Here is a 576,716-nt window from a genome sequence, read left to right as displayed (position 1 = left end):
ATGCGCTCCACTCATTCGGTAAGTGGCAATGGAATCTGTTGATAATGATTCCGACTGCTGATCTCGCTTTCCTTTTCTTTCACCGTTTTCACAAGCGCTTAATATGTTTTCTCGCTTTCAAATTCTCAAAAAAATTTAAAAAGATGCGCGTGCTGAGTTCGCAAAGTTATGCTGACGAGGACTCAACTGAACATGCGCATGGGCGTAACACTATAACACTATAACACGCATGGGCGTCTCTAACACTATAAGACAGTGTTAGAGACGCGCTCGAGGCTTAACAAAAGGTACTCACTGGCCTCCACGTAGATGACGTTTCAGGAGTGTTAGTTCTCCATGCAACTCACCGCTGTGTCGCAGAAGCTTTGGTGCTCTGCTGTGGACGAGACGTCGCGAGATGGATTCCTGAAGCCACGGCGTCCGCATTTCTAAGGCGGCAGTGTAAGAAAAACGCTCATGTTGCGAGTTTTTTGGTGCCCTTTAAAAAATATTTTGCAGTAGAACAAACAGAACTGGGTTGGCCGAGATGTGTTCTTCCACGATCTCTTCTCAGCAACGTATCTATAACCGATGATCCGAATAGAACAGAATATTACCTCTGGTGTTCGAAGTGAATCTGGAAGTCTCCTATGTACGCGCGTCACACATATCCCACCTGCGGCAAGCTATTCTTTCATGCACTTTAATTTCCATTAATTTATCGTTTCTTTATTTCATTTATTAAGCACAAGTAATTTCCCCTATGTTGTCCTTCGTGTCAATGTTTATTGGCTTCTTATGATATGACTAATAAAAATCGGGCTCCTCGGTTAACCCCCTTTCTTCTCGTTTATTACATATCCACAAAGTTGCTTGTGGGCGTTACAAAGAATGTGAACGGCAGTACTGAGTGAACCGACGCTCTCTTCTGGACCTTGGTCTGTCAGCGGCAAATGAGAGGAGCCGATGGGAGCAGCGGAAGTTTTGTTCGTGGAAACGCTGCCTCACCAACCAAGTGACACCGAGTTATGGGACCTGAGCACTACGTGAAAAGGGACGCCTTTGACAGGCAGGTCCCGCCTTGAAGTAGGACCTAGCTAGTGGCTCGGGCGCTCCTACCCCGAGGGCCTAGCAGCGTGTGCTTCCAGTTGTGTTGCGACTGTTCCGGTCGTCTGCAGGAGCCACCTTTTGCCAGGCGAATCTAATCGCCGTGCAGTACTGACGCCACGAGTGTTGTTTTGCCACCCCAAGTACGACTGCGGCTACACTTATTGTTGCCGCGCACGAGTGTTTTTTCTCCGGCGCGGATGTAATCGTCACAGCGAGGCTCCCTCCGGAATTGTTTGGCCGTGCGGATGTTATGGCCACCGCGGACCGTTCGCTCCGCGAGCCTTACCGCGCTGTGTCGCTGAGGAGGACGCCCGCGTCAATGCGGTCAATTGCCAACGAGTTCCAGCACTGCGGCTCGTCCTTTGCTGACCTCTGTTTCTAAGAGAATAAATGTGTTTCATATGCGGGGTGTTCTTCGTTGGGTGTGTCTTGACTCACCAGCCTAGACAACTGGATGAGGTGCGGTCTCTGGAAAACAAATTCCGGAGCTGGCGAGAGTCCTTCTGTCTATACGTGAAGGGCACGCAGATGAAATATAAGAAGCATACATACCACACCTTAATAAATAAATAAATAAATAAATAAATAAATAAATAAATAAATAAATAAATAAATAAATAAATAATAGTTTCTGAAGCCAAGCTTCACAAAACTTACATGCACAGTCGATCAATATTTTGAAGCATGCTCGTTGAGATGGATGGTTTCCCTCCTACCATAAAATGGGGCATGCATCGAGTATTTGCCAATCTCTCGCACGCTCTAGCAGGGTCTATCCGTCTTTTCAAGTCCCACAAAGCGCTCTTGGTCTTGGCGGGCCTCGTAACAGTAAAAATGAAAGATAATCGATTAATTTGTGCGCTACCTGTCGGCAATGAAAGTGAACCGGTGACTTCTCGCTCCGAGTGGCGTAGTACTGAATAAGTTATAAGCTGATTAACCCTTGCATGTGTTTAGGTTAGTGAGCACCGCTTGTAAAAGGCGCGGCCCCGTTCTGAGAAGGAATCTCTGAGGATGTCATTGAAGTCTGCGCATACAGTTAAGTAATTAACGAACGTAGACACAGAACAAGAGGTACACATAGGATGAAGTCGATGAACAAGTTTGGAAGGAATCTCCACGCCACGCATTAAAGAAGGAGCTTATGACGGTGGGTGAATAAACCATTCGGTGAGGTTATGGGATGCTAACATTACCATGGTACGTGAAGAATGCTCATAACAGAAGCCACACACCCTCTTTCAAGGAAAACATATAGAATTCGTTCTCCTACCGTCAGTATTTTTATTGCATATTTACTTGTTGCTTTGCGGAATGCGTCGAAGGAATGGACGCTCGTCGGTGCTGTTTCCGACAGGCCGAAACGTTGTGCCCGTCCATAAGACGTAGGATAGGTCCTTACAGGTAAGTCGAGATCCAAGTGGAATTTTTCCGAAGCCAAGGACACGAGCTTTTTCCTATTGTTAGCATGGGAATATGCTTTCGCCTATCTCTATGCCAGTAGCGATTCTTCCATCTCGGAAGTAAGCCGGCCTCTGCTCAACCACGATAACAACGGCTGCAGTTCCGGCTCCTTCGACGCGGTTGTTCCAGATAGGTGCACTGTACGAAATGCGGCGTCAGCTCCGGAAATAAACATGCGCTTCCACACTCACTCTCTCTTACACACGCACATACACGCGCGCAAAAGTGCGCTTGCAAACACCGGCACAAACACGCCTATAAATACGCGAGCACACGCAATAAAGTCTACACCTCACAACATGTACACGGAAATAGCGCGTACCGACATTAGAGGCGTAGCAACATCGTTTGCCGGCGTAGTCCATTTTTCTTGCGGTATTTCCTACGCAGAGACGGACCGTACAAACTGACGTGGGAGGATAGCAGACAAGAATGTACCACAAATTGCCTCATCGGCTTTTGGAAGAGGTCTCTGCCTATTCGTTGCAATCACCTTTGATGCTTCATGAATGGTCTCGTGTAACACGGACATGAACCTTACAGCACAGAAATTACACTTCTGTTACCTAGGACCTCCTTTACTCTTTACGAAATGCAAAACAACACACACACGCACACACGCACGCACACGTACACGCACACAAAGAACATCAAAGATATCATTTTGCTGTCTATCAGTCAGTACGGAGAAAAATGTCGGTAAATAAATATAAAACAAGTTTATCGTTGTTTCTAATCCCTTGGCCTAATCTGTAATTGTTTTTATCTTTGGCCTAATCTGTGAATAAGTAATCACCTTGAAGTAATCCTCCGGCTCTTTCGATGTATACGTTGGTTACACTTAGCTGCACTTACGTATCTGTACACAAGCACAATAAAATATGGGCAGGCAAATTGCAGTCCTGCCACATTCTGCTGTAGAGCCGCATGTAAACAGCGCTTAATGTTTGAGCTTGTCTTGTCTTTTAAGCGAGACACTCAACCCCCTCAGAGAAAGCCAATATTGAGGCAGGAAGGTACAGGTCACTTTAGCCTTTACTTAAATGGATGCGCAAGTGAATTTGGTATTTCCTACATAAACGCTCGACGGCCTTTATTTATATATATAGCTGGCGAAAACAAAGCAAAGCTTCAGGCGAGACACAAACAACGCAAGGCGCTGCTTTTTTGTGCAGGCTTCATTAGCTATACGATATACATATCGGAAGTGTTGCCATAATTTTCTGAAGCGTGTCGCAAGAGCGGGACCGAAAAAGTATCGAAATTGCCTCTAAAATTTGTTGCAACGTCGCTAAAATTGTCGCTAAAACTTTAAAGCACATTTTAGGTATCGTAGGCGGTTTGGAACAATATAGCATGCGCTAGCATGGCGAAAATCACGTATGTCTATAGAGTCCATGTGAATGAGAAATAAACAGTGAATTGTACAGCAGTCTGTAGTGGGCTTTTGCTTTAATACTATGTACTTCGCAACGAACTGGCGCTCTTTGGCCATCCCTGGCCCTTAATTGCGCCAGTAAAGCTCATATATGTTCAGCAACGGACGATGACAGCTGCAATTAGCCTGAGATTGGGAGGATCTAAATGCAGCACGATAAAAAAGAAAAGAAATAAAACAGAAGCAAACAAGCCATACGATGCATTGTCCCTGAAATTTTTCTAGGCCTCGGTGGTTCTGAAAGGGCAGCGAAATTCTGCAAGACGCAGAAAGTCGCATGTTAACACTGCTATGACAATTACGTGACGTCTTTGCAGGCGGAGCACAACACTTCTGCCCTTTGCTATGCTTAAGGGATATTAGCACTACTGACTTCTCCAAAAGCAATGCAATAGCGCAGTAGTTTGTTCAGACTTGCGTGAACTAGGCCAGCGGCTCCTATGCATAGCCTTTGTACATTTACTTGCTGTCTTCTAGATCTCGTAGTAAAATCTTCAAACGTCCCCGAATAGGACGCATTTATTGAAAGTGCAGAAAGCAGAGAGATAAGACCCATTCAAATCGGTTTCATAAAGAAAAAGAAAGAACATGAATATTGTGGACAAACTCTGAATCCTGTGAAGGCAACCATTGCTTCATCATGGTCATAGAGCCTATACGCTTAATACACCTAATTTCGCTCGCTTCACAGGCAGGATTTTATAATAAAGTGCGCTCTAGAAGGATGTTTTGGAAGTAACGTTCCTAAGTTTGAAGTGGCTACAATTTTGCCAATAGTTCTATCACACCGCTGAAAAATCACCGGTCGCTAAATTAGAAAATTTGTCGCTAAACAGACAAGACAGTCACTGAATCTAGGGAAAAAAATCGCTATAATCGCAACACTGCATATCGGGAATGCAGTTGGAATGGGAGCTTGACGTACATGTAATCTTGCATTACTCTCTTTACTTAATTACATATAATCTGAAGTACTAGTTCTGTTGTACTTCAGCGTACTGGAAGGTTTAGTAATCAGGAAACGCTTAGCCGTCATGCAATAAACATCAGATCCTTGCGTCGCAACCGACATAATTGATGGGCAATACAAAATTAAATGTGAAAAAAAAAACTAACCCTGCAGACTGAACCGAGCGATGGAAGTATTACGAGCTTCAGTGCTTCCAAGCATTGATTTCAATTTGGCTAGCAGCGTCTCTAATCATAAGGAAGACAAGAGGAAGTCATAAAACTCATATTTCTGCATGTACTTCATTTGAAGATCACAACTTCTTGAATAATACTGTAGTTGTGTTCAGTGCAGCGAACAGCTCGGGATCAGAGTCGCATGAAAAAAAAGAAAGAATGAGAACACACAAAAAAAGAAATACAAAAAGGAAAAGGTACGTACACGCTAACGCACACACTTGAAAGAAGCCTGAGAAAAACCTATGCACACACGTATAGACAGTTATCAAGCTTCTTCAGCTTCTTTCTACCCTCTTTGCGCTTCTTATCTCGCGCTTCTTTCAAGTTTGCGTCTGTTTATGTGTTTGTACTCGCGTGTATGTATGTATGTATGTATGTATGTATGTATGTATGTATGTATGTATGTATGTATGTATGTATGTATGTATGTATGTATGTATGTATGTATCTATGTATCTTTGTATGTATGTGTGTGTGTGTGTGAGCATGTATTCATATGTGCATGCGTATTCGTGTGTGTGCGTACATGTACGTGTTTGTGTGTTTGTGTGTTGCCGATACCGGAGCCCATGGCCATTGCAGCGGCGAAGAAACAATCCATCATGTTGTCTGCCAGTGTCCTCAGTACAGTGTGCAGAGATAATCGCTTTCTGTCGTGCTCATCCAGTTGGACAACTGGCTATGCTAGACGAAAGAACTCTACAACGTCGATGGAACTTCACATTCTATCAGAAGAACGTGCATGCAATACTGCACTTCTTGAGATCCACCGGCCTACGCAAGCGCTTCTAATTGGAGCCCTTGTATTATTTTTAGAGCGCAGCTCTTTGGCGTCCGTTCCTGGGTTTCGCGTCATCGTCGTCGTCGTCGTCGGCGTCGTCGTCGGCCTCGTAACCAGCTCCGCCCCCCTTTCATCCCCCCAGCGCTAGCAGCGACCGACTGATACCGCTGGATGCCGCTGACGCCGCTAGAGAGTCAAGATAACGTGACTGCATAGAACACCGTCGCCGCCATGCAGAAAGAGGAGGAAAGGGTCCCCCCCCCCCTGTTCTTGTGTGGCGGATAGCTGGGGTTGACTCACTATCGCCGTCAGCGGCATCAGTCAGTCGCTGCTATCTCTTCCCTCCTCCCTTTATCGTGTTGTCCGCTTGCTGCGCGCGCTTCTGCCCCCATCGTTTGCCGCTGGGTGTACACGCCGCCCCCCTCCGCTTCCGCTTACTGCTGGTTGCTCTCGACGGCGGCGATGAGCCTCCGCTTCGGCGGCGCGAACTGCAGGGTCTTCTCGGCGGCGGCGATGAGCTTCTGCTTCAGCCTCGCTTACTGCTGGTTGCTCTCGACGGCGGCGATGAGCCTCCGCTTCGGCGGCGCGAACGGCAGGGTCTTCTCGGCGGCGGCGCTTAGCCTCTGCTTCCCCCACGGCTGTGGCAACCTCGCGAGGCACTTGTATAGATCTCGTCTTTGAGAATCAAGCATTGGTGTACCAAGTCGAACATATATCAGTCTATTTCTCCGACCACAAAGCTTCCTTCATGACTGTCAAGAACTGTTAGTGGAGTCTTTGTTAAAGGAATACGTGTGAAAAATAAAAAAAAATTATGTGATAGCGCATACATGTGTTGCTCGATTTCTTTGCCTCAATCTATCCAAAAGGTGAAACAGCTTATTTGCTGCGCTCAAATTTCGCATTAGGAAGTAACGTCATCGTCGGTAATTTTTTTTCTTCTTTTCTTCTAACCACTGTTTCCGACACCAGGGCAGGGTATGAAGTCGGAAAATCGTATCTGGTTAACCTCCCTGCCTTTCCACTCTATCTCTCTTCGCGCAGTCTTTTTATGCACTGTTCCAGAAATATCCTCTTATAGCTGTTCTTTTCGAGACTATACATTCTGTACGTGCGCTATCCTTAGCTGCCCATAGCTATACAGTCAGGAGACCAATAAAAACAGATATCGTTTGCTTGGTGTGCACTGGGAAATCAGACCCTCGGTACAAAAACCTTCTGTCCCTTCGAGCTTTTACTTCAGCTGCTCCTCGCACGCGTTTCAATTTTTTTTTTGATTCCTCGAAAGAACCAAGGTCTGCGCCATAAGCTGCTTTAGGAGCACCTTTTCTTCTATCCTCCATTGTATGAAAAGTTCTGTCTCAGTGTTCTTGGTTTGCTCAGAACATCGGGCCATTCACGACGCTAACAAGCTTTTCGTAAAACTGCCACAGCTCTGCCATTTAAACCTTGAAACCGAAGTGCCCTCAAGGTCGTGACAGTTATGCTCTAGGTCCCGCCTAATGACGCCATCTTCATGGAATGTTTCGGCGCCATATGGCACGTGCGTTGGCTGGCGAACCGAGCGCCCTGTGTGTCATCTGGCTGCAGAAAATCGTTGTATTCGCTCTACGGTGCATTGTTGGTGGAAGTCAAGGGAGTCTAAGGGGATTGTGTGCTGGGAGAGATGTCTGTTCTCGAGCCGTAGTCAGAGTTTGGTTGAAAACACAGTTTTTTTATGTATACCGTTCTCTAGGCGGAAACAAGAGGAGTTTGCCAGCTGAACGGAAGATGAAAACAGAAGCACTGACGCTACAATTTTCGCTAGAATTCACTTCGGTAACTGGGACTAAGGACGGCTTTGTCGTTCGGGCTACATGAATGGCCGTGTTGAGTGTGCCAGACGCAAATTCAAGCGACACATGAACGTGACAAAAGAAAAATTGCGGCTCTTGCATACTCACAGCGGTGCGCAAAACCGCAGTGAAATGCAGCGATGTATAATAAATATTTTTCAGGAGAAATAATCTGCAGGAAAGATAGAATGTGGAGGTTAATAAAGGAGCTTACATCTTATCATGTAATTTAGGAAGAAGCACTGTCAATCCTTGCCTTGCAGTTGACTTGATTTCAGTGAGAGATTTCGCTGGGCGGTCGTTGCTGTGTACTTAGAAAAATTTGCAGTCCCTAAAGTATCCTTACGTGATTTGAGTACGAAAGCATTACGAGTTCCATATTTGACTGGTTACGTCCATGATACGTGACGTCTTACATTGTCACGTGTCCTTCAAAACTCTACCTTAATCCGCCTTACTCTGATTGGCACCAACCTTAATTTACCTTTCTCTCATTTTTAAGAACCTCGATCCCGGTTAATCAACTTTAATACACCTTAATCCACTTTGCTCTTAACTGCACCAACCTTACTCTACCTTAACCCATTTTAATATACCTTTATCTGCCTTGCTCTCATTTGTACCAGCCTTAGTCCGCCTTTTTCCACCTTAATACATTTCAATCCACTTTAAGAATAGAATAGAATAGAATAGCTTTATTTCCATCTACTTGATGGAGGAGGCTGCAAGTAAAAGCTGCTACAGTAAGCAGCTTGACGAGGCCCGCAGCCCCCTCTACAGAATATTCGGCAACAGCATACATGCAAGCACATATGCATCATACATACATATATACACATACACATATACATATGTATACATACATATATATACACATACTCATATATACTCTCATGAACCCACGTACTCGCATTTACACATGCACACCCATATCCATACAGAGCCACTGGTGACAAAACCAAAAATACTTAGGGTAGCTTGTGTGGTTCTCGTGGTGAATACAAATGAGACAAGAATACGCCGCTGAACATTATATACACACATATATATACACATACACATGCATTCATATACCCGTATATGCATACACACTCGTATGCACACCTACACACACACACATATACAGAAGCATATATACACACTTTATATACATACTAGCCGAGAGGATGTACACTCAACCAGTAATTTAAAAATCATGCATATACAAGTCTCTCAGTTGTTGGGCCGTTATTTGGGTGATATCAACGCCTAGATTATTATATTTATTTAGAAGCTTTGGCATTCTGTGTGACAGCTTTTCCCTTAAGTAATTTGTTCTGGGTGTGACCACCCGCCATATCTCTTTATGACGGGTAACATAAAATTTGTCATTAAGTTCAAGGTTAGAAAGTTCTCGTAGAAAGGAGCAGTTTAGTTTTGCTTCCCGCCTAAATGCAGTTGTTAACTTGTACTGGTATAACCTTAACACAGAAATTATGTTGGCTTCCTGAAATAAGTTTATAGTATGCGAGTTGTAGGGGACATTGAAGAGTAGCCGAACAAACTTCTTTTGCAAGACAATCCACCTTTATTCACTTTATTTCCCCCTAATTCATTTCACTCTACTTTAACTCACCTTATTACAACTTTTTATAGCTCTGGACCTCAATAACATTGTTTACTACTACTCCTTCTACTACTCCTTCTACTACTACTACTACTACTACTACTACTACTACTACTACTACTACTACTACTACTACTACTACTACTACTACTACTACTACTGACATTATGCAAGACGCTGATGGCCTCCCTGAGGACGATGATTTTTTGTGCCACTGGTTGCGTACAACGCCGGCTTTCTGCCTCATGGAACATATAATGCTTTCGCATTAAAAATCTTATCCTGCCCAAAGTGCATACAGTATCTCTTCGTAGTAACGGCGAGCATCTCTGAAGGGCGCACTGCGTTGTCAGTGCGTCTCTGATGAACCAGGTGTCAAATGAACCAGAGGCGTGAAATGCTTTGGATTTACTAATGGCCCATCTATTTCGATAATCTATGCAGAAGACAATAAATGTAGCTACGTTTGACTGTTAATAATGCGGTAGTGCTGCTGTGCGATTGACAACTGGCCTTTAGAGCGCAGCTCTTAGGCGCCCGTTACTGCGGCGAGCGTCGGCGACGGCGTCGGCGTAACCGAGCGAAGGAGCACAGCGAAGGATGAAAATGAGAACGCAGCGGGGGATGAAGGAAGCGAGGAGGCCAGCGGAGGAGGAGGGTGCAGTGAAACCACGAGGAAGAAAGCGGAGGAGGAGGGTATTGAGAAAGGGTGAAAAGAAAAGCGTAGTGCGGTGACGAGGGCTACGAGGTGGCGCCGAAGGAGCGCGCGTCGTCTTGGGGGTCTGTCTGCGGCGGCTGCTGTGAATCGCGTCCACGCGTCACCCACGTAATGCCTTTTGAGATCTCCAGAGTAGCGAGGCAGTCGGGCCCCGAATCGCTTTGTTTGCAACTTGCCGCGCGAGACAGATTGTACGCGACAGCCAATATATTGCGAAATGAAATCTCACATAGAGCTGCGCTCAAATTTTGGATTACGGAGTGTCGTAGTCGTCGATGATGCTTTTTTAGGGACAGCTACATAGGCGTACCTACCTGGGTGTGTGGCCAGGGGGCACTTGTTCCCTCCACACATTAAAATATGGGTGGTAAAGTACGTCATTCGCCCTCCACTTTTGAAAGCGGGCACTTTCGGCTGCACGTTGTAAAGTCGAAACAAAAATACAGCTGAAGCAAAATTTTTTTTCTTTATAGAGTGACCACATAAGTAATGCTTTTCTTTACTGCGCATCCCCTGCTTGGACAGCAAGGATTGTCTACTGTACCTTCTCGGGACGCCCTATATAGCTGACCATGCTCCATACACACTCGTGGTGCGGAGAACGCCTGCCGTAGGGCAGTTACCGCCCTAACAAATGTCAGCATGCGCAACTTGCATCATGCCCAGGATTTTGGGACCGCCATTTACATATTTGAAAACACAATCGCTCGGTACATTTAACCTGCGGGCGAGGGGGAGGTGCGGACAAAGCATTACAATCAGCCGCGCCCAACGACTGGCGTGCCTTACGGCAAGAAATCGTTGGTTCATCAAATGCTGTAACTGTTTGATCTCTATCCAGAGATAGCCTACGTAGCGTTGCAGTCTCAGTATATTAACAACTGTTAAGGTGTTTATTTGATCGGTCTAGGAGCAGCGCAGAGGTGACAGTCTATAGGCAGAGCAGGGACTCCGAGTGCGAGCGGCATTCACGACAAAAAGCGCTCAAGAGGACGACTGACTAGAAAGAGTTGAAGAGGACGACCCACTATATCATTCTCAATCCTTCTCTGCAATTACCCCCGGGAACGAAAAGGGAGCCACCCGGCGACCAAACAACTTGTCACTATGAGTGGGTCATAGTATGTCTTGAGGCGGTCGACGTTGAAAATGTCTCGTCCACCACGGCGTTTAGAACAACCGACATGACAACACGAGCGATGCACGCCACTGTGGCTTGAATACGCTGCACGCTGGCTTTACATCGACAATCTAATAAACCTCTTACAGGTATAACTGTCTAATGTCATCGTGTAATCACAACTTATTGTATATATGCTAGTGAAAATGACCGTGTTAGAACATGCAGAGCAATTTCAATACCAATAGAACACTGAATTGAAAATTTTCTAAAGGAATGTGTCGCCTCTGACTGTGACGATTTCATTTTCGCGCTGTTTTTAAATAAGAGCTACACAATTACTTGTTTCCCGGCAGAAGAAAAAAGAACAGTGGATATTCCGTATTTTGAAAAACGAGGGCCACATTTCTGTGACGTGTACCGAGAATTCGCATTGTCTAGGTTGCTTGTGTGCGCTGAAAACAGTTACTGATAGTCGCTTTCTGCCAATTCCTATACGTTATACACGTCATTTAATTATTTTCCCCTGGTATCCTCGGTAAAATATGTGGGGCACGGGATTTATATTTAATCGAAGTACGAAGCAATGTTCTGAGTGACAAGCGATATATGTTTATTTTGTGTAGGTTCATTACACCCTTTTTAGAAAGATTCTCATTGAAGCGTTCTAGTGTGTCATACTGCCGCTAACCTAAATGTATCCCAGACTCCTAAAGCAGCAGCACGAGATAAAGACGTGAAATTTATTGAAAATGGGAAAATGTATAAGCGCAATGCGTTGCGAAACTTTCACTTTCCTACTTTAAGTACAAGTGTTGCAGATAATTACTATATACCCCGTCTTTACGTGTGTTTTCTTGCATCATACTAGATTCGCTGTGTGTTTCTCAGGCGTCCGCGGTGAGCTAAACAAGGCACCTTGTTTACATCGGGGGGAAATTATGGGCATGGTATGGTCAATGTGTAGGCAATGTTCCAAGTGGGTGGGTTAAATGCGCATTTTCCAGTATAATACATATACAAGTGCTCCATAGCGTTATCAGTCTGTTTTACTCGCGGTGTAAAACTTAGACGGCGGCGCTGACATAATTACAACTAACACTGAGGTCAAATATTGCGAGCAGAAGGAGAGCAATCCGTCAAGTTCATGTGCGATTGTAAATGCGTGTTGATGACACACAGCTTTAAAAAAAATTGTAAGCAAGCGTTCGAATGTATCACGATGCTGCTATTTGCTAGGTTTCCCTATGTCCCAAGAGAACTCTGCGTTTCAAATATGTTATACTTAAAGGAATAGGCAGGATTTCAAGTGTTAATGTTTCTGGCTTATTTAGAAGCGTTAAGAATAATTATTGAACCCTCATCTTTGTTTTGTTTTTTTACTTTCTCATCTGCGATATAATAGTTTCGCCTGGTACTCTCACTGAAATAAAAGAGACAGATTCGTTTTGTTTGGTGACTGCAAGGACGAGTTGATAGGTACAGTTAATGTATACAGGTTAACAGATGGGTTTTGGCAATAAATTACGTATGCAAGCATTCTAGAGTGTTATGAGCGTGCCTCACGTGCTGGAGAGAATTGAGCCCACTGCCACGGGTGAACTATAAAAGCCGCCAAGACGAAATTTAGCGAAAAATGGTGGTGCGCTATGGTGCTCTCTGTGCAAAGTATGCCTGGATTAAACACAGCCTTTGTAAATAAAAATTATTATTCAAGTGTTAGAGTGTGTGACATGGCTGCTATCCACTATCCTTCCCAGTGTCCCTACATAGCTATACTTTACAAGAGGTTTATATCTTGTGGAAAGCGGATGGGGACCATGGTAACTGCAATGTGTGACAAAATTTTTACGTTCGTGCTCCAGTAAGAAGCATTGCGAATAATTACTGATAGGAAACTACTGATAGGAAAAAATAGAAAATTACTTTCCCTATTTCCAGGCGTCATAACATGTTCCAACTGGGTTTCAGCGATGTCCTCAGTGAACTGAAAATGACATTTTGTTTATAATTGGCGAAAATCAAGGGCACCATTATAGGCAATATGTATATAAACTTCAAAGACAGTGGACTAATTACGGCATTTGCAGTAAATTACGCATGCAAGCGATCCTGAGTTTTATGAATGTGATTTGCGAACAGAGAATTTATCCCGCTGCCCTGGGTGAACTGTCAACTCAACAGATATCATATCTAGCGTAAATTGACATGGGGGGGGGGGAGAAGGGGACAAGGAGGAAGGTAGGACACCATGGTGAATGTTATAGCGAGGTAACAGGTGTGCTGATGAATTACTGGCTTTTTAAAAAGTCCCTGCAAGAAGGGCTCCAAAGCATTACTTGTCGGCAAGGTTTCAAACGGAACAGTCATATATATATATATATATATATATATATATATATATATATATATATATATATATATATATATATATATACAGGCAACCTTTCAAAGTATGCGATATAGCCAAAAGAAACTTGAACTGTTATTGCAACTGTTCGAAAGAAACAGCTTCGCTGGAAATCTGGTTGCAATTCCCCCAAGGTCGCACGCATCTGCTGCCTTTTTTTCTTGTGAATATTGCAAGTAATTTATGTTGATTGTATTTCGTTGCCTATAACCTCGACAATGCTATTAGGTGAACTAGCGATACATTTATGCTGTAGGCTTGAACACCAAGTACAATTCTTTGTTTATTCATTAAAATTGTAGTAAATGCGCAATATTTATGTGCGCCGTACTGCTGCTACTGAGCGGGATCCGGGACCCCTGTGACGTGCTTTCTTATTGCCTTTCGTCCATGTATCATCTTGAGATTTTACATAGCTGCAAGAAATAAATGCAAATTCAAATAATTTTTCGAGCCCCCATGGTTCACCAAGTGCGACTGATAAATAGGTCTATGTCTGATAAAGATGAGTATAACTGGCAGACGCATTTTCAGGTTCTTTCACATATTGTAAGAGTAATTGTAATATATATATATATATATATATATATATATATATATATATATATATATATATATATATATATATATAGAGAGAGAGAGAGAGAGAGAGAGAGAGAGAGATAGTTTGCGGTTTGCCCCTCCCCCCAATTGGAGGAATAGTTGGTAGGCCACTGAACAGCTATTTAATCAGAAATTGGTGAGCAGATTCAGGCACGTGTTGAGTGGGTGCGCTAAGTGCGTCAACGTAAATGTCATTAGGTTCAGCAAAGAGAGAATGGTTCCTGTATAGCAGCCCAAGTGAAGGCTGTCCAACTTTAAATCATTCATTCTTTAGCTTGGATTCAAGGGACATAATAGTCGTTCGGACTGAAGCTAGGACTTTTCTAACGCGTTCACCGTTGGATTTTGCAGTGCAAGCAGCAGCAGGTTCAGCGGCGGGAATGTGACGTCATCCCTTGGTGACGTAAGTTTTTTTCTCCATCGTATGTTAACGCCGGACACTCGCCGGATATTGCGCTTCATGAAGACTTCATGAAGACTTTCGCCTGAAAAAATCACGCGTGAGATTTCTAATTATGGCTCATGGACAGTGTTTGTATATCTGTGGGCGTGCACCTAATGTTTGGTTTTGCTCAAATTTATTTGAATGCAGCCCAAGAAGTGAGTGCCAGTCGCATCTGACGAAATAATACCTACTTTGCGATAATAGCATCGGAAGGCTATTATCGTTGGTCGTCTACATGAATGAGCTCGAGTTAGAGGGGCCACACGCTCTAGAGACAGTTTCACTCTTTGGCGGTGTATATTTGCCGCACAACAATAATCTTCGTCTGTCTTGCTTGCATTTCCTTCCTCGAAAACGCTGCTCTTGCTACTTTCCTGTCGATAATGCTCCGTCGTGCTGATAACGCGCATGCCGTCCGTGAAGTGGAAGTACCGGGCTTGCAGCGTTAAAGAAAGGTAATGCAGGCAAGACAGACGACGATTATTGTTGTGTGGCAAGTAGACACCCCAAAGGGTGCAACTGTTTTTAGAGGACAGGCTTAACTTCACCTGTTTATACCATACGCGCTCACAACGTACACTTGCACCTGCGCAACGAGGTTCGTGCACGGGTCCTGCGCAACGCATTTCAGTGTGAGAAGGAGCTGCGCCCTAATGGTTACATAAGACGCACGGGGCGTCCCACATACGGAGCTCGCAATGTGCGCGCCTTTCCCCAGTCCGCGCAGCGGCAACGAATTCAACACGTTGATCTGCTTAGTTGCCTTGAGCTTCGTATATACTTACGACCGTGCTCAAGATGAGCTCAAGATGGCGTGTTCCTAACAGCGATTAGTTAGTTCTCGAAACATCGTCTTGAATAAGATATGTCGCTACGGGGACAAAAACGAAGCGAATAATCTCCTGGAACCAACTGAGCCCGAGCTTACTTCTTTCAGCAGGAGGTTAGGAAGTGGCCCAGAACCGCTAAAGTAGGAAAAATTAAAAGGGAATGAAGGAAAGAAGGTAAGAAAGAACAAGAAAGTTGAAAAAAGAATATGTCAAGAATGAAGATTATATTTATATAGAAGAAGGAACTACGTAGTAAGAAGGAAATAAAGCTGCAGAAAGACTTGGCCTAAGTCTCATATATAAGCAGACGTAGAGTAAGCACGTGTGCAGGCACACAATGTGAAGCTTGGATTAATGGTAAGCTGCCAGATGGGTTCATGAGGCTCACTGCGTCTCTGTTAGCGCTTCATAAGACTTACTCCAAGAGTAAGTGTTATCACTTTGCCAGTACAGTACAAAGGCAAAGATTTTCATTCTTCCAAATGAACACTGAAACGAGATAACAAAACCACTTTTTAAAAAAGCAGCGCTATGCATTGCAGCACAAACACAGGCATTAGAAAAGCAAATAACAGGTTATGGGGAAATGAAAAAGACGGTATAGCTTTAAACTGAGTGCAGTATCACACGTAATTTTTCTTAGGGAAAAATCACTGAATAACATCATTTGAATGCTCAAAAGGGTCAAACATTTCTTGTTGTATAGTTTATTTAATAATAGTGGAAGAGTAAAAGAAAGAGACTGCTCGGTATCAATATTCCCTAGGTGCCCTAGCTCGTGCCCGGTGCTTGGCGACGACTTCGGGTTCTGTGAAATCGCGCTCGGCCTGCCGCCGCTTGCATCGTCGCTGCTCATTTTTTTTTTTCGCTTGGCGCGCGTCCTCTTGATCCCGAGACGAACCCGCTACGTCTATAGCACACAAAAACCCGTAACGACTGACAGAGGAGATCAACTCAGTGTGCCTCCGCCTACCCTCCTCCTCCTCCTCTGCGACACTTCGCCTCCTTTCTCCTTCCCCGCTTCGCTCAACGCCCTAGGTGGCGTTGCTTTGCCCCGCGCTCAATGTTTTTACTCAGTGTATTGAAATATCCAGACAAGAAAGGAGACCGGTATATGTGAGTTTGAACGTATTACAACGTAAACCGAAACATGGTGTGGGATATTCTGGAAGGGGAAGGCATGGGCAACGATTGTATACAGCTTTTGAGAGAGCTTTACCGAGAAAACACAGTTTGCGTGGAATAGGAAAAGATGAGGCGCGAGGAGCAAGTTGATATCAACAAGAAACTGAGACACGGGTGCCCTATATCCCTGCTGCTGTTTGTGGAGTACATGGTAAGGATGGAAAGGGAGCTAGAGGGAAGCAAAATATCGGGTAAAGTCTCTCATACAAACCGCCGGAAACAATAGTAGAGCAGCAGTTTCCAGGATTATTTTATGCGGACGACATTGTGTTGCTAGCTGACATGCAAAGTTATATGTAACGTCTGGCTAATATCTGTGGACAGGAAGGCGAGAATATAGGCCTGAAATTTAGCGTTAAAAATCAGGTGTTATGGTATTCACTGAAAACAGTGAACAAACAGTGTCAATACAGGGCCAGGAAAAACCTCGGGTAAAAGAACATAAATACCTTGGTATATAGATAAAAGAATGCAATGAATATATGGAAAGAAAGGAAAAAAACAATAACTGCAAGAGGGAAGAGAAATGCGGTCATAACAAAACACAGAGTGCTACGAGGATACGAAAGGTACGAGGTGCTCCAGTGTATGTGGAAAGGTGTGTTGGTTCCAGGACCTGCATTTGAATTTGTAAATGTGGCTGTTTGCTTGAAGTCAGGAGTGCAATCAGCACTCGATGGCAACCAACGGTCAGTGGGAGGCCTCGCATTGGGCGCTCACGGGAAGACTACAATTGAAGCTGTGCAGGGTGATATGGCTGGACAAGGCTTGGAGAGAGGGAAGCTCACAGAAACATTGATTATGAAGAGTGACTGAGGAATATGGAAGAAAGTAAATGGGTTGGGACAGTGTTCAGATATTTGTACAGGAAGAATATTGATTCACAGTGAATGAAAACAACTAAGAATCTTACCAGCAATAATGCAGCTGGTATGGTAAACAACATGGTAACAAAGAGCGTCAAGTGGAAAGTCGGAGAGGCTGAGGCAATCCCATGGGTGGCGACAATGGAAAATAAACCTGCTGTGAGTAACTAATTAACAGTAAAAAAAACGAGGAAAAAAACAATTTATGATAACTCAAAGGGAAGCTCTTTACTTTCCGAAGCGAGATTAGGATGCCTTATAACATAAACTTAAAACGTTAGATACAACAAGGACGAAGAAACATGTGCTTGCTGCGGTATTGCTAGGGAAACAATGGCGCATGTTTTATTAGAAAGTGAAGATATCTGCCCAGCGGTCGATTTAGGCGCCACTGGCCTCCTTCAAGCCCTTGGGTTCAGCGAGAGCAGGGGAAAAGTAAACATGACCGCAATAGAGATTAGTAAGAGCCGATTGTAAAATTGGTGGAAGAAAAGTAGGCGAAAGACAAACAATGGAGGCGTACAATGTAGGCGTCAACAGCTAACACAAATGCTGGAATGAAAATAACATATATGGATCCAAAATGAAACATACAATTGGTGGGGCAGTATGGGGCTCGAGAACATACCATGGATCCATGTTCTGGAATCTCCCCGCGACGTAGAAGTCGAGATCATGGGATAGCGGCTACGAAAAGTTCGACCTATTCAACGGTTCATCCAAGGTCAATTGCGAGTGTTTGCGTGTTTTAAATGGTATACGCGTGGCGTCTTCGCTGCAATACAACATGGCGCGTGCATACAAGTCTGGTGTGTAGGGCAGGGAAGGTTTTTTAGGTAGAGAGCAACCTAATCCTTGCATCCTGATAATTGAGTTCGAGACCAATGCGGCCACAAAATGATGAACTAGCAGAAACAATGAAAAGGGTTCTTTCCTCTTCAGCAACAAACGGGAAAGTGTGTGATCGCATGACGAAAAAACGCGCGACCTGAACGAGATTGAAGCGCACCGTTTCGCAGCTGCTGTAGCCAAGCCACTCACTTTAACTAATGCCAAAATTTCGAATTGTCGCTAGACTCAACGATAATTGCGTATGCTTTTCGAATACATCTCTTTTTATTCCTTTAGAGTTACGGTGTTAAGGGCTGTTGTCACCTCCGATTCGTCATAAGTGCCAGACACTTTCACAGCATGGAAGACACGATGAACCAAGCCGCCTTGATTGCTTAGTGGCTTCAGCGTTGCGCTGCTGAGCGGAGACCTCCCCTATGGCGTACTGTGGCGTCCTCCACTGCGGAGCGGAATCCTCCACAATTTGGAGTCCCCCACTATGGCGTGCCTCATTATCGAGTCGTGCTTTTGGGTGGCAAGACCTCAGAGTTATTATTTCTTTAATTAGACAGGAGAGTGAAATACACAGCAAATACATGCTGTGGTTACCACACGGCGAGCAGCCGTTTTACAGAACAAGCCGTTGTACACCGGCGTCGGCAGCCGCAAGCGGCAAGCGAGATATATTTAGCCACATCCACCGATCGCTGGGAATGCGTCGCTGCGCATCAAGCAGAAAAGCTACGGCCTTGCGCAGTGAAGCAGACAAGGTCCGACTCTCTTGCTGCTCCCGTGGCGCGCGATCATTCTCTACACAAATGCCGCCCGCCTCGAAGAACGCCTCGCGTTGAAAGCAGTTCCTTCGTCGCAAATCCTTCTCGCATTTGTTTAGCCGAGTGAGATTTTGCGCGTGCGACAACGCGGAAAGTGAGATTTTCGAGCTCCAGAGCAAAGGGCATCGCGTTCTGTCACGCTAAAGCTGCATTATCATCGGATGGCTGTGAAGTGTGTGTATTCCAGAATTCTCGAAGGTACTCTTTTTTAAAAGCGAAGCTTTTCTTTGCGAACATCACTGGTCTTCGTGACCATGCCGGAGGCCTGGCTGTTCCCTTGGCGAAGAGGCCAAACAATCACAGCGGAAAACATCACAGGGCGCGTGCCACTGGCTTCCCTGCAGCATCACTAGATGGCGCTTGCCTAGATATCGCCTCCGCGCATCCGCGCGGAGGCGAGCGTATTCGCTATTATACTGCCTAATGTCCTACCTAGGTTAAAACATGCTCCATCGTTTCCCTAGCTTTACCGCAGGGAACCAATGGAGCATGTTTTATTAGAATGTAAAGACATCTGCGCAGTGGTCGATTTAGGCACCACTGGCCTCCTTGAAGCCCTTGGGTTCAGCGAGAGGAGTGAAAAAGTAAACATGTCCGCAATAGAGATTAGTAAAAGGCGATTGGAAGATTGCTGGAAGAAAAGTAGGGAAATGACTGAAAATGGAGACGTACAAAAGCAAAGTTCGCAATAGGTGGTCAGAAAATTTGGTTGTGAGAGTTCATACTGCTTTTTTCTTTATTTCTTTTTAACCTAGATAGGTAGGACATTAGACAGTATAATAGCCGGAGTTTGGTGGCGCTACCCACCGCCCCGTTCCAAAGGGGACGCTCGTAACATCCATCCATCCATCCATCCATCCATCCATCCATCCATCCATCCATCCATCCATCCATCCATCCATCCATCCATCCATCCATCCGTGGCTCGACGCTAATGCGGAAGTGAATGTTTATTGCGAATAGAATGAATTCGAACTGCGATACGTACGTATGCACATGTTGCCTCTGAAACCACAATGCGTTGGATTCGAATACGGCCGCTAGCAGCTATAGCGTTTGGTATTCAAAGGAGTACATACAGCTTACAGCAGCATCGTTCGGTTTGCCGACACGCGCGTAGTTGCACATCAGTTTGAGGTGCGAGGCTATTTTTCTTTTTCTGTTGCATAATACCAGAATTTCTGTCAATGTATTCAGAAAATTTGGTGAACGCGATTCCGACTGCAGTGCTGTACGCCATTTTTATTGTCAACGTTTATGTTATTGACATGCGCTTCTTGCGCATGTACCTTGCACATTAATCTTATTTTGAATGCTTTTGAAGGAATTCAAACTGACTTGGCGATGCTTTAGGAATGCGATTTAAAGTAGCGGTTGTAACGTCGAGAAGTGGCTCTCGACGACGCTAATATGTATTTCAAGGTGGATTTCGTCACACCGCATACGTCTTTGCTATAATAGGTTATAAGTCAACGCAACTATACTTCACTGCAGCCATTGCACAGCCATAGTGAGGGCTTTATTCTCTCTATAATACATTATTTAGGCAACACTTTCTGTGAGTAACGTAAGACTAACTAAGTCGCTTTTTCAGGACTTCAGAATTGTCTCGGAGTGCAGGCACGCATTTACTGCATTGCGAAAAATGTTCACAAGCATTTATTTCTGTTTCTTTCTTACAACGCAGTAAGCGGCACGTGTTCAGGGCACAAAAAGGCCAGATTATGCAATTTGCCTTGCAACACGAGTACAGAGATGTAAGAGTGGGCGCTGCCTTAAGACAAAAGTTATGACTTTAGTAAAGTCCATCAAATTGTGCCACTGCCAAGAGCTTATGTAAAGAATATGCAGTGCGACCTAGTATACTTCAGCGTATTTACTCAAAAGGTAAAAACTAAAGAGGCCCATTGTAATAGACGCAGATACTTTCCTCGTCACTTACCAACCTGCATTGCCGTAATTTCTTAGAAGATATCGTTTGCTTTTTAATCCCAACTTGTCATTCTCTAGTTAATAGACGTTTCATTGGAAGCATGCTGTTTTTTAGAGATGATTTCGGCACCAAAAATGCATCGCGCTACTCTGATATATGGGCAAAATCCATTCGTTCAGCTTTTTTCATGCTGAATTTTTGAGAACGTGTTGTTTTCTTTCTTTTCCCTTTTTTATCCTTCTCAATGCGAGCTCATTTTTCGCAAAGCATTTCTCTTAAAAAGCATGGCTATACGAAAATCGCAGCACGTTACAGTAGGGCGAGGCTGCTACAACGTTTTTCTTAGTACTGTGCCACTCTTGCGAATGTCACCCTGGTTAATATGATGCATTTGAGAGTGCGCTGTGAACAGACCATGCTGTACCGTCTGTGGCTAGGCGTTGCCTTTACGAACTCATATGCTTTCCTTATTGGAATGGCCTACAGCCCCACGTGCGACACGTGCTACAGCGAAGAAACGCTCGCACACATTACCTGTGTCTGCCCGTGATATAGTGCCTAGAGACAAGTGACGTGCAGAGTACTGGACCAGTTGGACAATCGTCCACTATCAGAACTGAAAGCTTGAGGTTAGCGCTCTGAAAGAACATTTCGTTGCAGGCCCTCGCTTTATTAAGGCTCCTGTGGTCTACGGGGCTTAATGATATACTTTAAGAACGCCGCCCCCTACCGCTCTATAGTGTACGCGCTTTGTTCGTGCTCGTCTCGCTTTCTCTCTATCTCCCCCTTCCACTCTCTTTCTCTTTTTATCCCCCTTAACCCGCTACCCCATGCAGGGTAGCCAACCGGAACTACCTCTGGTTAACCTCCCTGCATTTCTCTGTATTCTCTCTCTCTCTCCCTTGAGAGTGCGCTGGAAACTGACTGAGCGGACGGCGCTTTGACGTGGAGCCGCACTCATGGCGCAAGGAAACTATGACATGTCGCATTGTAATGGCTTCCACTGCAATAGCACGCAGAATAGCATGCAAATACCATGCAAACTCTGGCCTCATCATACGTGATATCCGGTATTTAAGCTCGACCTTCACGTAGTCTTTTATCCCTGTACCGTGGCAACCACGCGAGTAGTATTTTCGACATATTTATTTTCAGAGCGCAGCTCTTAATCCTGTTTCACATGATGCAATTTTCGCCGAACCGGAAGTGCGAAAATCGCAGTAACAGTGCGGATATTTTAAGTATAAACAGTTCTTACTTGGCAGAGCCAGCAACTTGGACGAACCAATTATGCCATGCCTGGACACGAATTGTACACCCGCCGAAAAGAATAATCTCAAAATCATGGGGGGTGGACGAGCGGATACTATGGAAAATCGAAGATGCTGTACTTGTGTCCAAGGTATCGTATTGTTTGAATTACCAGCAGCGCACAAAAAAGACAACTCAACGAATACAGGTGTCGGGTACTGGCTGGTATTTCTAGCTTTACCGTGCTTGAAGAACACTATGAGAAAGAGCAAACGAACAAGCACCTAGTCAGAGTAAAGTTGAACCCTGCGGCACAAATTCTTTGCCTCAAGAGCACGGAAGCTGGTCGCAAGATACTATGCCAGCTAGCATGTGAGATGCAAAGACGACTACCACTCTCTTCAGAAACGCAACCCCAGGAGCACCTGAACTTGAAACATAACCGGCCCATACCGTGAAGTATAGGGGTAGACACTTAGGCCAGGAGGCTATATGCAGTTGCCAAACACACAGAACAGGTTGCTAATCATGAAGACACAAACAAACATCAGGCACACACAGTACACTGATCTGACAATAACAGTGTAACATTAGTATGACACTACATAAAATAAATGCCATGTGTGTGTGTGTGCCTGCACACACACACACACACACACACACACACACACACACACACACACACACACACACACACACACACACACACATACAGGCATGCAGGATGTTGTAGTCTGCAAATTCGGGTTGTATGGCATTTATTTTATCTAGTGTCATAATACAGGTGTCGGGTGCACACAGGTGCAGGTGCAGGTACACAGGTGCAGGCACACACACACACACGCACACACGCACGCACACACACACACACACACACACACACACACGCACACACACACACACACACACACACACACACACACACACACACACACACACACACACACACACACACACACACACACACGCACACACACGCGCGCACACACGCGCGCGCACACACACACACACACACTACGCACACGCGTGCGTGTGCGTGTGCAGTTGCCTGGCGTGCAGTTGCCAGTTGTATATTGCCAAGATTGTAAGTGCACGCCAGAGTTAGATGAATGCGCGATATTGTACAGACATAAGAATGAAGATGCACGTCTTATGGTAGAGGCATGGCATATCTATAATGGTGGAAGTGCATGCGTGAGTCAGCCTTCGATTACGTTACGTAAGGAAGAGATTAAGTGCCTTAACAGTTATCTCTCACGTAGACCGGCACATGTACCCCAGTGACACGTGGTGATACCATTCCTGAGCTTGCGCAGATGAGTTTTGTGTCTTCTTTCTTTTTTCGCCTCAGTGCTCCCTTCAGTTGATAGTTGGCGTTCGTGTTGTCCACTTCTCTACTCTTATGTCCTGTCTTCACGCCTCACCTCTTTTTTTGCAATATGGTGAGAATATTTATATGGACTTGTGGGTAGGTCATATTGTATGTTGTTGCAGCGTAGACAGAACGACACGGACATAGAAGGCACACGAGGCAACACACAGTGCCGAACAACCAGCTGCGAACAGGTGCTGTTTACGTGCGCCACGTCACATCGAACTGAACTTCAGCAACCACCGTTGCGCACTCCAAAACAAATGTGAACTTTAAAGCGTTCTTAAACTACAAACAACACCTATTCTTTGCTCGTAATAAAGACAGATGAATAATATTATAATGCACATGTTTTCTTCGTTATATTAAAATCATTATGCGGCTTGGGCGACAAAACCTGGCAGCAAGCAACTCCGGGCGTCGCACCAGTCGCATTGTGGAAATCGCAATCATGTCAAATAGGCCCTCTAAAAATCGCATCACGACTCGTGCGACTGCACCGATTTTCGTCGTTACAGTCGCGGCATGTGAAAGAGACTTTAGTCACTCGTTCCTGCGGCGAGCGTCGGCGTTTTTCCCTCGTAACCAAGCAAACGAGCACAGCGAAAGATGAACGCGAACGCGGAGCACAGCGGGAGATGACATGAGAGAGCGCGAAGAGAAAAGGGGAAGAGGAGAGTATGGCAAAATGGTGAGCAGGAAAGCAGAGAGACCCGCGGGACTACGAAATGGCGCCATAGCATTTGTAATCTGATTGTACGCGCAACGCGACTTGTGCAGTACTTTCTGGAAGCCACGCGGGCACCAGCGATTGCACTGCAACCTTGCACCAGTCATGTATAAAAGCCGACGTGCTTGACCGGCAGATCAGATTTTCGACGATCGCCGACTCTGTCCGCCGCTCTCATGGCGCTTGAATGTTACTTGTTTTGCAACGCTTCGCTAGCGCCGTTTGCAACGTGCCGCACAAGACAGATTGTTCGCGCCAGCCAATATATCACGAAATGAAAACACCAATAGAGCTGCGCTCAAGTTTCGCCTTAGGGAGTGTCGTAATCGTCGGAATGTTTTCGCCGTGGTGTCTGACACCCGAGCAACGGCAAGTCTATCTGACGTCGTCATTGTGACATAAATGGGTAGTACGTATACCATCTGCATTGCTTCTTAGCTGCGTATGCAAATTCGTTATCGTCAGCCTATATATATCCACTGCAGAACGAAGGCATCTCCCAACGATTAACGACTGCCCCATTACTCCTATTATTCCTGCCTTGGTCGAATTACCCGATTACTGCTGCATGGTCGGCTGCAAAACTGGCCAGGTGTAGCAGCCATCAGTGTTAAAGAAGAAAGGCAGTTTAGATGAACACAAACGAAATGGTGGATATGAAGACAAAAAGCTTTCGAAATTATGAGGCGAGAGTTCTCTAGTGACAAACGGGTCATGTCGCCCAGCCCAGCATTATTGCTTCGGATGAAATGAATTTTCGGTTGCCGTTTCAGTCGACAAGGTGAAAAATCACGATCGAGAGAAATCTTATTGAAAATGTCGCTGCTTCTCTTGCGTCACGTCTCCGCTTGCAGCAGGGTAAAGAGTAGCGAGGCACAAGGACCCCTTGGAAACAGTTATAGGACCAAGTAAATTAATGGAGAGGCTGGCGGGCGCGTTATTTCCGAACGAAACTTGTACGTATTATATAGAACGCAGGCTTTCTTTCCATTGCTGGCTGGTGGCTCTGACTACAGGGCAACATGAAAGGCACAAGCGAATCGGGAAAAGTAAAGGCAAACGCCGTCCATGTCCACTATATTAGAAGTCGCAGTTTCACTTGAAAGGCGAAGCATCGATTGCAACAGCAAATTATTAAACAGATATAAGAAGTAAAGATAATAGATGTATCAGCCGTATTCACTTACGAACTAAATTAACAAGCATGGTGTCACGCGCGCACAGGCAAACATATCTACACATCTTACCCGATTGTCGCGGACACTCGCTGTCAAAATGCTGGCGTGAGTAAGAGCGGGATCAGCAGCGAGCACATTGACCTCCGTGCTGCCTGTATATATATATATATATATATATATATATATATATATAGCCGTCGCCGGAGTAGATGATCGCTGCCATGGCGGCCGCATTTGGATGTGGGTGCAATGCAACAACGCTTGTGGTACCGTGCATTAGGTCTACGTAAAGTACCCAAGGGGGTCAAAATAATTTCGGAGGGCTTCACATGGCGTGTCCCAAAGTCACATCATGGTTTTGGCACGTAAAACCCGACAAAATTTTGGCCATTTATAACGTGTACTATATCCAAAACCACTGGGCTGAGAGTAGGTTTCTGAAATGATGATAATTGTTTCTGAATTTGAAAACGTATATGTGACATACCACTAGCTGCGCAAACTAGCAATACGAAGCGCTCTGTGCGTGAACACTCGGGAGATTGCACATTGAAGAGAAAAATACATAGGGCGATTTTTGTTTCGGTAACAAAAAATAGTTGTTTGTAAATGTGTAATTAGCGCCACGCGTTTCGAAGAAAACGATCTACTGATTTTAATGCCAAAATAAGGCTGATATCGTGCTAACACGCTGACATCAGCATTATCCTGAACTGCACCTTCACTGCATCCAAGTCTGAACTGCAGCGAAAACATAGTGTGAAGGAAAGATGGCGGCGTAAATATGTTTACTTATTGCTTTGTTGATGTGGTTATTTCGTAAGCCATTTATCTGAACTACTGCTGTGGAAGGCATATTTCTCTGCTCTCAATATCTAAAATGCTTTTCATCGTAAACTTATGCGCACCGAGTGAATAAGACACGCGCGGGTAGTTGATAGGTCCGATAAGTTTTGCTGTTGTGTTTTATTGCATGTGTATGGTTAACATGGTAATTCACTGAAGTTTTTGAATCCGGGGTGCGCCGGTGAGGCTTGATCCTTCAAGCAGAATTCGTCATTTTCTCATTTTAGGACTGTGTTCTGCGGTGTACCATTAGTACCCTAGGTAGAACCACGAATCCCCTCTCCGAGAGGCGAGATCGAAATCAAGTAATGGTCCTTGGCAGCTTTGACACTGGAATCGTATGAACCGAAGAGATATTGTGAGCTAAGAACAAGCAAGGGCTTTGTGTTCTATTTATTATGGTGGTAGATTGGACCAGCGGGTATAGTTCATTCTCATAGCAGAAAGATGTGCTACCAATACTTCAAGCGCGAAAGTGTGTGTGTGTGTGTGTGTGTGTACCTGTTACGTCTCCATTTTTGGCGACGCTTAGTAGTTAATCTAACGTAACGTATATGCTCCAGCGAGCTAAGGCCGTCTCTTGCAGTACCAGGCACACAAAACGTAATCAATCACCGTTGCTCGAAACGGGTTGTTGACACGTCATCCTGAGAGCGATAAAAACAATTGGACCTTTTTGTTTTTTACCAGCAGTGCTTTTGGGGGAGCACGCATCTGAAAAACAAGCAAAAAAAAGAAAAATGAAAAGGCGGTTTTGGGAAACCAGGTTACATCTGGTTTGCTACCCTACACTGTGGATGGGGCAAGAGAGGAAAAAGGAAGGAAAGGAGAAAATTAAGAGATTACACTCGATCTTCACGTACTCGTAACAGCGTTCACCGCGCATTCAAAGGCAGTCGCATCTAATTGAGCTTAAATTCTTCAAAGTGGAAGTGCAGTGAACGGGCGGAAGATATCGGGAGCGAAATCAAAATAGAGAAAGGCAATAACGTACATTGGTATAAGTGAAAATGCAATTTTATACGTTATATTCTCTATAGTTCCTAAATTTGGTATTCGCTACGTTTAGTGCAACATCTCGTTCGGAGGGGACGGACAGTATTTTCTCGGGAGGCGACGTTACCATGATCGATTCCAAAATTGACCTCCGAATTTACCCTTGTGCGCACCTATTTGGTAAACCTGACCATGGTGCTTTCACATCACACTGCCGAATCACGGGAGCATGTTCTCTTTCTTCTGGTGCGACCCTGCAAGTGAAAATGTTTCGAAGAGGGTAAAACACGACAAGCAGGTGCAACACGTCCTTGCGGGTGGAGTGCTTCCTAAAGACTTATCTCATAACCACTTACAGGCAAGTATTCAAGTATTCTTGCGGCTGTAGTTTACAGCGCAGCGAGAAATTGATATTTGCTTTTTTTTTTTGCCTATCACATGTTAAGAAAATCGAAGGCGCGCTTGTGGCGTTTGCCGAAACCAAATGAAAAAGATAAGCATGAAGTTACCGCTTCGAGAATCCCTTCGCTGTTCTATATTTTGTTGTAGCGCAAGCTGAACAAGGTCAACAGACAGGCATATCTGACACACAGAGCGCTGTGTGTGTCAGATGTGCCTTTCTGTTATCCTTGTTCAGCTTGCGCTACAACAAAATAAGATATGCCATACCAACAAGCCCCTATAGCTATCCTCTTCGCTGTTCCCTTCGCTGAATTCTCTTCGCTGTTCAGAAAAATACAAGTGGTGTTGTCATGTTCGCTGTTTATGGCCAGACGACGTTTTTGAGACAATAATTTGAGTAGCTAGACAAAGCGCTCAGTAGATGTCAAAGTGATGAGGGCACGTATAGGATTAAGGCTTGTGTATATATAGCGAACAAACTTCAAAACAGGTCTTGCAGGACGTGTGTCGTATGGCTAACTGTCACTTTAGTTCCCCCACGGTAAGTAGAAAAAAATGGCCTTTAAGCATTTCCAGAGCATAAACAGCGTACTTGCAGCAGTAGCGAGCCGCGTACGCTTTCATCTTCGGATTTTCGTAGAAGTTAGGTTTGGGGCCGCGTCTTGGAAGTACTGGCAAAAAGGTTAGCACTATAAATCTAGACTTGTCATCCGTGATCAAGATTTATCTCCCCTGATAGAAAAAATATATTTTAGATTTCAATACGCACTTGTCGTTTCTCCTTTCTTTCCTGTTTTGTTGGCGCCACAAAAATGATTTAGATGTGAGGGTATTTCTGTTTGATTTGTTCACCTGTGGAAAATATCAGCCACAATGTTTACGGAAAAAATCACGTTATTCTCCGAAAAACCAATCCACTGCAGCCTAAAGCAACACCGCTCTGCTTTTTATTTCGTTTCTTGGATTGTTGTAACATCAAACGCTGCTAACAATAGCGAATTAGAAAATCGATGAAATCGCTGCCGATGACCCGACAGGAACTTTGTCCGTGACACCTTCTTAATAACACTTTTGGCTTGATTACATGTTCCTTCGCTTTAGTGGTGAATAAAAATTATACAACAGCTGGAATGTGGTGTCAAAGCACGTGTACACGTCATTTACGTGCACGATAAAAAATTACGGAGACACACTAAGAAACATTACGTTTTGCAAAAAATGAAATTCACCATAATGGAAATGCGGGACGTGTGCTATATAGGCGGCAGTGACTCCAATAATGCCTAAACAAATCTGTGTAAATCGCCAAGTTATTTCGCACTTTTCATACCTTACAAAAGATGGTTAACTGGAAAGCGGCGCTTAATTAATTTTATTGCCACCACAGACATATTTGCGCTATAACTGCGAAATGCGCAGGTAGATCGCTGTTGGTAGTCTAGACGTCGCTCCAGCGCACTCTTGCTTCCTCCTCTGCCACTGTACCCGCTTTGATGTCGAACGTCAGCCTCTTCGGAGCGCGCTCAGCCAACGGGATGGTCGGACCTTCACAGAGGCAAGCATCCTGGCTGCTTGACGTCAACAATAATCAACCTAGAAAGCTAAACATGTCATAATAACGTATCTAAAACTAACAGCCCTGAAAATTCCCTTATAGACATCCTGCATCTACTATACAGTGAGAGGCAACTACCTCTTTTCTTTCACGTTCTTATTTTTTTCTTTCAATCCCTCATTCCCTCTTCCCCCTGTCCGCTAGCCAATTTGTCACCCATCTGCTTCGCCTCCCTGCACTTCCTGGTTTCTCCCCCTCTTGCTTCACTTTAGCGGCGTAGCCAGAGGGTGGCACACCGGGAACGTTCCCAGTGTGCCACCGATTTGAGGATCAGAGGGTGTAATATTGCGGTCCAGCGGATACCTTCCTATGTTAGTATCACTGCATGGGAATGAAAGAGCGGACACTATCGCAAAGGAAGCCCTCTCAGTGCCACCAATCAGCCCGAGCACCAATCAGCCATCAGTCCTCAAAAGACTTAAGCCGCAGCCAGTTTTCACTTTGGACCTCGCCACTTGAGCCACGTGTAGTGAAGGGGCTTGACCGATGGGAATCCATTCTAGTCTATGAAAAAAAAAAGAAAAGTACCGGTTGAGACTTTAGCGTGAGGGTTCAAAGCTGGGCGAGGTTCCTCTCCGTTGTGCAGAGGATGTCAAGAGATTCGAGTTGGGAACACCTCATTTTGGTCCTGCTGGCGCTTCACTGTCGAAAGGAATGCTCTATACTTAACGAGCTGCTAACGGGAGCGCTTCCGGGTGCGTGTGTGCAACAGATAATGTTCTTCGATGCGTTGAGGACAGTTCGTAAGGAGCTCTCACGCCTCATACCCGCATATCTGCGCGGCACTGAACTCATATACGAGGGGTATGGAATGGAAAAACTTTATTGCTCTATATCTCAGAGAGATTGGCGGTGGACCGGTGTGTTCATGTCTTGAGACCTGGTCGATTCACAAGGTAGGCGCCCCTATTCCAGGGCACCGCTAAGTCTTGCTGCCTCGCAGGTGCGCTGCACAATTGCCCGTTAGACTGCGAACTCGCTGCTGGTGAGCAGACCCTCCCATTGTTCCGCACGTGGGTTATTTACTTTGTGGAATGCGAAATTACGCTTGCATTCCCACTTGATGTGGTATAACGTGGGGTTGCCCCGCACCACGGACATGTATCCCTGTACGATGTAGGGAACATTTTGTGTAGTGTGTGCAGGTTGAAAAACGTACCTGCTTGCAGTCTTCGCCAGCTGACTGCCTCATGTTGTGTGAGCGATGTGTGGGGTGGGGGGTATTTAAGTCTCCTTCCTCTTTAGTGGTTAAGTATTTCTGCATACGTCAGCTCCACCGTTAAGGGGGCATCTAGGATTTCCGACTGCCCTGCTCGGTGCGTGAGTTCGCGAACTAGGCTGTCCACCCTTGAGTAGCAGATTCCTTCACAGTGAAAGAGACGATCTGGTGGAGCGATTGCAGGCTGTTACGTTTCACCTACGACGCGCGGTTTAGCCGGCGCGACTGCAACAAAGCGGCAGACATTTTGGCCCGTTCGGCGTCGCCGCTACGCCTCCCCGCCAAGCGCGTCCAGGCATGTTCCGATGCCACGTGTCTTCATGTGCGTGTGTGAGTGTATGTGCATATGGTGCCCGACCGGCGGCGATACGACAGTAGGGGTCACCTTCTCCTCCCCATTGTGCCCGACCGGCGGCGATACGACAGTAGGAGTCACCTTCTCCTCCCCATTGTGCCCGACCGGCGGCGATACGACAGTAGGAGTCACCTTCTCCTCCCCCTTTGTGCCCGACCGGCGGCGATACGACAGTGTGAGTCACCTTCTCCTCCCCATTGTGCCCGACCGGAGGCGACACGACAGTGTGAGCCACCTGCTCCTCCCCATTGTGCCCGACCGGCGGCGACACGACAGTATGCGTCACCTTATCCCATTGTACAGTCACGTGCTCGTCTATAGAGGGGTTCCTTCTTGCCCTCAACTGCGAGAGTATTAAAACCGCTGCCCCCGGACGCCAAAGGGAGGGCTCCGATTTCTTCTGTTGAGTAAAGTGCACTCCCGTCTCTCTACTTCGGTCAACCTGACCGCCAACTCTTTGCGATGTTAGAATAAACAAGTTGTTTTGTTGTTACCAGTCGACTCATGCTTTGCCGGGACCTTCGGATGCTTCCAGTTGTACCCCAGGCCGCCAGGCCAACGCTACCCTTGGGGCTTGCGACCCAGGTGCAACAACGGGCGTCAGCGCCGAGTTCCCAACGACTCGCGCCAGCGGTGCGACCACAACAACTGTCTGCCAGCGGTGAGATCGCGACAACGGAGGCCAGCAGCGAAGAGATGCAGTTGACTGTATGCTGAGCAGCTCAACGACGATCCGGGAGCAGTGCAACGAGCCCTGTGTGATGACTGGTTGCCTGCAGCGGAACGACTGCGCTGAACTCTTGGCTGCGAGGTTTGGTGAGTGCGGGACTTTCTTCTTCTGAGCATTGCCAGGCTTTTGTTAGTGTCAGAAACAGAGCTGGTAGTTGTGGTTGTCGTTGCTGCCGGGTTAGTTTGCGGCAAGACAATAGTAAGCAGTAGAGAAAGCAGCATTCAGAGCAGCCATGGATTTGAAGTCGTTGCGCAAACCGAAATTGCTGGAGCTTGCAAGAGAGTTGGGTCTGGATGTCTCAGACAAACTCAGAAAACCTGAACTGCTAAAGGCTATTCTTGAGTTAGAAGCTGAGGATGACGAGCTGTCGGAATGCCTTGAGACCATTGAGGATAGGGAGACTGCAAAAAGACAGGAGAGCGAACTTAAAGAACAAAAAGAGCGAGAGCAACAAGAGAAAAAAGAAGAGCGCGACCGTCAACACGCGTTGGAAATGAAGCGTCTCGAGATTGAGATGGAACGCGCTCGTAATGGAAGTCAGGCACACGGTGCAGGAGAACGAGTATTGTTCAAAATGACTGACCTGATGCGGCCGTTTAAGCTTGGAGAGGACATTGGTTTGTTCCTGGTTAACTTTGAGCGAACGTGCGAGAAGCAGGGGTTCTCTCGGGAAACGTGGCCACAGCGCTTGCTCACTTTGTTACCCGGCGAGGCGGCCGACGTAGTCGCTCGCTTGGATAGAGAGGAGGCAGAGGATTTCGACAAAGTGAAATCGAGTCTGCTAAAAAAGTACAGGCTGTCAGCGGAGGCGTTCCGTCGGAAGTTTCGGGAAAATGAGAAAGGCAAAAGTGAGTCATATACAGAGTTTGCGTACAGGCTTATGTCAAACATGCAGGAGTGGCTCAAAGAAGAGAAAGCGTTTGGTGACCACGATAAAGTTCTGCAGTGTTTCGGGCTAGAACAGTTTTATAGTCGGTTACCTGAGAACGTGCGGTACTGGGTCTTGGATAGGCCAGACGTTTGTACGGTGGCTAAAGCCGCTGAGCTAGCCGAGGAGTTTGTGACGCGTCGGGCTCGCGGAGCTAAGGACGGTCAAAAGGGTGAATTTGGCTCGAAGTTTGAGAGGCCGAAGTTCACACCCATGAGAGCAAAGGGGAACACACGTAGTGCGGATGCGAGTGAAAGCAGTGCGACCGAACCTAAGGAGACGGCGGCAGCCGAAGCCGAACGCAGAAAGCGGTTCGAGATGAGGCAAGCGCGCGTGTGTTATACGTGCCAGAAGCCGGGTCACTTTTCGGCGCAGTGTCCGGAAACAACACCAAAAGTTGTGTTTTTTTCATTATGCAGCACTGACGAGAACATGAAGCTTCTCGAGCCTTACATGCGAGACCTCCTCGTGAACGGGAAAGAGTGCCGTGTGCTTCGCGATTCCGCAGCTACAATGGATGTAGTTCACCCGTCTTACGTAGAACCCCATATGTTCACGGGCGAGTGCGCATGGATCAAGCAAGCCGTGGAAGCTCATAGCGTGTGTCTGCCGGTAGCAAAAGTGCTTATTGAAGGATCTTTCGGAGCACTTGAAACGGAGGCGGCAGTGTCATCTATGCTGCCCCCCCAGTACCCGTACCTATTTTCGAACAGGTCCGATCACCTCCTGCGCGAGAAGGGGCTTTTGTTTGGTGAGGCTAGCGTTCAGGCCTTAACCAGGTCGAAGGTTCGGGAGCTCGCTGCAAAGGCGGTAGTTGCGGGGCCGACGTTATCAAACAATGAGAAAGGGTCAGAGGCGCAGCAAGCCGATATTCAGAGCACGCCCGAACTGAATAAACTTGAGTCTGTAACGTTAAAGGCACCAGATACCGGAAAGGAAAATCCCGATGCGGGAAAGTTAGAAAAGCTATCTGCAGATTTGCTCATCGCGCCTACGTCAGACGGACTTGATAGGTTGCTAAAAGTCAGCCGGTCGGCTTTGATAGCCGAGCAAAAGAAGGATGGTAGCCTAGAAAACATACGCTGCAATGTCAAGGAAGGTATCGCCAGGAAAAATGCGCGTTTTGTGGAAAGAGGTGGAGTCCTGTACCGGAAGTATCTAGACCGCAGGGGAGTGGAGTTCGATCAGCTGATCGTTCCTCAATGCTATCGTCAGGATCTGTTGCGCTTGTCGCACGGGGGTTCGTGGTCCGGACACCTAGGAGTTAAGAAAACTAAGGACCGTCTCTTGCAAGAGTACTATTGGCCAGGGTGTTTTCGGGACGCAGACCACTTCGTGAGGTCATGTGACACCTGTCAGCGGGTGGGCAAACCAGGGGACAAATCGAGGGTGCCGTTGAGATTGGTACCTATCATTACGGAGCCTTTTAGACGGCTCGTTATTGATACAGTGGGACCTCTGCCGGTAACAGCCACGGGGTACAGACACATTTTGACTGTGATCTGCCCAGCGACAAAGTTCCCTGAAGCAGTGCCGCTTAAAGAACTCAGCTCAGTTGAGATAGTCAATGCACTACTGTCCATATTTGCGCGAGTTGGTTTTCCTGCGGAAATCCAATCAGATCAGGGCACAGTGTTTACTAGCGATTTGACGACAACTTTTCTCGAAAGGTGTGGGGTAAAGCTGCTACACAGCTCAGTGTACCACCCACAGTCGAATTCCGTTGAGAAGCTCCACTGCGTCATGAAGCGCGTGTTGAGAGCATTGTGTTTTGAACATCGAACTGACTGGGAGCTGTGTCTGCCTGGGGTGATGTTTGCATTAAGGACCGCGCCGCATGCAGCTACGGGGTTTTCGCCAGCTGAGCTGGTGTACGGTCGCTCGCTTCGGTCTCCGCTTCGCATGCTTCGAGAATCGTGGGAAGGCAGGGGCGACGACCCAGTCGTGGTGGAGTACGTGCTTAAGCTCCTCGAACGCTTAAGAAGGGCACAGGAGTTGTCAGGTGAAGCAATGGCAAAGGCCCAGCAGAGGGCCAAGGTTTATTATGATCGGACAGCCAGGGCCCGTCGTTTTGAGGTGGGCGATGAGGTCATGATATTGCGCACATCGCTAAACAACAAACTAGACGTGCAGTGGGAGGGCCCAGCACGAATTGTTCAGAAACTGTCGGACGTTAACTACGTGGTGAGTCTGCCAGGAAAGCGGAAAACACAGCAAGTTTACCACTGTAATCTGCTCAAACCTTATAGACAAAGGGAAGCAGTGGTGTGCATGATGGTAAACGTTCCTGAAGAGCTTCCGGTCGAGCTTCCGGGACTAGGCTCAGTGACGAACAGGGAAGACACCGGTCAAGTCATTAGTGACTTAGTCAGTGGAGCATCGCTGTCGCGTGAGCAGAAAACCGAACTACACCAGCTCTTACAAGAGTTTCAAGGTCTGTTCTCTGAGAGGCCTGGTAGGACTTCTGTACTTACTCATGATATAGAACTTACCTCCCCAGAGCCAGTACGATCCAAGGCGTATCGGGTGTCACCCCGCCAGAGCGATATTATGGAGGCTGAGGTAAAGAAAATGCTACAGCTCGATGTTATTGAGGCAGGTGAGAGTGATTATACCTCCCCTTTGATTTTAGTTGAGGTACCGGGCAAGGAACCTCGTCCTTGCGTCGACTACCGCAGGCTTAATTCCATCACTAAGGATCAAATTTATCCGATCCCTAACATCGAGGAGCGCCTTGAGAAAGTTAGTAGCGCTCAGTTTATTTCCACCCTAGATCTTGTCAGGGGTTATTGGCAGGTTCCACTTACAGAAGAGGCTAGTAGGTATGCGGCGTTCATTTCACCAATGGGAACATTCCGTCCTAAAGTGTTGAGTTTTGGTTTGAAGAACGCGCCATACTGTTTTTCAAGCCTCATGGATAAAGTGTTGCGGGGACAGCAAGAATTCGCTTTACCGTATCTAGACGACGTAGCGATATTCTCCGCATCCTGGTCTGAGCATATGGCACACTTGCGGGCAGTGCTAACCCGCCTGCGCGAAGCGGGCTTGACAGTCAAAGCTCCTAAGTGCCAGTTAGCACAGGCCGAGGTTGTCTACCTCGGTCACGTGATTGGTCAGGGTCGTCGCCGCCCCTCTGAAATAAAGGTGGCCGCTGTGCGAGACTTCCCGCAACCGCGCACGAAGACCGATATTCGGTCGTTCTTAGGTGTCGCCGGCTACTATCAGAGGTACATCCGCAGGTACTCTGATATCGCGGCTCCCCTGACGGATGCTCTAAGAAAAACAGAGCCCCAAACAGTCGTCTGGGACGAGACAAAGGAAAGAGCTTTTAGCGCCCTAAAGAGTGCCCTAACAAGCCAGCCTGTGCTACGATCGCCAGACTATACAAAAGGGTTCGTTGTTCAGTGCGATGCTAGTGAGCGAGGCATGGGCGTTGTACTGTGCCAACGGGAAAATGGAGAAGTAGAACACCCCGTCCTGTATGCTAGTCGTAAGCTGACCAGTCGTGAGCAGGCGTATAGCGCCACCGAGAAAGAGTGTGCATGTCTCGTGTGGGCCGTTCAGAAATTGTCATGCTATCTAGCCGGCTCGAGGTTTATCATTGAGACGGATCACTGCCCTCTCCAATGGCTGCAGACCATCTCTCCCAAAAATGGCCGCCTCCTGCGCTGGAGCCTCGCTTTGCAACAATATTCCTTTGAGGTGCGTTACAAAAAGGGGAGTCCCAACGGTAACGCCGATGGCTTAAGTCGAAGCCCCTAACGTAGGAATCAGCCTCAAAATTGTTTGTTACTGATGTTTTTCTTCCTGGGGCAGGATTTTTAACATATTGTTTTTGTTTAGTGTTTCAAAGTGATGACATGCTATCTAGTGCAATTTTCCAATTTGTGGACGCGTTCTGAGTGCTGCTAGACTACTGTAAGGAACTAGGCAGTGGTATAAAAGGGGAAAGAGCCTGGCAGGGCTTAGTGAGGGTTGTGCCGTGCTTGCTGACTGAGCAGTTGAGTTTCAGCGTAGTTCAAACGCTTGCCGGGAACGAGAACAAAAATGTGAACTCTCCCGAAGTCACTTTGCAGTGTCCTGTGTGAACCTGAACGAGAAAACGAGGCCTTCTCTGTGCGCTGCGCTCCAGAAACGTCGAGGGACGCCCGACTTCGGTTATGAGCATCATCGAGCGACATCCCTCCGGACAGCGGATGCAGTCCCCTGTCCATCGGGATCTCCTTCCCCCGGCGGGGCGGTCTGTTACGTTTCGCCTACGAAGCGCGGTTTAGCCGGCGCGACTGCAACAAAGCGGCAGACATTTTGGCCCGTTCGGCGTCGCCGCTACGCCTCCCCGCCAAGCGCGTCCAGGCATGTTCCGATGCCACGTGTCTTCATGTGCGTGTGTGAGTGTATGTGCATATGGTGCCCGACCGGCGGCGATACGACAGTAGGGGTCACCTTCTCCTCCCCATTGTGCCCGACCGGCGGCGATACGACAGTAGGAGTCACCTTCTCCTCCCCATTGTGCCCGACCGGCGGCGATACGACAGTAGGAGTCACCTTCTCCTCCCCCTTTGTGCCCGACCGGCGGCGATACGACAGTGTGAGTCACCTTCTCCTCCCCATTGTGCCCGACCGGAGGCGACACGACAGTGTGAGCCACCTGCTCCTCCCCATTGTGCCCGACCGGCGGCGACACGACAGTATGCGTCACCTTATCCCATCGTACAGTCACGTGCTCGTCTATAGAGGGGTTCCTTCTTGCCCTCAACTGCGAGAGTATAAGAACAGCTGCCCCCGGACGCCAAAGGGAGGGCTCCGATTTCTTCTGTTGAGTAAAGTGCACTCCCGTCTCTCTACTTCGGTCAACCTGACCGCCAACTCTTTGCGATGTTAGAATAAACAAGTTGTTTTGTTGTTACCAGTCGACTCATGCTTTGCCGGGACCTTCGGATGCTTCCAGTTGTACCCCAGGCCGCCAGGCCAACGCTACCCTTGGGGCTTGCGACCCAGGTGCAACAACGGGCGTCAGCGCCGAGTTCCCAACGACTCGTGCCAGCGGCGCGATTACAACAAGGCCCACTCTGCAAGGCTAACACCGCATGAAGTAAGTACTTCAACTAACCATGCAAGCTGACCATTCAACCGACATGTGAAAAAGAAGACTGGCTGTTTCTTTATTGCAATTTGGGGTTCAGCCACATTGCGCGTTATAGTCGCAGAACATTTGCTTAGGGTAGTGATGTGCTTTACGTTGACAACTATACTTTACTACGTAATGTAATCGTGACTGCACCATTAACTTATTATGTTTTAACACTTCTGATCATGCGTCCTGCTAGATCTGGACTCCTTTTAGGCAGTGATACTCAGCATGGGTAACTGTATGTGTTAGGTGTAATAAAGTATTAATTGAATTATTATGAAAATGATGCATGATAGCACAAATTAGAGGATATATTATAGGCAAATTGTAGCCACGCTGCAAGTATTTGCTGATGATGTTAGCTTGAAATAAGTAGTCCAACGATTGTTCGAAGCCATAGGGGTCAAACGTAGACGAATCTATGTACTACGCATCATTCCCATGCCCATGGAAACGCAGTGCGCGTAGCCACTAGCGCCGGATTACCCACTGCTATGTGAATGCGATTGGCATTCACTGGGAACTTTACACACTTTTCGGCAGGTCCATCCGCATCTAACCTCTCTCACGCCAAACGTGAACCACTGGGTACGAGTGAGTGAGTGAGTGAGTGAGAGAAGTAACTTTATTTCGGTCCAGAGAAGACGCAGGGGGGACTCCGCGCCACCCGGATATTCCCACGTAGGGACCGCCAAGCTGAGCTTGACGGCCCGATCGCGGGCACTCTGGACGGCCAGGGTTTGGTATGTGCCCGAATTTACAACTTGGGGGACAAATTGGGCCATTGAATATATATGCGCAACTGGACATGTGACACTAGGTTTGTGAGCGCTCTTTGCCACTTCTCTAGATTGGGTATGTGCCACACGGCAGGAGCCCCAAAAAGATGCAGAACAAGCGGCGAAATGTGTAGATTTCAGCAACAACAAAAATTCAAGGCAGCAAAAGAGAAGCGGGAGAGTCGGCATCAAAAGCAGCCGAGTGTGGATGAAGAAACGAAATGAGCAGAATGCGACCCGAGCGTATAAGCGAGGAAGCCGTTAAGCTACACAAACGGGGAAGAAGCTGTCGGGGACGGAAAATCGAATTCGGCTTACCGCAGAAGTGGAAGAATTTGGCAATACGGTGTGTCGCTATATTGCTTCAATGGTTATCGCATTAGCGTCGACATTCATCGTAAAAAAAATGTATAAAAAAGGTATTTCCGTCTTCTAGAGCGTTTCTGTTCTTTCTTTTTTTTTTGTTCTCTGAGCCACGTGCACCCCTTGGCCATTCGTTGGGCGCGAGATGCGTTTGCGGGAAGTGAGGAGACTAACATCGACCGCCGGACGCGAGCTGAAGAGAAGCGAGGGGGGGGGGGGGGGGTGCTTTCGCACGTGGCAAACGAAGAGGAAGGCAAAGAACTCGTGCTGCACACTGGTTTAAAGGCTTACGGCTCTTCGCATTCGTCCGATTGCCATTTTCGGAGGATGCGTGCGGCATCGGTGAAAAGTGGTGCTGCACTCGGTGGCTTCAAACAAGTGGCGAGTGTTTTAGCGCAAGCACCACAACTACACAATAATAAATAGTTATAAAACGAATATTGTCACTTCAAGGATGCTCCAGTGGCATTCCTCGTTTTACTGTACCTATGCATCCCTTCAAGCCTCCTTCTTCCTAAGAACTTGCCTCTTGCGAGGACACAAGGGGGACGTTATTAGTCTAATCCGCTTATTGGAGCGGAAATTAGTAGACTAGATGAATAGTTTCCATTTATGGATTGCTGCTGGCTTATCGCGGATTACGATGACTGTCGGAATATGATAAGAAATTCACATTTAAGCTCCACCTAATTTATTTGTTGTTCATAAAGCACGCACCTTTCCAGTCGGTTACACAAGGTATCTGCTCTACAAGTATCCACAGCTCTTTTACCAAGTTACGAAACGGTAACTGGACTCTCTACCTCTTTCAGGTGAGCACGTTTGGGATCAAAAGCAAGCGAAGCACCGTCTGTTACTACGGTGTTATTATCAGCGACGAAATATTTTTAGCTTAGTCTGGCGAGACTACAGAACCTTGAATAGGAATTTGGCATGGCGAGAAGTTCCAGACACACTATATAAGCAGGGCCACTTTGATCTACACGCATCTATAACGTTAACAGTATCTTATTTTCACATAATACGGGCAACTTAGCTGCCGTCTTTAGAGTAAATAATTTTAACGTCCACCTGGGCTAGGATTCGCCAAATAACTTTCGTCAGACCTAAAGTTTACACAAGTCGGAATAAAATTTACAGAAATGAACGCTATTTAAGTGCGGCACAAGGTGCCACTATAATAGGTGCAACCCGATGCATTGAAACTGCAGTTAAGTGTTCGCAGCCCGCATAAATATTAATCACTTTTAATCGGCCAAAAGAACCAAAGACCTACACCAAAGCCCGTGCCCGTTTTACCACTGTATAAAATTAACACAATCTTCACCTTTAAAAGATTTTCGAAGATATGGGTGAACATAGTCTCTAGCCACCACGATGTGAAAATGGATGCATTTGTTAGAGAAAAAGTGTGCCTTTTTTATGTAAATACGGTAAGTGACTGCGATAAAACAACAAACAGATGAAAAACAGTGTGTTGTCCCTTCAGGAAACAAATGAGGTGCGAGTTTGCGCCAGCACTATTTCTCAGTTTTGCATTGTCTAGACAATAGGTGTCTACTTGCTTTTGCGAATATTAACTACTTAGGTCAGAAGCACATTATATTTTACTCTCTCATTAATACACTTCCTTATTTTTAATCTTCTTTTACAGCGAAGCTGTATTTCACTAGACGATTTGCCCGTCTGTCCGTCCGTCTGTCGGTCGCTTGTACGCCGAGAACTTCTCCGGTGCAACTCCACGCGCATGCGCGAAAGAGAGAGAGAGAGAGAGGCGCGCGATTATCCAGTGCCACCTAGATAGCACGATGCCTGTTTACTCCGATCCATGACGTCATAGAACCTGGCCCGAAATTTCCATCGAAAAGGCTGGCGTGCTGAAAGCGGTGACGTCAAAATCATCGTTCAAAATCAAAATCACTCGGGAGCAATCTCATTAGATTTTACGGCAGTGGGGCCAGGTAACATGACGTCATGGATCAGAGTGAAAATGCCGTGGGCTATCTAGGTGGCATTGGATTAGCTACGCCAGTAGTGACGTCGTTGCTCTCCATCACAGCCAAGCGCGCGCGGAACAGTTTCTTTCCGGCTCCGAAATGGGTAGGCCCCGAGTCATACGCATTCCTTAGGAGTAGGCAGCTTTTTATCAGCAACGCTGCAAGCAGAACCGGGAACGAGCTCGTCTACGCAGTGCCGATGCTGCAGCCTGGGCAGCCGAGCGCAAGCAGCAACTGCATACCGAGGATCCGTTAGCCTACCAAGCCGTCCTTTAACGAACCATGGGGATTAACCCAGTGATAAAAACCGGCCCCACGCGTTTCAGGTTCGCTGGTTAAGGATCTGTACGAAGTGCTTGGGCGGTGATTTTTTTATTTGTTATGAGCGTTTCAAATGATGACGAACATCCGTTGCAAATGCAGCAGTGGCACGCCTGGGTCTATGGGTGTCGCAGCTCCAACTAATGTGCTAGAATGCGCAGTGGTAGCCCAAACAGTGTCTCGAGAAACTTCGGTCATTCGCGATAGGTCATGGGAGGCAAACAATACACTGGGGTGTTATGATTGGATGGCTGCGTCGTTGACGAGACGACGCGAAGAGCATTCTACTGAGTTGCGTGAGTACTCAGAAGCTGACAACTACCACATTTCGGCCGTGCGGCACGACAGCAGTGCAAAGCAGTGAGGAACGTCTTCGCCTGCGACTCACACACAAACTCATCAGCACAGCGACCCTCGGGGCGACAGAGCCGCGGACGACTGCGTGGAGCCCCTTGTCAAGTTAGCGCGACGCCCCGGTAGCGCCGGCCGTCTACCGCTTCTGAAGCCTTCCGACGGCGTAAGCAAGCGACCCTCTGTCTGATGCCAGACTCCTAACCAAGAACCAAGAACTAGAGTCCTAGCAAGGGTGATTATATATGCCGTGCTCTGTGGCATTAAAAAATTTCTAACGAATAGCTACTTTGTGTTCGTGACACGGTGCTCACGCTGTGCGTGCGTGTGTAGCCAAAATCACCACATTCGGTGTCGACCTGACTTGATGCGTGTTGGAGCCATTTTATGGGCCGGTATTACCGAGGAGAAAGAAAAAAAAATTATCTATGCACTCCGTGCATAAAATATTTTAGCCTGACTAACGGAAAGAGGGAGAGAAACGAAAAGGGTAAGGTAGGGAGGTTAATCAAGAACATGCCCGGTTATCTACCCTACACTTGGGGAAGGGGAAAGGGAAGAACAGTTAAGCAGAGAAAAGAAAAATAATAGACAGTAATTCACAGTCAGTCGCAGAGGAATCTCTGCTGTCACAAGCATTCATACAATCCAGTGTCCTTCAAGAAACGCAGAAGGGCTTTTGTGACCTTTTGCATGCAAAAACACATAGGCCCTGTTCCAAGAATCTTCTCTTCTGGGCGTGCTCTATTGTCTAGAAGGTTGAGTTTCGCTTGTTGTATTGTCTAGCACGTTGAGTGTCAAAGGATGGGCAATGACACAGAACGTGCTATAGAGTCTCATCACACCCGCACAAATTTCACGCCGCACTGTTGGCTATTCCTATCAGGAATGAATAGGAATTTGTAAATGTGACGCCCAACCATATGCGACACAGTGAAGTTGTTTCGCGATGGGAGAGTCCATGTGGCAGACGAAGTCGCAAGTTGGGGTCGAGAGAGTGCAAGCGTGAGTTGGTGAAACCCGGTGAATTCCATTGGAGAAGTGTGATGTGGCGAGCGAGTGATTCAAGTTGTCGGCAATTTCAGTTGTCGTGCAGCATCAGTTCTTGAAACTGGTATAGGAACCCACTAATGTGTTTGGTGAGCCGAACGCGCAGCTTCATCTGCGCTGTCGTTGCCAACAATTCCGCAATGGCTTGCCAACCATTGAGGTACAATGTCGTTGCCTTTCTCGAGCGCGCGATTATGAGCGTTTCTTATTTCGTACACTAGCTGCTCATGTAACCCATGAGGTAGGGCAAACTGCAGAGCTTTTAGGGCTGCTCTGGAATCGCATAAAATAGCACAATGATTTGTTCGCTGCTGGAGCACGTACTTGAGTGCACCTTGAAGAGCCGCAAGTTCTGCTGCTGTCGATGTTGTATTGTGCGAATATTCACACTGCAAAGAGATGGCGTCTGATGGAACAACTACTGCTCCGGTAGAGCTGTTTGAATTGGTGGACCCTGCCGTGTAAGTGTGTATGCGGTCAGAATAAGACTCGTCGAGCAGCAGCAGAGGCAACTGCTTCAATGCTAGCGTTGACAAGTCTGCCTACTTAGCAATTCCAGGAATTGAGTAGCACACGTGAATTTGTTGGAGACACCCCAATGCCGATATTGGGCGTTTCGCAGACTTGAAGCCAGATGGTATCGAGTCATGGTGTCTCCTCACAATACCACAGAATGTAGCTTGTGCTCTTAGCACTGGAAAATCGGCTAAATGTTGGGATGGTAGCCGAGAAAGGTGTCGAATGTTCGCTCTTAGCGTCTCACCGACGATATGAGTGGGGATCGGGTGCTCTTGTGCAATAACAATCGTTGCAGCTGTCCACCATCTCGGAAGGCCAAGACATGTCCGAAGTGCTTGGGCTTTTACCCTCTGTAGTGCAAGGAAATTAGTCTTGCTTGTGTTGGACAAAACAGGAAGACTGCATCGCAAAAATCTGGCAAAAAGTGATGTGTATAGCTGCAACATGGAGCACACGGACTCTCCCCAGTATTTTGCAGCTACGAAATTGAACATACTCGCAATACAAATAAACTTCTTTTTCATGTATGAGATATACGGACTCCAAGTGAAGTCATGATCCAAAATATCGCCTAAGAATCTGAGAGCTTTCTTGCACGCGATGGACTGGTCCTCGGTACACATCGGGTAGGAAGACACCGTTTTTCCTATAAAGGCCACAAGTGCACATTTTTCTCTAGAAATCGTCGGACTTTGTCGGCGCAAGTATTGCTGCAGTGGTTGTGGATGGAAGCGATCTTGTTATTGTACACCCGCAAGTACTGATTCAAGGGAATCCAGGACTTGCAATGCGCATTTAGCGGATGACGCTTGCATACCAGCGAGCTCAGCATAGCAACGACCTCGACATTTTGCGCAGGTTGATCATCTGTTGTCGAAGTAGCACTTGGCACTAGTCGATTCTGTCGTTCGGCGGAGAAGTGTGTCTGTGGTAGTTAAGGCGAAGCAGCACCAGATTGCTTTTTCTGGGCCTCGGTATTCTTCTGACCATGAAGCTGTAGGTGGTTGGCTGTAGTGGTGGTGGCGGTAGTTGCGGCGGCGTAAAGGAACGCTCTGGAGGCAAAACAACACTTCTTTCTTTTTCGTTCCCGTCGACGGGAACGGCGTCTTTTAACAGTTGTTATCGCTTCCTTCCGTGACGGGCCGTTTTTCCTCCTTTGTCTCAAGATTCTTCTCTCCTTGATTAGTGGACTGTTATTTGATGAGGCATCACGATTTCCATTGCGGCTTCAGCATTGCAGAGTAGTCGCCTTGCAAGACTCTGTTGTGGGGGGTTCAGTGCAGCGCGTGCAAGCTGGCTAGTTGTTCCACACGCCCCTCACGTGGCCCATTCTCATACACTTGAGGCATTAAAGGCGCCTCTGAATATGGGTTTGAACGACATGACGAAAAATGGCAACCTTAACATGTGAAGGAAGAGAGTCGCCCTTGAAGATCCCCTTGACACATCTGGAGTTGTTTATTCGGAAAACTCGAAATATGCCCGTAACGTCAGTTGCTAGTTTGACTAGGACAGGAAGGTGAGCATTCGGTATAGACACGTCGACATCATATATGACGCTTGTTGTCGTGCCTGTGTCCGGCGGGATGTAAGCACGGACTTTGGGCGCTATAACGTAAAGCTATTCCAAACTTTTCTATATCACCCGCCGTGGTTGCTCAGTGGCTATGGTGTTGGGCTGCTGAGCACGAGGTCGCGGGATCGAATCCCGGCCACGGCGGCCGCATTTCGATGGGGGCGAAATGCGAAAACACCCGTGTGCTTAGATTTAGGAGCACGTTAAAGAACCCCAGGTGGTCAAAATTTCCGGAGTCCTCCACTACGGCGTGCCTCATAATCAGAAAGTGGTTTTGGCACGTAAAACCCCAAATATTATTATTAACTTTTCTATTCCAATTCTGCAAGCAGCCTTCTGCAATTCGTCAAAACATCTTTTGAACCACCCCCACTTCACCTGTCTGTCATGCAACGTCACGAAAATCACAATAGCTCCCCATCTGATATGACACGTACACACTGATTATGCCTCATTGGACCGAATAAGAAATAGTTGTTTCCGATTCGATGCCTTTTAGCCCGTGGGCACCCACTTCACCTGCCTGGCACGCGACGTCACAAGACCGCAAAAACTCACCTCGTCAAAGTGACGTATATTTGTTAAAGATGCATTAATATGCCGAACTAAACTGAATTTTTTTCCCAATAGCCGGAGGCTGCCCCGTTCCGAAAGGAATAAAAGATGGCTGCCGCTGACCGCTTAGGCACTGGCTACTCGTGCCTGCCGGAGAGCACGGGTTTATTTTGGTACAATAAACCTTTTTGCGTGGCCGTGTGACATTTTCAAGCCCTTTCGTCACGTTTACGACTTCGCTCTGCCAACTCTTCTTTGCTGAAGATCAGTTTTAGCGCGATTATTAACCTTCCGTTGCATGCCGACGCGATTTTCGACCAGCCAACTCAGACAAAGTAAGGAAAAGCGGACCAACCGCAGACGCCGGCACCACCCTCTTCATCCGGTGATCGATATTCAGTGCACTAGCTTAGCCCCATCGAATCCCTCTCCGCTTGAGCGTGCTCCTCGCCTCTTGTCAGCCAATTAGATCAGACAAGCCGCTCAGTGTAGGCAATGTTATTCGTTTTTAAAGCAAGCAAAAGTGACCTCCTATAAACGAGGAGAGCGTTTGATTGGTCTGTTTAGACAACCCTGCGGGTCTTCGCCCGAGGCTTGAGTCGGCGGTTAGGCAAATTTGACGTCAAGGGAGAAAGAGACAGAAGGGGAAAGGCAGGGAGGTTAACCAGATGGGAAGATCTGGTTTGCTACCCTACGTTGGGAGAGAGGGGGAAATAGAGTGATAGCAAAGTAGAGATAAAGAAAGAAAGGGGCATAGATATACAATCACAGTCGGTCACTGTCACCGCATACCGTCACCGCACGGCACTGTAGCACTTGCAGCACTATAAACATCTGTTCAGGCTGCAGCCGCTTGTCCAATTATGTTGCCCTTAAAAACTGCAGCAGTACCCTCGTCGCCCTCCGCGGTGATGGCTTGTGATGTCGGCACTCTAAGTTTCTCTGTTAGAGGCGTTTGGTCAAAGCGCACTATAGCGATTGCGAGCGATCGTCTCTGTAAATTGTAGCAAGGACACTCACACAGAAGGTGTTGAAAAGTCTCCTCGCTACCACGGTCATCACACGAGGCGTCGTCGGCACATCCGATTCGGAATGTAAAAGACTTAGTGAAGGCCACCCCTAGCCATATTCCACAAAGCAGGGTAGCTTCGCGACGGCAGAGTCCAGTTGGCATGGAAAGGCGTAAAGAGGAGTCTAGGTTGTGCAGCCGGTTGTTTTGAAAGCTTCCTGCACTCAACAAGGAGAACGTGATATCACGGGTGAGCATTCGAAGTTTTCTAGCGGCATCTGTCCTTGATAACGGTATCGGTTCCTTTTCGTCGCCTTGAAGAGGCGACCCAGCAGCGCTATCGGCATGTTCGTTCCCTATGACGCCGCAGTGACTTGGAAGCCACCGAAATGTCATGTGGCCTTTCTCCGTCAAGGTATATATTAGTTCTCTAGTCTCGAATACCAGATGTTCGTATGCTCCACGCCACAGGACTGATCGCAAAGACTGCAGTTCTGCCTTCGAGTCACTGAATATTGACCATCTTCGACGTTGTTCTTGGCTGACGAGACGAAGTGCAGTGCGAAGAGCTGCAAGTTCGGCAGCAGTCGGTGTCGTTGGGTGACACGTATTGAAACTGGTGGTAGTGGCTTTCGCTGGGAAAACCACGGCTCCAGAGGGACACTGGAGAGTTGCCGATCCATCAGTATAAATGTGTACGTGGTCGACGTGTCTCTCGTGCAAAAGGAGCAGGGCTAGTTGTTTAAGAGCAGGTGATTACAGCTCAGATTTTTTTTTTCATTCCTGGTATGGTGAGGTTTACTGCAGGTCGAGCCAAACGCCATGAAGGAATCGATGACTTAGTTGCAGGGGTGAAGCCTGATGGAAGGCGGGTATAAAAATCCGAAGTCCTAGTACAAAATGATGCCTGTGGCCTTTCTGACGGTAGTGTAGCCAAATGATGAGAACGGGCACGGGAAAAGTGCCTGATGTGCACTCTCAACACTTCCACAACAATGTGTGTTTGTATGGGTTGGTCCCGGGCGATTGCAATAGTCACCACTGTAGATGTGCATTTTGGCAAAGGAAGACAAACCCTGAGAACCCAAGCTTGAATAGCCTGTAGAGCACGAAGATTTGTCTGGTAAGTGTTGGTCAGTACGGGCTAACTGTATCTCATGAAGCCCGGGAAAAGGGTCCTGTACAATTCCATCATTGCATGCACTGACATTCCCCAAGTCTTTCCGGCCAGAAACTTGAAAAGCTGGGAGATTGCTGTCAGACGCTGTTTCAAGTAGATCACGTGTGGATTCCATGAGAGAATTCTATCAATGATTATGCCAAGAAATCGGTGAGTCTTGAATAAAAACATATTGGAATAGTTTTACGTTATAGGGCTCCTGATGTCGCCAAGCTCCGTAACAGTTCGTAATGTACGTAAAGTGGCCGGATGCTCGACGTTTATGTCCACGGCGTTCTTACGTCTGTTAAATCGAATGTATTTTATCTCATTCGGCACGGTAGCTTCAAATCGTGCGGAAATGACTTGCCGATTCATGCTTCTCAGGTTATCCGAAGAATCAGCAGGAACAAATAGTATAGTGTGGCTCGGCGGACACAGGAAGCCATCACTGTTGACGTACTTGCTGATGAAGACTCGCCGAGGACCCTCCTCTTCGCCTTGCGCTTCGCCACAGGGACGAAGTCGTCGTCGCTGTGTACTCGCCGTGTACAGTTAGGTGCTGTCACTGGCGGTGTCACCATATAGGCTGTTCCGCTTCCTTGAGACCGACGTTGAAGGCAGTGCCATGTATGTGCTACGTACAACGGGGTCAGGATCCATCGCCACCCGCAGTACAGCGATGATCCCCGAAATGCACAAAAATCCCCAAAACTCAGGAGACAGGAGGAGCAGCGTTCCACAGGAGAAACACTTCGTCAGACTAATGGAAAATATAAGCAGTTGCTTTCAAGGTAATCGCACGGATATTGAAAACATTTTGCGTTACTGTCAACGATCAGGATCCGACAGCATCAGGCGACGTGCACGCTCGTTGTTTTCATGTGTCTGGAACGTTTGTCCAGGTACTTCGCCGTTAACCGTTCTGCTCCCTTGTTTAAAGTTTTCTTGAAAACATTAAAACACATTCCTTATTTATTTATGACTTTGAAATGACCCGTTAAGTGTACTAAGTATTCAGTTGCAATTTAAAAAGAAACAACAACAGCGAAAAGATGCTCCTTGTGAATTGACGTCACTGCGCCGAAGACTTTCCCTTAAGAATAACCTGCACTTATATAACCGCATTCACTGTTCTATAGACATTTACGACCACTACTACACCCTGGAAGAAAAAAGAAAAAGAAGAGGTTATCTCGGTGGTCATTCCCGTGGACATCACCAGTAGCTTACAGCTGCTCGATATGTTCATATCTTAATTAGGCCTAGCAATACTTACGGATTAAAAGTCACAATGTCATCATTCGCTGCATGGTATTGACATCTCGTTTGGAAAAGTGACTGTTTCTTTTTTCTAGTAATAATGAGAATCGCTATAACAGGTCGCGTCGCAGAAAATAAGGGTAATATGCACACTATTTCCCGGCGCACAGCAAATATGCATTTTACGAAACATGTTATATATGGCTTTTTTTCCGCCCATGTTCTAAAGTTTTTCTTGTACATAAAGGTAGAAGTCTTAACGGCAAATGAGAACGCCACTAGACCAAAAGGCTTTGCATAAACACGCCAAAAATAGACACATACGACTGACCAAGGTCAAAACAGTAAAATCTTTACGGTCAAAATTGCACAACCGTGGGCATTCATTTTATCAGCGTACTTTCTATATGCTACAGGCTACAATCCTGCTTTTCAGTACTCATTTATAGGCTTCGCCTTGAGTCAAATATGCAATTAGTGTGGACTTAACTACTGGGGCCTCTGTTATGTTCTGACGGTAGCAACGCCTGCTAGGCTTATCAGCTTCTGCATCACTTTGCATGGCCGCACTTAATTCTCGCGCATTTAATGAGAGCGCTTGGATCAAACGTCTATTCATTTGGCAAAGGGCAAAACATTTATCCTGACAATTCATTCACTGAATAAATGTTCCTAGCCTTTGGCCATTCATGCCCCTTTGATAAATTGCGTGTCATATGAGAAAAGTTCTCTCTTGTAATCAATTGCTTGTCTATTCATATTCCTTCTTATGCAAGTGAAGGAAAGTTATTACGCTTAAATTAGGGCAGCACAACAGGCAACGCGTTCATCGTGACCAATGGCCCCGTCATCATTACTTTGATAAAACATGAACTATGGCCTCGAGTGTCGAAAGGCAAGAAAACACCGTGCGGAAAGTTTCCCGAAAGAGCAGGAGCAAGCGTCTTAACAAAAGAGGCGCCAACTTCAATGGGATGAAAAAAGAGCCGCGAACTGCCATCACAAGACTACTCTAATTTATTGCCAGAGCTGCGCTGTCTAAGCGCTGCTTGAGCTGAGGTGTGCGCAAGGAGCATCCAATTAAAGAAAAACACAGTAAGGCGCTGATGGCGTACGAAGTGAGATCCGTGAGCCTGCGGTAATTGGGTCAGCAGAAACGCAGCGCGATTCTTGCACTGTTTTCAAGCTTTGTTTACGGGGAGGGGGAACGGTATGGTTCGTGGGTGTTTCGTCAGCTGGAAACGTGCAGGTTGCCTTCCTTTTTCCTTTCTACTACGTTAGTTGAGGCCCAATGTGGTGCATGCTCGCCAGATTGCAAGGCCGGCGGAGGTTTTCCCCCCACACACGCATAAAGAACGCGCATTCCCACTAACGCAGCTGTTTTTGAGATTACTATTCAATAGACGCTAATTTTCGTAGCGCAGGCTTTAAGTATCTCCGTGTCGCGTACATAAAAAAAATTTGTGCGAATTAAAAAAAAGGAGATTAATGGGAAAGAATGTTTACCCCACAAAGACCAAGCACCATTTAACATCAAGAGAGAGAGAGAGAGTGAACTTTAATGAGAATCGGCAGTTTAGACACCTGCGCCTAGGCCTACCGCGATGGGACGTCGAGGTCTTGCCTCTTCGCCACTTCGTAGGCCTGCTGGGTAGCGTACAATGGGACGTCGAGAGAGGAGCTGCGCAGGGCGGCGTGCCATCTCGACGAGAGGGTCACGGGATTAGGGTCTGGGTAGTGATGTTTGCACTACCATAGAATATTGGAGAGTGTTGCTGATTGAGTTTTGCAGATCTTGCACGTGTGGCTTGGGTAGATGTCGGGGTATATTATGTGATAGCGTGTGAGGGAGGGGTACGCATTGGTCTGTAACAGGCGAAGGGTGGTTGCCTGTGCTCTGTTTAACTTGCGGTGAGGGGTGGGAAAGGTTCTTCTTTTGAGGTAAAATGACTTCCCAAGGTCGTTGTGTCTTGTAAGGCGGTCGCGTCCTGCCGGTGCACCTGCACCGTCCGTCTCCGGCACGGTTGACTAGTACTTGTGTGTAACCTCGTTGAGGTTATTGAGATGCGGGTGGACATCACCGGTGTATGTTGGGGTCCAGATGAGGATGATGCGATTTTCAGACGAATGCGGGGCTTGCTGTAAGATACGGAGTGATTGTTGAGAAATACGACCCTTGATGTAGTTGTTGATTACGGTGTGAGAATCGCTTAGTATGGTGTGACACGCTGGGTCAAGAGTGGCCAGGGCGATGGCCACTTCCTAGGCCGTCTCGGCATTTAGGGTAACGATGCTGGCACCATGTCGGAGCAAGCCGCCTCATGTGGTAACCGCGGCAAAGCGACGTCCATGTTGGTATTCAGCTCCGTCGACGAAAGTGACGCCTGGGGTGTTGGCATAAGCGTCGATGAGGGAGGTAGCTCGTGCCTTCCTGCGTTCTTTGTTGTGGTCTGGGTGCATGTTTTGGGGAATAGGGTCGGCGGGTATTCATTGCTGAATGTCGCGTGGTATTGGGTGTTTGTCTCCATGCTGGTGGTGGTAGGTGATATCAAGCTTGGTTAGAATGCTACAGCCCATTTCCGTGAGGGTAAGACGCTCCAGTTGGGATCAACGTTGCGCTTCGGTTAATTCGTCTAGCGTGTTGTGGATACCTAATTGTAGTAGAAGTTCCGTGCTGGTGTGGTTGGGTAGTCCTAAGGCCTGCTTATAGGCTCCTCTGACGATGATGTCCAGTTTAGTCTGTTCAGCTTTGTACCAGTTGAGAAAGGGCGCAACTTAAGTAATGTGACAGATGATAAAAGATTTGACAAGGCGGATGAGGCTTTCTTCCTTCATACCCCCTCGTCGGTTGATCACTCGTTTCAGTAGTCTGGATGTATTAGCGGTCTGTCGAAGGATCTTGGAAATAGCCGTAGAGTTGGCTCCATTGGCTTTTATGGTCATACAAAGAACGCGGAAAACTTAAAATAATTCGGCCACCTTCATTTGTGGCAACAGAAAGTATAGCCAATCAGTTCTACGGGAGTACGCAAGGGGGAGGAAAGTTCCCGACTGGAGCACGGTGCTACAAAGGAAATCCCATATGGTTTTCTTAGAAAAATGACAAAAAAAGACTGAAAAACAAACTGCGGAGTTAAACAAAAATAGCAGATTGCAGATAGCAGAACTAGCAGATAGCAGACTGCAGAATGAGGGTGACTGAATTGACAAGTCGAGGCAATAGAGCACTGAATATGGGAAATCAGTTTTCCAGTATTTCGTAAGGAGGAGGAATGTTCAGGAAAGAATACCTCGAATATCGAATACCTTGTCGGGGCTGCAAGTTACACAAAGATTGGTAGGCCAGTTCGCGTTGGGAGCCTACAGTAAAACCATAAATGAGACGAGGCAAGGTGACATGGGTTGGGATTCTTTCGAAGTCAGAGAAGCGCACAGCGAAATTAGTTTTGTATAATGACTCAGGAAGAGGGATCAAAATACATGGCCGCCTAAAGGGCACAAGTATCTGTACATGGAAAACGGGGAAGCAGAAAGGAGGGAGAGGTCAAGAAAGTTGGCAACCAAGTGCAGGGTAGTTGAAAGTGTAAATAGACAACCAGGAGTGATAAAAAGGAAAGTCGCACAAACAGAGACAGGAAATTTTATGCAAAGAATGAAAATAACAACGACCATGGAGATTTACAAGAATGGGAAGAAAGAAATCAGAAGAGAGTATCTCTACGACAACACAAAGGACAGTGCCTCGCTATTTGAGGGTCGAGCTGGTTGCCTAAGGACAAAAACATAACACAGCAAATAGTCGCAACAAGATGAGGCATGTATGTGTATGCTGCAGCAAATATCCTAAGACAACTTAGCACATCCTAATGAAATGCGAAGGAATTCACGCCAATGAGACCCGATTTGACGTAAAGCTTAGAAGCGATTGGATTTAAAGTCGGCGGAAGCAGAAGTCGTTTAGAGTATTGGTGAAAAAACAACAACAACAGGGAAGACATTTATATGATCGGGTCTGTTACATGCATAGGCAGCGGTACAAGGTAGATAGAGAAGTTTTGAGGAAGAATTAAGCAGAACGTATTCCCAAGGCGGCGCAAGTAATTTTCAAGGGGGATAGTATACCATCCCACGTTAAAGTCGGACATTTCCGACATCCGGATCGACCATTCAGCCTGAAAGCGCTTCAATGCCATCGGTGTTTCAGGCTAGGAGACGTCAAGGGCGTGTGTCCCAACTCGCTACTGCGTCGCCGTTGCGCTGAACCTCATACAGAAGAGACCTGCTGTGCTATGATTCTAAAATGTGCCAACTGTAACAGTCCTCACGCGGCCTCGTAGAAAGACTGTACCCGCATCAAGAAGGAGCGCGCGGTTCTCAAGCAAATGGCCAGAGACTATTCGGCCCACAGGGAGGCAGCCGAAGTAGACCGGTGTCGGCGTCGACGTCGGCACCATCGTACGTCTTCAAAGAAGGCGCATGCGCGAAGGGATAGTACCCACTCCACTGCGGCACCAATTAGTCGCGCCGCTAAAGCGCCCACCACTTCCACGAAGGAAACGGATAAGACTTTCTTTAGAGGAATCGCCTACGCTGCAGAGCCACTCCCTTGCTAAGGAACCTCAGGGGGTCGCGGCCTCACCGAAGCCTTCTCCGGCCATGGATGATTTACCTAAAACAGATCGTCAAGTCATCTCGGTGCTACGTTCCCTCATGGAAGCCATCCGAGTGATTTTAGTGGACATGGGGACAACGTCTCCTCTAAGCGCCCTTAAAGTGCTGGACGCCTTAAGCCCAGTGCTTGGATCCCTCAGCTAGAAAGATGGCTACCCACGCCCCATCCTTCCGAAAAGAAGTCAACGCAGCGTCCGTCATCCAATCGAACGCCAGAGGGCTAAACTCACGTCTTTCAGATTTTCTTCAGTTTGTGTACACTAATGTGTTTCCACTCATCGTCATTTGTGAGGCCAACTTGTCGAAACCAATCAGACTGTCAGTGTACAAAGTTATGATGTCTCTAACAAATGGTGCATGCAGCAAAATCATCGTCTTTGTTCATCGTGAACTTACCTATGTTTTGCAACCAATTGCGCCCCACGACGACAATCAATATATATGCATCACAGTTAAAAAGAACAAACTCTTGTTTACTCTCATAGGCCGGTATATATCGTCTACAAGCAATATTGATATTAAAAGATTAGCGGATACCTTGAGTGTTTGTCCCGCCCCATGAGTCATCATAGGATATTTCAATGCACACCATCCAGCATGGGGATGTACAAGGACAAATGCAAGAGGACGAAGATTAGCAAGCATGGCCTACAACTATGGCCTCACTATCCTGAACGATGGTAGCCCCACCTTTCTTCAAGGCGTGACACACAGCAGCTGCCTCGACCTTGCTTTCGTCTCCAATTCTCTCGTCAGATGTGTGAATTGGTTTTCAGATATTGAAACACATGGGAGTGATCACATTCCCACCTATCTGAACATCAAAGGCTTGTCGCCTAGATCTGGCCCATGGAATACCATTCGGACGATTCAATGGGCCAACTTCAAATCTGAGATGGAAGATGCCTGCCGCGAGGGCCTACCCTCTAGGTTAGAGCAAACAATTAAAAATACGATGCAAAACGCTACTCGCATGATGACGATATCTACCACGCGAAACTAATTCGACATGGAATTAGAGCGAGTTCGAGCACTTCGTCGCCGGTCGGAACGTCGGTATCGGCGTACAAAATCAATCCGTGACCTTAGGGCAGCCAGGAGGATGCAAAAGAAGATTCAGCGTCGTATGGATAGATTAGCGTCGGAACGTTGGACAACGTTTTGCCAGACACTAGACACCCGCAAGCCACTGTATCACAGTTGGAAAACTCTGAAGGTCTGCGTTGCCTTCCGGAACAGCGTTTTCCATTCAAGGCGCTCGCGCTTTTCCAAGGGCGGCAAGACATGTCACAGAAGACTTTTGTGCGCAGATCTCAGACCAAGTGACTCGTCCAGATCTTCCAGCCCGAGGTGACGTCATCCATTCCCGTGATTGCCGCATGGACCTTCCTTTTACAATGGAGCTCGAGGCGGCACTAGCTCTCTGCAGGCGCTCTTCATCTCCGGGTCCAGGTGGTATATCATACCGACTCTTGTGCTATCTCGGAGATTCCGCACGGAGAGAATTGTTGAGTCCTTACAACTCCTCACGGCAGGAGGGAAATGTTCCTGACGAATGGAAAGTAAGCCACCTGGTGCCACTCTTGAAGCAGGGCAAATCGCCACTAGAGTTACTTCGAAAATGGTCGCCGATGACGTTTTCCTCTGAATATGAATGGGACGTCGACAGAGCGTTCAAGGCAAAGGTTCAATTGTAACTCTTACCACCCAATAGCGCTGACCAGCTGCGTAAGAAAGATAATGAAACGGATGATCCTTGGCCGCCTGGACTGGTACCTTGAACACTACAAGATTTATCTTAATTCCATGGCTGGTTTCCGACGTGACCGATCTTCCATCGACAATGTAGTTTATCTCGTTTCATATGTCCAGCACGAAAGGTCGCGTAAACGTTTATCTGCAGTTTATTTTTAGATGTGACAGGCGCATACGATAACGTATTACATGAGGCCATTATCTACGCTCTTGCGACGGTTGGCCTAGGTGGTGGAGTCTTTTTCTGAATTGCAAGTTACCTATCTGCAAGATCATCCATTGGTCTAACTGACGATGGCCCAATTACGGGACGCTATACCAGCAGGGGCGTTCCTCAAGGCGGTGCTCTCAGCTCGACGCTATTCAACCTCGCTCTTGCTGGATTTGTTGAATACTTGCCAATTACCATCAAGATTTCGATATACGCAGACGACAGCTCTGTCTGGAATTCGGCAGTTACACGTCCTCAGATACGTGCACGGCTTCAAAGAGCGGCAACTTTGACAGCGAGCTACTTGTGTAAACCAGTTCTCAGCATATCGCCAGAAAAATGCGCCTTAGTGACATTTACTCGCAAACCAATGACGCTTTATGTCATCTCAATCAATGGACGGACCATTTCCTATGTTCGAACTCACAGATTTCTTGGCGTAATTATTGACCGAGATCTCTGCTGGAGCCCGCACGTGGCCTACATGAAAAGGCGCCTGACAGCAACTTCCCAGTTGTTTGAATACTTGACAGAATAGATGTGGGGGATGTCAGTAGACGCAATGCTGAAGCTCTACAGAGCTCTCTCTCTCGTTGTTTTTAAATATATAGTCGACCTGTACTGAACAACACCTTCAAGACAAATATTCGTGTTCTGCAGGCAGCACAAGCTCAAGCATTCAGAGTTTGCCTTGGTTTGTCCAGATGCACGTCTACAGAGGCAACCATTGCGATTACTCAGGACCATCCAATGCAAACTCACATTACGGTGGAAGCCCTGAGAACGCACGTCAGACATTTTGCACGTGCCTCCTATCACCACCTTGCAACACTAGCTTCAGACAGGCACCAAGCTTCATTCTCTAAAACTATCGTCAAGTACAACGACAAACTTCCCTCGGGCTTCAACACTGCATCTAAACCAATACCCCTCTGGTGTCTTATCAGTCCCACAGTACACCTGAGTGTACCAGGAATCGGGAAAAAGTCTGAGCTGTCATCACCTGTGTTGAAATACCTGTCTCTGCTTCTTGTACACGAGAGGTGTGCGGACAGTGTACATATGTATACTGATGGTTCCGCAAACATCCAATGCTCGTCCGGTGCTGCGGTTGTCCCAACAAGAGCTATTACCCTCATCTTTAGGACTGACCACCCAACGACATCGACGTCTGTGGAACTAGCTGCTCTTCACGCTGCACTTTGTTTCGTCAATCGGGAACCCCCTCGACTCAGCTCTGCGTTGCGGGCCATCAGCTCTGCGTTGCGGGCCATGCGAACAGCTCGTATTCGATACTACATGGCTACTCCATACATCACATGAGAAAGGACACCACGTGACGTTTCAGAGGCTGCCAAGTTACTGCGGCGTCATAGGAAACGAAGACGCCGATAATGCCGCTCGGGCAGCTCTTGAAGACACACAGGAACAGGCCATACCACTTTCACGGTCCCCCGCAGCCAGCAGACTTCGAGTACTTGCACGGGAGGTCGCGCTCTCTCTATGGTGCACACCAAGCAGCCAGACCAACCGGAGCAATCGTCAGTACCGCCTGCCCTCCTTGATGCATCTCTGTATGCCAAATGGACTCCGCCGAAGAGAGGCAATTCTGCTTTTACGCTTATGGCCAGGGGTGGCATTCACGAAATATTACTCATTTCGCAGTGGAATGGCCGCCAACGCTCAATGTCGCCTACAGAAGACATCGATGCTGACGACGACGAAGGGACTACTTCGGTTTTTGAAAGAGATGGGCTTGGACAAGCGACTGTGACAATGGTTTCACGTACTACGCAAGAGTGACGGACTGTAACTGACGATGCGTGTGCTGTGCTATATGCTCTCCCTCTCTCTCCTCCCCATCTTTCATCCCCCCCCATCCCGCTTTTATGTGTAGGGTAGCGAACCGGTTGAGCTAAACTGGTTAACCTCCCTGCCTTTCCTTCTCCACTTTTTCCTTCCTTCCTTCTTTTGAGGAAGAAAAAAAAGATTAGGGAAATGTATACAAAAATTCTAGAATGAAAAGCATGTATAGCATCTCTGATTAACTCAAGCAGGCTAGGTGGCTCTTTGTCACTGCCCTGTTTCAAATGTGATTTCATGATGATGATGATAATAATAATAATAATAATAATAATAATAATAATAATAATAATAATAATAATAATAATAATAATAATAATAATAATAATAATAATAATAATAATAATAATAATAATAATCAGGCGAACTGTCACCCATCCGGTAGTAGCAAGAAGCTACAAAGGAAACCGACACGATTTTCTGAGAAAGAAAACGTTGCAGTTGAAAAGAAATTCCTCGTGGTTTAGGATTCAAACTCGTGACCAACGCCTTACCGGCGTTGGTAACGCGCTACTGTCCTTTGGTGATGTTTTCTTTTTCTTTCTTCCTGTTTATTTTTTGCGTCCATGTTTAATTTTGCTTCCTTGACCCCTTAGAACGCAATTTCTCGCTTTAGGCTTGCCCAGCTAATCAACTCAATCTAAACTCGAATAGTCAGCTGACGCGAGATTCACGTCCGCGAGCTTACAAGCCGTTCATCAACACATCGCTCTGCATGGCTCTCTACACATTGAAGCATAGAAGTGTGATTTTCTTCCGTTCGACTGCCCACCCTCTCGACAGTAAAACAGGGGCTATATGAGGCGCCTGCGGCCAGTACGCCTGCTCCCTTCCTGTGGTCTGCGGGCCTACTAGAGTGATGCGTGCCACTTAGCGCTTTTGTGCGCTGGTCTACGTACCTCCGCCGGCCCATCTCGTCCCCTTTCCCTCTATTCAACTTTTTATCCATCTCCCACTCAAGGAAAACAACGTGGACATGTTCTGAATATGACCCGTGTCTTTCTCTCTATCTCGCAGAATTGGCGCGGAATAGGCTTTACACTCTAAGAAGAATTCCGGGGAAAACGGGAGTAACTGGGCAGTTCGTCCTAAAAAGGGCGCTTTCGTCCCTCAAGGGAGTAACTGCATGGATGTGCGTGTCGTGTGCAAATTTTGGAGAGTAAGTGTTTAGTCCCTGGTCAGAAAGAGAGCAACGGGAGGACGAACGGCAACAGTTACTCCCCATGCGCTCCGCTGTTTTCGTCCATGTCGTGGAGTGATGCGGCAAAAACTGTATTGCCTATAAATCGTGAATAGTTCGAAGTTAGTGCGCTGTCTATTGAACTACATGCAAAGCAGCACTTTGCCTCTTCGTGAGAAAATTGCGTGAAATTTAAAGTTGGAATGTGAAGAGCCATGCCCTTCGTGGGCACACCATAAGTGAGCGATACACATTAAACGCGCAAGTCATTGATAGACTGCCAGATTGTGCTGGTCGATAGTACCTAAGTTCATTCCGTTCCAAGGAGATTACGAACTTAACTGAAGTGGTGTGTAGCTCAAACGGGACACACTAAGCGACAGAGCAATTGTCCGTCTCTGTCGTCTTAGGTGCCCCGTTTGAGCTCGCATATACACGTTTACATCGCGTAGTACCTAAGTTTAAAGCACCCTAAGAATAATCGGGCAGATTTCTTTTCGCACTCGAAAGTTTCACTTATATAGAAGCCTAAAACGGGGCCTCCTAAAAAGCGGTAGCTAGGCTGTGGACGACAGCTACGAAAGCTATACGACTGCTGCGGCAGCACTACGACGGCTATAAGGATGACGACTGGTGACTGCTGGGAAAGGAACAAACCAACAAAGAAAGGATGAAACCTTAGACGTATGCCGCGAAAGGTGGACAAAATTTAGCAGTTGTGAAATTAACGGCGAAAGATGTGAGTGCAGTTAGACACAGCGATTACACTTGCAGCGCTAAAAGCAGAGAGTGGTTGCGCGATGAACTGTGTCATGTCAAAGTGAATGAGTTCTGTGTTTAACATCGTGTTAATTGCACAGTGGGTGTTATGAGGTGCGCCGTGTAGGGAACGGCTGCAGATTAATTTTGACCACCCGCGATTCCTCATGGTGCACCTACATTTGAGCACACCTGATTGTTCTCGCATTTCGCTCCCGCTGAAGTGCTGTGACTGCCCAGGCCGGAAATCGAACCCTGGATCCCGTGCTCAGCAGCAGAGCCCCATATACCATGCGGCAAGTATGTTTCATGTTCCCGTGTGTGCGAAGCTTAGGCAGAATAATGGCGTCACCACTCGAGAGGGCATTCGACCATTTTATTCTTCGTCTAGCATGCAACGCCGCGATATTGGACATAACTTCTGGACGGCATACCAGTTTGATGTGCGTCGTGTTATTTCTTGGTTGTCTGCCGCCAAGTAGACTGATTCCATCAGTTTTTTTCGCGTTCCTCTCAGAAACGGCGAATACCACCGCCGCGCTATGGAACTGAGCTCTATCGATATTAAATCTCCGAGAGTTTCAGCGGGCACTTCGCGCCCCTCTTCAGCATGCAAGACATGCGCTCCAGACTTGCCGTCTCCTGCTTTCGCGACTCGTTTTCACACCAGAGCTTCGCGCTAGGCAAGACGACGGCGGCAAGGCACAAGCGCGGCCACACTGCTGCGGCAGTCTTTAATCTGCTAAGAGCGCTGTGGCTGCGCACTTTAGCCTCGCTTATTATTATTATTTGTTTAGTCGAACACGGCGGAGATGGGTGATGCGTGAGCAGCATCAGCGCGTAGCATTTAACGTGGACGTCACGTGCCGCATTCCGAGTTGCCCAGAATCTTCCCTCTGTGTGCGCTCCTCAATGAGAAATGAGACAGCAAGGAAACGTTTTTCACGCTTTGTCTAACGTCGTTATGTAGGCTCTTTTTTTTGCTCTTTCGTGCGCCTGTTAATTCACTAGAAAGCGATATATATATATATATATATATATATATATATATATATATATATATATATATATATATATATATATATATATATATATATATATATATATATATAACGAAGGCAGGGATGTTAACCAGTCAAGAGTCCGGTTGGCTACCCTAAAATGGGTGAAGGAAGAAAGGGAGCAGAGAGAAGGGAGAGAGAGAGGGGTATAGAGAGGTGCACGGGCAGCACTAGAGTCAAAGCCGCTCATAGAAGCCAGGCATTCTCAGAAAGCACAAAAGTGCCTTCACTGCCTTCTGAGCCGCTGATCGGTGGGGATGGTGGTCTAGTACGGTCTGTTCACTCAGAGGACGACCACGTAGTTTCCTGAATGTGTCGGACATAAATTGTCTTTGTGCTTCAAACTGAGGACAGTGGCACAATAAATGGTCAATGTTCTACTCGCATCTGCAAACATCACATGCAGGACTGTCAGCAAATGCAATTAGTGCTGAATAAGCTTTAGTGAAGGCCACTTCCAGCCACAACCGACACAGAAGAGACGCTTCGCCTCGGTGCAATCCGGCCGGAGGTCTCAGTTGCAGCGAAGGATTTGCAGTCTGGTGCACATTGTATTCCAAAAAAGTTATTAAGATTGAATCACTCACTCCCGCCCATTCCAGATAATCGTGGTATTGCGAATGTTATTAGCTGATTTATAAAACGAAGGGTTTTGTCAATTGGGCTCCACGACTGCATAAACCGGTGTCCTCACCAAATTTCGTATTATGTATATTTGTGCATTTCATATATTTTATTTGGCAGCGCTAACGAAGAGTCCATGTAGACGCATGGTTTAGTTTTGACGCTTTCTGTGGTCATTGCGTGAGGTGAGTATTTCCGTGCACATTGAGAACAAAAGCAAGGCGACGACGAGAGTATAGTAGTGACAACGATGGCACGAGCGACTGATTTATTGTACTCCCACGAAGAAAAGTTGTAACTTCTTCCGTTACGACATGGGCAATATTGCACAGCGTGAGCGTTTACCGCTGGCTGCAACGAGGAAAGAACTGCATTACATAGGCCAATCCAGGGGATAGTGAAGTGTAAGACAGAGTCTCAAAGCGCTTGGCGCTACGCCGAAATAACGGGAGAATCTGGCACTCTCGCATTTATAAGCAACTGGTTGCTGTGCGATTTGCCGCACGCGAAAGACAGCGCGGTACGTCTGTAGCTGAATGGTAAATAGTGCGTGTGCATGTGCACTCTCACTCGTACTACACGGCGTGACGTGTACGTGCCAGCGATGGCAAAGAGCAGGTTGCCATTGTTGCTAGATGAACATGCGTGCAATTATGGCCTAACGGTTGTATTACAGAATATACCTGCGATTAAGTGTTTGCCTTTTTCTTTCTAGATTTAAGTGCGATGAAGAGAGAGAGAGAAACGACGAGGAACAGGTAGGCAGGTTAACCAAGGACGTTCCCGGTTAACTATCCAACACTTGGGGTGGCGAAAGGGGCAGAATAGATAAGAAGGAAAGATTAAAAGAAAGCAGTGCAACAAAGAGGCAATCATTCTGAACACACTCTCCATGAAATGTTCTCTAGCTGTCACAAGCTTTCGACCAGACCAGTCACCCTCAAGAAACGCAATAGAGCTTGTTGTGGCGTTGTGCACGAAACAATGCCCGGGCCGTGGTCTCATGGTGCCAGGATCTCTTCCTTCGAGAGCAGTCTAATATCCAATAGGCCGAGTCTAGCTTGTAAAGCACATCATTGAGCGTCGAAGAATGGGCAGTCGCACAGAAGCTTCTCTATTATCTCGTCGCCGCCGCCCAAATTGGACGCCGCACTGCTGGCCATTCCAACCAGGACTGAATAGGTGTTCGTAAATGCGACGCCCAGCCACATGCGACACAATAAGGTTCGCCGTCTCTTCAAAGGGGCTGTTTGGTTCATCTTCAGAATAAAAACAGGAACAGCGCAACACAGGACGAGCCAGTAAAGAGCACAGGACAGCGCTCTGTCCTGTGCTCTTTACTCGCTCGTCCTGCGTTGCGCTGTTCCTGTTTTTATTCCGAATAAGGTTGTTTCGCGACGGGGGAGTCCGGATGGCAGGCGAAATACCAAGTTAGGGTCAAGAGAATACGCGCGTGAGTTGGTGCGATGAAGGCTGTTGATTTGCATGAAGTAAATTTTCTTTGCATGTACTCCTCGTTATTCCAGGAACTGGTTATGGCCATCTGGTGCTCACAATATTATAAACATATCCTGTAAATACGCCATTTTTCTCATTGCAGTAAATACCATGAAAAAAAAAATAAACACATCGTGGCCTAATCGTTAGAGCCCTTGACTATCACCACCGATATCACCACCGTACGAAATCACCACCGTACATTTCAAATTTTATTTCTTTAATTGAAGAGGCTCGATACAGTGCGTCAGAGGAAATTACCGTCCGCCTCCTTCAAATGCCTCGGATGAGTCAAGTAATGTTTGGCAGTCGTATTACAAGCAGCTGTCATTGCCTAAACAACGTGGCACCTTGGGCAAGTATGACAGCGCTGAGGATATCGAGGTGCATGTGTACGGAGAATCGAGAATGGTGCTTCCGCGCGATTTCTATGTCAGCGTACTTGGTCTCGTCAGTGCCATATTTCTTTTAAGGCACCTTAAGCGACGAAAAAGTATTTCATTTACGATATTTCTACGTAAGAGTGACGAAGCTGTTTGCGCTGGCAGGCTTATCAGTATGCGACTCTAAGGCACGGGCATTTCTGCAGCTTGATTTGTTCAGATTTGTGGGAGACAAGTAGAGACGAGTGAGGCGAGTGGTTCAGGTAAAACTAGCCCGGATGTGCGTAACATTGAGCTGAAGCTTGATAAGCTTTCCAGTTGCGGGCGTTAGTAAGCAGAGAGAAATACCGGAAGTTGAAATTCTCCAACGTGTCAGCTAAGTCGGCCAATTTCGTCTCATTTTTAACTCTTGTAAAAGTTATCGGCAAGCATCCGCGACTATGTATCAATTACCGGCGTTTAAATTATATAAAAGTACGTCAGCCCTATCCACTAGTTGATATTCATATTGACTAATTGGACATCCAAGGCTGCGTGTATTTCGACTTTGCACCTCGCCTGCCAATACTGGCAAGCTTCCTAACTCAGCACACGAATTGCTACGCTGCTTTCCTCTCACGCATAAGTACATTTCACCCAGGCATAACTTTTGGGCTTCAAATTCCCCCGTATTGCCATTGTGTGCGATTGACCGAGTTCTCCGCGAACTGTAATATATCGTATACATTTACTGCCATACTTAGACGATATAATATTTTCAGCATCGTGGGAGGATCATGTTGATTCATTTAGAATAATTCTAGGGAGACGACACAGCTCTCACTGTCAGAGATGAAAAAGGTTTTTTGTTGCACAAAATGCACGACGGTGGCACCGACCATCGGAGCTCAAGGTAGCAGCCAAGGCGGATACCGCCATGTCGTTAGAAAACGGCAACTGAGGATATCTTTGGTTTGGCAGGTTATTACCAACTTTGTACACTATAAAGTGTTTACACCATTAATGGAGTTTTCTTGTCTCAAAGGTAACACCTTTACTGTTAGGGCGTTACAAAAAAATTATAGAGGCCGACAATAGAGCTCTAACTAGACGTGGGATGACAAAAGACGTAGGTGAAAGCTATGTAATCATTCCGACAGCCTTGAGCCCACAGAAGCGTCCGATAAGAGAATTTCACAGGGATATATATATATGAAACTCTCTCTTTCGTGTTTCTCCAGGGCTTGCACTTAAGAGAAGCCCGATGTTCCATGTTCTACTGCTGCGAAGTCTGGCGATTGAAGTGGCCTGCGAGTGGTGTCTACCGCATTTGATGTGATTTGGTGCCGGCCACCCTTTTCAAGTTGGTCATTCCAGATATCAATACCGGAGCTCCACTGCTGCAGCGAGAATGACCACTACCGGCAATTATGGTCATTCTCGCTCTTGAAAAACGGCTCAAACAGTGCATCGCGTCCAACAGGTAGAGCCGAACAGCTTGACTTCCGCATGCTCTGGCTGGCGGTGGGGATGCTGCTGTGACCGTAGAGGTCCGTCTCTGGTTCTGGCCGACCACTTCCTCCGGAGAGAATTATGGCTCCCCACTCCGTTCACCGAGGCACCGCCCGGAGTCCTTCTTGGCTTCGAATCAAGGAAGTCGCGTTACGAGAGCAACCAAGGTAACGGACGGCAATGCAGCCTATTGTTCTCGGCACTAGGGTCAGCGCCCTCTCCCCTCCTGCCCCCCCCCCCCCCCGATCAGGGGTATGGCGGCTTAATTTATCGGGGCTGCTTCTCGCTGCCACGACAACCGTTGGTATACGCTACAAGCTTTACCTTCCCTGGGCGGGCCGGACTTTTAGCGACAAATATTGGGCTGAAATGAACGAAGAATGTCGTTCAGTTCCCTGTCATGGATCCAGACTGCATGTTTTTTACTACCTTATGAAAAAAAAAAATTCGTTGGCGAGTACAGGTGCAAGGGCGATATATGTGCGTCACCGAAGGCAAAATGACTAAAGTGTAATTACGGCTGCACCATTTTTCTTTTTTTGCGTTAGCCCTCCTACTTTTGTAGCCATGTAAGCATTAACATGCATAAACGTTCTTTGATTTGACGTGGCTTCCGTTTTTGCGTCGGCAAGCATTACGTTGGAGACAGAATCACAACAAACGTTTCTTCAGAATGCAAAGAGGCTGCAATAGAAGATTGAGCCCTGCTACGTATGCCATCTCGTACGTTACTCCCAGGGCAGAGTGGAGATGCCACGCTTAGTTTTGTGCAAGTATGTTGTGTTGCTAACGTTCGGACGAATCCGGTAAAAATATCCCGATGAAGAAAACAGATAATGAAGCAGATAAAGCATAGGATAAAACACCGCGCGCGTAGTATAGAACATGTGTTTCTGGAACCCACCTGTGGCAAATTGTATTTTCTTCCATTTTTGTTACCTTTTCAATAATCATTTCTAAATTTCAGTATGCGTAACAGTAGATTACCTCCATGCTTTGTCTTGGTTTATTGTCTGTTCTTTTTTTCATGTGGTTGTAACGAACAAAAAATTGAATCTCTCAGATGCCCTTATTTTTTCCGCACGGTCCAAAGATCTACGTATATGTTCACGCCTGTCAAGGCTGCACGACGTGCTGAAATCGCACATTGGGTTGTAACTGCGAAATGTTCCCTACGGTTTCCCTCGGTAGGTGCAGACAGCACCCTGTGAGCACCACACAAAAGAAGACAGAAGAGCTGACCCGTCATGCAATACATAAAGAAATTTAACACGAGCTGATCTGAAGAGTTGCCGTGTGTGGAATCAGTAGCGCAGTCAGCGCTCATTGTTTAGCAGCTCAGCCTGCTGCACCATAGAGAAAGTTCAGTCACTGCGAAGCTACGCTGGGCAGTACTGCATGCCACAGGTCTCAGTGTGCAAGGAGTGTGTGTCGTTGACAAGCTGGCAATTTGCATGAGGTCGCCTAAACTATAAAAGGGCAGCACGTGAGCCTGTGGAAACGAGCCAGACGCCGGCTGGCTGTTTTAAGCTGAAGTTAAAAGCTTAACGCAGTGCTGCCAGCTCCGTGGCACGGCTAGAGCTCATATGACTGTAGCAGTGCCCTTATGCTGAACCAACCGATTAACAGGTGAAAGAGGTGCTACAGAGCCGTCGGTGTGGATGTGGAGTCGCCGGCGTTAACGTATATATATATATATATATATATATATATATATATATATATATATATATATGCATATGCTTGCAAGCTCATAACTGCTTTATTAATGCAAAGCTTTTGTGCCTTCTTTTCCGGGGTTTGATGCGGCTGCTGTGTCAGCTTTTTGCTGAATGACACGAGTCCATCCTGGAGATAATGCAACAGTAAACTGGGTTGATTTTGTAAATGGCTTGATGAAAAGTTCACCAATACCTGAGACAGGGTAACCCACGGTCCCACGGATGACGTGGTTCGCATAGTGGGTGCCTCGGAGAGAGTTCCCGCGTCTTGCTGATTGGCCGGGCAAGCACATAACTTCTGTGCTGCAAAGCGCGGTGCGGAAGACGAGCAGTTTTATGGTATTTATTTACCGTTTCAGAAAAGCTTAGCTTCATATAGATTCCAAATGTGCGTTGGATCTCCATATTTCTTGTATCCTTCCCCACACATTCATTAAGCGTGTCCTGCGGACGACGGTAATGAACTTTATTACTCCTTTGGTTGTCAATAGGGTTCGCTAAGCAGAGACAGATAGCAAAGAGAGGAAAGGCAGGGAGGTCAAGCAGACGAGCGTCCGGTTTGCTACTCTACACTGGGGGTAACGGAAAGGGGTAACAGAAAGAGGAAAGCCGGATAGAGGAAACACTGTGTGTTCACGCAGCAAAGCGCCTTGAAATCAGTCAAGTCCAATCAAGTGCCCCGCCGATACGTCAGGCTGCCGTCATTTTCAGTCTGAAGGTAATCTTGGTGCTTGCCCATAGCTGGTGATGCACGGTGAAGTCACCTGTGAACGCCAAGGAGCCACTGATCGTCAGCAGTACGTTGCAGTACGTGACAGTATATCGTTAAAGTGAAACCCAGCCTTTTTGACTACAGTGCGAATAGAACGCTGCGGGTGATCCTTGATGCCTACTCAAGGCTTCCAAGTACTGAATTGAGAGTTGCATTGCACTTCGCGCTGAAGAAGTGTGCAGGTTATTCAAAAGTATTCGAAAAGTATTCATCAGGGACTGGAGCATCATAACCACTTGCCAGTCTTCTACGGGCACTTTGTCAGGAACGCGCGCTGTGCACTCTACAGCGGTGCGCAGCTGTATCACTTGACGTGGCTCCGGCTCCGGCTGTGGCATCGGCTGCGGCACCGGCTGCGGCACCGGCTGCGGCACCGGCTGCGGCTTCCGCTATGGCTTTGGCTTTGGCTGTGGCTTTGGCTGTGACTTTAGTAGCGCGGACCAAGTTGTATTGGTCTCCGCCATGACCTTCTCATATTTAGATTCGATTCCGCTAGGCTTAGGGGGCAAAGGAGGATGAGGCGTACTCTTCACAGAGGCATCTTTGAGAGGCATTCTTCACAGAGGCGTTCTTTGAAGTCCGATGGCGCCGGGAGCGTCGATTTCTAACAGCCGCAACAGATTGCCGACGGGACGAGCGGTCTCTCGCCATCTGCTTCGAGATCGCTTCTTCCTTCTTCATTTTGGCGCAGTCCTTCGAGGAAGCATCAGGGAACTCAAGGCAATTGGTGCATTTGCGAACCATGGCTGCACAAACGTCTGCAGCATGGGTCTCGCTGCAGCATGAGCACACTCTCGTGTTCTCGTACACGGCGCTCGGGTGTCTCCCAGCCTCATACAATTACCGCATTGAAATGGGCCTCGGATAAATGGTTGAACAGGGTGCCTAAAGTGGCCCACCTTGACGTGCGAAGAGAGAGCCTATTTTGGTAGAAGGCTAGCTCTCACATTTTGTACGTATCTTCAGAATGCGTACAGTTTGCGTATTCAATAATATATTGTTAGATGAAACTTGCTGAGTACAAGCCCTCATTCAGCCAGCATGTATAGTTATCGTGTATAATTATTTTCACAGAGCGGGATGTTCCGAGGCGATACAAGCAGAACTGACAAACAAAACAAGCTGCCATATTCACAGCAGTGACTTTGACTTTACGAGTGCGACGTGGAAATTGGCGTCATGGGTGTCACATTCACGCTTTTTCTCCTAGATTGGCACGTTGCTGCTTATCGCCATTATCTCAAGTGGTGATATTTGACTTTGCCGTTATCACTGCTACTGCTATTTTTCAAATTATTGAGTCACCCGCCGTGGTTGCTCAGTAGCTATGGTGTTAAGCTGCTGAGCACGAGCTCGCGGGATCGAATCCCGGCCACGGCGGCCGCATTTTGATGGGGGCGAAATGCGAAAACACCCGTGTACTTAGATTTAGGTGCACGTTAAAGAACCCCAGGTGGTTGAAATTTTCGGAGTCCTCCACTACGGCGTGCCTAATAATCAGAAAGTGGTTTTGGCACGCAAAACCCCATAAATAAATAAATTAATTAGATTGTTGCGTCAACATGAGAATTCAAGCCGTGTGTATGGGCGGAGACAGTTTCTCTTGTTGCGCTTTGCAATTTAGGGTTTACTCGCATTACGTATGTGTAAAAGATATCACATTAAACCTGAGGCCGCGAAAGGAACAATTTAAGCAGTTGTTCAGGGCGATAAGCCTGCCCTGTAAGCACGCTACGTATCACAGAATTACTATCGTCATGGAAAGAAACTACAGTAATTATGGGCTTTGTACTGCTACTCCAAGAAAAACAATTAATGTATACATATAAGTAAGTGTCATGAAAAAAAAGACCTACATAACTCAAATCACTTACAATTTCTTTTAAAGTGACCCGTGATCACATTTGGTTGCATGAACGTATGCGCTGCCCGCATTGAATGCTTCTGTTCACCATGCCATCGAAAGCTTTTGCAATGACAGAAGCACCCTTTCCAGAATCTCCGCTTTCTATGAAAGGCTAGAAGACTTCGTTTAGAAGTTAGCACTTGTGTGTACGCCATCTAGACATCGACAGCTAGCTACGTTTATAGTTGCGGCAACAGTCGATACACAATCGAAGCCTTAAATGTCTTTGTTCTAAATCTCGCTATCATCGTGGTTCTCGCCCAAATATTTTCAACATCACCCTTGCTCTTCGCTGACTGATTTCGGGCGGGTGGATACGGTGTCGCCAGGCCAGATGGCATATCTGACCTGGTGGTCTTTGCAAAGGAACTGCAACGTGATGTTTTTCGTAACCATAGCGTACATGAAGGAAGCACGCTATGTAGCATTCGGGAGGCTCGATACGCCTGATTAGGCACGATTCGTTCCAGAGACACCATATTACTCGAATAACTCCTTCTCACGCAGTAGTATTTGCTTCTTTTCTCACCGACCTATTTACATCCCCTTTGAATCCAAGGAAAAAAAGAAGGTTCGACGAGTACATTATCTTCTGCAGCCGGCTCCCTGAAATATGCGCTTATCAAAGCCGCGTTTTGGCAACGTTATACCCGTCGAAGACAGCCGTTTTGCTTTTTCTGCTTCCATACAAACTCGATGGAAGCGCGCCGTCGGATCAGATAAACTAGGTCATCGCTCCGCTAGACTCGCAAATCGCATGAGGCGCTCGGCTTGCTGACAAAGACACGTGCACGCCGACGTGCGCGCTCGTGCAGAGCTGTACAATGGGGACGCAGATTTGGAAGTTACGAGCCGAGCGCCACCTGAATGCCAAGTTGAAACTAAGCGCGGTAGTAAGGTATTGGATGATGCGTCCGGGCCTGCGGGCATGCCTCGTTTTCATCTCGACAGCCCGCATGCATGATTCAGCTAGTGCACTCTGTTACGTCCTTCAGGAAAAGAAAACACACGCTTCTTTTTCCCTCAAGGGATTCCTTTTCTGGGACAAGAATCTGCGTTGCCCCCCCTCCTCGACCCCCCCCCCCCACCACCTACACACAAAGTTATGCTTATTCTTTCGTTGATTCGTGCATCGCACAGAAGCGAATTAATGCCGGCTGCGTATTCTGGAATGCTATAACGCCACGATGAGAGCCAACCATGCCATGTTTTAGCGCGCTGTCCTCTCTATAGGAGTTAGTCTTAGATTTTGCACACGCTATGTAAGCGCAAGGCAGAAATTAATATTGTTATGTCTTGATGGAGTTTGCGAGTTGTCGTTTACAAATTTTCCGAATAAAGAATTTCTGTTCAAAGCTTTCACACCCCATTAGGAGTCACGTTTACGTGAAATAGAATAAAATGTATAGGGGGGGGGGGAGCTGAAAGAAGCCCTCGAATAGACCTGAAATCGCCGCGCTCGAGGTACTTTGCGAATATATGCAGGCTGCTTTCATTCTCGGAAAAACACTTTTATGTAGCACGTACTGAGCAACAGAAAGCTATAACGGGAGTTTTCCGTGTTGCCCTGCAATTTTCTCACTGACACTTTTAATCTAATCCTAACATTTAAGATGTTGATCAATTAATTAGGACTAATTATGTAATTGAAATGAAAAAAAAATAATCTGAGTATCTTCTAGTAACGACAAATAACATTGCCTTGGTTCTGTCGAGCTACGTGGCATTTGCATATCTTTAACTTTTGGCTAAAGCTGCGTGGGACACCCTGTGTACCCGCTGTAAAAGGAAAACGTCACAGTTTCGCACGAAAGCGAAGCATCGATGGGGATAGCAAATTAGTAGACAGTTATACGAAGTAATGATAGTAATTTTATCGGCCCCATAAATTTGTAAACATTCGCTTACTAACTAAACCAACAAGCATGGTGCCACGCGCGCAAGAGCAAACATGAACACATCTCCCTCGATGACCGCAGAAACTCGCTGACAAAATGTTAGAGTGAAGAAGCGCGGCCGCCGCAGCGAGCGAATTGGCCTTCGGGCTGCCTCTCGCTTCAACGCAGACTAAACGGCAAGAACACAGCGCATACGAAGCTATCAGCCCTCGCTGCACCTAAATTATCACTCCGCCGCGGAACGCTTGAGACAGGGCCTGCGCAGCCGAACCATACGCAGCAGTCGCTGGAGTAGAACGCCCCCCTCCCTCCCCTCCCCCCGGAGCCTTGCGCGCGACGCAAGACGGCGCGCTTCCTCCCCGCTTTCTTCACTTGTGCACGCGAGATTGAACTGCCATCGTCAGCCCACCCTCGCACGCTTTTTCTCTTGCGACAATGTTATCGCGCTTTTATTTTATACGGAATGTCACGGCGACGGCGACGGCAGAAATGCGCTTCGAGTGTCCATATAATTGCTACCGCAATAAAGCGATTCTACAAAGACATGGTTGATCTGACCTTACTAACGCATTGTATATGGGTGTACCAAGTAAAGATGTTTGCATCGAGTTAAAAAAGAATGTTTCTTTTATCCAACGCCGCACCCTTTTTATTACAACTGCACTCAGGTACACTGCCTGTCAAGACATGGATGCAGGAAAAGGGGCTGTATGTACCTTGGGAAAAGCATTGAGCCGGAGGCCATTGAACACGTCTTCCTAGATTTCAGGCAGGGCGAGTTGTTTGGGCCGTATTACAGAGAACAATTAAATGTTACTTTTCGCTGGATGCATATGGCATAAGGCTTATTGCAGTACTTTGCGACCATTTGCTGTTGTCTTGCTCATTGCTCCTTATAGCGTTTAAGAGAAGCATTTGGCAGTGTTTAATGCAGATGTTGACCGTAGAATAATTCGTCTGTATTTCTGAGAACTTATCGCAAGATTTCTTAAAATATATAGACATCAAAAGCCTGTACCAGAATGGCTCGACCAATTGGAGCCACCTAAATGCTTAAAAGAACTTCATGACTTCTGAATCGGCCAATGATTGTCTGGCAGGCTTAAGTATCCATTAATATTGTAAATATGACTGTTTTTGGTTCGAAATCAGGTAATGCAGAAATGAAGAAAGTGATCTTGGCCTAATGGTTAAAACATTGGACTGCTGTGTTCGAAGGCAGAGGTTCGATTCCATTGTCGGCCATTCAGTTATTTGTCGTCGTGCGGCTTACGAATTCGGTGCGGCTAGGCCAATCACGCGCAGCGCAACCGAACGCGCGCTTCGAGCAATGATTCCTGACCGCACCCTACAAGTCCAAAGCGTGGCATGACCGGATATTCCTGCCTACTTACTGCAAATTGCTTTGAACGTTGGAACGAAGCATTTGCATGAAAGAAAAAGCAGCAGCAAAGCACGCCTGAAGCTTTGTGCGAAATCTGGGGCGCGATCGGAGATCCTTGTTCGATACGTGTTATGTTCGGTTGCTGCAACGTCACAAAGTGGCAGTATGCAAAATTTCTGAGAACGGGGCGGAAAGAGCAGCCCATCGGCGAGCGGTGAGCTCCCAGGAAGTTTACTTCCCTCGTTTGTCGTCTGCTTGCAGACAGTATTCTACAAAACGGAATGTTTCTCGTCTTCCAATGAATGAAATCTATATCTAAATTTTCTCTTCACGAGCTTAAACACGTTTTCAAATAGTAGTAAGTGTGACTACCACAATTCATAGCTATTAGCTTCTGTGCGTCGTCCCTAGGTGGTGTCGCGCACAGCGAGAACAAAGAAGGAAAAAAGAAACGACAGGAGCAGTGGCGCACTTTTCAAGAGGCAGCAACAACATTCCAGTAGCTCGCTGGCACCGATGATGAGGCCGACTTCGCCGCACAACCAACGCACTATTTGTGTCGAGAAACGAAAGCGACACCGGAATTCGCTTTCTGCCGTTTCTTCAAACGCGGTTCGCAATGCCACCCGCTCTCCTTCCTCCTCGAGCAACGCCAGCACAAACACCGAAGTTCCCAATGCAAGCGCCATTTTTCTCGAATTAAACTATGGAGTGGATCCGAACGTGCTAATCAACTGCAGAAGCCACCGTTTGGATCCAATCCAATCCACCAGACGCGCCATGCGAAGCCGGTCTCGTAACGAGCGTTGATCGCTCCAAACTTCCCAACTACCGCCGGGTTCGGCGCCTAGCAGACGAAATGCTCGGTAGGAGGATGATTGATAGGAGCATGTCGGCATTTTGACGTCACCAAAAACGCGCCCTCGCCCCACGGTTGGCGACGTCGGCGTGGAGTAGGCCAATCGCGCGCGCCGGTAACCGAACGAACGCGCCGGTGACCGAACGAACGCGCCGAACAACCATCTCCGATCGCAGCCCTGAAGTGCCACATCCTCGCGTACGGTTACGATCTTTAGATCTACAACGAAACGCAGCAGAATATTTGCTTATCAGAGCGACATTCGACGTAGGGGGCTCGAGATATTACTCGTCATCGCTAATAACAGTCGTTTCCGGCATTATTGGGCAGCAGTGCGAGCACATCCAGATACAACAGAGATGGATAAACGTGGCACTTCAGCATTCTACTTTTTTTCTGCATATTTGCGTACTTGTAATATTTGCGCGCAGAATATTCACGGGCTTGAAAAAAGAAAGAAAGAATCAACGCTCTCGCATTCCGCTTGCATATGCACCTGCTCGAGCCAGCAATGCCAACGCGACCCAACCGGATTTCTAGCCCGTTTCGTCTGGCCAATCTGGTGGGCTGAGAAAGCAAGTTTGATCACGTTCCGATGACGGTGCAGGTCTGCAATTTTATCGCAGCGGAACAAATAATGAAGCAATATGAAAACACCTTAACAGGCTCAGGCTGTGCTCCCCGTGGTGTCCATGGTTTATTTTGATACTGCCAGCAAGCAAGTTCTTCCGAGAAAACTCCGACTTCCGGACAACAGAATAAAATAAAAGAACGTAGGCGTGCCTAATGTAAAAATTTATTTCGCTTGATTATATTCCTTTTTTGTGATTCATCGTTCACAGCGCTGATAACAACAGCGCTGACGCAGTGCCGCTCTGACCACTGGCCGAGCAGGAAAATGAGTGTAATTAGAATATGATCGTTACATTAACTCAGCCCAAAACACCGAAATCAATTATCGGTATCGGTTTAAACAGTGAAAGCTTTAGCGGCACGGGAATTGCTTTGTTTCACTCACTAGGAAGAGTAAATGAAACTAATCTGGAATTTATTCGGGGAATAATTAGAAATATTATACCTAATGGACATAAGATAATGTTCATTATTGTAGTTTGCAATTTTTTTGCCCCTAATGTTCTGCCAGTTTTCTGTCTTTCACAGGTCTTACATGTAGTGCTAAATAATGGCTTCATATATAGAGAGACAGCAAGTGATAATTATGCTTGCTTTTTTTTCAAGAATGGCCGAATAAACCTACCGCGTGACGAGATGGTGAGCTCCACCAATGATTCCAAGTATTATTGCTGACATCGAGTTGATGCTACTGGCAAAATTCGTTATAGCTGTACGCGTTCAATTTAATAGATTACTTTCAAATTAAATAGTGACCGCAAAATTATAATAAACGGAACCATGTACTTTGAAGTTACAATAACGAAATCACTATGATACATGACTGCTCAAAAAGAAATGTTTGCTAATTGCAATGACACACCGCAGCGCCCACCACATATTTAAAGAAACACGGATACGTAAGCGTTAACGTTTATACTTAACTGCAATAAATGTTGCTAAGGCAAAGAAGCAGGTACAAGTTTACTATGCAACGGCATACCTATTTCTACTTAGTTTTCGGCACGGCAATTCGACGAACATTTTACCGAGTTGCACAGTTGCAGGCTATGTTGAACGATAAGTTGCTGTGACACTTTAAGCAAAAAGCATATATATCGCACTATACGGGGTGTTCTAGCTAACTTTAGTACCCCGGCCACTGCAGCCACATTTCGATGGGGGCGAAATGCGAAAATAACCGCGCACTTAGGTTTAGGTGCACGTTAAAGAACCTCAGGTGGTCGAAATTCCCATAGTCCTCCCCTACGGTGTGCCTCATAATCACAAAGTGGTTTCGGCACGTAAAACCCCATAATTTAATTTTTTAAACTTTAGTCAAGCTGTTCATGGCAAACGAAAGGAAGAAAAATAAGAGGTTAAGAATACGCAATGCAAGATAATATCTTAAGACTTACGGTATATCCGGTCGTCAGACCTCTGGAAAGCGAACAGCGTAGGTTTTACAATTGTATCTTGCACCATTTTTTAAAAATAACTTTGTTAGTTCGACAGCGTTCGGCACACTGTACACTATACAAAAGCTCACATCATAATTAAAACTGACTACATAATCTTCACATAATTTCTTAGTGCAAATGAAACCAAAATTGTTCCAGTAGGTGTATTCTGACGCAAGATAACTCTTGTTCTAGGGAAATCATATGCATCGAATTTATTTATTTCAGTAATTTTTTCAGAATATACAGGAACCTTTGCGCTTGTCCGTCGGGAACCGCTTACGGTTCACCCATGATAGAATGCCTAAGCGCGACTGAACGAGGACGTACAAAGAAACAGATACACAAAGGGCGGCACTGTCTCTGTCTGTCTGTTGCTTTCCACGTCTTCATTCAGCCGCGCTTACACATTTATGTCATGGATTCACACCAACTAGAAAGCCAACGAGTTTTTACGGTTCACAAGCGAATGAGTCCGGCTCGCGAAAACCCGTCCAATTTTCGCTGTTCAAGTGTGAGGGCGCGCCACTATATAGTCACTGTTGTACCAAAACAGCGACTTCGGCTGTATACCGTAGCAGAGGGATCGAAGATGTTGCTGTAGCAGTAAAACAGAAAGATTGCGCAGATTCGAAGCACATGTTCATGTCGATGTTGATGAAGCTCTTTTGAAACGTTTGGTAAGTTTGTTCGTATATTAAGTTTATAGGTGCATAGTGACTGCCTTACACTCGTGGTACCGTTCTCGGTTTCATGGAACCCATATCGTATACAGTGCGCAACTGGAAGCAGGGATATTTCTTGAGATAACGCTCGAGTCTTCTAATCTGTAATTTCTTTTGTTCTAAATGATGGGTGTAACGGTAAGAGATAAGAAGACAGCGGATTGGGTGAGGGAACAAACGCGAGTTTTTGACATCTTAGTTAAAATCAGGAAAAAGAAATGAGCATGGGCCGGGGTAATGAAGAGGGAGGATAACCGATGGTCAATAAGGGTTACGGACTGGATTCCAAGAGACGGGAAGCGTAGCAGCAGGGGGCGCCAGAAAGTTAGGTGGGCGGATGAGATTAAGAAGTTTGCAGGGACACATGGGCAGAATTAGCACGTGACCGCGGTAGTTAAAGAAGTATGGGAGAGGCCTTTTCACTGCAGTGGGCGTAGACAGGCTGATGATGATGATGGTGACGATGACGACGACGACATGTGCCGTAAATCAGTCTGTACCTGAAGTATATAGCATGCCAGGCAAGCAGCCAGGCTATCATCTTCGGTACATCATTAAAGCTAGAAAGTATATATATATATATATATATATATATATATATATATATATATATATATATATATATATATATATATATATATATATATATATATATGTTGTTCTGTGGGGCTTGCAGTGGAATGGGGCATGAAAAGTAATGTAACGACTAAAGGTTTTCATGCATGAGGTTTGCTTAGTGCGGCGCGCAATGCATAATAATCCCCAGTTGGGAAATCTCAGGGCAAGATTTATGGATGCTTTGCGAGGCCACCTACTTGTTACCTTCGCTTTTTTCGCAGCGAACATATGTTACAGTCCACGAGATACCCGCATTAGAGGTCACTGTAAATGGATTGCGGCTTCAGTCTTCGCGGTAAATGCGAGTGCGTATGGTCATATGTGGGGCAAGCATGCACGTACGCGTGAGCCCGCGCGTGTGTGCACTGATCAAACGACGAGAAGATGCAGGAGCGCCAACCTTGTACACGTCATTTCGTGCAATGTAGGCGATAGGGCCTAAATCCATTGTGGCCGTTGGAGAGTGGCAGTGCATATTTGCTTTCTTCTTCTAGAAATCGCCTAGAAATTCAGTGAGACTCCAATGTATAGTCGCCGCATACTTTTGGCGAGCCCGCACCATGAACAAAGGGTGCGGGTACGTGCCGGATTGCCAGTATTATAGATGGCAAAAAAGAAATGTCAGTGTTCTGGCAGAAGCACAATTGTTGCAAGTTCGTAGTGGCCTCGTTTTCACAGTTGGAATAAAGGATCTGTGTACGTATGAAACGGCGTACCGTGGTCCGGAGGACGCCCACAAGGAACCAGTTAGGGTGCCTGAATTCCAGTTCACTGCGTGCGCCTCCTGGCGACATCTTGCAGCCGTTATCGAGGCGGCGCCGCATTACTGCAGTGGGAAATAAAAATAACTTCACGCGAGAGACCGAACCTTCATGTGCTGTTATAATGTGTTTCCGTGTAAAGCGCTTTTCTCGGTCCACACTGCGGCATTGTTTCACTCCTGCAGAACCAACACAGATATTTCCAGACACGTTTATATTGCAACATGGCGCTCAAGTGCAGGTGGTCTACAATGCAGTGCTAAACAGGGTTCAATGCCGGGTGGCAAAGGAAATTATGGAGAAAAGCAGGAATGTTGGCCAGCGTAAAACTAGATTGGCTACCCTGTACTGCGGTAAGGAGATGAAACGAAAGAAAGGGAATAACTAACATTGACGTAAGGTGACACGAACGAAAATAAAACAAAGGCAAGACAAAAAATATCTTCACATTAGTACAGATCTTAAATATGGAGCCTTTGGCAGGATCCAGAATCCTTGTTTTGTTAGGGATAAAAAGCTAATCCATGAACAAAAATGTTGAGCATTGACGGCTTCTGATGTATGCAATGCTTCTTGTTAAGTCTGGCACATTTCTCGTTAAGTGCTAGTTAGCACTTCTAGCCTGCCGTCCCAGTTTTTCGCAGTTGCACAGAAAATATTTCGCCTCCATTTTGACCTTCTGTACGAAAACGAACGGTGGTACCTGCTACGGCGTTAACGACGGAATATCTGATGCCGGTCGGCAAGAAGTGAAAAGACGACGTGGCAGTACCCGCTCATATAAATTGTCTATTAGTCGCTGTTGCTAATCATGCTATATCGTTCCTCACCGTGCATGAAATAAGCTCCAGCATTTCGTTATATTAGTTTTTACGTATTTGCTGGCCTGCTGCTCAGTCAGGCCCAGCAGTAAGTTCTGCTGGCCGATACTGCGAAATGGCGATGGGTTTTTGGTGCGATAGAGGGTTGTTGAGCATAATGTCCTGCAACACGGAAACTGCAGTGTCCGCGATGAATTTGTTAAGGTCCAGACACGATAGCTTCTTAAATATTTTTTTATTTGGTGCAGCAGAATACTGTGGTTCACTAAAAGAATTCAAGAGTGTTAGCGGAATGGTAGAATCGTATGAAAGCGTCGGGCGTAATACAATTTTTCGGGTACCTCAGGAGCTGTGGGAGATCCATGAGGTTTTTATATTTCTTTTCAATATCAATGGTTTGCATAGAAGACTAAGATACGGTGTTCCGACTTCAACCCAAATCTTGATTTGCTTGCACGTCACCAACGCAGGTACATTCGCTATGGTATGACTGAACCAGTACTCCCTTACGTTGTGCCTTGAGCAAGTTAGCCTACTGGGCTGGCATACCTCGGGCACGCACGCACGCACGCACGCACGCGCACACACACACACACACGCACATGCACACGCACACACACACGCACACACGCACGCGCACGCACACACACGCACGCACGCACGCACGCACGCACGCACACACACACACACACACACACACGCGCACGCACGCACGCACGCGCACACGCACACACGCACGCACGCGCACACGCACACGCGTGCACACACACACACGCACGCGCACACGCACCCACGCGCACACGCACACACACACACGCACGCACGCACGCACGCACACACGCACGCGCACACACACACACGCACGCACATGCACACGCACACACACACGCACACACGCACGCGCACGCACACACACGCACGCACGCACGCACGCACGCACACACACACACACACACACGCGCGCACGCACGCACGCACGCGCACACGCACACCCGCACACACACACGCACGCACGCGCACACGCACACAAGCACATGCACGCACACACACGCACGCACACGCACGCACGCACACACGCACGCACACACACACACGCACACGCGCGCACACACACACACAGACACAGAGAGAGAGAGAGGCGAGCTGAATGCTGAATATCAGATATAGCGACGCTCTACTTGAAAGCCTGAGATTTCGGATGTATATAGGGCCAGTGATGCGGCATACTTTCAAGCACAAATATATTTGCTCTTCGTAATTCTTTCTCAATTGATCAGAGCGTGTTCGCTTTGAAGAACGGGCTTTTTGGAATGTAATCTTTTTGTTTACATTGTTCGCACGTGCGCACGTCAACTGATAGTGTCAGCAGTAAATATGCGCTCACTGCGCGTCCTAACGAAACTTTTAGTGTTGTAGCTCCACTTGAATGCAGTTTCGATTTTCAGAGAAGTCGTTCTGCATTTGTTTGCTCAATGCCGATTTCCAGTCGCATATAGCCCTCACTTCCGCGAAAAATGTAGGAAGAAAGTCATTAATGCAGAAACCATGCGAACGTTGCTACGGATTCAAACAATCCTATTTACGTTGCAGTGCTGAGCAGAAGTAGCAAATTTGCGTAGGGAAGCGGCAACGTGATCGAGATTTTGGGCCGGCGATTTGATTAGCATAAAGATAGTCTCTTCTTATCGGAAGCGTGCCGCCGAAAACGGGACAAGGAGAGGTTTGCAACGGTATTAACGCTGCGGTTCGTAGACAAACGGCGCCTCATATCTACTGCCACAAGTAACACGGCAAAGAACTACGAGAACACTTCTGAAACATTTTAAAAGTAATCCCTGTATATTGCTCTGCAATTTGGATCCCTGTTTCTGTGGTAATGCTGCAATCAGATAACACCTAAATAAGTATCGTATATATGAAAGCCCGACATTGACATACTAAAGCTTTAGCTGCGCGCCAGGGCGCCATGCGCTTCGTAAACAATGGGCTCCGACATATTTGATCGAAGCATCCTATAAACAAGATTTTGGAGAGTTGTTGCCCGAGCAAATTTGTTGAAGAACTCATTAATCGTTTAGTATAGGTGAGAAGCCTTTCAAAACACCCAGAGTCATCCGAACAGGGCAGGGTGTCCACACAGAACACGGGGCGTCAACCAAGTGCGCAGATAAGCATCAATGTGAGAATATTAAGTAAATAATTCATTTATTGACATTGTTAATGTCTGCCTCAGAAGGTGTCTTAAATTCGAAGGCATCACGTTCTGTGACTCCGATGTTTTTACTCAAATTTGGACATTTAACGAGAACATGATATACATTTTCTTTGGCGGTCTCTTGTGAAGTTGGACGAAAAGGAAACACACGCTGCATTTTAAGGATTTTCTAACCTTTTGAAAAAGCCCAGGTTTGTCGAATGAGAAAGGAACCCTAAAGAAAACAACGGTTATCCCCTTTTTCGCTATACGAACCAGCCATTCTATACGTATACCGTTCACTGAAAATGGCCAGCACTAAATATATTGTAGTATTCTGCCTCATATTCGTTTGTTTCTGCCGGCCTATTTCTGATACGTATTATATGGCTTAGAAGTAGTAGTTTACACGAACCGGTGGCCCCGGCCGAGGTGAATTCTGCTGCCGTGCACGTGATCGCGCTTTTGATTCCCTGCCATTGCAGCTGCATTTAAATGGGAGGGAGATGCGAAAAAAGAAAAAACCATGGGTGTACATAAATTTAGGTGCATGTTAAAGAGCCTTAGCTGGTAAAAATTAATCGGGAGTCACCCACTGCGGCGGGCCAGATAATTAGATCGTGGTTTTGTTACGCAAAAGTAGATAATTTTATTAATTTAGCGCACGATGGTCAACCTCTTACTCGTTTAAATATAATGAAAAAAAAAACAGTCGCAGGCAGCTTCTTTCGCTAATGCGGCTGAGATTAAGGCGTTATTAAGCCTTTGAGGGAAGTTAGAATTGAAGTGCAATTCAAACAATTTTCGTTTAGAGCAAACAACGGAGCTTCATAGTAATATGACCAGAAAGAAACATCACGGTATTGCACTCGTGCAGCTCGAGTTTTCGCGGTTAAGCTTGAACAGTTTTGTCTAAGCTTCTTCATTCTGGCTTCAAACCGCCTTGCTGCGGCCTTTTACATCATCCTTCTCGTAACTAATTTGTCATCAAAACATTTATTCTGTGGCCCCTATTAGTATTATTTAGCTTCTAATTTCACTACTCAGCTGCTTTCAGAACGTTATAGAGGAAATGCTAAAATGTGACGAATAATATACTAATAGTAAGCGCTGTTGTCCAAAACTGAGCGAAATTCCCGAATGTTCGCACATTAAAGTGCGCAATTTCTTCATCAGCCACAATTTACGTCTTAAATTGAATTCGCCATGAACACAAAACATTTCTATATCCCATAAGAACGTTACGACACGAGTAGTGCGCACAATTTTGAAAACAATAGTAATGTTACTTTTTATATTTTCTTTGCCAAGTAGTAGAAATATTAAGGGTGTGTGCATAGTAATTTTGAAAGTCAAGTCAAATGCCGTTCAAATCGTGACGACACGGAATTCAATACGAATCGAATGACTTTTTAATTAGTTAATTTGGACTAACAAGACAACTTCTTTTAACATAGTGCTCGACGTTCGCAAAATATTACTTGAAACAATCCTAAATGCCAACCAACAACAAAATATGAGAACTCTACGCACTGCTTTAAGTTCATAGAGAGCGGGGACTATAGCAATCAAGCTGCGATTTTGTCAGCATATCTTAAATAAAAGTGAAGCATTGAAGTTAAACCAAATTAAATAATGCCAGCGTCACGAGCGAAGCGAGAAACCGCCGAGTACCACCGAGATCATGGTCGACAGAACGCTCCGCGATAGAATTCGATACATATACTGAGCGTCTAACCTCATGACGTGATATTAGTGGCACATGGACAGTGGTGCAACACGGACATTAAAGGAACGCCAGCAAAAATAAACAAGTTGAGCGCTACTAGCAAGTCTTCCTTCTACTTTACCAGGAAAGTCATTCGTAGCGCTAGAAGATACTTGAAAGCCACAGTGAGAACGCGCAAAAAGCAAAACACAAGGGTCGACGTCGCCTTGGAGTTCCCGCACAAGTGTGCCGTGGCATCACGGATTTTGACGACGTCTTCTGACGCAAGCGACACTCACGCCTTCTTCCATATTGATGGCTAAAGCTCCATTTCTTTATGTCTCACGTGACCCTAAACCTTCTTTCTGTCTCTCTCCTTTCTTGGGGGCACGGGAAACTTCCCGACCGATTTCTGCACGCTTTGCCTTTCCCGGGAATCGTTACTGGCTGTCTCTTGGTGCACCGCAGGCAGCATGCATGTGACGTGAAAGTGCCATGCGTGTGCCGTGACCTTGCTCGCAGCCAGAGTGTCTCCTGTGAGAGGACCGAGAGGGCCTTTGTATAAATTTGCAGCGGTTTCCGCAGTGTACGTTGGTGCAATATTTTGCGGTCGTTTACTAAAACGGGTCGTGTATCTACAAATTTAGGGGCTCGTTAAAGAACCACAAGTTATAAGCCATGGTGCAGTTTCGGGCCACTGGCATGGCAGTGTGAGGACAGGTTGAGTACGAGAATAGCAAGAGACGAACTGGTAAAAAAAAAAGAAAACATTAGGTTTACTGTGCCATTTTTCAGTAAAACAATTTTGACGTAAACCCAAATTTTCGTTAGGAATTCAATTCACGATGCTCAGTATTTATCCGGGAAAAACAGCATCGTCAGTACCGACTATTTTCCCCAGTACCTGCGCACTTGATAACGCCTGCCTATTCCGTATTTGAAGTCGACTTTGTTAAGGATTCTTGTTTGTATATTGTGTTCCCGTTGTTTACGTGTTACCTGGCAGCTACAGTGCAAATTTTCGCGCAGTCACTTCTATAAATAGCGTACAGGGATTGCCCTTAAGCTACTCAAAGTAAATAGCTCATTGCCCGCTCCACGCAGAGAATCGATAAACACCTCAAGCGAAAGTGCATGGAAGTCTCGTTCCCCTTATCGCGATTGTTTTGATAGTGCTTGCACAACAGGCACCGTTTGTCGTTTGCGAGAACGCAGAGACTGATGTTGCAATTAGAACATTTATGCGCAATCAAAGCATTAACTTTCACGTTCTGCCTAGTTTTGCGCACAGTGAAGAACTTTTGGCTCAGGGCGTATTACGCTAAGCCTTTCACTGCAAAATCCGGTCGCGAACATTACTTTCAGCTTATCGGCCACCGTAGCCACTTTATTTTCTCTCGCGCCATGCGAACTTTGGCACGAGAATAACTAGAAGCACCTGTTCATATCGAATTGCCCCACACCTTCGGATACCCGAAGGGCAGAGTCATCCGTAAGCTACTGCGCTGACCTCTGCCTTTCACTGAAGCAGCACTAGAACGCCTTCATTGTCGCGCGAAGGACAAATTTTTGCGCTTATGTATACTGCGTAATAAAGTTTGTGCGTTTAATGCTAAAGCTTCAGGCAAAAAAAAAATACTTTGGCAGACAGGTTAACCGGAGCTGTCTCGAGCACGATTCCGAAGCCTTAGGCAACGTTCCTGACGATATCGATGCAACGCAATAATCTTTCAAGGTTGATTTTCTAAAAAAAGCAGGTTGATTTTACAAAAAAAAAAAACTGATAGACTTATGTTACCTTGCAAATTATTTTGTGCGATCTTTTTTCTTGTCTTTTCTGTAGCGACGTCGTTACACAATAGGAACTGAGGAAGCCTGTAGCTGACTAGGACAAAGAAGTCAGAGTCTCTTGAGCTCAGATCGATATTTAAAAGCTCCCTTTAAAGGCAGACAAGGTAGTTTCCGACGTAGAAGATGTGATACCGCAAGCGAAGACTCACGAGGCAGCCATTACTGGTCTTGTTGAAATAAAACAAGCGAAACTATTCAAAGAATAAGGCGAAACGAGAAGGCGAAGAGCTTGTAGCCGCATAACAAGGTTCATCGTTAGGTGGATCTCACGTTTCACAGGCTGCGCCCAAAGAAAAAGAACAGTCAGTGTGAACAGCTTTTCGTAATAAACGGCTTAGAAAAGAGCGAAGCGGATTAAAATTCGTGGAAGTGACAAACCGAAAATGGGGTAAAGCACCATCACCCTATGGACGTCCTACTTTTACGCGGCTCATGTCGCAAAGTGTTATCGTTCACAGTGACGGTGCTAAGCTTCGCTTTAAGAGACGTTCACTTCCAGTATCTACAGCGCTGCAACACGGGCGCCATTACCGGGACCAGGCTGCATAAGAAGTTAAGCCTGTGCCGGGATAGGCAGACTGGTTACAGTTGAAGTTTTGAGAAAAAAACTGACGTATTTTGAAGAAAAGAGCGCTACAAAGACACGGACCAAAAGAAGAACATGTACGACAGACAGGCGCTAACTTCCAACTAAATGTATCTACTCCAACTAAATATATGTATTTCCGTATCTTCTGCGCAGAGATGTAACTTTAAGAAGATGTCGTACGCTGCTTTGCTTTGTGTGTTTGCTGAAAGTAGTGTTCCAAATTTATTTTTCGCCTAAACGAGTTGAGCACTAGCAGAACTTTGTTGCTGGGCGAGTCGGTGCTTCGGTGTCGTAGGTGAACGACCACGAATATACCCGCAGACGCACAGAGAAGAAAGAGTAAAACTGAAATATATTTTGTGATAAGTGAAATTTTGAAAAGGAGCCGTGCAGGTATGCGTGTCGTACAGGTGAAAGGACCTAGCATACACTGCAAGTGGTAGCTAACGTTCTTTCCCATGTGCCTACCGCAAAACAAAAGAGGGGCGTGCTTATTTATTTGCTCAGAGAAATTCATTTCGTGTCAACAGTTCTTGTTTTCTTGCATGTGCGTGTGTGCCTGCGTGTATGTTTGTGTACGCGCTAGTCCTATTGAATTGCGTATCACTAATGGCAAAATATAATTTGACAGTAAGAAAGTATCATTTCGCCGCTGTCCTAACTGTGACGCGGCTTGCTCGCACGGCACCCTATGCGAGCGTCTGACGTGACTCGTCCGTATCGAATAACAGCGTTAGGCTGTTCGGCAGTGATGCACAAGATTTTCTTTGAGAGAAAGTCATATTTACGAAGCTACAAGACGCAGTTTTATACAGAAGAGGCCAAGAGAAACGCGTGCTAGATAGTATAGTTACATGCATGAACTGTGGAGAAATCAACTGGAAGAGGATGCGTCTGTCGCTTCAAGACGCAACGTGTTTCCAACTTTAGAACATGAAGAAAGCACAGGTTCCAACAAGCATAATTTTAGTTCATACCTTTTGTGATACGTCTGTGTTATGCTCGACCACATCGCGTATTAGCAACGCGTTAGCTTACGCGTTAGCGCAGTAGGAGGACAAAGTAAATCTCCTTGCTCGAGCATGTATAGCAGGTAGCAGCAGTGTTCGATGCTAGGAACTTCACCGTTACTTGAATTCTTGGCTGACTTGTTTCCGTGGCAAGTCATTTTTGAATGTCGAGGCAGCTGCGCATCCCTTGCGACGGCTCAGTTTAAACGTTTGTCTTGCGGCCACATGGAGCAAACGGTCAAGAAATTACATTTACTTTTGTTAGGGCGTCCTGCTAATGCCAATAGGGGTTGGTGCAGGATAGGCACACACACTAAGCGTCCTGCCGATGTGATACGGCCAGCTTTTGACCAAGAATTAAATGTAGAGAACATAACTATGCATTGCTAGTTCGCTAAAATAGCATAAACAACGGTAACGTTACTCTTCGAAATTCAAGTCTGGGGGCAACGATACCGATAGCTGGTACAGTAAACAATCAGCTATATGTGTGCAGTAGATGTCAATGGCATAGGCAGGACAAATTAAGTGCATTTATTTCAACGTTTACGTGGATGTCATTAGTGCAACAAACTCGTCGTAGTTAATTTGGCCGTCTCCATCCGTGTCAGCTTCCCGTATCATTGCGTCGACTTCTTCGTTCGTCAATTTCTCGCCCAATGTTGTCATGACGTGGCGCAACTCGGCTGCGGTGATGAAGCCGTTCCCGTCTCTGTCAAAGACCTGCGCAGGAAATCAAGAAAAAAGTTCACCATTTTATAGCAGCTTTGTGATAACCGTGTCAAATGAAAGAGCCCCCACCCTAGGTGATAAAATTACTATACAAAGCATTTTCTTTGTATAAAGTTCGGTGAAGTCTACACAGTTCAGTTTAACGTTGATATTGAGCTGAGGCTGGTCACGCTCTTGTGAAAATGAGCCAGATCTTAATGTAACCGTAACAGGCACTGAAGCTGCAGGAAAGGACTCATGCTAGAAGAACAGAAGTCTAGGTGGCAGTGTTTAGAGGTTTGAGACTAATTTCTCGCTCACGCCATGCAAATGCTGCAGAGCATGCTTGCCCATCTTCGCTCTCATATCTGACAAATGCTCTTATCCACGTGTTCTGTGCAGAGACAGAGAGAGAGACGTACATCCTTTATTGTATGTATGGGGTTTTGTGTAAGTACGTTTAACATGTTTTACTCGTCGTACTTCGTTCATGCTAGAGTGACGCATGAAATGACTCATTTACACAACCCAACATACACAGGCTCACATAGTGGCAGCTAACTGGAACATCTGGCAGAAGCGGTTGCCTCGAAGGCAGAGGAAAAAGGCAGCTGCAGAGCGTGAAGAGCCGCTATAGGGCACCTGATGTAGCTCAAGGAAGCTACTCTGGAGTGCTCCTAAAGCGTGCACTTGGTTTACCGATTACTTTTACAAGGTAAAAGTTTAACTCATGTTGAATTTGATTGCATCCGAATCACAGCCGTAGGGCATGACCTTGTGGCGCTTTAGATGAGTTGTCATTTTTTAGCTTGCGATAAAGTCGGAAATTTCAACAGAGGGCGCTACGGCTAGAGCATAATCTCTGCATTTATTTCCAAGTGGTTGACGTTTGCTTTAAAGGCTGCAACCGTGACATGAATGTGCCACAGCAGATTCTTAGCGTTTGGATTCTGGTCGTGGCGATAATAATATCAGACCGCAACAGCGTAGGTTCTTCAACAACACGCACATGACTCCTTGATGCATATTCCGCCGATTGGCCGAGTGGTTGCAGTCTCTTACGCCCCTATAAAATAGAATTCAATTTATGTCCAGCTTAAAACGTAGTTACGGCTCAGTTATGTCTTCTCCAAGTTTGATGGGGCTGCAGCACGTCTGGTATGCCTTACGGGCATAACATTGGAGGACGAGTGTCATTATGCTTCTCTTTCGAGGATGGCCTATTATAGATATCGCCGATCGATTGCTTCAAGCGAACGCAGGGGTGAAGGGTGAATTCAGGCTTGAGCGCGAATTGGGGAAAGTGAAAGTTGAAGCGCGCTCACCTTGAACGCCTCGCGGATCTCTTCTTCCGTGTCCGCTGCGCGCGCCTTCTTGGTCATCATGGCGAGAAACTCGGGAAACTCCACGGTGCCGTTGCCGTCAGTGTCCACCTCGGCGACCATGTCTTTGAGCTCAGCCTCGGTAGGGTTCTGGCCAAGCGCGCGCATCATAGTGCCCAGCTCCTTTGTGCTGATCGCGCCGTTGCCATCCTTGTCGAACAGGGCAAACGCCTCGCGAAGCTCCGCGATCATGTCGTCGGGCAGCTGCGACACGGCAGCGTCAATCGCCGCTCGACCACCGCCACCACCGCCACCACCACTCGGTGCGGTGTCCTTTCTGATGCCCTTGGGCAGACCTTTGCTGCTGCCGCTGCCACTGGCACCGCTGGTACTCGGGCCGCCGGCATTCGGTTTAAGTGCACTGCTCCCTGGAGCTTTCGGCGGCGGCGGCGCCGTTGAAGAAGTGGTGGTGGTCGGTTTTTGGCCTCCTCTAGGGGGCGAGTGTGATGACGAGGATCGCTTCATGGCCACCGCTGACGTCCCGCCCCCGCCGCCGCGACCGTTGCCCCAGCTGGTGCAGTTGTCCAAGCTGTTGATAGTACGGAATGATGATTATGGTCTTCGATGCTGGCATGCACCCACTATGCGGATGATAGGTCACGAATCGGGCACAATTCATAACAACAACTCTCATGACGGGCACGTACAGAAATGTAAATTATTTTGATCATTTAAGGTAAGAAGTTCAAAAGTTAGCGCAGCCTAATATAGACTAGATTATAAGTCGGCCCAGTAGATAGGTGGACTTCCGGCCTTGACTTGGCCTGACGACGACTCCCTCAAGAACGCTGCATAAGACGAGGAGTGTTTCTGGTTGGTTTTCTTTCGGCGAAAAATTTCGACCTGTATTCTAGTTTATACAGTATAAAACGTGAAAGCATTCTCTGCAGTCGAGAACCGGTGTCATGGTTGAAGTTAATGCGCAACACAAGGGAGAATAGTTTTCTTCTACGAAGTTTAACACACGTTTCTCGATTAATGCAGCTATTGGGTTATCCTAGCTGCGTCTGTCAAGTTGCCCTTCACTCATGAATGAATGGTAGGGACACCATCGCTTCAAATACGGCTCCCTCAGAACGACGGTACTAATCTCGCCATGCTTTCCTGTACTACAGAGGCCGGAAGCAACATCATGACTACCCTGTTTTGAACACCTACTCATCAGCTAGCCCAAATCTGCTTTCAGGGGAGATATTAGTTGTTTTACAGCGAAGCTGTTTATGCGTCGCCTGTGCCGTCGTTGTCGGACTTCGCTAAAGGTATCATCATCAGCAATGGCTCCAAGGTTGTCGTCTTATTCCACAGCTGGCTCGTTGGCACCCCTCGGCGCAACCGCGCGAACGCGATCTTGCCACTGCTCCCGCGTTCGTCGTCGTCGTCTTCTTTCACAGCAAGGGGGGAGGGGAGGTATTCTGCAAGAGTCCACCTAGTGGACTGTCCATGTCGCCCGCTACTGATTAGCAGGGGCCGCTCGTCTCCTCCTCTCTCGTACAGCTGCATCCAATCAGGAGTGACCGAAATGGACAGTCCACTAGGTGGACTCTTACGGAATACCCATCAGGCTCCGTTGCCGCTCGTGATTCCAGCGTAGAATTTCACTTCTCTTCTGTTGTCGTAATGGCGAGACCGCGTTTACGTTGGTATGATCCATTGCTTAAGAGGTATGAGCCATTCATTGTCTTACGTGACGGGCGGATTTAATTTTGAAGCAATTTTGAAGAATCGCAAGCGGCATTGCCGGGCGGATGAGGCTAACCACGCCACCGAGCAAACTCGAGACGTCGAACACAAGCGACGACGGTGGACTGCGGGCATACCGTCGCTGACGCCATTCTCTCCGTCGCAGTGATGGGCCTTGCGCCCAATATACGGAGCTTTGGATTAGTGGGTTCATACATTCCATCCCAGCTACAACTATGGGAAGATCACGAGTACGTAGTGCGCACTCCTGAGGAAGAAGCTGCCTACCGCGAGCGTCAGCGAGCGTTGGCTCGCCGACGGGCTCGTTGTCGTAGGGCCGACCTCGAGCTGCGCGCAATTACCACTCAGACGGCCATAGAAGAGACAACACAAGACCAAGCAAATACAACATTACCTACAAAATGAATAAGAAAACAATCAGACGGGTTTTATTGCACGCCAGACCTTGCTCTCCCTATGGCGCGCAAAAAAGGGGCGGAGCAACTGCAAAACACAGGCAGAAACATCCCGCACAAAAAGAAAAAAACACACCGGGAGAATTGCAAAAAAGAAAAACATTCTTAAAGCATGCTCACCCCTCAAAGTACGCAGAAGCGAAAATGAGGGGAAAGAATGGTGAAACAAAAGATTTCCAATATAGACTGCCTGCGAAGTTTGAATTGCATGGTGTAACACTCTGTGTAACTAACACAGCTTAGGTGTGCGACCATCTTCATGGACTGAAAGATGCGGTGATGTGTTTTTTTTCTTATTGAGGAGCAGGAGAGCGTCTCGTGCAGCTCGATATCATCGTGCTTTTGATTATAAAGCTTCAAATGAGCGACTTCGATATTGGTGATATTGGCTGGGATTCTTTCATCATCATCATCATCATCAGCCTGGTTACGCCCACTGCAGGGCAAAGGCCTCTCCCATACTTCTCCAACAACCCCGGTCATTAGGTAATAGGATTCTTTCCTATTATGTGGCAAATGGCGAAACTTCGTTGCTTCTTCCGTCTAGAGCGCCCCGACATACCCTTGCCTGACTTCCTCCTCCCCCTCGTGAGCGATAACGACCGGTTCTCGGAGAGAGGATGTCCCGATTGGGAGCGTCTGCGCCCGAAGAAGGTTTCAGAAGGACAAAAGCAGGAGGGCGACCGGAGCGGGAGAAGCTGTAATCGGTGTCGTGCAAGACTGCCACGACCGAGACCAACGAATAACGCCAGACCTCGGAGGTCGACGCACTAAGCAATGGTGAATACCCCCTCTTCTTGCGAGCCTGCCTCCTGCGTGATTGTCAAGCGTCGCGGAAGCTGAGAAGACTCGATAAAGCGTTTTTGGTATGTTTTATTATCACCGCGTGTGATGTCGCGTTCGCGCTTGCGCGCCGTTGTGACTCCGAGGCCGGTAGCACAAGAGGTGCATGTGTTCGCTGGGAAGCTAGACCGTGCCCCTTGCACCTTATTCGGAGCTATAGAGCGGGCAGGCCCCGTCTACAGTATACAGTCGACACTGCGTTTCCCGAGAAACATAAAACCTCGAATATTTAGAAAAGGGTTGGCCATAATTTCTCACTGAATGGCACGAAAGGCACATCCACTGGCGATCCGATGTCACAGACGACAACTGACCCGACCACAGTGGCGACATCAATGACGATCAGGGTGGTCAAGGTGATCACGATGAAGACTCGAAAGCTGCGGACCCTCTGTTGTGGAGTGACAATAAATGTGGCATATCGGGACGCATAAATTTGAATAAAACTTGCAATGCTTTCGAAGACGAAAAATAATAAGAACAATTGATTCATGTGGGAGTAATTGGACTGCCATGAGTGCAGGAGTGAGAAGGGAAATAAAGCAACTAACCATATGCACCCAACAGAACAGGTCAGCTGTCACGCTTAATCTCTTTCGCTGCATTGGTGGTTTACGACTGCCTTGGACACTTCGGGGTGGGGTGGCCAAGTGTGAAGGTGGCACCGCCGGCGACATGCTGCACTTGGTGCGAACATTTGCAATAAATAAATAAATTAACAAATAAATAAATGCACTTTATTTTAGAAGGCGATGCGAGGGCATTCGAGTCGCCACATGAAGAGCGATGGTTTCAAGGCATGGAGAGAAAGCTAATATAATCGGTGTCTAGACAAGCGAAGGCGCTCTTATATGCTTGGAAAACAAGCATATTGAATACTAAAGAAGCGAAACTAATGATGTCTAAACAGTAGATATTTCCTGTGTGAAATAATTAGGCGCCGAAATAAGTTGAAATAGAGAAATGGGAACAAAAACGAAATACAATGCAGCCATCTGTTTCCCACTGAAACATTAAATGTAGCGGAACACCCTTATGGTTAAGAGAGAGCTAAGAGATATAGTGACAGTACACCAATTACTTTGTCTAAACTTAAATACACTCAACATTGACTGTAATATTATCTCATGGATTGAAAACTTTTTATCCAATAGAGCACAATTTGTCTCAACTAACAATTTTGGCTCTTCGCTTTGTCCTGTCAGTTCCGAGGTGCCGCAAGGTTCTGTTCTGTTCTCGGACCCTTGTTTTTCTCATTTATATTAATGATTTGCCTAACTGTGTAGCGTACTGCATAAGGTTATTTGCAGATGATTGTGTCATTTACAGAATAATATTATCAAATTCCGACACTATAAAACTGCAATCTGATCCAGACAAGGTAACTAACTGGTGCGACACTTGGAAAATGCGACTTAACAGCCAAAAGTGCAAACTAATGAGCATTTCTCGCAATACTGCATCGTCTAAACTATCCAGCTATCACTTGATGAACTCTGTACTCGAAGAATTCACTTCCTATAATTACTTAGGCATCCACATAACATCTAATTTTTCCTGGCAAGCACACATAAACCACACCGCTAGCAATGCTAAACGCAGGCTTGGTTACCTCCATCGCAATTTCTCTATGGCACCTGCTAACTTAAAGCTACTTCTGTACAAAACACTAATATGTCCCAAGCTATGAATATGCCTCTTCTGTATGAGACCCTGGCTTAGATTACTTAACAAATTCAATAGAATCTATACAAAATCGTAGCGCATGTTTCATTCTTACTAACTATTCTCGGACATCAAGCGTAACATCTATGAAGGCTACTTTAAACCTCTTTCTCTTCTCATCCCGTAGGAAGTTAGCACGCTTATCACTGCTGCACAAAATTTATTACTACAATCCGGAATTAAAAAGCGAACTTTTGTCCGAACCTGTATACGTATCATCTCGTTGTGACCATCACCATAAATTGAGCGTTCCACACTGTCGCACGAACCTATTTTTTTATTCATTTACTCCTAAACTACCAATGAACGGAATCATCTGCCGGCCTTAATTGTTAACACAACGGATACTTCTGTTTTTAGAACTACTATAGAAGAATACTTCTGTTAATCGCCACTTTCTATTTTTTATATTATACCCTGTTATCTGCGCATGCTCTGTATTTCGTTCCACTCCCTTCTGTAAAGCCTTCGGTACTTGAAAGTACAATAAATAAAAAATAATAAATAAATGCTATATTTGTGACACTTAAGTCTACTTAATGCTGAAAACGCAAGGCTTCCATTAGTCTTTCTTTTTTCATTCGTTTTTGTTTTGCTGGATAACAGTGAGGACAATAATACAAGTTGAGGACGTATAGTACCTGCGCCGTGAAACTTAACAAAGTTGTATACGTAATTGAATAGTTATTTGGGAGGCAAAATATATATTGGCTACGGTGTTTAACACCTGCGGCCGTATAACGTAAAACTATTCCAATATGTTTTTATTCCAATCTCCTGACGTCAAGTTTGCGTAACCGCCGACGCAAACATCGGGCGGTCACCCGCAGGGTTGTCTGAACAAGCCAATCAAATGCTCTCCTCATTCATAGGAGGTCACTTTTGTTTGCTTGAAAAACGAATAACATTGCTTGCACTGAGTGGCTTGTCGTATCTAATTGGCTCACAAGAGGCGAGGAGTGCTCAAGTGGAGAGGGATTCGATGGGGTCGAGCCACTGCACTGAATATCGATAACCGGATGAAGAGGGTGGTGCCGGCGTCTGCGATTGGTCCGCTTTCTCTTACTTAGCTTGCGGTGGCTCGTCGACAATCGCGGTGGCATGCAACGGAAGCTTAAGAATGACGCTAAAACGGATCCTCAGCAAAGAAGAGTTGGCAGAAGGAGGTGCTAAACATGCCGAAAGTTCTCGAAAACGTTACACGGCCACGCAAAGAGTTTAATTACACGGAAATAAACCCATGCTCTCCGACAGCGGCGAGTAGCCAGTGCCGGAGCGATTGGCGGCAGCCATCTTTTATTCCTTTCGGAACGGGGCAGCCTGCGGCTATTCAGAAGAGAATTCACTTTTATTCGGCATATTAATGCATTTTTGACGCGGTAAGTTTTTGCGGTTTTGTGACGTGGCGTGACCGCAGGTGAAATGGGCGCAGCCCGAAAACTTTTGACCAATAGCCTAGGGCTAATGGCAAAAAGGCGTCGAATAAGAAATAACTATTTTTCATTGCTCGGTCAAATTATGCATAATCAGTGTGTACACGTCATATCAGATGGGGAGCTATCGCGGTTTTCGAGACGTCGCGTGACAGACAGGTGAAGTGGAGGTGGTCCAAAAAAGTTTTTGACCAATCGCGGTGGTCTGATTGCAGAATTGGAATAGTTTTACGTTATAGCGCCCCTGAGTTGAGCATCTGGATGTTGAATATGGATTTAACAAACAAAAGCGAGGAGCTGTATCGCTTTCCCGCGCGAGTACGAGCTCGCTTCGCAGGCGCCTCCTGTCGGTCAGCCCTGTGAGCTCGAAAAAAGTCTACCGAGCATAGCATCGTCGACGAAGTGGTGGGAAATCGTCTGGCAAATCTATGCAACTGTGCCCACACGAGTGCCCGCTGAAGCACTCCCAAATTACCTTATTAAGCTAGAAAGCGAACGAAAGCTGGCTTCTACGAACATCACATCTGCTTTTGGAAAGCCCAACAACAAAATTGTAAGAATTTATGTGGAGTTTATGGCAGACGTCCAAAACGGGAAAGTGGGAGGCTATTATTCGGAACTTAACATTCGATATACTGTTACGTTCGACCGGCGTGGGCTGGCGATCTTCGGGGAAGCGACCGTCTGAAAGGCGCCGGCATGTCTGCGGCGCCGACTCGCTGTGAAAACAAGAATGCGCCGAGTCAACGGGCCATTGACTCCACCATGTCTGCTGCGACACTTATGAACACTGTGTCTTCCCTAGATCCCTAGGTGATGGAAAACAGCCGTTCGACCAAACGGAGCGTCCAAAGTCATCGTAGCCGACCCGCCTTTGAGGGGGAGGTTTTAAGCACTCACTTCCGCAAAGGTTGCACTGACCACCCCAAGGTGAGAGGGTTCTCGCAAACACGGTGCTGCCCCGAGCAAGCGCCTCTTTATCCCAGAGTCGACTCCGCAGACAGCCCCCGCCGCATCTGTCCATTGACTGACGACTTCTAAGCAGCGTGAGACGGCGCACCGCAGGACATCTTCCCGGAACTCCCCTGCTCCAAACAGACCGTGACGGTGTCGGCATACGCACTAACAATACTTGCTCCGCCGACCGCGTCCAGACATCTCGGCGCCATTGCGTTGGGGACGCGGCGCATTTTGGTCCTTACAAAGCGAGTCGTCGCAGCAGACATGGTGGCGCCAACGGCCTGTTCACTCGGCGCATTGTTGTTTTCACAGCGAGTCGGCGCCGCAGACATGCCGGCGCCTTTCCGACGGTCGCTTCCGCGAAGATCGCCAGCCCCTGCCGGTTGAACGTAACAATACACACTACCTTTCGAGTCCCAACCAGCACTTGATTCCGGCGTGCAGTTTAGGTTTTACCTTGGGTGAGTAAATATTTACCCTCTTATTTATCATCGCATAAAAAGGAAAAATATATATAAAAGCTCTTGAAAGCTAAACTTAGTATAGCCTTCAACAGTGGCTCCACGCAAGTTTGATGCTACGAATGATGCGCGTTTGGTGACCCGGACAGGGCCGCGTTAATTGAAGGAAGATTGCCTGATGTTTATCGAAAATCGGTGGATGCAATTAGTCTAGGTGTTGGCAGAACGTTACATTTAGCTTGTGTTCACGAGGCTGATCGTTTCTTTGTCAGCTGTGTAGATGATAAGCGCAGTGTGCCCACCACGACCTATAGCGCGGACGCTCTTCTGCAACGCAGCGCCACGCCACTAAAGAAAGATGGGAAGAATGTTTTTGCCGTTTTTTACCTAGGTGACTGTAGAAATCCCCTCATGGTAATACTAAAGAACCACAATTATAGTTTCACGCATCGACAGTAACTGCACATTATTGAGTATTCACTGTGTATCCACGACCTCCTCAACTGAGGAATACGTTATATTGCATTTCACATGTTCCGGCAAACAGGTCTTCTCATTCATTTACTGTTATGGTTTTCACACTAGTTTAGCAATTTATTTTACTTATTTGAACATACTATCAGCCCTTTACAGGGCCAAGTTAGGAATGAGTACAATAACGTATTACATGCTATACAACAATAAACACTAAACAAACAGCAGTGGATATGATCAGGTATACACAAACAATATTAAGAACAATTCATCACATTTACTGCATCAACTTGTGGCACTTATAGCACAGCACTATAATGTAACAAAAACTGAAATCACGCGCCACTAAGAAGAGTATTGAGGATAGTGGGCCCGAAACTGCTCGCAGTCTGTCGCGCTTACCACTCTCTCCGGCAGTTTATTCCATTCTCTCGCAGTTTGCAAAAAGAAAGAATATTTAAAACAATCCATAGAAAATCTACCCTATTTCACGTACTTTGAATGTTTATTCCTTACTACCCGCGGCGTTGTATCGGTTATGTAGCGTTCCTTGTTTACCAGCGCCATGTGATTCACAATGCTGTAAAAAAGGCTCAGCCTTTTCTGTTTCCTTCGCGTTTTAAGTAAAGGAAGGTTTGCCTTTTCATAAAGCACTGACACGGAGTCTTGCCTTCGATATTTGGAAAAAATGAAGCGCAAGGTACGCTGTTGCACACCTTGTAATTTTAGTGCGTTCTTTTGGTCGTATGGATCCCAGACTTCACACGCATATTCCATTATAGGACGAACTAGCATTTTGTATACGATAAGTTTGGATTCTGCGGGTGCTTGTTTGAAACTCCGTCGAACAAATCCTTATCGTTGATTTGCCTTGCCTACTATATTGTCAATGTGCGTCGTCCAGCTCATATTTGCAGCCAACGTTACGCCCAAGTACTTGTATTCGGTCAACCCATTTAGTTGGGTACCCGATAGGGAGTACTTGAACTGTAAAGGGGCTTGTTTGTGTGATATTGTCATGCATACAGTTCTTTCCAAGTTCAGTGACATTTGCCACTTCCTACACCGTTGATATATTTGATCTAAGTAAGAATTTAGTTTAAGTTGGTCAGCAGTGGAGCTTACTTCAGTGAAAATAACGCAATCATCTGCAAATAATTTGGCTTGAATTGGTGGGTCTGTTATCAGGTCATTCATATATATTAGGAAGAACAGGGATCCCAGCACAGAGCCCTGCGGCACTCCGGAGAGAACCTCACATATTGTAGACTGGCTTTCTTTAACACTAACGAACTGTCGCCGATTTGTTAGAAAAGCTTCGATCCATTGGACAACTTTGCAGTTACCTAACACGACTCTTAAATTCAATAATAGTTTCGTGTGACTAACAGTATCGAATGCCTTCTTAAAATCTAGATAAATTATATCTACTTGACCTCTTCGATCTAGCACTTCACAGATGAAATGCGCTGTTTCCACAAGCTGTGTCACTGTCGAGAGGCCGCTACGAAAACCATGCTGAGACTCAATGAGGAAATTTTTGTTTGTCAAAAATTCTCTGATGTGTTTGGAGACAACGTGTTCAAGAACTTTGGATGGTGTTGACGTTTGTGCAATAAACCTGTAGTTGGAAACTCATTTAAGATCTCCGCCTTTTCCTATTGGGATTATATTAATTTCCAATCGTCAGGTAGAGCCCCCGACGACAGTGATTTCTGAAAGATAAATAAGAGGTATTTGGCCATCCACTCTGCGTACCTCATTAAAAATGCGTTAGGAATTTGATCAGGTACGGACGATTTACATTTCTTTAGATTGAGCAATAGTTGAAATATACCTCGCTCAGAAAGCTAGAGCTCGCCTAGAGGAAGGAAGCAACGAGAAACGCAAAAGTCGTCTACTTCGCCATTGTCTTTAGTAAAGACACTTGAGTAGAAACTGTTAAGCCCATCTGAAATATGCTCTTCATTAGTAATAAAGCCTTGAGTCGTACTCAACTCAGAGATTGCCTTTTTATCTTTTGAAAAGTGCCTCCAGAACTTCTGGGGTGAGTCTTTAAGGAACTTTGGCATTGTAACACTAAAATACTTCTGTTTGGACTCTCTTATTTTATCCTTCAACTCTTTTTTGAGCGTAATAATATGTTCTAACAGATCTAAATCACGCACACGTTTGTACCTTGTGTTGGATCGTTGTATCGTCCTTTTCAAATGGATAATTTAGCGTGATATCCAGGGGTTAAGCAGACGTTTCTTTTTTACCCCCAAGGGCACAAACTGGGTTATGCATTTGTGTACAAGGGCTTTAAACATTAGCCAAACATTGTTTATATCCATATTTTGTTGAAGGGAAAGCTCCTTAAACCGTTCAAAAGGAATGTCCAATTCGTCAAGTATAACCATATCAGCGGCCATATTGTAGTTCCTGTAAGTCGAAACACGTCTGGATACATTTCCATTTTGCTGCAACGTCAGTGTTAAGCCAACAATGGAATGATCAGAAATTCCAGGAAAAATCTCAACATTGTGTGGCGGAAGGAACTAGTTTTCAATCAGAAATATAAAGTCAAGGACAGACTTGCTGGCTTGCTGGAGACGAGTGTATTCATTGACAACTTGGTGAAGACTGTGCGAAAAACACATTTTAACTAGTGCGGCTGGCAGACTCGCATTCTTTATTTCCCGGCAACGCGCTGTCCCACAATACTCCAGGAACATTAAGATCACCTGCTACAATAACGTTATTGTGTTGCACACGAAGGAAATGCATGAAATCATTCAGTCTCTCCATAGCTGCTGCGCTTGTCCCAGGTGGGCGATACACTGCACCGATAACAACATCGTTTACCCCCCCCCCCCCCGTCAAAAAAAAAATTACACCACGCTGTTTATATATCTAAAGGATACTCAAATACTGTATAACGTAGTCTCCTATCAATAAAAATCGCCACACCCTCACCTCGGCTGCTACGGTCGTTCCTTATGACTTTGTACCCCAGCGGACAAATTTCGTGATCATAAACTTCGGAGTAGAGCCTTGTTTCCGTTACTATCACTACATCAGGCTCGTGCTTGGTCAAAACATACTCCAGTTCAATGCTTTTGTTTAAAAGGCTACGGGCATTAATATTGAGCAAAGTGAAGCCTGCGTGTCTGGTGACGTCAGTCAGATATTAACGCACTAGTTCCAGCTGCGTTCTGGTCTGTCTTTTGCTGACACATTACATAACATTGCTTCTTCGTGTCATTCCAGGCGTAAGTGATCTTCAGTGAATCTTCATCTTGTCGTAAACCGGAATAACTTTGTGCCCGCTCTTCCTATCCCTCAAATCACTGTTCCAAAGGTTCCTTCGCTTCTGTCTAAGATCCTTTGAGTTCATTAGTAAAAATACCTGTCCCTTTAAGTTTCCGAGCACTCCGAAGTACAGCCTGCCTTTCATCAAAATTAGTAAAGCGCAGGAATATTGGCCTAGTTTTGCCTGAAGAATACTTTCCAATTCTGTGCAGGCGTTCTACACTCGTAACAGAAACATTGAGCTTCTCTAGAAAAGCTTTGCCAACTACTTCACCTTTCAATTTTTCTGATGTTTCATTTTCTATCTCTGAGAGTCCCATTACGGTGAGGTTGTTGCTTCGACTGCGGTTTTCGAGAACTTCAAGTTTTTCTGCATGCCATCCAAGCACGTACGTAAGTTAGAAATTTCTGTTTCTGGTTGTTATATTTTCTTAGCTGAGGAATACTAGACAAAACAGTCTCAACCTTAGCAACTGTTGCCTTTAGGTCGGTCACATCAGTCTTCAACCGTTTAATTTCAGCCAGAATTTGTTCTAGTAACTCTCGCTCAGTATCCGGGCTCGTTTCAACGTCACCACAACATAACAATTGCATCATATCATCCAAACATTCACTGGAAATCGCACAGAGGGCTTGTGGGCTCGGGAGCACTAGCAAACCAGGACAGTCGTCGTTGAAACAAGCGTAAGAGCATTTGTCACAAACCTGTGTGAAGAACAAAAGTGAGTTTGTAGGTCCTTTCATCGCGGTGTTGCCAAGCCCACTGTCGCCGCAGCGATAGTCCATCGTCGAAGAAACCGCCCCATTTGGTGATACCTATGATCTCGCTGCTTCCCAATGCAACAACACTCGCGTACCGTGCGTTGGGTTCACTTCAACGAAGCACAGGGGGTCGAAATCTGTCTGGAGCCCTCCTCCTCCCCATTTAGGCACGCCTCTTCCATAGCCAAGCCGTCGTTTTGGCACGTAACACTGCAGAATGTAGTTACTGAACTTTAATATTTTGGCCCTGCAGTAGCTGATGACCAAGACAACAAAAGAAAAAGGACACTACAGAGCAGCGGCATGTTCGCCAGGGCCTTGGGAAGGTAGCGCTATAACGAACACTCTCTGAGTTGAGCTTCCGTACTCAGGCGCCGACAAACTGTTCTCGGGTAAAGGATTGCGTCACATTGTTCCTCGCACGTTCAACTGCGCGCTCGTCCTTAATAGGCTGTAAATCTGGTCATCAAGGGAGTCCAAGCCCGTACGTGTGGACAGTTGTAATTCTAGCTGAGGGCCATTTTATCTGACGCGCACCAACAAGTTGTGCGTCAGAGCATTGGATGGTTTCGACACACGTACGCATTCGACACACGTACGTACGTGGCTGCTCCGACCACCCATTCAGGGACGGCGCGGTACAATAATTGATGTCGCTTCGTTCAGCAAGTTGGCAGTGCCCACCATACGCGCAAGCACTGCTTAATGCTCTCTAGTGAAGCGTAGAGACATAGAGCGCAGCAGGCCACGGAGCAGGTCACGCACGTCCCCGACATATTGCGATAAGTTGCCACCAACCACTTTATTCTGCAATACCTATAGCATTTACGCAATTCCTGCGAATGTAATGGCCTGTAGACAGAAGTTTCTATGTAGGGACTTGTTCGCCTTCTCTCCAATTAAGGAAACTTTTCATCGCTTACTAGGCTGTCCCAGTTCGGTCAGATCACGATGAGCGAGTTTTCTGTAGGACCGGCGTGTAAGTGTTGCTCCCAAAATAGCGCTTAGTGGTGCAGACTTAGGTATGAGTTCATTAATTGTAACCCTTAGAAGGTCAGCTTAGTTGTGGAGAGAGCCGACTGAAAGAATAAAGACATACTTCAGTGACAAATAATTCAATGGGCCAATTATTCTGCTTGGTGCTAAAATATTGGCGTGCCTTATACTTTTCTATGTTATTGCAACACTGTTGTAGCTAGAATACATTGGTGTTGGTTTGAGCGGATTCTCATTTACAGCTCCTTTCGTCTTGGAACTATTTAATCCGTGTTAAGTTATATTCGTCTCACACTTCTTATTGGAATATTAAACAAAATTATTTAACGGTCACTAGGGATCACATCCTCATGATATAGCACATCACAGCAGCAGTAGCAACACAAGCGCTTTCGTGTTGATGGAAGTCAAGCTCACTGATATTCAGTCCGTGATTCAATCCCAAACATTATCTCCAGCACGCCTGACCTCTGTACTGTCTGCTCCTCTTTATCACGTCACCCTGTTTCCCTATCCTATGTGTACGGTAGGCAACTGTAAAAACAGTGCTAGTTAATATACCTGCCAGCCTTTTGCGACCACGTATGTGCCACTGAGTGTGTGCGCTGGGTATGTGTACTCGTTAAGTGAACATTAAGTGAAGGTTTTATGCGCCCCTGGGACCGCTGGCTATGTGTTATTGGGTTTGGGCCTGCTTTAAATCTCATATCTCGCCATTAAGAACATTCTGACTTACTTATTATAAATACAATCACTACACCCAATAACCTATACGTGACTCTTCGTTACACAACAGGCGCATTATTCATGGAACCGTTTTCTTCAAATCACGAATGCTTCGCATACGTAGACGTCAACTACAGTTGAGTCTGCAACATTTTTTATGTTGAGAACGTCTATTATACGCCCGCGTTCACGGATAATAGAGCTGCCCATTCCGTTATCCACACAAGACGTTGCTGAGCTCATTCTACCTCAAAGAAAAAATGGACTCTATTGCATCATGTATAGCTTCAGGTTTCTGTACATCTCCAGAAAGTGCTCGGCGAAAGTGAGACGCAAGCGGCCGCTGGTCGAATTGAGCGAAGGAGATTGGAGAAGGTCTAGCGAGAAATCGAATGTTTGGGTAAGCTAAGTCAGTTAAACTAACTGCTGAAAAAGAAAGAACAATGCGGAAAGAAACACACACACACGCAAAAAACGCACAAGGCATATACGAAAAAAAAACGAGAAAAATTACAGAATAACGCATGGACAACTGACCTACACTTATTTTTGTTCTTGATCAGCTTAGGCGACAAAGCAAAGCCCTCTCGTTCGCATCCAATGCCAGGGTTAACGGAACCACACATTTTATCCTGTCCTTTCTCGTGTTTTAGTTTAGCCTTCTGTGAATTATTCACAGAAGGCTAAAAGGGCTTTGGAAACTCAGAAAAGGAAGCCCGCTCCCACCGAGGCGTCAAATCAATTTTCCTTGACGACGACATCGCACAGAAAAGAGGGTCGGAAAGAAACAAACCCACATAAAACAGAGCTAGCAGTCACAAAAAGGAACGACAAGAATTGCATGGAACTCAAATAGACAAGAAGGACGAGAAACGCCCAATGATTTGCAGGAGCTATTTTCGGTTGTGGGCGCCTTTCTAGTTTCGTATTTCGTCGTGCGCTGCCCCGTGTCGCCTCTCTGCTCAACCGTATATTTCGTGTCTTCCTTTCCTCTGCGGGCAAATCACGCTGGTGGTCTGAGACCACCGTTTCGACACTTGAGCACCGCCTTTAGTGAAGCTGAGATAGGGTCGCCCTGGGGCTCTTGATCCCTCCACGGTCCAACCCCCGCCCCCTTCCCTTTCCGGCACGGAACGAGTCTCTCTTCTTTCGGAAGGTATAGCGCTGGCACGATGGCCCACACGACGCCTCGCCATGAAATTGCGTGTAAGGGTCGGGGTGGCGTCGGGCGGGCGTGCAGGCAGGCGTGATCCCTAGCGATAACAAGAAGGAACGCCAGGCAGATTTTGATGACCAAAGACGGTGACTTGTGCCGAGGCGTTCAACAGGAGAATGGGAGCCTGCCGCAGCACGGACGATTTCTCTTGGTGCTTTTAAGCTAAGATGTATTGAGGAGTAGCCCCTATCTTCTCTTTTGGAGAGTGCACTGCGCCCAAGCTCTCTATCTGTGTGTCTCCCTCGTTCAGTCGTTGCGGCCACCCCGTTTGCGCTAGCTCGAGGCATCCGCCGTTTTGTTGAAGGCAGGTGGAAAAAGTTCCGGACGAATGGTGGCGGGGTAATTTTATGCTGTTCACATTTCATTTGCTCCGCAAACTTCGCAATGACTGGTTCTAGTGATTTGGACTTTCTAAAGGTCGGATACGTGAACAGGACTTTGTGCGGTAACGAGCAGGTGGTGGCTTCTGTTCGCGTAATTATTGAAATACGCTTATTAAAAGAGAGAAACCGAATCAGGGGCTCAGAACCTGGATGCGTTTGCGGACATGGGATGTTACAAGGAATACTTCGGCAATAAATGTTGTATTATACATTCAGCAATACAAAGCAATACATCCTCTATTATACAAATATATATATATATATGTATATATATTTAACGAACCGCAGGTAGTCGAAATTCGTCAGGAGTCAACCACTATGGTGTGCACAATAATTATACTGTTGTTTTCGAACGTAAAGCCCCAGAATTCATTAATTCACAATTATATATTTATACATTTGAACCTTGACCTTCGCCTGTAGTATCATCTCAACCTCAAGAGGTCGCGACCTACTCTTGCTTACCACTTCAGTGCGCGAAGTTCTCTGCGGAACAGGGTCCTGCTATTTTTTTTTTAAATGTGTTGGTCACAGGGCAGACTGCAACCAGTGATAAATGCTCGATGGGCATTTAAATTAATACGACATGAAATATTTCATAATAGAGACACTGCACAAGGCGCTCACCAATAGTGGGTGAAACAGGATCGGACGGAATTGTGGCACACGGGAAATAGTGCACGCAGTTTAATTAAGCCAACTTTTCCTGTAGCAGCTGAGGTCTGTTTTGCAGGCTTACACACATTTATGTTTCACAAGCATCCCCCCCCCCCCAAAAAAAAAAAGAAACGCTTTGGGGGTAGGGGGAGAGAGGAGGGGAAGCTTTGCTCTCCCATCCGCGAGCCAGCATCGTTCGCAAGTCGCGGCGCTGAGGAGCCATCTGTCGCACGAAGTTGGAAATTCCCCAGCTAGAGTGAAGCGCGCGCGCACACCGAGTCACTACCTGCCGCGATTTCCCTTTGCGGCTTCTGGGACAGCGAGGAGTTCGCTTGAGCAATGGCTTCTTTCGCGGTCTCAACAGAACTCCCTTAACTGAAATAAACTCTTTGTAGAGAAGCAAACATCATAGAGAAACAAAGCATAAAGGAAAGCCAATGCAAACACTGGCAGCAGTATTTGTTAGGACGAGACATTGTGACTCGGAGAATTGAAGAATTACAGCGGGACTCGAGAGGTAATATACCGCTCGGAAACCATTACCGGTGTTTCGTTAGAGTAGCAAAATGGTCGCAGAGGGAAATTAAAACAAGTGGAGGGCGTTTGATGATTGCACTGAGCGTTTTACAAAAACTACGGCTGTGTCGGCAACGCATGGAAATACCTGTGCACATAACAGTCAATGTCAGTGTCACCAGCTTCAGTATCAAAAGCGTACATGAAATTACCTGATGTTCCGCCACACGCTCGTAAAAAAAAAAAAGAAGAAAGGCGCAGGCGTAGTCACGGGAGTGTTTGCGGAAACCACAACGCGTGTTGCCCGTTTATCATCGGCGTGTCAACAAAGTACGTCCGAAGCTCTCCATGGTAATGAACGCGCTAATGTGGTAGCCCGAGAGCTCGCTAACCGGGCACCATTGGAAGAGCTGTCCAACCCAGACGACGCACCGACAGAACCACTGAACTGCACTGAAACTCTACACTATTACAGAGATAGCAGGAGGCACTTCCCTCCACCACATAATTCCCTTAATCGAGAAGATGCCGTCGCGTGGCGACAGCTTCAAACTAATTCATTTCCCTGCCTCTTTTATCTTCACCTCTTCTACCCCACACAATATCCCTCATACTGTCCCTACTATGGAGCAAAGCCCACAGTATATCATTGCACCCGGGAGTGCCCACAGCCTCCATGCTACACCCCTATTCCTTCACCTTCCTTCTGTGAGACTGCGCTGACCAGCTTAGACCCGCAAGACCAGCGACGGCTGATCCGGCGGGCACGCGGAGTGGCGCGAGCCAATGCGGCCTTGAAAGAGGAAGTCAACCCATCTCATTACAAATAAATGTTTACTCTCTCTCTCTCTCTCTCTCTCTCTCTCTCAGAAGCTAACAGCAGTGTTTGCAATGACACTCTTGAGACCATAGCCGCCTGTCCAAGAGATAGGTTGTGTGAAAAAGTAAAATTCGCAGTACCGCCGGAAAGGCGAAGCACCAATTGCAATAGCAAATTAGCAGACATCTTTACGAAGTAAGGATAGGAATTTTAACGGTCCTTTAAACTTGTAAACATTATCTTACTAAATACATTAACAAGTGTGATGTCACACGCGCACGAGCAAACATGTGCACATCTCCCTCGGTGACCACGGGAACTCGCCGCCAAGACGCTGGAGTGAGGAAGCGCGGCAGCAGGAGCGAGCGAATTTACCTTCGTGCTGGCTCTCGCTTCAGCGTGAACCAAGCGACAAGCACAGAGAGCACACGACGCTATTAGCTCTCGGTGCACGTAGACTCTGTACTCTTTGCGGACCGCTTTCACGATAGGGTCCAGGCGGTCGCTCGGGCGCGCCATACGCAGTCGCCGCCGGTGTAAAACCGCCCCCCCCCCCTCCCCCGATGCCTTGCGCGTGATGCAAGACGGCGCGTTTCTTGCCCGTTTCACTCCTTTGCGCGCGCGAGATAGAGCCGCCATCGTCGGCTCAACTTCGCACGCTGTCACTCGCAAATACAGCATACGGAGCGCGGAGACGATGTTATCACCCTTGGACTTTATACGTGACATCACGGCGGTGACGACGACGGCAGAAATTCGCTTGGAGTGTTCATATAACTGTTATCTCAATAAAGAGTAGTCACTCATTTCAGCAATGCAAGCATTAGGGAAGTTAATTAGCGACAGTACTCCACACACTTGCTAATTAATTATTTAGACTAAACGAAACGCTTTTATCGTGTCAATTAACTCCCATGAACGATTTACGGCGGTATTGTGACACGAATATTCTACCACAGCTGCGATAATGACTTTAGACAGAAAGTTTTTCTTGCGCGGTCTCCAAGCAGATACCACGTCGTTCTGATTGGTATGTGTTTTGTTCATTTTTATTTTGAGAGCTTGCGCTAAATATATTCCAACATCGCACGGGTGCCTAAATTATTTCAGATCTCCTTTCACAAGGCTTTCTTTCGGAATGAGCGAGAACAAAGTTGTGAATGTCTGGTGTTCTCCCACAGCCCGTGTGGTAATAAAGCATGGGCCATTAACAACGAAATGGCCGTGCTAAAGGGCTCCACTGTTACTATGTATTTGTTTCGACAATTCTGTAACGGACGAACGTTGCCTTGCGCAGCCAACGTATAGTACGTTCTGCTCATTTCTATTGCAACGACACAGTTGCATCTGGGGCATCCGGGCATACGCGTTGTTCTAAATGCCACTCTGCACGCGTGTATGCCGTGCTCGGGTTTTATAGCCCGTGCGGAAACTGTGATACACGCATGGCGGAATGGCTAAGTACGGACCGAGTCGTCGTATCCGCGCATTGGAATTTTACCATGTGTTACTAGTTTCCCTCGTTTGCAGAGGAAGCAAGCAGATAAGACTTCGAGAAGACGACGTGAGGAAGTGGCACGGATGAGAAAATGTAGAGCCATAAACGCCAACGGAGGCGGATACTGGAGGGCAGTGATTTCCCTGCAGGGCAATTTTCGAAGCGCGGTCACGTAACATTTTTTCTCCGTGGCCCAGTGAATGTATTCTTGCTGGCAGTTTGTGCTGGCAGCTTGCAGCTATTGGCCAACTACTTTAGGACTCACCGTGCACACCCGAGCAACATGTTGCGTAGCGAAAAAAGATAAATAAATCCAGAGAAGGCTCAGTTTTTCAGACCTTTGTTAACTACTGAAGCTGAAGCTCAGTTCAGTTCAGTTCAGTTTCATTACCTTAAAGGACCGTTTCAGGGCGGCATTACCGCGGTTCTTAGCGTCGCAAGGTAACGCTGATGAATTTTGAGCAACATATTCAAAATTATACCTTCGTGTTGCTGCTGTACATCGTTTTGCTTGGCTATGTTCACACCTTCGTCAGAAAATTGCGACCGTGCGAAATATGTTCTGGTGGCAAATTGTTAATGTAGAGCTCTGGGCTCATTGAATTAGCTAACACAGCTTGAAGAGCTTAGGCGAATGAAAAGGTGCGTCGTCGACAGTTAGTTTTCCTACGTTTGTTACTATTGTGGCTGTGGGAGGCTAGGATGTAGGTCGGAGATATTACCAATATGATGAATTCAAAACTATCGAGGGTCAACAACTGAGCATTATTGAACTCGATAGCAAGGCGAACACTCACTAACCAGTTCTATGAAAGGGCTCCACTCTTTCTTTGTTGTGCGAAGCGTTGAACATGATAGCAAGGTTCAGCGTCGCGCCGAATCTCCCCAAACTGCTTTCTATAGAATACGCCTGGGGGACATGCTGGCGGCAACACAGCTCGCGAAGCATTTTTTTTGTACTGCTGCGCAGCAGGAAACAAGGCCCTGGCAGCATTTACGCACCTCACAACACTGGCATGAGGAGAAGCGCCGCCATTGACGATGCACGCGTCGCACGATGGCACTGTCCGTTAGCTATATAGGACCACCGAATGCACCGTGGTTTGTGGTAAGCACACTGCTGCTAATTAGTGTGTGTGCGTGTGAGTGTGTGTGTGTGTGTGTGTGTGCGCGTGCGTGCGTGCGTGTGTGTGCGTGCGTGCGCGTACGTGTGCGTGTGTGTGTGTGGGTGCGTGCGTGCGTGCGTGTGTGTGTGTGTGTGCGTGCGTGTGTGTGTGTGTGTGCGCGTGTGTGTGTGTGTGCGCGCGTGTGTGTGCGCGCGTGTGTGTGCGTGTGTGTGTGCGTGCGTGCGTGTGTGTGTGTGTGTGTGTGTGTGTGTGTGTATGTGCGTGCGCGCGTGCGTGCGTGCGTGCGTGCTTTCCTCTGCCAACGCGCCTCGAGCGCCCGTATTGTTGCTATCACACTAAACTTAAAATGAGCACATACGGAGCAAAGGAAATATTAGTGCAGTAACCACCGAAAATCACCCTTCAGATAAGCAAATATAGCCCCATGTGTGTAGCACAGAAAGAGAATTGACAATATAGGAAGAATTTCGAGGTATACTGCTGACGTTGATAACGGTGTCTGAACAAGCATGGCCAAGACGGCATGGCAACAACGGAATCATGACAGCGGGACGACGGTTGACGATGGCGGGGGCGTCGGAATGACGAGAGCGTGGCACCGATTGCTTGACATGGCTGCTTACCTAGGGGAAGGGGTTATTTAGTAAGCGTCCACCTAGTGGGCATGTCCATTGTGGACACTGGTTGGACACTAACACCATGATATCAGTACGTATACCCAAAGGCAACGCTTTTGGCAAGAACGTCGAGCTCTTACTTTAAGATTAATCTAGCACTTCCAGTAAGTGACCAAAAGGACATGATATGTGAACACATTTCTCCTATCACGGCCCTTTCTCAGAGTAGAAGTATAGGCAAATTCTGGCGTCACCTCTCCTGGTAAGAAACTGCGGGGGCTACCACTCCAGTACTTTTTAAGGCGAATGCCGTAAGTGGCTCATATACCCCAGATTATCTTGAAGAAAAAAGAAAACGCCTTGTCCGGTTCGATAGTACAAAAACTTTAATCATCAGCAATGGCTCATACCCCCCTAAACAAGCAAAAAAATGCAATGACACCTCCAGCTCGTAACGCAGAGGCTAGAAGCACTCAGCTAAGGAAAGCTTACAGCGCATAGATTCTTTGAAATCACGCGTAGAGTTTACAGAAACGCGGTGTCTCGCGGAGTTGTACAAACAAAACCTTGTGGCTTTCTCAATGGCTCATACACCCTTAAGCAAGCACAAAAATGCAATGGCTCGTACCCCCGCAAGGCTGAGGCAACAAACACTTAGCAAAGTGAAGCTGAGCGTTTGTTGCTGCTTGCGTTTGCTCTTCTTCTCAGTTGTTGCTTGTAGTGCGACGCTCTTCGTGTCGCTTCTACTCCAGAATTACGTGGCAGTTTTGGTCGTGTTAGATGCCGTGCGGGCCACGACGCTCGTGCTGTCGTGCTTTACCGTCGAACGTGGCCGATGCAAGGGCCTTGAGGTTCGTCCCCGCTGTCGGCGGCCGCAATATCCGAGTCGCTGCTTTCTAGTGGGTCGAATAGAATGCGATTGGCCACGTCTAATACGGCGGTGGCACCCGCCTCCAGGAAATAGTCGCCGCTGTAGACCAAAAACCAGCACGCCGACGAAAACGACGACGGCGATGGTGGCGAGGACATCGCGAAGCACGTGCAGGCCTAGCTAACAGCCCAAGTCCATCGTCTCTCGCTAACTCCGGCTGGCCGCACAGGCCCCCAGAAGCACAAAAAATCACAGAGTACGTGACGATTCTGCGAAAGGTCAGGGGGCATATTTATGCGCCGCCTCTACGCGCAACATGGACCCCGAGTTCCGTCAGTGCCACAGGTAGGTTCGTAGCGAAGCCATTTGGCGACGCTATGGCTCGCAAGCTGGAGTATTTTACACGGACGCGGTGAGACACCCTCGCGGTGAGCTCATGACCGCGGTGGTAGCGGATCACAACGGACGATTAATAGAAGACGTAACAATCACGGCTTTCCGAGTAGTGAAAGCGGAGGGAACCACGACTGCCATGGCCATGCATGCGGAAGCGACTACCATCATCAGCTATCGCAAGCAGACCATCGGCAATTTCGTCCGCGGTAGAATTTCCCGAAAGGTGTACGGTGTCCTGACGCGGCGCCCTCTAAGCGGCTGGAAAACCCTCGTGTGGACCCCTGCTCACGCGGCTGCGCCCGGCAACGCGCCGGCTCACAGTTTGGCTCGAGATTTCGCGCCTCGTCCGCGAATGCGGAGGGCGTGAACGGGGAGGAGAGACACGAAGAACTCTGCGAGACGTATCACGGAATAGCCCATAGGCATCGCTTGAGGCGTCGCTCGCTCCCACCACCGGTCAAGCAGCTCGATAAAACGCAAGCGGTCGTGTTTAGGCGACTCCAAACAAATACATATCCCCACCCAAAGTACATTAACAAAATCACAGGGGGCAAGAAAGGCGGCCTATGTAGGCTCTGCTCACAAACAGGGACACTCACACACATAATGAGGGAATGCACCTCGCTCCCGTTTTCTCATCCTCCGGTCGGCAGCGAGACTAACTGGACCACCTGGCTCAGGGCCGGGGACGTCGACCGACTGCTTGTACTGGCGGACCGGGCGCAGAAGGCCAAGCAGGCCCAAAGCCTTACTTGAGCCCGATCCTTCAGCCCCCTCCCCCCTTCGCCCTCCCTTTTTCAATAAAGTTTATCACCACCAACAGACGATCGAAGTAGCCACACGAAGCTCGCGCACCAGCGTGCGCGTCAGAGCATATGTCAGAGATATTTGCGATCACGTAGCCAGCTGTTTTGCATTCCTTCTCTGGCCCATCTCGCTGCTCTCTGAAATTGAAACTTGGACTGGTCGCTACAAACAAGGCTCCAAATCACTTCCTGTTGCGCTCTGAAGCAAACGAGGTTTCGTGCCGTGACTATACTGAGTCATTAACTACTTATTAAAGGAGAAAAAACCAGATTGAAATTTTTTGTCATTACTGCTTTAGCGTGAGTCTACTGCATTTAATTTTCTCTTTTCCTTTCGTACCATCCATTGCTTCAGGCCGTCGATTTCCGCAATAAATGCGGCACGGGGACGCCGCAGTGAAAAACGAAGTGAAGAAAGAAATTAAAACAAAATGGATCGTCGCAGAATTAGCCACTGGAGTGCCTGAACGTGGCCAAATCGCACGAAAGTGCGATGGCTGTCTGATGTGCTTCTCTCTTCATTAGTTCGCGACCCTTGAGGGATATGAAGATGCTGTGATATTTGAGATTACAATATTATTCTGTGTCCTGCGCAAACAAACTTGAAACTTCTGCATGATGAATTAGCGCCTAAAGCCTTATAGTTCTGTGGTTGTTTATTTCTAGTAGATAGGGCCCGCAGACTTAGGTAAAAAGCGATTAAACAGGCCGAAGTCTAGGAGGCTCCGAGCACTGAAGTTCGTGAGTGTCCGGCAAGCCTCTAAGTCAGCTGCCTGTGTCCCACCCTGGGAAAGACAGCATTCGCTGTCCGCTCGCTACTCAAGACAGGTCCTGGTGAGGGGACGGACATCCACCTAGTGCGCCTGGCCCGAGCACTGTGCGCATGCTCGAAAGTTCCGGTTGTACGTGGTCCCCACTCCAGGTGGCGAGTACCGCGGGAGTAACAGCGCAGCCAGTCAATGTCTCTTAGAGAACACATGGGTGGTGCCCTTCGATCCATGACATCATGCAACCTTGCCCGATTGCCAGAGGATGCAATGAGGATGCTTCCGAGTGCGCCGCGCGGATTTCGAGGTCGCCGCTGCCGTCACGTCGGGCTTGGTAATGAAAATTACGGTCCAAAGAGCATGACGACATAAAAGCAGAGTGCACAGGCCTGCTATCTACGAGGCGTTGACCCAGTCCGAATGCGCGGGGAAGAATCCGGACGGCTCACGGGGGAATCAGGGCTCACTTGCTTGCCCGGATTCTAGTCTTCGCAACCAAGAGTGCTTGTTAGGGGGTCCGCAGGGAAAGACTCGCTCTGCAAGTTAGCACACTGGGCTGCCCAGTTAGCCACCTCGTAGGCAGCTGTGTTGCCGCGTGCAGAGCCACGATCCTGAATCAAGTGGGTTGTGAGTGTGACAATTAAATGGTTTCGCGAGGCGTAATATGCTGAATGATGTCGGTGATGTGTTCTGTCTGTTAAAGTTGCCCGATGGCCTGGGTCAAATCAGTGCAGATGTAAACGTGAGATAAGGTTGCACGTTTGAACGCTGCTAAGAGGGCTTCATAATAGGCTTGCAGATTTGACAGCGTGGTGTTATTAAGAACCATGTAAAGTGAGAACAGGAGATGTGTCCAACACGTTTTCATATTTTTTTTTTCCTGTTCAGTCCTCTCTCTTTCCCGTGTTCTCTTTGCCTTTTTCCAGGTGAACCGAAATAAGCAAGTACGATTCCGGCACCGCTCTTCCCTAAGGAAGAAGTTGTCGAAGTTAATAAAATACAGAAGAATGCTCAAAACATTCCCTCAATAGATTCATTGCTATATAGAATGCACTTCAGAAGAAAAACAAACATGTACTGCTGAATGGAATAATTTTGCAAGAGGAAGGCTTACCAGAAAAAAAACTGGAACAATACCTCGTTGTTTATTGCACAAGCCTTCGCTTTTTACATTGACGGTCGAGTTTAAGAAAAAAATTCAAATTGTCTGAACTCGCGCACAAGGATTCTCATTCCTCGAACTTTCAAAGATTCCCCTTCGCTTGTGGTCTTTCGGAGGACTTATTTTTTGCATGTCCTTGTTTCAGTAACGAACAAACGCATTAGCACTCTGTGACCCAGTTTCCAAAAAGCAGTTATCTTTTTTTTTCGTGCGATGAGCCTTGAAACTATCAAAATCTCTCATATTTTTGTGTTCATTCGACATTTGTTGGAACGTTTTATGTGCTCTAGCGTTTTTCTAGCCTTTCATGCTGATCATAAGAAATAAGCGGCGGTCTAGTTTTCTGCACATTGTGGGACAAACGAGGGTGGGTCACGGGCAATTAATTGCTCGGGCAGCGCGTCTGTAGTTTAGTAGCTGCATCGCTGACCAAATGCAGTTTGAGGTAAAGAATGTGCGATTAGGTGCGTTAAGCCTGCTCCTTGTTTGTTCGAAATTTCTGCATGCCTCATTGACAATAAGAAGTCAGTTTTCTCTGTATTCGATTCAACAGAACATAGCTAGAATCCTCTGCAGCGAAGATGGATCACAGTTGCCAGAGAGTGCCTGCGGGTTTCAGTGAAAGTTTTATTTCTTGCTTTAAATCTTGTTATAAGAATGCTGCTTGGAGAGGATCGCGGTAACAGTGGCAAAGAATGCCGCAAGATGAAAAGAGAAAAAAAACGAGAAAGAAAATATGGCAGAACACACTTTTTTCCCCTTTCATTGGGTGATGCTTAGTCGATGACACAGTATGCATGTACAAGAAGGACCCTGTCACATTCGTCTGTATTTCAGTAAAGAGAAGTCATGCTGAGAGTGTAAATAATGGTTTTGCATATTGGATATTACGGCAACAAAGGTACCTTTCTACATCTTTTTTTATTAGCTCCGAAATATGCAAACTCTGGGCCACAGAAAGGACCGGGTATACCGCAATATCTTAGCTAAAAAAGCAAGAACAAATTGAGGCATTGAGGTTATAGAATGCTGTAAAAACATTTCTATAAGAACATATACAGCAAGTCTCTTTCTTGTAAACAATATAACACGTAGAGAAAATAAAAATGCACATAAACGACTCTTCACAGAGAATTGGTCAAATCACGAGCCTGCGAGAAAATCCAGTGGAGACTCGAGAGCCAAGACGTGATTCCTGGGGCCACGACCAGAGTACATCTTGCACAAAAAATTGACGCCTATTTACGGCACTAAAGTTACTTCCAAGAATCTCTCCCTGGTTGTATAAGGTATAGAAAACTTATGGTGTACCAAAAATCGCCGCTTATTTCGAATTTCCCTCAACTTCGGAATATCGATCTATGCACTTTCCTAAATAAAGCGAACATAATTTTCCCCACTACGGAAACAAAGAACTACCTAACTGAGCTACCTAACTTGAACCAAGAATTTAAAAATGAAAGGCGCATCGGAAGCGAATTGAACCAAACGCATGCTATCCGTACTGTAACTCAGACAATTTCTTGTTTTCCCCTTAACTGACTAATTAATTAAGTTTAGTTAGCCAACTTTTTATTTATTGATTGAGGACCCCAAGTATGATACGCAGATTTGTAGAGCACCTTCAAAAACCACCGATAGAGTTGTTTCCTTTACGATACGTCTCACGTGGTCCTTTTTCTTGGTTGAAAAAAAAAAGCCCGCGAAATATGAAAAAGAAAAACCGCATGACGGAGTGCTGGCGCAGTGGTATTGTGCTGCTCTCAAGCGTGCGTTTGGTGAACGAGGTCGGCTCCCGTCGAATGACGGCGAAAATGCATGCTGCTGACCGAGCGCTGCCGATGAGATAAAGAACGCTCTGCCGATTCCTCGTGACCAGTTACGATGCAGACGACCTTGTTCACCGAACGCAAGCTTGAGAGCGGCACAATTCCACTGCACCAACGGTCCGTCACGCGGCTTTTTTCATATTTCGCGGGCCTTGTTTGCAACCCGGAAAAAAGGACTACGTAAGACGATCGTACAGGAAACAACTCGATCGCTGGTTTCTGAAGGTGCTATACAAATATGCGTATCATACTTGGAGTTCTCAGCCAATAATTAAATAGTTGGGTAATTACACCTAATGGATTAGTGAATTATGGGGAAAATTTGGCAGTGGCTTAGCTCGGCTATGCCAGGATATGCGTAGCGAAAGCAAATGCGTAGCATGGGTAGCCTTTGTTAATCTTGATTGCAAGTCCAGGTTAGTCTGGTTGTCTAGATATGTTGCGGTGTTTAGCCAGTCGTTCGGCGCGCTGTTCGTCTGTTTCCTGGGCGATTTGGTTCCTCTTGATCTCGTTTCGATGTCGATTCCAGGCGTCCTCCTGCTTATCAGAATTGTCGCCGTCCATACTGCCTCCTCAACTGTGCTTGCGGCGCACGCGAGCTTTCTTTTTCAATCCTCCGACATGTTATCAGGCATGCGACACAGCTGGCGAAGCGAGGGAAGGCGAGCGCAACGACGAGGAACGCAGTGTGACGTCATACCAAATGGCGGCAGTGGATAGGCGCGGCGCTGCGCAGCGGCGGAACATCTGTGGCTCGGTGCTCCTAGTGGCTCATGCGCAGTAGTGACTAGAGAGCGAGAGAGAGAGAAATATCCGCGACGAGGCGCGCGTTGTGACGTCATGTGCCTCGTCGAAGCACCGCAATGGCGAAATTGCAAGTTCGTGGCCAGTAAAGCTTTCACTTTAATATCCGCGGCGAAGCACGTGCTGCGACGTCATGTGCCTCGTCGGATCACCGCCACGGCGAAATCGCAAGTTCGCGGCCATTAAAGCGTTCGCTTTAATATCCGCGGCGAGGCACGTGTTGTGACGTCATGTGCCTCGTCGGAGCACCGCCACGGCGAAATCGCAAGTTCGTGGCCAGTAAAGCTTTCACTTTATTATCCGCAACGAGGCGCGCGTTGTCACGTCATGGGCCTCGTCGGAGCACCGCCGCGGCAAAATCGCAAGTGCGCGGCCAGTAAAGGTTTCGCTTTATTATCCGCGGCGAGGGACGTTTTGTGACGTCATGTGCCTCCTCGGAGCACCACCACGGCGAAATCGCAAGTTCGTGGCCAGTAAAGCTTTCACTTTAATATCCGCGGCGAGGCACGTGTTGTGACGTCATGTGCCTCGTCGGAGCACCGCCATGGCGAAATCGCAAGTTCGCGGCCAGTAAAGCTTTCGCTTTAATATCCGCGGCGAGGCGCGCGTTGTGACGTCATGTGCCTCCTCGGAGCACAGCCACGGCGAAATCGCAAGTTCGTGGCCAGTAAAGCTTTCACTTTAAAAAAAAATATCTGTGTTACTATAGGCCAGTGCGAATAGTATGCGTTCGGTTCAATTCGCTTCCGACACGCCTTTCATTAGCGCAAATATGACGTAACAGCAGCACTCCGCTTTATGCAGGCAGCAAGACACCACTGGACGTCTTAAATATGGAACGAACGATCCATAACGAACCTGAAAATCGAACGTGTAAAAATACTTTAAAACATGCCCATACCATTTGAACACGCGCGTTTGATCTGAAGCTACGGCAGGTATGCGGCTACAAAAAAAAAAAAAAAGAAAAAATGAGAGGCCTGAAACAGTCGACGTACCTAAAAACACCTTAGTCGCTAGATTTCAATTTAGCGCTTTGCATAGATGAGCGGGAAAAAAATTGATCATGTTCATTCTGTCCTTTTCCCAAGTTTTCTTGTAAGAAATGGGTTTGAGGAGACAAGTGGACACAAAGAGAGAGAGAAAGCGGAAGTCCACTGAACAAAATGTCGTCATTGCGTGCCGTTGAGCCAGAAAAGACTGAAAGTTGTGGATGTAGCAAGAATTCGGGATCGTGTATGAAAAGCCACGGAGAATACTGCGCGCCACGCAGAAAGGGCAGCGTGCCGAGGTTTCGAAGCGCTCGAGAGGACAAGTTCTTAAAATTCTTGAACTGAATGCTCCTTGCTAACTCTGCGATCTACATTCCGGCTCGCTTACTTCAGCAGCCCAGAAAGCGCACTTGACGTAGGCGCGGCAGACGCTTGCCATTGAAAGCCCATTCTTCTCAAGTGTAGTCATCTTCGGTTTTCTTTTAGCTTTTTTTTCCCCTTATCCTAATATTCGTAATGTTCCTATACTCGCAAAAACAAACTAATGGTAGCGGGATTAAAGCTTGCGCCTTTGTTATTGGTGGTTCAAGTCTTTCAAAGGCACCGTGAGGGAGTTGGGTGCCTGGCTCGAATGATAATAATGAATTTATTCCCCGCCCCTTTCCCTTATTAAAAAGAAGTAACCGTAAAATCCAGCGGAAGAAAAGTCATTAGATACACAGATAACCTCAATACACGCCGCCTGATAAAGTAAAAAAGAAGGACACTGCGTATTACTCGTCACGCTTCCCGTATCTAAAGAATTTTTGTTATAACACGATTAGGTGCGCGCCCAGTACGGCGAGAACATAAGTGTGTGGTGCTTAATTTGAAAGATGCGAACACCGAGCGCCGCGGCGCTTTTGTGCGAACGTCGGCATCGCTTTGAACTTTGAGTAGAGCACGCCGAGGCAACTGCTCAATCAACATGTTGAAACACATTTTTTTCTTTTTTCGCGGACTATTCTTTCCTCGCTTGTGGCAGTCTACATGTGCTGTTCTTGTATTTTGTAAAACTGCGCAAGTGAAGGTTTGGCCGGGCACAATGCATCAATCTTGTCTCTACAAAAGAAAAAAGGAAACAAAGCAAGATAGAGTGGCTATATATTTCCTTTAACCCAAGTGCAGCAGGCGAAGCGCAATTATGAGCCTCTCGCTGCTCACTGAGTTCACGGATTCCCGCACGATTTCAAAATTAGGCCCTCCTGTATTCCTAACAAAACTTTGAGGTAGCTTTAGCGGCGACATGATTTACTTACGCTAAACCTAAAGAGTAGCTTGAAATCAAATCAAAAAAATGTTCCCCCTATTTACAAAAAGAATTACAAGATGCCGAGCAAAAATGCGCAATGAACGCCTTGAGGAATTCTCAACCTACTTGCGACAGCTTTGACGACGTCACAGAGCAAGAGAACATGAGCAGCATGAAGAATAACAAAAAGCAACAGGTGTGAAAAATACAGAGAAATGCCTTAATAAAAATGACACAGAAATTCTGAGAATTGTCTACTAATGAATAAGCATTCCTTGGCTCAGCTGTTACTTCGCTTTTGCTTGCTTGCTTGTCCTAGCATATGCAAGTCTACCCATCAACTTATTTGGGCCAAAGAAATGAATTCCGTGTATCGAATGGTGTGGATATGAATTGCCAGGAAGCTGCATGGCCCCTTGAAAGCGATCGTATCAACTGAGCATAATTGCAGTCCCAACCGGTTTCACCACAGCTGATTAATCCCTTTTCTTATTTCATTTTCTCTTTCTTGTTTTTGTGTTATGATCTTGACGTGGTGAACACCATGTCACCGATCTTTTTTTAACGCCACCAATCACTGATTATTACTAGTATAATATAATCACATGTGCCAGTCGGTTATTCCGATTTTTATACTCAACAGTCCTACAGCAGGCTTCTTTGCACAAACTTCCGTGATGCGGGAAAGTAAGCTTTCAAAGTGGCCTGGCGAGAACGGTTGTCTCACTGATCATTCTTTTCGAAATTGTTCCTTATCGCTGATAAAGCTACCAATGATCTACATTTACACTTCTATAAGGATTGAATGTCTTCACAAATTACGCATTCTTGTGCAGCTACGAGGTATTGCAGGTTTCGCGGGACAGACACATTTTGCTGGGGTACTGGCCAAAGAATGCTTACGCGTTAGTAAATACTTGAGCAGCCCAGAAAGCGAAAGATAAAGCAGCCCAGAAAGATATGGGAGCTAAATCCGACATCCCTAGCCGAGATGTAGTGACGCCTATGGTAGACCTTACGTGTCACATTCATTAACCAAAGAAGGTCGGTTGTTTTTGAAGGATTCCAGGCCTTCGACTAGCTCCACTAGCGCTCTCACCCAATGTTATGCACGCTGAATCGCGTCCGTCAACAGCAAATACCGTGTCCGTGTGCAAGCGTCTTGTAGATAAACTCGCGCACAACTTTCAGTGTTACTTCGCCTAGTGCAGCATACCTTGAAGGCGCATTCGGAGCTCTTGGTCTCTAGAACCAGATACTGAATCAGCGTAGCTTCCTAGTACGATGATTTCGCATTTGCCCAAAGGCGCGAGAGAAAAAAAAATGCAGAAAAATAAGTCGAGTTTAACAATCAATTGTGTATTTCGTCTTATTTTGCTGTTATAAATAACATTTCTACCTTTTCTCTTTCCCACATTAAACTGACGCGAATGAGGACGAGGGGGCTTTGTTCAGAAGCGCACTCACTTGCGTGTGCTTTGTGTGCTTAACTGTTACTTTAAAGGCGCACAAGGTTGTCCGCGAGTACAGCATGCACAAGACGTGCAGTGTCCGCAGCGTCAGTCGATCATTCGCAAAGAAAAAGCGCAGGCAATTAATTAAGCTACGCTCGATTGCGAACACCATTAGAGGTGGCTCGAATATATGCTTCATGTAGTGTATCACTTGAACTGTCATTAAATTCCAGACTCGAATAACTCGCAATGAATTCGAGCCTCTGTTAACTAGTAATAAATTTCAGACTCATTTCATGGTAGTTATAAGTTTTCTAATTCTTTATATATATGTTTTTTTTATGTGGTAGGTTAATTTTACAAGTATTACCTATCCGCCTATGCAAAGTGCATGTGGCGCTGTGGTCATTACTGTCTGCATGAAATCGGTAACCATTTGTTACATCCCAAGTATACCTTTTCCGATGTCTTTCTTATGTAGATTCGTACCGTGTCTGAGCAAAAACTAGGCTAGCTATAACCAGCGCGATTGGCCATTTCCGAGCTCATAACATCAGTTTTGGAGTAAAATTAAGGATATCGATGTGGAAACAAGCGACCGCTTTCAGCATTGTCTCCCCTTTGAGTTTCTATGGCGTTTCTATACAAAGTGAAAAATTATTCGAGGATATTGTCGCGCAGAAAGCTACATAAGTCTTTTTTGTAGCTTCAGGTATTTTAGTTGCTCGCTTCCAGCGAGGTTATACCTCCTTGCTCGCTTTTAACGAGCTTGGTTGGAAACTTAGTGCTGCTGGGACAAAGTGTTAGAACGAAAATTTCGGCATATCTTTGTAATAGGCGATTTTTGCGTGTGGGTCTAAATGGATGTCGTCTTTTTCGCGCTCGTTACATAGATATGGGAGAGAGCGTTCACGCTGAGTATTGCGCACATTATATTAAGATAATAAAAATGGAACTACGCAGGAGAGAAATATTTCTGAAACACTAAGCAGCAAAAGGCAACTCTTGTCCATTATGCGTCTGTGTTCCCGTGCAACATATCACCGGGAAATAAAATTGCGCATAGGCCACCGGAGGACCGATATAAGTTCAAACGACACCTTCCCGTTAGCTCTGCTAAAATTTGCTGCTGGGGTCAGTTATCCGCTTGCTCTGTTGGTTTAGCTGGGAGGTGTTTAGTCGCTGGGACGGTGCAATGTCTCTGGGACCGGCCCGCTTGAGTGCGCATATCTTTCACCTTCATAAGAATCGGGACACCCTGCCATGACGTTTGATTACGCGCTCTCGAGAATCCTACGAGATTACAACAATTATCTGCACAAAGCGCGTGGAAGGGCCAAAAAAAACTTCTCTTTAGCAGCAGGGAGGAAGACATTTTAATAACGAGAAAGGAGGACAGGGGGTCGGCCTGGACAGCGTGTGTTTATCCTGCTACTTTTTACCAGAGCAGGTAAGGGTAAATGAGAGGTAGAAGCGAAGGGACAAGTAGACGGCAGGTTGATATGATATTGTACAATGAGCTAATACATACACGGTGTCCAAAACGTGGATATGCACTTTAGACGTCCTACAAGCAGGAGTAATCGAGTCCACACAAATCGTTCTCGTGCAGGCACACTTCGCACAGTCTTCATGTCAACATTCACTAGAGACGTGCGTCTAAGCCAGTCTCCCATTGAATGTTTAGAACTCATTATCCGTTTAACAGTAACTGTAATCACTATAATGGCTCCTACAGACGTACGCTTCCCATGGCGGCGCTGTTGTTGCGACTTAGTTCAGCAGAGAACGTCGGCCTTAAGCGTCGAAAATTACCGGGAGCTAGCCTAATGGAAATTTAAGCAGGCGTCGAATGTGAAGGTTGATAAATTGACATTCAATATGTCAAAGAGTGGGGGGGGGGGGTAAATACATGAGTTGAGGACAATTACTGAATTTCTGTTAATTGCGTCGTGGAGCTATGTGGGGGCCTACACCGCGTCGTTTCAGAACTGTCGAGCTAATCGAGACAAAACAAAGGCTACAAAAGTGTGCTTTAAGAGGAACACGATGTAGAAATTTGTAGGCATTTGGTGGTGCTGGTAGGAAATAGTCAAGTTTGTGCAAATTCTGATCGTGATCTATCCTTTGTCGTGGTGAAAAAATACCATTATTTGCTCAAATAGTAGATGTCGAAGAGGTTTTCGTTGTGAAAAACAAACTGATACCGATGGAAGAACTTCAGTGTTGTAGGTAAGTTTAGAGTGTATTATATATATATATATATATATACATATATATATATATATATATATATATATATATATATATATATATATATATATATATATATATATATATATATGTATTGAGCGTTGTTCTTTCACAAGGTTTTATTGCTCTGTAAATAGTTCAAACAAAAATATTTCTTCAGTTACTGAAAAGATATGTAAATGGTGAGACTAGAAATGAAATCGACTTCATACTCTGCGCGAACCCTGGCATCATACAAGATGTAGACGTACTCGGCAAGGTACGCTGCAGTGACCATAGGATGGTAAGAACTCGAATTAGCCTAGACTTGAGGAGGGAACGGAAGAAACTGGTACACAAGAAGCCAACCAATGAGTTAGCGGTAAGAGGGAAACTAGAGGAATTCCGGATCAAGCTACAGAACAGGTATTCGGCTTTAACTCAGGAAGAGGACCTTAGTGTTGAAGCAATGAACGACTATCTCATGGGAACCATTAAGGAGTGCGCAATAGAAGTCGGTGGTAACTCCGTTAGACAGGAAACCAGTAAGCTATCGCAGGAGACGAAAGATCTGATCAAGAAACGCCAATGTATGAAAGCCTCTAACCCTACAGCTAGAATAGAACTGGCAGAACTTTCTAAGTTAATCAACAAGCGTAAGACAGCGGACATCAGGAACTATAATATGGATAGAATTGAACAGGCTCTCAGGAACGGAGGAAGCCTAAAAACAGTGAAGAAGAAACTAGGAATAGGCAAGAATCAGATGTGTGCGTTAAGAGACAAAGCCGGCAATATCGTTACTAATATGGATGAGATAGTTCAAGTGGCTGAGGAGTTCTATAGAGATTTATATAGTACCAGTGGCACCCACGACGATAGTGGAAGAGAGAATAGCCTAGAGGAATTCGAAATCCCACAGGTAACGCCAGAAGAAGTAAAGAAAGCCTTAGGAGCTATGCAAAGGGGGAAGGCAGCTGGGGAGGATCAGGTAACAGCAGATTTGTTGAAGGATGGTGGTCAGATTGTTCTAGAGAAACTGGCCACCCTGTATACGCAATGCCTCATAACCTCGAGCGTACCGGAATCTTGGAAGAACGCTAACATAATCCTAATCCATAAGAAAGGGGACGCCAAAGACTTGAAAAATTATAGACCGATCAGCTTACTGTCCGTTGCCTACAAAGTATTTACTAAGGTAATCGCAAATAGAATCAGGAACACCTTAGACTTCTGTCAACCAAAGGACCAGGCAGGATTCCGTAAAGGCTACTCAACAATAGACCATATTCACACTATCAATCAAGTGATAGAGAAATGTGCAGAATATAACCAACCGTTATATATAGCTTTCATTGATTACGAGAAAGCGTTTGATTCAGTCGAAACCTCAGCAGTCATGGAGGCATTACGGAATCAGGGTGTAGATGAGCCATATGTAAAGATACTGGAAGATATCTATAGCGGCTCCACAGCCACCGTAGTCCTCCACAAAGAAAGCAACAAAATCCCTATAAAGAAAGGCGTCAGACAGGGAGATACGATATCTCCAATGCTATTCACAGCATGTTTACAGGAGGTATTCAGAGGCCTGGAGTGGGAAGAATTGGGGATAAAAGTTGATGGAGAATACCTTAGCAACTTGCGATTCGCTGATGATATTGCCTTGCTTAGTAACTCAGGAGACCAATTACAATGCATGCTCACTGACCTGGAGAGGCAAAGCAGAAGGGTGGGTCTGAAAATTAATCTGCAGAAAACTAAAGTAATGTTTAACAGGCTCGGAAGAGAACAGCAGTTTACGATAGGTAGCGAAGCACTGGAAGGGGTAAGGGACTACATCTACTTAGGGCAGGTAGTGACCACGGATCCGGATCATGAGACTGAAATAACCAGAAGAATAAGAATGGGCTGGGGTGCGTTTGGCAGGCATTCTCAAATCATGAACAGCAGGATGCCACTATCCCTCAAAAGGAAAGTGTATAACAGCTGTGTGTTACCAGTACTCACATATGGGGTAGAAACCTGGAGACTTACGAAAAGGGTTCTGCTGAAATTGAGGACGACGCAACGAGCTATGGAAAGAAGAATGATGGGTGTGACATTAAGGGATAAGAAAAGAGCAGATTGGGTGAGGCAACAAACGCGGGTAAACGACATCTTAGTTGAAATCAAGAAAAAGAAATGGGCATGGGCCGGACATGTAATGAGGAGGGAAGATAACCGATGGTCACTAAGGGTTACGGACTGGATTCCAAGGGAAGGGATGCGTAGCAGGGGGCGGCAGAAAGTTAGGTGGGCGGATGACATTAAGACGTTTGCAGGGACAACATGGCCACAATTAGTACATGACCGGGGTAGTTGGAGAAGTATGGGAGAGGCCTTTGCCCTGCAGTGGGCGTAACTAGGCTGATGATGATGATGATGATGATGATGATGTAAATTAGGAGCTTATCTGTACGCTTTGGGGCGCTCGTGATTTTCTTAACTATAGTAGCACTAACTAGAATATAATACTGGCTGAGTTTACCTGCCAGTTAAAAATAGACGCACGCATATCGCGGGCCGACTGTCATCTTCCTTTACAGGTGAGCGGCGAAAGTGTCCCAGTCATACAACATTCCGTTTGGCTTCTCGTGGGCACAAGGAAAGCGCTCTGGGAGGCACGAGGTCGCACCATTCCGTACGCGCCGCAGCTCCCCAATGCCACGTAACCGTTTCTCACAACAGCAGGAATAGCGAAAACTGAATAAATGATAAGGACCACTGTTGGTGGTTGCATTTCTTCATTCCTAGCGCAAGAACCCAGTGCCTTCTATCGAGCCAGCGAACCGCGGTTAATAAATGTTGAATCAGCCAGGGTACATACTATGAATCCCACAGCGGGCGGCCCCGAGTTCACGCTCTGATTCAATCAGTTCCGGCGCTTTGTCGGGGGCGGGAACGGTACCCATGATACTTTTGAACTCTGTTTCGTTTGCTTGTTTCTTCTTCATGTGCGTTGGGAACTGAACGTTGAAACTTCCTTCTAGCAGCTAGCGGCCAATAACTAAAGAAAAAAAAAATAAATACTTGAACTTGGAGTGTGCTTTTCCGGCTAGCCAGTCTTTCGAGTGCATGCGGCCATACGGAAGACGTTGAATAAACAATTGGTATCGAGCAATCGTATCTGCTAGCCGAGACGATGTTACTAAGCAGGATATAATGCGCTCTCAAGCTAAATAAGGCCCATAAAGGCAGCAACCCTTCTCCAAACCCTCCATTTACCAAATTGGTTTGGTCGGCGAGCTTAGATTATGTATTTGATGTTTTCCTTTGGCGTTCAAGATGAGAGCCTGGGTGGTGATGCAACCTCCTGTTTTAGTAAAAAGATGAAGTAGCCCAAATCAAGGAAGTCCCACTCAAGCGAACTATCAAATTTGCGAAGAATAGTATCACGTCGGTCTTTTTAAGCGCTATGTGTAAAGGGGGGTGGATCAGTGCTTGCTTTTCTTTGCAACAATATGCTGAACACATGCTTAAAGTCATGTGTTCATAGTGGTTTTCACGATGTTTGTAGCCATGTTACGATGCGCGGCGCATTATATCACTGCTGTTTAGCAGAAGCAACCTGTGCGAAAACGCTTTGTTGTGCGAGAGTTTTGTGAATTGAATGTCTGAACTGCTTCTTTGTTTCTTTTTTTTTACCTTCTGTGTTACACTGGAGGTTACCAAAAAATTCAGACAGGACCACCACGTCGGAATCTATTTTAGGACGTTTTGTGAGCGTTTGTCAATCGTTCGCACTCAATACTCCTCAGCTTTTTATTCTTTGTCAATCAGGCTGAATGTTTAGTTTGTAGTTGTGGAGGCGCCACCACAATGATGGAGCAGGCGCAGCAGCAGCTGGCGCCTTTGACAAGTGCCAACATCTTTGTGAAAACATCAAACAATGTGCATGTTCAGAGGATCAAGAAATGGTACTGTCACTTGCGGCATTGAGCGTGAGATGCTCGTTTAACCTTCTTACTTCAAGACTTCATGTGGGCTGGCCGGAACGACATTGTAATGCGGGCGCGTAGGTACGACATCTTGGCATACCAGTGTAGCGCATTTGTAATGTAGATACTACATAAACTGTGTAGTGTAGGCACACAAACACACACACGTGCACGCGCACGGGCACACACACTAACATGTATATCGGCTTGCCTCCTCGTTAATTCAGATTGTAGACTAAACCAATCAAGACAGGCTTTTGTCGAAAGTCCAACCCCAGAACAGCGACGAACTTTTCTAAACTGCGAAGTTTACTTGTTTGGTTTGCTATGTTCAAAGGCGATTTGCCCGTAAACGATCGATACGGAATTCAACTGACGCTGAATCCCGATGGCATTGCAGATCATTGGTGTCGCGCAACCAGAATATACGCAACATTGCGCAACCAGAATATCTATTGGAAGAACCAAATGCCGTCTGCATCTACCTGACGAAAGGGCTTTGCGGTTATGGGCTGTAGGTTAAGAACTCTCCGGTTTTCTCCCCTTTTCTACGCCAGTCATCTCAACCGTTTGTTGCGCGACTCACCAGCGTTCGGGACTTCGAGTGGATGGCTGCTCGAGTGCAAATGGCGAGCCGTTTCTGGCGAGTATCCTTTGCCTCGTGTACATGTCTCGTGTATTCTACCCCGTCTACGCTACATCGTCTCTTCACCGCTGAAAAAAAAGTGATCAACTGAAATAAAGGACGTACATACCATGCTTTCGTTCATCATTTATATTTGGTATCATACGGCTGGTTAGACAGGCCCTCGTAACGAGGTTCATCAAGCCGATAGTGATGATGCTCTCGAGGGGAGATTACGTGCACCACTTGCGCTGTTACGCTGCATCATTGAATAGAGGAACACGAGATGTTTTACCTACACGTTTCTTATCTTTGAGCTTGTGCTGCACAGTAAGCGTATTTTCTCCGCGCACCAGATGTTTGAACGAAAACACGCTGAAGCGATCTTCTGCCATTAATGTTTTTCTTGCCGCGCCTCGACGTACAATATAGTGGCGCGGGAGTAGCACAGACCAACCTTCATACTACCCGTGACGCCAAGCTAACAGTTGCGGTAACACTTATTAAATGTTGGCCCATAGGTACGCAATATAAAATATAAAGGGCAAATGAAAACCTATGCTTTTAACCAAAGATGTTCATATCTGGCTGTGACTATAGAGGTGTACGAAAACCACATAACCTGTATAATATCACAAAGATAGAAAATGTGCTCAGTCAACTAAACAATTGAAACAAAATAAAGTGGACGAGAGTGTCGGCGAGATAAGGCGAACCGTAGTCATCATATGATTGGTGAAAACCACTTGACTACTCCTATACAACCCGCGAGTGAGAGAATGACTAAACAAGTTTGTATTCGAGGGCAACATCTATTGGCGCTCTGCCCCTGCGGTGTTTTTGATCTTACGCATAGATCCACGTACTCACTCATGAGACCACTGACTGATACTCGCTCTACACTGATTTCACAGACGGTCACTCTTAAAAAAGTTTGCACCCTTTATGTCGTGTCTTTCGCGAAGTGTCATGAATTGCAAGGGGAACCGCCTGCAAGTGTTCTTTTCAGCAAAAACACACAAGGTGGGTTGCCCTCTGAGAGCCATCATCACGGAGACAGGTTCATGGCAGAAGTTAGTGAGTCAGTTTCTTCAGCGACAGTTGACGGCCCTCCCAGTGCAGGATCCATTCAGCGTGGCTAGCTTGGCAGCGTTGGTAGAGGTCCTTAATAGTGGTATCCCTGGTGCCAACATGGCCTTTTCAGTTGACATTGAACACCTCTTCTACAGCATTCCCCACGATGAACTCTTTGTAGCTGCGCGTGAACTTATTGCTCACTGCAGTGCTGTAAACTTTCAGAATACATGTGGTATGTCGGTGGATGCCTTTCTAGAGCTCTTATCTTTTTATCTGTCATCCACTGTTGTTGAATTCAAAGGCTCCTTGTTCCTTCAGAAAAAAAGGAATATGTAGTGGCTCTAGTGTTGCCCCAGTGCTTTCCCAGATATTTTTAGCAATATTTGACAGGAAACTTCAAGGCTTCATTCTAAACAAGCGTGTATGCAAAGTTTTTAGGTATGTGGACGATTTTTTTAGTACTTTTAGGGCTTTTACCAAATGACACTCTGCCCGCAGCAGTAGACGATGTATTGACTGCTTTTAAAGCTTCTTCACGCACTCTTAATTTCACTCATGAACTTCCTAGCAATCATTTCATCAGGTTCCTAGAACTGCAACTAACATTCTTTGATGACGGGCAATTGTGCTGGATGTGCTCACCTAGGGGCAAGAAAGCTCCTTTACCATTTGGATCTTCACATTCAAAGGTTGTAGAAAGAGGGATTGCAATGAATTGTTTCCGCAATGCGCTCGAAAGAAGCTGTCACCATGCTATTAAAAGTAGCTTTGACGCACAATTCCAACGTTTAGAAGCCGCAGGGTTCCCTCCGCCTCTATTGAAAGCGGTGGCTGAATCGCTGCTTCAGAGGCTAAAGAAGGAACGTACGAAGCTGGTAGATGGTGGGGCAACTGAACGTAGGAAACTTGAAGTTATGTCGTATGTGCATAAAGTGAGCCACAACATCAAGAAGGTTGCCGCGAAGCAGGGAGTAAGTGTTGTGTTTTCTGCCCCTTGTAAGCTTTCGGGTCTGTGCTCGCGCATTTATCGAGGCAGGGCAAGGAACCACGTTTTCACAACGCAGCATGAAAACCGTTTTACGGCATGTGCTGCAGGGGTTGTCTATAAGTTCCCTCTCACGTGCGAAAGATTTTACATAGGCGAAACCGGTCGATGTATTAATGAACGCCTGCGTGAGCCCCACTCCTCCTTGGGGTCAGATAACGGTGCAAACTTGCCTCGCCATTGCAATGAATGTGGCTGTTACCCTTTTTTCAGCAATGTGACGATTCTTGGTAGGGGCAAAGGCAAAGAAGAGCGATAAATCCTGGAAGCGTACTACATCAGTTTATTAGGTGACGACTGTGTTAGTACAACCTCGGTGCGCTTACTTGAAAAAGAATTTGCATTTCTAGGTCGGTCACGATAGAAGCGATTCTTGTCTTTTCATGCTCTGTGATCAGCGTTTATGCAGTTGCGCATGCTCTGCTGGCCTTGCTGGGACTACACCGATTCTAATAAAGCTCAGTCCAGTCCAGTCGTTGTGGTGTGAACCTCTCCTCTTGTCCTTTGTGTTTTTGACTGTTTCTTTCCTTCAAGAAATTCTCTTGTCGGATATTTCTGTGCGCCCAAGGCTGTCAGAATGATTACATAGTTTTCAACTACGTCTTTTGTCATCGCACGTCTAGTTAGAGTTCCGTTGTCGGCTTCTATAGATTTTTGTAAAGCCTTAACGGTAAAGGTGCTACCAGTGCGACAAGAAAACATCCTTAAGGGTGTAAGCACTTTCACAGTGTAAGAAAATGGAAGTGCAGATGGCTGCGCAAGAAGTGTCTTGCTGAACGCTGAGTAAGTCGTGCTAGAGGAGAACTTGAGAAAGAAAAAAAAATGGCGCCAGAAAAGTTCTCGCTAACAAGAAAACAATGTTTTAGAGGCTTCTAACAATAAGCTTTATATGAAAGTTTTAGAATGACGAAGTATTTACGTCTACAGCAACTTCCACATACGCTTAAGAGACTTACATTTTATAGAAATCTGATACAGTGCTTGAAATAAAGTAAGGAAGCTTTCTATAGAGGAGAAACAATTAACAAAGCTTACAACATCCTCAGTGATACCGTCCTTTTAGGCCTATTCTACGAACTCCCCCAAGATATTGAAACCGAAGCCAACATCAGCTGTATTCTCGCGGGCAGTTTGTCGACTGGTGATGCAAAACATTTTCTGCTCATTTTCTTCGATGAATTCAATTATAGAGCCGCGCTGCCAAGTTGCGTCTTCACAGGCTTGTCTCGCCTGAGACGGCTTCAGCAAAGCGATTGGCAGCTCTGGGGTTGAAGGGCCTGTTGCACTATCCCGACCGTTTTCATCTGCCTCGAATTGATATCGATCGTATATTTATTCCCTCCCATATAGAAGCACCTCCTGGCAAACGTACAATGAGAAGCATTTTTCAACATCAGTGGAAGACAAGATTGAGTGGACGTTTTCTCGCAGTTCACATTTTCTGCATAACTTTGAAGCTAACATAAAACATACACTAGCGCCAAACCGCGCCTGGCCAAGGCTGCCCACCCTTGCTTCGTTCTCCCTTGAATCCTTTGAAACAACTCTATCGTTCTAATATTATTTCATTCACTCTACTTTTTTGTCGCAGTCTTTCCATTTTTTTTGTCACAAACGGCAAGTGGTGTGTTCGTCATGAGTAATTGCTGCGGATTTTTGCTGCTGTTGTTACTGTTGTTGTTGTTGTCTTGCTTTCTTGCGCAATAGCGCGTACAGCTCAGCAGTAAATTGTATGGCAGGTAAGGAAGAACAAATTATTTCGGTGGCATGGTCACGCTGCTTGGAATTGCGAGGTTCAGTGCGGAGGCCATGCTCGCGCATGCATGCACGCATACGCCCCAAGGCACCCGTCGCGGAAGCGAGAAAATTCAGCGCTTTCCGAGCTTCGGTGTTTCAAGTATTATACTGTCAGCATTTACGCTAAGACTGCTAAGTGTTTGGGAGCTTTATTTATTTACCGGCTTGTCTAAAAGAATAACAATACATTCACATTTGCTGAATGAGCAAGCGATTTCTGCAGCTTGCTAATTTTATTTCCTCAAGGCAGGAAGTGAAGGTCGAATACAGCTGAATCGTCAATATAGGCAATGTAAAATTAACTGTTGATGAGACTTGGAGTGGATATTTATGTATTTCTTAACGAAGAACAAGAGTTGTTGACCGATATTCTACCTCACTGTCTTGTCGTGAATCAGAATACTTTTCTTTTTGATCAATCTTGGCCGACAGCACTGCAGGCTGAAGTACTAGGCTTTGGAAGACTGCATCTCCAGGATTTTCACTAAAAATTATTCTGAAGTACTCGAATGAAGTTCTACAATTACGTATGAAATAAGCACGTCTTTTGTTCAACGTAAATGAACACACTCTCCATATGCATAAAAGCGAAAGACACCGACATGAGAGGTTGAAATGGCGAAGCACGGCAGGTCCTTACTTAAAGTGATCGTGTAGTTTACGGCAATAGGCCTATCACTTCCTATAGTAGGCCACTACGTTCAGCGCCAAGTAACTTATACAAAAGTGACGCTTTCCATACGCTGTGCGGTGCATAAAAAAATAGGCCTTGGTGGCGTGCAAGCACTTATTGAAATGTAATGAATGACCGGTGCCACTGCGTCGAAGAGGTTTCGCGTCACTAACACAAGCTTTGGAGCATAATTATATGGACCATTCTCGACAAATGGATTTTCGGTATTAATTTATGGGCTGGACCCAGACGTTCCGCGACAATAATCCAAAAAGTAAAAACGCTACCTTGGGAAATACCCCAGACATGACTGCTTCGTTACGACCCCTAATGCGTGGTCGTAACCAGGATCATGGTAACCATGTTCATCTCGGTTGCTGCCCAAGTACCTTGATATGACCACGTATAAAAGGCTATCCGGAGATGACCATGGCGAGTAACTGAAATGGCATGCGAAACGTTCGGCATGTAAACATGAAATGTCGGATTCCGCGCACACATAGGAGTCGGTTATAAGTGTAGCTTTCTTTGCTATTTACTGAAATTTCTTTGCTTCATTTTGCCTGCACTTTTCTGTACCTCAACTCTCCTCGCCCAATACACCCTGTGTTTTCATTTTGTTCCCTTTAGTTCTTTCGCCACTCTAGGTTGGTGTTGATGCTGAATTCCGCGCTTTTATGTAGCTCACTCCTTCAATTTTCTGTTCTGCGAGCTTGTCTGATTTCCTACTTATATGCTTGTCTACTCGGGCACCTACTCAATGGAACGCAAACTGGACGTTAATATGTGGTTAGCCTCCCTGTCTTTCCTCTTCATCTCTCTCTACTCAATGGCACATTCCCAATTCTGCAAGATTGGCCAAGAATGTTGATGTATTCAGTGCCACGTGCTCAGATGCGCATACGCAGTGAACCAAGTTGACTATTCAGGTCCGCGGATAGTGAAATATACTCAGTGGGCCAAGTCGTGTAATTGGAAAGACGAGAGCAGCCAGCAGCGAGATCCTGCGAAGTGCGTGGAAGAGGCAAAGTAAGCTTAGCTTTAATATTTTGCAGATCTGGCACCATGTGGTAATCGATGTTATGAAAAGTATTGTCTAATGAAGACACGACGCGTTGTTTCCTTTGTCAACAGCCGACGACACCGAATTTCACGTTTCTGTCCCAGCTGTGTCTCGCACTGTTCGTATAACCGTTGAGGCCGAACCTCAAAGCTTAGTCATATTGTGCGGCTTTGGCACGTCTGTACCTCACAATCCAGCGAAGGCACGACAGCAAGACGCATGGCTGCACATGAACAAACGTGGGTTATGCTTTTTGTCGTGAATAACGGTGTTACACAACTCGAAACGGCCGGGCGGCTTGTCCTTTGCTGCCGACCCTGACAGATCTGGAAGGCGGTACAATGTCACGTAGCGTCTCAATGTGGTATGGAATGGAGGGATGCAAATTGGAAGGATGCAGGAAACTGGCGCGCTGTCACTGTTTATAATGAGCAGTTGCTATGCGACGCGATGCACGTGCCAAGCGTCTCGATGCAGTAGCTTCGACGATGAGAGGACTTGTAGGGGTCTTTTCTGTCGTTACGCGTATGCGCATTTGCCCTTTGGTATAGAGCTACTGCGCTGGGGCACCCCGGTGCAAGTCTTATCATCGGACGCGCAATATGTTTTCATTACGGTAAAAATTATAGGGACATTCTAGGCGCATTTCCGCCGTCGCCGCGAGGTTCCGTTTAGAGTGATAGCATCGCGGCCGCATGCCGCATACTGCGGGCAGTACCCCGGAAGGCGAGTGCGAGTTTCGGTTTCAAGGAACGTGCGCGCTCCTAGCGGTTGCCGGGCATCCAGATATCTGGCGGAATGAAGTAGATGTTGATGTTCGCATTTCATGTCATTCCCAAGTTTTCTTTTTTTAGAAATAACGAAATCTGAGTGAAGGACACTCAGATTCTGGTTACTTGTCCTGGTATTTCTCTTTTTCTGAATTTTAAATAGAGCGGGAAGTGGCTAACTTCGTGCGTCCGTCAAGCTTGCCCACCCTTGCCACTCGCTCAGCGATATAACAAGTCTGATCGCGCTCAGTCATCGGCTTCGGTTGTCGTGCCAAGTGCGAAGATGGGAAAGATAATACAGAAGAGCTTGATCAGGCGTGCAAGGAACGGAATGCGCAGGAACAACCAAGCACTTGTCGAAGATGGATAAAGTGGGGCATCACGTCTTGTGCGGCTCTGTGGCGTTCTAACGACGGAATTTCCCGTTCCGCAGAGTCTTTTAGGTTTCCTATGGGGAACCAGCGCTTGCCAGGAGGCGCTACGACAGTTACAGCATAGTTTCAGTGTGCAACTAAAATATGCGACACCATCCGGTAGGGAGGCTACGAAGATTGCACAGCATATTTAGCGATAACATACGCGCGCCTACATGGACGTTTGCTTGGCCTGACGCGGCCAACGTAGTTCTGTCCATGGGCATGCGCGTTGCGTTGAGCGCATGCGCTGCTACGTCCTAGCATGTAGGTTCCCTGTCACGTGAGGAGCTGCGAAAAGTGCGGCTCGCGACGTTCGGTAAATTTGCTGGCACGAAATTACGTTATGTGCTACTGAAAACTGTCCACCGCTCGCTAGGCTGTATGTTACGGCGCTGCTTTTGGCATGCCAAGCTTCAGCGCTGGTTGCCCATAAAGACAAAAGGTAGGTGCAAGTATTTCGCTCTATTTTCTGAGCAGGATTCATTTTGCATGACTAAACCAGTTCTGTGCAAGCCTGGGTGGACTGACAGCCCACTGCTGCCGGTAATATACTTGTACCGCAGGGCTTGTGTGCGCGTTGGTTGGGCTATACATTTTGTTCACTCTTTGTCGGCATGTGCCGCCAAGAGAGAGAGAGAGAGACAAAAGGGGAGGAAGGACAGGTAGGCTAGCCAGTGTAAGTACCGGATGGCTACCCTGTGCTGGGGAAAGGGGTAAAATGAATAAAATGGGAAAGAAGAGAGAAGTATTTTGAGAAAGATTCAAACAATAACGCGATGCTACGCGCTACGACTTTCAAAGACGGTCGCACAATTCACAAGCCCTTAAAAACTTGAGCAGAGCCCTTAAGGCCTTGAGTGCCGAAACCCGTCTGGGCCAGTGTCCTAAATCATTTTTCTTCGGTGAAGGGGCGATTGTCCACTCTTTCGAGCGTGGTCGCGAGCCCTTTTCTTGACACATTGTAACGGGGACATTCACAGAGGAAGTGTTCGATCGTCTCCTCGCAGCAGTTGTGTCGCAAGTAGGGCTGTCGACCATTCCAATTCGGAATGAATAGGCGTTCGTGAATGTCACGCCGAGCCACAGGTGGCACAGAAGTGTTCCTTCCGCTCGTGGTATTCATGGTGGAAGACGAAGTTGCAGACGTGGATCCAATCTGTGGACACGTGCGTTCGTCAGTTCACTGGCGTGGAACACCGTCAAGGCATGTAGTTCAAATGATGTGAGCAATTATAAGTTACTTCCTGTTCATGCAGATGCATGTAGCCAGCTCAAAATTCTGTGAGTCTCTAATTCTAATACTGTCAGTGAAATACATATATTGTACTCGACCTTCTATAAGACACAAAATATGTGCATCGTCATAGCAGACGTGATAGAGAGAAGTTCGGTGTGACCAGTTCCTGATGGTTAATAATTTTCGCATTGGTTTGAATCTTCTGGCATCTATGCTCGCTTAATATATACAAATTAAGTTATGAATGAAAGTTGCTTCTGCAGATTGGCACTCTCGCACAGCGCCAGTCCTTTTTCAGTATGAAATGTGTGAATACAAACAAAAACGTTCAACTTGTGCAGTTTTGGCTGACTGAAAAATCGGCCAGCTTTAGTTGTTCTACTTCACAACACACAAACAAGATTAACGAATGATGGTGTCAGTCACACAGTCAGTGAAAAACTTTATTGAGGTCCTGAGGAGTTTTAAGCCGTTGGAGATCCCACGCGGAGAGCTTCTCGGGCCCAAACCGTAGGCGACGCCCAAGTCGGGACGGGAACGTGGTGACGCTCCGCCAGTTGTTGGGCCCTCTGGCGGCCTTGAGTTCCGGGCTTTTGACGGCTTCTTCCCATTCGGGCTTACTGGAGAGAGGGCTCTTTGGTAACGCGGTATATTACCATAGCATGTGCGAGAGAGACCAATAAAGTTCTGGGCAGTCTGGGCAATTTGCCGCGATGTCTGAGCTTTAGTGACTTAGTAGGCCTCGTGACGGGTACGAGTCCGTTTGTAGCATTCGAAACGCAGCCGCTTGCGCGCGTTCGAGTTTGGCGTGCGGGAGCGGGTATTTGGTTGCCTTTTCGATAGTGTGAGGCGATTTCTTGGTAAGTGAGTAGCGGGTCATTAAACTGAATGTCCAGCCTCTCAGAGGCCGTGGGACCGTCGCGGCGGGCAAGTTCTCGCACACGGTCATGGGCCGTTTCACTGAGGTGAAAGTTTTTTTTATTATTATTTATGATAGCCCCCACTTCATCTGGGGAGTATTTGAACTGTATCTCTAAGCTTAACCACAACTTAGAAATTTCAAAGCGACTGCTTTCACGAAAAGATGAAATGTAACATTTTGACAGCTAATATTAGTAGATAACGACGATTTAGTATATAAATATTTCTCTTTATAATTGCTTGGCGCTGGTATGTACGAGACATGTCCCAGTGCTTCAGGAGGAAGGAGGAAATAGAAAAGTAGAAGGCAGGGAGGTTAACCAGAATAACGTCCGGTTGGCTACCCTACACCGGGGGAATGGGAAAGGGGAAAACAAAGATCACAGGGAGAGAAGGAAAGAAGGAAATTGCAGTGAGTTCGCTGAAACGTGTGGTCTTACAGAAATTACATTAATAGTCACAGATGGTCGCCCAAGCCCGTCGTCCTTAAGAAGCACAAAAGCGCCTTCACCGCTTTATGGGCCGACGGGCGATGGGGGCGGTGTTCCAGCAGCACCTGCACAGAAAGCGGCCGATTGTCAAGTTTTTAGAAAGCTTTGGCAAGTTTTTGTCTCTCTGGGGCATATCGTGGACAGAGGGACAGCAGGTGGTCGATGTTTTCTTCGGTGCCACAGACCTCGCATGCTGCACTGTCAGTCACTCCAATTATTGTGGAGTATGCCTTTGTGAAGGCAACTCCTAACCAAAGGAGACAGAGAAGCGTAGTTTCACGTCGATGAAGTCGGAGTGGAGGTCGGAGTTGCAGGGAGGGGTTCAGTCGATGCAGTCGTGTAAGTCGTAAGTTTGGCGAGTTCCACTTGGTCAGTGTGAGACTGCGTGCCAGGTGTCGAAGCTGCCTTGCGGCGTCCGTCCTCGAAAGCGGAATTGGGACGCTGTGCTCTTCTTGATGTGCTGTGCGAGCAGCGTTATCGGTGGTTCAAAAATGAATAACAGCTTGCAAGGTAAACGCGAAAGAAAAAAACGTGTTTCGTAAACACGGAACGCATCAACGAGTTATGCTTCACGAGTAGGCCTATGTCGCTGCGCGGCCAGCGGACCTACAAGAGAGCGCCAACATATCCCGCTTGCATGCGAAGTGGGAAAGGAGGGCTTCAGCCGCAACCCTCCTCCTTTCAGCTGCGCGCCCTCTCCCTCTTCAAATTTGACCTCATCATTGAAGTCATGAAGGCGTCGTCTTGTTCGTGAATTATTTCCAGTTGGATACCCTGCAGCCGCCAGTGGTGGGAGCGGCGCTGCCGCCGCGTATTGGCATGTGGAAAGCTTGCCACTGTGAGCAGAGAAGGAATGCGGCTCGCTTTTGCACGCTTGAAGCATGAACGGAGGAAAAGTGGCGGATGAAAAGCGGAAGAGTTATACTATACTTTCTTCTCGTTATTAATTCAAAAGTAGATCACCTTCATGAAAACGACCGTTAGTAAAGACATACTGCGACAGTCGCCAGCCTGAGACTGTAATGCAATTTGAGGATTGGCTGCTGCCCACGGACACCTATGAACACCATACTCTTAATGAATGTTCGTGTGCGAAGCTTCATACGAGATCAATGCTTGGCCTCATTTTTTTATGGCTTCCATGAATAGGCTTCAAGCGACATTTTTCAAAGCACGTTATTATGACCCACTCTGCAGGTTTAATTAATCGTGATGTAATTTGTAGGTTCGTAAATAGCTTGTTTCTTTTAATTGTTGGAGGCATGCGTTTGGTTGTACTTTCGAGACATATAGAACAGCACAGCGATATAAGATATTCGATTGAAGAAGAAAGGAGAAAATGAGGGCGCCCCAACAAAACAGAAAACCAAGTTGGCTACCCTATATTAGTCGATGGGGAAGCGTGTGGAAGTGACGTATGAAAGAAAAACAGACCCCAGGCTCTCGCACACGAATGTAGCCGTCGCCTGCAAGGTAACGCCAGTTAACACTACGGTCATTTGTTTGCTTGGTTTTGGTCATCAATTAAGCATAACTTTATGCTGCCTGCTCTCAGACGCGAGTAACCAAGCCAGAGAGCCAGTAGTGGATGGCCAAGAGTAAGCAGGTTGTCTTAATTTATTGTGCAATGCCTTGGAGACCATGAAGTTGCAACGAACTTCAAGGAAAGCGCGTCAGAATGACGTTTTTCTTTTACTTATCCTGTGATTTGACACATTAATGACCGATTCACTCTGCTCCATAGCTTCAGTTCCCGTCGTTCTTTATTTACTCGTTGTCAGGGAATGTGTACTGAAGAGGTGTCTACCAAATCACAGTGTTGGAAACAACAAAGCATGTGTCGGATGAAGATTTCATACGCTTCTTGAGATTGAATATTCAGCTATACTTCAAGGCTTCCTGTTCGATGAGACCGGGACGTGTGTTGTTCAATTCGAGAAAACGGTAACTGCACTCATATTTAATTAATTTTTCGCCTGCTTCACGCCACTTCATCACCGCCTTCGAAACCTGCCTGCTCTTGCGCCGTCTATCACAACTTATTTTGGTCTCCAATAACAAAAGAAAAAGAAATAGCAGATTTCCAAGACACCTTCCGCTCTGAACTGACTTACTGCGACATCAAAATTTTCTTGCCGTGGAGGTCACCATCTTCTTTGTTTGCTTGCTTGTACCTTAAATAATTCCCAGTTTCGAGCCCTTAACTATTGTCGCAGTAAAATGGTAGGTTATTATTATATCAGACCATCCTATCAGTGTCACAGTTGGATTATTACGTGACTGATGTGTTCGCACGGGTGGCCAAGTTAGTATTGTTCCTGCTATCTTTCTGGCCTACTTTAATGCTGAAAGTGTTTATTGGAAATTAATGGGTGCGCCTTTATATGAAATCGAAGTGACAAGTAAATTACTGATCATCTGCTTCCATCTCATGCACCTGTTTTCTTGCTTAAGCTGTTCCTGAAAGGTCAACTTCTGAAATGACCATTCTTCTATGATAACCTTAGCCCTAAAAATACTGCGCGCGGTTAAAGTGCATTCAGTGACTTTACACCGGTAAAACGGACCGACACTAATACTTACGCAAGTTTCATGCTAAACAGTACTTTGGTCACTGCTCATTATTCTTACGAACTTCTGAAAGAGCAGTGGTGTATAAGAAAGGCCCTAATCTAACGTGTGAAACAGAGGTCTGGTTTTGAGCCGTTGGCATTGAGATGCTCGTTGGCACAATGTTTCCCCGCATGGATTCGGGGAAGGCAAGCGGGGTTTCGTTAAGCTTATCGTTTTGGCGCACACACCACCGAAGTTCTCGGTTTCTCCCCTGAATAATTACCGGCAACGGTGGGGCACAATTCTTCCTGATCGTCTCCTGAAATGCAAGGCTTGTTATCTCGGCGCTGCAACGTGCAGTGTCGGCATAATATCGTACACGGGGCGGTGAAGCATGACGTAATGTGGTCCTGCAGTGTCGCAATATATAACGCGAATTCGCCATGGCCTTGATTGGCTAAGTTGTCCTCGTGGGCCACCTTCTTAAAATAAACTTATTGAATACGGCATTGTTCTTCGTTAGGAAATGATTCCTTTGGTGAAGCCTAGCCTTTATACGTGTACTTTTTATGTATGATTAAGGACCTTAAAGTGCGTTTTCTTAATTAGTCATACGTAATCTGTTCTTCGAGTCCATGGAAATTTTTAATAACCGAGACACAGAGGTACTTGGACGTACAACTGTTGACTTCTAAAGTATTTAAGCAAAACAACCAAGATGACAACAACACGCTGCATATGAAGGTAAGATGTGAAATTCTATGGTGGACGCGCACAGATCAGGGTGCTGTGCATGGAGGCCCGAATTTGGCAGAATTCGGCATCCTAGAGAGCTCTGGTGATTGAATGAATCGTTTTAAGAGGTAAAATTCAACACCCGACACATCTACAGTTTCATTGGCTTATCTAGATTCACTCTTGAGTTATTATCAGTTGAACGTCAGTTCATGAGCGACCGAAAGAAAAAGGAGTCACGTGGTGAAAACATTGGTGCCTTCTTTCATTTGTTTATAGTTACACCCCTTGCATTACCTGTGCAAGTAAGTTCCATAAATAATTTAGCTTTTAACTTATCCGAAACAAAGGAAAGGGTTGGTGTGAGAATGCGCTACGTCTGCACTGCTCGCATTGGACGGTAGATAGATAATGTCAGGAAGAGGAGACACGCCAGTGAGGCGCCCCAGAAACACGTGGCAAGCGGCTTGAACCGAGTGCGTAGATAGATAGCGTGACAGCCACGGTAATATCTCGTTGAGTCTTTCAAATACTTAGCAAAACTCTAACCGTCGCTTGTGCAGACTGGATCTATCATTACGGTTGCAGTTAGCACCAAATCTTGCGCAGCTAGACGCAAAACTGGTTTGTCGGAGGTGAGTCGGAGTCGCGTCCACTGAATCGTACGGCTATAGCATCGGAATGGGTGACTTACGCATGCACGTTAGGGACAGATATGAGGAGGCTATCAATCCTTTCCTCTGTCACTGTTCTATTCTATTTTCCAGTGTGCCTTGAGGGGACTAGATATAATAATAATATTTGGGGTTTTACGTGCCAAAACCACTTTGTGATTATGAGGCACGCCGTAGTGGAGGACTCCGGAAATTTTGACCACCTGGGGTTTTTTAACGTGCACCTAAATCTAAGCACACGGGTGTTTTCGCATTTCGCCCCCATCGAAATGCGGCCGCCGTGGCCGGGATTCGATCCCGCGACCTCGTGCTCAGCAGCCCAACACCATAGCCACTGAGCAACCACGGCGGGTAGGGGACTAGACGATCGGCCTTTTACCGAAACAAAGGTCCTGGGAGCCTAGCCTTACTGTTTATGAGCCCAGAAAGCCGCACGAGCTGTTCTACAGTACATGAAGGCGGCAGACTTGAGTGCCCGACTGCAGGTATGTTGCACGTCGTAGAGCGCACGTGATTTATCTAGTCCCATGTTTTTCTGTCGCTTTCACTCTCCCATCTCTTCCTCCCGTGTAGGGTAGCAAAATGAACAAAGTCTGATTAACCTATCTTGTCTCTCTCTCTTTCTCTCTCTAAATCTGTTTTTGTCACTTTTCATGTCGACGCAGTGCCTTCGTTGCAGAAAGTCCTGTCTTTCAACTGTCTGTTACTTCGTCTTTATTATATCGGTTTTCGCCCCAAAAGGGCGTCACCAGCTCGTATCCCATAAACCTACAGCCCAACGCGCGTCCTCCTGATGCAGCAGCGTACGCAGCGGTCGCCTGCTAGAAGTGAAACGACGATTTACCCGCCGTGGTTGCTCAGTGGCCTGAGCACGAGGTCGCGGGATCGAATCCCGGCCACGGCGGCCGCATTTCGATGGGGGCGAAATGCGAAAACACCCGTGTGCTTAGATTTAGGTGCACGTTAAAGAACCCCAGGTGGTCAAAATTTACGGAGTCCTCCACTACGGCGTGCCTCATAATCAGAAAGTGGTTTTGGCACGTAAAACCCCAAATATTATTATGAAACGACGACGCAAGCAGCACTAACACCAAGGACACCATCATACATGCTCGGTTCGCATTGATGGATCTTCTGACGGCAGCTTCGAAGTCGGGCACAGCCACAGGGCTCAGCATGCCATCCAGTTTGAGCACGTTCACTGTAAGGGCTACCCTGAGCCCTGAGCCCCTGAACCCCTGAGCCATACTTCACCATTTTTGTGCGTGTACTCGCCACTAGCGACATGAGCCTCCTCAACAAGCAAAATGTACTTGAAACTCGTGGCCCTGTTGGAAAATGAGGTAAATAATGTCAGAATTAACACCCGTAAGAATATCTTGGTTATAAATGTCGAACATTGCGGCCGCGTTGGAGAACTCGCACCATGTTACTGACTGCGATGGTATACAAGTCCGCTCTCAAATTAATCCCGGCAAGGAGGTCACTATCGGTATTTTCTATGACATTGACAAGAAAATTTCCAACACAGATTAACTGATACTTACTAGGCCCTCTGCAAACGGAGCTGTTATCACACACGTTTATCGCATCGGCAAGTCACGTTGTGTGGAGGGTATACATTCAACGGTGAATCGCTTTCGTCAGAAGTCAACGGAAGTAATTTTTGGCGTATAGTTCGTCCCTTCATAGCTGCAGAAAATGAATGAAGCTTTTAACAGTTGTGCAGTGTGTGCACAAACGCGATGGCATGCTGTCGTTTCTCCGGACCTCACGCCTTTGACAGCTGCAAAGCCACCACTCTGAAGTGCCGTAATTGTCTAGAATCCTATCATTCCTCTTTAAGGAATGTACCCTCATTCAGAAAGAAGTGAGCATATTGAAAAACATGGTAAAGGACGAGTGGCCTCATTGAGGAGATGCCGGACAATTGTTAGAAAACGACGCCGATGATGTTCCCATCTCCGACGTTCATCAATGACCTCAACATCTTCTATCAAGCACATGTCACGTCCGTCATCGCGACATCCTTTACCACCCAGACAAAGTAGACTTGGCACCAAGGACAAGAAGGTTGAGGACAAAGAAGCTTCGGATAGCGAAGCTGCTGTTTGTTGGCCTTAACTCCTAGGGCACGATCCATCCTAGGCCTAACAAGGCACGGTTACAGCATGTAACTACCCATCAGCTGCTGAGCAATTGCCAGAGCAAGACCGTCAAGCAGTCGCCAAGCTATATTAACTGGTTGACGTTCTTCTCAAGTTTTTTTCTTAGCTGCACATGCCATCAGCTCGAAGCACCTTACAAGCACTGGACGCGTTGCCCCCAGTGCTTTCGTGCCTTGAGTGGGCATCATGGCTTTTACGAAATGAAGGCCTTTGCAGAATGGCAGTACACGTCACTGGCGCGGAAAGCAACAAAAACATTCCTTCAGAATGTCAAATCGACGGGTCTCTGCGACCATTCATAACTTCGAAACTTGTTTAGCCCACGAAAGACAGTACAAGAAGGAGCAACATGACAAGGCGTTTTCTCACAGCTAAAAGATTTATACGAAGTGAGCACAAATATGTAGGCACGAAAAAAAGAAGGGAGGCATGTCGCATGCGCAGCAAAACAGGGTTGACAAAAGCCAATGATGAATCTCGAAAAAAAGAGGATACTGTAAATACCTGCAACCTAACTGACAGCCGGGCTAGTTGGTCTTGATTCATCTTACAATTGACCTGTCCAGCGCAAGAAACAACGCGGACGGCAGAGAACCGCGCACGGACAGCGCTTACTCTTGAATGAATATTTATTGAACACGACGTAAACGCGAACGTGAATACGGATCAGGAACAGAAACTGGGACAACACAAAAAGTGAAAACACGGAAGGCGACGCAATCTGTTATCTGCTCGTGCCTGTTCTTGAAGATTTCGATCTCCTTATCGCTTAAAGAGAAAGACGGCTGGCTGATGCCCTTCGTACTGTTTTTGGTAAGGTGATAAGTCTCTAGGTTTATTCTTTTGTTCATGTCGCTGTGTCTAAGATCGCCGTGTTATTAAACAATGGCTCGCACTGGCCAGATTCCGAGATCAGAAAAGGCCGCGTATCCAAACTACATTGCAACTAGGTCCCGTGAGAAGGGGGCACGGTGGACGAAGGCATCTGTCAGGCACGAAGACGAAGCAAAAGATATGTAAAATCAGCTCACCCCATATGTTCACAAGCTTGCGCAAAGCTTAAAGAATGTCGCATCACAATATTCTGCGAACGTTGTTTTCGCAGCTCCCAATAAGCTGAGAAGCTTTTGCGCACGTGTGAAGCACGGGTAGAAGGCGAACCTAAAAAGAAAATAAGTGTGCCGTCATACACAGAAGTCCGTTGATTCTGTGTGGCAAAATAGAATCTACCAGAGCCCTCTGTCCTACTGCAATATCTATATTGAATAGACTGGAAGGTGCGCCAACGTCAGATTATGAGAGTACTCCAGAAAATTCAAAAATAATGGCCCATTTTCAAACCTAGTAGGCACACTGCACGAAACCTCAGTTCGAGCCACTGTTTAATAATGCGGCGATCTTAAACAGACACAGCGACACGAACAAACTACTAATCCTAGAGACTTATCACATTAACGCAAACTGTACGAAGGGCATCAGCCAGCCGTTTATATTCATAAGCGATAAAGAGATCGAATTCTTCAAGCACATGCAGAAGTGGTATCGCGTTGCCTTTCACGTTTTCTCGTTTTATGTTGTCTAGAATTCTGTCGTGCACGCGTATTAACGTTGACGTTTTCGTCGACGTCAATGAATATCCATCTTATAGCACTGTCTGTGTGTGCATCTGTGTTGTCTGTGTTGTTTCTTGCACTGGACAAGTCAATTCAACGAAGAAAATACAAGTTGGCTAACTATCAAGAAAGGCGAATTCTTTATCGCGGAGCATGACAGTCCGCAGTTTGCTTACCTTGTATCATTGGACAAGTGAGACAAATTTCTGGCTGTTCTATGATTGGCGTTTCATACCAACCACATCATCGAACACTGCCGTCGCACGAAATATGTTGCGGAACTCTCCTTCAGAGCTTCGCTCTACCGCCGCCGCGGTGGAATACTGGGCTCGCGCTTCAGCGATGCCATGCACATACAAAGCTAAATAAGGGGGGAGGGGGGTGGCAAACATTCCCGGACTTTGCAGTGAACGACTTCATATACATCCCCACTACCATCGGGATGTGAAGCACTCAACTAGATGCCTACGTATTAACATTGCACAAATGTAATTAGTCCACTCTACCTTAAAGGTGAGTTGCCGACGGTCCGCGTCATGGCTAAATGTGTTTAGCTAGCACGCGTCGCATTCGATCAGTCGTGGTGGCGTTTGTAATACTTCGCTTGGCACGCAATCGCGCATGTTCGCTCGATGGAAGGGTCACATTTCGACAGCTTGGTAAAATGAAATGCATTTTCTGCATCTCTCTGTGTGTTTGTTGCGACCCAATAGAACACAGTCTGCCGCAGTTTCGCTAACTGATCTGCAAGCTCTTCTTTCATGAACAAAGAAACTGCCTTTACACTTTGTTCACGTAGTCCGGACAAATTATTGTTTGGACTAGCTAGCTAGCTCTGAATCGGCGCTAACATTTTGGTCTAACTCAGAAATGGCGATGCCGCAACTTGCATACTTAAACTTACGGTACATCTCCATACTGGCACACAGTTTACGAAAACTTACACTCCACGCTCTACGAATGGCCGATATTTTGGTGTGCGCTGTCAGGAAGCTGAGCTGAGAGATTCAACCACCTGCCCTGTGACTGTCCTCAGTTTGAAGTGCAGAGACAACTGCTTTCATACGCAATTTCACAACTGGAAGACTGGCTCTGCCCTGCAAACCAGATTATATAGCGCAGAATTCGCTGTGCATGGATGCACATGACAGAGAAAGCGTTATTGCGTTTTTTTTCTTTTTCAGCGCAGAAACCCGATGCTCTATTCATCTGGCCCCAGCCGCAAAATCAATGGGCCTGCCTAATTTGCGATTGAATGAGCATATTTTGCGGTGCGCGCGTGTGTTCGGCAAACTTTATTTCCTTGTAATAGTTTTTCGTGTTTGGAGCAATAAACTTGATCCTGAAACAAAATGAAAGCGAGGCAAACACAAACGTACAAGCGCAGAAGGCCTCCTCTTGCCTTCTGTCCATCCCTGTTTCTTTTTTTTTTGTAGTAAACGCTGAAAAGGATGTGCAAACACGGTCAATACTGCACTTTTGCAAAACTTGTTATCCTTTTTGCTCGTATCGCTTCCTCTGTGTAGGGCAGTCAGCCGCATTATTTTCCGAATAACCTCTGTATCTTTCTCTCATCCTATTCTCTTGTCTATCTTGAAGTTTGAAGAGCTTTATTCTATTTCTCTGAAGACAAATTCAGATAAATTATTAGACGCACGAATAGAAACTTTTTTGTCTCGTCTAATCAATTAGACAAGAATTGCGTGAGGTGCGTGAACACTGTTGCTAACATTATTTTAACCGACTAAGGGAACGTAATGACATTCTTATTTCTGCATTCCGGCAAAGTTTCATCAAAGGTACAGACCGATTCCGGAGGTAATTAGAAAAATAATGAGGCTAAGAAAAAAAACGAGTGCCAGGCACTGCCACAAAGGCGACGTAGGCGCATTTCATAACTGCGTTTGGAGCGCAAATCTGTTCTTTCGACGGTAAATTGCTTCGACCTTCTCCGGCATCTTTCGGAAATCAAAGGAGGCGTATTATTGACAACTTGAATGTCGTTGAATAAGCTGGAGATATTCGGCAAGGTGCGCTAACTCACTCAATGAAGTCTAGATCAAAAGGCCATGTGTTGTAAAGAGAGTGGTTGCTCCCATAGCCACACTGAGCTCGCTCCGTGGCAGCGAAAATGCGCCACTCGGTGCACAGCAGTGTCGAAATTGAGAAACCTACTTTCATTGGTACCATACTGATAAGCGAATTAGCCTACCATTTGTAGGCCTACTGGTGCCATAAGACTAACAAAATAAAAAAAATGAACAAATGCATGTACATTAGAAAGCCATACTGCTGAGTAGGTATGAAAGAAATTAATTGCCTCAACGAATAAGACCCTCAGGAAGCGGCGGATGAAAGTGGCTGCCGAAAAGACCACGTTTACCGTGAAGGCCCGATTAAGATCTATGTAAGTGCATGTCACTAGGCGCTCCTTCTTTGATATTAATGGAACATTGAGTTATTACTTTTTAGAGTTGTCATTACCTTTGGGAATAAGATTTGAAATTGCTGAAAGGAGTAGCACGACCACTGGTGTTCGTTGAGAAGTACAATTTAAAGGCTGTGCGAAGGAATGAAAATGTAAACTCTGAGGGCATAACATGTCAAAAGAACGGTCGAAATACTGCTCATAGCTGTCGAATATTGTCCCACGTGCACTCGGCGAGATTAACTCAGCAAAAGCTGAACTATCCGAGCATTTAGTCCGTAATGAGTGCTTTTCCAATGAATACTTTTTCTTTATTCTTTTTTTTTGTTTTCGCACATGAAGTTCAAATTAATTATGCAGGGAAAGGCAGCCCCAACATGGGCACGACTTCGAGGAGAAACGCCGAATCACGAACTTGTCACGCCTACGAAAAGCAACGTACGTCAATGCGCGCAGTTCTTTTCTCTTGTGTGGCCACACAGAATCGGCCCACCTACGAGTCATGTGTACTCCGCCTACAGTCGCCTCATTTGCTGTTGGATTTAGACGAAATAATTATCTAAGCGGATACATTCAGTGCGGAGGTTTAACGGCATTGAGAAATACAGTCGAGTTGGTGCAGGACAACGAGAAGGATGAGAGAGAAGAAACATAGGGAAGTCGACCAGACGCGCGCCCGATGTGCTAACCTACACAGGAGAAAAGGGATTAAGGGAGCAAAAGATAGGAAAGGAGACAGACTTCAATCGCAGAGTGCAAACGCATGGACCTGACCTTCATCCAACAATCGGACACTGACACCGGTCTCTTTCATGAACAGTACTAAGGTCCGTGCTGCCTTGTAAGTCTGAGGCAAGTGCCATCATCATCAAAGCACCTTTGTCTCTGAAAATGATTTGTAATCTAGCTGGTTTATTAGAGTCCGAAATCGTCGCGTTCGAAGTATATAACGAAAAGAAAAACATATCTTGAGTAAGCGACTCGGTAGTCGAGAGCCTCGCTGCTTCGTCGATAGAAGCTACTAGGGCGCTACTGAGCAGTACCACGCAAGGTCCTTTTCTTTAAATGCTGCACCATATTGCCTGCGTTGATACGGAATATTTAAATTGCTTTAGACTTTATTTAGCAGAGGCTCGTGCCCCATCCTTGGATTGAAATACTCAATACTCTTTAATACCGTTCGACTTGAAATTTTATTTATAATTTCCAAGAGCGGAACTCCCGAAGTTTTCTCGAAGACAACGATGCGGATTTGTTTTTGAAGCAGCTACCTCTAGCAGATATCGTTTAAGGATACCGTTGAAACATAGAGAGTGAGATAAACTGGATGGGAGAGGCAGGGATGTTAACAGGATGAGATTCTGGTTTGCTACCCTGCACCAGGTAAAGTTAAGGCAAAATGGAAGACGGAGAGAACACGTTACTGTTAGTGGGAATAGCATTTTTGACACAATTAGGCATCTTTTATTTCCGGCAATCTAGTTATCCACGTATCTCAGACTAAATAAGGGCCTATCACGAAGGTAACGTAGTATAACGATATCGTTTTTTCGCGTGGGCATGTGCTATTCTTAAGTGAACAACTCTGACGCCAACTTGGGTATGTGCCACTCGGTATGTGCCCCTTCGGGCACTGGACATGTGTCATTGAGTATGTGCTATTGCGCGGTTATGTATGTATGTTCGGTGTCTAACCGTTTTCCCGCCAAGCTGGGTCACAGTGTAGTCCATGGTCAAGTGGTTAGATCATCAACATGGCACGAAACCAACCGTTGGACCAACAGCCCTCAGTTACTGAGTATGTGGAAATATGTACGTAGGATATGTGCCGCTCTTCGACGAACTTCTTTCCCGCCGACATGGGTCACTGTAGATGCGTGACAGGGTACGTACCGCACTTCAATGAAACGTAGAGATGCCGACTTGAGGCACTGGGTAAGTGCCAATCTCTCTGTGCTGGTCTGCAATTAACGTCTTTGGGTGTGTTCCAATTCTGGCCAGCATTGGAGGCAGTCTAGGTAGGCAGCTAAGGAAACACCTGAAAAAGCTTCCAGGCCATGTATTGGAACGCGCTTTTAGCCATCTGGAAGACGCACGAAAGACGCTTTTGCGACGTGACGCCACCTCGCGGCGACAAAGAAAAGTTGAGAATAACACACATAATTTCTGGATTTTAAGTATTTGCGCGTGCAAACCTACGAAAAACACGATGTAGCTTACATTAAGGGTGTAGAATGGCATGTCTACGTTTTCTTGTGCGCAGACAACCTTCTTGTGGACTTTCCAAGTGTCCTGCTCATCCGTCATCTTGTTTGGACAGGAAAGTAGTCTGCAACGTTTTTGACTTCGATGCTTTCTTCACGAAGCTGTCTACTTGGAAGTCTTCGTGAAAATTGGAACGAGACCTAAGATCACTGCTGTCCACTTAGCCATCTACTTAGCCGTGTACGGTGACTTCCGGAACTCAGCCTTTGATGCCAACTTCCGGTTTTTTTTTTGCCATAATCGTGTGCCCCGCTACAATGAAAAAAATATCCTTTAAGATTATCCGATGCTGCGTGGAAACGAACCCAGGTCATACTGGTTTCTTATTGACAGCCGCGCGAAGCTTTAGCAGGCTGCGGCACAAGTACATTGGGTATCTGCCCAAAGGCATTCATTTTCAAATAATGTCTTTGAGGCCTACGCTTTAGGGAGCTGTGCCATGAATGGAAAGGGTATGTGCCCCCCTTCAATGAACCTCTCGCCAACTTGAGCCACTCAGTGTGTGCCACTGCGTTCAGGGCAAGCGAGGGAGAGAGAGAGAGACAACTTCATGTAGTCGCCTGCAGAACGACACCATGAGTAAATGGCGCCGTGACGTGGGCCCTGACGTCTTCTCAGCGGGTGGTTTCTACTCAACTCCAGCGCGTGTTAATCCCGCGGTCGGTCGCCCTGAGGGGCAACGTTCCGTCGGTTTCGCTCAACCTTTGTCTTTCAAGAGCCGCCGAGACCTGCTGGACGGCCCAGGTTTGACTTTCGTAGTCGTAGCATTCCGCCGCAGCCGCGAGTCGCGGCGGAATCGTTGTACTTGTCGAAGCCTCATTGGGGAACTTGGTGCAATCCCATAGGATGTGCGTCAGGGTGGCCCTCTCCCGCTGGCACACGCGGCACACATCACTCACATATAATTTAGGGTATAGATGAGTCATTAACACTGGGGTGGGTAAAGAACCAGTTTGCAATTGTCTGAACAGCACCGCCTCCGCTCGGCTCAGCCCCGGGTGCGGGGGTGGGAAAGTCCTTCGAGCCAGGCGGTGGAACTGTGTAAGTTCGTTGAACTTCGTCATGCGGTCCTTGGCACTACACCACGTTGGATGGTCGGTTGCAGCGGCGCGGTTGGTTAGCGCTCGCGCCACTGCGTGTGCCGTCTCGTTGTGGTTATCGTGCTTCTCGGACGCATCGTTGCCCGCGTGCGCCGGGAACCACTTGATTCTAACATACCGATTCTGTCGTTGCAGGTCAGCCGAGCACAGAACGCGCACAGCCTCATCACACACCTTGCCCTTTGCATAATTCCGCACTGCACTTCGCGAATCGCACAACACCGTCTGGCACCCAGGGTCGGCAATGGCCAGGGCAATGGCCACCTCCTCCGCCTGACACGCCTCGCGGACCCGTAAGCAAGGGAAGAATTCTCAGCGTTCGCGTGCAGCGGCGCTCCACGCTTCACATCTTGGAGGCCACACAAGGACTTCTCGGCAAGACCACCAGGTGGCCGAAGTTCACATCGCTGAAATACGCGCGGGGATCTACATCTGGAATAAGCATAATCATCGCTATGTGACAAGAAAAGAACAGAAATGATCGTAGAAGCTAGTGCACATGGATAAATAACTTGGAATTAGAAGACAGGACAGCATATACCGTAAGACAGGAAAGCGGATTTCACTTCGAACATGAAAGTAACTTCCAAGTAGTACTACAGCCGCGTGCACAAGCAGTGTTTCACTTTTCAAACTTTTCTATTTTGCGCTTAGTCAAAACTGCATCTTCTCGCGCATGTGCACGCGTTGCACACACCCCTGCGGTGTCGAGGTGACTATACAACATCTACTATGCTACTGCCCATCTTTTGAAAATGCCAATTTTAGTACATGACGTGGGCAGCTGTTTCATGACATACATGACATGGATGTAAAGACATTCCTGTCATGACCTACCTTTCTTGTTCTTCATACAATCTTGTCACACTATGCCAATTTTGGTACCTACCAAGTTAATGAAACTACTATGAGAGAACCAAGATGTAGGCGGCTGTTTCATAATCTCAATGACACACATGTCATGAGATTCATGTCATGACGAATTATTTATGTTCTTCATACAGTCATGTCATACTATGCCAGCTTCGGTGCATATCAAGTCAACGAAACTACAAGGAGAGCACAAAGACGTAGGCGGATAGATAGATGCTGTCAAAGTGGCAAATTTTCGCCAAGAAATGCTTCGAATTTAATACCTCGCTTCATACCACGATCCTATCGAGTATGCAAATGATTAGGCGCATGCGCGAATACTAAATTCGGCAGCCACAGAAAATAGGACGTCGTTCGTGCTTTGGGGCCGTTGCGGAACCTAATTTTTGCCACGCTCTAATAATCTGGCGTGAGTTGCACAAAAATCGTCGTACGTCGTGTGCGCTTCGTGCACATTTTTTGTCGCAGCAAATTCTCGATATCTCCAGAGACGCATTCGTTTCACGTTTCAGAAGGAGTCCCACTCCTAACCACACGCGTGCGTCTGGCGTAAGCTGTTGTCGTTTATTAATTGTGGTGATAAATTCGCTCTGCAACATAAAAAGTAACCCCTCTCAGGAAGCAAATTTCCCTGCGGGCAGAAATCCAATATTTATTGGCTCCGTGACCACCGCTTCGATCACGTTTGTGGCCTGGCGTCGCTGAATTTCGTCGTTTTCCGGCATGCTGTCGATAGAGCGGCACCTTGCAGGGTGTTGTAGCAGCAGTCATGAGAAGCGCTGTGATTTATACCGTCACATTAGTTACCTTTGTGCTACTTTATCGCACTTATTAAAGGGGCCCTGCAACACTTTTTCGGCATAGTAAATACACAAAACGAGATACGAGACTCTGTAGAGGCGCTTACACCGGGATGAATGTGTAGCCAAGGCATCGCGCCCTACACCAATCAGCCGCGCTTCCCCTCGCCGCAGTATAGGTCGCTCAAGTTACGTATGGGATGTGCAAATGTTGCGCACCGCCTTCAACGACAAGGACGTGGTCCGAGCCCTTCGTGCCTCGCTTGTTGCCTCGCTTGAGTTCTTGTTAGAATGCCCAATTTTCCGCAGTGATCGCTGTATGCTGCGAAGCAAGTTTCAACAACTTTACCTTTCACGAACTGCACTTATTATATATTGTTTCCGAACAGCTGTGATTCAACTCGGTATGAGGCTCATAAAGCTCTACTGGAATTTGTTTTCATCCACGGGAATAAACTCTTGCATTTGACGCTGGTATTTTAGGCGTGACTGCGTGATGTGTTCTTTATTCCTCTCTCTCTCTTTTTTTCTTCCTATATTGTCTTATTCTATTTCCCTTTCTTTCTCTCCTCTGCGGGAGAGGAAGAAGAAGAAGAAACGAGAGCGTGCGTCAATATCTGCTTCTCCTGCTTCTCTACATGACTAAGGTCGAGAACTTGCTTCAATCTTGAAGACGTTGGCACCAATCGACGGCTAAAGTTGCAAGGATTCCGCCGATATCAAGTTTTCAACGGTGGGTGGACATTTTCCCAATCGCTCGAGGACTTTTCTGCTTAGCGCGGTTCCGCACGCTCAAGCCACGATGTCTACGGCTATGCTAATCACCGTTGAGTGTGAGGATATCTCTCCCGACGAAGTCAATGAAAGCGCTGGGTGGACCACGGCATTACACAAGTGAAAACCCATCATCCAGGACCCGCTCGGGCAGAACGGCCGAGTCACAGACATGCGACGTGGCGGGAATAAAAGCCAGGCTACGGCGAGTGTCAAGACACGGCTAACAACTGCTTCGAGATTGCCTCGCCTACCGAAAGAGCATGTTCGAATCATAATCCGTCCCCGTGGAGGACTGGACATCAAGAAGATGGGCCACTTCAGAGTTGCCCAAGCCCTCACTACCGCTGCTAGACTTACGGAGGCGGATAAGACGGAGGATATTATATGTCCGAACATGGTGCAAATCATATTGGTGACAAGCTCAACATCAAAACGCAACGCCATGGCCTACGCCCATGTGAAAGCTATACTTATTGGACAAGCAAGCTACGAAGTTAGTGCATATATCGCAGCCCCCGAAAACTCATGCAAGGGAGTTATTCGTGACGTTGATCCCACCATCGATTGAGAGGAGCTCAAACGCTTCATCATTCAACCCAAGAATCTAAGCGCCCTCGAGGTGAGACGAATCAAGAGCACAAGCACGGTATTCATCCTGTTTGATGGACTCAAAGTCCCGGATTACGTAAAAAGCGGTCCCAGCTTGGTCAAATGCTCATTCTATAGCAGACAAACTGACGTTTGCTATGCATGTGGAAGGCTTGGCCATAGAGCTGGCGTTTGCCCAGCCCCTGAAAATGCCATCTGCCGCGGCTGTGGTGCGAGCAACCCGGACGATAAGCACGAATGTACACCGAAGTGCACCCTCTGCGGAGGCCCTCATCCCACGGCTGACAGAACCTGCAAGCAAAGGTTCCAAATTCTGTTTGTAGTTAGACAACGGAGAAGAGAACGACGCAACCGCGACCAATCCAAACAACCAACTGGGTCACCAACCCCTCTCAAGCCGGCCCACAGCAGCTCGCACAGATCCAGGAGCCGATCCCGAGACCCCGGCGGCGAGGATAGCGGCTACCAAGACCGTGCCCCTTCTAGGGGTCGCTCGACGGAACGCTCGTCTTCCAGGGGCCGCAAGGCTCCCGGGACCCGCTCCCACTCCAGAGGCCACTGTCGTTCCAGGGGGCCTGCAGTTCACATCCAGGAGCCTGCTCATCGTGGTACCACATGGGCTGACCGGTTCAAGGAATCACCGAAAAAGGTAACGGGGGGTCAATCGCCAGAGCACTACAGGATTGCACAATTGGAAAGAGAGAACGCTTCGTTAAAATACGCAATGGAGCAGCTCACAGCAGAACTTGCAGAACCAAAAAAAAAACCAGCAAGCGAGAGACAGTTCAACCCAGTCAGGCCCCTGCAGTAGAAACGTCTACGGAGATCCCCGTAGCGGAACGGACTGCCAGTGGTCTAACCAAAAAAAGGGCGCTGGCAGTTCATGCCTCAGACAAGAGCGCCAGTGTTCGAAAATTGCAAAAAATACGATAGATAAAATTGATGAATCCCTCGAAAAAGTTCAAATTGTAATTGACAAACTTGCGGAGGCGGTCAGAGCGCTAGGAATCAGATGCGATAATCTGGAACGCCATCACATCACAGGGTAATTAATATCTGGCAGTGGAACTGTAGGGGATACCGTCGCAAAAGGAATGTCCTCTAACAGTTCATTCGGACCCACCCGGAAAAGCCCCATGTAATTCTATTACAAGAAACGCTCACGGATACGGTCACTCTACCAGGCTATAAATCGCATATCCAATATGCTGATGGGAAGAGGGGCATCAGCACATTAGTCACCAGCAAATGTGCGTTCATAGCGTTCATAGCCCACGATCTGAATCTTGAATCCAATAAGGTTGAACACTCGCTTGTTGAAATCATCCACAGTGGACCATTCAAGACAAGTATATTTATACTTAACATATACAGTACACCCAAAGACTTACACCCCGACCAGGATCGGCAACTCCTGCTCTAGGGATACCACACCCGATCTTTTTTTTCATACGGCATGTGGAATCGACATCATGGTCCAACCTCCAAGTGGACCTTGGCAGTGATCACAACATCCTGGCCACCTCCGTCAACGTGAGAAGCGGGGGCCTCAAAGAGTTCACTATTACAGATTGGGATTACTTTCGCAAGATTCGGGAAGAGCGAGCACAAACACATGAGTCAGCACTTAGCCTGGAGCAGTGGGCTGAACAGTTAAAGGAGGATATCAGCGCGGCGACAAAGAAAATCCAGACTGAACTGGAGGTGGACAGGATGGATAGCCGCCTCGCTCACCCTCTAGAAGCTAAAACGTCACTGTTGGAACGATGGAAAGGGCAGAAACTCAACCGAAGGCTCCGAAAAAAGATCGTGGAGCTCAACAAAACTATAGAAGATCACTGCCAAACCTTGAGCAGACAACCGTGGGATGAGGTCTGCAATTCCGTGGATGGCCAGATGAGAGTTTGAGCTAAATGGAACCTACTCAAGCATCTGCTCGATGATACCAATACCAAGGTAAACCAAAGACAAGTGATAGCGAAGGTTCTACACCAGGCACCGCAATCAGAGACATTGCAGACCGTACTCGACAGACTCGCTCGCAAGTATCTGCCACTGTGCAACTCGAGTGACGAAGACTATCCCCCCTTCAAAGGCTCATCTTGCCCCGAGCTAGACAGCCCCTTCAATGCATGCGAAGGGAAGCTCTCCAGAATCTAAATGGCAGGTCTGCCCCTGGTCCTGATGGCATCCCCAACCGCGCGCTCAGAAACCTGGACGACTGCATTATAGAATGGTTGACAGAGGAGATTAATGGAATATGGGAACGAGGCGTTGTCCCGGGGTCCTGGAAAATGGCCTCGGTCATCCTCATTCCAAAGCCTGGAAGGCCCCCGAGTCTCTCAAACCTCAGACCCATTTCCCTCACCTCCTGCGTGGGGAAAGTAGCGGAACATGTCATACACAATCGAATTTCTAAGCACATCGAGAAACAAGGATTGTTTCCGTACAACATGATCGGCTTTCGTCCGGCCCTGTCAACGCAAGGCGTGATGAAACCCATCAAATGTCAAATCATTGACAACACCACAAGAGAATGTAAGAGGCATCCTAGGCTTATACCTGGAGAAAGCCTTTGACAATGTATCCCATGCTCACATTCTGAACTCAATCTCAGAGCTGAATTTGGGAGACGCCTTCCACAGATACATAAGCTCGTTCCTACGGGATCGCAAGGCCACGCTCAAAATCGGTGATCTCAAGTCCGACAATTTCAATTTGGGCCCCAGAGGCACGCCACAAGGAGCGGTAGTCTCACCACTGCTTTTTAACATCGCCATGAAGAAATTATCGCAAAGGCTCTCCAACATAAAAGAGATCAATCATACGCTCTACGCTGATGACATCACAATGTGGTGCACTGGAGGAAGCGAATGAGCTGTTGAATTAGGCTTACAGGAGGCTGTAGATCAAACAGAGATGTACCTGGAAAATACGGGGCTTAGATGCTCCCCGAGCAAGTCTGAGCTCCTCCTCTACAGGCCAGTCAGGAGAGGTCCCAAACCTAGAGGCTGAAAACCGTTGTCTGAAATAAACATCAAACTCCACACTAAAAGCGGCTGTACAATCCCTAGAGTAGACACCATTCCGGTCCTTGGCATGTTCAACGAATCCAATGGCAGTAACAATACGACGCTCAACAAGCTCACAGCCAAGACTGAGAACATGATGAGACTCATCAAATATCAAATAAGCGTGGAGGCTTAAAGGAAGACAACCTCCTCAGGTTGTTCCACGCCTTCCTCATGAGTCATATATTTTATGTGGCAGCCATGCACAACGGGTATAACTCCGAGAAGAAACGATTAAACATCCTCATCAGAAAAAGTATAAAAAAAGTACTAGGCATTCCGTTACGGGCGAGCACGGACCTCCTTATGCAACTAGGAGTGCACAACACATTGGACGAGATAATCGAGGCCCAGGAGTCAGCCCAACTGGCCCGTCTATCCTGTACCCCGTCTGGAAAGAAGACCCTGGCAGTTCTTGGGATCAACCCTATCCTCATGGAAGAGCGGAAATATGAAATTTCAGCAAATCAAAGGAACAACATACGAGTTGCACCATTTCCCCGTAATGTTAATCCTCAACACAACGTAGGCAGTGCAGGGCAAGAGCCCTCGCCCTCCTCAAGCGTACCAAGGACGATCCCTAGTCGGCATGTTTTGTCGACGCAGCCCAATATGGACAGTCGTCTAACTTCGCCATTGCCCTTGTTGATCACAATGGACAGATAGTGCATGCGGCTTCCCTGAAGTTCACAACACCAACCAGAGCGGAGCAGGTCGCAGTTGCTATAGCACTCCTAGACAACAGCAGATCACAAATCTTCACTGATTCGAGATCGGCGGTCAGGGCTTTCGCTTAAGGATCCGCCGCTGAGGAGGCTCACAAGGTTCTCAAGAACAAGATAATATCTCCGCACACCATCACGTGGTTTCAGGCTCACCTCGACCCCCAGCTTGACTCGTTTCCCAATCTCAATGACATCGCCCACTCCCAAGCGCGCGCACTAACCCACCGCGCGGGAGCAGGATCGAGCTCAGACTCCGGGGTTCTCGAATTTCGGGATACTCTCACTACTTTCAGCGAAATTACTACGCACTATCACCTGGTCAGGAGGACTTATCCTCCCCCTCACAACAAACTGGCTAGACCTCTGGCGTCCACTTTACGCATGCTTCAGACGAGGTGCTATCCAAACCTGGCCCTTTTCCACACGATCACTCCAGAGGCTTTCAGCTCTACTTGCCCCGACTGTGGGGCTGTTAGCAATCTCGCACACATGCTCTGGCGATGCCCCTCGTTACAGGGACCCAATCGCATCACAGAACAAGAATGGAGCTCTGCCATCCGGAGCTCAGAATATGCACGTCAAACTTGGGCTGTCCAGAGAGCCCACGATGCGGCGGTTAGGCTCGGCCTACCAGTCCCCACGTGGGAGCGGCCCGTAGCTCTTCCCTAGGGCAAAGCTTCTCAGGATCTTGTAATTAAAGTTTTTTGTCTTTGTCATTAAAGGTCTGTCTGTCTGTCTGTCTGTCTGTCTGTCTGTCTGTCTGTCTGTCTGTCTGTCTGTCTGTCTGTCTGTCCGTCCGTCCGTCCGTCCTCTGCGAGCGGGTTGCCACTGTGTACCTTTTCGGAGACAACTGCTGGATCCCTCTTTGTTTTTTATTTTTGTTTTGCGAGGTTTGTATGTATTTTTACCTAATGATTCAAGATGGCACGCAGCGAATTAGAAGATCAATGAAAGCGCCTGAAATAGTACTCCTCTCAACGAAACCGATTTTGCTTGCGTATTCATTCTTGTACACCATATTAAATAACCATGAAACGCAATCTGCCGATACCTGTGATTTCGCTATAAATATTTTACAAATCCTTCACATATTTCTAAAGCAGTCAAACAATGACGACTCATTTCGACAGTGGCGTATGCTTATTAATGTATTGTGTGTTATAATAGGGCGCACAGTTAAAAAGACAAGAGACGGTAGTAACATATATCTGCAGAATGTATTACCTGCGTCTTGAGCTCGGTCGCTGATGTCCAAAATTGGCAGTGCCGCCAGGAGAGCGAAGCATTGACAGGCAAATCTATCGGCTGGGTGTAATTTCATATTGCGCGTATGAAGCAAAGTGTGGTTTTGTACACCTTGAAGGGCATCCTCCGACACTACGAGATACCAGCGCATCCTGTAGTACGAATAAGGGGAAATGCGAGATCGCTTCTTGCACGGAGAGTGCTTTTCAGAAATCAAACGATTGTATGCCATACACGGATGGAGTATTTTTTACAGATTAAGCTACCGCGCTTTCAAAAAGAAAATTATACCGTATCTACTCGGAAATAGTTTAAACATGAATATAGATCGACATTAAATTATCCGAGAAATAAAACAAAATATAATTTGTTCATAGGTCGACCAATATCTTCTTAGAAAAAAAATAACTTTGAAAATAATAGATTTATATTTGTCGTAAGTGCGGTTACTAATCCTGGCTAGTCAATTCCACAAGCTGCATCCTAGTGTGAACTGTAGGGGAAGTCATCCTCATCGGATGCTTTGCATGCGTTCTCGAGATGACAAACGACATCAGTGCGTTCGAGTGCGTTGGATATCCAACATTTCTTAAAACCAGTTTGGATAATCTCAAGACTGGTTTTACAGCAGACATGGCGGAGGAACTCCGTTAGCTCGGTACATTTACTCGCTTTACTCACGAATATAGGTCAACATTCCTTGGTTACGGATATAGGTTCATAGTTCACTGTAGGTAAAATTTAGAAAATATGGGAAAGGTCGACCTATACTCAGATAGACCTATATTCGAATAAATACGGTAGCTCCGATACGAGTGCGATATGAAAAGCTGCGAGTGTGATTGTGATCTCCTTTCGTACATTTTTTGGGTCGCCACACTGTTTGGCTCCTAACGAAGATTTCCTGCACGATAATGCGCATTTTATTTATAACAGGAGGTTTTTTTATTGATATGATATGAGGAGATGTTGGCGCACAATTTAAGGCGCTGGCTACTCATTATCTCTTGAATGGTTCTATCATACAGCATATAGGGTTCAAGATTACATACCAAATAATCCTTTCACACAAGCACCAGGATTTGTCACGCAACGTTTTCACAGGAAGACTATGATGTCAGAAACACATGCTACATACAATATACAAGGTAAATGTCTCCACAGTTATGTAGATAAAAGCCTCAAAGATACAAACGATACTTTCGCCTAATAACACAGTGTCTATTCTGCGGGGGGTACATACATCGTGTAAATGCATTATCACATATAGTCACAACAGTACAGTCAACATAACATAATTCCCAAAGACTCGCATATATACAGCGACATTGAAATGAAGGGAACAATAAAAGCGTTAATAACGTCCAACAATGCCGCTGTCTTCAAGAAAAGACTTTAGTGCTTTAAAAGCGCTCTTCTACAAGGACGTTGTTGTTGGCCAGTTAGCGCTCGTAAGTACGCGTAATCCCAATGGCTCGCGCACGCAGTCAGATGACAAACCGAAAACATCTTCCCATGTAAACACATTATACTATGTTATTGCGAGTATAGCGATTAAAAGGTAATGGTTTCCCTGCATATCTCGTTCGGAGCAAGCAAAACACAACGAAACGTTCTTACCCGACTGCCAGTTTCGTGGAAGGACTAAATACAAAGTACCTTGGCCGGAAAGTTCAGTTACTTCTACCTCTTTTGTATCCGAATGGGTAACTCGGTGACCGATAAACTGACATAAAAATAGCGTAGCTAAGCGGACAGAACTTCGTGTATATTTAACTGTAACTCTTGCTACTGCTTTTCGATATCCGGAGCTAATCAGTCTCATTAACGTTCTGAAGAACCTACGCTTGCGAGAGGTGCTAAGAACAACGGATACTTCCTCAATGACGCTTAAAAGAACGTTATCGACATATTGTTGGCACGCAACGACGGTCACAACTGATTACATGCTGTTGAGGCGCTAAGGCGGCCGTTACGTCAAAATAGAGCAAAAACAAGTCTATGCGCAACCGGTTTAATCCTTTCATCGGAAGCCCCACACGCGCCGACTTCAGGCTGAAATAACACCGTGTGCAAATTGTCACAAGCACCAACGTTCCGTTAGCGCTTAAGGTTAAAAGCATCGAATCACTGACAAAAATATTTCCCTCGGAGAGCGAGAACAGCGCTTTTCTGCGCTTACTGAGTTCGTCCTTCGCTATTGGGAAGGGGAAGCCAGAAGGCACACGATGGCGGCGTGCCCAAGTGTTCATAGATGGCAGCGCTCATGGTGACATGTCGCGAAGCACCACGCAAGCAACTCCTCCTGGGCAGAAGGAACAGCGGCCTATAGCAGGCACCCGGCGTCTGGCAATGCTATATCCTTACGAACGAGAGCCGCCAGTGATGTTGCAAGCGTCGCACGCCGACGCTGAACGAGATGAGACGAAACCTTATTGGCTGAGCCGCCGGGAAACCGTCGGCATTAGTATGCGCCCACTGAAATATTGGATCGGTAACGTGCACTGGCGCCGGTGCCGCTGAAATGACAGCACTTTGAGATTGTGAGCTTGTGAGCCCTGACAATGTTTTTAAACGTCTAATTATTTAAGGTTGAAAGGAATACGCTGGGAATGAAATGTTTTGTGATTGATATTGACGCGCTGCGATCACCAACATTCTGTTGAATAAATCAGGGAAGATACTATGAGCTGGTCCGGGCAACTTTGGTATTTGAATATTAAAGCATTTATCTAGCATACCGAAATATCCGTTCGGACCGCCACACAAGAGGCGACAGCGACGACCGGCTGAAGTATCCACTTAAATGCTTTCGCAAGAAGTGCGGCAGGGCCCTTTAAGCTGTCTATTACGAATTTGTCGATTTATAGCGGGGGTTTGCACATTAAATTTACTCGTCTCAGGATATTAGGGATATTCGTAAAATCTTGACGCACGTGACGGCAAAGACAGAGAGGAACTGGATGTTATACCTAGTGGTGGTGGTGGTGCTGATTGCTGCCTCTTAATAAAAGCAGTGCTGACGGTAGCGGTAGACTTACCGCGTTTGGAAGCACGCAGGAGAACGATTTATTTCTTCGGTCACTAGTGACATTTCTGTGCAGACCCGAAACCTCTTCTGTTCCAGACGACACTGACATGGGATACTCTGCATTGCCTGAAGCATTACATATTTTTAAAATATTGAAGACAAAAGCTTTTTTCCTGTTATGAACAACTGCGATATCTATTGACATGACACAAGAGAGAGAACGTGTAAGTTGTTTATTTTAAATTAAGAAAGCCTTTTTCACATGAAGCAAACAATATGATTGAAAAAGCTATCGTATACCACCTGCTATCGTCTGCCCCACATCAGCCCGTCGTTTATACATGAACTGAGTAGCAGTGTTACTCGCGCTACTGTACACTGTGATGCCAGCACCACTTACGTTTTCGGCGTCATGTGACCTGCCGCTTAGAGAATGGTAACTTCTGTTAGCCTCCAGTTGCGCTTAACAAAATTCATTAAACTTACATTGGGTGATGACCTAAACCAAGCGCTAAAGGAACCTACACGAAAATCGAGCACCTGTAATCAGAGCGCATACTGTATTCCTGGGTGGCTTCAGCTATCCCAGATTATACGGCGCGTTACTGTTGTTGACATAACTTTTGCTAATCTAACAGCAAAAGCTATTTGCGATTTGAAGCGAACCAAATTACGCTGCGATGAAGGCTGCACTAGATATATGAGGAGTTGACTGGTGGAAAGAAAAATAGAATAAGGAGAAAAACATTGAAGGAGTCGCTTAATTGGTCTGGAGGTTCACATCAACCCTTAAGTTGCTCACTAACGTCAGTCGGCTTAAGGAACTGCAGCTGTGCAACTGTTACGAGTACAATGATTGTGACAAGTACAAACGCGCCAAATGTGAACCCTCATGTAGCTGGTGGAATGAACGCTATAATGACACCTAAATAATACAACAAACAGCCTCAAACACTTGATGTTACGCCTCACGAAGAGTTTATTTATCTGTTCCCTTTTCATTACTTTTCACCCTCCCCTCAATAAACATTATGTTAAATTTTTTCCTGCGTACAAAACATGTCGTAGCAACATGCTGTGGTCTTTTCTGCCTTGTTTATAATCCCCTTATCCATTACCCCGTTGTATATTAATGAACGGTACATTTTTCTGGTTAACATTCCGGCCTTCTCTCTTTATTTCTAATGCGTCAGCATTCTTAGTGCACTTCACCTACATTTCCATGTTTAGCCTTCTATGTATGTCTGTATCTAAACGCTTTGCCATCTACATGAGTAATTTTATTGGCATGTGTTTACAAAGCGTGTCATTAACAAATTCAGGGATGCTGAAGAAGAGAAAGAAAAAAGAAATGACTGGCCATCCCGACCCTGCGAAAGTGCATGGCCAGTGCAACGGTTATAAAACCACTCAAATGCCGTCGATGGGGATATGAGATGATTTATTGTTCGGCATAGTCTTAGCACGACACCGTTGTTGAGCATTACGATTTTGCACTCTTCGACGCTCATAGTATCCACGCTGCTCTTCGGGAGTGTTTGCGTGGTCTACCCATAGCGGTCTTGCAATGAACTGAATGAGTTGCTAGGCAGGTCTCCCTTCTATATACAAAGTTTGGTGACGTCATTCCCTGATTCGTAGGCAGCTGTTGCCCATTTCCCACCGGTGTAGCTTATGCAATCGTCACCTTTACCGGGAAACACACGCGTGGAGAAGGAACGTGCCTCGCCTTGTTCACAGGCGCCTTATCATCCATCATTCGGTTTTGACGCTTGTTTTATGCTTTTCTTTTGAAATGAATACTGAGCTGTGTATCGTATGCCTGATTCTGAAGTAAATATGCCCTTTCCGGTTGAATTTTTTTGTTGGCGGACACGAAAAATCCAGACCAACTAGAGGCTAACAGCTTCGCTGTAATGTAGAAGCCATCTCACGATGGACTCTCGACGGTATTGTGTTTAGCATTGGTCCACAGTAGCACGGTGCACTACCTATTCGACCGCTCACTACCAAGTGAACCAGGTAGGCGGGAAAACAGTCAGATACAAACATACATGCACATATAGCTAGCCCCCCGGAAGGCACGGGAAATACCCTAAGAATGCTCACACATCATTACGTCACTGCCACGCGTGGACATCGGTTTGACGCCAACTTGGGTCGCTGGGTATGTGCCACTAGGCATGAGCCGCTCTTCAACGTGCCTTGTCTTGTCTTGTCTTGTATCCTCAGCAGTGGCGTGTACCCCGCTATGGGGGATTGGCCAAGAAGCAGGCGATTTTCCGTATGGTTAGAAGTAGAGAGAAACTAGATTTGTATAGTGGAGCGTGGGGCGACAGAACTGTAATTTAGAAGTGTAATAAAAATATTGTTAAGAATTTTGATAAAATAAGTTAACATAAAGAAATGAAATAATAGAAATGAAGGATAATTTTAGAAATTCAGCAAAGTACTCTTTCTGTCTCTCTAATAAAATTGTAAACTGCCAGAAAAGCATCCCTGTGGCTGGATCCCCGTGAAGTCGCCCCAAAAGAAACAATGCTTGGCGAGGTTAGCGATAGGCCAAGTTTGGTAAACGAGTATTCTAATATTTTTCTTTGTCTTAGAAAGCGGCGGCACGAGAGAAAGTAATGTTCGGTAGTTTCAGGTGCACTGCAAAAAGAACATAGAAGGGACATTCCGAGACCAGATCTGTGTAAGTAAAAATTTAGAGGAGGCATACGACATCGCAATTCTGTAAGAGAAACTTCCAATTGCCTTGAAGGACGCCAATTACTATTCCATTGGAAGCCAAGATGGTGGAAATCAGAAAACCGTGTTAGCATGGATATTGCAGAGTTATGAGAGATAGTGAAATTTCTCTACCTAGCCGCGGTGACATAAGCTGATGTCGGCAAAACAAATATGATAGGGCCGTTCAGGGTTGCTCGTGCGAGTGAATCAGCCATTTCATTCAAGTGCAACCCATGATGTCTCGGTACCCAAAGCAAACTTTCTCTTCGTAAGTACGGAGGTACCATCGAACGAAATGTTCTTTGAATTGCTGAATTTAAAGATGCAGTTAGCGCTGTGCATACAGATAGCGAGTCGTTCACATGCCTGCTTGACGCCAGCTTGAGTAACTGGGTATGTGCGACTGCGTATGTGGCGCTCTTCAGTGTCAAAGGAAATCCTTTTGAAAATTGCTCCTGCGCTCGGTGCAATCGAAGCAACGCCACGCGCGCAGCGAGTGGCGTGGCATGTGCGAAAAATGAGCCCGGTTGCATACACGTTTCAGCGTTCGCAGACAGTATGGTGTGTCGCTGCATTGCATTAGTGCTAATCGCATTAATGTCAACATTGATCGTGAGATCGCTTCTGCTGGTATTTTTTCTTTGGGGGGGGGGGGGGGTCTCATCTCTATACACCATTGAGGTGGGACACCTCGAACGGCTAGCCGCCGCGTTCCTCATACCGACACCGTTGTGAGACGCTTAACAGCTATCAGGGCGCCGTTGCCGTACCATGTTGCCTCGTGAGCTGTGTCCCGCCAATGTGTCACCTCCCGCAATTCTTAGAGTACTGTCTGAGGAGCTTAAGCGCAACGCTAAATCTTGCGGTCGTTTTCAATGTCTAGCCCTTAGGGTGAAATTGTCCTATTGTATATCAGCGACGCTCGAAATCGCGGAAGGTCACCTGTCGAAAAGCATCCCGGGCATCGGTCGCTAGTGTTTGCAGTTAAAGGATACGATAGCGTACGCGGCTCGCAAGAAATTGGGTCGCGTTGTGCAACCCAAAGTTGTCATGAGACAATGAGTGCCTGAAAATTGTGTGCACTATCGGCGACAAAAATTTATGAGGCGTTGGTTACACGAGAAAAGTCAGTTCATTCTCTATTCGGGCACTTCGCCTGTAATTGTGTAACTGAAGTAATGCGTTCATTGTGCTTCGCTTACCCGATATACAAGTGTGGATTTCAGGATGTATGTGCGGCCTTTAGAGGCATACAGTTTAGTACGAAAGGTTTGTTACCGTTTTTACGAAGAGTTTCATGAATTTGGCCTCTGAGCCGGAGTACACCAAACGTTACCAAATAAAGAGGATGAGGAGGATCGCGTCGCTGCATTAGATTGCTGCCACTTTGTTTGCCATTCCTGAAACATTTGTCTTAAAGTGGGTCTATAGCACCATCTACATGCGCGGTTCCACACTGCGTTAGCAGTGTGGAACCGCCATGTCAGCTGTACCACAGTCTACAAGACGAAACAAATGCAACTTGAAAGCAGTGTTTCTCGATTCGTTTGCCTCTGCCGCTACCGGAAGCTTGCATTAGCGCTGCAGTCATCACACGTGCTCCTCCAGTGCAGCTCGTTCCATCGCCGGTAGTCATTAGCCTTCTGTAAACGTCGCTCTCGTCTTGTGCGCTTGGCTTCCCAGTCCGCATCACTTTGATCTCGGGTCGACGCCGCTCTGCGTGCTGCAGGCAGACGTTCAGGCCGTCGGCCATCCGCTTCTGTTTCACTTTTTGCCTTGGTCGTCGCCACTGTTGCTTTCATCTCCGAAGGAAGCGGCACACTCTCGTTATCAGAGTCAGGTTCGCTAAGAACCGAACGGCAATATTCAGCAGCGCAAGGTCGCCTTAGCATGGTATTTTGGCGCACGATTCGAGGAAAAGATTTTATTTTTAAATTAACATAAGCTTTCGTTCTGCCTTGTCAGCTCATGATGATGACCATGGTGCTACGTGAACGCCAGAATCACTAGCACAGTTGATTTGGCTTCAACTCACTGTACTCCATCACACCAACTTCGTGCAGGGAAGTTAAGGCCAGAGCTCCTATCAGACAATAAGGAAAGAGAGCCGCCTGCGCGTACTGAGAAGGTTTAAAGAAATTATAAGGTTTTAAGTGCCATAACCACTTTCTGATTATGAAGCATGCTGTAGTGGAGGACTGCGGAAATTTCGACCAACTGGGGTTCTTTAATGTGCAACTGAGAAGGGTGGCAGACTCGCTCATTGTGCGCTTCCGACCCTTCCGTAAAGCTTCCTTTCCGTCGCCGTCGCTCGCGGGGCGATTGCAGGCTCTTCCTCTTGTTCTCTTTATCGCGCAGAAACCACTTCTTTCATCGGTATTCGAATTCACGGCAAAAATCGGCCTCATCGAATTGAGCTGACTGGACCTCAGCAGCCTTGTCACTGTACAAAAAAATCGTTTCGTTCATTCATTCAGTCATTCATTCTGGTTGACTCATGTGACCCGTAGCTTTCACTGCAATGCCCGGCATTCCAGTCACTATTGTTGTGACAGAGCAGCATGCACGATGATACGCCATTGGATGATGTGGCATTGATATAATGTAATTAAATGAAATATCGCAACCCGCCGTGGCTTTGGCTTTGCACTGCTGAGCCCGAGGTGGCGGGTTCGAACCCAGCTGCAGTGAGCGCCGCATTTCGTTGTTGGCGAAGTGCAATAATGCTGGAGCGCGTATTTAGATTTACGTGCCCGGTAAAAATATCAATGTGCTCAAAATTTTTCCGCAGTCCCCTGCTACACGCGTGCGTAATAATCATACCATGGTCTTTCTCATTTTTCTCTTTTCATTGTAAAACCTTATAATGTAATAAAATGCCGAAGAGAAAAATGTCTGAAGCGACCCAGTGAACTAGACGCCAATCTCAATCCTAAGGTTGCGTTTTCTATGCTAGAGGAATGAAATAATCGCTGTATGATTTCCAGTTTTATCCATTTGCTTATTCTCCTCCGAAATTTTATTCAATTTGTAGCTTTTTGATTCATGAGAAGTTTTGTGCAAAAGCACAATATTAAGATCCCTTGAGATCTCCTATGCATTAGTCGTGCATACATGCACCTCGCCTTGTTACCATAGCGAGAACATTTACAAAGGCGCATTAGCAGCAGCAGAAAGATATGGAACCGTTGACTGGTAATGTACGCTCCCTATCAAGGTCAGAAAGCTTGTCGGCTGTGACAGCAATCTGTAGAAACAGTAAAAAAACAATAATTTACCATCAAAGTAAAAGAACACCAATAAATCATGAAGGCGCATAGTTATACCCAAATGCTGGCCTTGGCGAGCACATATATTTTTGTTGTTCGCCCCGCTGTTTGCTCCACTTGCACTTATATCTAGATTTCTGCCCTGCGTTCGAGTTTTGCTTTGGACAATTTGTCTTTGGAAACTACTGTCAGACGATGTCGCTTTTGCTATGTCATGATCAAAGAAATCAATTGCGCTCATGTCACAGCGACGACACGGCAAGCAGCCATAGCACAATATCACAGCGGGCACATAAGCTTTATTTCTAGCTTGATATTACGTAAGGGTGCCACAAGAGATGAAATGGACGATGTCACGCATAGCGTGGGACGTGTGTTGACAGCAGAAGATCGCAGCATCCAGCTTTGACGTTCCTTTTGACATAGCGACAGTCAGTCCTACACCCGTGTTACCCCCAACATAACAAAGTATGAGTTGACAAGTTTTGATCTACTGCATGCTCCGCCAACTCTCACACGAATGTTTTTTTTTTTCAGTATTAACAGGACATGTGTCCTCGCCTTGCAATGAAGCTCAATATACTGCTTCGTACGAGCGTTATTTTTTAACTTTCTCGTCTCACTGCCAGAAGACCTACTACGCGCCTCTTTCTGTCAGACGATACTGCTCTATCGTGTGTACCTTCCATCAGATTACAACGCTGCAGTGAAAGCTATCTTTCCCCCTTGGTACTTGGTTCAACATGAAGTTCGACTGACATTACCAAGAATTCAAACTAAGGCGCAAGTCTCATCACCAGCTCTCAAGCAACTTTCGCTGCTTTTGCTGTACGAGAAATACGATGATATCTATCTGTACACGGATGGTAAACCGCCGTGGTGGTTGTGCAGGATCATTGATTTTTCCTCTGGAAGTCACCGCCTTAGAGTTCTAGACATCCGATCAGACTACATCGACAGCCGCGGAGCTTGCTGGTCGTCGTTGTGCATTTCATATAATTCGAGATGAACCGCCCGAAAAATGGAGCAATTTCAGTGACTCCAAGGCAGCTCTACATTGCTTGCTTCTCGCCTTATGCCGTGGACCCTACGAAGATTTAGTGCCAGAAATCTGAGAGCTCCTTCATCGCCTCGTCGAGCAATGACACGAAGTCACATTTCCTTGGTTTCCTAGCCACTGTGGCGTAATGGGCAACGAACATCTCGATGGAGCTGCTCGAACTGCTGATGAAGACTGCGTGCAGGGACCAGTCCTGTTGTCCGGAACAGATGCAGCAGTGTCACGGCTTGTCACCCGTTTGCCATCGGTGTGAAGTCGTCGACGGGGTATACAAGCCGGTTGGTCGTTCCCTACTCAAGCGAACACAGCGAAGGAGTCAGAGTCTGGAGGTAGAGAGAAAAAAAATATTTATAGACTGACAAAGACACACAATTTAAACGAAACACAAAAAACACAAGAACACGAATACTTAATCATATGCGCTTAATCTAGATCAATGATGAAGAAAAAAGGAATACAACGAATAGTTAACAGTGAATATAGAAATTAACACTACACAAAACACGCTCAACAGTGGTGAACTAAACAGAGTTCAAGAGAAAACAAATGATGACATACGCATGGCCGGACAGCTGCGGCAAGTCCATAAAGCGTGGAGTCGACATCATAGATTTCCCGAAGAACGCTGGCAAGCCGATCTCGTTGCGGTGGATCCGATTGTTGACTGGGTTTCCCTGGTGTGTAGGTCTGACGTCTTCCCTCGAGCAGGTTGAGCTAACTTGAGGGGAACTACCGTGAGCTCCGTTGCAGACATTTGTTTGTCGTCTCTTACGTCAACAAGTAACTCGCAGTTCAGACGCGGCTAGGTGGCCCAGGCGATACTTGAGGGCACTAGCTCCTTGACGCTTCTCAGCAGATTGTAGCCTCAGCTTCTAGACTGCTTAGATCGGTCTAAAACCTGCGCTTAAATAACTTATTTCATTAGTTCCCTGTGTTGGGGAACGGCACATATTGGTGACCATCCAATCAAGTTCACCCAGTTGTGTCCCGGCTCCTCCCAAGGTCTAGGCCGCGCCCCTTTTTATTAGGGGCGAGGGAACGGGTGATTTCCCCCTGTTGGTAGAGGTCGCGCACTTGTATTGGGCCACACACGCACACCCTTGAGTCCATGGCGGGCCTCCATTGTTCGTTCATAAACACAGGAAAAACGACGGCAGCTGGCCACACGGCGCTGTCGGCACACATACACTATCAGCAATTCGTGGACACAGGATTGCACAGAGGCACCACAATGCTTCTCAATGCACGCGCGGGGCAGAGAATACACAGGGATTCCTACTAAAAACCGTCGGGGCGTCACACTCGCGCCAACAACAAAAAATAATCTCTAAACCTGCTTTCGGCTTCTTTCGGCCGCTTGCCCGAGTGGCCGGCAATAACCGTTTAGCTTGTCGGTTCCTATTCCTACGCCTTTTCGCGCCCATTGATCGGTCCTTTTCCATCCCGTTTCTCTCTCTCTCTCTCTCTCCCTACATATATATATATATATATATATATGTGTGTGTGTGTGTGTTTGTGTGTGTGTGTGTGTGTGTGTGCCAGCATAAATTGATGGGATGCGGTGCATTTTACCCCACGCAGGTAGTATTATATTGATTGCAAGGACAGCACTGGCAACCTTTCTAGCTTATGCTAGGTTAGGATAGGCAGATGCACTGTCATATCGCACATGGTTTCACAATATATATTCCTACAGTCCTTGACCTGAATACCGATGTCTCAACGCTTTCGCGCAAGTTGTTCTCGAAGCAACACGGCAAGGCTGTTGGTTAGCTGAGCTCGAGAGTTCAACGGGAATTCTACAATACAACAGTACTTTTACAGACTCCACGCCGTGGTTGATTGGGAAGCATCTAGGACTAAGGCCGATACTACCCCCATTTGTACAAGTAAATCAGGTCATCGCGCTCCTATATTTATGTTGTTATTATTATGCTTGCAGACGTAGAAACAGATATAACAATGAAGAAACACCAGGGGCGCGATTGGGGATCTTTGTTCGAAACAGGTTCTGCTCAGTTGCTGCAACGTCACAAAGTGGGCAGTGGGCAAAATTTGAGAGAATGGGAGAGAGAGAGCAGCCAGTTGGAAAGCGGCTAACTCCCCGGAAGTATACGGGTCTCATTTGTCGAATGCTTGCAGACAGTATACTACAAAACAAAATGTTTCTCGCCTTCCACTGAATAAAATATTTATATGAAAAATCCAGGGAAAACACTGGTAAGGCGGGAGATGGAAATTCAAAATGATGGGCGAAACGCCTTGAAGAAGACAAGTTCACTTGTCGAAACGTTGGCTCCTGCTGTCACCTTGTTCTCGTTTTGCTCATCGTCTTATATGAAAAATGTAATTTTTCTTCTCAAGCTTAAACATCTTCTGAAATAGCAATGCCTATGACTACGTGGTCGCTAGGTGGTGTCGCCCACGCAAAAAAGAAAGAAAAAGAAAGGAAACGATGGGAATAGTGGCGCAATTTTCAAGAGGCAACAGCATTCCATTGGCTGTCTGGTATCCGATGATGGGGTTGAGTTCGCCACGAAACCAACGCGCAGTTCATTTCTAGAAGCGAAAGGGACACCGGAAGTCACTTTCTTCCATCTCTTCAACCGCATTTCGCGCCTCCAAACGCTCTGCATCGTCTTCGAGCAGCGCCAACGCAACCACTGAAGCTCTCATTGCAAGCGCCATTTTCTCGAATTAGACTATAGATTGGACCCGAACTTGCCGTTCCGTAGCCGCAGCCGCCATTTGAATCCAGTCCAGTCCACCAGACGTGCCATGCGAAGCAGGTCTCGTAACGAGCGCATGATGGCTCACCCCTCGTGGCATTCTGCTCCTAGCAGACGACGTGCTCGGTTTCAAAATGATTGACAGGAGCGTGTCGTTATTTTCACATCACCAAAAACGCGGCCACGCCCCGCGGCTGAGGATGTCAGCACGGCCTAGTCCAATCGCGCGCGGCGTAACCGAACGCGCGCTCCGAACAACGATCTCTGATTGTACCCGAGGCTTGCGATTCCCTCTGCAAGTCACAGTCCATGTTTTGTGTTCATGACAAAGGGGATAGAAACATATAAAGGGATTGATTGGTTACCATACACGAGGTAAAGGGGACGAGATATTAGAAAGGGAGTTCGAGGAAGAGAAAGTTCCCTGAACACATAGGCGCAGGAAAAAAAACTTCATCTCGGGAAAACTGCTGTCACACACCCGTCAATCTTCAAAACAAAATAGCGCCTTCAAAACTTTCTGTGCCGATAAACAACGTGGTTTGTGCTGCGCATTTTTTTTTCAGTGTACAAAGACCAGCCGTTTCATTGTGCCAAAATAAGTTCACGCATAAAGAAAAGTTTGTTGGGAATGGAAACGTTTTCTGCGAAAGGACATGACTACCCAGACCTTCTTGCCACTGCGCATTGGTACCAGTGTTGTTGATCAGCGTGGTAGTATTCTGCGGACAAAATGAAGATCCAGTAGTGACAACACTGTACGCGCACATATGTATGCGCCGCGAAGGGTCAGGGGCGAACGTGGATTGTTGCACATGTAATTTAAAGGAGACATCGATTATACTAGGAGAACGCCAGCAAACTTTGAAGTAGAAAAAATCGAGAACCAGACATAGACAAAGCGGCAGGAAGTAGGCTAGACTAAGTACTGAACTTCATTCATTTAAACGACGTCCGCCAAGTCCACACTCAACATGCTCAAGGCACAACATCGACGTTGTTTTCATGAATGAAATTCAGTTGTTAGTCCAGCCACCTTCCCGTCGCTTTGTCTATTTCTGCGTCTCGATTTCTTATACTTTCAAGTTTGCTGGCATTCTCCTAGTATAACCATGTACCAACGAGCCCAACAATTAAGCCACTTTCAGGAGACATCGATTAGTTTCAAAGCCAGTTATTCAACGTAGTGTGAATTAAAAGTGTGTCACACGGGCAATTTGTAAGCTTTGACTGTTGCACTGTGTGAACCAATGCCGCCAGATCACCATCGGCATGCATCCGCGCCATAGAGAGGCCCACAGCATTTACGGTTTTTCTTTTCGTGTGCATACCTGAACGTTGAAGCGTCCAATATGAATGAATGACCAGCGTCCTCCATTCGTACGTGCTTTCTATTGCTCTTGAAGTCAGAAAAAAATGATCAATCGTGTGCCAGAATGCAAAGACAGTGCGACATTGCAAATGTTTACACGACCAACGTCGAGGTTTTCCAGTGAGGAAAATCCTCGAATGCTGTGCATTTAGCTTTCAGTCGTAATGACGCATTCGCTGCGGCCTTGAGTCTTTCAGGAAAAACGTCTACATGGCGACTTTGGCCGCGCATCTTTAATTGTTGAAGATTGGCTGAAAGAAAAACAAAAGATTTAACCGCTTGTGGGCAAGCAAGGCTACTCTTGTTAGACGACGCATGTAGGCAAGAAAATTCACGGTCCTTAGAGACACGGCGTTTGGTATCACTGCATTGCTTATGGTTTCCTCGTGAATATTTTGATTAAATTTTCAAATCATTAGGATGGTGCGCGAGCTTTACTCTAGGCGCAATTGCATATCGATAGCACGCCGCAGTCATAACTATATGGCTTGTTTATTCGCATGCCGGCCCCCATTTTCCCTGCCGCATATATTTTATATTGCTGACGCTTCGTGCTTATGTACATTAGTGGATAGCTGGATCAAATGTACACAAATTGAAATAACGTGTGAGCAAAGTAGGCGCATAAAGCATTTATACAAATTCTGTAGTCAAGTTTTTGCGTATCGACTTAGAGAAACGTAGATGCTTTGCGAGGTCTTATCAGCAAAGATATTTCTTTACTCAAATTTTATCGTTGTTGACAAAAAAAAAAGGGAGCCTGGTCATTTGGCTTCTGTGGGAAGCGCATTAGTGCGCCCTTGAGGATTCACCGTACGTGTAAAATTAAACAAGGATTACAAAACACGGCTACAGCGTTCATCGGGGTGAAGAACGTATGCACGGCTTTATGTGTGAATCCGCAGATATATAGGTTGGTGGATGTCTTGGACTCTAGGACAAATTCATAGAACTTATCCCAGTGTTGGCCTACCGGTCGGTGCATCTGTTCCAGCGGCAGAGCCAATTGAACAGGTGGGGCCGATTACTCATTGCTGAATGATTCTGACTGATGCTCGCTGAGTGAATAAACTGATTGTAATTCTGATTACGACTACATAGTGATGGGGAGACTTCCGTGGTCCTCTGGAGTAGACGCCTCCGGACCTCATTAAATTGATGAGGTCCGGAACATTGAAGACAGAGTACGGTAAAATAAAAAAAAAGAGCGCATTACATGCGACAAGTACCCGTCATCGAAGGCCAGTACAAAGCCGCCGGGTGAATAAAAGGCACACAACTGTATGACGGCAAAGGGCAATAAGTGCTTCTTTAGGTCCTTTTGTCCGTATTGTGCTTCTGGATGAGTGCTTTAAATTTTGTAAGCCACTCGTACAGGATAATGTTCAAAAACCTTCAAGCCTCCCAGAACTGTGCGCATTTATTTATTACAGCGAATCTGTTTACCTCTAGCCCCCGTAGGCATCCCCCTCATGTGTTCCCAGAGGGCACAAGCTGGGCGGCTTGCGTCCGTGTCGTGGACAAGAATGCGCGCGCAGCCGACCATTTGGGGGAGAGAGGGAAAGTGTCCGGTGACGGCACCTGCGCACGTGTTCTGTGCTTCTGTGGTTATAACGTCACGCATGTTGGAGGTGCCTTTGCTGCTAGAATTGAGACGGGTAGAGGAGAAGGTAAAGAGTGTGGCGATAGCGCTGTAGCAATGGAGACGGGTAGGAGGAGAGGGGGAAAGAGTGTGGCGATGGCACCCTGTGCACGTGTTCTTCGCTTCTGTGGTTATAACGTCACGCGTGTCGGAGGTACCTTTGCTGCTAGAATTGAGACGGGTAGAGGAGAAGGTAAAGAGTGTGGCGATAGCGCTGTAGCAATGGAGACGGGTAGGAGGAGAGGGGGAAAGAGTGTGGCGATGGCACCCTGTGCACGTGTTCTTCGCTTCTGTGGTTATAACGTCACGCGTGTCGGAGGTACCTTTGCTGCTAGAATTGAGACGGGTAGAGGAGAAGGTAAAGAGTGTGGCGATAGCGCTGTAGCAATGGAGACGGGTAGGAGGAGAGGGGGAAAGAGTGTGGCGATGGCACCCTGTGCACGTGTTCTTCGCTTCTGTGGTTATAACGTCACGCGTGTCGGAGGTACCTTTGCTGCTAGAATTGAGACGGGTAGAGGAGAAGGTAAAGAGTGTGGCGATAGCGCTGTAGCAATGGAGACGGGTAGGAGGAGAGGGGGAAAGAGTGTGGCGATGGCACCCTGTGCACGTGTTCTTCGCTTCTGTGGTTATAACGTCACGCGTGTCGGAGGTACCTTTGCTGCTAGAATTGAGACGGGTAGAGGAGAAGGTAAAGAGTGTGGCGATAGCGCTGTAGCAATGGAGACGGGTAGGAGGAGAGGGGGAAAGAGTGTGGCGATGGCACCCTGTGCACGTGTTCTTCGCTTCTGTGGTTATAACGTCACGCGTGTCGGAGGTACCTTTCCTGCTAGAATTGAGACGGGTAGAGGAGAAGGTAAAGAGTGTCGCGATAGCGCTGTAGCAATGGAGACGGGTAGGAGGAGAGGGGGAAAGAGTGTGGCGATGGCACCCTGTGCACGTGTTCTTCGCTTCTGTGGTTATAACGTCACGCGTGTCGGAGGTACCTTTGCTGCTAGAATTGAGACGGGTAGAGGAGAAGGTAAAGAGTGTGGCGATAGCGCTGTAGCAATGGAGACGGGTAGGAGGAGAGGGGGAAAGAGTGTGGCGATGGCACCCTGTGCACGTGTTCTTCGCTTCTGTGGTTATAACGTCACGCGTGTCGGAGGTACCTTTGCTGCTAGAATTGAGACGGGTAGAGGAGAAGGTAAAGAGTGTGGCGATAGCGCTGTAGCAATGGAGACGGGTAGGAGGAGAGGGGGAAAGAGTGTGGCGATGGCACCCTGTGCACGTGTTCTTCGCTTCTGTGGTTATAACGTCACGCGTGTCGGAGGTACCTTTGCTGCTAGAATTGAGACGGGTAGAGGAGAAGGTAAAGAGTGTGGCGATAGCGCTGTAGCAATGGAGACGGGTAGGAGGAGAGGGGGAAAGAGTGTGGCGATGGCACCCTGTGCACGTGTTCTTCGCTTCTGTGGTTATAACGTCACGCGTGTCGGAGGTACCTTTGCTGCTAGAATTGAGACGGGTAGAGGAGAAGGTAAAGAGTGTGGCGATAGCGCTGTAGCAATGGAGACGGGTAGGAGGAGAGGGGGAAAGAGTGTGGCGATGGCACCCTGTGCACGTGTTCTTCGCTTCTGTGGTTATAACGTCACGCGTGTCGGAGGTACCTTTGCTGCTAGAATTGAGACGGGTAGAGGAGAAGGTAAAGAGTGTGGCGATAGCGCTGTAGCAATGGAGACGGGTAGGAGGAGAGGGGGAAAGAGTGTGGCGATGGCACCCTGTGCACATGTTCTTCGCTTCTGTGGTTATAACGTCACGCGTGTCGGAGGTACCTTTGCTGCTAGAATTGAGACGGGTAGAGGAGAAGGTAAAGAGTGTGGCGATAGCGCTGTAGCAATGGAGACGGGTAGGAGGAGAGGGGGAAAGAGTGTGGCGATGGCACCCTGTGCACGTGTTCTTCGCTTCTGTGGTTATAACGTCACGCGTGTCGGAGGTACCTTTTCTGCTAGAATTGAGACGGGTAGAGGAGAAGGTAAAGAGTGTGGCGATAGCGCTGTAGCAATGGAGACGGGTAGGAGGAGAGGGGGAAAGAGTGTGGCGATGGCACCCTGTGCACGTGTTCTTCGCTTCTGTGGTTATAACGTCACGCGTGTCGGAGGTACCCTTGCTGCTAGAATTGAGACGGGTAGAGGAGAAGGTAAAGAGTGTGGCGATAGCGCTGTAGCAATGGAGACGGGTAGGAGGAGAGGGGGAAAGAGTGTGGCGATGGCACCCTGTGCACGTGTTCTTCGCTTCTGTGGTTATAACGTCACGCGTGTCGGAGGTACCTTTCCTGCTAGAATTGAGACGGGTAGAGGAGAAGGTAAAGAGTGTCGCGATAGCGCTGTAGCAATGGAGACGGGTAGGAGGAGAGGGGGAAAGAGTGTGGCGATGGCACCCTGTGCACGTGTTCTTCGCTTCTGTGGTTATAACGTCACGCGTGTCGGAGGTACCTTTGCTGCTAGAATTGAGACGGGTAGAGGAGAAGGTAAAGAGTGTGGCGATAGCGCTGTAGAAATGGAGACGGGTAGGAGGAGAGGGGGAAAGAGAGTGGCGATGGCACCTGTGCACGTGTTCTGCGCTTCTGTGGTTACAACGTCACGCGTGTCGGAGGTGCCTTTGCTGCAAGAATGGAGACAGGTAGAGGGGGGGGGGGGAGGAGGAAAGAGAAAGGAAGAAGGCAGGGAGGTTAACCAGAATAACGTCCGGTTGGCTACCCTACACCGGGGGAATGGGAAAGGGGAAAGCAAAGATCACAGGGAGAGAGAGGAGGGAAGGAAAGAATGAAATTGTGGCAAGTTCGCTGACGCGTGCGGTTTTACAGAAATTGCCGTAATAGTCACAGGTGGTCGCACAAACCCGTCGTCCTTAAGAAACACAAAAGAGCCTTCACCGCTTTATGGGCCGACGGGCGATGGGGGCGGTGTTCCAGCAGCACCTGCACAGAAAGCGGCCGATTGTCCAGTTTTTGGAAAGCTTTGGCAAGTTCTTGTCGCTCTAGGGCATATCTTGGACAGTGGCACAGCAGGTGGTCGATGTTTTCTTCGGTGCCACAGACCTCGCATGCTGCACTGTCAGTCACCCCAATTAATGTAGAGTATGCCTTTGTGAAGGCCACTCCTAACCAAAGGCGACAGAGAAGCGTAGCTTCACGTCGATGAAGTCGGAGTGGAGGTCGGAGTTGCAGGGAGGGGTTTAGTCGATGTAGTCGTGTAAGTCGTAAGTATTGCGAGTTCCACTCGGTCACTGTGAGGCTACGTGCCAGGTGTCGAAGCTGCCTTGCAGCGTCAGTCCTCGAAAGCGGAATCGGAATGCTGTGCTCTTCTTGATGAGCTGTGCGAGCAGCGTTATCGGCGGACTCATTGCCACTGATTCCACAGTGGCCAGGTACCCACTGAAAAACGACTTCGTGGCCTTTTTGTTGGACATCGTGGTGAAGTTTCACGACTTCGTATGTCAATTGGTCATGGCATCCGTGTCGGAGAACTGGCTGCGTGCACTGTAATGCCGGTTTTGAATCACAGAACACAGCCCATTTTCTGGGTCTTTCCGAATCAATGAATTCCAGTGCTCGACGCAGGGCCGTTAGTTCTGCCGCCGTTGAGGTCGTGACATGCGATGTCCTGAACCGCAGTGTCATTCCTCGCGTTGGTATAACCACGGCACCAGAAGAACTGCACGACGTAGTCGATCCGTCGGTATAGATGTGCACGTGGTTGCTGTACTTTTCATGCAGAAGAAGTAAGCTCAGCTGTTTTAGAGCAGGGGCCGGTAGACCTGTCTTCTTCTGTAGTCCTGGAATCGTTATCTCAACTTGTGGACGGCTCAAACACCACGGAGGAAACGCTGGCTTGGCCGCAGGTGCGTACCCTGAGGTAAACGACGCACGATGTGCACTGACAATACCGCTAAATGTCGAGCAGGGCCTTGCAGCAGTGAGGCTCGCCAAGTGGTGGGAAGGGGTCCTAGCATAATGCCTGAGATGCATACGCATTGTCTCAACGGCAATGTGCGTCGTGATCGGGTAATCCTGCGCTAGGGCAATGGTTTCAGCCGTTGATGCACTGCGTGGTAAGCCAAGACATATCTTAAGGGTTTGGGCTTGAATACTCTGAATCGTACGCAGGTTAGTCTTGCAGGTGTTGGATATTGCAGGCAGGCTGTATCGCAGGAATCCAATGAACAACGCCATGTACAACTGTAACATAGCGTGTATAGATGCTCCCCATGGAACCTGAACAGGTGACAGATAGCAGTCAGCCGCTTTTTCACGTAATTGACGTGCGGAGTCCAAGACAGGTCTCTGTCAATTACGACTCCCAAGAACCTGTGGCTTCTGCTGTATGGTATAAGTTGTCCGTTAATAGATACGCCGTAACCAGACATTGGCTTCCTCGTGAATGCCACCATTGCGCACTTTCCGCATGAAATTCCAAGTCCTTGTTGACGAAGGTAGCAATATGTCATTGTGGCTGCCTTCTGAAGCCGAGCACGAAGCTGAAGTCGTGTCACACCTGATGCCCAAATGCAGATATCGTCCGCATAGATGGAAAGTCGTACGGTGCTTGGCAGGTTGTAAACTAATCCACTGAGGGTGAGATTGAAAAGAGTCGGGCTAAGCACTCCTCCTTGAGGGACTCCTCGGCTACCGTAATGCTCAGACGTCGGGCCATTTTCTGTGTGCATGTAGAATGGTCTCCTCTGTAAGTAGTTGCACACCCACATATACACCTTACCACCAAGTCCGACGGCTTCTAACGTGCTAAGGATGGCTTCATGGGTGACATTATCATAAGCTCCTTTAACGTCTAGAAACAGAGCAGCAGATAGTCGCTTACAGGCCTTTTGGTGTTGCACAAATGTTATCAAGTCAACAACGCTGTCTGTTGACGAACGGCCCCGTCTGAATCCGGCCATAGCTTGTGGATAGATTTCATAGTATTCTATGTACCATTCCAGACGTGTTAAAACCATTCTTTCCATTGTTTTTCCGACACAGCTGGCAAGTGCGATCGGACGGTATGAGGAAATGTCCAAAGGCGACTTGCCAGCTTTGAGAAGTGGAATGAGGCGAGTTGACTTCCACTCTTGCGGAACCGTACCCGTCTGCCAGGAGTCGTTGTATAGGAGCAAGAGTGCTTTCCGAGCTTGGTCTCCTAGGTTACACAGGGCACGGTATGTAATGCCGTCAGGTCCTGGCGCTGAAGAACGCCTGCACAAAGCCAGCGCAGCTTCCAGTTCTTCCATAGAAAAAGGGCATTCCATGCGGGGATCGCGTGAGAACAGTGGGTCGTCGAGCGTTCCCGTACCCGTTCCATCGGAATTTGCCTCGCCAGCAATCTTTCTGCAGAAAGATTCAGCGACGTCAATATCTCTACATTGTAGATAAAGTGCCAAAGATTTAAACGGGTGGCGCTGACCAGAGGTTGTGCGAAGGCCACGAACAGTCCTCCATATAAGCGACAAAGGTTTTCGCGGATCCAGGGACTCGCAAAAGGATGCCCATTGTCGCGAAGCCAGCTTGTTCATGTGACGCTGTATTTTCTTTTGTGTTCGTCTAGCCAATCTCAAATCATGATTTGACTTCGTGCGTCTATATCTTCGCTCCGCACGACGGCGAATGGCGCGAAGTTTTGCTAGTTCAATGTCGAAATGGGTGCGGGAAGAACTCCTCGAAAGCAGATGCGTGGTTGTTTGTATGGCATCTTTTATCGCGCCCTGTAGGTTATAAGAGGTGCCGTCACGACAACAGTCTTCCATTATTATTTTGTATTTAGGCCAATCGGTGCACTGGACGGTTCTGGAAGACTTGGAACTAGTCAAACCTTCGATCTGCAAATAGGTTGGGATGTGGTCGCTACCCCGTGTTTCTAAATCGGAAAACCAGTGCACTCTTCTCGAAAGCGACCGTGACACGAAGGTTAGGTCCAAGCAGCTGTTATACGCTGATCCACGCAGATAAGTGGGGCTACCGTCATTTGACAAGCAAAATTCCCGTTCAGAAGCAAAGGACACCAACGTTCTGCCTCTAGAGTTAACTTTGGAGCTTCCCCATAGGTAATGGTGGGCGTTAAAGTCACCAGTGAGCACCCACGGCTCTGGAGTCGATGTCAAAATTCCCCGTAGGCGCTCACAATCTAGACGGCTTGCTGGAGATATATAGGCTCCAAGAATTGTAAACGTGAGCTTTTTCTTCTTCACTGTTAAGCAAACGTATTGATTTGCTTCGTCAGGAGGCACTGGGTGATGTACATAAGTCAAGTCACGGCGTATAAACACAACAACCTTGCTGCACTCTCCGTAGGTAGAGGACATAAAGCACTCATACCCGGACAGTCTGATGGGAGCTGACAGGTTGGGCTCGCAAATCACGATAATGGGGAACTGGTGCGTAAAGACAAACTGTCTAAAGTCGGACATGCATGACTTAAGCCCTCTGGCGTTCCACTGCAAGACAGATGCATGCTTGACCTCCTCTTGAAACGACGGCATCTCTCGTACCATGGTTTTACCCTAGAGCCGCAAGCACCGGACTCAAGGTGTCCAGCACCTGCAGTGCGCTCTGTGCCGACGGAGTTTTCATGCTGCTCAGTAGAATGCGCATGGCGTCCATAAGTGACTTCAGCATCACTATGACTTGGCGATCCTCAGTCGTCGTCCCATCCGCGGTTCGTGAGGACATTGTGGGCGGCGCACTTTGGTGTGACTCCGAGGCAGGTTGTGCTCTTGGAAATGTAGGCCACTCTTCAGGAGGTGAGCGTGTTGCCGCAGTCTTCGTTTTCGCAGTATCTGTTTTTGTGGAAGTCGGCGTTGATACGGCAGCCGCTTTGCCGGAAGATGGCGTATATCTTTCAGTAGACGTAACTCTTCGTGCTGCTCTTCGGGGCCGATGTCGTCGTCGCCTGAGAGTAGCGGCAGCCTCTTTGTGTGTTGAATGGTCCCGTACCATACGTTTGAGTACTGCTCGCTCGTTCCTCACCCGCGGGCAATCATTCGATGAGGCCTCATGAGTACCATGGCAATTAGGGCACTTTAACACAGTTGCGCGGCAGGCATCTGCTGAATGGGATTCGGCACACCGTGGGCACACAAGGTTATTCCTACAGACACCTTTTACGTGTCCCATCTTGCAGCATTTGTAGCACTGCAGGGGCTTTGGTATGTATGGGCGGACTGGATGGCGGACGTGGCCAACTTTGACATGTGAGGGAAGGCTGTCTCCATCAAACCACAGCTTCAGGCAACGGGTGTTGCCAAGTCTTGTGATGTGCGTGATAAGAGTGCCTTCTGTAGTTGGCTTTATTAATATTGTCACAGACAAAGCCAGAAAAGACTTCGGTCGACGCTAGAGATCTTTTATATCTATCGCTGTCCTGGCACCTTCGTCGTTCTCTTCTTCTCGGAGCCACCCAACATGCCTAGCATGTGGCACCGACTTGCACCGAGTGGCTGTCAGCTGTGTCGAGGTCGTGGCATTACCCCCCTCCCTAGAAGCATCGTCTCGATGCGGAACATTGACGCACTGGAGATAGCGACGGTGATACGGTTAAGATAGACGTAGATGGTGAGAGAGGAGCGGAGCTTTGCGTTCAGCGGGAGTGGTATAACTTCAATCTAGAGACGTGAACGACATCGGACAGGCCTGGGCGTCGGGGACGGCGAGTGGTGCCTTCTCCTTCAGGAATCACTTCGTATGTGACGTCGCCGAGTCGTTGAACGATCCTATAAGGTCCAAAGTAGCGGCGCAAAAGTTTCTCCGACCGACCACGCTGGCGGATCGGTGTCCACACCCATACTTTGTCACCGGGTTGATAAGTGACGTCGCGGTGACGAAGATTGTACCGGTTGGCGTCGTTGTGTTGTTGGTGGCGGATACGCATTCGTGCGAGCTGGCGTGCCTCTTCGGCACATCGAGCGAATTCCGCAGCATCAGTGGCAACATTAGAACAGTAGGTGGGTAGAAGCATTGCGTCCAACGTTGTAACAGCTTCCCGGCCGTGTACTAAGCGAAAAGGGGTGAAGCCGGTAGTTTCTTGAACGGCAGTATTATATGCAAACGTAACGTATGGGAGAACGTCGTCCCAGTTTTTGTGGTCGACGTCAACATACATGGAAATCATATCAGCGATCGTTTTGTTTAGCCTTTCTGTGAGCCCATTCGTCTGGGGATGGTAAGCAGTGGCTTTGCGGTGAACTGTACCACTGAGAAGCATGATATCTTCTGTGAGCTGCGCTGTAAATGCTGTGCCCCGGTCGGTTATAACCACTGTTGGAGCACCGTGGCGGAGTACGATACCATGTACAAAGAAGGTAGCAATATCATTAGCAGTGCCTCGTGGGAGTGCTCGGGTTTCAATGTAACGTGTAAGGTAGTCTGTGGCAACAGCAATCCAACGGTTACCAGCCTTCGACGTGGGGAATGGCCCAAGCAAATCTATGCCAACCTGCTGAAAAGGGATCCGCGGAGGATCCACGGGATGGAGAAGGCCAGCCGGACGCGCGGGTGGTGTCTTGCGTCTCTGGCAGTCGCGGCATGTCCTCACGTATTGCTTTACGTCACGGCGAAGGTTAGGCCAGAAGTACTTTTGGCGTATGCGTGAAAACGTCCGTGCGAATCCCAAGTGGCCCGAAGATGGCTCGTCGTGAGTGGCCCGCAGGATATCGTCACGCAGTGAAGACGGCACTACAAGAAGGCAGGCGGTTGCAGTCGAGTGAAAACCCAGTTTGCAGAGAACGCCATCTCGGAGAAAAAACGAGGATAATTTGCGGATGAACATACGAGGCGGCTCTGGTAGACGGTTCTCAAGGTAGTCGATGAGAGGCCGGAGTTCTGAATCATCGCGCTGTTGCTTGCTGATGTCTGATACTGTGATAATGGACAGAAATGCGTCCTCTTCATCAAAGTCGTATGGCGACGGTTGAAGTGGAGCACGTGACAGGCAGTCGGCGTCGGTGTGTTTACGCCCGGACTTGAACGCTATCGTCATATCGTATTCTTGCAAGCGAAGACTCCAGCGTGCAAGACGGCCAGATGGATCCTTGAGATTGGCGAGCCAGCACAATGAATGGTGATCTGTCACAACTCGAAATGATCGGCCGTACAAATATGGTCGGAACTTAGCAATTGCCCACACAACGGCCAAGCATTCCTTCTCCGTAGTGGAATAGTTCCTTTCAGCTGGAGACAAAGTGCGGCTTGCGTACGCAATGACGCGCTCGGCTCCATCTTGCCACTGTACGAGGACGGCACCAAGGCCAACGTTGCTGGCATCCGTGTGCAACTCGGTGTCACTGTCTTCGTCAAAGTGTCCTAGAACAGGAGGTGTGTGCAGACGTTTCTGGAGTTCACAGAAGGCCTCTTGTTGGTCCTGCTCCCAGACAAACGGAACATTATCCTTAGTCAACCGTTGCAACGGTTCGGCTATTCGTGAAAAGTTGGCCACGAAGCGTCGATAATATGCGCAAAGCCCTAGAAAACGGCGGAGTTCGTGTTTGTTCGAAGGTGTTGGAAACGAAGCAACAGCAATGGTTTTGTCGGGATCTGGTCGAATGCCCTCGTAGCTGACGACATGGCCTAAAAATTTGAGTTCGTCATACCCGAAATGGCATTTTTCAGGCTTTAAAGACAGGCCAGCAATACGAATTGCGTCTAGAACTGCGTGTAAGCGCTGGAGGTGCTGCTCAAAAGTTTCTGAAAAGACAACGATATCATCTAAATAGACAAGGCATGACTGCCACTTGAGACCTGATAGAACCGTGTCCATCATGCGCTGAAAAGTAGCAGGCGCAGAGCACAATCCGAAAGGAAGGACCTTGAATTCGTAAAGTCCGTCAGGCGTAATAAATGCGGTTTTCTCACGGTCACGCTCATCAACCTCTATTTGCCAGTAGCCGCTGCGAAGGTCCATCGATGAGAAGTATCGAGCATTTCGAAGGCGGTCCAAAGAGTCGTCGATGCGGGGAAGGGGATAAACGTCCTTCTTCGTAACGTTGTTAAGCTTGCGATAGTCAACGCAAAAACGCAGTGTGCCGTCTTTCTTTTTCACCAGAACCACAGGTGACGCCCATGGACTGGTGGAGGGCTGTATGATATCGTCGGTAAGCATTTGTTGGACTTGATTTCGGATGGCGTCTTGCTCTTTACGAGAAACACGGTAAGCACGTTGGCGCACGGGTCTTTCATTGGGATTTGTAATAATTCTGTGTTTCGCAATAGGCGTTTGGTTGACCTTCGATGTTGAAGCGAAACAGTCCGCAAAAGACTGTAAAAGGCTTCGAATGCTAGCCTGTTGTTGACCCGATAATTTAGAATTCACATCAATATTGCTGTTGGCTGGTACGTCACAGTTAGAATCTCCATCAGTTTGCCCTACTGTTAAACAAGCGGGAAAATCACTGACTGGCTCCAAATAGGCGATGGCAGTTCGTGGGGCGAAGTGCTGGTATTCACGACTGAAATTGGTCACTAAAATCTGAGCAGTCCGTGACGACAGCTGCAAGATGCCGCGGGCTACGCAAACTTGTCGAGCCAACAAGACTGACAGATTGCCTTCAGCGATTCCGAGATGGGGAGGATCATCGTCTGTTTCTACGGTGATCAACGCAGTACTCCGAGGTGGTAAAGTAGCACAGTCACCCGAAACGCGTAACACCGTGGACTGTGGGTGGTAGTCGTCCGAAATAGTTGCGTGTTCGCTGGAAAATGTGACAAGCAACTCGCGAAGGTTTATGATTGCGCCGTACTCCCGAAGAAAGTCCATGCCGAGTATGACCTGCCTAGAGCACTCTTCCAGTATAATAAATGAACCGACAAATGTGACCTCACGAATTTGTACCCTCGCAGTGCATTTGCCGATCGGCGTGAGGACATGACCGCCGGCTGTACGGAGCTTAGGTCCTGGCCACGGTGTCGTCACCTTGCGAAGTGCCGTAACCAGTTGTCCGCTCATAACAGAATAATCGGCGCCAGTATCGACAAGAGCGGTTACCGGGTGGTTATCGACAGAAACGAGTATGTCGGCTGAAACAGGCTCACGGTTTTCGAAGGAAGGTGTCGAAGGTACGCAGTCGTCGTTGTCTTCGTCGTTATCGTCGTCGTCGGGGTGTCGCAGCGGAGGATCTTTCGAAGTGCGTTGGACAGCGGCCCCACCTCCGGAGGTCGCTGTTCTCAGTTTCCCCGACTTGGGCTCGTGGGCCGGTTGCCCACGGAAGCGGAGAACGTAGTGTAGCGGCTAGGTGACGCCGATCGTCGAGGAGGTGGTGATCGTGACTGGCGCCTCTGCGGAGACGGAGATCGGGTCGTTGGCAGGGACTGTTCAACCGGTGGGAACTGCGCGTACGGCGACGAAGGTTGACTGGCCAGATATTGCTGGATTTCTCTCGGACGCTCTCCCTCACGTGGGCGACGAGCGCCGGGGTGATAGCCCTGGAGTCCAATTCTTCGGTAGTAGCAGGCACGGTACAAGTGGCCCGCTTCGCCACAGTGGAAGCAGAGTGGCTGATAGTCAGGTGTGCGCCACACGTCTGACTTTCGCGTATTGATTCGGGGGCTCGTGGACCCGTACATATTTGTACGTGAACCTTGGCCCTGGAAGTGGCACAGCGGTTCTTCAGAAGAAGGCGGGTTACGGTGGTTCCCGGGTTGCGCAGGTAGCCTCACTGCTTGCGCATAAGTCAGTACGGGGGCGGCTTCAGGTCTGGTTTGCACGAATGGCTGTGCTGCCTGGCGAACTTCTTCGCGGACGATATCTGTGAGGGATGTTACGGTCGGTTGAAATCGCACTCCCTGTAGCCGGTCGAGCTCCTCACGCACGACACTACGCACAAGCTCTCGAAGCGCATCGGTGTCATAGGGTAACGAGAGAGAAGATGCTGATCCCAGGTTGATTTGGCGATCGTAGACCGAGGAGCGTTGTTGAAGGGCTCGCTCCATTGTTGTCGCCTCACTGACGAACTCAGCTACTGTAGCTGGAGGCCTTCGCATCAGTCCAGCAAACAGCTGTTCTTTTACCGCACGCATCAGTAGGCGTACTTTCTTCGCTTCTGTCATGCCAGGGTCAGCACGCTTGAAAAGCCGCGACATGTCTTCTACGAACATGGCTACGCTTTCGTTCGGCCTTTGAACCCTATTCTGAAGGGCTTGCTCTGCTCGCTCTTTTCTTGCGGGGCTGCTGTACGTATCGCGTATCTGCCGTTGAAATTCTTGCCAGGTGGTGATGGATGGCTCGTGGTTAGCGAACCATGTTCGGGCAGAGTCCTCTAGGGCGAAGTACACGTTCCTTAACTTTTTCTGCTCGTCCCAATAATTGACGTCAGCCACACGATCGAAGTCGTCGAGCCAGTCTTCCACGTCCTCAAAAGGCTCACCATGGAACGGCCGCGGCCAGCGTGGGGTGTGGAGAACCAGCGACGCAGGAGGCTGTCCCGTACCGTACGTCTCCTGTGTCTGGCTTGCGGTTGTGGTGGACATCCTCGGCAGATCTTGCAGGCCGTATTCCGGAGGCAGTCTTTGAAGCCGTCGGCTTTTGCGTAGGTTGTCCGCTCCCTGTTCCTGGGGGTCAGAGTACATAGACGCGTACCCCGCACTTCCACCAGTTTGTCACAGACAAAGCCACAAAAGACTTCGGTCGACGCTAGAGATCTTTTATATCTATCGCTGTCCTGGCACCTTCGTCGTTCTCTTCTTCTCGGAGCCACCCAACATGCCTAGCATGTGGCACCGACTTGCACCGAGTGGCTGTCAGCTGTGTCGAGGTCGTGGCAATATTGGTAAGTCGTCGGTTGGTATAGAAATATCAACATCATAAATGACGCCGATAGTCCCATTGCAGCCAGTAGGTATCATGGATCGCACCTGTACTTTGTCGATCTCCGTTACGTGCCGCAGGTTTTGCAGTGCACTACGGTGTAGAACATCTACTGCAAGGACATTCTTCCGTGCGTTTATTCTCACGTCCTTTATCTCATTTGGCGCGACTCCCTCAAGAAACGCAGAAAGGACTTGCCTGTTTAGGAGTCGCAGATTTGACACTGGGTCCACAGGCATGAAGAGCATAGTGTGCGGCCAGCGCTGAGATGTTGTCTTCACGGTAGAGACACTTGGCGACGATGACCTCCGCAGTAGTCTTCTTTTTGTGGTTCGGCTCATGACACGCGTGAAACCGTCGTCCGACGAGTCGACGCTGTCCGAGTACAACTCGGTTGCCTCGCTGTCCGTGTCACTTGACGCATTTCCGCGTTTCCTGGACGCGACCGCACGTGATGGTTTGGCTCCAGGAAGGTCTTCGAGGGCTTCTTCGTCCATAGCCACAACACGGGAGCGGCAGCTCCCAGATTTTGGAAATAAACAAAGCGAGACAAAGGTAAAGCGTATGGCGATAGCTCTGTAGCTATAGAGACGGGTATGGGGACAAGGGGAAAGAGTGTGGCGATGGCACCTGTGCACGTGGCCTGCGCTTCTGTTGTTATGAAGTCACGTGCGTCGGAGGTGCCGGAGCGGCTGCAGAAGCGGTTGCAGCAGATGCGTGGGAGGCGTGGTGACCGCGGCGGTGCTTGTGTCGGCGTAGTGTGGTGCCGTATGAAACAAAAATGTATCATTTCATAATATGTGCAGTCCACGTATGCAGCCTAAACAGTTTCACTGGTAATCAATCACCATATGAATGTTGTGGCCCCACGAATTTTTTTATGCTGTCTTCAGCTCGATATACGCTGTGGGCAAAACGTACGAGCAAAGAGCATCCCTAATTTTATACGGAGTTCACAACGGTTTGCCTGATTACAATAAATCTACTCTCTTGTTTTTCGAGAACTGAGATGTTGTGCCTGCTTCTGGATTATGCGCAATTAAGAACTGTAGCCCCAGTTAGTTTTGCAACTTAATTAGAAAAACTAATCGTGATTAGTTATTCATTCTAGACAGATGTTCGCAGGGACATGCGGGCTTGAAGGGATCCACAGCAGTCCTCGTCATGGCCATGACGAACACGAGTCCTTTTGTAGAAACGCTGCCTCCTGACAAAGGCATCTTTATCGACTGTTGTTGATGAGTCATGCTTTTCATTTCTTGCCACTAGTAGCTCGATCGAATGAACCCCAATTCTATGTTTTCCGCAGTTCGAAAGCTGTGAACACATAGCAATTGTCATAATTTCGAAGGGAAAATGGTTCTTGATTCCATGCGGTTACAGTTGTCTTTGATTTGCTGTTTTTCTCTTGCTTAAAGGCCTCGCACCGAAGAAGCGTAGTTTACATTCGAATTTAGCTTACTTGACGTATAAGTTAACAAGCAACGAAGCATTTTACACCTGTCTTAAGTGATAGATGCCAGTGTGCGATAGACGTTGATATATCTTACTAGCGCTTTAATATATGTGCCGTGGTGCAGAGCATATGGCGTTTCTCTGATAGCCACGAGGCCACACATTGAATTCCCGCCTGCGCTGTGATATTGCTGCAAGAATAACTGAAGTGCATTCAACATAAATTGTCCTGTTCCTAAAGAAAATAAACATTTGCCTAGAAATCTATGTCGGGCTGTCGAAATCACCCGAGACTGAACCGACGAAGCAGAACGTGGTACAAAGCTAAATCCAACATTCATAGAAACACACCGAAGCTTGCGAATATGGGCAGCAACTGCAGCAGGTGAGCGTAGCCACGCTATACTCTTCACGTATGCCTCTATCAACATCGTGCGCTAACATTTATTTCTTATTTTAATGCGCTAAATGGCACTCTCATGTTTTAACCCAGACTAGCGTTTTTAGAGCTGCGTGAGACATATCCGTTTATACGCAAATACAATGTTATTGATTCGAATCCTGCTTCCCTTTTCCTAGTCGAGCAAGCAGGGTATGACAATTGCTGCGTTCCTTCATTTATGGAATTGTTGCACCAAGAAAGACTGCCCTATGCTTATTTTTCTAAAACGTCTTCCTTATTCTCAATACTTTGTGGCACTCCATTCTCTACAACAAAGGATCTATGGCATACATAGCCCGATCCTCGCTTTCCTGGCTCTCTGTAGCTGCAATATTTATCTGAACCCAATTACAAGCTCAGCTGAAAGGCACTCAGGTACTTCGTCCCCCCCCAAAAAAAAAAGAAAGAGAGAGAGAGAGAGAGAGAGGAGTCGCTTCAATCTTATTACGTGTGCGGTTCAAAAATACCTTTAAGCGTGCTGTTGACGCCTAATATCGTGCTACAACTTCACAAAGTCGTTCCGCCTCTGGCTCACGTAAATATTGACTTGCTCCTGAGGCTTTGTAAAAGAGATAAACAAGCGCTTTTTTTTCAACTCGTACACTCACGAGCATATAAGTTCTCAACAACGTAATCAGTGCTGTTTGAAAACATTCTCATGTATTGGCTATATACTATTTACCGCCAAAATAAGCACGTGTACACGTGCTCGTAGTTGGGAACCGCAGAAATAAACCCAGAAAAGCAGAAAAAAACATGCCATCCGCGCACCTCCAGCCATCCAGCTCTAAGGGCGGCACCAAAGCGAAATGACATCCTCCGAGCAGTACAAGGCTAAGTTTCCATCAGTAATGACTACTTCTCGGCGAACAAAGCAGGAACCGCCAGTGCGATTCCCGGCGTGCCGTCGTGACCAGGCGCAAAGGTCACGAACAAGTGCGTTGTGCACTCCTCTTTGCAATGGCCGGCTTATAGGGCGGTGGTTGAGATTGTACCATTTCACGACGGCACTCTCGTTTCCTTTCTAACAACGGCGCGCACAAACAAAGTGCTTCTAACAATTCGAATGAGGCTGAAAATCGCTGGAATCGTATTTCGCAGCCTTCAAGTGTCGGACGCCTCTCGTGGGTTACTAATCCTTGCTTCAAAGACAATAAGTGCAATAAATGTCGATCATGCGGAAATGGCATGAAGGAGAGAGAGAAAAAAGACAGTTTCTTGAATTCTGACGAAACAATTGTGCTTTTTGTTAATGCTGAAAAACTGTCGGCGTCATCATTGACACATTAGAAGAGCACAATATACAGCGTTCATTCCAATCCACAGGCAACCCTCCTTTCTACGCAGCGAGACCAAGCTCGAGTGCTTGGAAAAAATAAAAATTTCGAGAACCGCTCGAAGGAAAGATTTAGATGTCACACAACATAGCAACTGATGGTTTCGAGACGATACATATGATTAGGAAATAAAAGATAACGACGCCGCCACATTGCGATCAGCCTTTGCAGAAGAAAATAGCATCTTACTGCACATGCCTTCCAAAACATTATATGACACGCTCCATTGCACGGACAATCACCGCAGTAGTTCAGTTGGTCGAGCTGCTCAAGCGGATTGCATAGAATGCATACGTTAAGCTACCACCAGCGGGGAAAGTTACCTTGACTGCCACTTTCGCTTCCTTTAAGTTTGTTACACATGCTGCTGCGCAACAGTCCTTGCTGAGCACGACTTCAACGGTTCGATTCGCGGCCTCAGCTGTCGCATTCCGTTGGACGCGGAATGCAGAAGCACTCGTGTGCATGTTAAAACCGATTGATGGGGGTCAAATTTCTTATGGAGCCTATAAAGGCGATGTCATGTTATAAGTCGTCCGGTTCTTTGGGGCGTTGAATCCCAAAAATTAAGAAAAAAGACACAGACTCGGCAGGCCCAAATCAATGACTGTGATAAGCACCTCCACTGCAATGTATTCCTTCATACGACCTATCATAAGAAGCCAACAAATGCTCACACCAAGTACAACATAGGGGAAATTACTAGTTCATACGACCTAGTAACTCCCAGTCATACCCCCCAACTCAACAAATATTCAAATAGAAAATGCCCAAGTTCGGTTTTCATTTGAAGACCGCTGTGCACTGCGGCTTGATTACCGGGGACATGTATTACTTTGTAGTTCTCCCTTCCGTCAGATGCATGAATCAGGAACAACTCTTCTAAAGGTGAGCACTTCAACAACAGGAAATGCCGGAGGGATTGCGACAGCCGGTGTGTTTTATGCAGAGACTTCGACGTGGACGGACGCATACGGTGGGTGTAGGCTTCACGCACGCTGAACATTGGTGGTGAGTGTCGAGGCCATCAATTCCCAGGTAGAGCGATAACCTACTGGGTTAAGGGTGACGGCTGTGGACAAGGTAACATAGCTGCCTATCGGCAGGCAGGCAAGCGCAAGAACTTGCAAAGCCATGCTCTTCCCGATGAATCCCCTATAAGCACACACGGCCGTGAAGACTAGGATTCGGACAAGAACCCGAGCCCTGATTCCACCGTGCACTGACCAGGTTCTCTCTAGTTTAGGCCGGCTTCTAGTAGTCCTCCTATGGTGCATCTGGACTGGGTACTCTGTAACTCCGGCGCGTCTCGCAACCTGGGAGGCCACAACCGAAGCACTCGAGCATGCATGCCCACATTGCTTAGTTTCGGTGGTCCACGTGGATGTCCGCCACCTAATCTGAACATTTCCGGGAATGCAGTCATACCGATAACGCTGTCTTTCACAAACGGGGTTACGCGCAGCTGTCGTATGGTCGCACCTAGTGCTGCAAACCGGATAAGGAAGAAGAAGTGGTTTAATGATTGGAAAATGTAGAGAGGTCGTCCGGGAAATGGAGCATCTGGCCTGCTACTCTACGTAATGGAAGGGGAAGAGGGGAAGAAAATGGGTCACAATGGGGGATGATAATGGGAGGAACGAGGTGAAGGACACATTGCATAAAAATATTCCCTCGATTTGCATGATATCTTTGCAAGATGCGGTTGTTCCGTTTGTCAATACGGTTTTAATGCTAAGTTTCTTTTGCCCATTTTTGGCGTGTGCCGGTGGCCTGTCTTGCAGGACCCCCTGGAACACTTAAGGGACGCTAGGTTAGGGTGGATATAGAGGTAAAGCATATAAGGTGTGTGTGTGTTATTTAGGGGTAAAATAAAAATTGCTAAGCTCTTAGTTCCAGCCTTTTTACAGATGTTATATAAAACAAAATGTTTCCCCGCTTCCCTGGATGAAAAAAAAGTAAGAAATTTCATATTTAGAGCTAATGGGGGCAATTCTAGGTGTGACATGTACAAAAAGTTTCGTGTGTGATAATGGCTGTAAGTTTATTAATTTGTTCATATATAAACGAATCAATCAGTTTCAATCATTTGTTTTTAGGGGGGCTAGAAATAACAGTTAATTTGGAAGACAGAAAGGGTGACCATGTCATAAACATCTGGCACGAATTAGTCCTGTTACGCTGCAGGCAGTTTCTTCATTTGTCTTTCGCGCGTTTGCTGGCATGTCGTAGTTTGCTATGGATAGTCTCTTGTACAGAGTAGGGCAGCCTCTACACTACGACACTGCGACTTTGTTACCACGCGCCTTTCGTTTAGCGTGTGATTGTCTTATCTCAGATCCAGTAAGCTATAGAGAGATGGTCCTTGTCCACGGTACACTGCATTGCTGCAATATATGAAGCGGATAGACGATGACTCTTAGCAACTCAATTTTCTCGTTTTTCTCCTTGTGTGATGTGCGCACTGAAATTCAATAGTCCACTTGTCCTCTTCTCTTCCTTTCATGCGGCGGTTATATGGGCGTTCGTCACATTCCAATATCGTAAGGACTGGATGGCTACACAACACCAATGCAATTTAACGTCACCGGAGATGAAGCGGCGGCCGTCAGAAGAAGTTCGGAAATTGTAGCTGAAGTCAAATGTATTCCTTGCGCACGTTTTAAATAGAGCCACAAGAGGCAGACGGGTCAAATATCAGGCTACATTCGAAGTTCAGGAGAAGGCACCTGCTAAGCTATATGGAATACAATGAAGCAAGGTTAAAGGAGCAAACATAATAGAGGAGTAAACAGATTTCTGTCATGCATAAAAGTAATATAGTCCGTTGGAAAAACTGTAGTCTTGCACGCTTCTCGCATTATGTTTTCCCTTTTCTGACGCTGGTGAAATCGCTAGGTCTCGCTCTTTTGTATTCTTGGTTTATCACAGACGTAGTTTCTTCTCATGTAACTCACATCTGCCAAATAGAATTAAAAAGGCAATTTCTATATGTGACTGAGTGCACTTTGTTACAACATATATCAAAGACGCGTCTGCATCTGGGGTACTTCTTTCAGCGTTAGAAAAATTTTTAGGTGCAGTTCAATCTTTGCGAGCTCACTTTTGCAATAGGCATTGCCCTGGCTATGTTCTACACTCACCTCCTCAGTTCGCTTTCCTTCGTGAAAGCAAGTTTACATATCAACTTGCACACTTTATTGATCATGGATTTTTTTACATGCGTGGCTTCAGCGAGGTTCCTGAGTCAATCGCGACTATGCTTCCAGATGGTGACGTTGCTTCGGCACATTAAGCCCAACCTATCATTTAACCAATGGGGATATCATGGAGTACTTTTCACGAGAGGGAGACAGAGAATAGGAAGGCAGGTATGTTAACCAGTCAAGAGTCCGGCTGGCTGCGCTAGACTGGAGGAAGGGAGAGGGGAATAGAAAGAACGGAAAGAGAAAGAGAGAGAAGGGGTAGAGAGACGTGCATGGACAGCAAGCACTACATAGTCAAGTGCGCTCGTACAGGCCAGACGTTTTCAGAAAGCACAAAAGTGCCTCCACGGCCTTCTCAGCAGATGATCGAGGGAGATGGTGCTCTAGTATAGTCATTTCACTCAGAAGACGTTTATGTACTTTACTGATTTCGTTGGGCATAGATAGTATTTGGGCTTCAAGTTAAGGATAACGGCTCAATAGATGGTCAATGTTGTCCTCGCAGCCGCAGACATCCCATACAGGACTGTCAGCCGTTTCATTTGGTGCTGAATAAGCTTTGAAAAACTACTTAGCCTCGAGTGCTGACGCAATTTGGAATTAAATACATCAGAAAAAAAAATAGTGCAGGTGGTTGCTAATCACTGGCCAGCAGTCCATTAGGGCTATATATCGGTTGATCTGAGGGCCCATATGGATGAAAAAGAAAAGGATAAAATGAACGGTGTGACATTTATTTTCCTCACAAGTGGCTCGGTGTTACAGTTTATAAAGCATGATTGTTGTGCATAATGGTCATGCGCTTACTTTGTTGCACATAACATAGATTGAAGCTTAGATAGTTTTAGCTTCGCGCGCTTTGCGTGATACGTGGTAATTTAACGCGATTAATGATATGTTAGGTCCTCCGTGCATGTGCCTCCTCTCCACGAAACCGCGTAGGACATGCACAGAAGTCAACCTTTTAGCGTACTCCCATGGCGTACTGTGCTAGAGTGTAGGATCAGATCAATGATGCGGTGTAGAATTGGGCTTTTAGAACGTTCCGCGTCGCCCAAACAGCGCGAACGCTAACGCTCTAGTGTTAACTGGTAGGTCGCAATCAATATTTTCAGACTCGGTGCCGTCCATCTAGGCCTAGCAGCGTCAAAACAAACTGCTGATAACAATAATAGCGGTAACACATACCTAATACTTTGTCTTCTGCTAGAGATAAGATTGATGAATGACTGACTTTACGGTTTATTTGTTGCATTCACAAGTAGTGAGGCGAAATTTGGATCGAATTGGGTGGTACGTCCTGGTCTGGCCGCTGCCATGTAGGTATACGTAATCTCGGCATAACCTGCCTTGTAGTCAGCGGTATAAAACGCACATGCTCAGTGGGCGCAACGTGTCCCTTATCAAGAAACCATATCACGTATAATCGAAAGCTAAATACCTCTAATATTGTTCATGCAACCCGCCGTGGTTGCTCAGTGGCTATGGCGTTGGGCTGCTAAGGAAGAGGTTGCGGGATCGAATCCTGGCCACAGCGGCCGCATTTCGATGGTGGCGAAATGCGATAACACCAGTGTACTCAGATTTGGGCGGACATTAAAGAACCCAGATGGTCCAAATTTGCGGAGTCCCCCACCAAGGCGTGCCTCATAATCAGAATATGGTTTTGCACGTAAAACCGCATATATATATATATATAGTTTTCATGCATCACATTGCTGTTTCTACGCTGCTGGCCTTTAAATGTCGGGGATGTTGGTGTGTTAAAATCGACAAAAAGTTTGTGCTAGTGTAGGCGTTTATACTGTACGCCTTTATTTCTGAAATGTAGCTTGAAAAAAAGAGGTGAACGCACGTCTTCAGTGAGACACGTATAGAGACATTGCTTAGACAAATCTTCCAGAATTATGAGTTGCGCAAAATGATATCACTTGACGCAGTCATACGTGCTTGCAATGTGCGTGTAAAAGCGGAGATGCCGGACTACACCTTCAAAAGGGGACTAATTTAGCATCGACTCCCTAAAATTCCACGAAAGCAGGGCACTAAATGTAAGGTTGTTCAGTAAAACTTGGAATTTATATTCTGTCAAGGTGACGATAAAACCAAATCGATGTTCTCTCTTTCTGAGCACATATAAATAATTTTCTGTGTCGTTCTTTTATTTAAGCCTTCGTGGCCTATCGTCTCAGTGATTATTTCCTATTTACTTCGCTTCTTCGTATCCTTAATTATATTTCCATTCCTTTCTTTCTAAAAAGTGAGTAAGCGTTGCGCCTTTTTTGGTGGCAAGTGCTAGCCTGCTCCCTCCCTATTTACCTCTTTCTCCATTGCATATGTGTGTTTTCATATCGAATAATAATCATGCAGAGTCTAAAGTTAACTGTTACTCCCCAGTTGTCAACGTATCCCGTTACCACACATCGCACAGTACAATGAGATTGGTTCGTGACTGATAAAGGCTTGTCGCTGCATGTTATGCTGTGGGAAGTAGGTTTGTCAAAATATTAGCGGAAAGGCTGCCGTCGGCGTTAGCGGCCGAGAAAATATTCACGAACCACGCAGGCCCTCCGCATGGCGCATAAGCGTTATAGAACTAATTGAATTTCTCAAAGTAAGATGCGTCAGATATTTCGTAAAGTACTACTTACACACAACCTACAGACATGATATCGTCGGATTGCAATTTGAATATCGGAGAAAACATGATTCTGCTACGCGGAAACTCAAACACAAACCCCTTTTCCAGCTGCCGCTTGAGGTCTGACGCGGTAGGAGCGGCGCGGCCCGCTCGGTTTCTTGCAGCAACACACACCGACAAAAAAAAAAAGAAAGAAGAAAGAAAAACCATGCAGCTCGCTTTCATGCATTGCGGCAGTGTTTGTAGGAAAACATTACGGTTACCTAAGCTGTAGTTTCCACGAAGCGTGAGAAGCAGTCACAGTTCTTTGACGGCTCTCGCGTTCCGCTCTTAAAGGCGAAGCTTAAGCGTCCTCTCAAATTTTTAGCAAGCTTTTTAAAAATTGAAACATTTATTCGAAGATATCTGAATAACCAGCTCGAATTGTGTTTCGTCAAAAAAGAAATGATAGACACTTTAATTCTTCGCTCAAATACCTTGCGTAACTGTAACGATTCATTCACCACGACATCCCTTCGTTTACCAAATCGGCTAAATGAGATGGAACCAGTTTATTTGCCAGTGTATTCCAGTTTCTGCCTTGCTTTTTTTGTCTTCATCATGTCTTGTTTTTTGTCTTAAAATGGTGCCTATGAAAAGAAAGGTTGATACTGACATTACTGCAAAGCAGGAGATGTTCGCTTCGCCGAAGGCTCGGCAAGTTACTCCAGCTGGTGGGTGCTTAGAAAGATGTGCTCAGGGTAGGCAAATAGCTCACTGCTGATATTGATTCTAGATCAATGGCCCACCGCTTTCATAAATAGCCACGAATGCTTGTAGATGTGCTGCCTGTCAATAAATTGCGCATGTAGACATATGTGGCGCAAGCCGCATTTTCTTAAATGGTAGCTGCAGCGGCTAATATTCCGTCTGCCTTGGCCACTCGTGCAATTTTAAAGCATGCGTGGGAAAACCATAGGATGTTGCAAAGCGAAGTTCTCTTTTGTTACCCGTAAAGCAGCCTAATGCATCGACATTGTATAAACGCGAAAAGTACATGTGATAACGATTTTAACAGTAGTCCTTGCAACTTGCGAAACATTTCCATCAGTTGCTTCGCAATCTGAAAGAAGGATTACAGCTGTGGACGTATCGAACTACCAGGCCCGCACTCATTCCTGCGCAGTTTGGGCTCTTCGCGCGAAAAGAATGGTTCCTATGCGGACGTCTTCTTCGCATTTCCAGCACCTGGTTCAGTCCGCGTGCTTTTGATGGCATCGCCATCGACTCTGCCTGGACTAACATTGCTTTTTAGTTTCAATACGCATTTCAGCTTGTCGGTGCTTTAGAACTGTTGGCACAATAGATGTGCTGTGTCGGAGTTGTCGACTTCGAATTGCTTAATAAACAGTAAGAAGAAGATGCGTATTGGAAAAAAAAAATCTCTCTATAATGCAACCCGAAGACTACCTTGTGCGTATCTAAGGCGCCATCGATCCTGGAGCTTCGGTAATCACGAACGCTCCACAGCCCACCATCGACGCGTGAATTTCATATTCGTGACGAGAGTGATCGAAGTGGCGACTACTGTTGGTGCTTTTCTTGAAGATGCAAGCCAGGTGACACAGCGACTTGCGCCGACTGTGTATACTTGATTCCATATATTCTACGGATGTGCCATTCGGTTTAGAGGCTTGAATGAGGCCGAGCTTCCTTTTTTTTTTTTGCCTTTCGGGTAGGTAGCTGGGTCGATTTTCAGCCTTTGCCTATTCTCCTGTGTACTGAACATATATAGGTGTTCGGCCCTTTTTGGTGTGCTAAAGAAATCTGTCATCACGGGAGCTATTCGATAATCCGCGCCGTTATTCTTTTTTCGCAGGCACTTATACGGTATGGTCTTATAGCGAGCGATCCGTATCTCATCTCCCAGACATAAACTCTTCAGTGGCTTCCCTGAGCGTACGTCAGCATAACACACCACACTAGAATGTTTTCAAAGTGATTCACTGCGAGATAATATTGCTTCTACATGCATAAATTTATCATTAACAGTAGTTCAGAGAAATGTCGATGTGAAGTTTATTTATGTTTCATAATTACCATACCTTTTGCTTTATTTTTCTTGGCGAGTTTCCACTTTCATCGCATATTCTCGTGTTCCGTTTTTATAAGACATACCCTCAGAGTGACCTAACAAGCCGGCCGAGGTACACCTGCAGATACCTGGTACTACTATGTAGACACCCTACGCACTTCACTTCACACAAGAGAACCTCGACATAATGATCCATGCGCTCAAAATGATCTCGACTCCAGAAGAATGTCGCACAAGAACTATTTCAGTGCAAGATAAGTCTTAGCCCCTCCTTATTAGAGCAAAAACACTTGACATATATGCTGAGAGTAAACACTCTTCGCGGATAACCTCTACGCGCCCACTTGAGTAAATTGAAGATAGCGAAGCCGGTCAATGCATTCCCAGCTATGTAGAACTATCATGAGAGTCCCTGTATACGAACGAATACACTTGTAACTGCAACGAGCAGTCCAACCGTACAATGTTTGTTGTTCACTGGCGTCAATACGGCGCAATTATTTCTTGGATTCTGTGCCGGTTGCTGGTGCTGCTTCTAGAGCAAGCAATTCCTTTGGGTCTTTGCCCAAGCTATCTGAGATGCTATAGTGCGGAGGCTAATTAACGCTCAGCCGGGTCCAGTGGTCATGTGATGGCGCAAAAGAAAACAATTTACTTCAAGCTAGCGCCTTGGCGCTGATATTGGTTTGCCAGATGTCGCAGAAAGGTCATCTAGGAATGAGACTCACTGCTCTAGTTCACCTTTAAGCAATCTACTGGAACAGAAGAAAAATGAGAATGCTGTTCAACCATGAGAAGCTTCTGAACTTTTGTGGGTTATTGGTGTCTCCACAAAAAATAAAAAAAACTTGACTTGCTCTGATGAAATCGGAGATCTACTTGAAGGAGCGATTCCTTTCGTCCCATAAAACATGCTTCGTTGCAATGTTCCCGGTGGTTATCAGCACGACGTTTGTATGTATTTTCATCTAGAAAAAGCGACATACTATTTGTGTATACTTTCGTGCATTCTTTGTCTTTGGCTAACCAGCACTCTTTGTCATTGAGATACTCGCCCTCAGCAAGAACGCCATCCCCTGTGTGGTGCTTGAAAAAGCCTCCTGTGTAGATTGCTGTTCCAGGAATACTGAAGAAAGCTAGCCTGACCACCGCGGCTCTCAAGCAGATCACATTGAAACTTTTGCATTGTTCACACGCTAACCGAATCCATGTTTACACGGATGGTTCCGTCTCGGAAAATTCTACGGGCGCCGTTGTTCTACCGTCTCAATCGGTCGTCATCAAGTTTAAGACGTCACACGTAATAGCATATACAGGTTCCGAACTGGCCGCTCTTGGCGCTGCTGCCGAATACATTGAAAAAGAACCGGCTAGTAAATGGGCAATATTTTGTGATTCGAAACCAGCCCCCCAAACTTGCGAGGTATACGAAGCATTACGAACGAATTACGAACAGCTGTTGTCCAAAATGAACGAAATTTCTCATTGCGCTTCTGAACGAGGACATGATTTAATGTTTCAGTGGCTGCCGGAACATTGTGGCATTGTTGGTAATCACCTCGCCGATGACGCTGCCCGACGTACCCAGTCTGGAACACCGACACTCCTTATACCTTCATAGTAGACGCTGCAAGAGAGCTTCGTAGTCTTTCCCGTACCATCACGATCAGTTACTTGCATACAACACAGAACTCTAACTGTCGTTTATACAGCCTAGACCAATCACTGAAACTTAAATTACCAGCAAACCTTCCACGACGTGACTCCACACTGCTGTGTCGGCTGTGGGTACGAGTAGCATTCACTAACTCTACAGCTATCGTAATAGAATGGCGGACTCACCGATGTGCGCTAAGTGCAAGTGTGAAGAGACCATCAGTCATCTTCTGTGCCACTGTTCTCGCTTTGATAGCCAACATCACCTTGCAAAATGTTTTATAGAAAGTCTATAGACAGTCTATAGACATTTCTGTAGACTAGTCTATAGACAGTCTATAGACTTATGACCATACAATTTTTATAGACTAATCTATAAAAATTCTGAGTCTATATACTGTCTCTAGACTGTCTATGGAATAATGAAAATTCATGTTTGTAGACAATTGCCTGCAGAATGTCTATCGACAAGGGTATAGGCTTATATTTCTACATTTGCAGACTGAAGTCTATAGAATTTCTATAGACTATCTATAGACCAGTCTATGAACAGTCTATAGACTTATGGTCATACACTTTTTATAGACTAGTCTATAAAAAGTCAGAGTCTATAGACTGTCTATAGAGTGTCTATAGATAAATGAAAATTCACGTTTGTAGACAAATGGCCGCAGAATGTTTATAGACAAAAGTGTATAGGGTTATACAGTTCTATATTTGTAGAGTGAAGTAAATAGCATGTCTATAGACAAAGTTCTATAGTCTATCTATAGACATTTGTCTATGGACATTTTATAGACTTCAGTCTACAAAAGTATAACTATACATACAGTTCTACTTTTGCAGTGTATAAAATATTTATAGACAAATGTCTATAGATAGTCTATAGACATTTGTCTACAGACATTCCATAGGCTTCAGTCTACAAAATAGAACTATATACAGTTCTGCTTTTGTAGACTGAAGTCTACAAAATGTCTATAAGCAAATGTCAATAAACTACCTATAGACATTTGTCTGTAGACATTCTATAGACCAGTCTACAAAAACAGAACTATATATTCCTATACACTTTTTCCATGACATTCTGCAGACATCTGTCAACAAACAAGAATTTTCATTAATCTAGAGACAGTCCATAGACACAGAGATTTTATAGGCAAGTCTACAAAGAGTGTATAAGGCCATAGCTATCTGCCATCTACAAGTTAGTTTACATTTTTGTTTACATGTGGTGCAAAAATTTTTAAATGTATTTATGCATGTACACCTGTTGCTTTTCATCTGCACTTATGCATTAACGTTAGTAGATTAATAATACTCCTGAACCAGCTGTACTCTCATATATGTTGCATAAACAGACAGAATTGAAGTGCTGAATCATGCAGTGCAAAAAAGAAAACAAATGCACCGGCAATGAATTAACTGTTTTATTGTACGATATAATAGATACATGTCTAGATACATATAAAATACATGTCTTATGCTATTATGGAAAGATACTAAATATTTACACTACTTCCCCTTGGCAAGCATGGTCGCCAGGCTGGCTATGACCTTTGCGTCATTAGACCCAAACGTAATGCAGGTGTATGCTGCAAATAAGTAGATGAAGCAATATGAGGCAAAATATCAAGTGTGTATTCTTTGTATGTTCATTAATCAGCTTAATATATTTGCTGAAACCATCTAAGTCAATACTTAATGCAGTTTAGCGATGACTAATGGTTGCTTGTCAATACAAATCAGTACCATTATACAATGTTTTATTTTATGGTATGGTGAACAATTAAACAGTCACAACTTCTGCTCGTGCCAGCAACACTATGTTCCCTTTTATGACAAGTTCATATATGATGCATTAATGTACTTATCCCAAATTATGTCTATATTTATTGCTGAAACGTTACCCAGTTTGACTGTCTGTAGCACATTTGTTTGGCTGGTAGTTAAATATGCCCTTGCAGAGGCATATGCTCAAAAGACGTGACTGCAGTACTCACATTATCATGCCAAAGATTAAAATTTATTTTGATTATTACACATATAAATGTCTTCCTCATACTCTTAAATGAATGGGTCATTGGCCATAACTTCAATAGAAGGCAGATGAAATGATTGTATTGATATGGTCACTTAGTTTCTTACAGGTAATGAGGCCTCTTGTGCATGCTAACAGGTTTCCAAGTTAGGTATACAACATGAGCACCCGAAATACCACACGAGCACTTTCTGTCATGGCACGACAGATATGCACCTCCTAGGAAAGAAAACTGAAACTATAGTTCGAATGAATGCTATCACAGTAAATTATTTAAGGTGATCTCAAAGATGAAACATTTTTCTATAATTTCGAGGTTCAGGACCTTTAGTTAACGCAAAAAAAAAAACAAATTGATCAAGAAATGTCATGTCAGTATGCTTGACTTTCATTTTTTTTTCAATAAACGGGACCAACTTTCCTCAACCTTTTATGAGGTGAAACGTTTTAAAAATATATTGAACAGAGATATTCTTTGGAAACTTTGTATGACATATAGCAAGACAGCATACCTATGTGGTCATCTTAAATTTCCCCGATCTTTTTCCAAGCCTTCCCTGGCTGTTCTTATGAAAATTTTCTGACAATCTATTACATCCGCATCTTAAGGGCAACAAAAATATTCTGGTTTAATGCTTGCCAAGTACTGCCAGTTCATAATATTTAGATAAAACGAATATCACGTCTGTCACTTGACATGCAATATTAGATTGAACTGAATTGAATCCCTTGTTTAATAAAGCTGGCAAGGGCTTGGTCAAGCTCGTAATTGATGGCCACACGAGTACAGTACGGAAGACAAGTACACAGAGTCACACACGTAAAGTAAATGCAACAATGTGAGGAAAACTTTTCAATGATATATTTTTACGGTTCAATAGTTGTTTTCTATATAATTTGCTCTCATCAAATATTCCTCTAGTTAACCTTGTTTACCTTTGACTAAAGACTCCATGGTAATGTCAATCAGTATCATTATGATGTTTCGTTATGTTACAGTATGATTAGCAGTTAGACAACCGTAATTGTTGCCGTTGCCAGCAACGGTACGTTTCGTTTCAAGACAGGTTCATGTGACACACACCCTGCTTATAATAATAAAAGAAATGCGAGAATCTCAAACGATTCCTATTATAATAATTGCTGAAACAAACATAGCCGGCTGAACTGTGAACATTTTTCAGGTGTTAATGCAATATGCCCGTGCCCAACGAACATGCTCAGCATAGTGACTGCAGTTTTGAACAATCACGTTAAGAATTGCAATTTATTTCCGCTTAGAATAGTTTGCAATATCTCTTTTCTCATACTTCGAGATGAATAAATTTGCCACACTTTCAGTAGAATGCACATGAACGGGGGCGTATTGATAAGGTTACTTATCAACTAAAACATGTTAAGATCGCTTAGGTGTGTTGATAAGGCTAGAACAAGTGTAATGTGGGATGTGCGACAACAGGGAAACATTTGTGGGCCTCAGCAATATTTATATGTGTTCAGCAAAATCAAACATTCGTTTGCGGAAGTCGCGTTTTATGAATGACGCTTTTATTAAAAGAAATATCTTGAAGATTTGAAAGAAAGGCGTAAAACCAGTTTCGGCATTGCTGAAAACGCAGAAAGCTTGAATAATTACGCATCAAGAAGTAAGCCGTGATTGGCAGGTAATACGCACTAGGCAAAGTAATTTCATTGGTTTAAATCCGCGAAAGAAAGGCCATGTGAAGTTGTCCTTTTTCATGCTTAGTACTCTAACATGCATATCTGCCTGCAAATAATTTTTGTACTATACAACATGTGTTCAGAGCATCAACAGGCTTCTGTGACCCCCCGAAATGGGACACGCTCATGAGCTGCTGCAACAGTATACATGTCTGGTTCCTTTGGAATAATGACAACTTAGGCAGGCGACTTGTCAGGCAGACAATGCAGAAAGGCTTGCGTGGGTAAATAGCTTATTTGAGTTCGAAAATTAAAATCAGATGGCAGAAGCATTGTACTTTCATTTGAATTTCTGTTATAAACAGCAGGCGAAGTTTGAAAGTGAGATCGTTAGAGATCGGCAAGCATTGAATCATGTTTGTGAAGGAAATAAAAAGAAAAGAGCAATAGAAGGTGGTTTCGCAATTACCGGTCAGATAATACTGAATTTTATATGCTACTATATGATTTGTAGACTAGGTTTATAGCTAGGTGAAATAAGGCTCTAAGGCAAGGTACACAGTTGCACGCAATACTGGTTTCGAAAGCCACGATATCAAGAAAAGAATAATTTCTGACGACATGCACAAGGTAGTGCAACATTCGGGAAGGAGGCAATCTGCAAGCCGCTGAAAGTAGCAAGAATCAGCAAAAAACACTGACCTTATAAGCCTGCATTTCCCTCCTCTGTCAAATTCCTATCATCGGTGGACAGTTCCATGCACCCAAAACAACGACTATACTTTCTCAGCTGAATAAACAAGCACGCGCTGTGCAACCACATGAGTGTCGTAAGCAATGCAAAGCCTACTAGTCCTGAGAAACGCGGTGTTGTGCACATGGCTGCCTTCTCTTACGAGCGTTTAGGCACAGTGCTCTGCATTGGTGTTGCTCCGGATACGGGAATACAGTTGTGTGTACCTGTCGCCAAGTTGTAAAATATACACTGGACACTCATTAAGTTAGGCACTCGCTGTTTCGGGACAATCTGATTTAGTGATAGCGAGGATATAAGAAATTCATAAGTGCCACACGCTCTCCATTCACGAGTTAACGGAGAGCACATTGTCCTACGCAGACAGACGTGCATGTGTGAGAGGTGGTGTCTGAAACTGTGGAGCAGACCTTTGTCCATGAACACACATGTTCATTCATCGTGCCGCATTGTCAGTGATACGTCGATGTCAGACAATGGGAACCGGTTGAAACGCTTTATGTATGGCATCGTTGCTTTATAACAACTGCTTTGTGCAGGCGCATTATTCGCTAGTCTCTGACAATTCACGCTGGCGTGGAAAGAAGAAATGAAGCAGAACGCGAAAACGTTCAGGTAGAACCCACCCCAGCCGCTATCACTTCGTGAGACTGGGGGTTTCAAGCTACATAGTTTATGTAGGGGCTTCATTGTGAGTGGCGCCTTATTGTCCTCAGCATAGGCTATTCCGGTCCTCAGGCTTCTAATTCCGTGCCCTCTTTTATCGCTTTCAGTGGACTAGATCAAACAAATAAAGTTCGGTTCGCAAGGGCTTAGTTAGCCATAACACCTCATGCGACGTGAGCAACTCCCTCTGTGAACATCGATCTATCTATCGATCGATCGATCGATCAATCAATCAATCAATCAATCAATCAATCAATCAATCAATCAATCAATCAATCAATCAATCAATCAATCAGTGGGTCGCTCAGTCGGTTGGTCGGTCGGTTAATTGGTCCTTTACTCGGTCGGTCGCTTCTTCCGCCCGTCCATCGGTCATTCAGTCAGTAAAAATAGGAGTTTAATATCGCTATTTCACAATTTGCGGGGCTTCTCTGTTTTCCTGGGTTAGGTTAGACTAGCTTACTGGACAATGGTGGAACTGCGGCAACAAATACTAGCGTTTTTTTTTTTTTTTACAGCGAAAAGGCGCTATTACTACACACAGCGCCGTCCCCCTTCTTTGTACAGACCACCTCCGATTCAAAAATTATCCTTGCCACCTGCGCTCCCTCTCGCCATACAGCGTTGTACAAAAATTGCCGCAGGCAACTCTGGGATTGTTCAGCTACCCTGGGGAATGATACATTATTCACGGATTTGTCTAATCATCGTGGTGTGGTTTGACTCAGGCGTTCTTGTGGCCTTTTAGCTGTCGGAATTTTGAATATATCGCACTTTTAAGCACATGAAGGCGAGAAGTTTCTTCAGAACCTGTATAATAATCGCATCACCGCGCGATGTTGCATTTGTAATGCAATACATCGATGAAAATTACCAATAGGCAAAGTCCCAAGGCCGTTTGATGCCATATAGAAGCGACTTAGTCAAATCTACATGATATGCACTATTTGCCTGCTGTCTGAACCGCCACACTTGCAGCTACGCACTACCACCTGAGTTCCATTTATTAATTCAAGTAGTAACTTAGCACGATAAAAACCACAGAGACAAGAAAAGGTAGACAAAGCCGAGAGGGGAAGGGGAACAATTATCATCTTTGCCAATGCCTCCGCCCTGTTGTCAGATTAATCACCGCACGCAACAGCCGCGTCACATCAGGGAGGAGCTTCGCGCCGATCCTCACTGTCTTGCATGCGTAATCATGCGAACGACAATTAAAATTTGGAGTCGGATATCTTGGAGCCCAGACACGCTAGAAGAATTCTTCCAACTGGTGCTGTGTAGAAACGCGTCTGCCTCTAACTGTTGAATACAAACTTACCCACACTTACTGCAGTCAACAAGAAGTTAATTATTCAAATTCGGTTAATTGGAAGGAAGGAAGGAAAAAGTGGAGAAGGAAAAGCAGGGAGGTTAACTAGTTTAGCTTAACCGGTTTGCTACCCTACACATGGGAGCGGGATGGGGGGATGAAAGATCGGAAAAGGAGAGAGAGAGAGCACATAGCACAGCACACACATCGTCCATTAGAGTTCATCACGCTTGCGTGGTACGTGATATCACTGTCACAGCCACTTGTCCAATCCCGTCTCTCTCAAAAACCGAAGTTGTCCCTTCGTCGCTGCTTACAGCAATAATTATCATCTTTGTATACCCCTGGCCACGTAACTTATTTACGCAGGTGGTGTTCCCGCGCCTTCCAGTGCCTCATTTAAAGAAAACCATAAAGCTTAATTTTGAACACCCGGTATATTGAAATTTGCGAATGGTAGCCAGGGAGTTTGCAACACATATACACTTGGAGCGAATACTAAGGACGACACACGGTTTCATGATATGCGCAGTCAGGTACAATGCACTGTTGTATGACTACACCGTAAGAAAACGGCATTTTATGCATTGAAGCTCAATGGGGACAATGGGGACTCAACCGGGACACCCATGTATTTGGTCACCAACTTCGCGAATTAATATGTCGAAGCTAGTACTGTCCTGAAAATTCGTTTTATAAGTAAAAACGCCGTGCAAACTCACCGGCTACGATTCGTAAATGGCAATATGTAACATATAATAATTAGCTGAAAGCTCAGTATTGTTTCTGTTTGTTAAGCAGTCGAATATGGATTTGCGAGCAGATTTTCCATATAAGTAATGACACCTGTTTCCCTTTCAGTTTCAGTTTCAGCTTATTTCTTTAATAACTGGATATGCATGCCTACATAAGTTTAGAGAAGGAGGTCCCAGAGCATGTGGCTGAAAGGGGACCTCCTGTTGAGAAAGTGGTCCCCCTGTTTGAGAAATTAAGCTCAAGGATTAGAAATGTTTTATCTGCCACAGGTGATTTCCGGAAAATGGTTATTTTCCTTGCAGAAACACATGCATCACCTTCAGTCAAGAATTACGATCGGTTGCCGAAAGATGTGCGAAATTCACACAATTTTATGCTAAGGTGCTGGAGACTGCGTAGAAAGCAAGTCAAGGTGGGATCAGAATGACTCGGCATTTCATAGAGACCCATCATAATTACTTAGTTCTTAAACATCCATTTATTGTATAGTTAGTAACGCTACGTTTCTTCATTAAAGATATTAAGTCAGCCGCTCGAATCACTAGCACAGAATAACTATTGCGTGCAAACATAACAGCAAAGGAAGAAAAACATCTTTAGCAATCACTACTGAAACGCCTCACTTCAAGCGTCCCGTCAAGCACGGTAGTGCCTTCACCAAAGCGGTCATCTGAAGCTATTTATTTATTTATTTATTTATTTATTTAAAATACTTTCAGGGCCCAAAGGCACTACAGAAAGGAGTGGGGAAGAAAATTAGCCCCGAGAACGAACTACAGGGGCGCTGCGGGCGCCGCTCGCGTGAGGTCAGGGCACGGACTCGCGCCTGTCGTCTGCTACAGTTCGGGCGTTGTCCGGGCGCTTTCTGCGGTGTTTTCGTTTGTTCGCCCTCGTTCTCTCTGCTTGTATACGTATGGCGGTAATCTCAAACACATTTTTACGACGTCTTCAGTCACGAAAATTGATTCAAAGAGCAGATTTCTTAGACGACAATGCGCTCTCAAAAGCAACGCTGCAGTGCCAGCCGAAGGAGCGCAGACCAGACCATTGCGGGTTTTTCATGCGCGGATCGACAATTACAAATACATAGCATATAATAATACAGTTATGGTACCATACCTGCCGCGGTGCAACAGGTACGTCACAAATGCTGGCTATATATGACCTCTACAACAGTTACCTTGATTTTAATCCGCTAAAACATGTTTGCTCATGACGAGTGGTTCGTGGTATAATATCGAATTTTTGCATTTCTTCAAGGAAGCGCTCGGCAGTAATACGAGGACTTAACACTGCAGTTTAGATTCTACAAGCACCACTTCCTTCTTTAACTGCTTCTCAAAATTAGGCGGTTCTTCGCGTGTTTTTTTTTTTTAAGTGGCGATAATCTGAAGTAAAGCTAATGAAGGCTCATAGCTATTTGCAGAATACGAAAAGGAATGTAGCAATATATATTCCCTTTCCCGTGCTACACGTTCAACTCACTTGAGAAATTTACTGGTGCTTGTTGCTCGAGGAATATACATGACGAATCTGTTTGGCGAACTGACACAGGCTGCTCCGCCCAAATTTTTTTAGTAAAATATGCCTTTTGGACCGTATGGCTGTAGCCGAAAAGAAGTCTAAGTATCAATCATTAGTAGTATGGGACAATGTGAAGATATCGTAATTCCCCGGTGGAGGGTAAAAAAAACAAGTGATATATGTAAGGCTTGTGGTGTATTCTTTATGAAGGCTTGCTAGGTTCTCTTTTATGTACTGATGAAGCGAATAGTTCTCCGTTTGTATAAATAAACAACGCTGCATCGAGGCATGGTGAGACAGAAAAAGCTTGAATTTTCCTTTTCTAGGCAATCTATACTTTAGGCATTCCAATTGGTGCTGTAAAAAATGCTGCCATGGTTTCAATTCGAAGCTTTAGTGATCTTATGGGTTTCGCATGCAATGCGTGCCTCGCCATACTGACAGTTGGTTGCTACCGTTGCGTGAGGGGTGTGTCATATATTGTCGATAAAGGCTACTAAGGGCCACCATGAAACATTTCATCGCTTACAGTTGATTGGCTCTCGATCTTAACCGCGAAACTTTTCTCTCAGGTGATTGCTGCTATGGTATTTGTGAATCAACTACGTAAATACGCTACATGACGCGCCGTCGTGTTAGCAGGCATGAGTAATTCGTTTTTTGGAGGCCTGCTCCAGAGAGGTTAAACTAACAGCAAACTTTTTCATAAGAAATGCGCGCCTCTCTCTTTTTTACGCATTAATAAAAGGCCATATTTCACTACAACAACTCACCAGAGTTATAAGAATCATGATGATAGTTTCGCTGGGCAGTGACTTTCTAACACGGTTAACATGTTGACGCCAATTACTAAGATTTTTCTTCCATGTAAAATACAATGTCTCTCATCGCTAAATATTAAGGGAGTGTTAAGTGTTTAGCGAAGCATCATACACAACTTCGCGGGTTGAATTTGCAGAGATTCTTTTTACGCAAAATTTATGGACAGACACGGCGCATATATGCATTGTAAAACAAGTAGACCCCTTCAACACTACATAGCTTGCGATATCCAAGCCGCAAATTTTCTCGACTCAACCGCTTTTGAAGAAGAAACCGTAGTTCAGGCATGGCAGCAGAAGGAAGCCGACATACCCTTCAACAAGTACGGCTCCAGCCACCCATACCCCAAGCACACGCAGGGAACGAGCGCGCGCGGCAGCAGAGCGAGCCGCAGCGAGCGGCGTCCTGGCCATGACGTCACTCGCGAGAGGGCCCCACTCCTAATTCTCGCCGCTAATACACTTCACTCGGAAGTAAAATGGGTGTCCTTTAGGAGAACAAAATGTTCAATTTACTCAAAGCTTAATGTTCGTTGTCTATTCCTCGCAACCACTGCACAGTAATAGCAAAAATAAGTCGCGCCAACTAACGTGTACGCAGTGCCTGAAGGGGGCATGGCACTTGTCTCTTTGATATACGGCTTCAAGAATAGGACATGTAGCTGTTGTAATAATAAGTCGCACCGACGCATAACAGAGACGGCCGATTATTCAACGTTGTCCTTTTCTCTGCCTCTATATAAAAAACTATGGGAGGTGACCCTAAACTTTCATTTAGGCGTATCTTAGTGGAACTCGCACCTCGGCGTTGGCGTTCTTTAGTTTAACTTAGGCGAACGCAAGGCACGAACCGAACTCGGAGGCAACTGTTACCTATTAATTAGCCAGTTAAATAGCATGCCACCTTTTTATGTGTGAGATCATTAGTGACGTCATTACTTCCACTTCCTACTTGTGGGTTTCCAGGAATTTTGCCAAAGTCGTGCTTACGTGGAAGGTCTCCAAAGCCTGCGATTCTGTGCTTTGGTGTGCAGTAATCAGCGAGTTCTAATTGATTTTAATTATTCCAAAGACATCGGTAACCCCACTTGTTACTCAACTTATGCTCTGATATCTTATCTATAATGAAAACCATGAATTTCGTACTGTACTACTTTCCTTCTATTTTTTCTGATTTGTTTCGAATCTCGTCCCCGGTAGTCTCAGTGACTTCTAATTGTAATTATTCTAGACACTTCAGTAACTGAACTTGTTACTAAACTTATGCTCTGCTATGATACCTATTATGAAACTCATGAATATTGTACCTTAATATTGTTTTCTATTTTTTTCTAATAGATAACCGGTGGGCCATTATGGTTACAGAATGGGTGGCAAGAGAAGGGAAGCGCAGTCGAGGACGGCAGAAGACTAGGGCAGGGGGATGAAATTAGGAAATTCCCAGGCGCTGATTGGAATCCGTTGGCGCAGGACAGGGTTAATTGGAGATCGCAGGGAGAGGCCTTCGTACTTCAGTGGACATAAAATAGACTGCTGCTGCTAATGATGATGATGAATTTCATACCCGGCTGTCTAAGTGATTTCTAATTAATTGTAGTTATTCCAGACACTTCACTAACTCAACTTGTAGGTAAACGTATGCTCTGATATATCTTTAATGTAACCCATAAGTATTGTACTGCACTAATCTGTTCTATTTTTTTCTGATTTATTTTGAATATTCTCCCTCATCGTCTAAAGAGGGCAACCGGAAGCGCTGCGCAAGAAACAGGAGTGTCACTCGATGCTTGTGCCACTAAAGAAAGAAAAAGTAGCAGCCTTTCCTCATCGACGGCCTACGCTTGTGTTTGCGCGGCTTTTCTCCGATTTGAAGTATTTTTCTTTCTTTTTTTCTTTCTTTCTTTCTTTCTTCCTTTCTTTCTTTCTTTCTTTCTTTCTTTCTTTCTTTCTTTCTTTCTCTTATTTGAAGTATTTACGTTTGACGAATGCACAGCTCACCGAATGGCGCCTAAGGGATCGAGAGCACAACACACTGCCCTGTCTCTACCGAAACCGCGTCATGGCTCCGAGTTTCCTTTGTCCATTCTTGATTCCAGTTCGGCAAATATAATGGCGGACCACTCACACTGCGCTGCGTTCTATTGGGTGAATGCCAGCAGCGCGCTTCGGTTAAGGCGCAATTATTCGCGCCTCCTGTACAGATGCGCCTTACCCACGGGTGACAACAGATTCTACAGCATGTGAGGAGTTGTCGAGATAGCCTGCTCTTCTGTTCTGAACAGCCCGCCATGGTACAAAGGTAATTTTGAGCTCCACTGGTCCGAATACGAATTGGTCTTGCGTCTAAACATGGCCCGTGGGCTATGGAAGATACCGCAGTGAGGTCGGCCGCCTTTATAGTAGGCTTCTCGATTAATTTCAGCTGCCAGCTGGCATTCAGAAGTCGCCGGAATTTCTCAGCACAAGACAATGAGAGGACGCGGGGCATTTCTCGTTTGAACTTCGCCAGAAATGACCCAGCCTTGAACCGAAGTTCAATGACCTCACGCTGCCGTTCGCAGCCTCGGCCTGGTGTCGTGGCAAAATTGAGTCTCCTTTTATTATATGGTACTTAGGAGAGCTTGTCGCTTTAATTGGCGCCGGCTACTCTTCTTCCCGTAGAAATTAAAAATAATTACCTTGGACGCATTAAAACTAAATGTTAACCTAATGGTGCAAAATAATTAACTTAGACGCTTTGAAAGTAAATGTTAACTCCAAATCATAAAAACACAAAGTCCAGTCACATAAGTACTCTAATGTCACACTAAAACTCAAAAGTCAACTCAAATCCACAGCAACACAATGTTCAGTCACATAGGTGCACTAAAGTAAACATAAAGCCCGGCCACATAACTACCCTAAAATGAGGGCACATAAGAAAGCACGGATTAGATTCAAATGAAGGTACATTAATCCAGGCATTGCATTGGCGGAACTCGGGTTAAAAAATACCATAGAATGAGCTTATCACATTTAATCACTCTACTCAATAGTTTCCGAAAAAAATTTCTCGCTTCTAGAAATCTTTGAACTGTCAGTAACGCTAGTGTTTGTAATGAGTATGTTGGTTATGGACCTAAGATCTTCCTGAGGCTGAAGGGCCTGCGGTCTAGTGCCATTAAATCACGTGCTAGGCTTTGCCTGTCTGTGTCGTGTCGCGGACATTCGACACAAGTGCATTCCGGACTACCACCTCTTGAAATCTTATGCAGAAAGTGTTTTGTGTAAGCGGCACCAAGCCACAGACGGTGAATGAGCGTTTCAAAGGCTCTAGTTTTATCTAATGTGGACGAGATCTTAAATTGAAGCGATGGGTCAATGTGAAATAAACGTGACGATTTCGAGTTCTGATCAAACCATGTCGCATTGCAGCCACTGGCTGAGATCTCTCTTAGTATTTGATGCTATTCGCTTTGCGTCGAGGGTTACCATGTGTGGCGTTATTTACAGGGGTGTAACGGCGGTGTGTCGGTAGCGCGCGAATGTATCTCTTTCAGTATCTCGTAAACAAACGCCACATTTTGCGAATTTGCTGATGTCACCTTGAAGTGGAGAAGGAGCTGCCTGCGAGTCACAGAGGAGGACCCATTCTTCCTCTTTTTGCTTTGAAATTATGTGTCATAACAAAGACAATCTTGCAAAAAGTTCTGCTGTTGTTGATGTTGTCGTGTGAGATAGCTTAAACGTCTGTATATGGTTGCATTCTGAAATGACAAAGGTAGCTGTAGAAAAATTTGTTCGGCAAGAACAATCCATAAACGCTTGCATGTACACAAAGTATCGAAAGCATATCCGGTATAGTGCTAGTTGTCCTGCTGCTATAGCATAAAAATATCTCGTTTGCGAATGACTCCTTCAACCGAAAATTCGATTTTTGGAGAGACGAGTCGCCATGGAGGGTAGGAGAGCTCTGAGAACTAAAATTCGTGATGTGGTAGTAGATTTGTGTGCACCTGAATCACCGTATTGATGTTCGGCCTGTCTCTCTCAATAAGTGCAATTGCTAGTGGGTGCCTTTTCTGCTGCACTGAAATGCGAAAGTAGTGTCGACACGTTTCAACCGCCCTCATAACAGGAAATGGGGGATTACGTGCCTCTGCAATTACTAAGGAGCTTGAGTTTGCGCGAGGAATGCCTGAGCATACTCCTAGTCTCCAAGCTATTAATCGTTGAAGACTCTCCTCAGATGAATGGGAGATTCCGTGCCGAGCAGGTGAAGAACATGGTGTTTTGTTTTATAAGTGCATTATGTACTTTAGTAGGAATGAAACCGAACCTCCCCATGTCGTGCATGCTACGCGGTGAAGAACTTTTTTTTATTGAGTTTGTTTGTTCTGCGAAGGCTTTAATATGAGAATTCCAAGAAAGTTATCTGTCTAGCATAACCCCCAGAAATGTGTATAGTTTCACTATGTCTAAAGGTTGTCCCTAAAGGCACAGCTGAAAATCCTTCAGATATTCTCTGGTGAAAGGCAGCACAGCCGTCTTACTGTAAGATAGTTTCATTCCTCTTTCGTTTAAGAATTTGTCTACAGTGTTTAGGCCTTTCTGTAACGTTGATTGAACAAGGCTGGTACTCGGACCAAAGGTCCAAATACAAACATCATCCGCATATATAGACGAGTGTACTGCAAGTGGAAATCTCAGTGGTAAATCCGCCGTCAGACAATTAAAGAGGACCGTATTTAATGCACTGCCTTGTGGGTCTTCTTGAATAAGATTAGGAGAGGAGCTTTTCCCTCCCCTTGTTTGAATAAATATTTATCTACCATTCAAGAAGTAGGATATACACCGTAGCGCCCTTCCAGAGGCTCCAAGTTCTAGCAGGCCACACAATATATGAGCATGATGTAATCTTCTCGCACCGTAATGTCTTGTAATCCTTTCTATCTGGCTTAATACTTTGGTGTAATGGTTCTATGAGTGTTCTTTTGTCCTGTCACTCCTTGAAAAAAGAAATAAACCTGAAAAAAACCATGTGACACAGAGAGAGAGAAACGAAGCGAGAAAGGTAGGGTGGTTAACCAAGGACGTGCCCGGTTGGCTACGCTGTGCTTCGGAAGAGGGAAAAGAGAACAATTCATAAGAAGGAAAGAGAAGAAAATCATAGAGAATCATTCAGCCGCAGAGAAACGTCCGCTGTCACAAGCGTTCTTACGACCCAATAGCATTCGAAAATGGCAGAACGGTCTTTGTGGCCTTTGAATCCATAGGCCATGATCTCAGATCTTTCTGTCTGAGATGGCTCTATTATCTAACAGGCTGAGTTTATCTTGTAAAGTACGTCGTTGAGTGCCAAAGGATGGGCCATGACCCAGAAGGTGCTCTAGAGTCTCATTGCACTAGCACTAACTAAACGTGAAGAAAGACGAAGAAAGCGATGGTGTTCCGGTTTTCAGGGAATTTCTTTGGTATTCGCCTTTTGGATTATTCATGCAAAAGTACCAAAAGGCGACGAAAAGACAGACACACACATAAACACACACAAAAAAAACAAGAACTTCTTAATATGATCACAGGTACACTACAGAAATGCATTCGGTGAACACTTTAGTTCATGAGAACTGATACGACCTCATTGCCACCGTTCACTTAAAGAATGGTATTCTCTTCAGTTCACAATAAATAGATGTTTTCCTCGGATTTGTTTTCTAGTACGTGAGCCGCTTTTGTTAGTGCGGTTGCCTTCTGTACTCGAATGTCTTTTATACTCGTTTTTCTGCAGTCATGGTTGCAGTATAACAAACAGCTATTTCGAATAATCTCACCGGTATTTTCTCTATTTGTCACTACATTCTGCGAATATCGGTGTTTTGCTCGACACTTCTGCTAAGTATGTGAAATACTATACTTAGGAAAGAAACTGTTTATCCACATGAGTTCTGAATATCGTAATCGTCAGTGACCAGTGGTCCTTTCGAAATTAACGGCGTAGAAACGAGAGATGCTTGTGTCATTGCTAATAGAGAAACTGCGATCTTTGTAAGGATATAAAGGACACCTTATTACTCTTAGCTTTTGAACTGTGGCCGGCTGTGGCGTGATTTCTATCGCAAATTTAGAGATGAAGCCTATGGGAGGTCACAAAAATAAAAGAAAGAACTGCCGCGCTACAAAATAGACAGAACGGTAGCCGCATTACCCTATGTGACGTACTAAATACTGTTGTTAATCTGCGATGACCTCATTTTCGCGACTTATGTGTGTGGTTTAGTTTTGTGCAGAGTCACTTATGGCACTCAGCTCGTCGGTACACTTATGCTTCGATTTGAAGTCTCCGGCGCTGCAGTTACTGCCACTCTTCTCAACAAGTGCACGCATATATATATATATATATATATATATATTGTCGAAACGCAAACATTTATTTCGCCGTCACGGCCGGGGTCCGGCCTGTTGTGCTCCACAAATACGGACAAAATATAGGGGGCCCTCACATGTGTTTCATCATCATCATCATCATCAGCCTAGTTAGGCCCACTGCAGGGCAAAGGCCTCTCCCATACTTCTCCAACTACCCCGGTCATGTACTAATTGTGGCCATGTTGTCCCTGCAAACATCTTAATTTCATCCGCCCACCTAACTTTCTGCCGCCCCCTGCTACGCTTCCCTTCCCTTGGAATCCAGTCCGTAACCCTTAATGACCATCGGTTATCTTCCCTCCTCATTACATGTCCTGCCCATGCCCATTTCTTTTTCTTGATTTCAACTAAGATGTCGTTTACCCGCGTTTGTTGCCTCACCCAATCTGCTCTTTTCTTATCCCTTAACGTTACACCCATCATTCTTCTTTCCATAGCTCGTTGCGTCGTCCTCAATTTCAGCAGAACCCTTTTCGTAAGCCTCCAGGTTTCTGCCCCATATGTGAGTACTGGTAACACACAGCTGTTATACACTTTCCTTTTGAGGGATAGTGGCAACCTGCTGTTCATGATTTGAGAATGCCTGCCAAACGCAACCCAGCCCATTCTTATTCTTCTGGTTATTTCAGTCTCATGATCCGGATCCGTGGTCACTACCTGCCCTAAGTAGATGTATTCCCTTACCACTTCCAGTGCTTCGCTACCTATCGTAAACTGCTGTTCTCGTCCGAGACTGTTAAACAATACTTTAGTTTTCTGCAAATTAATTTTCAGACCCACCCTTCTGCTTTGCCTCTCCAGGTCAGTGAGCATGCATTGCAATTGGTCTCCTGAGTTACTAAGCAAGGCAATATCATCAGCGAATCGCAAGTTGCTAAGGTATTCTCCATCAACTTTTATCCCCAATTCTTCCCACACCAGGCCTCTGAATACCTCCTGTAAACATGCTGTGGATAGCATTGGAGATATCGTATCTCCCTGTCTGACGCCTTTCTTTATAGGGATTTTGTTACTTTCTTTGTGGAGGACTACGGTGGTTGTGGAGCCGCTATAGATATCTTCCAGTATGTTTACATATGGCTCATCTACACCCTGATTCCGTAATGCCTCCATGACTGCTGAGGTTTCGACTGAATCGAACGCTTTCTCGTAATCAATGAAAGCTATATATAAGGGTTGGTTATATTCTGCACATTTCTCTATCACTTGATTGACAGTGTGAATATGGTCTATTGTTGAGTAGCCTTTACGGAATCCTGCCTGGTCCTTTGGTTGACAGAAGTCTAAGGTGTTCCTGATTCTATTTGCGATTACCTTAGTAAATACCTTGTAGGCAACGGACAGTAAGCTGATCGGTCTATAATTTTTCAAGTCTTTGGCGTCCCCTTCCTTATGGATTAGGATTATGTTAGCGTTCTTCCAAGATTCCGGTACGCTCGAGGTTATGAGGCATTGCGTATACAGGGTGGCCAGTTTCTCTAGAACAATCTGACCACCATCCTTCAACAAATCTGCTGTTACCTGATCCTCCCCAGCCGCCTTCCCCCTTTGCATAGCTCCTAAGGCTTTCTTTACTTCGTCTGGCGTTACCTGTGGGATTTCGAATTCCTCTAGGCTATTCTCTCTTCCACTATCGTCGTGGGTACCACTGGTACTGTATAAATCTCTATAGAACTCCTCAGCCACTTGAACTATCTCATCCACATTGGTAACGATATTGCCGGCTTTGTCTCTTAACGCACACGCCTGATTCTTGCCTATTCCTAGTTTCTTCTTCACTGTTTTTAGGCTTCCTCCGTTCCTGAGAGCCTGTTCAATTCTATCCATATTATAGTTTCTGATGTCCGCTGTCTTACGCTTGTTGATTAACTTAGAAAGTTCTGCCAGTTCTATTCTAGCTGTAGGGTTAGAGGCTTTCATACATTGGCGTTTCTTGATCAGATCTTTCGTCTCCGGCGATAGCTTACTGGTTTCCTGTATAACGGCGTTACCACCGACTTCTATTGCGCACTCCTTAATGATGCCCATGAGATTGTCGTGCATTGCTGCAACACTAAGGTCCTCTTACTGAGTTAAAGCCGAGTACCTGTTCTGTAGCTTGATCCGGAATTCCTCTAGTTTCCCTCTTACCGCTAACTCATTGATTGGCTTCTTGTGTACCAGTTTCTTCCGTTCCCTCCTCAAGTCTAGGCTAATTCGAGTTCTTACCATTCTATGGTCACTGCAGCGTACCTTGCCGAGCACGTCTACATCTTGTATGATGCCAGGGTTCGCGCAGAGTATGAAGTCGATTTCATTTCTAGTCTCACCATTCGGGCTCCTCCACGTCCACTTTCGGCTAACCCGCTTGCGGAAAAAGGTGTTCATTATCCGCATATTATTCTGTTCTGCAAACTCTACTAACAATTCTCCTCTGCTATTCCTAGAGCCTATGCCATATTCCCCCACTGACTTGTCTCCAGCCTGCTTCTTGCCTACCCTGGCATTGAAGTCGCCCATCAGTATAGTGTATTTCATATGCCATATGTGTTTATCCACTTACAAATCATGATATTTCAGAAATTATATATCAAGCTCAACATTTCTGCCTAAGGTGCTTGCATGCATGACAGATCAGCAGCATACATGTCAAACGTGGTAAATAGCAGGAAAATGCACCACGGGAGCGTCGTGACAATAAGAAATTCATGACTGAAAGGTAACAAAGCGAAAAAGGCCGAACAAGAAATAAAACAATAAACAGAACTAAACACAGGTTTAACAAGACATGCGGCAACAGTGGTTCGTGAATACACTTATCCTAGTGTAAATAAACTATAACGAAACATTTAAGCAGCAAGGAAATCGTCTGCAGCGAAGCCTGCGTATGTGTGTCGGGTACGGGAACAGCTATATTCTGGCAATATGCCATTAAAAAATGCAATAAAAAGAAATAAAGTGAAAACGACCATTGGCTCTACGAAATGAAAAACGTGAATTTTCTATTGCTCTGACATTAATACTAAACTGCCCCGCTTTTTGTTTATCCCTGAACCTGCTGCACGAAATTTATGCATCAGACAACATACGCGGACCTCATTTTCGTTATGTGATGTTGTAATCAGTTTCGAGTTTTGGGGCAGTTAGTTTGTCAAAACAGTGGATCGAGATGGTGACATGTTTAGGTAGAGGGACATCAGGAAATTTTTCGGTTGGTTATCATCAAGCCGCCTCTAGAAGATTCCATCAGTGTATTGCTTCTTATCCGCATTGGCATAGTCAGTCATGTTCCTTATTACTATCACCCCACCTTTATCGGCGGGCTTTATGACAATACCTGGGTTATTGTGCAATAATTCTTTAAACACTGCTTTTTTGTTCAAAGATGGGCCGGTTTTGTTTGAATGACATTTACATACATGTTAAGAAGCAACAAAGACACTAGAGTCGGCATAGAGAAAATTCTACTTACTTGACGGTGGATAGGGAACACCCTAATGTTTTTCCTATCCGCAATAAATGCCTTGCGTGGTGGCGCTGCCTAACACTCCCAGGTTTAGTTCTATAGTAGATAAATATAAATAGAAAGATGAGCAGAACCCTGACTGACATGCGTGCAACGTACCCAGCAACGCAACAGCGCATAATGCCAGAAGTTCTTGTCGCAGTATGCAGGCCCATTCATCGTTCTCGACCATTTAAGTGAACTCACTGACGTAGTAGCTCACCTCCTGTCCAATGGTCGGCAATCCAGCAAAACTCAGGAGACTCACGTTGCTCCCCTCCAACTGTTTTGCCCTTTCAATCAATCCCGACTCGCCCAATGGCTTCGCCTGCTACCGGGTAAATGTAACGGACATCCACTAAGTGGATTGAGGAAGAAGAGCAGGAGAAGGAGCGCTGGCTGCCGGACTGTGTGATAACACCATTGTATATATATCTATATATACATATATATAATCATAGCATAAGAAACCACCAAACAAACAAAGGCGCCAAGGGCAACACAGGGGGAATTACTTGTACTTACTAACTGAATTAAAGAAATGATAAGTTATTGGAAATATGAGTGGATGGAAAGACTTGCCGCGGGTGGGGAACTATCCCACGTCTTCGCAATACGCGTGCGATGCTCTACCAATTGAGTTACCGTGGCGCCGTTCTCCCATCCACTCTTAAGGTATTTATGTGTTACTACTAGAACTAACCCTAGGAATGGTATACATACATACATACATACATACATACATACATACATACATACATACATACATACATACATACATACATACATACATACATACATACATACATACATACATACATACATACATACATACATACATAAATACAAACACATGTATGTATATATATATAGTCATATCATGAGAAGCCAACCAACACTGACACCAAGGACAACGGGGAAATTATTTGTGCTTAATAAATGTAATGAAGAAACAATAAATTAATGGAAATTAAAGTGGATGAAAAAACAACTTGCCGCAGGTGGGAACCGAACCCAGGAAATGTTTCAACGGAAAAACCGAGGAATTGTGGGTTCGGTTCCCACCTGCGGCAAGTAGCTTTTTCATCCTCTTTAATTTTCATTAATATATCGTTTCTTCATTACATTTATTAAGCACAAGTAATTTCCCCTATGTTGTCCTAGGTGTCAGTGTTGGTTGGCTTCTCATGATATGACTAATAATAATCGGGCCCCTCGGTTAACCCCCTTTCTTGTCGTTTGTATATATATATATATATATATATATATATATATATATATATATATATATATATATATATATATATACTAGCGTGGGTGTGTGCAGGAAAGAGACGACCAAATTTTGTACGTGAGACGCGTTTACTCAACGTTAAACACATTAGTGGGTTCTTGCCGGCACCAGGATGGAAACTCGGCAACAGCCGAATGCGACCTGGATCCTCTTCCGCTATGCAACTGCTGCGGTGTGGGCCAGTCAAGCTGCACATGGCAATTTGACTGGATCTATGAATTACACCTATATCTCCGGCTTTAACTGCTAATGCTACTCTGAAGAAGCGCCGCTTGCGCTTGGTATTCTTTTCACTTCCTAATCTCTGCCGACGTTGCATATGTTAGACATTGCATATGTGACAGGCTATACGCAGGCCTGCCATATTCAGTACGGAACACAACGCAAGAGAACACGCCGGGTCCTACTTTGAACACGACACAATTGCGTAATTTCTGTCGAACGTTCTTCCCCAGAACGAATACAGCAGTAACTTACCTTCGCTTTCTACCTGCTGTCTCGGCTACTAATATTCCGCATGTTTTGATCCATGTGTATAAAACTGCGAAGAAATATACTTTTTATATTATTGTAATTTTTTACGCTACAGGCTTGGAATTCACATCAATGTTTCGCACTGTGTCTGCGTCTCGGTTTACGAATACAGCTGAGAAATGAATCTACAGCAAATTTTACAGCGACACGAAAATAAGAAATACGTTTTTGATCCGCGTTTTGCTTCCTACGCAGACTGATGCCGCAGCTTATGGATTCAGTTGGTGGAGCCGAGGTTGTGTCGAAATGTACAGGGTATTCCATCTAACTTTACCTAGAGTTTAAATAGCATGCGAATGCCACGTAGCTAGACAGAACCAAGGTAACGTTGTTGGCCGTCGCTTGGTGATACTGAAATTATCTTGCCATTCCGCCTAACGAGATAATTAGTCTTGCTTAATTTATTAATTACTTAATTATCCAGATACTCAAATTAGTTTACCATTTCGCCTGATTTGGTAATTATCATTAATTAATTAACCAATTCTTTTTTATTCGGATATTATAATTAGACGAAAAGTGTCAGTGAGAAAATTGTAAAGCAACATGAAAAACTCCCGATACAGCTTTCGGTTGCTCAATACGTGTTACATAAATGTGTTTTTCCGAGCCTGAAAGAAGCCCGCGAATACACGCAGTGTTTCGAGCGGTCAGTCGCACGGCAATTTCGCGTGCATTCGCGGGCTGTTTTCACGCTCGAATAAACACTTTTATGTAGCACATATTGAGCAACATAAAGATGTATCGGGAGTTTTTCATGTTGCTCTACAATTTTCTCACTGACACTTTTCATGTAATTATAGTATCTGATAAATCAATTGATTAATTAAGACATAATCTAAATCGGCGAATAAAAAAAAAAGAATAATTTGAGTATATCCAAGCGACGACGAACATCATTACCTTGGTTCGATCCAGCTACGTGGCATTCGCATGTATTTTAACTCTGGATAAACTTAGCTGGCACACCCTGTAGAATTGTTACACTGCATCACTGCGAAGCGGGACCAAGGAGTTACACTTTAGCGTATGTGACCGCTGCGACAACTGCGATTGCGTAATGTTTTTCGCAAGCCCGTATTATTAGGGTTCTTGAACCCCTAATTCCTCCCGGTCCAAGTCCCAAGGTGTAGGGGAGGGATGCGCCAGTCCCAAGACGGTGGCCCACAAAGGCAACACGATTACAAATGACTCCAGGAATAGCGCTCGAAAGCACGAGCAGAGCCGACTGCATTGTTGCGCACGTCGCATTAGCCTCACTCAGTCTCCTATGCTCCCAGCACTCAACGTGGAAAGGCAGCGTGGAGGCACATTCTTGTGGCCGCGTTCTCTGATTACTCCGGCCATCAGAGCTTCTTCATTCTTCATTTCTTTGTGCACGTGGGGAACTTTCACCGCCCGCAATCCCTGGTATCGTGAATGAAGGAGACAGTGAAAGAATGTGATAGAGTTAGGCAGGAATCGCAACGAGTTCTAGAAGGCCAAGTTACCGGCTTTGCTAAGTCATTCGTCATTCGTGCGAGTTAAGTGACTCGCACAACTGATTGCTTCGTGTCCTTTCGATGGCTTGTTGTTTGGAAAGTCGCATAAAGTTGACAGATGTGCTTCCCATAATTGTACATGTTTATTTTTGCATTTCAATCGTAGTAGTTTTGCTCCCTGTACCGCTCAATTCGTCGCTATCAGTGTAGTGTCGCTGAAATCCGACGTATGGTATTTTCATTTCAATAGTTGTAATGTCAGCTTCTGTTGGCTTCCAGAAGTCAGCTTTTTGTTAGTATTTCACTGTTTACAATGGCTTTCTCGCCTTGCCCATTCCGTTTTTTACTAATATGTATTATTAACATTATTAATACTTTTATTTTCGTTTCAGTGAAACTGCTAGGACGATTTTAACGTCATATGTTGGTCTTCCCGTTATCATGGGGGGAACTAGATCATTCATGACGTTTGTGTTTCGAATATGCGAGGGTGCGTGAAGGGAGGAGGAGGGACATGCTATAGGCGTAACGTGCAAACAAAGGATTAACTGCGTCGGTGAATTAGTGGCTTAATCAAAATGGCTAAACTCTCGTTCTCGGCTTGTTTACGAACATTACATGAAACGCTTATAAAATTTCCCCACTGCCCTAGATAAACCAAAGTTGACAGTAATTTTACATTTGAAAATATTGCAGTCCATATTATAGGTCTCGTGTGCCGAAGGTTTGAATTGTGAATGTTAAATACGTGTTTTGAAAATTACAACTGAAGAATGATTGCTGATTACTAGATTTCTCTATATTTTCGCTTTTTATTTCTCGCTGTCTCTTCAATAACAATGCAATGCACATTGTCCATATTTGGTTGAAATATAAAGCATTTCGTGCTGATGCAAGATCAAAGTGTAAATTACATTGTTTATTTACACCTCTTCTAGAGAATTGTACGGGTGTTTTGAGCATTAGAAGCTTGCTTTATATTAAGTATGTTTCTATATAAACTACGCAGGAAGCTTCTCCAATGTGCTGAAAGAAATCAACCTGCTACAATCTTGGCATTTGGAGGAAGGACGATACATAAGCGTTACGCTAGCAATACTTTAGGTGTGGCAGTTAATTACGGGCTGCGAAAATAAAAAAAATCTTAAACATGAGTCGAAAATGCCGTTATCCGCAGTAATTTTCAATGTCCATAAAAATTTACGTGACACCAAGTTGACCTTCAGTGAAAGGGGAGGGCGTATTAAAGGAGAAGGGTGAGGAGAAACAACCGTTCCTCGCCTAATTATGAGCGTCGGAAATATTTTACCGCACACTCTCCTTCTCGCTACTTTCACCAGTAATACAAGCTACGTAGTAAGTTTGTCTGGAGTGCTTATAGACTTAAGCGTGGCACCTTGTTTATATTTCTTTGAAATAGGGGGTGAATTTTCAGGGATGGTTAGGCCAAGTTCCAAGGTTTTGGGTCACTGAGGGTCCTTGTAGCAAATTATGGGTGTAAATTCTCGAGAGCATTATCATGAATGGCGTAGAACTGAGCTAGCTGTACTGAAAAATCTACAGCAATCATTAGGATAAGGTTTGTTCAACATAAAAGCAAGCAATATGGCTGATTCGTATGCGCAGGCAAATGCGCATGAACGAAGCATTGTGTTTGCTAAATATTCCTGAAACAGGTGTTAGAAAATATGAAATGCTGGCAACGTTTCAAATGAGTGATCGAACGGAGGACTAATATGCGATCAAAGCTTTAACGTGTGCGGTTTAGTTATAACCAACTAAATTGTTTAATGCAGCCGCTTCAATGAAACAGCTTTGCTGCAATTGAGAAGTGATTGGGTATGTTCGCAAAAGCCTGCTGTTTTTCTTCTGTGTTTTTTTTTTGCGTGACACATGAGCAACGTCTCTGTGTCACGAGTCGCATAAGAGTATCTGCTCTGCGAATCCCCCCAGCGCCTGACGAGCAGGAAAGGCACCAAAATGGGAAAGAACTTGGCAACAATGCACATAGTCGGCTACTGCACAATGGCCACAAGCAATGGCCTACTTATCAGCTGAGACCCGTTCGTTCAGCCCAGCTCATTTTTTTTTCGTTTTCGTGCTCATAAAAAAGCGCGTGCGAATAGATGACTCAGAACAACCAGAGGAAAGTTAAGGCAATTTCCACCTCATGGTACGCTTTGTATACAGGAAGCTAGTCGGAGCCAATGATAGTTTTGCCGAGGACAATCCAGTGCTTGAAAGAAAGAAAAAGTCTGTCCGAGCTAAAACTAAGCTAAGTTTTGCAGCAGAACTGCAAAGCATCGAAAACTACACTCTTGCGCGGTACTCTTTAAAACATCCCCTCGATTAGTTTTCTCACATCGCTCTGCTGGGCTGAAAGAAGCATCTGAGGACAAGCTAATTAGATATTTCTTTCGTGAAAACTGTTTTAGCGATGGCTGGCCGCCGTCGCTAAAATAATATGACCACTATCAGGAGTGGCTGAAATTTTTTCTTGCGAACGAATCTAGCGTAAGGGATTTTTATGAATACGAGCCTTGTTTTCCTTCTCTTCGAATTTGTTCCCCATTTTGTGTTGTCAGTTTACTTTCTCATCCAATTGATGCATAGAGTTGTCGTTGCACTCCATAGCGGCTCGCGATGCATTTCTCTCTTCAAACAGGACAGATACTCATAGGGGGAATCATACTTAGAGTGATCAACAGTGATTCAATTAGGCTAATGTCATAGCCAAAGGCAACGGCTCCAGCCCGACACATCCCTTGTTCGGCAGCTTTTGATCGTTTCTCCCTTTAGTCGTGCTTCACCGGTGACCTCATTAGGCATCAGCACACTGAGAGCGCTTAGGACCACGATTATTGCGTGTCCACTACGACAAGTTAAGGCTGCATCTTAATCACCATCGCACTCCTCCATGCGAAGTAGGGTGGTGTTAAGAAATTTTTGGAGGTTTAATAAACGGAAAGCCTTAAGCGCGAACGAGAACGGCCGTAGCTGGACTCATAACTACGCCAATGGCAAAACCAATTACGACAGCGATAACAACCATCACTGGAACGGTAGTGATGACGACGAGAAGACAACTATGGCGCAACATTTATGCGAGCACGATGGTGGACACTTCCCTTACTGGGCATAAGATCCTGGGCCGTTGTAATCTAAGTGTTTATTTCGCTCGATTCTATTCTTTGCTTATAATCCATGGTTCATGGCCAGTTAATCACGGTGGTATTCACGGCGGAGCGCAGCGCAGATTAGAAAACACGACACTGTCATGATACTGTCCAGAAAACATGATACTCTCATGATATAATATGACGATTCTATTTCAATGTAATCCACTTCGCGCTTCTTCAGCTTTCCAAGCGGCGCTCCACGCACGTTATGAGATGAGAAAGAATTGTAATCGAGCGAAAGGAATCATTCCATTTCAGAAACTCTGATAATCAAGGCGTTGATACCAGAAACAGACGTAGCACAATATTGAGAGAAAAAACTCTGAAAGCTACAGTGGCATATACTCCGTCGTCGAGGTCTTTCGTTGCCCCCGGACAGACGAGGCACAACAAGTTAGGAACCTGGTGCGCCTTCACCACAGCTTCCAATCGACTCTATTTGAGAGTGGGAGAGAGAGAGAGAGAGAAAGCAAGGATAGGAAAGGCAGGGAGGTCAACAAGAAGAGCATCGGGTTTGCTACCCTACACTGGGGGTGAGGGAAAGGGGGATAGAAAGAGGAAATAAGGGAGAGTAAGCGAGTGAATATAGCGAATAGTATTGGCCTCGTGTGAGCAGTTAAACACATCGTGACGGCGCGCAGCTGCGAAGTGAACGGATTATATAAGAACAACGTACGTAGTCTCACACAAAGAAACAAAAAGACACGGTGAATACTAAACGCTTTCTAAAGCTGAAAGCATTAATTAAATAAGCCTCATAAAACCACTCATTTTTGACAGAAAAGCAGTGCAAACGCAAACCCTGCTACTTAGCACACGCTAACTCTTCTTTAAAGTAAAACAAGATCCGCACCTATTTTAGAAACGTATCAGAATCCATGAAGCTGGTAGTTATAACTAGGCGCTCATTGTCACCTGCGTGTATGCATCGGGCAGACATCCTCCTTTCATCTTTCTTCAATTATTTTTTATTTCCTTTCCTGCACGACTGCTGATCGTAAACCTGAATCATGTTCGTAAAATTCTCGCTTTTCTTTCCTTTTTTACACATTCTTTTATATTCTGCACGTAACGAAAGCAGAACACGCGAATTATTTCGGCAAAGTGTTCCGTGTGAACAGCCAAGTCATCGCTCCAGCTTGACGGAGGGGCATAATGATGTTGATGAAGAAAGAAAAATAAGTTTCCTCTGTTACTAAGGGCATGTTTGCAGAAACTCCGCTACCGATAGACTGCGGTTGTTACCGCTTGACCTGTCCTTTTGTCGTAGACGCCATTGTCGGCCTAGGGCGATATGAGTGAGTTTTCATTCTCATTCGTGGTTTTACTTATTCACACTGGTTTCAATAGATAGGCTAGCGTTAGTCACTTCTCGGGTACAGGGCACGTGCAAAAATGAAGCAGGTGTCCTTCGTGGTAAACTGCGAAGGATGGCCTCCAGGCTAGCGATCCAGGCCCGCTGTTGTGGGCTCGCTTGTAGATGTGGAAACCAAAACGCGCCAGCAGCTGTAGGAGATGCTTGGTCTGCGTACTGCAGAACCTTTTTTTTTCGACTCCTCTTTATTTAACCACTTTATTTTACCAAAAGCAAGGAAGAGTTTACGGTCACGTATCGATATCGAAGGCCGCCAATTGATATGTGTCATCCTGTACACATATTTGGTCGTAAGCAAAGAACTTGCTAACTTTTCTGTCTTCTGTTTTTATTGCGTTGAAGACTTGCCTTGGTGGCCTAATGTTTGGTGTTTAAATGTGTGCTATCTGTTGTCGTGTGCCCTGCATGTGTGTGTATATATATATATATATATATATATATATATATATATATATATATATATATATATATATATATATATATATATATATATCTTGCTATATACTTGGTAGAGCATCGCACGCGAAATGTGAAGGTTGCGGGGTCGGTTCCCACCTGCGGCAAGTTGTTTTTTCATCCACTTTAATTTCCATTAATTTATCGTTTCGTTATTTCATTTATTAATTAAGCGCAAGTAATTTCCCCTATGTTGTCCTTGGTGTCAGTGTTTGTTGGCTGCTTATGATATGACTAATAAAAATCGGGCCCCTCGGTTAACCCAACTTCTCGTTTATATATATATATATATATATATATATATATATATATATATATATATATATATATATATATATATATATATATAAACCTTCGGGACTTCCGAATGTGTACTTATACCCATCTTGTATTTGATTTTGTCAAAAATGAATACTGATTGTCACATATATATATATATATATATATATATATATATATATATATAAACTAGAAGAAAGGGGGTTAACCGAGGGGCCCGATTTTTATTATTTTTTTTATTAGTCATATCATCAGAAGCCAACAAACACTGACACCAAGGAAAGCATAGGGGAAATTATTTGTGCTTAATAAATGGAATGAAGAAACTATACATTAATGGAAATTAAAGTGGATGAAAAAACAACTTGCCGGTTCCCCACAACCTTCGCATATATATATATATATATATATATATATATATATATATATATATATATATATATATATATATATATATATATATATATATATATATGTGTGTGTGTGTGTGTGTGTGTGTGTGTGGGTGTGTGTGTGTGTGTGTATATATAGTCTCCAGCTACAAGTTGGCTCTGCTACATCGGCACGACTATATATATTGCAGCAGGAGACGGCAGTGTTCAGCTTACAAGCCGGGACATGTCCACACTAAGTGGTAGGCATCTGCTTCCGTCTCTTGCAGGGGACAGTGCGAACACGCTGCACCCAATGGAAAATGGAAAGTGGGGCCAGTTTCCTGTAGAGATAATAGCCAGTGTAGGAGACACCCAACCTTGCAGCCTCGTAAGTACAGCTTCCCTAGTAAGATTGCGGGGAGGGAGCCGACATACGACGAGATAAAACCCTGTGTGCTCTGACGTAGGGAATCTTCACTGGCGCGAAGTGGAGGTGAGGTGGGAGGGGGAAGACTTACGAAATGGCTAATTAGAGCCCAAACTACTAGGACAAAAGCAAAGGCCCGAGAAGAGATAAGACACAACGCTATGACAAGACAGAGTCTCTATGTCGTGCTCTTGCGTTTGTCCAAGTAGTTCGCACACTAATTTGCCATGCTTCCATACCAACTCGCCCATTTTTTCGTTCCCGATCGATTAAAAAAAATATTCGGATTAGGAGAATCGTGTGCCTGATGGTCAGCAGGATTGTTGCAATGGTTCGCAGGATAATCTTGAGTTCAGCGTACTTTGACGAAGGTAGCGGTATTGCGATTCACAGTGTATATTGCCTTGTGAACCTGACGTTTTTGAACGACAGCTAAGAAACCAGTGAATATATTGAAGTGTCTAAGTGTACGCAGCTTTCAGGTAGCATATTGCACAGCGTCATGGATGGCTTGAAGTTACATTAGCGGAGCGCTGGGTTTCGTAGATATGTAACGTTGGTGACCGCTGAAAATGTCATGTGGATGGCCAAGAAATGTTTTCCTCTCCACTTCACAGCATCTGTATTGATGTGGCAGATATTAGCACATTCTGCGTTGGAAAGCCTAAGCTGATAATTAGCGGGGACATCGTAAGTAATACCGCACAGTATAACTCAATATGAACTAGAGTATAGATTCACTGACTACTGGGAGGAATACCACTGAAATTGACAGAGATGCGCGGCGAACGACATTTCAAATGTTTGGGGAACTGTTGAGAACTAAGTACATTACAAAACATTCAGGAAAGTTCTGCTCAGCTTTCAGAAGGTACACATTAAAGACAAAAAGCAGCAGCCAGCAGTTTATCTTATGTCGCGTCGTTGCTATTTTACAACGTTCGGTTGCATCTTCTTTTTCTTCTCTCTCTCTTTTCAACCCTATATCGCCTTCCCCAAATGGAGCATAGAAAACTGGGCATGCGTCTGGTTAACCTGCCTACCTATCGCTCTTCTATTTCTCTCTCTCTCACTCTACCTCTCTCTCGGTTGCGTCATGGTCCACTACGGTGACCGGCGAGCGTCTTACTGCGAAAATATGTGTCCTTTAAGCAAACAAGGGGTGCACATCGCGAAATGAGGATACAGTGCCCCTTTTCTTCACTCTTTCTATCGCCACATTGACGACATGAGTTATTTTCATGCCGTGCGGCACCGACCAAGATGTGCGCTCCGTGGTTTAAGCTTTCTAAGAAAATAAGTAAACCAGTCCAAGGCCGTCCGTGAGCTATTGCTGCTTTAAGCGCTCTTAGTTTGTGCCCGTTGTCGTAGTTAAATCGACTACAACGCGAATTTCGAGAAGGTAATGTCCGTGATTAAATAGCTGTTGCGCTGAGGTGTTTCTTCGAACGTTTATAACTTAGCTCAACTATAACAAAAATGCCCTGTTGTGCACGTGGCAGTATATATATATATATATGTATATATATATATATATATATATATATATATATATATATATATATATATATATATATATATATATATATATATATATATATATATATATATATATATATTTAGAGAGAGAGAGAGAGAGAGAAGAAAGGGGGTTAACAGAGGGTCCCGAGTTTTATTAGTCATATCATAAGAAGCCAACAAACACTCACACCAAGGACAACATAGGGGAAATTACTTGTACTTACTAAATGAAATAAAGAAACGATAAATTAATGGAAATTAGAGTGGATGAAAAAACAGCTTGCCGCAGGTGGCAACCGAACCCACAACCTTCGCATTTCGCGTGCGATGCTCTACCAATTGAGCTACCGCGGCGCCGTTTTCCCATCCGCTTTCTTCGGTATTTATGACACTCCCAGGGTTCTACTAGGACACCTAAATACCCAAGAAAGTGGATGGGAAAACGGCGCCGCGGTAGCTCAATTGGTAGAGCATCGCACGAGAAATGCGAAGGTTGTGGGTTCGGTTCCCACCTGCGGCAAGTTGTTTCTTCAGCCACTTTAATTTCCAGTAATTTATCGTTTCTTTATTTCATTTATTAATTACAAGTAATTTCCCCTATGCTGTCCTTGGTGTCAGTGTTTGTTGGCTTCTTATGATATGACTCTCTCTCTCTCTCTCTCTCTCTCTCTCTCTCTCTCTCTCTCTCTCTCTCTCTCTCTCTCTCTCTATATATATATATATATATATATATATATATATATATATATATATATATATATATCATTTCGCACCATCATGATGACGTGAACATTATCGTTTCTTGTAGCGCACCGCATTTGGCTGCAAGTGAAGTGGTGCACGATATCAGCTGCGACACAGGTGCCTGTGGTCGAAAGAGCTCCAACACTGCACAGGGGCTCTGACATATGAAGAATTCGTTTATTAAATGCTATCAATTGCAATAGCGTTTATATAGTATTCCATTATTTTGTATGACTGCGCTGCCGTGTAGTCTTGGAGCCCTTTTAACCACGGGCGTAGGTGATGCATCTCATATTGATGGCCACTGTACATCTGGAGAACCGCATCTACACTGCTCTTGATCGCATGGCGTTAATTGGGGGGATAGTTGGTTAACCATTGACACCGAGCGCTTGTGCTCGTAGGAAAAAGAAGATGGTGCTAGCGGCCGGCGGGCTGCAATTACCTTGCAACGATTGCCCGATAGTCTCGTTTTAACTTGAGAGTGGTGAATATGTATCGCAGTGCTAGGTGTGGTTTATACATCTCCTTTATTACTAACGCTGTTAAAGGACCAGACGAAGCTAAAGTAGTATGCCTCCACTCCAGACCTACTACATTAAGCGACCGGCGGCTAATAGCAGGTACTGATAAACCTCCCCATACTAAGGACAGCTTGGTCTCTTTCGGAAACTTCATGTGTTGAAAGGTAGAGGGGCTCCGTAGTTCCGACCGTTGAGGACTTGGTCTTCCAGCGGAGACGTAAAGTTTTCAGGAGGGGCGTGCTGTTCCGCCCTTGTGTTTGCCTCCTTGACGTATGCGCCCCCAGCAACATATTGCATATAGGAAAAGCAGAGAGGTCAACCTGTAGGCTGGTACGTTCTAGTCTGATACTCACAGTGGGGAAGAGGGGAGGGGAGTAGAAGTATTGGGATGATGAGAAGTGGCGAGAGCTTATATACATAAGACGGTGGCCCTACTAGAGCCGCTAGGCACGATTTCTGCCGGAGTCTGTATGGAAGCCTACATGCTGCTCTGCATGAGGGAGGGGATGAGCGATTGAAAGGTCTTATAGGAGAGAGAAAGAGAGAGAGGTGGGGGGTGGAAGAAAAAAAGGAAGAATGTTGAGGACGCTTAAGCTTCGCCTTTAAGGGCCGTACGCGATAGATTTCAAAGATCACTGACTGCTTGTCACGTTTCCCGGCAGCCGTACCTTTCGTACGGTTGCGCGGAGGCGAGCGCGATGGTATTGTTGCAAGGAAACAAACGGGCCACGCCGCTCGAAAAGGGGGTTAGTGTTTGAGTTTCCGCGTAACAGAATTGTATTTTCTGGTATATTCAAATTAAACTTCGACGCAATCATGTCTGTAGGCTGCGTTTAGGTCGTACTTTACAATTTCCCTGACGAATTTCACTGTGAGGAATTCAATTAGTTTAGTACTAACGGCTCTGCGCCACTCAGAGGGCCTGCGTGGTGGCTGTTCGGTATGATTTTTCCTGAAGCGATGCCGACGTCGTATTTTTTTGCGCCATGGGGCCCTTAACGCTATCACTTTAAAATTAAAATCGCCCAGGCTGTATCAGGTACGCAGCCGAAGTTGGGGCTGTGAACCGTCTTGTGCATGCTGGAAACAGTGTAGGGGTATCAGGGTAAAAATAATCTAACCAAATACGCAAGCTGTACATTTATCCATGCTTTAGAATGGTTACCTGTCTAACTTATGCTGCAGCTAGAGAGGGTCTTACGGCCTAATTTAGCAATTGTGCTCGCTACCTATTCGTACCGGACCCGCTTGCTTTGTAGAGACTGTTCAAGCACTATAGGAGTAAAAGAATAATCCTGCCCCCCCCCCCCCGCCCCCTCTGCACCCCCTTACTGGTGGCGCCCAAGACATCTCTGCGCTGCTGGAGCCTGCCGCGATCCTAGATCGCTGGGGCTCGTGTACTCCCCCTCCCCCCCTCCCCTATAGAGATGGATGCGGTCCTCCATTGTCGACGGGTTTGGGTGTCGCTCTGTCTCATTGGCCGAGTATCTTCAGGCCACTTCTGAACCGTACACGTCAAAACCCAGGGGCCCGTAGCCGAGAAAGCGAGAAGTTTCTGCAACGGATTCCGCACTCGTAGGCCATACAACATACGGTTGAGCACGGATTTCCGTTTGATGGATTAAACCTGCCATGGCTGAGGGAGTACTCTCAAACGCGGCCACCACCGCTCGGATGATAAGCGTACTGCCGAGCTATGTCTCCCTGAACGCTGAACGAGATGCTAAACTTAGCTCCGATTGCGTAATGCGTCACTTGACAACGGCGCCGTCTGTGCACGTGAGACATGCATGATCGAGCAGTAGCTCGTGTCCTCCTCACAGCGATGTCAAAGTAAGGTGCGTGGGTAGTACGATTGCAGAGATATAAGCGATAATGTATTGTTATATGTGGTTTTAGCAAGCGACCCCCTATGACTGATCTTGAAGTCTCACGTAAAAAGTCCCGAAAGAGATGGACTTCGTATTTACATGTAAAATGAAGTACCATGTTCTATATTCAAGATGAATGCGATGTAAAAATAAAGTTCCGTCATTCGAATGGGCATATAAATTTAACACTTCCTATAGCTAGCTTGCCAAAAAAGTCAACGTTGAAGATAAGCGAACGATAACTTGTGAAAAAAAGTGCATTGCACCTAATCTGCTTCTCACTATTACTGCGGCCTGACTAATTTTGTCCATTTGGATTTCATAAGATTCTAATCGAATATGCTATCGCGGCTACGGTATTCTTCGAAGTGCTTTACGATGTTGTTTGTACAATCTTCTGCGATGAGTGTTTAAACGCAAGGCAGCCTCGAACATGTTTAGATTACTTTAGTCATGATATATACAAGCAAGACATGAAGTTGTCTGGAAGATGAAGAGTTATGGCCTTTTTGTCAAGCGTGATTGTGAGCGTGAAGATAATGACAAGTCCCCGTGTCGAAACATTGGCTCCAGCGACATTTCTTGTTCGACCACTGTTGATCAAGTCGAGAGATTTCCATTCGCACCTATTGTTTTAGCGAAATTATTTGTTATCTTTCTTTTGTGACAGTTTGCTTTTTAATGTATACCATTTGCTTTGTTGTTCTTGGATGTTGGTTATATATTATGAGTTCTCTGTTGCTTGCTCATTCATTCATTTTGCTGAGCGTACGGGAGCATTGGAATGGAGCGTAATTACAGGGACCGCGTCACAATCATTCACACACGCGCATCGCCTGTGTTCTTTAACAACAGAGTGCAAAAAAGAAGGAAGTCAAAGGATGCGGGATGTTTTTGTCGTTTTTTTTTGTGCGTGAAATAATAGGAGTCCATAAAGGCGAGAAACCGAAAGGCATCTCGGATCGACGTGGTAATGGGAAGCTTAATTATACGTCTCAACATTTTGCTTTTATCGTTCGCCTCCGCTGTCACCAAGGGAGTGAGTCCATTAGTTTGGCTCGATGGTTGTCACCGGACAACCTGAAAACGGTCGTTCCCTGGCGCCAAGGCAGCATTGACTCCCTGTAAATGAGAGGCGATATGTCGCAATTACGGGCTTGGACCCTGTTTTCCTAACAAAGAGAGCGTGCAATGCGCAGTTACTCTCGGTCGAACGACGTTTGTAACAGCTGGATGGCACTACGGACACCAAGGACACAATTCAGTATCGTGCGCCAACATCACAATAAACAAAAAAAAGAAAAAAGGCCAGAAAGACATTTCATGTGACAAGGTGCATGCTTCGCTTAGTGTTTTGTTCGGGGAATGTTAGGAGCGTTGTGTTAATTCTGTGTGTTCCGCATCTGCAGGCGCATTTGTGCTTCCGCAGTGCTGTACAATTCGTAAAGAGCAGTAGCTGATATGGGTCAGTGCTAATTCCTGTCGCCATGACAACCAAACAAGTGGAGGAAGCGCTAATAAAGAAAGCAAAAGAAAATTTATTGCAGCCCTCAGCATTACGCATGTAAGCTGCTCGGAATTCATTTAATGCAAATCATTCTTTGCCGTTACCAGGCTCCTCGTCGTATCGGTTCTTGTCTAGCCTAGTTTTGGACCTCTTCAATAGAAATCATGTGCATCCCACGCACGATCGAGTGAGTGAGTGAAGTAACTTTATTTCGGTCCAGAGAAGACGCAGGGGAGACCCCGCGCCACCCGGCTAGTCCCACGTAGGGACCGCCAAGCCGAGCTTGACGGCCCGATCGCGGGCACTCTGGACGGCCAGGGTTTGGTCGTTGAGTTCGGGGCTGCCCAAGAGCGCAGCCCACCTATCCTCGCTGAAAGAGGAGCCGATGGCTTCACGCTCCCACAACACATGGTCCAGTGTTGCCCTTAGTCCACAGGCAGGGCAGTCCGCACTGGGATATCTTTCAGGGTATATGGCATGAAGAACCGAGAGGTTAGGGCACGCACGGGCTAGTAGAAGTTGAAGGGTAACCGCCCGCGCCCTGCATAAGGCGGGGTGCGGGAGGGGGAATACCCGTCTTGACAGATAGTAGTGCGTGGTGATTTCATTAAACGTAAGCAAGGGTTCCCCACGGGGCAGGGGGACTGCTGAGGCGGCGCGGTCAGTGAGTCCTCGCGCGGCCTCGTGTGCGCTCTCGTTAGGGTTAGAGGGAGAACCCTCAGCCGACCCCAAGTGAGCGGGAAACCAAGTGAGAGAATGCGGAGAGATACTTTTGGCGCGTTGGAGAATGCGAAGGGCTTGGAAAGAGACCATACCGGTTTGGTAGGCCTTAATGGTTGCCTTGGAATCACTATATATTGGCTCTCTGCGACCATCGAGCACAGCAAGCGCGATTGCAACCTGTTCGGCTATCACGTGCCTTGAAGTGCGTACCGTAGCGCAGCAAGTGAGCCTTGAATTGGAGTCTACGATGGAGACGGCGAATACCTCTTGTTGGACATATGCCGCGGCATCCACGAAGCTACGCACGATCGATGTAAGTGAAGCTCTCAGTGCTGTATGTGTTGAGTAACCACACTGGGTGGTGACGTTGACGGCGAACGTTAAATTATTTAGCCCTTTGTGCAACAAGAAAGTGGTGAGGTGATAATAAAAATGACCTTGCGCGTGCGACTTGTGCTTGATTACGTGGTACACAGAATACACAACGAGACACGTTCGCCTGACCTCTGTAGCGTGCCATAGCTCTTAGCCTGCGAGAAGGTTAGTACTGTCATTGTCTCACATGGAGCATAGCGTCGTGACCTACTCGTCCATTTTCTGGATGGCCACTCGCGTAGTGTCGTCTTGACGCTGCAGTGCCTCACTGTAGCTTTACACAATCACGTCTGCGTCCATCGTCCGCGTGTACTAACCTGCAGGGTTAGAAATAGCAGAAACGTATGTTATTATGCTTTGACTTTCCATTCCTCCAGTTTGTCCGCAACTGTTGCCATGTATAGCAGTAGTGTTTCTTTTATCGAAGACACCCCAAGGAAGGCACATATTTTGACGTGGCCTTTCCTCGCTCCCGCACTCCTCCTATGTATGGGAGATGCCACGAGCCAAGAATGGCAAGGATGTTATTCAATCGTTTCGTGAATGCGTTAGTTCTACTCATTCACTGCGTACTCTCTCTCTATCTGTCTTTATCTCTCTTTATCTCCTATCTAGCATTCCCGCTAGCTTATCTCTGGAATGTTGTGCGTAAGTACGAAGGTGAGCACTACAGCTTCTGCAATGCCTTTGCGAGGAGATCACACCTTATTACAGCTTGTCCAGAGGACATAGTGGTCACGTCCAGGGAGTTCTCGATGGAAAGATTTACTAGACTTCAAACTAGACATGCTTTCTGGCCTCGCCTTTACCGTCTCCCGCGCGCCTTTCGTGAAGATGATAAGCACTCTCAACCAGTCCATGGCGCGGCGTGCAAGATAGCAGCAGCAGCAACCTAAGAAGAAGAAGAAGCGAAACAATGAGGAGAAGGAGGATGAGAAGAAAAAGACGAGGAGGAAAGGTCAAATTAAGAGGTAAATATTTAAAAAACAAACTTAATTACCTGTACGGTGGCATGTTTCGAACCAAGATACCCCGGCGCAATTGCCCTATGCTCTACACATTAGGCGGCAGACGCGTGCATACATCTATCCTGCCAACTAGCGCTTCGACATGATTGGCACGTGCGGCATGTCGCACGGACATAATCTGCTTCGAAAAAAAAGAGCAGATGCTTGCGCCCGTCTCCATGAGGCAACAAAATCAGGCACTGAATCTACAAACATTGCCAGCCTTACCTCGGCCCTTCGAGTGCGTCATGTCCCATAGCAACAGGTTGGAATGTATAGCGTGCCAATTCCTCCCATGTTGACCTCGCGTCGGCTAGCACATTGAGGTGCTATTTCACCTCTTTCGGGATCGTCCCTGGTCACTGTTGCCTTTACGAATAACTCACGCACCAGAGTGATAGGACAGCACTCATTAAATGAATCGGCTTAAAATGCAGCCTAGCTGTACTGCCCCGACAATTGTGGGGGTGGCCGGCTTTCTTTCCTGCGAAATTACGCAGTGAAACAACAAACAGCACTTAAATATCCCGAGGGCAACAATTACATGCTTCAAGCACCTTAATATTATATTAAAGAGATGGTTTCTACGCCTCTTTACCCTGTGGTTTGTCACGTCTACGCGGTCAGTTCTGCCGTCCAAAGTGGGCCGGTCCTAAGAGAAACAGTAAACACCGCCGATCGCCTAGACGGGGTAATAAAAACTGCGCCGATTTGGAAACGGTGCATGTAATCCGCGGCAATGTAGGTCGGCCTGGTGGGGGTCTTCACGTCATGTTTTCTCGCAGCCCTACAGAAAAATGCGGTGAATAGGATGAACAGTTTTATTGCACTACATTAGCCGTTCATAACTGCTTCACTAGACATAGATTTCAAACCCGCCGTGGTTGCTCAGTGGCTATGGTGCTAGGCTGCTGAGCACGAGGTCGCGGGATCTAATCCCGGCAACGGCGGCCGCATTTCGATGGGGGCGAAATGCGAAAACGACCGTGTGCTTAGATTTAGGTGCATGTTAAAGAACCCCAGGTGGTCGAAATTTCCGGAGTCCTCCACTATACGGCGTGCCGCATAATCAGAAAGTGGTTTTGGCACGTAAAACCCCATAATTTTTTAATAGATTCCCGCATGAGCGTTGAATCTCTATGTTTTTATTTTTCCTCTTCGATTTCCCTTCGTCTTTTCCTCTTTTTCTCATTCTGTCGGCCCCCCTCGTGGAAACTTCCAGCTCACACGAGAGTAGATGGCCCGTAAGCCATTTGGCTTTTTCTCCTCTTCCTTCAGCTGTTTCCCATTCTCCCGTCTCCTGAGTTAACATCTGTGTGATAGCGCCGAGAGGCGTCGTTCAGTGTTTGTTATCAGAAGCGGATAAGCAACCGCCAACGCGTATAAGAAGCACGCGCTGTTCCAAATAAAGCATTTCTCTGTTCCGGAGCCTCATTGGTCTACTTGCTCGTCACGCTGAGCGCCTGCGCACGTCACCGTCCGCGCAGTACACTACAATTTGCATCGCGACCTACATACCACGTCTAAAGATGGGCAACTTGTACATAAAATGCGTCGCCCACTCGATACGTTAGTCATAACCAGGCACAGTCCTTAAACAACCACTATGTCGCATGTGCAAGTCTATGCCCGTGCCAATAGCTGTAGTCGGAGAGAAAACCTCACAGACGAAGTCTGTATTAAGTATGCGAAAACCAATGAGGCGACGTGAATACACATAACGGTCCTCATATATACGACTTCTGTCATGCACACTGACAGTAGACTTTCAAACATTATAAGCGGATTCAGTGCGGCCTTCCTATTCAATTCTTGCATGTATTGACGCCCAGGTAAAAAGGAGTAGCTGGCCAGCATCTCCTAAAGATCACGTTACTATAAAAAAAAAAACGAATTGAGGCTCGTCGGTGTCAGCAGGTGTTCTGACTAATTACCTTGGAGCGTGTCACCGCGTTTTTTGTCTTTAAGTTCTTCATCCCGTTGTATTTCTAAAACGAGCAAACGAGCAATGCTACGGTTTTTGTAGACTCTCGGCTGGCTATAAAATGAACCAGAATGATGCAGATGCTAAAACGCATATTGTCGCACAAAGTGTGAGAAGCTCGGTTCGAAGCCTTTATTCATAGTGATTAGCACAAGGTTACTTCTCTCTCTTCTTGTCTTTGCAACAACTCCGCTTCATAACAGCGTGTTGTTACAGCACTTTATAATATTACCGGCAAACTCAAACCGTTCTAATGGTTGTACGCTCTTTCGACTCCTAAAACAAAAAGGAGACTGAAACGCAATGTCCGATGCGTTCCTATGGCCAAGGGGTTTTATCGTGCAAAGGCAGCTGACACAATGCTGCTCTTTCAAAAAACAGAATAAAAGAAGTTACACAGTACACTCCGCACGCACCAGACAGAATGCAGAGCTGTTACGTGTATACGTATATATGGTCAGGCAAACCAAAAACAGCACCCACGTTGTAGCACGAAATCGTTCGTGAGCACAAACATGCACGAACGGCAGCTAAGCTGGCGCATATTCGCGTCCTGCCTCGGCTGCGCAACGCTATCTCGCGGCGCAGTTGTCGACGTCAACGAACTCTTTAGTCATTTCTTTCTCCCCTTATCAGCGGAATGATTGTTTTTACTTCTCTGCATATGGTTTATCTATGTAATGCAGGAGCTTCGCGAAATTGAAAACGCTCATTTCGGGATTTCTTTTGTAATATAATAAAGTTCGAGCTGAAAGGAGATCGACCTGTCTGTTTAGTGAGGAGCTCTTTAGACGCTTATCTGCTTCTCATCTCTTTTATTGAACTGTGCAGTCGTGAAGCTGAGTAAATATGGTCTCTAATGGTCAAAGTAGCTTTAGCGATTGAATGTTGTCACAAGTAAACATGTTTGTGAAAACGCCGGCGACATAACAGTTGCAAACTTTTCTAATTTCGTCGAAATGAATCACGTCACATCGCAACTAAACTTGTTCGCAGAAGTCTGTGAGCTGCAGAGCTCAGTTTCCCAGTGTTGTTCATAAGAAGAGTTCAGGGAAAGGGTAAGTATTCAATTACACGGCCTGTTTTAACTGGCCTATTGAAAAAGAAAACACTTCACCCCATGTTCTTAAATGGCCAGCAACTCCTGGCTCCGTTTAGGCATCTGAAAGTAGTGGGAATTCCCACGACGTCTGGTAATATATTTCACTAAGCTATATACTTGGGCCTGTTGGTATATATGCCATTAGTGTGCCTCTCGTGTTTGCCATCGTTCTTTCTCGTGTCTGTGTCCTTTAAGCGCAACTCTGTGCATACGTCTGGCAAATAAACTTGAAGAGCGGTTCTGGCGAGTTCCGTACGAAGCATTCATTCTCTTAAGTACCTTCTAGCTAGCGCTGAAGGTGCCTTGCTACAAACATGCGAAATTATATATACCGAGTAACCGAGGTATGCAACTACACTGAATTGACCATCTCATTGGAGGCATAGGGGCGCCCTTCAACCCATTATATACGCCGGAGCCTCTGGCGAACAAACGCACAGTACTATGTGATTTAAGTCGCTACGTAGTAACAATGAATGCCTCCTTTCACTAAATAAGGTCCGACACATCGCCCCTTTTAACCATTCCCGTGTTTATCGTTTGTGTGAAATATTAAATTGACATGTATCAACGCTATAGCACTTATTAAGCACCCGTATCGCAGATCTGGTGTCGTCGTCCAGCGTCGTCGTCCAGCGTCGGGTGTCTCCTGAGGCCGCACATGCATACCCAACCACTCTCCTATCACCAAAGTGGCTCATACTGTGCCTTTAATGCTTCACAAAGTTAATACTCGCAATTTTAAGAACGGCAGCCCACAAACAAACGTAACGAAAAAAAAAACACAGCGCATATCTTTTATGTTATATATAGCTCTTCTGAGACTGAAATATTAAAAGTGCGGAACAATAACAGGAGCTCGACCCACGCAAGAGGCCGCGTTTGTAGGCCAGAAAGCTTGCCTTCGTTATGCCCGATATGAAATTTCCTATTCTGCGTGGAATTCCTCGCCCTCATACATGCCTGAGTCAGGTGTCTTTGAATGCTATCCCGTGCCACTCCTAAAAGCGAAGCCTAAGCATCCTCCAAATTTTTTTGTTACTCACAATGGTTACAAGATGGGAGCAAACCTATTCGTCCGGCGTTTTTCTTTTTCAAGCCATGCTATAGTAGTGATGTAGCACTAGCATCCCTGTTTCGCTCCTGACCAAGAATAAGAGCCCAATAAGCTATCGTGCTTAAGAAACATGGGGCGCCGTAAGGCTTAGGTCTTATTGTCTGGTGCAATAAACTGTTTGGCGCTCGTAAAATGGCCCCTGGAGAGCTAATTAAGCACTGATCAAGCCATTTCGCTCCAGTCTGTCTTTTTTGTATTCCGTGTAGGATCCGATACTGATTTCTTGCCTGCGTCTCGGCTTAGGATTTCCGGCTTGACCGATCGTCCAAATTTGTCACGTAGCAGTGATACAGGGACCAGAGATGCGCTGTTTAACCATTAAACGTCGGAATATTTAAAAGCATGGACGAAAAAATGACGTTGTAGAATAATTTAACTTCATTTAGCCCTCGTAATCGAATGCCGCCACTATTTTTGTGAGGGTTGAATTTTCTGTGAACTTTTTGCTATGTCGTAAATTGATGACATCCAGAACTTAGGCCAAAAATTTTTCATACTTATCACTATGAAAGATAATTAGTCTGAGGTAGCTCCCGGCCTGCTCCAAATTGTTCATTTTCCACTAAGGGTGACCATATATTGAAGGAATGGTCGATTCAATTTTTTCCGGTAACATATGGCTGCTGAAAAAAAAAACCTCTCTCCTGTGATGGAGAGCAGATGTAAGCACGAAATGGCAACCACCGAAGTAGATAGGTTCGAGACTGTACTTGCCACAATCTTAAGATGGGTGTAGTGCACATTCGCAACGGCACCCCCCAACCCACCACACCACACCACACCACACCATGCCGTACTGTGCGCTGGTCCACATGGGCGCTGCCCATTTAGAAGAAGAAAACTGGCTGAAGGCGGCACGACAGGCAGCGAAAGACGCCAGGGAGACCGAGCGCACTGCCCAGCTAGAAGAAAAACGTATGAAGGAGGCGTGACGAAACGTCTATGCAAATCTCGATTCCTGCTGCGCGATCTCGACGCAAGAGACCACGTGTTGGGCCGCCACTTAGCAAAGTCTGGCTTCACGGATCATTCGCTTGCCAAGGCTGGCTCTGTGATGTAATGCTCTCTCGCAAGTTTTTTCTTCCTCCGTGAAGGTAAAGCAGCGCTTCCGGACACGTCTGCCACCACTCCCCACAGTAGCTCGGCTAGCGCTGTAGCCCTGCAGCAAATTCAGTTTCCCCAGAATTGAAGTGTATGGGCCCTGTATCTACCTTTCGATCGTCGCTATTGGAAATGACAAATAAAACGTCAGCGCACTAGAAGTTACAGCTTGAAGGATATCGTGTTCAAACTTGACGAAGAACTCGGAAGCAATATTTTTTGTAACTCCTTTGGGAGTAACTAGCGTATGTAATGCGGTCCTTTACAGTAGAGGGGTGAGATGTCGTTGTGTTCTCGGAATTTGCCCGGATGTTCTTGTTTTAGTGCTCAGATAACGGCACTGGCTTTTGGCTCAAGGGCACTTGAATGTCGTCGACAACGGGAGCTAAAAGTATTTAATGCTTAATACTGAAAACAGCTGGCAATGTTGTGCTGACTGAGGTGTACATTGTGCTTCGCACACATAAAAAATTGCCCCCCCCCCCTTTGGACGCTTGCATGGTTGGCGTGTGCTGTTGATGGCTGGCCAGTGTCCGGTGCTGTCAGTGCTAACGCATCGTACTGGTAGGACGCATAGGCATGAGGGGGGGGGGGTTGTGCTGGCATAAGACACTTGTAATTCCCTCTCTTCACAATTCAGGTGTACCAGACGTACCTGACACAAAACAATGTGCGACAACACGCGCCTTCCAAGCTCCCCTCCACTCTCCCCCGCCTGAAGACTTCGCAACCGACTTCGCAAGACTTGCCTTCGTCTCAGGCAGCTATCGTCGCTTATACCCGCCAGTGGAAGGCGTGCGAGAAGCTCCTTTCTAGAGTAAAAGCACCTAACTTCCATTCACTACCGGAACACAAGGCACTTTCCTGAACTTTGAACAGCATGTTGCAGCAACAATTGAGTGCCGCAAATAGCAAATGTGAATTTGCGACATACCGAAGCCAAAGCGGCCATTAAAGATTAACTACATTCCGAAGCTCACTTATGTGTAAACAGGACGAATAAAATTTTGGAAGCGTGAACTCACATTCATTATATTCATGAAACCTGTAGAAAATAGTTGACGTTCCACGTGCTAGCACCTCGTTGATCGCGACTACAAACAGTGGACTCTAAACATTTTAACACCTTCAAGGGTGTATATGACTTGTCCATTGGATGACAGCCGTTTTAGGTGTATTGCTACACCCCAAGCAAAGTGAAGCGTGCTAAGTAGCACCCAACAAAGGAAAGGGTGTTCAAATGACGACACCTTGCCTATGGGTGTTAAATAAAAATAGCAGTGGCTTAGCTCGGCTATGCCAGGATATACGTAGCGTGAGTTCTTCCTACGCTCAACCGCTAATTGCGAGGCAACTAATTCGGGATCCGATGAGTTAAGCTTCTCCGCTCTTCTGCGCCGCTGAGCAGCAATTTCGCTCTCCTTCTCCATGGCTATACCACACTGGCAAATGCCCCGCTATACTGATACATCTGCGCATGCGCACTAAATGAGAGGCGCTATCAAGCGGCTTTGGTGCAGCGTCAGACCTGGCTACTGCGCAACGGAAGCGCACAGCTGGGCACGCACTGGCGCCAGTGCGTCTGCCACGGCTATGACATCGCTTCTCTGGAATGCGCAGACCGGCGAGGCGCGCGAGGCGGCGGCGGCTCCGGCGCGCCAGCTGTGCGCCGTGTGACGTCACTGCTCCTTGGGCATGCGCAGCACGGTTCTCTAGGAGCCACGCGAAACTGCTAAACTTTTGCCAGTGTAGCTCACGCTACAAAAAGCACCCTTTAAGACATGGGTGTAAAACAAACGACACCCTTCCTTTATGGGTATAACACAGACACCACCCTTCCAAAAAGGTGTTATCCCTGCAAGTAAAAATTAAATTATGGGGTTTTACGTGCCAAAACCCCTTTCTGATTATGGGGCACGCCGTAGTAGGGGACTCCTGAAATTTCGACCACCTGCCGTTCATTAACGTGTACCTAAATCTACGTATACGGGTGTTTTCGACCCCATCAAAATGTGGCCGCCTCGGCCGGGATTCGATCCCGCTACCTCGTTCTCAGCAGCCCAACACCATAGGCACTAAGCAACCACGGCGGGTTCATGCAAGTATTTTAATGTTGACTACATCCGTGTAGTTAGTGGACCGCCTAGGTATTGTAACTGCTGCCTAGCCTTAGCTATATAACTATCTTGTTCAGTATATGAGCCAGAATGGGAGAGGTGTGGTCAAATTGCTCGCCTGGTTGGGCATATAGTACTATATTTAATGTGAGACCTTCTCAGGCAAGAAATTTAAGGTTTCGCCATTGCAGCAAGGCACACAATCCATGCCTTCCGTCATCTTCCTCTGCAGTGATAGTACACTGTCACTAGGCAGCGCAGCATAATAACTAAGCATTTTGCACTAAGGAGCCAGGATGTTCCGATGCTCAATGCCTGGCACACAAGTATAATCTAAATGCGTATCCTGCGAACATTCATTTATCATACTACAGCCTTTTTTATTTACACCCGAAAAATTAGGGTGTAAATTAAAAGGACTGGGATGTTCCAAAAGTGTTTTCTTCGGGAACACCCCTTTTAAGAAAAAAGGGGCGCTTCAAGGGTGTTTACAAGGGTGAAGAAACCGAAACGTCCCTATTACACCCATATGGGAGTGAAAATTTTCAGAGTGTGGTTGCCAGCCTCCCGCTCTTGCCCTGTAGGTGGCATCAGACATTAGCGCTGGACAACATTGCTGCAAATGCGTGGGAATCGCAGTTGTGCCAGGAAAACTGAGGGGCCGTGGGCTGCATTCATTCGGTATGTCGGGAATTCGCGATAAAGCGTTAAATTGAGAAATGTATTTCAGCCCATACCAGTTATAGTAGGAAGGAAGGAAGGAAAAAGTGGAGAAGGAAAGGCAGGGAGGTGAAGCAGTTTAGCTCAACCGGTTCGCTACCCTACACATGGAAGCGGGATGGGGGGGTGGAAGATGGGGAGCCGAGAGAGAAAGAGCACATAGCACAGCACACGCATTGTCAATTACAGTCCGTCACTTATGCGTGCCAGATATAGTAAGTATATGTGATCCCCGCCGTGGTTGCATAGTGGCGAGTCTAAGCCGAAGGGCGTGACATGTAGGCCCAGCCACGGCGGCCACGTTTCGATGGGGGCAAAATAAAAAAACGCCAGCGCACTGTGCAAAAGGGTAGGAAGTTGGGCGAGTTGGTACGGTAACATATTCTTGGATTGTAGAATAGTATACAACAGAGCTTTTCACAACAGATAGATAGGCTCAAGAAGGCTGGTTATCCTGTTCATTTGTTATTACTAACCTGTGAAAAGCTTTCGAAATTGGTAAAGAGGACTGCTAAGGAACAAGAAAAAAAAAGAAGGAAAAAAGGTTTGCTGGGGTGCCCTATGTACTTAGGTTGTCGCACGGTTCGCGGAACGTGGGCAGTAGATATGACGTCAATACAGTATTTTTGGCCTCCCGCAAGTTCCCTATGATGTGCCCTATGATAAATAGGAAACTTGAACAAAGGACAAAAGAAGAAAAAATTATTGCGGCGTTAGGCATGTGTCCCCTTTAGTACCTCGTAACACTGGTATGGTTTATCAGATTCCACTCAAGTGCGGGAAAACTTACATTGGACAGAGCGGCAGGTGTATCAATATCAGACTAAAAGAACGCAATCACTTAACCCTAATGCTTCACATCTAGCGTCGCATTGTTTTAATTGTCGTTGTAGACTTTTGTTTGAAGACACAAAACGCCCTTTCAAGACACAATGCCAAACCACATGCTACATTGCATTTCACATTAAAAGATTAGCAGAGACTTGCGCTAGCCACGCATCAATATCTCTGTTAGAAAGCGAATCTCAATATCTTCTCAGCACGTGTGTCAATCTCAAGTATCGCTTTTGTTGTTTAGTTTTTTTGCTTTCCTACCTCTTGTTTAACTGGTATAGTCTTTAGACCTTGTCACGTTCGTATGCTGCGGTATTTGCAATCACCTATATATATTTTGATAGCTTCAATAAAGATTAAGTTGAGAGTTAGCACTCATCAGGTCTGCTTCTGGTCTGTGTGTGTGTCACTTCACGCTACCGTCCAAGAATACGTTTGCGCATTGGGCGCACGTTAAAGAATCTCAGATGGTCAAAATTAATACGGATTCCTTCACTACGCGGTGTGCCCCATAATCATATCTTGGTTGTGGCAAGTAAAACTTCAGAATTTAATTAATTACGCAAAGATAGAACGGTTTGGTTACTAGCCACGCTTTTTCAGAAATCTAGCGTTCCCCGCGGTGTCAGGTGCTTTATGTTTCGGGGATAACGAATGTCGATTACTTAATGGGCTCCTTGCGGAAACGGACGACCTTTCAAGCGAAATCACATCACCTAATTCTATCGACAATGACAAAGTGCTGCGTTTTCGAAACAGAGAAAAGAAAACACAGTTCGAGAAGTTTATTGACCAAGAAGCAGGACCTACGAAGCTGCAAGGATTCTTGTCCGCAGCGAAGCAATTTGTGTGCTTTCGTTGATTTCCCGTTCGGGATGGACGTTTTGACAACTGTCGTTTGCTGCAGCCCTACAGGCCAAGTTCGCCTTTGTCCACTCAATATTTTCGTATGCGGACTTTGCGTAATACGAAGAAAATTTTAAATATGAATGTGTGCAATGGTATGACAGCTTGCAAGAGGTCGCCATATTGCTGCCAGAACAACGCCACAGGCATGTGCTTGCTTGTTTCACAATTGCGAAACAGTCAACACCTGTTAATACCAGTTCTGTCAACGTATAGGGGAAGTATATCCGCAATCCTAAATTGCGGTTTTAATCTTCGAGAGCCATTAAGCAGGCGTTGCCATTCGTATTTGCTTTCATCAACTTCATACACAGTTCGCTTGGTCTTCCGGACAAGACAAGAGCAACCGACAGGAAGAGAAACTTACCCCAGGTAACTTCACGATGCACCAATTTGTTAACAAGTTCAACGAAGATGCGCCAAAAGCGCTTTATCTAGCTGGAGCATTGCCGCGAACACGCTTTGCCCCCACAGTATAGCAGCTGTTGTGGTATGGACGCCGACAAATTGCAGTCAACGCCTCAAGAATCTAGGTTCTAAGTTGAAATATAAATTATCCGGAACAAAAATAAAGCGGTGAGCGCCACCTGACTCCTTGCTGACTCTGTGTAACGATGCTACTACGGCCATAGCGCCGCGGCTTCTGCTGCTATCATCAATCCTATCTCAACATGTGCTCGCGCCACCGCAAGAGGCGCCCTCGTCAGGGCTCGAGTTACATCTGCACGGTACCTGTCGGGTGAGTGCCGTGAAATAAAGATGCCATCAAAAGAGGAGCGGAGGCGACGATTCGCCATTAGCAACGGAAGAAGGCAAGCGAACCTCGTAATTGTGCCGATGGCCAGGCAACTACCTCGGTGATCCGCGCTGGCCCGCGAGCTTTGCTGGAATTGCGATGTGTAATTGCACACCGGCCCACATACGCATGCCGTAAAGTACACGTGATGCCAGCAGAGAGGCAGGAACCGAACGAAAGAGAGAGGAATCCCGTCGATTGCTTCCTATCATAATCGACTTGTCGAAGTGGCACTTCTGGAGCTAATGAGTGCTTGCCCCTGTTTGGGAAGTGGCCTCGGTGAAGCCAAAGCCCGTCTTCTTTTTATATGCGGCCTTTACTTAGGCTCTGTGGCTATGGTGTGGCACTAATTTGTGTGCAGAAGGTGCGCGAATCCGCAAAGCCAATTGGGAAATTAGGCTAATCGATACCCATAATTTGGATTCCCTAATGCTCTGCCCAAGTATCATCCAAATAACACAAATGAATGGCGCCGACAAAAGGCATCAGGTCGTTCTGTGAGTGAGCATGAGATAGGACACGAGCAACTGTATAATGATCATCACAAATGCAGCACGCACACACTGTACACAAAGGAGCAGGTGATCGAGAAAGATAACACTGCTCCTGCTATGAGAACACGTGGGGTGTGTGTTTTATAGCGAAGCTATTTATGGCTAGCGTTCAGTGCATTTTTCGTGTTTGTCAACAAATCTGCAGGAGCAAAAACTGCCGTCATCAGCAATGGCCCGAGCGTCGTCGTTTTCTTCCACTGGTAGCTCCGTTGCCACTCATCATTCCAGCATAGAATTTCGCTTCTCTTCTGCCGTCGTAATGGGGAGGCGGCGTTAAAAAAAACTTTTTTTATTTATGGGGGTATCAATCATTGCTTAAGGGGGTATGAGGCATTCATTGTCGCAAGTGACGGAACCCGCCATGGTTGCTTAGTGGCTATGGTGTGGGGCTGATGGGCACGAGCTAGTGGGAACGGATCCCGGCCACGGCGGCCACGTTTCGATGGGGGCGAAATGTGAAAAAACCCGTGTACTTAAATTTAGGTGCACGTTAAAGAACCCCACGTGGTCAAAATTTCTGGAGTCCCCCACTACGGCGCGCCTCATGATCAGAAAGTGGTTTTGGCTCGTAGAACCCAATAATTAAATTTTTTTTCGTAAATGACGGACAAATTTCTTGTTGGGTAGGCATGGAACTGCTTACGCATTCAATAACAGAGGCGATATGAGAATATTTGTGCGTACCTATCGTCACGATGACCATCGATTAGGAAAATAAATAGGTTCGTAGCTTTGTTCAAAATTCTGAGTCCCCTCTGTGTCGTGTGCTAAGCAGCTTCGTTGGTCATCCACCTTCACAGAGTATTTGTGCACATAATGTAGAGCCTTTTCTTTGTGCACTTAATGCAGGCGCTCTCCTTGTGTGCATCGTCATCTAACAGGGTAAGACGTCGAGCAACAAGGTTCAGTATGTGCCACATGTCGAGAGTATGGCCTATCGCGGAGTGAAACCTACACTGACCTCACATTCTGTGCTTGTTGGGAGCTAGCTCAACTTTTAATTCTTATGAGAGTAACGCCGAAATGAGTACCCAGAACAACGAAATGGGCGACTTAAGTCAGAAGCCCCGCTCTATTTGGACTCGCGAGCTGCGAAATGTGCGATACATGCGTAACGTTTGACAGCATTAGTCGTCCGTCGTCTTCCGATCCTGAAGGTAAGTTTGCTGGTAAAGTTATGAGACTATCGCAGGCTGCGTGGGTCGTGTCCATCAGGGCAAAATTGTTTCGATTGGTGCGGGCGATCCACCATGACTGACTCATTTATCCCTTGGACATCATTTATCGCTAAGCGAGTCATGTTTATGTGTGAGACAAGGGACCCATTTGAACGGCATGTCCTTACTCAACAAAACACTGTGCCTACATTAGCGGTCGTATCCAGATGCGTCCGGGACTATGATGGATATATAGGGGATATCCTAGTTTTCGCGATTCGTTTCTTCTATTTTTCCTCCGCACAAGCTGTACGTCTAAACTATAGCAACGAAAAGCACAAAAAGATACACAAGATCACTCTTGACATTTTTCTGTTGGTGCCGTTGTACATAAAAGCCTGCATTGACGATTTCGGAATGAAGAAGCATTCTTTTCATGGATAACGTTATGTTCGCCTGAAACGATAGGCGCTTATATAACTCTGAATTAAGGAGTATTATGAAATAGAGTATACTTAAGCACTTATATTCATTTACGTTGAAGTACTGAGTACGACCTTTTGGAGCATTGGATTTTCTCGTCAGCATAGTAATGTAGAACCTTAATCATTGTGCGAAACTATGCTACCCCTTACGTATCTTGCAGTGCAGCCATATAAATGCATATTTCATATCTTTCTTCATGTCACCTACTCATACTGTTAAAAAAAAGACCTAGTAGAGGCTCACGCCGTATAAGGCACTGCTTGGCCTTCACCTGGTAAGTCAATCCTGCAATCACATAATCGGCACACTAGCCAGATACTGTCACTGAGAATGATCATTTGGGTTAAAAGAGGCTGTTGGAAGCTTGTTGATATGTTTGCAATGCCTGAGCCAAAATAGAAGAAATATTAAGATAAAGGTGAATTTGTCTTCTTTCTTGGGACCCCAAGGCAAGTAGGAGAACAATAGTTTCCTAAGATTAGTTGGGCGATTACCGTCAAGCAGTCGAGGCAGCCCAAGGAGAAAGACTTCCTTACCAATATGACTACCAGCCCACCGCAATCGATCATTGCAGGTCATGCCTGTACTGTTATGTTGTAGGGTCGGCACAGCTACTTTGCATGAAAGCGGCAGAATTGGATATCTTGACTTGCCAGAACCAACGTTTATGCGGCCAGCGCAGGTTCCAGTACGCACAAGCGGACTGCCATCTACCATGAACCAGCATGATGCACCGACAAATGTGCCCTAGCGCTAATGCAGTGAATCGAGCGTCCCTTCCAATATGATCCAGCGCACTTTCAGCAAATGCGCCGCCGTTCTAGTGACTCCCTGCGAGCGCAAATGTTCCCAGTGCAATACAATGTAGAAAATACACTGGCTTAGCGCTGAGAGGCACTGGAAGCCGCTGGTTTCCACGATAGAGATATGTTGTCTTTTTTGTGCAACTTTTGGGCTCCACAGCCACAGAGGTGTTAAGCCAAGAAACTGGGCGTTCGGTATATTTGCTAGTTCCGAAAACCTGCTCCCGCAAACAGTGTCGCTGTTTCTGCGGAGGCTGTGATTGTATAGTCTGACAGGTAATGTAACAAATGTCACTATAATGCGGCCATGTTAGACTATGTAATTTTAGTACTAATAAGTGATTTCATCAACCTGCAAAGCGGCATGAGGCGCACCGTAACAAATACCGCGAAATAATTTCTCTCACTTGAAGTACCCTTAGTCACACTTAACATACGTGCAGAATAGCTTTCATACTCCGCATAGCCAGTGTTTCTGCTATGGTCCATGGCCAGGAATCGAATTGCCGTTGTTATACTCAATAGCAGAATACCATAGCCGTATATATTCAACGCAGTGGGCTCGCGCGAGCTTTTGTCGACTGCCTCTGACAGTATGCTTTTCAGGCGCCGAGAATAGTTGCCATGTTTCGCGGTTATGCAGCACTGGAAGTCATTTGTGAACGTGTATTCGTAGGATGTATATAATGGCATCAACTAGCCGCGATGCGTCCCCTCTATTGTTCCCCACAGTATAAGTTTACGGAACGACAAAATGGTGACACGTGTAGTCCATCCTTGAAACCTCATATGGGAATACACCGACTTTATGAACGCGTGCATTCGCATTCAGCGTTTGGTAGGCTGCTGAGATAGCTACTGAGATTGGAGCAGCGAGACGTCAGATGCTGTAGACGAAACCTAACGCCGGTTCACCGCGCTCGCTTTGTGGCCCTTGCATTGTGCTGCGGTGTGTGTTACACATGTCGGCTTTATATGCAATGAATAGGGCTAGAGAGCAATAAATAGTGTAAAAGCGTGACTCGAATGCCGGGACGAAACCAAACAAGCCTTGCATTGTCAAACAGCTCTGCGAAGGAAATGTGCGCCGTATAAAATGTGAGCTTGCATAGTACGCAGGATGTGGATTTTCGTTGATGTCGTAAAAATTTTTCTGACAGTCGCGCAATACGACAATCGTTCAAAATTTCTGATACCAAAGACTACTCTATTGTGACAAAGGGATATGGTGTTGGAAATATAACTTGGACAGCTGAGCCACAAAATGGAAAAGTGGGGCGCTATAACGTAAAACTATTCCAAACTCTTCTATTCCAATTTTGCAATCACCCACCGTGATTGGTCAAAAACATTCTTGGACCACCCCCACTTCAGCTTTCTGTCACGCGACGTCACGAAAACCGCGATAGCTTCCAATCTGATATGACGTGTGCACACTGATTGTGCATAATTTGACCGAACAAAACAAAAATAGTTATTTCTGATTCGACGCCTTATTGCCATTAGCCCTCGGCTACTGCTCCAGAGTTTTCGGGCTGCACCCACTTCACCTGCCGCTCACGCGAAGTCACAAATCCGCAAAAAACTTACCGCGTCAAAGTGACGTGTACGCGTTAAAGATGCATTAATATGCTGAACAAAACTGAATTTTCTTCTTAATAGCCGCAGGCTTCCCCGTTACGAAAGGAATAAAAGATGGTTGCCGCCGATTACTCTGGCACTCGCTACTCACCCCTGCCGGAGAGCATGGGTTTATTAGCGTGTAAGAAAACTTTGTCCTTGGCCGTGTAACGTTTTCGAGAACTTTCAGCATGTTTACGACCTCGTTCGGCCAACTCCTCTTCGCTGAGGATCCGTTTTAGGGTTATTCTTAAGCTTCCGTTGCATACCGCCGTGATTGTCGACGAGCCACCGCAAGCTAAGTAAGAGAAAGCGGACTAATCGCAGACACCGGCACCACCCCTCTTATCCGGTTACTAATATTCGGTGCAGCGGCTTGGCCCCATCGAATCCCTCTCTACTTGAGCATGCTCCTCGCCTCTTGTGAGCCAATTAGATAAAACAAGCAGCTCAGTGCAGGCAATGTTATTCGTTTTTCAAGCAAAACAAAAAGCGACCTCTTATGAACGAGGGGAGCACTTGGTGTGTTCAGACAAGCCTGCTTGTGACCGCCCGATGCTTGCGTCACTGTTACGCAAATTTGACGCCAGGAGATTTGAATCAAAACATATTGGAATAGTTCTACGTTATATGGCGCCTGTATTCCAAACCGGCGAGCATTATAAGAAAACCATTAAATAACAGTGCCCTTTTGGAGAACGAAAGGATTTATTTCTGTATTCATTTGTAGTTTGTTTTGACGCCCTACCTTTATTCCAACTACCCATATTCATTTCCACAGCTTTGAGAGAGTTTTCTAGCTACTCCATATCCTATAAGGCACACCCTTCTCACCCACTTAGCATATGGTAAATGCGTTTAAGTCACAATGGTACATTTGTGGTACATTTCAGAGAAAGCTGGAAAGCTGGAAGAATTAAATATTATACATGTTACGCAGAGCTAACAGTTGTGGCAACATCTAATGTCTTTCAGATCTGCGGCACGTTCCTTCACTTCAGATTCGCAGCCATTGTTATGTGACAATCTATGTCCGTTCCATTCTTAAATACTTGCTTTCTGTGATGCCGAGTTGGCGATCCCGGCGATAACAGTGGATAGGGGATGTCCGAGCCAAATATTTGAAGCAAAAAGAATGGTAAATGAGATTGTTACATAATACGACTGAGGGACACGACTTTACATATTGGTTGAGCACTAATGTTATTAGTGAAATATGTGCTTGCTTTTGGGAGGAAGACGAAGCGATTCTTTGATAGAACGCTTGTGCTTTTGTCTCTGCTTTTTCGCTTTGTCTCCCTGCATTTCTCGGAGCTGCCGCTCCCTGCTTGCGGCAATGGATGAAGACATCTCCGAGGACTCTCCTGATGCGCAGCCGTCAGGTAGGACAGCGTCCAGGAAACGCGGAAGTGCGTCAAGCGATACAGACAGCGAGGCCACTGAGTTATGTTCGGACAGCTACAACTCGTCAGACGACGACTTCCAGGTCGTGATGAGTAGATAAGCGAAAAGAAGACTACTGCAGGCATCTTCGTCGCCAAGTGATTTTACCGTGAAGAATGCTCCGCTGCGCTGGCCGCGCACTATGCACTTTATGGCCGTATTTGCGGCTCCTCACCAGGCATGTCCTCTCTTCGTTACTCGAGAGAATTGCACCAAATGAGATTAAAGACGTGCGAATAAACTCGCGGCAGAATGTCTTGGTAGTTGATGTCTTACATCGCAGCGCCCTACAAGACCTGCGTAATATAACTGAGATCGACAACGTAAAGGTGCGATCAATGATCCATACAGGCGGCGATAGTACATGCGGGCGTCATTTATGACGTCGACGTTGCCATCCAGTATGATGACTTGCCGATACTGATCAAGCCAACGACAGAAGGCACTTTCATTACGAGGATTTTCAGACTTGGAAACACACGCTGTGTGAAGATTTGTGAATGTGTGAAGGAGACAGTCTTCCTTTCCATGTCAAAGTAGGACACGTCCGCCATCCAGTACGACCATTCGTACCGAAGCCCCTCCAGCGACTACGCAGTCATTGGTGATGACTGTAGATTTTAATGCTCACCACCATCTCTGGGGAAGTTCTAAGGTAAACTCTAGAGTCAGAAGATTAGTGTCATTTGCCAGGACATTAGTCTCATCTTGACCAGGACCCGACGGTATAACCTACCATGCCCTATGTAATCTTGGCGAAGATGCTCAGAAAGTGCTCCTGCTCTTGTTCAACAGCCCCTGGCAGACTGGTACGGCTCCCCAGGAATGGAAGACCAGTCGCCTAATTCCACTGCTCAAGCCTGGCAAGTGACCTGTAGAGATTGCGTCATACCGACCAATTGCGCTTGCCAGTTGCATCGAAAAACTAACGGAGAGGATGGTTCTAGCATGGCTAGAATGGTGCCTCGAATATTACCAGGTATATCCAGATGCAGTGGCCGGTTTCAGGCGTGGCCATTCTTCCATTGACAACGTTATCGACTTGGTGACTTACGTCGAGCACCAGAAGTCCTGCGAAACACTATCTGCTGCCCTGTTTCTGGATGTTAAAGGAGCGTACGATAACGTAACACACGAAGGGATTTTCAACGCGTTAGAGGCTGTAGGACTTGGCGGGAAGGCCTATTTCTGGATAAGTAACTATCTACGTAAGATATTCTTTTTCGTACTTACCGAGGATGGCCCGACCTCTCAGCATTGCAGTAACCGTGGGGTGCCTCAGGGCGGAGTACTGAGCCCAACGCTCTTCAGTCTAACACTCATTGGGCTCGCCGACATCCTGCCATGCACCGTTAGGCTCTCCATCTATGCCGACGACATTTGCATTTGGATGTCGGCTGTGACGCGACTGCAGCTTCGCGCGCGGCTACACAAGGCAGCCACTTTAACATCATCCTACCTTCGAGAACAAGGACTTCATATATCATACGAGAAGTGCGCAGTGGTGGCATTTACCAGAAAAATCAATGTCTCCATACGTGATATTCGTCGACGGACAATTGATTTCGTACAGCACGAGTCACAGATTTTTGGGGGTGGTCATTGACAGAAATCTCTCCTGGACCTCTCATGTGAATTATGTGAGAAAACGCCTGACAGGAATTTGCCATATGTTTAAGTTCCTAGCTGGAAAGACCTGAGGAGTACCAATACAATCTATGCTGCAACTGTACAGGGTCATCTTTATTGGATTCCTGTGGTACAGCCTACCGGTGATGTCCAACACCTGCAGAACTAACCTGCATATAATCCAAAGCATCCAAGGCCAAGCCCTCAACATATGCCTTGGCCTACCGCGGAGTGCTTCAACGACTGAAGTCATTGCAGTCGCTCAAAATTCCACTCTTAGAACGCTCATTAGCATTGAAACAATGCGTGTGCACATAAGACACTTCGCCCGGACCCCTACCCACCACCTCGCAAGACTCCCAGTAGATAGGCCCCCCACGACATTCAGTGCTACTGTCTTCGCGCACCGTGCTTCTCTCAGGTCAGGTTACACACCTGCGGCAACACCTTCTGTTCGTCCATGCGTGCGCCGTACTCAAGTAAATATTAGAGTCCCAGCACTTCAGAAAAAGTCGGACCTGCCGTCATCAGCACTCAAACAACATATTTTCCTTCTTTTGTGCAAGAAATACAGCGACTGCACACACATCTATACTGATGGATCAACTACATCAACCAGTTCTGGTGGCGCTGTAGTTATATCAACAATGAGAATAGCCCAGCGGTTCAAGACTTCCCATGTCACTACGTTTACAGCTGTAGAGCTCGCGGCTCTCCGCGACGCGCTTCATGTGATATGTGCTGAAAGTGCTAGGAAATGGGCAGTCTTCTGCGATTGAAGGCCGGCCTTGCAATGTGTGCAGTCATTTCTCCGACATGAACTCACGATCAGCTCACGTGCGAAATCGTGGAACTTGTCTATCATTTAGGAGAAAACGGCCATGATATATCTTTTCAGTGGATACCAGGCCATTGCGGTATCATAGGAAATGATGAGGCCGATAAGGCCGCTCTGATGTCAAACCAAGAAGACCGCTGCGTCCCAGTTCCTCTCTCAAGGACCGACGCCGCGAGAGAACTTCGCAATCTAGCTCGCAAGATCTCCTTAGCAGAGTGGAATACCGCACATGCAAGGCGCACGACTGCACAGACTAAACCCGTCACTTCAACTCAGACATCCGGCCGGTCTGCACCGACGCGAAGCGTCTCTTCTGTGTCGGTTGTGGCTTGGAGTTGCCTTCCCGAATGCCTACTCAGCACTTATTAGAGTGACTGATAGTTCTACGTGTGATGTTTGCGGATGCGAGGTGAACATTGACCACTTGTGGTGCCATTGTCCTCAATTTCAAACACAAAAGACAATCTTTGTCTATCGCATTCAGGAAACTTGATGATCGTCCTCTGAGTGAACAGACGTTACTAGAGCACCGTTCCCACCTATCATCGGCTCAGAAGGCAGTGAAGGTACTTTTGTGCTTGCTCAGAACGTCTGGTTTGCGAGAGCGGCTTTAACTCAAGTACTGTCCGTACACGTATCTACCCCTTCTCTCTCTCTTCCCCTTCTCCCTTCCCCCAGCGTAGGGTAGCCAACCAGACCCTTGAATGTTTAACATCCCTGCCTTCCTATATTCTTCTCCCTCTCTCTCTCTCTCTCTCGCTCTCTCTGTGCTTGCTTTGCTGTTACCCGTTAAGGCTGACCAAACACACTCTTAATGTGGCTGCTGGATGTTTTTCTAGTAAAATAAACTGCAGCTCCTGTAGGTATTGCGCCCATGCTTTGCATTTATGCCGTGTGGGCTAACCCACTCTTGCGAAGTTGTTCAATAAGAAAATATATTTAGAAAACGTGATACATGGCCCAATTATTCGACCTACGGTGTCTGGACGCCAGTCCTTTGAAAATCGGACACCATAGCTCTTATGAGGAAGCTTTAGCTCAGGCACAACTCCGAGGCTGGCCATTCAAATACATCTGAAGCGCAGAAACGCTTTTCTGAGATAACATCTGAAGCCAACCTAATGAAATTTGTTGCATTTGAAAGATAAAGTTAATTCTTGTGACTCTTGAAGCGAAATTTTGATTTAATCCTGGAATATTTTAAGCGAACTTTTAGCAAGCAGTATGTATGAAAGAAATTGACGCGCTGAGTTCACAAATTTGTAGCTATGCGCCAAGAAAGATGTTGCATTTCTGTAAACTGCATCTATTATCCAAAGCGGATGGATGTGACATACACATTGATACCTTACATGAATTTGTTCCATTGTTTGCAAGTGCTTTGCAAGAGTCCTACTCACAATTTAGTCGTCTATTTCAGAGCCATGTATAATATATAAATTATGTCCGCTTTAGATGTGCTATTAGTTGCAGTTTACAGAATTGTGATGTCATTTTTAATTGTTGAGTTGTAAACTTGATAGTTTCGTTTTCTGAAAATTAGCGATTTTCAACAAAAACTGTCGCTATATTTTAACCTTTTCTTTTAAATGCAACAGGACTCATCAAACTTGATGCAGTGGTTGCAGAGAAAAACGATTTCTCCTTTCCTATGTATTTAAAAAGGAGCCCTCGAGCTCAAAGCTTCCTCTTAAAATTGTCTTTTACCATATCTTCTTAACGTATTTTTTTTCGATGAACAGTTTGGCTAATAATAGCTGGGACACCTTAGCGAAACAATATATGCGGCTACAGGCTTTCAAGAATATAGTCGCATGAAGAACATTGACAAAGTGCATATCTGTGTATTACTGATGAGACAGCCAAACATACCTGTGAGATAATTTTTTCTTTGACACAAGGGGATGCGTTGTCACTTTTCCAATCCGCCACGCTCTTACCCCGTACGATACGGTATAAGGGAAATGACTCCTTTTGGTGGATAGCCTATGTTTGCAGAACGAGCTCCACGAAATGAAAGTGATTGAAATCTGAGACTTGTCTAAACATATACTTGATTTGCATTTTTCCCCGTGGAGTAGCATGGAGATCTGGAATTCTTCGGTTTATATTCTGTGCTTACTTTTGTCCGATCACAAAGTTATTGCGACCTAATCTTTATGGCAAACTCTGCATGGAGTCACGAAACTTATGCATACAGACATGGATTAAAATCATTTTATTCAAAAGTTCGAAAGACGTGCAACACTTATACACAGTTTTGTTTCATGAGAAGAATGTACTGAAGAACACACAATACGTGGGGTTTCACGTTCAGCTGCTGAGTTTTGACCTGCATGCTTCTTTCAAGTGGGCAATAACACTATACGTGGTCTCAAGGGGCTTTTGTAAATGCTCGCTTTGCCAAACGACGGATACCTATATGACGCTTTCGAAACGTTATTATTTAGGAATGTTCTGAGCGACTACAGTGTGCATCACTGTCACTGATCATGTTCTCATGGCGCGTTGGTACAGGCCACACTCCAGAGGCAGCCGTGTGCTGCAAGTCAACCTGCCGTATAGTCATTAAATATTATTCCGGCGCATCAATATAGACAGAATCAACACTTCATCATCTTACGAACCACACTGAGGACTTACACCTTAATCCGTAAGATAATCAAACTAGCCAAAAACATATAAGGATATCCTTTTGAGTGCCTATCGCCAATTCGACATCTGCGTTCGTTGTCACATGCTGACTTCTAATACTTCCCTAACTGTTACCTCGTCGGATATATCAACAGTGGACTTCCTCTTCTCTTAATATTTTCCTTCCCTTTCCCCTCCCCCATTGTAGGGTAGCCAACCGGGCTCAGTCTTGGTTACCCTCCTTGCCTTTCATTTAAAATTTTTTTCTCTCTCTGTCTAATACTTCCCAAGCATTCCCTGCCTTAGAGACAAGGTTTGAACTGTTGAAAGTGTTTAAGCGTTGTTGCAACAAACATCTATGATAATTTCCCAAAATACAATAACTGCACCGGAGAGTTCTTTCAACAAATTTACCGCTTATTACGGCCAGACGACTTTGCTATAACTGAAATAGCGGGAACGGATGCCTCAGTTTTTATTGTTTACGGATTCTTTGCCAAGATGGACTGCCGTGAAGAAATGCGGAGGTTCTGTAAAACAGGGGTTATTGCAGGGCGAAAGAAGGAATAGATGCTGCGTTCAATTTCACAATTGAAGTAATGCGCTGGCGGACAGATCTCATGAAGTATATGCTTCCGGCATGACCCCAAAGGATAAATTACTGCTTTCTTGTGTACCAGCCAACTAATGTTATGGTGTCATGCCGCACAGGTCACAACTATATCATGCAATGTGCTGCTTATGCAGTGGACCATTTACGAGCTGCGCTGAAATGCATACAGCAAATCAGGCAGATGCATATTGTGAGGCGACAGTGCAGTGACGTCACAAAAAGTCACGTGTAATCATTTGAAAGTGTTTGCACGAAGACACAGAAAAAGTCACTTGGAGTATCGACGCAATGTCCTGAGGTCTAGTTCATAAAACGCACATGTCTGTTTCATTGCTGTCACCCAGTTTCAAGTGAAGAATTCATGTATAAGATGCTGCACGAGACGGGTATAGTTCTGTAAGTGTAGCGCACGGAAGTTGTTTTTGCACGTGCACACAATTCCTGTGAAGTCACATCACTTCAGAAGGAAGTTTGGTTGATATTACGACATGCTCAGCAACATTGTCTGATGGATACAGGGGAAAGTGAACAGGGAACGATGATCACTTCTGCTCCTCGCAGGCACCTTAGTGTTCATTTCCAGATCTTGTCTTCAACGATGGTGCCACCATTTCAGAACACGCGTGCATGCTTCGTGATCGCCAATCGGCGAGACGTGTGTAGACACGGGCAAGTTGGTTATAGCAAGGGTCCGGCCCGTTCGATTAAAGAAACCTCGTCGCAGTCGCTAGCGGCCGTGTGAACGCCGTAACAGGTACAGCACCTGCAAATATGTCAGAAAAACGGACGGAACGTTGCAGCACAGAAATGGCTAGATAGAAATCTGAGTTACAGCCGCAGCGTCACTTATTCGCGCGACATTGCCAGGTAACTTTGCTTGTCCGAAAAAGAGCAAGAACAAGCGGAAATAAATGATAAAATTGGCATTGAAGGGACACTAAAGAGAAAGGTAATTTCACCTGTATTAGTACATTACCCCTCTGCAATACCGAAAACGCCGCCCTTATCTGAGGAAGAAGCGTGGTAAGCCACAAAAGGCGCAAGAAGGTAAGACGGGTGGTGACATCGCCTTGAAATGAAGTCTCAGTCACTCCGTGACGTCATGGAGTGTCACGGCATCTATTAGGGTCTAACTATTTCTTTAGCGGTAAAAATGGACTAAAATGTGCTCTAAAATAGACAATGTTTTAACATGGCACTTACAGGTAACCTTTACTGGGCAAATGCGATTCAAGCACGAAAAAAAGAAGCAAACATTTGCTGTTCGTGACGTCACACTGACGTACCGGCGCTGGGAATTTGGCGCGAAACTCGATGAAATGAAAATTGGAGATTAACTTCATCTTTTAATAATGAACCTAGCATTGCGAAATTAACTCTATCAGTTTACTAGACATATTTAGTGTTTCTCTGTAGAGAGCCTCGAAGTACTTCTCTACTATTGGCCTAAAATTGATTTCAGGTAAATAGAAATGCCGCCAGATTAGGGCTTCACGTCAGAAACAATTGCAACAGTCAGAATACATGAGCTTGAAGCTTTCTTTGTTATTTATCCTCGAGTACAAGCTTAATGCGAGTGAAATTGCAAAACAATATATAGGCCTCGATTATAAGCTGTCATGATCTATTAGTTAAGCAATGTGCGCAACATATTAAGCTGTTTACCGCGCAACTTTAGGAAATTCCTTTTGCCATAGCCATGGCGAGTGACAGTGCTTATTGCCGCATTTACCACACTGGCGGTTCGGCAGGCATACGCAAGCATCAATGACCACGGAAAATCAAATCGCCAGTTACACGACCCATGCGTGAATGCAGTATGCATTAAATTAATTATTTGAATTATGGGGTTTTATGCGCCAAAACCACTTTCTGATTATGAGGCACGCCGTAGTGGAGAACTGCGGAAATTTCGACCACCTGGGGTTCCTTAACGTGCACCTAAATCTAAGTACACGGGTGTTTTCGCATTTAGCCTGCAGTATGCGTTAACGAAGATGCGTCGGCATCGTTGGTGCTCTGGTTGAAGAAATGTTCTTGTGGTCGTATTGTAAATGCATGGTCAAGCTGTCGAATTATGCGTGCCAATATTTTCTCGTTTGTTAAGTATTTCTCCCCAATTTTCTGGTTTTATTGCTTTTAAGGAGTGCCGAACCGGGCTCGAATTGTAAGGGAGGAGGTAACTGAATGACGGGTGCTTGTTTAGGGAGTTTTGCTTCTTTAGTACGGTAAAAAAAGCTTGCATAAGTAATTTCAGCTTATGTCGTTGCAAGTTTGTGCTACAGAAAACACTAATCTATACACTTGCGATTCCTCTGATGCTCGACTAGTTAAGTGTAACTATACTTGCATGGTCAAAAATGATCCATATCAGTCTCCAACAGTGCATCTTGCATAGCCGGTTCATTTCATTGAGCCATAAAAGATTACTAATCAGCCTTCAATCTTTTTATTTCCTAGTATGCCCCGGGGACGCACCTTATCTTCTAGTATTAGAAAACTGGCCGTTGCACGCTTTGGCCTTAACTGAAACAACAGTGCACTCTCCCCCTACGGTATAGCCGACGAATTAATAAAGATAAATTAAATTGAGAAAAAGCAGGACGCGAGCTATTAGTAAACCTTTCAACTCAAGTCCTATTGAGCAGTGTGACGAAGCAAGAAGTATAGCTTAGGCAGTCGTATATTGTTGCCAAGTCAGGGTGGTCAGAGGCACAACAGGCAAGACAAGGTTAGGAGTGTTTCCACTCCCATTTATCAGAAATATCCAATATTGTGCAAGGATTCCACACATCTCGAGTAAGGAGAGGAACAATATACACATCCTATACTTGAGTTTCACTACAAAACATCGCCCCTGTTTTTACCTGTCATGGTCACTTATTGCCTACGGCTGCGGTAAGCGTGAGGCCGTGGTTTCATTTTCCGGCCGCGGCGGCCATGTTTAGATGTGGAGGAAAATAAAAAGAAATCGTTTCTGTACTTATACGTAGGTGCGCGTTAGAGAACTTCAGGTGGTCAAAATTGACCCGGAGTCTGCCAGTATACGGCTTGTCTATATAACTATAAGCGGGTTTGGCACCTAAAACCCCTGAATTAAACTTTTAGCTTAAAACAAAGACCTCATACCATTTTTGAAGTAGTAAATTAGCCCAATAAGAATGCGGAGACAAGAAAGGCGGACAAAGACAAGCGCCTTTGTCCGCCTTTCTTAGCGCTTGTCCTCGCCCGCCTTTGTTGTTTTCGTGTTTTTATTGCACTAAGTTGCTACTTTAAATATGGACGACCAAGTAGCCCAACAATAAATTCTTAGACCATTTGTTACGCTAGCGACCAGTGCCTCACCTACTCCTCATTGAAGAACGAACTAGTTTTCACCGTGGCAACAAGAACGGGGTTGATTCGCAAACACACAGAAATTGTATTCTAACGGTGCAGCGGTGGAGTCGTACAAGGACAAAAGTCGGGCGAAGCCACGGCACTCACGGGGCGGTGCAGGCGGGTAGGGACTCGGGCCGAACGCACTTGGCCGCCGTGACGGAGCCGACGCCCAGCGGGCGACGGGGCGGAGCGTGAGCGTCGGGGGCTCCTCGCGTCGTCAGCAAGCAAGCACCTGGGTTCGCGTTGAGCGCCTCCGGTCACATGCCCTGGTCAGCGACGACTCCAGTTTCACGAGTTCGATGGACCGCGTGATCTGGCCCTGGACCTGTTTCGGGGCGTGAGAACGCATCGACAGGGTGTACTGTACACGCTCGAAATTGTCTACAGAAGTTACGCTGCTCGTATTTGGCCTTTGTTGTTTGTAATTTTCTTCCTGTCGCCGAGCAGCAGAGTGCACACCGCAATTTGCTGATCAGGTGAAACGGCGGATCTGAGCTCGACGTAGCATAAGTGACGCAACTTACCTGCAGACCGCGACTTCGTTCTTCAGTACTTTGCGTCTGAGTCGGAGTACTACTATATTCTTTGTTCCTTTTCTTGTGTCACCTTTATTTAGAGTTTTTTTATTCGTTGTATATCTTTGCAACAACATAAATTGTTTGGCTCCTCTCGCTACTTGTGTTTCTCTCTTCCTTACAGCTTCTTACACACTGTCGCAAAAAATATATCTGCTCACTGATTTACGTTATTTCAAATCTAAATTACCCTGCCGCGAGTTGAATTAATGTCACAAAGCTTACGCTCGTGCGTCACCGATGCCGTATTCATCACCTTGTGTCGAACTCAAAACCTGTTATAAAGTGGTTTTTCATCAAGCTACATGCTTCACAATCTATCTGGCAGTCCCATAAGAGAGTCGTATCCTCGTATGGCCAAGGATATAGTTGGAATATAACTACGCTATAATTTGTTCTCTTAGTGTTTCAGATTGCAGATTAAATTTGGAGATTGAGGATTACAATAGTCGCTATGCTGATGTTTCATGCGCTTACCACTAAGGATGGCCTCACATTACCTGTAGGGATGCTTTTCTTTTCGGAATGTTCCAGCAACTACTTCAGAGGCTTCTTCATAATATGAGTAAGTATCGCAAACCCGTACGGTATCTCATCAGGCCGAGGTTTTCTAACCGAATAGTACTCTAGAGCCCACTAGTCACCTGCTTGCACTTTTAAATGCGCCATGTGAAATGACCTCCATAAAAATGGGAAATTCAGGCTCATGCCCCAACACACGCACGCAGTGGACCCATATTATCTGTTGTGATTTGCACCAAGAGCAGCAAAAGAAAAAGTAAATGAACTGAACAATGAAGAAGGAAGCGATGTCTGAAACATAAGAGGCACGAGGAAAGCACACATTCTTATTGTTCATACTTGCAGAACACTTCTGCCATTTTTGGTGCAGATTCCTAGAACTAAATCTTTGTTTATGTAATACGCAATTCTAAAGGTTCTACTTCCTTTGATCCTTTGTTACTTCTTCAATTTGATTGTATCTGTATTGTAATCTCATCACCTTAATCTTAGAGCACAATATAAGGATAGATTGATGCATTTTGGATGAGTGAACTTGCACAACCTAAGGCCGATTGGGTGTAAAGTTGTCAAGAACACCGAGAAAAAAGCAGTAATCAATCAGAATCAAACGGGCCTCGCTTACCTCTCCGTTGAAGTAGCAGAATATGACAGCTACAAAGAATCCCTGCGCAAAAAGAAAATAATTGTATTCAAAAAGAATAATAGTTACCGTAAAGTGCCCCATTGTTTGCAAAATTCAGCGATGTCACTGCGCCTGCAGTGCATCCTACCAAACATTGCAAAAACGTTTATTGAGCTTTTTGACTTAGCTCTTTTAAAAATTCTAGAATATTCTCTGCTTAGTTCCCTGAACCAACCTCAAATTTTATTTCAATACCCTCCGGGCGCAGCTCTTCTTACTATATAAGCATGGGGGTAATTTAAACTCTTTGTGCTCTCTTGAAACAGAATAACGTACAATAGATAATCACGATTAAAAATCAATTTCATATCGAATATTCCTGCGCTTTTCGAATGCCAAGTATTTCAATATAGCTTGATTGCGCTGCTTGCTGCTAATAAATTCGCATACAAACAAAAGAAGCACATATTTATAGTAGGAACAAAAAGGATGGTGTAGGTTGCTGTACTGTATTTTCTCAGATAGCTAATGGATATGACAGCCAACTGTAAAATTAGTTTAACTCAGTACGTCAGATACGAGTCTCTCTTACTCGTAATAATAAATCGAATTACCTGTAACATTGTTTAAGTGAAACGAAATAACTTCACCTAAATTTTTCCAGGAGCATGCGTCACCGCAAATGTTTGGGAAACAAAGAGAATCTTGGAGTTCCCTGCCGAGCCGTTGTACATACAAGTACCTTGTTGGTCGCAAATTCTAGATAATAATAGTTTCCTTCTCATGTGGTAGACAACTTGTGCTTCTTGCGGATACCTAATGGTGTTCGCGACATCAAATTTTAGGACGGAGCGAAACACGTAGGTCATATATTAATCAATATCGAGCTATATATTTAGCTTTACGAACGACGTGATCAATGGGTTTACGTCCCACACATGAACAACATTGTACAGCTACTTGTGGTTGGGCTTCTTGATCGCGAAGCCTTGCAAAGAACGGCTATGTGAGCTTGTGCGAAATTGCATAAGGGAGTATCGTAATCTTCGACAAAAGTTTTTGCGTTTATCGGGGCGTACCACGTGTTTTCTCGCTTTAATTTTGACTTTTTTAGTACTAGAATAGGGTAATTTACTTACATAGCTCAAATCGTTTTTATCTCCAGCGTCCCTTTAAAAGTCCTGTCCTGGTTATGCAAATTTCAGTCTGAGTGAATCGGACTATATTGGGAATGTAATTCGAGAGCATCGAATACTGCTACGTACCTATATTCAACTTAAAAACCCGTGAGATTAAACGCAATAAACACTGACACGTTTACTTGCTTATCTTTCTGGGGTGACAACATTGCACCGGCTAACAAATCTTAAACGTTATCGCTCAGCACAGGACACGCATTGGAAGTTTCTCGAACGTTGTCGAGGCTTCTATCCGCTGCCTGTTGCCACCGAACCTTGTATAATATGATGTATGCACGATGCGAATAGTGTAGTACATTCTGGAAGACACGCGGGCACCAGCGATTACTGTGAGACATTCGACGACTCTTGTATAAAAGGAGATGGGTTTGACCCGCCGATCAGATTTCAACGATAACAGACTGAAATCGCCGTTATCGTTGAGCTTCGAGTGTCACTTGCTTTTGTGGGCACAAGGTCGCCCAGCAAAGAGTTCGCTTCGTGAATCACAGTTTCGCTGCTGTGATCTTCAACTGCTCTACAACGGGACATCTGGCGTAAGTGTGGGGTAAGGTAGTTGGCAGCCACGACGATCCACTTATTCCCTAATGTTGACGGCGGAGATAGTCTCAGTAAGTCCTTCCCAATTTGTTAGAATGATCGGCAAGGAGGCTCGATTATTTTGCAGGAGACCTACTGGTCTTATTGCCGGTGTCTTGCGTCGCTGACAGTCCCAGCAATATTGTTACGGGGAGATGCCCAAAATGGTTTATATAGAATATTTACACAGCGACAGCCAGTGATGTCGCACCAACAAAGATGGCGGACAGGGGCATAGCTCATCCTCTTTCTGGTCTGCTATACTGCAGCTTTTTCCTGTTCGTCCGCAGAATAGCTCGTTCATAACATTACCCTTTCAATCGATGGGTTGAATCGCTGGGGATGAAAACAATGGAGTGATTTCGTATGTTACATCGATCACTTGGCGGTACACCTAATATAGGTTTGTGTAGGGGAACAGCAGCTTTTTAGAATACCTGACATGACGCGCTGGGGACCAGAGGAGGAGAATGGACTCAAGGCAGGGTGGGTTGTCCTGTAATTCTTACTCAGAAAATTGAGTGTGGGAAACGTGATGTGCATGGTCGGCGCGGGCAATGGCTTTTCGAGCAGACTCGGAAGGTAGCACGCAGAAGAAGGCACCAACGTGTCCACGGGGAATGTATGATTTCGGTGGAATAAAAGGAACGCGAATAACCAGTTCTCTCATGTCCGAACGTGTTGAGACAACACGTACATTGCCAGCATGCCAGTAATCGTTCAGTTCAGTCGCTCCGTCATGTCATTTGTCGGTGGATTAAAAAAATTATGGGGTTTTGCGTTCCGAAACCACGATTTGATTATGAGGCATGCCGTAGTGGGGGACTCCGGAAATTTGGGCCATCTGGGGGTTCTTCTTTGTGCACCTAAATCTAAGTATACGGGTGTTCTCGCATTTCGCCCCCTTCGAAATGCGGCCGCCGTGGCCGGAATTCCATCGCGCGACCTCCTGCTTAGCGGGGCCCGTCTGTTGATTGTACGCCGAGGTCAACTTATGTTGCGTCTGGCAAAACCGTAGAATGTTATCGATCACCATCGTAAGAAACTGTCGGCTCGGTCAGTTTGGAGTTGCCGAGGTACCCCATGCTGTAATATGACGTAATGGAGTAAGAAGTCGGCCACGTGGGTGGCGCAGCTATGGGTAAGTGCGCAGGTGATAGCAAGCTACGTAGGTTGCTTGCGGTCCCCTGTGAGCTTGCGATTACCTATTGGTATAAAACAGAGCTTGTGACAAGTAATTCATTTCGGACTACTCGGTTCATACAGAACAAGTAACGTACTGCGCAATATAGACGAAGAAGGGTGGGTAGGTCCTATCTCTTTTCCCCTCCTTCTTCATGTATATCGTGCAATACGTTAGTTGTCGAGCTTGTGAGTGCCAACAAGTTCAAGTCAAATGACGTGGCCCTATGATTTAAAGGAAAGGACAGAGACATGTATGTCCCCATTGAGCAGAGTCATTGCCTATGGGACCTCACTTTGTATTTCATATTTGACAAATATATTCAGCATTTTGTGAAAGAATAAACTCAAATTGAAAAGAGAGATATTTGCGGGCTGTACACTCTTTGTAATTATCATTCACACTGGCGGTGCAAAACAGTCACCTTGAATAAAGTTTTCTCTCTCTCTCTCTCTCTCTCTCGGAGAGTGGTAAAAAGTATGCAGGAACTCTCCCGGAGTTGTCTAAGTACGCGTAAGCACTGTGCCGCTTGCTTATCTCCATGCAGTCCGGTGTCACTATAAATCTTATCAAACTTCATCCTATATACCAATATAAACCTTATAAACCCTCATCGGTTGTTATCAACGTTATCGGACTCGGTCCGACCCTTACCAACACTTATCGGTCGTTATCAACCCTATCGCACCCGATTCGATTCTTTGCAACACTTATCTGTCCTTATCAACCTTTGGGGATTGAATCTGCCCCTTATTGAGCCCAAACCCCACGAGAGCGATTTTGTGCGCCACCGCGAGCAACGACGGCTTCAAGCAACGAAACAGCGGTCGCGCGAACAGATCGCTCGTTCTCGTCGGTCGATCGTGCGGTTTTGGAAATATAGAATTCGTTGCTCGTCGCCCGGAAGTGCTATGAGCGACTAGCGAATAGTGCGAAGCCAGAACTGGATGCACATCAGCCAAGTACTACTGACTGTCACATGAAACCAGAAAACGACTACATTTTGACATGTGCAAGGATAAGAACATCATCCAAGACCTTCAGAAATATTTACGCTGCTCCTTACAGTAAAACACATCAACTTATATTATTAAAGCACGCATCACGCCAGTTTCGGTGCGTATTTATTACCATCACGCCATGAACACCGGGGAGACGTCGCTCAATGTCGTCATTCGCAAGGGCTGCGACTTCTAGGCGACGAGCGAACACGACAGCCATCTACATCGCGTCGCTTGTCGCGGTCGGGCGCAAGATCGCTTGCATGGGGTTTATGCTTTTAACCCTCATTGGTCCTTATCAACTTTATAAGAATTGTGCCGACGATTACAAGTCCTTATCTCTCCTCAGCACCATGTACATCCGCGTCAAACCATTAACCTTGATGTGACCCATAAAAACCCTCATCGCTTCTTATTCTCCTGATCAACTCATTGGCTACTTATCTTTTTTGCATTGCGCGACACGAAGCGCATGAGGCCTCAGAGATCGGTGACATTTCAGTTGATGAAGGAATGCCCCAACGAAAGCTGCAGGACGCATCTTTCGTGACTGTAATGTGTCCAGATGCAACGTGTGTCGTGCTTATGGGGACCAACAGGCGGAATGTGCAAGGTCCTATACTCGAGTCGCTTTTCGAGGAACGGCAGAAAATAGAGTAGATAATGAATGAACATGAAGCGCAGCAGGTTGCCGCGAACACGGCATTAGACACTGTGACAGGAAGAGACGCAGCTAATACAAGCTGCGCTAAAGGAGGTGACCAGAGACAAAAGCCAGCGTCTCTATCTGCATCAACTAAGGAAGTATCAGAAGTATCAGCGAGTATGGCGACAGGCGCAAAGGACAGGGGCGTGGTGTCTAGCGAGAGAGAGGGTGACCTGGTTGCAGACGCGGACTGATGTTTCCACTGCTTCATTGGGGACATCGACGGCAAAAGCTGGCGACATGGCGACCAGCGTGGAGTACGATGACGCAGCGTCGATGGACCTGGGCAGCAAGCCTTCGAGGCGCTGCCATGACGACGCAACTATAAAGAAATAGCATTCCTCACGAGCAGCAAGTACGTCCATCGGGGCGTGAGTGACGCGTCGCTGGGAAAAAGTAGCGTGTTTACCAGAACGCAACGCTCGTTATCACTTCCCCGCGGCGACACTGAGAGGTCGTAAGGACTGTTTCATCAGCATTACGTGGGATGTCGGCGTAGATGTTAAGAGGAAGCTTTAGCTCGGGCCCAACTCCGACGCGGCCTATTCAAATACATGTAAAACGCAAAAACGTTTTTATGAGATAACCCCTGGACCGATTTTGATGAAATGTGTTGCATTTGAAAGAGAAAGTTAAATTCTAGTGACTGTTGGTCGCGGAATATCGATTTAGGGCTTAAATTTTGCTAACGCGATTTTCAAATATTTGACCGTTGGAAAAAAATAGAAGCACGAAGTTTACAAATTTATAGCTCTGTATCAAGAACTGATATCGCGGTTCTGTAAACGGCATCCATTAGATCATTGAAAGCGGACAAATTCAGTATGTTATTTTACATCTTACGTCAATTTGCTACGTTGGTTACAACGGTTTTGCAAACGTTGTATGTCCCTATGACTAAATTTTTTTAAATTCATGTGTAACAAACCAATTTTGTCCGCTTTAGATGTACTATTAGATGCAATTCACAGAATTGTGATATCATTTTTTATTGCTGAGTTACAGAGTTGTAAACTTGATAGTTTCGTTTTTTGAAATTTTTCGATTTTTGCCCATTTTTAATAAAAAATTCATGACCTAACTCAAAAATTCGAAACCAACAGTCACTAGATTTTGAGTTTTTCTTGTAAATGCAACAAACCTCGTCAAATTTGGTGCGGTGGTTGCTGAGAAAAACGAATTCTCCTTTTACATGTATTTAGATAGGAGCCCCCGAGCTAAAGCTTCCTCTTAAGGGGGGCACGATACTGTTTTTCTGGTAACAATAAGAAAAATAAACATGGCCACCTTTTAAAAGGACATGCTTGTAGCGACGTTAAACATGAGAGGGATGGCCTCAAGGAGGAGGCCCAAAATGAGCTTCACAGGTTAATTACTGAAAAAGATGCGGCCTTTGTAGCGGTTCGAGAAACTAAAATTGAGAGTCAAGAAGCAACGCATAGTATGGTGTGACTCTTAACAGTAGGTACGATGTAGGTGTATAACGCAGTGGGAAAGTCGACGGGGTGTTTGCTGATGATACGTAGGTCATTTGGTGCAGTTGTAGAAAATTGTATGACATACGTTTCAGGTCAGTTCATTATTTGTTATGTTACATCATTTGAATGCAATTGGCGAATAATATGCGTTTATGCATTTAGAAACGCAGAACAATGAAAAGCAATGTTTGAAACTATCAGTAACCATTGCGCCACTGATCGGTTTGTAATTGTTATTGGTGACTTCAATTGCGTGTGCATGGCATACGACAAAACCATCTCGGCCCCTTATAGGGATGTCAGTGTCGTTTTCTTAAATAATCTCATTAGTGAGCATTGTTTGGACGGCGTCGGTGACTGCTGTGGGTTTGGGACTGATATTCGCTTTGCCCATTTTCAAGGCCAAAGCCACACGTGCTTGGATCGCGCCTATTTATCTGCAAATTTAGTACCACTGATCGGAGAATATCGGGTTCAACCAGTATCTTTAAGCTATCACTGTCTGGTAACATTTTGTGTCGGAAAAATAAAAGATAAAAAGGGTGGATTTGTTTGGGAAAATCGGAAGCTAAATGATGAGCTCTTAAACGACGACGTTTTTACAAGCTATGTCAAAGACGCGATCGCAAAATTTGACACAGGGTACTATAAAGAGGTTGGGGAACACTGGGAGCTACTTAAGCAAGAAGTGAGAATGAAAGCCGTTATAATGTCAGGCGCCATAAAGCACAAACAAAAAAAATGTTGAAAATGTTCTGCGAGCCAATCTAAGCACTTTTGTTTCAGAAGAGTGCAGACAACGTGGAACGTTTAAAGATGGCATAAGTGCCATAAAGCGGAAATTAAAAATTTTACATAAGGAGAAGTACGAAGGTGCAGTAGCCAGAGCTCGGTGCGAGCACTTGATGGGTGCAGGGCTTCCTATCAAGCGCGCAGAAGGATTGGAAAATCGCCGAGCGCACCTGAACGAAATATTACGAAGTAGACTGGAAAAACGCTGTTCTTAGAGAAATGGAAAATATCCAAACAGCGTTTAATGAATTCTACAGTGCATTGTATTCGTATACGGAAGTCGACGTAGACGCCTTCAAGAGTAATTTTCTCTCTCTAATGCCCTCGAGTAAGCGAAGAAATAAAATATTTGGAAATGCCGATCTCACTGCAAAAAGGGGATAAAGGTGATTGGCAGTGACATTTGACGCAGTTCAAACAGACTTCATGGTAGTTGGAGGTGATTTCAACCTGCCTAATATTGATTGGAGTCATCAACCTCACTTTCACTCTTTCTCGGGTCGGTCCAGTCAGGAACTGATTAACTTGGTTGAATTTTTTGAGCTACGTCAAACTGTATTGGAACCGACACGTGGGAACCATATCTTAGATTTGTTATTCACAAATAAACCTGAATTAGTCCGGTCTACTCACGTGCTACCTGGAATAAGCGATCATAATGCTGTGCTTTGTGAAATGAATGTTGAACATTTAAGAAGCATTGGAACAGCAAACAGACGAGTAAACAGACGAGCAAACAAACTACGAAAAAGCAAATGTATGCGAGATAAATAAAGCCTTGAATGAGTACCGGACGGTATTTGAAACATATGCCGACTACACTGGAGTAACTGAATTATGGCCTATATTTAAGGAGAAGATGTTTGAGCTGAGGCAGCGCTTTGTTCCGGCGTGGACATTAACGAAAAGAAGAAGTAAAAGTAAACCTTGGTTTACTCGGGAGTTACGCAGTCTAACACGCAAAAGGCAACTAGCTTACAGTAAATACAAAGAAAAGCCGACACGTGATCATTGGTTGAAGCTGCATGAAACTACCGAAAAAATGAAAGTTGCAGTCGCAGCTGCAAAGCATTCATTTGGAATTTCAATGGAGTCGAAATTAAAGCATAATCCGAAGGAATTCTGGAAACATGCAAAGAGAAATGGAAAAGACACTGTGACTATACCACCGCTTATGTCTGGTAACAGCTTTATTGATGATGACGTAGGAAAAGCTGAGTTCTTTAATACGTATTTTAGCTCTGTTTTCAGCTGTGCATTGCAACAGAGACATGATATGAGTACCTTGAATTTCCAGCCGGTGGTGAGTGACATGGATGATGTTGTTATTAGCATTAATGGCATGGAGTCTCTGCTGCATAACCTGAAGATTGGTAAGGCTGGGTGTCCTGATGACTTGCCAAACAAGTTTTATAAATTTTGTGCTCAGTCTGTTGCACCGTACTTGAAGATTATTTTCGAAAAATCGCTTGAGGAATCCTGCCTTCCAGATGACTGGAAAATCACAAGCGTAGTGCCAATTCACAAATCTGGTCCTCATGACACCGTCTCAAATTATAGGCCAGTATCACTAACTTCAGTTGCGTGCAGGACTCTTGAACATATTTTGTATACTAGTGTAGTAGCACATATGGACGCACATTCATTGTTTAATCCTAGGCAGCATGGTTTTTGAAGGGGCCTATCTTGTACTACGCAGTTGGCTGAATTTGTGCACGAGCTGGCAGAAGCACTGGACAGGCGTCTTAGCGTGGACTGTGTGTTCTTGGATTTCAAAAAGGCATTTGATACCGTGACGCACTGTTTACTAATAAAAAAAATGGCTTTTTACAATATCAGTCCTCAAGTAATATCATGGGTAGAAGATTACCTACGCTTACGTCAGCAGTTTGTGGTGGTGAATGGTACTCAGTCACAGAAGGTGCAAGTTGTGTCCGGTGTTCCGCAAGGCTCCATGTTGGGGCCGCTATTGTTCTTGCTGTACGTGAACGACATTAGTGACGGAATAGTGTCTCAAATGCGGTTATTTGCGGACGACTGCGTTCTCTATAGAGTAGTCACTTGTGACCGTGATGCTGAGATCTTTCAGGAAGACTTGAACAGAATCTCAGAGTGGTGCGTCAAATGTAATATGAATTTGAATTTGTCTAAAACTGTTCATATGAAATTTACAAGAAAGAAAAACCTTGATATGCAACCGTATGTTATTAGGAATGTAATGTTGGAACAGGTATTCGAATTTAAATATTTAGGTGTTTATTTTACTCCCGCTTTGAATTCGCGGCGTCAAGTCGATTATGTCACTGCTAAAGCATGCAAAATCCTGGGATTTCTTCGCCGAAATGCAAACACTTTTCCACAGTCATGTCGGGACATCTTGTACAAGACTTATGTGAGGTCAATTCTGGAATACGCGTGTACGGTTTGGGACCCGCATACTCGTAGAGATAAAGATAAGCTTGAGCGGGTGCAGAACATTGCCGCTCGTTTCGTATCCGGCAAACGCGGGGCTCAATACAGCGCATCGAGTACGAAGGAAGCACTCAACTGCGAATTACTAGACATGCGCCGTAAGAAGTTGAGGCTGAAGTTTTTCCATGCTATTTATTATTCAGCTGCTCGGGTTGATCGCGAAAAGTTTGTGCGAGAGCCTTTTTATAGATCCGATCGTGTTGACCATGATATTAAGGTCCGTGAATTTGCGTCAAAAACTGAATTGTTTAGAATGTCTTTCTTTCTTAAAACCATTATGGAACTGAATAGACTGCCGAGTGATGTTGTGAGGGTTGAATCAAATGCTGCTTTCTTTTTGATGTTGTAGATTGTAGATGTGCATTGCTAAGGGCATTGCCTTTTTTTTCGTTTTGCTGTTTTGTTATCACTTTTAACACTGTACAGGAGCAGAGGTGTCGTATGTATTTCTTCTTGTACTTCTACCCTCCCCCCCCCCCCCCCCACTGTAATGCTTTGGCGCTGTGGGTTCCTTCATAAATAAATATATAAATAAATAAATAAATAAATAATGACCTTAACTCTGAGAAGTTTCCAGGCCCAGGTGGGCGTACGGCTTCATTCTATAAGGTTATATATAACAGATAAGGTGGCTGTCGTCCTAGTGTCATTCTTTAACGAGGCTCATGATGCGTTGGTACTTCCGCCATCATTTCTTACGCCACACACTGCTCTCATACTGAAAGCTACAGATGAGAATTCGCGGATGCAAATTACTTCGTATAGGCCGATGTCTGTTACAAACATGGACTACAACATAAGAAAATTCTTGCTATGAAGCTACAAACTGATAAAGAGGTTGGGGAAAAGGTTGGGTTTCGTCAGCTAAGAATTAGCTGACAAACTTCACACTTGAGGCATAAAAGGTCGATCAATAATTACAAATATACACAAAGCCCGGTCTGTTCTGCAGTGTTGTAGTGTTAATTCTGACATCGTTTCAATACTAGAGCTAGGTCTCGGGAAATTGTTTGATAGAGTACCTCACGATATTTTCTTGACTATATTAGAAAACGCGAACGTAGGACCCTTGTTTAGAGAAGTTGGTCGGAGCGCGAATCAAAGTGGAACGCTCGGTAAGTCAGGGTTGCCCTCTGTCGCCATTGCTTTTTTTTCATGTAGATTGAATCCTTTGTTTGAGCGTAGTCAACAGCACCAGCATACCAGGATTTCGTCTTCATGCAGTGCAAGTACGTCTTCTTGGATGTTTAGACGACATAGCAATATTTCATGCTGATTATGAAAGCATCATTAATGCTGCAAAATTGTCAAAGGTTCCTGTGAGAGTAGTGCCAGCGCAATCAACTGGGGATAGTGCTTGGAATTTCGGCATGAATACTGGCCAACGACTCCAAGCATTTCTGCAACATAAGGCAGGAGATGACACCTGTATCTTATTTGGGAGTGCCGTTGGAAAATTACAAAACCAGTGAGCCTTTGTGGCGGCGGAAAGTATTCGAAAAGGCTGACAACCTAAAATACTTTTACTGCTCAATTGTTGCGAGAACAACGATGAGTAATTCGTTTTTAATAGGCAAGCTATAGTGAACGCGTGAACAATTAATTGCTTGCATTATATATATAATGCAAGTAATAATTGTTCAGGTGGGTGTTAATGTGCAGAAGTTGCGTAGAGTTTTCGCCGTTTTCATTAGGGTGTCTACGTGGGTGCGCACATGGCCAACCAAACGATTTCGTCGTGTGCGCTAAGAAGGATTGAGTTCGCCGCATCTCTACAAACGGCAGCTAGTTCACAGATTCATGCTTTTCAGAGATATATTAGGCGCGTTTCTGCGGACTGTTTGTGAAGTTACACTGGGAAGCGCATTGCCCAATTTAGTAGTCGCGTCGGAAGGTACGCTACTAGGCATGGTGGATACCTAAAAGAGGTCTACCTCTCATGTATTTTTCTGTAGGCTCGTTTTTCACTGGACTGCCCTTGCAGTGTGTCGCGTAAAGAAAAAAAAACTATACAAAGATCTGTGTGATATTGTCTTACGAGTTGTTCCGTATATATTCCACTATTTTACTGACCATAGGCAAGTGTTCTTAAACGAGTTAAACGCACGAATGTACCAAGAGGGGTTAAAACGTTTTACTTTAAGTTGCATACAAATACGTTTGATGTGAAGACTTATCGGGAGCAAAAGGGATTTCTCGTGGTTTGGGAGACTCACTGTTTCATTTGTCTGAAGCCAGAAACGATCAAGCATGTATTTCTAGTTTGCTGTGAAGCACTTTACAGCGAAGCTCTATATGGCTAGGGTTCCATGCATTTTTGTTCTCCATCAAAAAAAAACTATCATCATCAATGGCTCTTACCCCCCTAAGCATTTATGCTTCCGTAGGCAAGCAAAAAATGCAATGGCTCATAGCCCCATAAGGCTGATGCTACAAGCACTCAGCAAAGTAAAGCGAACAGTGCTTAAATTCTTTGTAATCACGCATACAACATAAAGAACAGTGTGTCGTAAACTGTCATCATCAATGGCTCATACCGCTGTGAGCAATGGCTCATACCTACATAAGCAAGTGAAAAAATACAGTGACTCATAGACGCGTAAAGTTCATGGCTACTCATTTTGCGCGAATTAGTTGCGATGGCGCTACTCCAGTTGCGGTTGTCGGTGATTTCAATGTGGATGCCTCGGTACCGAAAAGGGAGCTGTTTACGCGTTCCGTGTTGCAGACATATCTCTTGCGATGCCACGCCGATCTGGCCCAACCGACCGCCCAGCGGCGCACGTGCATGGACTTGACATTATCAAAGAATGGGATCGCAGCTGCGAGTGAAACAATGACCGCCGATCAAGACAATGAATGAGTGTGCGTACCTTTCGTCACGATGACCACCCATCAAGGCAATAAATTAGTTTGCACCTTTGCTCAAAATTCTGTGTCACCTCCGTGTCGTGTGCTAAACAGCTTCGCTGGTCAACCACCTTCACAGAGTGGAATGGCTCATGATATTTTTTCGGAGATATCTTACAACAGTAGCTGTGGACGCTATCGGCATAAGATTTTTGAAAGTTGAAAATGAGGATGGTATTCCATTTGACCTCATTATGATTTTGGGCCTACACAGAACTGGGCAACATAGGATGGCAGTTCGGAACGCTAACATAGACGCAAAGTGGATAAGGCCATATTAGCACAAGCGCGGCCGCACAAGTTCTGCGGTCGTTTTTAACATATTGTGAGTGTGCCTTTTGATTATTTGGGAATGTGTATTTTTTATCCGGGCCAATGACCGGCAATAAAGAAAAAAAAATTCAAGGAAAGAATCAGTAGAATTATAGCAGTGTACCAGTTTCAAAGCCCGGAGCCTGAATGGCTTCCAAGAGTTGAAGAATTGTTAAACATGCGCGAATGGAATGGAACTGCGCAGAGCCAGTTTCTAGAGACTCTTCCCCCGAATTGAACTCTTTCTGTGATTCTTCTGTTCAAAGTGGCAGTAAAGAAAAAGAAGTGTTTAGCTTAGTGGGTAAGACAGTCGGCTTCTGAGCGTGGGCTCGTAGGTCCAAAACTCACCACCGCCAGCGTTTTTTCTTTTTAATTTAGTTTGTTTTTCTTCATGGAGCGCATCGCGTTACGGGTTACGGACGGACAGACTGACGGAGAGATGATTACCTGAGTCAGTGGGCTAAGAATGCTGACGCATTAAGACGAATGATCGAAGTGTCTATTAGTATTCTTTTCACTGCTATCGTTACGTCTCGAATGAAGGAGCCCTGCAGTTGTGACGGGTGCGACGAGTTAAACCCATGGTTGGTGATTTACGCTGTCAAAACACGCAACGCTTGACCCGGTTGATGATATCTGCAATGCCTGTTCAGAACACGAATGTTCATTTCCGTTCTCTGTATTGATGTTTGAAAGATGTAACCACCTTATAGTTTCCGCTTGTGAGTAAGATTTTTTTTTTTTGAAAATTCGAGAACGATCGGTTCACTTGATTACCGACCATCCATTAAGAGCACCTTTCTCTTTACAAACTTTGCGCGTAGCTATATTTTCCAGCCTAGCGTACCGGTGAACGCTTGGACAGAAGCGTTCGGTCACTAAGCTAGAGGCCAATTGGTGTAGAAACTGAAGTTGTTTCCTCGCACTCAGTGCAACTCGTTTTCATCTCCAAGCACAATGCCCACCATTTATGACCGAAAATCATAGCTTTGGCGAAGAAACGCGCACCGCAGAAATATTGGGTACAATTGGGCTTAGTCGTATTGAGTGAATGCTGCGTTAGTGCAGGTAAAAGGCATCCCGCTCCTGGAACATTACCCAAACGACTCAAGGCATAGTGACTGCTGAGAGCGGGTGGTCCAAATAATGCACATTCACGCGGCACGTGCACACAATGCGGCAGCGCGCAACAGGAATTATGTTGGCGCAATCATCTTCGTTGCGATCGGCCGTCAGGTAATCGCAGAATACCCTGTTTTCTTGCGCAACGACGTCGGCTTAGCTTCCCCCGCTGTGACTGTGACGTAAGAGCTTCAGTAATGGCGCATTATTCCAGCGTTTGTAATTAGACTTAACGGACACGCACATGTATTTTATGCATTTTCCTCTTATCTCTCGGCATTGTAGTTGTCGGATGGGCACTGAATACGGACAGCATGGCGTAACCGTGGCACATCAATGCCTACTGGGTTTAGACGAACTTCGTTCTCGGCTTGCGGGGGTGAAGAAAGTTCTCGCCAGTGTTTTACGTAACAGTGCTATGGAAGGTCAAACGATAGCGTGCTTTCAAGTAGATGAACAAAATATAGCCAGATTGCCTATCAAACACCAGTTGCCTTGACGGTTAGAAACGAATTCCCCTAATCTGTGATTAAACAAGGAAAAGGAGGACGATATGGTTGACACAGTTCCCGCAGGCGCCAGTTATTAATCAAGCTGTATTGCTAATTATTCCGTACCATGGAATTACTGCTGAAGAGAAACTCAGGCTGCAGGACAGGACATTTAAGCTCACAAGGCGATCGTGCAGTAGAGTTCTTTTTCAAGCCTCTGTTTTTTCACAGTCAACATAAGTACATTCTCGCTCATAACCTTCCGCTATACGCTCACTTGAGAAATGGCTGCCTTAAATTCTATGCAGCACACCTAAAGGACTCCTTTTGAGACAGAGGTACACAGGAAGACGGACACTTGAAATGATTAGCAGTAGGCGAACGTGGTCTTTGCAGTCAAATTTCGACATTGGGACTTGTGTTTCTCAGCTCAACAGATGTTTTGAATTGCTTTCCCTGACAGCCATTAAATATCCTTCTCCCCCCAACTTGGAGAAGGATAAGGAAGCTATATGAATGCTGTGTGGAAAAGGAGTTGTCACCTTGAAAAACACAATTCTCCTTGTCTAATCGGTGGCTCCTGAGGCATGCGTTGTGCGACCACTGGTAATCACTTCGCGTCACCTTTTTTTTATGCGAAGCATATTACTAGAGCTCAACCCAGCTCCTCAGGCGCGGCGGTGTCGCCTTCAATACCACGTGACACCGTGGCGTCACGACAGAGGAGAAACGGGGCTCCAACTCGCGCCGTCGCTCGCGGCGTCGCCTTCAAGGCTGACCACGTGACACCGTGACGTCACGACAGAGGAGAAACGGGGCTACAACTCGCGCCGTCGCGGCGGTATATAAGCAGCTGCGCTTGTTTCTAGGTGGCTTTGGCTCAACTCCTGCAAGATGGGCTGGGTAGGAATCGAACCAGGGTCTCCAGAGTGTGAGACGGAGACGTTACCACTGAGCCACGAGTACGATGCTTCAAAGCGGTACAAAAGCGCCTCTAGTAAATGCGGTGTTGCCTTAGAAACGAGCTGTTTCTAAGGCTCAGGCGTGCGTCGCTTGCTCAGGCGCACATTTCGTTGCCGCGCCGAACGCTGCGTTGCTCGACGCTCACCGCGTCCAATGCGGGGCGCGTAGTCGCTGCGCCGTAGCCCATTGTCTTACACCCCTTGGCGGGTCGACGGGAACGCTGTCGCGTTCCACTCTTGAAGGCGAAGCAGAGTAACGCATGAGTTGTTTCTTCGTCTAGCCGAACCAAATATAGCCAAGCAACAGCAGTTCACCAGGCTAAACAGTGGTTCAACAACTAAAATAAAGGCTAGTATGCTTCGCATCCTGGGCTTAACCTTAGCTAAGCCACAGCCATTTTTTGTTTTCGCTTTTATGCTTGTACCGCGGGGCACAAGCGTGTACTTTTCCTGCTGCCTGAAGCATGCTTCACACTGGTCTGTTTATTTAAACATAGTCAAAGCGAGTAGTCATATAACGAATATTATTGCGTGGTTCTTGTCTCTTGCAAATTCCAGTTTTCTTCTACCGAAGCTACAAAGTATAAGGTTTTTATTTGTCTCTTCTAATTTCATAATGCATGGTTGGGCGAGTTGGTGGAGTAACATACTTCGTAGACAGGAAACACAAGGCGAGAGCTGTGCGGCTTCCTCTTTTGGCGCTGCAACGAAGTAGCAGCGCCAAAATTCCATAAACTTTCGTAGATTTGAACCTGTCATACATAGTTGCGGGAGGTGACTTTACCTAACTTCAGTTGTCTGCCGCCACTTCTACTTCAGCAAGCGAAGTACCATGCTACTGAAAATTGGGAAGCACCCACCTTTTCTTATTCTTTGCGAATGCCGACGGCTTAACATCCTTCGTTGCTTTAAAGCTCCCACATATCAGTAAGTAAAACAGACACGCTGAGCTGTTGGAGGTATCAGCGACTTAAGCTAAATTACCCCTTGCAGCTTTCGTAAAGATAAATGAAAGGCGGGGAAGTAAACCACGACACAGCTCGGTTGGCTACTGAGCACTGGGGAAGAGATATAGAATGAAGGAACACAATAAGGATTAAGCTACACTATAACTATTATATCATGATAGTAAAGCTCACAGAGTATGACACAGATACCTGGCAGCTTATTGAAAATTAACTTCCTGGTCGTAATTAAAGATGCAATAGCTTTGGTCACAGCTCAAGAAAGTTAGAAAAGTTCACTGAAGGGTTTAGAGTGGGACCGGTATGGCCACATCAGAACATTGAAAGTGCAACAAGTGAGCAGCACCATACAGGCTTATATGCTTTAGAACCGTGCAGGTGAAATGGTTTAGTGTGGTAGATGTTGGAAATTATCATTGCGCAGGACATCGAGGATAATTGACGAGAGGGATAAGGCGCGTCACCCGGAAGTCTGGTGGTCTTTGGGAGGTTGAGTTTTAATGGCTTTATTCTCCGCGCCAATATATCTTGAATCAGGTACTTTTACCACAGCGTCAGCGCGTAATCCAAGGTTCTACTCGCGCCGGAAGAGGTTTTCTGGAACATTTCGGCATTAAGGGGTAAAATAATGTTGTGGTACTTGGTATCTGTTAGTCAATATTTTAGAAACGTGACACCATGTTCATGAAACACATGATTTCTTTCCTTTTCATGTGGGACAGGACAACGTTTTACAAATGATTACCTAATAATTAGAAAACCTACTGAAGAGACCACAGGGAAGAGCCGGCCATCGTTGCTGGAGTAACTAGTATCATTACCACGTGAATATTACAATATAATAAAGACAGCGACGTGCATTTGAGAGCAGTGTTAGAGGGATCAATACAGTTTGGACTCCTACATATTTGTGTGACTGATGCTTCGACACAACGAAACGTTTGTTAAGGTCGCGATGTCGATGTCGCGATCTTTTACGCGTGTGAAACAGCTTACTGCAGTAATACATACATGATATTGTTACGGGGAGAAAAGACGCTTGGAAACACGTTTACAAGACATATACGACGGGCAGAAAACAGGCATACAAGAAGAAGCCCGTGCGCACGACTATCGGCGATCATCGTCTTTTTAAGTCCTCTCATCCCACGTTCGCTACTGCAGCGCCTCGTAGCATGACCCCCAGCGGCGGAGGTGCTGTCCAGGCGCTTCGTAGATTTGAGTGATATCGCTTCAGTCAAGCGACGTGAATTATATCAGAGGAGGGTCGCGGTATGGAGGCATCGAGAGATTGTAACTCGTAGGTCCCATCTGTCGCTTGATGCAAGACACTGTATGGTCCTGAGTAGGGTGAAATCAGCTTCTCCCAAAGACGAGCTCACCGTACTGGTTTCCAAAGAAGCACGATGTCACCAGGGTTAAAGTGGGCATCGCGGTGACGAGCGTCATATATTCGTCATTGCTTTTCTTGGGAAGTGGCCAGACGCAGGCGTATGATCTCACGTGCCTCTGCAGATCTAGATATGGCATCTTAGGCATATTCTGACGTTGTATCGAGAACGGCTGGGAGGATCGTTTAAAACAGCAGTATAGGTACTCGTGCATACAAGAGATAAAATGGAGAGAAACCAGAAGAATCATGACGGGACGTATTGTAGGCGAATGTGACCCATGGGAGAGCGACATCCCAGTCACGGTGGTCGGTAGAGCCATACATAACCAGCATTTCTGTGAAAGTTCTATTGAGCCGCTCTTTGGGGCCGTTGATCTGATACGCCGTTGTAAACTTGTGCTTCGTAGCGCAGGCGTGCGAGATGTCCAGGACAACCTGTGAGAGAAAGTAGCGGCCCCGGTCGGTAAGGAGTTATCGGGAAGCGCCGTGATGTATCACTGCGTCGAGAAGGAAGTCAGCGACTCGGTTGCTAAACTGGTAGGGAGAGTCCGCGTGATCGCGTACTGGGTGGGGTAGTCCGTAGCAACTGCTATCCACTTGTTTCCACTATGCGATAGAGAAAAAGGGCCAAGAAGGTCATGAACAACCCAAAAGAATAGCGCAGATGGTATTTCAATGGGCTGAAGACGGCCAGCTGGTATACGGCTGCTGATTTGGGCTGCGGTGCTGACAAGATTTAGAGGAGGCGGCTTAACGGCAAACGAAACGGTAAATACCGGGCCAAAGGAAACGACGCCGAACATGGCTATATGTCTTTGAGACTTCCAGGTGACCAGTGGTTGGGACATTATGCAATTGTGCGAGAATTAAGTCTTGCGCATATGCATGGGAACAACTATTAGCAGTTCAGGGCCATCAGGGTGCCTCTTAGAACGGTACAATATGCCATTTTGCAGCACAAACATGCGCGAAGCGGGGGAACTTGTCAGGTCTGTCAGGCTGAGAATGATGTCTCTCAGGTAAGCGTCGCGCCGTTGCGCATCGGCGATGTCACCAAACGCAGTAAGCGCGAGGACGCAAGTTGACTCGTCGGTCTCAGGCTGGTCTGGTAGGTCTACTAGATGACGTGACAAGCAATCAGCGTCGTCACAGAGTCGGCCTGTCCTATACACCACTGTGTAAGAGTACACTTGGAGCTGCACAGCCCGCCGACCGAGCCGTCCAACTGGACCTTTTAAAGATGAAAGCCAGAATAGCGCGCAGTGATCGGGGATAACCGTGAAATGCCTTCCATGGAGGTAGCGCCGAAATGTTCCTACTTCCCAAACGAGCGCCAGGCATTCACGTTCGGTGATCGAGTAAATGCGTTCGGCTGGTTACAGAAGACAGCGTACGCAATGCCACGGTCGCAACGGTGCTGTCATTGTGCCGAAACAGCACCGATACTGTGGCCGTTGGCATCGGTGCGAACCACCGTTGGGGCGGACACGTCAATGTGGCCGAGAATCGGTGGCGGCTTGAGTCTCGTCGTCAGCTCAGTGAATGCACTAGCTTGGTCGGGACCCCGGACAAAAGTCGCGCCTATCTTAAGCAGGTCCGTTAGAGGGCGTGCGATGTCAGCACAATTTATCATGATTCTGCGGAAGTAGGAGCAGAGGTTTGCAAAGCTGCGAACGCCGGTAACGTAGGTGAGCGCAGGTGGGCACAGAAAAATCGTTGACAGTGCGAACTTTCTTCGGAACGGGACCAACTCCGGAAGAGTCGACGAGGTGTCCGAGCACAGTAAGTTGCCGATGGTAAAAGTGACATTCCGTCGAACTGAGCTGAAGTCTCCCCTTGTGAAACACTAAAAGAACTGTCGAGAGACGCTTGTGGTGTTTGTCGAAAGTCGGCGCAAAGGCAATGACGCCGTCGAGGTAGCACAACCAGATTGACCACTTTAAGCCGTGAAGGAGGGCGTTCATCATTCGTTCGAATGTGGCGGGAGCATTGCATAGCCCGAATGGCATCAACTTAAACTGATAGAGCCAATAAGGTGTAACAAACGCCGCCTTTTCACGATCCATGTCGTCAGCTGCAATCTGCCAATACCGGGAACGAAGGACCGAAGAAAAGTACCTGCAACCACTGAGGCAGTCAAGGGCGTCATCTATCGGATACAAGGGGGTACACGTCTTTTTGTTACTTAGTTAAGATTCCGGAAGTCGACACAGCAGCGCCATCTGTTGTCCTTCTTTCTAACGAGCACGACAAGAGACGTTCATGGGCTTGAAGAAGGTTCGATGATGTCATGGGCAAGCATTTTGACAACTTCCTTTTGTATAACTTGGCGCTCAGTGGAGGAAACACGATAGGGACATCGGTGTATGGGTTTGGCATCGCCGTTGTGAAGTCGATACTCGACAACTGTTGTTTGGCCCAGTGGTCGCTGACTGAGATAAAAAAAATATCCTGGTACAACATGAGCAGGCCCCGAAGCGCATGTACGTGTTCGACCATAAGCTCAGTGGCGATCACCTTTGCCATGTTATCTACCATCGTGGGGTTCGAACAAGCAGGCTCAGTTAAGACGGAAACATGAAAGTCGGAAGCTGGAGCTAGGGTTGCAGCAGAGATATCCTGGGGCATCACTTGAGGGCGTAGTCCAATATTCACAATAGGGAGAGATGCGGCATTTCTTTTTGTGCTGAGGACCGAGTGCGGGACATTCTGCGAACAGAGGACAGTAACGTTGTGCGACACGATGTAATCGCCGTCGTATACAGGGGGATCAGGAGAGACGTCAATGTACGCCACAGCTAGATGTGGTAGACGAATGTAATCGATGGAACACAGCAGACTCAGCGCAGGATCAGAAGCCCAACGGCATGAGGTAAGGCAAGCTGGATAACTCCTGCAGAGCAGTCAATAAGAGCATAATGTGCCGCGAGAAAGTCAAGTCCTGAGATGATTACATGTGGGCACTGATCCAATACATAAAAATTGGCAGTGGCTTAGCTCGGCTATGCCAGGATATTAGTAGCGAAAGCTAAGGCATATCATGGTTAGCGATGGTTAATGTTGATTGCAAGTCCAGGTTAGTCTTGTCTAGCTATGTAGCTGGGTTTAGCCAGTCGTTCGGCGCGCTGTTCGTCCATTTCCTGGACGATTCGCTTTCTCTTCATCTCGTTCCGATGTGGATTCCAGGCGTCCTCCTGCAAATCAGAATTATGGCCGTCCATACTGCCGCATCAACTGTGGTTGCGGCGCACGCGAGCTCTCCTTTTCAATCCTCCGATATGTTATCAGGCATGCGACGCAACTGGCGAAGCGAGCGGAGGCGAGCGCCGCGACGAGGAACGCGTGTGACGTCATACCGAACGGCGGCAGCGGAAAGGCGCGGCACTGCGCAGCGGCGGAACGCCTGTGGCTCGGTGCTAGTAGTGCATGCGCAGTAGTGACTAGAGAGCGAGCGAGAGAGAAATATCCGCGGCGAGGCGCGCGTTGTGACGTCATGTGCGTCCTCGTAGCACCACCACGGCGAAATCGCAAGTTCGCGGCCAGTAAAGCTTGCGCTTTAAAACAAAACTTTAATCTGGCGTCCGGCAACAGTCACACGGGCGGTACACATCCCAGCAGCAGCAGCCGGAGTTGCGCCATCGGCTCCACGGACTACAGCTATCGCAGCAGGAGTAAGAACTTTCTTCAGACGAATACGGAGGTTTGAGTTCATGAGTGACATGTGGGCGCCGGTGTCAATGGGTGCGATGACAGGTATACCGTCCAGGTCTACGTTGATGAGGTTGTGATGTCCAGGTAGTGTGAGCAGAACAATTTCCGGTCGGGTTGTCGTGGCAGGCTCGCCGCTAGGAGCTGCGCCCGTCAGTTTTCCGAAGGGCGTCGGGAGTATGAGGGCGAAGGAGAGTGATGACGCAGATGTGAGCAGTGCAGGCGTCGGGATGGTGAAGGGGAGTGGTTTGATTGTGTTGGCCATGATGGCGGAGCGCTGTCGTCGTCATTGTGTGCCGGCACTCGGGAACTACCACCTAGACGCTGAATGTTTCGGTAGCTCGGCCAAGGCTACGAGTTCCAAGCACTGCGAGAACGGCGGGAAATGTGTCCCGTGTATCCACAACAGAAAGCAGATGGGCCTGTCATCGGAAGTGTGCCATTATGCGGAATTCTGGTAACGAGGATGAACGGATAGGCTTCGGTATCACTTAGGTGTGACAGGTGGGTGGTAGTCATGTCCGTTGTCTGGGCAAAGCGCTTGTAATCCTGTGTTTACGAGTTCTTTACACACAACAATTTGGATAAGGGAAATAGTTGCATGGGACTCGTCGGAGTTACGCACCTGAAGGGAAACTGGGGAGGCAGCTTCCCTCTCGCGGCGGATGGTGCGCACAATATTGTCAGATGCAGCAGGAACGGGTGGAGCAGGTGGGAGAAGGAGGTCCTCGCAGGTAGACGTCGCAGCCGTGTGCGAAAGACGTGTGAAGTTCGGAGTAACGCGGCGACGTTTTGCTTCTTCAAAGAGTCGGCATTAACTGATGACGTGCTTGCACTGAGGAAGAGTTCTTAAAAGCCATAGGCGTATCATCTTTCGCGATAGCTTTGAGTATATGCGTAACCTTTTCCGTTTCCGGCATTGTGTCATCGGCTTGACGACAAAGCGCGAGCACGTCGTGGATATACGTCACATATGACTCGGTGCACGTCTGAGCTCAGCATGCAAATTCTTTCTGGGCAGCGCAACGGCGTCCGATGGATTTGCCTAACAGATCGATGAGCTTTTGCCCACATAGCTCCCAGCTCGCACGTTCCTCTTCATGTTTCAGAAACTGGACTTGTGTCGTGCCCGCCAGGTAAAATATGATGTTCGCTACCATCAGATTCCGGTCCCATTTGTTGCTAGTGCTCACCCGTTCGTACAGTTGAAGCCAATCTTAGACATGGGTGTTGTCAGAGCCGGAAAAGGTACCTGGGTCACGCGGTTGTGTGAAGACGATGGGGCGGTTGGCGGCGGATGGTTGAGGCACGGTTGGCGATCTGCTCGAAGCATTCTCGTACCGCCGTGTGCTGGCATTGTAGGTGCCGCCAAGGAGTGTCCGCTGCGTAAATCCGTCTTGAAACTTGAAAAATCCGCGCTGTTCACCAAAATATTACGGGGAGAAAAGACGCTTTGACAATATATTTACTAGATATATACAGCGGACAGAAGACAGTCATACAAGATGGAGCCCGTACACACGGCTCTCGGCGATGATTGTCTTTTTCAGTGCTCTCATCATCTTTCGCTACTGCAGCGCCTCGTAGGAATATGAGTCTGTATAATGCGTAATATTATAAGGAAGTGATGCACGAGCAACAACCCCCATTTGTAAATGGCGGTGCTTGCAATCGTTGATTATTCCTGCATTACACTGAAAGAAACCTGAGAGGTTGACAGATTACATAAGCGTATCGTGTGCCTAATGTGGCGTTAGTTGCTCTTGCTGCAATAAAAAAAAGAAAAAAGACTGTGGTCTATTGTCGTCATCATTGTCATCATCACCGCAATGCCCATTGTCTATTTATCCTTCATTCTGTAAGATGCATTAGGCACTCGCTTGCTTTTAGGACCCTGTACTCATCTCCAAGATTAGTATCCCCATTCCCCGGTCGCCCAGCTCTCAAAAACTACCTCAGTCGTGCTGGTTCACATTGACCCTGAGCCGAGACCTCGGGCTGTAGGAGTGCCTTGAACTTGGTAATGCATGAATTTCTTGATCTACCAAAGCATCAACTACATAGTACTGCAGGCTGTGAGACAACTTAGAGCTGAGTCGACTTTGAACAGAGCACAATGAGACGATCACCATCCTTTAAAATCATTCATAAGTTTACGACATCCAACATAGACTAGGTTATAGCCCGGCTTGTTGCTGCTTAAGACAGAAACGTTCACATGCTAAAATCAATGTAACGATACGATTCAGCAATGATAACTTAAGAGCCAGCTCCACAGGCCAAATTGTCCGGTGCGAATCCCATTTAAAGAATATCAGCACGAACACTGAATTGCTTCAACTAAGATGTTTTCGAGGGCAAGTCGGATAGACTGGACGTGCTTTGTGAATTGAATTTTGCTTAAACAAAGTACGCTAAACAAACAAAGAAAGACTTACTTGTAGACCATCTGAAGCTTTGCTGATGTACTGATATACCTCCCATGCTCCACAGTTGGCTGGGCTTCTGTACACAGTCATGAGAAAGTGCATACCAAAGAGCGGGAACAATACCAGCACCGCTCGTACCGCTTTCCTGTGACAAAAAAAGTAGCAAAATCTAAGTACCCCCTAAGCAAATTCTTTAACTGTGCAGCAAAAACTAGAGAACGTTAGGAGGCAAGGATGAAATGTAAATTTAGCTTTTGTCGTGTATTTAATCATAATCACCTATGAATGCGTGAGGTCGAGTTGGTGGGGCAGTTGATTGAGCATTCGAGCTGAAGCACTCAATCGACATGAACACAAGAACGTGACCCCTGTTTTGCGTTTCTTTATGTTCCTGACCATCCAGCGCTTCAACGGAAACAAACAACAACTATTTACCACTTAGTTTGGCCCATTGTACTTATGAGCGAACATATCCAGTGTTTGTGTTCACATAGCAGTACAAATCAAGTCGCCGCTTCCCATAGCCCCAAAGCAGAGAAGCAGAAGGCACGTAATCTGGAGTGTATTTTCTTGCTCAACAAGCTTCGCTGAACCACTAGATATTCTTCAGTGCGTTTTTTTTTCTGCAATCGTGAGATTTCTCGCCTAATTAAGAATAAGTCCTTTTTTTAGTGGTCTAGTATGCATCCTAGCATACGAACACTGTAAGCATGCCTGTTCATTTGGAAAGTGCACTCCCGTGGATGGCATAGAGATTCAGTGATATGCGCAGCAGATACGTATCACACATTTCAGTCAACACATATTTAGTGAAAGCCTAGCTAGGTTGGTCAGTGACTATAGAGCTACGCTGCTGGGAGCGAGGTAGCAGGTTCAATTCCTGGGCCTGGCGGTGCTGACAACGGGACGGAATGAGAAAATTCTCGCATAAACAGATTTCTCCGAGCACTGCGTGAGGCAGTTTGTTAAAAATAGTATCTAGCATGAAGTTACGGTGCTAAGCATAACCCAGGTATACTTCTTTGACTCCGAGCAACACGAACTATCTATGAAACGAACACATGTAGATAGGGCATAAATCGCATCATTAATAATTTTAGTCACGAAGTGGAAGATATAATACATGTTGTCCTTCTGAGTGGTCGTGCTTATTGAGGCTAAGAAAGCGCACACTGTCGAAGCCATCATTACAAAAGAAAGAGGCACCACTGATACATGATGTTGATAGCATCGTTCACACCCTCACTGGCAGGAAGCGAGATAGTTACGTTTCGGTATATTGGCCTTAGCACCGGTAACCTTCTTTGTAAAAAGCAGGCGCCGCTTAAGTTGTCCCTGCTGTGATACAGCGAAGACTGAAGTCAGAGCAGCCTCACATTGCTTATAACTCTGCGACATGAGACCAAAATGCTAGTTTACTGCAGCGTTTGGATGGAGGGCTAGCTTCTGCCAAGTGAAGGTACGCCATATACACGAGTTAAATCTCAACCGTCGTCTTCGACGCCCCGATGTTTGGACGTGCTGCGTGCGCGGACGTATGTCACGTCCGCGCGTAAATCAGCGTCCACTCTGAGAAGCCTCCCTGCTCGTTCGCTGTTTATTCAAGAGCGTGAATTTCCTCAGGGTCGCAGCACAACCAAAGGCACATTCCTCAAAAATAAATATATCAACATATATGGAATGACGTTCCGGAGTCCAGCGCTGGTACCTCGCTCGCGAAAGCCGAAGTGCATAGAAAACAAGCACGGAAGAAAAACAAGATGAATAACAAAAATAAAAACGGCGTAGTGCGTGTGAATAAGTACGTATGTAAGAGAAATATATTCGGACAGGTTACGTCAGTCTCTGAGCAAATAATCACGATTACCGTGCCTTTCGCATTTCCTGAAGAAGAAGCCTCGCGCTGAATGCCCAAGCATCAACATATGTGCTACCTTGTACTTTCTTTTTTTTTCTGTTTACATTTCCTTCAACTATGACCTTGGCTCTTTATACGGTTTCTCGAGAAGGCCTTTGCATTCTTCCTCGCCGGAATTTCTTACTTTCATTTTGCATAGCTTTGTACTAGCAAATCTTTGTCAATCGCTTGCGTAGTGTTGACATAATACAAATATTCAGTGCTCCATGAGGACTTCCGGATGGCTTACCGAAACTGGCTAGGTTCGCTGGCATGGGTGCTTCTGAGCTTTGTGACGAGGACGCGAATGATGTTGCAGAGGAAAACGAAGTTTGCCTGCGAAAGGAGAGGATGGTGAAAACACCACCAATTACTGAGGCTTAATGGCAAAATTTAGCAAGTAAATATCAGGCATGAACACTGAAACTTGATGAGCTAAGAATAACAATGCTTGTCATATTGCTGTAGTCGTATTTCTGAAAACAAAGAACTTTTACAACGCTCCATAGACGTTCACTTGCGCTTCTGTGACTTATGTGACTGTGGGACAGTATTGTTGGATTTATAATCGTGAGTTATATGTCTTTGGAGATACCTTGAACATAAAGGAACATGTATTGATTCCAATACATGAGAAAAAAAATGTAGGCAGTGATACTTGTGAAAAAAAGTTTACATGGTAATTATGGCACTTTTATGTGGTACTCAGATTAAACGCATATATACGAAGGTGATCTGCGTGCTGTATCTTAAACAAAAGGCCTGACACATATAATCTTGTCGGTTTTTACACATTTCCTGCAAACAAGAGCGCGTGCGCAAATGCTTATATTCTATTCTGTCCTTGGTGTCACTGAAACACACGGAGCTTCATATACCGCGTGTAATAAGAGGAATTTTTTTAGCGAAAAGAATTTTTTCTGAAGTGCTCGACTTAATTCAAGTGAGCTTGCCGGTAAAAAAAGCTTTGTAGCGTCATCAGGCGACCACCTTCCGGAGTAGAGGGGAGAGAGAGAGCAAATGATAAATGAAAGGTAGGGAGGTCAAGCATGACTGAGCCCGGTTGGCTACCCTACACTGGGAAAAGCGGACCGAAAGATTAAAAAAAATTAGTGTCACGGGGTTTGAGCAAGGCAGCAGCAGAGGACGTTCGCTTGTCAGTGGGGTCGGAGAAAGTTCAAGATACTGCCAGACTACACTTCTGTGATATGTTACTCATATGCTAGCCACCTTTCCGAGTGGAATTTCTAAGCGCGGCATAACAACTTATCGAAAACACGGAGATATTTCCTTCATTAGATGATGCTGACCTTCGCAGCTTTTTAATATTGCAATCCTCTCGAAGGGTTTTGACGGACATTAACCTCCTTGCCTTCGTTGCAGGAGATGGATAGCGGTTGACACACATTTCACTGAAAAGGCAAGCACCCGGCTTATGTGTTTTCGAGCATTGCACTCAATGCAGCCTAAGATTGATTCTCGGAAAGAGTAGTTGTGTATCTCGGAGGTGAAAGGCAGAAGTAAAACTTACGAATAGGCAGAAGAGACCCGGAGCCAGGGTAATCCAGTTGTATCCCTCTATGTTGTCCATCCAGCACCTGCAATCACGACAGAAAGCGAACTCGCAGCGCTGATGCGGTTCCTCACACGAGCCATTGCGTTCGAAATGAGCGCGCAAAGGGAAGTATCGATGGAAGGAAATCAAAGCCAACGTTAGCACATCAAAGAGCCAGCCAGAAGCAAGCCCAGGGCACGCAGAGCAAGCGTTCGTGCATAGGTGAAGTCCACAATGAAAAGGTCGAGCTCGGTTCCGTTGTAAGATACGGTGCCTACGAATTCATTAGTGCTCCATTCGGTGACTGATTATTAAAGCTGGTATCCTAATTTTTCATTACAAAAATATAAAAAATAAGACAGAGAATACAATATATGACGAAGAACATCATACTTCAAGGAAATTTAGTGCAGATTGCAGACTAATGAATTGATTGATTGATTTATAGGCTTAAGGTCTCGAACTAGCACTGGGCCTATTAGGGGAGCTTCGGATAGAGCGACTCCGCATTAATTTTAACCACGTATCGGGTTCACTAAGGTACACCCAGGTTCACTAAGGTACGCCTTAATCTATTTCAAAGAGACGCGTTCACGGTTCCTTAGAATTCCTGCGACATCTTGCGCGCCTGTTAGGTAGATGGCCAAGCATCCCGAAAATCACTCGGTAATTCAAATACATCCAGATCACTCGCACTGTGGCAATCGATGTTACGTGAAGTGTCTTGCAAGTAGTTAGTCAGCGGGCATCGTTTGAGGCTCTGCAAAGCGTTACTAGATGGGCAGACGTTTCTGAGTAAAGCGAGCCGTTGTTTTGTGACGCAAGTGTGCGTGTTACGACAGCACGCTAAGCAAGCCGACGCTATAGGGTATGGCGGCAATGACACGCCTACTGATATATCGTGATCTAAAAAAAGTACGAAAAATACGCCCTACAACACGTTCTGTTACAAACTTGGCCTATCCCACTGCCGGTGTAACCTGCGTGAAACTGTCGTGCTCTCGTTCTTTATAAGCGAAGTGCTGCTACGCTACGTGAAGGACCGTCACAAAGTTGCCCACTATTCGCGCTTTCCATTCCAGCGTCTGCGCCACGCGCGTACGCGCACGTGACTCAAGCGTCAAATCGTCTCAAAGTTAGTGTCGGCACGAGCAGCGCATACATACGCGTGTGGGATAACAGATGGAGAACTCAGCTTATGTTCAGGAGAATCTTGGCTTGCTCCCAACACTGGATACGTAATCTTATTTAAATGCGAAGAATTCTTGTCCCAGTCAACTCCATTTTTTTCCGTGTACCAAGTATCTGGCCGCTTTCGCGAAGCAGCCACCAAGCACAGGTAAAGAGAGCGGATTGGATGGTCATCGTAGTTGAGTTCCGCCCTAATAACTCAGAGTGTTTTACCCCGAATATGTCAATTGCAGTTGAGTCTGCTCAATTTTTTTTATTGGAGCGGTGAGACAGGAACCTACCAACCCATTGTAAAGCGTCAAATATAAGCCAAAGAATGCTTCGCATTAAAAAAAATCTAAAATTTATTCAACCAGCAATACACCTGTAATTGCGTTCTTCGATAACATTTTTTATCACATTTATTTCGTGAAGGTTATATCGTGCACATGAATTCGTAAACGTTTGTGAAATTCAACAGGAATATATTATTAGCTCGCAAGCTTTGCTTCGTTTGGCTGTTTCGACTTACGAGGGAAGCCTAGCTGGCATGTATAGGCATTATTTATTGGAAGTGTTCATTGCACGTAAAAATATTGAAAAGTGGAAAGAGTCCTGTAATGGCACTGCAAGCCATGATTGCTAGCAGAGTGCGTTCAAAAATGCCTGAGAACGTTCTGGAAGTAATAGGCTGCTAAAACACAATCTTCTAAAAGTGTACTGAAAGAGTTGAAATAAGTCAAATGGGATTCAGTGCGAGCCATAAATTGAATACATTCAAGGCAAGCTTGAATAGAGCTGTAGTACGAGGAAGAGCCTATTACGGGAATGTAGAAACGTTAGCCCAGCTGGCAGCTATATTTACGTCCCGTTCCAGTCGGCACAGGACTGAATGTTCCACGTCCGTTTCACGAGCGCCAGCCAAAGGACACAAGCACAGCGCCAAGCACTTAAAGCACAACGCAGTAAAGAAGCGAGACCGTATCTGAAATTCTTGCCTCCGAGTACTTACCTTGAAGTTTTTCTGTGGGGACGTGAAAACGAACACAACATAGTTATTTAAATGGATGACAAGAAATACTGCCGTAATTATTTGAAAAGAAACAGACTGAGACATGTAAATACTTATTTATTCATTTAAATTTATTTAAATTAGTCATTTAGTTAATACTGTGCAACTTTTTGTATAGCTGCAAGGATCTTCATTTTAAGCATTGGTAATAGGTACTCAAAGGGCTGAAGAAAAGCGTCGACAAATAATTTTGTTTATGAAAAGCTTACTTTATGTTTTCTTCCTATCCGTAACAACTATTCAAGGAATAATAGCAATCTGTAATATTTTCTAATAAGAAATATTGTGCTGATATAAGAACTATCATGGAAGTAAGACAGTTTAAAAATAACAACTCCTGCGTTTTCAAAGTACAATATGTTGAAAACAACTCTAATATATTATTCCAGCTATTGCGAAGCACAGGTGAACAAGCTGTAGAACGAGGTCTGTTCCAAAAGTCAATGCAGCGAGTCAGCGAAAAGTGGGAAATGCTGTAGCGGCGACGCTATCTCTCGTTCTCTCCGGTCGAAAAGACCTGTTTGACCTCCAAAATGAGCCGGACTACTTTATGACAAGGTATAATTTTATGCATGTACTTTTTTCTGTAATTCATGTAGTTTTTCTCGAAACGAACATCGATGAACAATAGGAACGAAGATTTAATATCAAGTTTCCCATGAAACTGGGCACAGATGGCAATATGCAAACAACAAATGTTGCATATTACCTTTGACAAGGATGCCCTAACAGGATAGACCTTTGTTCAAATTTGTCCTGCGTTTGTGGGGTGGCTGTGAAGATCCCAAGGACGATGCAAGATCGGGATGTCTCTCCATCCTTGTGTGAAGGTGGAAACAACGATCGTGTGCATTATCTTATACTGAGTGACCGCTTAATAAATGTTACAATAATATCAAAGAGGCACTTTGTATGGGAAATTCGTCCGTTCCCTGGATTATGACTCAAAATTCTGAAATTATCAAGGTTTGCGCTTAGATAGCGCCAAAATTGCTGACTCTTGAGCAAACGGAGCGGCGAACAATCATTCCAAAAATTAATTTAGACGGCAGTGATGAATTCTTGCAAAGGGTCGTCATGAGCGATGAAATTTGCATTTGCGAATGCCACACCAGCCTGAAGTCGCAGTGCAAGGAGTGGAAAAAAGAAAACTATGAGTCGAGGCCAAAGACGCGCAGAAGAACAAAGTAATGTTGATCGCGTTTATTATTTACTGCCACGAAATTGGGCACCACGATTGTGGGACTGAAGGTGAAACTGTCAATGCAGCTTTCTACGTGGTGATCCTGACGCGTCTGAAAGATAGGGTGTATCACGTGCTCCTAAATTTGTCGAGTCAGTCAGTTAGTAGTAATACTTTATTATCGGTACTGGTATTGATGGGCTGTGCGACCCACGAGTCGGTCCTCAGTCGGCGGTGAAGGCGGCCTCTTGGACTCTTGCTGTAACCGGGACTTCTACTTCCGTAGCAGAGCTGGCCAGCAGCGTCTCTCACTTTTGCGAGCCCACAACCTTCTTGAGTGGGACTTCTGGCCCTTCTCCGCAGGCCCACCACCAGAAGGACATCAACTTTGTCAAAAGAGTGGCGTTGGATTCAGCACCACAATAATATGCCTGCGCACTCTATATTGATTATGAGTGATGTTTTGGCACGCAATTCTATCATAGTGCTGAAACACACTGCCTGCTCGCGAGATTTGGCCCTCTTGGACTTCTTTTTTCTTCCCCGAATTTTAGCTTTCCAAGGCGGCATTTTGGGGATTGGACAGCACTTGCAAAGTAAAAGCCATCTTTGCTGCTGAAGCGCTTGACAAAAGATGGCTTCCAAGTGTGCTTGGAACAGCGGAAGAGGTGGGACCAGTGTATTGTGTCTAATGGGGGGGGGGGGAGCATTTTAAGGTGACCACATTGATCAACCTGAAATATGTGAAATTATTGCTTTAAACGTGATTGCAGGAATGTTTCAGCGAGGCATCGTATATGTGCAAATGACAAAGTGATTTTCGTTAGGCTGCATAACAAGAAAAACGTTAGAACCGTTCAGAACAAATAGAAATAGCAAAACAATTGTGATCCTTTCACATGAAACAAAAAATTAACATATATATTTAAATTCAACGCTAGTCTAAACACATCTAAAAAGGAACCAATGCAGACTTTAACTGCAGAAGAAGTAAATTATTAGAGCGAACTAATCTATGGTTCATTTAAAAGCATGCGAGAGTGGGGCTTCGTTACACTCTAACCGAATTGTAACCGTTTTTATCGCCATGGTATGAAAAAATCCGTTACTTCAGTAAAATAACAAGTTGAAATTGTAGAGTACAAATCTTTATATATTTCTTTCTGTAATATGTTGTGTTACATGTTTGCTTTATATTAGCAAGCTCTATGTGTCCGTTGTGAAGTGCGGATGCAGAAAAATGTGCAATGCGGTAAAATGCTTTTTGCCTTTGTTTCACCTTTCCGCAGTTTGTATTAGAGAAAGAAATTACCGTATAAGTGCTTCAATGAAGGAAGGAAGGAAAACTTTATTTGGTCCTGCAAGTAGTGATAATTAATCACTAAGCGGGCCGCTCCCACGTCGGGACCGGAAGGCCAAGCCTCACGGCCACGTCGTGAGCCTGCTGGACAGCCCAGAATTGTTCATCCAGGTCCGGGCTGTGAAGTGCAGCCTCCCACCTGAACGTATCCTTGATCGCCGAGTCTTCAATTCTTTCGCAAGACTAGAGCATGTGTTCGAGCTTGGCTAAAGCACCACGATCTTGGCAATAAGGCTGTGTATACGTCTCTGGATAAAACATGTTCAGTCTCCGTGGGCAAGGATAAGTACCAGTCTGTAGTAAGCGTAATGTAAGTGCCTGAGCCCTGTTTAGTTTAGGATGCGGCACACTGTAAACCCTGCGATTAGGAAGGTAATACTTCGTGATTTCATTGCATGTGGAAGGGGAGTCTCTGTTCTCGGGGAGTACCGCCACGCCGTTGCGCGGGGCAGAGCGGAGGGTAAGATCTCGCGCTGCCTCATGAGCGGACTCATTGAGATTCGGAGGGGCTCCCTCGATCATCCCAAAGTGAGCAGGGAACCAACATAAGTAGTGTTGAGAGATCTCACATGTCTGCATAATTTTAAAAGCAACCTTAGCCACCGAGCCCTTCTCAAAGGCCCTAACGGCCGACTTTGAATCGCTATATACAAAAGGCCTGCGCCTGTCAACCAAGGCGAGCGCAATAGCCGCTTGCTCCGCGACCTCTGGCCTATCAGTCCGAACGGCAGCAGTGTTAACGAGACTGCCCTCATTGTCCACGACAACTATGGTAAACACCTTTCTCTCCTCGTTAAAATAAGCATCGACGAAGCCAACCTTCTGATTCTCATCCCGGATGAGTCTCAGTAGGCAAACTCCCCTGGCCTTTCTTCTACCAACATTTCGCTCCGGATGCATGTTCCTGGGAACAGGCTTGACGTGATACCGATTACAGATCTTCACGGGAATCCCGACATGAAGCTGCGAAATCTTCTCCTGAGGAACACCTAACTCTCTCAGAATATGCCGACCTGTGCTAGTCGTAGACAGACGCACCATTTGCTTCGTCTCCTGAGCCTCAGCTATCTCATCCGAGGTATTATGAATTCCCAGCTGGAGAAGTCGGTTGGTGCTGGTGCACATTGGCACTCCCAAGCTTAGTCAAGTATAACCTCCTCAGCCCCTAAAACACCTTAGTGACACGATACTTTTCAAGGTCATTTCTCATTGTCAAGGAAGACGACGACGAAGTGTTTTTGATACAGTGCTGTTCTTTTTAGCGCCAGTTGCCTTCTGTACAAATCTAAGTTCATCCGCTGGTCCTCGCTCCCTGCTCGGTCGTGATGGAAGTGGACGACCCCGCACGTCTGCCGGCGACGGCGGCGTCAGCAGCGGTCGCCTCCAGGAAGCGGATCGGTCAGCAGAGCGACAGCGAGGACACCCATGTCTACTCTCTCAGCAGTGAGGAAACTTCCGACGACGTCTTCCAGCTTGTGCAGAGCCGCAGAGCGAAGAGAAGGAACACCAGGACGTCCTCATCGTCAAGCGCGCAAACAGTAAGCCACACGCAGAGGCCGGACGCCAATACCATCATATTTGTTCCTGCGCTTCTCACCGTCAGCGTGAAGCTACTTAACAGGCAATCTGTGTCGATATTACTGGAAGCCCTGGTGCCAAACGAAATATCGGACATTCGAGTGAACACCAGAAAAAAATCTACTGGCGGTTGATGTGCAGCATGGGGCTGCTCTGACCACTTTACGCAGCGTAACGGACATCGATGGCATTAGGGTGCGCCCTTACATCCCTCTGGGATCTGACGTAGTCACCAGCGTTATCTACGACGTAGACGTCGCCATCGTTAATAACGACTTGCCGATTCTTATCAAGCCAGCCAATGATGAGGTCATTGTTGACGTTAAGCCGCTAGGCGGTTCACGCTGCGTGAAGAATGCATTCAAGGGTAAATATATGCCCTCGCATGTTAAGGTGGGACACTTGAGGCATGTAGTACGACCTTTTTTTTTTTGCAAAACCTCTTCAGTGCCGCAAATGCATGAAACTGGGACGCGTGAGCAGCGTCTGCGAAAATCAGGCAGCATGCCCCCGCTGCGCCGAGCCCCACGATGCAGATAAATGTGGCGCGACTGTAATGAAGTGTTCTTTTGGCGGAGGGTTACATGAAGCTTCATTGAAGAAATGCCCACATATTAAGAGGGAAATGTCCATTTTGAAAGAGATGGCGAGAGATCATTCATCGCATCATGAAGCTGCCGATAAAATCAGGAAGCGACGTCCCCGTCGCCAGCGCTCCTCAAGGAAGGCTGCTGCCTCTGCGACGCGCCTGCCACTTCCTGCAACACCACCTCCTCCTCTACCGCCCAGGCCACACAGTGTGGAAACGACCGCGAAAAACAAGGCCACTGAGAAGACCACATCTGCAGAATCTTGGCCGGCTCTACCGAAACGACAGCATCCACCAACAGAATCACAGCAAACTTTTTCTGGACAACCCCCGCCGTCTAGTGTCGGTGATTTGTGCGAACACGACAGGCAGGTGGCTGACATGCTGCAATCGCTAATTAATACAATGCGCATCATCCTGAGCAAGCTGGAAACACCAGCAGCTGGAAGTGCTCTGCAAATACTGGATGCACTAAATCCAGTGCTTGCTAGCATCTTTTAAGCATCATGCCTCGACAAATAATACTCTTCCGCACTGAAGTTAAAAGCGTGTCGATCTTTCAGTGAAATGCCAGAGGTCTCCGGACCCGTATAGCAGACTTTCGTCAATTCAGCTTTGCAAATCGCTTCCCCATACTGGTCATTTGCGAACCAAATACATCAACTCCACTCAGACTGTCCGGTTACGAATCTTTCATCTCGTCCACATGTGGTGCGATTACGGAAGTAATCATCTACATCCGCACGGACTTAACATATGTCACTAACGCGATACAGCCTCATGACGACAATCAATATGTCTGCCTGAATGTCCAAAAGAAGGATGTGTCATTTACTCTAATTGGAGCCTACATATCCCCAGCGGGTCATTTCGACGGCGAACGACTTAAGAAAATATTACTAATTTACAGTGCCCCTTGGTTATCACAGGTGACTTCAACGCGCGTCACCAGCTATGGAGAAGCTCTAAAATTGATTTCAAAGGCAGGAGTCTTGCCTCCTTTGCTGCCGACCATGATTTGTGATGTGTGAATGACGGCAGCCCTACATTTCAGCGAGGCACGACCTACAGTAGCTGCTTGGACTTTACTTTGGTGTCACGGGGCTTTGCCTCGAGCGTCCAGCGGTTTACGGACATAGAAACACATGGAAGCGACCATATTCCAACATATATAAAGATTAGAGGAGTTCAGCAACGCTGTTCTACTGTCTTGCGTACAGTTGATTGGTCAAAGTTTAGAAAGGATATGGATGACGCTTCTCAGGAAGGCCTCTCACACACCATCGCAGATGCAATCGCAGAGGCATTGAAAACATCCATCTGCTCTCTTACAAAACCAGCAAGGGGAACAGACTTTGACATGGAACTGGAGAGGCTGCGTGCGGCACGCCGACAGGCGGAGAGTAGGTATCGGCGCACGAAGTCCGTCTTGGACGGAAGGGCTTCACGACGCATAAAAAAGAAAGTCCGGCGTCATATGGATAAAGTGGAAGACAAGCGTTGGAAAACTTTCTGTCAGTCGCTTGATCCCAGAAAATCGCTCTCGAAAGGTTAGGGGTCTTCGCTCATCTCCGCATCAAAGGAAGCCCTTTGCTGCTCTGGCCCTCTACCAACTCCGCTTGAAGCTTCAAATGGTTGAAGAGTTCTGTGCACGGGTTGCTGGATCCGTAGCCATCATTACCGACGCAGCACTGAATGACATCCCTGAGGCACGTGCACCAGAAATGAACGTGCTACTATTCTCACTAGAAGAGCTCGATGCTGCGTTGGCGACCTGCAGGCGTTCTTCGTCACCAGGACCTGATAGCATCACGTATGCTGCCCTATGCCACCTTGGACAAGACGCACGTGAAGACCTGCTCAACTACTACAATGAGCCTTGGCAGAACGGTGCCGTTCCTAAACAGTGGAAATCGAGTCGCTGGATCCCCATTTTGAAACCTGGAAAGTCTCCACTTGAGCTCTCATCATATCGTCTGATTGCGCTTTGGAGCTGCGTCGGCAAAGTGATGAAAAGAATGATTCTTGCCCGCTTGGAATGTACCTAGAGCGATTAAACATCTATGCGGACGCCATGAAGGCCTTTCGTCGAGGTCGCTCGTCTATCGACAACGCCATTGACATCGTAACCTTGGTCCAAAAACAAAAAAAGCCTCAAGCGCCTATCAGTGGCACTCTTTCTAGATTTGAAAGGAGCATACGATAACGTCGCCCATGAGGCCATACTGAACTCACTTGAGACTGGTGGAATTGGTGGCCGGATGTACCAGTGGCTTTGGGACTATTTGACAGAGTGGTGCTTTTGCCTTCAGACTGAAGACGGCCCAACTTCAGAACATTACATCTGCCGTGGTGTGCCGCAGGGTGGAGTGTTGAGCCCTATTTTGTTCAACCTCGTCCTGGTAGGATTAGCGGTGTACCTGCCACATACAGTTCATGTCTCAATATACGCAGACGACATTTGCATCTGGGCCTCTGCGGTGACTCGCACTCAGGCATGAGCCAGAGTTCAGCGGGCGGCAACCATGACGGCGTCCTATCTCCGAGAACAAGGCCTCAGTGTGTCCCCTGAAAAGTGCGCATTGGTTGGCTTTACGCGCAAAGAAATGTATGTATCCTGTTTCAATCAGTGATCATTGCAAGCTGTATCCTATGTGAAGACGCATCGCTTTCTGGGTGTAAACATTGACCGCAACCTCTCGTGGAGCCCTCACTGCGTCTATCTGAAGAACTTAGCTGCCATTGAACCGGTCTTCAAATTTCCCTGCGGGAAAAACTGGGGTACACCATTCCATTCTATGATGCAGCTGTACAGGGTAGTGTTTCACGGACTCCTACGTTACAGTCTACCAGTATTCTCAAATGCATGCAAGACGAACTTTCGCGCTTTGGAGGGCATACAAGGTGAAGCCCTACGCACGTGCTTAGGGCTGCCTCGGTGCACCTCAATAGCAGCAACAATTGTTTTATTCGGCGCCGTCTTTGTAATCATGCTTAACCAACTAGCCCACCAACACATGGCCAGATCGCAGGAGACCATATGATCCAGACACATGTAGCTGCCGACTATCTCAGATCGCACATTCGCCATCTGTCAAGGATCCCCGACCATCATTTGGCCTCCCTACCAGCCGAGAGACCTCAAACGACCTTATCAATAGTGATTACCGCTCATCAAGAGTGCATACCGTCATCTTTTACACCGGCGGCGAAGCCTTCATCTCCATTGTGGTGCCTGCGACAGCCTGAAGTGAATTTTACTATTCCTGGAATTACAAAAAAGTCCAATGATCCATCGCTGGCTCTGAAGCAACTTATGCTCCTATTACTGCACCAGACGTATCATGACCGCATACATATATATACCGACGGTTCGACCTCACCTGCCAGCTCAACTACCGCATTCGTCGTTCCAGCTAAGCAGGTTACAGTTAGATTCAAATTGTCACACATGACTACCTCTACGTCGGCAGAACTTGCAGCTCTCCATGCCGCTATGACGTATGTCACCGAAGAGCCAACAGAGAAATAGGTTTTATTTTGAGATTCTAAGGCAGCTCTTCGCAGTATCAAGTCTGCATTACACCGCAGAACTTACGAGCAAATAATATCTGACATCAGGGAAGTGCACCAACATGCTCTGGAAAGAGGGCACAACATCATATTTCCGTGGATTCCTACTCGCTGTGACATCGTCGGCAACAACCCAGCTGACAAGGCTGCCCGCTGTGCCCACGAAGATACCCAGACGCGTCCAACACCTTTGGCGAGATCAGACGCTGCCAGTGCACTTCGCCTAGTTGCACACAAAAAGTAACAGGATTCTGGATTTCAAGTGCCTTCAATTGCCGGTTACGTAAACTGGACCCCACGCTACGGCTACAACTGCCCTCTAGCCTTTCTCGCGGCGAAACAACCTTGCTGTGCCATTTGTGGCTGGGAGCGGCGTTCACGAACGCATACTCCTATCGTTTGGGAATGGCCGAGAGCCCTATGTGCGATTCCTGTGGGTGCCAGGAGACCATCGAGCACCTATTGTGTACCTGCCCCCGCTACGATGTACAACGCCTCTCTCCGCGGGCAACTTTACAACAACTGGACTCGAGACCGTTCACCGAGTCAAAGATACTCGGACCGTGGCCACACCCGTCACTGGCACGAAAAGCGATTCGTGCACTAGTGCAATACTTGAAGTGCACATGCTTAAGAGACCGTTTATAGTGTCCGTCTGTATAGTGTCCCTCCCACACGCATTCAGTGCTTACTCTCTCTCTTTTTTCCTCTTTCTATCCCCTTTTCCCCCACAGCCAGTGTAGGGTAGCAAAACCGGAGCTCTTTTGGTTGACCTCCCAGCCTTTCCTGTCCTTGCTTTCTCTCTCTCTCTCATTGTCAACCAGCATCTTACGAACCTAAAAAAGTCAAAGGCCTGCGCGGCACACGCAGCACGGTCACAGCATAAGCCGGAGGAGCAGCCCCATAGGAGCTCCGTTTTCACCAGCACGCAATAGAGAGACTTCGCACCATGTGTCGTTTGCGCTCGTTTTCTCTGGACATACGAATGCACCTACCGCTTGGGTTACCACGACGTGAACAGACCATGTTATACCGTCTGTGGCTAGGCGTTGCCTTTACGAACTCACATGTTTTCCTCATTGGAATGGCCAACAGCCCCACGTGCGACACATGCAACATCGATGAGACGCTCGCACATATCTGTCTGCCCGCGATATAGTGCCTAGATACAAGTGATGTGCAGAGTACTGGACCAGTTGGACGATCGTCCACTATCAGAACTAAAAGCTTTGGGCCAGTGCTCCGATAGGACATCTGCGTTGAAGGCCTTACTCGCGTATTAAGGTTTCTGCGGTCTACGGGGCTTCACGAAAGACTTTATGATTGTCGCCGCCTACTGCTCTATAGTGTACGTGCTTTTTTCCTGCCCGTCTCTCTTTCTCTATATCTCCCCCTTCCACTCTGTTGCTCCTTTTATCACCCTTATCCCTTCCCCCCGTGCATGTTAGCAAACCGGAACTACCTCTGATTAACCTCCCTGCGTTTCTCTGAATTCTTTTCTCTTCGCGGCGAAGTCTCTTTGCTTCGTTATCATGAGAACAAAATGAACTGAGCACCCAGCCTTGACGACGAGGGGTGGCTTGAGCTGCACTCTGCACAGCTGTCTACTGAGCCCGATGTTGCGTGGTTGCTGCCCTGCTCGTAGCAGCAAGTTGCTGCCCTATGCCGCAGCAGCTAGCAAGTGCTGGCGTGGTGCAGTGGCCGAATAGCTGACTCCCACGCAGGGGGCATGGGTTCAATTCCGGCGCGAACTGGGTATATATATTTTTTCTCATTTCTAGCGATAGCTGCCACGGACACTTGTGGTGGCAGCGGCTGCGGACAGCATCGCCAACCGAAACAGCTATTGGAATGATCCCATAACAACTTACGCTGTCAAACTACTTCCTTGATATGATGGCATGGCGTATTCTCTCATCAAGGCTTCCATATATGTGGACAGAGTCCATAGCTGCAGTTCCGATAAAAGCATTTTTTCTCTAAAGGCATATAAACAGGTTTACTGTGATTTGGTGGCTCCTCGCCTCAACTTTTCATTCCGGATTGATGCATCATCCTGTGGTATTTGAGAGGTACTCCACATTTACTTATCTATCGCTGAAGATACAGCGGTACATCTAATACAAATAGCAATCGTCTGAAAAGGTGGTTGTAACAAAATCTCTACATGCTTGACATATAATGTCGCCTCAATCTATATTTATGTTACGCCAGAATAGAGTAGCTTACCATTTCTGGTATAATTATGAAAAATGTGAAAGGCATTATTCATGGGGGTGGACAGAGGGTCCGAAGAGAATAAGCCGCCACTGTCGAACACAATAGCCAAACATCACAGCATAGCCAGTCAGGAGAACAAGGCATAACGTAAGATAGCAAAACTCATTTATGATAGCTATACCGACTGCAAAAGTCCGTCATTTGAAAGCCGTGACCCCTGGGCGAACTTAACATGGACATAATCTCTTAGAGCTTCGCAAGCCAGCCAACACAGTTAGGTCCAAAAAGGTGATTTTTGAGCACAGTGGAAGAGAGAAAGAGAGAAAACGTTATAATGGGAAATGTAGAGAGGATGGCCTGAAGTACGTTCTTCTAGCCAGTTACACTGCGATGGGTAAAGAAAAAAAGAAAAAAAAAGAAAAGAATGCGTAGTGATTTATTGAGATGTCATAGAGGCTTCGAATAATTTGCAGTGGAGAAAATGTCTTCTGTATGAAATCGAGTCCCTGAGTACTAAGAGCTACGTATAGATTGCAGTTATAGCGGGAACAATGTTACGGGCCATGTGCATGGCTTTAAGAATGGGAATAAATTCAAGTCTGGCAGCCTCGTGTAAGACAAGGTGTTCAGACCTGCTGCGTTGTACTACAAGATGAGTAGCATGCTACTTATCAAGATAATGTAAGAAGCGTGCTATCTGGTTTTTTTTCTATGTAATAAGTGCTTAGAAGAAGGCCGCGTCGCTATTATTAGCTCCCTTGTCCATCAAAGGGGCAATTCAGATATGCTATGCTGCAGGACCTCTTCAAATGTTTCATCTAGATATCGAAATCAGCTCATACTGGCCGTAGCATAAAAAAGTGTTCGCCCGCCAACGACAGTACAGGATGAGAAACGGGGCAGCCCATCATATCATTGACTTAATATTGCCTTTTGAACGCGTTTTATCGAGGGTATAGCTTACAGTCATGGTATTCCGCGATATTATTTACTCTACTTATATAATATACTCGTACTAACGTAGCAGTTCTGCAATTGCCAATAAGCTTTCGACTTTTTCTTTCTACGCACTACTTCATTATTTGCTTCTTTCGTCCCATACTGCGTCAAGCCCATCGGCTCCATGGTAATCAGGGTCACGTAACATGTAGAGAACCACGCACAAAAATAATCTAACATTGTTCGCCACTGATACATACATTCCACGCAGCCTGGGCAAGTCCAGATGCCAGACCATTAATTGGATGTTATTAACTTCCCGTGCTCCGCAAAACTAGCAAAAAGAAGTGAGGCCGAATATGTTACAAACAGGCACATGCATAACGCATTCACTCGCGTAATGAACCAACCCTTGTCCTTGATAAGTTGCTCTAGCAAGAAAACGCCCGCTTCACCACCAGAGCCTCTGTTCAGCATCGTAATTACGGGGTGATTCACTGGCCCCAGCGACTGCCGGAAGATCGTCGGATCAATTTGTGACGCAGCTAACAGCTTTTTAAGCTAAGGACGCTACCCACTGGTGACATGACCATTCACAAACTGTCGATATCACGCTTTCGTTGGTACCATTTCGCCATGACATTCAAAGCGAATAGCAAAGTATTCGGCTCGTCAGACCAGTTTCCATTCCTTGTATTTAAAAGTTCTCGTGGGCTAAACTCTAAGGCAGTGCATTCTAACACATTGCTTCGTGGGTAGATGCCGAAGGAAGCGAGGCCTAACTCAGCTCTTCAAAGCGCTAGCTGTTACGTGCGAAGACCGCGAGAACGTCTGGCATGTGAAGCACGCGCCAGACGTTTGAAAGCGCTGCTTTAGTTAGAACATTGGGCTACCGTGTTAGAGGACACAGGCTCAATTCCGCTATCGTTTACGCATTCCTTTATAGCATTACAGGCGAGTTTAACTCACTGGAGATATCTAACAGAAAACTTGAGGTGTGTATTGCGAACGCGTCACAGTGTGCATAGAATGACAAGTTTATAGGATATGCGAGGTAAGAAGACTCACTTTAATAAAGCGACTAGCTTTCTGGAAGCGTTCGGGCTAATCACTTACCTTGACAATTATCGTCGATCGTTTCCGCACACTTTTTTTTTGTTGTTGTTGTTGCTTGGGTTCTGCGCCACTACATTTAAAAATTTCAACACATAAAAAAATCTGTCGAAACAATTTGCTCCCCGTTATGAACCTTCCCCCTAAATCGACGTCAACTTTTCTCGGGAAGAAAAGGTAGGTTCGTCTTGTGAGTGAATACCATATAGAAAAAAAGAAAAAAATGAGGAAGGAGCCGCGTCAAAGAAGAACGGAACAGAACTACAATGTCGTCTAATCAACTTACGGGTGGCCGGTTCGTAGGGCTCGCAGGGCAGCACTAATGGCGACGAATATTGCGGGGCAACCTGGATGCAAAGCAAGAATTCGTTTGCTGAACGGTTTCTGTACGTTCCTGCAGATTGTCACGGCAATGGTGGTTGCAGAAGTACGAAAAGCACTGCGTGCTGTCCAGTAATGACTGTGCCACTGACATAATATGCTAGAGTGGTGCCAGTGCTTTGAGCCGGCAGCCCCTGTATCGAAAGAAGAGGACACATTTCCGGAAGCTCGCAAGCATTTAAATGAACACACCGCGGGTGACAAACGGACTGCATTTTCCGATGGGACTATGAGTGGGTTAACTTTTTTTAACAAGGAAGATTTTCATGATGTGGGACCAGTTAGTCAGCTGCTTCAATTCATGAGTGATTACTTTTGTAATGCATTATCGTCCGGAGATGTTGCTGCTTGCAAGGGGAAGCGAGCAATCCGTTACATGTAAAATAAATGCGCAAAAAATAAATTCAATAGGATACTGAGCAGTTAACTAAGCCACATATGCGCCGTCAGTTCTAGACACGGAAGCACAAAGGGGCATCAAATATATAAATACACCAGTAAAAGTAAGTATACTCACAAAGAGGCACTTCAAGTGAGTTCGCATGAACATACAAAAACCGAAGACAGGTACAGACGCAAAAATGCCAAGTTACAAAATACGCACAAATAAGATTCTTAGAAGCAGCCTGTTAAAGAATTTGTTCTACAATTAACACTTCCTCACCGAACTTCCGTTAATCTGCAATATATTACACTGTATTTTCGACCCCCCAAAACAACGAAGTGATGATACTTCCTGCTAATAGGTGAATCATTAGCTTACACGGTAACATACGAGCACAGATTTGCAACTATCAAGTATGAGCACTTACGTCACGTTTTATGATATACAGTACTCCCGAACAAACTATATATATAGTTAAGTACAAATCCTACAATGTTGCCTATCACTAACGGTGACTACAGCCGCTAAGTTAAAAAAAGAGATGCAATTAAACTACTTTACAAGCCGAGACACGTATTTGGAGACCTTAGGAGATGCGGGGAACTGACGGCGGCGGGAATGACATTGATAACTTCATTGCAATTTTAAATAAGGGTATGACTTTATGATAAGGTTAAACTAAATGTGTGCAGCAGACGGGTCGCAGGTGTCGTATATCGTTTACTCAAGCGCCATATTTTTTCTGAACCTGTAGCGAATATCCTGTTGAAAAACTTCGAAGCAATGACGAGTGCAGTACAGGACATAAATCGTGATATTGTTTTATAGTTTCTCACCCCAACCGATGACGTAAAAGACCAGCAACGATTTCTGCTCCGCGAAGGCCGACGTGATGAGCCTATGCAGGTAGAAACCCTCGCAGAACATCCAGGCATACTGGCACAACCGGAAGTAGCGAGAGAGGGTGTAGAGAACCTTGCATAAGTTCTGCACGAGAATGCACGTCATGACAGAATAATAATAATAATGAGTTGTGCATTCCTTAATTTCAGATAGGAGCGATATTTTACCATTGCATGAGAATTATTTGAACACTTATTGTGTAGCTTATTCGACAGAAAAACGCCCGCGTTAGGAAACGGGTGACATATCTACAGCATAAAACCGCAAGAAACGACGTTACATAGTGCATATTTAATTGCAAATAAATATTTCTGTTTAAGACAAACGCCAGCAGGGTCTTTGATAAGACATTAGATACCACTGTTTTCAACTTCAGAACATCACACCCGACCGGTAGGTTGTTTCATGCAATATATGTGTATATATTCACACAAAGCAGCAACAGCCACGGTACAAAGGGGGTAAGAGAGGTGTCAAGAGAGGTCGACGCTGACTCCTGCAGTTAGCAGCACTCTTTGAAATTAAGAAAGAAAGAGGACGCGGGGCATGAAAAACGAAAAAAAAAGAACAAGCGCATGTTCAGCAATACTTGGCAGAATGTTTATTTTTCTTTTATCGCCTGGCACCAAACTATTGTAGATGTTACTGAGCTATTTATAGATGGATAATTTTTGAAAAACTTTCCACTCTACGTAACATGATATCTTGATACCAGATTTCCGGTCGAGGAAAACAAAGGGGGGCCAAGGATCAACATAACCAGTAACTGTGGTTACGATACCCGCACGATAACTGAGGTAATGGCAAGCAGTGGCAACTGAAATCACAACGCCCACAGTACCGGGTTCTCGTTGACTCGTATGTTCTTCTCCTCGTTGACGTGGTCCAAGATGAAGACGGAGTCAACCAGGATCACGCTGATGTCGTACAGCACCATGGCAAGGCAGAAGTTCTTGTGCAGGGCAATGCGGTGAACCTGCAGCTGCCTGAGGTCACGGGAGAGAAAGGCAATTAGCAGTAGAAATACTAATAATTTAGATTTTACGACGGTACAGCCACCAAATGAGGCCCCATTTTTACCGCAAATATACCGAACAACAAGGTAAAATTCAGAGAATGTAAGTGAAATATTAAGTGTGACTTGTGACTAAGTTTTCACGTTCCTGGCTTAATTAGAACCGTCGCAAATGTTTGAGCGCCATCGTACTTTTTCCTATTTCTATGCATGGTACGAAGTTCATAGTCGATTTCGCCTATGGAAACTGAACGATGCACGTTGTTTCTATTTGGCGAAAACAAAGGGCATGTTATGCCTAATGTGTGTCTCCTGCGAAAAATTACGTATGAAATGAAACTGCTCCAGAGTATTATAATTGTGTTTTACGAACGGCACACAATTTAGCCCGAAGACATGCCATAAGTACTAATTGCACTGAGATAAAATTTAGTGAACTTGCGGGGAACTCTGTGGCAAACCTTATGAGTAAGTTTACTTTTTGTGGATTGAGCACAGTTTCTTCAAAAAAATGGCAAAGCAAGTACGTGTTCGAAAGTGTAATACGGCCGTTATCAGCTATGCTTCCCAAAGTCCCGAGATGTCCCTACGTTACTCCAAGTTTATATTTCGTGGAAATGAGGTCATCTTTAGTGCAATGTGTGTTAAAGATATAACACTCCTGGTATAATTAGGAGCGCTGTAAATAATTACTGGACCCTAGTTTCATTTCTCTTTTTATGCGTTATACCAGGTTTGTAGTTGATGTCCCCAGTGCCATCGTGAACTGAACAAGGCACCTTGTTTGCTATTTGTTTAAAATTAGTGGCAGGTTATGGGTAATGAGTAGGCCAAGGTCAGTGTACATGGACAAATAACGTTTTTAGCAGTAAATTACGTATTCAACGATCTGGTGCGTCATAAGTGTCTTTTACGAACAGCGCAAAATTTATCCCACCATCTTGGGGGAATGATGTATGCATCTTAGATCAACTTAAGTGAAAATTTTATCTCTAACTTGCGAACATTGATATTATGGTCAATTTTTTCACGAAATTCGACGCATATATCATCCCAGCCATGACAAGGGACACAACATAATCTTTCAATGGCTTCCGGGACATTGTAACGTCAGTGGGAACGACCACGCCGACGAAGCCGCCCGATCTGTGCATGAAAGTGGCCAACGAGTCTTCATTCCGCTTTCGCGAACAGACGCTGCGGCTGGGCTGCGATTGATGTCCCGTGATTGTACTTTGCCCCTCTGGGACTCGGCCCTTACCACCATGTGTCGTTTGCGTTCGTTGTCTCCGGACATACGGATGAACTACCCGCCTGGGTTACCACGACGTGAACAGACCATGCTGTACCGTCTGTGGCTAGGCGTTGCCTTTACAAACTCATATGCTTTCCTTATTGGAATGGCCAGCAGCCCCACGTGCGACCCATGCGACAGCGAAGAGACGCTCACACACATTATCTTTGTCTGCCCACGATACAGTGCCTAGAGACAGTGATGTGCAGAGTACTGGACCAGTTGGACAATCGTACACTATCAGAATTGAAAGATTTATGTCAGTGCTCTGAAAGAACATCCGTGTTTGAAGGCCTTGCTCGCGTTATTAAAGTTCCTGCGGTCTACGGGGCTTAACGATAGACTTTAAGAACGCCGCCCACTACCGCTCTATAGTGTACGCGCTTTGTTAGTGCTCTCTTTCTTTCTTTCTCATTCTTTTTTTATCTCCCTTAACCCTTCCCCACGTGCAGGGTAGCCAACCGGAACTACCTTTGGTTAACCTCCCTCTCCATCTCTCTCTTCCCACGAAGTAAAATATCGCAGGATGAATTATCGCCTTTGTAAATTTTTTTTAACAAGCACTCCAAAGCGTTGCATGCGGTTTCCAACGGGCCAGTCACATACGGGCAACATTTTAACGTGCCTGATCAAATTACAGACAACTGAAATTCTAATTGCAACTTCATGATTGAAATATAACCGCTGGACAATGGGTTGTAATTATGCAATGTCGCACAAGTGGCAGTCTTTTTGTTCTACTTGCTTTGTGCGACCATTACACATAATTGTACTAATGGAGAGGTTTATGTCAAATAGAATCGTAAATTAACCAAAGCTGATAAACTGAAACTTGTCACTAGTCACGCTTAATTCGCCCACGTGTCTATTTTTGTTGTTTTCTAAGCATCGTGACGCATGGCGCATCTATGTTGCGATAGTGTTCATTATATATCCACAATGCTATGTGGCTGCTTCGGCCATGCTCGAACATTTATCATAAAAACGCGGTCTAAAAGTGGTCGCACTAACATTACCTCCTATGCCGGAAATTCGAAGTGCGCTCGAAGGTTGCGCCTCGAATCAGCGGTTCTGCAGCTCGCCGGAGCAGATGGGCGCGAAGTCTGAACTTGCATTGTTACGAACCGCCGGAAGTGTGTGCTGCCGACGCGCGTCAGAACAAAGCCCTACGAAACTTCTGTAGCAGTTTTAGTGAAGCATACGCGCCACTGTTTTTTTCCGTGGCACGTTGAAGAAGACGACGAAGACCCGCGCCGTGATTGCTTGAGTGTATATGTTGCTGGCTGACACTCACCCTCACAGACCCAAACAACTTTCAAGCTCACGTAAACAGCACACTCGAAAGTCAGCTCTTCTCGCGAACAAAATGTGCTGCGAAAAAGACACCGGCGGAAAAATCTAATCTCACTTTTCAGAGACCGAGAGCAGCAGCGAAAGCTTCGTGAGCGCGGTTGCTATGACAATGTTGACATTTGGGGTATACCCGTCCCAATGCTCCTTTGAGAAAAACCGCACGTGATTTCCACCGCGCTCTCTCCAATACGTTCGTGCTGGTCGGGGCCTGTCCTGGGTTTCCTTCCTCCATGTCGGATGCAATAAACGTGCGCGAAATCAATAGCATGCGTTTTGTATTCATGCGTTCCGACATATGAAAGAATGAGTGCGACCATTTTTAACACACATATACAAAAAGGATATTAAGCACAACCGCGAAGAAAAGTATCTGATGCCCTTCTTATTCTATAACGCAGAAGTGGCACAGTCAAAACTGTAATCCTATAGGTGGATCTGGATGATTCTTTCCACGCTTGAGCATATATAGTCTGACTTCTCCGGCAGATATCACCAATAAATGTTCCGATGTCTTGCTAGAGCCACTAAAGAAATACATTGTAGCTGTAGGTACCGGAAATATTTGCACTTAAAATCCCCCTCCTTTTATTTAAAGCAATTATTGTGGCCTGTTAATGCCTAAGAGACGTCATTCTTACCTTATTCTGACATTGCTGCAAGAAGACCACCAGGGGAAGTGCAAGCATTGAAACGTACTAGGTTTTGGGTGAAAAAATATAATGCATCTGAGTAGCATATGAACGCGTTTTAGGATTATAGCCGCAACCTTTTTACAGTCGATAGCTCGAACGAGCCCTCCCATTTCTTTCTTCAGTTATCGCTGATTGGATGTTAAATCCTGCGCTTCACAAAGGTCGGCGGACTGCCTCATTCGGTCTGAATTTAACATTCAACTACAAGAAAGACAGAGAGGGCAAGCAACTAAACGTATTCATTTCTTTCCATCATCTTTTTAAATGCTGTCGTTTGAACTTAAGCATGCCAACACATTTATTGACGAGTCGACGTCACTCCTCTATCATCATTGATAACATGGTCGCTAAAACACGATTGTGTTGGCTGATATTTGCTGCATATTTGCCGTAATAAAGCAACAGATTGTTTTCTTATTCGCACAGTTTTCGCCCATTTCGAAAACTCAGTGTACGTAACTGCACCCTGTACTCACCGGCATAACTTTGCGACGCCCCGTGACGACGCTATGCAGGCCGTCGGTGTACGGCGACATCCGGTTAGATGCGCTCTATTGGGGCTCGCGTTTTTTATTGGCTAGGCTAATAATTTCTAATAAAGCACTCAAGTAAAAACTTGAGGAGCTAATTATCTTGTCTCGATGCTCCTCCATCGGCTCAGGAAATTTTGCGTCCGCGCAAGTTCTACTTACCGCTAGGACACTTTCCTAGGAAGGGAAAACACGTGCAAGCACAGACACCGGTATAACACAAATTCAAAAAAATCTTTCTTGCCTACAACAAAAAGTAATTTGATAAAGTTTTCTCAGTTTGTAGACAATGAACATTTTTAATAACTACACTATTTAGCGAATTTTTACCCTTACCACCTCAACGCTAAATTTACGACTACACGTAGGCTAAAACTAACTTTTTTTGTAATTTTGTCGCCAGCTGTACAGGCCCATTTCACGTTATATTCGTCCCAAATTATTTTTCGCTGACAGTACAACTTGCAAGCAATTAGTTACTATAAAATATAACCTTTCGGTAAAAAGTTATCTTTCTGCAATAAAATTCCCGATATGCACCAAATTTTGCATATTTAGTGCCGTATAAGAAACTCACGGAAACGTAAAGTTCGAGAACTCCTTTTTAAAGTGAAAAGCCTATCTTCATTCTCAAGGAAAAATCGTGTGCACGACTAATTTAAGAGGAGAAAATTTTTTGACAATGGGGCGTTTTACGACTCATATTTTCGAGCTTTCTAAAAAACTTCACATGTTCCCAGTGGTGCTGAAAATTTTTTTTTGCAGAAATGTTTTGCAGGTATACTTCTTGCTTTAAATAGAATAGCCTCAATTTTTTTCAAGGAAATTGCTGATGGTCGAGCGCCAAGGTTGGGACAGTTGGCGTTCCCAGTACCCACAAGCAATTTTCTGGATGAGTCATGATCGCAAACAATGTAGTTATCCCATACTGCTGAGGCAAGCGTGATGCTTCGCTTCTTGAGACCAACTACTTGGGGGTCGTCATGACTCATCCAGGGCCTCGCACTGTCAATAGTCCACAGTCCGGCGAATAGAAATGACGCTCACCGGAAGAGTCTCGACAAAACAACTTACTCCAAAGCAATGCATAGGGGATGGAGCGCTTAGGCACATGGGACAAGAAATATACAGACACAAGAAGTGCCATGGGTTTCTATACTTTTCATGTCCTTTGTAGCTTATAGCTTTGAATCCACTATGCGTCCGTCTTATGAACCAACTCAACCAACGGGCTTATTTTTGCTAACTTTCGTCCATCACTTTCGATTTCCGCCACGGGCCAAGGGAGATGCACTATCAGTTATATCTCCGAAAGCGATCAGGAAAAAAGCGTACGAGCACAACGCCATTGCGTTAGCGCTGAGCGACCACCGTGCAGGTTAGGTACTACATTAGTGAGAATACAACAAGAAGCTTATAACAAATAAGCAAGGGACGCACTTGTAGACAGAGAATATGATGATGGCAGGCACCAGGACCACTACTGACAGCGAATGTAGCACGATGGAGAAGATGGTCATGGAACGATGATACTGCAGGTACAAAGAGACCGTGTGACATGTAAAAAAAAAAACAGAGTAATGAAAGTTATGAGCACAGTAACAGTATTATGGCACGGTTTGGCTATTATTCCAAATGGCATACACAATAATTCAGGCGGATTTGCACAACAGCTCAAGCCGAAGGAATTGGAGCTCACGCATCTATGTTTCACGCTTTGTTATGGGAAACACTTTTACTTGCTGCATCCTGTACCCATAGGTAAACGATGTCAAATATAAGCGAACAACAAGCTGAACGCGTTAGTAAAGAACTGAGTCATGTTTCTGACTTTTTCAGAAAGACTGGCGTAGTTTCAGTGCGCATAATACGCGTGCATATTAAGTACAGATATTAAACCAACGAGCATTCGTGATAAAGTAGAGTTGTTTATCTTTCTCCTTTCAAGCGAGAGTGCTAACTCCAGTCGGTGTTTTCAAAATTTTTGTTTTCTTTTTCTAGGTTATATTTTCGGAGAAGATACACGGAACCGTTAATAGGGCGCGTAGGTAGCTTGCAGGTAGCTCTTAGCATTGAATCATACGTCAGTACTGTAACTGATAGTGAAATATATGAAAGGGTACCGAAAAACGACCTACTACCAGTGAAAGCTGAATCCAAGCTTCGAATGTCGCGCTCACGGTTTTACTAATTGTTTGTTCACCGCCATTAAAATTCTTGGAAACTTGCGGACATATGCATGTGGACCCTTCTGTTCACAAATTCTAGCCTGCACTTACACTCACTCATTGCTACCTTTTGTGTGTTTCGTTAGCTGCATTGATTAGTAGACACCAAAATATTGCCACAGTGTGATTTGAGCCGAAATGCCGGAGGCAGCGCTAGTAGGAGAAGACGATGTAGAACAGCTCGTCTTCAACCATGGTCTCTGCCATTTTTGATGTTTGGCCATACACCCTTAGGCAAGGTTACACCATTCGGAGTGTATCTCTGCCACACAACAATAATCGTCATCTGCCTTGCTTACGTTTCCTTTCGTGAAAACGCCGTGCCCGCTACTTTCCTGTCGGGAATGCTATGTCATGCTGATAACGCGCATGCCGTTCGTTCCTGGAAAGTACCGGGCTCGCCGCGTTAAAGAAAGGAAATGCGGACAAGACAGATAACGACTATTGTTGTGTGGCAAAAGGGTGTAATTTTGGGCTTAAGAGTGCAGTGTTCGCGCCTCGTGCATAGTCACACCAAATGCCGCCAGACTAACTCCTTTACACTGTAACATTATGCACACAGCGAGCACGTTTTTACAATATCTGGATAGCACATGAGTTGCCATTTTAATATATATCTGAAAGATAAAAAAAAAAGACATCGAGCGAGTGGCATTCGCATAGACTTTAAGGAAGCCCGAATACTAATGAAACAGACTAAGGGAGTATATTTTGTGAAATGATTACCTTTATTTGTACTCCCGTGTTAATTCGTATGTATGTGTTATGCATGACGTGTCGTGTTACAGTAAAACACAACGTCTTAAAAGTGACGCTATTGCGAGTTGCGGTAGCACAGCGTTTCGGAGAAATATTTATTTTAAGAGCGGAGTTCTTGATAACTTCGATTTCGTGCAGTTTGTGATAGCACTTTAAATTATCTAGTGGTTCTGTTTTACCTCATTGCTCCTTACGCACCTTTTCGCTTCTAATGCAAATAACGGAGGTCGAATAAGTGTCTACTCATGTTTACGTAATTCAGTTTACGTAATTCTGTTTACGTTTACGTTTACGTAATTACGAATGTTTACGTAAAATTCTGTACAAGTACCTATTGCCAATCCTACTGCAATGTTTTCAGTGTGACCTGATATCACTTTTCTGGGGTCATACGGCTACATCTATCTTTTCATATTAAAAAAAAAAGGTTATTTATAATTAGGTGTATTTTTATCACGCGTGTATATGATGAAGTTCATTCCCATGACGATCACAACTAGCATCAATTCATCAAACCACAGCTGTTCGTTTCTTTGCTAACGTTAAAGTATACGTGAAAAGGCAAGAAATTTAAGAACTGCCATGTAATAATTAGAATTGACTTGCTTGACAGCGACTAATTTCAAGTGGTCGACAATTTGTAATAACCAAAATTACGGGTCATTCACTATACTTCACGTGGAAGTCCGTAGGTCATTTATGTGGTCCTTCCATGATCAGCAGTGCAACTTTTTACATAGGCGTTGCTCTTTGTGCTCATAATTTTTTTTTTTTGAAGTGATCTTGCGTATTTCTTTGCATACAGGCACTCTAAAGGTGTCAGAGTTGTTGTATAGCCAACAAACTTAATAAGTTGGTTGGATACGCAATTCTAACTGCTGTAACTGTTTCGAGAGCGGCAGTGAGAACGAAAATGTGGAGCAATAAGGCGGAAACATGGCGAAGCTTGATGACAATTAACGACAACTTCCGCAGAGTAGAAGGAACACAACTTTAGAATGAAGGTGAGCTGTGTTGACCATCAGGCTTCCAAGAGCTCAAACGACTTACCATTTGTAATTAAAATAAAGTATTCTACTTGCGCACTAGTCTTAATCAAATACAGTGCCGAAATACTTGAACGAACCTCAAGTGAGCCACAATCATAGAAGGTATACTCCTTGCCGTACTCCTGGCTGTAGAACCATGTGCCGTTCTGCCAGCAGGTTTTCTTCGACATCTCTGCGTTGAAAGAAGCAATTAAATATGAACTGTATAAGGACACTTCCTACGGGGTGTACAAATTATTAGGCATCGAGCTTTAAGAAATGCAGCGTAGTATTAGCGCGAACACAAACATGTGCACATATTGCTTAGTCGTAGTCAATCTGACCATCCCCCACTATTTCTTTTCTCCATGTGGGTTAATCGGGTAAATGTAACTCGCAAATTATTGTTTTAATGGTCAACATGTGAATGACGAAGTTGCAGGCCATTAAAGCAACATCAAACTGGGATATTTTTAGCTACATATAATTCGTGTGCGTATGTTTCCCGGCTGAAGAACAAACTGGGATATTTTCAGCTATATATAATTCGTGTGCGTATGGTTCCCGGCTGAAGAACAAAGCCTACAAAACAGGAGAAATAGTCACTTGAATGTACACCCACTCCACACGAGAAATCATCGACTTCAAAGTGGCGTACTAAAGTTAACTTAAAAAACAAATAAAGGAAGAATATGAACAAATCGGTGGATTTGTTCATATTCCGCAAACCATTGTTCAAATTCATATTGTTCAGACCAGGGACAGCGCGTCGCCTTGGTATTGGTACGGAATCAGCGCTGATAACGGTTGACCCGTCGTGGATAGTGCGCGCAATTATCTTTCGAGTCAAAACAACTTTTTCGGCTTTCGTGAGCAGCTCTTAGTAAGCCTGTCTGTATTTATTTATTTTGCGTTAACGTCTTTAAATCACGGTAAAATTAAGAATGCAAATAGGCACCTAGCTGAAGACATCCTAGTTTCACATTTCTTATCAGTGTATCCAGGCTCATAATTAACGCATTAGCAAGTTTCTGTGTAATTCACGAGTTAGATAATAATGCAGAATTATGCAATTAAGTGTCATGAACAACAAATTACTGGCGGATGCTCAGCTCGATACAGAACGCTACGTATACTTGGTTTTGTTTCTATATGACATAACATTTTTTTTAAAGCTCGGTTCATTATGGGTTGCGAGAACTAGAAATCCTACTGATGATACAAAATTTTTTTCTCTCTCAGGCTCAAACTATTCAGAGCGAAGGTTATATTTCGTTGTGTCTCGTTGACCTTTTAACGTAACAGTGTATGGTACAAGAACACCGTGTGTTCAGGCTTACGACACTCGGACTTATGAGTGATGCTTCAGTTTTGGATACGTGAACTCGCTATGGTCGAAGGTAATGAAAAAGATGATCAGTTTTAAAAGTTACAACAAAATTAATTTTCAAATCTATTTCGTGTGACACATAAATATGAATAAAGGGGAAATCGGACATCCACCCGTTCGTATCAATTGCTACAAAGGAAACCCATACGGGTTCCTCGAAAGAAAAGCCTCATGGTTGAAGAAAAATTCGTCCTGGTCCGGGACTCGAACCCGGGACCGCCGCCTTTCCGGGACAGCCGCTCTACCATCTGAGCTAACCAGGCGGCTAGCAGATGGCAGGGCGAAGTTGAATTTGTCGACAACACGAAGCAAAGGCAAGTGTTTGACGTAGTAGTTCTGCGGAAACCCGCAAGGTGGAGAGAAGTAATGAATAAAGGGAAAATCAGACATGTGGGGCGTTGTGGCGTAAAGCTATTGCCAACTTTTTCCAATTCTGCGATCTGCCCTCCACGATTTGCCAAAAAAAATTTCAGACCCCTCGCACTTCGCTTTTCTTCACGCGACGTCAAGAAAACCGCGGTAGCTCTCCATCTGATATGACGTCCACACACTCATTATGCATGATTATACTAAACAAAAGAAAAATAATCATTTCTGATTCGACGCCGTTTCGCTGGAATCCGTCTGCTATTGGTCAAAGTTTTCGAGCTGCGCTCAGTTCACCCGTCTGTCACGCGAAGTCATAAACCTGCGAAAACTCACCGCGTTAAAGGTACAATAATAAGGCGAACAAAACTTTTTTTCTAAATAGCCGGAGACTGCCCCATTCCAAAAGGATTAGAAGATGACTGCTCACCGAGCACACAGGCAGTGGCTACTCGCACTTGTCAGAGAGCATGGTTTCATTTGCGCAAAGCAGAACTTTTTGCATGACATTATAATTTTGTCAAGCCCATGTGCCACGTATACGACATTGCTCTGCCAAATATTCTTTGCTGAATATCCATTTTAACAATATTCCTATCCTTCCGTAGCACGCAGCCGCGATATTCCACCAGCCATGCGAGATAAATAAGGGGAAGAGTACCAATTGCAGACGCTGGCACCACTTTCTTCATCCGGTTATCTATTTTCACTGCGCTGGCTCGATCGGCCCCACTTGAACCCTCTCCACTTAAGCGTGCTCCCAGCTTTACGTTATAGCTCCCCATGTTATGTTCAGTAGGTGTCTACGAAAGGGGCATTGCTTAAATGATTGAGCTTTAGTGGTATTACTTCAGTATGTGAGTTCATTTATTTTTCGTTTTGCCGGGAGTGCAACCCTTAATGATAGACTCAAACTCATTCTGGAGAGAGGCGGAGAAAACAAGCATGCTCAGAGCAATTAAATACATAAATACGTATCTGCATCATAAAGCGCTTGGTGCTTTCTGGTCTCGTAGCAAGGAATCAATAAATGCCTGCATAAAGAATATGCTAGGCTCGTGTGTGATCCAACGGATTATCACAAATAGCAGCTGCATGATAAGCGTAGGATGAGGTCGAGAGACAAGGAGGCGAATGAATGTCACGGAAGAATTATTTTCTGCGCAATTCAACAACGTAACTTTCAATCTAATGATATGCCTCTCTGATGCAAGCGACAAAGCAATCGGATAATTAAATTCTTTACGGTCTCTTCATTCATAATTATTCTTCATAATGGCCCAATTTCAATTTAGCCATCTCAGGCAAAGCAGAAAGTTATGAGAAACAGCGAAGACATGACCTTGTTCCCCACCGGCGGCAAGTTGGTTTTCATCCACTTTCATTTCCATTAATTTATAATTTCTTTAATTCAGTTAGTAAGTACAATTAACTTCTCCCATGTTGTCCTTGGCGTCGTTGTTTGGTGGCTTCTTATGATTAATAAAAATCGGGCCCCTCGGTTGACCCACTGTTGTAGCGTGCCACAGAGGCACCTGCGTCATATTTAGAAAAGCTCGTGTTGCGGCGCCTCGGAGTCTTTTTTGCAGCATATCGGCTCTCACAGGAAAGCGCATCTGCTTACTGAAGCGTTTTCTTTTGCCTTTCTTTTTGTCTATGCGCTGCGTTTAACCAACATCACTGATTTCTAACGCAGAACACCTTGAGGAAATTTAATTGAAATATAATTTATCAGCAAGAAACTTAAAGTTCACCGACTTCCGCACATCTGAACCCAGCCATGCGAGACGCATTATTAAGGACGTATAGATAAACGTAGGAACACTTGTCGAATAGAGGCCGCGCACCGATTACCGCGGAATTTCCACGCACCGTTTCCTGTAACCAGCTGCATTAGAACAACCAAGTCTGACAGTGGTATTTCGGAACGTAACTACGTGATAACCAAAAGGATGCTCGAATACGCGGAGTTTACTACTAGGGCGGCAATCTACTTCGTTGCCAATGGCTAACATGCAGATTTGCCACTTTTGAAACATTCGAAACCGCTTTCCCGAGGTTTCGCCTTTTGCATTTGTACTGTTGTCGGCTGTTGAATAATCGAAGCGAATCGAAGGAGAAGGAAGCGACGTAGCAAAGAGAAATAACCAAGAGCCGCCTACTATTCTGGCACAAGCTTCGCACTCATTGGAATGCCGAATGCTATTGCGTTAGCACCTAATGTTTCGTAATGTTCCTGCCAAGGTGGCAAGCACTTACCTATACTCTGCGAACAGCAAAGGTCACGCCGTCCCTTCTTTCTCACTTTTCCTAATATGCTCTCGCCTCCACAGTGGTTAATTATTGAGAGGATGTTTATATATAGCAACAAGGGAGGTGCCGGTATTGGAGTCGCTGCCGTTCCGTTATTATGACCGTACAGAGTTCCCAGGAGACCACTGTCGTAAATTTGCACCCGTCTGCAAAGGTCGCATGCGCAAAACTACGAACGTGGCTTACTGATGCACTGCGGTTGCTCGGTGATAAAGTACGCGTGCGCGGGACAGGGCTTATGCACCGTCGTCCCGGCAGGCGTGTCTTTGTAGCACGTCCAGCCATCCCATGTCGCAGGACAGTGTGGCCCGTCTGGAAAAGAAACGAACGAAAAAAAAAAAGAGGACGTTGATTCATTTTTTTATATATACCATCACAAACAAGGCTCACCGATGCTCACCGACCACAAGTCATTTTTCTGGCAGACTGAAAATGTACTGTATTAAATTACAGAGTCTTAATTTCTAGAGCTTTTTTTTTTCATGCTCAGTCAGGATTATTTTGCAACCTTCAGCGATTAGTATTCAATGTTCTATGTTGGGTACACAAAGTGAAGATATTCTGCGAAGGAAGTTTGTCCCAATTTTAGCTGCGATTAAACAGTTTCGCTGCTGCTGTCATTGTTCATGTGGTTTTCCCGTTCTGGAGTGCTCGTTCTTCTGTGCCTTTGTTCACTCAAGCGTGAAACGTCCTGATTATTGGAATGCGCGTCAGTTGCAGTCCTGGTCACAGTCGCTAGTAGAGCAGGTATGTGAAGCAGACCCTGAGTGCAGGTTAAGGCGACGTGCCTGTCCTCTTCTATGTCGGCAACCAATGCAGTTAAATGCGCCAGTCACTTATCATGTCCAATGAAGCAATGAGATAAATGTTAAGATTAGCTGCTTAAAAGATACTGATGGACTAGTTGGTGAGCCATGATATTGAAACAGCGCACTCACATCTGACACGTTCGAGTACACATAGAAAGGATACACACAGGCGTTGGACTGCAACTGTAGTGCTTTATGTTCAAAGTCCCGCCTTTTGTAATGTCCCTCTCTAAGTGTAACTGTACGTGGCAGATGTAAGTGCACTGCTTCAATAACATAAGCTGTTCAATAGCATAAGAGATTGGTTCTGTTCCGGTATAAGAGAGTTACCGAGGAGAGATCGAGATAGAAAATAACTCGGCTACTTTAGTTACTTGTGGACTGCAGTGAAAATAGACTAACTGATTAAGTAAGTACATGAAGAATACACGTAAATTGAAAAAAAAATGGCTGCCTCTATGCCTCAGTGTCCATGCTACTACATTATTACGGGATACACTTTGCGGTTTCTCATTAGTGCTAGGGTCCTGCATGCATTTAAATGAATGAATGTAAAGTCCAGACAGGTGACTCAGTTTTAACTCAGGTAGCTCCAGTTCACGCTACAAAGCATTAAAAAGCTGTGGTTTCGCCCAACAAACGAAGCATTGAATGCGATAGCAAATCATTAGACAGCTATACGACGTAAGCATAGTTGTTTTATCAGGCGTATAAGCGTTCGCTTACCAACTAAAATAGCAACCATGGTGTAAAAAAATTAAATTATGGGATTTTACGCATCAAAACCACTTCCCGATTATGAGGCACGCCGTAGGGGAGGACTCCGGAAATTTTGACCATCTGAGGTTCTGTAAGGTGCACCTAAATCGAAGCACACGGGTGTTTTCGCATTTCGCCCCCATCAAAATGCGGCCTACGTGGCCGGGATTAAATCCCGCGACCTTGTGCTCAGCAGCCCAACACCATAGCCGCTAAGCGACCACGGCGGGTGTATGGTGTCAAACGCGCACAGGTAAACATAAACACATCTCACTCGATAACCGCGGACACTCGCTGTCGAAACGCTGGCGTGAGCAATAGCGGCGGCAGCAGTGAGTGAATTCGCGCTGCCTCTCGCGATGGAGGCTTGTAGAGACCTTTCGCAATCATTTGTAGTAAGTAAAATGATTCCGTAGTAAGAACGCGCACGGCTGCGCAGCAGAAGCAAAAAAAAAAAAAAGAAACAAGAACTCCGCACATTAGCGCAGCCGGCGCAACGCGTGCTAGCTGGATCTCAAAACGGGCTCGTCCAAAACCGAAACCGGTAGATGTTAATCCCACCCGCTCGGTGCGCCACAGTCACTTCGGCCGCTGGCCTCTATGGGAGTGTCCGCTCTTGCTAAACGTCTTTCTCTACGGTTTCTATCTACAATTCCCCTGTCAATTCATCTCCATTCGCCTGCGGAGCACGTTTCAAACCTCGCCCAGTGTCACCGGCGTTCTCGCGTCAACACAAACGCCATACAACAAGACCACAAGTTTCTTTAAGACGCATCCCATCACGTCGTATTATTCAGTCCTGGTGACGAATTGTTGCTCTCGTCCACGCACTCCTGACCTGTGTCACTAGTTCCAGCCTCGGTTAATCTCCCGTACATAGTGCAGGAGCGGATTTCTCTTGTCAGAAAGAACCGGCAAATGCGCAACTCTGACCAGCCAAGTGCGTCTAAATCGCCGTATATACGCAGAAGGATAAAAAAACACCGCAAGAACTGTGGCATATAGACGCGACAGCGAACTATGAAAATGGAGTTGTATATGAGTTCTTGTCTACGGACACTTGAATTGATGTCAACGAACACCGGACTCGACCAGCTGCTGCCTTTCTGCTATTGAAGCAAGGAGTTAGATATCAAGGAATTTATTTGTGACGCTGCACTGGGCTTGATTATGCAAGAGAGTTTGCACCGACGTCGTACGAGGCCTACAACAGCTCGTGTTTATTAAGTTGGCTACTCGCACAAATGCGAAATATTTCAGTTTCAGCTCTAAATCTCGGAGAACCTATGAAAAAAAATTTTTTCCTTTGCTTTTAGCAAGACCGTTTGGTGTAATTTCGTTCGTATTTACAACTGGCCATCGCCTGTTCTCTGTTACCCTTCTTGCGAAAGCCTTAGAAGACATGTAGCTTTGAACAATTCCTGGAACATAAATCTCGTCATCGCTTTATTACTCTCTGGCAATATTTCATATCTACATTTGCCTGCAAAGTGCCACCGTCAAAAAAATAAAAAGAACGTGACTACATAACGTAGTATATGTGGCACAATTCCAATGTTTCCTAATGAAGAAGCTCACAATAAGTTCCGTTCATAAAATGTTCCTTTGTTTCCAGGATCATTTCTATATTCCAATTAGTCATAACGGATAACTCGTGCAAGATCTTGCAAATTGTACATGCTTATGATTTGTTTCTTTTTTTTTTTCAATCAGCACATAGTTGAATCAGTCTGTATGCGAGCACCATCACCACCACAACCACAATAGCACAGGCTGCGCGCCGTTATAACAGTTCCGAAGTGCTGTAAGTGCCATCAAATTCATCTTTTCAATTAGGTAGCTACGTTTCGATCGTTTCATCGCGTGAACGGTGCCGCTCACCTCTGGCCGGCGCTGGATCAGCCAGCTCGTCTTCGAGCATCTCCCGGCAGCATTCCTGAGCAGCCAGGCAGCAGCTCTTCCAGCGGTCGGCGTAGAACCCCTTCTTGAACGTTTCCACGATTCTCGCGTCGCTTACGTTACCATAGGGCTGCAAGCATTCGCCGCCACACTCTCCGCGGCACAGCCTTCCGCCACGGCAGTACCTGCACGACCACGCGAATGCCGAGAAGCTTAGGCGGTGGCCGCTTGGCACGTCAAAGCAGTGACGTATTCTGGACGTTACTTCTTCAGAACCGCGCGAAAAAGTGGACTAGGCTAGATAAACGCGAATTCATTGTGCATATCGTATTTGTCTGTTTCTTGAAGTGCGCCAGCCTGACGGAATCAGCAGTGAACGCTTTCGTGTGTAACAGTTCAAACTGTAAACTTCTTTTTTCTTTCTCCTCTTTCAATCCCCTTTCCCCATTTCCCAGTGCAGGGTAGCCTACCGGCCTCAGCCTGGTTTACCTCCATGCCTTCGCCTGATGGCTTCTCTCCCCTTCATTCTAGTCCAATGCCGCTCTTCGCGCAGTTACGAAAAGGTGACGTAATATGTACCAGCAATTTCGGTTCAAAACCCTTCTTTATTCTATACTGTCCGCATGAGTCAATCATTGAAATATATCTAACGTAATTCGTGCGGCACAAAAGGATAACAATAAGGTGATTATTCAGTCCGTGTCAGATCGAGGCGATTTTTGTCTGAATACGTCTGAAATACGTTCTATGCAGTTGCCCAGCCGCCATAGCTAATTCCAATACGTTCACGTTGTAACGTCGTGTAACACGGGCTGGATTCCCAAATAAGTTTGTGAAGTATTAGAATTGGAGCTGGCATGCAGTTAATTCGCTGGCCTTCCACAAATGTTCCGAACGCAAAGCTCTATCAACTTCCTGTATCGGACCTTCATGTCCAATAACCATGGTTCATAATTTGGTGGCGCCATGGCTGCAGTTCCAATTACTTCAGTTATCGTAGTCGTTGACAACCCAGTACCATTTCGTCAGAAGGCGCCTCTAGCGGCATAAAGAAAGAAAGAAAAAAGAAAGAAAGTAAGAAAGAAAGAAAGAAAGAAAGAAAGAAAGAAAGAAAGAAAGAAAGAAAGAAAGAAAGAAAGAAAGAAAGAAAGAAAGGAAGACTTATTGCGAGGTCAACATCACAAGCTTTTCTGTTTCCAAGAGCTATTTCCCAATGGATGGCTCACTTACATAGGAACGCATTCGCTATCGCCAGAGCCCGCCATCCCTACTGCCTAACCTATGTAGGCCATTACCCGAAATTGCGAAGCAATTTGCACATCAAGGTGGTTCGTAAGGGCATACATCGGTCAGCAGAACACAGCGAGCTACCCTTGACCTAGACGAGGTGTTAGCGTTAGTCGTGGTCCCAAACGCTATCCAGTGTAGCACTAACTACTGAATAGGTACTTCCCGCATCTTCTAGGAAGAGGAAGGAGTTTTGGCAACTTCATGGAAAGCTTCGCTGTGGGCCAGGACTGAATTCACAAAGCCCTTCGTCCAGAAGTGCTGTTTGCGACTGGCGTGCCGTTTTCGCAAATACTATGTCCACCACCTAGATTGACTCACGCTTGCTTTCACGGGGAGTAAGATCTTTGTTGTGAATACACGCCAAAATGTGCCCACCGAATAATACTGCAGTTTATACTAAAGGTCCACGCAGGCCATGATTATAACTGCAAGAAAGCACCTCACTTACCTTATCCTATAGTCCTCCAAACTTTCTTTCTTAGTCGCAACATGGGCGGGTTTCTTTCTTTTTCTTGTGTGTGATTCAGTATTGTCGACAGATGGTAGATTACACCGCTCTACAGTTAGTCAACGTCTGTAACCATGAAGAAGAAGTAACCGAAAAGGAAAAGTACTTACGTCAGCCTAGAGGCGTTCTTGAAAGCCAGGCTTGGCATGTACTTGTAGCAACGCGCACAGGTGAGCTGGCTGAAAAGATGCGGCTCCAGGTACAGCTGGCTCTCCATGCGGCAAGTACCAGGGACCCTCTCGTACATTGACCTTCGTGCCCACGCCATTTCCACGTAGCCGGCAGTCACCTGCAAAATTATTTTCGCAACGGCGTTGAATTGCAAGCTGGAAAGTGTTTCCGATGAATCAGACAAGACACACGTCGTTCTGTGAGTGATAGATTTGTTACTTCTGTTGAAATATGCCAACGGCAACATTTCATTTTTATACGTGACCCATATGTTGCAGGCGACGTTCGACAAATGTCAGTGTATATTCGTCAATCCTTCGAAAGTTCATTGCGAAGCTTGAAGTTCTTTAAAGCTGCAGTCATGGAAAACACATAAATTAGTAGTAGAATCAGCATAGCTGTTCTTGCACCCACTGATAGATGTTCCGGGACTACCAGAACATATGTTGAAGCTCGAAAGCTGGATAAAAAAATACTTCTTGCTTCATAAAAGCCTGCGTCAAAACGTTGTCTAACTTCTAACGCCTGATCGTCTTACTTCTTGGTTTCATAACTGACGCCTTATCATACGTACATCATCGTTAAAACAAGGTAACTTTACCAAGTGACCCGTCGTCTTGTGTTCTGTGCAGACACTGAACGATGTCTCTCCACAAATCTGTAATAATCCGCAGTTCACTAAATAATTGTACTGCGTTACAAGGAAGGGTAGATGTTTGTGCGACCTCGTACATATATACACGTAGGTTGCAGCTAGAATAAGCGCGATGGATTTTATATGTCACAGGTTCACAAATACATTATCAGTCCTATTCAAGAACACTCGATATACAAAAGCAGCCAACTTACCAAAGAAGCAAACAAGTAGAACCGAAGGTCTATCGACGTCATAATTCACTCAGTACACAGTGGGAAGATCACGTGAAACTGCCCTCTTATGTTCTGCACTGTTTGAAGTCACCCGCAGTGGACCGCCATTGTTCAGCAGGCTCGCAGTCAGCGGAGAATAAACGCTGGAAGAAATAAAATATAAACAACTGATACAGGCTCCTTCGAGCTATGAGTCAACTGTACATGGGCCTGTATTCACACGTAAAGAAAGACGTTCATCCACTGGAATTGTTCTCAAAAACAGGTGCCAGCCAATCGGGATGACGGAAAGCAGACACAATCGGCCAGAGGCAAACAACACGTATGAATAAGAATTATGGGTTCTGCCTATGATTCTTGGGGTAACGGTAATGCTCTTGATCTATATTGTTATGCTGCTCTCATTTACGATTATAAAATAGCACGTGCTTTTTCCTATCAGATCTGCGTGCATCATTATATGCAGCGCTTCGGAATTACAAAAGATATCGTCATAAAGAGGAGACTAGAAGATGGCTGGTATCGAATTGAAGCGCACTTCACTACTTTGCAGCTTCAACACGAACAAATGTTTTCGTAGAAAAAAGGAAGCGAATTATTGATGATGGCATACAAAAATACTCAATAAAAAGAAGACAAAAACTAACCGAGAACAATCGTAGGGGTCTTCTAGTTCTTTCGTGCCGTACTCATTGGTCGACGAAAATTGCTTTACGGCATTAAAGTTTTAACATATTTGACCCGATAAGCTCGCCATCACGCTGATCGTACATGGCCGCAGTGACAGTGTATAGAAGGTAGCCTTCAATGAACTTTATGCATTTTTATGTTCTCTTCATGATACGGAAGCGACGGCTCACAGTGAATGTGAATGAATTATAAATAAAGGCCATCATCCGCTCCTGGCAGTCTCATTTGTGTAGCCGGCAGACAGTTAAGCGAGGCATTATAAGTGGGGTCATCGTCGTCATGGCAATTAGCGGTGTCATCCGCTGTTTCCTGCTCATGACTAATGGTGTCGAAAGCACCAAAATGTTCGCGCAACCGTGGGCGCTTTAACGTAAGGTGATTCCATTCTGACTTCAGTCCAATTTTCTGACGTCAAATTTAAGTACCCGCTAACGCAAGCATCGGCGGGGGCCCACAACGTTGTTTGCACAGCCCAGCCAAACGCTCTCCTCGTTTATAGACGGTTATAACTTTTGTTTGTTTTGAAAGTTAAAGCATTGCCTACCGTAACAGGCTTTTCTTGATCTAATTGGCTGAACATAGGTGAGGAGCGCAGATAAGAGCAGAGGGTTTCGATGGGGCTAAGCTAGTGCAGTGAAAGTAGATAACTGGGCGAGGAGAGCGATGAAGGCGTCTCTGAATGGTTCGTTTCCTCTTGCTGATCTCGTGGTTGCCCGTTGACGATTACGGCGGCGGGCAACGGAATCGTAAAAATATGCAACAACGAATTCCTAACTAAGAATATTTTGGCAGAGCGATGCTGTTTATATGACGAAAGGGCTCGGTAACGTTATACTGCCCCGCGAAAACTTTATTATGGGCAAATAAATTAATTCTCACTGGTAGGTCCGTGTACACAGCGCCGGAGCGATCAGTGCACAGCCATCTCCTGCTCCTTTTTAGTCCCAGTCTCCGACTAGTCCTAAAAAAAAGAAAGAAAGAAAAAAATTCCGTTTTGTTCTGCATAGTAATGCATATTTAGTGCGTAAACGTCACTGTGACGTCATGAGTTCTCGCGGTTTTATCATGTCGCGTGAAATACACGCGAACTAGGTGTGGCCCGAAAACATTTTCACCAATCACGGAAGGCTGATGGTGACAAAGGCGTAGAATCTCAAAGAAGTGTACTTTATTTCTTTTTGTCGGCCTAATCATCCATAATGCACAGTCAGTGCGTACACGTCATATTGACAGACAGGTGAACTACGCGTCACTTCAAAAACGTTTGACTAATCGCGCACGGCTAACGAAGGAAATGAAGTAGAGCCTGATTGAATGCCTTTACGTTATAGCACCACATATTTGGGACATGAAGTGTTACATACTTCGTTCTTGGAACAGTATGCTAGGAACAAATTTTTGAGACATCCGACAAGTAGAAATGGTGGCGTAATTTCTGTCCCACCCTCTACTGATATAGAAAGTACGTTCCAAATTTTGTATTTTTTGAAGTAAAACAAAACTAAGAATCATTGTTTCTGCCCCGAACACGAACAGTCTATAGCATGTGAAACTATTTTGAAATAGCAAGGCGAAGTTGGTCAACGCGTGTGCATTTGTTTGTTCTTAAGTTTCCTTAACTGCTCATTTTCTTCACTGCTTTTACGAGATTAGAGTTCCCAGCAAATCAAGCAGACTTATGTCAGTGCGCTGTTGTCTGTGTAAACGTTACAAACATTTAGTAGCAGTGGTTACTTAGAAAATGAAAACTGAATACCTGAAAATCCGCAACTGAAAACCTGAACCAGAAAATCAAGGGCTTATATAGAAATAGAAAAAGGACTGCTTGATTTGTCATGGCGAACATATATTGACTGCAAATTGGACTATTATTTTTATCCCTAAATGTACTGCATAAGTACTCAGCTTAAGAAAAACAAAGTCGTGTGCCTAATTGATATCGCAAGGAGAAAGTAGATTAAGAATAGGAAAGTCGGGAGACCTAGGCGTAAGAAAAATCCCGACGACCACTCCACAGGCAACAAAGGAGAAACTGCAACAAGTGCAGTCACTGTGGGAGGGGAATAATTGTAAGCACTTCCTACACACATGCTGCAACTACACACGAATATGCACGCAAGTACGTCGTTCCCAAGACACGATGCAATAACGTGGCTTGACTCTAATATGTCCATAGGCACCTTAACAACCACTCATGTGAAGAAAACAGGTCAGCGTTCCCGAACTTCAACATGTCATATTTACAAATTTCTCACTCAACATTTTCACACTAATAGTGAGTTCACACGAATCAGCAATGTTCCTATTTCAAAGGAACTTATTTAGTCTTTAAAAGCTAGCAAGTCTAATGAACGTGGTTAAAAAAAAAACGCAACCATACGGTAAAGCTCAATGTCATGAGCTGTATATCAACAGAATGTTGTCTCTCTGGTCACAGTGATTGTAAGGCTTGATGCCATCGCTTTCTACACAAGGACATTTTCTCCACCACCTACACACTGAAAAGGTAACAGAGCTTACGGAGTATGTAAGCAACGGTCATGTCGTAAAGCCTACGTAACTTTAGAATGGGGTCATTATGTCGAATGCTTACCAGAAGCGACAAGTGCAACGGTGTTACTATACAAAAAACGAGGAAGGAAATAAAGAATTCAGGGAAGTATCACACTTTTCTCATCTAAAAATAACTATTAAAATATTGTGCACTTATGACCACACCATGAGCTCTGTACCGTTACGCGAAGAACCAGGATCCACGAGAACATTTTTAAGGGGGAACATTTTAAGGAGTTCCTAAGGATGATCCTTCCGAGGAACGAACTTTCTTGGAAAAAACACCGAAGACGAGGAAGATCAAACACACACAAAAAAAGAAGCTCCCGTTAGTTTCAGTATATATATTTGTTGGTGGCATTTTACGTGCTCTCTTCGTCCACCGCCTAGCGGCACTTACGTCGCGAAATCGCATCACCGCGCCTTCTCGTCTCGTTGAAAGGAACGGCCGCTCTGAGGCCGCCTTCGTCGCCGTTAAGAGCGTCATTAGCGAGACCGGGGCGCCCGGAGTACAAAGCCGCGACGACGCGTCGGCGGAGGGATTGTCTTTCGCGAACGCACCTCAGCTACACACGCCGGGGTTCGGGCACGCCGGCGATTAGGAGGAAGCAGGGCAACGAGCTTATTCCGCGTAGCTTGTTGCGGCTCGCAAACGGAACGAACAAGCTGTTGCGACAATGAGGTACGAGGGCGACGGCACGCACTACAGAAGCTCTGGCCGAAGGGCGCCTTCAGATTAGACGCCTGCGTGACAAGAACAGGTGCGCACGACGAGTCGGGATCGCTTGCTTGTTTCCCAACTGAGTGACTCGTTCGAGGCACCTACGGAACCGCCCAGAACGAGAAGGTCTGGCCAGCCGCCATCAAATAAACGCTCAGCTCGGTCTCAAACAAGGCGACTAGTTGGACCGCCCTTTGCCGTCTTATTACTTTACTCTCGCAGAAAGCCGTACTGCGACGTCCTCGTATAATAGGAAAAGCGAGATAAAGAGGCTGCATTCGCACATTCCAGGAACCCCACACGATATCGCTGCGACGGGTTAGAACAAGACACGTGCTGAATTCGCGAAGCTTTTCTTTCGTGAGCGTTCTTTGTCACTGGCCGACCGCCTTCAGGTATGTTACGTCCAGCGACAGGATTGGCTGGAAGCTGCTATTATAACGGAAAAAGATGATCGTTTTTTGTAAATGTGGGCCCAGGAAGTTCACCTCGGGCATCTTGGCTGAAGTGTTTCATTAAGTTGAGAATGCCATGCCGCTCAGTCACGTCTAGAACTGTGCCTTGGTGCAGGTGCAATCACTGAACACTTGTTATACGCGATATATATATATATATATATATATATATATATATATATATATATACTGAAACGACATTTTTTTGGCTGCGTGCAAACATAGAATTCAACAATTCTACACATCCTGTAAAGTGAGCACCACATGATTGTTTTTTTTTTCTTCTTTATTCGTCAACGTGTTGTGGTGGTTGCAGCTGCAGGATTTAACTTTGCGTTCTCGGCCGGCAATTGATCCGCCTGAATATGCAGTACGCTGCTCCTGAACGCCTTTTCTCCCACAGTAAGGCGAAATTGCGGTGGTAGGAAACTTGAGTCATGTTTAGATAGCGATGTGAAACTTAATACAAACACCTACAACGGAGACGCGCTTCACCTGACCACTGGTGCGTTCTTCTACATTGTAATAATAACTGTACTGCATTGATAACTAATCAAGACATATTTGCGATATATAGATACTCGACATTTGGCAAGCATAGCTTCGAAGTAGCGATCGCTTTCAGATTTAAACAACAATGAAATAGTTGATGAAGAGTGACCCAACACTATCTAGTCGAAGCTGAGGAATAATTCTCCACGGGGCATGTTCGCTTTTAATAAAAGCTTTTCAGAAAATCGGCAGACCTGGGGATTTATGTATACCCGTCAGCACGTTATAAAGAGGGGGGGGAGGGTAAATGGAGGAGGAGGGGTCATGCGATTGTTGAAAAAAAAAGGAAAAGAAAAAGAAAGGCGGCACAGCACAGCAACGGCGTGCAGAGGTACATAGGACGAGAAATCCCCAAGCTCTTCGTACTTCCTCCTCTCATCTCGGCTTTCAACACTGTAACAGGAGACCACGTTGGCAAAAGCGTTGCCTGCTTTCCAGCACGTCTTAAGCTAGTGATTGAGAGCTTAAGCCGCCATGGTCAGTTCAGATTTCTGGCGTATTTTGACGCTTGCGCTTGCGACGTCCAGGCTTGTGTTCCTACTTTTTATGCACACATATTTCACGCAACTTGAGTCATGTATAAAAACAGGAAAGAAAGAAAACATGGCTCGGTATACCCTGCAGGAGCTCCACCGCACCCTCCTCCTTCTTCTCCTATTACGAGCTTAGCATAACCTTTTTTGTTGTTGTTGTTGTTGTTTTTACTCCCCTCTTACCGTCTGCTACACCGCCTCACTCGTGAAGTCAGTATGTGCCATTGTAAGGCACCAATAACGAACTGACGTCGTTCACAGTCACATTTAATCACATTGATGATAATTTAGGTATATTATTGATGTGTATGACTTCTGGCATAAGTTAGGGTATTAACAGTTCAAACAATGATGTTCCAACATATCCTAAGACCATAAAGTTCGAAGTTCTGATTCGAAAACATCCCAATTAAGTTTGATTTGATTCCTTTGATTGACATGTGCTTCTTTATAGATGTACTCTTCTTAATATAGGAGAATCGCAATGGTTAGATAGACATAACTGTAGCTCCGAGCTCTGGGAAAAAGCAACATGGCTCTGAAAGTTGCTGCAAATGCGTTAATAACTTTTTGTCCCGTCAGACGATTTCATTGAAACGTGTCATTTAGCGCTTGCTGCTCTGATGGCCGCTTTATTTGCGGCAGCTTACGTTCCTCCTTCGCGCACTAGGGAAATCACCTTCGAGCGCTTGGAAGAGATTGTCATTTCTCCTTTTTCTCTCCCTTGCTGCGGAGTAGCTAAGATGGCAGTTAGCGTGATAAATCGCTCGGCGTATCATTTTTATTTTCTATTTTTCTCTCTGTCTTCATGCGTGGGACGCTTGCAGTTATAATGAATTAACGAGCTATATTATAGCTTATGGGAGCACGTCGGAATAGGACTTGTCGATACGTGGTACGCGTACAAGAATATCTGACTGTATACCACCATATGCATACAGCACTCATTTTTTATGAGGCAAGAACTAACCAGCGATGCATTCGTGCACCGACAACCTCTTTTTATCACGTCGATAAAGCTTCACGGACGAATACGATACTTCCCCTAATGCAAAATTTGAGCGCATCTCTGCACGTATATATTGTACATATAGTACAGAGGTCTATACGTATATAATGACTGGCGCGGACGCTCAGTCTCGAGCGGCACGTTCCAAACGGAGCGAACTGTGGCGCGACTGTCTTGCTAATTGGGAGATCGCGAGAGGCAGCCCGCTGGCGCGATTCACAGCAGCCGCCACTGTCCTCTACTCACTCACCGCTTTGTTGAACAGATGATGCGCGCTACTCTGGCGCCATCTTGTAGACATCGTCTCCGCAGAGTCCGTATTGCGCGGGACCATGTTTTTCTTCTTGCGCTTTCGCCTGTTTTTCTTTCTTTTTTTTAGCATTTTCCTCTGTCAGCTTTCTAACCCCTATCCCCCATCCACAGTGTAGAGTAGCAAACCGGAGACTCATATCTGGTTAACCCCCTGCCTTTCCTCTTCATTCTCTCTCTCTCTATCTTTCTCGCCATACTCCCCTCCTCCGCTTTCCGTCTCGTAGTTCTGCTGCGCCTTCCTCTGCTTTCGTCCTCGCGCTCTCTTCTCTTTCGCCGTAATTCATCTCCCGCTGCGCTCCACGTTCGCTTTTCTTCTTCATTCTGCTCGTTCGCTCGATTACGAGGTGTGACGCCGACGCTCGTCGCAGGAACGGGCGCCTAAGTGCTGCGCTCTAAAAGAAAAACATAACCTGTTTTTGCCTATTGAACAGCGTATTCAACGATTCTGACAGTGCCTAAGCACGACTAAACTCAGGTCAACCTAGTTTTGGAGCTACTCTTCACATGGCTTTAAATAGATTCTCTTGCTTCACTGTTGGCTGTTTCTTGCGTGTCACACCCTTGCAGTTTTCAATTCGTGTTCTCCTTGCACGTACTTGTGGTTTCAGATTATTGGGGACGCGCATAACACTAACAGTGAAGAACAAAATTTCCATTGGGAGGTTTCGTCTCATAGGCGCAAAGCTGTTTTCGCAATACTGCGCCACCGGCCTTTATAACATTCATATGGTGAACATGATGGGGTTGTGATGACATTCACAAGGGCACCAGTGCTAAAGAATGTCGTGCAGCACGGTAGCTTTTGATTGCTAATATTTCGCGATCGTATAATCCGAAGCGACTCGATCCGGAGAGCATGCAATGAATACAGAAAATGGTATTTTGTAGCTTCAGAAAAGAGGCTGCGATATTGCAGAGTTAGAGAGAAAGAGAGAGAGTAACGAAGAGGGAAGTACAGGGAGTACTAAGAACGTGCCCGGTTAACTACCCTACACTTGGAGAAGGAAAATGGGGAAGAATAGATAAAAAAAAAGAAATATAAAATTGACAATAAGGAAGCAGTTACTGTGGACAAACTTTCAGAGGGATTTCGGAACTGTTCGTATAGCTCGGTTATCTTTAAGAAGCGCAATAGGCGGTTTTCTGCAGAGTCTTTTAACTGTGCTTTAATGTGGGAGGATCTCCCGGAAATATCGGTTTGCAACTAAATACAGATTTATTTAAAGACTACCTATCATAAAGACCAGGTTTTTTTTTCATAAGCAGTATGTCAAAGCAAAACTATACTGATAACGAGTCTTCACTGTAAATAAGTATTGCGCGTAGTTTTCTATATCAAATATACATACCCAAGTTAGAGGATGGTTTCATAGCCGTTGCCGTAGCACAATTGGTAGCACAACGCAAGCGTAATTCTGAGTTTGTGGGTTCGGCTCTAACCGGCGACACGCTATCTTTTCGTTCACTTGCATTTTCACGTTCTTTATTATTTTCTACATTTTAATATCAATTTTAGCTAATTTCCTCGATGCTTTCCTTTGCTTCTTTGTCTGTTTGCTTTAATTGCTTATGGTTAACAAAATGGAGCCCCTTGGTTCTCCTTCTCTCATTTATTCATTGCGGGGGTCTTTAATCTAGCAGCCTTGATGTCATCAGGTAGCATGCGACGGTTTAATAGCCACGCCCGCTCTCCTACGATCACGTGTTACGTGACGCCACCGGGAAAGGAAATGATGTTGCACATCCGCCCACGTTACCTCTAAGTGGCCCTGGCTAATACTCCCAGGGCTAGATCTAGTAAACATAAATACCCAAGTTAGTAGACGGTTTGATAGCCGTCGCCGTAGCACAAGTGGTAGCGCAACGCAAGCGTAATTCTGAGTTTGTGGGTTCGGCTCTAACTGGCGACACGTTATCTTTTCATCCACCTTCATTTCCCTTTCTTTGTTATTTTCTACATTTCAAATTCAACTACAGCCAATTTTCCCGATGCTTTCCTAGGCTTCATTGTCTGTTTGCTTTATATGGTCACCATCATAAGATGTCACTAATTTCAACTACAGCCAATTTACCCTGTGATTTCCTAGGCTTCATTGTCTGTTTGGTTTATATGGGGACCATCATAAGATGTCACTCACAGTCCCGAAAGACTTTTTTTGCATATATGGCTAGGCTTTGAACATGATTAATGTGAATGTGAAGCTAGCGCGAAGGTTTCGTGAAGCACACGTTTATGTAAGCTAATATTGATCTCTTTCAATAAACCAGCGTGAGTGTTCTCCTTCGACGCCGACGTTCTCCTCGGCACGGAGTATACGAATTCTGTTTTTAGTAATTGCAGCGAACCGTCTGTAGCGACGATACATTACCGCCAATGTGTCACCTGTATCAAAGCAAGCTATTCGTTTGACTCGAAGACCGCCTGTACTGCCTTCTCTCTGTACACCTCCGCGAAAAACTAAAGCACGAATAAATGCGCTTTTTAGCTATGTTCGGCTCGCTAAACGTGACTGACCTCGTCATTGCGAAATGCGACGGCCAAAAAAAAGAAGAAAAGAAAAACAAGTGACGGTTTCCACGCAGAGCAAACTGTAACTCTTCGTGTCACACGAAACTTCTAACACGAGCATATTTAAAACAAACAAAGCAAAACTGCAGGAGCGATGTGCCCAGACGTTTTTCGCGCGATCGTAAACAAACGCGCTCACCCCGTGCTATGTTCGCAAGTGGAATGAAAACTCCGCGGCTTCACCGGGCTTCTAAGTATAGCCGCGTGTGTATACTGAAAGGTGTAGTGCGAGCAAGAAAGACACGCTCAACGAACCACAGCCCACGGTACGCGTGGATCGTCGCCCGGGGTGCCAGAGGCGGTCCTAAAGAAAACACTCGCGCTCTCCAGCATCGCGCTTGCGCTTCTTAGCACAAAACGGCGAAAGCAGCGTGCGTCGACTGCAGATCGCTGGCTTTATTGACTCGCGCATTCTTGAGGCATACTTAGCTTGGGGCATTTGGGATCAAAATGAACAAAGACAGCTCGCGAGATATTAAAACGTGGAGAAATTTAATAAACATCGGCTCACCAAGGATTGTCCTTTAATGTATATAAGAATGCACCGTTTTCTTGTTAACAGGGGTTGAAGTTTTACCTCGATGCTGCTAAACTGCGACTGCAGACGCAGTGGACAATGACGGTTCCTGACCTTGTCGAAACATTGCGGGAATTACCAGTAGAACTGGCGCAATTAAATTTGAAAGACACATTGGGCATAAATATCAGTGGCATGTGTGAAACAGGATGCAAATGTGCAGGATGTTTAAGGGCGGTGCGGCGAAAAATAAAAAAGAATTTGTCCACTGCGCTTTGGACCTCTGTGTGATATTCAGCAGCACGTGGTTTCTGGAATATTTAGCGTGTAAGCTAAAGCGCAATAGGAATAATGCCTTCTTTATGAGAAGTATGGCGAGCAACTTTCAAGCATGTTTGTATTGATAAAACGCCGCAGCAAACCCCATCGCCTGTAATAATTAAGTTCATTCTACTATTAAGTCTTCTTTGTGGTGTTGGTTTGAAAGCTTACATCTGCACATCAAACTAACACTTTGTAGAAATAAAGCGTGCGTTAGCAGAAACATGCCGAGGAAATTTCAGTCATCTCCATCCGTTGAAGTCGCCACCAGTAATTTGTCAAGTGCGGCCGAAGCCTCTAAAACGCTCCTTGGAGAAGTAATTGTAATGGGTGCACTTAACAGTTCCGAGGGTAACGTCTCTTCGTAACCGAGGAGGCAGGTGACGCAAAGCAGGAACAGCTGGTTGCCCGAACGGCTCACACTCGTGCCAAGCACTGGCGATCCGGTTGGCCCACTGGTTGCACAGCAGGCATGGAAGAGACGATCTGACTGGCCTTGTTCTTGTGCTCTTCTTCTTCATTACATAATTTATAATTTTTTCATGGGCAAGAAAGAATGGCATGTTGGCACGCAAGCACGGCGCCGGAAATTTCTTGGCTCTTGAACAGGTGGTCCAATTATACGCGCAGGTGTACTCTCGCGCATACCTTTTTCGGAGAAGAAGCAGAATAACAGTTAAGGCTCAAACAGCCACTTTATTCGATAGTTGTGAAAGCGTGACTACGCCATTACAACGAAACTGTGAAAGCAGCAATGCGAACAACAATTTGACAGCACATATTCCACGCAGCGGAAGTAGAAATAAAGAACGGTCTTATAAACAAAACTGTTTGTGCAGTCAAACGGCGCAACGTTTCTTCTATAAAGTTGGGACCTTTATACAGAAGACTACCTAGGCTCAATATAAATTATTGCGCAAATATTTTTCAGTTCAGAATTGTTTATTCGACAGCAGTAAGTGTAAGCGATAGCACCCCGACCGCCGCAAGCACCTGCGCCGCCCGAGCAGCGTTGTCCAGGCTCGTGTAATGAAGGCGTTGAGAATAGCGGCTGAGTGTTGTGAGAAAAATTCCCCAGAAAACGGAAACACCGCTTGTGGCCTCGCTAGAAACCAAGACTATAACATAAAGCGCGCCTGAAGTCCCGGTATCTGCGTGCGTCAGCTTCGCTGGAATTTGGGCTATGTGTCGGCACGGCCGCATAGAAGCCAAGGTCTTTTTTTAACCTTTTTTCTGTCTTTTCGTGTAACGAAGAGCCCCTAAATCGTGCCCCAGAATTTAAAAAAAGAAAAAAAAACGGTTGCATGCTCCTCTTCGCGCTTTTGTGGTTCTCATTTGTATATCGTGACGCTGACAGAAACATGCACATGACGTCACCAGGCCTAAAGCTGTCGATTAGTTCATATTCTAGGGACATAATTTCCAATCCGCCTGGTAGCATCCGTTTGCCATGTTGTCACACGACTGCTTCGCTTGCGAAACCTGTGCAACAAATTGATTTCACCATCTGTAGAGTGGTTTGCTTGCGCAGGCAACAGCAAAAAGCGCAGAGCCCTGATAAGCGGAAGTTGGTGTTGTTTTAAAAATAAATTATACGGTTTTACGAGCCAGAACCACGATCTGATCATGAGGCTCGCCGTGGTGGGGCACTCCCGAAAATTTGTACCACCTGTGATTATTTAACGTGCACCTAAATCTAAGTACGCGGGTGTTTTCGCATTTCGCCCCCAATGGTTGGTGTTGAGAGAGCGAGAGAGAGAGAGAAGTTTAATGATACGAAATGCAGAGAGGTTGCCCTGAGGTATATTTCTCTATCCAGCTATTCGGCGTCGGGGGAAGGGGAAGTGGGAAAGAGAGAGGGAAGAAAGAGGCGCATGATGGGTGAGGATGACGATAGAAGAGGATGTAACACATATGGCAAGCACTTCGGCATGCTCAAAGCCTACAGTCCAGGCCTGTACTTTTGAGAAAGTTCAGTAACGCCTGGACGGCCTTGAAACTCGACTGAGCGTCTGGCCAAGGGCCTAAAATTACGTCCTCCGACAACGGTGGCCTGTCGAGATGCATAAGTTCATTGTTCAACCTTTGACGCTCTTCCACGTACTTTGGGCAGTCACAAAGCACATGACCTATAGCATCATTCACATTGCAAAACGCAGTCTGGAGACTCAGTGCGTCGCATGAGGCTCACGTATCCGCGCGTAAACGCTACCCCCAGCCTTAGATTAAGGTTGATGTTGCTTTCAAACAATTAGCCCCAAGGTGACGATTAGTTTGGGACTGGCGCATACGTGTTCGCGTGTCTTTTAGAGAAGTACCCGCCGAGGAGGAGAGAGCACCTTCTGGGGAGGAAGCAAAGGCCATAGAGAAAGAATTTGCTCGTTTTCGAGTTGGAGTGGCTTAAAGACCGTTTAAGCTCTGCAGTATTGATAAACACAAAAATACACAAACGTGCCGATACCCCATTGTCGAATAATGCTCTGGCGGTGTATATGTTTACCCTACTAACGAAATAAAAAGGCGGGATTATTGTAGAAGGGTGCAAACTTTTCAACATCATGTTATGAAAGCGCAACGTCCAGTTTTTATTACTTTTTTTCATATAAACATTGCTTGAGGAACCTGTTTTAGACAAGCCACACACACTCTATACCCTGTGTCCCAGCTAACGTTAGCCAAGCTGTTCAAAGAAAAAAATGCATTTAAAAAGCATGGTGTAAGATACAATTATAAAAGCTATGGTGTTCGGTAGTCAATAGTCTGACGACCGAACACCGCAGCTCTTAAAATCACATCTCCCATCATGTTTATTAAATATTTTTTTTTTCTTTGAACAGCTTGGCTAACGTTAGCTGAGGCACCCTACATACGAAAATGCGTTAATCGTAAGAAGCTGCACTCTCTAGAGAAGGGAAGCGCAGACTATTCTAAAGTTCCCAATTAAAGAAAAAAAGCAGACTGAAAGACTCAATCGAAGACATAGTAGTGCTACGAGCATGAGGCCCATATATTCCTCCCTCTTTTATGGACCCTTACTTCTTCTTCGCCCCCTCGCACCTCCCCACTCCTTATATTTACCTTGCCTTCCTTACAGCGCAACACATGTAGAGGTTCAACTAATGGACTCTAAGAGAAAGTGTTTGTTACCCTGAAGACGCCCAAAGCTTCGACGCCCGATTGTTATTGTTTGAAGTGCCGCAGCTGACGGCCGCTACAGCACAATAGGCGCACGGACAGCGCCGCGTCCTTGCGCCTGCGGACAAACCAGCCAGAAAGCATTGCTTTGATCTCCTGTGCTACGGACTGAATGCTTGCTGCGGTAATATTCTACGCCTAGAGTGGACAACCCAAAAGCCGTTTATCACATGACGCCGGCTCCTGTCCCATTCGTTAACAATTTGTTACGCTGAGATACATTGTTGCGACACACAGCGAGAAAGATAAGAAGGCTTCAAGCGGTGTTCACCCAAAGCTGCTGAGAGAGCCGTGGTGTTGCATCACTCTTTCTTTCATGTGTATACGCCAAGCTAAGAACAAAGAGCGGCACCTAAGCAGCCCTATTTCACTGTTTACCCTGAAAGTATATTCGCATTGGCATTCGTAAGCCTGGCCGCTGTCTCTTAATCTCGAATGTTTCGTCACACTGCGTTGCAGCTAGCGGAAAAGCCCGAGGCTGGAACGCGCATGTTTCCCACGTCGTTATCGTGTGGCTACTCGCGTCTAACGCAGTATTCCTAAACCGGGCTTACTGGATTGAGTACGAAACCATTTATTAAATGTACAGCGCTGGCCGGACACATGACCAGAGTCTGCGATATAATCCAGTCGCGATGTTGCTGACCGGCCGTAGCTTGAAGGGAGACGTGTCTCCTGTGGGCTTGCTATATTTAGAGGCAGTCCGCACTAACAATCACAACACCTGGACTATGTGTTAGGGAGCACAGACCTATTCGCTGTTTCTGATGATGATGAATAATGCCTGCCTAGACATCAATTTGGCCTATATATATACGCCATGTTAAGTAGATTATGGAGCGCGATAAATGCTCAATTATGCGACATCCTTGACTCTTCATTTTTTTCGCGTGAGACGTCTTTCATTTTGGTGAGCTTAGGGGATCGCGCGCTGTTAAGAACGGCCAGCTGCAGTGCATGTTTTGCCACCCAGTTGCGACTATGGCGGCCACATTCAGGGAGCGTCGCCGCACACCTCTAGCCACGGCGTGACTAAGTCGTCTGTGTGTGAACAACAATACGTGCGTCCTCGACTCTCCGTCGTTGGAGCCGAGTTTGACGAAGCCGCCATGATAACTAAACGGGCTCGGCGGACCAGCTATTGTTACTGAGCCGCGGGAACTTCTACTGACACCCCTTCCCAGCGCCGACCAAGACGCCAGACAATGGGCGGCCGGCGGGCGCGCTGCAGTTCGGGGAATAAATTCCCCTACGGTGCCTCGTTCTCCCCTTCGGTACCTCGTTCGCCCCTACGGTGCCATGGTCAACTCGCCTACGGTGCTTAGACAGCCGTTTCCGTCACGTGGGTATCGGGAGAGGACCGAGTGTTTAAAAACCGCTGTTGTGCGGCTGCTCAGGGCACTCTCTCAAGCAGTCATGTTAGACTGATGTACTTTCTCAAACAGTCATGTTAGACTGATATAAATACTGTAAATAAACCCATATTCCTCGCTCTCGATGAGAAGCAGTCCTTCCCTTCATCAACGTCCTCAGCGTGGATAAGTTGGACGACGGCATGGGCCAGCTACCTTCTAATTCATGCCCGACTCCAATCTTGACAACGGATCGCGAGCGATGGGATTGAACCCCCAATCATAACAGCGCTGAAGCCGAATGTAACGGAAACAGGTAACATTAATATCGCTTATAACTTTGCAACCAGAATACCCGTGTGCCTTGCTTCGGTATTACCGCGTAGAGGCAAAAAAGCCACTATTTGATCAGGTACATTTAGACTGCGCAGATGGTGCCATTTGTCTCGTCACGCATGACGCGATTGGGCCTAAATATAGCTTGCCGCGCAGGGTTCACAGAGGCGTAGCTGGGTAGTACGTCTGACGATCCGAGCGGCAGTGGTGCGTTTGAGAGAGCTCACCCTGCTATAGTGGGTACAGGCCTCGAGATCTGGTTACGCGGCGCCACTGTACCGGTACATGCAGCGCCACGTGCGCCCATCCGCGGAGATTTCAGGTTGGGGGCAGCACTGTTTACGGCCGCGCCGCGCGCTGCGCGTTGTGTGGAGATGGCGTTGACGAGTGATCGGCGTGTGTTGTTTTGCAGTTTTCGAAAAATAGAAAATATCGATCGCTACTTCAAGAAGAGCTGCTTACGCATGGGTGCGACGTTGTACTATAGCAGGCACGTTTACGCAGTAAGAGAAGAATCGGTGAACGCAAGAGGCCCGTCGGACATCGTCGGCAAATGTGTCGCCCAGATGAAAAGCGTGGACTACGATGTGCGTCTGGAGGTGAGCCAATCCTTCCTTCAAAAAAAATAAAAAATAAAATAAAGAGCCTCAATATCGCTAACCGCTTCATTTCTTTTTCTTTTTTAGTTGTCAGAAAATTGCAGAAATATCTCAATTGCACGCAAGCTCTACATGCAAAGCTGGCTGCGGAGGCTGGTGCAAGCACGCCGCAGCCGTGGCGATATTCGTAAATGAATACGAATATACATCGTGCACGGATGTTCCATGCGCATGGAAGAAATCGTCATCGCGTCTCAACGTCGATGTCGAAAAATCAATCAAGGAACTTTTTTCCCGTACGAGAAGTTCGTTTTTTACTTTGTGTGTGTGATGCGACTTTGCCGCTGATTGATGCATATATTTTGCAGGTCGACATTCGCGGAAACCGATTCTGCAGATGGTGAGCCCTGCAGCTCTTTTCTCGCAGTTTGCAGGTGTAAATTGTGCCATTAAAGAGCTTGAGGAGCGCGCGGACATGATTCAGGTGTCGGCGACGGCACATCTAGCATACGCAGACGACAGCTTCGACCGAGAGTTGCTAAAAAAAATACTAGATGAGGAGGGCAGCATACACAGTGCGCTAAGGGTCACTTCGACCTCTCCTTTTATTCTGAAAACTGAAAACATGCTCTCAAAGGTGTCTATCCCTGAGAAAGATTTCTACAAACAATTCGTCAAAAAAAAAAAACATTGACCAAATATTAGAGATTGCCGAAATCACCAAGGGCCAGGATGCCGTGGGGGGGTTTGATAATTTTTTATTAACATACACTTCTAATTTTAAATACATGTGACTTGTTTTAACTGAGACATGTTTTCTTCCAGATGGCACAAAGCGCTGCATCCGCCTAACAAGTTTCAGTGCCCGCAAGGTGAAGACGAGGAGAAGTAATTTTGATCGTCTGGCCGAAGCACTAGCTGCACCGAAATATTTTTCTACAGCTGCAACTTCATATAGTAAGAATTAAAATAAGCTGTATGGGCACCATGATTAGCCTTCCTGCCATTTCTTCTTTAAATCTCTCTCAGTATGTGCAGAACATGCACTCGTGCAAAAGATAGCAAATTGTACTCTGCACCAGTGTCTGCTAAATTGAAGCATCTTATCAGCAGCCTTTTTATTGTAGTGCAGGCAATTATGAGCATTTTCTGCATGCAGGAAAGAACACCGAAGAAACAGCAAGAGAGGAACTCGAGGTTTCTATGGGGCTTCGCATAGAGAAGGTATCAAATCTGTATAATTTCCATCAATGCGTGGAAACTACATAATATGTTTTGTTGCAGATTGGACTTGTCATGCCACAGAAGCAACCATGGTTGTGCTGCAGCCCAGATGGCATCATTGATTTCGGCGGCTCGATTCATTTAGTCGAGATCAAGTGTCCATTTTCACTACGGGACAGCCCACTTATTGATTCCGTGAATGGAATTAGCTTTGTCCCTTACATTCATTATGTTAATGGGCAACTTACTCTAAAGAGCACTCATCCGTATTTCACACAGGTGCAGCTCATGTTGTACCTATTAATGCTCAACCACGCTTTCTCTTTTGTTTACTCGAGCAATCAGAGTGATAGTTCACGTCAACCGTGATGACGGCTTCCTCGCTGAATATATTCCTAAGATGGAATATTTCTACTTCACATATTTTTTGAAGTGCCTCGCTCAGTGTTATCACTCTGCTCCCCGCTAAAAGTGTAGCTCGGCAAGTAGACATGCACAAACCTCATCAAATGCTTCATTAGAGACAAGTGCTCATATTTATGTGCATGTATATTCCACAAAAAAATTTTTTTTTTTACAAAGCTAGTGTAGAAGTGCTCATACACGTGCTTTTGTTACTGCTTCAGGAATGAGCCTAGTGAGTGAACAGTTGTCTTGTTGCACATGCTCAGTGCTGATAGCTGCGGTATTTATGTTCTGTGTCTGTCCGAAAATAATACAGTTGTGAGTAAGCGCTCGTGTGTCTCCATTTCACTGTGTCCTTGCCAATTGTGCGTGCTAAATATTTCACTAAGAAATATCTGTACGAGTTCCACACAAGGCCATTGGTAGTTTGTTAGTGATCTGCCTAGTGTTGCCTACAGGCCACAAACCTGTTGCTTATATAGTTGACTTTTTTTCGTCCTTTCCATTAAATATTCTTGTGCTTTGTCTGCAAGCGTGAGTGCAAAGACAATAAATGTGAAACAAGCTTGGTGTTATTACAACAGAGTGCAAATTATGCAGCTTGCATTCACTGAGTTCCACTTTAGCCAAATCATATCAAAAGGAACCTCATTAAAAGTACTGTACACAGCACCATGTGCACTATGTCAAGTCAAATTTTGTTATTTTACACACAACATAGATGAACATGTTGCAGCTACTTTTTTTAACTTTTCAACTCTAAAGCATGATTATTGAAGCTCCGTTTGAGCTTTGAGACACCATGGTAGAGGGCTTTGCATTAATTTTCACTGCCTGGGTCTTCTAATGTGCATTAAATTCACATACACAGGTCTTTTGCATTTCTGCCCAAGGATACAGCTTGTTCCATTGTTAATACCAAGGTGAAAATCCTCAAACAACACAGTTCCTATAAAATCTGTACACAAGAAGAATGATGGGCCTAGCTCTCACAATTAAGTACTCCTTGCAATGCACGCCTGAGGTCACATGCAATGGTTCCATACATGATAAATGCTGGTAAAACGACTAATGCTGTCCTGAATTACCTGCAAATGCATATAATACAACAGTGAAGGTGAACCTTTTCACGCCAGTTTCAATTTGAAGGAGTAAATCTTCGTGAATTTCTTAATGTATTTGATCGGCGCCAATTTTCCAGCAGCGTTCCTGTAGCTGTTGTGACAGCCATAAATGCAGCAATACGGCGAATTGTCTTTCCTGGACCCGGTTTTCACAACCACGCGACGAGGCGCCATGCTCTCCTGCGTTGTCAACGCGTCCACTTCGCATTCACCCCCAACCTATAATCGCCGTCACCCGCGACAGAGGGCGCTACATGCGCGGCTTGAAGCTGCAGTGCACGAGCGCTATAGCCCGTCCAACTGACGCGGGAACTGAGCAGGATTTATAAGGCTTACATGTGTGCAATTTGTCGCAGAAATTTGACGCTTGCTCGCCTGCGGCGCCTCTGCGTTCAACACGCATAGGGCCAGGAAACCGCGTGAGGAGTCCTTTTTTGATGGCACCAATTGCTGGTTTTGTAAGCCGAATAAAAAGCTTCAACTTTCTAATTGTTGCCGAGTGTTAGCGGGTGAAATTCCGAGAACATTTTTCTGCGTTAGAGAGTTGAAAAATGCTCTCCAGAAGCTTTTGTAAAATGGTTACTATGGCTGGGACCCTTTGACCGGATAGTCCATTGTGTTGCTGCACAAAAAGACAAGACTTCTCCCTTCGCTTCTTCTCACAAACAGTTTGCACTTGAGACCATAGATCACTTGGTCAATTACTCGTCATTATGTGCCACTGCCTACCATTAATTATGTGCTACGAAGAGACGTGACGTGTAGATCATTCACCGGGCTTTCTATTTTCTTTTCTGCCGTTGTTCACATTGTTTGGCTTTCACGACCTTCCAAAGGATGTTCAATGTTCCCTTTTCCTTTCACTTCGTATTTCCGGACGAGAACAAAACATATACAACATACACGCTCTTGTTACGGGATAAAGCTATCTCAAATGGCGAATTTCTTCCCTCATAGACGCTTTTGTGGGTCCTTTGACACAGGCTTTTGAAGACCCGCCATAATATGCTTTTCAAACGCTTCTAACGGTTAATACTTTCGTACCTAGAAGCGTTAAAGAAAAGTAGTACGCAAAGCCATCCCTGCTTTGGAGCGCCTGCTTTGCACACGGGTAACTTGATTAATCACTCGGACGGCTTCTTCCCTAGGTCATCAAGTTATTTTATTTGCCCAGTTGAACATCCTGTGAAAAAGCTGCGACCTCACACTCGCGATAGGTCGGTCGCCGTCGTGTAACGGTTTTATGCAGCCACACCTGCATCAGTATCGGAGATCTCTACATTATCCCCCACTAGATGCAGCGCCAAGACCTGCGTTGCAAACATTAAATACCTGTGGATTTTGCGTGAGCATGCAAATTTGCGAACTTCTCTAAAACATCAAATAAATGTTGCACCGTTCATTCAAGCTTTTATGCTTTTTTTTATCTCGCTTGCCCGAATTTCCAATAGTAATAATACCAAAGGCTGTGATAGTTATGGTACCATTCGAATGGCATGGCTGTTGGCTTCAACCATGCAGATCTGCAAGAGTTGTCGTTAGGATATCAACGAATGCGCCATTACAACTCTCAATGAACATGGCGATTTGGCGAGGGGATATTAAGAAATAAAGAAATTTCTAACTTTAGAAGTATTGTTTTATCAATATTATTGTTGCCATAATTTTTTCTACATCTCTTTTGAGATCCGTGAAGATCGTGAATAATGTGAAACTGTGAATAATGTGAAAAATGTGAAAAAATAACGTGAAATGTGGACGTTTTCAGACGTGCAGAAGGTGTGCTCATGATAAAGCATCTGGAAACAACAAGTGACATATTCAGCTGAACTTATAGAGAAACGTGCAATGTGATTGCGTTTCAGAGGTAGCTGCACACTTCCAAAGTTCGATTTGACAAAGCGTTTCATCCGTAAGAACAGTTTCTCATTTTCAAGAGCATTGTAAATGCGGGTCCTGCTTTAGTAACACGAGTTCGCTGATCATCATTGTCATGTACGCCTCCTTTGGGCCACCGATACTGTTCTCACGAGTACGACAACGAATTTTTGCATCAAGGCATCGTCACCGCGTAAGAAAAAGAACAATTTCTGTGTGATGCATATAGTGTCACCCTCATCCACTGCAGCCCTACTTGTTCGGCATACGAAATACATGCATAGGCGCCACTGCTCTCACAGTCTATGTACAGCACGAAAGCTTGCAGGAATTGCGCAACTCTGTTGTTGCGCAGTAGCGGGGTGGACAGATTGCATAAATCCCGAACGCATACTGCGTTATTGCGAGTGCACGATACGAATTGGTACGGTGGCGTTTGTGGATAAGTTTTTTTTTCTTTCTTCGCCCTGTGGCGATGTCGAATCTTGGGATGACGGGGTGGCCTGACAACAAGGAAAACTCGCATGTGCCGTGGATCACGACAGCGGTAGTCGTCAGCATCAGAAAAGGGATGGATGCACGGGACGGACAAAGCAAATCCGATTTCGAGCATTTCACTGTTTCTGCAGTAAAAAAAATAAATAATAATAACTAAGGATTGCGTATGTCCACGACTTACAAGTATTGTAGCTCTGGAACCATATTAAAAATCACGAGATGAATCTCAAACACACGCAATTTTGCGTGTTCCCTGTGTTTTCATTTTTGGTCAAGCATTTATCACGATAATGCAGAGTCGACCCACTCCTATACTTTAGTGAAGAGTGGGGAGTAATTATTAGGGCTTCATTACCAATAAGTAGCGTGTAATGTCCCATTTCTTACAGCCTCTGAGAACAGATCGATAGAACAGTTACACACAAGTATACAGAATGCGGTATCGATCCTGGAGCGCTTTTTCTGGAGCTGAACTTTTGGCCATGTTCTGTTAGACCTTTCCTGCGAGCGCTCAAAAAATAATAATAATAAATTTAGCAAGACAGAATAGCTAGGCACGCTGCTGCAGGAACGTTACCAATTCCATGACATGGATGGTTCACCCTGACCAGTGTTGGACCAATAAAACTTACGGCCTGAATTCATTCAATCTACACGACTGTTATTACGTTGGAACTTTACATCTTATGACTTGCCATTTCTGACATTATAGCTGTGCTGTATAGTTAGTTTCACTGGGAGTGACCTTACACAACCTGAAGCTTTTCGAGGGGCTCGCGGAAGATTCGAGCCAAACATAACATTGTTCGCTGGCCCTCTGTGGTCCTTCACGCTTCACACAGTTGAGGGGGCTATGTATACCTATGTGTGTTTATATCTAACCGTTTTCCCGCAAACCTGGGCCGCGGTATAGTTCATGGTGGAATGGTTCAAGCCTCGGGCTTCTGCGCGGAGCGAACGGGGTTCGAAACCAACCGTCGGACCAATTTGAGTCACTGAGTATGTCGCAATGAGTTCATATGTGCCGTTTTCAACGAAAATCTTGCCCAACATGTACTGCTCTAAAAAAAATCCCTTGATGCCGACTTGCAGCACTGCATGGTCAAGTACCAATCGTAACGCCGTGGCGGCTTCGTTTGTTGGTTGGCACCACACATTGCTGGCGACACGCAAGGAGCAGGACGAACTATGGGAAAGGCCTTACTTTTTATTCCTGAGCTATATGTATACTTCCAAAACTATCTTCAAGTCTTATGCTAGTCCTAAATGGCAAGGTGCCTTGACGCTATGAGGCAACAGTTACTAAATCAATTGGAAGCCTACGCCAAATGTGCAAATATGTCATTCCTGGAGGCCTATAATGCTCCAACTATACACAATGAAATTCAATACAGGAAAGTGCACCAGGAACGTGCAGATCACCGCTTGGAATGGAGCCTCGTTTGTGTCGTTACTTCACGCGAAGCGCGCACCTAGATGTCTAGGAGGTGCTTGATGATGCAGGCGCCCGACGTGTTGGCACTCGTAAGACTGACGGTTACGTGGAAGAGTCGGCCATTTGCGTCAAATAATTGCTCCTCGTAAATAGGGTGCAACTTCGGTTTCTCGAACCTGTTGCGGTAGGTCAGTGACTGTGGCGCTGCGCTACTGTGAGCACAAGGTCGCAGGTTCCATTCCGCCCATAGTGTGCCGTATTCCGACGAGGGCGGAACGGAACAAGCTTGCGTAGCCTAAATTAGGTACCCTTTAAAGAAACGTACGCAGTCGAAGCTAATCAGGCGTTTTCCATATACGCGCCGCGCCTCGTAGTCATATTGCACTTCTGGCACCTTAAACCCCAGAATTTAATTTTAAGTACGGATCCCAGTTCCTCGCTTTATTTGCGACACACAGAATGTTACACATAAAGAAAGGCACTCTTTGGGGCCCGAATTCTCCCCAAAGAATAATCGATTTTTGCGTGCTTTCCTGAGACGCTCCTATGGACGCCGACCAGTGCTGACGCGTGCACATCGACCTTCACATGATCTCCATTTTCGGGTAGTTTGTTCCTAGAAACTGTCCATAAATTGGCATTTGCTTGAAGGGTGAGATCTCCGGCATCGGTGGACACAACTTTCACCGAAATTGGACCATTTTTTCATGATTTAACGGCCATTTGTCACTTCGCCCATGTGAAGCCTCCGCCACCTCCAGAATACGGAGCGGCCGCGACGCCGGGAGACGCGCGCTCGAAGACGCCAACCACGACCTCGCCGATGTTACCGGGATGACTATGACCTCGACTACGGAATCGCATCCAATGGCTCAACAGCCTGCACTGGTTTTGAGGTCATGGACTTTGCCGCTCAAAACCGGGCTACTGAACGACCGCCCCTGAATTGCATCATGGCGTCCGCGCACGCCAACGCGCATTTTCCCACCCAAACGGAAACTGACCGCACTGAAGAGAGTTGGCAGCTATCGCAATCGCTCACAGCATAGAAGAAGTAGGTAAAGTAGCGGAATTCACGGCGTGGAGGGGATTTCTCCGTGACCAGCAAGCATACAGCGGACAACTACGCAAAACGCCGGGGTCAGCTCGCGAGACGAAGGCCCCCACCCCTACCCAAGGAGGATCTGAAAGTGGTCTTTCAACCTCACCAGGGACTGCCACTGAGGAATGTGATCAGCCAAGCACTTTGTGACGCAACGGTGGAGGCCTGCCAAGGAAAAATCAGGTAGGACATGTTCATTCTCCGCACTCAGTCGGTTTCCAGCATAGCACTAGCCTTCACCCCGGATGCGACTGTCGTAATGGCGATGAGAGGCGTCACGTCTTTGAAGATCAACGGAACACCGCACCTAGTCAATGTCTACGTCACGCCAGGTGAAGGAACTGGGAAAGGTGTTATCCACGGTATAGAGCCGCATACACCCTTTGAGACTCTCAAAGCCTGCATCCGTTTTTGCACCCAGAGCATGGAGCTGGTAGAGGCTCCGTTGTTGAGAGAGTCTCAGAGTGCTGTCCTTATTGGTTCGGGGACGTCCTACCCAGATACATTTGCTACAGAGAAGGTGAGAAGAAGAATATTCGTTCGAGAAGAAGCACTTCTTACAAACACTCGTGAAATTGTTCTACAGCAACGGCAGGAACGCAGAGTTTACGGTCATCCACACAAGGCCCTTAAAAGACAGCAGACTAGGGACTAGCGACGCATTCAGACAAACAACTTCCCCAACCTGCATCATCTCAGTAAAATAAATTTAACTAGATTTCTGGACGTATGTCCATGGTGTTCTAACAATCCCACACTACAATATAATACATAGGAGTGCCTGGAAATGCCTTCACATATTACTAGCCCATGCAAAAGTTCACACCCACTCATGTGAAATAGGCAGCGGGAAGCAGAGCTTGCAGATGAAGGAAAGGAGAGCCAAGTGGCTTTCGTGGACTAAGCCCTGCGAGACGCTCGCCCCATTGGAGCTCTGGAGTAAAGGCCTAACCAAGCTCGCCTGATTTTCTTTTTAAAAAAGAAAGTTTCTTTGCTTCACTTTCCTAATACTGCACGCGTGGTACTTCTATAGTGCGTGTCAGCGTAACATGTAATGGGTGACTGTTACGCCGCGAGCGCAGTGTTAAGGACAGAAAATACTGGCAAGACTGACCACAATTATTGTTTCGGGGCAATATAAGGCCCTATATATAAAGGAACATAAACTTAGCGTCAAGCAGGTGAACAGGAATCTAGGTATCCACGTACGGGATGGCCCCTCTAAAGCTTGTGCCGCAAAATTCAGACGCTATGAAGTGCTGAAAAAACACAATGGCCAGCTGGTTCGGGAGATAATTGAGGCAGCCGAGATTGCCAGACTTCGCAACCAATGTGTTAGCGCGCCGTCCTTGTTGCTAACAAAAAAAGAACTGCAGCTTTTGCACGTAGAATCATTATACTGAGTGCGAAACAGTGAGTGTTTCACATGATGTTCAATGACGTGTCTGTGACATTTGTGGACACATGTATAAGAAGCCGCGTTTCAAATAAACGTTGTTGAAAGTCAGCGCTTGTGCTATCGTCTTCTCATCTCGTGTGCCGTCTACGTTTTCCACAGTTAACACCAGAATATAAGCCCCTAAGGGTGCAAAGTGTTTTTAGAGTGTGGATCAGTGTCGTCTCTGAACACACGTGGTTCCAGGGAATAAAACATGTTTCTGGACAAGATAAGCTCCTCAGGGTGCAAAGTGTTTTTGGAGTGTGGATCGGTGTCGCCACTGAATACGCTTAGTTCCACAGAATAAAACAATAGCCGACAGCACATTCAAGCGTGCCCTCAGTGAACATTCACACGGACGTGAAAGAGGCATAGAATAACTGAGGCAGTCGAAACAAGCTCGTATAAAGTGAACAGGCAAAGACGTGTTACTGTCGAAAATACGTCAGTGTGTCTTGAACGCAATCGTATAAAAATTCATGTCGGACCTAAATGGTGTGGGTATGTTTAGAGAAATAGTCATGACTAAATATTCATTGTTGCTTCCTGCTGCTTCAGGCATGTCTATATCGAAATAAAGATGCGATAACGCAAATAAACTCATAATTTGCACACTTCGGCACAGCATTAGTTGCTGCAATGATAGGAAGCGGGAAAGAAGGAAGCGGGAAAGCCAGGACGCGCATAAACACTGACTTGGGTACTTGATGCGGCCAAAATGTCGATACAGGGAAACGTTCTTTCTTAAGAATTTTTTTCTTTGCCGTTAAGCTCGTACAGAATTTTGAGCCGGGTACATCGCCACTCTTTAATCCTGTGTGCTGCAATATTGCTGAGTCTGCAACAAATTCCTGCTGTCGTCTATTCCGAATATATGTCACACGTATCGCTTTCTTTTTTTTAAATCCCCACATTGTTGAAAACACCTTTCCTCTCAGCAACCTATACCGTTTCGCCCCTCAGCGCCCTAAAACACGTATTCGATGGGGCAGTGTGGTGGGAAACTTTGAAATTCAAGTAAAGATGCTCGTTCCGTATGTGAAATCTTTCAGCAGAAAGTAAAAAAAATGCGGGGCACTGGAGTGGAGATACCGAGGATATTTTTTCTTCAGCTGCATATTATTCATAAATGCATCCTGCCGTGATTCATCGGTACACTTTAATAATAAATTTATAAGCTAAAACTCCCTCATTTAAGTCCTAATTAGAACAACACAGTTGCTTCGAGTATAAAGCTTGCTCTTGTGGGTACTTAAAATCTCATCTCTTTTAGAGATATCCGGTCAATAGCAACTTTTTTATTTTCGCGCAGCAAAATGTCATTCGCGCCATGCGAAATGATGTCGCGCATTCGTAAACACGGTTGCAAGTAGAGCTGCGTGAATAAGGCTTGCGGAACACCGCTCCAGATTACTGTGGCTATTTCACCGGAAAAGCACATTGCAACAAATTTATTACTATGTGTATTTAAAGAGTTTGAGACTTTGTTACATTCAACACCTCCTCCTATATTTTGCGATTTTACGCCCAGTGCCGCTCCATGTAGGTAAGTAGAAAATATTTTTTTAAAACTTTCCACATATGGTGAAGACCTAAGCATAGCTGAATAAAGAGTGCAATAACGAACCACGGGACGGTAAATTTGTGAGCAAATTTTACAGCAACAACACGAAAGAAGTGCTACATGCGCGTGAGAGGTCCCGCTTGACCATTTTTTTAAGACGACGTTCACTTAGTGAACAAAGCTCGTGCTTTAGATGGCGAATCCTATGCGACTGCGCAAGAAGGCTCTAGACTTTCGAGGCATTTCCACTCTGCTCAGTATGCAACGAAGCTGGCACGAACGCGCTTCGGTGAGTACAGGATTAATTAAAGCATCGAAACCGCGTTCAAATTGTTCTCCTCGGTAATCCGGGCGCCAACGTTGTCTGTTCCAGTGGTTATTCGCTCTCTCTTCCGTTCGTGTGCACCTCGCATGGCGGAGTATCCTCGCCTCTGCCATCGCTGCACAATCGTTCCGCAATGCACCTGCGCCCATTTCGGCAAAGCACTCTCAGAACCACTCGTGAGAGACCAGAAATATAACGCGTGAACGACATATTGCGCCTGCGTGGACCGATTTGGAGTTGATCTATGTTATTTCCCCCTCTATGCACCAGTGATGCCTACGATGAGGTCTATAGGAACCTCATCGTACGCATAACCTCATATGGCTTCTTTAACTTAACATATGACACATAACACAATCAAACCGACATACGCCCCCTAAATCATGCGAAATTAAGTGCGTCTCTGCATTCGATGCCCCAGTTCTGCTCCATGCAACTTTCTAAAACTGGAAGGGTTTGGTGTTGCGATGCAGTGCGGGAGCGTACCGTTTCGGCGTGCCCTCTGCAAAACCGATTACAGCACTTCTTTGGAACATTGTATTACGGCCGATTCGGAAACGTACGTCTAAATTCATCGGGCTGTGTTTCATCACTGTTTCTAAATTGGCAGCTTTTGACGTCAATTCGGTTTTTATTCGTGTGGCGTGATGAAGTAATCCATTTTTCAGGAAACGCTAATCCTGGCATCCGTCCTGTATCAAATATTTCCTGTATCTCCCTTTCCACAAAGAACGCGCATCAATCTGCAGGCTGTGTGATTGCATAAATGTCGTTCATAATTTCTCCCACCAACTTCTCTCCTAGGTAGCGACCTCGAGGTGATTGGTACCGCGATTTAACTTTCCCATTCTTGCGCTTGTTTTCTTCGCGTTGCTTTTGTCGTCATCTTGGTTGCAGCCAGCAGGCGCGGCTATGCGACTATAGCGATGTATGCTGAGTCAGAAGTGTTTGTTCAACTTCATTGTGAAAAACAAATCGAAAAGCTTATTAAAAAATATCAAACAAGAAAAGGAGCTTTGCTCACGCATGTTCGCCACCGGGAAACCATGCGTTGGGAAGGCTTCCTTGCGGCGAGCGGACGCGCGTATGATTGTTGCTCTTGTTATACGTATATTTGTGCTAGCTGAAAGCAATTTTGTTTCCCTAGTTGTGCGCATGTCCTAAACACTTCTACCTCTCGCTCTGCATTTTGGTCTTATTTGCGCTCTGTTACCGCAATGATACATGGTTATGTCATGGTTCTGAATGTGAAAGCCACAGTTGGCTGGTTTGCTTGGACAGCTCCGCTAAGCACGTTTAAATGTTTATCGGTAACTAAGAAATTAAGTGAAATAAATACTGCAGCGTTGCAGATCCTTGGCTGGACACTACAGTAGCTTCATGGAGCGCGTTCGCAGGGGCGAAGGCAGAGGGATAGCAGAAGGACAAGCGACAGATTTTTTTTAGAAAGTCTTCTTAAAGTGGGAAGCAGTGACAGCAATATAGATGTGAAGACCCGAAGAGCGGCCTGTTTGTGACCCTTTCTTTCATTTTCCCTTTCTCTTTTCGAGATTTCGCTTTGTAGTTGGAGAGCCCCTCGTGCACTGTGCATCTCGGCAGTCTCCTACCAACGTAATTAATATTCTTTATGTATTTAAATAGTCTTTTCTTTAACTCTCCAACGGATGCAGAAAGAAGAGTTCGCGTGCGTGTGGCTTCTAAGTCATCCATTTGTGCGACACTCTTAGAGATAACGGCGCGTTTGTCCCTGGTGTCATAGCTAAATACAGACCTGACGCAGCTTCTGTGGACGCGCCCCTGGCTGGAAAAATTCCACGTGAAGGTAGGCCACTTTCGTCACCAAGTTCGACCGTTTATTCCGAGACCAATGCAATGCTCCAACTGTCAGAGGATTGGCCGTGTGAAGGGTGTTTGCAGAAATTCCGCAGTGTGCCCTCGGTGCGCCGAACCCCGTTCAGAAGACAACTGTAGCGCAACCACGTTGAAATGTCCTAACTGACAAGGTGATCACTGCGCCTCTTCCAAAGACTGTCCCCAGATCAGGAAAAAGATCTCCCTTCTCAAACAAATGGTGAGAGACAGTTCTGCCCACAAAGAGACCGCTGAGAAAGTCCGTCGTAGACGACGTCACCACCGAAGGTCCTCACGACGGAAAATATGAACTTTTCAAGAAAAGTCGACTCGTAATCAGCACCGTCAGCTCAACTTTCGAGCACCCCAAACACCGATTATGGAAGGGAGAAAACTGCCAGCTCTTTCTCTACAAAGGAATGGCCGCCACTTGAACGTACACGATCGGCAGTAGAGCCACAGCAGAAGCCGCCCACAGTACAGCAAGGTGCGGCATCCCAGGAGTCGCGGTAAACTGATAAGCAAGTGATAGCTCTTTTTAGGCCTTTAATGAGTGTCATTCGCGTGTTGCCAAACGACATGCATGCACCGTCTGCCAGAAGTGCGCTTCAAGTACTGGACGCTCTGAGTCCTGTGCTGCCAACTCTTGAGTAGATCATGGCTCCCCAGCCACTGTCCTTCAGCAGCGATATTTCAGTGGAATGCCCGCGGTCTCAGAGCGCGCATTTCGTATTTCCATCGCTTTATGTATGCCAATATGTTACCCATTATTGTCATTTGCGAGCCGAACTTATCGATCACGATCAGGCTTTCTGGATGTGAATCGTTTATGTCGTCAATTGCTGGTGAAAACAGTATGGTTACGTTCTTTATTCGCCGTGACTGCACTTACATTCACCATGCAGCATGTGCCACCTCATGACGATAATCAATATATATAAACATATATATATATATATATATATATATATATATATATATATACGTAACAGTAAAGAAAAAGAATTTTACCTTCGCTGTTCTGGGCGCCTACCTATCGCCGTCAAGTTGATTTGGCCACAAAAGACTACGAGAAATCCTGTTCTCATCTCCCGATCCATGGGTCATTATTGGAGACCTCAACGCCCATGATACACTCTGGGGAAGTTCGAAGATCAACGTGAGATGCCGAGCTCTGGTATTTTTCGCCTCCAGTAATGAACTTTGCCTGTTGAATGATGGAAGTCCGATGCTTCTAAACAGCACTTCAAAAAAGAAGTGCCAAATACTTGGAGTTATTATTATTATTATTTGTTTTGAACACATTTACACATATACACAATTAACAGGAAAGGGAAAGCGAGGAGCAGGCTGGCAACTGCCACCGGAAGGAGCAAAACGCCTGCCTACTATTCTGAAGGGAGGTGACAGCAACACAGGAATGGAAGTTAGGAAGGAGGGGAGGAAAGAGGAAAGAGAGAGCAACAGGACAAATCTAAAGACTAAAGTAGAACACAGTACACTTGCACGTTGTTCTGCAGAGTTTCGACTCTGCAGCCGGAATTAAAGTGAGGCCTGGTCGAACAGCCTCCACAATTATCAACCACATCCGTGGCTAGTTCGCTATGCGGCTAATTGTGCTCTCCACAACGAGACGCCAAGTACAGCTGCACGCAATCACCGTTTCACCGGTTGTCGGTTCACAATATACACTACAAGGCAATAATTGGAAGATATAGTGAAAGGCACGCGCGGGAAATCTTTAAGACATTTTGCATATTCACAAGTGGCGACGCATGCTTGAGTTCTGCGTCCCTCACGCTATCAATAAAATAACTGCATTATCTCCGTGGCTAACGCTTATTGTTCGTTTTCTGTTCTTTATGTCGCCTTAAATGATATCTTTATATGCTGCTTCTGCAAATAAAGAATTTGCTTGCTAGCCAGCACTCTGTGGTGTGTACTTTACTCGCTCGTCCTGTGTCGCGCTGTTTCTGTTTTTTATTCTATAGTGAAAAAAAAAAACGGTTGACAGGCATCTGCCAACTGTCCAAGTGTTTCACTGGCAAGGCTTGGGCAATGTCAACAAGTGCTATGCTAAACTGTACAAAGTTCTTTTTCTCGACTTTCTGCGGTACAGCATGCAAGGAATAACCAATACAGGCAAAACGAATCTACGCATAATACCGGATTCAGGATCAAGAGCACGGGATCTGTCTAGGCCTGCCTCAGAGTGTATCAACAGTGGCGACTGTTGCAATTGCTAGACACCACATTCTCAAGACCCACATTGAAATTGAAACGCTTAGGACCCATATAGGACTCCTTCCCACCACCTAGCCTCTCTACCAGCGGGCAGGCCACGCACCCTTTTCAGCCAAACGATAACCGCACATGGTGAATCATTGCTGGCTTGTTTGACTCCGGCTGCGAGACCTTCGATTCCTCCATCCTGTCTTGCTAAGCCAAACATCAACCTCACGATACCTGACATCACGAAAGAAGCTGATCTGTCATCACCAGCCCTTAAAAGCTGATGTTACTACTTTCGTACGAGAACTACCGTGACTCTACGCATATCTACACTGATGGATCTGTCCTGCCAAACAGCTCCGCTGCGGCAATCGTGATTCCAGTAAAAGTTACAACCATCAAATTTGAGACAACTCACGCGACAACATCGACGGCAGCAGAGTTCGCAGCGCACCTTACCGCGCTTCATTACATCGGTGATGAACCGCCACTTAAGTGGACGATTTGCGATTCAAACGCGGTACTGCATGCAGTCTCTACTGCAACCTTTACGACGTGGACCGCACGAACAGCTAGTATTTCAGATTACGGAGACGATGCACCATATAAGTAAAGCAGGACATTAAATAACTTTCCAGTGACTTCCACGTCATTTCTGAATTATCGGCAATGAACGGGCCGATGAAGCTGCCCGTTTAGCCCATACTGAGGACGACCACGTACCGATACCACTTTCGATAACTGACGCAGCATGGAAGCTCCACCTGTTTGCTCGGCAGTTGACTGCGTCACAAAGAAATAAGCCACATTTCAGGAATTCCCGTCTATACTCCCTTACTCCCACATTAAGCCTTCGAGTCCCATCAAAGCTTCGCCGTAGAGACGTCACACTTTTGTATCGACTTTGGTTAGGTATTGCTCTTACCAAAGCCTATGCGTTGCACGTTGGGATGGCCGACGCCGCAACGTGCTACCACTACGGCGATGAAAAATCGATTGGCCATATTTTGGGTGACTGCTCGCAGTACAGTCCACAGAGGGAATACCTTCGCCACGAACTAAACCGGCCGGGCGACCGACTATCGGAAGAAGATATTCTACACCATATCGACAGGACCTAACGTCACAGAAGAAGGCCGTTAAGCGGGGGCTACATGCGGCGTTTTTCTCCTGCGATTATCGCGCGCCAAAAGAAAAAAAGAAACGCGCGGGCGGGACGCCGGCCAGGCTACATGAGGCGTACGAGCGGCGAACGCCGCCGCAGTGTGGCCAGACAAGGCAAAAATGTTTTGGCTACCACTAAATGAACGAACAATGCTTATATGTTGTTTGCTTGTGTTATAATTAATAAATTATGCAATAAATACCCCACTAATGTGTCTATACACATTATCAGGTATGTTTAGTATTGTATCGATTTTTTTGTGTGGATGTTCAGCGGAGAGAGTTGGCCGGAAATGTTTCGTCTAGCGACCTTGTGCGACTGAAACGGATGTGCGGATTGCGCAGAGTTTCCGCGCACGCGCGCGAAGTGTTCAAGGGGCGGCAAGGAACGGTGAGACGGCTGGTCGCTCCCGCCTAAAACAGACGGAAGTGACTCCGACAGGCACTTCCGGTAGCGTCAGACGCGTGCGCGCCGCGTCAAAATCTAGCCGGTCCTTATCAGCGGCGGCGGGCGTTTTTCTCGACGCCGGGCGTCAAATCGGCGCCGTGAGGCGAAAATCGCCTCAAAAACGCTCCATGTATTCCGGGCTTTAAAGCGCTACTGCGCTTCTTGCTATCTAACGACCTTTGTTAACGTCTCTAACTCGAACTCCTCTCGTGTGTGTTTGTCTGTGTGCATTTCTTCACCCTTTCCTCTCTGCCTTGTTTATAAGCCCGGTGTCCCAACCACACTGTAGGGTAGCAAACGGGAGACTAATAACTTTCCTGCCTTTCCTCGTCATCTCTATATCGTGGGCTCTTTATTCCAACCAGCTGGTAGACTTTCTCAAATGGACTAATTGGTCACATTTTCGCTTTTTAATCTGTTTATATTTCTTCGGGGAACTAACCGCGATTTCTTGTGACTGCTTAACCGTTTCCATGGGCAGATCCCCCAAAGATTCTGTGCAGCCTAACACAACGGCAAAAGCCGCACAGGAATATGATAACACTGTAACACCGTGCAGTGGTACCGGTGATACTGGTAGCACCACCATGTGGTACCAAATGGTGGTACCCATGGTGGCAAAGGTAGCGTTCTCGGGACAGCTAGCATTTTGAAACGCTGTCATTGAGATGCTGTGGCTCTGGTCGAAGACGCAGACGCTGTCATATGAGACGGTGCGCCTCTGTGATAATAGGCGGTCGCAGACGCTGCACGGGCTTCCGAAGTGGTCCTTGAGGAAGTGGGTCTCGAATGACCGGATGGGTCCCGCGTATGGGCAAGGCACGGTGGTAAGGGGAGGGCCACCCGTAGCACACAGTGCAATATAGAGCCACAAATAACCCCTTCCCAATCTGCTAAGCGCGTTCTATATATGCGCGATGCCGGACCTCGCAATTACGTGTTGCAAAATGTTGCGTGCCGAAGGCAAATATTTATTTTCTTATTTTTCTCTTGAAATTGCCCTTCCAAATGACTTGTAAATTCATTGTCTCCCCTAGTCACGGTATGCATATTTGTCCAGATCACTTGCTTTGGCAGTTCTCTCCAGTAATGTAGAGAGAAAATGCGCAGATCTCCTTCTTCTATAGAAGAAATAAAATCGACATTGAACTGCTAGTCAGTTCGAAGTTCCCGAATCCGCCTTTATAAATGCCTGGCGTCGTGACATGTAGAAAAGCACTGTGTTTCGAACTGATGGCAATCCATTTTAAGGAGCCCGACACTCGCGCTAGCAGCGTTGACATGGTCCTGTCGCAGTCTCTTTTAAGTCGTCTCCTCAAAGCCAACAACCTTGGAAACTGATGAGCAAGGTGAAGCTCTACACATTACTGTCACTCTGAATTTCCTGACCCCAGTGCGGCCTAGGACTTCCTATCCGTTTCAATGCTTGATTGACAGCGCGGAACAAGTTTAGCGAGCGGCTCTACTCGAGAAGCTTCTTCTGACTACGTGTGCCCAGTTATCGCGACGACGGAGGAGACTCTCTTCAGCAATCAATCACGATTAGCGCTTGATATAAAAGAAATTCATGTCACCCAAAAGTGTTCCTTTCCATTTTCTTTTCTTTCTTTTTTTGTTGCCTATTGAAAAAGAACTAGATTACGAAAGCATAAATGTGGCACGCAATACGTATAGAACGTGATCATATAGACTAGGGATTGCGCTATTTCTACAAAGGTTAGGGAGTCGAAAAGGTGAACGCCTCAGAATCGTTATTCTTCGACTATCGTGGCGGCTAACTTTCGCCCACAAGAACGAAAAGCCAGCGCATGGAGATATGGACATTATGAGGATGTTATGTGGATATTGTATGGCAAGGATTTTACGTGCATATTATATGGAAATTATATAATATTATTTTCTTGCACCTTTGGCCACGCACAAAAAATCTAAGCCGTATACTAAGATTTAACTAACATGAAGTATTAGTTCTTGAAAGCATAGAAGGAGAACGAGTTTCGTTTCCTCTTCCGACGCTTGGGAAATTCGCACGCTGTACCTTTACGCGTAGCGAAGAGAGCCAACATGCTACCTAAGCATAGAGAGAGAGAGAGACAAAAGGGGTGGAAAGAAATGGAGGTTAGCCAGTGTAAGTACCGGCTGGCTACCCTGTGCGGGGAAAGGGGTAAAGAGAATGAAAGGCGAAAGAAGAAAAAACGTGAGACAAAATTACACAATAATGCGATGCTACGCGCTACAGCATTCACCATAACAGATTGCGGCAGTTCCTCGCCACACGACAACTCCTCGCAGGTGCTATTTGAAAAAATTCACATGCTGCACGTATTCTGCATTTATTTGAAGACAGCCCTGGTACAATTATTTTCAACCACGGACTGAAGTCAAGGGAAGCGCCATTTAAAGAAATCTGTTCTATTGTACAAAACAATTTATTTTATGGGAAGCACGGTGAATCTTTCTATTATTCACATGCCCTTTGTTCATTTATGGATGCAGCGTTCACCCCCTATCCCATGGTGTACTTGCGCTCGGTACATTTCTTTTGGACGTGAAATAGCGTGCTTATGTCGTTACTTAATACGGATGTAACACAGCGCAATTTTGACAGCGATCGAGCCTAATCGGGATCGAATTTCTCTATCGCGATTGGCACTTTTACGCAAGCTGTGGGAGGAAGCCAATCGCAGTCTAGAATCATCAATCATCAGAATCGCGATCGAAAGTGACCGTGTGACACCGGTATAATGTGTTCAGTAAACCGCCATTCTTTCGACAACCTACATGGACGCAGGTTACCTTGTATCTATCATTTTATTATAATACGCGAGAACATGCAAATCCTACGAGCTTGTTTTGTGTATTAGGATGGCGCCTAAAGTTGTGGATTTTCTTGTAAGTTGTGAAGGCTGGCACACCAAACAACTAGTTTCAAGTTCTTCGAATTAATTTTTTGAGGGGAGCGCAGAAGTCGCCAAATGGTTAAGCTATTTAAAAGAGTACTTGTTACCGGTCACCGTCAATCGTCATTGTGTATCACGGATTTTGACAAAGGCTTGAGTGAAGCGCAAAGGCAAGCAGTAATTTTTTGCCTATGTCACACAATATTGAGACAACAGTGGAGCTCAGCAAGTGCTTACGGTGGAGTACAAAACTCGAGCAAAGTGAGATAGTGTTTTCTTTTTTCTTTTCAAATACGGCAGCGGGATTATCGAACCGATTAAATAGTCCCAATGACAACCACAGGACAACAAGAAAGTTTAGTCAAAGTGGAATTCTGGAACGAACTGAAATATTCGCCAAACATTATGCGTCGGGTTATCGTTAACGATGTGTATGCACTTCCGTAGCGTGGCCTCAGTGTACAAGGCACTGCACATACCCAATGAGTGCCTCTTCTCCAACTTTGTCGAAGCTCACAAAGCACTACAAATCTCTGTTTCGACACCGACAGCCTTCCTGAGTCTAAACGTGTGTGTCATGGAGAATGCGCATTGCAAAGCAATAATCGGGTGCGCCTTTAAAGCAAAGGATTCCACGTTTATACGCGCTGTTGTGAGTAGATAACATGCAACGCCATTGTGAGCATTGTGAGAACTTGAAGCAAGATACGACAGCAAGTTGATAGACGGTGGTTTGCAAACCAGTCTTAGAAGATGAAACCCGGAGTATCTGTATGCATAACATGCACCATGACAGGGAGAGAGAGACAGAGACGAAGACAGAAAGACAAGGAGACTAACCATGGACGTGCCTGGTTGGCTAGCCGACACTTGGAGAAAATGAAAACAGGGAAAGATAGTATATAAAGACGAAGGTGAGAACAATGTAGATGTAGTCAGTAGGAGCACACTCTTTCAGGAATGTTCGCTAAGAGAGATAAGCATTAGAATGGACCAGTAGACTTCAATAAGTGCAGTATGGATATTGTGGCTTCAGGCCAAGGTTTCAGGAAGTTTTCTATTGAGCGTAGTCTCTCATCCAGGCGTCTGAGACTAGCTGGCAGAGCACATCGTAGAGCGTCGAAGGAGGGACAGTGGCACAGAAGGTGCCCTATTGTCTTGTCATACCCGCAAAATTTGCATGCTGCACTGTTGGGTCTTACTGTTAGAAATCAAAAGGCCTTCGTAAAGGCTATGCTTAACTGCATGCGACCTAATTTTCGTCGCGACGGGAGAATCCGCGTGGCAGGCGATTTCGCCGCATAAAGGTCAACAGAATACAAGCGGAAGTTGGTGATAGCCGTTGAAGTTTATTGCCGAAGTACTGATGTGGCGAGCAAGTGACTCAAGTTGCTACGCCGCATCCATTTTTGAGAGCTGTAAAGCCACCCGCAGAGCTTGTTGACGAGGCGAGCACGCAGCTTCATCTGTGCTATGATTTTCTTCAATTCCGCGGTCACATGGCAGCCATTGAAACAGAATGCCGCGTCCGTACTCCAACGTTTGATGGTGCGCGTGCGTGCCTTATTTCGTACGTTAGCTGCTCGTGTGGACCATGAAGTAGGGCAAACTGCAGTTTGTTTTGCAGAGCTGACTTCGAATGGTACAAGTTCGCCCAACGATTATGTGGTTGTTGGAGTTTATAATTGATAGCGCCTTGAAAAAGGCCGGAAACCTTGTTGTGGACGATGTGGTAATGTGAGAAAATTCTAACTGCATAGGGACAGACAGCGCCATTATGGAACAACCCCTGCTCCGGGAGGCAGTTTGGAACTGGTGAAACCATTCGTCTAAATATGTAATCGATCAAAAGAGAAAACTGGAAGGCTTGCGACAATGTAACTTGCTAACCTAATTTGCCAGAGCAAAAAAATCCTACATACACAATGAAATGAGTCGCTTGGTAGTTTCAACTTTCTTTAACCTTCGCTCCAACCCTCGTACACGTCGAAGCGCGTCTGGCATGATGCTCTTGAGCACAAGAGCATTTATGAAAGCTTTTGCGTTGACCGACTTGAGCAAATTCGAAATCAAAGGTTTCAGTGAAACGCTCATTTTTTATTATACAGAGGGAAAAGCAGAGAGAAAAAACATATTTAAATCATGACTATGTATATGGAGGGCAATACATGAGGCTTTTAATATATTTTTCACAGCTGTGAAACTCTGTCCAGTTTCTTAAACAAGCCTCTCCTTTAGACCATGAGCGATTTATTATGATCCCAATCCCAATATAATATTGCAGTCCTATGTAATGTGATCTACATTTGGTATCTCACCAGATAGCCGCGCACCTCGCTTCATGCACAAAAATTCAGTGATAGCGTTTACTTCTGAGAGAGAGAAATAGCAAAGAGAGGAGAGGCAGGGAGATTTAATTCTTATATGTTGCAGCTGCTATACAGATGAATCGTTAGATTTTTTCGCTATATGTGGCTCCTCACTTCATTCGAGTTTTTATATGACCGCTATTAAAGAAACGCTTAAACAAATTGTTATGTACTATTTATTCAAATTCAGCTATAGGAGTGGTTTCTTTTCTTCTTTTTTTACATATAAACACAATTTTGGATCTACTAAATGGCCATATTACTATTCAGGCAACCAAGAAATCAGGCGATTCCACTTACCAAGGTCGCAAATGCTTTCTCTGCAGGTATCGTGGCTAAATCCCCGGAGTAACGTCTCGACAGCAGACTCTGTGATGACAAACGTCCTGGACCCGTTTTACTGCAAGGAATATACCACGGCTAGTTACATTACACCTGTTCACATCAATATAGAAGCCAGTGTAATAATACATAGTTTCTTTCGTTTTTGTTTTAAGTGACACTTAGAAGATATTGGCCCCTTTTATTCGCGCCGGCTACGCCTTTTCACATAGAGATGCGCAAGTAATGAAGGCCGCAGACACGAAAAGTAATTCAAATATAAACCACACAAAAACTGAAAGTAAACTCGTACGTTCAGCCTTAATGTATTGTCACATGAACGACAGGGAAACACAGAAACACAAAGCCCAGTAAACACAACTACCCTAAAATCAGGGCACATAAGAAAACATGAAATAGGTTCGCACGAACTTCCTTGAATTCAAGCATCCAATGGGCCAAAGTGACGCCAAGACGTTGCATATCCTCAACCACGCGGCAACAGGTGCGTTGCCGACTATCAGCTCTTAAAGTTTAGTGCAGAAAGTGTATTCTATACGCAGTACCTACTCTCTTATTTAATTAATTGCACGCGTAGCGCTTACTTCTCGAATTAAGGGAAGAAATGTCAGAGATCCTCACGCTACACTTGAACGAGAAATAAGCCAAAGTATAGGTGTTGTTGCTCTTGGTGTTTCCATATGTGGCTCGTTTGTGTTTTACTTTCGGCGATACTATCGCCTTCGCGTAACGTGGTAAGGAACCAGCCAATCTGCTCATCCGGTTTTTCTCAACCAGCCAAGCTGCGCGCACCTGGTGGCAGAGGCTACGGTGGCTCTATGGGCCTGTCTGATGACCGGCGTAGTTCACTGCTTCTTCGTGTCATGGCAGCCGAAGTGGCGCTGTTGTCAGAGGCCTGTCGCGAAGTCCGCGTCGTCTGCTGCTGAGTATGTTGTTACTGCACGCATGGTATACTTGAAATAATTGGTTTTCCCAGTAAAACCTGAAAGAAAATCGTTAAATTATATTGAGAGACTTCATAAAGCGTGATGTTTCATGGTGCAAGACCAATACAGGGGAAATAACTTGTACTTATTACCTGAATTGAATAAATTATGTATTAATGGAAATGAAAGTAAATGAAGAAACAACTTCCCGCAAGAGGGGAACGATCCCACTACTCCGCAATACGCGAGGATCGCACGTGTAATGCGGAGACGTGGGATCATTCCCTACCTGCGGCAAGTTTGTTTTTTTCACCCACATTGATTTCCATTAACTTATAATTTCTACAATTCAGGTATTAAGTACAAGTAATTTCCCCTGTGTTGTCCTTGGTGTATTTGTCGGCTTCTTATGATATCATTGCACAATGAAACATCACTCTTTATGAAGTCTCTCAACATAATTTAACCATTTCCTTTCAGGTTTTAGTGGGAAAACTAATTATTTTAAATATAGCAAGCGTGCAGTAACAACATACTCAGTAGCAGAGGACGCGGACTTCGCGACAGGCCTCTGACAACAGCGCCACTTCGGCTGCCATGACACGAAGAAGCAGTGAACTATGCCGGTCGGGCGCTTCAAGCAAGGAGGATGCGTATGAAAATGACGCGTGTGGAACAAGTGAACAATGAGTATTTGTACACAAGTGAGATTGTTGAAAGGCGGTCAACAAAATGATTTGGTGTGGTAGAAGCTTCAAGACGTTTTGCCAAGGAGGGCGACAAATAACAACTGCCACAGGTTCGAGTGCAGCGGCTGCAGTTCACAAGAAAACGACTGCTGTGTGCAATGCAGCCACCAATTATTTTTTCCTGTTTCCAGCTGAAGACGTCCGGACTGGTCGCTTGTGAGCAGCACAAACTCGAACTTACGGACATTATCATCAAGCTAATCGATTGCTTGCCTGCACTTCCTTGTGACAAGCAAGAACGTGGATCCTGAGCGTACTCCCGAAAATAAAAAAAGCACCTTATGCTGCGCTACGTGTATTGTGAGCGCTGTGATGCAATGCCATGTTTCATTTAAGGCTACTGTTTCCTGTGAAAGTTTGGTACTGCTGGTTGATGCATGCGACCTATGGAAATTACTCTGTGACATTCAAATATACGTATATGGCCATTAACAGCCCAAACTATCATTTTGCATGCTACAAGGTGATACTCTCATTACAGATCATCGAGTGTATTATAGATAACAGAACAACATAACAGTTTCTTTCAGAAAAACAAGTTTATTTCTATTGGCAAGAAATATTCTTGATTTATATTGCAAACGTGTGCAGCTCGACAGAAATTACCATATATCTCACTTATAACAACATCCATAGTGGTCAAAAAATAAAGCTAGGGAGTTCAGTTGTGTGAATATCAATATTTATTGGATTGCATTTTCCAAGTCGTTTTCATTATGTATTTCGGGGCATAAGAATACACCTTGCGTGAATTACGTTCGCATGGAGCACCCACATACTGATTCGTAAAACAAATTCTGGCTCTAGCTCTCCCTTTAGAAGAACTAATGAAGGGCTATTTCGACCGTACAGAATTTGTGTTGCTGTTTGTAGACTTAATTTTAGCCCGTTTACAGAACGAAACTGCGTTAACAGTTCTATATTTTTGCCTCTCAAGGCGGCGTATAAACAGCTGGCAAACATGGCAAGTACGTTACATTCGCAAGTGACAGGGTTCCGCTGCATTCAGAAACCTGTAACTGTCTATATGGTTTCGAGTGTAAATACAGCGGCAAATACGCCAAATTTACACTGTAAAACGGTCGCAGCAGCACACGCCGCGTGCCACTTGTAGGAATCCCTTGGCCGCAGCGCCATGTTTGTCGTCACGTCCGGTAGATGGCACACCTACCCATCTAGTCACGGTACCGAGGCGATATTAGTAACGCCGAAAGTGATCGCCTCAGAATATGTCCCCTGTTTGTACTGATGATTGCCTCTGTTGTCTACTCATTAGGGTTCGTTAATTCCCAAGTTCCCTGCTAGGCGACCACTGATGGTAGGGCATGCCACCCACTCCAAGCGTCAGATGAGTAGCGTGCGGGCACACACAGACGCACGTTGTCAAGTGTAGGAGATGTTTCATCTTCGGTGCTTACAACGACTAACACGTCGGTGTGATTATTGTAGGCCATCTCGTTTGTTTACGCGCATATGGGTTTCGCCGCTCTATTCGCTTTTGAACGTCCGCAGCGTCCTTGTGGCCCTAGAGCAGTGAGGCGCCTTCTTGTCCATTCGGCGTTGTATTGTAACGGCGTCTAGAGGTTCAATATATACCAAACACTAGCGAATTGCAGCAAAACGCACCGCCCGCTTCTCTGGAGTCTCGACTGTACGCGGCCTCCATGTTCTGGTCACTATATTGTTTGTCCGAGGCATTACAGTACGAGCGTTCGCTTTAACGCGATAGCGTTAAGGGCCCCCTGTCGCGGAAAATCCGGCGTCGGCATCACGCGTCCACCGTCGACCGTCGTTTCGTAAGACGTCATACCGAATCATGCAAACCGAACCACTCACACCCAACCACGCAGACCCTCCGTGTAGCGCAAAGAAGTTACTGAAGTAATTGAATTTGTTAAAGTGAAATACGTCCGAAAAGTCGTAGAGTACGACTTACACACAACCTACAGACATGATAGCGTCGGATTGTAATTTGGGTATACGAGATAACTTAATCCTGTCCCGCGGGAACTCGAAATACAGACCCATTTCCCAGCATTTCTGCCCTTCATAGACCGGCTACGGCGTCCGAGCTTAGCGCGCGCCGGCGCGCGCAAATCTCAAAGGCCATAAAGCGGCGCCCACGGTTCCTTGCAACACCTCGAAATGCCGCTCGCCTCTGCCGCATCACGGCCCACTCAAGAGGCCTGTCGAACGAACGTTATTTTTTCTTTCTTTTCTGTCCCAGTAAGTTTAATAGGGCGCCTCTAGGAAAGGTCAGTGGTGTAAGTTGCCTTGATGCGGTGTCTCTCCTTAATCGGTAAGCTTTGGAAGACTTGCACTGAAGCTCTGAAAATTCTGAGAAGCTCTGTGCTGTTTGCGTGGTTATAGCTTCTCTGAAAGAGGATAGGGTATGGCTATAGCAGATTAAGAAGCAGAGCACACGTGAATAGGGTAGCTGACACGAAAACAAAGCAATACATATTCAATATGAGTCGTACCTCTCTGCGGTAATTCGATTGTCGCAGGCCCCGAATATTTTTGCCGTGTGAGTTTCTGTTTTGACTGAGAGATACGTTTACAAACGATACAGTGAAAGATTAGTAAAATTAATTGGACATTCATATTAGATGGACTTCTCTTGAATAGCACATATCATAAACAAATAAGGGTGCATTTCGCAAAAGATCCTTTAACATTACGTCTTGTTCATTGTGCGCGAACGAAAGTTCAACGAAGGCTTATAAAGTTTCGCACAGAGAACTCTGCGAAGTTGTTTCGACACTTTGAAGAAATATCCCTTTCAGTCTGCAAGGATCCATGCTGCTTCTCCAGATCTCTGCTCATTGCGCCTTTTACGCACCAACTCGCAGACGCCTTAACTTGCTTACGTCGTGTACTGGCACCAATCTGCATGATCTCACCCATTTACGCCCAATGTCGACCACGCTTTATTGTGTTCCACGGAGACTTACTTTATAGAAGTGTCGCATGCTGTCAATTTGAGCTCGTTCTTCTTTACGTAAACACATTGTGGAAAGTGGGACAGAATAAATCCCCCCAGAGAACCTAACTCAGTCATGTGACTCTCCCAAGGTCTCTCTCTGTATCTCTCTGGCTCTGTCGGTAAAAAGAAAAGAAAAAGAAAGAAAACGACAACGACAGATTACCAGCGCTGTCGCAAATCGTAGTTGATTAGAAAGCGTTGCACATGGAGCCGTGAAACACAAAAGTGCTTATTTGACGAACGCAGAGCAAATATGTGACGGTGACGGCAACTAGCGCGTTCGACAGCCGTTTGAGTGCGCGCTCTCACTCGATGATTCCTTGTGCACGCTACAAGCAGATCATCTCTACGGCTTGAAAATATTAGGTGCAACACGTGCGTCCCATTAAATGGGGCCATATTTCTAGAACCAAGTTACAACACTGGCGACGATATGAGAATCTGATAATGTAAGCACGCTTCTTCAAAAAGCGGGAATAATACTGACACCGGCAGCTCAAAACGCGCATGAGAAATGAATGCCTAGGAGACACCTAGACGGAACGATTGCCGGACAAGTGAGACCAGGCTAGCACGGCCTGCTGCAACACCCCCACTATTACCGCCATAGTACTGAAAATGAAAAAAAAAGACAACCATAACACTCTGTGAAGATCGAATAGCAGCGAAAGCTGACGACAGTCAAGGCTCTCAAACGAAAAGCAAAGTGCTTTCGCTGCCATTCCATCTTCACAGAGTGGAATGGCCGTCATTTTTTTTTTTTTTTTTTTTTTTTTTTGCTTTGCGAGTCTGACGCCGTTGCTCGTTCGGAGGTGCCCGGGCTCACGATTGTCGTTTTCGTTCACCATCGCAGGAACGTTCTTCGTGGGTGCTTGTTTCGCGCCGGCGCTGTTTACATTCTCGTCGCTGTTCCCTCCGGCGCCCCTCATACGCATGTTGTTCTTCTGGTGTACGAACTATACGTGTCCACCCCATCAATAACGCAGCGGTTTTTAGCGCCGATACCTTTCCTGCTTATATACCGCGACAATCTCTACGTCACGCTATTGTTCACGGCGACCGTTCTAATCTGTTCCGCATTTTGACATCTGCACCACCGCACTGCACCCGCATGGGTTTGTTAGAAATCGCTAAGTCCGTTTCAGTTGCCAGACGCCGAAAAAAGTACGGAAGGTTAGTCATATACAGCTTTCGCTGTAAAAGTAGGAAGGAAATTGAAGCACATGTAACATGAAGATGCGGCGAGATACGAAAGAAACGTGGAGCAGAGCTCTCAAATGCCTAAGAATTATTTACACAGGCATTCTTATAAAGACGCAAATTAGGCTGTTTTACTTTGCGATTTCACCTGGAGTTCTATATCCCTTCTCATTTTTCAGCCCCATTTCCCCCTTCCTTAGCGCAGTTTAGCATTCGGGCTCAGCCTGGTTAACGTCCCTGCTTTTTACTCATAACCCCTCCCTCCTCGCACTTTCTCTCTGCATACATAAATCTTTCGTTAATATGACCTAATCAGTCAGCGTGTCCGACTTAGAACATAAGTCGCTCAGAATTGGCCTAAAGTGTTTCTAAATAAGAGCAGGCTATGTAACAGAGCTGCATAATATTACGAGTAAAATCTGCAATGTTTTCTCTGTTTCGATTTACACTTTCTCGTAGGATAAGTCTGCGGCAGAAAGAGCGCTATCTTTTGTATGTGCTGCAGAGAACATTTAATAAAGGAGTAAATAAAAATTCGAACATTCCTTAAGTCGCTACCTTTTGTCGGCAGGTTGGTTCTTCTATGAACGCAGATTTTTACAGGAAAACTGTATATGAGTAACCTTCAGTAGTTGTTTCGGTATCCGGCAACAGAAACGGATTTAGTGATTTCTAAAAAACTGATACGGGTGCAGTGCGGTGGATCAGATGTCAAGATGCAGAAAAGATCAGAGCGCTCGTCGTGAGCAATAGCATGACATCACGGAGGAGGAGGCGGAAATAAAGAGAGAAGGCAGGGATGTTAACCAGAAAAGCGTCTGGTTGGCTACCCTAATCTGGGGGACGAGAAAGAGGGAATAGAAACATAAGATAGAGAGAGGAAGGGAGGGGGAGGGAAGCTGCGCTGAGCTCGCGCACGCACACGGAGGGCCTGAGCCAGTCGAAGACGTTCACATAGGCCAATCGCCCTCAAGAAAGACAAAAGTGCCTTCATGGCTTTGTGGGCCGACGAGTGATGGAGACGATCTTCAAGTACCTCCTGCACAGACAATGGTCGATCATCCAGTCGTCGCAATGCGATAGATAATGTTTGTCTTTCCGACTGAAATCGATGACAATGGCACAATAAATGTTCGATGTTTTCTTGCACGCCGCAGACGTCGCATGCAGCACTGTCGGTCATTCCAAAAAAAAGGCGTACGCCTTCGTGAAAGCCACTCCCAATCACAGCCGGTATATAAGCGATGCCTCACGTTGGTGAAGCCCGGGTGGAGGTCGGAGAGTTGTAGTGAAGGGTTCAGTTCATACAGCCTCGTGTCGCAGAATACTAGCAGGAGAGGTATCGGCGCTAAATACAGCTTTGTTATCGATGGGGCGGACATGTATAGTTCGTACACCCGAAGAATAACATGCGCACGAGGAGCGCCGTAGGGTAACAGTAACGAGAATGTAAACAGTGCCGGCGCGACGCGACCACCGACGAAGAACGTTTCCGCGATGCTGAATGAAAACGATAATCGCGAGCCAGGGCACCTCCGAACGAGCAACGACGCCAGACTCGCAACGCAAAAAAATGGCAACTGTTCCACTGTGTGAAGATGAAATGGCAGCGAAAGCACTTTTCGTTTGAGAGGTTTGACCATCGTCAGCTTTCGCTGCCATTCCATCTTCACAGATTGGAATGGTTATACTTTCTTTTTATTTTTTTGTTAAAGCAACGATATCATGCCTCCCTCCTTGTGAGGAAGCACTCATCAGTCTTGAAAGAAAATAAGTATACTGCGTATTCCAGCCGCTTTCAATCGGGATCGAAGCATATTAAGATTAGCGGCGACTTCAGCGCCTCCTTCCTGAATAATCGATTTCACGAAGGTCAAACAATGCGAAACCGAAATTTTTTTTTGACATTACTTCGTCTTACTTCGCGGTTTGTGCCCGCAAACCATTACCTAGCTCTCCCTGTCTCTTTCTGTGTAGGTGCGCAACCATTTATGACAAGTGGAGTAATTCATCGCGTATAGCATCCAGAAAAGCCGAGCAGTGGAATGCACTCTACTTTACACGTGACTGCCGGTCCAAACAACAAACGCGGCGAGGGAAAGTGCGCAAGCCCTGCGGTCATTGCGACAACATACCAAGCAGGGTTAAGTTCACTCCCATGAAGAAATCGTAAAGCAACAACAACAACAACAAAAAAAGGGCCTATACACTCTGCCAGTTTTACGGCCTCGCAAACACTTAGCCGTGAGGCCGCTGCACGGAAAAGCACCTCACGCCCCTTTCGCGAGTTCGTGATTTTACGGCTCCGCTCAATTCTCGCGCATGGAGCACACGTCGCGTCGAGTTGATCAAGCGCGGGCGAGATTCCTCCGGCGCAATTCTGAACGGTCCGTGGTTTCTTCAGTGCAACCGGCGCTTCGGAACGAAATGTCAAGATCATCGTAAAGGAAACCTTGCGAAAACCGACGTCCCGTTGACCTTGCCAAGGAAAAAATAGAGAGACAAAATCTGGATCGGAGAGTATTCGACGTGCACCTTTCTTTCGGTTTCGTTCGATCTCTTTTCGCTCCCTTCCAGTAAGCTGCCCCCACCCCCATCCCCCCCTTTTTTTACGACAGCTCCTGCTGCGAGGTTAACCGTAAAATCGGACAAATCTGAGCAACAGCCGTTTGCCCGATTCGCACTAGCCCGCGGCACTTCGATAAGCACAGATGGAGAGCGAACAAGAAAGCAGCGAAAAGGCCCGGATTTATCGAGCAACGGGACGCAGGTTGTCATAGTGATCCGCCGGGCTGTTCACGCGTCAGCGGCGACGCGTATTAGGAAAAGAAACGAGAAAGTAACGTGGTTCGGATGCGACCGAAATTACTGCGCGTGGTGGAATTGACATCGTGGATATCGTGTCGTTACGGGAATATCCCGTTTTCATTCTGCTTCTTAGCCCTTCCGTGTCCGTTTATTCTTTTGTCGCACGCCGGCATGGTAGTCTGGTCATCTCGAGATGGCGAAATCATTTTCCTGCTCCAGTCGGTGCGATAGTATTACCGGCCGCCACGTCAAGCACGTGCGGGAAGCGGCGCAAACAGAAACAAGGCTGCAGAAACACGTCACGAGCAGTTGACCATGCCATTTTATGTGATTCCCTGGACAGGAAGTCTAGGTGAGAGAAATCTAATGAACATGTGTAAAACGCAGGAAAAAGTGTACGGAGAAAACCGCAGGATCGGCTTCCTGATCTATTTGGCATTATCAAGTTAAGAATGCATTGAAGCATGCTTTCTCATGGCTAGAAAGAAATCGTACTGATTTACCTTCGCAATTTAATTAATCGGTTTGGGGCCTTCTCATGACCGCAGCGTATAAGTACAGCTAGGTGCCCCGTAAGGGGAGCATCTAATTAGCGTCTTATACCTAGCATGGAGGCATAACATATTTGGAGCGTTGAAATCCCTCCTTGACGTTATCTAGATATGAAAGGAAACTTTGCACAGAGTTCGTCTTGATGATACCGGCTGAATTATAAGTTAGTGATCATCGATCAACTACTACTTTCCACGCCTACGAGCGTATTGTATATTTTTTTATTCGTTCTCTAAACAGTGTTTAGCGTTGCTTTAGTCTACTTTAGTACAACCATGTGCCTCTCGTTAAATACGGTAAATGTGCGTCGTCCTCAGGTATTGGCCATCTGTGTTGATCTACAAACCTGTTGCAGTGCCCGATTTGGTGCAAGGTCACGGGAACTACTGACTGAATGCGTATTTACCGGTACCATCGTGAGTGTGTACCTGTAGAGAGAGAGAAAAACAACAAAAGGCAGGGGGGTTAGCTGGACGCACGTACGGTAGGCTACCTTGCACTGGGGGAAAGGCGAAGAAAGAGAAGAGAGCGAGCTGTAGTGGTTGCTCTGTGGGCGGAGCGCAAGGCCATAGTCTGGCAGCAAGCATAAAATATTAACGGTATATATATATATATATATATATATATATATATATATATATATATATATATATATATATATATATATATATATATATATATATATATATATATATATATATATGCTGAAGCAGGCGCGTTGTCCTAACATCCGCTTCTTAAGCACGCATGAAAATGAAATGAGAGCGGAAGCTTCGTCGTGATGTCCGCATCCGGGTAGTTTTGTCTCTCAGCGCACCTTAAAGCAAAACCATTACGCGCGTCTTTCCACCTCCTTTTCGGCGTGCAGTCATTTACACGCCTCGCGACAGCCAAGATATTATTATGGCCATATAACAAAAGCACTGTTGCCGTTGGCAACCGTATGGAACACTTCCCAGTCTTAATAATGACTTGGTCATCACGCAGCAGAAAATGGACCCTGCGACGCGGTGAGATGTCGCACACAGAATGCGTGGAAATTACATTTCTTGTTACCGCCGCTCAGTACCGTGCCGAACTAAAGCGTTCCAGTGAACCATTTAGGCATTTCAACTCCAACAAACTACGGGTAACCGTTATAGCCGTGACATGAGCACGTGACATGAAAAGCAAGACTCGAACAAACCACCACGGTTCAATAAGTAGAGCGAACGCAAGAGCTTGAACTGCGTACCCGCATTACTTCATATCTCACGTCGTCCGATGCTTTGTATTGCCGTTCAGCCTCAATGACCTCATTACCCCACCTCGTCATCACCATCACAGTGCCGTTCTCGGGAAGTATAGAGAATTTACTGTGTGGTTTCTGTAGGAAAACGGGCGGCCGGTGAAGGAGCGTAATTCTCCGCGTTTCCTAGCCTGTGCAGTGGCGGGCGACACTAGGCTGGTGCTCGATTAGGTTGCGGGCAAGAGAGGGTTTAAGCTGCATACATCAACTCTGGACGCAGAAAAAGGGTTTCGCTTCGCCTCTTCATCTTTCGGGCGAGATTAAAAGCTGCTATGTTGAAACAGGTGAAATAGTTAGGTGGCATAAAAATCTGCAGACATAACATAAGCTAAATTCTCTAGGCAGACGTAATGACAATGCTATCACGTTCTCACTAGCCTGCGCGCCGGACAGGTATATATGCCGCTAACGTGAGTAACTTTGGCTTTCTTTTTTAGTGCTTCTCGTATTCTGCTTGTTTACACTAATAACATTACTAACATTTTTTTTACTAATATGACAAGCCGCTAATGTTTGTAGGTGGCCAGTACATGCGAGCCGTTTTATAGTGAGCGGCGGTAATTTCCTGCTGCGGCTGGCCAGAAGAACATCATGTCATCGTCTTGGCCCGGTCAGTGCGAACGTTTTAGCTCGTTGCCTGCCGACCATCGTCTTTGCTGGCGGCCGCTTGTGGCGGCGCTACAGTAGCGCTCTCTCCACGCCCCCCTCCTCTCTCCTCCCACAGCGCGGCTCAATAACGTAAGGAGGGAAATGGCGCACTTAGTGCCAAACATGAAAGGCAAGCAACCGAGAGAATGACGCCCCACAAGTGCATAAGATCAACTGATTGGAGCGAACAGAAAGTAGATGTGACTATTTACAATGTGTGACGCGAGGCATTACAAAAACATATGTACATTACTTACAACAAATTTGTTTGTGTAGTCTAGATCGTATTGAGTAGAGCGCCCACGGCACGAGAAATGCTTCAGGGGGGCGGAATTGGCTATTGCGAGCGCGCCGAGATCGTTGCCGCGGTAAGGGCTGTCCGCGAGAGGCGAATGGTTCATGTGTCGGCACACCCACGTGAGAGTGCAGGTGGAAGTACGTTGCAGTGAGCGTGTGAGAAGCTATGCACTTCTCGCCTGCACAGCCTCGCTGCGTGTCTCCAGAGCGTCCTCTGCGGACATCGTCGGCAGACCGCACTGCAGCGTTGACGATGTTTGTGCCGGATTGTTGACAGCGAGAGGGATGAGCGATCTAAGGGCTGGGTGCAGTGGCGTTGGCGCCAGAGAATCCTCTGAGATGCTGGGTAAGAGTGGAGAGCGAGCGGTGGTGTCGCTACCGTTGTGATGAACTCGTGTGTGATCCTTGTGGTCACCTAGTACCTCTTGGTACCACAGGAGGCCTACTCGACCGTGCGGGTCGAGCTGACTCTGCATGGTAGCTGAACCTCCGTCAGTCGCTGGCGCATGGGAGCGCGTGTACAAAACACCAGGCAGGTATTCGTGAGGTGGAGTCGGCGAAGCAGGCGCGAACTCGCACGACGCGATGCAACCATGATGGCGCTCAGACAAGCAGTTGCGGTTCGTCCGAACCGCTCTCCAGGACCGAAGATTTAAGGGGCGTCGACGGCACGATTCGAGGTGACCCATCGTGTGGCTTTTCGCTTTGATGGTAGCGGAGCAGTTACCTCGACGAAAGCACCAGGTGTCGGGGGGCTGCGTCGAGAGGTCAGAAGGCCGAGGCACGTGCTGACCAAATTACCAACTGGTCAACACGTTCCTCTGCAGGTTGTCATATGTGCTTGTATTTCGCAAAGTCCAGGGGCTGGCGGCAAAGGACGTCAGTTGGGAGGATGCACAACATAACCTCTTACTTGAAGGTTTAGATTGTGATGAGGCTCTGAGACACGGCAGGATCCAGCATGACAAACCCATCGCAGACATGCTGAGGCTGCAACCAGGGAAGCGACGGGTTGAACACTGGGCTTGGCCAGCTTGTGGGTCACGAGTTTGTCACGCGCGTTGACAACATTCTTATTGAATTAAATAAACGTTCAAGCACAATTAAGCAGCAGTTATGCTTGCTGCTGCACAATACTCTCGACCTAGACCGCTTGGTGCCATGTTTTGTTTCCTCTTTCAGGGCGTTTACGTGAACCCGACAGAACGGGGTTGAGGCGGCTCGTCGCGCTGGAATATGCCTGTCGAGTTTATGTAATCGCTGGCCGCTTGGGCTGAACAAGTGTCGAGAAGGACTCAGTCAACCCGAATGCATGGATATGGCTGACCCAGCCCGACCCGTTTGCAGTGCGCGTGTAAACGCGGACCAGTCAGGCGTCATAACACTTTTTGTGCGCAAACAAACAGGGACGAAGGATAGGGGCAACACAAGGACGAGCGCTCGTCCTTGTGTTGCCCCTATCCTTCGTCCCTGTTTGTTTGCGCACAAAAAGTGTTAAGATGAATCTGTTCCAACTAGGCCGACTCGCAGTTATGAGTCAGGCGTGCCAGCGCCGAGACTAGCGCGGGACCAATGTTACGTCGCGATTTAGGCGCCGGCAGCGGGAACAGTGTCAGGTCAAGGCCAAGACAAGCTCTATGACGTGCAACCTCGTCGTAGTGATAAGACTAGTGAAGATCGCAGTGGGAAGCAGAAGCTCAGTTCGAACGCGTTGGATCTCTCGGCTCGACGCTGTGTGCCGCCATTGTCCAGACACGTGGGAGGCTAGTTCATGTAAACGTGGTCACCATAAATAATCGAATCGAATTGAGTCGAATTTTATTCCTGTTTCGTTCAAACGAGGCTAGCCTGAGACTAAAGGCACAAAGCTTGACAAAGGTCTCAGTCCCCGTGAGCGACAAGTTAGACAGCAGATCAGACAGATATGCACAATTTTATAAGTTACACCAGACTTGAGTGTTGCGAAAATGTATAGGAACACTGTCTATCGTCGTCGCATTCAAATACCATCAGATTAATAATGCGGTGTACATCACGCGTCTAAATACAAAGAAACATTTCGGATTCTAATATAGTTCTAAAATTACAGAAATACTTTATTGTATATATAGACGTTATCGAATCCGTAGAGCATTATAAATCAACAGCATACGCAAAAAATTATCATGCATCCTAACTGGTTGTTAGAATAATCAACAACAAAATGAAAAAGAAATGAAATTGGAAAACCGGACGTGGATGCGTATAAATATAAGTACGTGAATACAAAAATAAATATATTACATGAACTGATATCACGTGGATCCTTAAAAGAAATCATATGTAATTCATGGCAGAAACATTGTTGATTCAATAAGCTCACTTATTAAATCTTAAACTACATGACTTCTCTAGTTGACCATTGTCTTATTTCTTTCTAAATGTCCTTACAGAAGTATTTAACGATATAGATTCACTGTATCTGTTCATTATTTTTGTGGACTGATATACGAATGTATGTCTTCCGTAATTTGTCCTTGTTGTTGGTATGCGTTGTGTGCTGTGTCGCAAGAAGTATCCGGAAAGGTTGCGTTCAATACAATGTGCGCTAGGGCTCCTCTTTTGGATTTCTAGAGCAAGTCGCATATAGTATATGCTGTCCGCACCGAGTATGTCATATTTTTTTGAATAATGGCGCTGTGGTTAGTTGTGATAAACAGCCATAGTAATTTGCATATAGGTGAATAACTCGTTTTTTTTAAGGTTATCAATTTCCTGTAATATGTTCGGGTCGTTGTATCCCATACAAATATGCAGTAGCAGTCTTGAATGAATAAGTGCATTATTCAACAAATTCAACAAGCGGGTACATACGGAGAATAATAGCAACCGGAAAAACGTCACGTTAGAATTAATGCCGCCCGTTAGCTACCGTGAGCATCGTAAAAAAATATGATGGGAAATGAAGATAACAGACATTGTTTTATTAATGTTCTTACTGTTTCCCGTTAAAACTAAAAAGTATTGCGTGTAATTGAAGTTACACTTGGAGTCTTGTTTTTCTTACGTTACCTAGCAAGAAGCTAATGACATGCCAGACGCGCATCATGCAAGCGTCATGTGCCAGACACGACATCGAAGCGAGCGGGACCGGCTGTGAATGTAAGTTCGCCTGTTCGGCGACCTGTCTCTTTTTATCTCATCCTTTCTTTTGCGGATGCAACCTGGCTAGTTGGGCTCCCGGCCTATTCTTCCGTTTCTTCTGCATTTCTACACGGCACCAGTGCGCTATTGGACTATTGGATTGTTTCGGAGTCTGCGCCGCATTGCAAGCAATTTTGGCTTTTACGGCACGAAACCGAGATTGACGCAGTCACCGAAAAAGAGCTCGGCCGTCCTGGCGCAGTAAATTTGAGAAAATGACTCGTACTGGGAGATGTTTGTGACGCTTTCTATGGGCCCCAGCATAGTTTTAACTTATTTCAGTAGTTTTTGGGCAGGCTCGCCGTACCCGGCTTTGTGACGCAGTTAGCGAAGAGCAGCTCGGCGCTGTGACGCAGTTAGTTTCGCATGAAGTGAACCTTACTGGGACAAGTTCGTGATGCTTTCTCCGACCCACAACATTATTGTAATCAATTTCACAACTTTTGGGGATATTTCTGAGGCACGCTCGCCGCCACTGCCGCGTCGTGACGCCGCTAGCAAAAAGCAGCTTGGGCATGCTGACAAAGTTAACCTGGCACGTACTAAATCTTAGGGGGACAAGATTGCGACGATTTTTATGACCCCGCAACATATATCTTCTTTGAGTGCTCACCCGCTGTGGTTGCCTAGTGGCTACGATGTTGGGCTGCAAAGCACGAGGTCGCGCAACCGAATCCTGGCCGCGAGATGCGCTTCCGGTTCGTCTGCTTGTTCCCACGTCGTGCAGTAGCGCACGCAGACGCCGAAACTATACTAATTACTAGCGTGTTCCAGCGTGCGATTGTGCTCTGTGATGCGCTTGCGTCTGCCTCAGTGTTCATGTAGTTCGTGTAGCACTGACGTATACCGTTAACCAGTGTTTGGATCGCACCGCTGGTACGATCTGTTGGGAACTCGGCGCTGACGCCCGTGGTTGTACCTGGGTCGCAAGCCCCAAGGGTAGCGTTGGCCTGGCGGCCTGGGGTACAACTGGAAGCATCCGAAGGTCCCGGCAAAGCATGAGTCGACTGGTAACAACAAAACAACTTGTTTATTTTAACATCGCAAAGAGTTGGCGGTCAGGTTGACCGAAGTAGAGAGACGGGAGAGCACTTCACTCAACAGAAGAAATCGGAGCCCTCCTTTTGGCGTCCGGGGGCAGCTGTTTTTATACTCTCGCAGTTGAGGGCAAGAAGGAACCCCTCAAAAGACGAGCACGTGAATGTACAATGGGCTAATGGTGACGCACACTGTCGTAGCGCTGCCGTAGCACCATGTCGAGCACGATCTCGTAGCACCCTGTTGTAGCGATGCCGTAGCACCATGTCGGGCACGATCTCGTAGCACCCTGTTGTAGCGATGCCGTAGCACCATGTCGAGCACGATCTCGTAGCACCCTGTTGTAGCGCTGCCGGTCGGGCACAATGACTGTAATGAGAGGATGATCCCTGCTTTCGCAGCGCCTGGTTCCGGCACAATGACTGGAATGCGAGGGTGATCCTTTGCGGTCGCATCGCCGCAGTCGCGCCTGGAAACACCTGCCGATGAGCGTTGCGGCGACGACGATCGGGCCAAAATGTCTGCCGCCCCGCCGCAGTCGCGCCGGCAAAACCACGTGTCGCAGGCGAAACGCAACACCAGGTGTTCTCGTGCACAGCGCTCGAAATCGTGCGCTGTGCTAAGCGAGACAAACCCAACAGCTCGCGTGAGGAGCCGTTAGCGAACGTGCACCGTGCTAAAGAAAATTGAGAAAAAAAGGAAAAAGGCGGAGCCAATGACGTATGCGTTACGCGATCCCTGGCTCCGGTATGGGATAGCGCAGGGAAGGAACTTCGCTTGCTGAGGCTTTACTCGCGGATAACTTTCCGTGGCTATGAAGTGGAAACTACGGGCGTGTGTCTCCTTCACATGTGTTACCGCGCCAAGTATACTGCGCCAGCGTTTGACAGTGCTTTTGGTTGCTCAGAGCGAACGCTGAATCGGCACAGCTTCCACGTGCGACGGTTTCACGTTTGTCCAGACACGGAAGTTAAAGGCCACAAGATAAGTAATCTTGTACACTCGTCGTGTGTTTTGTCTTACTTAACTGTTGCTAATAGGGTGTTTATGTTTTCTCTTCCCCAGCTCTAGCGTGAATGAAAACACGGGACTCCTTTCAGAAGCGCTCTCACTTGTGCGTGCTTTGCCTCCGTAGCTCTCCCTTCATAGCCACAGAAAGCTATCAGCGAGTATAGACGGAGGTAAGTGGAGAGAGCGTTATGTTGGCGGTGACGCCCCCCGCCTCCTGAAATTATGGGTTCATGACACTGAAATATTTATATCTCGGCTATTAACGAAGCAATTTGAAATTCTTGCTAGGACGGTCCCTAGAGGGCACGTATGAACATCCAGCGTATAAACCAAATTTGCTATGTGACCTAGTGAGGTGCCTTTAGCGTTGTCGCGTTAAAAGAAAAACTCACGAGATCGTCGTGCACAAAATGTTGCGTTTCGAGTACAGTTTGCAGCAGCTCGGGTCACAGAAAGCGGAGCCTACTCACCCCGCCGCAAACAAAAATATATATAAGTACAGGGTGGCTAACGTCGCTGTCAGCACTGCTATGTTTGGCAAGCGCACTTTGATCTTAAACGAATTGTATGTTTTTCGCATCAAATATATTGAATAATGTATGTTTCATGGAAGGAGCGTTAACTATAATAGCCGTGAGCGTAATAAGAAATTACATACTTGTACAAAAACGCGCATCTCATGGCTTCCTTTAATAACTGGTTATTGGCCGTGTGGCACGACCACAACTTCCTTGAGCTTGAACTCCCTGAGGATGTCTCGCCCTCCCTTATTCTAAAGTGGTTCGTGCGCGCCTGCGTGACATGCGTATAAAAAGTGTCGCGAAGCTGGACGAATACCCATCGTGAACCAACGCGGCAAGCGACACGTGATACACGATGCGCATTGAAATAAACGGGGCACGTTCACAGTTGAAGACATGAAATTAAATACAGTTCACAGAGCGAGTAATTCGCTCTCTATGGGTGTATCGGCAAAGGAAACCGCTAATGCTCCCAGCCAGGGCTAAAAATATTACCTGCAGTTGAATGGCAAAGTGAGTACAAGCAAGCTCGTCTATTAAATTACTGGAAGAATTAACGTAAGTCTGCACAAGCAGGACAATCTGCATGCTTCCTGGACATCGAACGTAAATGTTTGCTGCGCTCTCCAGACACCATTCTATGAATCCAACACAAACTCGAGACAACAGTGTTGCTGAAAATCCGGCGCAAGCAGTTTGACAGATGAATGTACGTAGCTGACAAGAACGCCAGGAGCTCTTTAGAGACCAGGGCATGTCGCTGAAATCACAAGTGTACCTGCTATTAATAAACTAGAGTAATGACCATACTTAAACAGCGTCTGATGATGGCTACGCTTTAGCTTTAGCGCTTTCTGAAAGTATTGCACGAGTATAAGAAGCGTTCCTAAGCCTACCGTGTCCTTTCTTCAGGCTTTGTAGACGCGCCCTGCCTTGCGTTCATACTGAAGCTCACGATGGTACGACCAAAAACGAAAGGCACTTGTTGAGCTCCAGTTACATCAATCTAAGAGTCTGGCTCTCCCACTAAATGCGACGCGCACAACCGTGTTTATTTTCTTTGTATGAAACGTATATTCTCGTACAATGTTTATGTTCACGCGTTACATCGTTCCCCAGATACGCCAATATTTAGGAATCCGAAATTAGGTGGACGCACACTCCTCGATGATGACGCAGCGATGTAACGAGGACGAAGGCGATGCATGGTGCTTGCCGAAGACGAAGTGCTTCTCTTGCGGAACACATCTCGCCCGTCTCTGTGTTTTTCTGGACTTCTTACTGCACCTGTGGGGTCTACCGCCCCCTCCATCGCGGTGATGGATGTACAACACCCCGAGGATCCTCCCGGTTCCCGTTCACCTGCGGACATCGGTTCGAGGAAGCGAGGAAATACGTCGAGTGGTAGCGAGGACACAGAGCTGTACTGCGCATCAGGTGACGAGTCCTCGGAAGACAGCTTTCGACTTGTCCAGTACCGCAAGGCCAAACGAAGAATTATCAACTCATCTTCGGCGTCCAGCTCGAACACTGTGAAAACAGCTCCTCAGCGATGGCCTTACTCCATCCTGTTTGTGCCACAGAACGCTACCGACAACCTGCGCGTTCTCAACAGGCAAGCACTCTCCGTGTATCTAGAAAACACCGTGCCAAATGAGATCAAGGATGTTAGGATAAATACTAGGCGAAACATCCTGGCAACCGATGTGATGAACCCGTGTGCACTGACCATACTACAACATGTAACGCAGCTGGGAAACATCAAGGTCCGATCCATCGTGCCAACGAATGGTGCCACAATAACAGGAGTCATCTATGACATTGACAATGAAATATCTAATGCAGACCTCCCAATTCTCATAAAACCAGCAAGCGAACACAACGTGATTGTGCGTGTTGGTCGCCTCGGCAACACACGTTGTGTGAGGATAACCTTCAGAGGCGACTGCCTTCCACCCTACGTGAAGGTCGGCCACTTTCGCCACCAGGTTCGACCATTTATTCCAAGACCAATGCAATGCTTCAATTGTCAGAAGATTGGACATGTGAAGGGTGTTTGCAGAAATTCGGCCGTGTGCCCTCGATGTGCCGAACCCCACTCAGAAGACAACTGCAGCGCAACCACGTTCAAGTGTCCTAACTGTCAAGGTGATCACTGCGCCTCTTCCAAAGAGTGTCCCCAGATCAAGAAAGAGATCACCATTCTTAAACAAATGGTGAGAGACAACTCTACCCACAAAGAGGCCGCTGTGAAAGTACGGCGAAGACGACGTCACCGACGAAGGTCTTCACGGCGGAAAACGTCAAGCTTTCAGGAAAAGTCCCCTCGTCAAGCATCATCATCAGCGGACGTTTCCAGCACTCCGAACACCAATGTTGGAAGGGAGCAAACTGCCAGATCTCTCTCCACAAAGGAATGGCCGCCACTTCCGCGTACACGACCGCCAGAAGAGCCGCAGAAGAAGCCGCCCCCAGTACAGCAAGGTGCTGTATCCGAGGAGTCGCGGAAAACAGATGAGCAAGTGATAGCACTTATTAGGCCTTTAATGAATGTCATTCGGGTGTTGCTAAGCAACATGCACACACCGTCTGCCAGAAGTGCGCTTCAAGTACTGGACGCTCTGAGTCCGGTGCTTGCCACCCTTGAGTAGATCATGGCCCCACAGCCACGGTCTTTTAGGGAAGAGGTCCGACAAGAAGCTATTTTTCAGTGGAATGCCCGCGGACTCAGAGCGCGCCTTTCGGATTTCCGTCGCTTCGTGTTCGCCAATATGTTTCCCATTATCGTCATTTGCGAGCCGAACTTATCGAACAAAATCAGGCTTTCTGGATATGAATCATTTATGTCGTCAGCTGTTTATGAAAACAGTAAGGTTTTGGTGTTTATTCGCCGTGACCTCACCTACACTCATCAGCCTGTACCACCTAATGACAGTAATCAATATATGTGCCTAAACGTAAGGAAAAAGAATCTGCCCTTCACTTTTGTAGGCGCCTACCTATCTCCGTCAAGTCGATTTGATTGCAAAAGACTACGAGACATTCTTTCCTCAACTTCCGATCCCTGGGTCATCACTGGAGATTTCAACGCCCATCATACACTTTGGGGAAGTCCGATCATCAACACAAGAGGCAGAGCTCTGGTATCTTTCGCCTCCAGTAATGAACTTTGGCTGCTGAATGATGGAAGTCCTACGTTCTTACGTGGCTCCACGTACAGCAGCTGTCTTGACTTAGCTTTCGTCTCACGAAGCCTAGTCAGACGTGCAGGGTGGTTTGCGGACATAGAGACGCACGGAAGCGACCATATCCCCACGTACATCAAGATCAGAGGATTGACCGCTTCCAAAATACGGGATACGATCCAAAGAGCGGACTGGCCTAAATTTCAGTCTATTATGGAAGAACACTGCGACGCCACTCCATCTTTCGACTTGGAAGAGGCAATCAAGAGCGTGGTGCAAGACACTATGCGTACTGTAACATGCTCCTCGAAACTTAATGATTTTGATGTGGAACTAGAACGACTTCGAGCAATCCGACGACGTGCTGAACGAAGATACCGACGTACGAAAACAATGGACGATCTACGGACCGCCAGGCGCACGCAAAAGAAGATACAGCGCCGGTTAGACAAGCTCGAATCGCAACGTTGGGCTGCCTTCTGTGAGTCGCTAGATCCACGCAAGCCTTTATCGCAACTATGGAGAACGGTGCGCGGACTGCGGACACTTCCCGTACAGCGATTCCCATTCAAGGCACTTGCCCTCTCTCAAAAGAGATCGGAGATTGACGTGGCAGAGGATTTCTGCGCCAGATTATCCGGCCAACTCACAGCTACCAACATTCCATCGCCTTCGAGCAGCTGTCCGCCACCACGTGATCATCGGTTGGATCTACCATTCTCGATCCACGAACTTAAGGCAGCATTAGCTTTGTGTAGCCGCACATCAGCGCCAGGACCTGACGGAATTCCCTACCGAGCTCTGTGTCACCTGGGGGAGCGAGCGAGAGGGGTTCTTCTTGAGGTGTACAATGAATCTTGGAGAAATGGCACGCTACCAACAACCTGGAAGACAAGTCGCCTTGTTCCACTGCTGAAGCCTGGCAAGTCGCCGTTGGAGCTCTCATCATATCGCCCGATCGCTTTGGCGAGCTGTGTGGGCAAAGTAATGGAGAGGATGGTCCTAGGACGCCTGGAGTGGTACTTGGAGTACCACAACACCTACCCAGATGTCATGGCGGGCTTCCGACGCGGTCAATCATCGATCGATAACGTCGTCGACCTGGTGACCTACATTCAACATGAGAAACACCGTAAGCGTCTCTGCGCATCCTTATTCCTCGACGTTAAAGGGGCGTATGACAACGTTACGCATGAAGCCATCCTCTCTGCTCTCGCAGAGGTAGGAGTGGGTGGTCGGATGTTTCAATGGATACGGAGCTATCTATCCATGCGATCCTTCTTTGTAAGCACCGAGGAAGGCCATACTTCCCTACATTATAGCTACAGCGGCGTCCCCCAGGGTGGTGTTCTTAGCCCCGTGTTATTTAATCTAACACTAATTGCTCTACTTGAGCACGTGCCAACCACAGTCAGGCTATCCATGTACGCGGATGACATCTGCATATGGACATCTGCAGTAACACGCCTACAGCTGCGAGCGAGAATTCAGAAAGCCGCGACACAAACTGCTATCTACCTCCGTAATCGAGGCCTGGAAATTTCCTCCGAGAAATGCGCACTAGTGCCATTTACGCGCAAACCCATGGCAAACTACAGTGTAACGATAAATGGCCAAATAATACGACGGGTCCGATCGTACAAGTTTCTAGGTGTCATAATCGACAGGGACTTATCATGGAGCCCACACATATCTTACGTGAAAAAACGGTTGACAGGCATCTGCCACCTGTTCAAGTTTTTCGCTGGCAAGACCTGGGGAATGTCGCCTAGTGCCATGTTACAACTGTACAGGGTGCTTTTTCTGGGATTTCTGCGATACAGCTTGCCAGCAATAAACAACACAGGCAAAACGAATCTACGCACAATACAAAGTCTTCAGGGTCAAGTGCTCCGGATCTGCCTAGGCCTGCCTCAGAGTGCTTCAACAGTGGCTACGATAGCAATCGCTGGAGACCACCTTGTCAAGACCCACATTGAAATTGAAGTACTCAGGACCCATATAAGGCATCTAGCCAGGACTCCTCGTCACCATTTAGCCTCTCTACCAGCGGACAGGCCACACACATCTTTCAGCCAAACAATAATTGCATATGATGAATCATTGCCAGCTTGTTTCACTCCGGCTGCGAGACCTTCGATCCCTCCATGGTGCCTCGCTCAGCCAAAAATCAACCTCGCAATACCTGGCATCTCGAAAAAAGCTGATCTGTCATCACCAGCCCTTAGACAGCTCACGCTACTATATTTGTACGAGAACTAGCGTGACTCTACGCATATTTACACTGATGGATCTGTCCTTCCAAGCAGCTCCGCGGCGGCAATCATCATACCAGCGAAAGCTACAACAATCAAGTTTAAGACGACCCACGCGACAACATCGACGGCAGCAGAGCTTGCAGCGCTCTTTACTGCTCTTCATCACATTGGTGATGAACCGCCACACAAATGGACAATATTCTGCGATTCGAAAAGGGGACTGCAGTCTCTACTGTCACCTTTACGACGCGGACCGCACGAACAACTAATATTCCGTATTACAGAGACATTACACCATATAAGTGATGCAGGCCACGAAATAACCTTTCAGTGGCTTCCAAGTCAGTGCGGCATTATCAGCAATGAACGGGCGGATCACGCTGCCCGCTCAGCCCATACTGAGGAGCGCCACGTCCCAATTCCTCTTTCTAGAACTGACGCGGCACGGAAGCTCCGCCTGCTTGCTCGGCAGTGCACCACGTCGCAATGGAATGAGCCACATTTAAGAAATCCGCGACTGTACTCACTTGATCCAACATTAAGTCTTCGAGCGCCATCACAGCTTCGCCGTAGAGACGCCACACTTTTCTATCGACTTTGGTTGGGCGTTGCCTTTACTAAAGCCTATGCCTTCCGCATAGGGATGACCGACACCCCCACCTGTGACCACTGCGGCCATGAAGAATCAATTGGCCATATTTTGTGCGCCTGCCCGCAGTATAGTCCACAGAGGGCATGCCTTAGCCACGAACTTGACCAACTGGACGACCAACCGCTATCCGAAAAAAGAATTCTGCAACATCGAAAGGACCTACCGTCACAGAAGAAGGCCGTGCAAGCGCTTTTGCGCTTTTTGCGATCTACCGGCCTGTGTGAACGACTTTAACTGGAACGCCTTTTGTGCGTGTGTCTCCATGTGTGCGCGTGCGTTTATTTATTTTTTTTGCGTTTTCCTCTCTGTCAGCTTTCTAACCCCTATCCCCCATCCCCAGTGTAGGGTAGCAAACCGGAGACTCATATCTGGTTAACCTCCCTGCCTTTCCTCTTCATTCTCTCTCTCTTGCCGAGGCAAGAAGAGTGAGGAGCGATGCATGCACAGAAATACGTACGACAAGTACGTAAATGCACCTACAAGGATTCTACGCCCCTTGTGTCATAGTGGCACCTAGCAATCTTGAAGCACTAGCCAGGATATGGCACCCGCCCATTGACACATACCCAATGTCACATGCCCAGTGGGCCACGAATGGGCAGCTGAAATGTAAAATATATATACACAACGAGGAAACAGCTCAATATCGTGCGCTATTCTATTCATATGTATGTGGGCTTTAGAGATACCTATCAGGAAAAATTACATGCACAAGTTCTAACTCAAGTATTATAGCTTTATTACGCAGAGCAACGCTGTTCTCACTGGCGCTACCTTGTCAGTCGAAATTCCGTGCTGTATAAGACCAGGAATTCAGTGGCATACGCCAAGCAGTCCAAAAATAGGGTAAGCAAAACAAAATAATTTTACAAATGTAGAAAAAGCCTTCGAATACCATGCTTTCTTTTTTTCTTTAAATTAAGAGATCTCTTTGTGGCAACAATATTATGTGCAGGTTTTATTCCTGATTCAATTTTTTTTATGTAGAAGACAGGGTGGCACAGGTTGGGAGTGGATTCCGCTTTGATGCCGCCGCAAGCCGCTTTGATGCCTCCTATAAAGCAACATACACCGACCGACGCAAATATGTAGGGAGGCAGGCGAAGACAGACTCACTTCAAAGCAGTAAAACGAAGAGTGGGCATACTCGACAAATTCACAACCTGTAATTTGTGCTACAATGTACTAAAAGCGTTCAGCAATTCTGCCAGGACCTGAGAAACGGCTATTGCCCGCGGGGCATAATGTGCCCTACAATAAGTTATTTCCCCACTGGGTGCATTGCTATGCGAAGTCACGTAGCAGATGGTCGCAACAGCCCTTTACTCTTCGATCTTCACGCGCGTGCCCGTTAGTACACTGCTCCCTCGCTCGGAGCGAGAGCAACGAAACACCTTCTCAACGACAGCACGCATGGCCAGTTGCTTAAGTCGCCCAGACGTGAGCTCCATAGGTGAGTGCGCTGCCAAATTGTGCTAGAGTCGCCTGCAGCAATGCTCTGTCGCAGAAATTGGGGTCCCGCTTAGACAATGCCATTGAGCGACCGACCGGCAAGCGTTCTGTGCTCGCCGCAGTGCCTGTGCGCGCAATATAGCCAATGGGTTTGGGTTGAATTGGATGTAAATATGATGCAATGGACTATTTCGTCCAACGCCACGAACGAACGGACATTTCGCATTACTTTGGTCTGGTGTCTGTAGTTCGATGCTGTCCGCGCGCTCACCGATATCTAATGTTCTGAGCAGATGCTAGGGATGCCGCGGTTGCTGTAGGCACCGTTGGAGAGGGCGAATCGCTTGCTTGCACAATTGACTCGAATCAGGTTCTCGACCTGCTGATGCGCAATGCCTGCTTGCAGAACGTTCGCATTCGACTAAATGTTCGATCAGTGACGTATTTGCGCCCAATTTGGCCGAACTGCGTCGGAGTGGCAAGGTGCGGTAGCTAACCAGAACTGCAACTCCGTTGAGTAAGCGGTAATGCGACGAAACTAAAACCGTTACGAATCGTTAGGGTAGTATGAAACTCCCCCCCCCCCCTTCCTCCCACACACACTATAAGTGTGCGCGCAGTTACGTATGCAAGCAATTGCCGCAGACTCACCTACGGTGGCAAACAGCCATATATGTCAGTTTCCAGAAACTGAAACCCCCATCTTGATTCAGTACCACACAGTGCCCATGACAATGAATAACTTTTGCGGCCACAACGATTGAACACACATGCGAAAACTACGAGCATATGCAACGGTCGTTAACACCGCTATACCCAAAGAAAAATAGTGTACTCGAACACACGCTTTGCCGCAAGACAAAGCAGCCTGTTCTTTTTTTTTAAAAAAGCAAGCAGGACGCATCAGTGCGGAGTTTAGGCCTACACTGAAGCTGCTTCATTGCTACAAAAAAGAAAAGTGTTCAAAGTAGTAAGTTACTTTGGAAGCGTTGTCCTGTTCGTGGCAGATACTGTTGGCTGTCGCGTGCCTTACACAACCGCTGTACAGAGAACCAATATGCAGGAAGAACACCTCAGGCTTTGAGTTCGAACGAAGAGACGCCGTGCTGTTTTGAAGCTACTCTTAGCTAGCCCTGTTGCTCCGCGAAATGTGTCAAGAACTTTTTGTCGTTTGCACACAAGTGTGTCGTTTCTGTGCACCACGTGGCATCTTTCGTGCTCGTGTAGTTTGCTTGGAACTGGCTCACATGGTTCTGCGTGTCGCCTAAAAAAAGAAGAAAAGATTGCGTTAGTCAGCATGAAGTCTTCTCAGAGCGGAAGCTCCATGCTGCGCTCCCACTGTATTTCAGTAGTCGAACGAAGTTCCACGGGTAGGTGTAAAAGCAAAACATACGAGTCATTTCAATCTGGGGGAGCCCCGATGAAATGAGCAACAATCCTTCCGCTTACAGACGCGCCTTTATTATTCTCGTTTTCGGGAACAGGTGTCGCAGACGGACTGGCCATTGTCAGTTGTTTGTTTCTGTTAACCAGCCGAGTGTTCTGCTTTAACTGCGGGGAAAACCCATTTAAACAAGTATTGATGTCAACGATAAAAAAGAAGGCTGGAGGTGTCCCGTTTTATCGCAGATATGTCACCCAATTTATAGAACGGGTAGTAGCTTTGCTGAACTAGTGGGGAAGCGAACATGCTGCCACGCCTGAACCGTCACAGCAGAACGCAAGAACTTAAATTTCTCCAAGGGGATCAGTAATATATGTTGTTGGGCGAGCTGGTTCGTGATGTGAGGAAATAAATGTCATGAACAAAATTCAACACAAGAACGTAGTAAGAAACACGTGGCAGCGCTAACTTTCAACTAGAATGGTTTGGGCGCGAGCTAGCGCTCGTCCTGTACTCTTCCTTGTTCGTGTGTTTTGGGCGCTGTTTGGAAAGGCGTCTACTGTAGGGCACACCTCGCCTGTCTCTATGCTTTCTTGGACTTCTCACTGCAGCACTTGTGGGGTCTACCACTCCTTACATCGTGGTGAAGGATGTACAACACCCTGAGGCCTGTCCCGGTTCCCGTTCACCCGCGGACATCACTTCGAAGAAGCGAGGAAATACAGCGAGCGATAGCGAGTGCACAGACCTGTACTCCACATCAGGTGACGAGTCGACGAAAGACAGCTTTCGACCTGTCCTGTACCACAAGGAGCAACAAAGAATTATCAACGAATATTATGCGTCAAGTTCGACCACCGTGAAAACTGCGCCTCGACGATGGCCTCACTCCATCCTGTTTGTGCCACAGAACGCTACTGACAACCTGCGTGTTCTCAACAGGCAAGCACTCTCCATGTATCTAGAAAATACCGTGCCCAACGAGATCAGGGATGTCAGGACAAAAAATAGTATAAACACCCTGGCAATCGATGGGATGAACCCGAGCGCGCTGAATGCGCTGCAACATGTAATACAGCTGGGTAACATCAAGGTCCGATCTATCGTGCCAGCAAATGGTGCCACAATAACAGGAGTCATCTATGACACTGACAATGAAATACCTAAGGCAGACCGCCCAGTTATAAAACCAGCAAGTGAACAAAACATCACTGCGCACGTCAGTCACCTCAGTAACACACGTTGTGTAAGGATAACGTTCAAGGGTGACTGTCTTCCCTCCTGCGTGAAGGTTGACCACTTTCGTCACCTTGTTCGACCATTTATTGCAAAGCCAATGCAATGCTTCAACTGCCAGAAGGTCGGCCGTGTGAAGGGTGTTTGCACAAATTCCGAAGTGTGCTCTCGATGCGTCGAACTCCACTCAGAAAACCACGTTGAGAGAGAGAGAGAGAGAGCAAATGATAAATGAAAAGCAGGGAGGTTAGCAAGGACTGAGCCCGATTGGCTACCCTACAAGGGGGAAAGTAAAAAGGGGAGGGAAACATTAAAAGAAGAAGTCCACTTAGAATATCGTTCGGCCACTCAGTCCGGTTCACAGACGATGACTCAATCCGGTATCTTCGAAATGTCGCAGCAGCGCTTTTGTGGCCTTTTGTAGCTGCGATATGCGAGACCATGGTCCCAACATCTTGTTCAAGGTGAACCACACCGAAGTGTCCTAACTGTCAAGGTGATCACTGCGCCTCTTCCAAAGGTTGACCCCTGATCAATAAAGAGATCTCCATTCTCAAACAAACTGTAAGAGACAGCTATACCCACAAAGAAGCCGCTGAGAAAGGCAGGAGAAGACGACGACATATATAGATAACCAACTCACTTTTCCCGTGCATCACCATTTGAACATATATATATCTAGTTACAACACTGCACCAAGCTCTCATATATCGTGTATATAAATATATATATATATATATATATATATATATATATATATATATATATATATATATATATCTCATGTATCATATATCGTGAGATGGGTATGTCGCGAAGAGATCAGTGTCGCGGATGCATTAGCGGCAGAAACCTATGGACCTTCATGCTCACTCTGCGATATCCTTACCCGAGATTTCGACACTATGCACTTTCTCTAGACATTCCGGAGGCTATATCAAGCCTAGTTATGACACCGTCATCAGAGTTCTATCTTTTCTGGTTTTTCGTAGTGAAACACCCTTGTTGCTGATCTTTCATTGGTTATGGTTTCAATAGTCGGAATAAGACATCAGTTAAAGTGACACAAATATTCAAGTCCAGGAATTAGGGACAACGACAACCGCGATCCGGAAACAGGCTTCGTTTTTTGGGACATGCCTTGGCAATGCATTTTGGAAACGAACTCACAACAAACCGGACATATCTCAGCTAAAAAAAAATCATGAGCCATTCGACTATGTGAAGGTGGGTGACCCGCGAAGCTGTGTAGCACGTGACAAAGAAGTGACACAGAATTTTGAACAAAGGTAGGAACACATTTATTGTCTTGATCGGTGGCAATGGTGACGAAAGGTACGCACACACATAACTTTTTATACATCCGCGTGGATTCATGTTATACCTTTGTTATATACATTCTTGTTTTCATGTCGCTATATGTTGAGGCAAAGAATTTGAGACTGAAATCATTGCACCGACTGGAGTGGGCCAGTGCCGTCAGCGCCTTCGCAGAGGGGGGGAGAGGAGGAGGGGTGCAGTATGGGAACGCTGGCATGATGAGGGGTATCGGAGCCAGCTGTGGAAGGAGACGACGACGACGAACGCGCGAGCAGTGGCATGAGCCATTGCTGATGATGATAGCTCTTGCACGCACGCACGCACACACACACACACACACACATATATATATATATATATATATATATATATTTGCCTGGCTAGCAGCCCACCACACATGAGAGGTGCCATGTCTTGGGGTCAGAAATCTGGTCCAATTTTATTCAAAGTTTGAAGTACGGGAGTCTAGGGAACGATCGAAATTTGCAGGAATTTCTCGGCAAATTATTCTGACCAGGAACTACTCTGTTGATTGAAATTCTGTGCGGGCATTGCAAATTTCATAGACTTTTTTAGAACACATTAATAAGCTTAATTACGCTAGTTAGCTTTTTAATTAGTTACGTTACGCCACGTGTATCAATTTACGAATTATAGCCGCTGAGCTCGCACGGTGTATCCACTTGGAATGAACATTCTGGACAGCGCCAGTTCCGAGATTTTTAATTTTCAATGTGTCCGTCGAAATGCATTAGGGTTCCAGCTACTTTTGTTTTTCAATGGATAAAACAGCGGTTTCATGAAAAAGTAACTGGAACGCCAATGCATGTCGTCGGGCACTTTGGCACTTTAGCCTAGCGGTTTTGACGTCCCGAGGTCAAACTTTGTGATAAGGTGAAACTGACCTCTGTGGTTCAATGCCGGAACTCATTTTACTGGGGCGGAGTCGAGTAAGAATTATATTCTAATTGCTATGTCTTACCGCCCTTCGTCAGTGGTTTAGCACCCCTGACAAAGCGTGGAAATGACCACGATCAACCGGTCTTGAACAGGGGACACTTTCCCGCACCGACTCTGCTCAGTTCACTTATTGATCGCACACAGTTATCTGTGGCAGCTCCTCGTTAAGCATCGTGGTGGGTTCTAAGAATTTAGTAAAGCTGAAGATACGCCAAGTGGGGATGTCGCTCGCTAACAACCGAATTCCCCACAACGACTGCGTTCGAGTTCATGGCGCAACACTGCACTTTGCCACCCCAAGCGAACGATACGCGAGCGCAAATGCCCGCGGTGTTGCGCCCAACGTCTGTGCTCCCAGCAAACACGAGGGCGCCTTCATTTCTTGGAACGCCGAAGTGACCCGTCTCTATAAGTTTAAAGAACGCTCGACGCCTAAGGCCTCATAGCAGGGGATAGTTCAAGCACCTATTTAAAGTAGATCTGGAAAGAGTTTTGCGAGAGCAGACTGCATCTCGCAAGTGCTCCTGTCGAAACTCTTTCGTATTTTATTTCCTTTCAAAGGTCGTTACACTCAATGCACATTCTCGTGTTGACAAGATACACGTCGGTTGCGCAGTGCGTGGATCCTACTTTGCACTTGTTCGGGCATCGTCCGTCACTGCAGTTGGCAGCGTTGTTTTCAGGCAAAGGGATATTAGGCTTCGCCTTATACAAACAGTGCGCATTCATTGCGTCCCTAGACTCGGGCGATGACAAAGGCCATATATGAAAAAGTTGGCTCGAAGTTGCAAGGATGTGCCACCGTGATCGATAGTTTGTAACATGTTTTCACGCCTCCTCTCCCATTCCAGGGGCGTAGCCAGGGCTGATGCTTGTCGTCTGCAAACAGATAGGAGCGCGATTTGGCAATCTTCAGCTCAAAACAATGCTTCATTGCCGGGGTGCTTATTCATTGTTATTTTAGCTTTGTTATAGCATCGTTTTAGCGCTTGTATTGTTGGCCAAATGAAGAATTCGGCCACGCTTGTTATTTTTTTTTGTCTTGCCACAGGGGACGTTAGTGCCTCACGGGACAATATAAGCCGGCTAGATAAGATGGCGGATTCAACGGCATGGTTCCGTATGTAAATGTCCTCAGCAGCACCCCCGATCACCGTGCAATGGCGCTCTTGCCGTCAATACACTCGAGCGATTCGATAGAGAGAAAGTGTTGTGGTGGCAACAAGCCTACTTACGGGCAATACAGAAACACACCAAAGGACACACACATATACACATATACATCCACACACTCTTACGTATTCAATACGGACAAACGCACAGACACACGCACATGAACACACGCATACACAAGCACGCACGCATACAAAACGCACAAAGTGGAGATCTTCTATAGATGCGAGTGACAGGAGACTCCCGCTTCATCTGTATACAATGTCCCACAAAAGAGCAATGGCCAGCGGCGCTAAGACGAGCTCCGTTTCAGAAGGGTCCCTGATCCTGTATATCTGATTTCATGATAACGACTGCAAAACGAGTCTCTTTTGTGCGCCTTGGACAATAAGAACGCCGATGCGGGGCCTCTTTTCCGCATCTGTCATCCACAGGCGTGTTCACGATAAGTTGGATACCGGAATAGAACGTTAGCATCTCCCTATACATTGTGCGGACGTCAGCCTGTCCTTTCTATTTTCCATTCTACGCTTCCTTTATCGCAGCAAAGAATACGTGCGCTTCTTTCACCAGATGATCGCATTTAGCCTTAGAACGTCACGCTTTATAGGTATGTGTCGATTAAGGAAACTAACGGAGGTTGTGAATTGAACTTTGCTGCTGCCTCCTTCATATTGAGCCAAGAATAATTTTTGTATGGGAGAGTGTTGCTGCAATAGGTTGTAGGAACAAGGTTCGGCATTCTTTAATGAAATTCACGTGACTCTGGTAGCAAGGATCAGCGTTATTTGCTGTTAGTATAGAAAATAAGGAGACCATGGGGAGGGGGGGGGGGCGAAGCTGTGCTGAGGTTATTCAGTTAGCTATCTGTGTTTTTTGAAAAAAGAAGAGGATGATGTTATTGGCTGCGGGCGGATTTAGATATTATTTTTATATAACATCAGCCTACGGGCCCTCAACGTATGCTACATGTACAAACATGTGAAAGCATGGGGAATATTGGAGCTGGAAATTCAAGACGGTGAGCAGAACGAGAACAAGGTGAAAGCAGGAGCCACATGAAAGTGTGCACCATTTCCATTTTTGACCAGTGACTTGTATGACTTGCAGATGTAACCTTGTAGAACAACAAACAAAATGTTATTTTTCCGTTCCCTGTATTATGTAACCATGCCCTGTAGTCCTTATCCTAAATGATTCTATACATTCCTATATGAAAACTTTTATGTTTTCGTGTAAACCAATATGCTCATATAAGAGCATATGGGTTCACTTGAGACACATATATAGGATCGGTATAGGATATATGAGATGGAGTTTACGGTTTTTTTCCTATAGGGTTGGATACGAAACTTCGTCGAACAATTTTATGCGTGGCATAGACGTTGGGCCTACCCCCATCCCTGTATGTCTCATCCATTACAAGCATAGATTCTCACGCCTATATATTACTAAGGGTGGTGCATTGAAAGGTTTACATTTCTCCGCGCAATTTTTGGGCACACCTCATTGTGTACAAACCTGACGCATTTATTTCATACAAAACCAGCTGCATTATACATAAATGTTCCGCAATAACGGAGCAACTATAGACAAAACTGCGTCTCTATCTCACATGCATGGCTCCGATAACGTGTAATGGCCTTTCAGGCGATCGGAAGCAACGGCAAACCAAGATGGGGGGAGCGTAATGCCCTATATAGCTGATCCACTTAGACGTCAGAGGAGGCAGGTATTGAACGACGCCAAGTCGATAAGATACTGCCTCACAGCTTATGCTGTGCACGTCATCGGAGGCATAGAGGTGTGGCTTTAATCTGGCGAATCGATAAGCTCTGTCTCGGGTGGCCGCCCAGCGCTCGATCTCGCCACGTCTGACCACATTCAAGCGACCGACTATTAAGAACGTGGCTAAGGTATTGAGCGTATCTTTAAGGTGCAGCCACTACCGCCTTGCCGAATAGTTCGGCTCGTACACAGAGGACAGCACTCATATAATGAACCGGCTTTATATGTAGCTCTATCTGTAGTACCACTTTAGATGTGCTGGTGGCTGCCTTTTCTCTTTGCGGAATGACGCAGTGAAACAAGAAACTGTACCCTAATATTCTCGCTCAAAGCACAGGATTCCTTTACTAAAACGAAGCATTCAGTGTTTTCGTTCCTCAGGGTTTGGTTTCAGCTTCTTGCCGAGTAAACTACACGGGTCCTTGAGCATCTAGCGAAATAATGAACTGTTCTGACACTGGACAGCCGTACGGAAAAGTGGGCCCATCTCCGAGGCCGTGCATTTCGCGGTCGCGTGGATCACGTGGTGCGGGTTCCCCTGTGTTCGTAGATAGATCGTAAATAGCTCGTAGAATAGTAGTTTTAAATATCGCTTTTCGCCAACCTATTCCCGACAACTTCGCTTCGGAATGTTTCGCGCATTGTGTGCTAGATTTCAGGCTTTTATTTTGTTTGTTTTAATGTTTTACTGCGAGAAGTGTGGAAGCTTCGATGTGCGGAAATGCAATGGGCGCATGTTCTACGGGGAAATAGCTGCACAGTACATGCGTAAACTTTCGTTATATCTATCACAAGTGCCATCATCATATTTGTTATCTTTGGGTACGTTTCCTTGGCAAAAAGAGACTCCAGCAAAAATAGAGCATCTAGTTGTCCGCAACCAGACAGCCATTTTGGGTATACATCGTGTGGGCCATCTAGTGTCACGTACAAATCTGTCATCACAGCATCATAACGACTGACATTGTCCAATTTATTTAGTGGCTGTTATGAGGCCAGCTAACGCTCATTTGCATGAGGCTTGTGATTTTTTTTTACTCATTTGATGTTTCAATTTCCGATAGTGGCAAAATGCATGCATAACGTAACGCCGAAATTGCTGTTGGCTAAGCCAAAGTGGCAGAGTAGGTCCTCCTGGATGCTGACATATTGAATGCAGCGTCAATTGTTAGTTTTCTCACAAAATTGCGAACCACCGACCAATTGACAGGAAAGCGCATTTCTAAATGCATTGTTTGTCTTGCTACATGTTCCTATGGGTGGGCAGCGCAGACTGGAACATGTTCAATCACCAACTCGGCCAGTTTGCCGTGTTAATTGTGTTACTAACACGAACAATCTGCCTCGACATTTTCATTTAATTAGGCGTGCTTACAATTGCGACCTTTAGTGCGGCATCATTTTACGGATTTACTCTTGTGCACAGCATACACTGCAACTCAAAGCTCAGAAAGATAACTTGAAGGAGAAATAACATCGCGTACAAAGTCCATTCGCATTCATTTCTTTTAGTGCGAAGTCATGGTGTAGCATCTATGCGAGTTCTCTTTCTTAAGTGTGGCTATTCCTCAACAGAAGCTTATAGCAAAAAATAATAAAAACACCTAGTGTCTGTCATTGCTCTGCACAAACACGGTCACTGCTAATCTTGTCTCAACGAGCACCTTCCCGGCTGTTACCCGGATGTTAAGTCCGTTGTCAGGATTGATAAAGCAAATTCTCCAAAAACCAATGCTGGCTATGTGGTCTCCCTTACACAGATCGATCACGTAGCTGCTTTCACTGCTTGTCGAGCCCTCTCCATGATTCCTCCTCCATACACTTCAGCGCTCACCCGTTGCTCTCATAAGCAGTTTAGAGGTGTTACACGAGGTTAGATGTGAACACGGCGTCTTCGTATTCGAGTCGTCCTCTCCGAACAGAAGAAGATGAGGCCAAGGCCAAAGACCTTGCCTCGGAAAAATGTGTCGTCGTACTTCGCTTTGGTCGTGTAGTAATCGAGCAAATGAAACTGCAGTTTGGAAGAGAGGTTCTTGCCCAGTTCCCCGTAGCGGAGGAACGAAACTAATGGAGAAAAAAAAATTAGGCAAGCGAAAATGACATGGTGGTCTACAGAATGGGAGAATCCTGCTGTCGCAGTAAATGCGTTCCGACCAGAAAGAATCGCCGGAGCATGCCGTCTTTTCTGAGTGCCTGTAACAGTGTGCCTCGTCCAACAGCATTCGGTCTGCACCCCTATTTGCATACCTAAAATTGTGGCATTCCGCGAATTTTGCAGCCGTACTGTGCCCTTTGAAACGCGAGCTTAAAAGTAAAAGAAAGAGGACGTAAGCCAGTGTTCGGTGACCTTTTTCTGTAGTGCGCAAGACACGAAAAAAATAATTTATATGTCACCCCCAGCAAGCTATAGTGGTGTGCGCAATGCATTATGCGTTATGTATGCACACCGCCTCGGTACATTCTGCGAGGGCGTTCAGTTCTTCAATATCCTGTTGGTTTTTTTCCTTGTTTTTGTTTTAAATACGCAGTGACATCCTTTTCTGCCAAAGATGCTTCAGTGTACTTCATACTGAGACAGAAAAACATTTTTTTTTGCCCAATAAACTGTAGATCCTCGTTGCGGTCACCCACCTTCTGGCTTCGTCGCACTGAGCACCAGGTGCGTTATTTGCATATTCATGAATGGGTTGACGGCCTCGTACTTGAATGTGGCAGACATTATGCGCATCGCATAAATAGTGGTGTCAGAAAGCTAAAAGACAGAATGCAATAAAAGGTGACGCTGTAGAAAATTATAATTGCATCATTATGCCCTTTGATGGCCCTGTTCTCTCAATACTTTGATGCGTCAGAAGTGCTAAGGTGCCGGAGGTCTGCGATTATGCTAAACTCGTGGAACCTATGTATAAGAAATATACCTGCAGCTCGTGTTAACTTTGAGGACAAATTTTTGCCACACTGAATAATTGAAGTTATTCACATCAGTTCCGTCGTCGGGGTTCCTGCGTCCTTGTAGAGCCGGTCAAGTACGCTCCCATCTGTGTCCATGATGTGATGATGATGAGACGGGAACTTACGTCTTCCCATCGTGCTGCCGTTTTCGAAGCACCGTTTGAGCGGATTGAATGGAATCTTTCCATTTATAATATGCTGTTTTTCAAAGCCTCCTCTATTTTACTTTATAATAGAAATGTACGCTCAGCCGTTCAGGGATGCGGTTTTGTTCTTAGGATTCTTAGAACATTAGCCAGCCATTTCTTTTCTGAGCCGTATTTACTTTTAGCTAAGATTCTGTAGCTAGAAACAATTTTCACCTTTTTGTAACGCCTCTTTCTGCCCGACAACAAGACGAAAAGAAGTAAAGAAGCAGATAAATTATAAATAAATAAATAGATATTTAAATAATTAAATGGGCGAATAAATGAGTAAATACTAAATACACAAATAAAACTAAGGCTGCTTTCTTTGTTTATTGAAATGAAAATCATAGAAAGAGACGTAGTCACCTTATAATCGTGACGGCTACTGCTTTTCTCATAGCGGAAACAACAATATAAAAAATATGTAAGAAAATGAGAAGAAATCCCGTCATTGGGTCCCCCAGAATTCTACATTACAAAGTCCTATACGTGAACATAACAATATGAAAGTCAAATGCAAGTTGCATCACAATTAGTTTGTAACAGTCACAAACACACACAAACGCCAATATTGTGAGCACATTAACAGATGAGGAATTACATAGAGTTGAAATAATGTTCGTACAGAATACAAAAAATATATTACACGTAATTTACATGCGCTAATATTTACAAATAATAGGAGCAAGTTGTAGTAACATCGTGTGATTATTCAGTACAGTATCTAGTACTTGTTAAGGATGCCTGTTTCTTCGTAAAAATGCTCAAGCGCATTCAGTGCCTTTCGCTGGGCTATTTTTGATGGCCATGGGCCTAGCCGTTTTGCGAGGGAGAAAGGCTGGTGAGGATCAATGGAGTGTAACTCTTGTTCTAGCTGCTGTCTTTGCACCGCGTATATGGGGCATTCGAGGAGCAGATGGCGAACATCTTCATCGTCGTGGCAACAAGAGCAAGCCCGGGAAGGAGCCCGTTTTATGCGATATAGGAAATGTCGCCGTATTCACAGTGCAACCAACCAACCAGCCAATTATTGTGCGAGCTAGTACTAGTGGCCACTCGGAATGGTTACTTCGGAATGGACCGCAGGCTACACGTATATATCGGTCGGGTAGGCCTGACCTGGGCAAGGTACGCCCCGCGCTCTGCCGCCATTTGACCCACGCGATGAGGGGTGTCTGATGCAAAATGTCCACGTGTAAATCAGCCACTGATAAACAAGCACAACGACTTACTGAAACACAGTAGCAAGGGTTGTTGCTGTAGACAGATGGACAAGGAACTTTATTTACAAGGTCCTGGGAAGCTTTGCCCTAGGGCAGAGCTGCGGGCCGCTCCCACGTGGGGACGGGTAGGCCGAGCCTAACCGCCGCATCGTGGGCTCTCTGGACAGCCCAGGTTTGACGTGAAAGTTCTGAGCTCTGGATGGCAGAGCTCCATTCTTCTTCCGTGATGCGATTGGGTCCCTGTAACGCCAGAGCATGTGTGCGAGATTGCTAACAGCCGCGCAGTCGGGGCAAGAAGAGCTAAAAGCCTCTGGAATGATCGTATGGAAAGGGGCCAGGTTTGGATAGGACTTAGTCTGAAGCATGCGCAAAGTGGACGCCAGAGGTTTAGCAAGTTTGCTGTGAGGGAAGGATAAGTCCTCCTATCCAGGTGATAGTGCTCAGTGATCTTGTTGAAAGTAGTGAGAGTGTCCCGAAACTCGAGAACCCCTGAGTCTGAGCTCGACCCTGCTCCCGCGCGGTGGGTTAGTGGGCGCGCTTGGGAGTGGACGATGTCATTGAGATTTGGAAAGGAGTCAAGCGGAGGGTCGAGGTGCGCCGGAGACCACGTGATGGTGTACGGAGAGATTATCTTGTTCTTGAGAATCTTGTGAGGCTCCTCAGCGATGGAACCTGAAGTGAAAGCCCTGACAGCCGATCTCGAATCAGTGAAGATTTGCGACCTGCTGATATCTAGGATTCTATAGCAACAGCGACCTGTTCCGATCTGGTTGGTGTTGAGCACTTCAGGGAAGCCGTATTCGCTCTCTGTCCGGTGTGATCAACGAGGGCAATGGCGAAGTTAGACGACTGTCCATATTGGGCTGCGTCTACAAAACATGCCGATAGGGATCGTCTTTGGTACGCTTGAGGAGGGCGAGGGCGCTTGCCTTGCGTCTACCTAGGTTGTGTTGAGTATGAAGATTACGGGGAAACGATGCGACTCGTATGTTGTTCCTTTGGTCTTCTGAGATTTGATATTTCCGCTCTTCCATGACGGTAGGGTTGACCCCAAAAAACCGCGAGCATCTTCTTTCCAGCCAGGGTACATGATAAACGGGCCAGTTGGGCTGACTGCTGGGCCCCGATTATCTCGTCCAATGTGTTGTGTACTCTTAGTTGCATAAGGTGGTCCGTACTCTGCTGTAACAGCATACCTAGTAGTTCTTTTATACTTTTTCTGATGAGCATGTTTAATTTTTTTTCTCGGAATTATACCAATTGTGCATGGCTGCCACATAAACTATATGACTCATGAGGAAAGCGTGGAACAACCTGAGGAGGTCGTCTTCCTGAAAGCCTCCACGCCTATTCGAGACTCGGTTGATGAGTCTGCTCACGTTCTTAGTCTTGGCTGTGAGCTGTGAGCTTGCTGAGCGTCGTATTGTTACTGCCATTGGATTTGATGAACATGCCCAGGCCCCGAATGGTGTCGTTTCTGGTGATGCTGCAGCCGCTTTTATTGTAGAGTTTGATGTCTATTTCGGTCAACGGTTTGCGGCCTCTTCTGACTGGCCTGTAGAGGAGGAGCTCAGACTTGCTCGGGCAGCATCTAAGCCTCGTATTTCTCAGGTATATCTCTGTTTGATCTACAGCCTCCTGTGCGCCTGATTCACCATCTCTTTCGCTTCCACCGGTGCACCAAATTGTGATGTCATCAGCGTAGAGCGTACGATTGATCCCCTCTATGTTGGAGAGCCTTTGCGATAGTTTCTTCATGGCAATGTTAAAATGCAGCGGTGAAGCTACCGCTCCTTGTGGCGTGCCTCTGGGATTCAAATTGAAATAGTCGGACTTCAGGTCACCAATTTTGACCGTAAAAGGAGTCACAATTACAGGCATGTAGTTTTCTGTGAAAAGTTCATTTAATTTCCTGATAGGTCACACTTCTGATCATTATTTCTTGTGATTGCTTGAATAAACGTTTCGGTTATTGGTGAAATACGTTGCTGATTTCAATATATCCATTGCCAGTTCCACAACCTCATCGGATCATACCCCTGCCGGCAGCAGCAATTAAAACAAGAACGGTGGCGGAGAGTGTAGTTGGGTCAGTTAGTCTGGCCCTCCAAGACAGTCTGTATAATTTGTCGTGCGCCGCCCTCGTGTGTCGAAAGGCACGGTGGACAGAGCATAGCATCGAAAGAACATGACGCCCACTCATATTTAGAAAGACCGGATATAATCTCGCGATAGAAACGATCAATGAGCAAGCTCCGCGAGAAAACGGGAAGAAACATCTTTACTTACTGTTCAGGAGGAACTCCTTTGTCGCCTGCGGCAGAGACAGCTTACTGGATTTTCCCTGGCCACGTTCTTCTATGTCGCCGAAAAAGAAATATATTCAGACCTCAGAAGTCTCGCCCGAGGTGCATATCTGTGTTCTTTTCCCTTTGCCCTTTTTTGTTAATGGAACTCTCGGTGGGCCGCCTTTTATTGACTGCGCACATACTCCGTCGGCCGAAAATCCTATTTCTTACCCGTCCTGTATTTCCGACGTCTTCTGCTTTTTTTTTCGTCGGCACTTTACTTCATCGGTCTGGTCATCCTTGCACTAGCGCGCGCCGCGTGTCGTGACTCTTGCAGTGCTGCTATAACCGTGCCGCTCGATATCTGCCCACTTCACCGACCTTTCGTGGAATACAGTGGCGTTGGCTGCCGCGGCGCTGGCCACACAGTGATCCCTGGTCGTATGTTGTACGCTAGCCGCTATGAGGACGATTTCTCTTTCTACCCCTTATCAGCTAAGACCCTTGTTTTCTGTCCCCGGCACATGCGATGCCGTAGTAAGCCTGTTTAACAACGGCTTATGGAATGTCCGGCGCACCGCGATATGAAAACGTTGCTATGCGCTTAGTGGGATAGCACTAGCGTGTGTATTGGACCATGCTAGGAAGCAGCAAATTCTGCCTATCTTTTCTAAGAACATTTTGTTACAGCGAAGCTGTTAAGGGCTACTTTCCCCACTATTCAGAGCGCGTGTAGAAAAAAATCCTGAAGATAGTGCAATTCGGGGCCGACCCGCGGCGGAGGTGCAGTTCGTCGCGGGTCACTTAGGTGTTTTTTTTAAATTGAAGCACCAGATAAATTCCCCAGAGCGCACACGCACACACACACACACACACACACACACACACACACACACAAACACACACACACACACACACACACACGCGCACGCACACGCACACACACACACGCACACACGCACACACGCACACGCACACGCACACACACGCACACACACGCACGCACACAAACTTTGAAGAATTGACTTCTTACGTTCAACAGGATGTCTGTTGAGGTGCAATTCAATGGCAAGCATTGTTTGTGCAATGGTCTTGACTTTGAGTTTATTATCCTTGAACAAAATATTCAAGGAGGGAGTAGCTACAAAAAGAACTACTGAGATCAGTAGATTGATGGGGCGGCTATCTCTTTACACCGCAGCAGCAGTTTACGAGCACTCTTTATACAAATGACTGCTTTTACACACACGTACAGAGAATGATTGCAAGTATCGCCATCGTAAGTTGAAACGCGAACATTAACGAAAGCCTCTTACACGTAGTTATTCGGAGCTGGGTCGCTCTGTAGCCGGTTTCTGAGGATGTAGTAGTGGCACGCGTACTACTTATAATGATTTCATAAATATATAATGTGTATGTCGCGTTCACGCCTTTTTTAAAATTTATTTCAGACAAATTAGCAAACCTTAATCGTCAGGTGCGCTTCGATCACAGCAACGAGTGCATTGTTATCGGGTTAGTTTTCATTTATGTGGGAGAAATAAAGGAACACCTTTGAAGAACACAGAACACGCGCAAAAATGTGCCACCCAACCTGCAACTAACCGAGCTTTCTTTAGGTACTTCACTGTGACATAAAGAAAAATCATGAAGTGCTACTTCTCATCTGCCATTTAAATTTCGTGGGTATAAAGTCGTAACTCTCTCTTCTGACACTTTTACCTACGTTATAAACGCTTGTTTCAGCCGTGCATATGAGTATATGACTAGCAAAATGCTTGCTCTATACCGAACAATGACAGTTGTCATCTTATAAAAAGTTAGTGTAGTCAAGTCGACGGGATTGTCTATACTCCAAGGGTGCAGCTTCGCTTGCTTATAAAGGTTTCCTTTTGCTATGAAAGGTAGCGCTTCTCAAAGCCATAAGCTGTTATGAAGTCTATCTCCTTAAGCCTAACTGGCCTCGATATATTCCCTCCGGTTTTCTGCAGAAGAAATTTTATTATTACACCCCAAGAAAGTGCAAGGTCCCCGCAGGAGGACAAGATTTGTGTGTGCACTAGACAACTTATACATGAGAACTACTACGGACTTTATATGCATTATCCAAATAATTTCTTTTGTGAAGGCCGGCCTCTCCTCAACATACGGCTGAAGTCATCGGAGAGAATGCTCTGTAATTACGGTCTCCGGGGAATTCAGCAGTGACCACCAGTAATAATCACTGTCATTACAAACAGAAACGTAGGGTACTATTATTCACATCATCAACTGCCACGATACTGTCAAGTTCCGCAATGGTGGAATTTTGAGCCAATCAGAGAAGCCATTTAGCAGATCCCTAAAGCAAACAGGCAAGATGGCGAATTGTACAATGTGAAGGCATTTGTCAACGCCCTGAACCGGAAAACCAGACGCGCTGGTGGCACTTCCACTGCAAAGCAACTGGAGTTACCTGCGCAGTTGGCCTCAAGAAAGTGTTCTCAAAATGATTGTCGTAACTACAGCCCGTTCCTCCAGTCGCACATTTGTGGTACGTTGGAGAAGGCGTGGCAGTAAAATGAAAGTTGCAATGTATGAGAGATGGTGAACGAAATGTTCCTGAGGCCTAAGCAGACGCGTGCTTGAGCCCTGCCTATACGAGGCACCTAATTTTGTGTATTTCTGCTTGGAGACCGTCTGCCGCGCAGTGCCAGTAATTGAGTGATCACATAATTAGCCTAATGAAAAGCTGTACACATAGATTCCACAAGTTAAGTAATGGTTTTTCTCAATGCGGAACGAGGCGTTGTCTCGTTGCCAGTGGTGCTACTTTAACATTAAGAACATAGCCAAACATGCCAGACGGGCCACCGACTTAGTTCCAGACAGCATTTTTGAGCCTGTGTTAACTTGAAATGGTTGCATGACGGTTTGCTATACCGATAAGAGGTCCGATACCGATAAGAGAGAGAGAGAGAGAGAGAGAGAGAGAGAGAGAGAGAGAGAGACGCATATGGAAGAAAGGCAGGGAGGTTAACCAAAGTTAAAGCCTCCGTTTCGCTACCCTGCACTAGGGGAATGGAAGGGGATGTAAAGACGGAAAGAATGTGTCCATATAGACGCACTATGCGCTCTTGCAACTCGCCACTCTGTCGACCTTTTTGTTATTTTCGCGGACGTTGTCGTAAGAGCAGCGTTCATATAGTAGTAGTTCCTTACGCGTGAAAGCATGGGCCGCTAGAATGAACCATAAGGTTTGTCACGCAAAAGAGCTTCTTTTTTTTCGCGCGTGTCGTAATCTTTTCGAGCAGCTTCAAGGAGAGCGCACGTACTCATCTTTGCCTGCCACTCTAAGCTGTCGCCTTATTTTCATTATTTGCATGGCATACATTTAGCTTTAGCAGACTAGGAACTACCTCTATTTTGGGTACAGCGGGTAGCCAAATTTGCCGTTTCGAAATCTAGCGGACAGGCAGAGAGACGCCTTTGTCGCAAGCGTTTCATTGCTATAGTTGCTTGACGGTCGCCAGCGATGGACCGCGCGTGAAGCTGCACATGATGAAAAAAAAAATTCAACACATTTCGAGGCAGCTTCTCCATCTGAAGCCACTCAGCTACATAGCAAAACTGTGGGCAGCCGCCACCTTAACGCTAGACGCGAAAAGTACTCGCTGGCACTGCATGAGTAGCTGCACTTAGAAGCTGAGCTATACGAAGCACCGGTACATATTTATCTATATGTTTGCTTAGATTTCACTTTTAAATATTTCTTCTTTTGCTTGTACTTTTTTTGCTTACAACGTTGGTATCGTTCTTTGCATATTTACTTTTATTTTATACATATATTCTGGAACCTCTCACATTCGCCCCTCTTCTGACGTTCCCCTTTGCCGGGGTGCTGGTAGAATAGACTCGCAAGATTTTTGTACTTTTTTTTCCTTAGGAAAAAGGCTGTCCGGCCTTTCCAGCCCACAAGGCAAGTAGATGGAACAACTTTAATGATTAATTTACGACGTTGCTTACACTCAGTGGTTTGGACGTATTTACTTAGGTTTGAAATGTTGGCTTCCGGCCCTTGAGTGGTCTCCGTCCACTAGGTCAGAGAGTATAAGCCAGAGCCGGCGATATATGGGAGGATTGAATTAAACGGGGTCTTATCCAATAAAACTCCTAGCAGGAATGTTTTTTTTTTCCTTTATTTTCCTTAGCGTGTCCTTCTCTTACTAAGTGTTGTCGAGCAAGTAAGAGAGAGCTCAGCTTCCACAAGAATTCGCTCACTGTTTATTGGACCTTTTGCTTTCCACGTGACGATATTAACAAAGGGTGCACGCGTGTGAACACACACTAAACACACCCCGACCCTCTGGGTTGCCTCAAGCAATATCTTCGTCCGGAAGCTGGCACGCACGTAACATGACTATTCTGTCGGGCTACTTCCGCATTTTTGAGACGCATCAATAAACATTAGCGTTCATTGGCGACAGCGAGAGCGAGAGACAGATCAACTCTATCTGCTTTACTGAGGGCTCTTTGTCTGAGCCATCGTCGCTGGTAATACGTCACACCGTGCTCTGGGGTTTCGAATTGTCTTAGCTCCTTTTAACGCACGAAGTTACTCGGTGTCATGGCACAGTTGTCAGTTTCGTGTTGTACGCAAAGTTATCATCAAATGGCAAAGTGGTGGAAAGTGGACAGCGGAAGAGAAACAGAAAAGAAAAGAAAAGAGGTCAAATATAAACTCGATGAATCCTAAATCCGAGAGAATCGCGAAGAGCTGCAGACTTACGCCACACTGTACCTCCCAGGGGGTGGCAGCGTGACATTTCACGGGACTCCTTCCGCCAGCACCGGAAATCTCGCAACGGGAAATGTTGGTGCGAATTCACTCAAGCCAGGTTTTTTAAGGGCGGAAATGACGAAATCCTTTTAGCTCGCGGATATATAAGTTAAGCATGATGAGCTTTGAGCAAGGAGTAAGGAAACACTTTCTTTTTATAAGAAAGGAAGTTGGGGGGGCCCTTGTTCGTCTGAGCTTCGAAAACGGCAAGGTGTCAATTGTTTTTTTTGGGTAAGAATAATAATGAGCTTGACGCGAAGAGCGATAATTTTTTTAATAAAAGCAAATGGCCCGTTGGAGCACTTGTTAATCTGAGCTTCGGAAGCGCCGAAATGTCTGCCTTTCTTGTGGCTTCCATGAATGAAGATTAACATTAACAGAAACAGGGGCAAACAGATAGCAAAGTCCATAAGTATCTTCGTCTATAGCGTGAGCAGGACAATGTCACGAAAAAAGAAACATATTAGATTGCTTCTAAGCCAACGAATAGTTATACAAACACGTTTTAATCGAAAAAACTACATATATATCGTTTCGAAAGCTACCATGAATACTACCATAAATGCAAGTACCAGTTTGTTCAGGCCAATGTACCTGCTTCCTGGCGCTTTGGGAACGAATGCCCTTGACAGAAGGCTGTACGATAATTTTCTATGTACGAACTTCATCTCAAACTCACAAAACATTCTATTCGTAAATGCTGTTTGCCATTTGTCGGTCGCCTGTGTTAATATTATGACAAGCATCAGGATTAGCTGCCACCTACTTTTATGAACAGTTTTCGCGCAAGGACCTTTTTGTGAATACACGACCTGTCTGCCATGAGCGAAAGTGGACGTATAACACAACCCTGTGCCGAGGGGAAACCTGTACAATGTTAATTTGTATGCGTAGCTCTCTACTTATAACAATCACCTTCTTCTTCGCCATCTTCCTTTGTCTTTTGATTGCCTTCCTGCTTCGTCGGATTCATTGGCAGGCCAAGCACTCGGCTTCTCCAGTCGGTCTTCATTTATTCTTTGAGTATATACCGGGCTTTCCACGTAACTTGAGCAAAACGTCAAGCATATGCAAATGCCACGTAGCTGGACAGAACCAAGGCAATGTTGTTTGCCGTCTCTTGGAGATACTCAGATTACTTCTTATTTGTATTCCGCTCTAACTACATAATCAGCTTTAATTAATACTCAGCTTCTCAGATATTGTAGTTAGATTAAAAGCGACAATGACAAAGTTACAGAGCAACAAGAAAAATTCCCGATACAACTTTCTGTTACTCAACGCATGCAACATAAAATTGTTTTTCCAAGCGTGAGAGAAGCCCGCGAATGCAAAGTGCCTTGAGCGGCCCGTCGCAAGGCACTTTTCACGCTGTGCCTCGAGTGAACCAAGTAAGGGATCGAAAAATGCAGGACCCTGTCTGCAAATTTTGAGAACTCTTTCCGAATACCAACTGCGTCTAACGTTGTTCTGATTTTTCTTGTTTCTTTTTGTTTGTTCGTTCGTTCGTTTGTTTGTTTCTTTGTTGTTTTTTATCAAAGCGAAGTTTTATCACTTTAGCATCTTCGACGTGGAGGCAAGTGTTCTCCATGACGAACTATCGTTGTATCTGCGCTACTTCTAGACCGTGCTGATTATGTCCTGCTCTACATGAACACGCAAACAAATGTACACACATGCAAAAAAAGAGAGGTCTCAGTCATGCCATAATTAACGATCTCAGAAATGTTGAGAGACACATTGAGATAAAAAGATCCAGATAAGCGAAAAAGACGAAGTTCATTGGCCAGCCGTCATACTGGAAAAAATGTAGCCACCATAATAAGCGAAGCGTTTAGTTTGCCAACATAACATACAAACCGCGAGTCTAAATGCAAAGGGATGGCGCTCATTTCGGGCGGCTGCACTTAGTCCGACGAATTTCACGCGGTGCATTGCCAATGAGAAAAGCGGGCTTACGCAGCGGAATTCGCTGAAACCGGCTGGGCTTAGCGATGCCACGGGCAACGGCTGCGAACGAGGGCAACACGCGGAATAGGTCGCGCTCGAGTCAAGGGAATCCTAATGTGCTCAAATAGTGATCCGTAAACATGCCAACTCAGCGGCTCCTCATTGAAGTTCGGTGCAGCCCGGGACCGGAGAAGAACTGAATCATTCGTAGCTACAGCCATGCAAATATCAGGGGAAAGTTGTGTGCGTGAGAATGCAAAACCCTTCCCACATAATAGTGACTGAAAGTACTTTCGGGGGCAAGTTCGGGACCCTCTTGCAAACACACGTGCCGTTCCCGAACGCATTCTTTGTCATAATTAGTCTCTTCAGGATCTCGTAGACGAACTTTCGCCAGCAAGGCGCACATGCTACGTACTCGCCTTGGTGTAGCCTGTGTGTTTGCTTTGGCACGCTACCGTAGTGCCAGCTAGTATGCAACTACTGAATGACGGTTCTTGCCACTGGGAAATCGATGCATACGTTTGCGGAATTTACCGCCATTTTTTCCGTCTCTCTCTCTCTCTCTCTCTCTCTCTGTGTGTGTGTGCGTGAGTGCGTGCGTGTGTGTGCGTGCGTGTGTGTGTGTGCATGTGTGTGTGTGTGTGTGTGTGTGTGTGTGCGTGCGTGCGTGCGTGCGTGCGTAATTAGGCATTTGACAGTTAAGAGCCTTCCGACAGAAGGAGAAGCGCAAATATCGTAACTAACGTTTCGCGCGACCTGAGGTCTCGGAGGCACATACGACGCATAAGAAGCTTCAGACAAGAAGCTTCCGCAAACAGTGCAAAAGTATGCTTAACTGGAACACGGAAGCAAAAATATGGACGCTCCCATCACATACCAATCTAAAACCATTAGCTACTGCATCTTATCATTTACGCTGCACAAGGAACGAGGATGATGTTCGCAACAACAAATTCTCGTGACTGCAAGTGAAACGACAACAAAATTATACGTTGTCGGCGGCGTTCTGCGCAGGAACAATACATTCGTGCTCAGCGTTCGGTCACCTACATACAGAAATGCTGTTTATATAAGCGGTACTTCTCTAGTCTAATTTTTGATTTATTTGCTATAAGACGTGTTCTTTGAAGCTCTAGAATCGGCAACGAAACAGTAATACACAAAGCGCGCAACGATAAATGGAACGATCATGGCATCCGTGCCATGCGGCATTCCATTTCTAAAATTTCTTGCAACACCTCAACTGAAGGTTAGTGCTTAATGTAGTAAGTGAACGTAACATTGGACGCCTATCGTCATGGAAGCTGAATGGGTTCTGAATTTCAGCAAATTCTGTGCAACAAGAAGAATCTTAACTTTCTAACGTTGCTCAAAAGAAAAATAAAGGTTAATTAAAAGTCGTGAAAGTTACTGCTCAAAAATTTTTGTGCTTAGCAATTTTGTGAGATGTTTGAAGTGAAGCGCGGAAATACAAAACTGGTAGGAAAGTTTTTCTAAAACAAAAGTACAAGACAGATTGCTCAAAAAGGAATACACAGTAAGTTATAACAATGCCTTGTTTCTCTTGAAAGCCGGACAATAATTGAAACTGCTACGACCAGCATCTGAAAGAAGCAAATCAGAAAGGTCATCATGGCTATACTGCTGTCGTATTTTCCTGCAAGTTTTCTGCGAAGTGCACAAAATTCACCTGAAGATTGAAACTCATCTTTCGCATGCAACATTTTTTACCTAAATTAGTGTTTCGCTCACTTTTCCTGTAGAATTTTCAATTACTTCAACGACTGATAAGAAGAAATAAAAAGAAGCGTTTGCAAATGGGTACGAAGAATTGATACTTTTCTTCCCTGTAGATTGTGCAAATATAGACCGCAGGAGCCATAGCATGAGCTCATAGACTCGTGGCAAAACACTATTTGTACCAGTTATGCCGAAGTATTTGGCACATCACCGCTTCCTCCGGTGAGGCACCACAAGCTGCCACACCCTGCGCACCACACCAACATCGATAACGTTGACGGATAAACGACTTTCCCAGTGCTTCTTCACCGGTGTGAGATGCATTTTTAAGCGGGCTGAATGCGCACTTGTTCAACTATTCTACATGCGTACAGCTGAGTATACAATCGCTACTGCACTCGTTTTCATAATGCAAGAGCAAGTGAAGCAAATTCGCATTTCCCAAGTAACAGGGGGATTCGGTACCGGAGCATATACGGATGAATGGATTATATATGCCAAAGTTTTGTGTTAAGGCGCTCAGTAGCGAGAAGTTAGAAGCGGTAGGTTATTCTTTAACCGCACCCCTGTATAATGCTTGGCAATGAACAGTGATTAGAAGTGACTGTTCATGCCACCGCGATTGCTTTCGGATACTTTTGGTTGTTAACCTAATGGCAATAAAAGGTTCAGTTCACCGTTGTGTGGCGCATTGGGTAAATCACGTCACAACATAACAACTCCAGATTATTTACGCGTGTGACGGGAGGACACCACTGCGTTAAACGCTACAGGTAATCTGTTTGGAATGCAAGACAAGTTGACTTCTTTTCTTCTGTTTTTGCTGGGTGCGACATAGAAAGGAAGAAAACGTGCGTTGCAATACGATGAGAGCGGAATGATGTTCATTGTACAAAAAGACACATGTCCTCCCCCCTCCCCCCCTTAAAAACACAGAGAGCATGAAAAAAACCAAAACCTCGAGGCGACTAAGTTGTATAAGCAAACAGTGAACAAGGTTTCGATCGGCATGACCTCGAATACTAACTGTAAGCAAGACACGGCGGTATTCATTGAAAAGTCGTTAGTATACAGGGTGTTAAAAATTAAGCTTTATGGTTTTCTTAAAATTGGGCACGGGGAGGCAAGACCACCTGTGCAGATAAGTCGTGTGGCCAGGAGGACACAATGTGAGATGATAATTGCCGCTGTCAGCCGCCCAATTAATTAAAATTGAAGAATTAACTTTTTGCCGACTGCATCAGGTGGGCATGTTTGTATCGTAAGGTTAGAGGCAGTCGTGTTTCTTTACAGTATCAGTCGGAAGAATTCTTCTAGCGTGTCTATGCTCCGAGATATCTGACTCCAAATTTTGATTGTCGTTCGCATGATTAGCATCCAAGAGAGTTAGGATCGGCGCAAAGCTCCCCCCTGATGTGACGCGGCTGTTGCGTGCGGCGTTTAGTCTGACAACAGGGTGGAGGCATAGGCAAAGATGGTAACTGTGTCCTTTCCGCTGTTGGCTGGCGAAATAAAAAGACTGAAGAACCCGGAACCACTGACGTAACACGTGACCGCACAGCCTGTAACGATGGTGGCAGCTGCCATGCCGAGATGATGGCACGCGCGTAGAAGCTGGAGGGAAGTGCGCGTGCGTAATGGAGACTAGACGAGCGGGCATGGTCCTTGCCTGGGCTGCTAATAAAGTGACTGCTATTTTCTAAGTATTGTTAGCTTTATTGAAATTAAGAGCAACAGTTGCACGGCACACCGCGATGTCATACCTTGATTTCGCCAGCGGAGAGGGGATATGGAAAAGTTATCATCTTTGCCTACGCCTCAGGCCTGTTGTCAGACTAAACGCCACACGCAACAACCACGTCACATTAGGGAGGAGCTTTGCGCCTATCCTAACTCTCTTGCATGCGTAATTATGTGAAATGAAATTAAAATTTGGAGTCGGATATCATCGATCACAAACATGCTAGAAGAATTCTTCCAAGTGAAATTGTGTCAAAACACGACTGCCTATAGCTTTTGAATACAAACATACACACGTACTGCATTCAGTAAATAGTTATTTATTAAATTTTAGTTAATTGTGCTGCTGAGAGCGATAATTATCAATTCACATTGTGTCACCCTGGCCACATGACGTATTTGCGCAGATGGTCTTCGCGTGCATCTCAGTGTATGCCTAAATTTAAGAAAACCATACAGCTTAATCCACAACCAATAAAAAATACGTAAACCATAATCAACAACTTGTTAAGCGCTTGGTTTGTATTTATTTCCTGGAGAGTTGCCCTTATTTTATCCGCAGCAGTATTCTGGATAATTTGAACCAGTGCTCCCGTCATGTTGAAAGGCCAATCCGCTTTGCCGCTGAGTAAATTGCACCACCACGAGAGTCTCATTAGCGACACCACGAGATCCGAAGCGCAAAAAAGGCGTGGTACTCATCGGCGGAGAGATTGCCTTTCACGCCCGCAGCTGAAGCTGTACGCTGGAACTGTCATGCTTTAGCGGCTCGGAGGCGGCAACGAGTTTGTAACTGGAGCTTCGTCGCCCGCGCCATTCGCGCCTGGAAAGCGCCAACAGTTGCGACAGCGACGTAGGATGAAGAAAACTGCGATGAGTTAAGATGGGGGGCAGGGCGGACGAAAATTGGACTCGTTTAAATGACGAGAACACGGCTGGAGCGAGGAGGTGTTCAGCGTTGTGCAAACACGCCTCGAGTCTCGCTCGCGAAGGTGTACGCATTGGGTCGTTTTCTCTTATTCCGCTCACGGGGCTATAGAATAAGCACAAGACTACCAATTACCGGCGGCTAAAAAGGGTTGGTTTCAGCAATGACCTTTCAGTACACTTTGATGACTAGAGATTTTTACGTTTTACCTTGTTTAGCTTGAGGAGTCCAAGAAATATTACGCAGATGTTTTCTACTAAAACAGCGACCACGTAAAAATGCGTGCATGACAATAAAGGATTCGCATGAAAATGGAGACTTAAAATGATCGGTGTCAGGCGAACATGGAAAGCCTCAGGCTGGAGTCCTTGCAATAAGATGACTTTTTTCTTGACCTTAGCGAATAAAGGTTCCATTGAGAGAAGGTTGGCTGACGCTTGACGCTGGCTTTGGGAACCACACTTTTTGTCAGTAACACCAACGTGGCGTTCATCGAAATGATCTTGCACTGTGTCTGGCGAAGACCGAGATATTATCCAATATGTTTTCCTTTAGCGTGGTATACGCACCTCTCTGATTTATTTGCTAAAACAAGATATCCCACCTCTCTCTCACTCTTTCTTCCTCTCATTGTAATACACATGCAACGCAATTTCGCTTTGCATGCAGTATAGACGTCATCACATTGAGCTACGCTGACGCCCGGACTTCTACCATTCAGAAAATGCGTTTCATGTGGTTTTCCCTTTTCTAGGCATGAAACATGTGTTCGGAGTCATTAAAGCCACGATTATCCGTATGAACAATGGCCTAATCGAATATGTGGATACGGAGGTATCCTTTGCAAGTGATGTTTTGTATGTGTTGTAGACGCTACACGATGCTTCGTGAGATCAGTAAGCGAAGGGCTATAGCCGCATCTTCTCCCCTTTTTTGTCGACCGTGCAAGCACCTTCCTTTCGTGGCCCGGTCAGCTTCACTCACTCCAGTACCTCGCCCTTTCCACCGAGGAAAGCTGAGTTTACGGAGAAGCATAAGCGTCACAGGTTAGTAACAAATTTTATACAGTTAAAACTAGGGATCCGTGCTTAATTCATTTGACTTGCACTCGTAGCTGTTATGTGTTTCTTTCTGCTGAGAAAGATTTTCTTTTGTCTCTGTTAGTTCTCTGCGGCGATGTGGAGCCGAATCCCGGCCCTACCACTGCGGAACTCTTGGCTCAGTAACGGGATGGTCAGAATAACATTCAGAAAAGAATGGACGGAATCGAGTCAAAACTAAAAACACTTGAAGAATCGGCTCCTTTAAGTAAACAACTTAGCAGCCAGATCACTGCCCTTGAAGAAACTGTGAAATGCTTGGAGCACAAGCTCTTAGACTTGGAGGACCGGAATAATCGAAACAACCTGCTTATTCTCGGTGTTCCTGATGATGATGAAACAAATGGTCCTTCAGCGCGTGTGATGACAATATTTATTGATTTTTTGGGTATTGAAGCCCGTTCAGTTGAAAGAAGGACGAAAGCAGCACGGTAAAACGCCTCCTGTAATTGTAAAATTTTTTGATCACAGAGAAAAAGTAAGTGTGTTAAGGATTTACTACAAATTGAAGGGCAAAAATATTTAAATCTTAGAAGACTTCTCGGCAGCCACAAGGTACAAAAGGAAAATGCTATGGGAGAGTATTTCTGACGCCAGAAGGGCGGGCAAAAAGGTGAAACTTGTTTACGACAAAATTAAAGTCGACGGCGCGTGGTTCAAATGGGAAAGGGAACAGAGAAAGATGGTCCCCTCAGGCAGACCCGAAAGTGCAGCGGCAGCAAACCAATACATCAATAAAAATGACACAAACAGACTTTTGTGCTCGAACTTGAACGCTCGCAGCATAATGGGCAAGTCCTCCGACCTTGAGAGCATAATCCTTGCGTACAGGCCGCATCTTGTAATTATTACATAATCATGGCTGCAACCTGATGTCAGTGACAAGGAAATAGCGCCTAACGGCTATAATATCTTCCGTAAAGATAGAAATTCGATAGGTGGCGGGGTCGCCATCATTCTTCAAGAATCTTTGCGAATGGAAAAGGTTGGCAGACATTCCTGGAATTGAATGTGTCCTCGCAAAGATGCACTTTCATTATCGGGGGGATTTTTACGCCCTCCGAACACAGACAGCAGTTTCAGTGAGGAACTTAATGAATTTCTCTGCTCATGCAGAGCTTCAGCCTGCAATATACTACTGGGCGGCAATATTAATTTTCTATCAGTGGTATGCATGGGATGGTGAATTTCACCAGCCAGGTGCACAAATCACTGACCCCTTCGTTGATGTTATAATGTATCATGACCTAACGCAATTAGTAAATCAACCTACACGCACACATAATGACTCAGATAATACCTTGGATCTTTATTTAGTTAGCAGAAGTATGCTTCCTGAGGTTACGGGAATTAGAGTCGTCAATGGCATATCAGATCACAGAACGGTATGTCTTACGATGTGTTTGGACCATGTCGCTAGGGTTAAGCATGAAAAGCGTTCAGTGTTTCTTTTCTCACCAACAGATGATGTACATATATTAGACGTTCTGGAGTTATCTTTTTCCAACTTTTTTCTCTATCCCAGTCTGATTTATGCTCAATAGAGTATCTTTGGCAATGCTTTAAAAATATTGTGTTGCAATGCGTGCATAAATTTGTATCGACTAAGGTAATTACTGTCCGCAAAACCCACCCATGGATAACAAAAGAAATGGTACGCATGGAACGAAAGGCGAAGAAGACTAGAAAACGACTTCGGAAGCACCCCTCTGAAAGTAACTTGCACAAACTTTCAGCGCCACGCACTCATTTAGGCCAAAGCATTAAAAAAGCAATAGGCTACTACCACAATGTCCGCATGAAGCATTTTCTCCTTTTGTCCCCTGCAAAATTCTGGCGGCATTTTGCTTCAAGATCAACAACCGTACCCACCCTCTGCACTATTGGCGAACCAGTGTCGGAGAAATTACTAGCTGCAGAATCCTTCAACAACTTTTTCTGTTACATGTTTACAGTTCATAACGGTGAAAAGCCCATATTTTCGTCATGGGCGTCTTGCGCTGGAGTTTGAGGTATAGTAGCGGCGCCTGGTGGCGGCGCGTTATCTGGGTAGTACCAGCTTGGGTAATATTGAGCCCTGGCTGTGGCGAAGCACGTTTCCAGCCCGAGTTCTGCGTCGATTCGCGCATTTACTGGCCTTTTGCGAGTGCGAAAAGGCTCGTCACTTCTCACAGACCACGCCTACCATGCTGCGAGCTCGCCGCAGCCTATAGTTTAACGAAAACGGACTCTCCGTGTGCCGTGGGACGTAATGCTGGGAGCATGAGGAATCGGCGACGCCGATCCGGAGAGACCTAGCTCAGCCTCAAAAAAGTGTCACCGTCGTTATTTCTGTTCTGCGTCGCGGGCTGCCATGAACAAGAAGGCCTGAATCCCAACATCACATTTTACCGTTTTCCTACAAGGCCTCACGAAGCGGAGCGTCGGGCGCACTGCATAGCTGCAGTTCGTCGCACTGAGTAAGCGAAACTGCGCCATGCTGACTGCTTCGCCTTTCTTGAAGCTTGCTTGATTATCGGCGTTCTAAAATTCGGTCTTTTGCACCTACAGTCCCGACAGCACACCGACATAGCAGTAAGCATGGCTGGCGATTCACGATTCAAAACCCGCCCACAGCGACAATTAGCAATTCGACCGGTGCGAAGTGGTGAAGTGATCACGTGTGTGCAAATGAGCACAAATGGTCGGGCTGATTGGGTTACAATTCACTACCCCACTACGAGCAGCACAGGTTAGAGAGTTAAATGTGCTCATCCTTGACCTCAAGCCAGCACGTTGAGGCAGCGCAGCAAGGTAGTATTGATTGCAGCACATCGATGTTCGAGCGCTGTCATTAAAAGCTACATCAAGCGAGCAGCACACGAGCTTGCGCTGCAACGCGATTCGCACGTACGTTACTGCGAGCTCATATGCGTTGCATCAGTTCTTTATCAGTTGCTAACGGGACAGATGGCCGCTACTACAGTGCAGGCATAACTACTCGTCTAGCGGCATGCAGCCAACAAAGATTGCAGGAGGCCCGCCGTTTCGCGGCATGTCGAAAGACCGCTGCCATCGCGGCGCGTACTGTCGTGCGCTCGAGCAGTTCCGTACCCATGATGTCTGCTTATCGCTGCTGTGAATTCATTTATAGCAAGCATTTCCTCGCATTTGCGCGCCTGAATCTAGCCGCGTGCAAACCTTACCTTACGTTCAACTTGGTACGCGACTCGCTTCACTTGCGATTGACAGTGGGCTAAAACTTCGCCGCTTATTTCTTGAGCGGCGTACACGTATTCGGCGTTGCATAATTTATTGCCTTTACGCAGCGTGCCACCCCTGAAAAAAATCTTCGGCGCCCGAAATTCGCTGCAAACCGTGGTACATCAAAACCGAAAGTGGTGGGTTCATATTGTAAACGTGCTTTCCGAAGCAGACGACCGAGCTTGGTACTACCAAGTTCATGACAGAGGGCGCTTTTTAGCACCATTTTCGCAGCGCCCCCTGGGCAATGAAAGAGCCCCATTGCAAAGCGTTCCACCTATTAGTGATGTTATACTAACAGGAGAAGGTATTCTAAATCTTTTACTTAATATTGATACGAAAAAATCTTCTGGCGTCGATGCGATACCCAACACATTCCTGTTCGGTATGCTGAGTGGTGCTATAAATTCTTATGTGGGATATTTAATATGTCGTTACATGTATCCGAGTTGCCTCATGACTGGAAGTTTGGTAGGATTGCTCCCGTGCCAAAAGGAGGAGACTCATCGCTGCTTTCTTTCTATCGACCTATTTCTATACATTGTACATGTTCCAAACTTCTTGAGCACATTATCTTTAAACATCTAACAGTTTTTCTTGAGCTTCATGGTTTTCTCGACCCCACGCAGCACGGATTTCGTAAAGGGCTTTCAACCACTACTCAGCTTTTAGAAACCATTCATGATTTCGCAGCTATTCTGTATGAGGAAGGGCAAATTGACATTATTTTTCTAGATTTCGAGAAAGCATTTGACCGGGTATCACAGACCAAACTCATGATAAAATTAAAACCTATACTTAAAAATGAGTCACTTCTATCTTGGATTCAAGCATACCTTACTTCAAGACTGCAAACTGCAAACATAGACGGAACACATTCACGTTCCAGACCTGTACTATCCGGAATCCCACAGAGATCAGGGCTTGGGCCCTAATTTTTCTTAATTTTCATCAGTGATATTGCACAGGAACTGCCAGTTAAAATAAAATTGTTTGCTGACGATAGCCTTCTATATAAAGAAATCAGTAGTCCCCCTGACCAATCGCTGTTAAATATCTCGCTGTCTACAGTGTAATCATGGTGCAGTACATGGCAAATGAAAATCAATGCGAAAAAAAACTGACGCGGAAACCAACCCTTTAAACAATCAGTATTCGATCGATGGGCAAATTTTAGACCGCTTGACAAGCTATAAATATTTGGGCGTAGTTATCAGCTCGGACTTAAAGTGGAATGAGCACGTGTCATGCATAGAAAAGAAAGCCATGCAGAAGCTTGGTTACTTTAGGCGTTGCTTAAGAAATTGACCCCGTGAGATAAAGCTACTAGCTTACAAAACCTTCGCCAGCCCAATTCTTTAGTATGGGTCCGTCGTCGGGGATCCAAATAGCGATATTAACATAAAAAAGTGGAAAAAATTCAGAGAAAGGTGATAACATTCGTATTCAATTCCTTTAGCCGGTATGCATCACCAAGTGCTATGCTCGAAATAGCAGAACTTGTTACCCTACAAAAACGGAGATATAAAGAACGATTAAAGTGCACGTATCTGCTCTATCATGGAAAATTAGGCATCGACAAGGACGCGTATACCGAGCCTCTCACTCGTCGATCAACTCGGTCTAGCCGCGCTAAGCAGCTTAAAGATTACTACCGCAAAACAGAAGCGTTTAGAAATTCATATTTTCCCCGAACCATTAGGGAATGTAATGTATTTCCTGCTGCGATGGTTGCCTGCGACACCATTGAATCATTTTTAAAACTGCTTAAAGAAATTGCATAAATGAGCGGAGTACATCACTGCCATCCTTTCCTTTTTCCTTTTCTTTTTTTCTTTTTTTTCGGCCTCTGGTTCCACGTAATTGAACGCACGTGCTTTCTGATCCGTCTGCCGCTGCCACATATTTTTATACACACTACTACATTATGTTTGCCTGATAGGATGGATGTTCTGAAATGGTTTGCCATGCTTTGTATACATTCTTCTTGTTTTGTTTATCTGTGTCTTAAGTATTCCTCAATTTAGCGCTAAGAGCAGTTCGCATTTTCTTCCTCTGGAATGTTTTACATTCTTAGTAGTAAATGCTACGTTTTCGAAACTGACACGCTGTTCACATGTTCAGATTCAGTGCTATTTCATTTTGCTCACGCTTCGCAGCTTGCACTCAATGCATTGTTCGTCCTGTATATAACCACTCCTGCTTAAGGACTCTAATCAGAGGCTGGCAGTAATCTTGAAATAAATAAATAAATTTAGCCTGTCAAGGACAAATTCAAGCAAATGAAGCCAAGTACTTTTTCATACCCAAACAAAAATTTGGATATTTGTGATTCATTTTCTCACTAAGAAAGCAAGGGTAAAGAATATGAAAAGCCTAGTCGCGGCGCCCCTTCAATGTTGTCAAGGAGACAAGCTTGTAAAGAAAAACAATTGCTACCGAGCACGCCGCCTAAGTTGGGGTTCATAAGGTCAACAAACAAGAGTAGGCGTCCCACCTTGGCATGCAGAGCACTCACTAAATAGGAACTGCGCTCAGTATATATAGGCTACATTCTAAGTATAGCGTGTCCATACGCAACGGACACTTGGCGCAATAAGCCCACGTCGAGGACGTCGTAGCGTGCGGTATATTTCGGACCGCGCTCCGTCTTGGTCCCGACACACCCTTGGAGGACTCACAAAAACATTCACGTTCTAAAGTGAGAACTGTACGAGTATATTGAAAAAAGAAGAATAGAGACCACTTGGTTGCATTACGTTTCCGTTTCATGACCTCGTCCAGCGTTTCGCTGAGCAGAACTTTTGAAGCGCAGGGGAAATATGAGCAGTCGACGAATAATGATCGCAACTATGTCGCAGAAATAATATTTCAGTGGTACGCGTAAGTTCAACGTTTCTTTGTTTCCACACGATTTTACACCCATCAGAGGTTAGTTTACGGGGATTTGAGTCGCATTAGTCTTTCGTCACGCAAAAATGAAAAAGGGAGTGTCGGAGATACAAACTTCGCTCTTCTTCTGCACTGTATAGAACCCGTTTTGTCATTAACAAGACAGATAAGAATTGCGTTTAGTATTCGAATCAAGAGAAAGAAACGCAAAGTTGTATATTACTTGGTAGCAGTTATGTACAGAGCACGTTCACATATACTCAAATGGAAACAAAGAAAGACTTTAGCGAAAATGCTGTATGCTAGCGGAAATAGATGAGCCAGTATAAACACGACGGTGAAGAAATATGCTCTTCCTGCTGAAGCCATCTTTCTTTGGTATAAAGAAATACCCTCGTCTAATACGGCCAAATGAAACAGCAAGGCGGGTGGGGGATTTAAACGCTGCTCCATCTCTCTCTTGGTACGTATCATGGGGCTTAGGCTGGTGCAAAGGAAATTAGAAGTTGGAAACAAGTGCACCTGTGATACATACGTACCGAAGCCGTACTTGAACGGGTCTGTAACCGAAACTCGTCGGATCTAGACATTCCTTAAACTTCTCCGGGTTGCCTTTGTGCAAGTCATTGCAAGCGTGCTCAATGTCGCTACTCCCTGGCCAAATTTTCTTCAGGAGAACAATGTCACAAACGCAATAGGTGAGCGTTAACTTAAGGTGCTTGGTTTTGATTACAATTGATGGACATAATATTGCCGAAAAGGGCGAAGCACGCAGAAATGACAGCGAAACACTATCGCAAAATACAAAAAAGTAAGCTGTGACGCACTCGATATTATTGCGATACCACTAAACTTGCTGTCTACATGTAAATCATAGTTATCTTTAAAAACGCAGTCTTTCAAAAATTTGTCAATTTCCAGATCATTTGAATAATTTCTACTTTACATTCTCGTCGGAATTTTCTATGCCTTTACCGGTTTCTTGGTCATTCCCCACCATTTGAGCCAGGAGCAATCAAGCAAGCCATGACTTAAGATCACATGGCATTTATGCATGCAAATGAGAACTCGTTTGAGGACACGAACAAGCAATAATATGCATTAGCGCATCAAAAAAAGGTAAATACAAGTACCATTAAATACAGCTGCTTTGCAAATTCTCTTTGCCTTAAGAGACACATAGTTGCTTTCTACGTGATTACTGACCTTCGTAATCTATATCGTGGGCAACGTGTTATTGCTAAGTCATCATAGAACCGCCTTTCCAGCTCGGTTGCGCAGTTGTCCGCGATGTACGAAATTAAATTTTCGTTAAATTAAAGAGAATGTTTAGAATGACGAGACATCTCGGACGACTGGTGTGATAGTTTTCATGTCGTTATGCCTATACCATGTGAGTTCGTGCACACACACACACAAAAAAATACTAGCTGAAATATACAACAAACAAAAATACAAACAAATACCAACAAGTAGTACGGGGAGAGAGCTGTCACGTTAGAGTAGGAAGGAGGCATCGTGAAAGTTTCTATGATTCAAACCTGAACCGGAAGTAACAGGATGGAAGACCAAAAGGAAAACGACTAACTGAGAAGCTGCTACGGAACAACGTGAGCCTTGGAAACAATTGTCAGAGCACTTCAAATACAACACGTCGAAAGAAAAACGCAAGAGCAGGAAATGAGTGTTGGCACCACAGCCACCTTCTGAACGGTTTGTGTGTCTGCTCCATTCTTGCGAAGAGAAGCAAATCCCCGATGTGTATAGACAGGACCTGAATAGGCCCGAGCGGAAATCACACTTTGCACACAGCAAGCCAAAGGAAACACACCTTCATTTACTAAAATGCAGAAGGAAAGAGAGGCATGTGAGGAAGGAGCCAGGAAGTGAAGGAAGTAATGCGCACCAGCAAACGAGCTCGCGGGACAGTCAGCATTCTTGCAATGCTTATTTTTTAAACTTTACACATCTGCGTGAACTACGAAGTTATTAACGAAAACGGTGACCTATACGGGTGCCAAGATACACCGACCAGCAAAGAAAGCACGCAACTGCTGTCTATGCGCAGCGTGAAAGCTGGCTCGACGGCAAGAGTGCAGAGAAGTGGCAGAATGGTGCCTGCTTGTAAGCGCTGAGTACGACTTCCGGCAGGCGCTCTGCGAAAGCAACGGAGCCCTTTATATAGTGACAACTCCATGGAGCTGAGAATGCGCTCTAGCTCATATCTAAGTGACTGTATAGTGCCGCGTCGTCGAAGTGGCAGGCGTATCGCGCAGGTACTGAACACGTAACGGCCGTGCCACATGCCATGCTCACAATACTACGCTCGTACCCAAGTCGTGCAGCTCATACGTAAAGCGTATGCGCTGTGTGGAGAGCAAGGATGACGCGCACTCCTAGCCGCCCAGTTCCTTTTTCATACTCGCAGTCCTGCATACATTCCTTTGGAAGGGACCTAAAGGACTGAACCATGTACTTTTCAGTATATTTGAGAGAAACTCTTTTTCCGTGATTTTACGTTGCCATCAACGGAATAAGGAAACGTCATCCGATTAATAAGTACCCTAGAATATACATTAAACTACACAAATACACTTTCTTTCACGTTATTTTCACGATGTGCCTTCACACTGAATAGTCTGCGTGGTGTCCAACTTAGGTGTATGTAAAATAAGAAACGTCTCAATGGGAAAATATATCAGATGACACAAGGCACAGGACAATAAACTGAGCGAAGGTTCCCAGCTTTCCAGGGAACTTACGACCTGCATACACGTATCTACGCAGAGCTTTGTATCATATCAGCTTACATGCGTGGCGAAATAGGCAAACGTGGGCATAAAATAGGCTAATCGAGTGATTCGCGGCGTTTAATCATTCGAGTGGGTGAACAATTCCATGAGCGGTTCTCACAACCCCTGTTCTGAACCAAACGATACAAACGCGTTTGACGCGACGAAGTAGATGACCCGTTAAGCGATTAATCATGATCTATATCTGTTTCCCGGTTTGCAGCCTCCTCGCAGAAGGTTTTGTGTGGCGCTAGAGGCCGGCGTGTGACGACATGCTCAAAATCAAATGTCAATGAAAGAACATCTGGAGTCCGAAATTTTTATTACGATAGCAATTATATGGACACTCCCGGTGCGTTTCTGCTGTCGTGTTGCCGTCGGCGTCGCCGTTATGTTGCGTGTAAAGTCCAAAGGCGATAGGATCGTCGCCGCGCGCCGTATGCTGTATGTGCGAGTGAATGGAGGTGAGGGTGAGCCGACGATTGTGGCTCAATCTCGCCGCGCAAGGAAGCGAAACGGGAAGGAATCGCGCCGTCTTCCGTCGCCCGCAAGGCACCGAGGAGAAGGGAGGGAAGGGGGCGTTCTACTCCGGTGGCAACTGGGGCCCTATAACGTAGAACTACTCCAATATGTTTCTATTCCAATTTCCTGACGTCAAATTTGCGTAACCACCGACGCAAGCACCGGGCGGTCACCCACAGGGTTGTCTGTACAGACCAACCAAACACTCTCCTCGTACATGGGAGGTTACTTTTGTTTGCTTGAAAAACGAATAACATTGCCTACACTGAGCGGCTTGTCGTATCTAATTGGCTGACAAGAGGCGAGGAGAACGCTCAAGTGGAGAGGGATCCACTGGGGCAGAGCCAGTGCACTGAAAATCGATAACTGGATGAAGAGGGTGGTGCCGGCGTCTGCGATTGGTCGGCTTTCCCTTACTTAGCTTGTGGTGGCTGGTCGAAAATCGCGGCGGCATGCAACGCAAGCTTAAGAATGATGCTAAAACTGACCCTCAGCAAAGAAGAGTTGGCAGAATGAGGTGGTAAACGTGCCGAAAGTGCACGAAAACGTTACACGGCCACGCGAGAAGTTTTATTATGCGCAAATACACCCATGCTCTCCGGCAGGTGCGAGTAGCCAGCGTCTCAGCGATCGGCGGCAGCCATCTTTTATTCCTTTCGGAACGGGGCAGCCTGCGACTATTCCGAAGAAAATTCAGTTTCGTTCGGCATAATAATGCATCTTTATCGCGTACACGTCACTTTGACGCGGTGAGTTAGTGCGGTTTTGTGACGTCGCGTGACAGGCAGATGAAGTGGGTGCAGCCCGAAAACTTTTTACCAATACCCGAGGGCTAATGGCGAAAAGGGGTCGAATCAGAAATAACTGTTTTGCTTTTTTCTGTCAAATTATGCATAATCAGTGTGTACACATCATATCAGATGGGGAGCTATTGCGCTTTTCGTGACGTCGCGTGACAGACAGGTGAAGTGGGGGTGGTCGAAAAATGTTTTTGACCAATCGTGGAGGGCTGATAGCAGAATTGGAATATAAAAGTTTGGAATAGTTTTACATTATAGCGCCCCTGCGTATGGCGTGGCCGCGCGGGCCCTATTTCGAAAACGATCTGCGATGGGGACACAGTGCACCGAGTGCCCATAGCTTCGTGCGCGCTGTATTCATGCCGCTTAGTTTGCGTTGAAGCGAGAGGCAGCACGAAGGTCAATGCGCTGTTGCTGCCGCGCTTCCCCACTCTAGTGCTTTGACAGCGAGTGCGCGTGGTGATCGAGTGATATGTATTCATGTTTGTGCGGCCGATAAAACTACTATCCTTACTTCGCATAGCTGTCTACTAATTTGCTGTCGCAATCCATGCTTGATCTTTAGGGCGAAACTTTGAAACGTAGTTATTGGTAATTGCAAAATGAAAAATGCTTTACTTCATTCGAATAGACAGCGACGTATTGCGCGGTTTTCTTCACCAGTGATCTCTCAGTTTACCTCCTCGCGTTGGGTTTAACCGGATCGAAGTTGGAGCTCAGCTGGGATGCTGTACCGGGTGGTGGCGAAAACTGACCGTGTGGTGCTGCCACGCAGCCTGCGTGAGCGCCGCCTCTAGAGACCGTCATCAAACAGGCCCCTATTGCTTCCGACGAAAAATGGTATAACTGGCTTCGACGAATGTGAACACTGCAAAAGGGGGCACCGTAATGGTCGTTGATTGCACTTCGCATTATGCCTCCAAGCGCTTTTGATGAAGCTTGACGTCAATTGTCATATTTATTTTTCGACCTTGCAGCAGAGTCATTAATTGCGCGCTGGAAATCTCTCCCGTTTTCCCTCCCCCTTCTTCCATCACGTCACAAAAGATAGAATTCTAACCGAAATTCGTTCTGCGTTCAATTACAGGCATCTGGCATCTCCCTTATGAGCTAGCGACATTTCCACTGAGTACCTGTGCGATGATGCAGATTATTTCACCTCAGCTTTCAGGCCGACACATGATTTGTTCACTGCATGTATACACTGCGAGCACATATAATTACGCTTGCACTGTAATATTTCTTTTTTCATGCAACCGTCTGTGGACTATTCATCTTGAGTTCCGAGGTTAACATCAGCTGATATTGATGAAAACCGCAAGGTTCTAGAAGCGTGCAGCTTTCGCAAGGATGTGCGGAGCATCAAGCCCAGCAAGAAGAACATTGCCAGAACTACCTAAAGCAATGGGAGGTGGAAGATGAAGTTAGCGTGACTAAAGTTTCAGCGAAGACAAATTCTTCTTAGTGCGGCTCTGCGGATGTGACTGACTGACGAAGTGATGGCACCGTGCGTAATTACACTATGAAACTACTAATAATTACGTTGCGTTGTATTTGCCTTTGAGGATTTACACCGAGCTATAGGTCACGATGGTCAACGAGCGAGAAAGTTAACTATTGCAGCGAATACCACGTCAGCAATTCTGGATTACTCACGTACGAGCACGTTTGGCATTTCGAATAGCAAGCGCTTAAGGGCGCTGTCTAGAGCAAAAAATATAGTTAATGTACATCGAACAACTCGCCCACACACAATAGCGAACGAATGTGTGAGATAAAATCGTTCTTGGTGAGGCATGAAAATGTCTTCAGAGTGCGGCGCCTTCAGTGCGACAAGCGATAAAATTTTTTTCTTACACAAGGTGTAGTTTCGGCTTTAGCGTGCGATATCGTGTGGAGTCCGATGTGGCCGAATGAGTGGAAGTCAGAAACCCCACTGATCACGCATGGGCAACGCTGGCAGACTAAGTGGCGCTGAATGGTTACGTACTCCTTGCGCAACCGATGATGCCGAATTTGAGATTACAGTGATGAAGGTGTAGGCGTCCGCCTGGACTGTCCCCTTCTTAGTTTTGTCTTTCTTTCTTGTTTTTGCATAGGTGATATTTTGGAATAAGCTAAATTCTTCGAGAAAGGGAACCGGCTAATTGCCCTTTAAAATGGCGTAAATTAAGAAATCCTGGCGCAGTGAAATTTGCACAAGATTGTGAAGAGTTCGACCAAGGACGGGGAAAAGAGTCCACAGCAAAACATAGGGACTGGCACTTTTCCTCTAATCAATACGCTATTCTTTGGTTCTCTTCAATTCTCACGCAATGCGATCGTCAGGCAATTACAAATAGTTACCATTTAAAGTGACATAATCATGAGAAGAACAGCATGTTCATTTGGTACGTCTTGTAAACCGCAGCTTTAAACACCGCGATGCAGGACACAACAAAAGAACCATAGGAAGAACCATGTGCTAGCCAGCACTCTGCCTTGCGATTCCTTTGCCATGTCCTGTGCCATACTGTTTAAAGTTTTTGTTTTCATTAGATGGAAAACGAGAGAAAGCAAAACATGGGACCTATTCGGCATCACACTTTACTTTTATTGCAAAATGTTAGTTGGCTTATTCCAGACACATTGTGGTAGGTTTCTGTCTCGCATTCTTTCGGGCGTCTCACCCAATAGTTTCACTCACCCGATAAGAAAATACATTTATTATTAAAATAGATTCTCGGGATTTTACTTACCAAACTCAAGATATAATTATGAGACACGCCGCAGTGGTGGCCTCCGCAATAATTCTGACCACCTGGGGTTCTTCGAGGTGCACCCAGTGCATGGTATACACCAGCGTTTTTGCATTCCGCTCCCATCGGAATGCGACCGCCGTGGCCAGATTCGAACCTGCGACCTAGCGCTAAGCAGTGCAACGCTCATACAGCAAACATCCTTGAAGTTGTCCTACTTCCCTCCCACCCCTCAATTGATTATCACTACCGATAATATCTTATAACATCGATAATACGTTATAAAGTGAAGTGCGACGTTAACTTATAGCGTCTTCGCTGCACTTCAAAGTGTATCTATAGTGATTAAGATACAAAAATAAAAGAACAACTTCCTACGGAATCTCCCTCATTGTTGGCATGCCTGCGCTACTTCGGGATTCATCAGGGCGATTACTTTATCTTTTTTTCTCTCTCTCTCTGTGGCCAATGAAAAGTAGCCCCCACTAGAAACCTCTATATGATCTTGATTTTCATATCCTAGAGCGTTGCTATTTGCTCATGCTAATCAACCACAAACTGCATCTGTAATAGCCTTAGTCAACTGACCTGACGATAAGCTGACAAAGGTTCGCTACTGTGATCATAATCATTTGGTCATTTTGTTCCGCGATCCGCTGAATCGCACAATCGATTTTGAGTTAAGATTCAAACATTTGCGGCTGAACCTAGTTATTGGATTCCATTCTTTCATATCATGCTTCTTTATCAGCTTTTAGAGTTAGAATAAACGGTTGTTATCTTTTCAGTTCTTCCCCTCAAATTGCCACGGTGGATGGCAAACCAAAGCTTTTGTTATTCAACCGATAATTTTTCAACCGACGTTCATTTGTCTTCGAAACAATAAAATTCTGCGCCATCATGTGGCTTTTGAAAAAAGAAAGAAACAGCTCCATTCTTAATGCCACTGCTTTATTGTACATAGTCATTATTGAGTTCTCCTCGAAACGATAAAAAAAATCGGCTCGTGCTTTCAAGCGTACACTAAGGGATGTGCTCTATAGGAAGATGAAACAAATGTGCGGGGAGGTGCGCTTTTCACAAATCTGATAGATTACTTAGAGGTCCATTGTGCCTATATAAGCACCCGAAGGGCAACTTCTTCTGAATGTCCTCAAAGGCACACTAAAGAGAAAAAGAAACTCGTTCAGTTTGTTCTGTTACGGCGGTCTTTCTAAACACAATTTTCATTACTTTTCTATAACTGGTTCATTACAACTAAATTTATCTTTCGCGCCGAAACCTCAGCGCTGGTATGTTGTCTGTGTGACACCGTACATTTAAATGCGCTGTTTTTGTACCTGGGCCATTGTGACTTAAGTAATGTCCTTAAAAGTGGCTAAGTTCAGTCTTTCGTTCCATTAGAATGCAACGCAGTCTTTCCTTCACTTCAGAAATTTGCTAGGCCCGAAACGACGCCGTAAATTTGAATAAAGTCGTGGCGATCTTGTACGGAAACTTAAAAAGCGGCTTCGCCACCAGTCTTTACTGTCTTCTTATTTTTTCGGTCACTGTAAGAGCGAGTTAGTGCTTTTTTTTTTACACCAGAGCAGCTGAAGCATTGCCCTCCGTATTGCCTTGGCCATGACAAAACAATGAAACCACCCTTCCCTCGCATTTGAAAAAAAATTCTGTAGTTCTAAATGTCAAAACCACAATCTAACTCTAATTTACTACCACAGGTAAATTTATTGTTCTCATTGGCATCACTTTAGGTGTATGCCATAATGTACGCGTCCGTCGAGAAATCCTTATTGACCAGGCGCAACACTGCTGTATCGGCTGTGGATCAGAGTATAGCCGTCACTAACTCATACAGTTATCGCATTAGAATGGCTGACTCATCCGTTCGCGCTAACTGGAGGTTTGAAGAGACTATCGATGATGTCCTCTGCCACCGTTACCACTTACAGATACAACTCCAGACTCTCCAGCGTGTCCTGAGTTGATTGGACGATAATATCAAGTGGCGTTAAGAAGCAGGCGTTAAGCACTCCCTATACGTGGGCCGCTTCAGAAGATAGTGCAATGCCCGGCCGATCCGCGGCAGAGGTGCAGTTCACCACTAAGGACCCCGCATGCACAGCTTCGCTGGCCATCCTTCTTCACAGAGTAGAAGGGCAGTGAGATATTTTTTTTTTTTGCGACGACAGTAGCAAAAACCTCAAGACTGATTTGGTGTGTCCGTCCCTTCAGTTACGCCAGTGGTCGTTGCCGTCAAATCGTCATCGTCATCGGGCCGGTACTTCATTCAAAGCTTCACCTGTGCCAGAGGGCAGATAAAAAACAGTATTTTAGCTACTACCACAGTAATGTTTCCTACTAAAATTACTAGCCCTTTCGGCCCTGGTGTCCTCAAACGAGAACAAGACTTTAAAGCCGTGGGTTGCGCCATAAACAAGCAAAACGAAACAAAAAACAGAAACCCAAACAACTCAGCAGGCATCTCCATTGCCATAGACATCAGTTCTCGTGCGCTCGCATTTGCCACATAGAGAAAGAAAAAAAAATGTTTGCCAGAGCACCGGCAAAAGACAACAACGGTGGAAGACGACAACGTCGAAGCTGGACCAAGTAAGTGCGTTTTCTTTTTCTTTTTACTTGTGAGGCGCTGTTACTGGTGAGTTGAGAATTTAGGAGAATGTTTTTAACTCCCTACAGAAGATATAATCATTTAAAACATCCCGCACGGATGCTTAGTTGAGCCACCACATGCATAATAATGTGTGTACTCATTTGAGTACACGAGGGCTGAGTGGGTGCCGCGTCTCGCATGTTGCGCTAAGGTGGCGCCTTGAAGTAAAGCGACTTCTGTTTATTTTTCAAGCGCCGGAATGAAACCTCACTTCTACTCAGCAACTAGGGCCCGCAGGCCTCGATTTGTGCAGCTCGAAGGTGCAGATGAAATGTTCGCCCAACTTGATAATGAAATTTATCAGACGTTGCGGTGAATGAAGATGATGACGAAGATGACTTAATTTCCGAAGAAACAGGAAGCGATGACTGCGTCCTTGATTCGTCGGAAAGTTCTGGAGAATCAGATGAAGAGAAACCGTGTAATGAAATGTCATGGTCCAGAAGAGCCTTTGACAAACCATCTGCTGATTTTAGTGGAGTTCCTGACGAAAATGAGCCTTCTCTTGACGAGCTGCCAACTCCGTACGAATATTTTTCGCGCTATGTGCGAAAAAACGTGCTTGTTGAGCTGGATAACAAAGGAAACTTGTATTCTGCGTTCAAAGAAGGAAAATCGGTCCAAACGAAATAAGAAATAAGGAAGCTTATTTCTCTACACTCGCTAATGCGAGTCGTTAAATACCCCCGTCTGCGCTTATACTGGGAGCCATCACTGAAAATGGCTTATTGCCAGTAGCTCAAGTATTGGGAAATAGAGATACCAAATGAAACAACGCATAATTGACGTCAGCAACGAAGTGCCAGCAGCGCATCTGGCTCCACGCGCACACATCGCGTGAACTCAGCTGCTGTTTGTCTTCATCGACGGGTCGGCTTCTTTGACTTCTTCAAAAACATCTCAGAGTATGCAGGCCACACTGAAGCCACAAGAATAGTAACTTTTACAGCATCGAAGTATGTTTGTAACTTGGAAAATAAGCTGTTACAAAAGATACACTCTTGTCTCTTCTACACCCACTGGGCCCTCATGTCCTCATTTGAGGACATGATCCCAGACATTACGTGAAACTAAACACAAACAGTTTTTTCATAAATTTTGGTTTCTTATGCGGCAAAGAACCGAAATAACATGGTAGAAAAAATATAAGTGTGATAAAAAAAAAATTTCAGGCCCGAAAGGGCTAGAGGCAGCTTTGGCGCTAGTGTTACGCAAACTACGAGCGCGGTGGTCGAGCCAGCATGATGGTTCGTACATGAATTTTTCCCAAATTGTTCATTATCGTTTCGGAAGTCTTCGTAACTTTGCGAGCTTGTTCATTTTCAACAGAAATCTTTGCGCTATGAATGCCACAATTCCTGCTGATTGTACATGTGCGCAAATGTTTTATTGCTTTGTGCGTTGAGAACAATTGGATTGCTTAGAAATTTGGTCCAATGAAATCCGATAAAGCGTACTAAACAAAGCCGCGAACATGAAAATCAGAGTAATACTTGTACTCATTTCCCATTGTACCGTAGAATGATTTCAGCGCCAAATTTCTCTCTTGTAATTTTAGTTAGAAACTGTACGAGCACCACCTCTGGGACTCACAATCATTGTCCTTGCAGCGGTGTGAAGCTGATATCAGGACCCGTTATTGCGCTTCTCATTTCCGCGAGGTTGTCGCTCGCCAGACAGACTCTGACGGGGGTGGTGTCTGCGAATGTATTTCAGAGGCCATCGGCAACGCTGTACCGGCAGAGGAGTACGCTGGGTGCATAGCACAGAAAAAAAAGTTCTGCTTAAGGATGGCGTCGTCCTTTCTGAGAACATCGCAGCTGCTGTCGCAGGTGATAACCTCGTTTCTTCCGTTCCTGTTTCCTGTCTTCCCTTCCCCCCCACCCCTCCTATCATTTTGCTATAACATCTACAGACGCAGTATCAAACATGGACGAATAACATCGACTGTTTTTGGGCTTTTCTATAGTGAGGTAAGTGGAGGGCGGTCAGGGATGCTTTTCTTTTGTAAGCTAGGCGTACCGTATTCGGTAGTCTTTTTGCTAACACGTTGGACGGACATTGCGCGCCCCTGGCTCAAATACCAATCGCGCCGTGCCAGTGGTGCGGCGTGGTTTAGGTCGCCCACAATCGCATTCGGTCTCTGGGTTCCGGCAATGGGTTGTAGATTTGCACAGATGCCGTTGAATTTCCGAAATACTGAAAAAAAAACAATGCTACCTTACACCGTTCTTCATGGTAAGCATGCTACACGCATTGGACGATGTTTACCTTCCTTGCGCCACCACCTCTTATCTTGTACATTTAGCCACGTTAGAATCATTGGACACGCACGAGCTTGTTAACAGGTGTCTCACATATAGAGTTGTTTTCTTTTTTTCGAAACCTGGCTAATCCATGCACCGATCAGTGCTAATATACAGCTTTTAAGGCCGCTTTAAGAAGCAATACATATTGAACGCAGGATAAATGGTCATATACCTCTCAGTGGTGCAAGTGTATGCTCCGAAAGCTAATAAACTGAGCCACTATACAATATCACCCTCCAAAGCCTCTTTGACGAAAGTCTCCATAGATAAGGCAGAAAATTCCACAGCGCTAAAGGAATACAGGAGCTGCGTTTCCTGTGAATGACACGAAGTGAACGTAATCGGGCTAATATCAGGTTGTATATTGCGTTGACATTGCTTTACTATTGCAGTGTGTATTCATTTTTTTATTTAGGGAGCGTCTGCACTCACTTAGCAAGAATTAACGTGAAAATTTAACATAAGCGCACTCATCAAACAAAATGTCATGGTTGGGTACAGGGGCAAGGGCGTGTTCCAACCTTTCATAATTTATTTTGGTAGGCACATGTCTTGAGCTGCTTGAAGAATTGGCCAGGTGAAGTAACGCAGCAGTCTCTTTAATTTTTGATGGCCTATTGATGTTTTATTTGTACTGTTGTGTGCTTATGGCACGCTGATAGAAGCCGTATAATTTTATCAAGTGTAAGTAAGTGTCAGTGCAAGAAAATACTATTTGCTCCTTAAATCGTCCGAGTTTCCGAGTTACAACTTAAGAAACAACACCATGCACAGTTCAAAGAAAACTTCCAGCGAAAGCCGACTGATTCACAACACTAACCTATCAAATTGAGAATTGTTCTGAGGATATTTGAGATGTTTTGACTCCTGATTCGAAATCGCACATGCAGTAACTATTTTTACTCAGCCGTAAATATTTCTTTCCTCCATTTCTTAGAATACTATGCCGCCATTTACCAAAAGTTTGTCATCACAAAGTGTATTCGAAATAGCCATATCAGTGCGGGCCCTTCACACACAAACACACACACAAACACACACACACACACACACACACACACACACACACACACACACACACACACACACACACACACACACACACACACACACACACACACACACACACACACACACACACACACACACACACACACACACACACACACACACACACACACACACACACACGCACGCACACGCGCACACGCACACAAGAAAGATGCGTTTACAGGCGACATATTTATACGGAGGCGTCAAATGGCTCATTCAGCGAAAAAGCTCGCATGTATCATATGGAGCAGCGAAACGGCACCTGAATCCCCATTGACTTTGATGCCACGTCATGAGCGCGCCTGGACGGAGTTCCTATCGGCTGCGACGCTACGTCTTGAGCGCGTCTCGACGGAGCATAGCAGGCGAAAGGGCACATCTGCTGTCGCAATAGCTCGCAAGGTGGTGCTATAGAGGGGAGAGCCTCTCGTCGCGCAGGACTTCGGGGGCATGCGGCGTTGGTACCGCAAACTGCTGCTGCTTGGTGGCTCAGGTAGCACGTACCGCTATGGCACATGCGCAAAAGTCGAATGACCGCTCAGCGTTGCTCAATTGGACATTAATGCTTTCCCATTCACAACTCATCAGACGTGCTTAGGCGTCCTCGGAATTTTTGAAAGTAATTTCTTGTCCCTGCGTTTACTTGTTGCTGTTGTGGGCGCAAATATAACGTACGCGTGCATGAGCTTTGTTTTTGTGTTTGTGCGTGTGTGGGGGGTGGGGAGGAGGGTGAGCGATGACATCAACGCTAGTACGTCATGCTTACTTGTGCTTGTAAGATACGCCATCAACGCTAGTACGCAACACACAATTCCCAAAAGTTAGATCAAGTGACCTTCAATGCGGTGCTGAACTGTTTCCTGCAGGCTTGATGCACCCACCCCTGCCATCCTTGATGTTAACCCTTGTTGAAGTCAGAATCCGTCGAGCATTCACTGGCGCAGTGGCTTTAGTGGAAAGACAAATTGTGCGGCAAAACTCCGGGCAGTAGACGAAAGTGACTTGAATAATAAAATTTACGAACTTGCTTGAGCCCAATTTATTGCCTCCTGTATTGTTTGAGCCAAACTTTACGATTGCTGCCGCTTCTAAACAAAGTCTCCCGGGACTCCCCGTGTTTTGGATGCTTGGTGCGATTTAGAGATTGGTGCGAATAAAAGCAATGTCACGATGTTCTAGGCACAGTGAATGGTCTGGCATGTTACACACGCTTTTTCGCTTATGTCTCTCTGTTCCCCTTCGCACTTCAGCCGCTCTGCAATAACAACGTTACCCAGAGTTTGTTCCCTGTTGCGGGCCCGGGCTGCTAAGCGGCAGTGGAAATAGCAGCGCAAAGGTAGCTTTCCTGGCCTACAGAATCGCTGCGCGCCTTTACCAAGCCTAAGTATTCTATACAGAATGCATGTGCACGAAAAACAAGAACACACAAATTTTACTGCTAGTGCAAAACAATACCAGCAATAAGCAAGGAATTACGATACATTGGCATCATTTCCCGCACAATTTTCAAATACGAAAGTAGAAGTGGCCGACGCTGTCTATAGGGGTTTCTTTGAATACAAGTGGTAGCAATGTCTGTGCCGAGATTCGCCAATGTCTCGCAAAGCAGCGGACAGGCCAGTGCTGTTCGCGGTGACAACTCTGCATTTACTGCTTTCCTTGGGTTCCACTTAGCTATTGAGTTTTCGTTCACTTGCAGCTAGCTCTCGCTTCTGCTTTCCCACTACAACGCTACTCAGCAGGGCACGAGAAGAAAGGGAAGCGAATAAACGAATGCTGGTAAGCGCAGTTTCAGGACGGGGCAAGAGAAGACATCGACGCACGGGATAAACTGGGCTTCCAAGTATTCATTTATTAGCATGATCCAACCAGCCCAGCCACCAATCTTGTTAAAGGGGAAGCGAGGGACCTTATTTTTGATGGTCACATCAATACGAAGCTAACAGATAATGAAGCGAAGGACAGCATAGGGAAAGTTATTTTTTGTATTGAGCCTCATAAGTGATAACATAAAGAGAAATCAAGGTGGACGAAAAAACAATTTGCCTCCGGTAGAAGCTGAATCTACACTTTGAGTGCAGTGTTACTGAATCTACAGCGGCTCGCCATAAAACGGGTCAGGGAAGTCGTTGCACAGAAACGCAGCACATATATACATCTGTGACAACATATATACATCTGTGGCAAGGGATAAGATAAGAGTGCGGCGTTTCTAAATGCAGAGAGCGGCATATAATTTTTCTGAGAAATGCATTTGGCGAGAATGCTAAGCATTGCCGATGCGCAACAGTTGTTTTTTGCAGCACCTTGCAGACCGCACCACCATTCGTGGTGACATAGCCATGCTAAGCGATTTCTCAAGGCCGCCTACACGATCGAGCTATCGAAAAGTATTAACCTCTGCAAGTGTTTTCTTCTACAGATGGTGTCAGCTCAAGCATAGTCGCTGTAGGAAAATCTGGGGTGCTGGCTTTGGTGGACCAACCAGACATGTTCTATGGGACATCAGCAGTTCCCACTTCGTGGCCGGACATTTACGAGTACGCTTGTGTACTGAACCAGTGGGTGACTGACGAAGACAAGATGTTTATCCTACGCTGCTTTCTACATGGCACTGCAAGGAAGTGGTACAACATTTGGCAGTGACACTCTAGCGTTATCGAATATCTTCAGCACGTATACGACATCGCTCTGCCAACTCTTTTCTGACGATCCGTTTTAGCACTATCCTTAACCTTCTGTTGCACGTCACAGCCATTTTCTGCCAGTCAACGCAAGCAAAGTAAGAAGAATCGGACCAATCGCAGACGCCGGCCCCACCCTCTTCATCTGGTTATCTATTTCACTGCACTGGCTAGGGCCCATCGAAACACTCTCCAATTTAGCGGGCTCCTCACCTTTTGCCAGCCCAATAGACAAGAAAAACCGCTCAATGTAGAAATTGTTATTAGTTCTTAACGCAAAGAAAAGTGACACACTGCAAACGAGAAGAGCGTTTCATTGGGGTATTCACACCCGCCCCATGTTTGCGTCGACAGTTACGTAAATTTGACGGCAGGAGATTGGAATAGAAACGGATTGGAATAGTTTTATGTTACAGGGCCCTAGTTTTCTTTTCGACCAAGCTAAGCGTATTCGTGCGCTGATCTCGAAGATTGCCATTTTGAAAGTTTGGCCTACGCTCACTTCTGTTAAGGTGAATGACATTCTTGGCAATGTCAAACCAGTTTTCTTTCCAGCTATCTTTCTGTCTGTTTTCGTGGGCTGATCCGAAACATAGAGTGGAATAAAAATGTGCAATAATCGCGAAGGTAGTGCAGTCTAACAATGTGGAATTTACCTCTTTCACCCCGCCTCTTCAATAAAAAAAAAGTCCTTATGAATTTTCTCAATTTTGGTTCTCAAGAATGCTTTTCGTATACTTTGTTAGGCATCGCACATAAGTTCTGCCCGAAATTTTTAATATCGAATGTGAGTAGAGCAAGGTCGAATGAAGTCGATTCCCTTTGTCACATCTCCGCACAATGTAAGCATTTCACGTCAGTGTTGAGGAGGAAACGGTATCTTCGATTGAGGTTTAATTAGACAGACATTTTCCACCCAATTAGAAGGATTCTGAGCTTCTGTGTAAACGTATGGAACTCGGAAATAAATAATATTCTCACCGTTTACTGATTTAACCATCGTTTCCTTCATGTAGTTTCTCGATGCCCCAGAAATCGAATTTTATCAAAGCCAAGGACAGTCGCATTCCTCCAAAGTATTCGGCTGGTGTGCTTGAGAAACGCTTGTGTTTCAGCAGCCCATGTAATAAGTTCACTCCAGCTTACATACAGCACCCCTGAATTGTATGTATGGTGCTGTATACTGGTGCTGTATGGTGCTGTATGGTATGGTGCTGTATGGTGCTGGACGGGTGCTGTATAAACTAGCCAGACATTAAATCATTTTGTCAACAAATTCTAGACTTCTTGGCGCTACTGTAATGTCAGAAAAAGCACGCAAGATATTTCTTGAAGTCGTACCGACTGAGAAAGGCGACTAACCGTTTCTTTGAATCACTTTCCGCAAGCGAAAACCAAACTGCCTTATTAGCGCAATTAGAGCCAAAGGCCTTATCCAATAACTTTCGTTTTCCTTGCAATCTTCGGTTAGCGTCCTTACGAATAAGGTCTGCGCAGTTTGTGGGCTAAATTCTTCGGGCGCTTACATGTCTTTTACGCACACGATCTGTCAAGCATTCTACATTAATAAAACAAGCTGCACTTTTGTCGATATTTCGGGAATTTCTTCAGGATACTTATTTTGCCCGGTTCCAGTTTGGCGCTTCTGATTTTCCCGTAGTTTCAAAGTGGTCGTCACATCATTTGATGCTTATATGCTTTATTATTGTCCAATAGCTGCTGCGGAAAAAAACTACTCACGCAACAAGAAGCGACACAGCATCGCCATCTTACTCAGCGAAGTGGGCTTTGCGACGTGGCTATGCGTGCCCATTAAGTAACTCCTGCTGTGCGTCACTTTGTTTGGGAACGAGGACTAAGGACATTTTGGGAAAGTACTGGCCTAAGGTGGCGACGTGCTTCGGAGATTGACTCTGGCAACGGGCTAACGTTAAAAGTGGCTCTTGTTGCGAGGCATCGCATGGGAAACTTCCGTAGTGAGCCGTGCTCAGCCCGATATCTTTTTCCCTTATTGCTCTATAAAATAGGCCTCAGGCCATCATTTAAATATGTTTTTTTTCTCTCACATAAACGTAAAGGGGACACATAATGCGGACAGTGAACCGATATACTCCTTAGCATGAGTAAAATCAGAAGCTGGCTTCTCCACAATAGCATAGTCCTTGAGAAAAAGTGCAATATCTTCTGAAGGGGAAGGAAGTTTGCTTGTTGCTTGCGCAGACAGAAATCAGGAAAGAAAGAAAGAAAGGAAAGAGAGAAAGAAAAAGATAAAGGACGAAAGAAAGAGTGATAGAGACAAAGAAAGCAAACAACACGAAAGGAGTGCCACCGATGCTACTGCAGAGAGCAGCTTAATTCCATTTAGTATCATTACAAGCACGCCTTGCTTTTACCGTGTTACAAGCCTATCTTGCATTTTTTTCCGTGCCTCAGACGTGCGTGACTTCAGGCGCAATAGAACTGACGTAAGTTAATCTCGTTACTGAGACGCTACTCGTTTGTAGAGCTGCCCCTCATATTCTGCAAAAATGTTAAAGTAATTTATCCTCTTAGTCTGTAAAACATTCTACTAATCAACTGTATTTGTTTTATTCGCAGCACAGAGTGGCCAATCTCGGGCACACCGGTGGCGTGAATTCGCGTGAGGCAATGGCGGAGGGAAAGAAGTTTGAAATATGAAATGAACCGTGAAATGCATCTCTTTATTACAGTTATCCGTCCGTGTATTTTCCTTTTCTTAATTTATTCAAGGGCCATATCACGCGCTGCAATCAGACTATCTTCTTGCGAAGCCACAGGAAATGGTACTCCAGGGTATGCCACGATATATAAAAGCAACGTTGGTTTCCCGGGGGACAAAAATACTTCCTTCATTTCGTCCGTTCTTTAGGAATTGCTTGGTTTCAATTTCACCGTAAAGATTTTCCATTGTTCCGGTAATAGAGACGAATACTTTTTCTTTACTCCACCAGCGACAGACGTTTAGAAATATCAGGGTATCACTGGACTTGCGTGTTCTATACGTCCGACTTTACGACGGCCTGCTCATAAATGACACCTGAAAATAATTTACGCAGAAGTTATTCAATAATATATTCAACGTAAGCCCAGCCTATCTTGTTTTGTACCGTTAATGTGCTTAGCTTATATTGTTTTCTTTGCTTGTCCAGCTGAGGGCGGCGTCATTTCGTGCGGCTGCTGCACGGATGTACCTCCCTTTGAATTCCAGCTTAGGCTTGACAGCGAGACGTTCATTGCAAACATGTGTCTGGTTTTTTATTCTGTGTAGTAGAATTGCAAACCATGGAGCGCCGAAGACCAGGACTCAAGAAAAACACAAACGACAGGACCGGTGCCTGTGCTGTCGTTTGTGTTCTTCTTGAGTCCTGGTCTTCTGCGCCTTTCCTTTACTAATTCAAGCATGAACCGACTAGCCCAAGCAAGAGTTTTACTTAATGGAGCGCCGAATGCCTCCTTTCTACCGCTGACCGGGTACGATCCTGAAGGCGGTTAAATATCACAGCGTTTCAAAGCAATGCCACGAGTGAAAGATGAGGGAAACTGGCACGTTCTCACTTTTGCACAATGCTTATTCGAATCTAGGCTGGCCGGGATTTTAGAAATTCGACACGTCTGGTTAAGCAAAGTACTCATGTCGCAGGCATGCCGCAAGAGACAGATGTCTGAACTTGTTTTGCACGTCAAACTCCGAGAAGATAGACAAAGAAAGCATCGCTTTTCGAAAGTAATAGGCAGCGAGAACTCATTTGTAGCGCTTTTGACAAGTAAATGTAACTCAGTTTAGGTTAGTGACTATAGATGGACTCAGAGAAGCAGGTTCAACAGATGAAGAGAATTGAGAGGCAAACACGAAATTTAACGGGATAATATATATATATATATATATATATATATATATATATATATATATATATATATATATATATATATATATATATATATATATATATTCAGAGCCATTCCCCTCTATGAAGGTGGATGACAAGTGGAGCTGTATATGTGGTGATAAATATGTCGATAATAAATATGTTGACTAAATTGAAAGACACATACCCCACTAAATTTCGTTTTTTTCACGATTTATTTATTTTATTAAATTGCACACTAAATCCTAGTTTTTTTTCTCTCTCTTGTTTGCTTTTTTATTTATTATTTGGTCACCAAGGTTACTATCGTTTCATGATCGCTATGGTATACGGCCAGTGGCTCTGTGGTGACACTGGAAAGGTTCTTCGCCAATTTTAAGTCTCTACACGACCGATGACGCGTCGTGGGCACTCTGATGCTTGTGCAACGTTCTATGTCGAGTCCTTCCAAGAGAAGCGCCACGGACCACTTTCTGTCTAGCCGAGACAGGTCTATGTTGAAATCACCCACGATCGCGATGGGAGTAGAGTCGGTAGGGGTGATATAACAAAAGGTGCATACGCTTGGCGTTTGCGGCACGATCTTCGTCCCTATTACGTGCCGTCCGCCGTCGCCGCGCACATTCCCGCTGCTGTTCAACGACGGTGTTCTTCGTAGGCGTGCTGCTCTTCCGCAGTGCCCCCCCACACGCGTCCCACCCTTTTCATGGGTGGAAGGGAACCGAGATAAGGTTTGGCGGTTTGCGTATAGAGCCCATGACGTCAAACCACGATCCATATAAAACAATCTCTATTCCAGTTTCGCTTTTTTTGTTAGGATGTTTTTTTTTATCACAATATGTTTTGGCACTTCTCGCAATTAAACGCAGCTGGGGCATACCAGGCGATGCGCTTTTCCTTTATACTTTAGATCTTTTAGCTCTGGGGTGGACGCCATCTTTTTTTCCATACGCACACAAACCGCCCGAACCTACCGCATAACAGCTCCGCTGTAAAATTGCTATTTGTTTTTACTTCATCATTCTTACATTGCAAACGACATGCGAATTCTCAATTCTTTTTTCTTTGTATATGTACTGATTATTGAAGTAAAGGACACCGTGTTTTCTTTATCATGTTGTAAAGGTTAAAAAAAGTATGTGCGTCTTTACTAAATGTATCTTCTTCAAGCCAGTGGTGAGTTCGCTCAGGTAGCTTCATTTCCATCTTCAAGAAGGGGAGGCCATGCACAATAATGCAGACGGGCTCAACGCACTAGTGTGCTTTTGATGAAATAAACAGGTTTCTGTATGCTTTAACTTTCCGACGTTTTTAAGCAGGACAGAAAAAACAAGGGTACATTTAGAAATGGACAAACGCAAGGAAGTTGGCATATTTTTTTATTCATTCCAAGTGCTTAGAGATAAAAAGCTACGAAAGAGTGACCTGCCAAGCCGATTAAGCCGAGCTATACCGGCAACAGCTACAATCACAGGTGACTATTAGAGAAAGGAAAGTGCGAGACAATGGAATTTGAGGTTACCTTCAAGGTTCAAAAAGAAAAATGTACAGTATGGTGAAGCTGTAGGTTTTCCTTATCGTAACTTTACCCAATTGCGAAGACTCCCTTCGGGTAACAACGGGCGGTGACGATAGAAAGGTCACGAAAGAAATACCAATATCTAATTTTAGTTTTAAATAAAGTATTGGCGAAAGACAACCACTCAAGGAACAAAATTTTCGAAGGGCAGTCGACGGAATAGTCTGCTTTCACAATGAATTTCTCAAGTAAGAACACCACGTTTTGACCAACATTTCCATTGCTGAGGCATCGTCATGTTTAACGAGGCCATGACAAAACAATGACCGACACTGGTCAGTTCAAAAGTCTCGCTTACGTAAATAGAGTCTGTTAATTACGGTCGGACGATCTTATATTGCTAACGAAACGAACGTGCGTTCGGCGATGCTCCCTTCTTTTCTTTTTTTTTCTTTCTCCTGTCTTTCTTTATTTTATTTACACAATACTGCAGGCCTTGTGGCCCAAGCAGGACAGGCAAGGATAACTGGTTAATATGCATACAAAACGCTAGAACGCTACTATAACATCGACTAATAACTAATCCACATAGCGTTTTTTTGTGTTTAGTGCCTGAAATACAGCTGCACAATTTCAACGATGACCTATGTACTGCTAAGTAGTATTATCTACACCAGGGCTCTCACTCCATTTCGTCGAACTCCCCGCGTTCAACTGCTTCTGCCATGACGACTACGTAAGATGAAACTCCTTTGGCTGTACTTCAATAAGCTCGGCTTTATTTGCTACTACCGAATTTAAACTCAATCTAATCTGCTTCGGCGTCTCCCAGATAGCGCTGCTAATGGCAGTGGCGATTCGCCCAGTGTGCCACGTTCAGTCATTGAGGATCTACCTCGGCTCCAAACTGCCGTCGGGACATCGACCACCTACACCGCTTCTGTGCAGTGGGCCACAAGCTGCGAGGGCAGCTAAGGATCGATATTCCTTTTGATAAAATTTCGCCATTCCTACCGATCGCTTCTCTTTCTGTTTAACCGCAGGTACCTTTTTATAGATGTTCTATTATTTATGCAAAAGACATTCAGCACATAAAAGTCTAAAGAAATCGTTTATACGAAGCCGTAAAAATTAATAATAATATTTGGGGTTTTACGTGCCAAAACCACTTTCTGATTATGAGGCACGCCGTAGTGAAGGACTCCGGAAATTTTGACCACCTGGGGTTCTTTAACGTGCACCTAAATCTAAGCACACGGGTGTTTTCGCATTTCGCCCCCATCGAAATGCGGCCGCCGTGGCCGGGATTCGATCCCGCGACCTCGTGCTCAGGAGCCCAACACCATAGCCACTGAGCAACCACGGCGGGTGAAGCCGTAAAAATTTGCAACAGCGCTATTCCATGCAAAGTAAAGCAATATTTTTTCCTGCTAAGTATTTACAGTATTGCGCTCAAATATCTAGAAGCAAACAAGCCTGACATTTCCTACCGTTAATAAAATCTACGAGTCGAGACCTTCCTTACCGAAAACAGCAGCAACGTTGGCTTTGAACTTTTCATGGGCATCGAGACTGTCAAGAGCACGTAGTCATATTCGGTGAAGCTTTGTACCTGTTTCTATTAATGGCCGGCATCCCAGGCAAAAATCAGCCAAGTAATAATTTGCTACTGAAACGAACGTCATTTTCCTCTCATAGAACTTAGGAGGGCTCTTTCTAGGCCACGTTCTTCCTGCCTAGGTGGGAGATGAAATTAAGATCAGACGGAAGTTTCTGTAACAAAAGAATTACAGAATACTGCTGCGAGTTTAAGGTGCATCGTTACAACATATGCAAATCCATTTATATGGCAAAACAAAGTCCCGCATCGCAGCAAAGCTTTGACCCGCATGCAATTTTCGCCGGCGGATTACGCCCCTTTAGTTACGTAACTCCTGCCAAATCTTTTGCGTTAAGGAAGCGTTCCAAATATTGTTGAATCGTTCTGTACCGCAGCAACTATATAACCTAGCGGCCTGGATCTAGTTTGAACTCAAAGGTGGGCTGACTTACGCACGTATTTCTGCGAATGCAATTCGCAACTATGAATTACATCATTTCATGCACGAATTGCGCTGGTGTTGTATTTTACTTGCCATAGCGCATACACTGGCCAATGCTCAATGCGGGTAGTCGGCACTGCCACAGCTAAGGTTCACAAATAAACTCTCTCTACACGCATCCGAGTGCCGGCCACATATGATTTCAGGGAACAAGTTACTGGACCTTCGAGAAGTTGCCGAGGTGCGATGGTGGGCTTTTACATCTGGCTTTCAATCCACGAACTGTTGATGTACTGCGAGGCTTGAATTTGTGAATAGGCTGTAGATTTCAAAAATAAGCGTACTACTCTGTAATGACCATATGTCTCGCGTACTGTCCAAAGAATGTGAGAGAGTATGTGAGCCTCAAATATTCTTAAGAATTCGTCCGCCGTCCGCGTATAGAATCATCATCATCATCATCATCATCATCATCATCATCATCCTGGCTACGGTAACTGCAGGGCAAAGGCCTCTCCCATACTTCTCCAACTATCCCGGTCGTGTGCTAATTGTGGCAATGTTGTCCCTGCAACTTCTTAATTTTATCCGCCGGCCTACCTAACTTTCTGCCGCCCCCTGCTACGCTTCCCTTCTCTTGGAATCCAGTGCGTAACCCTTAATGACCATTGTTTACCTTCCATTCTCATTACATGTCCTGCCCATGCCCCCCCCCCCCATTTCTTTTTCTTGATTTCAACTAAGGTGTTATTGCCTCGCGTTTGTTCCCTCAGCAAATCTGCCCTTTTCTTATCCCTTAACGCTACACCCATCGTTATTCTTTCCATAGCTCGTTGCATCGTCCTCAATTTAAGTAGAGGACGACGCAACGTATAGACTGCGCGTGTACTAATGCTTATATGCCTTGTATAAACTCGAAAATAAAATTTTCCGACAAAAAAAATCTAATGGTTTGCAATTGTTTTCATCTAAGCAATTAACAAGTTTTTTTTAGATGAATGTTGTGGCTTTGGCCAAAGAGCGTTTATATTAAAAGTGCTTGTATCATAGTGCGAATTTCGCCTCACGCATATCACGCATGCTTATTGCGCATGGCGGTATAATGTCTTTCGTTCATTATGCTCTTGCGATCACTTATATATTTCTTCGAATCTTATAGTACGCACAGTCGAGTAGAAAAGTTTAGGGACCAGAACTGCCGCTAAAATTATTATTTTCTTCGCAATATCGGCACCAACGCTGAAATCAAGGAGCACTCACTACGTGCGCCTGTTCAACTAACGCTATGCATTAACACAATTTCACGTTGCACAGCAAAGCTAGAAGAAGTTATTATTATTATTATTGTTTTGCTGATTCCGTGGTCTCTAGACTTCTGAAGTTGACTGTACACGTTATTGTTTGTCTTCCTACAAATTAATTTCTGCGAAATGTCAGTTGCATGTAAAATATATCCGCTCCCATATTGGGACATAAGGTTTCCGCTCAGCCAAACAATATTTCACTAGTTTTATTTGTTTTTCTAAAGAGTACGCAAATGAGTGCAAAATGTCACAAACATTTGGCAAAGTCAGTATTGCGAAGCATTTTTCTCTCACACAATTGGTCAGTTTAACTTCATGTAATCTCAGACACGAACTAGAGCCACCACGCTGCTATCAGCAGCCTTTTAGCATTAGCACACTTGCAAAACTTTCATAATTTCTCATTTCTAAGCCCTGGAGAGGCACCTGGTTTAGGGGCGCTTCAGAACATGCCCTGGATCCTTCGTGAGAAAGCACTGCATCACTGCGAAAGAGTTCAACAGACTGAGTTAGGCAACACCATAAAACTAATCGTCAGGCAGATTGCCTCCGAAACGATCAAGAAATGCTGTCACCGGGCTAGTCACGCAAACTGGGACTGTAGCCAACAACGTGCTACTTGCACGCTTCTCGGTATTTACTTTCATATTTTTCGGCAATGCTTACCAGCTTCGGCCTCCGCCAGTCAGCTTATTTGGTTCAGAAATTAAACGGGCCTAAATTTATTTTCTAATTAATATAACTAAGGCAGAGGCGGAGGCTTACCGACCGAACTACCGAAGAAAACTCGTGGATCGATCGTAATAACGCTTTGCATTTAAAGACCCATAACCACAAGCGATACCAAAACGACCTTTGAAATGTCAGCCCATCGGTCACGAAGCCAGAGCCTGTGAATGCACTGTGCATTCCTCGCGATATGCAGAATGACATGGTAAGTCTGTCAGTGAGTCTCACTTTCGGCGCCCCAGCTGTCAGAAGCATCATGAAGCATCGTTAGCGCATTGTCTCGTCCTTCCCCGAAAAAAGACAAATGATACCAATAACATTCACTATAAGACAGCAAATGAAGCATATGCGAGTGTTGCCATCTCTGCCACTCTGTCACCGCATTTCAACTACAATCACTGAACTAGCTGCACTGCGGGCTGCTTTGATTTACATCATCGACCAGACAGTTTAACCTTGGGCGATCTTCACTGGCTAGAGTGGCCCTACATTCCCTGAAGTCACCGCGCATGCCTGAGCAACTCGTAATGGACATCAGATGCCTGTGCAATAAAGCCTGCGCACTACATCCCAGCCTTGTGCTGCAATAGTTACCCGCCCACTGTGGGATACAAGGCAGCGTCCAGGCTGACCATGCTTCCAAAGCTTGACACAGCAGTTCGAGAGAAATGGCCCAGATAGCTTTCTGGAGAAAAGGCACGGCGACACTGGTATCTGCGCACAGCAATTCCTCTGGACACATTCCGGCTACCGCTACGCACCCTAACACAAAATAGATCCATCATGCCACTTTCACATGCCGTAAGACCTCAATGGACAAGTCCAAGCATGCCTTCACCGCATAAGACTCAACGTGGCCTACACAAACTACTTCAGGTGTAATATTCAACTCACGAACTCACGAATGCGCGCTGAATGTAACGACCCTGAAGACCTGCAATATGTTCTGCGCGACTGCTGCCCCTGTGTTTATGTCTGCTGTCAAGTGTTCAGCTCTGTATATCTATATCATCACCCAGCACCTGGAGTAGTATGTCATGTCAGGCGAAAAGCCAGGCTAACACCCCCAGAATATCATTAAAGCTTGTTTCTCTCTCTTTCTCCACCCTTAAATCGTTCACTATCAGAACTAAAAGCTATAGGTCAGTGCTCCCGAAGAACGTCCGCGCTGAAGGCCTTACTAGGGTTGCTAAGCTTCCTGCGGTCTACGGGGCTTCACGACAGACTTTAGAACCCCCCCCCCCTACGCTCCGTAGTGTACGCGATTTGTTTGTGCTCCTCTCTCTTTCTCTCTCTCTATCTCGCCTTTCCACTTTCCTGTTCTTTTTATCCCCCTTAACCCTTCCTTCCGTGCAGGGCAGCCAACTGGAACTACCTCTGCTACCTGCCTTTCTATGCACCATTTCTCTTTCTCTCTCTCTCTCTCTCTCTCTCTGAGAAGAGTTCTGAACAAACGGCCATGCCTTGGCTCCGGCGTACCTCAAATTGAATAAATGTGACCAAAAATATAACCATATATTTCGCACGGCATGCACATTCTACACACTGGAGATTCAGCAGAAATATTGGTTACACAGCAGGTTAACCACAACAAGTTTTGGTGCACAAGCCTAACGGGAATGTTGATCAATTGAGGACTACTGGTGAATTCTGAGCATGTAGCCTACATATCACCTTAATGAGAGTGGTGGTCTTGTTGTCCCTATCCTTATTTGGGTTACTTGAAATATTTCATGGTACGGCACAACATAATCACAAAGCCCCTTTACAACTCTACCGCCACAATCAACAGGTCGAAGCAGTTAACATCATTTCGCATCCAACAACAAAAAGCAATGGTAGCTCAAACAAGAAGAAAAACATACTAATAATAATTTACCGCATAATACCATCCCAAGAAATCCTCTTTCTAGATATATATTTCCACGTCTTTTAAGGTACAAGATTTCTACAAGAAGCCGTATGTAAATTCACAGTTCAAAAACATCACTTTGAATGACGCAAACAAAGAAATCAAGCATTTGAACATGAAGCGTCAGTCGCTTCGTATATCATGTATGTCTCACATAGAAGGCTGATGTTCAAGTTAGAGACGGGTACGTAAGTTTTGGATTATGTTAAGTTTCGGATCAACGGCAATACAGAATTTTGAATTCTATATAACTTCTAAAAGATAGGATCCTGGTCCGTTATTCGAAGTAGTTTTTAGTTGTGCTTTCTCAACAGGTCGAGTCGACCTATTTGTTCATTTCGCAGTTGTTCCAGTGTCCGGCTGCACTGCATATATGTAAGCGAAGGAAATTGATTCCTGCAAATGACGTCGGAATGTGAAAAGAAGAACGAGAAAAACAATAGTGACAGAGCCTGAGAGGTGCCTTAAAGAAGAACATAGCCTGCCCGAGGCTTGAAAATTGCGTACAATATCTTCTTCTTTCATATTTTCCTTATATATGTCGACATCCTTCCTTTGCTCACGTTTCTGTCCCTATTATTTTAGGAGCCTGTTATTAAAACACAATTTAACTACGATGACTTTACATACAAACTTATTATGCCACTGTGAAAAACAAGTAAGAAAGGCACGGACAGTTAAGGAGACCACATAAGCGTTGGCGACTCTAGCATTGGCATTGTCTTCTCATTGTGCATGCCCATATCGCCTGCAGGAACTGTTGCCGTGGGCCACGCTGTAATACAGTCACCGCAACATCGCATATAGGGGGAGGGGAGGGGTGGGACAGAAAACGGTCGAAGCGCCGATGAGAACAGCAAGACGGCGCTTCGATGCCGCAACTTCACCGTAAGCCTAACTAACTAGACAAAGTCAACAATTCACACAATTCACACACACAAGGAATACCAGTATACTGACGCTTGTGGTGAGAGTCCTCTACAGTTTGGGGGGGGGGGGGACAGATGGAAAAGAACGATAGCAATTTTCACGTGAGGCAAGCGGTTGTAGTAGGAGAGGCGGTGACAAAAAGAAAAGTAAAAACAAAACGTACTACAAACAAACAAAACATCTCTGTATGTAGGATGGGTAGAAGGCAGCAAAAAGGGAGCGTAAATTTCGCTTATCTAAGGCGAAGAAGCTATAAGCGAAGGCAGTGATGCGCGTGGCGTTTTACGATCGAGGAAACCGTTCATTGGGGATCCATTACTCGCAGCGTCCCTGACACCTTTCGTTCAAGCAACTATTTGCTGTCTTATGGTTTTCCACTTCAAGTTTCGCTTGGCCTTCATGAAAAGGGATGACTCCTCTGGCGGACTTCGTTACGGTCAGTGGTTATTTGACCTTTGAACCGTCTGCACCTCTCGTTGAATGCGAAAAAAAAATGAGAAAGTGTTCTTACAGAGACTCATATCCCTGCTTTCAGCAGAACATAAAAACAAATCAATACACTGAGAGAGCGAATGGTTTTTATCGTAATGTTGTTTTCTCGTTGTATAAGCTTACTGTGTTACGCCTTTGTTATGGCATCTCTACTTTCAGTTGCACCTTCCCGAAAAAAAAATGAGAGGTGAGATCACAGCCGTTAAATCAGGACGGACCTCTGGCACGCGGCCATTTTCTATATATTCATAACACGCAGCGCAGCTTCCCCACATGGCACGCCGTCCGATAATGCTGCCAAGCTTCAGAGAATGCGGATTGATCCAAGCGGGAGCCAGTCACCAACATTGTCATCGAGGTCAGAATGTACGTTAGCGCAGACGTCATGAGCAGGTAGTAAAACGGCGACGAAAGAAAAAAGCAGCAGCCCCAGAAATGAAACGCACAAAGCGTATCAGCGCCTCACTTCACACAGGTCCTGTATTTGACAGGCTCATCGGAACGTCCCACTCTTGTTCTTCTCGATTTATCTTTGATGTTCCTGCGTATTTTTCATCGATCGTCCTCATATTGCCGAATGACGTCTTTTCAATGTCAAACGCGGAAATTAATTCCGTGCTGGTAGCATAGTGAGCAGTGTTATTGCCATCCATTCCATATGCATGCGTGAACAATTGGCATAGACATAAAGTAAGGGCTTCTGAGCAAGGTTTGCGTGTCGATGGCTCCTAGTACAGCAAAATTAATCAAACTATAGCTATCTTCAGAAGCAGTAACATAAGATGGCCGAGAGTCGTAACTCCTAGCAAGGCCTAGCGGCAGCTTGCATTTCAATACTAAAGGAAAGAAACATATGTATGAAAAATCTTACGTGTCCATGTGTCCGAGTGAAATGAAGCTGTGACAGTGACATATAGAAGTCAATTTCTTGCCATTTGCAAAGCGCGTTGAAAAACGGCTCTTTTTACTGCTACTGCGCTTATACAAGGGCGAAAACCAGATTTGGTGTGTCCACTTAGGATAATACATCAAATGGAATATTTTTCCATTACACTTGAATGTTAGCCCGCTCGTTAGCGTTTGTTACAATAGTCACTGAAATACATAATAAAGAGCCAAGCTTTATTGTCAAGCTTCCGTTTTATTTGTCTTGCCTTTCGGGGACCTATTTTTTTTTTTTTTCAGCTTACACTCTCTGGAATTTCCAGATGCTGTGCGCACCTCGTGCGTATTGTGAGTGAGCCTACAAAGCCCAAAACCGTTCTTCGTCAAATAACACTCGAAAAACTGATTCTCCTTTATCTCTGGCCGTAGATAGCGCACCATGCCAAAAAATAAAAAGCAACAAAGAAACGCCACTGGATTATAAACTTAATTATTATAGTAACGATATATATATATATATATATATATATATATATATATATATATATATATATATATATATATATATATATATATATATATATATATACTCAGGAAAGAGACGACGAACTTTTTGGGAGACTTCTTTTTCTTACTTAACGTTTTCGGCTGGTGGACCAGCCTTCGTCAGAGTACTCTGACGAAGGCTGGTCCACCAGCCGAAAACGTTAAGTAAGAAAAAGAAGTCTCCCAAAAAGTTCGTCGTCTCTTTCCTGCGTATCTTACGTCGGGTCCTGCGTGCTGAACTTTGAAGAAAACCCCTATATATATATATATATATATATATATATATATATATATATATATATATATATATATATATATATATATATATATATATATAAATGAGATGCGAAAGGCAGGGACGCTAACCGGAACACAGATATCCAGTCTGTTACCCTGCACTGGGTAGGGGGTGAGGGGAGACAGAAAGATAAAGAAAAATGCACAAACTATACCAGTAAAGATTTGCCTATTACTCGCTAAGTTAATATCTACCACTGAAAAATCGCTGCCGAGTATGAGAAATGCTACAGTGGTCCTCGCGGCAATTTTCTCGCTCTAAAGTCAGACATTTGAGGTATCAAATCCGGTGTAGCAAAAATAATGCGCTGATCTGTGTTGCGGTAAATGCATGGATGAAAGCAATGTAGCTCATGTACAAGTCTTATCGGCCTCGGTATGTCAGTGCCTATGGCGTTGCGCTGCTTAACACGAGGTGCAGATGCGATTTTCTATACCATGGGGGCCACACTCCTGTGAGGCGGAATGCGAAAACTCTCGTGTTCTTGCATTTACGCAAATTAACCTCAGGTGGTGGAAATCAGTCTGAAGTCGCAAGCTAAACCGTGGCGCCTTTCTCAAGACCTAATAATTTATTGAAATAACGATACAAAGAAACGATAAAGCCAACTAAGGTCAGCCAGACGTGTATCTGGTTGATCCACAGGTCCAGTTTATTTCTAAGTTCAGAGCTTTTTTTTTTTTTTTGTTCTACCACATTTTTTTCTTTTTTGCATTGGCAGTTGTAGTTAACTATGAAAAAGGTTTTCTACGTCTATGTAACCCAGCTAACAGAACATTTATTCCATAATGCATACACGTTGACTAACGTACATTTCGTCGCTGTCGATGTTGTTGGTTGTCGGCGCTCCGATCCTATGGTGTCGGTTACGAATGTTGTAACATATATATCTTTACTATTATTATTATTTGCTCGCGCGTAACTGTGGAACTGAATTGAAACAATATTCATAGCACCGGGGTTGGAAGAATATCTGTTTCTTGAGCTTAGCCATCAGCATTTAGAGCGTATGACAGCAACGGCAACAGGACCCCCGGAAATTTCAAAAGTTATTACGTGTAGGACAGCGTAATCATGCGAATGCCTCGAAAGTCATAAAGCTCCCCGCTTTTCTGCGAGAATCGGAAAACTGCATGTAGAAAAACGCCATGCTCGTCGCCGATACTGTTGCCGTTGTTATACATTCCACGAAGCTTTTTGGGAACACCCTGGCGCTTGCGAACGGAATGACACCCCGAGGGCGCAAGCCGAAATACGAGGTTACCTCGCAAACTCCACGCCGAGTGAAGCTATCTCATTTCTTCAATGAGCATAGCAAAGCCTTTCTCCCTCCCTCTCTCTCTCTCTCTCTCTCTCTCTCTCTCTCTCTCTCTCTCTCTCTCTCGCTCGCTCGCTCTCTCTTACGACGCCGTTCGCGAATTCTGTTGAGCACTAGCTGCGTAGTCGGCAGCACAATGGTTGCTGAAACCGCGTTAAAAGAACGAGAACGTCGTTAGTTCACCGTTTCGCGCGGCTCTTGGACTGATTCATTTTTTGCCTCGAGGTCTCGCGGAGCTTTCCGCTCCCGCGAAGGAGATTACAGTTCGGGCTTCCAGCACCTTTGCGCGATAAAACGGAAGTTCCTATCGTCGCATGCGCCGAATTTCCAGGAAAGCAAGAGGAGAAATGGTATTCTTGCTTAATCGCAAATAGGACAGTTTGCCCTCTCGAGGTGTACGCCGCGGGCGCTTCCGACTTCCCGGAAGTAGATGGAACTCGCTCACCCATTTCCGGGCTAGCCACCATTGTCCGAGCGTTCCCCGGAAGCGAGTTCATCAAGTAGTTTCGCTTTGTTGAGTTGAGTTATGTGTATACTTCGGCCGCCTATTTCTCTGCGTCTCTTGTACGGTGCGAGGTTACAGCTTTCCCGAATATCCGTAGACGGGCATTATTGAAGGCGCCGTTCAGCTTTTCTGCGTGCGATAATCATTCAGAGTAGGCGAAGAGCTTCCAGACTTAGCCAATTTGCTTAGATGTGTTCGGGCGCGTTCTTAGAAAGAATGCTGCGGCAACGAAGTAGCTTTTACTGCTCCAAAGACAGCACACAACAACGTGATGCAAGGTCTGAAGTTTAAAAGGCGTTTTTATGTGACGCCTCATTTCTTGTATTTTGGCATGGGCTACCGAATAGAGATTTCTGTTTTGTTTTTGTTTCATAAACTCCGTCGGGCATTTCGCATCCTAAAATATATATAGAGTTGCCACGTAAAAAAAAAACGCATATATTCAGACGTGCACTTATTTATCCTTTTTCTGGGGACTGCATTTCACCCGCTAACAAATTAACTTTATCGCTCAGTGCAAAACGCGCCTGCATAATTTGGAATTTACTCGAACCTTATCGCTGTTTGTATCTGTCGTGTACGTTGTGACTGAACCTGGTGTAATAAGATTGCATGCGCGACGCGAATAGTGTCCTATTTTCTGGAAGGTGAACAACTTTCGATATTACAGAGGTCGCGTTGTAGCGACGGTGAAGAACACTGTTACTAAATGGTGAGTGACGACACTACCTCTTTGTTGGGGGAATTTGCGTCTAGAAAAAAAAAGTGACGCTCAGAGCATAACGATAGCGGAAAACACAGTGGACCATTGTCGGAAACTGATCTGTGGGTCAAGCGCGTCAACTTGTGTACCTGACTTGGCAAAGGTTCCAGTGCAATCGCTGGTGCTCGCACACTTTCCATTAGATGCGACACCATTCGCGTCGCGCATACAGTGTGATTACGCAAGGTTCAGTGAGAACGTACACGGCAGATTTAAACAACGATGACGTTCAAGTAGGTTCCAAATCATGCCGGCGCATCTTGCGCTGAGCGGTAACGTTAAGCTTTACTCGGTTAAATGCAGTCCCCTGAGAAAAAAAAAAACCTTAAGGAAGAGCACGTGTCAACATGGTGCAGTACGCTGCAAAGTCATTTGCAAGCTTACTATTGAACGGCCGTTATCGCCATGTTACAAAATAATGCTTGATTTCGCGAATGGGACGAGATCGAATAGAGAATTTAGCAGTTGAGAACTTGTGTTGTGTTGCGAGTGAGAGACATGCAAAAGAGAGAGAGAGAGAAAGAAGGACCAAAGACAGCGGGGGTACCGATAACCACGGTACCCCGCAGTTAGCTACCTCTACTTGACGAGAGTGTGTTGCGGAAAGATATTAAGAAAGAAAAAGTCAGCGCACCCACACCTGCAGGGAAACGTTTCATGTCATCTTCCCGGGAGGTCGTGGAGTGCAGTTTACATTAGGTCGCGCAGTGGCCCTTTAGTGGCTTTCTGCATGCGTGTGCATCCTGAGCAGAGTTGCAAGACTGAGGCCGCGAATTTCTTTGTTGGCTGAAAGATATGCAGTTGCGCAGAAGGTTCTGTATATACAGTATTTTACAGTACAGATTCGACAATGTGTTGGTATACTGATACAAGCATTCATGTGAACGTGTAGGCTGTTTGTTACACTTGAACAGGAACAAAAAAAACTGATTAAGGTGTGAAGCGGCAAGTCGAGTGCACACTTTGAAGAACAAGTAACCACGTCTAATTTTACGAGCCATTAAATACCAACGCTGATATTGTTAGCTGTTCCGGATCTATATTTGGCGAAGAGCAAATACATACTTACTGCGTTTCTGAAGTACTCACTATAGATGCAAATAACACCTGGCACGCTACGCTGCTACAGCAAACCCACCACCGCGGCAGCATAGCTGATGCACGGCCTATATTTGTTTTGCTTTTTGTTCCGGCTTCATTAAAATAACTCCCAGTGAGCTTAAAGAACTTCCTTGACCGAGAAACCAGGCCGCTTCTGCGTGTAGTGAAGCGGAATATCAAGCCATGCGTGCAGGAAACGCGCACGATCGAAATGCAAGCGTAAATTCCCACTAAATGCAAGCACCATCACTCGAATGTGTCTGTACAGCGCAGGCCAGAGAACTGTCTCTGGGGACCCCTTATTTTCTAGGCAGTAGAACAGTCTTTTTTTTTTTTTGCTGCACACGTTGGGAGTTGATTTTGCACATATATCAGCGCCGGCAACGGCTTCTTGCTTGCCGTACACTACACACATACAGAAAGGGAGAGATAGAAAGTCATATCTTGAATTCCAAGTAAATGCAGAGCTGATAAATGTCAACCGGCGCACAAGTGTCGCGCAACAAATTTGAAAGCATCCGCGCATATTCCACGAAGTATGCGCGGGTGTCGCAAACACGTCGGAAATTGTAGCACACTTCTCGCAAAGTTGCGAAAGGCAAATGTTATGGCCTGAAAGTTTGAGGACGCTCTGGAATATGCAAAGCCGCTTAGATGGCACACGTTGTGTCAAAATTTCCTTCCTGAAAATGGCAAAATTCTGAGCAGCACCTTGCCATAAGTCATTTCATATCTTCCTAAGTCGTGGAAGCTGTAGCAGGGACGAGTCACCCCACATCACCGAGCGTGTTACCTCTTGACCTTCTGCGTCACATCACTGCCGTATACATATATCGCTTCGTATCGTCATTAAACGTTGTTGCTCACCCGGCTGTCGGGTCTCTTGCAAAAGCAACTTACTGGGCCTCATAAGCATTGCTCTTTGCTCAGTGGTTGTAACTAAGTACGGGAGCACTAGACTGTAAGAAGCTCTGACGTCGTGATCCCCATAATCGACAGCGTTCTGCGCTAAATTTACAGTGTAGACTTAATATCGAAGACGCTGTGCCTTTGCTCTTGCGAGATTTGCAGTGATGGTGAGAGTTTAAGCTGAATACTTAAGCTACACCGAGACCGACCATGCGCATTGCATTTAATATCACTTGCTTTTCAAAAGTGGCCAATAAATCGACTCCGTGCGCAAGGATATGCCTACACTTAGGTGAGCTGTCACAATTTGCATTCATGACGCTGTCATTGTTTCGACTCAGAAAATGTTACATTTAGCAACGCGAGACCACGCGGACCCATTTTCTTTTTCTTTCGCGGTTCATTGTGCGTTCAAGATATTATGAAGATAAATAAAAGCCTTTACGCACTTTACTCGCTTTCTTATTTTCAGTAACCAAATCATCCCCAAATTGTTCTTCATTGACTGAATAATCCGCCTATTTCATTTTTCGTTTCTATCATACACCGATGGAAACGTTTTAGAAGGGTGCCGGGTCTTTCGCCGTTTGATTTGTGTACCTCCGCCTACTGTGAACGCACGACGGCTGTGCGTTTCGTATGTCACGAATAATTAATTATGGCTTCTCTGAGGCAGCATGTCGTATAGGAAGCCATGTAGCACTCACCGACTTACTGGGTGAACTGGCCTGAGTGCGCTGTTGCGCTAACAATGTGGCCGATAAAGGCGCGCTGAGACGTGGCTGCCTTTAGTGCGTTGTCGTGGATTCTTAACGCGACAGCGTTAAGGGCCCCGTGTCACAGAAATTCCAGCGTCCCGCATCCGGCGTCGACCGTCGTTTCGGAAAAAATCATTTCCCACCACGCATACCTAATAACGCAGGTCCACCATGTAGCGAAATGAAGTTGCTGAACTAATTGAATTACATACTTACATACAACCTACAAACATGATAGCGTCAAATTGCATGTAATGTGAATATACGACAAAAGATAATTCTGTTACGCGGAAACACAAAACACAAACCCATTTGCCAGCCTTTCTACTGTTCATAGAGCGGCCATGACTTCCGAGGCCAGCACGCGCAAATCTCAAAGGCCATAAAGCTGCGCGCCCGGTTACTTGCAACACCTCGAGATGGCGCTCGCATCCGCTGCCCACGCGAGAGGCCGCGTTTCTACCGGAAAGCTGGGCTTCGTGCAGAGCGTTCGCCGCCAGCGTTTCCCGGTTATATGAATTAGAATTGTGCTATCTGGCAATCTTTAAAAATGTGGGAAGTGTTCGCTGAAACACCGGCATATATATATATATATATATATATATATATATATATATATATATATATATATATATATACAGGGTCTTCCAACTATCACGCACCAAGATGTAAAGATATGCAAATGCCACGTAGCTTGACAGAAACAAGTTAATGTTGTTCGCCGTCGCTTGGAGATAGATTATTTTTTTTGCATTCCGCCTATTTACATAATTGATCCTAATATTATAATAACCTTCTGAAATATTAAAAAAACATGGAAAGTATCAATGAGAATTTGTAGAGCAACATGAGAAACTCCTGATAGAGCTTTATGCTGCTCAATGCGCTCTACATAAAAGTGTTTTTTCTAGCGTGAAAGAATCGCGCTAATGCGCGCAAAACTGTCGCGCGACTGGCCGCTCGAGCCACTTGTAAGCACGAAGTAAGCCGGAAACATGATTCCAGCTTACTTCGATGTGTGCGTCAGGCACTAAGACACAATATGTGCAGGCCCTGAAAATCCTTAATGGCCGGTATACCCGTGGCATTGCGGGTGATGAGCGCTAGCTGGTGTCAATTGCGCTTTTTATGCGTAAGCATTTTTTGGCGAGTGCCCCAGCCCCGTCATGCGAAAAGTTTAATGCTTTGTATCAGCACAAAAATGCGTAATTTTCAGACTTATGTCATTTAATCGTTATAATACCGCAAATGTATATGACTGGTAGCTTTATAAGGGATAAGGAACAATTTAGACTCCAAAAAATAAATAAAAAGAGAATAGCCATACAGATACATGGTCTCCTTTGAAAACGCATGGGGAAGATTATAGTAAGGTTGGGCCAACTGAAATTCGGGGTAGGACAACCTAAGTATGAGGGTGGGCCAATTTGAAATTTGGGGGTTTGCCAACTGAAATTTGGGGATGAGGCAACTTAAATTTGGCGGTGGGGCAACTTAAATTTCGGTGAGCCAGCTTAAATTTGGTGTTTTTTGGCCAATCTAAATTTGAGGTTGGTCAGGTTGAAATTTGGACGTTGGTCAACTGAAATTTGGTGGTGGGCCAACTTGGTATTATGGGATGGCCAACTTAAATTTGGAGATAAGCCACCGTGAAGTTTGGATTTGGTCCAACCTAAATTTGCGCGTTGGCGAATTTGAAAGTTGTAGGTGAGTCAGTGAAATTTGAGGGCATGCGTTCGTATACTTAAACAACTCCAGTGGAGCTTCTGCATTATTCTTCGGTTCTTGAATTTGCTTTGAACTTGGGCTGCCACGCACGCATGACTGTGGTGAAAATTATTATTTGGTCTTCTCACAGATACAGGCAATGTGCAGGGGGTGTTCACATAATCGCGCACGCTTGCTCGCACTGAAATTGCGCAACCGTCCCATTCAGTTTAGAGACCCCAGCGCAAAAGCTAGTTTCGCATCGAGAAGACAAACACACGGATCGACGATGGACTCGCGACGAATTTATTATAAGAAAGCACGCTGAACATAATACCTACGTTGCACATGCGCGCACAGACAGGAAAAAAAAGGGCCAAACACAGAGGGATGTGCGACAAGCAATACTAGATCAGATGCACAAAGTAAAGCGTCGTATTAACATGTGGCAGAAACAAATATCGGGAGTATAGAACTCGCCTCAAAGCTCCTTTTACCTCAGTATGGCCCATTCATACGGTTTGAAGAAAAACCTTCCTCTTCATAAACGTTACCTTCAGCATTCTCGATGCCGTTAGCACCATGCGTCAAAAATTTCTACACCACTGGGGCGGTCAACTGGCCCGAAATCATGCGCATCCATCGAATACTGCGGCCCCTCCGCGGGAGCCAAAGAGAAAGAGCGTGCCGTGCGCAGTGGGCGTAGCTGGCGAGCGAGGAGAGTCGAGGAGGAAAGCACCGCGGAGAGGAGGGTGACGCCACATTTAAATTATCAAGGGGCTTTAGCTTCTAGCGGCTTCTATCACCCTTTATTGATCTCCGAGATTAATCGCCCAGATTGACGCCCCATAATCCTTGAGTCGCCAGGTTCTCAACAGCTACCCTATTTGCTCCCGCCGAGCTTGCGCACAGGCTGACGCTTAGCTGAGGCATTGCGTACTGGTATTCAGCGGAGCGTCAATTACTCTTCCTTAATTTACAAAAAACCTCAATTACATAATAATATAGACGGTGAGACAAGTCCAAGAACAACTTAGAGTCAACTTAACTTTCCGGTACCCCACAAACAAAATAAACGAACAATGGTGCTGGCCATGTTTATGAACTCTCCAAAAAAAGCTGAGCTATCCGCCGGCGTTGCTTAGTGACCTTGGCGCTACGCTGCTGAACACAAGGGCGCGAGATCGACGCTCGGTCGCGGCGGCCGCATTTCAATGGGGGCGAATTCCAAGAACGCCACTGTGCCATGCATGGAGTTCCCGTTAAAAAGTTCGAGGTGGTAAAAATTAATCCGGAACACCACTTCCATCCCTTCCCCTATGGCGTGTCTCATAATCAGGTCGTGCTTTTGGCTCGTAAACCCCCCTGAATTTACCTTAATAGAACTGAGTTATGTCAATCTTGCCGAGAGAATGGCCCGAGGAAGGCGCAAGCATCAATAATTTGAAGTGCATCTTTTCCGAAAGACCCCATTCACGGTGATCCCTTGGGCGCCGCCATATTTGATCACGTGGTGACGCGTCCATTGCTTGCCTCGGCTACTTCCCTGTTCACGATGGATGTGCATGACGCTGTTTCGGCACAGCAGACCTGCGTTTCGACGGATATCATAGACCGGTGGACGACACGAAGCTTTGGCCTCAGTTTGAGAGGACGCTTAAGCATTTTTGGGAGCTTATTATGCCTTATCCAAATGGCGCCAGCCGCGTATGCGGCGCATGTACTAGAAGCGGGGCTAGACATATCTTTCAAGCTGTCCAAATGTTCATGTAATAAAATAAATAAGTATCAGTGTGTTTTTCTATTGGTTCTTTATTTGGCGAACAATTTGAAGAAGGAGCTTGCCATTTTTCTGACTTAAGTTCCTCGGTGCGGTCACTGTGTGTTTGTTTGTTTTTTGCCTAATCGCTGAACGGGTGTGCTTACTTGCGGTATATCTATTCTTGCTGCGCGCAAAGCTTCGAACCTAGATGTTTAGTGCTTTGTAATAGCTAGTAGCACTGACGTATTATCGCTAGTCGCTCACTTACTCTGTGGAACGTTGCGAAATGTTCAGCGTCGAACATTTTCGACATTCGGTGTGGTCGTGTCCCCAGTGCTTCGGCCTATTGTTTCAAGAGACCGCCTTTTCAGTTCGGAAGTTTCATGTCAGGAAGCGGCGCTGTTGTGTAACGAACGGTACACACTCTTGCCGAGATTATGGAGTGGAAGTCCTCTCTTTGGTGCTTAGCGATGCAACGCTGTAGGATGAGTTAACTTTTTTTATCCTCGGGGAAGGCTGTGGAAACACAGGCAGTCTAGTCCTGACGTAGCAGCGGTCCATGAACTTCGCCTCACTGTCCCATTTCATTCCTCAATATGCCAGTGAATATTTTTGCAGCCTGCGACTGCACGCGTCTTCCCTCTAACGTTCCACGTTGTGCAACATGAATGGAGCACAATGCATCAGCGAATACTCAGTTGCCTTTCCGATAGGTAATCGCGAAACAGCAAGGCAGAAGCGGTAATAGTTTTGTATTTGTGTGTTTTCGCAGAGGCAACGTGTGGCGCGCCGCCGAATGCGCCATCTCGTTCCTGTAGAGCAAATTGCTCAGTTTTTTTTTTTCATAATCTAAACATTGGGCTTTCTCCTGTCTCTTTAGTGCGATTAGATGAATGCTTATCCTAAGTACTCATATCACGGTCTCGTCCTCAGTGGCTATTTACTTAAATTATAAGCATTGCGTATAGAAATTTATACTGTATCTTACCAATTCATTGAATTTAAAGAATAATAAACTGAAACTGAAAATGAAATAAACACTTCCTGGAAAATTAACCGCTACGTTTGTGTCGGTTTTTTGGACCTGGCGTTGTTGTGCGGGGCTCTGCGCTAATGGAAGGCCAACACTTGCAAACTTACATGCTCTTTCCTCCCAATGGCTATTCGCGAATGTTCGCTAAACGATCTGCGCTAAATTACAGTGCAGACTTAAAATCGAAGACGCTGTGCCTTTGCGCTTGCGAGATTTGCAGTGATGGTGAGAGTTTAAGCTGAATACTTAAGCTACACCGAGACCGACCATGCGCATTGCATTTAATATCACTTGCTTTTCAAAAGTGGCCAATAAATCGACTCCGTGCGCTAGAATATGCCTACACTTAGATGAGCTCTCACAATTTGCATTCATGACGCTGTCATTGTTTTGACTCAGAAAATTTTACATTTAGCAACGCGAGACCACACGGGCCCATTTTCTTTTTCTTTCGCGGTTCATTGTGCGTTCAACATATTATGAAGATAAATAAAAGCCTTTACTCACTTTACTCGCTTTCTCATTTTCAGTAACCTAATCATCCCCAAATTGTTCTTCGTTGACTGAATAATCCGCGTATTTCATTTTTCGTTTCTATCGTACGCCGATGGAAACATTTTAGAAGGGTGCCGGGTCTTTAGCCGTTTGATTTGTGTACCTCCGCCTACTGTGAACGCACGACGGCTGTGCGTTTCGTATGTCGCGAATAATTATTAATGGCTTCTCTGAGGCAGCATGTCGTATAGGAAGCCATGTAGCACTCACCGACTTTCTGGGTGAACTGGCCTGAGTGCGCTGTTGCGCTAACAATGTGGCCGATAAAGGCGCGCTGAGACGTGGCTCCCTTTAGTGCGTTGTCGTGGATTCTTAACGCGACAGCGTTAAGGGCGCCGTGTCGCAGAAAATCCAGCGTCCCGCATCCGGCGTCGACTGTCGTTTCGGAAAAAATCATTTCCCACCACGCACACCTAATAACGCAGGTCCACCATGTAGCGAAATGAAGTCGTTTAACTAATTGAATTTCTCAAGGGAGACTACCTCAGAAAAATTGTAGAGTACAACTTACATACAACCTACAAACATGATAGCGTCGAATCGCATGTAATGTGATTATACGACAAAAGATAATGCTGTTACGCGGAAACTCAAAACACAAACCCATTTGCCAGCTATTCTACTGTTCATAGAGCGGCCATGACTTCCGAGGCCAGAACGCGCAAATCTCAAAGGCCACAAAGCGGCGCGCCCGGTTACTTGCAACACCTCGAGATGGCGCTCACCTCCGCTGCATTGCGGCCCACGCGAGAGGCCGCGTTTCTATAGGGAAGCTCGGCTTCGTGCATAGCGTTCGCCGCCGGTTTTACCTAGTTACATGAACTAGAATTGTGTTATCTGCCACTGGCAACTTTTAAAAAATGTGGGAAGTGTTCGCTGAAACACCCGGCATATATATACAGGGGTTCCAACTATCATGCACCAAGATGTGAAAATATGCAAATGCCACGTAGCTGGACAGAACTAAGTTAATGATGTTCGCCGTCGCTTGGCGATCAATTATTTTTCTGCATTCCACCTAATTACATAATTAATCCTAATATTATAATAAACTTCGGAAAGATTTAAAAAAACATGAAAAGTGTCGATGAGAATCTGTAGAGCAACATGAGAAACTCCTAAATAGAGCTTTATGCTGCTCAATGCGCGCTACGTAAAAGTGTTTTTTCTAGCGTGAAAGAATCGCGCTAATGCGCGCAATATTGTCGCGGAACTGGCTGCTCGAGCCACTTGTAAGCACGAAGTAAGCCGGAAACATAATTCCAGCTAACTTCGATGTGTGCGTCAGACACTAAGACACAATGAATGCAGGCCCTGAAAAACCTTAATGGCCAGTATACCCGTGGCATTGCGGGTGATGAGCGCTAGCAAGTGTAAATTGCGCTTTTTATGCGTAAGCATTCTTTGGCGAGTTTCCCAGCCCCGTCACGTGAAAAGTTTAATGCTTTGTATCTGCACGAAGATGCGTAATTTTCAGACTTATGTCATTTAATCGTTATAATACCGCAAATGTAGATGACTGGTAGCTTTATAAGGGAAAAGGAACAATTTATACTCCGAAAAATAAATAAAAAGAGAATAGGCATACAGATACATGGGCTCCTTTGAAAACGCATGGGGAAGATTATAGTAAGGGTGGGCCAACTGAAATTTGGGGGTTGGCCAACTCAAAATTGGGGTTAGGACAACCTAAATATGGGGGTGGGCCAATTTGAAATTCGGGGATTTGTCAGCTGAAATTTGGGGATGAGGCAACTTAAATTTCGGTGAGCCAGCTTAAATTTGGTGTTTTTTGGCCAATCTAAATTTGGGGGCTGGCCAGGTTGAAATTTGGACGTTGGCCAACTGAAATTTGGCGGTGGGCCAACTTAGAATTATGGGATGGGCCAACTTAAATTTGGAGATAAGCCACCGTGAAGTTTGGATTTGGTCCAACCTAAATTTGCGCGTGGGTGAATTTGAAAGTTGGAGGTGAGTCAGTGAAATTTGAGGGCATGCGTTCGTATACTTAAACAACTCCAGTGGAGCTTCTGCATTATTCTTCGGTTCTTGAATTTGCTTTGAACTTGGGCTGCCACGCACGCATGACTGTGGTGAAAATTATTATTTGGTCTTCTCACGGATACAGGCAATGTGCAGGGGGTGTTCACATAATCGCGCACGCTTGCTCGCACTGAAATTGCGCAACCGTCCCATTCAGTTTAGAGACCCCAGCGCAAAAGCTAGTTTCGCATTGAGAAGACAAACACACGGATCGACGATGGACTCGCGACGAATTCATTATGAGAAAGCACGCTGAACATAATACCTACGTTGCACATGCGCGCGCAGACAGGAAAAAGAAGGCCAAACACAGGGGGATGTGCCACAAGCATTACTAGATCTGATCCACAAAGTAAAGCATCGTATTAACATGTGGCAGAAACAAATGTCGGGAGTATAGAACTCGCCTCAAAGCTCCTTTTACCTCAGTATGGCCCATTCATACGGCTTGAAGAAAAACCTTCCTCTTCATAAACGTTACCTTCAGCATTCTCGATGCCGTTAGCACCATGCGTCAAAAATTTCTACACCACTGGGGCGGTCAACTGGCCCGAAATCATGCGCATCCATCGAATACTGCGGCCCCTCCGCGGGAGCCAAAGAGAAAGAGCGTGCCGTGCGCAGTGGGCGTAGCTGGCGAGCGAGGAGAGTCGAGGAGGAAAGCACCGCGGAGAGGAGGGTGACGCCACATTTAAATTATCAAGGGGCTTTAGCTTCTAGCGGCTTCTATCACCCTTTATTGATCTCCGAGATTAATCGCCCAGATTGACGCCCCATAATCCTTGAGTCGCCAGGTTCTCAACAGCTACCCTATTTGCTCCCGCCGAGCTTGCGCACAGGCTGACGCTTAGCTGAGGCATTGCGTACTGGTATTCAGCGGAGCGTCAATTACTCTTCCTTAATTTACAAAAAACCTCAATTACATAATAATATAGACGGTGAGACAAGTCCAAGAATAACTTAGAGTCAACTTAACTTTCCGGTACCCCACAAACAAAATAAACGAACAATGGTGCTGGCCATGTTTATGAACTCTCCAAAAAAAGCTAAGCTATCCGCGGGGTTGCTTAGCGACTTGGGCGCTACGCTGCTGAACACGAGGGCGCGAGATCGGCACTCGGTCGCGGCGGCCGCATTTCAATGGGGGCAAATTGCAAGAACGCCAGTGTGCCATGCATGGAGTTCCCGTTAAAAAGCTCGAGGTGGTAAAAATTAATCCGGAACACCACTTCCATCCCTTCCCCTATGGCGTGTCTCATAATCAGGTCGTGTTCTTTGCACGTAAACCCCCCAGAATTTAACTTAATAGAACTGAGTTATGTCAATCTTGCCGAGAGATTGGTCCGAGCAAGGCGCAAGCATCAATAATTTGAATTGCATCTTTTCCGAAAGACCCCATTCACGGTGATCCCATGGGCGCCGCCATATTTGATCACTTGTTGACGCGTCCATTGCTTGCCTCCACTACTTCCCTGTTCCCGATGGATGTGCATGACGCTGTTTCGGCACAGCAGACTTGCGTTTCGACGGATATCATAGACCAGTGGACGACACGAAGCTTTGGCCTCAGTTTGAGAGGACGCTTAAGCATTTTTGGGAGCTTATTATGCCTTATCCAAATGGCGCCAGCCACGTATGCGGCGCATGTACTAGAAACGGGGCTAGAAATATCTTTCAAGCTGTCCAAATGTTCATGTAATAAAATAAATAAGTATCAGTGTGTTTTTCTATTGGCTCTTTATTTGGCGAACACATTGAAGAAGGAGCTTGCCATTTTTCTGACTTAAGTTCCTCGGTGCGGTCACTGTGTGTTTGTTTATTTTTTGCCTAATCGCTCAACGGGTGTGCTTAGTTGCGGTATATCTATTCTTGCTGCGCGCAAAGCTTCAAACCTAGATGTTTAGTACTTTGTAATGGCTAGTAGCAGTGACGTATTATCGCTACTCGCTCACTTACTCTGTGAAACGTTGCGAAATGTTTAGCGTCGAACATTTTCGACATTCGGTGTGGTCGTGTCCCCCGTGCTTCGGCCCATTGTTTCAAGAGACCGCCTTTTCAGTTAGGAAGTTTCATGTCAGGAAGCGGCGCTATTGTGTAAGGAACGGTACACACTCTTGCCGAGATTCTGGAGTGGAAGTCCTCTCTTTGGTGCTTAGCGATGCAACGCTGTAGGATGAGTTAACGTTTTTTATCCTCGGGGAAGGCTGTGGCAACACAGGCAGTCTAGTTCTTACGTAGCAGCGGTCCATGAACTTCACCTCACTGTCCCATTTCATTCCTTAATATGCCAGTCAATATTTTTGCAGCCTGCTACTGCACGCGTCTTTCCTCTAACGTTCCACGTTGTGCAACATGAATGGAGCACAATGCATCAGCGAATACTCAGTTGCCTTTCATATAGGTAATCGCGAAACAGCAAGGCAGAAGCGGTAATAGTTTTGTATTTGTGTGTTTTCGCAGAGGCAACGTGTGACGCGCCGCCGAATGCGCCATCTCGTTCCTGTAGGGCAAATTGCTCAGTTTTTTTTTTTTAGAATCTAAACATTGGGCTTTCTCCTGTCTCTTTAGTGCGATTAGATCAATGCTTATCCTAAGTACTCTTATCACGGTTTCGTCCTCAATGGCTATTTACTTAAATTACATGCATTGCGTATAGAAATTTATACTGTATCTTACCAATTCATTGTATTTAAAGAATAATAAATTGAAACTGAAACGGAAATAAACACTTCCTGGAAAATTAACCGCTACGTTCGTGTCGCTTTTTTGGACCTGGCGTTGTTGTGCGGGGCTCTGCGCTTATGGAAGGCCAACACTTGCAAACTTGCACGCTCTTTCTTCCCAATCGCCATTTCCGAATGTTCGCTTTCGTTCTCTCCGGCTTCACCAGTTCTCTCATATGAGGGCGGTTTCTACATGATCGTTGCTCCTGTTGGATGGCGTTGTTCGTCTTTCGATTCTGCACAAAATCTCGCTTATTCTCTCACTCTCTGTTTCTCTCTCTCTCTCTTTCTTTTCTTCTTTAAGAGCGTTAATTGTTTATGAAAATGCCGATGAACGCTATAACAATATTCCACGATCTATTTGTCAGGCTATACGGAATGGGAGATACTTTATATTTCTGCGCGTACTTCTTTTCATTGCATGTGACCTCCCTGCGTATGGTGCCGAACTGCAAATATCTCAGGTTTTGCTTCACCTATCACCCTACCTCATGCATACAGAGCTTTCACGTTGCGGGGAAGCCGGTGACACGCTGGACTCGTTCCCAACATTTCCAAACCATAATATAACAATCAATCAAGCAAATAAGCAAAGTCCCATCTCGCGTGTGTAGGTGACAATCAAACAACCATTCAAGGCAGACGAGATGACGTATCGAGTTCAAGCTATCCGAGAACCAAGCAGACAAGGTGTAGATAACGAGGACAGATTCGAGGACCAGATTTATAAGAAAAAAATGGAAGAAGAAAAAAACTATTCTTTGGTATAGCAGGCGGCCGACCGTTGCATACAGGGGAAAACCATTCTCAAAGTTTCCAAAATGCTTCATACAACTTTCACACAAGTGGTTCTTGAGTGATCGCCCTGAAAGCTCCAGCATCAGTTAAAAGTTGCGCTTGGAAATATTTGCTGTTGTTCACGGTTTCACTCCCGACTGAGGCAAGATCTTAATGTGGGCCCAGACTAAGCGTTAGTCTTAAAAGCGGCTGATATGTGATCATTGTGTGTGTACACAGATGATCTGAGAGCCGACTGTAACAACATAACTAAAAAAACAAACCTATACATACACCAGGAAGACCTGCGTTGGTTAAATGGATAATACTGAAGGCAGGATACGTGACTGCGCTTGTAGGGCGAGTCATATAGAAGTAAAGAGAGGGAAATACTTGTAAGGTTGTAAGAGGTTAGCGCCGGTTTATGAAACGTGCCTAGGCTCTCGTCCACTGGATCTCAAACGATGCACGGTTTCCGCAGACATAATCTGTATACGCTAGGTGGAGTCAGTCTTGCCGGTAAGCGTGCTCTTCAACATTTTACGTGGCGTGGGGTTATTGATGTTGCCGCTGAAACAGGCCATAGTCTCCACGCAAGGCGCTCAAGGCCAAGAGGTGAGAGTTTCTGTCCGAATGTTTTGTTCTTGAGCGTTAATTTTATGCGAAAGCGGGTGGGATCACTACAAGCCTATAATAATTCTCAGTGGTATTTGAATCGTTGCCAGTGATCGTGTACGCACTCCCTAGTGTCAACATAGCATTTGGCACCGGCCTAGTTAATGTCATTATGATTGAGTATCAACTATGTAGTATGTTGCAGCACGTATACTTGAACGCTGGAGTAGCGCTGGTATAGTGCATTACGCGCAACGAAGGCGGTCTTAGCCTTTGTCAGAGACACCAGCATCGACCACACGGTATATGTTTTTTACTTGGTGCAAGTAAAAAAAAGTGTCTGTCGTTGTGTAGATTGTGTGCACATGTACTAGGTATGAATCTGGTATTTCATATGTTCACCTCTCACCTAGAATTCAGCATGCTGCAGGCTTATGGCCGGGAAAACGTATCCAGCATCAATGAAACAATGTTTCTAGGGCTATCTTTTGTCGTTGACCTATGATCGCAAGATCTGACCACCAGGCCAAATGAAATGCAGATTATTAGAATAAATCGTGGTGTTATAGATTTCAAAACAGTACGCAGGCTATCATAAACCCAAGGCTCCCAATTAGTTTAAACCATATATTGTTTTCTTTTCTTCTCTTTCTTTCTTTCTTTTTAACGGAGGACGTTCTTGCAGTCCGCCCCTCAGAATGCAGTATCTGTTTCCGGGAGCCAAGCCTGCGACCTAGTGTTGTGTAGCGGAACGCCACTGCGAAGGTCATATTTGGGCATATTGCACGTTACTGAGAATACCATGTATTTAACTTGAACTATTTTTTTGTGTGTTTCACATGAAGCAGTAGGTGGAATTCGGCCTCTTGAGGTAGATTTCCTGACCAGACGGAGGTTATTGCCACGACAAATTGCATTGTGCAGTTTGGTAAATTAAAAAAAAGTTATTAAATAAGACTGTCAAATCATTTGCAAGAAGGCACATTTTCCTATTGAAACGCTGAAAACGAGAAGTAATGAAATAATGTCTGCTTAACAGAAATCGTAAGACAGTTGCCACTTTGAGAATATCCGTCCTTGAAATCTGTTAAAAAAATTCATTCCCGTTACATTTAAAATAACCCCTAATTCGCTCATGCATGCTTCTACAGAAACATCGGCTGGAACTCCCAGCTATTTCGTAGCACTGTTTAAAATCGCATGCCTAAAAAAATCCGTGCCGATCTTATAATTTATGCTAAGCCTACAAGATGTAACTACTGCTCGCCTTCAATTTCTCAAATGGAACATATGAGCCATGATGTGAATAATTAAAAAGGTGATTAGTGAGCCTTCTTAATTAGCTACCTGTGCATTGCGATTTGTCGCACAAGTAACGCTCTCTTCTTCCATAGGTGCACCTGAACGCCTGCTTGTCGCAGGGAACATTAAATAAAAATCTGCTCAAAAAAAGTGACGCAGATCCAAAACACACGCTGGGATCTTTGTGAACGAAGCTTTAGTCGAGCAGGGGATGAAATGCCATGCAACTAAATGCGGCGCCTACAATTGTGTTTGTTTTCAACATTTATTTTTTCAAGGTGTAATATTATGCAGCGTTTATGCTTAGGTTACAAACCAGGTTATGCCCAGGTTACAACTTCCAATTTCGTGCAATGTTTAGGTTTTATGCACTGAACCATTCACAAGCGAAGCCGAAATGCAAAACACCAAATATGGAAGATGTACACTGTGAGACTTAGAATCATTTCAAGTCGAGCATGTTGGTAGCCGATTCATGTTGCTTAAAGGAAGGTGCGCAATGAGGAACACAAGAAGGAACGAAAAGGCGTTTGTGTTCTCCTTTTAGTTTTGTCCTCATTCTTGGTTTCATGCATGCACGACTCCGTTTCAACAACAGTGCGCAATGACGACGACGTCGCAGTGATTAGAGAGGACGAAAACCGTGTATGAAGGTTGTCGAGGCAAATTAATATTGTTTGGGGCTGTACGCACAGAGAAGTACGACACATGTCTGAAATTGTTTAATCGTACATATTTAAGGATTCGATATAGTTTAAGGATTCTACAGATAAGAAAACGAAAGCTGTTGTTGAATAATAATAATTATGGGGTTTTACGCGCCAGAATTACGATCTGATTATGAGGCACACCGTAGCGTGGAACTCCGGAATAATTTGGACCACCTGGGGTTCCTTAACGTGCCCCTAAATCTAAGTACTGGGATGTTTTCGCATTTCGCCCCCATCGAAATGCGGCCGCTGTGGCCGGGATTTGATCCCGCGACCAGGTTGTTAAACAACACGCGCTATTTTAGTAAGAGGTCTGCGTGCTGTATAGATACGTATGAGCCAACATTATATATGTACATGTCTTATGTCGCCATTTGTCCTTGATTATGCAGGACAAGAGTGAGCGTACGGGCGCTGCATTATCGATCAACATTCTACTTGCGTGCGTAAGTCGTCTATTTGTCTAGAAACGTTAATTACGCTGCGCCAAACCCCGGTAGTTGAGGCGAATAAAGCTTTTTGTTTAAATAGAAGGAATTGTGACTACCAAGCGCAGAAACATTGCGACGCATCAACTGCTTCTCCCTTGAGAGAGTATACGCCTATTTGCATCCTTGACGAGTCAGTGCAGTGCCTAGGCGGGCTAAGCAATGAAAGACTATAGACGTAGTTTTCAGTCTTCGTTGACCTGTTTGCTTGCTTTCAACTTGCGCTCTGATTCACCGCAGCTAAATCGATAAAGCACTGCTCCTGTGTGGCCGCGGCGATTGGTATTCCCCTCTAGGCACGGAATAATAGGACTAATTGACTTGCTCAGTCCTCCATACCCCTCCGGCAATCTCTATCCGCACTCTTTGGCGCACAGGCACTGCAAGTTCATATTAAAGTGGCACCTAACGCCTCATGCGATTCATAAATATTTTTATGTATTCGTGTAGCCTGCCCATTGATTGCGTGCGTGGAATATAAGATTCTTGCGGGTCGTCAATATATAGGTCAACAATAGGCATATAGCGTTTCTCTTTACCAGCGAGGGCTACTACTACTTCTACGATTACTACACACACACACAACCACACACATATATATATATATATATCTATAAATATATATATATATATATATATATATATATATAGCACAGAGTTCTAAATCGGACAATATGTCCTGCAATGTAGCAGTTTTCTCTATTACGGGCTATATTTATTTGTTCAGTGCACTGATTTGTATGTGCCGTTCACTCCTGATTCTCGTCGGCGTTTCACAGCGGCAAAGTACGTGGGATATGTATAGTATGGTACCCTCACTGTGCCGGATAGCAGTTGACCACGCATTTCCGAAGTTTTTGGGCTGATTGTCACGGTAGCTGCTGATTTCTTGTGCGCAAGAGAAATGATGACTCAAATTATTTTTGTTTATATATATATATATATATATATATATATATATATGGTTTCTTGTGCGCAAGAGAAATGATGACTCAAATTATTTTTGTTTATATATATATATATATTAGGATTGGGGGCTCAATCACATCGCTCGCTATCAGTTGTCAAGATTGGAGTCGGGCATCAATTAGAAGGTAGCTGGCCCATGCCGTCGTCCAACTTATCCACGCTGAGGACGTTCATGAAGGTAAGGACTGCTTCTCATTGCGAGAGAAAGTACCTCAGTCTAACATGACTGCTTGAGAGAGTACAGTGAGCATCCGCACAACAGCGGTTTATAAACACTCGGTCCCCCCTCAATCCCAAGGTGACGGAAACGTTCGTCCAATCATCGTAAACAAGCCGCCTCTCTGCGAGACGGTTTACACACACACACACTTCCGCACAGGTTCACGGTCCGGATCCGACGTCAGACGGACTTCGTAGAACTCGGGGCTTGTGTCAGTAAAGGTGCCTTTTTTATTCCCCGAGCTGACCCCCGCAGCGCGGCCGGGTGCCCATTGTCTTGCGTCTTGGACGGCGCGTGGAAAGGAGCCTCGAACAACGTTCCCGCGAGCACTCCCCCGCTCGCGGCAGACCAGGGCGGCGTTGGCGGGCCCAGTAACAATAGTTGGTCCGCTGATAGCATTCAGTCACAACGGCAACGAGGCTAGAGCGTAACGGTGGCGTTCCAAGAAAGTTGACGCCGCTGTCGCAACTGGCTGGTAACACTTGCACCTCAGCTGGGTCGTTCTTAACAGCGCCTCCACATTCTTAACAATATATATATATATATATATGTATATACATATATATATATATATATATATATATATATATGGGGGGGTAATACACATGTCATATATGTGTAATAACACACAGACAAACAGTATAATCTGTGTAAAAAAGTGTTCGACGTTGAAATGTTCTCGCGTTGCTAGGGCCGAACGAGACATAGATATTCAATATAAAAATAGACGTAAGCCTCACAATAAAAGTGTTGACGCAAGGAAAACTAACAGAGGCATTCAAAAAAGATCCTGCGTTTAATGAAAAGACAGAGCTGTTTGCATGGCTGTCTAACTTGCCTACCGCACCCAAGTAATGGTGGAATAAGATAGACACAATAATAAACACAGAGGGCACATCAATTCATGGGCACGGTTAAACTCGCTAAAGATATTCATAAAGCTTGTAGTTAAGTTTCTATAGATTTAAATCGCAGAAGCCATGTCGTATGTAGCCCGCAAAGTGTAGGCGCTGCCTCTGTACGGGCAAGGAAATCCCATATTGAGAGAATCTCCGTGCGCAATACCGAAAAAGAAAACGGCGTTCTTCTTGTCACGTGCTTTTTTTCCTTATGTATTTATGTATTATGAAAAATCGCAGCGCACGTAGGGCGTTGTAGCTTGTACTTGTGAGTGGTACAATGTGCCACTCACATTGTACAATGTGAGTGGCACTTAGTGAGTAAAAACAATATGTCAAAAAAAAATTGGCACAAACACTTAAGCGTGCTTACGTGTGGAAAGGCGGAAGTATTACAGCCCATTTGGCGAAGTGTTTTCTTATTTTCTACACTCATTTTATACAGACATGACTTCGCGCCACCTCCTCCCCATTGGCTGCGTGGTCACGTGACCAATGACGCACGCACTAGGCACACCTGCAGCCAGCCAGAACCGTGGCGTCGGGGAAGCGTGCTGTAGTTTCGCACCTCGGACGTTTGGGTTCCATTCCCACCCAGATGGTAATTTAGCAATATTTCTTTGCAAAGTCATCGATTTACTTTGTTTACACGAACCTGCCTGAGAAATTTGATGTAAATCCGACCAATTTTTGACGTGTTTTTGCTCTTTGCACCGTCGTCCATTTTTGGTACCATCGCTCTGTCACGCCGCCGCCATCGACGCCGGATTTTCACGTCATCGGGCATATAATGCTTTCACATTGAAAGGCCTATGCAAATGCACCCTGAACAAGAGAGAACATTTCGACTAAAAGAACAATCGGAACATGACACACGAGGCAAGAATAAAAACAGAGTACAGGGTGCAAGTACAGGGTGCAACAGCTAACAGGCTACTGCAGTGTAACATTGAACTGGGTACCGGGTACCAGGTTCTCGCCTTGCTAGCATGGCCATTTAAAAAAGTTAGGCAAACATAATGTCACACCTAAGAGGCGGTTCCAGTTGTGTGTTGTGTTAGGAAAAAAAAACAATTTTGAGAACAGTGATGCGACAGTTATAGTCTCCCATTTTTCACCGTTCTCTTTTCGCTTCAGTATGCAATGCGGAGGTACAGGAAACTCAAATTTATTGATACCGGTGTGATCAATGTAAATGATGTAATAACATCTTAATGTAGTGCTTTTTATTCTTGAGGAAAACGTTTTCCGGCCACAAAAAAGAAAGTTGTAATTACCGCTTAACCTTGCGGCACGTTTCTATACTATTTCGAATTGATCCTTTAATTTTGCCGGTGAGGGATGCTGGACAACACACAGATATTGTGCAGTTAAAGCTAATATTGTGCAGGCTAGACTCCATAAATAGTTTCTTGGGGCAAGGCTCTACACGTAATTCTATTGTGACTGAGTTTTCGTACATGCGCCTTTCAAATAATACAACAATTATGTCATGCATGTTATGAAACACCGCCCGAAAACTGTCTGGCGCTTATGCCAGTGCGCATAGCTATATAGATGTTTAGCTATGTAAACTTTGCACCGCACATCATTGCAGAATAGACACGCCTTTTCGTATCAAGCCTAAATAATACATTCGTACTCGACATGACCTACGATATGGCTGAAAAGAAAATCCATGGAACTGCTATTGAAAAACGTTCAAGCGATGACATTAGCTGCAATAGAGAATAGCAAGCCAGCGATATGCTCCGTATTCGACAACGTTTAGCTATCGCTGAATCGCTTAGTAGTTTCGTACTGTAAGCGTTCTCACTTTCTGTATTTCTGATTCCTTTTAATAGTGCTGAGTTCCCTTTACTCAGTATTGGTATCGCTTGCGGCATGTCCGCTATTACATCTCCGTTCTTTCCTCGACAAACATCGCACATTGCCTTAGGCCTGGTGACATCGCGGCGTCGTTATGCCACAGTGTGCTTGAGCCAGATTTGACATTACAGACAATACGTTCCGTTGTACGACTTGCTAGATGATGGTTACCCGTCATTTTGATGATCAAATGCTTGGAAGTTGAGCAGCTTAGACATTTCGCGTCATTATACTGTAAGATATTTTCAGTTCGACTAGCGTCAGTAAAGTTTCGTGTCTCATGAGTTCGAACTTTTGAGGTGGATCCGCATGCACCATTTTATAAGATACGCTGAAGAAATGGCGCGTGCCAGAAGCACCAGCACCGCCTCTTATCTGACATGTCCAATGCACAGAAAAAACACTGAATATACTTCGTGAAAAAAAAATGAAAAAGGAAATACAGTGAGATCACTCCCCATACTCCCAAATGCGACTGGGCATATGCAAATGGGTCTTCGCGTTTCTGCTGTCGACTTGTTTCTTTTCAGTGCTACATCACCCCCCCCCCCCTATATGCTCTCTCACATGTATTCACACCATCTGTCCTCTTGAGTAATGCTGCACTGAGGGCTAGCATCAAGATGCAAACACAAAATGCTGAGTGATCCAAATACTGTTTTAAAAAACATTTGCAGCAGCGTCATGTGTTTAAACAGAGGTCGTCAGTGTAAGAAAGTTGGAATATTAGAAACGCAAAAAGTTTCACTAGAATCTTCAGATTGTATGTGATAATATTTTCGTGCAAAAGAAAAGTTAGATAGGCAAATATCCGATAACATTAATGGGAATAATTGAGGCACTAAAAGTGGACGCTCGTGATACAGGTAGTAATATTTGATCAACTGGAATCTTGGTCACAGTCAGCAAATATTTCTCCTTGTACTCAGGGGTTCTTGTTACCGAATCTGGTTACCACAAGTAACGAGATTTTGTTTTTTTCCTGGGGTAAGAACGGTAGCTAATGTCGACGCGCACCGCCTACGCGTGCATTGCAGTATCGTTCCCGTCAGTTAGCCAAATGACGTCATGTGCCATCAAGTTACGCCTCCTCGCTGCCCTTTCTTTCGATCCTCTGTCACCATCAGTGTCGGTTTTGTGTTGTCAGACGCAAGGAACAACATAATGCATATGAAGTTTTGTCGCATCTTGCAAATTTACTTCCACACCAAGGAGCTTGTTTGTAATAAATTCGCATCACCATGACAGTCAACTGGCATTTTTGCGTTGAAGTGCCGGCGGTGCTCGCTTGGTGCAGCTCGTCGAAAACGCCCGAACCTGTGGAACCTAGGAGATTGTCCATTGCACCGTGGCAATGCTCTTGCCAACACAACGCTCTGCGTGCGTCATTTCCTGACTGAAGCTGGATGATAACAGCACCTTATCTCACCCTCTCTGCTTACCACACCTCACCCAATACAAGTTCTTTTCCCCAAGCAAGAAACAACAGCTTGAATGAAAGTGTTTTCAAGGTGTGGAGGAGATAACTAAGACAACAATCGAAGCAAGAAGAGTCATGACATTTCTTTAGTTTTATTCTTAAGTCCTTAATTTAATTCGAGATTTTAGTAAAATCTTTCTTAACAAGCTAATCTGCTTTGATTCTAATGTAGCTATTTCAATTGTGTTCTTATATTTCTTAGAATTCTGATTTCCGATTTTATTAAGGACTACACGGTTCCTGGCCAATCTTCAAGAATGGACATGTGCCAATAAACCTAAGACGCTACACTAAGATATACAGATTGTGACAGTTCCATAACTGTTTTGAACGATGAATGAGGCGGTGGGACAAGTTCATTGCGTCTTAGAGAGACGACTGTAAACCTGATTGATGTCTCATAATGTTCGAGGTCATTATTATTATTATTAAATTAACGAAATTAACGAAATCAATTCTCGTTACCTTTGGGTTCCCCCTCGTATGCACCATTCTCAATACTCCAAACTAATACGTAGTGTCTGAAGACAACTTAGTTTGTATTTGTAACAACAACAACAGCAAAAAAACAGAATGAATCCTGATGCAACCTTCGGAACGTTGCTTAATTACGTGCTTCTCGTTATTTTCCTTTTCACCGGTAAAAAAAAATAAACTGCAAGAATTACGGATCTTCCTTTAAACAAATCCGGCATGTGAGAAGAGGTGCGCAATGTTTCTTGGCGTTCCTTCCCTGCGTCCAGAATTGAAGGCAGCTAGGTGCTTTGTTTCACAACTCTAGTCACCAACCGTGTCTAGTGAAAGACAAGCAATCGGTGTCCTTTATCGGCCTGCGCAGACACGCTATGGGCCGTTTCTGCTTCGGCGCGTGTCTCCTCACTGCAATGGTCTCCGTTCTGCAGGCCCTTGTTAGCCGTTAAGATGGGTGACCCAAGAAGCGCAATCTCGTTGCTCCCGCCAGAAGCACGTTGCCGTTTTTAGACCGCGACTGGCCACAACACATGGCCAGTCACCGCTGTACAAACAGATGCCATTTCCGAAGTTATATTATGAATGACTCACGTGTGCAGATGCGCATTCTGGCACTTGGTAACGAAGTCACGTACGAGGGAAACAAAATAACATATATAAAGGATTTCGCAGACAGCGCCAGAAGACAGTTACAATATAGGTGCCATTTGTGAATGGCCCAAAAGTATGCTGCGTTTCCCGTTTTGAACTCCGCATTTCCCAATAGGCCCCAATTATATATGTATATTAATGTGACTTTCGTCATCACGCAAACACAGTTCGCGATATTAGGTCGGATAACAGCACCTTTACGCGTTACGCGATAACAGCTTCTTTAACAGCGTACTGGCAGGATAACAGCACCTCCTGCAGTACGCTGAATTTCAGAGCAGGAAGTCGAGTGTGGCTGGCTACGGTGCCTTCTTCATGGAAATTTTTTTTACAATGAACGATCTTATCCTGTGTCAGAAATTTAAAAAAAAAATATTGAGCAGATCAAATAAGCGATTGCTTCACCCCCCTCCCCCCCCCCCCAAAAAAAACATACGTACTTATGTACGGGGCAATCTCTTTTCTTCTTTCAGAAAGATAGCAAGAAGGGAGCACAGTGAAAGACATTAAAAAACACCGAAAAACAAAAGGAAGAGGGCTGTAGGGGCCTAGTAAGCCTTTTCAGCGCCCTTTGTTTGGGTTTCTTAATGAAATGAAAAGAAGGACACGCGGGAGCGCCATCCCGGCGCCGGCTTAGTCGGCTAGCAATAAAAACTGCTGACATAGCCGTCTATGTAGGTGTTTAAAATTAATTAGTAAGCCCAGGCATTTCCTCGTGACAAGCACCACTCCGGCTGCATTGCTAGAGCAAATGGTGTGGAAAGTATACCCTATAGTATGACACTTGAAGGAGAAACAATTTCTATTGGTATTGTTTTTTTTTGTGGTTTCCTTCACCAAGCTTAGCGTAATTGTGAACATAAGTTACAACTCCAATCTTGTCATATGCGTATTCGTGCTATGCCTTTGGCCCTAATGAGGCATAACTGAAACACTGCACCATCTATAGGTGGTGCGACGAAGGACTCATGTTCGACTTGTGCCATACCTGCAGAACACTCGTATGAGTGTTGATCTACTACCTTCCCGGTCTCAAAGGTCAATTTCTCGGTACCGCCGATGTGATGGAACTAATACGAGTTCAATAGTTAAGTCTTGACTAGCTATATACAAAGCCTTTGTTAGATCCAAGCCAAATCAGCTATATTGTGATGACTCAGACAAGAAAGTAGTTGGCGTGCATTTGGGGATCAGGTTCCGGCCACAACCATACGAAATCTATGCAAGAATCTACGGCGAAGATTGGAGAAATGGCAAGACTCAGCCGCTCATATAAAACGTTCGCACAGAGTACCTGGTACTTCCAGCTCGAGAAAAGATAGACTGATGTCCCTTTTGCAGTCGACGCCTTTTGTGGGCTTATCTGCAGTTTATTTTTTCTTCTTCGACCCTTCCACTTAAGCCTGATGACCTGCAATTCGGGCCGGGATAGGTTTGAGCAAATACGTTATACATGAGACTGTACATACAACAAGTAAGAAGATTGAAGAGAAAACTCAACCTAAAGGATAAAGAGCATACTCAACCAGCCACGTATCGCGTTGATTAAGATGGGAGTCCCAGTTTTAATAAGTTTGCGATATCTCTCCCAAGATTCTTCAAGTCGTGGCATACTTTTGAAGTATTACATTCATAATTGAACATGACAAGACGATCAGTTGTTCCGCGAGAGCCTCGGTTGACCCTTCCTGTGGAGAATGTTTTGATATTTGTGCACTCGAAGTTGGACAAAGCCAATCAACGTGTACCGAATATTAACGCTCGTGCTTTTGCTTGCGACTAGCTCGCGCCAACTTAACGCTGATGGAATCGGGAAAAGTTGGATGGTTTTCATTAAAAATAATAAATGACTTTGTCTCATACACGCGTAAAGACAAAGAAAAGCAGAGTGGGCATATTATTTATTGTTCTAGAGTAGAGAGAAGTGACGCAAGGAACTTTGGACAGTCGCCCAGTACCACCGTTATTGATTCACGTAAAGATTAGATTAGCGACAAGCATGACGACGCCCGTGGCTACACTGATTTCTCGATTTGTTGGAGTTCTAGTCGTCAGACAAAAACTGGGGGACGAGCGGAATGGTACGCCGGTGTGTAGTTTGAAGCTCTGCTTCTTGTGTTTCGTGTAGGGTCACTAAGTAATGCAATTAGGAATGACCACTTTTAGCTACCTAAAGACCACTGCAACATGAAATCACTTAGCTCCCAAGCATTGTAGTGATAAAATTTTCGTGGTTTCATATGCGCGATTTCACTCATATCTTCGTTAAAGAAAGATAGATCGGTGTGTCACCATTACATTGCCCAATATATTGCTAGATATAGTTAAGATATGACAGAGAGAGACCACGAAAATGATTCGAATCAGTTTTGCAAATAAGCAGGTAAACAATATAACGAATTGGGTAATAGGAATTATGACAGTAGCCAGCTTTATGGAAGTTTTATGTTTATAACTTATGTTTTCCACTCGGAAATAGAAAAATACATTCTGTGGTTTTACTTCTCAAAACCACAATGTGATTATGGGTCGCTTATGGATTACTGAAGGTCTCCGGATACATTTTAACCTGAAATATGCACCTAAATATAAGTACCGACCCGAGTTCCTCCGCAAGTCCAGCTGTGGCTCTCTCAATCTATTCGTCCAAGGGCACCCATCTTCGAGAAGGGAGTTATTTGCAAGCTCATTCTTAATCAACCGTTCAAAGCTTTCTAATACAATACGATTAAGAATTACGCGACGAATGAATTGCACAATTAAAGAAAGCAGGAATTATCGCGTGTTGAATCAGCGTGTATTGAACTTACTGCAGATTACTGCGCCTTATAAACGATGCCACCAGACTCGGAGAAAGCGATAAATTTGTAGGCGCCACTATATTCACCCAGCTAGGCGGCGTACCCGCATTTGATCACTTGGGGGGCATCTTGTGCCGATCTGCGCACGCACTCAGCATGCATTCGTTCCATCTAGTTCCACACAGAAAGCTCACTGTCAGGCGGTGTTCATAGGAGAGTGCCCCTGAAGGGAAGGATATAACCTAGGACATAAATTGAGAGCGAAAAGAATCGGCTGAGACACTTAATACAACTTCCGTGTGGTAATTCGAAAACATTATGCCGTTTGCAGACCTTGGGCAGTTAGTTATGAACGCGCTCACTTTATACACTCATGACATGGCGCCACCTCCTCTTCATTGGCTGCGCCGTCACGTGCCCGACGACGTACGCACCAGGCACGCCTTTTGTACGCCGAAACCGTCTAGCCGCCGTGGTGTTGGGGAAGCGTCATCTCGCACCCCGGAGGTCCGGGATCGATTCCCACCCGGAGCAAAATGTACCAAATTTTCGTTTCAAAGTAATTAACTTACTTTGCCTGCAGGAACCTCCCCGAGAAATTTGGCGTCAATCCAAGCATATTTCTTAAAGCATTTTTTTTTTTACTGTTTGCATCGTCGGCCATTTTTGGTACTTTCTTTCGGTTATGCCGCGACGTTGACAGATTTTAGCGTAGTGGGGCAGGTAATTTTTTCCCATTAGAACGGTGGCTCCTTTTCTCAAGCGCTAAATCAGCAGAACCTAAGTTGGCTGAAATGCAAAAAAGCCGCTTCGATATCGACGTGAACCTACTGGAAGAACAGGCAAAACAGGTATTGATTTGTTGTTTAGCACAGTTGATGGGGTCTCCGACGAAAGAAGAAAAAAAAACACACACACACAATGTCATACGATCCCCGCGAGAGACACGTGGAAGCACATCCACTCGGTCTTCAGAAAATGCACATGGGCCACCGTGGCCCGTTATATGTTACTCATCATTCCGGAACGCACTGTCAAAGTGCACAAAAGCGGCTCGAAAAGCATGGAGCTCGCTCGAGCTCGGTGTGTCTTCTCCTCCTGACACGGCTCCACTCCGCGAGAGCCTTTATGTGGCCGTCGATATTCGCCACCCGAAATCCCCTTTTTCCAGTTTAACGTCATTGGTTTTTCCAACATTATCTTCTTTTTGTGAGCACTTTTGAACGAGCCGCGAGTGTTTTTTTCGCCCTCGCGGTAACCCAAAGCCACGTGTCCTGGCTCTTCTTACGGGCCACGCTAACACTGCGGGACGATGCGCGCGAACTTTATTGGCTTTCCTACATAAAAGGAGCTTTCAGTACACGCGGTGGCGTTTCACCAATGATCCCCTAGACGTATGTCAGTGGAAAGCCGAAAGCTTCCCCTTTCTCCTCGGTTGCATCCAAGTCCCTTGTTTTCCTTGGAAGCACGAGCGACGCTACGAAACTGCGTCAGCGATGAAACGGTCTAACAGCGGCTTTTACGCTGTCTCGCAGTCCGTGGATTCGACACGCACTCTAAGCACCGGTAGACTGTACTTCTCCGCTCCTTCGGTCTACATTTCTTTTTATTCGTCCCCTAATGTAACCTAGTAGTAGGCTAGAGACAGTTAAAGAGACTGGAATTGTTTTCATTTTGTTCCTTTGTCTTTCTCGTCCACATTTATTCAGAACGCGATCATAACCTCTACAAAATTATACAGAGGGGCACTTGCAGAGGAGAACATGATAGGTACCGAACTGCCAAATATTTCTGACAGGCAAAAGAAGCAAAAAAAAAAGAACTCAGTGAATAAGGATGACCAGCGAAGCTATGTATGTGGGCCCCTTAATGGCGAACTGCACCTCCACCGCGGGTCGGCCCGGCATTTCACTCTCTTCGGAATCGGCCCACGTATGGGGTGTGATTAACGCCTTCTTCACCTCCGCTGTGAGTCGGCACGGCGTTGCACAATCTTCGGCACCGGCCCACGTATGGGGAGTGATTAACGCCTGCTCCACCTCGGCCACTGGTCGGCCCGGCATTGCACTATGTTCGGAATTTTTTTCTGCACGCAGACACGACAGTGGGGAATTAAAGTAGCCCTTAACAGCTTCCCTGTATAAAAAAATAAAATAAAGACCGATATAATTGCGTTGGGCATAGTGGGTAAAATGTAGGACAGGTGGGATTAGAGAAATACAATACCGATTAGCTCAAAAACATTAAAATATTATCTCAGTGCCCTTCCACTCTGTGAAGGGTTACCAGCAAAGCAGTCCATCATCATCATCATCATCATCATGGTTACGCCCACTGCAGGGCAAAGGCCTCTCCCATACTTCTCCAACAACCCCGGTCATGTACTAATTGTGGCCATGCCGTCCCTGCAAACTTCTTAATCTCATCCGCCCACCTAACTTTCTGCCGCCCCCTGCTACGCTTCCCTTCCCTTGGGATCCAGTCCGTAACCCTTAATGACCATCGATTATCTTCCCTCCTCATTACATGTCCTGCCCATGCCCATTTCTTTTTCTTGATTTCGACTAAGATGTCATTAACTCGCGTTTGTTCCTTCACCCAATGTGGCCTTTTCTTATCCCTTAACGTTACACCTATCATTCTTCTTTCCATAGCTCGTTGCGTCGTCCTCAATTTGAGTAGAACCCTTTTCGTAAGCCTCCAGGTTTCTGCCCCGTAGGTGAGTACTGGTAAGACACAGCTATTATATACTTTTCTCTTGAGGGATAATGGCAACCTGCTGTTCATGACTTGGGAATGCCTGCCAAACGCACCCCAGCCCATTCTTATTCTTCTGATTATTTCAGTCTCATGATCCGGATCCGCCGTCACTACCTGCCCTAAGTAGATGTATTCCCTTACGACTTCCAGTGCCTCGCTGCCTATTGTAAATTGCTGTTCTCTCCCGAGACTGTTAAGCATTACTTTAGTTTTCTGCAGATTAAATTTTAGACGCACTCTTCTGCTTTGCCTCTCCAGGTCAGTGAGCATGCATTGCAATTGGTCTCCTGAGTTACTAAGCAAGGCAATATCATCAGCGAATCGCAAGTTACTAAGATATTCCCCATTGACTTTGATCCCCAATTCTTCCCAATCCAGGTCTCTGAATACCTCCTGTAAACACGCTGTGAATAGCATTGGTGAGATCGTATCTCCCTGCCTGACGCCTTTCTTTATTGGGATTTTGTTGCTTTCTTTATGGAGGACTACGGTGGCTGTGGAGCCGCTATAGATATCTTTCAGTATTTTTACATACGGCTCGTCTACACCCTGATTCCGTAATGCCTCCATGACTGCTGAGGTTTCGACAGAATCAAACGCTTTCTCGTAATCAATGAAAGCTATATATAAGGGTTGGTTATATTCCGCACATTGTGGGCGGAATATATGTGGGCCCCTTAAGGGCGAAATGCACCTCCGCCGCGGGTCGGGCCGGTGTTGCACTATCTTCGGGATCGGCCTACGTATGCGGAGTGCTTAACCCCTGCTTCACCTCCGCGGCGGGTCGGCCCGGCATTGCATTATCTTCTAGATCGGCTCAGGTATGGGGAGTGCTTAACGCCTGCTTCCACTCTGCCGCGGGTCGGCCCAGCATTACACTATCTTCGAGATCGGCCCACGTATGGGGATTTTTTTTGCTTACGACACGAAAATTTCCTTGCACCGTAGCGGTATACGGCGTCGCTGTAAATTAATACCTTAGAAATGGTGCACACTTCGGTCAATTGGTGTCTAGGAAACGAAAATCGATCCGGCTAAAACGAGGCGCCATTAAGAATGACAGAAAGACGCACTGAGGAGCACGTGGCGCTACGACTTCATTAGTATTTGAAGACGAAGATGTCATATCCGTCATACTTATTCAAACGTCGTATGTTCATCTTAATTTATTTTGTCACGCCTTTCTTTTCGTTTAATGTTTGGCCGGGACAATGACAGGTATGCATCTTGCCGCTTCACCAGGCTAATAGGCACACATGCTTTACTATGTATTTCTTTTTTGTCAGTGTGTCGTCCTGTTCTCATTGCTATCGTTACCATAGTCGCATGGCAACACGGTCATTTTCAAACTACAGTGATCGATTGTGGTTGTTGCGTGCAGCCTTGTGTGTGCGCAGAGTGCTCGTTCACTCGTTCTGTCCCTCTTTTTCTCTTTCGATTCCCCCTTTCTTTTACTGCGAGTGCAGGGTAGCAGACCAGAAGCTCGCCTGGTTGGCACCCTGCCTTTCCTCTCTTTGCTTTCTATCTGTCCCCCCAACTACAGAAACATAAAATAAAGCTACAAAAGCGCACAGAACACCAGCCGCGCCATTTTTTTAACATTTCATAAGGTGCACTACCACTACCCTCTAAGATCCAAAAGTAGTAACAAGAATAAGTTTATTTTGCAAGAAAGACTACCTGGTGATAGCGGCTTAAAGCAGAAAGTAACGGCATGCCAGAAGCTAAAGAACACTCGCATGCTGCCTTTTTGACCGCGTAGATGTTTAAGGAAATGGACATTCCCACCAACTTCTGACGCAGCGTTTCTGCTACGCGTGTGTGTTTTGTTTTCGCTTTAACCTGAGGGACCTGCTGCCTAATATGAACATTCCGTTCTTACGGCTGAGTCAAAACCAGCACGATCAAGAAACGTTTTTATTTCTGCGCGCAAGATAGAGTTTTCTTGCGCATTCAATTCAGCAAACTGCTTCGCATGGTAGATCTGAAACCACTTACACGGATTCCAGTGGCAGAAAGGAAAAACGGACGTCCTTACTTATAGGGAAAGTACTTCGCCGAAGGATCTATCCCAGAAGGAGAAAACAAACAAACAAAACAGAAAAGGAAGTAAAGGAGCGGCCAGAGTGTTCTTGTAAGCAAGCGAGAGCACAAAGACGACATAAAGGCGGCCGGAAAAGCCGACTGGCTTTTCCTAGCAGGGACCAGAACGGACAGATGGTAGGGCGCCGTGTTTTTTGGGGCCCCAGCTCCTGCCAACGCCAGCGGTTTAGTACTGCGCGACAGCATTTGCGGCCGAGCAACCGATCAGTTGCAGCTGCAATGCCACAGAGAAGCGGCGAACTTTAGCTAAGTGTTTAGCGTAACCTTTGATGACGTCATCTCCATTCGTTGCACTACGCGTGGGTGCAACTTTCAGCTACGTTTCAACGACGTTACTGACAGAAAGTTCATGTCAAAACAGCCTTCTGAACTTGGTAAGAAGGCGCCTCTTGCCTGCCGAGCCTACAAAGGCGCGCCCGAGGTGTGCCGCCATACAAGAAAGCTAGTCTTCAGGTTACACAAGCACACACATTATCTCATATGTAGGCACATAGATTACCTAGAAAATGAAGGAAGTGGGAGGAGGGGCTAGATAACAGATCATCGTTTTTTTAGCTCACGTCATGACAAAATAGATTCGGTGCCTCAGGAAATTTCCGGCCGAAAACATCCGGTTTTCCATCTTGCCTGAAAAGAAATGGGTCTTGTGTGGGGCCACATTCAAAGGCACTCTGCTTTCGTTATGATCACATATATCAATGTCCCACGTAGGGCAACGCCCATTTGCATCGTGCGCCACTTAGGCTGTACATCACGCCAAATTAAGCTTGATTGCGACACAGTGATACCTACAGCAGGCGTCCTCTATTTCGGCGGCTATTGCTTGGTTGCAAGGTTCCTTATTCTCAGTTACCTTTTGTGGGAAATGATGTAGGAGAGTGCCTGTGCCACAGACAAAGGAAACATTTTTATGCACCAGCATGTTTACTACGCAGTTGATAACGGGTACAGGACATATACAAATGCAAAAACGTTAACCAGTGGGTATCCTAGAATAGCCCACAATTAGTGAAGTTTAGGACCAAGGTGGTAGACAGAGAAACATAAGGAAAAGAATGCCCATGGAAGAAAAGCGCGCAAAGTCCAGCGTTACACAAACGAGAGAGAAAAGGGTAAAGGGAAGACAGGGACGTTAAGCGGAGGATACATCTCCGGTTGTCTACATTATGTATAGGGAGGGGAAAAGGGGGCTCTGAGGACTACAGAACGGAAATAAGAAGAAGAAATCAGAATAAACAAGCTAGGAGTATCAATGTGGGCACGATAGCCCACTTTTTCAAAACACTACGTAGTCGCACTGTGCGTCATTCTCACATAGACATACAACATGGCATAGTGCACTGCGCCACCCAATGTCGCGCAGTAGCAATTTCTAAGGCTAATAATTTTTTCTCTCCTGGTTAGCATAGCCAGGTTAATTTTATAGCCACTCACGCTGATGTCTGTTGTAGGCCGGAGTCCAAAAATTTCAGCTTCCGTAAGTGGACGATTGTCCAGCTGATCTCACGCGCTGTTCTTTGCTAGCTGAAGCGAGGCCACTCACGAAGGTGTGCGACCGCTTCACTGCAGCCGCAAAAACCATACAGTTAGCTATTGGTCGTTCCTACGAGAAAGAAGTAACGCTTTAAATTGTAATCCTAGGGATAAATGCGTGCGTTCAATAATCCGTATGAATGCTCTTTCGGCTAGCCCAAAAGGCTTTTCGCTACGTCGGCTATCGGAGAGAGAGAAAGAAAATAGAAAGAAGAGATAGAAAAAGAGAGATGGGGGGGGGGGTAGAGAGACGTGGACGAGCAGCACAACAGATTCATAGGGGCTAGCACAAGCCAGACGTTCTCAAAAAGCACAAAAGAGTCTTTAGTGCCTCTGAGCTAATGATCGGTGGGGACGGTGTTCTAGTATTGTCGGTTCACTCAAAACACGATCATCTACTTTGCTGAATGCGTTGGTCATAGACAGTCTTTGTACTTCAAAATGAGGACTGTGGCACAATAGGTGGTCAATGTTCTCGCAGCCGCAGACATCACATGCAGGACAATGCGTTTTGAGAACAATTTGCAAAATGAAATGTTCCATTTCTGCGCCTGCAACATCTTTTGTTTTTAGAAGAATCCGCTATTGTCCGCAAGGAAGCTTCACGCCCTCTTATATTATTAAGACACACACATCTGCTCGGCAGGTGGTAAATATTCCAGTGACAGCGAGAGAGACGCTAGAAGCTGACTGAATTAGAAGTTGAAGGAATAATGCCCCTGAACACTCAAAACTCAAGCAATCATTTACCCCTTGCTGATTCATCATAGTCATCATCATCAGCATCATATTCATCATCATCATCACCACCACAACCACCACCACCACCACCACCACCACCACCACCCCCATCCTATTTTATGTCCACTGAAGGACGAAGTAGCAGTGTAGGGAAGTGTACACGCGACGAATGGAGACCCAGCCGCATTAAAATGACAAAACAAAGGATCCGAGAACAAGCAGCTCTACTGGAGAGAAATTTATTCCCAGAGCTGAGGGCCATATCTCAGGGCAGTGTCGCATCAGATATGTTCCGTCGACTATAGTCATTCCGAACGCCAGCATATGAAGCAGACACGTATCGGGTGCCACAGATAAATTGGGTCACTGAGGAAATCGTGCTTCTATGTTAGGCCATGAAAGCATGTGTCGACCATGTTTGGAGTTCGAAGTGTCCATGTTAATGTAGTATTAATTACGTTTCGCTCCCTACAACTAGGAGCCCTTGATAAGCCTGCAAACAAATTTACACTCGCTGGTCTCCAAGATAACATGCAAATGAGTCCCACACCGAATTTCAATGAATGTGACACGGAGTTTTATACGGGCTGAGGCTTGAGGTTATGCGCAGATATCAGTTTTAAAAAAATGAAAAGCCTAGGACATTTTAAATTCCTTCTTATAAAAGTAACATCGGAAAGACAATGACGAAACTGATATTAAGCACTTTGCTACATGGTTTTAATGATATTTTATTATTACTAGTAGAACAATATTATCTACTACGCGACCTCATTGGGCAAGGAAATTGGTGAAGCGATTGTAGCGCATTGTTTATTCCCGTATTCCTCCTAATATAAAACACCTATTCAATACGTTGTTTTTTTGAAAAGCAGGATACAATGGAATGCACAAAATAAATATTACATACATTGCATTATGTCTTGGTCAGTAAATCCAAGAACTGCATTCGCTCACAACTCCACCGTAGAAGTCATTTTAATGACCACGCTATAGCTTGGACCAGATTTTACCTCTCGCAATAAAAGTTGATGTCGCATCCAGAATTCCATCACCGCCTGTGCCTACGTCAACTATGTCCCCAGTGAGGCACAGTCTTTGAGTAACAGCAAATCAAGCATATGCGCTGGCTGTGTCAGACACAAAACTGGGCACTCCTGTGCAATGTGATCAAGACATTGTATTTGTGACTCCCTTACTACACAGAACGACTGGATATTGGGCAAGCTGACAGGGTTTCGTGGAGCGAAAGGGAGGCTTGCAAACATGGACACAAGTTCTTTTCAGAAGCCCTTTTCGTGCTTTTGTGTCTGTGTTTGTACACTTGCCTTTCAGTTTCATGATGCCTCTGCCACTGCTACTAACGTGAAGGCGGCCATCAAAAGTAATGCACTTAAAGCTCAGCCGCACCTTTAAAGGGATGGTCTTCACACAGAACATCCGTACTATTATTCGCGTTCGTAGGGAAGGCCAGATTAACACGTCCAATACGGAAGGTCCTATCCATGCAGAGTTACGAATGCGCTTTCAAATATTATCTTTTTTTTTAACTTATCGCAACAATATAGTTTATTTTAGTTTTGCACGTTGTGCATTGTGGTGCGTTTCGTGCATGTAATTGCACCGTCTGTGTTGTGTCCTGCGCATATCTTAATACTTCTCGTCATTTTTAACAGGGGTATAACACGCCAGGCTTATAAATATATATATATATATATGTGTGTGTGCGTGTGTGTGTGTGTGTGTGTGTGTGTGTGTGTGTGTGTGTGTGTGTGTGTGTGTGTGTGTGTGTGTGTGTGTGTGTGTGTGTGTGTGTGTGTGTGTGTGTGTGTGTGTGTGTCCTGCAGCTTTTCTAGTTGCACTATCTCCGAGGTCGGCCTACAGTTCTTCGGAGATGAAATTCTCGCACTCTTTGTTTTTTTATTACTGAAATGAATGAGAGGACAGATTGGCGCCTTTATGGCGGCACCAGCTACTTCTTGTCACTTAGCAAAGGAACCAAATATGCGCAAGAAGGGAAAATAATGTCACAAGATATCTAACTCAGTAGAACACCATGCAGGTGAATAAAAACTGTACAGTCCAATGGTACATGAGTCGCAATGTTTTGTGCATGAGCTCAGTATTAATAGGCACATTTAAATTCAAATACTTTGAATATCCGTAACACAGAATACAAGTAATTACACATAGCGTAAAAAACACGATCACCGCATTTATCAATTTTGTAGCCAGAATATAATGTATATCACTCATTGAGCTTTTTGGTATAAACTAAAATCTAATATTTCCTTAAAAGGTTGGTGTTCTCGAAAAACTTTTTCAAGGCAAGAGGTGCCATTTCCTTAAGACTTGCTGTTCGCCATAGACCAAGCATCTTTTTAAAGTACATATATCTAAAAGTAACAAATTCGCTTGCAGTACCCTTCGTTGTGGATCGTATTTAGTGCACTCAAGGAGGAGATGATGCACATCTTCGTCTGGATGGCCACAAGAATACTGCGCATTTGAGGCACGTTTTATCTTGTATAAGAAGTGTCTCGTAAATGCAGTACCAAGCCGCAGGCGGTGCGCTAATCTATCGAATTTTCTGTTTTTATGAGATTTGACGAAATTGACAGGTTTATACATAGTCTGTGAGGTATAACTCCAAGTTCTTGGATTGCTCATCAAACGAGGTATTTTTGCTGAGGCGACAGGATATCTGCTTCAGGAGCAGCCTGACTACACTGCGCAAAGAGGAAGATTGTATGTGCGTTATTGTGCGCCATATTCGCAGCTGCGCCCGCTGCAGTGTTACCAGGAATATTGCAGCGATCGGGTATACACTGAAATGAAATTACGTGATTCATTGTGCTTCCTTTTCTATGTTCTTTGAGCGTCTCATACAATAGCAAAGTGTTCAAAGAACTTTTCTTATTGCTTTGTAGTAGTGTGAGAATAGCTTGCGAATCGCTAAAGATGGCCCTTTTTAGCGCACTTTATTTCTGATTTTGTGAAACTCAAAGCTCACAGGATTGGAAACAGTCCTACCGCGGTGGAATATGTCTCTCAGTATATTTTAAGTGTTTGTTCTAGCGCCAAATGTGGAATGACGAATGGTGAAGTCGAGGAATTTTTATGACACCTACCGTCTGTATACACGTGGATGTACTGCGGATGTAATGAGTAAACTTGGGATAGTGTCTCTTGATGCGCGGCTATCGTGAACATGCCTTTCTTTGATATAATCCCCTCGACCGATATTTCTTTGTTAGGAATTGTTCACATCACAGGAGTGTTAACTAATTAATACGCGGGCCCGTGTGACCGGGGTATAACATTCACTTGGCATAGTTCAAATGTTGGTAATAATGCTGTATGTTCTTTTCTTTGTTGTGATAAAGACTTGCCCTTAAGGCATAATTCTTGGGGCGTATATGTGTACAGTAAACTCACAGTTGCACAAACGTCGGTTTATCGAATATTTCAGAATAACGAACTTCTTAAAAACCCCCGGCAGTTTTCTTATAGATTCTATGCAAAAATGTTTCACTTAAACGAATTTCGGAACAGTCAATATTTCAGTTGAACGAACTTGCTCAAAGGACCAAGACTCATTTTTGTCATCAGCTGGAGGTCGATAGCAATACTTTGTTTGAAGACTATGCACAGTGTGACAGTGCACTGATTACCTGTGCTGGACAGACGGATCTGGAGATTGTTTCCATTGTCGTCCTGAAGAAGAAGAGTGCGACGAAGAAGAGGCAACTGCCGAGCCAGTTTCAAGCCCTATAACTTTAGCTGAGGTTGTAGGGTACATTGGAAAGTTGAGAGACTTTGTGTCTCAACAGCAAACTGTGCCAGAAGAAGTGTACAAAAACATTGACTCTTTGTACAGTTTTGTTACTTCCTGTGCTTTAAAAGTACAAGTGCAGAAGAAGATTACAGATTTTTTCTAAGTGAGAAAGGCAGCATTATAACTGTTATGAACCTTGTACTTGTTGATATGTACAAATTACATTTTACACATTTCTAACACTATGGATTCCATGTCTTTTGCTCCATGAATTGTACTTCAAACTTTTGACTCTGTATGCCATGCCTTATGTTGGTCTAGTGAATATTCAGTTTAGTGAACTTTCAGTTAAGTGAACTATTTCCTTCTGTCCCTTGAAGTTCACTCAAGTGGGAGTTCACTGTATTATATATTGAAGAACATCGTGAGTTTTGCATTTGTTTCGTTCGCTGAGAGCGAGGTTTAATTGATGCTTCTCGTGTTGCGTTAAGATACGATAAATATGTCGGCATGTTCCAACCATTCGTGTGGGTGAAAATGGTGGGTGGCGATCTTCACCAATTACTAGAGAACTCGAGGTAGCGCGCGTAATCCCGAGATTATACTCGCAATCCCCTTGCCAGTAAACGCTGAAGATGTTCCCACGAAGTTCGCGATAAACCATGGAGATTAGGTGCCGAATAAGCAATTTTTCGTTTTATGAGTGCTTTATGAACTTGTAATAGTGAAGAGGCTGATGCCCCCACGTTGTGCCAGCGAATCGCCGAAGTGCGTTTGTTATATTATTGGTCTGCTTTTCAATTACGCGGATGTGTGATGCCCGCGTCAACTGACGGTCAAGAAGAACGCCACGAAATGTATGCTCTTTCATGATCATCAAAGTTTGCCCTCCAAGCGTAAGTTTGAATTTATTCTGCTGTCGCGACTCACCTGCAAGGCGGGAAATCCACAGCGCAGTCGCAGATTCATTTATCGCGATCACTCATTCGCTAAGCCCTTCTCTGGCCATTCTAAAGGGTCATCTCATTAATTTTTCTGCTCGCGCCGGGCCATCGCTCTTCATTGCGCTAGCGTCCTGAGCACTCCCAGCTGGTCCTGAATGCCCATACCGCCACCTTTGCATTTCCACGACAGCATTAGTGTCATATATAGAGGACGGTAACGACTTGTTTCAATTACGCAGAAAACTATAGCACTTCGTCTACACGTTTTCTTTACTTAAGTAGGCCATTAAAAAAACAAAGTTGGTTTATTCAACGCCCATTCCTAGTGAAGCGAAGCTTTAGTGAAAAAGACAACTAAATGATACATGACTAAATGCGATGCGCGTAATATGTCTAACTTTGTGCGACGTGGAAATGTCTATATACACGCACCGCGCAGGTCACAGCACTACTCCGATGCAATGTTTGAGCTCGTGCACTATACCATCTGTAAGGTCGCTCTGATTGTTCGGGTTCTTAAGTGTCACGAATCAGCCACGTGCTTTGTGCATAGAGAGGGGGTTCACTTGCCCCCGTGTCAACCGGGCGACAGTTGCTGTGTTATGTGGGGTCACAGGCACCGCGCGGTGTTGGGTGACGCGTCGCGGCAGGTGTCAGGTGGGCGAGTGCCGATTCCGGGAAGTCGGCATTGTGCGCACGGTGTTGGCAGTCCGCCGACGGTCACACGAGTCCACACAGACCAGCCTTGAAAGGGACCGCTGTACAAGGTATTGTGGCTGTGGCTCCCGAGTGCCTGACTAATTGGAGGCGCCGCCGAGGTTAAGAAAGGCTTAGCAACGTTGACCCCGTTCCGCATGCAGTGAGCAGGGACCTAATCTTCTACGCGTCCGGAACGCAATCGCCAGCCTTGTTGTTGGGTGCGGCTGCCGGTGTGGTGTCGAAGGCCAGCTTACAGTGCACGCTGTAGGAATGCGGTGCACACGTAAAGAGTGCATTCGGACGACGGCGTCTTGGAAACGCGCACTCGGAGAACTTTGTCTTGTAGACAACAAGTTTGAAGGACAAGGAGGGCCATCAGTCTCCCACGCGGACAAACTTTGAGTACGGCCGCACTACGTGGTATCGATGCCCCTGCTTCCGAGACATTTGCGGCCTAGACGCCGTTGGGATTTGAAACGGTCTAGCGATAACTTGTTCGGGCCTGGCGTGTTTTGCTGACCCCGTCACTAACTACGGAGAAATGAGAGGGCATCGGAGTTTTAGGGAAGAAGGAAAATAGCTTTGTTTTCCAATATGTTTATTTTGAAGAGTAAGCCCATCCCTGTGGGTTGTGGCTTAACAAACGGTTGACCCTGATTGGCAACTGAACCTGTGGGACGGGCCAACGGCCCTACCGCCTTTTTTTTTTCTTTGTATACTTGGGCTATAAAAATCGGGACGACATGCTGTCCCTCAGACTTGGCTGAAATCAGGATTACTGATAGATCAGTGAGGCTCCGTACCATGTACGTTAGACTTGGCTGAAATCAGGATTGCTGATAGATCAGTGAGCCTCCGTACTATGTACGTTAAAACGAGTCTGGGCTCTAACAGTCATTGAGACAGTCGAAGAGTGAGACTTTGTTTCTCAATTGTTCAAGTTTGTAATGTATTTGTTTTACCTGCCATGTATATAGAAAAGTTTACCTATAAATATTTCTTGTACATCTGATCTCATCGCTTCCTGCCTGCGTTTGATCAACAACTGCCGATCATCGTCCGAGAAGCTTCAAGTTCCAGCGGTGAAGCGAGGACAGAGAACGAACGAAACTTTACTGGCGCAGCACGACAGGATCGGCAAGCCCCACAACGAGCAACGAGCAGCGAGCCAGGCGCAAGGCATCAGAGGGCCACCAGCGAATTCCGCAAGGGTTGCACTTCATCTGGACGAGGACGTCAGGCGGCGCCCCCAGCAGCAACGGGTGAGCGGGATTCCTTGCGTTTTGTCGAGGTTGGCATGGCTGTTGTTCAGTGAGGTAAATGGTGTTCACGCGCAGAACAGCAAATGCGATTGAGGCTAAAGTAAACATTGATACGGCATCTGAACAAAGAGAGGGTCAGAGACGGCAGGAACTGCAACGCGTCGGAGAGACCGAGTCTGAGACGTCGGATACTGAAATGGATAGTGAGACGCAAGGCGCTGCTCAGGCTCCGAGCACGACAGATCCAGAGGCCATGGCGGTGAGACGCCTGGAGCTGGAGCTGGAAAAGGTGCGCCTACAGCTAGAGTGCGAGCGCATTGCTCTACGGAGAGTGGAGCTCGAGCAGTCGAGCAGGCCGCCTTCGGTGTCGGAAGGAAGCGATCGGCGCGGTGCCATCACGGATGGAATAGCACAATGTGCTAAAGTGCTTAAGGCATACCGGTTGCAGTGTGACGCTGACGTTCCGATATGGTTTGATGAGGTCGAAAAGTTGTTTGCATCTTTTCAAGTACCAGCACATAGCCGTGTACATTTGATCATGCCTGCGCTGGCCGAGCGGGTTCGTTATCTGTTGCGTGGCCTCAATGACGAGGAATGTACAGATTATGAGACTGTAAAGAAGGCAGTATTAGATGAACTTAAGCTCACGCCAGCTAAATACTTGGAGAGGTTTGAAAAGGCATCTAAACGAAAGGAGGAAACTTGGGCTCAGTTCGCGTCTCGCGGGAGAACTTATTTGGCCTATTACCTCCAATCTCGAAATGCAAACACCAAAGAAGCTATGACGGAGCTTATGGTCGCTGACCGTATGAAAGCCAGTCTAAGCTCAGAAGCCCTTGAATATGTTCTTTTGCGGGAGGGCGAAGATTGGTTTAAGCCAGTGGAGGTGGCGAAAGTGCTCGAGACTTTCGAGCAAGCTAAAGGGAAAGGACGAGCAACTAAGCCAGCCGCAACAGCCTCACTGCTGCAGCACTCAAAACTAGCTAGCCCGCAGAGGACAAACTCAAAATGCCACGTGTGTGATGTACAGGGTCACCTAGCCAGAGACTGCCCAAAAGCTTCAAATAAAGAACAGCAGGGGAAGGCGCCGACTGTGCAAAAACAAAGGGTACAGAAGGTTGCTGTTGTAAGTGAAGAACCTCCTCCAGAGCAAGAAAGGGTGCTAAGCGCTAGAGTACAAGTCTTAGCTCAAAATGCTAGTTCAGGGAGGTCAAAGCTGGACCTTATCCCTATCATGTGCGGGGAGGTAGCAGCAGAAGCTGTGTTGGACACAGGTAGTGAGATAACGGTATTCCGTAAAAGTATGTTGCCCATCGTTTTACAGGAGCCATCACGAACAGTAAGACTTGAGTCGGCATTCGGAAACACCATTCGAGCTAACCTAGCTACGCTGCCCGTAGGCATGCATCGCCCGGGGGCTGTGATACAACCGCAGAGGATCGATCTGGTGTGCGCGGTTACAGACGAACTTGCAAACGGGGTTGACTGCCTGCTGTCAAAGGGAGATTGGGAACTACTACAGGCGCAGGAAAAAGAGGAGTTTGGAGGAGAAAATATTCCGCGGGTGGCCAATTACGTTGGGGTCCGATCAGTTGAAATGGTCGATAACACTGAGCCAGACTGCGGTCTAAGTTGCGAAGAAACGACAGATGAAATCCCTAAATTGCAAGGGAATAGTTTGATACAAGATGTCATTGGGGTGCCCAGTCAGCGGGAGGAATTTCGAGCTGCTCAGCCTGGCGATGAAAGCCTGAAAAAGGCCTGGAATAATGCGAGAAACGGCAAAGCTGACATGTTCGTGTCAGACGGACTCTTGTGCCATTGGAATTCTCTAGCGGGAGTCAAAGTCAGACAACTGGTCCTACCAGAAGAAAGACGCAATGAGGCAGTGCCGCTCCGATCCCTGACAGCGAGGGCCACATGCGAGGCTTTACTGGAAATTTTCAGTCGTACTGGAGTGCCGGGAACGATCTGTTCAGACCAAGGTACTAACTTTAAATCTCAACTGACACAGTTGTTGTTAGAAAAACTGGGCTGTTCACCCAGGTTCTCCACTGCCGAACACCCTGAGGGCAACGGAGTGGTTGAGAGATGGAACAGAGTCCTCAAAAATATGTTGTATCGTGTAATGGAACGGGACCGAAGAAAGTGGGACAAGCTGATCCCATTTGTTCTGTGGGCGTATCACGAAGTGCCGCATGATACCACCGGGGTGGCGCCGTTCAGGCCATTGTACGGTAGAAACCCAAATGGGTCCCTATCAATGTTGCAGCAAACTTGGACGGGTGAAATTGCGGTGTCCTCAATTCTGAGAGAGAACTACGCCGATGCGGGGAGCCCGCTTACAGCTTTGACAAGGCGAGGGGTTCCTAATTCAATTCCATGGTTGGAAGATGCGCAGTGCGCGTTCGAAAGTCAAAAGTTAACTCTCTGTCTGGCTGTCGCCATGAACACTCCTGAGCCTCATCAGCCGTACCGGCTATTCACTGATGCGTCGGCGACAGTGGCTGGTGCCTGTTTAGCTCAAATGTCAGCGGACGGAAAAGAAAAGCCGATCGCTTTTGCTAGCCATCGCTTTAACCCGACACAGGCGCGCTGGTCGACTATAGAAAGAGAAGCCTTTGCTATTATTTGGGCACTCAAGAAATTTGACTACTGGCTTTTCGGAGCAGTGGTGAATGTTGTCTCTGACCATAACCCATTGTCATATTTGACAACCAGCACCCCGCAGGGGGCCAAGTTAGCAAGATGGGCGCTTTCACTACAGCGCTACAATGTAACGGTGCGTCACCGGAAAGGAACAAGTAACGCCAACGCTGATGCATTGTCAAGGCTCTCGAATCGTTCATGGGAGCCAACCGAGTAAAGAGCAGAAAAGAAAGGATAGACAGAAACAGCCATGCCAGCTACGACAGGCGTGAATGTTCCCCTTCACCCGAAGGACGTGTGCGTGGGACAGTTCAGCCTTGATGGAACTTTCGGTGGTTGTCGTCGTCCCTGTGTGTGAGGGTTATAAGACTGTGGACATACTATGTATATAACCTGCATATGTTACTTTGCTGCTGTTGTGCCGTGCAGTGCGTTGGAGTGTTCCTGTACATACATGAGTGTTTCTTTTGCATGCTCACTGTCATGAATGTGTTGAGCTTTCGCCCTTTTCTTTTATCGCTGTGAGAAAATTGTTTTTTTTTCGTGGTCCTTTTAGTTCATTTTCCTGTTCCTTACGGGCTCCGCAGCACCCGTGTTGGGCAGCGTATGTCAATTTTCTTTGACGGAACCTTCAGAGCCTAAATTTTACGATACAGCGCCCTTTGGCTCTTGTAGTATAGCTGGGCACATTGTGAGCCCAGTATACTCTTTAGGAGGGACGTGTAAGGTCGCTCTGATTGTTCGGGTTCTTAAGTGTCACGAATCAGCCACGTGCTTTGTGCATAGAGAGGGGGTTCACTTGCCCCCGTGTCAACCGGGCGACAGTTGCTGTGTTATGTGGGGTCACAGGCACCGCGCGGTGTTGGGTGACGCGTCGCGGCAGGTGTCAGGTGGGCGAGTGCCGATTCCGGGAAGTCGGCATTGTGCGCACGGTGTTGGCAGTCCGCCGACGGTCACACGAGTCCACACAGACCAGCCTTGAAAGGGACCGCTGTACAAGGTATTGTGGCTGTGGCTCCCGAGTGCCTGACTAATTGGAGGCGCCGCCGAGGTTAAGAAAGGCTTAGCAACGTTGACCCCGTTCCGCATGCAGTGAGCAGGGACCTAATCTTCTACGCGTCCGGAACGCAATCGCTAGCCTTGTTGTTGGGTGCGGCTGCCGGTGTGGTGTCGAAGGCCAGCTTACAGTGCACGCTGTAGGAATGCGGTGCACACGTAAAGAGTGCATTCGGACGACGGCGTCTTGGAAACGCGCACTCGGAGAACTTTGTCTTGTAGACAACAAGTTTGAAGGACAAGGAGGGCCATCAGTCTCCCACGCGGACAAACTTTGAGTACGGCCGCACTACGTGGTATCGATGCCCCTGCTTCCGAGACATTTGCGGCCTAGACGCCGTTGGGATTTGAAACGGTCTAGCGATAACTTGTTCGGGCCTGGCGTGTTTTGCTGACCCCGTCACTAACTACGGAGAAATGAGAGGGCATCGGAGTTTTAGGGAAGAAGGAAAATAGCTTTGTTTTCCAATATGTTTATTTTGAAGAGTAAGCCCATCCCTGTGGGTTGTGGCTTAACAAACGGTTGACCCTGATTGGCAACTGAACCTGTGGGACGGGCCAACGGCCCTACCGCCTTTTTTTTTTCTTTGTATACTTGGGCTATAAAAATCGGGACGACATGCTGTCCCTCAGACTTGGCTGAAATCAGGATTACTGATAGATCAGTGAGGCTCCGTACCATGTACGTTAGACTTGGCTGAAATCAGGATTGCTGATAGATCAGTGAGCCTCCGTACTATGTACGTTAAAACGAGTCTGGGCTCTAACAGTCATTGAGACAGTCGAAGAGTGAGACTTTGTTTCTCAATTGTTCAAGTTTGTAATGTATTTGTTTTACCTGCCATGTATATAGAAAAGTTTACCTATAAATATTTCTTGTACATCTGATCTCATCGCTTCCTGCCTGCGTTTGATCAACAACTGCCGATCATCGTCCGAGAAGCTTCAAGTTCCAGCGGTGAAGCGAGGACAGAGAACGAACGAAACTTTACTCCATCCCAAGTTTTTCTGGAAATACAAACATCCGGGACGACAACTTCCTGGAACAACATGCCCGGAAACATCCCGGAATCACAAACACCAAGTCAGGCCGGTGCCGAGAGTAAGGCGCCGACGCAGTGATTTCACGAGTATGACGACCACTGTATGACGTTTGTTGAGAGAAGGAGAGCGATGGCAGGTGTGTATCCACGAAAAAATTACGACGCTTATCTGAGTAAACTTGACAATTCTTTACCCCTAGTGTCGCAGCGGCAGCTATCAATTCTGAAATTTTGCCGCGAATAGGCACCTACACAGTGGCAAATACTCAATAGTCGGCGAGAATGGGGTTCACCGAAATGCAATAGATAGAGGGAAAGAAAGTAAGCATTTGAATACGGTGGGCTATTTTATTCCAACGTCTGTGTTCATGGCGAGATGTATTGCTTGGTTACACGCAACAAAGCTGCGCTCATTGGCGTTCCATTGTCTCTTAAAATTGTATCCTGCATAAAATGTCCAATCGGCTAGAAAGTCGACGAATACAGATATCTCGGCATTAAAGTCCTCCTTCATTCACATTTTTGCTCGCTCTTGCTACATTTCAGTTAAACTCAACAAATAATGTCTCGTACTCTTTTCCTGACAATTCATTGTCTGTTCTCTTCACATGACATCAAGTTGAATTTGACATTTTCTTTCTCTCTAGCTTTTAGCAATATGATAGTCAGAGGGTGCAGCTTCACTAAAGCGGAAAGTTGCTTCGAGAAGAGACAAGGCAACAAAGACAAGCTGCGAAAGAGGCGGAATTGACATCCTTCACGCTAACCTGTGCTTCGAAGCTGTTTCTAAAGATCAACGGTCTCTCTCATCCCACAGTCGTATGTCGAAAGCATGCTCCACTGCACCCGTACCGTTCAAAGGTCGGCTCGCTCTGGCACTAAACTCGCCCGGAAGCCAAGTGCGTCTTTAGCGAGACCGAGTTGTAGGAATTACGATGCCGTAGAGAGTATCGGCTTGAGATGTTCCCACTGGCATCAGCGATTAAACTTCACTGGTTTAACAGTGGGTTAGCAATCAGACGGTAGTGACGCGCTTATCCCCGGGGCTTCTGTCAGTTGTTGGAAGTGAGGCCAAGGCGTTGCAAGGCAGGTACGCGAGTAAAATAAAAAAAAAAACTATGTTATAGTGGAGGCCGGAGAGCGGCCTAAATTGGATGGCTTCGAAACACTGACAGCTACGTGATGTCATGGGGCAGAATGTACTGTGGTGTATGGTAACTTCGCTTTCGTAACAGAAGTGGAAGACGTTAAACTTCAAAAGCACGTGGTGCTGGCAGCTGCCGCGTTTGACATAAAGGGGAGCAAATTGTGGAATGGGAAAGAAAACGCGTCATCTGCCCTAAACGCGTCATCTGCGAAAGCTGCCCTATGCCAATACGAGGAAAACTCGGAAGTGCTTCGATGGATTTGATGCGCTTCTCTGAAAGGAATTCGCTACGCAGACGAAGAAAAGAAAGGCCTTGATTCGTGAATTGAATGTGTCGTCACAGTTATTTTCTGGCAACCCATCCACCAACCAGTTGGCTATGAGACGCACGCATGAGAACGCGATAATCATCGACGTGAATTCTTGAAAATTTCAAAGGAGAAAACGTTCACTTAATCGAACTGCAACTACCAAACACTAGGAAGCCTTAGGAAACATATACACCTTAGAAAGACCGTCCCAGATATCAGCACTAAATAAAATGTAGCACTTTCGCCTGAAAGACGAAGTGTCGAAATCGATAGCATATTAGTAGACAGCAATACAAAGCAAGCGTATTAGCTTTAGCGGCCGTATAAACAGGTAAAAATTACCTTGCTAACTGTATAACAAGCATGGAGTCACGCGTGCACAAGCAAACAAGAACGCTTCTGACTGAATGACCGCTTAAACTCGCTGTGAGAACGCTAGAGTGAAAAAGCGTGACAGAAGGAGCGAGTGAATTGGCCTTCGTGCTTCCTCGAGCTTTGATGCGAACTAAGCGGCGAAAATACAACGCACATAAAGCTATCAGCACTCGGAGCAATATGTCCCCATTGCAGGTCGCTTTGCAAATAGGGCCCAAGCAGCCAAGCGTGGGCGCGCCATATGTAGCCGCTACTGGAGTAGAACGCCACCGCTTCTTCCTCACCCTCAGGTGCCTTGCGCGCTTCAAAAGACGGTGCGCTTCCTCCCCGCTTTCCTCTTTTACCTGCGCGAGATTGAGCCGCCTTCGTCGGCTCATCTTCGCACGCTTTGTCTCGTTCATACGCGAGACGGCGCGTGGCGACGATGTTATTACCCTTCAGCATTAAACGGAACATTACGGCGACGGCGATGACATAAATGCGTCTGGAGTGTCCATATTATTTATATCGCAAAAATACACTAAAAAGTTATCATGCCTTGAACTACGATATGCACTTGGCCTTCGTTGCGCGCCGTGAAACGAAGGTGCATTTAAACTTCCTTAGAGATAGACTGGTCTGAATGAGACATTTTGATTGTACTGCGTACGGCGTATACAAGTAGTTCTTTTGTGTACGTTGTGTGCCTGTGACTGGCACTATGCGCATCATTTAATTACTCAACATTGCCATCATGCTCTCTCCAAGAACTATTAGAAAGCTCCACTCTGTCTCCTCCTCTCATTCTCTCTCACTCTCTCATAGGGAACGAAGTCCCGCTGCACTACAAGTTTCGCGAAGGCAATATTCACCACTGCCTTTGTTTGTAATAACCGTTTATGATTGGTCGGATTCTCTGGCTGATGATATATTTTAGCTATGTCATTTTGGCACAGCTGGTTTCCTTGCGAGTTGTCATACCTTATGCGCTGCTTCGTAAACACGGCCAATGTGTGAGTGCAATGCTGCCACATACGACTTCAGAGGGAAGCAAGCGGAGGCCGAAGGGAACTTCCAGTGACTGAGCGCAGCCGCGTCACATTGCATTACGGTGAGCAAGAGCGCGAGACGGATAAAAAAATGATAACGGCAGATGATGATGACGTTGATGACAGAAGCTGCTTATGGCGCTCACGGGACCGGAAACCGGCGTGATATTGCAATTACTCCGATGTCGTCGGTGGCAGCAACCGAATCTAAATGGAGCGCTCCCCCCCCCCCCTTTTTTTTCCCACCTAAACAAGATAACTGCCTTTGCGGGAACTCCGAAACAACAATTTCAATATGACACGATGACATAAATAGGGTTCCTGTATTCAGTGCACTCGCAGGAATTATGAAGAGCACGTCAGTGCTCCTGGTGTGCTCAGAGCGTAGTGCCTCCTAACCGTTACCAGTCGAAAAGCATGACAGGTTTAATTTGTCACTATTTGTTTAATTTCGCACAATTACCTTACGGAGGTAGCCTCCTCATGAAGTGTGTCACGTGACATTTTTGTAGTAATTGTTCGGGAAGGTTTGTGTTAACCGCTTTCCAAGAAGACAAGAACCAATAATCTGCTATAAGAAGGAACCCTATCGCATATTATTTTTTTTTTGTCCTGTCGTATGTTGAAACATCGTGTAAGGCCACGGCTGGCCGCAGCATTAGAAAAGGGTTTTCACGTAAACGTTCGGGCTGAACAGATGCATGCATGCGCACCCGAGCACCGAAAAAGGCTAGGCGGGAAGTTCGGACCTTCGGCCTGATAGCCTTTCAAACTGTTAGGTTGACCGCCAACAATGTAAACAAAAAAATAGTAAAGTAAGTGCGTGTATCTAAATGTGGAAATTTTTTAGCAAAAACCAGATTGTCGATAAAAAGTCAGAAAGAAACGACTTCAATACATGACCAAGAGGAGAAAACAAAAAGAAAGAGGAAAATATGCAAGCTCAAAGGGCGTTGGCCCGGCTCAATAGTGAAAATAAGTTTGTTCCAAACTCCACCCAGCATTCAGAGAGCAGGGCTGTATGAAGCAACTTCTGGGGAAGAGCTAGCGGCGCGTGAAGTGGTGTGTGTAGCGTTGTGGAAAACAACGAATCCGATAGAGAGAAGCCGTGCACGCGTATATATTTGGTGTAGAAAATGAGTAGGACAATTTAGCTATCTCGTGAGCTCTACGAAAAAATGTGGCGGTTTAAGATACAGGGAAGAGCAAGCTAGCCCACTTAAGCGTTTATTTTTTTCTTGGTCTCTCTCATTCTTCCGTTGTGCTAGGCAGACAGGGCTCGAGCGAGGACGCGTGTAAAAAGAAATTGTTAGCTATTTTCGCTCCTTGCCTAAATATAGACACGTTCACCAATTCTCATTTTGATAAGTGTTGTCTACCAAATCGGTTGTTTCAGCGAATTCCTTCAGCAATTTTTAGGGATTGACTGTCTTCTAGTCCATGAGCTTGCTTTCTCGAAAAGGCGGCCATTACTTGCACAAGACACTGAAATGCATAATCGACTAATTACCAAGAATTCACTATTCTTTAACTGATTACACCTTACTCTTCTGTCAGTCATACTGAGAAACTGGTGTCACCCTAATAATTGGTTCCAAGTGTATCTGCCTTACGAACTCCCACTCTAGAACTTGTAAATTTTGATACGTGTGATAGGATAATTAGTTTAAGACCTGGAAATTTTATTAATTACCTCGATTATGCATATCAATTTCTCATGCAAGTAATGTCCGCCTCTTTGTGTAAACCAGCTGAAGGAGTAGAATTCGGTTATCTGCCACAGGACTTTCTTAAGATTGCTGGAAGTGTTCGTTGAAACACCCGGTATATATATTCTATGTAACGTAACACTCCTCGGCACATTTATTAGCTTTCTCTGAATACCAATGCAACAGAAGCATGAAGCTCCTTTGTGGTTCTTGTTCTGGTGGCAAAGCGGCATTTAGGGCTGTTCCATTCAGGGCATTCTGGGCGCACCTGGACAGCTCTCGACAAATCAAACATGCTTCACCAGGATAGGTTGGATAGGTTGGAGAACAAAGCCGCGAAGGTAACCTAGAACGCTCGCACTAAGCAGGTAAAAATACAGAAAAAAGCCGACAGATCACATGCCCTGTGGGAAGGGATGTTACGCGATGCAGTGTGCCGGGAACCTACCAAGTTAACGGAACGACCATTAGAGCACTAAGGCGTAGACGCCTGTTTCATGACCTGCATGACACGCATGACATCTCATGACATTCATTTCAATGCCTATCATTAATGTTCGTCATACACTCTTGTCACGCTATGCCAATTTTGGTGCCAAGGCGTGGGCGGCTGTTTCGTGACCTACATGACACGCATGTCATTCATGTCATGTCATGATAGGTCATGACATTCATGTCATGACCTATCATTTATTTTCTTCATAGAGTCTTGTGATACTATGTCAATTTTGCTAGGTATCCACACGTAGGCTATCTTTATGAATTTTTTTACACTAGTTGTTGCAACTGTTGTTTATATATTTACTTTTACGCTGTACAGGAGGTCCCATTACAGTCTTTGACCTCGGGACCTCCTCCTCTATATTATTGCCTTGTACTATATATTGCCTATTAATAAAAAATAAAACCTCATTCATTCAAAATAAGGCGGCTGTTTCACGACCTACATGACACGCATGTTATGACATTCATATCCTGATCTATCATTTATGTTGGTCATACACTCTTGATACAGTATGCCTATTTGGGTCCATATAAAGACGTGGACGCCTGTTTCATGACCTACAATACACGCATTTCATGACCTATCGTTTTTGTACGCTATACACTCTTGTCATACTATGCCAATTTCGGTACATACCAAGTTAACGAAGCGACCGTGAGAGCACCAAGAAGTAGGCGCCTGTTTCATGACCTACATGGCAGAAATGTCATGATATTCATGTCGCGACCAATCATTTATATTTGTAATACGCTCCTGTCATACTACGCTAATTATGGCACATACCACGAGGTAGGCGGCTGTTTCGTGACCTACATAACACACATGCCATGATATACATGCAATGACCAATCATTTATATTCGCCATACACACTCGTTATACTGTGCCCATTTTAGTACATAACAAGTTAACAAAACAACCATGAGAGCACCAAGACGTAGGCGGCTGTTTCATGACTACATGACACGCATGCCATAATATTGATGTCATGACCTATCATTTGTGTTCGACTTACACTCTTGTTATACTATGCCCGTTGTCGTACATATGAAGACGTAGGCGGCCGTTTCATGCCCTACATGATATGCATGTAATGACCTACCATCTATGTTTGCCATACACACTTGTCATACTATGCCAATTTTGTTACATAGGAAAACGTAGGGGGCTGGTTCATGACTTACATGACGCGCATGTCATGACATTCATGTCAAAGCCTATCATTTATGTTCGTCATACACTCTTGTTATACTATGCCAGTTTTGGTACATCAAGACGTAGGCGGCTTTTTCATGACCTGCATGATACGCAAGTAATGACCGATCATTTATGTTCTTCATACACTCGTGTCATACTATGACCATTTTAGTACATACCAAGCTAACGAAACGACCATGAAAGAATCAAGACGTAGGCGGCTAGATAGATAGATACAGTCAACGTTGCAAATGTTTGCCAAGAAATGCTTCGCATTTAAAACGAAAAAAGAAACACCCACCTTAAATCACAACTACAATGCAGTAGTTTCGTGCGGCTCCCACAGAGGGTCAAACATTATTTAAGAAAAGTTAGGCTGCAAATGACCCACCCCTGCCGCGAGTACGTTGCCATGGAAAGGGCGCACTACGGACTACGGGTGCTCTTAAGCGAATACCTTCTGCAGCGATCTCGGGTGGCTATAAAGTCGAAAACAGCAAGGCCGCTTATCACGCCATACCTCCTGTGCACGTTGCTTTAAATTTTGCTCCATTGAGTGTATTGTGGCATTCTCACCACCAGAAGCCTGGCATGCCCTCCGCCGTCATTGCAACACACCGCAGCAGAGAATAATGCGACACTTACGAACTTCCTTATTAAAGCGAAAGCATTACTGGCCGCGAAATTGCAATTTCGCCGTGGTGGTGTTCCGAGGAGGCACATGACGTCAGACCGCGTTCCTCGTCATTGCGCTCGCCTCCGCTCGCTTCGCCAGCGGCGTCGCATACCTCATAACATGTCGGAGGATTGAAAAGGAGAGCTCGCGTGCGCCGCAACCACAGCTGAGGCGGCAGTATGGACGGCGACAATTCTGATAAGCCGGAGGAGGCCTGGAATCAAGACATCGGAACGAGATGAAGAGGAAACGAATCGCCCAGGAAACAGACGCACAGCGCGCCGAACGACTGGCTAAACGCCGCAACATAGCTAGACAACTAGACTAACCTGGACTTGCAATCAGGATTAACCAAGGCTAACCATGCTATGCCTTAGCTTTCGCTGCGCATATCCTGGCATAGCCGAGCTAAGTCACTGCCAATTTTTTCATTTACTCGCGAGTGCGCGACGGCACGATGGCTGCATTGTCAATGGGCATGAACGAGCTCACGCGCTGATAACATGGGCCATCTTGAAAAGCCTGTATACTTGCTCTGGTAAGTTTGCCAATTCCGTCTTCATATCTAATTTCTACTAAGGGCAATTTTAGCATAAACATTTACCAAAATCTTACTTTCACATTGCTTTGTGTTCTTTAATTTAACAACTCCGAAAGCAAGGCAGAGATGCCTCAAACCATATATTTTGACATTATTTGTCTCTATGTTCGGTTAGCATAGGGGACAGTTTTGGAAAACCGCATCTAATGGAAATATATATTGTAATATCACTTAAACGACGCTTATACCATTGCAACCATACTGCAAGCGGCGTCGTTGGTGTCTCTGAGATAGAGAAAAGTGTCTGATGATTACGATACCATTATTGCTAAATTTGAGCGCAGCTCGATACGTGTTTTCATTTCGCGATACCCTGAGGCAACGAATTTGAGACCGAAATCACCGCCCCGACTAGCAGCGGGCCACTGCCATCAGAGCCTTCGTAGAGAAAGGGGCAGTATGGCAACGCTGGTATTATGAGCGGCATTGGAGCCATCTGGGGTATAGAAGATCATGAAAGCGGGAGCAGTGGGACTAGTGCGTTCTCACGGTTGTGCCATTTTTTGTATTTCTTTTTCTTTGCGTTTATCGTCTTCAAATAAGAATTTCCATTAGCTACTTCCTGCCGCCCGATTTTTGTCCTATTCCCTTTAGTGGTGCGAGCTATGACACAGGTGCATCATCATTATCATCATCACCATCATCATACCGAGGGACACCGACGCTCATTTCAGGAATGGGTGCCTAGGAGCTGCACTCTGGAAACAAGGTGAAGACAGCCTTAAATATCTGGAACCAGAACTGTTCAGACTTTATTAGTTTGCCTTAGGCGCTAGATGCACTGTGACAGCATATTTATAGCACTGCTACGCTTTTTCAGCAGTACTGTTCTCTACGTGGGCCCTACAGCCACTGTAGACTGCAGTCCACGTCCCACATTCTGCTTGCACCAAAGGCGCTCAACCAACCCGTCATATTGCGGTCTTATCTTCGAGAGCGGTCCTGAAACGGTGCCTGCCAAATGCAGCTTTCAGTCGTTTATCAGCGCCCAGCTTAAAGTGAACTTTGTGATTTTATCTTGTCAACTATCTCAATCTCAAGAGCCGATCACGGAGCACACAAGTGTCGCCTCCCCCCGTTGGGATAAATGTGTACAGTCAGGCGGCAGCAGTAGTCAAGGGCGCGTAAACGTTTGTTTTACAGACATCGTGCTTGTTAAATCCCGTCGCGCCGAAGACACCTACGGAAGCACTATACAAAACTGATGTAGCTGATTTTAGGTGACATGTGTGGGCTTATTGACCAGTTGTCTTGACCGAAAAAAGGTCACGTACTCGTGACGCCTGCGCCAGAAAGGATGTCCCACATTTGCCGCCAGGGTTTGCGAGTGGTGGCGCAGGCTAACACTCCCAGGCTTAGTTCTAGTAGTAACACATAAATGCTCCAGAAAGTGAATGGGAAAACGGAACCCAATAGGCAGACTATCTCACGCGTAATGCGATGACGCGGAATGATTCCCCAGCTGCCGCAAGTTGTTTCTTCATCCACCTTCATTTCCATTAATTTGTCATTTCTTTAATTCAATTAGTAAGTGCAAGTAATTTTACCCGTTCTGTCCTTTGTGTCTGTGTCTATAGGCTTATGATGGTTATATATATATATATATATATATATATATATATATATATATATATACAGCATATAAAACGAAGACCGTATGCTGATGTTCCTTTTTACAGCAAAACGCTATCTAGAAGACGAAAGAAGGCCGAAAATGAACGCGCAACAATAAAGATGTAGAGATGCTCCGGCCTTGCAAGGTAACCACAACTAGGGGAACGTAGCGTTACCAAACCACCCGCTATGCGTCGCCGATTCTACAACTTCAATCCCCTTCGCTGTTTTCAAAATCTCGATTAGGCCGATCCACCAGCGCCGCAGCGAAGGCGAGCGTTATTTACGGCACGGAACTTCGGGCTCGCCCTAATCTCCGCCACCAGGGTCCCTGCAGCTAGCGGCGTTCGCGTCAGCTTTCATTCGGCCGCCCCTCCATTAACGAGCGCTCGGAGAGGAAGAGGTAGAGCACAGCTGGACCGATCAGCTGCATCCGTTCCTTGCAGTGCTGATTGAGATGCCACTCTTTCATGGGAGAAAAAAAAAATAAAAGAAAAAGAAACGCCATTAAAATTTTTCTTCTTCCGCGCCAGCGATTGCAAATACGTTTGAGCACCTGGATCTTGTTTGGTGATGGTCACTCGTTTTTGTCTAGCGCGCGCGTGTTTGTGTGCTGCTCCCACACTTAGCATCTAATTTTCACGAATGTGCACCTAGTGTGCACTGAAAGACTTGCACGCTTAATGCAACTGTTTGACGTGCGAACGTCCGCAGTCGCCATTCGCGGTACCTATACTGCAGTCCACTCTGCGGACGAGGGGAAGGTATTGTTCTACCGAACCGGCAGGGTAAAGTTTCGTTCCAAGAGGACGCGTCTCCAAAACAGTGGCAATCCACTGCGGGAGCTTCGTATCACCGCGTAACTTGTAATGGCAAGCACAAGTGCACTCAGCGTTGGCGCACTCGTCTTTCTAAATCTGCCTTGCCCCCCCCCCCCTCTCCCCCCTTCCCCAAGCTGTGAACGCCTGCCTCGTTTTAACTGCGTATAGCGTGCCAAAGTAATCCTATCTGATGGGGGCACCACCTGTTTGGCATACTTCCTGCTTACGACAATTCGGGCCTCCTGCATGCGGCGTGGGTGAAATATATAAGTGAATAACTGTTCACGGAGCGCGACTGTATAAACTGACCTCGCAGTTTAGATTCGGCAGAGCTTGCACTTTGGCGCATCAAGACAAGGAACTTAAGGTGTTAATAATAATTGGCAGTTCGTTGCGGGGCGTAGAATCGTCGTTGCCTGACATGAGCAGACAGGGTTGCATGTGAGTTTCTCTAGCTGATATAAATGTCCTGAATGAAGGAATAACCGCATCCGTTGCCGCTAGTACTGCAACAAGGACGACAACACAGCGCGTCGAATTGCACGCTAGACGCGGCGTACAACTGGACACAATTAACATTTGAAGCATAAGTTTTAAGCACCCGCATACACTAATGATAATGTTTATGTCAATGGCAAACATTGACGATGACAATGACAAGCTGTTGACAAACAATGATAATGACAAACTGACATAAGCCGACAATGTTTAGTTTACGCTCAGGATCCTAACGGGCATCTCCTTAGAGATAAATCGGGAAAACTTTCACTAAAACTCCTAGCGCTGTGTTCGTGACTCCATTGTACATGTCACACAAGTATAAGCATCCTGGTGCTTCAATTTTTCCCTTTTCATTGCTTTCGACAATGTATGACTGGAGTATAAAAAAATCGTGAGTGCTTTTTCACAAGATTGTGACAGATAAAGCACGGTACTATATTTGACGACAATTTAACATAACAATATCTAAGGGCTTACCTTTACTATTTCTGCTAATAAGTTCCCCGCCGTTTGAAATACATAGTTTTCTTATTATCACATACATATACGGAGCGCTAGTTTGCACAACTTAAAGGCTACTACGGAGGAACTTCTAGCGTAGATCTTTGCATAAGAAATTATGCGGAAACCATCGACGATGGTTGTCGCAATAGGCAATGTTTCTCGTTGTACACGACAGTCTTGGCTACCTCACGCCATTATGAAGCTTCTGGCATCTTGGCTAAAGAAATTTCACGCGCTGCGTCACTCTTCACTCATCGATGGACCACTCCATTTGGAGCCACCCCTGTAGTGCTGCACAAGGCACAAACTCGGCGTGCATTTGTCACACACACCCCTGAGGCACATCTCTTCTGCCACGACAAAGTGCAGGTGTGCATCCGCCGTGCACGTGGGGATGTCGTCATGACTTACACAACCAATCAATCAGCGGCGCTCCTTCCACGTATCTTCCTTTTCGATACGTCACCCCTCTCAGCCTCCTCTCCACGATAACAGCATCAAAACCCGTCCTGCACCGCAAAAATGAAGCTTCGCTTTAAAGCCAAGGCTACACATTGAGCGACCTTACAAACGTTCGCATCTCTAATGGAGCAAGCATAACTTTGGTGCGAGCAGGTCTAATTTTATATGCGAGCAGCTCAGAATTAAAACGGACGTTATCATTATGCCATTGTTGCAAACTCGCTGTGGAATTATCGGCAAGGACACTGCAGATGAGGCTGCGCGCTTGACTCAGCAAGATCATAACATGCATATAGACTGCTATCGAGAACCAATGCAGAGCGGCAACTTTACCAACTTGCCCTCTGCATAACATTTTGACAGTGGAAATGACTAGATTTCGTCAACTCTCGATTGTATTCACTGGGTCTTGACTTGAGGTTTCGCCCACCACCCGGTCTTCCCCATCGTGAAACATTTGGTGTGCCGTATTTGACTTAGCGTCTTATTTACGAACGCTTATTCATTTCTCACGCGACTGTTCAACAGGAACGTAAAATAAGGCAATATGCTAAGGAATGCAATATAAGGACTACCCGTGCCAACTCAGGATTTGCTTGGTCAACCACTCACGAAAGTGAGGAAAGCAAAATATTTAGAAATTGCGTTCTCCGCGGATATAACGCAGAATCTTCATGCTGAGTGCATAGCTTTATAAGCAGGTGGAGCTGTAACCTTTAATAGAATGAATTTTAAACATACATCCCATGACGCTATAAAAGCACATTATATTTTTTAACAAACGTGAGGCCGTTTTTAGAATATGGTTGCATCATGCGGGATCTACACACACAAACTCAAGAGCATATTTAGGAGGCAATTCAAAACCGTTCTGCCCAATTTCTATAGGAATATGCTACTCACATAAAAAAAGCATCACTGATATAAAACGACATCTTGACAAGTCGGGGCTTTCTTATCGCAGCGTTTTTTTTTTTCGCTTCCCCTTTTTTACGCGACGTAGTCTTTAATCGAGCTGCTTTTAATAAAGACAGCTGTCTGCAGCTGCCGGTTTATGCAACTCGGCGCCATAATATACCCTTCTGAAAATAACGCAAATCTGCACACTCACTTGACTCACTTAACGACCCCTGCAGACGGGCTAGATGGTGCATTGCAGATCGACGGAAAATAATCGCACTGGAAGACACACACGAACAGCCGAGAAAGACACAGGACAGACACAGAATAGCGCCTGTCCTGTGTCTTTCTCGGCTGCTCGGTGTGTCTTCCAGTGCGCTTATTTTCCATCGATCACTTCCAGGTACAGGAATTTTCTTTTTCCCCGTGTATACGATGAGTGGATGGAATCTTCTCTCCTGCGAAGTCATAGGAGTTGTCTCTGGCCCATGGTGGCCCGATGTTTTTAGGTGTAATTCACAGACTTGATTAAATGCAATATTATATTTCTTGGCGCTCGTTGGCCATTACTGTCTTTTACGCAACAATACCCCATATATCATTATCACGATATGACGTTCACTCGGTGTTTTTTTTCGTCCTTGGTCTTGCTTTTCCTGATGTCAGCTGTGCTGACATCAGCATCTACTGCTGTTGTCATTGCTGCAATCGTTGCTACCCGCCGCCACGCCTACCACTGTGAGCGTTGTTGCCTGACGCTGCCATTATCTGCTGCTGTTAGTGTCACTGCAATTGTTGTTAATCGTAATCATTGTTAGAAATTGTTTTATTAGGCTTCAAGCTGTGCTTTTAGTTATATTCTTGTGTATTAGGTTTATGACCTAAAGCTCAGGAACCTAGACTTGTGTTTCTGGGCTATTACGTATTTGTATATTTAAAAACACTTTTGCTGTCACGTGATCTGGCTCTGGTTGCGCTCTGCTACATGTTTGTACGTTATACCTTCTCTGTCTTCTTTTACACTTTTGTGAGTACGTGTGTGTGTTTTGAACCTCCCCTCTCCCGCCCCCACTACTTTCATGCTCACAGGGCGATATGTATATTTGTAAATTAAATAAATAAAAGATGGGGCAGCCGATCTAAAACGTTGAAAAAATTGCTATAGAAAACAATAAAACGTCTCATTGCAATACACAGTGGCGAATTCAGGAAAATGAGTTTTGCATAAAAGTAGTCCATATAAATGGCATGAGCCGGGCGAAAAGGAAACAGTTATCCATAAAATTCATGCAACGAGCAAGCACATTTTGTGATCTTGCGTCCAGATCACAATTATACGAGTACAAAACCGCACATTCGACCAGGAGGTGCTTCCCCAGCATGCATTTAAAACATAAAGCTACCGCAGAAGTTGTTGCTCCCTGTATTGAACGTTGAATCGAATCGCATTGAATCGAAAGCGCCACTTTGTGAAGAACACAAATGATATAGCGCAATAAGGAGGCGCGAGTCGTAGGGCGGTACATCTCTCAACGCTATAACTGTCTCGCACCTGCGTACTGCTGGCTTTCAGAGCACGCCGAAGACGACGGTAATTTCATAGCGGCATTGATTGATAAACGGTGTTAGCATCAGCGTCAGCTTTGCGAAAGAAATGGGAAAGGCCACATACGTTCTTTTTTGTTGTAAATTGTTTTTTGTTCGTGCGCATAATAGCAAACCATGCAATGAAGATAAGCGGCCCTAAACGCTTCCGAGTGGTATAGCTGGCGTCTCTCGAATGCGTCTCCCTACTTGGAACGACGAACATTTGCAGGCAGTTCACGTACGCTTATTTATTCAAGTTTCTCTTCATCATCGTCGGCAGCAGACGCCGCAGTTGTGCTGAAGCTTGGCATGTGCGAGCACTGCGGTGTGGCGGTGCCAGATAAGGCTAAGCGTGTGGCCGTTGGGCACGTTCTCTTAGACCTCGGAGTGCTGCTTTACGTTATTTGCTTGACCGCTGACAGTTTGATGGAGAGCAGCAAACTTGCTTTCACGAAGAAAAGAATATGCGGCTCCGACAGCATACCCTGCGACATAAAATGGCTGGGCAACCTTATATATAGTGTCGCGGAGAATATTATCGCTATACGGAGAAGGATAGTGCGCTGCTCATGACTGAAGAAGATGGACGATTGAGAAGTTCGAGGTTCACGCTGATCCCTGCCATTGTCGTTGCGCTTACTGCGACTGTGCCGGTTATAAAAGGAGTACTGATTCCAAACGGCCCATTATATTTGGTGGAGGCTGCTGACTGCCTACAACCCTGGATCTCCACAGCCGTTCTTTGCCTCCTGTTCCTGTGATGCCCACGGAGGAAGAGCTGCAAGTTGCTTCACAGCCCCGATTGGGGTCCGTTCAGGCACTGATCGGCAACACCACCCTGCTTTCTTTAGTGGAGCCGACGGCCAGGAGGTAGAGGATTGGCCTAAATCATACGACCGGGTGAGCAAGCACAACAAATGTCATAGTTTACTGATGTCGCCAGTCAGTGGTTCTGCAACCACGAGACTGACTGACGACTGGCTGGCCTTCAGGACGAAACTCGGGGCGCTATTCGGTCGTCCAACCATTCAATAAAGTTCACTTCAGACCTGTAGCGCAGACCGTAACTCCAGCTATTGTGGTCCGGTGGCCAGCTTGGATATAGCTCTACTTTGAACAGGTATAGCGGTGTCTTCAAGCGCCACTACGCCAATTCTTGAAAAACACCACATCTAAAATGTGCCACATATAACATTATCACCCCACCGCGGGATTCATGTTAAAAGCTGGTTGCTAAGCAACTGCCTTTCGTTCTTTCCGTTCGTGCAAGTCCGCACTTTTTCCCATCCTTAATGTCGGTTCCAGGCTTTTGTGCCTTGTAAAAAAATTACGCTGCCTTCCAAGTACCTGTTAATTCCTTTCCATAGCCGAGTCTGCAAGAATCTTTTTGTGAGAATGGATTAAGCAGCTTGCACTTCGACCTTGCTCGGCCAGTTTTGCTTGAGTATGACTTAAGTCCGCCTTCCAGTTAGACAGCGCAATAGTGTTATACAAGCTACACAGCCACCAAATTAACTAGGCTGAAGGTTCTAGCACTCGTCTGCTGCTAATAAGAAAAATACGCTTAAGGATTTACGTGCTGCACAGCCCAATCAATTTGTGATCGCTGTAAGCATCCAAGCAAGCCGCAAAAATAAATGAGCGCACCATCATGCTATCAGCTTCAACCTTAGCTCTGAGCCGTGTTCACTTTTGTTCTTTTACGAGAATATTTCTGTTTCTTCCAAGTCTCGCCAAGTTCCTAGAAAGCCGATGCACCAAGATAACCTCTGCCATGGCGGTGAGCGCAATTTTTAGTGCCAATCTGCATAGGATTATGTCCACTTCTCAAAACAAATTTTGTGTTGCATAAGTGGCTGGACAGCCGAGTAATTATGGAAAATTAAACATTCTCACCGCCGTTTTGAAGATACTGCCATTAGCCACATCCATGGTATGAAACGGATGGAAATTTGTGAGATAATGAGCTTTTTGGGATTGTCAGTGCCCCACCGGGATCTGCGGTGTGCCTTATGTCTTACGTATTCGTTTACATAAACCTAGTGCCTAGTACATCAACGTGCAGAAGCCGCCTTTGTGCTAATGGCGCTGGACTTTGACTTCTGCTTTTTGTTTCTTCCTTAAAAGTAAAGTAAAGGAAAGTACTGAGTAAACAACATTTAGCACATTGATAGTTATGCTAACCGAGAACTTTAGTTTCAAAGAGAAACGGGTATTTCAACCGTCCCGAACATATTAGTTATGTTCAAGACAGGAGAAGAAAATTTGAAGTAGACCCGCCACAGCAGCACTTCGACGCGCGCAAAATGCAAGAACGCCTGTGTACTTAGATTTAAGTACAGTACTTCAGGGAGGGGGGGGGGGCGCTCAAAGTTATTGTGTGGCTTTGCGAATTTCTTATTTCGTGGGTTTTACGTTGACGTTATGAACAGGTATAAAAAAGCACTGCACAACGCTTAATGAGCATTCACACGACAGGCAAGAGCAGGAAGTTTGACAGCCGACAGCATATTACGCGACGCCTGTCTCATCAGAACGTGCTGTACTCGCCGAGTGCGGCCTACTCCACTCGCAGGCCATATTGAAAATATGGACCGGTATTTCCTTCCGTACTTTTGGTGGTCGTCTGCCCCCTGTCGCCTGCTCAACCTGTCAACATGAGGTGAATCGGCCTGTCTTTCTAGGCTAACTATCCGGTGGTGCAGAATCGCGTTTGCAATCGCGAACAGGCAGGAAGGTACACATTTCAGCACGAGAGTTATTAGGAAGAACGGTGTGGAAAGCGCACGCGTAGAAATGAGAAGGATGATTTGATTGTATCGAAAGCCTTTCACGTGTGCGAAACCTGTCTGCGCATTTGGTGCTTTCCCAACTTCTCGAGAGGACGCTTTCAGCTCGTGATACCCGTTGTATGTTACAATATACACGGTCTCCAATACTTTTCGAACTCCGAGTGTCTAACGCTACGTCATACGTACACGCGCGAGTGATCCCGTTTCTCGCCTTAAAGATACGGCGGAATGCAGATCTATAAGGAGAACGCTTTTTGGCAACCGCAGTCCGAGAAGCTTCGCGCTTCCATCGGAGCACAGCGGTTAAGATTCCTACAGAGATTCTTTTCATACACGCATACCTTCCCCCCATAAGCTACAAAGCTGCACAAACTTGAGGTGAGAGTAGCGCACTTCGACGGCAGTTAGTGCTAGCGCGGCGCAGGCCTCGTTATTCTAACGAAAGAAGCCTTCAGAAGCGCCTCTAGGCGTTAAATGCGTTATAGGACAAGATATTTATAATGTACGTAAAGCGTACAAGACCAGCCCTTTGAAACGCTGAAATCAACAAAAATTATGTGGCGAAGGTCGTACCAGTTCATTGTAACAAAAAAGTGCTTCGGCACAACCCGGTGGTTGCGTGGTTTTTCTCTGTCAGTACTATGCAGGTATCAACACTATGTGGGTTTTTGTGAAAGACTGTGGTAAATCCTCCCACTGAAAACACATTCAGTAGAACATGCGTAAGAATGGTTTGTAAAATTCACATGAAATGCCATCAGGGCCGGGAGTTTTTCACATGCGTAACTGATGGCTCTTGAGCGTAAAATACCGATTACGTTGTCAGATGTGGACTTGAAATGTTCGCTTTTCAAATCGTCAGCAATTAGCCCCTTCAGTTCTTATTGGTTCTCTACAAACATGTGCTATGAAAGGCTGTTGCCCAGAAATTACATACATGTCACTCGTATGGTTCCTAAGTACTGTTCTAGTAATTATGAGTGACTTTCAATGCTTCAGCTTGATCTCGCAAAATAATTTGATTGGGTCCAGCCTGTCTCTTTATTTTCTCGGCAATAACACGCCAATGTTGGTGCCGCAGTGCTTAATGACGTTCGACTTCGTTATAGCCGTTGCACAACTAGCTTCATTATCAATGGTAGCCTATCTAATCCCGTCCACATCCGTCCTTCAATGATACGGGCGTGTCCCATGTTCCCGCTCATCTCCGCTTTTTTACTTAGAACGACTCTGTGTTTTAGCATTTTGAACTCCAACAATGTTTATGGTTTTAATATTTTGGGTAATGAGTTGGAAGTGTTGGCATAAGCTGATGATATCGCATTCTTCTGCAACGGCAAGCCAAGCATCGATAAAACCCTTTCTAACATAGAGCAGTTTGGTATTGCCTCCGTTGTGCGAATGAATAACTCCAAGAGATCCGGCCTGAGGTGTGGGTCTTGGGCCATTACGCCATCACTTTATGCTGACATTGAATGGACTTGTGTGCCGCCTATATATCTAGGAGTTCCACTTTATGCCTGCAAGTTCAGTACACATTACAGGAGAAAGTGCGTTCACCCCCTCCAGCGCTACACAAATACCTCTGTCGCGTATCGTGTTTCAATACTTGGAAGAGCAGAAGCCTGCACCTGGTTTTTGGCAACCAAAGTTTTCTATGTCTTGCAGGTTCATCACTTCGGAAGACTTCACGTTCAAAGCTTTAGCAGCAATTTTTCAACTTTTATATAGCCTTCCAGTGTTGAACCTATGAGATTTGATAACGATTTTCAGCCAATGAGTGCTGGACGGTTAGGGTTGTTGCATTTGTGTGTGCGACAGTTAGTCTCGCGGTTTCTCGTTTTTGGGGGATAGCTCTCCTTCGATATAACGAGTTTTTTTGCAGGTTAACCTGGCTCATGTCCTACCAAAATTGATGTGTCTTCGAATTTCCTTTCGTGACCTTGTTTATGGGCGTTCATGCCTGAGGCTTATTTTTCTATTGGTTGTCTGACTGTTCGTTTTTATAAAGATTATTTGTTCACTGTGTCATAAAAATATCTTTCCGATTATTTAATATAGATTTAATATCTATTTAATATCGCCTCCATTTTATCGATCAATATATTAGACTACCAGGACATGATTTACTATCAAGAGTGCGCGATATCCCAGTTCCTCTTTCTGCTAAAACTTCTTTTTACAAATGACACTGAAACATCTCCAGTTAGAACATAGCTTCGAAAAAAAAAAAACGTTTTTGTCAATTAAATGTCGCCTTTGTAATGTGCCTCAGACTACTAAACACTGTTTATTTATTGTAAAGATGGCATTTTAATCTGGGATGTCCTGCATATAAATCTGCAGAAATATATTGATCTTAATTCTCACAGTATACGATATCTTGTTGTTCAGCTTGATGACGTTCCATTCGAAACATAGTGATACGCCTGCGTAGCCTATGGACGACTCGTATGCAAGACCAAAATTCAGAAAGAAAAATTACCTCAAGATCGAATTTCTCTCAAATTATAACGCAATTAAAGACATTTACGATCAAAAATGTCAGCTGAATTGGTATACACTTCTGATTACGCGTTTAACTTCTGGTTTTAAGTTTTTGTTGTGGTGGAAGGTGGTGTTTTTCGTGGCGTTTTCTTTGTATGTACTGCTCGGTGACCTATCATTGGTCATGACCGTCTGGTGCTCATAATATTGTAAATGGTTCCTGTACACACATAATTTCATTCATTGCGACAAACACCAAGTATAAAAATACAACCATTCCACTCTGTAAGATGGAATGGCAGCAAAAGCTGACGACAGTCAAAGCTCTCAAACGAAAAACAAAGTGCTTTCGCTCCCACTCCATCTTTACAGAGTGGAATGGTTGTCATATTTTGCTTTGCGAGTCTGGCGTCGTTGCTCGTTCGGAGGTACGCGGGCTCACGATTGTCGTTTTCTTCCAGCATCGCGGGAACGTTCTCCGTCGGTGGTCGTTTCGTGCCAGCGCCCTTTACATTCTCGTTGCTGTTCCCTCCGGTGCTCCTCGTACGAATGTTGTCCTTCGGGTGTACGAAGTATACGCGTCCGCCCCGTCGATCAAGCAGCTGTCTTTAGCACCGATACCTCTCCTGCTTGACGTCACGCTATTGTTCAGCGCGAGCGTTCTAATCTGTTCGGCATTTTGACGCCTTCGCTGCCGCACTGCACCCGCATCGGTTTTTTAGAAATTGCTAAGTCCATTTCTGTTGCCTGACTGCGGATTTCTGACTGCGGATTGCCGGATTTCTGTTGCCAAGAATACTGCGGAAGGTTAATCATATACAGCTTTCGCTGTAATAAAAACTCAGTGGTGGCGTTGATGTAATGTCCCTGTTTTACACTCTGTGGGTGCGATCCACCATCGTAAAATAGTTTTTTTTTACGCGGCAAGAATTCTTTTTCTTTTCTCTCTCTACATATTTTGGCAGCGTCACTGACCTTACGCAAAAATTTTCGCTGCTTACATCTTGTAATGGCAAGTGACCACAAACAACACGCCCTCACTGATTACCATTAGATCTAATGCACCAACGGGTCATACGAATAAGTACGTTTTATTGCTTTGTTTCTACGATACGTTTATTCTGCTGTTTTTACATACGCTCTGTAGCGCATGTAAGCACAGCGCAAGAAACTTGAACGCGCAAACCGACGGCCCGATGCATGCGGCAGTCTGGCAGCAAGGATGACGTCCTACCTCGTGAGATATAGAGGGGCGAAAAGGCACTCACCGCGTCAGGGAAGCTTCCACACACACAAAAAAAGAATGAAATGAACGATCAAATTCGTGAATTGTGTATCAAACCCATGTACCTGCGTAGCAATTGGAGCAATTTACTGCAACGTAACCAAAACAAGCGACCTAATAGTTTATATGTCTGTAATATTAACCACTGACTACAAATTGTACAGCTTCCCGCTGCTTGATTTTTGTTGATTTCGGCCTTTCTAGTCACAAATTTTGGTAGGCTCTACTTGCGTTCTTCTCTTAAGTATGATCTATAACATATCGAACACAAACGGCCAATGCGTGTTTCATTAGAAAATGAGCCGCTAGCCGCATTGGCAATGCAGATGAAGTTATGCGGTTTTACGTGCTTATCCACTAACCCACTACGGCACGCCGTAGTGGATATCTGCGAAAATTGGGACTACTTCAGTTTTTAACGTGCACCGAAATCGAAATACACGGGTGTTTTCGCATTTCACTCCCATTGAAATGCGGCCGCCGTGGCCGGGATTCAATCCGGCGACCTCGTGCTTAGCAGCCCAACATTACAGCCACGTGGCACTGATTGTCATCGAAGTGAGCTATTGCGCGTGTTTCCTCAATCCCGTATGCGCAATATCCCATATATACAGCGTTCACTACTTTAAGTGAAGAAGCAGAATCAAAGTAGAAGTGTGTATATTTTAATGACACAGCCAAAAATGCTTTTAAACGTATGCAATACCACGATGTCTGATATTACGCTGTAACTCGTGCAACCAGTTTTCAAGTTTTTCTTGGTACTTTGCCGAAGGTTATGATAAAAACTGTCTCGAGAAGAATTGTCACGAAATAACCTTTTTTTAAGAGGCAAACGGTACGGCAAGGGTTACTCGCCCGGCGAACTAAAACTGAGGGCGACTCGAAGAGCGGTCAGTGGAGCTATCTGTACTGGCTTCGTTAGCAAACGATACTGTTAATTTGTTGATTGCAGTTTCTACTTCGACGTCTCTGTAATGCTTAAATGGGGCAAGAGGAGCGGAGTTCTGCCAATAACTTAGTGGGTGGGTAGCGAAGCGTAATTTCAGCATTGCTGTATTTGCGATGAGCACACGTTACCGTGGTTTCATAGCTTCGAAGTGCACCGAATGGAATGAGTATTGTTTTTTCGCTGTGAAAGGGTGCGCCAATGCCATGGGAGCAGATTCGGTAGCTGTTACAGCAATCATGAGCAGGCTGACCAGTGCGAGCGGTGCCTAAACAGCCACGCTGCACCACAACACACACAAAGTAGGAGCGGGTGTGAGGCAAACATGTATAGCCGTTCAGCGTGCTTATACCCGACATGTGCAAACGTGAAACATCGAAGAGCTAAAGGAGAAACATCCGGCCTACTTCCATAAAAACACTGCCGAATGTGTCAAACGTCTAACGTACCTGTAAATAAAATTCGAGGGAGACAGCGGATGCACCTTTAGCCACAGCCTTTCGAAATACGTCGGAAGTTGTTACGCAAGATATCCATCCATGACATGAATTGACAGTGAGAAATCAAGAAGAGGAAAGTCAGAGAGGTCAACCAGACGAGCGGCCAGATTGCTACCCTCCACGGGGAACAAGGGAAAGGGGGAAGATAAAGAGGTAAAGGGGAAGAGAGTGATCAATGAGTGCACGTGAAATGTTGCACAGGAGCAAAAGAAGCGGTCTGTATAACCGGTGCACTTCAAGAACATTACTTGCGCCCGAATCGCTTTTTGTGCCAGTGACGGACATAGCCGCGGTCCGCGAATTTTTCACTCGGAGTCGGGTCTCGAGTACAGTCGGTTTAGAGTTGCCCGGAGAGGCAGGCATTGGACGTCGTAGCGAGGACAGGTACACAATGGTTGGTCGATGGTTTCCTGACACCTACAGGACTCGCACGTCAGGCTGTCGGTCATTCCCACGCGATAGGAGTAAGCGTTCGTAAACGCCACTCCCAGCCACCCCCGTCACAGCAGTTGCTTCGCGGCGGGAAAGGATAGATGGTAGTTGTAGCCGTAACGAGGGGTTCAGCTTATGCATTCGGCAACGGAAGGCACTTAAGCTCCAGAATGCTTGTGTCTTTTAGCGTGCAAGCAGATGACGGTCCCTGGCAGCCTCCGTCCTCGCCAAAAGTATTGGACGCGTGTGGGCGTCTTCGTTGGATGACTGGCGATGCATGTGGAACTGCACGGCAGTGGTTATAGACATATTCGTGGCATCATATATCTAGAAAATTGACAAGTTGATGTGCACCATTGCGTCGTTGCATACGACAAAAAGGATCCGGGAAGTGTGTTTCATGATGTCAAACCATCGCGCTATGCTACATCGCCATTTCTGTTTTTGTGTAATAAAGAAACGGGTTTTGGGAGAATAAACGTGAAGTGACGTTTATTTTGGCCTACGTGCTTGGAGCGATTGCTCTCAGAACCTACTTCGTGGGGATCCAGGGGCACAATAATTAAAGGTATTACGAACTGTTTCTATTTTACTCTTGTCATTAGCCTTCCACGATTGGCGAGAAAAAAAACATTCTGGACGATGCCCAGTTGGCTTGTCAGTCAGGCGACTTAAAAGAAACTGCGAAACCTCCCCATTTGATAAGACGTGTACACATGATTACGTGTGGTTAGACGGAACATAAAATAAATTTATTTCCAATTCAATGCCCTCTGCGCGATTAGCCCGCAGCTCTTGGTCAACTGTTTTTTGGGCTGCGCCCAATTGGCCTGTCTTTCACGCGACGTCAAAAAACCGCGCAAGCTCACCACGTCAAAGTGACGTGTACGAACCAAATACTCAATAACATGCATCAGAAAGCAGATTATTTTGTAGGTGCAGAGTGCGCTGTTCCGAAAGCAATAGGGAGTGACTGCATTTCGATCACTTTGGCTGCTCGGAGCTCTTCACACGAATAGATTTATTTTGTTTTTGCTTATGATAAACAATTTTCCCGTCAGTATAACATTCCGGAGCCCTTTCGGCACGTATAGCACATGGATTCGCCAACTCTTTTTCGCTAAGGACCTGTTTTAGAGGTATTTTGACTCTCCGGAGCATGCCACTGCCTTTTTCGACCAACAATCGCAACCTAAGGGGAAGCGGACCAATAGCAGTTTCCTGCGCCACTTTTCTCACCCGAGTGCCTACTTTCACTGCGCTACCTGAGAAACGCCAGAATTCTCGCCCTTTCTACGCGCTCCTCGCCCATATTGCGATACTTAAGTAAGGAAAATCAGTCAATTTAGGCAATGCTATGCCCTTACAATGCAAACAAAAGTGACCTCCTATAAACGATGATAGTGTTTAGGCTGTTAAAACAACGCTTCGGGTCACCGCCCGATTCTTGCGTTAACGGCTACGGAAATTTGACGTTGGAAGTTTAAAATAAAGTCAGAATAGAATAGCTTTACGTTATAGGGCCGCAGGACCGCATTCATAAAGATTTTCGTTCGTAACAGCTCTTTGCCATTGCCCTGCCGACTTCTTTAGTAACATGTCTGGCATCAGGATTGATTCACACTAGCACTTATGAACTATGCTAGAGCGGGAGATATTTGTGAATACGGGCCCAGTTTTTTAAGTTCGTAATACACCAGTATACGTAATAAGAACCGACTTGAAAAACGGTCATGTCGCTTAGGTGTCTTCGGGTGTTAGAACGGTAAATGAAGCATGACTCCGAAGGTATATGAGTGGCATTTTGAATAGCTGCTTTTGTTCTTTCTTTTTTTGGGGGATAATATTGACATTGGGGGGGGGGGGGGGCTGATTAGAAGCATACCACTCACCGCTTCGCAATGTTACCTTCCGAAAAGAGGTGCCGCACTCACAAGCTGGAGGGAACCTATATCTGCTGAGTTGGAGCGGACCCCTTGCCGATGATCGTATCGACTTCAGTTTGCTGGAAGAAAAAATAATGCAAGTGGTTCACTCACATTGATTATGCCACTGCGGCATATTTGACACGTTTACAACAAATACAGTAGGCCACTGGCTGCTCGAAAACGCTATATTGTAGTTTGAATGAAAAAAGAAAGAATAATGATATGTGAAGCGAGTATTTGCAGACACGGGACAGTCACTCGGGATTTTTAAAACGACACAGAAAACTATTGCGGAACTTTGTGCATTCGTGCACAGTGAATGATGCTTGCTTCTAAGTTTCCGCATTTTCTGCGTATATAATAAACAAGATGATGTTCGACAGCTCCCAGCATACCGTGTGTGATTCTGGGATTAAAGTAACATTCGTCTTGTCTTGTTGGTTTCCCGGCATAGTGCTAAGGCAGCCTGTTGTTATCTGCGATGAAATGTACGCGGGGCTAATAAAGTCTAACTATCTGCGTGGTATCGAGCCTAGTATTTGTTTCTAATAAATTGAGCTTGAGGGTGAACTTTGTTGCCGTTGGCCTGTAGGCGCCCGTTTCTGTAACAACAAAATTTTTACAACGCCGGAACTGTTACCCAAACACTAAACAAGAGCTGGCCGTGCGTACCACGCGGTCCTTCAATTTCGTATCTACCAGCACCATAATATTAAGGAAACTGCCTTTGGGGTAGTCTAGCCACCTCGCACATTCTAGGGGATTGTAATGTACCAAAATGACTTTTCTTGACACTTCTATGAAACCTTTACTTTGTCATGCCCCCTCGTCTGGTACAGCGTTCGGTGGTTCAAACGCGATACACAGAACAAATGATTGAAAGCGCTTGTGACACCACCGGTGGGCGCTGGGAATACCGAACTGATGCGTTGTGACGTAAGCTTAAAGTGAGATGCCTTTGTGATGCACTGTCACTACGTTTCACGTTCCCAGCGATCACACAGCGATCATCGGTAGCGCAAGAAGTACCAACCGCCATGCGGTCAGAGCGTCGCGTTTGCATCACTGAGTGGTCCACAGAGCACTGGCACGATCTTCAGTTTCGCTTACAATTGTCGCGGAAAGGCTCTCGGCTAAAATCACACACAAATAATTCCTAGTTGTGTGTGGTGGCGGTAACCAATAAAGCCCACGAACTTGCAAGGTTGAGTTTCTCCCTTAGATGCGTATGTTTGCGGCGAAGCTAGCTTTACCGGTGTCAGAAACGTGCGGGCTAATACTGAACCACGTGGACGTTCGTAACTGCCGTCGTCTCCTGCAGTCAAAGTTTGCACCGCTAAACTGCATCTATAAGAAGAACAACACAGCTGACATCTTACATTCAGGTTCAGTTGACGCAATCAATAATCTGCCGAGCCCTGTTCTACTAATCTGCCTGATATTCTTAGTGCAGCGTGCGACAGTGCAATGTGCAAAGATAGACAAAGCATCCTTCCTGCCGTAATCATTTCATATTTTTGCCAGCGAAACAGTGTATGCATAGCAGATCATAATGTTGTCATTTATTTGTAGTTACTCACCTACCACAGTTTATTTTCAAATAAAGCAAAACAATAACGCGTCCAGTTTGATACGTTGACAACGCAGCATGACCGAAAGCCCAATTTTTTCTTAAATTTTTCTTAGAGAATTGCAGCTCGACGTTCCGAACCTCCAGCAGATGCGCTACTCTATTTAAACTGACCGATCAACAACTCTTACATTTGTGATGGCACGAGTTCACGTCGCTAAATGGCCCGAAGAAATATTGTACTAATCAACCATTTAGCGAGCAGCATTGTGCATTAGCTGCAGTCAACGCTTAATCTAATTTGTGTTGTCCCAGTGCAAAGTAAACAGCTTTTACTAATGGTGCTATGCTGAAGTTGCCTTAATGTGCTATACATAAATTCCCAGTTGCCCGAGACGCAACCTATAAGGCCTAGTCTCGCTTACGTTCGCGCGCATGTACGTTCATTAGCCGAGCGATGAACCAACACAGGCATGATTGGACGAACGTTTCTGGGAAGTTTCAGGAAAACAAAAACGCGTCCAGTTTGATACTTTGACAACGCAGCATGACCGAAAGCCCAATTTCTTCTTGAATTTAAAACTTTACGTGCAAGAATTACGTAGTGTGATAAAGTCCGCAAAGCGACCGCAGAAGCTCGGAGCCTATATTGTGGCGAACTAGTGGATTTGGCCATTTGTTTGTTTTCAGGGGCCGGTGGTCAGCAGTCCAACCTGCCATCATTAAAGAGGGGGTACCACGTGAGGTTAATACTAAGTGCAAAAAGACATTTAGAAACAGCACAGCAGGTCAGTACGGCGCCAAGCGTAAGGGGTCGTTGAAAAAACAGTGAACGCAAAACAGGCGGTTCTGCTTTAGATCAAGTTTAAAAGCAAAGGTACGATGCAACAAAGCAAGAGAAAATATTCGGGAAAGAAATTGATCAGCCAATCGACAGTACGAAACAGAACTCCATGATGACTGCGTAAACCTTACCGTTGTCGAATATGATAGTGCCAAGAGCAAATTCTAGCTGAAAACGTTGGCTTACACTTGCTCAAAATTCGCAATGACCGTAGATGGTAGTGCCATGAGGAGCGAAACGCCTCTAGGAGGATGGGCATACGACAATGGTGTGTGACCATCTTGTCACGTGGCTAATACGGGCTGTACTAAATGCAGGAACAGGCTTTTGTTTACCTCTTTCGCTCGTAAGATGGTCAATAACAATGATTATAAGCGCATGTGCTGCGTTTACCAGTGCAAAAGCAGAATTTTCTACGACAAGACAAGTGTTCTTCTTTCCGGCAAAATCCACCGAGAAACAGTAGGTGATGAGGTAATGGATAGGCAAAGTTTGGACCCCACCGATGAAGGAGATAATGTGCAATTACAAAAAGTGGCCGCATCATTTCCTGTAAGAATAATGAAAAAGCTAGGACTGGACAGAGAATATAAAAAAAGAACACTCGCGCGTATGGGCGATGTCTACACTTGATTTTGTTTTTCTTTTCTCTTGTTTTATTTTCAGCGCACAGGGTGTAGGATTTCCGACAATTATATTAGGCAACTAAAAATTTTGTGCCATGCTTATCAGGCTTACGTGTTACCACATGATCAGCACGTTCAAATTTACGAGGCATATGAAAGGAAGCGCAAATCAGGCCGAAAAGCATGTTTATTTTAGTAACCTTTCGTGAAGTCCAAGCAATATGTCAAAAACAGTATAGTCCCGTATATTTATTAATATTACTGACATCGCACGTACAATGCAATACATTCTCCCGCAGTGAAAATGTACAAAAATGAAGCATGGGACATATTGATAGTTCAGATAATGAAGATTACTAGGAACAACGGCGGACGACTTTCCTTACCTGCGTATGTAACATTCATAAAGTCGAACATATTTAAGTATTTGAAGGACTTCTCCATGCCTAAAGAACGCCTCAAATAGCTAAGAGATAAAATGGTGTGAGCTGTCGCACATTACAGCTGACATCTTTTTTTCAATTTTTTTTCCTAGAGTAACCAAACATCAAGTAAGGTATGTACTGAGGCGTTTCCTTCCCTCCCCTTAAAATTCTACCGTGGCACTGTCATTCACGTGACTGTAAAAAGCTATATAACTCCACAAAGAATGCCTTAACATGGATTTAATTTGCATTTATTCATCTTTTATTAGCAGAATAATCGCAGTTCCACTTCCATGCGGCCCATTATGTCAAGTAATAAAAGTGACATGGGGCCCTATAACGTAAAACTATTCCAATATATTTTTATTCCATTCTCCCGACGTCAAATTTGAGTAACCACCGACGCAAGCATCGGGCGGTCACCGGCAGGGTTGTTTGAACAGACCAATCAAACACTCTCCTCGTTCATAGGAGGTCACTTTTGTTTGCTTGAAAGACGAATAACATTGCCTGCACTGGGCGGCTAGTTTTATATAATTGTCTCACAGGAGGCGAGGAGCACGCTCAAGTGGAGAGGGATTCGATGAGGCCGAGCCACTGCACTGAAAATCGATAACCAGATGAAAAGGGTGGTACCGGCGTCTGCGATTGGTCCGCTTTCCCTTACTTAGCTTGCAGTGGCTGGTCGAAAATTGCTGCGGCATGCCACGGAAGCTTAAGAATTACGCTAAAATGGATCCTGAGCAAAGAAGAGTTGGCTTAACGAGGCCGTAAACGTGCCGAAAGTGCTCGAAAACGTTACACGGCCACGTAAAAGGTTTTATTATATCAAAATAAATCAATGATCTCTCGCAGGTGCGAGTAGCCAGTGCCTGAGCGATCAGCGGCAGCCATCTTTTATTCCTTTAGGAACGGGGCAGCCTGCGGCTATTCAGAAAAAAATTCACTTTTGTTCGGCATATTAATGCACCTTTAACGCGTACACGTCACTTTGACGCGGTGAGTTCTTGCGGTTTTGTTACGTCGCGTGATGGGCAGGTGAAGTGGGTGTAGGCCGAAAACTTTTCACCAATAGCCGAGGGCTAATGGCGAAAAGGCGTCGAATCAGAAAGAACTATTTTTCTTTTGTTCAGTCCAATCATGCATAATCAGTGCGCACATGTATTATCAGATGAGGAGCTATCGCGGTTTTCGTGACGTCGCGTGACAGACAGGTGAATTGGGGGTGGTCCAAAAAAATTTTTGACCAATCGTGGAGGGCTGATTGCAGAATTGGAAGAGAAAAGTTTGGAATGGTTTTACGTTATAGCGCCCATGGTCTGGCAAAGTTGGCACAGCGAGTTACACAATGCGTTTTCGTGCCCTGCGCTTCGCACGCGGTCCTCCTGCGGACAGCCATCTTGCTTTACCACGCGCGCCGCCTCATAGGTCGCGGCAATCGCGAATAGCTTTGCCGCGAGCTTTAGTTCAGGCAGCGTCAGTTGAAGTATTTTTCAGAACACATTTTATATGCCTTTCTGTGTCGATGAGTCTTCCCTTTCGCTTCATCAACGAAAAAAGATGTTCCACTTGCACTTTCTCGATCACAGTAACATTAACAGCTGACGAGAATTCTAAAGATGACGTAAGCAGAGAAAGTCGATTGTGAGCATTTTCTACGGTTACTTTGTTGCCGTAGAGAAAAACTGAGCAGAAAATAAGATGCTCTAATCATGAACAGAATATTTTGGCTCTCATGTACGTTGCCGTGCTTTTCGTCCTCGCCCACTTAGTTCTTTTTATTCAATACTTCTTGACAACAGCTCTCACGCAGAAGGAAAAACAAGTTTAGCAGCAAAATCCGAATGACTCGGCACGCAACCGTCCCGGCGAATTTGTTCCAAGCGCAGCTTTTTGCAGCACAGACAGGGAAAACTATGCTCCAAGGAACGATGCATGGATTTATTGACGCGCGAGGCCGTCACGATCGTCGTTACGTTCGCGATGGTTGTTCACGACGACGGCATGTCGGTGCGCTGAGAATAAAAATGCATCGGAGATCAAAAAAGACCCTTAAGCATCACGCACGTGCCCCCCTTAATCGAGAGCGCGGCCTTGACACGAATATGCTCGCGCTCTGTGCTCTTCGCCCTCGCCGGGTTGCTCGTCAACGCTAGCACCGTGTAACGCAATAGAGGCCATCTCCGTCGGCAGGGGGCGCTGAAATCGTTCCGGCCATCACGGCTCTGTCGTATACGTTATTCGGCGGTCATGTCGTGCACGCGTATCTGGGGACAAGCGCGCGGCGAAGGGAAGAAGCCAGAATTTACGAATGCGTGGCCGCGCCACCAGTGTCCGACAACACCATTCGGTTGCTAAGGGAGCTATTCGTAATAAAAGCGAAACGTTATGCCTAACAGGGAGGAGCAATAAAAAAGGTTTACAAGGCAGCTTTGACTGCTTCCGGGCCCTTTCCGTTCCGAGCATGTACCTATCGTTATGATCCGTAAGTACGATGGGTTAAAACCGTCACTACGTTAAACGTATTTCCGGCGTAATCTTTTCTTTTTTAGGCTTGACGAAAAAAGCTGACATCGTTGAGTTTCTTCCGGGAAGCGGGATGACAATGCTATATGCATTGTTTAAACGCGGACCCTTGCTTATCGGGCTGAAACAGTGAGAAATTAAGAATAGGATTATACAATGCGGCCGTCGGTTAACGTAATATCGACGCACCAGCAGCGGGATTCTCCAGCCGGAATACATGTAAGCATTTTAATGAGGAGAGGTTGTGTGAATACTGGTGACGCTCACGCCGTTTGAGAGTTCCTATTAAATGTTCTCTATAGCTTGGTATACAGTCACCACGATGTGTTGGCAAAACAGAACATTCCGGGGTTTTTTGTCCCAGTTTACACATTTGAAAAAAAAAAAAACTCTTTAAACCACAAGCCACCATAACTGTAAGACCGCATTCATGGTCTATGTGCTCGCTCCCATGTGGAACTTGAATGATTGGAAATGTTAAATACCACGTGCCATAAGCCACGAAATTGCGACAGTCTTCTGCGTCCCTGTTTGTTGTGGTTCCCTAAGTTTCTTTTATTATGCTATTAAGAATAATTGGCGAACGGTACCTTCATTTTTATTTCGTCGAAAGCAGTAGTGATTACGTCAGCTGCAAGCAAATTGTGGTATTGTCTAGAAGGAAACAGAGGGACAGTAAATGAGAAGGCAAGACAGGGAGGTCAAGCAGACGCCCGTCCGGTTTGCTACCCGTCGCAGAGGAGGAAGGTAATTAAGGAATGGAAGAACAGAAATTAACCAGAACCGCGAGGATATTTCGTCTTGAGTTGTACACACGGAGACTACAGTCACCCCACTACTGAGGTCTTTCTGCTTCAGATACTGCAGTACCAAAACTTCCCTTCTCACCGTATCTTAACAAGGCGTACATAAACTAATACTTCAGTGGACAAGCGGTTGCTTTGACATCCGGACCTATTGGCTTGAAAGAAGGCGTATAAGAAAAGATATTGCCTGAAAAAAAAGTGCAAGAACTTCGAGGGCATTCAGCTTTCCGTTCACCAGCTGACCGTTTCCGGACGTAATGGAGTTTGAACGCTTATGGGTAGGAGAAAGGAAAAAGAAACCGCAGGCGAAGATGGCTTAGATACGACTGCATGCGATCAGTTTGCAGCGCTACACAGGCTTATTTTAGCCATGAAAGGTAATTCCTCTTTAAGGTAATTTGTCTGCTTTCTTTTCATCTTTTTCTTCTCTTTTCTGTCTTGTTCTTTTTCTCCTTTCGTTGATATTATTCTTTATTTTGCTTTTGCGTATGCGTGCAGAACCACTGTACCCTTCAATGCTTTCATCCCACCTACTGTTACGCCCACTGGGCGATATGTAGGTACATAAATAAATGAACAAATAAATAACACTCCCCCCCCCCTCCCCCTAATAAGAAAGAACGAACAAGTCAAAAGACACGGCTTCAGTCAGCAAGCGAAAAGGTCCAGCGAATGGCAAGAAATGAGCCCTGGCTAAGATAACGCCCAGTTCGCACTTGTAACTGCAAAGCAAGGCGAATACTCACTTTCGGTAACGAGGAGGCAAGCCGACAGCATCCGCTGGAAGAATTTTACATGAAGTACGTACAAGTAAAATAAAGGTCCGGTTTTTCTAACGTATTAAGGGATTGGACGCCGGAGTGATATCAGATCATACCTTCACGTTCTCTCGGTGAGGATAACATGTACAAGCACAGAAATCATTGACAACACACTGCTTACTGATCGGACTCGAACTTCCTAAAGAACAGCGCAATAGTGAATAGAAGTCTGCCATGCTGTTGGCTTTCGATGTTTGGAATCCAATTCTGCGACTTTCGGTCCCACATTTTGTGTAGACATCTGTAATAAATCTCATTCAGTTGTTGCGATTATTCTGGGAACGATTGCAGAGCCACAATGAATATTTATTGCAATATCGCTGGAGAATTTCGCTCAGAAACTCGACAGTACCGTCGTTCTTCGATGCAGCAGAAATAAAGATTTACAATAGCGCCCATACAGATGCGAGGTTATTTGTTTCTTTCAACGGGTTGATCTCTTCCTTAGAAACGGGAGAAGAAATCTCTACACTGGAAACTCTAGGCCCCGCGCTGCGTGATCAGTGTGAGTTCCAGATACGTGAACAGGATAGCTGAAACGGTCGAACAGATATGAGTTCTCCTTTTAGAAAAAATATACAAATACGCTCGCACGCACACACACACACACACACACACACACACACACACACACACACACACACACACACACACACACACACACACACACACAGCTATATATATATATATATATATATATATATATCCTCACAACTGTGTGCGCAGAAATGTTACACAAGAATACGAAATAGAGACTTTGGAACTCTACGTCACGTAGGTTTTTTTTTTTTTTTCACGCACTGTCGTTTGAACCAGAGGTTCACTAATTGACCCCCCTTCCGCGTGCGGAGGGTAGCAAATCCGATGTGCGTCTGGTTGTTGCGTCTGTTGTTCCTTTTAGTGGCACGAACATCGAGTTGTTTCTTGTGCAGCACTTCCGCTTCGCCTCCTGAGGCGACCGGGGAGGAAAGTCAAAATAAATCGGAAAAAGATATAAAAAATATTACAGTACGAAATTCCTTGGTTTCATTATATATATATATAATATCAGAGCATAAGTTTAGTTACAAGTTGGGTTACAAAAGTGTCTGGAATATTTATGTTTAATTAGAAATCACTGAGTCGTCCGGGGACAAATTTCAATATAAATCATAAAACCGGCACAGTACATAATTGATAGGTTTCATTATAGATATAACGTCAGAGGACAAGTTTATAGTTAAAAGTTGAGTTACTGAAGTGTCTGGAATAAGTAAAATTAATTTGGAATCACTGGTTACCACACAACAAAACGCATAATCGCAGACTTTAGAGACCCGCCACGTAAACACGACTTTGGCTAAAAACCTTGAAACCCGGAAGTGGAAAACAAAAGTAATGACGTCAGTAATGACGTCATACACGAGAATGTGGCAAGGTAGTTAACCGTCTCATCAATGGAAAAGAGTTGCCTCGTACTTTGGTTTGTGCATTGCGTTCGCTTAAGGTTAACCTAAAGAACGCCAGCGCCGAGGTGCGAGTGCCATCCCAACTCAAAGATTACGGTCACCTACCATTTTGTTTTTCTTTCCATTTCTACGTCTTTTTCGTGCGACATATGCGAAATTCCACATTTGTTATCATCGATTTCTCATCTCTGTGCTTTAGGTGAACTGCAACAGACACATTGACATGCCTGTGCAAAAAACTATGCATACAATCGAATACATGCTATAGCCAACTTACCCAGAGGAGGCAGATTCGCCAATCGGTGTTGTCTGTACCTGCATGTTTTCGCGGCAACAGTAGGCGATTTATAAAGAAACAAATAAATAAATAAATAAATAAATAAATCCCAGTTATTTCATCATTGCACGGTGACGACATACGTAAAGGACCTTATTTAAGCAGCTGCGTTGCCGAAAGATGGTAGCAAGACAAAAAAAAAAAAGAGCATATCCTCCTGCGCTTTCATGGCAGCTTCAATATTGTTGCTCACTAATGGAACATGGCAATATAGGCGATGGCTCGAGGCACTCTGACAGGTACGAGCAGGGACGCTTACAGAGACGCCTATTCAGTAACTAATACCTATGAATAAACTATTACACAGGGCAGCAGTAAATAAACTAAGAAAGTACGTCTTTGTATACCTGGACGGGAGCTTCTCTTTCGTTTGACCTTTCTTACCGGTTCTTACAAATCAAAAACGGTACATAAGATGGAGACGTATTGATAAACACTGGGTGAAAAAGGCAGCTCTTAGTGTGGAGCCAGAACATCGACAGGGGGTCTTGCCCTCGTCATTGAAAGAACTGCGTTCCTTCGCACGAGCTATATATAGGTCCATTTCTTCCAAGGGTCTGGGGCGTAAGTGATAACGAAAGAGTAAGGACTGGCTTCTTCTACAAGATAGGAAAGAGCCGACAGCACTGTTGCTCTAGTGAGGATGCTAAAGAAGTCATAGAATATCGCCCATATTGTACTGCAGTAATTGTGACACTCACCGTAAGAGGATTTTCGCGCAGGGACAAGCTCCGAATAGGAGGCCCATATCACCAGATAAGATCCTGGGCCCATGGCCATCCGAACACTTGCACCACTGTGCAGCACGCGCATTAGTACAGTTTCTCCAAGAACCGGAAATATCTAAAAGTTGATAAATTCTTTTTATTGTCACTTTGACCATGACGCTGGATTTGTCGAAAGCGACTCATTTTATTTGACATTTTCATATATAAGTGTTTTATGTATTCTCTCGTGTTTTAACTATAGCCTTTTCTCTATTCTTTGTTTGATGTTTTCTTTCTTTAGCTCATCTATCTATTCACAGAAAAGGAGTAACCTACGTCGTCTAGCAGGCACCAAAAACTCGTGGCATAGAGTTAATAATAATAATAATAATAATAATAATAATAATAATAATAATAATAATAATAATAATAATAATAATAATAATAATAATAATAATAATAATAATAATAATAATAATAATCTCACAAGGGAAGTGGAAATGCTCAAGAGTATGGACTGGTAATAGTGGCGCTGCAGGTGCTTCTTTTGTTGCAGTAGAAGGCGAGTGTTAGACTGCCTGCGAACCTTGGACAAGAAAGCGAATAAGTGACCAGAGGGGCTTGGAAGGAACCCAAAAATACCGGTAAAGAAAGCCATCACGGGCAACAAGCAGTTGGTCAGTACTGTGTGCTTGGTCCGGCGCAATACATTTCCGTTCTTTGGCAAAAACTAAGCAAGAAAGATTGACAGTCCCTGCTTACACGTGGCCTTTTTTTTACAGTGAAGCTGTTTATGACAAGGCTTCCGTGCATGTTTTGTGTCCGCTAACAAATCTGTGTGAACAAAAACAATCATCACCACCAATGACTTCTGCTATTGCTCGCGCGTTCGTCGTCATCTTCTACCACAGCTGGCCCTTTAGGCGCGCCACTGCGTAACCACGCGAACCCGCTTGTGCCATTGCTCAGGCGTTCTTCGTCGTCGTCTTCCACCGTGGATCCGTTGCAGCTCATCATGCCGGCGTTCCCATGTTGCCCCTCCCTCTCCAATGGCGCTGACGGTACTGGCCCATTACCAGTCGGCGCGGTGATTTCGGTCTCAAATTCCTTGCCTCCGTATATCGCCAAGTGAAAACGCAAATGTGTCTAAGCAATGTATAACACGACATGAACGCGGATGTGAAAAAATTAATGTGTGTGCGCACCTTTCGTCATGATGACCACCGATCAAGACAGTAAATGTGCTCCACATTATGTGTCACCTCTTGGTCCTGTGCAACACAGCTTGGCTGGTCATCCACCTCTAGACACCGGAATAGCTCATGATTTTTACAGCGAAGCTGTAGATGGCTAGGATTCCGTGCATTTTTGTTCTCCGTGAATAAAAACTATCATCATGAATGGCTCATACCCCCGTAAGCACTCATACTCCCGTAAGCAAGCAAAATATGCAATGGCTCATAACCCCGTAAGGCCGAGGCTGCACGCACTCAGGAAAGTGAAGCGCACACTGCTTAAATTCTTTCTAATCACGCATACAACATACAGGACAGCATGTCGCAAACTTTCGTCATCAATGGCTCATACCCCCGTGAGCAATGACTCATGCCCCCGGAAGCAAGCACAAAATGCAATGGCTCATAGTCCCGTAAGGTTCAAGGCTACTCACTTTGCGTGAATCAGCTGCGATGACGCTACTCCTGTTGTCGTTGTCGGTGATTTCAATGTGGTTGTGCCAGTGCCGAAAAGCAAACGGTTTACGCGTTCCGTGTCGCAGATATATCCCTTGCGATGTCACACCAATAAGGCCCAACCGACCACCCTGCGGCGTACGTGCATCGATTTGACAATATGAAAGAATGTGATTGCAGTTGCAAATGAAATAAGACAATGAATGAGTGTACGTACCTTTCATCACCATGACCACCCATCAAGACTATAAATGAGTTCGCACCTTTGTTCAAAATTATGTGTCACCTCCGTGTCGTGTGCTAAATAGCTTCGCTGGTCAACCACTTTAACAGAGTGGAATGGCTCATAAGCTTTTTCTGCTTTTTTTTTCAGTTTTGCACCCTTGCTATCGCTTCTTTTCTCTGCCGTGGCGGATAAAGGAAAATTTCAAGAGTTACCGGCCACCACAGCTAAATATTGCACCTTGTCCTCCGCATTCTCTATACCAATTAATCCATGCTCAAGAGGAAGCTTTAGATCAGAGCCAACTTTGATGCCGCCTATTCAAATGCACGCAAAACGTAGAGTGCTCTTATTACATAGCCCTTGGACCGACGTGAATGAAATTTGCTCCATTTGAGAAAGAACGTTCAATTCAAGTGACTGTGGGAAGCAAAATTTTTATTCGGAGCGCGAAATTTTTTAAAAGAATTCCCGAAAAATTGTAAGTTTGCAAACACGAACCGCAAATTTTACATAATGGTGCGTCAAAAGTTACAGTGACGTTTCGCTTCATGAACGCGAGTGAAGCGAAAGGGTATGGGTGCTATAGTGCACATGACGCTATCGACTTTCGGTGCGCCTGGACGCCTACACTGTCCGCATCGCAGATCGTTTTGAAGACAGGGCTCGCGCGGCCGCGTCATAGCCGCCGGAGTAGAACTCCCCGTTCTAAACATTCGCTTACTATTCAAATTACCTAGCGTGATGTCAGCGCACAGAGGTAAACATGAACCCATCATACGCGATGACCGCGGACTCTCGCTGTCAAAAGACTGGCGTCAGGAATCGCTTACGTAACCGCAATGCTTACCGGGACACGCTGGCATGGAACGCTATGCGCGAAGGCGAGCTTTCTGGTAGAAACGCGGCCTCTTGCGTGGGCCCATCTCTTGTTATTGTGTCGCACTTTGAATATTTCAGTATCAGAAGATTTAACGTAAAAGGCATGCGCTTTCAACGTTTTACTTCATGGAATTTGTGAGGTGTCATTCCCAAGAAATGACTTTGTAAAGAATGTAAGACAAAGTGTGAGCTGCTTTAGTGATAGAACAACTTTAGGGCCGTATAAAATGCCTCGCGACCTAAGACAAACGCCGCCGATTTGAAGAGCTGGCTAGTCATGCTTGTGCGTAAAAACAGATAACCTATTGCGGCAAATTGCATCCATCAGAGCATCTAAAGCGAACGAATTTGATATATGAACCTATAGCTTACATGAAACTATTACAATGTTTACGAGGGTTTTGCGAAAGTGCTACTCAGAAATTAGTGGTATATTTCGGATTAGTACATAATACATCAATTTCGTCCGCTTTATATGTAATTTTAGGCACAGTTAAAAAAAACCTGTGATATTGTTTTCAGTGCTGAACTACAAACTTTCAACCTAGAAGTTATGTATTTTATATGACATTTTTCAATATTATTTTAATACTGAGAGCCTAAATAAATGCATCTGCTTCTTACAGTGACTATATCTTAAGTTTTTCGTTTAAACATATCAAAGCCCAAACAGCGACTTCTCTGTTCCTGTGTATATATAATAACTTCTTTATTTTAGATAAGTTTCTTTAGAGGGGAGCTCCAGAGCCAACGGCATATCTGCTTCCCTCACTCAGCCCTCACCTTACGATCTCATACCGAGTCAAGGTGCCCGCCCTCGTAGGAGAAAGAGCGGTACTTTTTATTAAGTAAAGAGCGCACAAACTCTTCCAAGAAAGGCAAGCGTTGCCCTGGCGATGACCATGTACCCTCGTCGAAACACTGGCTCCGCACTGAACGATGGCTAAAGAGATGGCCGTTGTTTTTCTTGTCAGCCCACTGTTGTCCATGCTTGTTCTAGTTTGTGCCAGTGATGACGCAAGTTTCGCTGCAAGAGTTAGGCCCAAAAAGCTTCGACTCGACAAAAAAGAAAAGCAACAGAAAGCAAGACACGAAACGGGTTCACCTGGTCATTCATATGTAAGAGCACACCTTCAGAAAGGCTCGTTTACCACACGACCTAATTACGCGGCAAGAGAAAGAAGGCTCCTTGAGAGCTTCGATCTGAACTGCGCGTAAATTTTTGTTTGACGCGAGTAGCCGCTGTTATCGAGACGCGGCTCAAGACCCGTGCTCTCATCGTACTAGTATCGCGATGCAATGCTTTTGTGAATGGCTGCTATTGTTCACTTCTCAAAGCACTGAGCAGTGGTATAAACCTGGTCCCTTAAATATTAAAAGCCATGCCTAATTGGCTGCTTTCGCAACCTCCTCGCCCTGTTCGGCGCTAAATTTCGCCGCTTCTGAGAAGTTGTGCCCACCATTGACGTCAGTTGACGTCAGTAGCTTGCATTCATGTAAAGAAAATCTAGACTAATTTGTTGCTGAAACCTCCACACCGGGTTTCCTAGCATGCGCTTGAGGACTTAGAGACATTGTCATCTGGAGGAAAAAAAAGAGAAGAAAGAAACAGTGAGCGCACCGCCAGCGCACCCCGACGAGAGGCTTTTCTATAAACCAACTGCATTTTCTCAACATTAGTAGAAAGCTGAAAAGAGAAACCTTGGAGCACTATTTCATAGAGCGGTCGTTATTTGCAGTGGCTCAACTGATATCACCAAAGGCCCATTAGAAACAGGCGATCAAGGGGCAAATCTCTGTGTGAGCACGTTACTTTCAAGTTTTCGTTTGGCGCATCCTTGATGCGTATTTTTATTTCCTGCTGATTGCTAGGGCAAAGGAAAACGCCATTGCTGCAGGCACCCACGCACACGTGCCTTATCACGCGCATGCGATAGGCATGGATGCCACAGAGGAGTGCTGCCACATTGCGTTATCGACGTCTTCAGGGAAGAATGCGCGTGCAAATTAGCGCCACTACTTGAGAAATGAAGCTGACTTTGACATTCAAGCGCTTGTTCACGAAAATGTGGCAGTCAGTCTTTCTCAAGCCGAGTCCATGGATGAAGGAAAAAAAAATCCCTCATGTGCTTGGGAAAAAAAGAAAGAAGGAAAAGCTGTTCATGGTTACTACCGAGCGTAAGGAAGACAAGCGGGGAAATTGAGTGGCTGATATTGGTCACGTCGAGAAAAGTGCAGCGCGTGCTTACACAATCAGATCAAATAAATTTAGCGGTTTGTTGATAGCCAGGCCGTGGTTCGGAATCGCGCTGGACGGGGTACCTTCGCATGTGTATAAAACAGAAAAAAGGACAAAGGGAAAGACATCGAAGTCAGGAAAGTTTGCACCCGGTTTAATAAGAGGCCTTTTTGGTGCGACAGATAATGTAAAAAAAAGTTAGACATAGAAGAAGACAAGTTTACTGCGGTGACCCACGCACACCCGCTCTTCGCTCCCCCGTCAGCAGTATCAGCAGCAAAAGGCCACAGCCGTCTGAAACGATCATTTCCTGCACTAGCGTAGCGAAACTCACTTTAATTCCAATTTTATATTTAGAACTTACACATTGATGCTCGGAGTCTCTGGTCACACGAAGAAAGGAAATAATTGACTGTGGAATATCGAAGGCTCAAAAGTCTCTATGTGGCCACAAGTCTTGCACGGGGTACTCAGACAGCGACAGTGGTGCAAACAACTTTTCCACAGCAGAGGATGCTACCATAAAGACTCTACTACGTCAGAAAAAAGGATAATTAATAGCGCGTAGTTCGCTACACTTCCCTGGAGAGATGGGCTGGGTGAGAAAGTCTTAATGAAAGGCAAATAAATCAGTGAGAGATAGGAAAGAAGGCATAGTGGCGTTTTCAAGCATGTGAACCAAATCAGGAACAGTGCTTTACTAATATCTTAAGAAATTATGAGTCATGATGTCACGTTACGCAGATCCCTGTGCGTAAACATGACAAGAATGAATCATAGACGACACTCGCAGTGCATTCCCGCGGCACAATGGTGGCTGCTTCTTTTCAGGGACTACAGAAAATAACGTTTTGTCACTTGACAAAGCGTGTCCCTCGAGAAAAGTCATTTTGCTCGTGGCTGATGCAGTTGCTCCCTGTAAACATCCTACGAATATCTAGCTCGCTAAGCCGCTACCGGAGCAATGGAGGAGGAGTGCTTGAGGGTACAAAAACTAATGCATTCTTAGCCTGCAAACCCGACTCCGCGTGCGCTATCTCTGTTGCTGTGCTAGCGGTGAAAAGGTGTCTCTTTCTACACACTCCCTAGAAAAAAAAAAAGGAAACAAGAAAGTGCCCCGCGGGCATGTTTTCAATTTCACGCGCAACCATTTTTGTTTATTTCTCTCTCTCTCTCCGTCGCCTTGTCCGCACAGTGTCGCAGAGTTACAGTAGCTGTAAAGAGATTAGTTCGGCGTGTAGAGACGCTGCATAGGAGAAACTCTGTCATCGCACAATCTCTGCCTTGCAAGAAAAGGGAAGAAAATGCTACTCGGGCGCGCAAGACTGATGGTCTAGAAGTGGTGCTTTGCGTGCGTACCACTTCATCACGCTGTCTGGAAAAGTGCGATGCTCACTCATCGACTGTCAAGTGAAGCTACATTCGGCTCTCCCCGAGACATTGTCTGTTTCCTTGAGCTGCTGTCCGCTGTTGTGATAGCTTGATCTCATTGTGCGCGACGGTGTTGTAACATCTAAGGTAGCAGACAAACAAGGCTGAAGACTCTGATCTGCTTTGTATATTCATGTGACCACTGCGCGGAGCCCCAAGCATTGTTCGGACCTCAGAGTAGCGAGTTTCCTGAGCGGACTCATTGTATTCGTGCACGTGGTTGCAATATTTCAAGTGGCTTAAAGAATAGCGTGGACTCATCGCCGGCAAAACGCCGTCGAACGCGAAAACTGAATATTTCGCAACGGCCGCACCTTTTATAAGCACCAGAACTAGCTTAAATGCTACTTCACCCTTCGACGTCCTGTTCATTACTCTTTTAAAGCATAGCTTTGTTTACTTCCTTGCCGCATATAGGGTGATCCATCCAGTGTTAGCGAAGTTGTTTAAGGCAAAGAAAGATTTAAAAAATATGAAGCAGCACACGATTATAAAACCTATGATGTTCAGTTGTCAGAGGTCTGACGACCAAACACTTTTGGTTTTCTTATCGAATCTTGCACTGTCATTTCTTGTTCGTTTTTTTTTTTCATTGAACAGCACGGCTAACGTTAGCTGGGACACAGGGTATATTATTGGTGTATATATATAGCCAACTAGGGGCAACTGGTATGTGCTGCTGCACTTATGGCTCAGTAGACAAGTTTCGCCCTAGACACGTGCAACTTGGTATGTGCCTCTTCGTATATCACCATTACTGGCCAATACCACAGAGTGAATGTGCGCGACACACATCTAAATAAATTTAATGCTTCACACCACTTTTGTAACAGTGCACTTCTCTGTGCCCCATGCACCTGATATCAAGTTTATTACATCTCCATGCATCATACATTGCCTTCATCCTCTTGAAGCACACAGCTGACAACTGCAGGTGACGTGGCTGTGGTCGTGCCATTTGCTGCCGCCACACTAACTCAAACAAGCACCGTGTGTTCTTTTTTTGTTTTTTTTTTAAGCGAAGCTTTTTCTTTTGCGAACCTTTCCGGGTTTCGTAGCCACGAGTGCTGCGGCCAGGCCGCAGCACCTCCGGTTACGAAACGCGGATTGTTTCTTTGGCCTTGCCGAATAGGCCAACGAATCACAGCCGAGCACGCACGCCGCGCTCGCCGTTGTGTTCCTTGCACCACCACCAGATGGTACTCGCCTCCATGTATACACAGCAGCGGCGGTGCCGGCAGTGCGAGGCAATGAAAAAAAAAGAAAAGAACCAAAACGATTGCCTTCGCGCATCCGCGGCAGCGGCATTGAATTAGCCTCTGTACAATGCCTGAATACAGCCTTCCGTGTCACTTTGTGAGGACGTTCAATAAGCAGAAAGTTACTCTTTATGCACTTGCACAAAGTTTCAGTGTGTATGGATTCCAACTTGTTAGGTCTTCTGCATTTCTTTAGATTCCAACATTGCGCTGAATCAGTGTGTTTTTTCTCATATATTCGGACTCAAGTGGATACCGATCGTGTAATTGGTGCAACTACCCAAGCTACATGAAGTGTGAGCAATCTCGAACGCTAATTAAAGCAAAACTCTGTATTGTGTGCGTGTGCGTCTGTGCGTACGCGTGAGCTGACAGCACACTACTGATACTGACAAAACTTTCATGAGCGTCAGCATCTCGAAAGAAGGGGGCATGTAAATATTTGTATAGCTCATCGGACCCCTATACGACGGGATACCACGCCTAAATTAAGTGTTGCAAGTTCTCAAGTGAAAGTGACGCAACTATTTTACGTAAAATCGCGAATTCGCACATTTCTTTCCTTCCTTTTCGGCAGCAGTTTGGTCTTTCGTACTGCAAGCCGACACAAAAGAGTCTCGCTATGTAGCAAGCAACTCGAATATCCTGGTGTTTTGCACATCATCCATCACCTCGACTGACGGTGCTGTATGCGTTTGAGAAACTGCGAGTCAAACTTCCTAAAACTTTTGCGGGTGTGCCAGCTTCACCTGTCGGCGACAGGGACTGCATGCCATTCAGCTCAAGCGAAGTGCTTCAGCTTGCACAAGAAATAATGTGCAAACTTTTGCAGCAATCATTACTCACCGAAAAGATAACAATGCACAAGTACTTAGCTCAGCTGTGACTTCATTCTTCATATTACCGTTTTAATTCGCTCGACTTGCGAAGCGTTATTAGCGAAGAGATGGCGCAAGTGCCCGATAGGCGAGCGTTCGCCTCAGCTATCATCGTGGTGCGAAATACAAGGAAGGCGATGCAAAAGGGTAATTGTGTACTCTCGTGACGCTGAAAGTATATAGCTTTAGAACTTAGCCGCTATAATGCTTGATTAATTATCTAACACTAATATTCTGCGGGTGCCTCGGCAATTGTTACGCATCAAAGATTGCTGGAATAGTATGAAGGCTCGTCACCTGCACACAACGGCAGCGTGTGTGTCCCTTTACGTCACGAATTGCAACAACGGTTATAATATGAATGGCACTATTTTTTATTGAAAGTGCATCGTATGGGGTACTTGCTCATCAGGTAACCATGATAATATTTTCTTTTTCATTGAACAGCGACGTGAACACAAAAGTGCCCTTAAGAGAAGTTGCCATGATGTCCTGCATACCGCAGCGAGAGATATGAAACACTGCTTGGAACTTAGGCTAAACTTTGGGGCGAACTATACGGGACTTTGTTTAGGATGATGTTATATACGAGGACACGAAAAAGGGGTTTGTAAAACGCGAGGCCCGGTTCATAAATCGTGTTTTCAAGCTTGTCTGACAGCTTTCAAGACATATGGTTTCTACTAAGGCCATTTATTTCTGAGGTGCTGTCGGTTTTGTTCAAGGTGTCCTTTTGCAGTATTTGTCAGACAGAAAGGTCTTTTATTTTACTGGTTTTATAGACCCAAATCAGCGCAGAGAGACGAAGGGTACCTGCACCGCCAGTACAAGACGGCTTGCAGCCGCCTGTCCTGACGGATATGACAAATGGCATCGAGTACCTGAAAGTGTCTCACTGGCCATCTCACCTTTCCCTTTTGTCTCCGGACAACATGTCCCGTCAGGCGAAAGTTTGTCTTCTCAGGCGCGTCTTTAACTCTCGACATTTGTCAATATAGGTTCATATATCTGTTTTCAGACTTCACGCTGTAGCGTCTGTAAAACATTCTGTGCTTTCCCTTTGCGCAAGGTTATTATTTTGATAGTAAGAGAGTTCTGTCGTTTCGAGAGTACTTAGATAAATGCCCAGGGCGGGGGGGGGGGGGGCACTCGCTTGGTGTACTGCTGCTGGTGTGCGTATACTTCGATGGAAACCTCTGCTAAAAAGTGAAATACGGTGTTGTCTGATATATGTGCATATCGATTAAAAAGGACTGGTCCGCAAGGTGAGGTTATGTACTCCAGTCTTTTATCTTCTAATATTCAGCTACGTGAAGCACATTTGTTCCATTTATAGTTTTATCTTTGGCGACGAGGAAAAGATACGTCATGCTCTGTGCCAATGCCCGAACTATAATGCGCAGAGATAATAGCTTTCCATCGTGCTCATCAAGTTGGTAGAGAAGCCTCTGATGGAAGAAAAAGTCCTACAACATAGACGGAGTTAAAATCTCATCAGAAGGTTGTGCAAGCGCTATTGCACTTCTTGCGATCTACCGTCCTGTGTGAGCGCCGCCTAATGAGAAGAATTCTCGGTTATTTTAACAGCGAAGCTGTATATGGCAAGGTTCTGAAGAAAAATGTGTCTGTGGGCAAGAGCCGTATAGAAGGGAAAAAATACATAGTCGTCCAACTGTTTCCGCGTGATGTTGTCAGTCGCAGCAGTCGCTGTGAACGTTATCACCTTATCTACCATGTTCTGACGCATGAACTTCATGGCCATATATAAAACGTGGGATGGCGGCGTTCCTTCGCTCCCATTGGAGGATGGAAATGTATAACGAAGCGCAATAGTGTACCCACCCATTGTCGACTCTAACACCGACCTAGCGCGCCCTGACGGCAAGTGGATTGTGTCCCTCCTGTTGGGACAGTTTGGAATTGAGAGTTACACGCGCGTCAATGTGCCGACCACACGTCACCGCTCGTGTGTAGGTTTAACCTTCAGCAAGAGTGCGTCTATGATAGCACCGATCACGGTGTACCACAGTGGCCGCAAAGCTATAATCACTATGGTAACGACTGAGATAAAATAAAGACCATGACAACCACAAAGTTACGTGCGTGTGTCTTTATTCAAACAATATAACAATAACCATATAAATAAATATAGTTGTCGATATAGTCATCACATCTAGCTTCGCTGGTTATCCTTCTTCAAAGAGTAGAAGGGCACTTAATTTTTTTTATTATCTCTATCTCGCTTTGCCCTCTTTGCAGCCCGTCTTTCCTCAGCCTCTGCGCAGGGCAGCACACCAAAAATCGCAACTGTTTCACCTCCCTGTCTTCTCTCTCTCTTTCTCTTGTTTGATCTTCAACACGTTTTCGTTTCAACGGCGCTGCGAGCGATGAAGGAGAAAATAATAGGCTTAGCGTCAAGAGGCAGAAAAACGGCACTTTGAGTGAGCAAACAAAATCATTAAAGTATCACTATATAGTTGATATTAAGCACAAGAAACGGATTTGGGCAGGCGACGTAATGCATAGATAGTTACCCAATGGTGTACAAGAACGACAGAATGAAATAGCGAGATTGTCATGCGCCACAGAGTAAAGCACGAACCTACAAAAGCTTGATGACAATTTTTGCCTTTCTTGTAGTCTCCTTCACCTTGAGAATTTCAGCAGTAGTTCTTTGCCAGCAATATAATGTGTCTGCAAGTAAAGAACTGTGTGTGCGGCTTAGAATTGCACAAAATGATAAGAGTGAAAAAAATCCCGCTAACAAAGATGGGTTAGGATGGCGCGGCACGGGTTAAGGTATTTTGCAGTGAAGGCCTGATCATGCAAAATTTTGCAGATGAGAATAATAGGCCGATAATGATATTAGCGATCTTTGTATCTTCTTTCATTTCTTGCTGTTGGAGCCGGTCTTCAACTGGCCCCACTAGCGAAGCAGCCTCTACTCTATAATTATGCCACGCTTATAGAGTAGAATGCACTGTTATTTATGCGTCGTCTCAGTTTTCTCTTCTTTAGCTTTCAGAAACTTATTCGTTGTGCACTGCGCAGCTAGAGCTTATGGTTTACACGGAGCATGGACATATATCGTGTACCCGTTTTAGCTAAGTCCCGACAACAAGAAAATTAAATTATTTCGTTTGTCAGTATCACGACCTGTTAAATAAAAAAAATAGAAACAAAAGATAGCCACTTTCATCAGCGAGAACGGGACGCTTTAATTGACGGGCGCTGAGGACTAAAGCTCAAACAATGAACCGTTCCTTTCCTTCGACCGCCTCATAACCTTACGTGAGGTCTTCTCGCATTGGAGGACCAATGGAGGAAGCAAGTGTGCTCTGAAAGCTCCCTTCACCCATCCTCAAGTAAGGAACGGTTGCCGCACGCCGGGATTGGACGGCATCTCTTGAAAGCTTTACGCGAACGCCGTTATTCAATAAAAAAGTTGTACAGTCGTACAATTTTTAGACTGAAGTGCTAATATAGGTACGCGTGGACGCATTCTTCTAGTTTTGCTCACTAAATGGGAAAAAGTACAACATTCTAGCACAAAACTTGATGTGTTCTAGTAACACTGGCACGACGACGTCGTGCAACCCCTAGCAACGCCATTCATGACGAACGTGCGACTGACACGTACATGCCTGGAAAAAATCAGGAGCTATCCGATTCTGTGAAGGCGGTTGACCAGCGAGGCTGTTTTGCAAAAGACACGGAGATGATACATAAATTTGAGCAAAGGTACGAACTCATTTATTGTCTTGAGGGGTGGTCATCGTCAGGAAAAGTACGCACACTGATTTATTGTCTTGATTGGTGGTCACTATTTCACTCTCAACTGCAATAACATTCTTTGATAATGTCACATCGATGCACGTACGCTGCTGGGTGGTCGGTTGAGCCGGATCGGTGTGGCATCGCAAGGGATATGAATGCAATATGGAACGCGTAAACCACTCCCTTTTCAGTACCGACACATCCGCATCGAAATCAACTTCGAGGTCAGTGAGTGCTGGTGCTGGCTAACACTCCCAGGGTTCTACTAGGAAACATAAATACCCAAGAAAGTGAAGGGGAAAACGGCGCCGCCGTAGCTCAATAGGTAGAGCATCGCACGCGAAATGCGAACGTTGTGGGATGGTTCCCCACCTGCGGCAAGTTTCTTTTTCATCCACTTTCATTTCCACTAATTTACCGTTGCTTTATTTCATTTATTAAGCACAAGTAATTTCCGCTATGTTGTCCTTGGTATCAGTGTTTGTTGGCGTCTTATAATATGATTAATAAAATTCGGCCCCTCGATGGTTTACACACACACACACACACACACACACACACACACATATATATATATATATATATATCTTAATAATCTTTCGTCAGTTCAATGATTTCTTCCTCCTAATTTTTTCTTTCTGTTATTTCTTCAATCAGCCCCTCTTGATTGATGCTGCCGTTCCTCAGAGGTCTGTGTTGAGAGCAGTAGCTCTAGCTTCGAACTTTGAAGTCGCGCAGGGTGCCCTTTTTATTTGGCAGCCGCTACTACATCATTCGCCCATTGACTAACCGCAGCTTTATAGTGTAGTTAGATTTCATGCGGATCGTGCGATTGTGGCCGATTCGCTTGGTGAGTCAAGACTGTCCCTGTTGTGCTCCGTTTCCGTTACTGAATGGCCACCGAATGGCACCTGGAGATGTCTAGAAGTGAGTAATATGGGGGCATTTGGAACTACATTATGCTTTTAAGTTCTACAGTGCCTCTTTTATTCTAGTTAGCTGGTTACACAAAGTTTGTTATTTATAGTGAAATGAAATCTACAGCGGCGGCGGTAACGGGTTGCATAGTCTCTGAACCTGGGTTTTGTACGACAGTAGCAACTGGTTATTAGAGAAGGCATGTTTACACTAACCTGCGGTCATGTTGTTATACATACAGCGGACGACAAAAAGTTCTTGGAGTAAAAATTTTCTCTAGGTTACTGGTCTCTCTCTCTCTCTCTCTCGTTTTTTAAAGGTTCAGGGCAGTTTAATGTACTTGGGAAGAAATTAAAATTATTTTAAGGCTATGTAGTTCCTCATCTGTTTATATGCTCATCGAAGTGTACGTCACGGCCGTTTGTGTCTGTTTGTGACTTTGTTTACGAACTCATTTTGGTGCAGCTTGCATTTGACTTTTACACTGTTTACTCATGGGCGTATAGGACTGTGCTGTGGATTTCTGACTGTATGAAGAGATTTCTTTTCATTTTCCTACATATCTTTTATATTGTTCTTTCCGCTTTGAGAAAAGGAGTATGCGTCACCATTATAAGGTGTCTACTTCTCTTTCTTTTATTTTAATTTCAATAAAAGCAGTGCCCGGTATTTATCGAAAATCAAACCAACATTTTTTACGTTGACCAACACGGAAACGCAAGAATTATGATTTACCAGATTTTAGCACACCATGTTGACACTTTTCTGGATATTTGCTACCACAATTAGAAAAGATATCTGCCTATTTTATTATTTGGAACTTAGTTGTGAAAAAGTTAGAGAAATTCTTAGAATTATCTGTTGATGCGTAAGCATTGTTTCGCTCGGCTGTGACTTTGCTTATTTGCTTTTCCTAAATTATGGGGTTTTACGTGCCAAAACCACTTTCTGATTATGAGGCACGCCGTAGTAGAGGACTCCGGAAACTTAGACCACCTGTGGTTCTTCAACATGCACCTAAATCTAAGTACACGAGTGTTTAGGCATTTCGCCCCCATCGAAATGAGGCCTCCGTGGCTGGGATTCAATCCCACGACCTCGTGCTCAGCAGCCCAACACATAGCCACTGAGCAACCACGGCGGGTACTTGCTTTTCCTAGCTGATGCTCGCCTACCTATGGTATATTCAGTGACAAAGAATGCTTAGAGGTTTAGTAGACTATTGTCAGATGTTGAAGTTTCTGCAGGACACCAAGCTAGACGAGCGGCTCCTTAGGGCAACTGTCTCATTGTATAAGCACTCACCACTTATCATCATCACCCATTCCAGTACTTTCACTCCCTGCCCTCTTCCCCAGTGCAGAGTAACAGACTAGAGCGCACTAGCTCAGGTCGATGTCTCCGTGCTTCCTGTCAGTACATTCTATTTTATGTATATGTCACATGTTCTCGCCGCATCCGGCCTCTTCAAAGCGATCGCGCCAATTGAGCCGCGCATGAGCGCGACTCGACGCAGCAGAGCGAGAGATGGGCAACACATGCTGCCACCGCTGTGCGTGAGATGTTGCGCGTAGGGCTAGTGCATCGCCACGCTGCCATGCCACCCTCGCTGTCACTCTTGCAAGCCTCTGCTATGCGCGCGTTCCTGGTACGCGCAAGCTCTCGCCTGTGTTCTAACTGCACCTCGGCAAGGCCCAACCAAAACGCGCCAAGAGTCCCTACGCGCTCGCTTGCCTACGAGGAGTTCAAAATTTGATGGACGCTCAGCAGCGTTCAATTGGACATTGCGCCACCCTAAATCTCAAGTCGGCCCACACGCAAACTTAAAGTTGGCGCACACCCAAATTTCAGCTCCGCTAAACCCCGCATTTCAGTTGTGCCAACCCCAAGCTTCAAGTTGGCCCAGCCAAAATTTCATCTCGTCAACCCCCCGCCCCCGAAATTCAAATTGACTCATCCATAAATGTAAGTTGTATTACATGTAAATTTCAAGTTGGCCCCACCCCAAACTTATGTTGCCCGATCCCAAATTTCAGTCTGCCCAATCCAAAGTTTCCATTTAGCCTAACCCCAAAATGTAGTTTGCCCACCCCCAAATTCTAATAGCGTTTTTCACTGGTCGATTCGGAGCAGAATTTCTTGTTCCGTGGCAACGAATCCGAATTTCACTTGTCGATCTGGAGCGGGTTCGCGCTTTCCGCTGGTCGTTTCGGATCAACTCGCTCCGAGCCGGATCGCTCTTACTTGCTCCGCCAGCGAGGTGCTTATTCGGGCGGAAATAGCCCGCGTCACTTCCGCCTTCAAGCGAAATCGGTATCCTGTCGGTACGCACAACATTGTGTTGCTTCGCAATATGGCAGCGTTTGGTGCTGCTGCAGAGCTCGCGTTTAGCGATGAGAGCTCGGACGACAGCGATTATGATGTGACTCAGGTACTGTACGAAGCCTTCTATGCACGTTGTCCATGCACAATCCTTGTGGGCGCGACGTGTAAATGACGGACTCTGCGACTGCCGCGGTCAAATTACGCGCAGGGGACGGCGGCTTTGGTTGCCATGGAAACGTACAGAGCAGAAGTCGGGCATGATTTCCGGAACCGGGTTGTGTCACGTGTACGCAGACTTCCTGTGTGATCCTCCGCGGAGCCTTCTTGCGCTCCGCTGGCCGATTCGGATTTGTGAAACCCGAGCGTTCGCTAGAGGATTTCGGCGGCCTCTCCAGATCGACCAGCGAAAAACGCCATAAGTTGGCCCAACCCCCCCACACCAAATTTCATGTTCGGCCACCCCCGCCTTTAAGTTGGCCCACTCCTCAATTTCAGTTGGCCCACCCCCAAATTTCACGTTGTCCCACGCCCAAATTTCTGTTGGCCCCACTCCAAATTTCAAGTTAACCAACCCTTAAATTTCAACTTGGCCCACCACCAAACTTTAGTTGGCCCTCACCCAAATTTAAGTTCGCCCGCCCCCGAATTTTCATTTACCCCAACCCCAAATTTCAGTTTACCGACCCCCAACCTCAATATTTAAGTTGGGCTACCCCTACATTTAAGTTCGCCCACCTCTTAACTTTCAGTTAGCCCACCCCCAAATTTTAAGTTGCCCCACCCACAAATTTCAAGTTGGCCCCACCCCAATTTAAGTTGGCCCAAACCGAGTTTCAAGTTAGCCCACCCCTACTATGAAGTCTAGGTTTTGGCGAAAACTTGTCTGGTGAGGAAAGATCATGGCTGAATGAACGTACACTCCTCAACTGAAAAAAATTGAAAACTACAGATTGACGTTTAGGCGCCCAATACGGGTGCCTTGTTCACATTGAAAGAATGCATGATGGTGCTTATTATATATGCGTCGGAAGATGTTATACGCTTGCGTACAACTCAGGGCAAGACACGATAAACCGGACAGGGGGAGTGTCCGGTTTATTGTGTTACTAGTAGATTGTATGCAGAATGATTCAAGGAGCAATCGGGATGATATCTTTTTTTTTTCTCTTTCGATAATAGAAGCCGAATTCCAGTTAATACTGTGTCCAGTCTTGTCGTGATGCTCTGCTAGGGCGCTGGAAACCGTTTGTCCTTTGGCTACATCACTGCGGTGCTGCTGTAGCCTTCTTTTAAAGGTCCCCGTCTCGGCAACGTAGTACGCCTGGCAGTCCTGGCAAGAAATTTTGTAGATGACGCCAGGAAATGATGACCCCTACTATAAGCTTCCCCACACATATTCTATGGAGTTCCATGTACCTCTGTAGGTGCACTCTTTAGTTTTTGTGGGGGTTTAAATTGTTCCTTATTCCTTATAAAACCACCAATCACCTACATTTAGTCTATTACAACGATTAGAAGTGTTAAGTTCATAAATTATGTGTTTTTGTGCAAATACGAGGCATTAAAGGGACACTAAAGGTTACTATTAAGTCAACGTGGACTGTTGAAATACCATCACAGAAACCTCGAAACGCTTGTTTCGTGCCAAGGAGAGACTTATTTTAAGAGAAAATGCGTTCTGAAGCGTCCGCGTACCTCTAGCGCAGTTCAAATCGCCCGCCCTCCGATCGAGGAGTACTGACATCATGGTCTCATAGTGACGTTGCGCCATCGGTGAGTAGAACGGCGTCCGCAGACGGCGCTACGGCTTTTCTGCGCAAAACGCCAACGCGCGGCCAGAAACAGAGCCAAGGCAGAGCCGACAGCAGAGCGAAAGCGGGAGTATGGTGGCTAGCGGAAGGAGAAACGAATTACGTCCCACATTACGTCCCACGGCACACGGAGAGTCCGTTTTCGTTAAACTATAGGCTGCGGCGAGCTCGCAGCGTGGTCGGCGTGGTCTATGAGAAGCGACGAGCCTTTTCGCACTCGCAACAGGGCACAAAAATGTGCGAATCGACGCAAAACTCGGCCTAGAAACGTGCTTCGCCACAGCCAGGGCTCAATACGACCCAAGCTGGCACGACCCAGATGTGGTTTCCCGCACCGCCACCAGGCGCCGCTACTATACCTCAAACTCCAGCGCAAGACACCCATAAGCTGGTACTTCATTCTATGACGCTAACTTCGACGCTCGTCGCAATGGACCCTGACACCGACAGATTGGCTCGCGATGGTAGGCTCAACTTCAGCGATTTGAGCACCGACGAGCGCGACCTGCTGCTGAGGGCTCGCACTGCCGGCGTCATTGCGTACTATGACGGCGGCCTCGACACCGGCTCTCCGGAGCGGGAAAGCAACGAGGGCTTCCCACGACATCACATGGACGTGGCATTCTCGCTGCTTGCTCCAAATGAAACTTTCGCGAGCCAGCAGAACCCTCACAGCACGACGCGATAACGATACTGAAACTCCAAAGCGTACGCGGCGCAGAGTCGAGCGCGCAGAGTCGAGCGAAAACGAAACCTTTCGAACACCTATATTACTGAAGGGTAACGTCAAAATGTTATTTTTTCTTAGAATCGAATAGACGTAGACAAGTAGCATTTTTTTCCGTCTTATAATCGAATTAAATGATATTTTTAATATGAGTAGTTGAGTATTAGTAACACAAATTATGAGGAGTCCTTTCGTCATCGGGCTAGTACCGGAATGTCACTGGGGGGTCTCAAATCGTGTCATGCATTTACCTCAATTTCTCGGTTACTAAAGCTCTGTTCGCGATTATGTTGACGCCTTAGACGTTCTAGAACATTGCTCTACCACATTAACTTGAGTTTCTGGTAACCTTTAGTGTCCCTTTAAGCGTTTCACGTGACATGGCTGGGGAGCTCGCCAAAGAATGCTTACGCATTAACCAAAACTATCGAAGTGATAAATTTGTGAGGCCGGTCAAAGTTTGGAAAGAGAGGGAAATTAGCGTCGGCTAAGCAAGTATTGCAATAAGCTCTTACCTATGCAAGCATAGTGGCCCCAGACCACTGCAAGAAAGTTGCCACAATTGCAAACAGAGCGAGCATGCACCCCAGCTATAGCAGAGAACCGCTTTCCAGCCATAGCACCACCAATAGTAGAGTAGAGAATCAGCTGCATGCGGTGCGAATTCGTCATACATGCTTTAGAAGCAAAAAAAATTGACACGCAACAGTTATTGCGGCAGCGCTCGTCTAGCGCTGCTTCGGACGAAGTCACAGGTCAATGCGGTGAAAATAAAACTACTTAGTATGCTTACCACAGCTCGGCTGCCACAGCAAGTTAAAGAAAGAGCGTGTATATACACAACGAAATACACTTCCGTGAGGCGCGGCACTCGTAACAAAATTCAAAGCTTGATCTCTGCTCAAAAAACTCGGTTGTCCTTTTAAAAGCCAATGCGAATATTGTTTGACTGCGTCAAAGTGACCTGTAAACAACAACAGCAACGTCACCCGTTCATGTTTTACTACTGCAGGACATGGCGTGTCCGGCTGTCCCCACGGACTTTCCACTTTCGGGCCAAGATGATCGATGTCCGACCGTCCGCTAAACAAAACACGTACCAGGAGACCAGTTGAATATTTCGCAAAAATATATGAAGAAGCTTGTGTGCATACTGGTGTACGTCACAAAAGCCGTTAGTTCACGACCATAGCAGCGACATAAGTGTAAGCCGCGCAGCTTTCGCTCGCTCCCCTAGGATTTAGACTCGCTCTCACTGCATATGTCAAGGATTTCAGCTCCATAAGCTCTGATGTCTTGGAGTGACATATGAACGTTTAAGATGTGTCCTACATCTGTTTCCATGGCAGCGAGCGACGCTGGTCGACACTCCCCCGGTCTAAGTTTAGCTCCACAAAAAAGGAACGGGATGACATCCACCGCTGTAAAACGCAGCATGAAGGTTGCGGAGCTCGGCTGCCACCGTAAGCGGGTTGTTTTAGACTTTCATTTCCAAATTTCTCTATTAGGAAAATCAAGCTTACCGCAAATATAACACTCTATCTCAATTATTTCCACAATTCAATTAAGCAAATCCGGTAAATAACGTTATGCTTTCCTTGGCTTCATTGTGTGTTGGCTTCACGTGGTTGTTAAAATATTGTATCGAGTTTTCGCTGCTGAGTGAGCATAAAAATGGTATAAAAAATAACATCTTACCGTTATAAAAGCGGTTAGTTCCGCCTTAGTAACGTGCCATTATTAGTATGTGCCACAGCGTGCCACAACGTGCCACAGCGAGTGCCTTTTTGTTATCACATTCACACGTAGCCACAGGTGCTTTTTACTAAAGCAGTAGCATATTGCGGTGGCACTTCTGTTTTCCTGTCACTCAGGATTAACAAAAAGAAAGCACTATAACAAAGACTTCCTGCAAAGTGATACGATCCTTTTGCCATGCCCTGAAAGGTGCGATTAGTTTTCAACGTGCGCTCAGGAGAAGGCATTCGAGTCTATTGTAGAAAACATTTGTGCTCTAAGAAAAATGTTTACCTTTATTAACACGATAGCGTTAAGGACTACGTGTCGAAGAAGATCCCACGTCGTCGTCGGCATCCGGCGTCTCCGTATGCGAAAATTCCAGTATATATTTAGGTATGTGTATGTGCCACGTCCTGCTATTTGACATGCGGTATGTTCGGGCTTTATTGCCACATTATTCTATCACTAATGTTGCTCATAGCTTGTCTTGCATTCTGCACAAAGCTATTCGTCAGAACTTTGAGAATGCAAGCCCGCAAGGAAATGTGATGAAGGAAAACAGCCACAGCGCGTGCCTTTCATGCTGAATCTTCTCAGACTGGAATATTAAATGTGCGAAACATCAATCGAAACCTGAAAATGATCTTTTCTTTCTTTTTTTTTTTTTTGACGCGGCAGTGCGCCACCTCCGGAAACGGCCCACAAAAGAGGTCGCGTTTCTACCAGAAAGCTCACCTTCGTGCATAACCTTTGCCTCCAGCGTTTCCCGGTAAACACTAGGGTTACATAAGCTGCAGTTGCCGGGAAGTCTGCGAAGCAGTCAGAGATCTTTGAATGCTATTGCGTCCTACTCTCAGAGGCGAAACCGTAAGCGTCCTCCAAAGTTTACTTCACAGCGGGGCCTTATGTGTTCCATATCTCGCCAGATTACGAAATATTTGTGGAAGAGCTTGTTGTATAGTGAAAGAGCGGCGCCTGCATTTATAGTTACCTTAGTACGCTGGAGAGGTATGCAGAAGAATGGAGAGCCGGGGAAGATCGCTATATCGTAGCGAATAAGCTGACGATTGGCGTCGAGAATTTGCCGATGGAGAGCTTTGCGAATGCTGCGCCGTTTTCACAACGCGTCTTTGACTTATGCAAAAGAAAACTGGAACGTGGAAGAGAGGGAGTCACGCACAGAGTTACTTGTTTCAGATCAGGTTATTTATATCCCTGAGAGACACATGGGAAACGTACCTTTTATTTAATTTGTTAGAAGCTGAGGCGGTCGCTGAGCTGAACAAAACCAGCACAATGAAAAGCGTGAACTTCTTTCAAGTGAAGCTACCTCTTCTTACTTTTCAGGTACCCTGTTGCCGAGTGGAGAACGTGGGCCTGGGTATGTGTAAATAGGTAAGAGACACAGGGCATGTTTCATTCATAGCCAAGCGCTCATAAAGGGTATCTGCCGCTGTGTGCACACAGGTCATGGAAGTCTTGTGCATACAGCTGTCGTCAGCATTCTTTTGTCGACAAGCATCATACACCACCTCGTCCTCGCAACAAAGCCTCAGCAGATACAGGCGAGAAGGCCGTGCGATTGCTTTACACTACTGCTGCTACCTCGGTAGTCCAAACAAAATTCACGTAATTTAAACTTTAACGTTTAACCGGGGTAGTTGGAGAAGTATGGGAGAGGCCTTTGCCCTGCAGTGGGTTTAAGCCAGGCTGATGATGAAACTTTAACGTTGCGTCGGATCTGCGGATGCTATTTGCGCATGAATGGCTGAACGTTTTCGTATGTTTGGCTTCAAGTATTTTTCGTATCATATTCGCTTGGGTAGTATCGCTTACCATGCAAGCAAGTAAGAGACTGACGAGAAGTTCGAAGCATTTATTGATGAACGGTTGTCGAACAAGAGATGTGTCTGGAGCCATCGTCTCAACTTGTCTTCGTCAGGGGTCCTGACGAAGACGAGCCGAGGCGTTGGCTCCAGATGCATCCGTTGTTCGTCAACGGTTGATTATTACTATGCATGTGTTATTTACGTTTACAATCCTTAAAGCCTAAAGGACAATCCACACTTAGCAAAAGTTAGGAGTTGAACGATCAGGAAACTTAGGTAAATAAGAAGAGGCACCTCAGGGTGCTGCTATATTATTGCCGAGTACACCAGTAACTTAGAAACAGAATGCAAAGGATTCGTTGCAAGAGGCGAATGTGAGATGGATGAAGTATACCATAACTCAACGTTGAATGTGCGATATGGGCACTCGGGCGAAATGTAATATCTCGCCATCTTGGCAAAGTGCGAAGAGAAACTTCTCCATGTGCCATAATTGAAAAGGGCTAATGCGAAGCTCGAGCTACCGAATTTCCGAAGGACGTTTTTTTGTTACGGAAAAGAGTTTCCTTCACGGCAATGCAGTCCATATATAATGTTGTTTTTCTGCCTTTGTCGCGCTATCTTCCCGCTAGTATCCTTCATGCAAAATGCATATATGCGAACGGCCTAGACGTATTTTCTTATCCCGTGTCAGTGGGCTTGTTACTTTTTTGCTTATTTCCGAACGCTAGTGTTTGGTTCATTTGTGAAGTCATCCGTGGGCTGAGCCCCCATTTACAAGAGTGCGCGATATCGGCCGGCTTCATAGGCTTTACTCTGCACGAATGGCTGCTGCAGCTATCGGTGGTATTCCGCAAGTGATCCCTCCGTGGTCGTATATCATCTGAAGCCGTGCTTTTCTTCCTTAAGCACCGCAGCACAAGAGCTCGTTGTTTCTCTTCGATGTTGAATCGGTGCCATACGGCACTGAGCCGCGGTGAGCCCTTAGAACAACCGCTTCCACGATTTCCCCACGGCAATATATGGTTCAGAATGACGGTGTGTATTTCGGTCGGTAGTGCTTGTTCTTATTACTTCCAGTATATTTTATTTAACTCATGAGGCAAGCTTGCACGACAAACAATGTATCTATAACTAAGTGCCAAGGTGAACTAATTATCTCGTTTAAATGTATTTTTCCAGATGAATGCGTGCATTGCACACAAGAAATGTTTGATAAAGACACACACGGTGCTTGAACGGGGCCGTAAGAACAAACAAGTGCTTCAAAGAAGTTCAAGCACGTACCTTGTTTGGGTTTTATAGTATGCTATGTTTACAGTGAGAACACTTTCTAGGAGTTATTAGGCAGCCTTCGTGTCCTTGTCTGGTTTGGGTGAGGCGTGCCGTCCCCGTGTTATCCACGTTTTCGTCCACTGCCGGCGTTACTGTTTCTTGGCGCGAGCCGTGCGAGTGTGGTCCAAGCTACGCCTTCTGCCACGAACAGGAAGTGTTAATTGCCTACTACATATATACACTTATACACCGTACACTTATACACACCATGCTGTTGTATTAGAAGCAAGGGTGTTAGAATAGTGAAATTTTTGTTTGAATGTATAAAACATCTTGAGAAAAATGACCTCCATGTATCGAATTGAAAATTGAATATTACCTTCTTTTTTTAAAGAAAGTAAAATATGAGGTATGTGCGGGGTCTACCAGGCTAAAAAAAGAAAAAGAAGAAAAAAATGAGTGAGAGAGTTTGATTTTTACTGCATTGGACAGATGCGTGTAATGTCATTTGCATATGGATGCATTGTTCCCTTAGGAGCACCGAAATGGGAAAGAACTGCGTGAACTTATCTCCCACACTGCAACAATGACAGCGTTATATAGAAAAACAAGGAAACCGCACCGGACCAGATGCAAGGATAAAATGTTGTGTTGAATGAGGAAGATATGTGTTACTGTACAATTACTCTACAATACCGCACATAGTTTTAAAGTGATGGAAACATGGTGAGACTGGCTAAATAATACATTGATTTGCCTAAATATGGGCAACAAACTCGTATACAGGCTGCGTAAGATGGAAGTACTATTTCTGCATGACTCGAAATAATTGAGCAGAAGCTGCCTTGACGACGTGTTCACTAAAGAACGGGGCCCGTGTTCATGGCCTGTATTCACGGAGAATTGTTCGTAAGACAAAATGTCAGTCAATCCTGATAATAGACATAACTATAGCGAGGCGACCGGCTGATGGAAAATAGCACTTACGAACGAACAGCTTTGCGAATTCGGCCCTTAGTTTTTCTGCGTAAGAACCCCGGCTCTCCTGAGCCACAAACGTCGTCAATTTCTTACCAAAACCATCTACTGGGCTAGTTGGTACGTTTTCAGCTCAAAGCCGAGCGCAAGAACAATACAGGAAAAACAAACCTTGGCATATTAAACACCCATGTTAGAATCTGTGGGAAGCGAACCTTTATAGTGAAACGGTTGATGTCACGAGAATGACGGCGATATATGACGCTTATTGAGGGACCATGGCGATAGCGGGTGTGTGCACAGAGAAGTACGACACATACCAAATCCCGCGCTTCTTGAGTATCAGTGAATAATGCTGATCCTGAAAGATTCACCAAGAACAGGCACACATCCAGTGAAACTTACACGATTGATAGATGGATGCAAATCAAGTAAATCAAGAAAACCATTCAATGATATGTGCTATTCTATTATAAGGTCAGCGTGATTTAGATATACCTGTGAACCGCCATTATCAGTTATGTTTCGTGTAGAAACGTTTTTTTTTTTACGCAGAACAGGAGATGTGCTCACTCCCACATTTTGTCGGTCCGCGTACAAACCTTTTATAAATCCATTCACTCGTACTCGTGTTCGGCGCACTTCTAACCTCCGTATATGGGTGTACCCACAAACACATCTGCAGAGATACTGACGGACCCAACAAACAGCAGTCACGTTAAACCCTGGAGAGTAAGCAAACAAAGCATCGCTTTAAAAGAGTCAACCGGGCAGGCACTCACGTGTCCCGCTGCCCCTGGCGTAACACTACCAGAGCGTCACGCGCCACGATAGTGCTGCTGACTGTATATGCTATTAGTTTGCTTCTGTGTTCATTGTGTATTTGGCATTAATTACCCAGCCGCTATATTAGCATGCTTAGCGAGCAGCTGGGCTAACATCACCAGCATATCATCGAAGTTTGCATCTCTCTTTCTCTACCTCTGTTGTCATTTGTTCGTGCTTGGTTTTTAGGTATCCTAACTTTCACCGGTCTCTCTTCCTTGAGACAACAATAAGTCATTGTAAATCTTTCCATTCAAGCAGAAACGGATTATCACAATTTCGAAAAGAGAATTGCTCGAAGCTTACACTGATAAAATATCAAAGAACATTCTATTTGTATTTGAAATGTTGAATATCCACACAACCCTAATTAGGAATGATTCATAAGCCTGTGGGTCATAAGTCAGATGCCATAAAATTGCACGCGGAGCATGTCTTGCCAATAAGCATTTATCGTCGACACTAGTATACGCAGTATATAATCTGGGGCCACATGGATGCACATGCTGAGTATACTGGCCTCGCGAATCGCACTTGATGGGATCCAAGCGTCCGCTGTCCAACTAGATAACGGGTCGAACGCAGTTGAACATTCAAAACAAGCTTTAATTACACTATGAAGGTCAAAAAGGAAAATTCAAAATACGTGTAACCTTCAATTTTCAGCCGGTAAAAAAGTGGTCCTGTCTCTAGGGCCGGTGGGGCGAGTCTGCCCGTCCCGCGTTTTTCCAACCGCGGTTTCCATCCCCGTCGCCGTACCCCAGGCCCGGGAAACATCTCCCGACACCTCGAAGCGTCGTCACTGGGTCACTTCCAGGAACCAAACGGAGGGAGCGGGTCCTTTCTCTTGCGCACAGCCCAGAGTCCGCGGGGGGTCGGTGAAGCAGAAAGCCATAAAATAAGCAAGGCTCGCTTGCTTCTTCAAAGAAAAGTCCGGCCGTGCGTTCGCGATGCGCACAGGACACTCCCCGTCTGGTGTCTTTCGTTGTTAGACACCACCAGTATATCACCGTGACAGCAAACGCACAACTTATGTTGTCAGTCGGAAGAATGTTTTCACGGCCCCGTCTTTGGCTGTTTTCAGCTCGACCTTGCGCACCCTTTCATCCGCGCTGGGCAGGCTTCGTGTAATCACTCGGATGGGCCAGTCGTTCCGGGTTGCTTCTTCATCCCTGAGTAGAACGACGTCGCCTTCTTTGAGGTCGGGCTTTGCTGCTTGCCAATTTCGGCGTTGCTGCAAAGTAGGGACATACGTTGTGCGCCAGCGCTTCCAGAACTCGTCAGCCCGGTTTAGCACTATACGTCAATGTCGTTTGTAGAGGTTGCTTGTGTCTAATTGCCCAGTTGTTATAAATGCGCTTCCGTGTTTTGGGGTTAAAAGTGTTGCCGGAGTTAGGATTGTGGGATATGAGGTAGGACAAAGTGGGAGCTATGGGCCTGGCATTAATAATGGCCGCAACTTCTACCAGAAGGGTTGCAAGTATGTCATGCGTGAGCCGTTCATGACGTGACTGCATGAGGATTGAGTCAAGAATGCGACGTGCAGTGCCGATCATCCGCTACCACGCACCGCCCATATGGGACGCGTGCGGTGGATTGAATGTCAATTTGCAGCCGTTTCCGCAGAGTAACTTGCCTATTTGTGAGCGATGAATGCCTTCTGCGCTGATTCAAAGTTCTCTGCACGTCCCGATAAAATTGGTCCCGCAGTCAGAGCGTATTAGCTTGGTGGGCCTTCGCTCTGCTAGGATCCTTCAGAAGGCATTACTGAAACTCGACGTGTTCATTGATTTGATCAGCCCAATGTGCACTGCGCGAATGCTTAAGCAAGTGAACATGGCTGACCTGCGCTTGCTGTTTGCAACACCACCTCTCGTTCCGCGAGAGGCAATCATCCAGAGACCAAAAACATCAATTCCAACATTTTTGAAAGGAGCATCTGTGCTGATTCGGTCTGCCGGAAGGTCAGCCATCTCCTGGTCGTGAAAGCCACTCTCGCAGCTACCTGCATGAAATGCACGCTTGCAGCACGGATGAGATGCACCTTTTACCTCCGAAGATCCAACACCCAGCAGCTCGTACGGCTCCTTCTGTGAAATGCCGGCCCTGGTGTTGCACGCATTCATGGTGGTGGCGCACGAGAAGCGTCGCCACATGGTGCCGACCCGGCATTAAGAGAGGGTGTTTCTCATCGTCCGGAAGATGGCTTCTGTTCAAGCGGCCGCCGACTTGGACCAAGCCGTTGGCGTCTAATAATGAGTCAAGCCTTCGAAGCGAGCTTGTCTTGTAAACTTGCTCTCCTCTCTGGATACAGCATATCTCCTTAAAAAATGCGTTCTGCTGTATTGCGCGAATTATGATGAGCCTGGTTTTGGAGAGCGCCTCAATGAGAGCTACCTATTTGTGTGGCGCGTTCTTTGCGCGATGGGCAACCTGGATCGGACTTGCCACAGCACGAGTGAGAGATTTCTGTCCTGAAGAGGAGCCCTGAAGACGAAGCTGTCGTCGCCTATGTCCCACAGTAGACCGAGACTTCTCTGCGTAAGAGACGCGTCTGTGCCGAAGTCGAGGTTCTTCAGTCCCTGGGCGTCGTCCTCTGGAGAAAATGCATTCAGTATGTTCTGCCTATTCGAAGCTATCTTGTGCAGCCCTATGATAGCTATTACAAGCATTTTCTGCGTTCTTTGCAGCAGATGAATGGCGTCTTCTTCGCTCGGAAGAGACGTAAGCGCATCATTGACGTAGAAATCTCTTTCAGTGAACTTCCTGGCATCTTCACCAAATCGTAGGGCAGCTTGTTGGGCAGTCCGTCGAAGGCCATACGCCGAAACAGCTGGCAATGGGCTGTTGCCGAAAACGTGAACCTCCATTCGGCACTCTATGATTTCTCGAGAGATATCATTGCCCTTAAACCACAGGAACCTCAGGTAGTTCTGATGGTCCTCGCAAACCATGAAACTGCAGAGCAGTTGCTGGACGTCTGCTGTTACCGCCACTGGGTCTTGCCGGAAGGGTATCAAAATCCCCACAAGGTTGTTCGTCAGATCAGGGCGGGTCGAGAACGCCGTTCAGAGATGCCCCTTCGTACTGAGCGCTGGAGTCGAATACAACTCGGATTCGATCCGGCTTCTTGGGGTGGTGAATGCGGAATATGGGCAGATACCAGCATTCTTCGTCCACGTGAAGTGGTGGAACTTCTTCTGCATGACCTTTGATGAAGAGCTCGTTCATGAAGTTCGCGAAACGTTCTCTTGTTTCTGGATTTTTTCGTAGGGTACGCCGTAGCGAGAGCAGACGAGACAAAGCTTGTTCTCTGTTGTTCGGAAGTCGACTTCTCGGTGTGCGAAAGGGGAGAGGGGCGACAAAATTGTTTATTTTGTCTTGGGTGAATTCACTATTAATTATCTTGAGGAATGTCTTGTATTCCACAGAGAAAGCAGGCTGGTTGTCAAGTTCAGTTGTTTCGAAAAGATTCGAGGCCAGGGTGTCATCCTATGTTGTTGCCAATTGTAGATCTTTTGGGACCTTATCTGTAGTGTAGAGAATCGGCGCCTCCCTTACAGAGAGATGCCTTGAGCATGGTTCAAAAAGAGATGGTCGTCCACTGTCCAGCACATAGGTCTTGGAACACATAGACGCTGCCCGTTTTCCGCGTACGACCAACGCAAACGTCACCGACAATGACCCATCCAAGGTCGAGCTTCTGAGCATACGACGCGTCGGGGAGGTCCGTTGATTGTCTGACGAACCTTGTGAGCTCTTAGGATGCATCGGCCAAGTAGGAGCAGTATTCCAGCCTCCTCAAGCGGCGCAATGTGATTTGCTACAGGCTTCAACTGCGGGTAGTGCCGTGCAGCTTCAGGTGTTGGAATATCATCTCTGTTTTCGGGAACTGACTTGCAGTCGAGGAGAGGCGGAAGAGGGAACTTGACTTCGCCTGACACGCTCTGCACGAAGAAGCCATGAGCTATTCTTCCAACCACTTCGGTAGTACCGGAGCAAGTGCGGAGCGTGTATTGCGTAGGCGTCCCCTTCACTTTGAAATCATTGAACAGTTCTGGCCTAACCAACGAGCGATTACTCTGGTCGTCAAGAATCGCGTACGCTCTGAGTGTCTTCTGAGGCTGAGTCTCATGGATCACCTCTACGAGGCAGATTTTAGCACACGACTATGTGTCATTGCCAACGTTTGCCACTTCAGTACGCCTAGATGTGACTCTTCTTTCTAAGTTACCTGTGGTACTTTCCTCAGACCCACTAGCCCTTGACGGCTCTGAGGTTGGCGATGCTGGGTGAAGCGCTGTGGCGTCGTCGGCAATGTCGCATATGAGGCATATCACAACTGCCTGACATCGCTACTGCATGTGGTTCTTAGATGAGCAGCATCGTAGGCAGATCCCTTGTTTCTTTAGCAAAGATAGCCGCTCTTCCAAGGTTTCTTCACGGAAGGCGCGAGACTTTTCCAAAGGGTGAGGTTTTTTGTGATGTGGGCACCACCTCTTGAAGTCCTTCGATTCTGGTTGCTGTTTGTTAGTAGTGGCCTCTTGATTAATCTTGGCAGAAGCAGGATTCATTTCTGGTTTTCTCGATGACACAGATGATATTCGCCGCGTGGTATTGGTAGGATTGTCTACCTTCCTTTGGTTCATTTCAGACGAGGCATTTTGTGGGTGCAAGATGAAACTCGGGTAGCTCCGCATGCTGGCCTGTTCTCTAACAAACTTGCAAAAAACAAGGAAAGGGTGGAAATAAAGTGTTGTGATCTTTCTTGTATTTTGACCTCGCCGACATCCAATTTTCTGGAAGTCCAGATAGCAACTTCGAGACAATTTTGTTCATCCCTGTTGCGCTATCCAAATAGCCAAGATCGGTAAGATACAAACGGTTCAGTTTTCGCAGCCTTGAGTTCTAGCAGGAGATCACCAAGTTCTTGGAGTCTGGTATTTTCCCGATAAGATATCTTCGGGAAGCCTTCCAGGTGCTTCAGTAATGCATCCTCAATTGCCTCAGGGCACCTGAAGACGTCTTCTAGCCGTTTCTACACGACGTTCAAGCCCGTTGAAAAGTCATGGACGTGCACTGATTTCAACCTCCGAGCCTGATGTGACGATTCAAGGCCAAGCCATTTGATGAGAAGGTCGAGCTCTTCCTGGGCAGAAAGACCTGGATCTCTGACGACACCTTTGAACGATGACTTCCAAGCGCAAAGTTCTCAGTTCGGTCACCAAACTTGATAAGACCGCTTGAAACAAGGTCTTTGCAGCACAAGAATTTAAGGACACCGGCTAGCTCTGAGCTTGAACTGTATCGTGCTGGGGCGCACACAAGCGGCTGCGGATCAACTCGTAAGTCCATAGGACGACTTGTAGCTCCATCAAGCTCACAACATGGGTTGTTAGGGGCAACATGGCAGTCAGGTGGCCGTTCATCAACTCGCAGACACATCGAATTATTCGCAGCTGTGTTGACCTCCCGCGACGTGTGAGCATTATTTACGTTGATGCTAGAGTTGGTAACAGCCTCCTCAGTAAACACAAGCGCAGCGTTGCGCAAGGCTTGCTGTTAATCGATATAGCTCCTAGTCTGCTGCGTTCGGTCCACAGAAGGGAGCGTGCGCATGCGCTCCCCGCTATCCTGCTCCCCGGCTGCCTCGAGCACATTCGCCTGTGCGTTTGCAGCTGCCGCTTCTTTTTCATGCTGCAAAATATCCAATTCAGCCTCAATCCTTGCCTTCTCAATACGCATCGCGGCTTCCCTGCGACCAAGCTCTGCTCGTTCCCGGATGGCTTCAGCTTGTGCGCGTGTCTGTACGGCGCCTAGGCTGATTGTTGACGAGCCCGATCGTCGTGACCTCGAAGAAACGCTTGTGAGGGCCAATAGAGAGTTCTATTGAGTGCACATTGTCTCTCGTAAGAAGTCGCGTTCTCGTTCTGTAGCCTCACGTAACTTGTCGCTTACAGTCACATCACGATCTGCGTTGATTGCTTCCTGAAGCTCAAATTCCAGCTGGGATTCACAGCTGCTCGTTTTGGCGAGGAAGGCAGCGTATCTGGCGGCGACGTGCTCGTAGCGCTTACAGCTTGAACGAAGCTGCGTTGCGGCGCTGTTAATGTCTTCCTCTTTCGCATGTCACACTTTGGTAATAGCGGTCTCCACGTTCGTCCAGGCAGCGTCTATTCTCCAGCAGTGCTCTTCGCGGCTCGTTTCATACGTTTCTTTAGCTTTCATGGAAAACGTAGTTGCTCTTTGTGATCCAATGTTTGCCGTGACAGCTTCACGCTCTGCTGTCATAACTTGAGAATTTTCAGGCGTCACCTTGTCCTGATCCATTTTGGCGTGCATGCTTCACAACGTATCTCACTCGAAGCGGACGTGTGTGGTGAAGCCTGCTAAGCTGCGCGATGAAATTTGAAACGAGCCCACTTTGTCGTTGCCCTGTGTGCCGTCAGCTGCTCAACTTCTAGGCGATGCTGTGTCCTTGCAGTAGGCGGATGTTATGGTTAAACCTGAGGTCTTGCCGTGCGACGTATTCCACTGCAGCGGATGTTGAGTTGGTGGTCGATGGCAGTCGATTTCACTTTTTTACTATACTGGCGTCGCGGATCGCACTTGACGGGATCAAAGCGTCCCCTGTCCAGTTAGATAACGGATCGAACGCAGTTGAACATTTAAAACAAACTTTAATTACACTATGAAGGTCGAAAAAGCAAGTTAGAAAAACACAAAACGTTCAGTTTTCAGCCCGTAAAACAGCGGTCCTGTCTCTAGGGCCGGTGGGGCGAGTCTGCCCGTCCCGCGTTTTTCTAACCGCGGTTTCCACCCCCGTCGCCGTCCCCCACGCCCAGAAAGCATCACCCGACACCTAGAAGCGTCGTCACTGGGTCACTTCCAGGAACCGAACGGAGGGAGCGGGTCCTTTCTCTCGCGCACAGCTCAGAGTCTGCGGGGGGTCGGTGAAACAGAAAGCCATAAAAGTAAGGAAGGCTCGCTTCCCTCTTAAAAGAAAAGTCCGGCCGTGCGTTAGCGATGCGCACAGAACACTGAGGCTGCATCTAGACTGCGTACAGTGCAGTGATGACGGACTTTTCTACAGATAAACGGAACAGCTCCTCCCATCATAACTTACTCTTTGCGCATTTCCTGCAGCTTGTTTCGGCCACATTTGATCACGGGAGGTACAGTACCCTCTGGAAACATTTGCAGAATCCATGCATGGGTACCTCGATGTCAGTATAATTCAGCTTCGATACCAGCCCCGAATCCATGCCACTTTGCTGTCATGTTGGTCGACGAGACACTTATGTGATGTTATCTGGACCAAAATGATGTATGACGTGCGCAAACATGTAGAAAATAAAAGAAACTATTTGAAGGGCCTTAGAAATTGTCAATGCTGGCTTGTGTCAGCTACTCTTCTGACTTCCCCTCTAGTATATAATGTACCGCGAAAGTACGGGTCCATTTCGTAAAGGGAGTACTGTAATAACACTACCGCATCGTGTTTATTATTTGCGCGCATTATGGTATACCAGTAGGCCTAACTCGATCCGGGGAACTCCTCGGGGATGTTTCTCAAAGTACTGTCGGCCAAGAAAGTAAACACATCACGGCTTAAGTGGCCAAAGCGGCTGCGGGGCCACAACAGGGCGCTGCTATCTCGCTCCGCGCGTTGACGGCGAGAGTGCCCCGAGAGACGCCAGACATCGCCCTCACTCTCGCGCGAGGCTTTGTCACGCTTTATAAATTTCTAGTGCACCGTTTGGTTGTGCTGGTGCTAACGGTTGCGACGAAAGGGACTGTGCATTGACGCTAGTCGAGCACATGGAGCTGCCGTACATTAGCGGACGGCAACGGGGCATCAAACCGCGGCACTGAGAAGGAACGAAGACCAGTTTCGATTGTTGTTTTGCTTATACCCACCTTATCTTTCATATTAGTTCATGTCGCTGGCGTCCACCGCTGCTCGATTTTTGGCAACATTGAACAAGTAACCGCAACGGCGCCTATTGTGACGCGTGCTCTTTCACGCCGGCGCGATAAGTTACACGCGCAAAGCTTTACTGATGCATAACTGCGATTCGGCTTAGTCGAAACACATTCATCTTAAAACTTTTTGTGCGCCAACAAACAGGGACGAAGAATAGGAGCAACACAAGGACGAGCTCGTCCTTGTGTTGCTCCTATTCTTCGTCCCTGTTTGTTTGCGCACAAAAAGTTTTAAGATGAAGCTTTACTGAGGGCACGGCTTTTCTATCAAGATTACGTTTCCGGCAGTGTCTCCAGCAGTGGGTTTAATATTTATATCAGCGACGCCTCTTGAAACTGTTTTAATTGGCTACTACAATGCGCAGGCCATTATCAAACATTACAAAAGTACGGCCAGGAAGAGATAATTGGGAAGACGAATCGGAATAACTAGTCAGTCATTAAAGTTGATTCACGGAAGCATTCCATAGCTTGAAGGGGTCTTCAGTGCGATGAAAAATTGCCGTCGACCACGAGCACTTGGCTTCCTCGCCTTGACATCGAGTCGTAGCGCACCAGCGCTATAGCTACGGACGTCCGCGCAGCGCTTCCCACTCTAACTTAACGCGCCGACGTGAAAGAGCGCGCGTCACTGTAGCCGCCGTTGCGGTATACTTGCGCGATGTTGCCTAAACTCGAGCAGCAGTGGATGCCGGCGACCTGCATTAATATGAAAGATCAGGTGAATATAAGCAAAACAAAAATCAAACAGGTCTTCGTTCCTATTCAATACCGCGGTTTGACGCCCTGCGGCCACCCGCTGCTAGTTTTCCTGTATATGCTTCCCCTGACACTACCGGCTACTGCGCGACAGCGCCATGTGTTGGACTACCGTTGATGCACGGTGCTCTTCGTCGTGACCGTCAGCAGCAGAGCAACAGAACGGTGGACTAGAAATTTATCAAGCGTGATGAGGCACCATGGGAGAGTGAGGGCGAAGTATGGCGTCACTCGGGGCACTCTCGCCGTCAGCGCGCGGAGCGAGATAGCAGCACCCCGGTGTGGCCCCGCAGCCGCTCCGGCCACCTAAGCCGTGGTCCGTTTACTTTTCTGGCCGATAGTACATTTGTGATTTCGTAGCTCGTCCAACCCAATTATTCATTATATCTACGCTATTACTGTTAATTAAGTCACCCTATTCCATCACTGTGAATGAGAGTGTTACTAGTTTTTAGAAGAACCGTTATCTATGAGGCCAAAATTGCGAAGAGTTTTGAAGCATCCGAGAAGAAAGAGCACACTCATTTATGAAACGGCAGCCAGTACATGATGAATCCAGCCCGAGAGCGCTGAAAAAAAAATCGCTGCCGCACATTGTTGACACAGTCAGCTGTGACAGTTTTCAGTGTCCAAACTACTGTTCAGAACACTCTCTTTTATGAGCAGCGTCAGCTCATGTTTTCGAGGATAGGAAGCATTCATGGGCGTGTGCTTCTGAAATGTAGTTTTTCATCACACGCTAAGAGCCCCTTCGCACCCAGTTCAAGCTTCCGCAAGTTCGCACATGCGTGGCACGGCAGGAGTGCCAGCAGAAAGACGAGCAACGAAGGGGCTTCGCGACTCGCCTCCTGCTGAAAGAAAGAAGAAATAGAAGGGCTACGACACGGTGAACAGGACTAGAACTTGGCGGTCAGCAATTCCTATGCGAGCAGTGCACATACCCCTGACGGCAACAGTGACACCATTGGCGACGCGTACGGCTTCAGTGATGGGCAAGCGTGAGAACTTCTTTGAGGCGGCGACATAGGTTAGAGCTTAGGAAACTTAGGCTCCAGTATCAATTAATGCCGTCAACAGAACACCATCGACGTCTAATTCAATTAGATTCATGTTGGTGAATAGCGTCAACGGAAGATTTGGACAGGACGAACGTAATGCAGCACTACTTCCAGGAGCTGCATGGCCTAGTTTTCCGTCCAGGAGGGTCCATAATTGGTCAGCGACGAATGGCGGCGTGGCTGGGGCGACGGGGACCGACGGGGCTGAGGTGACGGCGAGCGAGCAGGACGACTGAGATCGACTGACATCGACGGATACGTCAGAAGTAGGAGGCATACGGCGAGGAGAGTAACGGCGCGGGTCGGCATATGGGCGAGAAGACGGGGAAAAGGAGCTTGAATACGGCGGCGTCCATGAGGTGCGGCAGTGGCGAGCGACGTGGCCAATGCGGATGCAACGGAAGCAAATGGGCTTGTCGTCCGGAGTTCTCCACTCGGTAGGGTTACGGCATCTGGGAGGGGAATACAGATGGCCGTGAGGCGTAGCAGTCGGCACCGGTCGCTCGTCAGGTCGGGAGACGGAGCAGGCAGAAGGAAAACCTAGGTTTGGAAATTCTTGCCGCGCAACTGCTTGAGTGAAAGTGGTCGCTGGGGCTGGCTGGTCAATGGTGGGGTCAATGGGGCGTTGATGGAACGGCGCAGGATATGTGGCCTCGAGCTCGCGGCGAACAATACGCGTGACGAGCTCATTTGAAGGTGGTGAAGCGGTAAAGTCGACACAAGACGACGTCGCAGCCGTGTTAGGGAGCCGGGAGAACTGTGCAATGACGTGGCGGCTTTTCGCGAGCTGAAAGCGGCGGCATTCCTTGACAATGACGTCGATGGTGGACACATTGTTGAAGACCAACAAGTTGAACGCGTAGTCCGCGATGCCTTTGACTGCGTGGCCGACTTTGTCAACCTCGGCCATTTTCTCGTGAACTTTCCGGCAAGAGAGCGAGCACGTCTTATATGTAGGAGACGTACGATTCAGTAGAAGACTGAACTCGGGTAGTAAGCTCCTTTCTTGCAGCCAGCTGCCGACCGATGAGATTTCCAAAGAGGTCGCTGAGCTGTTCCTTGAAAGTACTCCGCCTAGCGATCTCATCCTCGTGTGTCCGGAACCAGACACGACGAGTTCCCCCCAAGTGGCATAGGACATTCGCTAGCATAGTAGTAGGGTCCCAGCGGTTGTTTCTGCTAACACGCTCATACATGCTGAGCCAGTGTTTGACGTTCACATTATCTTGGCCAGAGAATATTCCAGGATCGCGGAGATTGGTAGCCGTAACGTACGTTGTTGTCGGGGTCTCGGGAGTAGAAGGAGACGAGGTGTCGTCAGTAGCGTAGCAACAGGGGGGGGGGGCCGGGGGGCCGTGGGTCCCGGGTGCAAGGGGCCTGTTGGGGGGGGGGGGGGGGTGTCATATACGTCTTAAGACACCCCTCTTTCCGCCGGCTACACCCGGGGGGGCGACAAAAGACCTATGGGCCCCGGGTGCCAGACGACCTAGCTACGCCACTGGGTGTCGTCACAGGGTGCCAGGGTGGACGGTAGGACGGTGCGGCCGCTGCGGAACTCCGTGGAGAGGACGGGGAACGCCACCCTCCACCAAACTGTTACGCGAACGAAGGATTAAAACTGGAGACTATAGCGAAATATATTTACAAGGGATAATGTAGCGCTGGCCAGTTCAGCCGACAGCTCGAGAGCCAGAGAGCGGTCTTCCTCCTCTTTTCTCGAGTGATGGCTCCCACGCGCCTCGCTCAAGCAATCAAATACCACACGCGTGTAGCAATATGATCCGATATTCGGCAGAAAGTTGGGCTTCAATGCGGAAAATCTGAGTATACAGCGCGCCACAAGACGTCGAAATCAAAGGAAAGAATGCTTTCGAAGCGATCTTTTGCTTTTCTAGCTCCGCCTATACAAAAAAAAACGTTATTTATTTCCAGGATATTTTTTTTTTTTTGGTTCGCTCGAACTCCTCTCGCAAAGGAATTTCGTCAAATGCTGTCGATCCATGCCAGGGGCGTTTTGCACCCATTCTAAAGAGTGTTTCAAGGCTTTTTAGGCATCGGCATGCCTTCAGACTAGCTAGAACAGAGGAATCGACATGCTTTCGGAGTATTCAAGTTTGCGGAAAAAGAAGTTCTTTGTTACGCGTAGGTTGACGAAAGCGGTTAGTTTCAGGCATCTGAATCTCCTCACCCGGTTACTTCAAGAAGAAGGCGTGGCGTACTTCACCTTAAAAAAAAAAAGAAAATTGAAGAATTAGGTTTGCCATTTATAGTATAAGGACATCAGAAGGAAAGAAAAGAGAGAAAAGGGGTTGTGGGAAATTACCGCATAGTCAAAGCAAAAAAAAAAAAAAACCAAAAGAAATAAAAAGAAAGACAAAGCGCCGAGATTGACGGCTGAGCTTTTTGAACGAGGAGAAATGTAGACATGGTAGCTCAGACGCTGGAGCGCTGACTGTGCTCTGCGAGTGGCCTTTGGTGGCACGGTGAACGCCGTCGTGTGTCGGCATGCGACGTCATTTTTTGTTTCCTTTTGTATTTTCTTCCCGTTTGCCCCTCCCCCAGTGTATAGGGTAGCACGTACATCACTTACAACTTGGTGAACCTATTTCTCTTTTTTTTCCCCTTCTCTTTCAGTATCACTGTCTCAGAACCAGCGCATGCGCGGGATTCCCGGCAGCCATGTAAACAACCAGGCGACGTCATCAAAAAAAATTGAGAGAGAGAGAGAGAGAGAGAGAGATAGATAAAAGAGACCTTTCAGCCACTGTTGCAGCGCCGGCCGCAAATCTAAAAAATAAAAACGGCGCGCATGATCAGACCACCCTTACCATAGAAACGACCGGTGTAGTTATTTCAAGACAGCTGCACCAACGTTTGCTTCAATGTCAGATTCAAAGTTTACATCCATGCTTTCCGCACTAAGTCAAAAGCTAAAACAATGTCAGCTCGTATGTACGAGCTGACATTGTTGACATTGTATGTATGCTGCAAGGTTGCAAGAAAAATAATAATAAATAAATGAAGGTTTGGGGTTAAACATCCCGGAACTTCCAAGTGGATTATCAGAGATGACATAGTAGAGGGTTCAGAATTAATTTTTGCAACGTGCACGTCATATTATTTACACAAATGTTTCTTTTTCTTTTCTTAATGCATTTCACCTCCATCGAAACGTATCTGCGTGGGTCGGAATCGGAACCTTAGCTTCGTAATTTGCAGCAGGTTGCCGCAGCCACTGAGCTACCGTGGCATGTTTGTTGCAAACAAACGGTGCACATATTTATTTATTTTTTTAATTTAAGAATACCTTCCAGGCCTCAAAGTGAGGCATTGAGTAAGGGGGGCAGTACATAGAAAATTCATGGAATACAAGGCATCTATAAACCGTATCTGTTTACAACCTACAACGTACCGCAAGTGCAACCGAGGTGAAAAAAGAATTATTTAGTTCAGGATTCACTAGGGAAAAGAAGAAAACATAATATAATAACAAGGAATAAATCACACAGATTGTTTTCAGTGAAGTCGTGTAATTAACATGAGAGTGCTAAACAGTGATAATGAAAAATAAATGACAGAACAGTTATGGACGCGACATTCCAACGGAACGGTAAACATAGCGACATAACGGTAATCAGCTGTAATTTTACAATAAGCTGTAAAAGATAGTGCAAATATAGAAAGCATGGTGCGACAAACGTAAAACTTCACATTTATTTCGTCATGCATTCAGTCAAGGCATCACGGAATGAATCGTAGCTGGACTGGCATGCAATGCTGTCCGGGAGCGAATTCCATATTCTGATAGCACGAGGAAGAGCAGAGTAATGGAATGCGTGAAGGCGGGCATAGCTGAAATGATTATGAAGACTACGTGACGTGGAGTACGGTCGTTTCAAGCTTGCGGGTGTTCGAGTGGAGTGAAGGAATTTGTGGAACAGTGATAAAAGAGCAATGTCTCGACGAGTGTTGAAAGATTGTAATGAAAGCTTAAGTTTTATTTGTGTCACACTAGACTGTAGCTGTAATCGTTTATAATGAAGTGGCTTGCTCTGTTCTGGATCCGTTCTAGCGTTTCAATGAGGTATTTCTGGTGAGGGGACCAAATGGGAGATGCATACTCGAGCTTGGGACGAACGAGAGTTAGGTAAGCTTGCTTGCGAACATTGCTTAAGTTGCGTCGCAAGTACCCCTATGATTGGGAGGCATTAGCTGAAATGGACGTGATATGCTCTGTGCAAGAAAGATTCGATGTGAATAGAACTCCTAGATACTTATATTGTGTAGCTGTTGTAACAGTGTAACTTGCGGGTAAAGGACATTACTTTGCATTTTGTGGTATTTAAAGTCATTAGCCATTTATTGCACCAGCTAATGATTTGTTGAAGGTCTTGCTGAAGAACGAGATGCTCATCTGAGTTTTTAATTAGGCGATAAATTATGCAGTCGTCGGCGAATATTCTATTGGTGGAGGACAAATCTGAGGTAGGTCGTTAATAAAAATTTGAAAAAGTAAGGGACCGATAACGCTACCCTGTGGTACACCAGAAGAAACCCCTGTTACGGAGGAAGAGTAGTTATTTGCAATAGTAAGCTGCTGACGATTAGACAGGAAATTTCGGAGCCATGGCAAGGTAAGACAGTCCAATTTAAGTGCGGAGAGTTTTGATATTAGGCGACAATGTGCGACACGGTCGAATGCTTTCGAAAACTCAAGGAACAAGCAATCAATTTGTAAGCTATAATTTAAGTTAGTGTGTAGGTCTGTTGTAAATTCAAATAACCGTGTCTCGCAAGAGAGGCCCTTCCGAAAGCCATGCTGGTTATGAAAAAGGAATTTGTTAGTCTCAAGATGGCTGCAATTCTGCGAAGCGATAATATGTTCAAGCAACTTGCAGGGAATGCATCTCAATGAAATGGGACGATAATTCTCACAGGAGTTCCTGTTGCCATTTTTAAATACAGGTATAACTTTCGCCATCTTCCAATCTGCGGGAAAGTGGCCAGTCGCAAGTGACTGCCTGAATATGTGAAAAAGAATTTCGCTTGAAATTTCTACCGTATTCTTTAAAATCTTTGAGTTTATACCCCCTATGCCATATGAAGAAGACATCTTAAGATTATTTATGAGAGAAGAGAGGTCCTCCAAAGTGACTTCAATAGGTTCCATGTATTGGTAGCCTAATTCTGAAACAAAAGGTATATTTGAAGTGTTCTCCTGTGTAAATACAGAGCTGAAGAATGAATTAAAGACCTCCGAACATCATATGCATGTTCGGGGCATATGCATATAGGCATTTTATAGCGGATGGATAAGTCGCTGTAAGCGTTCTGACACAAGTTTTTACTGTGACGCCCTATTTTCCGGCATTCGTTTGCATTACAACATTTCGCCACATCTTTTTAAAGACGTGTGATGGGCTTTTTTTTTCACATGAACTTAACGGACTACAGCTACCAATATTTCGAAGAACGTATATGCTAGAAAAGCGCCGTAATAATGTAATTTACCATAGAAAAACCTTCCAGGTCAGGTGACGGATTTAGCAAGATATACGGAACAATTCTGCTGTAAGGGACCTTTTAAAAATGCTTGCACTGAAATTTAGTATAGTGCCAAAGTGAACATTGTAATTTTTCTTGAAGTCTAAGTCGTGTTCTTTATATAACGTTGCTGAAAGGAGCTCCTATGCTATATATTAGAGGTTTCAGGTATGAAATCAATTCAGATTAAAGGAATGGATACCGCACTTTATAGAGATGAACAATCATTAAATGTTCACTGTGTCAGTGTAAAATACAAGAAAACATTTCGACTGCTTAGCTTTCAAGCTTGAATCAGCGATATTTGTGAGGACTTAAATATAAGTGTCTTCTATATAATACCGTAGAATTATTCATACTCGTTGGTGCAAGACAGCGACGTGCGTGTGTGTGACTTCAGTGGAGAAATTCCGAAACCAGACAGAAAAAACAGTGTGATGTGTGGCAGTGCGAGACAGCCAAAGCGAGAATATACAACCACGTGATAGGTGCCACATGTGTACATCAAGGCCAAGTCATTGCTGCGCAGAAAATGTGGTAACTCGAGAATTGAGCTTGGACATAAATTAGTTCGGAAATTTAATATATATATATATATTCGACGCTTACACTGCATACGTCACAGCAAAGTTTTTTTTTTCAGTTACTAGACTCAGTTTTTACTTGTGTACAGTTATACGAAAATGAGATACACTTTCGGTTGTACGGGCTCTGACTGCCATGACATTCACACAAATTGTAACATTGAAAGACGAGGCGGTGTCTTTCTCAATTGCCCGATGGCAAATTTCTCTTACGACCACGACAAGCTGTTCATGCTATCTACGGCGCGATGCAGCGAGTAACATCTGGAGAGATGCTTTAGAATCGTGGAAGATAAGCCATTGCTGGGTTGCTTCGTGTTTATTGAATTGAAGTCATTATAGTTTTATAGGAAATGATCAAGCAGATGCAGCCGCTGGATCTGCCCATGATAGTGTCAGCTGCGTTGCTATTCCGATGTCAAGAGTGGATGCAGCGGGAAAGCCCCGCGCACGAGCTACATCAGCCTAACGGAATTCAGCAGACTTTGCAAACCAGCGCCTCTGCTCCCTGGATCCTCATCTAAACTTCTGATTTACGCACTACTTACCACGACGGGAGGTAGCTCTCATTTGTCGTCGACGAACTGAAGTAGCATTCACTAATGCGTACATCTTCTTCATCAGTCTTACGGGACGCACCGAGTGTGAAGTCTGTGGGAGCAAACGCACGATTGTGAGGGGGGGGGGAGGGGGGCGGATTTTTGGGGATTTTTCTCGTTCCAGTTCACGAAGTGGTCTGCATCACGCTCGACAAGCTTGACAACCGTACGCTTGCGGAAAGCAATATTCTTGAAACCTGGTCCCAGCCGACGTCAGCCTTAGTTGCTCTGAAAGCATTTTTTCCTTTTCTTAAGCATCCGAAGTTAAAGTACTGTATAGTTGTCAGTTGCCATCCTCGTGTTCCTAGGGACAGAGTGTTGTTATTGCAATACCAATCATGAAGACGCGAGGCTAATTACCCCCGTCGTCGCAGCCGCCAGCGTTGGCGCCGATGTGGGCGTGAAGTTCCGCATAGCGTCCAGAGTTGATAGTCCATAGAGTTCCGCGCACCGTAGGCTTTAGGTGCGAGAGAAAGCATGCGAGGGTGAGCTGACAAAGATAGTGGCTCTATCCGAGGCGTCTTTTCCGCGTGCAAATGAACGGAGCTAGAAGGTGAGCCCGCGTGTTCTCTTTTAGTGCGGCCACGGCTGCGCATGGCGTGACCGTGCGCCCCTGTCTTGGAGGCAATCTTGGGGGGGGGGGGGTGCAGCGGTAGAGGGAAGCCGATATTGCTGAGACAGCGAGTGAGACGCTATCATATCGCCTAATATCATATTTTCGCGTCCTCTTTTCTAGCCGTCTTCTAGTCTAGAGTAGCCAACGGGACAGATATTACAGTTAATCTGACTTTCACCTGCTCTCTCTCTCTCTCTCTCTCTCTCTATATATATATATATATATATATATATATATATATATATATATATATGTCTTAGCCTAGCTTTTTGTCCACTACAGAACGAAAACCTGTCTCAACTATCTCCCACCATCTCTTGCGCTAGCAGATTCCAACTTGTTCCTGCAAATTTCCTAATTTCTTCGCCCCACCTAATTTTCTGTCGTCCTCGACAGCTCTTCCCTTTTCTTGGCACCTATTCTGTAACTCTAATGGTCCACAGGTTACGTGGACTACGCATTACATGGCCAGCCCAGCTCCATGTTTTTTTTTTCGCTTAATGTCAACTAGAATACCGGCCATCCCCGTTTGCTCGCTGATCCACAGCGCTCTCGTCCTGCCTCCTAAAGGAGCCCCGAAGCATGTTCTCTAGAAGCTGACAAATGCATTTGAAGTTAAAATAGACTATTTTAGAATTACTGCGCCGCAAAAAGAAAAAAGAAGTACCTCGATGCGTTCGGCAGAAGCTCCCGTCATTTGGAATCAAAGGTCGCGTATGATCCTTGTCACGGTGCTTCCGCTCCTTCTGCGATGCCTTGCACTGCGAAGGCTACGGCGGAGCGGGGCGGGCAAAGCACGCTCGGCCTACCGAACGTCACCGTGGCGCGCAATTCAAATTTGATTTTGGGTTCGCGTAGACACTACGATTTCCGATTTTGGCGCTTACGCGATTGTCCTCAGCGACCAGCCGGAGGACTCGCCGCGGTATACCTCGCGGTGGCTGCGGCATCTACCTTACGTAGGGGACCACAGCTGCATGCAACCGTAGCGTCTATATACGCACTGTTTGTTCAGTGCGCGACAGGGCTTGAGTACACGCTCGCGCTCATATGCTCCAGTCTTGCCTTGGTACGTGGTGAGGGCAGGCTTAAGCCAAGCCACTTCTGCACTACGAGAGAAAGGAATACCGCCAATGAAAAAGATACCATTCAGTACGGGGCCTCCATAGGAAGGCCTATTACCAGAAGTATAGGCGGCTAACCGCGATCACAAACATGTAAAGAGAACATTGGTAAAGGTAAGAAAGAAACGAGGATAGCCTAAAGACAACGAAGGCTGGATAATCAAACATCTCCCTTTACAGGCTATATATAGAAACACCGAAGTTTTCATTGCTCGATGCGAAATAAGAAAGTTTAATTTGGGCCTAGCGACCCTTCTATATATATTCGCCAGTAACTGCGTCGACGTCCCGCGGAGTGCGTTCGCACGAAGTGCTCATTTGCATTAAGCGTAGCCTGCGAACGGTGTAGTGCATATAACCATAAACATCGTGTTACATTAAAGTTGCGACCTCTGCGGTGCACCAGCATCGCACAAGGTTAACCGTCGCTTTGGATCATTTAGATTACCCCCTTTTAAGACGTTTCGCCGCTCGACATAGATTACCAACATGTACGTCGGATCTGCGTAATTGCGTTTTTTTTTACCGTGTTGCGTCATCCCATGCTATATATATATATACAAAAGCACCCCTTGCGCACATCGACTTTGCTCTCACGGCAAGCGTTTAGACTATGAAGGCAGGATCGTCACCACCAATCTTCCTTCCTTTTCCTTTCTTTTTTTTTCTAATCTTGGAAGCGTCGACCGTGATCTCCTGCGCGGGCGACGCCCGCCATCGGAAGTTCCATTTAACCCTGCGTATTGCCCCCGCTCTCATTACGGCACAACTGTCTACCGTGTATGTTTCTATCTAAGTGGCGATATTATAGAACCCTTTTCAACCCGCATTTGGGGGAGCCCAATGCGGAGCTATGGTATCTTTGCAAACACCCTTGCGTCACAGCACGTTCGTCGAAAAATATTCGTCGAAAAAAGCCCTGCGCGCAGTTTCCCAACCTGATGGAAATCTGTCTAATCTATATAATCTGTCATGGGCGATAACGTGGGCGTGTATCAGACGCGTACACGTTACGGATAAAAAAAGTAGCCGACTACAATTTTCTAACCC

General features: G+C 45.8%; 2 protein-coding genes and 1 long non-coding RNA gene across 6 annotated transcripts; 1 reads left to right on the top strand and 2 right to left on the bottom strand.

Annotated features, from left to right (window-relative positions):
* Positions 1-85,800: 85,800 nt before the first annotated feature.
* Positions 85,801-87,861, bottom strand: LOC142570906 (uncharacterized). Its single transcript, XM_075679207.1, has 2 exons — positions 87,291-87,861; positions 85,801-85,977 (listed from the first exon to the last, which is right to left on the bottom strand). Exons 1-2 carry the CDS (start codon positions 87,810-87,812, stop codon positions 85,801-85,803), a joined length of 699 nt encoding a protein of 232 aa, XP_075535322.1. The 5' UTR covers positions 87,813-87,861.
* Positions 87,862-256,316: 168,455 nt separating this feature from the next.
* Positions 256,317-363,408, bottom strand: LOC142572356 (calcitonin gene-related peptide type 1 receptor-like). Of its 3 annotated transcripts, none has more exons than XM_075681418.1 (16): positions 363,333-363,408; positions 325,341-325,504; positions 324,431-324,609; positions 322,505-322,707; positions 319,242-319,367; positions 315,085-315,179; positions 312,412-312,503; positions 306,929-307,073; positions 306,021-306,171; positions 304,705-304,765; positions 289,598-289,664; positions 288,317-288,402; positions 286,179-286,314; positions 262,468-262,509; positions 260,851-261,070; positions 256,317-258,127 (listed from the first exon to the last, which is right to left on the bottom strand). In XM_075681418.1, the coding sequence occupies exons 2-15, from the start codon at positions 325,380-325,382 to the stop codon at positions 260,963-260,965; spliced, it is 1,533 nt and encodes a 510-aa protein (XP_075537533.1). In that variant the 5' UTR covers positions 325,383-325,504; positions 363,333-363,408; the 3' UTR covers positions 256,317-258,127; positions 260,851-260,962. The 3 variants fall into 3 exon arrangements, with proteins under 3 accessions (XP_075537533.1, XP_075537532.1, XP_075537534.1); XM_075681417.1 differs by lacking the exon at positions 363,333-363,408 and adding an exon at positions 326,931-327,013; XM_075681419.1 differs by lacking the exons at positions 256,317-258,127; positions 260,851-261,070; positions 262,468-262,509; ... (3 more) ...; positions 325,341-325,504; positions 363,333-363,408 and adding an exon at positions 291,542-293,398 and having other exon boundaries at positions 324,431-324,588.
* LOC142572358 (uncharacterized) lies at positions 324,560-570,012 on the top strand. Of its 2 annotated transcripts, XR_012826053.1 has the most exons (5): positions 324,560-324,690; positions 363,359-363,493; positions 377,884-377,969; positions 553,837-553,884; positions 569,834-570,012. It is a non-coding gene; the product is annotated as an uncharacterized LOC142572358 (long non-coding RNA). The 2 variants fall into 2 exon arrangements; XR_012826052.1 differs by lacking the exons at positions 377,884-377,969; positions 553,837-553,884; positions 569,834-570,012 and adding an exon at positions 365,181-365,361 and having other exon boundaries at positions 363,359-363,858.
* Positions 570,013-576,716: the final 6,704 nt, after the last annotated feature.

Source organism: Dermacentor variabilis, chromosome 2 (assembly GCF_050947875.1).
Source record: "Dermacentor variabilis isolate Ectoservices chromosome 2, ASM5094787v1, whole genome shotgun sequence".
Classification (NCBI taxonomy): domain Eukaryota; kingdom Metazoa; phylum Arthropoda; class Arachnida; order Ixodida; family Ixodidae; genus Dermacentor; species Dermacentor variabilis.
Note: the sequence above shows the minus strand (reverse complement) of the source record. Positions and strands in the feature narration are given on the sequence as shown.

What these genes read in the sequence shown, in the direction of transcription:
- LOC142570906 (XM_075679207.1), bottom strand. Translation starts at nt 87,812, where the DNA reads ATGAAGCGATCCTCGTCATCACACTCGCCCCCTAGAGGAGGCCAAAAA. An exon ending in AGATCCGCGAGGCGTTCAAG is followed by an intron (nt 85,978 to 87,290) that starts GTGAGCGCGCTT and finishes TTTCCTGCGCAG; the next exon opens with GTCTTTGACAGAGACGGGAA.
- LOC142572356 (XM_075681418.1), bottom strand. Translation starts at nt 325,382, where the DNA reads ATGACGTCGATAGACCTTCGGTTCTACTTGTTTGCTTCTTTG. An exon ending in AAGAACGCCTCTAGGCTGAC is followed by an intron (nt 322,708 to 324,430) that starts GTAAGTACTTTT and finishes GTGGTCGTGCAG; the next exon opens with GTACTGCCGTGGCGGAAGGC. An exon ending in AGCGAACCTAGCCAGTTTCG is followed by an intron (nt 286,315 to 288,316) that starts GTAAGCCATCCG and finishes TTTTTGTCACAG; the next exon opens with GAAAGCGGTACGAGCGGTGC.